Genomic DNA, 544,524 nt, shown 5'->3' on the forward strand with positions numbered 1-544,524 from the left:
CTCATAAACAGGGAAGACAATCAAGATTTTGTATTCATACTGATTTTGCTTAGATAAACACCACCATATTCATATTACGGGCAATGACCTTTACAGTGTTCTGTTTCATCAGTTCACTAAATATCATAGCTGAAAATGGCACCGGTGACATCTAAACACAGTGTAGACACATCATGGTCTCTGTTTCGCTTTCTGTCCATCCGAATCTCTCCTCTAAAAAGAGTTCTGCATTGTCTGACATTTACAGTGATGTTGACCTTTCATCTCCCCACACTCATCTCACAAACACTCTTCCTCCCCCCTTTTTTCTGGAAGCATATCCCATCTCATCACCATCATCATCCTCCTTTTTGGTTTGGTTCTTTTCATGTACAAAGCCCCCCTTCCTCACAAACACGCACTTGGATTGAATTTGTGTTGCTGCCATCCAGAGACACACAATACGCCAGACTTAGGTTTAAAATGTAATTCATTTTCCAGTGTATACAAATTCTGAATTCCTTGTGTAAAAGATATAGCTTTGAGTCTTGCCACCTTATGTTTTGTATCACTGAATTTGGTCTGTTTCTGACCTTATTACTAGCAGATCCTCTCCTATCAGATTGGATTGAGGGCATCAGTGTGCTGTTGTTTTTGTGTCTTACAACAGTTTCTATTTGGAGTTTCAGTTCGGTTTTGGCTAGGTTTTAAATTAGTGTTTGAGTTTCAATACTAGGACTCTATTTTGTTATTTGTTGAATTGTTGATCGGTTTCTTTGACTTGCATTTGCATAAATGTTTTCCATTTCCTATTAAAAAAAACCTGTCACAACACAAGGAGGTGCTGCCACAGCCTCGGTTTGTGGTGTGAATGTAATAACCAAGTGTTGAGCAGGATCAGGTTTTCTACAGAAATAACATTTGACATTAAGGCAGGAGAGTTGTTTTCAAAAGATCTACCATTTTCTCCGTCAGGTCATTCGTGGACACCTCATTAATTGAGTGATGCAGACATGAATTGCAGCTTTCAACTGAATTTTAAGTGGATAGGCTAAGTCATGTATTAGGTTGATTGAACCCGGTATCCCCCCAAAGTGTGTAACAGACCACACGAAAATGCACACGCTCAGTTCTTTGCCCTCGTAAAACTGTTTTTTTTATAAATACTTATTAATTGTACTTGTATAAAAAACAATATATATTGTAGAGCACTTAAAGGGGAACTCCGCCCAAAAATGAAATTTCTGCCATTAATTACTCGCCTACAAGTAGTTTTACATCCACAGGACATCCTTTTTTCCCCGGAATCCAACTGAATGTAGTTTTGGAAGCTTTCTGACTCCTCCATAGATTGCAATAGGGATGCACCTATACCATTTTTTAAATACCGAGTACGAGTACTGATATTTTTTTTCTGATACTATCCGATACCTTTAACCGATGCCTGTATAATGTACAATTATGTTAATAAACCTGTATCTTACTGGAAATTTTTTTTCTTTTGTTTTTAGGGCTACTTAAATTTAAGTACTATTTTTAAATTAAGTTACAATTTTACTAGCACATTTACTTCAGTTTGCTAAAGTAAACAACATACTCTGTGGTCAAATTATAAAAAATTCAAGGGGGGTGGTGTGGGAAAATGTGAGACTATTAATTGTTCAGTTCAGCCGGACTTTTATTTTGACGGATCGCCGCAAATGGTGTTTGTTTATGTGTTCGTGTCCACATGCATTGAAACGCTGGCTCTGAAATCTTCACAAGCACATTGCGTTCAGGTTAAGTTCACGCAAAACAAGCAGAATACATATTTAAACAGGATATTTCGATATTTCAAATTCCGTGCCATTCCGTGTTGTACAGCAAATTCTGTTTTTATGCCTGGATTCCTCGATTCCGTCCGCGTATTCCACATTGATTGCGGAAATTAGGGCTCTATCTATGTCACGTGAGGTATCGGTCAGTGGTATCGGTGTGTCATTACGAGTACGAGTTAAAAAACTTTCAACAACCAAATAGATGTCAGCCATTGACATTTATTAAAACACACAGCAAAAACAGTATAAAAACATTACCATCAAGTTGTGTTGCATTCCACGTCTTTTATAGTTTTACGATCGTGTGAGCACAGTAGGTTTTAATCACCGACGACCATGACACATTTTATGCATTAAGAATCAAAAACCTTTATTTGCTTTCAGGTTCTTTTCATATTTGTTGTTTGGGCTATTGTGTGACAATTCTGAACACTTTCTGTCTCTTTGGATCCTATTTCTCTCACATTATCTGTCTCTCCCTTTATTGATGATCATATCCCATTTCTCATCCCAGTTTGCTGGTCACCTTGTTTCTCTCAATTTCAATTTGAATATGCTTTATAGGCACAACAAAAATTGTACAGCTGTAATGCATTTCACTCTCTTCCACTCTTTTTCTTTCTTAGATGTAATTCTACTGCTTTATATTTCCTTAGTACTGAGCCCAGTATATAAAGCTTGAAGCATCAAAATCAGGATCTATATCGGACAATCACGATGACAAGAAATCGGTACTCTGTATCATCTGCAAAAATGCTGATTGGGGTACCCAGCTTTCCTGTTGCTCAGTGGTAAGAGCATTTCGTTAACAACGCAAGGTTGTGGGTTCGATCCCAGGGGATTGCAAATACCTATGTAAAATGTATAGGATAAAAGCAATGTCCCTTTGGATAAAAGCGTCTGCCAAATGCCTAAATGTAAATGTAATGTCAATATTCCCCTAAAAACTATTTTAAAGTCACAGTTTTATCACTCGATGCCTCTGATTTTATGCGCCGATTCGGACAGGACTGTGTAAAATCATTCAGGCTCAATAAAGAGAAGACAACATCATTATATCTGTCACATTGAAAGGGAAATGCAATTTTCGGCTTCTGTACAGTTCAGCTCACATTATTGAAGCAGAATTACTGCCTTTATTGTTCAGAGCTCGACAAAAAAAAAAGCCAGATGGCCCGGGGCCAGCATGGGAGATCCTCTGGAAAGTTGAGAGAACCGTCATTTGCCCAATCTGGCCAGTGCTGTATAGTCATGGGAAATTATAATTTGTACGTTTTTAAGACTTGCCTATTTAAATATTTAAAGACGCAAAACATTGTATTTGGTTCTCACATACTGTTTGAGATAAGCGCGTGGCCGGAATGCAGAATCAGACAACGCTTAAAATACTGAATTGAGTTCTCTTTCACGTCTTCTTGCTCTTAATCAGACATATCGACACAAAATTATGCCAACATGCCAATATTACAAAGTATCCTTCTAAAAAGTAATCAACTATGTCTTACGGGAACAAAAAGCATGTGTAAACAATGTAAGCGTGTGTTACATTATACAAGATCCATGCATCTCTTAAAGGCCCCATTTTTTTCCCTGTTTTCAAAGCTTATATTGTGTTTTTGGAGTGTTTATTATTGGATGTTCATGTTTCTAGTTTATTTATGTTTTTATTTTTTACATATTTCAAGTCTATTGTCCACCGCTGTCTCTCTTCTCACAAACTACTGGATTTCTTTTAGTGTCTTCAAATCCCGCCTTCCGAAACGCTCTGATTGGTAAAGCTAACCAGGATCTGTCATGATTGGTTCCCTCTCTCAGTGCACGTGAATTCATAAGCTTTGGCTTTTAGCAATAAACAGTAACAATGGCGTCAACTTCACTTCATCAGTTAAAAAACATGCGGATCGATCGAAGTGTAACAGAGGTCTGCTAGTGCATACTCAAACGTCAATCTTCGTTAGAGGTCGCGTTTTTTCTACTATGGCGAGGGAAGACTTGGATAATAGAACAAGCAGATTGACTAGAAGACTCCAAGCAGGACTTCACAGGACGTTTCATAGAAGTGTTTTAGACAGAGATATGCCAGCACGCACACAATATCAGTGTATTACACAGAACACAACACAACAAGACAATATCTTGCTTGGCACTGAACTTTGTGCTTTATCATTTTGCAGCAGTTATTTATGCTCTAACAGCAACATTTCACACTAACTAAAGGTTGAAAAATGGCGATGGCGGGGAACATGTCCTTTAAAGGGGCAGCAGCATAATAAACATCTGTTTTGTTCATCAAACAAAAAAGAACAAAGACAAAACAAACTCACTGCTCTTCACTGATTACATTTTAACTTAAGTAAGGTTAAATCAATATTTTATTAAATAACGTGCATTAACGGTTTGGGTAGTTGTGGCTTAATGGATAGAGAGTTGGACTCATGACCAGAACCGACGGTTAACTGCTGTGGTGCCTTTGAGTTGCAGTGATGGCTGTCCACTGCTTCTGCCAGATGATCTTGTAACAATGAGACACACACCCAGGTATGATAAACCTGGGGCCTCCCTTGGCTGAGGGTGTCTTGGGATAAAGGGCTGAAACACCCTATGAGGCTGAGGTGCACAACTGACGATGTCGCATTGATAGGAACCATACAAAGGGCATAATCAGCAGCACCTCACCAAAAGGCATCTTTCACTCAGGATAATGTGATGAAATTGGGACAACTCATGAGATGTCTCTCTGATAATGGCAAGGAAAGGCAAGTATACTATTCGAAGTGAAAGTGACCTATTAGTCAGATATGGTGACCCATAACCGAAATGTGACCTCTGCTTTTAACCCACACGCACAGCAAGTGGTGAACATACGTACACCCGGAGCAGCTATCACTGCAGTGCCCGGGGAAAATGTAATTCTATAATCATTTATGCCCAATCACAGAGGATGCCTGCCCGACCAACCAGTAAAACCTTGGACCTCCTTTCCTCTATTGATATTCTTGAATGCTTCCCCTTGCATATGGCTTTGGAAATGTCCTATTGGGCAATTCAACTGTGCTGAAATTGTGGGATTATAACGACTAGTTCTATTAAGCGAAGACTATAAAGTATTTACATCATTAGATTTATGTACCTAATAACTAGACCAACCTAAAACTCCTGAAATGCAATGATCATTTATATTTTTGCTTTATTTATCCGTACTTTGATACTTAATCTTATTTTATTACTTACTGATTTTGGCAGGTCCAGTAAAAATTTTAATCACTTGCCTGACAGGGCCAGTAGAAAAAATCCATATTGAGCCCTGTTGTTTAACACATTTAACAAAACAAAAAAATATATAAGCAAAAGACAGTGTATGAATGCTTTCCTTGTATCAGGGAGTTCTTTAAAAAGGTTTTCGGCTGTATGGGATGTGATTTTTGCCTAGTAATTAAGGATCCGAGCTGGAAACACAAAGGTCACAAGTTTGATCCCAAGGATGGATAACACCATTGTGCGTTTGAGCAGCAGACTTAACCCAGCGTTGCTACCCGAGCCTGTCCTTACAATTGAGGTATTGTAACTCACTTAAGATAGAAAGCAACTACTAAATGAAAAGTAATCAACTCCTCTTTTCAATCTTCTCGTCAGTTTTTGTCTTCCTCAAAACCTAATTTAGCTACGATCTGACTCCAATTGATTTACTTGTCCGCTTAGTAGACTGCCTCTATTGTATGTATTATATTCTCTCTCCCTTTGATCATTTTTACCCGTTTGAGAGAATGAAATGTGAGTCACTGCTGACACTGCGAATCAATCCTCCTGAAATACAATGAACAGGAGATACTAAAAATGGATGATGGAAGCTGGATACCCCGATCCATAAAAATAATATAGCTTGGCCGTTGTAGTATGAGAACACACACGTGATGATCACAGCAGAGCTTATTGTTCTTTATTGTTTGTAATAAGCATAACTTGTGTGACCTACTTGTAGTAGTAAATGATTGTCTAGATCTAAAAGTATTAAATGTATTCCAGAATGCATTAAAATGCAGTTTGTTCAAATAACGGCTTAAAAGCACACCTTAAAAAGTCATATATTTATTTCACGCTTTATACAAGTTGTAAAATACTGTAGTTCAAAATGTTTTGGCCAACTAGTTATAATATATACAAGAAATACGGGAATTGTGTCAAGTGTGATTGGCATAATTTATAAGGAAATATCTTTTTTTGGTGTTTACAGTTCCTCATATTAACAGAATGTTTTTTTGTTTTGTTGTGCAAAGCATGTTAGAAACAACTGTAAAACCAATATGAATCCAATTAATACAGCAATTTTACCAAATTAGAAATCGTATTAGTTGGCTTTCCATCCAAATGTGAAGTGAATCTTTTCAAAGATTGCAAAAAACAATAAATGCGAAATGGGTGCATTTCCATCAACTCGTTAAACTACAGTAAATGAACTACAGTTTATTTGCTGTAAAACAACAGACACGACAGACTTTATTCGGCAAATTTGTATTCTCCCATAATTCTTTGTGAATTATGGAATTTGTTGCAATACTTAAAAAGGCACATAAAAACTGTGTGATGGAAACATCAGATTTGTAAAGTTTTTTCCTCTTTAGACAGGGCAATCCGCATCCTTTCGATTTCCATGTGCAATTTATTTGATCTCTCATTATATATATACATATATATTTCCAATGCTGAAGAGTAATATTGCTAAACATGGTGTTACCCAGCAGGTAATATCATGGTTTGTAAACTCCTGCATTGCTAAATTATATTGTAGAGCGTATTTAGTGAAGTAGTTAAAGTCTGCCTATCCTGACTAGAGCTTCAGTTGGGAGGGCAGACTAGCAAGGACCTTGGAAGACTCTCTCAGCAGCAGATGTCCTCACAAAACACCTGTAATATCTTTGTTGAGGAGCAGTGAAAGTTGCATGTCATGTCAGCCTTCATGCTACGATATAATGAATTCCAAGAATTTTGCAGCTGAAGGGACGTTTCCTCCAGGCAAAGAACCCTTTTGACCTCAGCAGTCTACAGGCCATCTGAAGAGATGGGAAACGGCTGTTGCAGATTCTGGAGGATTTCACTTAAGAGATTGATGCTCCTGCAGCCGCTCAAAATTCTCTGTCAGTCTTGTTGAGAATGTCCTGTTATTTTATGTATGTTAACATGACAGATGTCTGCCGTACTGATCTGATTCCAGCGGGTCAGATTTAAGTGGAAAGCTTCTTACACATCAGTGATCTAGTCTTTTCCTTCAAATTGCAGATTAAATTGATTGAGGTGTGATAAAATATCGTATAGTCCTATGCCACTTAGATGCAGTCAGGGAGAAAGAATGATGTCTTTCTGCACAGTAGGCTGCCAAAAAAGAGCAAAGGTTGTTTAAGAGTTCATACTCACAGCACACAAGGTTGTAATCTTCCACTGTCATATCCGTCAGCAAAGATTTAACAAATTAATGTTGTGCGCTGAAAATGTTTCGAGCCTTATACTGGGATCTGTGGTGTGTTTAATTTTCTCACTCAGTTTGGCACACAAAACATATTTATCAATAATGCATGGAAATGCCATTAGTGCAGGAAATGGCAGTTAATGGCAGTCAGCCGACCTAACAGATGCGTGTTGTCCACTCACTGAGTTCCATTAATAACACTTATGCCATTTCCAAGTTTAAATCATTTTATAAAAATAGAGTATATATAAATTATTGGAATATTGCAAATGTGCATATTGCAATATGACACCACAATGGTTTGAAAAACTAAATGAAAAACTAAATTATTAATAATATTAAATATAATTCATATGGGCAACTGTGTCTGATTTGTGAAAGATATTCAGTAATCAGAAAGAATTGTATGTTTGTTGTAGGGATGCTCATTTCAGTTAATTTCGAACCGACACTCGTTCTCCGAACATTAACCGTTAACTGATAAGATTTTAATATTAAATTGGAATTTAATAAAAAACATGCTGCATGCCTCGTCTCATTTCAAAGGCATCCTCCGGAGGTCACGTTTGTCCGCCCCATACGCCTTCGTATGCGACATCCAGAAGATGCAGTCTTTGAAATGAGACACAGCTCTAGTTGACGATGGTCTGGGACACGTAGAAATGAATTTTAAATTTTTTATAGACTTATTTTAACATTCCCCTTAGAGACATAATGAATAGATCAACAACATCACCTGCATTCTCATCACATTTTCACAAACCTGCACCGTTTTGGACAATTAAGAAAAACTAAAATTATATAAATCCTAAGCAAAATATAAACAGGCAAGAAATTAACTTAAACAATTAAAAAATGATTACAAAAGAAAACAGAAAAACCGGCAACGTTTATTTCCATCAGAAAGTCTTTTCAGCAAATAAAAATAGCAGTTCTACCTCAATCCCAAGCTTGGCTAGTTTGTATCTAATAAAGTTAAGTGTTGTGGGGACAGTCTGGAGCCTGTTGACAATTAGACCCACGGCAAAAAACAGCCTTTCAGATGGCACGGATGTCCCGGGAATGCAGGGATAAGGCATCGGGAATCGCATTTCATTTGCTTTCCACCAGCCAGGACTTATATCCAAAGAGGGCATAAATGTGTTTTATTATTATTAAAAAATATTATTAATATTAAAAGATAAACAAACCTTTTAAATCGTTGAACTGATATACCTAGTTGGTTGTTTATTTTTATGTTTTTAAGTATTTTTAAAATAGTTTCAATTGATTTTACGGACATAAGGCATAGCCATACTTCATATCATATATCACATTATTTAGCAAGTTATCATATATCACATTTTTCTTCAATAATGTGTAGCCCTACTTATATTATTTACCTCATTATTTACTCATGTCATTTGAAGCCTGGCATGACATGTCTTAATCTTGTCCTGTACAACAAAAGCATACTACTGGCTGTCGTTATGTAGTCTGCAATGTTATATTTAAAGTTAGATTAAGAAACCGAAATGTAATCTGCTGAAAATCATCCTCTTTCAGATCTTATTTCAGAGTGTGTAGTTCTTTTTTATTCAAGAGTTATATAACTATTTTGTATAATATTACAATAGTCACTTTTAATTTTTGCATATAGAGTAAGGCCTACACGGTTTGTTGTGGTTGGGAGTTGCATCATATTTTAGAGTGGTTAGTCGCTCTATTAAATTTTACTATAGCCAACAAATTTTGTTCTACCTTTGTTGGTATAAACAGCTAAGTCTAATTATAAATATAAATAGTTGTTAATATTTTTTAACTTTAAGGACCAATATCTTTTTCTTTAGTTATTTTCTGTTTTGTGCTATGGTGGGTTGTGTGAACCACATAGCTGCGGAGTTATAGAAAGTTAACACTTTGGAATGTGTTACCCATCGTAATTTTTCTTTAGATGTGTGTTATTGTCTGAAACGCAAGGTAAAAAACGTCAAATGAAAATTCTTTAGCTATATCACACAAGGAGCCCTCCAGATCATTTTATCCCTTTGGGGAGCTTTCACTCACAATAATATTGGAGACCCCGGGTCTACACGGCCAATAGACAGTAGCCTGCTTTGATTAGTTTTACGTATAGCCAACATATGTTGGCATACTTATTCTAGACCTAAATGTTGGGAGGGAGCCAACAGTTTGACTTCTTGGGAAACTCTGCACTACAACATCTGTTTTAATGTTTGGTTGAACGTCTTGACTAATCTGTGGATCTGCCATCTTCAGACGTACTCCCCTCAACTCTTTCTCTGGCATTCAGATCAGGTACTTAAGGCATTAAGTAACATATAGTCAGAAGAACTAACTCCGCTCTGTGTTTCTCTTGTTTTATGTCATTGGGTGACTAGCCATGCACACCAGACATGCCTGCTTACCCTGCTCCAGCCCACCTATTCTGACCTCCTCATTTTAGACAATAATACCACCCATTACAATTGAATCTGGGGCGGTGCGGTTCCCCAGCCTGACTAACCCTGGGCCCACCCCAACTAATCATTGGATTACTCCAATGTTTTTAACTTAGCCTCTTTAGGAATCATGTCTGTGATGTATTTTACACAGATTATGGTAAAACAATTATAACAATTATTTTGTGCTTGAGTATGATGATTTCAAATCATAATTCAACAAAACTTCATAGACTTTCCAAGTTGGAGCAGATTGCGTGGCATATTTTTTTATCTTGTGAATAGTAGATCAAGTGTATTCACCATTTCCAATGCCAACGCCTTCACTTACACTTGACCTCGCTTACTATTTAATCTAAAGAAATCTAAGACATTTTGTTTTTTAATATCGTAAGCCTATATACCTATTCAACACCATTTAATATTCGCAGACGCTCGCATCATATCTGGCCAAATCAATTTTTTCATCAACCGAACTGTAATGCAAACCTTAAAGTCATTTATTCAGGATAAGACATGGGCTACAAAAACTGTTGAAAGCTGTTTCACTCAAAGTTGTTACACTATACCAGTAAATCTATATTCCAGTCAGTCACATTGCTTTGGAGCAAAAACCACAACCACAAAAATGGACTACCCAAAACTCTCCCTCAACTCCTCAGGAAGAAACATTTAGCGTCTTTATATCAGATGAGCTCGGCAAGACCTCATTTCATAGAACCCATCTCTACCAAAATACTGCCTAACCTCCCTACGCTCTGTTATTCTAAAAAATTTGTCTGCAGACACATCACAAGATCATGATTTCTGCCTCAGTAGTGTCATGATGTGCAGCAGAGCGTTCAGCAAAGCTCATCTCATTCGGTTGTCTTTCACAAACGAAATTTGCTTCAGTCCGTCCCTGCTGAACGCTCCACAGATAGGAATGAACTGAGTGGGATGTTCAGCTTGCTTTTATGTCCATTTAGTTTCTCCAAAAACTACTGTTATACAGGCCATTTAAAATCAATTAACATCACTTGTTTCACTAGAGGATTCATTAATGCTCTTCATAGATGTTAGCTTTTAATTTGTATAGTTGCGGGTGCATGATGATACGTGTTTGCTAGTCATGATTTAATCATTTCAGACAGAAGATGGTGGGCACAATGGGCATGTCAGTGCCCGCAGAGAACCATGGCGCCACAGGATGCCACCGTCTGTCTGTTACCATTGTTTATGAGTGTGCGTGTGTGAAAGGGCACCTTGTTTTGGTGAATAATTAAAATCCTTGTTAATCAGCTCATCATTGGCGGCACACTGAGTGAACAGGCATCCAACCATGATATGATTATTTGCACACACATATAATCACAGTAAAAATACCCTTTTGGTTCTCATTGCATGCACACATATACTCGATCTAACTAGCATGTTTAATTAAATGATCATCGGTTTCCCCCTCTGGTTTTATATCCCCTGGACATAACAAATCAGGTTAGTGTCCAAATTGACACACACACATTTTTGTAGAATGATCTGATGAGGGATGCATTGAGAGGTCACCATAGTTTATTTCTGGTGGATTTAAACATGAAACTTGTATCAAAATGGAGCACAATTATATTGCAATTTACGTCTGGGTTTACGTTTGGTAGTTAAAGTCCCACTGCAATGCCTTGGAAAGCGCAGCATTATTTGATGAGTTGACGTAGTTTCTAGTGAAAAATGGAGAGAGTGCAACCCCGGCCCCTTTTAAAATAGCCAATAGCAGCGTTTCATTTACGGCACACAGTCAGCCTGGCAAAGCTGCATTTACCAGCGTTATAGCCACGGTGGTGTATAAGTCTATTGAAAAGAGTAGGAAAATCAGTGTTATCAGTAATGTGTCATTTGAAGCTTGTTTTTTTCATGTTGGAGAGTGACAGAGGCGTTTGTTTGTTTTACTCATGAAGGCTGCAATGTCCGATCTTTTCCTTATAACCTTAAGCGCACTTTCTCACCGTTAGTTCGGTTTATATGGTCTGGATTATTAAAAAATATCTACTTTTTTATCATTTTTTCAGCGGTGTTGGTTCCTTTTCACACCACACTGATTGCTATGGTCCGAACCAATTGAAACGAACCAAAATGCAGACATGTCACAACATCCACATCACTCGTTGGCGAGAACGTATTTCCTAAACTGCTTTTTCAAACTAAATAAACTCACCGTCAACATTGCGTGTCAGATGTGGTACCGTTAGCCCGGTGAGCTGTGCTAGCATCAGTCGCATCATTGTTTGTGGCGATGGTGATCTCAACAACATTGACCGGATCAACGTCCAGTTTTGTCCCAAGTATATTATAAAGGTCATCTTACCAGGGGAACTTGTACATCCCGCACTCTGATGTACCGCTGGCGGAGTTTCTTTACCTTAACCCGGCACTGTTGCTAACCTTGTTGTTACCTTAACCTGAGTTGTTTGCTAAACAATGAAAATATTGCACTGTTCTTGTGAGTTTTCGAAAGTTGAGATGTAATATAGTCGTCAGATCAAATTTCAATGAGGCTCCGCACCTCCTCACAACTAAAAGTTTGTCCACAAGCTGCTATGCTAGTGCAAACTGTCAACAAACACTTATCCTCATTCCACAATGCACAGCGCAGCTGAATACAGCAGGTGGTTTAGTCCAAAAAAGTGCAGCGCTTTTTGCATTTGATTTGATCTTCTGTATTTAACACAAATACAGTATTTTATCTGCAAATAAATGGACTGTTAACTTGGCGCTATGCTTCTCAAACAAGCTGCTTCTTCTTCGGCTCTTATCTTGGTTACAAAAGCAAAAGGCACGTGGACATTGACGCCAAGTAGTCTTTGCCACGTGGACAGCGAAACATAAGTAGAAAGGAAAAGCGGCGCTTTGCCTACGGCGAAATTAAGATGTTTTTAAGAAATTAATAAAAATTACTAATGTTAATGTTTACACTGTCTAGATGCATTATGGGTAATTCACCATTTAGGACATAATAAATGTGCGAACAAGTGGCTGATTTGAGGCACCGCTTCCGCAGCTCTCATAGTGAAAGGAACGGGACTCTAAAACATATTTGATTGGATGAGAGCTTTGATGAGAGGCTGAAGTGTAACGTGTTGTCATGGAATTTCTAGAGTTTTTTGAGCGCACGTGCTTGCTGTCAGTTTTGAACGCTTATACAGTATCTTCTAAATGGGAATTTAGGATACTTTACCTAAAAATGAAAATTCTGTCATCATCATTAACATTTACTCCCCTTCAAATTGTTCCAAGCCTGTTTACATTTCTTTGTTCTGCTAAACACAAAGAAATATATTTGGATTGGAAGAATATCAGTTACCAAACAGATCTCATCCCACATTTGCTTAGTATTTATTTTCACACATCCCCCATAGTATTTATTTTCCATACTATGGCAGTACATTTGGGATGAGATCCCAATTTTAGTTCGGTGAACCTGTTAACTTGGTTAGCAAAATAAAAAATCTGCAATACTCCATAGAGCAAATTTAAGTTGGATAAACATCGAAACAATCGATGACTCAAAAATCTTGCTGCATCAGGTTGCCTTATTTATTTTGTGCAGATGTTTCTTAGTTGCCAAATATTTTACATTTATCAGCCTTAAATAGATGACTATGAAAAGTATTCCCCCCATTTTCTCCACGTATTCCTTCCTATATGACGAGCAAAACTGGGATTGATGGATGGATGTGTATTTAATGTTAGTAAGGTGCAGTCATTCAATTTAATTATCAGACAGCTGTAAGCGGGATCAAGGGCCCAGAGCATATGTCGGTCGCTGCACGTGTTGATTTATGTTAGCGAGCTGTTAGTATTGTATTCCGAAAAGCAGAACCACACTTGAGACGTGATGTGAGTGAATGTTTCTACAACGAATTGAAACTTCTGGACCGTTTAGAATAAAGAAACTCGCAAAGATTTGATTTAGTTCAATCACATGCACTGAATGCTTTAGTTTGAAATGAACACTGGACCTTTCACTGTTCAGGGAGTTGGGAACGTCCCAGTCCGCTATATGATTCAGATGCACTGAGCGTTGGCTCCTGGCATACTTTTGGGAATTGGGGAATTGAGTTGAACATAGGAGAAAATCGATGCATGTATGAGCAAATCAATGCAGGATGGGGTGTCAAATATGCAGTAACTGAGCTGCACATGTTAAACTGATATTTAATGGGCAGAGGGAGGAAGTGGGTTGGGGTGGGCTTTGCTGGTCTATGTGGCTGTTAGTGGTACAGTTTGTAAATGTTAAATGTGTTTGTTACTGTTAGAACTTGTAATTGTGTTTTGATGTTAGTGTTGGCAGAGGTTATGTTAGCATTCTCAGTGTTTGTGTCACTTTAATGGTTGCACGGTATCAGTGTTTGCTTTCGTAATTGTGTTAAACGCTTGTGTTGAATTTATTAGGAACCACAAAGCAAGCAAAACATTTAATTAGATTGACAAATTTCTGGCATTATTAAAGGAGAATCTGACATTCACGGAGAGCATATCTCTCTTTTTACACTCTAAGCTTTCTGTATTATGTGCAGTAATAATAGGCATTAAAATGAATTTCTGATGCCTGTCTTCCAAATGCCACGCTGGGGAGGTGCGATCATTCAGCAGAAACCATTAGATAATGAGACCTCCCTCTTGCTGTGTAAATGCACAAGCACACACACACATTCATCTTCTGCATCATCACTCTATACAATTCAAAAACTACAATCTCTATGCAGTTAATAGTCTTAAAGGGATAGTTCACAGAAACATGAAAGTTCTTTTTTCAGTGAAACACAAAAGGATGTTACGCAAGTATTATGGCCTATATACTTTAAATAAATCTCCAACACTCAAAAAAGTAGTATAACACAATTTTCATTTTTGGAAGAATGCCTGTAACCAAACAGTTCGTGGCCACCATTGACTACCATGGTAGTCAATAGTGCCCCAAAACTGTTTGCTCTCCTATATTCTTCAAAATATCTTCTTTTGTGTTCAACAGAATGAAGCAATTTATCAAGCAAATTTTGTTACTATGGTAGTCAATGGTGACCAAGAATGGTTTGGTTACAAGCATTCTTACCAATATCTTTATCTCTGTGCATCAAAACATAGAAATATTTACAGATTTGGAACAACTTGACGGCGAGTAAATGGCGACAGAATTTTCAGTTTTTGGGTGAACTGTCCCTTTAAGATACTCAGCCCATGCACATAGACATATACGTTGCCTTTCTATATTAGATTTGACTATCCTGCTTCTATAGATAGGATCTGAAGGATCTAAAGGATATGTCAAGGATTACTCTGCCATCTGTTGTATAGGTGACATGCCCTGCAGTTGGGGAGCGAGCCATAAGGGGGCAGTGCGAGAATGTTTTAATGCGATAATGGCCCTTATGTTTGAGATTTATCTGACATCTTAGTACTTCATGGGAAATGAAAACACAGAGCCAAACACTAGCTTTTTTAGTGTGAAAAATGCCAACCGGAGAGTTTGATAAAGGTGAATCATGTTACTGAGTGTGCACTTTAGTGTGAGAATAAGTAGTGAGATAAGAGGATGGTTCGTTGATGAGGCCTCGGGTTGGATAAAGTGTGTTTTTATTTCTGGTTTTGGCTCTTCGTGTGTAATGCAAAGTTTTGGCGATAAAACCAATTTAAAAGAAAGTTTACTGTGTATTTTGTCTTAATGTGTGTCGAGTGGATTTCTATGAGTTTTGCCGGCTGTTTTCGGCTGCTTTCAAGGTGAGGCGTGTTTGACCTCCCGTGGTTCTGCTTCACAATTTGAAAGTGGAAGTTAATCTGCATTTTCAGTATTATGTCAGGAAAGTCTTGAGTTAAACTCCATTCTCCCCCTCGCCCCCCGGCCGGCCCCCCTCTTTTCTCTCTCTAGGTTGCGCCGTCAGCCCTTTTGTTCCAGTCTCTTTGTAACGCGTTGGCGTGGAAACGATGCTTTCTGACACCTGGCCCACATGAGCCAGGCCCTCTGAAACAGACCTCATCACCACCAATCAGATCAGCTCTCCCACACATCACAACCAATCAGATCACAAGCATCGCAGACACAGCCGACGCCACAGCGACCGCCGACCTAGTTGGGCTCTTAAAGGGACAATATGCTCTCATCTACAAAGCCCCTCACCCACAAACTCACATGCTGTTGAGCTAGTCCTTCTTCTGTAAATTATGTAGATTTTTTGGTGCATTGTTTAAATGGATTTTTCACAAATGAATCCATATATTCAATTTAAAGCTCATTTGATATCTCAAATATTTAGCTCTCTATATTCCGAGCACATTAACTCAGATTGTTATTTCCATAACGCCTTTGTTGAGTCATCATTCTTTAAAATTATTCCTCTCATGTAAACTTTTAATCTAGTGAAATGTTTTACTTATATAAAAACATGTTATTTCATAACCATCCATTAAACTATTTAGCAAAAACAGTAAACAAAACTTTGCCAAAAAATAATTGTATGTTTGTTGAATAGTTCTGATCATTCCGATGGTCTCTGTTTTAGTCTATATGAGTTAACTGTTATGTATTGCAGGTTTATGGATCATATTTGTTTATTGTACAGTGTAAATGTGTGTGTGTGTGGTAAGGAGACCTGTTAATGGCTCTTTGTAATTTCCCCAATGATCAGTTCTGAGTGTTAAAAAGCGTGCAAAAATGATGCGGTACACAGGAGAGTTTACCGTCGATTACAGCTTTTTCACACCTTCCCTCCCTCATATGTACAATTTTCAGTCATATGAAAAAATATGATGAAACAAGCAGCAGTTTGTGTATTTCACTGACATATAAATGATCAAACCTTGAACCGCAGAAGGGTTCACCTATGCGTGTGTGTACAACATATGTTTGACATATTAAGATGTAGTCACGCGTTTTTGTGTCCTGTAGCTTTTTGCCCCTTAATTTCTTCAAGACCTCTTCTGTTCCTCCCCGTCTGTCCATCGGACCCACGCGGGGCATTAACGTTCTCCAAAAAAAATACCCCACATAAACACAGTAGAAGCAAGAACACAGAGGAACACCGTCCCCAGAGGAATACAGCGCACATATTACCTCTGCTGAATATTAAGCGAAACTCTAGTTTTCTCATAGGAGCTGAGACTGTTGAGTGTTTAGACTGTAAATGTTTCATGTCAGGTTATAAGAGTGTGTCAAATTAAATTGCTCGAGAATATTGATCAGTTTGTGTGGGTATTATAAAGGTAGAGGCGTTCGATAGTATACTTGCTGTATGAATCCTTAAATTGAATCATCTTATGAATTGGATGCACAGTTATTGCTTCAGCACAGCAAAGAGTGTGTGTGATGTTCTAGCGTAGTGTAACAAAATGCAAGCTCATCAGGACAGATAACTTTTAGCGCTAACATTACCATCCGACAATCCATAACACCATTCATAATGGTCCCAGTGCTGGTGTATCGACTGGAGAATTGACTGTTTTGTGCGCCTGTGTGAGTATATCGCTGCGAGGGGGTAACTAAAGATGCCTCTTAGATCTCTTACGTAATTCAATACATTCAGTTCAGATTGAGTTTCAACTGATCCATATCTGTCTGTCTTCTCACAGTCAGTGGTTTGTATGCTCACATCTGAACATCATTTCTCTCTCTTTTACTCTCTCTCTCTTTCGATCTATATATCTCTCTATCCCTCTTTTTCTCCTTCGCTCTCTTTTCAGAACACATGTTTTCCACTCAATCTTTGACCCAGATGATGTTGGGTCTGCCGGGACTAAGTATTCTTCAAGCAGTGCGGGGTGGGAAAACATATGTTTAATATATAACCAATGCTGGATAATGCTCGAATTAACCCACGGAGTCATTTATTCGTAAAGCTTACGAAAAATGTGTCAGCAGGCTTACAGTCTGTATTTTATTTTTTAATAATGTGTTAACTTTTTAATTATATTTGGCACATTTCTATGTGTATTTGAAAATGTGGGTAAGATGTTCAATGTGTATAGCTGGTATATTATCTGGGCGATACACCAAAACCATAATTATATCTAAATATACTTTTCATACCTTGAAAAGTATCTTTTCATGGAATTCAACCTCAAGTTTATTTTCATGTATTCCTTTATAATTCCTTTGCTTCCAATATCTGCAAGGCTTACATTTTTTCACAGGCTTAAATGTACATTGAAAGTGAAGAATCAATAAAGCTTGCCTGTAGGACTCTACCAACCAAAACTATTAGACTCTACGCCTCCCACAAGACTGACTGATCACCATTAAAGATTAGATTAATCAAATTTCCTCCAGTGTGTATTCAGTCCTCCAGTAGAGAGCAAAGATATTTTCCTTCTTAAAGTCACTTTAAGTCTCAGCTCAGATTATTGGCTAATGGTTAAGGATCTGATGTATTAACACAAAACGAGCAGATTTAATCGCCGGTAAGCCTAGAACCAGAGTTACTGACATCAAAACTTGTGCCCTTGAGCAGGTTGCGGCAGTGGGACTGTCCCTGCATTTATAGTGCGGTAATTTACTTGAGTTTCAAAGCATTTTGTACAGTAGGTCGGTGACACGTTGGTTGTGGTGTGGTTTGTCTTGATAAATCACGTGTGTCCTTTCAAAATCCTATTTTGCAAATATGATTTATTATGTGTTTGAAACGTTTATTGTCATATATGAAAATGCTAGTCTATAATTTTGTAACATTATTAAAAATGCTTAACAAATGTTATTTTGCATTTAAATATTTATTTTATTTACAAACGTAATAAACTTTATTTGCATTTTTTTTAATACTGAGTGTACTCACGTACTGCTTGCTGCAAGAAAGTGCTTGTAAAAAACATAAATAAAAAGATTATGCTTCGAGTTGTATGCTTTGAAGACTCAGACATCTCGATCTTGCCCGAGAACACAGACAATGTTTTCCGACCTCTGACCTAAAATTCAGCGCATTTGGATTAAATTAGATACGGTTTAACGGGGGTCTCTTGATGATCTCCAGATAATTCTGTTTTTTATCTGGAGTTGATCCCACTATACAAGCATAGAAGATTCCTCAAACGGTCTAACTAGTTAATGACAGACTTATTTAGCCCTGTGCCCATGCGGGTTAAACACATTAATGATTAATTCAGGTTTCAGCGAGCAGGAATAGCAAACCAAACCTGACTTGAGCCTCAAATCAGATACTATTTTAAAAGCTAACAAGAATCGTCACCGCAAACTCTATCCGAGATATATCACAGTTAAATCAACATTGTAAGATATGAGTTTATCGCCTCTTTCTTATCTTGGTCGACTGCTTGGCTAAAACCGGCCTATAATGCAACAAATGCTGTTGGAATTTTTACATGAGGTCAAGTTGGATACAGATTACTTAATGATGTACTACTTTACTGTTCATTTTGAATTAAGTGTTATTATAATTAAGAATTTTTACTTTTTTTAATTAGTTGTGCTTAATATTTTTACACTTTCCATCAGTTATTTTCTCAGGGCAAAGCAGCATTTAAAAAAAACTATTAATTTTGATGCATAGTCCACTAATTATCATTTATGTGTATTTGTTTGTGTGGTTTAAAGTTTAGTGAGAAAAGTTTTTAGATGTTCCAGTAACTTTGAGTATGCACGTTATAGTGTGTTTGTGTGTGTGTGTGTGTGTGTGTTTAGGCGTTGGCTTTGGGGGCAAATAACATAGGTGATAAATGAGTTTGGTAAATTCTCCTTGTACCTGCTTTTAGATGCCCTACAAACACATCCAATAAGCCACACACACATTCATACAACCTACCTCTGAATTAATTTGTCAAATAAAAACAGAAACACACACACAGAAATCCTATCTGTGGAATATAAATGTACAAAAGCTTGACATGAAAGCTTGTTTTCTTTTGCGTGTGCGAAAGCATATTCTCCGGTCTTGGTCGTTTTTTCTGATTTGTTTATTTTTTTCTCCTCAGCCAAACAGGATATTACTTTTTGCTTTGCTTTTGTCTTTGTCGCTGTCGTAATCACTCTTTCTGTTTGCGTTTCTTCTCTCCTATGGCACAGAACTGGCTGACACTCTCTCGCTAGTAGTTTGTTTGGAATAAACAGTGCAATATTGTATGCACAGTAAGGCAGTGATTACAGCGGGAGTGTGTTTGTCTTTACATGCATTTGTGTGTGTGTGGGTGATTAGAGTTTGGGTTTGTGTTTCCTCAGAGGAAATTAAGCAGCTATGGCCTCTAAGAAACTTCCAAAACTCCTACAGCATGGAAATCATATCCAGACCACAGAGCCGTGTGTGTGTTTCAAGTAGCATGAGAGAAATATGTGTGTGAACATGAAGTGTTATGTCTTGAGTTGTGAACAAGTATGCCTGCGCTGTTTTCAAAAATTGACATTAAAAGCTTGATAAAATCATATGAAATAGACTCAAATATTTAATAGAAACATTTGCATCTAGAGTTTGTGTGATCTTATGACCGTGGTGTGTGAGAGAGCGTCATGTGTGTAAGTTCAAAGCTGTGTGTTTTGAATGGGATGTTTTCATGTTGTCTTGTGTTAAAGTCCTTGATGCTGGAGGTGAACTAGTGACAGCAGTCCCTTAACTCACTCATAAATCAAGTAAAAATGTGCTAAATCACATTGATTTAAAATTTTTTCCATTCCATTTTCTACCGCTTATCCGAACTACCTCGGGTCACGGGGAGCCTGCGCCTATCTCAGGAGTCATCGGGCATCAAGGCAGGATACACCCTGGATGGAGTGCCAACCCATCGCAGGGCACACACACACTCACTCATTCACTCACGCACTCACACCCTATGGACAATTTTTTCCAGAGATGCAAATCAACCTACCCTGCATGTCTTTGGACCAGGGGAGGAAACCGGAGTACCCGGAGGAAACCCCCGAGGCACGGGGAGAACATGCAAACTCACATTGATTTAAATATAATATATAATTCAGTGTCACTAAAGATCATTTAGAGGGTATTAAAAAAATCTGATGTCACATATCAACATTTGCAGTTACTGAAAAAGTCATCAGGGTTTCGAGTACTGTGATGGTGAAGTGCATGTTACCATTTTACTGTTACCAGCAGGGGACGCTGTGGTGATGCCTTCCCATAATGTGTCTAGGGGTTCCTGACAGTAGTGTTAATACTGCAAACTCAATTACTTTCTCATGTGTAATAGTTTACAGCATGACTCATCAGCATTCAGTACTCACACTAAGTACTTTTAATTTATAAACAATATCTCTCTTTATTTTGGTTTGTCTTTCATACACACAGTGAGGAACATTAGACACAATGATTTTCAGACAAACATTGTAAAATTCCATGGCTGTCCAAACCTGTTGACATTATGAAAAAAATATTTAACTGTGATTGCAAATACAGAGGACTATGTCAAATGGCTTACTTTGAATTTTTACCTATTTTTTCTAAATGAGGACATTCCATAGACATCTATGTTTTTTATATACAGACAGTTACAAACACTACCTAATAATAACAGCAAACCTTTTACATTTTTACAATTATGAAAGAACATAAACCTTTTTGTTTTGTTTTTACAAATGAGGACATACCCAAAGGGAAGTCTTTTTTGGTCATTTTTGGGTACAACTTGTTCACCGAAATATATAAAGTTTGTACATGTACACCTATCACAGCTTTTGAAACCTTATATCTCCTTACCTATTTTGTGATTATTATTTTTTGGCCACAAATCATTATTATAATTCACCCTTGATGTTTTGTCATTTGGTTTTGCAAATTTCTAACAAATAAAAAATATGAAAATGTGCTTGTCAACTTTTAATGTTTTTAGTTGTCAACTACGTATTTAATTATTTCCTGAAAAGATTTGGACATAAGAGGTTTTGGAAAGACAGCGATGATAGACATGTTATATACATTGTGGGGTTTCTATGCTGTACAAACTGCATATTCTATCCCATCACCCCACCCCTAAATCTAACCCTCAAAGAATCCTCACAGAATTTTACATTTCCAAATAAACACGATTTAGATTGTTTAATAATCTGTTTCCATGATGGGGACCAATGACCATAGATCTTTTATTGCATTTATAAAAAGCTCATCTTAATAAACATAGCCTAATCCTACCCACAATTCATCCTTTTTTAAAAAAATGAATAAATCAAACAGCAATATTAATAATACACATTTGTAGACACATACAATTTTTAAAGCACATGTACTTATTACCATTTTCTGAATAAATGGCACAAAAAACGGCCTCTTGATTTATTAATTCTGATGTATGAAATATTTAACTCTGAGGAGAGAAATGAGAAACCTCTCTCACCTGTATGTCCGCAGTTCAAGCCAATACCCATAACACCAGAGCTGTTGAGACATTGTGGAAACTGTCTCCGTAACTTTCAACAGAATAATGACCCTTTTCTATATATTATTTGATTGGAATTGGATTCCAAAAATGCAAAGGAACCAAAGACGAAAACCAGTGTGGAAAGCAAAAAATATATTTCTCCATAATGATGTCATTAATAATAAGAGTCAGTGGTGTACCTGCCTGATCTTGATTAAATAAGCAGACGTTAAGAATTCATTCTTCTTATTCAGTACCCATTAGCATTTTATCACATTTTCATAAGAATTACCTTCTGTATTAAATCAAAACGGGCGACGTGGACATTGTAACTTTTTATTTACATTCAGCCATTTAGCAGACATTTTCTTTTCAAAATCACATTACAGTTATACATTAACTGTTTTAAGCATTTTATCAATATGTGCATTCCCCTTGAATCAAACCCATGAGCACTGCTAGAACCATGCGCTACCCGTGGAGCTAGTGCGACGCAATACAAGTTGAAGCTCTGGCAAATAAAAGTTTTATTCAAGATGTTTTAAGTTAAAGTTAGTCAGGGTAAAAATGGCAGGAACAGTGACGTTCCTGTAGGTGAGAGAGGAAGAAGAGAATAGAAACAGCAGGAGCGAACTAGACGTGTGAGGGCTTTTTTCTATGGTGTTGGCAGGTTATCAGACAGTTCTGAGGTGTCTGTGACACACCAGGACATTTCCTCTCCTTCTTGCTTATTAATATTAAAAAAGTAGAGCTGACATTAACTGTAATCCCACACAGTAACAGCCAGCATTGCATGTGTGTGCGTGTGCCTGACCAAAATATCCAAGTGTCCCCACAAAGATGGTTAAATCTGACATCTCCAACAATGCGGGGGCCTGGCAAACGTACCCGTGAGTCATCTTAATGAAGGGACTTAATATAACAAAGATGGTTATTTATTTTGTTGTCTAATAATGAAAGTGGGTTTAGGCATGTTTTTGTGATGGGCTTTTTGGGGTATAATGTCATGTTTATATTCATGAATTCCATGTTCAAACTGGTGTTTGCACATTTTCCATTTAGCAACACACAAGGGCTGTCCTGGAGAGACATTTTTTCTCATTTACCTGCTGGTATTGCTTTCATTTGTAAAATGTGGGTTGCATTGGTTTTTATTTGTCAATTATTTTGTGTGGAGTCAATTCTACTTTGTAGAAAACACCTCTGATTTAGGAGGTGTGAGTTTAGGGTATAGAAAATGTAACAAGTATAAAATAAAACCAGCATTGTGTGGTCAGGTTTTGCCTTCACAAGCATAGTAAAAACTAAAAATCACATACATAGCCAACAGCCCCCTGGAGAAAAACAGCTTAGTAAACATATTAAATAATATCTTAATGAAGTTCTAAATAAGTGTGAGAGTTAGATTTTTGAGAGTTGAAATTTTCTGGCAGGTGAGGCGCCAGAAATATTTAGTTTCTTTTCTGGTAAATTACACATTTCCTGTTTTTCTAGTAAATTTGCTGTCTTTTTCTGTAATTTGATGATTTTCATCGTATTTCAGAAGTAGACTGTAAAAAAACAGTTGGGGCGCCAGAAATATACCGTAAAAATAACAGTTCTCACAGGCTTTCTTGTAATTTCCTATCTGTAATAAAAAAAACATGTGAAAACTGTAAAAAAAACTGTAAAATTCAGTTTTATTACAGTGTAAGGTTTGCAGTAAAAAAAACGGTTACCTTATAAAAGCATCTCTTGAAATCCAAGGAAACCTTGAGAGAAAAATAAACCGTTTATAGGTAAATAATGCTGGAGTTTTGTGCACATATGGTGAGTTTAATTCCACAGAAAGCTATGATGATGAAGGTTGTCTATCGATCAGGTCACCTCTAAACACATGAAGGGAGAGTGTTTGTGTGTTTGTGCATAATATTCCTTGTTTATCTTTCCTGCGATGGAAAGAAGAAAGATGCTTGAATAGAAAGCATGATCGCATATCTGTTTGTCCAATTATTGCTTCCACACAGAGCATCAAGCTCCTGTAACTCAATAGAAAAGTGAAAGGCGAGATACAGTGATTGCAGCTCACTCAATAAATGGCATAGTGATGGAAGGAAATTGCCTATTTAAACACTTAAATCATCTTTGCACACTATGACCTTGATCTGTTTTTACTTTGAAACTTACAGGAAGTGTAAGAATCTCAGACAGCGATGAAAATGTGCTTGTATTGAAATGACAGTGACAAATGTCACCAAATTGTCAGGTGACTAGCTTGCTGAAATTGGAAAAAATTAAATGCTATGTTGTTATGCTTTAATAATTATATAGCTGATTGTCTGTCTATGGAGCATCGGCCTGCTTTATTAAAAGCAAGATCACATTAAAGAAAGAGCTTGTGTTTGCTTAAGATCTGCTCTAATAATCTTGATGTCAGTTTGCTATATTAAGTACTTGCCATTGGCGGTAGTTGACACCAGTCTCATCCGTCTCCTTTTTTTTAACAGTGGCCTTCAGGGGCCGTCGGGTAAGTGTGTGAGTATATCTGTATAAAGTTTATTTGAAAAAGAAAAATGACAAAATAGAGTGGTGTAAAGATGACATATTTTCGTAAGGCCCCGGAAGTTAGCATCGCACTGGCTCTCTCGACCAAAAGCAAATATATTTATCCCGTACTTTTGTAATTTTTGTTATTAATAAGCTTTGATATATGAATCTGCTCCATTTGCAGTATAAGTTCATGATGATAATGTATAAGATGTATTTTTATATGTGTAACTTCCAGGCACAAATGGAAAAAAAACGCAAGACAGAAATTCTGTATATCCATTATTTTCCTACTCAATCATTTTGCTAGCTAAACAATTACATCCTTTTTGGCTGCGTTAGTGTTTTTTTCTACTTATAAGACATGAATGCCCAAATTAAGCTCCTAAATCAAGATCCAAAGCAGTAAAATATTGATATAGTTTTAATGCTTCATCGTAAATCATGCTGTCGTATATAGACCACCTGTATGACAGCAGAATGCCTCGTATTGCTAAATCAATAGTTTTCTATTAGAAATGAAACCCAGACAGACAAAAACATTGTCTTCATTTGAGACAGAACAATAGATCAGCGCCGACCTGGACTTCAGCTGAGAGTCATTAATGTCAAACCAGAGTAACTCAGATATTTAGAGAACACCGTGTTTTATCCATCATGATGTATTATTAAGAAATGTGTAATATAATTGCAGGACCTATATTAAATTGTTAAGCTAAGGTTTACTCGCTGAGGTTCAAGCTGCATGCCAGGAAAACAAGTCCTATCAGTGCAAAAGTATCTTCATTTTTATGGAGGCATAATGAATAACTTCATGTGTAACTCTGTGAGCTGAATGTGAACAGCTCTGCGGTCTCAAGGGCAGGCATGTCCAAGGGCTAAGGGTTTGGCTGGTTATTTTGGCAGTTCACCCCTGCTGGCAGATGACGTAACTACACCATTATGTGTGAAAAAGCTTTCTCCATTGACTGCCATTCAAAAGTAGCTTTGTATTCATACTGAATTTTTTTGTTGTTGCATGCAACATATAAATCTCAAATGTTTTATTATACTTTTTATTATGGTAGATGTTTTACTAGTGTTTTTTGGATGGCTATAAAGAGTGTGTAATATTTCTCCCTGTCTGCTATGTTACTCAAGATTGATTCTACTGGATGGCTTTGGGACTGTGTGTGTTTTAGTTGTGCCATTGCCCAATCAGCGTGAGTTCTCTATTATAGACCTGTTTTGGAGTGTCTCTCAAAGTTGTCCAGATCCAATATTTGGTCAGCACATTGCAGGCCCCATTGTACTTAACACGCATTCCTGCTTTTTACTGTGGCGACAACCCTCAGTACTTAATGTACACCATTAAATCAGGTGTGTTATTATTCCAGTAGTTGGTTACAGGCATGTAAACATTTTAACAGTAGAGAAGACACAACAATGACAATGCGAAACACAAAACCCAATTACGTTCGCAAACTTGCTTCGGTCAAAGTCACATCAGCTAAGCTGCACGAAAACAAAAATAACAAAGTAGTTAAAGGTCAGCTCCAACATGCGATATGTGATGATACATTATAGTGGGCCTTTTTTCCACTATTCCCAAGACATGCCCACACACCAAGACATAAAGATGTCTAAGTTCCACTGCATTTGAAATTTTTATTAAAATTCATCTTTAAGCAGAAATATAGCACATGTAAAAGTCTTTCCCTTTGAAAGTAATTTCTTCATGCCTTAAATTGACTTGAATGTGCTTCCACACACTTGATTCACTTAGTTAACATGGATTCATGAATATGCAAATTAGTCCCAGCCTCCATTCGATTGTGTGGGCTCGGACCATTGATAATAGGTACATTGATGCCTCATTCGCTGATCTGCCTTGCATATCTATGCCTATTAACCTGTTGTCATAAACAGAGTTGTTTTATGGAGAAATACTCTGCAATGGTTTAAAGTGATGATTTTGCACATACTATATCTTAAACCATATTAATAACACCACATAGACATATAAATAAAATTAAGATCTTGATTTTCAACACAGTGGGTCTTTAAGGCAACTGGCTATCTTCCCTCATGTGTCTGGCCTTCTTGTTTGATCTGTCCATACAAGATGTCTATGTCTATGTCTCTCTATCTATCTGATAATCTTCACTGCCAGACTAGAGGATCATCTATAATGTATCATGAAAGCTCCTTATTTTTATACTCTCTCCCAACTCTACACCTGAAAGATCCAACACCAGGCCCGCAGTACCGAGCTTGTACATAAAATCAATAATGTCTTTTTATGTGGCATCAGATAAGAATGCCATGTCTTAACCTTTCTGATTCCATTAAGCTATCAGTGCCGTGCATCTGTCGCTTTACAGTTTTTCAGGCTTTATATAAACAAACGGTTGATGGAGAGGGTTAGGTCAGAGCAAAGCAGATCTTACGCAAACTAATTGGAACGTTTTTTTGTAATAAATATGCAGTTTCTCTTTGGAAGACTTCTTTAACCGGCTACCCTTTATAAATATTTGTGAACAGTTTTGGAGTTGGTAAACACTTGCAGAGGCCAAACCAAGGACACAGAGCATCATTTGAAACCATCTGGTGCTGTACAGTCACAATGCGTGTGTGCGTGCATGTTTGTGTATGTGTGTGTGTGTTTGTCCTCTATGTGTTTTGCGTCTGGGGAGGTTCAACACGTCATGATGTCCGAGTGGAGTTCATCAATGCTTCCAAACAGAAAACTTGCTACTAAATATTTGGGTTGGAGGAAGCATTATATATGTATATACTGTCAACACTTCAGTTTGAATGCATATTTGGCAGCTGACTGTGTTTATGACACAACTTCACTACATTGATAGCATGTAAACCAACCCAAATTTAGATTTCCCGTCAAAGCCGCAGTGCTATTGTTTGCTTTGCGCTTCGCCGTATTTAGCATTTTAGTGCATTTTCTTTTGTTTCAGGCTGATGGAAGAAAGTTTCCCATTTGTGTATTTGCTTCCTAATAAAGTCCCCCAAGCAGTGTCGCTGATCTGGATTCAGATACCCCTGGTTCACATTAGTCCAAGATGTTATGCACCAAACTTTTAAAACTAGTCTTGAGTCAGCAGCTTTTCCTCTCTTTTTTATAAGCTCCAATCTGTTAAATCCGTTGCTTAAGGTTTATATCCACTTGCAGTTCCCCAGACGTTCTGTCAAACACATCAGCAAGTCAAATCCAAGCTTCAAATATTTGACGCACTTTATAGAATCAGTTGGGTGTCTCACATAGAGGCTACATATTCAGTCAGTCAACTGAGCCTCGCTGTAAGATGGAGTTCACAGTTACACTTATTACACCGTAGCAGGTTAACCTTGAAAGGGTCATTTTTTATGTTCAAGATGCGAGAGAAAATTGAGTCGACGTCTGTTGTGATAACTCTGTCCACTCGTGCACCGCTGCGATTGGGTGTCTACTGAATGATGTTCACGGAGAACTATACTCAGTTTAACATTCAGAGAGGGAACATTTTACCTTTCCACATAGCTTATCTCTACTGGTCAGACGTGTGTGTGTGATAGAAACCGAAGTGAATGTTGGTTGGAGCTGGACACTTGAGAAAGACTGTTTGTTTCAAGTGTTAGGAGCATGAGCTTGTCTGTGTGTGTGATTAGGTGTTCAGCTGTAGGCAGTATTAGCAGGTGCAGTTCTGAGATTAAAGGCTGAGGACTCTGGTGGCGTAGCTAATAGTCTGAAGTAATGGGTTTCAAAAACACATGTCCATCCACTCAATCACTTTTATAGATCCAGGTTGACTAACTCTTGTCATTACTACGGCACAGTTTGGGATGTCAAAAAACTAAACTAAATAAAATAATTACATAAATTGCTGATTAGTTAATGTAGTAATAGCAAGTAATCACAATATAAAGCGTTTTTGTCATTGAAAACTAAATAAATCCATCGCACTCTGCCTCCCGTGAGTCTGGGAACATTGTTCTGTGCAGCCAACAACACAACAGTTCGTAAGCTTTGCTACTTTTGCCATGGTGTTGAAACTTCACACATGTGAAAACAACAATGGCGGCGGCGCGATGGGTGGACACGTTCAGAACAAGGGGCGGAAATATTATAATAAGAACGACTACTTACGTCAGTAAGAGCGCAATTTCTGAAGCGCTCGTTTTCTCAAAGGCTTGCAGAGATAGGCTCACATAAAAAAAGTAAATGATTTGTCTTTTTTCACGTTTTCTGAGTTAACAGATGCACAAGAGACCAGATTTTAGCATTTAAACATGGAAAAAGTCAGAAAGGGACATGGAAATTTGGTCATCATTTACACCCTCGAGTTTTTACAAATCTGTATAATTACTTTGTTCTGATGAACACAGAGAATTTGGACGAACACTTTTGACCAAACAGTTCTTGGCCACCATTGACTACCATAGGAGAAATGACAATGGTAGTAAAATGTGCCCCAGAGATTTTTTATATTCTTCCAAATATCTTCTTTTGTGGTCAACAGAACAAAGAAATTTAGAAAGACAGTTTTCCTCCTATGGTGGTCAAGCAAACACCGCCGAAGATTATTAAAGAAACATTTCAGTCAAGCTTTTCCAAACTTTTGGTACTTTACACTATAAATTAATTGAAATGCCTTTGAGTACCACCTACACACCACTGCGTATGTATAAAGCAGTGATATCGCATATATACAGTAAATCAAAGTATAGTGGAAAGGCTACAAAAACATTTTTATAGCCAATGCAATATACACTTTGAATTACTGGAGCAGCTCATGCTGAACATTATGAGAGCTTCAGTGTTCTAGTAAAAAAACAGAGCTAAAGGCATCATGACATGCTGGGTTAGCACAGGTGCTATGATGGTTAGCCTCTGCTGTAAAGGGCTCAAGGCTATAGGCTACGCTACACTAACCACATCATTGCCAATCCAGGGGAGGGTAATGACTACATGTCCATATTGGCATTCAGTCTGTGCAGTCCACTGCCAACAAATCCACATACCCTTAAGACATACATCAGCACAAACAGTAGTCTACATGTGGCACACAGGCACACTTAAACTAAAATGCACACAAGCAAACCCAGTGATAAATGCAGAGTGACACACTGAAAGACAAACACATGGACAGACACTTGTAATGGGGACTGCTCAATGATTCAAATGATATTCATCCAAAAATCTTGTTCTGATTTGTTCTCTGGTTTGTTCAGTGCCACTTACTGCTTGACCCTCGAGCCTTGGTTGGCATCGTTCAGTTAGTTTCTGTCGTCGACATCTGATGACTTCTGACAAATGAAAACTGGCTACTTGCATTTAATGTAGCTCAATAGTAAGAGCATGGCGCTAACAAGGCAAGGTCGTGGGTTCAATCCCAGGGGACCGTACATACTTAGAAACAAATTTAAAGGATGATGCAATTTAATGTAAGTCGCATTGGATAAAAGCGTCTGCCAAATGCGTAAATGTAAATGTTACATCATTTTAATTGTGTTTGTGGGCATCAGCCATCTTTTCATATTTTCATCAACTAGCAATAACATTATATGCACACCAAGTCCAAAAACAACACTTGCCAACTGCCATATGGAGTTTTATTAGAAACTGCAACATACAGTAATGCATGGTGTTAATTTCATTTTAGGAATAATGGACGTAAGTGATGTGCAGAAATTCAAGAGTCAACAATGCAAACAATCCACTGGAGAAAACAGGTGTTCAGACTGAGAGAGTCTGATCCCTGTTCATTACAAATGCAAGTTAAATATGAATTCAATGTCAAGGGGAAGAAAAAAATGTAATGTGCAAACTCAAAACATCCAACAATTTTATTTCAAGCTCCAATGTCAACGTCTGTTGCGTAAAGCTTAAGGCCGCATACATTTAGCAGGTTGTGTTATAAGCCCTATAAGGTTATTTGAGGAGTCTTTCTTCCTGCTTGAAAAAAACATTGAAGCACTTCACTACTGCTGTTAAAGGGCAGAGACAAGTACAAGTGCATGCAAGTGAGCAAGATTGCAATGTTCACTTTAATTATTCATTCATAATTTATAACTGGGGCAGGTCTAACACACACAGATCGATTTTTACACACGAACATACCTCTGCATTTTTCTGTCGAACAGTGCATTTTGCTCATGTTGAACTCCAAGTGCTGTGTCATCAGATATTAGGATGATAGGAGAACATACAACAGCAGAGGGACCAGAGGTTGTCCCATTAACGTCCTTTGTAAAGTTGCTATATATCCTGACCTTATTCGACTTAGGAAGTTAAGTCATTAATCTCTGTGTGTTTCCATGGTAACCGCTGACAGGTAGGGCAGACAGTGTGCACACCTGAGTTCTATGTTTGGCTTGTGCATCATTACCTCACCTAGTAACAATAGACGCGTAGATGCTGTACCTGGGGTTACCTGATTGATGCTCCAATCTTTAATCTAGACTAGCTATCTATCATCAATTTGCTAATTTACAGCACCGTTGGTCATACTTGGTTTAATGTTGGGTAAAGTAATTTACCTTACACATGCACACGTGTGAAGTTAACTTTATTTTCATACACTGATCCATAAAAGCCTATAATCTAAAGAAATGCTTTTTTTTGAATAAACGTTCTCTTTTTCCTACATCTCTTAGTTTTTATGCAACTTAGGGAACACGATTAAGGGATGTATTCCATGTTTTTGGCCTAATCAGTCACAATGGCGATACATGTAGAGTGATAGTGAATTCTATACGGTCCATCGTACACACGTGTGTGTGTGTAAACTTCTGTGAGTGTGAGTAAACTTCAAGGTCTGTGTTTGGTTATAATATAACCATTTATTTTATGTTTAATTGATATTGTTATTAATTTATATTAATATTTTATTGTATATTAATAGTTTAAATTAAAACTGCTTTACTTCAAAGAATCAATTACTGTTAGGTGTGGGTCGCATAATGTTTTTTTATGTTGTTGCCGCTGAAACCGTTGAAAATTTAGAAATGTTTTTTTTAAAGTAGTGGCAGTACGTCTGGTTAGGACACAGTGTAATACATACTGACATAGCCTTTCTATTATTTCGTGTAGTTGTAGTATACTCAATGCAATCTCAGTTCTTAACTGAGATTTAAGGTGTGGTAATTAATTTGCATAAATGTGTATAAATATGAATGACTTTAGCCAACATTAAACCAAGTATGAACAAAGGTGCTGTTAATTAACAAATGGATGATCGATAGCTAGATTGGATTGGTGCATATGAATCTTATTCATATACCATTGATTTTACGCCTGTGATGTAAGGTTTAGGGGTGGGGTTGGGTGAGGGGCTTAAAAATCGCTTTTTTCTTGTAATCGTACATTTTTGTAATATTGACGGCGTACAAATTTGTACAAATTAGTTAAAACTACAATAGTTATGAATTCCTGTGAGATCAGGTTGGTTTACTTCATGCATTTCCAACGAATAAATCTAGCAGTTGAGTTTAAGCTTGATGTCACAATAACTATGATTAGTTTTAATTAAATTAATTTCTAAGCATTTTTAATCAATGTTATATTGCTTGAAAACAGCTTTACATGGAAATACAAAGAAGTCACTGAAGAGAGGAAAATTATTTCATGTATAGAATGAATACAGAGAAGAATACAATACAAAACATGGTATCATTGTAAAAAATTTGAAACCTCCTGAGACGACAGGACAAATAGTCAGGGAATGTGAAAGATAGCAGGTATATTTGTTGTCTGTGAAACAATGCATATTTCTATATTCCAAAATAGTTCATAAGCAAATGAACACCACTGTCGTCTCTTTCACACTGAGAGATTTGGCTCTCTATTTAAATGGGTTTGTGTTTAGATTTATTGTTATTACTCTAAAACAGCTTGCTCCTTTAAATGTTACACAACTTTAACAAGCTTGTTGGTTTCACCTCTAAATCTCCCGTCTTATGTTCCACACAAACACATCTACTCTTTCTGTCACACCATCTCATTGATTAGCCCATTGATCTCCATTTCCTCTTCGCATTTCCCGTAATGATCTCCCAGGACCTCAGCCAACTTTGTGTGTATGTGTTTTTGTGCTAGAGAGAAAAAGAGAACGAGCACAATGGAAACACAGGGAGTATTGGATGTCTGATTTGTATTTAACAAGGACTTGATAGCTATTTTTTAAATGAGAGCTAAGAATGAATGGCATCAGTAGTCTAATCCTCTTCCGACACCCCCTTCTCCGGGGCCGTCGTATGATGTTTACGAGCATATGTTAGCTGAACAGCTGTTTGTGTTTGTTCATCATTCTGTACAATGTCTTCTTTTATGAGTTGTCTGGATTCTTTTGACAATGTTTTTCATGTTATTGATTTTTACAAGCTCACGGTTTCAGAGATTTGGGGGTGCGCAGCAGAATGCGAGAACATGTGCCGGGCTCTGGAATAGGATACGATTGTGGGGTTCTGGAGGAATCCGTAGGCTGAAGCGTTGTAAATCAGCTTGCTTCAGAGTGTTTTGCCCTGGGATCAAAAATAGTGCTGTACTACGCCGCACAGAGGCGTTAACAATGAGATGTTGTCAACATTTCCAAACTTATTAGCTCTCTGTTGTAATGCTGTGGGAAATTTTGAAATTTATTTGTCTCAGGCGTATTTCTGCTCATCACATTGTTTTTATGACAGACTGCTGAGCACGGCTCCAAACATCCCTCGCAAAAGTCTGAAATGCACAATTAGTGTTTGTTTCCAAACTGGTTATTGCATCACAGTCTGTGTCCTTTTAACAACATGAGACAGAACATGGAAGTGCAATAACGAAAGGCCAAAGTCGATGCATGCAATGTTGTTGCATGTGCTGAATTTTTTTATAAAAAAGGTAAATGAGAAAATAAGAAAGTTTATTTTCATCTAAATGTCATGCACACAATTTCTATTTTAGATTATACTAGATTAATAGTTTTCTAAAAATAAAAATAAAATAATCTTAGGGGTATATTGAATAATATCAATATTAATTATTAAAATTATTAACAATAATATAATAATATTATTTAAAATAATGATAAAAAATATAAAGTGGTTTTAAATCCCAGAAACATTTGACACCCTCTACCTATAACACACTATTATGGAAAATCATCAAAATCCTTTTTAAACATCGACAATTCACAAACATGTTGGATACGTTTGCTAAATTACAAAGGCGACAGTTCACCCCCTGACACATCTTTCCACTCTTTCTTCCATAAACTCCTCTGAGACTGAGAAGCCATTAGAAGCATTTCTGCATTAATTCTTCATGAGAACCTTAATACTGAGCTTTTACACGAAATTTTAAGTGCAAACCAAAGTAAAACAGCGGAAGTGTTTCGTAAAGTGACCAAATCTAACTTTTTTTTAAGCCCAAATCTCTAGGAATCCTCTGACGTGCAAACCTCTCCCATTTAAATGGAACATTATGTGTTTGTAATCTGGATATGTACTTCAGATAAATTCTGGATTCCCTCTTCTCTCCAAAAGCACCGGAGAGATGCGAGACACTCCTGTAGGCACAGACATTTAGCATATTAGGGTCAAGATCACAAGCCTGCAAACATCATCTCCTGCTGCTGGCAATGTAATGGGAGTTAAAGACAGAAAGAAATGGAAAAAGTGGAAGAACAGAGCACTATCAGAACAAGAGAGGGACGTTATAGAATCGAATGCGTGAGAGATGGTTTGAGGGATGAAAGACACACAAAGAAAAATATGCTCACATGGATGGAAAATGAGCTGTAAGTGGCCTGCTGATGGAGTGATGCTGAGATGGGGTGGAGAAACTGTGAGGGGAAGAGCGGGAGTCAAAGACCGTTGCGTAAACTTGCGCAAAGCATCATTTACATCAAATGTCCCAAAGGTCAATTATCAAAATGTGTATTTGAATAAACTGTAGTCATGTTTCATGCTTGTCCAGACTGCGCTGAAGGAGAGCAGATAAAATCAGTTCTGTTAATCCTTTAACAGAAACTAAAATCCTGACATGTAAGATAGACTGATAAATTATATAAGACATGTGCTCAGTTCACATTTAAAGCCATTACAAATGGCCAAGAACTAATACACACACACCAGGCCAGGTGCTGGGCTGAAGCATTAGTGAGTGTGTCTGGAGAATATTTGAGTGTGTGTGTGTGTGTGTGTGTGTGTAGAGATGATCAGTGATGGAATGCAGAGTGTGTATGTGTGTGAATGTATGTATATGTGTTATCCAACGCGGTTTGGGCCGTGAGCCAGGAGCAGCCTAACCACCAGCTGCTTTCAACAGGCTGCATTACACACTCACGCATGCAGAGCCCCGTTTCTAAATGAAAAAGACACAGAGGCCTTGTCTTTGTTCAGATATCGTGATCAGTTTTTGAGTGTGTTTGGATATTTATTGTGATAGCTTTCTGTGTTTGGTTGCTTGTGGACATGGGTACAACCTACACAGTTCAAATGAGAAGTGCCCTTGATCCACCCGTTCCAGTAGCCTGACCTAAGTTATTTAGATCAGAATTTTGGTTTACTGTACATAATGGTTCTTGCTAGTTAATAGCTGACAAGGAAGAGGTTAAAAGGGTAGTTCACCCAAAATTGAACATAAAAGAAGATATTTTGAAGAGTGTTGGTGACCAAACGGAAGTGGACACAAAACCAATGCAAGTCAATGGGTAATGCTATTGTAGTCTTGAGTGAACTCACTTTAAGTGCTGCCGAAATGTAGATGGTCAACCAGCATGGTCTTTCTTTTTGGTTTACTGGTTGACCAGGTTACATCTGACAGATTAATCTATCTGGAAAGCAAGGTGGCAACACCTACACACCAACGTCCCCATGCTGGGGACCAATGATCAAAACACAACATATGCTGGTGACCAACTAAACCAGGCGGGATTAGGCTTTGTGAAGGAATACGGTTACTGTAATAGAGTTCAAAATTCAAATGGATTTATGTGAATCTCTATTATTTGTGACTGTATATGGGTCGGGTCTCCCTCTCAAAGGATTCATTCAGGCAAATATTTGTTTTGTCCAGAAAACCCAGTGTGCATTAGGGTTTTGATCTTGTGTTACCTTAATTTGGGTTTCGATTTGTTCCATTTGCATTGGAAATATGGTTTGTTGACCATGCTCCCAAACACTTCAGGGTATGAATCAATCATGCATTGTGGGACAGGGAGAGCTTATACTAATTCAGAGTCCAGATGAAATGCACATGCTTGTAGGACCACAGTACCCAAGTGCACCTATTCAAAAACACACACACGCACAAACTCATGTAAGTGATCTGTACCATATGGAGCAATATTTCAAATTATGCGGTTGTGATATGATTATATTTCACACATCAGTGAGATATCATTAGCACTAGCTAATGCTAACTGACCATAACCTGTCACTACGACATTAGAATGCCAGCTTGCATATCGTCACGCTATTACCCTTTCAGGCTAATATACCAACTGGCAACTCAATTAAAAAAATGTAAATACTGAGGCTTTCTGGACATACATAGATTTAACCTAGTTTTTTGCTAAACTGTATTGGTGTTGAGCTAAAGCGTTTCCTGATTAATTGCATTTATCTTTGCTGGACCCTGGAATCCCGATTCCCCAATGTTTAACTGTTATGAGCTTATTAACTTATGCTTATCTACGATATTATTTGTACTTTTAAGTAAGATTTGCTTTCGTGCTTGTGAAATCAGGGGCCAGTACCATGAATGTAGCTGAACAAACTCAGGGTTACAGGATTAGTTTTGGGTTGACAAAACCAAACCAACGTGATCAAGCTTTGTAGGTACCATGAGACAGATAATTTTTTTGTCAACTCAAGCTTTGAGCCTGAAGCTAAGATTAGTTTGCACACGCGTGCACAGAAACAAGTGACGTCGGCATCGCAAAACCAATCACGTTCAACATTGACAGAGGGAGTTCCGTATGTTCCTTCGGAAATAATTTTGCGCAAATATTATTAACACAAAAAGGTATTTCGGCCACGGAGTAATATTGTTTCTGCTGTCTACGCAAGAGAGAAGTGTTTCAGAAACACTGCTGATTGTGTTAATGCGCAAGTGTGAGTGCGTTTGCCCCTACAGGGGATGAAAATATCCTGCCTTATATTAGTTATTTAGTTTAGTTTTATGAATGAGGATCAAGCACATGATGAAGAGAAACTATCTGTGCGCTCTGACAGAGTTAAAGAGATCAATGTACTGTAGGCTTCTATTCAATATGACACACGTGTGAATGTGAGGATTCATATTTTACGTTACTGCTGTCTCTGATATTTCACAACCTTGCCCAGAAACTGAAGTGTATACCTCCAAAGGTTACAGAAGAAATGTGAACAAAATACACTAGAGAAGCTGATTCTAAATAAAGAAGGCTGAATAAAAAAAGCCAGTATGTGAACTTAGTAGTCAGTTGAAGTGTACATTTAAAAATCTGAGTGTCATCTCAATCCTTTTGACTGAGGGCCTTGTTGAAGTGGTTCTGTGGACAGGATAGCAAAAACCTCTGGCATTCATAACACTCTCTCCCACCAACAGGCTATCAAACAGCCGTGTCACAGAACGAAAAATAGAAGATTGTATTGAAGTTGAGTTTTGGTCACATATTTAGTTCATTTAAAGGGTTTTGTACTGTTCCCCATTTACTTGACCTTCCTCAAAGCACTGACACACATCAGATGCAAAGTATTAAAAACTTCTTATACATTTTAAAATGTAGGCCTACTGTATGATACATTATCAAGGTCACTTGACAAAACTATTAAAAATTGAATTAGTGGTTTAAGTATATTTGGTGTCACATGTTAATGTATGGTTTTGTCTGTGTCATACTGTAGTTGAAACTGAAAAGTGTTCCTAGATGTTTTGCACCACAGACAAGATTGAAATGTAAAGAAATACATATTGTATGTAGTACAATAAAATAAATAAATATAAATTAATTTAATAAAATAAATGTTATTTGAGTGTAAGGGAAAGCTAGCAAATGTTATCTCTAAAATCTGATTTTACCTATATATTAACCATTATTTGATTTTATATTTGTAATATATATTTATATATTTTTACGTAAGTATTTTTGTTTTATTAAACATTATTAAAAATAACCTGCCATTCTTACACTGTGAGTTAGTTGCATTACTTATATGTACATTTCCTCACCAGTGATTAGTTTACTTTCGGTGCAAGGTCTCTAATCTAGATCATAACGTGCTCTGGAGTAAGTTCTCCGTGCAGTATAAATTAACATGGCGATGAACACCGATCAAAGCCGAGTTTCTTTCATGGTACCTAAAACCGACGGTTTGCGCAAACTAATCCTAAACTTACCTGGCTTGCCATCTAAACCAGCTCATGCTACAGGCCCCAGGTTTAGGGGTGCAGTTAGGGGAGGGGATTAAGTATTGCTTCTTTGAAAATAATCGTACTATTCACAAAACTGTAACAAACAACATTAAGCATTGATTTGATTTCAAAAACTATTTGAATTAACTATGATATTAAAGAAATATGTGAAATCAATTGATACACATATTATTATTCCTCGCACCCGTCTCACCTGATCCTCGTCACTGGACATTAAGTGTTTATCACCATCACCTGTTTATCCCTCATTATCTGTTGTATTTAAGTTCTCCCCTTCCTAGTGTTCTTTGTCCAGTATTATTTGATGTCAACGTGTGTTCGTCTCCTGGTTTCATTACACGTTACAATTACAGACTATTGATCGATTTTCTGTACTATACATATATTTTAGTTTAATTGATAGGGCTGTCAAACAATTAATTGTGAATAATCGCATTCAGAATAAAAATTTGAGTTTACATCATATATGTCTGTACTGTTCTTTTTCTGTATTTTTATTTATTTGTTTGGAAACACATACATGTATACATATTTAGAAAATATTTACAAGTTTTTATTTATATTTACAAATAAGTAAAATGAAATTTTAATTCTTATTCATTCTTATATTTTTCCTAAACGCATGCATGTGTATGTTTTAAAAACAGAAACTTAATAGGCACAGTACAAAGACATATGTTAACACAAACTTTTGTTCTGGATGCGATTAATTGTGATTAATCGCAATTAATCGCTTGGCAGCCCTAACTGATAGAGTTTCTGTCATCCAATTCCTGGTAAGAATAGATTTAATTCCATTTGTAAATGAACTGTATGTTCTTCTGTCCCTCTATAAGTGGTAAAGGATGTTTTTTACTGTACGATATGTTCTGGTCTGCTTTTGTGCAGGTGAGCACAGCTTAAGAACTTTGTGGTGGTCTGTGTGAATGAGTAGTTACAGTGGACAGTGAGCAGACTGGTCCTAGCTGCTCTGTTACACTGCTGAGATTTTCACTGCAAATAAACTGCAATCATGAGGTTCGCTGTCAATTGCTGGTTCACAGACCTCAGACAGGTATTAAGCAGCATTGTGTCAATTGTCTTTGTTCAGATAAACAGACAGTATGTGTGAGTGAGTGTGTGGGAATCTATCAGCTCTGGTCCTGAGTCAAAGATGAAGTGTGTAATTTTTCCGATGTTAAAATGCTTTCTCATGTCCTAGCTTAATATGCAAAGACAACTATAACTAAGTTATTCATAAGCTGCTTTTTCTGAATGGTGTGATCACTGTTGCTTATCCAAACGTTTGATTTAAACATTCAGAGCAACTTTACTCACCAACATTGGCTCAACCAATGCCATGGGTTTGAGGCATTATTATATTTTTGTCATTTTGCAAAACCTGTTTAAAATGTAATACTTTTGCATGTGGTGATGCTAGTCCCACTGATATAACACACAACAGCTCTAAGATGAATGAAGAGCTTATTTAAAAAATATTAGATGAGGTTCAAAAATGTAGAAATTGCTCTGGTGTATTGATGGAGTCTCCGGCACACTACTTGCTTTATAGGCTGAATTTGATAAGTGCTGCTGGTGTAATTTGCTGAGGTGAAATGAATGGCTGTCCTCCGTCATAAGGACGTTTCGCCTCTCTGTTTTGCTTCCTGGCTTCTCTTTCTCGCCCCAATTCTGTCTGCCGGGCTGAGTGTGTGTGTGCTTTATGCTGACTCTATATTCTTCCTACGTCCCGGTGGTGTTAGTCTCACCCACAAAATATAGCAAACTGTCTTGTTTGTTTCTCTCTCTCTCTCTGTCTGTCTTTCTTTCTTTCTTTCCTTCTGTTTCATTATATTGGTCTGTACCATAAAAGGTTTTACAGTCTCAAAAAACAAAAACGTCCAGTCTAAAACTCTAAACTCTTATATAAACCCATGTACATTCCTCAGACACACTCACTATAAATGTGTTGCTGTACCACATTAATCCGTGCAAAATGTACAATTTACATTAATGATGTTATGTTATAATTGAACACATGAGTATGTGCGTAGTGTAGAGAAATAGACTTAGTGCTTTGGGTAATATGTACTGCAAAATGTGCAAATTGTTACAACTATAAGCAAATGTTCAACTAATATTCTTGTAATAATCAATATTATTCTCTACATATAAACCATTTTCCAACACGGGAGAGTTCACACAGTTCCCCAGAGTGAATTCTTAAACAATTTTCGGTTCCAACAGCTGGCGATAGACTCAATAAAATAAATGTTTTAATATTCTTAAAGATATATTGCCATTGTGTAAATGCAAAATTCCTGAAGTTGAGAGATTATTGGGAGAGGAACAGACACGTTAGTCTCCGAGTTAGTAAATGTTTTGACTTAATTTTTTCAGGGGGGGTTCAAGTAAAATGCTTCCTGTCTTTCCTGTCATTGGGATGTGTTCAGTCTGTTTAGCTGGAAATGATGTACTATTGCAGAGTCAAAGCAGAGCTTGGTTTTAAGGCTATGTTTCACCAGATTAAACAGACCATTTTTAAAATTAAGTGGAGAATACCAAGGGTGTCCTATGTGTGAGGTCTGATGAGTTAGCTGCTAAATGACACACAAAACACTACATGCATTTGTCCCAACCTCTGTAGATCCATCCTGACTCCGTTGCTCAACCCTACTTCCTGTTTACAAGGGTGTGCATGTGTGTGTATGCGTTTTTTTAACGATTGCAGCTGAATAATCAGATCTCATGGAGAGAGACATAAATGTCTCGAGAGAAAAAGTCTTCACACTTCATTTACCTTGGCATGGAGCAGCCTCCCACCTGTATATAAAAACACACAGGCACACTTTTACACGCACAGACCGTCTCTTAAGAGATTTACTCAAACATGTTACAGGTTAGTGGCTTTTGAGCTGGTAAAGTTGCAAGTTGAATCACAGACGGAAACCTCTGAACTGGAGAGCGGTTCAGAGAACCACATCAGTATTGTGCCCCTGAGCGGAGCACTTAACAGCAGGTTATTCCAGGGGGAAGCTGGTTAAGTTCACTTTAGATGGATATTAGCTTTGTAACTGGTTCAGAACAGCTGCAAGCGTTTCATGCCTGTGCCTTAACCACCTGACTTTGTGGTTTGATAGCACCGTGTGTAGAGCGGGGTCATGCTGACCCTTATCACCAATGAGAAAATGAAACAAAGAGGTCTGTTTGACTTTTATACGGCATGTTGAAGTGAACAGAGAAAATGTACTATGTACAAAACAGATCTGAGTTGGTTTGTTTATTCATACTTGTGATAATTTTATTGGGTTTATAGCTGCCAGACTATATGATTTTTTTTTGTCAGATTATGCAATACGACTCCTAAATTTACTGAAAAAAGCTTTAAGATTAACATATTTTTTTTTGTATTTATAGATTTTTTTTCAAAACAGCATTTCTAGATGTACTTTGGCCATTTCGGTCCAATGTCTGTTGAATTTCAGCAAAATCAAACTTCTGGAGTGAATTAAAGTCATCCAACAGCATGGCAAGACATGAAAACTGTGATTAAAATCGAGGTCAACATTTTCTAAATACGTGTCAAAATATTCCTTTTGTATTGCTTAAAAGTGAATATAAACTTTCTTGGCAGTATTTGAAGTCTGAAAAAATACAGAGAATCCTTTCTGTTTTTTTGACCAGTTTCTTCAGTTTTCATTTTCTGCTAATAGAAAATATATTTTTATTTAAAATTTAGAAGAAATATTGTTTATGGTTCACAGAGTGAAACAATGATCATTTTACATAACACATACCTACAGTATAACCAGGACATTTTTAATTCTGAAAAACGGTCTCTGAAATGGTCTCTTAATTTTTTAGCGGCTGTTCAGTATGTACCTCGGTTAAATTGCACAAACAGTATTAAAGTTATGTTTACTCTGCATAATTGATCTATGTTAAGTTTGCTGAATCTATGTTCGTAAAACAAACATGATTTTTAGATATATAAGTTTTACATTTTGATTTAATATTTTGAAATATTTAGTTAATGTTACATAACCACCCCCCCCCCACTATTCTACATCAAGATATATAAAAATGTATTAATTTATGTTTCTCTTTACTGAAAAACAAAGTAACACTTTATTTAAAATTTTCTCTCCAAATGCAGTTTTACTCAAAGCATGCTGGGAACAGGAAATCCTCATCCCATTTTTAACAATTTTATGTTAACACAGCACAAATAATTAATGTAGTCCCAACTGGAGTGGATGAAGTTAACTATTAACAGAACATGAGAAAATCATGTTGTGATTTTTTTAACTGTGTTGAATTAACTTGTTTAGATTAAGTAAATTGGACAAATAACAACATTTCTTTTTTTGTGTTCTTGTCATGTTGTGCACAAGAAAAAATGTCATACTTGACACAAATGCCTCCTGATAAGTAAAGTCTTACAACATGTGTGATGTCTTTGAGAAGGCGGAACTAGCGAGTGTCTTCCACCAACAAGAGCGCAAACAAACAAGAAGCAGAGTGTTTTGTGCCGGCTGTCACATTGTCAGAAGGAATGATTCACTAGCTTAATGCTCCTAGTACTCATTGGGTTGCTAAGCGTCTCTGCTCCTGTTCCCCAGCATTTATCTGTTATCACTATGTCAAGCCATTTTTTGGGACTTCACGAAGCGTCGCAGACACTGTTGGTTGTCGTATACTATGACAAACTATACGGGACAAAGCGATTATTTTTGTTTTGACTCCCTACGCCCTTTGTCATTTATGATTCACCACGACACTCTTTGACAAACCTGGCATAAGGGTGCATTGTAGTCCCAGCTCCATGCAGCACATTTTACCATGTTAAAATTTTTTCAACAATTCCCCCAAAAATCCATCCGTCTTAAGGCTCTGTCTGTTCATTACTCAACAGTTCAGTGATTTTATATTTGTTATAAAATGAAAGGTATTACAATGTGACTAAATTACACACCATCCAACATAAACCCTCCCAGCTCTGAACCTATGAAAGCTTCTCAGCTGCTAAGATAAGTATTACACAATGTTCTTATTCAAGGTCAGTCGTTTCGCCAGTGGACACTGACCCACTTTGCCTCCTAAGACCAGAAAAGTCAAAGTTCACCCATTTAATAGATACTTGAATCTAAAGCTTTGGGTGAAGTTAATATCTACTCAAGGTTTAACCATGTGAGGAAGTGGTTTCAGATCAGCAACAACCACTCACCCTGATGACCTCTATCGGTCCGTCAGGGTCTTTACATACTTGGCACTTCCAGGCATGCACAGACCACAAAGTTTCAGCATCTGCGAAATGAATGAGTGTGTGTAAAATCTTTAGTGTGCGTGTCACAGACAGGCATTTTTAGGGTTGCACGGCTCTTTGTCTTTATAGTGTTTCCAAAGCCAAGCCTAAACTCGCCACAGCCTTCCTCTCCCTCGTGAAAACCGACTCTTCCTTTTTTCTCTCGTGGTCTCTCATCCACATGAGTCACCTTCTCCCCTCACGGTTGTGTCGGTCTTCATCTCACCTTGTTTAGCCAAAGGAGAGGTTTCTGAGCCGTGATTTGTCTTTTGCTTCAGGTAGCGCTCATCCTTACAAGCAAACAATGTGTACTGTATACTGTACAGTATGAAATTATTGTTGTTGATTTACCAGAATACTATACAAGTATTGACAGTTTTAATGAAAGACCAGCTCTCAGATGCCATGCCGTTTATGCGCCGTCTTTTTTAATGACTCGGGTTATAGGACAGGAAGCGTTCCTTTGTAAATATCAAATCACCTTTGAAGAGGGTCAAAGCAGAATTGTTGATTGATGACATCAAAAGCGACTCATTTTTCACGAGAGAAGCAAGATGGAATAGATTTAGCTTTGAAAATCTATAAAGACAAACAACCGTGCAATTCTAAAAGCGCAGAATATGGACCGTAATGGGGCCCATGTGAAGTTTTTGTGTGTACAGTCTCCAAATCTTCAGATGATCTGGTGATATTGGAGTGCTACATGAGTTCATCTGCTCGAGAAAGGCCCGCTGACTTTAAGACAATGAATCTCAGAAATTGTTGCACTGGTTGTGTGTTTGATAAAGCTGGAGGCGGAGTAAAAAACACAAATTCAATTTAAGAGTAAATAGGACCAGAGATGACATTCATGTCCTGCACAGACAATATGTGCCTTGCTTCAATTTCTGCTCTTAACTTGAAGATTTACAGTAAAATCCTTACTTTGTCACAGGTGTGTGTCATTGTGTGTTTTAGTACTGTATGTGGTGATGCTGCAGAGTGGATCATCAAAAAGAACTCTGAGGCATTTTGTCTGTGTTAAGAAAGAGATCTTTTACATCCAGCCGGTTGTAATAAAACATCCTAGAGGGTGATCAGGACCATGACATATCACTTTTAAGGAGTTTATTTTGGCATATCCAGCTAAACGTACATTTTTCCAGCTGAAAAAGTCAGCTCACACTAATTTTGTACTTAATATACAAAACTTTGTTTTTAGTACTTCTTAAGATAAACTTAAGAAGATCTAAGTGTACTCAATGGGGCTATTTTGAGTACAAAAAACAATATTTTAAATATAAAAAGTACATATTTAATGCAGGACAACAGACCATGTTAAGTACCTTATGGAAGCGTATTTCTTACCTAGAATTCCACTTATTGTGTCTGCTTGCCACATTAAAAAATGTACTTAAAATATTGATTTGAAATATTTTAATAGCTCATTATTATTAATTGAAATATAATAAGCTTATTTGAATCCTGACATAACTTTAAAGACAGCAGAGTACCGGACAAGATAACTCGAAATATGAGCAGTGTGTTATCGGTTTCATCAATTATTATAAAAAAAATAAAGTATGGAGTGTTGCGAGTGACCATTCAGAATCAAGTATTCCAGAGAGTCGTGTATATTAACATAAATAAAATAAATATAAATAGTTATATTAATAGACACCGATGAAACGTTCTATATCAAACATAAAAACATTTATGTAACTTCCATTTTATGTTGGGTGAAATATAAGTGCCTTTCATTATAGGAAACCTTTGAGAGTTTTGACAACAATGCATCTCCTCAGCAGGTGCACTGAGAAACACAATTTATGAAATATCAGGTACCTTGTATGTTTTAGCCCGTTGCAGGTGATCTCCCCTCAGTAGCTCCAGTTGTAACCATGGTGACAGTGCACATTTGGGTTAAATCATTATGTGATGGAACTAGTGTGGGACTTGCATGCACGTTCCCACTGGGATTTCTGTAAACAAGCGGTGAAATGAAGCGTACGGCTGACAACAGCATTTCCGTGGATAAATACAGCATTTTTAAACCTCATAGGCTGTTTTGTTGTTCCAGGACAATCAGTTGACAGTTAAACTAGCTGAAATGGGGAAGGATTAATGAAACTGGAAAAAAGACGGAACGAGTTTCCATGGCCTTACCCAAAGTCATATGAGACAATTACAGCTAAATGTTAAGCAGAGAATTACTTAATCACAAGTACTTGATCAATAGTTTGACTCCCACGTTAACTTTGATGCCTGCTAGGAAAAAAAATCGGAAAAATAACCTTTCTGCCAACATAGAGTCATTTGAAAACATTATTTTGATTCAAGTTCAATTTTTCAAACACATTTTTTGTTTAACAGTGATGTATGGTGTAATGGTTGAAGTAATGAAAAACCATAAATCCTTTTTGGAAGGGATGTGAACAATGACTTTTTGTTGTTGAATAATCAGACACAACATTTATCAAAGCAAACACCACAGACCCTTCGCCGCAAATTAGTACATCTATTTCATTTACAATCCAGAAGCACTCTGATTGCGTTTTCTATTGTTTAAAATATATTGAAAACTATGCGCCTTCAACTCCGACATCATTAACTCTCAAACACATGCTTATACACTCACACTGTTTCCCTTTGTGTAACACACCGTGTTGAATGGAAAGAGCAGACCATCTCTTTCACCCCAGTGGTCCCGGAGTTGCTGTCTGATGTCCGTGGGGGTTCCCCTTTTATTCTCTCCCCACTGAATCCCAGGTCGCAGGGACCATTCCCCATCCTTGTAAAGGAATATGTTTCAGAATGCTTACTGTGCAAGGTTTACAGCGTTCCATTTGAGCTGTGAGAACGGCTGGAAAGCTTCCAAAGAGCTGCAGATCTCCCAGCATTCCTCAGGAGATCTCAGAGAGCACTGCAGCCAAACACATGAGCCTTCCACATGAGCTCGGTGATCACTCGCACACTACAGCTGCCGTTCATTCTTCCATTTGCCTGTTTAATTCCGCTCTCTCCCTCTCTATCTCTGTCTATTTTTTCCTTTCTGTTTTTCTCTCTTTTCTCTTTTCTCTTGCCTGTTGCCTTGCTTCCTTTCAAGGCTCACACATTCTCTCTAAACCTCATGGTAAGTTTGTCTGCGGTGAATATCTCGGGCGGTGTAATCACAGGGGCCTCTCTGCCGGCCAGATGTTCAGGGTATCCATGCAGGCACGACTGAATTCGATGCCGCGGCGACTGTGCCTTTCTGCGGTTCCTTAGCAGGATGATTGGCTACGAGACAGCGCCGACAGCGATCCACGACATTTTAGAACAATGAGATTCTCAGAACGCTCAAATCAAAATGGGTTTGGATTTCCAAAAAGTGAAGAGGATTCGGTTAGAATCCCAACCTTTCAATTTCTGGATGTTCAATAAACTGTGTTCGTTTTGGGCCCGTGCCCGTGCACAGCTCCAGAACTCGGTGGGATTCGGACCATGACGGTGATGAGAGTAATAAAATAAATACTCATTTCGGTGGTTAACAACAATTATAATCAAACCCGCTATTGAACACAATATACACACATCGCTGCGAAAGCATGCCATAAACCACAAACATGTTATTGCGTAGAAAAATTACTTTTGGTTTATTTTGACTTGGATCAGGTTTCAACATTTGGATAAAATAGGCTATTAAAATGTATTTTTATAATTTATTGATCAAATTACTAGGTGTTATGTATTATCACAGAGTGAATATTGAGAGGTAATTTCACAATAATTCAGCTAGGGAACCCATGTGGCAATAACTGTGTTAACCACAAATTGAATGTTAGGACTTGCACCTTGGTTGTCTTAGATGTTATTATTATTTTGTTACTTTTGACCTTTAGTGTTCAGGATATAAGATGACTTTGTATAAAATAATGAATGTTTAATTTATACGGTACAATGGTGCAGTAATTTTTTACTGAACTATGGAACTTTGGGTGGGTCTGATTTTATATGTAAAGCGACACCAGGGTCCATATGGGATCACTTTGAGAATGACATTTTAACGTTGACTAGAGATTGAATATATAATCCACACGCTGATGCCAGAGAAGATTTCACACCAACGTTTCTTTAACTGAAGGACTACAACTAACATTACTCTTCATTTCTTTAAATTGAAACTTTACTGCTGCGTTCAAGACAACTCGGAAGTTGGTAAAATATTTCCCACCACAAACGCGGAGGTATCGTCTGGATTTAGTAACATTAAAAGTATTTAGTAACATGAAAACATTACAAGTATCTGTTAACATTAAAAGAGCACCGTTCCATAAATGAATTCCATGTTGAAGTGGGAACTATCGAATTTCCAAGAGCATTTAAAGGCAGCAGTCTCTCAACTGTGATGTAAAAGATTTGTTATCTTTGTATTGAACAGATTAGATTTGTAATAACAGAATAGAAAATAATAGAATTAGAACACTTCTAATATGAAAGAACACTTTTAGTGTCTTGCAAAGCTGTGCAACAAAATGTTTTTTTACACATATACACAAATAATAAATATAGACGATTGTCTATGTTGAGATATCTATATCTTCAATGGACATATCTCTCATAATTCCTTAAATAATATACAAGTAATAAAATATGCGAAGGAAAATGAAAAATCTTAATAAATGTGTTTTTACAGAAATGTTGTGCATGTGCATCAGAGAGAGAGAGAGAGAGAGAGAGAGAGAGAGAGAGAGATTTAGACATTGAGATGCCAGACATTATGTATAAATATTTAGAATGGGCAAATTTCCCAAAGGAGCTTATAAACACTTTTGGGGAGTGTTGTTTGGAACTGTGAAAGCTTTTTATAATGTTTACACTAATGCACAGAAGTTTATAATGAAAATATTAACTTAATTATAAGAATTTGAGTTTTAAAGGCTAATAAAATCTCAAAAATGTGGTGTTTCAAACTTTGAATTAAATGGGCACAGGATATAACCATCAATGACACGCACATTCAGAACTGAATATAAAGATGTATAGTCTGAATTTCTAGTGCTGAATATCATGGCACATTCAGTGAATACTAAACAGAATCAGTGCCACACATCATAATGTACAATCAGTAGTGAATGTCATGGATAGACAGTCAACACTAAACATTATGGCTATATACTCAGCACTGCACGTTCTAGATGCAGTCAGCTTAGGTCAGTTTGGGCTTTTAGTATATTTAAATAGTTCTTAGTGCATCTGCTCATCATGTCATTTCAGTAGACTAAATCTGTCTAAAAGACCTACGCCTTGCTCAGACTCCTGGCTTATTTGAAATTATGTTTATTCAATCTATGGCAGATATGCTATTTTGAGTCTTCTAAATAAATGTTTGTGTGTACGAAGCTGTGTGTTTCTGAGGAAGAGTGTGTGCGGTTAGATGTTGCTCTCTACTGGGATGCCACGTGGGCGATTCTAAGACAAGTCACATCTCGTAGACAGGCTTTGTCCTGACAGAGTTTTTGGAAGAGCTGTGCTGTACTCTCTCTCTCTCTCTCGCTCTCTCTCACACACACACACACACGCACACACACACACAAACACATTGAGAACTGTGATATTTCTTTATGTTCTCCAACTGACATGGGTGGAATCTAACATTCCCTCTTTCTCTATGTTGTTAACACAGCTGTGTGAAATAGGCTGGAACTGAGGCGTAATGTGGACAGCTGCTCTTCCCCTACAAACCTAATGAGAACACACACACACACACACACAGACTCCGATACGCACACGTGCATTCAGATTCATTCAACGTCATATTCATAATTCGCAATTGGCTGTAATTTTTCATGTAAACTTCATGACATGATAGAAAGCCAATGGTTAATCAATAATTCATTTGGGAAATACTGGTCTGTGGTTATTAAATAAAACCTTAATACAGTAATGATACCGTGTGTTACTTTTGAAGTGCCCCAGTTCAATCAATCAGCAAACACGCACACTCCGAGGAGAACAGATGAACATGCTGGATTTGATTTAGAAACCGCAGCATGAATGCAGAGGAAAGGAATTTGAATATCTCTCTCTCCGTCTCTTCTGTCTGTCTGCTGTATAATTGTCCTGAGTCATTATTAATTTAAACAAAATTAAACAATGGAATAAAAAAACATAAACACAAATAGGTGAAAGCAAATAAAGCATGCTGACTGTCTCAGTCTGAGCTATGAACTTTATTTTTCAAAGTAACCTGTGTTTTTTCTGTTAACTGATGTCTGGATCAACAATCCTCAAGGTTTTGATGTGAAATATCCATATCACATTATCCTCATGTGAAAATATGTTTCACAAAGAAATATTTGAGTTATTTAATAAAGATTACATGTTTAATTTGTGGGTGGTTCACATACACCTTTACTAGTCATCTCACTCTTAACATTAAAGGAACGTTTGTAAGGTTAAGCATCATTAAAGCATTAATAAAAATGGTACAATAAAATAAAGGATTTCTTTTTTGGATGATTTACACACTGCTGGTCCAGAAATATTCCTGTTTCAGTTATGCAAACGTTTGAAAATAATGCAACCAACAGAATATTTATAGAAGATGATAAAAAAATGTTAAACAAATATCTTTAAGATTTCATTATGAAATGTGTATGATTTATACTACTAAAATAAATAAAGTCTGAAACTGGGAGTGCTTCTGGACCAGTGTTTACATCTTGCAAAATGGTTTAGTTTGAATAATTGTGACATTGGACCACAAAACCAGTAGCACAGATATATTTGTAGCAATAGTCAACAATACTTTGTATTGGTCAAAATTATAGCTTTTTCATATTGCAAAAATAATTAGGATATCAAGTAAAGATTATGTTCCATTAAGATATTAAGTCAATTTCCCAGCACAAATATATAAAAACTTTATTTTTGTGAGTGAAACCAGCAAAGTCGCAAACAAAAATGGCCGGCGTAGTCTGTAAATGAGCATGCCATTATGTAGTGTATAGGTTTCTGTTTATTACTAAAATGATACACCTGTATTATACAGCTCATTTCACCCTTTTAGCTAACATAAACATAGCCTAGCAGTTCTTAATCTGGTCCTCACGACCTCTCCAACGCTCCGTATATTTTGCGTCACTCTCGTTTAACACACCTGATTTAAATCACCAGCTGGTTAGAAGAGCGCTCCATGAATGATCTGTGTTCCCATTGACATGATCCCTACACAGTGTTCACTGCTCTCTACTCCCTGCACACAGAAAATCGGCTGAAGTTTGTTTATGAAGTGAACTTCAGAACACAAATTTGCACTACAACACTGCCTGCAGCATCTTCACACACAGACAAAACTTACAACTGAAGATCGAAAGGTTATTTAACCGCAAATGCGTAACGTAAGGAGTCAGGCTACGTGCACTTCAATGCCCTTTATGTCCACTTCGCAGGGCTGTTACGGGCGAATTGCACAAACCTCTGAAGCGGAAAGGGACGCATACAAAATATGCAGAGGGGAGTCGTGAGGACCAGGATTAAGACCGGGAGCTACCGGTCAAACCGTTGGTTTCCCTTTTACATGACAAGGCGGAGTGTTCAGGGGTGAGAAAAGTTTCTGATGAGAAAAGTCTTTCGACAAAAGAAGTCTAATGCAGTATAATTGTTATCTTTAGCAGAATACTAATTTACTTCTTGCTCATCTTTTCGTAATTTATAAAAAAAACTGAGTATTGTGCGCAGGGCCGCCGCCAGGAATTTTGGGCCCCATGGCAAAAAAATCAAACTGGGCCCCCTCTGCGCAGCTGTTGTCACCGCATTTCAAGAACCTAACCATAAAAAGCTTTACATAACTCTAATTAAAGGCTTGCAACTGTCTTGCTTCTTGTAGTTCAATACTAGTACTAGCACAATATTTACTGCTAGTGATTTGTACATGCAAGCAAGTCTATTATGCAGTTCACTATTTGATGCAAGATTAAAAGCAACCATAAAAAAATTGCTGTCTATATGTATTTTTATTGTAAAATTTGACAAAATGTTAAATTATCTTAACAAAATTCTTATTATTTATTATTATTAATTATAAAAGTAACATCCTCATCTCAAAACAATGACAACGGCAGTTTTTTATACTTAGCTGCACATATATGCAAACAAGAAAATAGAGTGGACATGTAAAATGGAATTTCCACATCAGGGTTATTATAGTAAATGGTGATTAAATGTTGGCTAACACTAGACATTTGTTTCCCTGTAGTTCAGTGGTAAGAGCATTGCGTTAACAAGGTTGTGGGTTCGAACCCAGGGGATTGCACATTCCTGGGAATAAATGTATATGTTAATGCAATGTAAGTCGCTTTGAATAAAAGCGTCTGCCAAATGCATAAATTTATTGTAAATGTTTTGCTAGCTAGCTTATTTCACTATGGACATTAAGCCAACAGGTTAATACCACTCAGAGACTATAGGCCAGTGGTTCTCAACTCTGGCCCGCGAGATCCATTTTCCTGCAGAGTTTATAAACTAGTTTAGTTTGTCGTCACTGTAGTTCTGGCGCATCTACTGACTGCAACTAAACACCGTGACTGAGAGCGCTAAGGCAGGACCAAACCATATCATTCAGCTACAGGGGGGTGATCGGTCAATGTGGATGTTTACATTTTGGTCAATGGGAATTTTTAACTTTTACTTCCAAAATCAAAGAGATTAATAATTGTATTATTATATAAATATATATAATGAATGATGATGGTTTGATAATTTTATATTAGTTTTTACCCATTTTTGGGGCCCCTGTCAGTCATGGGCCCTTGGAATTGTCCTAACTTTTCCCCCTATACGGTGCCCCTGATTGTGCGCACTCGTGCAATTGCAGCGTACAAATCAAACTCTTGCCGCAAAAGATGCTACGCACAACACATGACATAATTAAACCAATAACATTAAAAACAGCGGAAAGCCCTGATTGGTCGATCAACCAGAGTAACAACTCAACAACTGATTATTTTTTATTTTAAGCAATCAGATTCTCAGATTCCAGATTTCCAAATAGTTCTATCTTTTCCAAACAATTTTCCTATTCTAACAAACCATACATCAATGAAAAGCTTATTTATTCAGATAATGTATAAATCTCAATTTAAAAAAATTGACCCTTATGATCCAGGTCCAGGGTCACATTTAGTTTATTTTCAATTTTAAAGCAACACTTTTCAACATTTGCTCAGAGGTTCCCCCATTTGGTTGATGGCGCAATTGTCTGTTACTAGTGTTGTAAATAATTTTGCTGTATAAGCTTCCTTATTGGGAACGCCATATACGTGAATTTGTTGTCTAAACTGATGGACGCTGTGTGTACCGACCCGAATAGAGAACTTATGGTGTGTGGTTGTAGCCGCAACGAAGCTGCTCCGATAGCAGCGGAAGTAGAATTCGTCCAGTTAAGAATATCTTAGAAGTTCTACCACTGAAATTAAGACATTATTTTAAGGTCAAAAAGTAACAAAGTGTTGCTTTAACATTATATTTTTAGTTTATTTGGTTGTTAACAACTTACTGTGTGCCTGTTTGAATATCGGTCTAATCTTTTTATGTATTTTTAAAAATAGCAATATAATGACAGTTATTTAATTCATAAAACTTAAATGCTTGCTTATTCTTCTTTGTTCCGGGATATCCGTTATTTGTATAATGTCTGGGGGATGTTTTTGAATGTTGTCCTTCTGTTGAACTGTGTGTGTGTGTGATGTGTGTACATGTAGATAAACTGTTTATCTGAGTTTATCCTCTGTACAGGAAACCTTTCATCTTAAAACAGAATGATTCCAGTGATTATATAAGTCAAAGTGAACATTCTTTTTTGCCTAAATGTCCACTCAGTATTTTATGTTCTTATTATAAATATATACATCATTAAGGAAATTAATTGAATAATATGTTAAAAATCATGTACACACACAAATTTTATGTAGATGGTCACTCCTCATAGTGGCTACCATGTTAGGATCACATGACCGGCGATAATTTGCTTGCCCATATTATACATACTTTTCTTAGTTAATAAAGGACTCCCGGATGATTGAATATCTCATATGTGTTCTTTTAAGTTACAAGAGACATACAGGCCAATTATTCAGGGCACCTTTAGGCGATCTGTCCATGCTCTGGCTTTACAATTCTTAAGTACGCCATTGAGAAAAAAAAGATATATCCTGTATAGTTATCATCCAGATTTCACAGTCTTATGAACATTACACTTCAAATATGCACAACGCACATGACAATCCAAAAAGGCATAAAACACTCTCTTACTGAGACGAAACGGTTATTTTCCCACTGAGAGGTTTTTTGGTCCGCTGTGTGTAAGGTGATTCCCTAATGCATAGCCAGCAGTGTGAATGTGTGTGTGCGTCTCTGCGTGTATAATTCCTGACAGGAAATTGTTCTCTGTGGAAATGAAACCACTCTAACGCCACTCTCGGTGAGGAATGTGAGGCTTATGGAAGACTTCCTCCCCGGTCTCTCTTGCTCTGCACCCCGCCGTGGACATGTGCACAAGTAAGTGTATGTGTCTTTGTGTGCGATGCGTCCCGCAGAGAAATGTTGGAGATCTTCATTGTCTGTCGTCTTTATGCTTGGCTGAGTTTGTTTGGGAGTTGGGGAGTGATGAGCATTATAAAATCTTATCAGCTTGATTCATGAATATTAATTAGGTGACATAATGTTAACCCAGTAGTCTCTGCTGAAATTCAGGTAAATGAGTGCTGGCTATCGTATATTACAGATTACCACTTGTGCGTGCTTTCGGTTCACAGCCAACACGAAGGATTGGCAGCCGTTTTGCCATGTTATGCCAATTTCCTTTTTCCCCCAATTTTTTCTTAACATTGCAGCCAAACCTTTTAAATAATATACTGATTATTGTCCAAGAAAAGCGAGTTGATGAACTTTTATTACAGGTGGGCAGATACGTCCCTCTTAGTTATAATAGTTGCTACACCCTGTGTCTGTGTATACGTTTATGTCTGAGTATTAAGCTGTCAGCAGTAATATATTAAGGTATAGCAATTTACCTTGTGTGAGCCTGCGTGTGTGTGTGTGACCCCTCTGCTCATTTCAGTGTTGTGGTAACACCCTGTGGAGTGCAGTGAAGTTTATGGGCCATGGCGAAGAAAAATACTCCTATATTACAGCCTCTGAAGATTGACAGGTGATGTGATATGACCTCGTGTGTGCTAATATAATTGTTCAAAGAGGTGAAACTATGCACTTCTCTCTAACCACATGTTTGTATTGGCCAGTTTAAATGACTCCCTTGAGACGCTTGTATCCTGTGTGACTGAAGTTTACTCATCTGAGCGGTGAGGAGAGAAGGGTCTCAATTTAGTGCTGTTATTTCAGAGGGGAGAGCAATTTAATGAAAGGGTTCATTCTTGATTAAGTTTTCTTAAACATTTGTATCAGTTAGTTTATCCTCCTGTTGCACGGGGCAACGAGAGGGTAGAGACACATTCGCACAAGCGCTTTATGTCATGTGCGGTGAGCTCAGGATTTCTAGCGAGGTTTAAGACAGAATATTGCATCAGAGACATGGCATGAAAAACGGTGGTGCTTATTTGAGGGATCAGGCTCTGATTGTGACCTGCTACATGTCTTAAAAGTTATTTTTCTCCCTATTTTTATGAGATGCACCGATACAAAATTTTCCAACGATATGATTATTCAGAGTGATAATCTATTGCCGATAGCGATTCTAACAATTAAATTCATGTTCCTTAACTTTCGGAATATTATTAATTCATTTAATAACTATTAATATTGAAGACTAAACGGGTTATGTTTTCTTCCCTATTTATATACTTAGCACAAATTCATTGCATTTTCCTGCCCTCATTTGATTGACAGATATATCGGCCCTGGTTAAACTATAATGCACTCAATGCACAGAGTGCTGCCTTTCCAGTCAAATTTCAGGGGTGCGGGAAAGCTTTCGGGTGGTATTCACCTGAGGTGCTTTACCAGTTTACCTAGTTCTCGTTCTGGGCAAAATTAACGTGTAATGTAGATTAGTCAAATACATCGAATTATTAAAGGGGTCATATTCTGCGAACATTTGTTTTTGTTAAAGGAGTCATATGGTGCGAACATGTGTTTTTCTGTGTCTTTGGTGTGTTGCCCCTGCATGTGTTAGACATGTAAAATTGCAAAAATTGAAGTGTTTGAACAAAAGATGTCTTCTAATCGAAAGCGAATGCTCACCCAGACCTGCCTGAAACCCCGCATGTAACCACATGCAACATCTGTGCAATATCCTCGTAAAAATAATGCATCACAAATTGATCAAATTCATTTTTGCTATCTTTTCATTGATTTCGCATGAGATTATGCCGCAATAGCGGAATCACGAAAAACTATACAGGCTTGTTGTGATGATTCAGATTTGTATATCATGAGATAGGTGTAGGAAATATCGTCTGCGTGTTCTCGCACAGTAAAGTTAATATCTTTCTTCGTCTTCTGCCAAAGTGATAGAAGATTTGTTTGTTTCTTGGCACACCCCATTGCCATTCTGTAGTCTTCTCTGCCCTCACTCTGTTATATTTTATTTTGTCGAGCAGCTCGATCAACTGCATGATGATGATGTTCTAGGGATAGGTTGAAATCAGTCACGTGGTGTGTGTGTGTATGTGCGTGCCTGTGTGTGTGTGGGAGAGAGGCTGCAATCATCATCGTGTACACAGCGTCAAAAGAGAATTTTAAACATCCATATTCTGAATTCCTATTATTATATTTCCAATCCAAAACATAGCTTACATAGCTAGAGCCCTGAATAAATAGTGATAGCGAAGCCCACGTCTAATGCTAAAGAATAAACGAAACACTGTGGATATAATAATTTGTTGTTATTTGAACAGATTGTAATGTAAATAACAATAACGTAATTATATAAATATACTTTGACATTTCTGTTCTGTACATATTTGTTTCTATACATAATATGCATTATATGTGCTTGTCCAGTGATCCATATCTTTGTTCTTAGTGTGTGCTTTTTTGTATGTAGCTTAAATGTATTTAAAAAAAACTATTAAATACGTCAAACAAATGTTTTTGATTTAAATAAGGTGTTATATTGGAATATTGTAAAGTAAACTATTTTTTAATTTAAATTGATTAATATTAATAGTCAAAATGAAATTCTCACAATACACAGTAAAAATGCTCACTACTATTTCAAAAGATGTCCCTGTTCTTCTCATGTTCCTCTTAACCATTTCTAATATTTCTAGTGGTTAACAGTACGACTGTTTCTGTGATCCTTGGAAAACTACACAAAATGTAAACAATAAATTGAAGCTTAAGGTCACAGCTATCCTTTGACCTTAACCTGATTCATTATTTAAACAATATTTATGCCTTTTAAAAGTCAAGTGATGTCTGTTTCTTTACACCAAACCTACATATCAGAGAAATATGACAGATGTAATCAAACGTGTCTTACCGGGAACTTTGTTATAGATATCTGGTCAGATTCATACAAATATGTTGTTTAAAGGTAAATGTATTTATCGACTGAAAGTCGTTGATTTACTAAGTGTAAAGAAGTCATTCAGTGTTATCCAGTCTTAACGTTACGTGCTAGATACTAAAAGCAATAGCATCCAAGCTGTCCATGTATTTTTTAAACGTATAATTTAAAGTACTTCTCCATTTTAAACAGAAGGGCAGCTGACAGTCTCACAATGCTGATCCAGTGAACTTTATGTAAGCAGCGAGTACAAATATTAATCTTCTCCTCTATTATGTTCACAGCTCTAAGTAGAGATGAATGGCTTCCGGTGGGGCAGCGGATGATTACTTGCACCCTGAGTCTATAGCTTTTTTTCAACCGATACAGTCATAAATCAGTCTAAATCAATATGAGCCAATGTTGTTTTGTTACCAACCTTTCTCAAAATATCTTCTTTTGTATTCTGTAGAACACAGAAAGTCATAAAGGTTTGAAGTGACAAGACCATTTAAAGAGAACTGTCTCTTTAAAATGTCAATGCCTAGATAGGGCATCTTCTTACTATACAGTGAAACAGAGCCACAAAACATGCAGTGTTTACGAAGGCTAATGGTCATTTTGACCACGAAACCCAATCCTCTAGGTAGGCCTACTTGAGACCGAGCCTACAATCTTTGTGTTAGCAGTTCAGATCAGACACCATTAGACCACCACCAGTAGACCACTACCTAGAGCTTTAAAACAGCTGTTTGTTTTCCGCTAAAGTAACAATGTTGTCATGAAGCCCAAATCCTGAGTTCTGTTTTATTAGCGGTCAGTGAGACGGTTAACATCTTTGTTGCTGCAGAAACCATCGAAACGGGGGGTGTGGCTTTAGCCAAGTAGGAGAGGGAGCATAAACAATAAAGACAATATCGTGCAGGGTTAGGCCAGTTTTCTTTGGCTGTAGTGGGCAGCACTTGCTGAGAGCGGTGAGCCCCTACATACATCTCTTTCTCTCTTTCTCACTGTCCCTCCTTTTCCTGTCAGCTCTTCTCTTCATGATCCCAGTGTTTTGCCCATCCAAACACATAAAGTCCCTGTACAAATAGAAGTTATGGCAGAGAAGGTCTATGGTTCTGGAGATGAATGAGGTTTGCATGCGTGCAGGTCTGTCCACTTGTGCGCTCTCACGCTGGACTCCGACAGATTAATGTTGTTTTCCCGAAGTAAATAGCCGAGATGACCGTAGCTTTGTGTTTGACGAAGACTGAAATAGATTGGTGCAAATATTTGATTTTATAATATTATTAAAGGCCCACAAAGGAAAGATTTAAAGCCACAATAAAAATTGAGCGATAAAATATGTCAGTCTTCACTAATAAGATACTGTACAAACTGGAATGAGAGAGATGTTCTTATTTTAAGATTTCAATTCTTAGTGTGTCTGCAGGAGACCGGGCAGGGAGTGATTATATCAATGTCTCGCCACTGAGTTTTTAAATGCTTGCAGGATCATGTGTGTGTGTGTGTATCACATATGTTCGCAATAACTCTGTGGCAAAGCAAACAGTCTAAAGCCTCTCATGCTCCGTGAAATCTCACCCCCATTTCTCAGGCATGCACTGGCCACCTCAGGCTCTGCAAGGACCCTAAGGGGCCTCTGACCAAAGCAACATACACACACATACACATAAACACACAGTGTCGGGGCTTTGATCCGCTATTCCACATTATGAATGTGGAGGGGAGCCAGTGGCCGGTGGCTTAGAGCCGGAATGGATCTGTCCAGAGTCCAGGTCTCTGAGCTGAATTGTGTTGGCAGGAAAATGAACACATGCATGAATGAATACAGTGAACTGAGGTGATTCTTCCTTCATGAACTAAATCCGGCCAAGTGCTTTGTTTGACATCAATGCGTCTATCCGTCCACTACTTTATTCATTCATTAATTCATCCTTACTTTATTTCATTATTCCCTTCGTCCATGTATTCTTCTTTCCTTTCGTTCTCCTATTTTGCCTGCTATTGTCCATCCTTCAGTCCATCCATCTATCCCCCAATATTCCATGGTTATTGCACTCTATCTTTTGAGGCCTACAGTTATCAGAAATCTAATTTAGTTCATCCATGTTGATTTATAACAAGGATGATAACGTGCTGTGTTATATTTGTTTATGCCCATTTAGACATCAGAGAGAGAGGGAGAGATGGGGGCTGCTTGCTTTGTTAACTTTTACGCCTGAAGGCAGTTTTTTCTACAGCTACACTAAACACTAAAGCTGTTTCAACGTTACAGAACTAGGAACCAAAGAGAGAGAGAGAGAAAGAAATTATCATATTATAAAAGATCTGCATATTTCATCAGCTGCTAATGAATGCATAGATTTCTTCCTCTGTGTGTCAGGGTTGTTCTCCGTTTAGAACTGAATTGAGTTCGGTAGCGGTCAGGATGCAGTATTGTAAATGAAGTTGGATTTGATATCAAATTCAAATTAATTCATATCAAGCGATGTAAGTGTACTAAGAACATTTTGCAGTGTTACTGAACGTTATCATCATGTTATCCATTCCATTCCATTTTCTACCGCTTATCCGAACTACCTCGGGTCACGGGGAGCCTGTGCCTATCTCAGGAGTCATCGGGCATCAAGGCAGGATACACCCTGGATGGAGTGCCAACCCATCGCAGGGCACACACACTCACTCATTCACTCACGCACTCACACCCTACGGACAATTTTTTCCAGAGATGCCAATCAACCTACCATGCATGTCATGCATGAGGAAACCGGAGTACCCGGAGGAAACCCCCGAGGCACGGGGAGAACATGCAAACTCCACACACACAAGTCGGAAGCGGGAATCGAACCCCCAACCCTGGAGGTGTGAGGCGAACGTGCTCATCATGTTATCAAACATTATAATTATTTTTTTACTTTTATAATTAAGTTCATACTGTATTTACAGATCTTGGTGGATGAACATTTCATTTTCCAAAATTACACAGGCTCATATTTTCACGATCTTAGAGCATGGTCTAAAGCGCAGGGTGCAAGTGCACTCAGGCTGTGTCCGAATCCCCTTTTACTAGTTTAACGAAGGGCAACCTGGTCGCACCCAATTGCGTAATTTACTTCTATATATGGCTTCCATATATTCCATATATATATTGTTCATTTTATATATTATATTATATATAATATATAAAAGCTTTCCTGTAGCTTTCCTGTAGCTCAGTGGTAAGAGCATTGCGTTTCTGGGTTCGATCCCAGGGGACTGGAAATACGTATGTAAAATGTATAGGGTAAAGCGATGTAAGTTGCTTTGGATAAAAGCGTCTGCCAAATGCCTAAATGTAAATGTAAATATATCAGATAATCCTTCAGAGAATTCATAGACTATGGGATTGTCAGATAAAACTTTGCCAAACCCTGCTGTGTGTGGGGGGGTCTGTGTAGAAGCAGTTGTCATAGATAAAAAATTTATACAACATATCCATTTCAATATCTCATCTTCTCTGACGATTCCATCAATCTGTACATCCAGTGATGAATCAGGCCCGTACAGTAGTTTTTTTTCATGGCTGAGGTTCAGAATGTTTGTATCTCAGAGCGTTAAGACTAATCTTGGATCGGATCACAGCTGAGCTTAATTGAATCATTTATGGACACACAGCTGGGGAAACAGATCTAAATAGCAGGCCTCAGTGCAGTGAGTGGAGAGAGATTCTCATCTACAGGTTAAACCTCCTGCCAACAGGGTTCAGATTAGTCAGAGATCTCTATCTCTCTTTCCATAAAGCTATCAGCTTTACACCTTCCCAAGTGGCCGGGTCTCATCATGTGGGTGCGAGGGTGCAGGTGTGGAACACAATCTGATTGTAAACAGAAGCATAAGCCTCTTTATTAAAAATACATGGAAAATGTGAAGAAAGCCTGTGTGGTACGGTAGCTGTCATCAGCGTCCTGGCAAGATGAAGATTGAGAGAGAGAGAGTGAGTGAGTGACAGAAGACACACACTTGGATGCCTACACAATTGCAAAAGGAAAAGAAACAAGATGGAGAGAGAAAATATGGCAGGGAAAAGGGCAAACGGAGGGTGGATGGATAAAAATGAAAATCAGATACATACACAAACGCACACCATACCGTATCTTAGTTTCACATCAGGCCAAGAGGAGATGGAGAAATTGAATTGGATAGGCCTTGAGTGACTCCGTCAGTAATTACCATTCTGCTAGGCCAACACACGCATGCACACACACAGATTGTATTTTGTAAACATTCCAGTTCAGATTGGAGAGTTTTTCCTCACAGGTGGTTTTGATCAGTAGAACGACAAAGATGAATCAAACATATGCTGCAAACTATGCTCTATAGAATATAGAAAAAAAGAGAGAATAAGAAGGAAAAAAGAGAAAGAGAGGAGGCCAGCTCTTATCTCTTGTCATATCAACTCTAAAGTATGTCATGCTCATGTGTCCTATCAGATTTTTGATTAAAGGTGGAAAAAAAAAGTTTGATGTAAATGCAATGTTATGTAAATCAGTGATATGTTTAATCTAAATTTGGTTAGTCTGACAGATTTACACATTGATCAGAAGATGATTTGCATATCGGCATCATGTCAACACCCTCCTGTTACTCAAAATGTCTTCATTTTATTCCTTGCGAAACATTATTTTCAAAGCTGCTCTTTTTCATACAATGAAAATGCATATGATTATAAACACACCACAATAGTATTTCATGTACTAAATGAAAAAGTTTTATTCGTTCTTTGATCATATCTAGTGATCCAATTGCAGTCAAATTTTGAATGATCAATGTTTCAAGTTCTGTTTGAGTTCATATGTTCACATTTAATTGTATATCATCAGTATCTTCTTGATAAAAGTTTATGTATAAGAACTCCGCTCTTAGCCCAAAAAATATTATGTTTTGGTTACAGGTGGTAAAAGCACAAAGGGCATTTATATTCTATAGAGCATGTGGTTGGATAAATCTGAGTTGTGCAAAATGAGTCATCAGTCTGTTTGGTCTATTTCCCAGAAGCGAAATAATTAAATGTGTATAAGAAAAAAGTAATTTCCCAATGTTTAGTATACGTTAGAAACATACAGATGACCTCAAAGCTAACGCATTGAATAAAAGCCACAAATTGAGTCTTTGAGCATGTTTCTGGGGTAGCTTGCCGGGTTAAATGAAACCATTAGATAAAAGTATTACTTTGCGCTTCTTGTGACACACATAGACCTCTACAATCTGTCGTTCCCTTCCAATGGTGTTTACTTCATCTCCAGCTGAATCCGATCTGTGTCCTGATGCCAGCGAATCAAACAAACATTCCACACATCAACTCTAACATATACAGAGAGAAAGAGCCTTGAAACTCTCAAACAGACAAACTTCTATTTTACACCCTTCCTGGCAAATAATTGAACCAAAAACATTGCAAAAGAAAAGATGAAAAGGGAAAAGAAAACAATCTTCTCCACGTCTGATAGACACCCCTCAGTTTTATTTCATGTCTCTGAAAGGCAGTGAGCTTTCTTGCCAGGCTGTGTGTTTGCACTGATGCGTGGAGAAGGTTTCCTGTGTGTATTATTGTATTTTGGGTCCCGAAGGCTCCGCTGCAATCTAGTGCCAGCTCTAATGTTGTTTTTGGAGAAGAGTAAAAGCATTAATTTACTATGTGCAAACAATGTGATCATCTAAACTACTGTTTCCCAGCTTCACAATTAAAGCCATATGGAAAGAACAAAGCTCATTTAAATGCTCTCTCTCTTTCTCTATTCCTCTCTCGCTACTCTTGGATCAAATAATTTGACCTCCCACTCTCTCCTCTCTTACATGTGCGGGATAAAAGCAGGCGGGCTTCTCTGCAGTTGTTGTTTTCCACTGTCAGGAATACTAAATTTCAACCACTGTTTTTTCTCTCCCTAGCAGACGGAAATGAGAAGAATAGAGAGAGAGTCACATTCCTCAGACATCGTAAGGACTCTGCTGTGCCGAAGGATGTCAGAGGTTGCATGTTGGAGCAGCCATGAACGGTAGCAGCAGCCCCGGGCTAATGCTAAATAGGTCAAAAGTGACGTATCGCAAATATTTTGGCAGGAATAAATGTGCAAAAACATGCCAGGTGAATTCAATCAGCGAAGACCGTAATTTTAAAATGGTACTGTGTCCATTATAACATCTTGAACAGATTGTAACCGTGATATGACACCACTCATAAAAGCTGACAGAGCAATGTGATTCTTTTGGGATTTGAAGAAACAGTTAAATTAGACAGAGGTGTGGTGAACTAGCTAAAGACCAGTTCACCACAAAAGATCCCTATCCCAAATGAAAAATAAAACATTGGAATAAGCAGAAACAGACATTTTCTTATAAAAGTAATAAACAGATGTGTGAAAGGTTAACATGTGGGTACGCAGTAAAAATTTTACTTAACCAAAAGTCCAAGGGCTAGATTTACTAAACAGGGCAAATTATCGTGAAAGTGCAATTTAAGAAAAAGTAGAAGGGATTGAACATTTCTGCTGGTGATTTACTGAAAAAGTGCACAGTAAAAAAACACAACACAATATCTTATTTCCATAATAACCAACCCAGTCTCCAGTGCAAAGAGCAGCGCAAATTAGCTTTGGGTTTATGACATGTTTTTTATGGGCATTAAACGGTTAAAATACCAGTAAATTGATGAGCTCAAATGTTAGTAATTCATGTTCCCCTCCCATAAATTTTGCACCTGAAAGGGAAACTCCCACAAATTCCCACTAATTTTCCACTGCGTCTCTTTAGTAAAACCTGAGTGAGAGTAAAACTGTATTTTAGGATTATTCTTAAATGTTTTAAAGATATTAAATTAAAAGACATTTCTTACTAACTTCACTACACTGGATCATGTTGGGTTATGTCTTTTACACAGCATTGGGTCACAAAGGGACAAACTGAACTGATGGGTTAAAAATTCATGCTTATTTCTTTTTCTTTTAAACTTATGCTGGGTTGTTTAAATGCATAATGCCAGGTTGTTTTTATCCATTGTGGGGTCGAATATAATAATTTTCTTGAGGAATTTAACCCAACAGTTGCATTTTTGAGTGTTTAAATGTTAAGGGCAGCAGAACATGTACAGGTATATATGATGATGTATACATTATGTGTTATATAAATATATTTCATGTACTGTAGATTTTTAGTTTTTACATTATTTGAATGCTTATTTTGATGCATGAAGTCATATATTGAGGTCTCTTAGGAGGTTAGGTAACACCCCCTAGTTGGGAAACACTATTCTCTCTTGAACACATCCAATGTCTGACAGTTGAATATGGGTGATTATAAACTGATATTCTACCATGATCTCACTTGAGTTACGTTCCTCTATTCTTTATAATGTCATTAACCACATTGCTTTAAAATAAAACCTGTTTTTTTGGTAAAAGATGACCATGATTCAAACAGTGAATACTGGAAAAGGATCTGATTGATGGTAATAGGTCAGCTCAATGTTAAATTCAGCAAAAAGTAAAAATATTTTTTGACGTCTACATTAAAACTATTAAGGAGCAAATAGTATAATTTTCGTAATTAAGTGAGAGAATTTGTTTTCAATAGTTCCTGAGCAAGTACATCTTTTAAAAATAAAACTTAAGTACGGTAATGAAGTACAATTGCTCAATAGCTTCACACCCCTGGCGATGAACAAAAAATCAAATCATATTTAATAGGTATTACTAGCACAGGTAGCTGAGGAAATATAAAATCTGTTCAACTACATCTGAATCTGCAGTGAGAAGGCCATCAAGGTAAAAACCTAATTGCAAAATGTCTAAACAAAATAACTATCACCGTTAACATGATACCAAGCACAAATCGAAGACATCAAGCACACGGTGTTCGTAATACAGGCCAGTGAGGAATTTACCTTTCTCTCTTACTGGGGGATTAACTTGTAATCCTCAGCTTTGACCTCTAACCTGAAAACCTTGACCGGCTAACCAAACAGATAAAGGCTGTAAAATGTAACTAACTCATCTTTAAAGAACAGCAACATTAGGATGATGAAAAAACGTGCATTCCTTCACATTTTTGTGTTCTCTGAAAAGTACTTTTGAAGTTTAATTAAAATATTCATAGAGAAATCGGAATCATTTTCATGAGTTACAAAATATAGAAAAACAAATAAGGTTTTTACTCCACCTTCCCTGAAGAAAGGGCACTCACAGTGTAAGCTTATCTCATTTAAATCCACTTATTAGTAGTGTACACACACACACACACACACACACACACACACACATTAGGCTCCATTATTCAGGCTGAGTGTCTGGACTAAAAGATCAATGGATCAACATGATGAACCTCATCACTCCATACTTTCATCTCTCTGTCCCTGCCCTCCTTTTATCCTCCAACTCTGCATTTTCTCATGCCGTCCATCTTTTTTGTTCCCTCTTAATGCTCTCTATTGTCCGCATCCTACTCAATTCTTTCCAGCCGTCTCTCTCCCTTTTTTGCCTGACCTTTTCTCTGCTGTTTAATGGCAGCTCAGAATACACAGTCTGACCATGTGGGCAGTGAGATAGGCCAGTGGAACACACACACACACACACAGAGAGAGAGAGAGAGAGAGAGAGAGAGCGAGAGAGAGAGAGAGAGAGAAGAAAATCTTCGTTCATGATTTCTGCAGAAGAGACTTTTTTGTGTCAGATAAACTAATCCAGATTGAATCACAAAGAGGAATGTTGGGAGGGAATGTGTTATGATTCCAAAGCTGTCACTAAATAAATTCACTAAGCAAATCTAACTGACATTTTAGTTTACATAGTTCAACTCCAATGTGTGTTTGTGTATGTTTGGCTACCATTGCATGAGGACATTTTTGAGAATGTCCTTGTTTAAATACTAAGGCATAATGAAAACTGCCTTGTGAAAACATTGTCATTGTGTTTTGCTTTAAATCTAACAATATCATGGTTTGTGTGAGGGTTATAATTAATTCCAATGTATTAGTATGAGTCCTAACTAATAGTGTGTGGATGTGCGCGCGAGTGTGTGAAATAGTGTGATTCTTTAACCCTACCCCAACAATTTCTCAGCATGAGTGTTTCAATATGGCGAAGTCTCAGTGAAGTGTGTGTATATGTGTGTGTATCACGTGTTTGTGTGCATAATTGGGGTAATTTCTTTATTACACTAATAAATCACTCAGTAAACGGCATGTCCAAAATGTCACTGTTTAGTGTCTATTTGTCCTCTCAAACCTCCCCCCAACTCTATGTTTCTTCTCTCCTCTTTCTCCACCTGTGAACAACACTGACATATGTTCCTCAAACACTAAACCCTCACTGATGTCTTGTACGAAATCCTTAGCAAGAAGCTCTGATCAACAGTTTGTTCCACAAACACAGATCATTTCTGGCTTAACATTTCACTCATTTTCCTTGTGTGTTTGTGCGTATTTACTTCAGTCTTGGATATTGGACTTGCTTTTAAGAAGTTTTTTACGTTTTTTGGAACTCTTTTTCTTCAGCTTGGAGGAATGAGCTACATCAATATATTTACTTGGACAGATTAAGTGAAGTTTGAGCGATTGACCCCTCAAGCAGCAAAGAAGCTAATAAACAGGAGTCTAAAAGTATGCTGCATTTGGGCCCTTTTTACTTGATCTTGCTGCCTGAATAATCTATTGCAAATAAAGTCAACTGATATTATTGTACATATCTAATTTGTTTCTATGTTGTAGGATAAAGCAGAAACAAGACCAAACAAGCCAGGCAAAGACAGTTTGCACATGAGACTGAACGTTAGACTGAAATGAGACCAAATGTGTGAATGTCATGTTGTATTCCGCCTGAACGAAAAAGAACATTCCTGAGATGCTCTCTCTCTCGCGCTCTCGCTCTCTCTTTCAGCGTCTGTTTTATGAGGTGAGACCTCATAGATGGGGTGAGCAGGCAAATGCCAAATCAGAAGAAGAGAGAATGAAAAAAACATCATTTATATTCACGAAGGAACGGAGACGCAGATAATTCTAGGCACACATGCTTGGCAAAGGAAACAGATAGAAACATCCTAAATGGGCATCGTTTATCATCTTAAGCTAAGTGGAATAGAGAGAAAGTACATCATTATATTTGGCATCACATCTAAACCACTTTTATATAGACAAGAACACAATCTGTTGATGACGCCTACTATTGTAGCTTTTTGGGTTCTGCGCTTCCATGACTCAGTATGAGCCAGTAAACTTTGTTGGAGTAAATACATTGTAGCTTTTATTGAATGTCGAACATTTTGTTCTGCAACATAACAAATGTATTTTTCTTGTATAATTTTAATTAGGTGTAAGCGAGAAACAAGTATGTGATAACTTTCTATATACTTTATGCATTGTCTACACGCTGTAACAATTGATTCGTTTTTTTTCAATTTAAAACATTTTTTCCCGGCTGCCTCACATTTTTTTGTTAATTTAACTTTAAACTATTAGTTATTATATGAATTTGATGCAAAATTGTTGTGTTAACTAATAATGTTAAGTTGAATTAACTAGAAAACTTAAGACAACTGGGTAACTTCTTTTATTCAGTTAAAACAAAGAATTTTTACAGTGCTTGTATACAGTTTTGCTTCTTGTATAGAAATATTTTAAGGCAATGTTTAATATTTTTATTCAAAGTTAAAATATTTATTTTTAAATAAGATTTATTTTTTAAGCTTTTTAAAAGAAGGAAGTAATGAGATGGAGGATCAAAAGAAATTAATTGTATGCCTAAATTAAGTTTTATTTGAAATAAACACTCTATTCTCACACTATTCTCACAGGAAGTCAGGATAAGTTAGGTTGAATACTCAGAAGGATAACTTCAGGCACACTTTATTTCAAGCAAGTGTATCCCCATATAAGCAATTTCCCCATGATCTGTGATGAGACTGCTCAGACCACCATCTCTATAAAACACAAGTCTAAATCAAACACGCGAGGGCAAGGCGGTGCGTGTATGTGTGCGTTGTGGTGATATAGCTCAAATAATAGTTGTTTTTCTTGTGATTTGAGACGATCTTGTTGTCAGGAAGGACTGATTTAAAGGCCTATTACACTAATTTAGCCATTACCTGACTCTGACCTGTAGATCAGCAACACACACACACACAATTAAATGGTTAGCAAAATATTTCATGATGAACACTCCACAGGAACATTTAATCAACCTAATTGGTCCTTTCCTTTCACAGTAAAAAATAATAATACGCAGTGAGACAAATGATGTGCTTTCATTCTTTCTTTCTTTTCTGTTTGTCTGTTTTACAAGAGCATTGCTCTTAATAATTAACTTGTCTTTTTTATGTAATTGTTTTTAATTCCATAATCAGATTTTTGCATGAACTACCGCATCCAGTTGGAGGTAAACATGCAAATTCACTCACACACATTGCTTATGAGGTGCACTGGTGCTTATCCACTGAGCGAAAGGTGTTTCTCTCCGTATTTTCCTCTCATTTGATGTTGAGAAAGTCATTTCACACCTGAGGAAGTTCTCTGACAGAAACTCATACACATGCATGTGTGTGAATTATACATGCCACTGAAAAATGATGTAGAGTTACAAAAGTCGGTCGCTACGGAATACATTAGAATCATAAAATATCACCATATAATGCATCACAACCATATAATGCATCAAGTTCCTTAATGTAACTGTACGATTTAGCATTGTGAATTTAGACCACAGGCACATAATGACATTGAATCCAACCCAAAGCATAAACCTTTGTCATCAAGCAGAACCACACCTTCACCCAATCTTTCACCGGTCGCGAGCGACACGACAAAAAAAACAATAAAACCCATTATAATCAGCAATTCTGTCCACACTGTTTGCGATGCAACAGATGTCTCTTTCTTAATAGGCTCTGTCGTCTTTTGTCGTGTCGCCCCTTGTCGCAACACTCGCTTTCCGGTGTAGAGTTAGTGGACAAATATATTGATGTAGTGTAAAGGGATAGTTTGACCCTCTTGTCAGTTCAAACCTGTACTTTCTATCTTTGCAAAACAACCAAGAAGAAATTTTGAAGATAGTTGAACAGCCGTAGCACCCATTCACTTCGATTGTATGAACACAAAACCTATGCAAGTAAATGGGTGCCGCCACTGTTAGGTTTCACAACATTCTTCAAAATATCTTCTTTTGATTTTTGCAGAATAAAGTCATATATGTTATTTAGGTGAACTATCACTTTAAACTTAGACCTAAACTTTAAACTTGTTAGAATTCTATTAATCTAACTCCTAATCTAACTTCTTGTACCAAGAAGAGCAAGATGGGGTGTAAATTTTACTACATTCAGACCACATTTATGATATCATTATTGTGCATTTTGTCATTATTTTTTGTCATTTTTACCTCCTCAGTCTTAATCACACAGATTTAAAATGACGTTTGCGTTAGTAAATGGCAGAATTTTCAATTTCGAGTGAGCTATCTCTCTTCAATCAGAGCAGCGATATTACAATACTATTTTCATTTTTCGGAACTCCCCCCCCCCTTCACAACCTCTATTACTCTTTATTGTCTCTTGTTGATGCAGCCATATTAATCCCGATACTCATCCAGCATCCTAATCACATTTCTCCCTCTCTATTATGCACACACACACGCACACAGACACCGTCCCCTCTTCTAAGAGATGTCATTAAAAACCACTCTTGCGCTACACAGATTGATCACTGATGAGGTTGGAACGTGGACATAAAAAGAGAAACTACAATTTGTTGCAAGGCCCAAATATCGCACAAACACACACAGCATGCACACTCCTACACTCACACATGCTAAGAAATGACACAGCGCTGGCTGGTTGTTGGTTTTCTGAGGATGGCCTTACAGTCTGGTGTCTGAGGTCCTCTTAGGACATTAGTAATTTAGTACTTCCACCTGTTTGTTCAGACAGTCAGACAAATCGATGCTTTCTTATACCATTTTCTTTTCATTCCTTTTCCAGATTGACTTGGCTAAAAAAAAGGCGTTGGCTAAAACTTAGGTTTGCTGGAATGTTTCAAAGGAAACGTTTGGCTTACTTAAGTAATTAACAAATCCAACAATAACAGAAATCGAACACTGACATATCTCTCTTGCAATTTTAGATAATATACATACAGTAAATGAACTTACAAATACTTTTAGAATGAAAAATATGAATAAAGGGGATATTGTAATAACTAAGACATCTAGGATGTCTTTTTATGTGACAATGGGCTTTATAAAGACTTAGTTTTCATATTTCACGGATAGATATAGATCTATCTGTGCATTCTAAAAAATGCTTTGGTTATAATCAAATGTGACCTTGGACCACAAAACTAGTCTTATGGGTTAATTAATGGGGAATTGAATAAATAAGCTTTCCATTGATGTATGGTTTGTTAGGACAGGACAATATTTGGCTGAGACGCAACTATTTGAAAATCAGGAATCTGTGGGTGCCAAAAAATCAACATTTTGAGAAAACCACCTTTCAAAGTTATCCATCAGTGGCGCTGTACCAGGCCGTTGATAGGAAGAAAAAGGATTGTTTTAACACTCTTTATTGACTTACCGCTGTAATGACGTTGTGGAGAGTAGATGAACCCGAAAGCTGAAATTCTAAGCTTTACATAGATACCAAACTTGAGAGGCTAAATCCCAAAGAGCGGCAGTAGCGACTGATGTGTTTATGCGTGTTTCGGGATTTTTTAAGGTCATTTTCACAAAAATAATGTTTTGGTATATTTACATTTGTAAATTTACAGAACATGATCTTAACTTAATGTTCTGATGATTTTTGACAAGCTTTCCTGTAGCTCAGTGGTATGAGCATTGCGTTAACCGCACAAGGTTGTGGGTTTTATCCCAGGGGATTGCATATGCCCAAGTATAAATGTATAGGATAATGCAATGTAAGTCGCTTTGGATAAAACCATCTGCCAAATGCATAAATGTAAGTGGAAAAGAAAAATCGATAAGTGACACAATGTATTTTTGGCTATTTTCACAAATATAACTGTGCTTCTTATGACTGGTTTTGTGGTCTAGGGTCACATATAAACAATTTCTTGATCAATTTAACCCAACGCTGGATTAAAAATAACCCAGCGATTGTTAAAGTGTGCAACAGTTTGCAAATGAATCAGCTTTCTGTGATGAACTTGATTTCTCATCAGATCTCAAGGGAAACAGAAATGCATAGACATGTTGCACATGATGAAAAGCCTCAAGAACAATTTAGGGTGCAGAGAGCCTTAAAGCCTGTAATGCAGACATCACATTATGCCATATGAAACCAGATATTAATGGCTATGCTTAACTAGATAGAGCTCTGGAGATTTCACTGGAGAGCTTGTCGTCAGCTAGCTAGCAGCTGCAGTTTGCTATTAGTGGTATGAATATAAAATAACCAGCCTTGCTGAATGCTGTTTAAATGTTTTTTGTCAGAATCTGAACTGTGGAGGTTTTAAGTTTCTTGCGTGAGGATATGTCAGCTACTTTGGAGAAGGAAAGCCTATAGGCCTAAAAACCAAAGCAATTATAAATGTTCCTGTGACTATGAGTGTGAGAATGTGCAATTTGAAGGGACAGGGCATAATACTGACTCACACAGGCCAATTTGATTCTCTTTTCTATTTCTGTCTGCTCTCCCTCTCTCTCCTCAAGCTCTATCTAACCTCATTCGTGAGTCATTTTTTGCAGAGCAGCATAGGGCAGAAGAGGAAGAAATGGTCAACTGTTACATGCTTAAAGCATGTACGTGCGTTAACACACACAGTGCATTGTTATATGTTTGCATTATGTACGTGTTTTTTTTTGTCTGTTTGTTTGTCTGTGTCAATTATGATGGTTTGTGTCTATAATGTATGTGTGTTGGCCTCTGGTGCCGTTTCAGGGGAAAGCCACTTTAATTCTGTTCCATCAGATCAGGCTGGCATCCCATAGAATCAGTAACCAGGGCAACCTGGTATTCTAGTGCCCCAGGGAGAGAGAGACTGTGTGTGTGTGTGTTGTGAAGACTGCAGTTGACCAAATGTTTTTAAGCCGTCTTCCAAAAATGGAACATAGGAGGCAATATTCATGTGATTCTGCTGCAAGGAGATGCTGACTTAATCTGAAATGATCTAAATTGTGTTAATTCCGAATGACCCGTTTCAGTTGTGTGTGTGTGTGTGTGTGTGTGTGTAAAAGTGGGTCAGTAGTCAGTTAAAGAGGAAACGGGTCACTAGCAGACGTCAGCTCTGGATGAGATTACTGAAGAAATCTGTTGGACAACTGTAAGCCTTTTACACAGAGCCCAAACTCTGTGAATTTGACTTGATCCATAATTCATCTTTTAATGTTACATTTACGGGATAAAAAGAAGTATTTTTCTCTTTGATGTGTTTAATATTCATATCTCATCTCTCCATAGAGATGAAAAACATAAAAGAGTACAGTCTGGTTTGCTCTGTTTGAGGAAACTGCCTTTGTGACGCTTTTTCATCTGTCGTCGTAGTGTTCTGTGCATGTCAAATGAATTTAAAAAATGTAATGACTTCATAGTAGAGCACCTTTCCGTATTTGCCATGCGGTTTGTGGTGAGTCATCATCATGACATGAGCAGGGCTGGCATGGGTTTTGTTTAACCGAGAGTTCTTGCTGTACTGAATATCATCACCGCTGGGATTTAGCCACAAAAGCAGGATTATTTCAAATGAAATATTGCCCATATTCAACATAATATAGAGTAATAACGATTCAGACAAAATCTGGTTGACTTGTTTGTATATCTTGGGTCTACTTATGAAAATCGTTCCAAAAGAAGCCAAAACATTCACTTGTTGCCAAGCAACGGATAGACTGGAACCAGTTATGTGAATGGAGTGACACAAATTTCCCGCATGCTAAAACTGTCATGGAGTCACTTCAGGTTTTCCATATCCTGTTTTTTATTTGCTCCACGTTCACTCATGAGAGAAACCCCACCTTCAGACATCCCAAAGTAGGCAAAACACAGACTGAGACTTCAATAAAACATGCTTCTCTCTACGAAACTCCACTTTGCACAACTTACATCCTCTGGTCTGTCAGTCCCAGTACTGTTATACAAAATATGAGAACACTTGAAGCATTGCTAATTAGATGAATCTAACCAACTGTTCACATATTAAACATTCTGTAAATTTTTCCGTCAATTGTTCTGACACCAAAAAAAAAAAACGTCCCCCTTATTGAACACAGAGCATAAGAATTCAACCATTCATAATTAATTGAGGTTAAACGCTGTGAACAAACCCTTTGGTAAGACATCTGAATTATACTCACCAGGCTTCTCGTGGTAACAACTGTCGTCGTATTAGATTAGACGGACCAAAAGCGTATAAACATCAAATGTAATTGCATTATTTGTATTGTGTTCAAGGGCCACGGTGAAGTGGAGAAGATGTGTACACTCGCCGGAGGGTGAACACGGTGCGAAAAAAATTCGCTGCCTACTACTTGGTTGTTTATTTGGGTTATTAATCATTCATCTCATCTTGAGAGATATAATCAGCTTCAGTCTTGTAGCTCGGCTGTGTGTTTGTGTGCACCAGCCTCTAGCCGGTGAAAAGCAATATCAAAGTATCTGCGAATTAAAGTACATTTATCATCGCTTATAAGTTTACTGTAGGTGGATGGAAGAGAGTCAGTGAGACGGATGGAATAAGAGAAACTATATGAGCACAGAGAGATTAAAGGTACACAAAGGTGCACTGCTCATGCAGTAAATTTAGAGGCAGATGTGTTTATGTAGTGATGAATGTGATGTGGGCCTGTAGCTGTTGCCTTTATCAGTGTGTGTGTATGTGAAGCTGCCAAAGGATGCTGACATACTTTTCTTCTCAGTCCTGTCCTATAATGAGTCACAGACATTAGCTCTCACAAAACACGGCTATAAAAATCAATGTGCACTTATTTAGAATAAATTAATCTTTCCCTTGGAGTCCGAAAGATGATTTTTGGCAAATGCCAGCCAAAACCACAGTTCTGGGTCTGTTCCTTTCCTCCCACAGCAGAACAGGAGCGACACTGAGCGAGGGAGCGCGGTGGTCTGGCAATACTCATTCATCTTCATTATATGCTCAGAATCATTGAGATACACTCGGAGGGAGAGAACAGAGCCTGAATGTACAGTAGCCGCATGCCGTATCTGTGTGTGGGTGATGGATATTAGGTGCCTAAAACAGAGGCATATCTGGGTTACATAAAGACCTTGATTAGGCTGAATATGCTTGTTGTAGGCCTACAGTAAAGGGTTTGTGTGTGTGTTTAAAGGCTTTGATGGGCTGATTACAGTGTTTTTATAGTTAGCCACTATGTCCACTATAACAACTTCCCGTTGCTCTAACTTCTGCACCTCTGTACATGTCTGTCCACGGCTAACTTAGTTAATCAGCAATCTGTTTTGCTCCTTTCTCGTTTGACAAGTATTCATAAAAGTATTCGTTGCTCCTGTTTTCAATGATTTAGCAAATAAAAGTGACGGAAGGTCATTGTTTTATGTAGGGATATCTCTTTATTACATAATGCTGGGGTATTCTCGATTCTGATTGGTCAATGGAGGCAGTCCTTGGTCGCATATTATTGTATAATGACAACTAAACTTTACATTTGACTGTTGTCCATGGCAAAGAATCTCTCACTGATCTAGTTTTACATTTCTACATTTTCTATCTTCATATACCACTTGGAATTCGCCATGTTTTCTACAGTAGCCCTAAACGGACAGACGTCTCTACAGAGCGCGTTACATAAATATGTTATCTCCTTCGGCAAAGAAGCAAAAACATGACTACATCTTAGTGCTGTGTCAGCCACCGTAGTGCTTTGACAGGAAGGGGTGGATTGCGCTGTTGGCTGCAATTCGTGACCTCACCACCAGGGGTGATTCTAGGTTTTCAATATTAGGGGGGCTCAGCCTCCAATGAGCATATATATATATATATATATATATATATATATATATATATATATATAAGTGTCTGCTAAATGACTAAATGTAAATATATATATAGCCACGGAAAATTACTAAAATAAATAATTAAGAAAAATTATGCAGAATAAAGACAAAGTTACTGTTATTAAAATCAAATTACTCGATCAATCTACAACATTTATAATTTAAATTTACAACAATATAATAAATGTCACAATCAACTGCTGTGTCCTTATTTAGAAAGAATAACTTGATATGATGTTTCCCTCCCAAACATCATATCAAGTTAGCGCTGTCACTCCCACTCATAACTACGTGTTGATCTATCATATCCACAATATGCTTTAAATTAATAATAAAAATATTGAAGCGTCTGAAAAACGACAAAGAGCTTCTAGGTACACTTGTGTTTACACAGCCGCCCCATTCTGAACTAACATCTGCCCGTCGTCTTTTCGGGGCTCTCAAAGCTACCGTCAGCTCTCTATAACTAGGTGCAAAAAAAAACCCCACTTCATTAAGTATATCACATTTCTGTGCGCAATAATATAAAATTCATATACTGGACCTTTAAAATTGTAACACTTCTTGGTTTTTTTTTCAGGAATAATTTGGGGATTATTGTAGGTCTCAGTCTATCGGAATTACTATCAGATTTTGTTAAAAACAAGTCATGTCTATGTTATGTCCCTATTTTGATAGCTAGGTTACCGTGTGTCTGAGTAGATGAGTTAAAGACTTCCCGGAATGCTGATCTCAAATAACACATTACAATACATTTCTTATGTCAAATGGGGAGGTCTTTCTCTCTGTCCCTCCCTCTCTTCATAATATCGGACAGAAAAGAAAATGACAATAACATACTGTACTCAGGTCATCCTTCACATAAACAGTATAAGTGAGAAAGAGGCTTTAGAGGCATATCTCCTCTTGGCTGGCATTAGCAGTTCAGAGAGCCATAAAACATGTGCACTCAGCATTGATAGATGCTAAAAACATTGCTGAAGTGTTTTTATTTGTAAATGTGCACAATCGAGCCTGTTCTATGCATGATCTCTAATGCTAGAAGGATCTCAGCAGATCTCAGAGGCACTGACCTGATGTAACACTATAGTCACAGTTGTTATGAAAAACGGCTTTCATGGGAAAACCTCTTTAAAGAATATCTGACCAGGAGTTTAACAAATGTAGTGGTGATAAAAAGGTTCTTGACTGTTGTAAATGTGTTATTATGACACTACATAAAGACATCATCACATCTGTTTATAGTAGGCTATATACGTGCAAATCATTAGGAGAACAATTTCAACACTTGCTTTGTGCGTCAACGTATAAAATAGAATACACGATGATTGTTATCTGTGCCAGCACCTCCAATTTACTCGATAGAAGATAAACAATCACAAACAGAAAGCCGTAAGTATTTATTTTATGTATAAACATGATTGAACACAGTAAGCAGCTAATCCATGGAGATTTAAGAGCAATATAATGTAGTTAAGAAATAAGGTATTATGACACGCACATCATTTTGTTCTTGGAGCTTAATAGATGAATGACCGTGACAAGTCTGCAGTGACTCAGTCTAAAGCACACACCCAATACAATTGACTTTAAGGAATGCATCTGACACGATGCCTAATCCAGATCAAAATCCAGATTGGCATACCTTTAGGTTACAGCTCTATAGTGTGGCAAGCTCCCTCTGATTGACAAGAGTATGAAATATCTGCAAAGAATGAAAGCTATGATATGCCCTCTTTGTAGGCGTTCAGATGCTACGGTGTTGATGAAGAGGCTGAGGAACATCATGATGCATAACCATCTGGCAGCCAAATTTGCATGTGTTTTGTTTCTATCAGCCGTGAAAAAGGCCATATAGATGCAGTCAAAGTGAATTAAATCCTTCACATTTAAACGGCTGATACTTTCAAACAGGTGCTTATTATTTCTAATCAGTCTACAAACAGCAGTTGCTGGCCTTATTTGATAAATGTGAAGAGCTTATTTATTTCACTTGCTTTGTGTATTTGTGTCAGAACAAGTTTCACCTTGTCGAGGTATCCTGCAGAAGACGTAAGATTAGAGGCCTGACTGCCTGTAGGAGGGTGTTGGAATATGCTTGTTTCTCCGCAAGAAAATTAAGTAATGGTTTAGCGGATAAACACACTGTCAGTATCTGTTTTAATGTTTAAAGCTGACATCCCTCTCTAGGGCACTTAGGAACAGTGATTATGCACCATCACGCACACACACCCGACGACCTTGAGGCGAAGCCCGGAATACTTAAGACCATCAGAATATATGATGACTCTGTAGATATTTGGATGTACAATATTCTAAGTGGTACAAGATAAATTATACTTATCTTTGGAGATTACACAGAATAATGTGCAGTCAAAGCCAGGTCCCATCCCAATTAAAGATTCACTTAGTAATTTTTCAAAATACGTTTTACACGTAAAGAAATGAAAGGACGTTTGTAAGGGAATTTGATGTACTGTTGGAATATGATGAATAAAAACTCTTTACACTGAGCGGATGTACCTCAAAACAGCTCTTGCGGATCTTTGATGTCATACGCTGTTGTTAAAGTATAAAGAACAGTCTTATCTTAAATCACTCTTTTGATACTTTCCAGTCATGAAGCGATAGGCCTTCACGGCACAGCATGACGTCAACACACCATTTATCTTGTTAACCCCCTTTTGCTGACCTCAGAAAGCACATTTATACATTAGTATTTGCTAGATAGAAACTTGCTTTGGGTGACGCTTCATTTTCAACGCAAGATGCCAGCATAAGGCTAAGAGGCTTTATTGGCCCACGCAACAAACACAAAACTTCCAGACTGCACCTTTAAAGCATTTCGTCGCTAATGGACCAGTGTTTCGAAATTTGGAAGCATTCCTGAAGAAATGCCCCCATCTCCTTCTCTTTACGCAGCTGGGCTTTCGAAAAAGCTTATTCCAAGATGCGCATGATGTGGGTGTTTGTATATCCTTGTTTCCAGTGTTGATAAGGAACATTATAAAGATGAAGCCTGTGTGCAGAAGTAACCTACAATCATCTTATGAAGACGATTTAAATGTAGCTTGTTGTCTGAAAGTCTGTTTGGTATGTAACTGTGTGTATTTGAGCATTCGTGTGGTTTGGGATTTTCCAAGTGCCCTACAGTGGATCCTCAGCTGTTTATGCACTGTGACAAGCGAAACCAATTTAACCTTCATTTAGCATAACCTCTACAGATGCAAGCTCTTTCTCAATCAGCCCCCTCTCTCTGGCTCTCTTTAGCTCTCTTTTATGGATGTTTTGTTCAAACATTCATCTCATCAAAACTGATGCAAATTAAAAGTGAAAACATTTTCTAGAAAACAGAGCGATGAGGGTGGCGTGGTTTGTGATCTCTGTATGCATTTTCTAGGCATGCTGCTACAAATCTTTGACCTTCTCATCCCAGAAACGCTCCTTAGCATGGTTCCTATCTGTCAGATGGTTTAAACTGATAGACCTGAGGCAGCGTAGAGGGCGCATGTCAAACGTACAAATATTCATCTTTTTATACAGAATAAATCATTTACATCACTACAGGCAACCATCAATGAAACAGGTGTGTTTTTACTTATACAGTAAGCATCTATGTGTTTAATAATTAATAATTGATGACCTCTGTGTGTGTCTCGGGGGGGGGGGGGGTTGGTTACTGTATCTTCGCTGGTTATTGCAGATTTAACAGAGCATGCTTTTGGCAACATTAAAATTGCAGTGTGTTCATGTTCATTTGAGCAGGACTCTGCTTGTTGCTTTTGGCAAAGAACAGTAATATTTCTAAGATTGATAATATGTGTTGGGCAACAGGGCAGTTCTCAAATTCCTCTGTAATCCCCGACAACGTGGCATGATATTCACAAACTGTAAAATTACTTTTATTACATTTACATTTTTTATGAATGCTTTAGTATAATACCTTTGAATTACCAGTGTGAGACTTTTAAATGAATAGTTCTGATGAAAAGATAAATCTGTCATTTCTTTACACACCCTCAATCAATCCTAACCTATGTGGTATTATTTATTTCTAACAACTTGCTGAGTTAATAATAACCAGGATCTGTGATGCATTAAAAAGACCAAAAATGTTATAGAAGCTTCAGTTATTATCAAGTTCAAGTTACAAGTTTATGAACATTGAAATGCTATTTGTGAAGGCTTAGACTGACTACAGCAATACAATAATAAGATCATATAAATAAAATAAAAAGGAGCAAAGAGAATATAATTTAAGGTAAAAAGACAAAGCAGAAACATAAAAAGTACAATATAATTTACTGTATTAGCGGCAGAAATATAAAGGGTATTTACAATCAAATTTACAGTACAGTAAAAAGGCATAGTATATAAGTGAATAATGTATATATATTAGTGAATATATATAGTATATATATTAGTGAATAATGTACATAAGTACGGGTAAAAAAAAATGTAGGATTATCTTAATTTTGCTTAAATTACTTAATTTACTCAAATTTTTGGTAATGTTTTTGGAGAGAGTTTTAAAGTAAAATATACTTTAATAAACAGTTTGCAAAACAGTGTGAGATTTTTGCTGTCCTATGAGCTCGCAGGTGATTTTTTTCCAATCATGAGGAAATCTTTGATATTCGTATGGTCGCAGCTTGTATTTTGTGCAAGCATAGTGCCTTAACACCTCGTCCTAACCAAATGCGATGCGATGAGATTCTTGCGATAAGCAATTTGTTTGTCGATACTGCGAATGCGAAAAAGGGGCGGGACGCGACAATCAATAATAACACCGGACACTAGGCTATAATTTCCGAATCTAAACGTATCTAATCAAATGTATATAGCCTTTATCCATTGTTTCATGATTAATATTCATGAGGTGCAGAACTTACATGAATGAGATCGTTCTGTGGGCGAAGCTGTCAGTCACGATGTCGCATAAATAGTAACTGTTTCTAAAATAAAAAATGGCCGTTGCACGCATCCTTGTCGTGGCTGGTTAGGACAAAACCTCTGATTGACATGGAAAAGTGTGTGTATCGCTTCGGATTGAAATTGTGACATGTATGATGTTGAACGATCCGATTTGTTGATCTATCTGAATTGGACCAATCAGGAGTTACTATTTGCACAAACTTGCGTGACACGCTATGATTGATATGATATCTTCTGAGACCACATCAAAACATGCACAAACATATACTTTATCACCTCAAGTTGTTTTTGAAGAACAGAAAGTCCATGTTGTTCTCTGCTCTTCAACCAAATTCTTTTCCATGCCCATTTTATTTAATTTTTTATTCTTTCGAAAGCCATTGCTGCCACGAAGAAAGCAATCTCTCCTTCTGAATCCATGTTTATGGCCCTGAACTTTGTGCTACTTCTTGGGAAATCGGCACAATCGTGCCATGTACACTACCTCCGTACACTTCTCAGTTTTTTACTCACTGACACAAAAACGTTTTGTACCGTGTATGTAGGCCTACACAAGTACACATGACTTGTGCAATACATAAGTCTTCTAAAGCCAGTCATATTTTGGATTCTTTTATGATAATTTTGTGTACTTTTGGTCTTTTTGGAGCTTGACAGCCAAGGTCGCTGTTATCTGACAAACTGTTTTTGTATTTTAGAAAAAAGCAAGAGCAAATAAGTTTAAAGCCAAATTTTGTAAATGACACAATTGCGATTGTTAAAATTGCTTCTTTAAATATTGATTTCAACATTAAATATTAAAATGCGTTGAACATATAATGTCATATATGACCTCCAAACAGTGACATCATCCCTTCATTTAGCTGTGTGTGTGTGTGATAGTAAGGTAGTGCAGTGGTGGCAGTTGTACTGTCAGTGGGATGTCGGTATGGCCTGGAGGCTTTAATGAACTGAAAGTGAGCAACCATGGGTTAATACAGAGAGGACGAGGTCTGATAAGGGTTAATGCAATATGGCTCGGCGGTGTATGTCTGTGTGTCCTTGTGTCCGCAGGCTGTACCCGTATAATTGAGTAGGGATTTCATTGCTCGTGTCCAACTGCAGGACAATCCCAGAGGCCTCTTGCGAACACACATACACACATGGGCCCTTCACACAATGTTCCTTAAGAGCACACCGAGCGTACCCTCTCAATGTCAGCCTTTTAGCCAGCAGCATTAGGCTTGAAAGAATTCATATCAGATTTGGGAATAGACTCACCTACAATGCTGAAGGGAATGTGGGAGGTTCATAAAACCAATTGAAAGCCTACATTTGGTATGTCTTTAGCGAACAAAAGATTTGTGTGTTCGGTGGCGCCGAGACAAAAAAACAAGTTCATCACCGAGTACTAAGGTGACAGGCCTTGCTGTAAATCAATAGAAGGCACTTCTGCTTGAAGACAAGTGAAGAAAGGGTGTGTAATGACCGTGATTAGCATTCATTGTAGAATTCTGCATGATGACACATTAACTAACCAATGAAAATGCACATTGAAATTATACAGACTCAAAAAGGAAGATGGCTGAGATTGAAACATGGACAGATGTCTTTTTCTTTATTTCTCTCGTTCTCTGTTCTCTTTCTCTCTCTTGAGGTTAATTATGGTAATTACACTGTCATTAGTTCTCAAAATAGATTAATTGATTGACAGGCGAAGTGTTTCAATGCTGACAGGAAGTAAGGGGTTAGGGGGCCAATCAGCGCCAAGATTAAACATGCATAATTACCCTGCTAATGAGCAACTACATTAAACAAATTCGGTCCTGATGGTTTGAAATAACAATAATGAAAATAGACAAAGAAACTACACCATACAATGCAGAAGTAATCAAAAACATTCAAAAGTCAAGCCAAGCCATTTATCAACTGCGTTTGATTGTTGAATCTGATTTGACAGATGTACTCACAGCTTGGGTTATCACATAGGAGGGAAGGCACTGATCACGAATGAAAGTAAATTAAAGAAAACAAGCATTTTTTACCGCTTCTCAGTATTTCAATGTTGCTGCTCGTGCTCTGATGAAATTAAAGTAACAGAAGAAACATGTGCAATACAAAACAAGCAAAAAAGAAAGTTTGGCTGTCCCTGAGCAAAAAACACTAACAACATATTAGGATGAAACTTCCCTGTCCACCGCATTGTTAAGTTGGTTTTCATGAGGAAAGGTGCGTGTATTCGTCTTTGTGTTCCCAGTAAACCAAATATTTTCACGAAATCTGTACATTTGACAGCTTATGAATCATAATAAACTGTTTTTTAAATTGTCACACACCACTGGTTCCAGGTTCAAACACTCTATCAGATGCCATAGGCAAACAACAAAAAATACTAATTGTGTTGTAAAAATTATCGAAAAATTACAATCCTAACCTTTAAGTATTTTATTAAAATATGAATGTCTGATATTCTGTGAGCATGGAGTGTACAATTCAATTTGTTTATTTGTCACATACACAGTTATACACATGATACAACTAGCAGTGAAATGTAGGTCTGGTCAATTGTAATCCGACTGTGCAAGATACAGAAGAAGTAAAGAAAGCGCAAAAAAGTGGCCCTACAACGATGTGTCACGCATTCTGACTGTCTTCACAATGTTAAACGCACTGTCTTCTCGTGCTTAAAATGTTCAACTTGTCAAAAAATGAGTTGGCCGTATTACGTTCTGTAGTCAATACACTCCCCCAGTGACAGGTTTCGGAAAGTTTTTTTCTAACATATAACACAGTTTCTCAAGAACTTTTCTTAGTCCCTTATTGGACAATTCTCCCGAAATATCAGGTGGCATGGCGACAGGAGAGCAGGATAAGGAACATGTGCAGACGTCACTTTCACTTGAAAGCAGGAGAGAGAGAGAGCATACGTTCTTTATATACATGTTATATAAACTGTGCATAAAATGCTGGATTTGGAGATTGTGTGAAACTGCTATATGGAGCCCAGCGCTAAAAGATGCCGGACATGAACCGAATGCGGTAAGTGAAACTGATGTCTGTGTTTTGTTGACAATGGGTGCGCACATGCTTTGGTTCAGCCTACCCCTCCCCCCCCCGCACGCGCCGTATGTTTTCGGAAACAATTGTAAAGCTGTATCTATCTTTTATAAATGTGACCAAACTAAATACTCTTCGAAGATACGATGTATGGAATACTACTCTATGTACTCAAGATTAACATGAGACCATGTGTGTTAGACCCGCTTTAACAATTGTTGTAAAAGTGAGTTTATAAAAATTTCGCTTAAATATGTGATATGAATAAACAGTGCTCATAAACGGCTGTTCACCAGAAACCAGTAAAGTCTTGGTCCTGGAAATAGAACTCCTTACGTAATGGCAAGCTTATAAGAATCTGTTTTATTTTGGATAAATCTTGCCTTTAACAAGCATGATTTGAAACCCTTGACCTTCAGTGTGCAGTCTGCTTTAAATTTTGTTGTGTTCATTAAATAAAGCTATAATATGACTTCAGAAGACATTGTACAAACCATACATTTATGGTCCCTTTTGTTTCTCTTTGTTGTTTTGACAGAAGTGCTTTGAACCACCACTGCACGAAAAAGATGTGCATCAAGAATTGTCAACATTTAAAAATGTTGTACAATGCACAGAAGAAAAAAATACAATGCACAGGTCCAATATGAGGGTGAGTGAATACTATTCATTTGTAAGTGTACTATCCCTTTAACCCTTAATCGAACTTACTACGACCATACAATCTTGAATGCATTTGTATCGTGAATCCAAGCCACGTGCCGTGCAAAAATCGCTAGAAAAGTATGGTGACAATGGGCATCAGTACGCCTGACATTTCTTAGCCTTGATGTAGCAGATGTCCATCACAAACTTTTTAAATGCACATGGCTACTGATGGCTGGAGTCAGGGGACTTAATCAAGACTGAGAGATTGTAGATGTAGTTATGATAGCACAATGTTCTCTGCTGAATCCAATGTTCTTTCCCCATGGGGACAAGGATGTAATCCTTGAATATAATTAGGGTTCAGGGAGTGTATGAAATACCTTAGGAAAGCTTATTGAATAAAGCTGCAGATGTGCTTCAACATAGAACGCATTCCAGAACTACAGGCAATAAATGTTTTCCAGCGGCTTAGGAGGGGCACGGGTGGAAGAAAGAATCAGTGTCTCCACACCTCATAACCAACTGAATGTCCCTATTATTTTCACACCAGTAATGCTGCGATCAGCAAAGAAACGAAGTGGGCGAAATCTCCCGTGCTCACAAACTCGGGGTTGTTACTTGGGCAGTTAATCTGCAGTCTCAAACTCTCTTGCATAAAAACCCATGGGAGGAGTAATTATTTGCTGCTTTGTTTTAATTGGCTACAGAGAACCGTTCAGCAGCAACAGCACAAGTGTTAAAACTCTCCGATCATCATTTAATCAGCCTCAACAGTGTGCCAAGAGCCCACGGCATGACTCTTGGAAGTGTTACACAGACATTCTCTCCGCATATGCAAGTTTTGGGGCTTACATCAAAGCAAACGCACGCAGTCATGACTAGCCCGGCCGGCAGACCGCTCAATTTTGCCAGCATCCTGACTGAGATGTCTGAAGTTTGGGAACTGGTCCAGAAGCGACGAATCAAACGGCAAGGGCCATGCTTCGCATATTTTCGTATTTGTGTCACCCCTGCGACTGGATTACTCTGGCTAAGTTCTTAAATGAATCACATCCCTCTTTTAATGTTTTACAGATTTCTGTCACTTTAATTAAACTGTTGCGAGTGATTACTCAAAAGAATCGGTCTTGTTCTCTGTCACCATGGCAACTTCAGTATGTCAAGCTGCCACTCACATTTCGAACTGTCATTTCAAGCTCTAATAAGAGTTTGATGTTCCAGAGATTCTCGCTGTCTTTATCTCTCTCATGGTGTGTTTTCTCCTCCCCTGCAGATCAACTCATTGACAAAATTGAATATTTCTGAATTAAGAGGTAAACTGACTGAAAGTGGCATCTGTTTAAAATCTGTGCTCTGGAACGACATTCTCATGAACATGCCAAAAAACTGAAATTAATTATTAAATGAGCAATGCCATATTGGGTCCCACTCAGGCACGCAAATGAGTGTATTAATATTAATGGGATATGCATTCGCCTATAACTGAATGAGCAAAAATGCTCCTGATGGGAAAGTGAGGGAACACACACACATACGCACACCTGTATACATACACTGTTTGCCAGGATGCCCAGTAATTAAGGTCTAATGATATCTCTCCGGCTGAACGATCTTACATAAGCAAACAGACTGGTGAAAAAGAGGTCTGTTTGTGTGGGCATGCATGTCTGTGTGCATATGTGCGATGTCCCAGTGTCCCTCAAGAGAAAAAGATCAGACTTTGCAAAACTGTGTCAACTATTCTTACCTCCTCATTCATTGCTGCAGGCACAGTATAACATTACACCAGCACTAATAATGGGGGAGAAACGTTTCATTGTTGCAATATATTTCTTCATATATAAATATATATATTAGTGCTGGGTGGTTTGACCATTCTGTATTTTATGGATTCTTGCGGTTTCACCATTTATCAAGGTTTTCCCCCTGACTGTTTTAATGTGCAAAAGTCGAAAATAAAAAAAAAGTATAGACTTTTCTCATTACATTTTTTGATGTATTGTGGCCATTCAAGTCCTGTGTTTGTTGAATTTCAACAAAATCAAACCTCAGGAGTGACAAAGTCATCCAACATCATGTGAAAGACTGACAACATTACAAGACACACTGCAAATTGTGATACAAATCAAGGTTATCATATAAAACGTTTTATCTTGTACTGTACATATATACTGTACATATATTACTGTTGTATTGCTTAAAAGTGAATAAGAACTTGTTATATTTGTAGTATTTGGGGTCCTGAAAAATAAAGAGCATCTTATGTGTTATTTTGACCTGTTTCTCCAGTTTTCATTTTCTGCAAATAAATGCAAATTTGAAACAACATTTTTATTTAAAATGTATTAGTTCAAAGAATGAACCCTAAACTTAAACACATTCTGAAAATATTTAATTTCAGAAATACATTTTCATTTGGTTTCCAATTTTTTCTGCAGCTGTTTATATACAGTACAGTATGTATATTTATATATGTATATATGTTTAAATTTACAGTATTTTTTAAGAAGTATGCATAAGCATGCATTATTTCCTATAGCGTTTTCTATGAATGTTTTTTATATATTAGAATAAGGCCTGTATTCCTTAATACATATTATGTTCAATCTATGTTAAAAGTTTAGTGTTTTGTCCATTTTGTTCCATACACTTTTATTTGAGGAATGTATGTACATATCTCTAGAACCATCTATGCGACTTTGGAAGTTGATTTAAGGATACACATATTTATCAGTATGTGTGTGTTTTACATATTATTTTCACATTACATTAAAGTGTTCTAGTGGAATCTCTTTTTTTCCACATAAAGATTTCTCAGTTCCCAGATCAAAGTCACTGGCAGATGTGGCGAAATATTCCCCAAGTTGGGGAGTTTTGTACAGACTTGACACAGCACGGCCTCCTGTCTCGGGAGCCACATGACAGTGGGTCTTTTGTCCTCGTGTCTGTTTCTGGGCTTGTTTGTATACTTGTGTGCATTTTGTATTTTTGGCCTAGCGCGTTTGAAGTGAACTGTGGCTCTTGGGTGCAGACAGAAAACCGACTCACTCTGCCGACAACACAATGATGAATATCAAAGCGAACTGTTCCCACATCATTGAGAGTTCACTTTAGCCCTGACAGGTTCAAATAAAAGACAACAAGGTTTACATGCTCTGATGAATTCAATGGGTGGCAATGGGTGCAGTTCACAACTCAAAACGGGAATGAAATATTCATATCGCCGCACCAGTATAATTACCTGAGGGAGCTCTGGGTGCACTTATGACACTGCAACCTATTATAAAACTGCCCCACCAATGGAGCTTTACACAGAAACAGGAAGTCTTTTAACAACACAGGGTGTTTAGGAATGTCCGTATACATGTAAGTCCTCTCTGGCCCTGATTAGAAGATGATTTTCGGAAGCTCTGTGTTGGTGAACAACTCTCTGGGCTCTTAGTCTGATCAGCTGTGTTTGTGACGTGCTAAAACTGAGCAATTGCAGACTGAACCGAAGCAGGTGCTTGAAAGCCTTTGAATTCTTTATCTCTCTCAGTGGGATATGATGTTTTTGAGCCATCTGCTCGCAGGGTTTTGTGGTTCTCATTACCCACCGTGGCCTTTCATGAGAATTTATTAATGGCTGACTGGGTTAATTCTCTGAGGCAATCTTGGTATCGTCACTTTTCAGCAAAAAAAACGCCGTCTTGCTTACAAATCGACCAGAATTAGGTTAACCAGGCGCTAAATAGCACTACGCTTTATTTAAATGAAGTCATTATTATTTTTCCAGTGCCAACATGCCTCTTCAATTAGAAATGTTCATGTGTTTTCATTCGTCACACCACACACAGAAATACATTACTGCAGTGATGTAAACAAAGTGAAATCTGTAGCAGGCTGAAGTGATGTAAACAGAATTTTGATGAAATCAAAACTTTTGATAAAATCTCTATTAAGGCCGCAGCATGAATAAAGTAATATATAAACAAAGTTTACATCACTTCAGCCTGCGCCATATTTTATTAAAAGGAGGTAAGAAAATAGTTATTGGTGTCCTCTAAATAAGAAAGACCTTGGATTTTTTTCTCACGGACTAAAATGAATCTCCCATTTTAAGGTATACGAAACATTTTAGTGTGCACTACCTTTTTTTTTAAGTTTAATAACCAAATTTAACGAATAACAATTAAAATAGCTTAACAGTTTAAACAATAATTATTACTATTAGATTTAAACTAGTTTTCAAAGTGAATGAAGGATTCAGGCTTTTTTTATTTCATACCCCCTTGTATATGTTAGTGCTGCTGTTTGAGTAACAGTAAAAACATTGTGTTGGTTAGGACTTCTTCATGCCACAGATGTTTCTAACTTATGCCAGTCTGATTTACACAGAGAATTCATCAAGACGACCTCCTGTGTGTGTGTGTGTGTGTGTGTGTGTGTGTGTGTGTGTGTGTAAAGTGAGAACCCACTCGTAGTGTGTATCACGCACAGACACACCACAGGTGTCTACAGCCGTCACTGCTGTTCTTTAATTTTGCTCACTGTTACTAAGAGGAAACAGATAACCTAGATTTGGATTCGGCTGGCACTTTTAAAGAATTTAAATGCAAAAATATGTGGAGCGGATATACTTCATCGGATTCAAATGTTAGTTCATATGTGGGTTAACTGCTTTAGGACGTTTTTCAGTCTTTGGTGGTTAATTTGATACAACTCTATCTATTATAAATTGCTTTTGTCGAACATCTAGTGGCAAATGAAAATGTCAGTAAAAGGCATAACAGATGGAGAAAACATTAGCGTTCCCGACAGGGACATCATGCACCTGTATTTTTTTAAGAAGCACTAGTGGCAGCTAGCTCACTCACTTGGAACTTTTTTTATTCACAGTAATTATAAATAACCCTTCAGAATGAGGATGATGCTTGTGGTTGTTGACAGGTGTTTACTGGTTGGCTGCCGTTCACCGTTTCATGATAATGCCAGTGCTCTATAGACACAATTAACACCAAACCAAACAAAAGGGCAGCTCAGGTTCGGAATTTCAAACAAGTCATTACAAAGCAGAGAGCTGACTTTATCTCTCCTGTTCTCTTTAGAGGACTAATTAGAAAATTGCAGGTTCAGTTAGGACATGTCTGATTAAGAGTCTGAGCGAGGAAAATCGCTATGAGCAATGCGATGAGTAATTCATTCCTAGTTCCTGGTAGCAGACCGGTGAAAATTCCCCTTTGTAAAGGAAGTCACATTGATTCTGAAATGATCATCATCATCATTCATTTTATTTTAAATATGTATTTTATTTATAATTATTTATTGTATTTTTTACTATATTATTTAATATACTCTAGATGTTAATATGTGAAGCCAATTTTAATGATTTTCAACTTGTTAATATTTAAACTAATAACGCATTTTTAAAGGTTAATATTTTAACACCAACTTGTGTGTAAGCTGCATAAATAAGCTCTCTATTGATGTATGAGTTGTTAGAATAGGACAATATCTGGCTGAGATGCAACCTTTTAAAACTTTGGAATCTGAGTGCAAAAAATCTAAATATTGAGAAAATTGCCTTCGAAGTTGTTAATCACAGGCACTGTAGCAGGCCATCCACTCACAAAAATAAAGTTTTTATATATTTAAGGTAGGACATTTACAAAATATCTTTACTTAATATCCTAATGATTTTTTGGCATAAAAGAAAAATGAATAATTTTGACCCATACAATGTTTTTTTGTCTTTTACTCAAAATGTTCCCGGACTGGTTTTGTGATCCAGGGTCACAATTGTTGTTTTCAATATGTCTAAATCATCCTGAATACATTATGGTAAACAAAGGAAAGACATTTTAATGTGATGTTTAGATGGAAGGGTTAGTAGAAACTTAGCCTCAGGGAAACGATTTCATGTTCATGTTTTTTATAAAATGAAGAAGAAAAAAAAAGAAACCAAGCAAACCACTCGGCTTAACCTGTGATCAGAATGCACCCTACGATCTGAGGAAAGTGTTGGTCAGATTTCAAATCCTCTTGACTTAAATATCTGATTGAGCTTGACTGTTCTGCACACAAACAATATTCACATGCTACACTGGACAGAAAATGAAAGTGTTGAGGTGGCTGGCAGAGCACTTCAGTAATTCTAAAAAAGAAAATAGCTGACTCAACATGCACAGAGTCTTAGAATCTCTCTCTGTCTCTCTTTCTTTCTTTTTCTCTCTCTCTCTGTTTCTGTTTAAACAACCTCTTCCTCCCTCCTTCTGGTGATATCTAGGAAGATACAAACTGTTGAAGATGAAACGCAAGCGCACACTCTGAGCCCACCAGGCGGGTCAGAGCTGATTGATGTGGTCCTAAAAGAGAGCAGAACATCTCTGAACTCCTATCACACTCACAGAAGGAGAGAGAGAGAGGTGATGTATTTGATGATGGAGAATGATGAGGGGCATTTATTTTCATTTAGTCTTAACTTATATCTGCTGCGGGTTCTGCGTAGTGTCTGGCAAACAGATGGGTTAAGGTGTGTGTTACACAAGCTCATACACAGAACTATGTGACAGTGAAGAGAGCTTCCAGACTTTTTTATGTGTTTAGAAGCAAAGACCGATATTTCTCACTGTTTTTTGCCGGCCGTAGTCAAGGCCAGAGCATTAACTGTGTGTATATGTGTGTATGTGAGGCACTGTTAAACTCGGTAAGAGGTCATTATACTGCCACCTCTGCTGCTTTCTACTCGGAAGAGATTAAGATCGAGAGAGAGAGAGGGAGGTGTGATGATTTTGTGCCATGGAACTCATTTTCTTTTTTATTGCCTCTGAGAGTTTCCTCAAATATCGTCACTTTGTCATACTTGTCACCTTGTGTGAGTGTGTGTGTGAATAATTTCAGTACAGTTAAACTAAAGGTAATCTAAGGTGTGTGTATATATATATATACACATATATGCATATTTGTATGTAATATATTCGCTCATATCTCCATATTCTGTGCTTTTTTTCTCATGAAACAGCACTGTTGGACATGCTTCTTGTTTGTTTGTGTACAGAAAAGTATTTAAAAGATGTTGTCAACTTTGACAACAAAGTATTATATTATTAAAAATCTATTATCTGAAAAGAAGAGGTTTCTTCCTCTGTCTATATAAAATATAATTTTTATATAATTATATTAAATACTGCTAATGCATAACATATTAATGTATATATATATTTTTAAAGTAAAGTGTGAAGTAGTGTCATGTTAATCTCTGTTTGGGTAGTTGATGAATAAATCCTGTCCCATGTGTCCTACGGTGTGACATAGCAAAATTGAGAAAACAGAGATACAGTACAGTACATTACATTTTTATATACACAAGAAAAAATATTTATTTTCACAAAATAACGTGTACCAAGTTGGTAACTTCTGTTACCAAGAGATGCTAAGCACGTAGAAACAGAGCACAGTTATTGTAGTAAGCTCCAGTAATCCAGGTATCACAGTCATACAGTAGACTTTTGTGGTGATCTTAGTGTTTCCATTCAAATCATGACTTTGTTTTTTATAAACATTTTCCCACCAGCCTAGTTTTTGATGGCTGACGCGACATAATTGTTTTCATTATTTTGGTTCCTCCCAGAATTTCTCCCTCATCTATTTAATTATCTTTGGGAGTTTTTCCTTTGGCACGCTCACCGCCGCTATTCTTTCTAAAGCTGCTTTGGAACAATATGTATTGTGACTAGCGCTTTACAAATAAAATGGAATTGAAAATACATTTAGATTAAAAAAAGGAAGGAAAACGTGGCCATTTGTGATAGCATTTCTATTTGTTGATTTTTTAGACCAGTATAATTACAGCATTTTAAGAAGTACGCTTATGGATTGTTGTTTGGTCCATAAACTGCTTACAGTTAATGGACTGCATTTTGAATATTATTATCGTAAAGACATTTTTCATCCTCCGTCCGTTTTCTTTTAGATTAACAATGACTCACTTGAGACATGAACAATGAGTCACTTGAGACGGCTTTGTCTTTTCTCTACTTAGCGCAGGTTTATTGAGATTTTTTTATTCTCATTTTGGAGACACACACACAGATGCACACATCACAGACAGAGAGTTCGGAGGAGTGGATCTTTTGCAATGATCTCCAACAGCTCTGTATCATTGTGGGTGGAGGCCGTGCACTGATGGATGATGCCCAGCGTGGGGTAAACACAACGTTTGGCATCTGTGTCAGATGCACAATCACTGGGTGCCAGCCAGAGTCCTGCCGACCCTCTGCTGGCTCTCTGCTCCTTTGATATGAGCCGAATGTGTCTTTCCCACGTGGGTGTAGCCACGTATATCAGCCCTTTGTTTTAACGATGAATCTATTAAACAAACCTACTGAATGCTGTTGTATTTTTACACCGAGTATTACGTCACACCGCAGACTCGGTTCGGCCTCTCCGTTCTTCTTGTAATCCCGCACAGCTGCATGTTTTGAAGCGGGAGAGTGTGAAATGTGTGGAAGATTTAACTGCAGAGGTCTTATGCTATCAAGGCTATGAATCATTGACCCATCTGGAGAACACAAATAAGCAGTTACACCCGTTATGACACCAAATCAAGTGGGGGCTGTAAAGCAGCTAAAGACGCCGCATGAATTTCTCTGTTAGTCCTGGACTGTGCAGACTATAACTGTGGTAGAAAAATAACGAAGAACTCCCCAGACTGTAAGTTTGTGATTTATGGTGTGAGACATGGGGTATGTTCATCTTTATTGTGGATTGTTGCATTAAAGGTGTTATGTCACCTAAGGGCTGATTCACACGATTCAACACGTTTTTATAAGCATCTTGTTTAACATTAAAAAAAGTTAAGACTTAACCCTCAGCCAGAGATTTGTCAAGCAAGGCATCTGTTTAAAATGTCTACCTGATTTTTATGTATTGCTGAAATGTGAAAGTTCGGTTTATTACTCTCATTTAAGAACTTTAATAAGCAGATTATAAAAGTATGTATGATTAGACAGGTCAAAATTATTTCTTAAAAGAACAGTAAATACAGTCAAATATATTTAACATACAGTAAGTATATACTTAACAATTTAATAAAAAAGGGGTAAGGGCAGCTAGGGTGCCAGAATATTACAGTTCAATAACATAAACAATCTTTTTTAAGTAAAATGACATTTTTCATGTTATTTTATGCCCAACTTGTAAATTTGCAGTCTATTTCTGTAATTTGACATTTTATCCATTTTTAAAAATACATAAAAACTCTGTAAACTAAAATGATTAAAAAATCTGTAATGTTACACTTTATTTCAGTACTTGACATATTGCATTTTTAAATACTGTAACACAAAGTGTAATTACTAGAAAGCATACTGGGACTTTGTTAAAAGAGACATTTAAAAAAAAAATTATGACTTTGTTGACTATCTTCATCCCTGAAATAGATTCAAGTTGTATATGTAGTTTTATATATGGTTTGTATAGTTACCTATATACATATGGTATATAGGCCTAACCCATAGTGAAATGTTTTTCTGGTATTTTCCGTTCACTGTGCAAATTCAACTTTTTTTTAAATACACGGACTAAAATATACAATTAAACCAAAAAAATCCAAAATTAAAATAAAGACTGAAGATGAAATGAATTAAATTATAGACTAAAATTAAGATAATAATCAGATTAAAGAAATCTAAAACTGAGTTTATAGACTGAATATTGAAATTAGACTGAATATGTTAGGTTATGTGACAACAGAGTAACAAAACACAATATAAAGTGTGTCAGTGAATAATGAAGGGTTGCGCTTGTAACTAGGTTATACCTTAAAAAAGTTTTTTTATTTTAGTTTTTAAGTTAAAAAATTCAACAAACTATAACCGCAGTATACTTTTAAATATATCTGTGTATCTCACTCAGATTCACACAAACTCTGTATTTCAGCTCACATTTAAATTCCATCTTTATCCTAATGACTGCACCCCATCACATACAGGTCAATATAAGGCACTGTATCCACCTCATATTTCAACGCGTAAGTAAAGATGTGACGTACTTCCTCTTTGTCTTGAGACTTCCGTTGTATTTGCTGTCCGGTGGAAAAAATGGAAGTGGTGTGCTCAAAACACCATTAAACAGCTCTGGTGAATTTTAGTCATACCCGCGATGTATAACACAGTGGGAGGATTAAGTAGCCTGATATGTCATATGAAGATATATTCAATTATTTCATATTTTCTCTCGGCCGAAGGGTCTTCGATGCGCAACTATAGAAGCACAGAGACATAACGTTTAGTCAGTAACTTACAAGCACAGTGGGAAAGTCGGTCGAAATTTGTACATGACATAGACCACGAATTCGTATTTTTTAAAAGCAGACGTAAATCCTAAGCGAAGGAGAGCAAATATTCCTGGATCCTTACAACTAATAACGGAAGAATGGAGACGGCTGTTTGCTCTTGTATCGCAAGTCTCCACCGAGCTGCATCATTCATCACAACTTCCTAAAAACAACTCAAAACAATTACTGTCTGTTTTTATGTCTATTGAATAAAAAAAGATTTTGTGTTGTTCATTCTCTCCCTTGTCTACTTCAGCTTTAATCCTCATAATAGCATGGCCTGGTAAACTGGGCTATCAGTACTGTTAAGCGTGTTGACAAAATGTTAAATGTGTTTAGATTGCCAAATTAATGAAAATGTAACTAACTGTTAACTTAGTCATTGCCTTTTAATCTTTAAACTGCTAAATACGTTTAAAAATTGTATATATGGTATATAATAATGATATTTATCTAAATATAATGTCCTTCTCACCATTAATGCCTGCTTTTGAACAATGTTTAATTATTGTAGTCAACAAGGTGAAGTGTCCAGGAGAAAGGGCATTCAGTAAACTAACATAATGAATAATGGATGCAGATCATAGGATTAAGAAAAATCCGATGTAGACATTTTTTGCGTTTATAGGCTATTATGCCAACCTTTAACTGCACACATTAAGCTTGTACCTTTGTGTTCCATAATAAATATTAGCTGGCCAGTCAAAACAGCAAACTCACACGCAATGACGGACATTAGCTGGACAGCGGAAGTCTAAACACAAACAGCTCAAAGATGGCGGCGCCCACATTTACGCCAAAAATAAGGTGGATACCTACCTCCAGCACCCTCCCCCCGCGCCATGTGTGTGTAAATGTGTCAGCATACGTGTTGGTGGCCATTATTTCCATTACCCTGCTGAAATAACCTCACTGCTTTCAGTAACAGGCTACAGATGTGAGTGTGTCTGTGTCCAGCATTAAATTCGCACCGAATTCCTGCAGTTTCATGACCGTGCGAGTCCGGATTAAAATTGCGTCTTTCTGTAGTCGAGCATGAAAGAGGGAAAAACGGCTCTGTTTGTTTTTCATTGGTGTGACACACGTACAGATGTGAACGCTATTAAATCCACTTCCACTGCTTATTTTGGTCAGAAATGATGTAAAAGGCTTTCTAAATGATTTCTGGAGGCCAGCAATTGTTCCGCTTGCCTGGACTTTGGCCCCTGAGTGTGTCTATGGCTGTGTGTGTGTGTCGTTGGGTTAGACCAGCAGGGTCTGGTCATGCTGCTGTGTTTGATTTAAGACTGACACGTTTTAATAGAGTCACATGTGAATATAGAGCGGTGAAGAGATAGACATGTTCCTGGAAGACATCTTAATCTGTATAAGAAAGTGTTCAGAATTGCTCCTACAAACCCAGTATAGACGGTTTGATCGGCCCAGTTAACTTCCGGTCTGTGATTGTTTATCAGTCTTGCTAGTGCCTAATAGTATAACTATTTATATTTCAATTGATTTATATTAACATTAATTTATATCAATATTTTATTGTATAATCAATGTTTTTAAATAAACAATTTGTTGAATGGGTCGTGTAACTTTGTTGCATTTAAGTTTTGCTAAGTGACAGTTCTCCTACTGGTTGCCCAAAATATTACTAGCTAGTCATGCTTTTAACTTGCTAGTTCATGTAACTTGCTTGTATCTTTTGCTTGTTATCAGAAATAATACGAGTTTGGGCTACAAAAGCGCACATTTGCAGAAATGTGTGTTTATTGAAACTGTCTATAGTACATTGCAAAATGTGTAGCAAGTGTAAAGTGAGCAGGCAGGAGAGAAAGCGAGATGCCACTTTGTAACTGGGTTTTAGTGACCTGTTTGTCAGGTATGGTGACCCATACCCGAAATGTGAGCTCTGCTTTTAACCCATCCAGTGAATAGTGAACACACGCACAGCAAGTGGTGAACAAACGTAAACCCGGAGCATCTTTAGAAAAGAATTTGTATAAACAGTAAGAATCTGTGCTGTATCACGAACAAGTCACGGCTGAAGGGCTTTAGCACACAATATAAATATTAAAGACTAATAATATGTATCAATGCAACTTTCACATTGTAAAATCCCTAAAAGCCTTCTTCCACTGACAAAAGATAGTCCCTGATCGGCTGTAAAAAGCAACAGAATGTATACCTTGTTAAGTGTGGTTGCTATGGGTGCTGTGATACATATAACTGTTAGATGAAGTGGTCATAGCTGTGCTTTATCGTGAATAATAATCCGAATCAAAGGCTGGAACAATCGTTGAATAAAAAACATATATTTGTCCTTTAGAAGAGACATAATCGACCACATAAAAGTATATTGACGTGATTGGATGCAGCCACTTTACCAACAGGTGCAAAGATTCTACAATCAATTGCCTACCTTCAGTGTGTGTGTGTGTGTGTGTGTGTATGTGTGTGTGTGTGTGATAGTAATCTCTGGATACAGAAGAAGGATTTTTGTCATATTTCTGTACCGCTCAAATCGTAAAATTTGTGCCTCTGTCTGTTTTCATTTGGTAAAGGGTTTTTCCCATTTAAGATAGATTCGATCAGAACACTTTGGCAAGTATTGGTGTAGCTGGCCAAATTGATTTAGAGTTAGTGCAAACAGAGACGCAGACAAAGTGACATAACAAATGCACACGTTACTTGTAATAGAGAAAAGAACAAAATTTAATAAAAAGAGGCAAAGTTACAGAAACTTATGAAAGAAAAGGAACAAAGTACCCTACTTTAAGCATATATAGCACATATGTGTTTGTATAAGTCTGGCTACACTGGAGTGGCATTATACTTCTTCACAAATATAATAAAACGACATTTTAGCTTCTCCTCACTATTTAAAAAGATTTACAAACAAGCCAGATCTTTACTTCAAATCAAATCATCTCAACAGGTTTGTGTGAGGAGTAAAGAACAGAACATATAATTTGCTTGGTATGAAAAACAATGAAAAATTAATCCTCACAAATACAGTGAAACAAACCAATGTGTGTTTGACTGCCACTTTCATAAAAGCACCGGGCTGTGAACGGCCCGCTGCACGCAGGCAGGTTTTCCATTCGGGAGGTGTCTCCATGTCATTAAAGCTGCTTAAATGTGAAACCCCATTAGCAAAATAAAGCGTTCAAATAAAAGGCGAAATTACAGCAGAACCGTAATCTATGAAAGCTAGATTTCATCCACCTACGTGCACACACACATGCACCTCTTTTCACTTACATTGGTTTATGAGGTGCCAACCTGGCCTGGCGCTCTGCCACCCTAACAGTTTAAACCTGCCTCGCCGCCAACCTTAAAGGGTTGGTGTGATTCAGATCTGCCTTAAACGGGTCCGGTCTAAAACCAAAATCCAGATAAACAGCGTGCGTGTGTTCTCTTATCTAAACCCAGGATGTGTTTTGTTATATAAATAGGGTAACAATACGCTTAGTGATCTGCCCTCTGGTTCCATTTAAGAGTTTAATCAGAGCAATCGTTTCACACCTCCCTCTTGTTCTCCGCCAGCCAAACCCAGAATTTACCCCGTTGAGGTGTGCGTACGTCTGTACATGCTCAAGTGTGTGAGTGTTCGTTTTAAAGTTGGATGACGGCCCGTGAGAAAGTCACGGTGACTGTGTGTTCTCTTTCGATATGATCCAGATTTTCTCCCCCAGAGCACTGAAAACTAAAGGACTTGAACAGTTCAAACAATAGAGCAACAATAATCTGAACACACAGTGCATGACCCAAAGTAATATCGCCCGCACATCTGCATATCTGCAGAAAATTGCAAACGTCTGCATGATGTAGTGCGTTATCACCTTTTTTAGTTCTACCTTGAGAAAAGTGTGTAATGTGAGTGTGCGAGATGCATTTGTGTATGTCTGCATGTACGTGCTTTTCTATACAGTGGGGACTAATTTGTCCACAGAAGTGAGCTAAATCTGACTAAATTTTCCTTTAGAGACGTTCGGGTTGTCTTCATTTGTAAACACAGCATGTAAGTAAATAATGTTTTTCTCTTGTGGCAAAGGTTTGGGATATAACTGGTCTAATCATAAATAGATGTATGTAAAAAGAAAGTACATTAGAAATCTATGCCACGTCCCCACTGTTGTGGGGTTGCACCAGGAGGTAAGTGTAATGGCCCTGATCTGTTTCTGAGCTTAAGGTTTTTTTCCATAAGAAATGCCGTCCACCATCCGAATGAAGAGAGCGATCTACCATATAACACACACTCATCAATTCTCTGCTTCTTACACCAGTGAGACGTTCTGCTGTCTCCAGTGTTTTCCCCTCCCTCGCGTATCCACGCAGGCCACAGATAAAGATGTACAGGGACAAACTCCGTTATTAGTTATTAGCGGAGCGTGTGATGCGAAATATCACTACTGCTGTTCATAATAATAAAGTTCATAGCCTTTTTTTCGTTCTGTAATCATTTACATGCCCTCTTGTCATTTTTAACCTGTATGGCTTTCGTTCTTTCGTAGAACACAAAAGAAGATATTTTGAAGATCGTGATTAACTGAATATCTGCGGTACCCATTCACTTTTCTTGTATGGACGCAAAACCATTTAAAAATCTCCTTTTGTGTTCTGCAGAAGAAAAGCCACACAGGTTTGAACTGACAAGCGGGTGCAAATGATGATAGAATTGAATGAACTATCCTTTTAAGCGATCTTTTTTTTTTATGCATGAAATAAAGACAGAAGCAAGACATTAAGCAACTACTGAGTACCAACGGCCTAGCAGCCGTCTAGAACAGGGGTTTTCAAACTTTATGATGCCCCCCTCATCTTTTGTGAGGGACCCCCTTTTCTAAAATATATATCTATCTATATTTTTCTGTCTAGTGAAAAATAGTAAATAGAATATTATTAAGACAACACCTAAACCTAAATAGTCATCATCAATTTCACTTTGAGTCCGAAATTGAGGAAATCTCACTAGAAGGATTAAAATATAATCAATTCTGGAAACTATCCATAGCAAAAGAAATCTGATCAACACTGAGGAATCATTTTTTGCTTAATCTTTTTTCCTAGAAAATTTCTGGGGGACCCCTCGCATCCTTCTGCAGGCCCCCTTGGGGTCCCCAGACCCCAGTTTGAAAACCCCCCGTCTAGAACACCCTAGCAACTATTCAAAATCTCATAACAACCAGTCAGCATTGCCCTAACTGCCAACCAGAATACCGTTCAGGCTGTTTTGTCCATTTCACAGACAAATGTCTCCATCCTGCATGTGAGTTTTGCACAGATAAGCGCCACTACCATCTCTCTAGTTCATATATAATTGCTCATGTTGGTTTTGTTCAAAATTATTCTCCGTGCCGTTTCAGTCATGGCATGACAGTTACACTTGCATTGGTCCGCACAATAAGAGCAGTCAGCTCAAAAGCATTTAATAGAAATATTGACGCATCTGACTGAAAGCTTGTTTGTACATTGCAGTCACAAAGGTGATGATTTATCGTCCATGATGGCATTTTTTTCTACTCGGGTTAAAGGATAGAAAGATACACTACTCAGATAACATGTTGAAACAGGAACAAACCGAGAAATATTTCACACACAGAGTTTTAAGTTAAAGGTGTTTCTCGTTTTTAATTACTGGGACTAGACTATGCTCCGGGCCTTGCATATATATATGTCTGCTTGTGTATGTGTGGGTTACAGAAGAAAAAGTCCCCTGGGCATTTTTAGAAAAACTGATGGGAACTTTTGTGTGCACACAGAAGAAAACTTTAAAAGAACAATTAGCAGCTTTGCTAATGAGCAGCTAAGCACTTCAGCCTTTGGAGAGTTGTTTTAAAAACATGATTTCTGAATGTCTTAGAGTGAGTTCAGGACTAATGCTCTCAACTGCTGGGAGTTCAGAGATTTTCCATTTGTATACAAGATGGTGACCTAAAACTGTACGTTTGAATTAAAGTAATATCTGGAGGCTTGCATGTTCTCGCTGGTGACGTCGTGTCATGCACAGTACCACAGTCTGTCTGAATACATCTGTGTTCACAATGGTATTCTGTACTCTATATATTTTGGTTGTTTGAAAGCTTGTGTTTAGTACACGTCGCTGTTTTTAAACACACTTTTACTTTTTTTCATTTGTTTTAAGGGTCAGACATGTATAGCAGTGTAAGGCAACAAAACTTTTGTCTCTTGTCTTTTGTCTTTATAGATGTCAATATATTTATGGTTACCACCTCTTAAATAAAAATAAATTGTTGGGGACGAAAATGACAAAAAAACTTCCTCAGAAGATTAGTGAAAAACCTGTGTGTCTGCAGGATTCGCTTTGTTGTTCTTTCGGTGACAAAAGCCTGAAAATATCCCACGAAGTATTGCGAAACCTGACCCAACCACCTTGTGAGGTATTTCCCCTATAAAGGTTCATAAAAGGTCTAAATTATGTCCTAATTAATATTTAGAAATACTTAAAGTTATTGGTTAAGCATGTAACTATAATTATCTTATAATTAATGACAATAAATGTAAATAGCTCATCCAGTAGGGAAACACGCCCCCATCTGCCATTGGTTGGACAAATAAAATTCCTAGTATTGTGGAGAGCAGAAAAATTGAAGCAGACAGAGTTTTTACTTATACTTTTTGAAAAAATATTAACAAAGGTTACACAATTCAGTTTTGCATATGTATGCAAGCATTCAAACAGAAGAACACACATACAATGGCTTTTCCCCTCCACAAGTAATTACAAACAATCAAATTCAATTATGTTTAAAATCCTGAATGAATTCAATTGAACATATGTATGTCATAGTGTCTTTCTACATTGATATGTTGGGAAAATCCCCTTCCGTTTTCCAGGATGTGCATGTGTTTGTGTGTGTGTGTGTGTGTGTGTGTGTGATATCAGCAGTGTCATGGCTTCTACTAATGTGAGTTCTGGTAAAGTCATCACAGCTGATACATGATATCACTTAATCTCAGCCACATGTGTGTGTGTGTCACCCTCCATAAACTTGAGTCTTACGTGTGTATGTGTTTGAATGTACCAAAGAGATTTATTAAAGTGTTCTTCCTTCTGTCTGAGCTTAAGATGCTCTTCTGTGGTGTTCCCCCTGCAGAGTTGTAAGATCTCTAATGAAGATATTGTGCCAGTGGGGGCCAAATATGGGGTCGACCTGTGGTGCGTGTCCAACGTTGTTAAACATCATTGTGTGGAAATATTGGAAACATTCAAAAAGAATAGTAGGAAAATGTTTTCTATGTTTATTTGTGTTTGTGTACTTAACTCTTCACGATCAAATTTATCCCTTGCAAGTTATCTGAACCAAACTTGCCCCTTTGGGAAGATTTAGAAAGTCCTGTTTGTCACTGCATAAATAATGTCATTTTAAAACTTCTTAATCTGCAAATAGTTTCTGTTAGCGTGTGTTTATATTGATTATAATCAGCTGTGAATAAAAATAATAGAACTCTATGGTATGTCCCTAGCTTGTTGTTGTTTGACTATTCCTGTACATTCTTGTTTTAACGGCTTTTAACTCATAAATCAGACAAGACATGTTTTGCTTTTAAATTAACAATGTCAACAAGCTCAAGGATTAGATTTGGAGTAGGGTATCATCATTTTAGTATGAAAATCATTCAGTGTAATAGGTCCTCACTTATAGCTTCTAGGGTCTGTGTGTGTTTGTACAGCTTCTGTAGCATAAAGTTGGTTTTACACACGCACGCTGTGAGCATAGTAATAAAAAAATAAAGATGTGGATGGAAAAAGAGAAAAAAATGAAATGGGTTAAACCATAAATCAGACTCCACATTTCACTTTCTGTCTTCCTTTCCTTTCCATTCACAAACTTAATCTTTTTCTTTCTCTTTTGAAGCTTGTGAAGTCTGGACATCATCCATGCACCCATGCCTTCTCACTGCCTACACGTGTTCTCTTTTGATTCTGATCTCTCATGAGTGTGTGTGTTTGTGTGTATTTGTGTGTGCATGTGTTTGTCATTCATAAGGTCAGAGGGTAGCCCATAAATTCGCAGTGTGACTTTGAAAGTGGATTATGGCAGACTAGTTAAACCACTGTGAACTTTAAAACAGAACAACTGATTCATTTTAAAATTCCACACATTGAACTTCAGCAGATAGCAGATGATGTTATAATGTCTTTAACAATACAAGCTGTTATGAAAACTCTCACGACGTAAAAATATTGAAAGAATAATGCACAGAGACATCTATCATCATTTTTTACTTGTATTATTATACTTAAATTATTTATTTAGTTATTATTGATGTTTTAGATTGATGTTATTGATGTTTTTTCCCCCAAAAGGAACAAAAAGAGAAAATAAACAAAATGCAGATCATGGTCTGATTCTTAGCCAATCAGAACACTTTGGGAATGCACGCAATGATTGAAATCACCTCAAAGACGCTCATATATGGTAAATAGGAAAATGAAAGCATCATATTATTTTAAGAGGATGCATTTTTAGTACACAATAACTATACAAGGTCAAAGTAGATCACATCGTTAATGTTTTTTTGATTTCTCAGAATCAGAAAGAGCTTTATTGCCAAGTGTGCTTCGACACACACAAGGAATTTCCTTAGTGCACACAAAGTGACTAGGCACTGGTAAAAAAAACACACACATTGACAAAAAGGACAAAATTAGACAAAAGAACAATAGACAGGATATTGTATGTACAGATGTGATATATACAAATTAGAATGTGTTATATACAGTGCAAGTTACGCAGGGGAAAATGGATCGCTAAATATTATATCAACAACATATGTATAATAAATATGAGTATATAGTTGTGTATTGCACATGTTTTTATTGCACAGTAGAACATTTAACTGATCATGAGGTAGATGGCCGGAGGGAAGAAACTTTTCCTATGTCTGACTGTTTTGGTGCTCAGTGTTCTGTAGCGCCGACCAGGCGGCAGCAGTTCAAAGAGAAAGTGTGCGGGGTGTGAGGGGTCGAGAATGATTTTGTGAGTTTTTTTACTCACTCTGGATGAGTACAGTTCTTGAAGATTGGAGAGGGTTGTGCCAGTGATTCGCTCAGCAGTCCGGACTATCCGCTGTAGTCTTCGGAGGTCAGTTTTTGAAGCGGAGCCGAACCAGACAGTTATAGAAGTGCAGAGGACGAATTCAATGACAGCCGAGTAGAACTGTAAGAGCAGCTCCTGGGGCAGGTTGAACTATCTCAGCTGAATGACATGCTTCTGGTGTTTTATTAATGCAGTCTCTATGTGCATGCATGATTTTAGAGGGTGTGGTTTTAGAAATGGGGGGCATGTCTAAGCAGCTAAGTCAAGTGGAAAGTGTAGAATGGCTAATATCACTTACAGCACTTTTATTAAGAATGTTTGGGAAACTGAACAGTCAAAGAAGATATGTACGGGGCAAAGAATATAGAAATAATGTTTTTGATTAATCGTGCCTCTTTATTTTCATCAGCCAGTTACAAAAATAGTTTTTCTGTTTTGAATCTGTGTTTGTGTGCTTATGTCTAAGTGTGTATAACAGCAGTACTCAACCTTAGCAAGTTCAGGAACCGAGTTGACAAACATATTTTAAAATGCCCTCTAAACATGCTCTGAATGTCGGGTGTTTGGTTTCATGGTGTTGCTTTGAATTCAGTTTTTTAAATTGCTACATTACGCCACCACAAATCAGACACATACACTTTCCCACCCATTCAAAATAGAAGTAAGAATGAAGCTCTTACTCCTTGCTGAAAAGTAGGCCTAGGATAAAAACAAAATAAATGGATGCATGGATAGTGTCTGATGGAGTATAGTAATTTTACTGAATAATTTATATTAAGTAAATCATTTGTATACTATGCAAATTAATGAATTTTCCATATTTACATTTAGCAAAAGTTAGATTGTTATAAATAACAGAAATGCATTTTATTAAGTCGCACATGTGGAGACAAAAAGATACACCATGTGGGAAAACACACACTGCTCTCCCATGGTGTTCATGGACAGTTTAATTGCAGATTTCATTGTGATAAAATGTTCTGATGTCACTTTTATGCCTGTTTGTCAACAAAATATTTATGCTTCTCTGCTCTCAGCAGGAATTTTGTTCCTCAAAGACTGTTTATCTTACCAGGGTTCCAGAATCTAAGTTCTGCAAATACTCACTGTTCACTGACTCATATTTTAGTTTGTAAATCATCATTTACAGATTATTTTTTGGGCAAAAAGCTGATTTAAGCCAGGCGATGGACTTTCATTTAAATGTGAGCTATTTTTTGGTCAGTAATTTTATATCAACCTCGACTGTCTCAGCTAAAGAAAAAATAAACTCTGCTCATTGGACAACAGCTGCCCACAGGAAAGGACAGATGGAGGGGACATAGAAGGTGTTTGTGATTGATGCAAAAGGATGAGACACAAGTGACATTTTAGTCTCACAGCCATTCGGACAGTGTGTGTGTGTGTGTGTGTGTGTGCAATAGATACGTGGTTTAAATCTTGGATTCAAAATCTAATTTAACCCTGAAAAAAGAGAAAAAAAATATAACAGAAAGTAAACAATGTAGCTTAATATAAATTAAATAAATAACAGATTTTTAGTAGGCCTATTATAAACAAATTTAACTCACTTTTCAAATTGAAGCAAACGTGTGACCTTGATAATGATAAATTCTTTGTACAAAATGTTAGATTATCTATTTTATTTCAAATCATACTATAATGCAAGGCTCATCAGTTTTTTTCCACAAACTTCTGGAATCTAAACCAATCGAGGGCATCCTGCCATTACAGCAAAAAATATATATCAAAAAAAATCTACATCTAAAAATATTATTATTAATGAAATTTTTAATAAAGCTTTGCTTAGTATGTCTTAAACTAAATTAAAACTGAATTAAAAGGTTTAAATGGAAGCTTTGCAATGCAGTCTTGACCTTTACTGTAAAAACAGATATAAAAAAACTATTTAATAGAAGGAAAAAAATCTCCCTGCACCGCTCTTTCACTTTCTCTGTCTTTCTGTCTTTTTATTTCTGTTTGTTTGAGGCTCAATTTGTCCTTTGTCGGGGCTATTTAGTTCTTATCAACAGTTTTAGCGATAGCAGAACTGACAACCCACAGCCCAAATGTAACATCCTATACACAAGCAGTATCCATATGTCTGTGTGCGAGTATGTGTAAGGGGTGAGAAAGACACTTCTTGAGCTTGTCCTTGATATTTTGCAACATGGTGTGTTTAGCACAAAGACTTGTGTGCTATATCAATGGACAGACCTTTCTTTGACTGTTTCGCATGTATTGTAAGTGGCTACACTCTAAAAAGTGCTGGGCTGTTATTGACTCATGCTGGGTAAATATTGGACAGAACACACTACTGGTTTAAAATGACCGAATGCAAGGTTATTGCCATGAGTGGAAACAACCCTGCAGTTGGGTTGAAATAGCCCAGCATTGGATCATTTTTAACCGAGCAGTGTCCAATATTTACTCAGCATGGGTCAAATACAACCCAGCACTTTTTAGAGTGTAGTGAGCTTAATGTCACAACATATCTTGCATTAGTGTTTGAAGTGAAAAGGCAGTAGCAAGTAGTGTTAAGCCATCAAAATATAATATCATATATTTGAAGCTCAAAACTTTATGGCTGAGACTCCTTTCGAGGGCATTATACTGTAAATACATGAATAGACAACACACTCTATGAGAAAAAAAGCACCTCGGTAGCAGCTCCATTAAGGCCATAAAAGACCTGGTCTGTGGGGAACACGGAAGGGTATCTAATTGTGAACAAGCATCTACTTAGCATCTAGGAGTGCCTACAACGTCTCAGGATGTTAAAATGAGGGAGAGAATTTTAAGGCGAACAAAGACAGAGGACAAGAGGGATGCTGTTAAAAGAAATGTGCTTCGGAAAAATGTGCCCCGTGGCTTGTATCACAAAGCCGGATTCGGTTTTTACAAAGGTAATTTCTCGTTTAGTTTGAGCATACTCTGAGTGTTCGGGCTCAAGAAGGTGGATTGGTTTTGAGCGGGTTTCCTCACCATGGTTAATTACACTGCACAGCTAACCTGGTCCGGAGCAGGTTTTATTCTGGGTTAGTGATCGCAAACCAATCAGATAGGAGAAAAGTGACATATCTGACCCAGTGAAGCCACTCTCCATGTATATCTTGCTCCAAATTAAAAAGTGATGAGATGTTAAAGAGAAAATCTTTGCTGCCAAGTGATTATTTGTATTGTATATTTACATTTATTGATTACAATTCAAAACACAATTATGTAAGTATTATATGAGTTGATAATTAATATTAATTCATCAATATTAAACATTGCATTTACATTAATATGTAAAGCATTTTAAAGTAATCAAGTATACATATTATCTTTTGATCTTATTGTAAACCTATATAAATAATTAAAATTTAGTTGATTATGTATTGATATAGTCAGTAGGTGACCTCTCAACGTTTCACTGAAGCAGTTTATTTCTGCCTTGTAAATGTGTTTCAATTCATGACATTTTTTCATAATGATATTTTTATATCATATAAGTACTGTTGCATTGCTGAAATTACAAATGTACTCAATTACAATTAAAAGTACTGATGTTACTGATGTTACAAAAGTAGTTGAGAAAAAGTGAAAATTACTCATCTCAAAAATCCGCAAATTTTCTATGCACGAATTGAGTAGATAGGCTCACGTGACTGATTATTCTCCTTAGCCGTTCACATGAACATTAAACATATAAAGTAGAGATGTGAGGAAAAATAGCGCAGTAACGGTGCGTTTCCATTTGCGCGGAGCGTTTCAATTCATTCAAATGGGACTGGAGCTTAACGCTCACCTGGTGCATCATGGGACCAACAGCGGGGCGGAAAAGGCATTGAGAGCTGAGTTGAGATTTATGCAAATAGTAAGTGACAAACACCGGGCGGCAGCCAATCGCCTTAAACAGTGGGCAGGCCAAGATTATGACGAATGTTTCCAACTGCTTGTAAATGGTGGATTAATTACGGAGCCGGGTTGGCGAAAATTAATGACACACCTCAAAGCAAATGCATTTCAGCGTTGTCAGCAGCACGCTCCGCTGTAGTGGAAATACATACAGCGATAAAAATGTATTCAAATAAAAGTATAAGTTCATTTTTTTAAAATACTAAAGAAAGTACAATTTCTGAAAAAGTAGAACATTTTAGTATTTGTAATGCGTTACTTTCCACTGCTGCTGAGTTGCAGATTAAGTTTTGAGTTGACTAAACCAGACAAACCCAACCTGGATTTGATCAGGTTCAACTGTAGCACAACACTTGGTATAAACTTTCTCTGTCAACTCCGGATATACGAATATAGTTATATAAATTTGAATGCTTTTTCAATATTAATTCATAAATATTAATTATCAACTCATTTAATAATTATATTAACGTGTTTTAATAAATGTAAATAAACAACACAAATAAACACTTAGCAGCAAAAGACTTTCCCTCAATCATCTTATCACTTGAAACTTTTTTTAATCTGGAGCGAGAGATAGGAGGGGGGGTGGCTTCACTGCATCAGATATACGTCACTTTCTCCCAGATGTTTGATCCAGTTTTGGTTTGCGTTCTCTTACCCAGAATAAAACCTGCTCCGGAGCAGGGTAACCGTGTAGCATAAATTACCATGGCAACTAAACCCGCTCAAAACCAATCCACCTCCTTGATCCCGAAAACTCGGTGTATGCTAAAACTAAACGAGAAACTTACCTGGGTCAAAACTGAAACCGGATTCGTGAAACAGGCCACTGGTCTTGGTTTACAGATGCATAACAATGACATTAAAAAATACAATAAATACGCAAAGAAAAAATCGTAATTAGAACATTAATAAACCTGTAAGTATAAATATAGAAAATATGAAACAGGAAGATATGTAAAGGTTCTGTAGCTGTCATTGATATCTTGTGACATTTGTATTTAAAAGTTCATTAAAAATACAATGTAAGCTAACGTTCATTTTTTCACTCTCCATCCTGTTAATGTTCCGCCCTGTTTGGCATCCTGTTAATGTTCTTGCTTTTGTGTAAATAAGCTAGTCGAAATTACAAACAAAGCTATAATTACACGAGCCTAAGTGCCTTAGCTCGACCACAGTGTATTTCCGGTGTACCATTATAGAAATACTTCTCTAAATTACAAAACAGCCATAAACGTTTTTTTTTTAAGTCGCAGAGCACAAACAGTGCTGTATAACACGAAAGACCCACCATTTTCTGTAACAAGGAGTCCCAGACTTTATATTCTTTCTCGCTTTTTCTCAAAATGGCAGCCCGAAACATCTGCCATTTGAAACCCTCTGTGAAAGCCCACAAACAAGAGCCAAGGGAAATGTTCTCTGAGGATTCAGTTCTGTAATGTATGTGTCTGGGTTGATTAAAGTAATCAGTTATCGTAAGTCTGTTATGATTATGCAAGCGAAATTATGATTTGTGCGTAATGAGCATTGCATGTTGATTGTGTGTTGAATTGAAATGCCATGTGTTTCCTGTAGGCTTTAGCAGAATGCTGTCACAGCGGGAGTGCTTTGTATTGTTGGAGGACATGTTAAAGATTAAATGTTAACGGTCAGATCAAAGTGGGAGAGCTGTGGCAGAACATGTACCGAGTCTAAATTACATGAAACAAAAGGATAAAAGGATCAGTTGAGGTTTTCTAAAGAGACTCTTTAACATGTGAGCAGCATTATGCAGTGGACATCGTCATCATCTTTTTCATGAGCGCCGCTTGTTTTATGTTTTAGCGGTTCAGAGCTCATGCATGGGAGCTGCCATGTGTCCTCAGGATAGAAGAGATACAATCAACACTTACACATTCACTTTAAAAAACACTCTCACAGTTTTAATGTGTAGAGCTGTATTTGACTATACAGTACCATGAATTTTCACCGAACCAGTAAGAGTCAATTTTAAAAGGTTTGTGCCAATGTCAGGTCAGAAACAGGTCTAAAACAGTGGTCACCAACCTTTTTGATCCCATGATCCCTGACCTCAGATGAAAGGCAAGATCTACCAGTCAAAAAGTAGAAAAAACAGCCCAGATTGAACCTCCATCTTGAAGCTTTTTATTTAGCCAATAATTGTGGGGCTATTTGAAACACCTGAAATATGTTGTTCCACTTTTCAGATGCAAACTCTGTAACATGTAAATGAGGTGAAAAACACCAATTCAAACACTAGTTTAAGGACTTTAATTGACACATGACAGCTTGACATTAAAACATGTGGATAAGAATTAGTTTAACAAGACCCTTATTATTTAGGTATTTAGTGCATAAGGATTTGATATTTATTTTCCATTTGTTTGGAGTTTATTATATAATTTTATTAAGGAAATACAGTAGGTCTACATAGATGGAAATGTTTTAAATAGGCCCTTATTATAACAACAATGTCAATCATACACTTTTAATCATTTATCAATTTATTTTTACCCGTCTAATGATGTCTTTGTAATTATGTTTCACAAAATCATAGGCGTAATTTGCAAGTGGGAAATCTGGGACATGATGTCCCAACCACTTTTTGGAAGAAATTAAGAAATGCTTGCGGAAGGTGTGTAAATAAACTTTCATACAAGCTCAACATTAAAATACATGCACGAGTCATTTTGCGTGTGATCACCGACATTAGAGAATTACGATCTGAAATGTGATTAATGAGAACGGTCACATTAAAAACTCACGCAGGGAATCATTATTTACACAGCCATGAAAAGATTCATGCAGAACTGAAAAACATACAACCGCTGAATGAAGAGAAAGAGAGATGATCAGGCACAATATATTTGTCTATTCATTTTTCTATTAGCCTACTTTCGGGATTGACCGGTTGGCGACCAACAGGTCTAAAGGCACAAGGCCTGCCTGACACTAGATCGAATGGCAAATCTAAGCAAATAGTTTGAAAATGTTATTCCTGAAATAAGCTGCAATGGATTTGCTGATGTTGTTAAATGGCAATACATATTCCTGATATGTTGTGCACGCTCCTGGGCCCTCATTAATCAAATGTCGCGTAGACGTCCTAAGTTTGATTTTACGATAATTTATCAAAGTGCGTACGCGTGATAACGAACAGAAAACATATTTACATCTCCATCAGATGTGAAATCTATAAATCGCAAATGATCTTGAAATTGCGCGCAGCTGAACAGTTTCGTAACTCTGCTGCACGATTTGTAAATGTGGTCCCAGGTTTGGTACCCAGATAGCACAATCCATCTGGTTTATGTCTATTAGTCATTTACATGTCATTTACATCTAAAAGACATCTGCAATACATAGTTTGCTCATCTGCAATACGTCTCGGAGACGTCTGAACCTCTGTAATATGTCTGCTAAAGATCTGGAGATCTGCTGTGTAGAAACATCTGCTAAACATCTTAGAAAGAGCAGCTTTACATCCATTCTAAATCATAAACACCTTACAGACATCTTCTAGATGTCTATGTGACATCTGACAGCAGACATCTCCGAGACGTAATGAAGATGAGCAAACTATGTATTGTAGATGTCTTGCAGATGTAAATGCAGACGTCAAATAGACGAAAGCCAGTTGTATGTGTGCTATCAGGGTAGTCTCACGTAGCCAGACCTTGAAGGTATGGAACTTATCGGCGCTTTCTTTGGCAAGGCCCGCCCAAGAGGCCAAATGACTGAGAGGTAAAGCAACCATTGTGCCGCGTTATGTTTAGAGCATTGGGAAAATGTCCCAGCAGTAACAGACCGGTGTGAATTCACAAACGTGTCAGAAGTTGACAGCAACCATATGATAATAAGTTTATGCCGTGAACCTAACATACTTTTAAGAATTAAGCGTTTCGTCGATCGTGTTAAATTCTAATAGCAACCGTTGTAAACACGACAGCTTACTAAGGTCAGACGGCTTTGTGGCGTTTCCAGGCGGACCGTTAAAGAACGTGACACACGTCTCCGCGAAAACTTGTGATATTCAACCAATCAGATGACGGCTTTGAACGTGCTGAAGTGTTTCCAGAAAAGTGTGCTTTATGCATCAGACGTTCAGCCAACTGATCGTCTGAGGCTGAGACTAGAGGTTTAGTGATATTGTTTTATATTTTATTTTATTAAATATAAACATTTTATACAATTATAATTAGTATTAAAAATAATAGTATTTATTATTATCAAGGTAATTGATGCCCGATGACTCCTGAGATAGGCGCAGGCTCCCCGTGACCCGAGGTATAATATATATATAATATAGTTCAGATAAGCGGTAGAAAATGGATGGATGGATTATCAAGGTAATATTTATTGTACAATATTTTATTGAACATCATTTTCTTTGTGGATGGATTGCTTATTGCTTACAATGCTTGATCGCTTACAATATTCTCTGCTGGTTAGACTATGATTAACGGGGTAGAGATTTATTATTGGTCACAAAAATGAATCATTAAAAAAACTCAATGTGATATGGTCAATGGGCTTTAAAATTCTGCCAAAAAAGTTCTGAATTCAGAATGGTTGAAGGCCGTAATTAATCACATTTCACAGTGGTTACAGTGGAACTTAAGTAACCTTGTCTCATTTACAGCAGCAGCTTCTCTTGTAGTGAGAAACACATTAACAGGACACTAATATAAAACATAACAAGTCCTCATCCAGTACAGCCTATTGGTGATACCTGAAGTTACAGGCCAAAAATGCCGGGAAGGTTAATGTCACGGCACCCTGACCTCTCATTAAGTTTATTAGCAGTCGTACCAGCGCTACAACTTCTTACAACCTCCCATAACGTTCATGAGCATTCAAGATTGTTCAAACATCATCTGCGGGATGATTTGTACCTGAGTGAGACACTAAAGTAACACACTGGCCAAGTTAGCATTAGCAACCCTTTGGCTAAATTGCCTAAAACACAACTTTAATATGCTTGGCACATGCTTATGCTATTTATCTCTGCAGATAGGGCGAACACACATGTACCATAGATCATCTTAATTATGATTAATATTCTAATATCCTGGAGTGCTAAATGAGCTCCTCGGTGCAAAGTTTCTGCTTTAAATAAATTCTGCTAGTTTGCCAATTAAAATAATGCATAGGATGAGATTAAGGAAGGGAAAATTAGTGAGTTTTTTAGCCCACAAGGAACTAAAGACAGAACCTGGTTTGCTAAAAGATACAATTAAGTCTATGTATAGTGCCTGTACCCATGACAAACATCCCCAAACCAAGAATGCATAACTGTTTGTTTGTTTTTTGTAACTTATGGACAGTCTTGTAATGGTTAAAACTTTGTAGTCTTCAAGTTCTGTGTATTAAGGGGAAATGTTTAACCAGAGGTCTTTTTGGCAGGGTTACAAAAAAATGTTAATTACATATATCATCATTACGTTTACATTTTCCTGGCAGAGGCTTTCTAGCCAGAAAGACTGAAGAAATGCCAAATATTGCGATGATTTCATCAGCCTGTAGGAATGGATGAAATTGAAGACTAAACCATGACGTGCCGACAGGATCTCATGCAGTATGATCATTGTTCTATCAGTGGATTAAATTAGGTGTTGGATTTTCCTTTGTCAACTCCTTGAATTGTCTGCTGTTTACACAAAATCTTTCAAACAAAAACTCTGGAGTGTTTTTTTCCATCACACAAGTGACTTGTGTGTGCGTGCAGGTCCTTGCTAAGTTCAACAGCGAAGTAGTTTGTACTGCACTTTGCATTTTGTTGTTTTAGATATACTGAATAAATAATCAAATATTTGATATTTTGTCTAGTAAGTTGCTTCTGACTTTGCCAAGACGTCCGTTTGCCGTTTACTGTTTTCTTTGATCTCTTGATGGGTGCGTGGAGAGAGAATTTGTTTAAGTCAGAACAGACCTTTGTAACAGTTTAAAGTTATAACGAGTAAAAAGCATTCATTTTGTAAACACACAAACACACAAAGATCATGGAATGGCAAGCAATGCGTATTTTAAGAATATAATATCAGGTTTTTCCAAACACGATTACCTAATGTCCTAATAAAGTGTGACACATGGGGCATAACTGTGAGTTAGTTTATACAGTCATATAAATAATCTTATCTAGCATCATACCTCATCAAACTCTAAACACACACGCTCTCCCACAATGACCTTATGAGTTATACCGACTTATAAGTCTGCTTGTCAGCAGTGCTGCCTAGGTCTCCAGAAACTTGGGTCCCTCAAGAGCTTTTAATAACAGCATTAACATAAATAGGCTGGTGATTGGTGAATTTCGGGGTGCAATTTGCTCAGATATCCTCATTCATTGCTTCTATAGAAAACAACAATGTTTCATGAACTCATCTTTTTAAGGCACTATTTCAGAAATGAAATCGAAATGACATCAGTTCATTGGCCTTTACAAATTTGCTTTCCCACAACATGGCAATAACAATAAAAAGCCTGACCCTTGAAGAACCTCTCTGAAAGAGAAAAAAAACGATTCATTTGAAATGGGGTTTGGTTGCATTTCACATCCTCAATAAATCAGGGTTTCTGTGAGGGTCTGACAATCGCTCTGCTTTTCCTAATAAGTTGCACAAATCTGGTTGATTTAAAAGGATGTCTTTCTCTTGCTTGCTTCCAGGCCCTTTGCACCATAAGAGTAGTTTTTCAAATCAGTCAACCTTAAAGGGATAGTTCATCCAAAAATGTCATTTCAAATAAATATGACTTTCTTGCTTCTGCAGAACACGATAAGAAGATATTTTGAAGAAAGTTGGTAACCGAACAGCGGCGCAACCCATTCACTTCTGTTGCATGAACACCAGTGCAAGTGAATAGGTACCCTCGCTGTTAAGTTAACATTTTCTCAAAATATCTTATTTTGTGTTCTGCAGAAGAAAGTAACAAAGAGGGTTATTTTTGGGGGGTGAGCCACCACTTTTAACATAAAAGCCTTACATATCCTTTTGTGTTCATTCTTGTGTTTCAAGAGAACTAGGCCTTTAATGTACTTTAAAATCTTGTGCCAGTGTTTTTTTTGAGGATCAATCCTGATTTAGAGTTTGGAGTTCGCCACCATTAAAAAATGCAGTCAGCAGAACCTCGGGTCTTGCCAAGCCTTAAGTCTGCCAGGCTCCGAGTAAATTATAAGTCACGTAATTTTGGCCTTTTATTTTTGGATTAGAAATGTTAATATTTATGCATACTTGTGTGTGCTTGTTTTAATCCCATAACAAGGAAAAATCCTCTAATTATCAGACAAACCTTTTTCCAATCTCATAAAAAAGCACTCCAGATGGTTTCTGGTTAGATCCATTAGAACTGTTGAGGATCCCCACCACTAATGCACAGAAACACACTCATGCTTATTAGAGAGATTCTCTGGAAAGTTCACGTGCTCTTTTGGGTTATAAATGTTGTTGGAGCTGAGGGAAGAGGAGGCAGTGTGTATGCGCTCAGAGACGGGTGCGCGCGTGTGTGTGTGACTGTGAGCATGTGGTGTGGTATTTAGGTCACATTTCCAGCGGGCTGGTTTTCCAGTGTCAGAAAGAATTTAAGAGAAAGATTCTGTGAGTTCTGGATGAGCGTTTCAGTCTCAGCATGAGCTACTAATGCGGGTTCCTAAGTTTCACTATCTTGCAACTTCATCATAAATACATTAAGATTTAATGGGCAGAAACAAAATGGCAGCTCCAGATGAACCTCGGTGAGTTTTTCCTTAGAAAATGTTACCCTGCATACATGCTTTTGCACATTAGTTCTCAGACACACACCCTCCAGAGAATTATCCCTATTGCTTTACTTCTAAAATCATTGCAGGACTAAATTAAATAAACATACATTTTCCTTTTTTTGAGACAAATACACATTTTTTGTTCTGTAAAAACACAAAAGAAGACATTTTGAACAATTAAGAATTCCAATAGTTTTGGGGAACCTGACTACCATTTTTTGACTACCATAAAAATCTCAGTCGCTTAAATTCTTCCAAATATCTTCTGAAATTTCAAATTTGGTTAGAGTATCCCTTTAAAATCAGTGCAGTCCAAAATATGTTTCCCCCAAACCCCATTTTCCTATTTTCAGGTAAAAAAGGACAAAGGGGAAAACTGCTTCCGACACAGACAAATGAGAAGACATGAATGAAACCACCCAGAAACACCCCCCCAACCCCTCATGGCTCATTGGGAATTAAAGTGAGTTAAGGGTTTGAAAGAGCAAAAAGACAGAGCTAAAGAGACTTCTGCTTCTCCTGTTGGGATCACTGTTAAAAGTGTCCTGCACAGAGACAAGAGTGAAGGAAACTGTGATTTAGGAGGAAAGAATTGTTTCTACAGAGCTCATTAAAACATAATTAACAATTAAACACAAACTAAGAAAGCAAATAGAGGAAGAGAGTGAAATAACTGTTTAATCTGTGTGCATCCATCTGTCTCTCTCTCACGCTCTATACATTCATCTCTTGCTCTCTCGCTCTTTTACAAGGTAGCAAATGTTCTGGTTTAATATTAATGGTATTCCCTGACTACAGCTCTTAGCTCTTACAGCAACCTATGAACTTTTCCTCATGTGGTCCCAAGTCTACATTAATCCCCCTGTAAGAACAATGGTAGGCCACTGTATGTATTTATGTACAAATGTAAGGAATGTGTAGGGGGGGTTAGCTATAGTTTGGTAGGGAGTGGGACACAACTGGTCGTTGTTTCTAATATGTCACAAGTTGTCATAGTTTGTAGAGAGATACTTGAAAACAATTTTGCTGTCATCAGTATGCAGGCATTTTGAAAATTTGAGTTCACATCTGCCTTATTGTTTAGTTTTAAGTTTCACTAAATGAGCCTAAAATATATTTTAAATACCGTTTCACTTCACAACAGTTGGATAACTTTGTGCTTTTTGAACTTCACCATTTTACCTTAGCATATCATGAAGGTATTTTAATATAAATTTGTGTTCAACTAAAGTTATGCATCTGGGAAGGCATGAGGTGAGAAGTTTATTTTATGGTGAACTATTACTTTGATATATCCCCTCACATGTGTCCGTAAAATATTTTTTATCATTTTAAAATGTAGACCATCAAAAGAAGCCTTTTTTTCAAAGTATTTAAAATACAAGTGTACATTAACTTTTGTATGTTTTCTTTTATTAATAATAGGACGCAATTTCTCATGATAATAATCAAGTGCGATCTGCTGGCAGCTGCAGGGAGCAGTTCAGTAGTCATCTTGAGTCTGATTGGATTACTGATGAGACAAGAGATTTCAGTGCCCGGACTCACAACTCAGCCTTGATTCTTTTTCCATCTAACACTGAATCATCAAACACTTGATAAAATAAAATCAATCTTTCACAGATTTGCGTATCATCTTTTCCTTTGACTGTTTTCAATTATTTCTACTTATCTGTAATGTTACCCATTTAACTCCCTCCTCTGGTTTTCTCTAGATTCTTTCTCCCTCCCTCTGGGTACCGTAATAGTAGCAGATAGAAGCTTGCGGAGCCCACGGCATTTACCCAGAATGCACAGAGGCTGAGTGGGCAGTAAATCTAATATCAGTCTTGTGCAGATTGATCACCTGTCACATGACTTGCTTAATGCTTTCTAAGTCTCTCCTTGTCTGTCCCGCACACAAAAAGTCTACGCATTCTTAAATATTAGTGAATATAGTAAATTGTGTGTCACTCCTAAATGCAATTATATCTGCTGTTGACCTGATTTTTCATGATCATTTGTGAGATTGGAACAGCAGAACTGCTCGAGTCTATCCTAATGGACGTAATAAATATATAGAAAACTATACAGATGTTTGGATGTTCCACTGTGTCTGTATTTCTGCGGCTATAATTTGGCAGCCTTTCTGATGTTGCTTTCTGATCCTCTAAAAAGGAAATATGTATTTTTTCATTGATAGCCATTGAATGGAAGAGTAAACTACACCTTAAATGGGATAGTTCTCCATAAAATGAAAATTCTTTCATGAATGACTAACTCTCTAGTTGTTTCAAACCTGTATACATTTCTTTGTTTGGTTGAACACAGAAAGATATTTGGATAAATGCTTGTAACCAAACAGTTCTTGGACCCCATTGACTACCATAGTAGTAAGTGCCCCAGAACTGTTTGCTGTCCTACATTTTTCAAAATATCTTCTTTTTTGTTCAACAGAACAAATCAAATGTAATGGAATTTTTCCTACTATTGTAGTCAATGGGGTCCAAGAACGGTTTGGTTATAAGCATTTTCCCAAATATCTTTCTCTGTGTTCAATCAAACAAAGAAATGTATAAAGATTTGGAACAACTCGAGGGTGAGTAAATAAGTGAGTGAATGATCCCTTTAAAATGTCTTAAAAAATATTTTGCTCCAAAATGAGAAATATAGTTAAAATATGTTACGCAACATTCCTGGATGCATAGGAAGGAAACTATAACACACATCATCCACATAAAGATTCTATACAGAAGTGTGAATTTTCTTTTACGTGCGCCCCATCGACCATCCAACACCATAGTCACTCAAACTTTGATGTGTTGAAGTCAAACACTCGGTGTTTGTGTGCGAGCGTTGAGGGACAAATAACCTAAAGCATTATGAAATATTTGTGACACTGAGAACGTGACTCGCCGAGACAGCTTGTTGTGTTTGAAATAACAGCACAGCTTGCGTATTCATTCGTATTCGGCGACGAAAAATTGACATGTAGCACAAACACATTCGACAGAAACCCACTCAGCATTCAGGAAGAAACGAGAAGAGCGACTTCCATAGGAAAAAACTTTATTTATCCTTTTAAATGCTTTCTGAGGGTTGAGACTTGGCGAAGTGTCATATATGGGGGAACTCTGAGGACACTGTGTGAATTCTAAAGAAATGCTGTCACCGGGGGGCACCAGCACTGCCAACACATACATCAAAACTTAATAATACTGAAATCTGCAACAAAATCTTAGTAAACGAAAATGATAACAATAATAATGTACTTGACTGAATAACAATTAAAACAAAAAAAATGAAAACTGGGACAGAGGGAGAAAACATTGTGCTGCAAAAAAAGCGTTTTTGCTGAAGTCGCTCCGAGGTCCAGGCGACGCGCTGACCCTCTCCACGAACAAGTCCATATTGTGAAAGAGTGGATGAACTGTGATTTGATGGGGATGGATCAAGGTCAGGGAAAAGGTTTTCTCATTAGATTTGTCTTTCTCATAATATTGTGATAATCCTTAAAAGGTCAAAAGTCGCCACCAATCTGTCTCTGTGCTTGAGGGGGAGAGTAAGACAGTGTGTGTGCGTGTTTGTGTAAATGCACGGGTTTTTCGAATGAGTCGACTTCGGTAAACCTCATTGGGTGAAATGGCATTAACAGATGTCAGAAAGATCCGTTTCCTCAGTTCGACTAAGCGCACAACACCGCAGGTGTCTGACCGCAGAATAAGAGCAGAATCAACTTTTAACCTGACAAATGTGATGGCAAAAGGTTTATCTCCCTTTGTTTTTATGGTACAAGCAAATCAGTCAAGAAACAAGGAGCAACTGCCTCGCAACGTCAACGAGACGTAGGCTAAGCTACAGAACATTATTCCCTCCAGCTGAAACAGTCCGTCAGTCACGCTACTGCTGTTCTGTAAAACTACAGGCACAGAAATTCACAGATGATGCTCTGTTAATTTGCTTGAAGGGAAAACCACAGTTATTGCTAAATCTGGGATAAACGATTTCAAGGCCAAACCGCCCCTGCATCTCTAAGGGCAAAAACAAAGTCATGAATTTCTGCTAAGTGCTCGTCCAATGTAAATGATAAAGAGCTGATCTGTCGTGGACAGCTGTTCAGGCGAGCACACACACACGCTTAGTTGCGATAGCTGTTGCTGGTTTAGTTCTCTTCATGTACCCTGCTGGTGCTTTTATATATTCGTGTGTGTTCAGGCATCTCTTGTGTAATAAGTCTCTCTCCTTCTTTTCCTCCTTCATGAACCATGGCATGGAATATTTGACCTGGTTCTATTTGTAAAAACAAAATAACAGCAAAAATAGCATCCTTCTCTTGTATAACAGGGAGGACGAAGTGTGTCTGCATGTGCGCATGTGTGAAGGGACTTGCTGCTGCTGCTTTAGGCTGACCTTTCAAAACCGTTCTCCTTAATCAAAAACCAACCAAACGAATCAGAAAAAGAAAAAAGGAAAACCACGAGACAGGAAATATTTTACTTACAAAAGGTCTTTAAAAAAAAAAGACTCATATTTACAAAAGTTTTTGCATTTTTCAAAATCCTAATTAAAGTTTCATTAACAGGGTCTTTAATAAAACGGAGCTTTATATTCAACAATTTTTCCCAACATACATTATTTACAAGATCTCGGGTCTAAAATAAGCGAGGGAGGAAAGAAACAACAGCAATATTTCTAAACGAAAGATCTATAACATGAGAAAGCAACAGAGAAATATTGGCCTTCTCTGATTGGCTGCGCTTGAGGCCAGATGCAAATGCATCTAATTTCAAATTAGCATAGGCGTAAACACACCTGACGCCACTGTTTACTGTTTATCATTTCACGTGCAGTCCGTATAAAAATAGACCTAGCGCTAGATTCTCTGTGACGGTACAATGGGCTTGTTTTCCATTTCTGATATTTTTTTTTAAATAAGTGTGTTTGTATGCTAATAGGGATCATTTATGTGCATATCTAAGAGCAAGGAGAGATGAAGGCATAATTTCTTTTTTATGTATTTCTTATGTTTATGAATATTTGGTTTCTGTGTGGGACTGTTTCATACTGTTCATGACAGTGTGACATGAATTATACACAAAAAACACATGTAAGTGGACTAAATTATGCGATGAAATACACGTTTTGTGGCTGAAAATAGGTCACAGGCTCATGGTGTCGAGGCGAAACCCTAACAAAATGACTTTCAAAACACTTTGGGAAAGAGAGAAAAAAGATGAAGAAAAATTACAAAATACAAATATTATTCTGCACTTCACGCATCACTGACAAAACACGGCAAATATCTACTTGTATTCTGCAGAGAGGAGTGAGAATTTAAACTGAAATATCTCTCAAATAAACACAATCTAGCAAAGCATTCTGGGAGTTCGGTAAGGGCTGACACAGATTTGTCACTGGCTTACATTTTAAATTCTCTCTGTCACTCACTTTTTTTCCACCGAGAGGCTGTTTGTGGTACTGACCCGTGAACACCAACGTACGTATGCAAGGGTATGTTTTATTTAATTGCCTCAAACGTAGAATGGGAGACAAAAGGAAATGAGATGAGTTTATAACAGTGTTCAAGAAGTTACTTTCTGGACAGAAACACTGTTTAAAAGCTACAAGAATTGAGGTGATACAGAAGCAAACACTGTGTGGGAGTGAGATATGTAAAAGAGACAAAAAAATAAGCAAACACACAAATGAGAGCATCTTGTATTTTGATGTCGATCTAGTGTCCCACTGTGATCGGTTAAAGGCTGTTCTTTGTGCCTGAGTGCCACACACACTGTGGGGGGTTCTCTGCTGTTTCGCATAAATGCGCAGAGACCTGCAGACACACATACACACAGTGCAGTGTTCAGAAAAAAGGAAATTCGAGATGTGCGTTATCTGCGCAGTCTTTTCTCGCTCCTCGTTTCCTCATCTCCGACATGTAGCAAACAGGGCTGGGTAGTGGAAAAAAGATTCAGGATACCTTACAAAAACATGTTCTTATTGCGGTCACTTCTCTCCCTTTTCCCTCAGACTTTGTAGTAGATATTGGCTGGGCTCTGGGGGGGCATTTCCTGAACGATGTAGACGGGGTGCCCATAATCCCCGCTCACTTTTTCATAGTGCGGACAGTAGTTATTCTCTGCTGTCCGCAGGGGGATGATGATGTCACTTGGTTCTGAGCCGGACTGGGTGGCTCCTTTGGGCGTGGCCAGAGTGCTGAGCGACAGGGAAGTCGCGCCCCTGGGCTGCGAGTGCTTGCGGGTTCTCTTGCGAAGCTTGAGGAGTAGGACGATGAGGATGATGATGATGAGGAGGAAGATGACACAGCCCGCTCCGATGGCAGCGAAGAGCGCAGGTTTAGAGCCAAAAATACCTTCCACCGAACCAGAATTGTTCTCCTGGTTTCTCGTGCCTGAGAGAGAACGAAAGACATTGTGAACACCATATTTTTTTATTTCATTACATCCCTCTCTCCTCACATTTTATTACTAAGAACAAAAGACTAGCTACACACTTGAGCACACACTTCATTAACAGTGTTTAGAGTTGCTCTCTGTTGTCCGAGACAAAGACAACTGACCACAGTAAACTAAATAGAAACAAACCTCTGTGTTTGTTAACACTGGCACTAAGCTACTATTAAAGTTAATAAAACTTGTTATCGGTAGAATGAGTTTATTGTTGGCCTTCCAGCTGAACGGGCTACCGTATGTAGCTGTTTTATTTTAATCCTGTGCCTAACTACACATTATCCACAGGCGCATTTTTGTCTGACAATAATATCTGCTATGTCAAAGTATATTTAACAGTGCGACGGAGCTAAATAACACAGGACCAGATTGAAATTACCCTGTCAGACTGTAGTCCCGCAATGAACGGTGATTTATGAACAATTTTAGTGCGCTCAGCACTGCTAGCATTGGATAGTCGAACGTGTTGACATGTACCTCAGTGACATAGGCACAAACTTTAAGCAACACATGTAAGTAACTAAAGGGTAGTAATAATAATAGGTGGTTATATTAAATTGCTAGAATAGTAATCTGACCTGAACTAAGAGTCAAGAGTCATTCAAATCAGAGACATAAAAATGGTCAACAAAAGAAAATATCCTGTCTTTTATTCAGTCGAAGAATAACCAGAAAATTATGAAATAAAAATATTGGAATGAAGTGAAAAATATTAAAGACAATCATAGTGTTGTAATTATTTTTTCCCGTTTTTATGTCAGTTGCTGTTTACTACATGAAACAACATTTGGTTACAAATGACCTGAACTGTTTGCTATTAATATGAAACGACACACTGTAAACCCATTTCTTTAAGTAAAAAAAACAATAGAGTATAGCAGAGAATACGTATTTTGTTATGCATTTTTGCATTTCCGGTTCCATTTGATGAGTTTTTGGTTAACAAACCTCTAAGTTTTTTCACATTTTATTCTGACATAAAACCAGTTATAACCCGCTTGTGATTTTAAAAGCTTGGTCATGTCTTAAAAACAGCGGTTACTAACAAGTTGCTAAAAGCTACTACATCCTTGACGTTAGACGTCATTGTGCATATAAATCTCACACATAATGCCACATAGACACACATCTCAAAAATGTGGATCGCACTGCTGAAAAAAACAGCATATGCTGGTTTAGTATGTTTTGATGCACGATTGCTGGTCATGTGCTGGTTTAAACTGGTCATGTGCTGGTCCTGAGCTGGTTTAAGCTGGTCAAACCAACATCAAAACATACCTTACCCAGCATATGCAGTTTTTTTTCAACAAGATTCATTTACGGTGAAATTACCAAGCAACGCGTTTTTGAAAAACTTTGAAAAAGTTGTCGGAGGCTTGGTGGTGGTGGAGTTGATGTCGAGCGATCATAGTGTAGTTTGTTTATAGCGTCGTATTAGCTTTCCCTGTTGAAAAATACTGCATATGCTGGTTCTTGTGCTGGTTTAAACTTGTCATGTGCTGGCCGTTAGGTGGGGCATGTTCAAGCTCAAACCGGTGCGCAACGTTTGTATTTGTACCGATGTCTTCACGCTTCGAAAATTCTTAAAAAAGAACACAAATAATGGCCTTCTCAGCTGCCATCGTTCAACTCTTGTGTCATCACACCAGGGTGTTCAACCGCACCATCGTATCCTTTCTAAAAACTTTTTGCAAGCTGGTCAAACCAGCATCAAAACATACCTAACCCAGCATATTTGTTTTTTTTAAACAGGGTTTTACTTCTGCTGATTGCATTAAGGTTTCAAAAATAGCAAATATTGTGTTATTCTGTAAAGATTACAAATCGTGTAAGTATCATTCAACATTGTTAATCACAGAGTTTAATTTTTTGCGATCTTTCAGGGTTTATGGGAAAAATCCTTAGGCTTTCGGTCAAGGGAACAAGTGTGGCGCTAATTTACAGGTTGGCCAACAAAAATACATCATCTCTCCGGTACTATTTTGGTTGGTAAATTGTTTCAATGTCATGTCTGACAAAAAGCTTGTATAAAACTTCATAAAGCAGATAGTTCAGACTCTATAATCGGAATGGATTAGCCCCTTTCTGAATCGGTTGTAAATTTACTATAAACGCTCACCTGTGACCGGATAGTTTTTATATTATTGCGGCAAGTTGCCACGTTGCTTAGCAACAGCCAGCCATTAGAACAATAAACAATATTGCTTGGCAGAGGAAGTGTTTATTCTGGTAATTATTAATAATAAATGTAACTCTTTATTGAACATCGTTTTTTATCATAATGCGGATGGCGTCTTCTAAAAGCAATAAGCTACTCGAGTTCACGCACAATGGTTTTATCATGAGAAAAGAGTGTTCTTAAACCGCCTCAAACCACCTTACTGTGGTAAAATCGCTGTAATGAATGACCTCTCACGGCATATTGCTTTATATTGTATCCTGGCGGAGTGTAATGTTTCTTCTCTGAGTAGAACAATCTGACCTCAAGCTGACGCAGTGTGTGTCTTTCTGTTCTTCTGTTTTTTCCTAGTGATCGGGGAAAGCATCCCTCTCTCTTTCTCTCTATCTCTCCTAATGAAGTTTAGACCTCCCGTAGGTTAATGGCTGCGAGGACGTGATAAAGACATGCTACATTAACTTCTGTCTCTCTCTTTCTGTCGCTCGCTCTCCTGCACAAACGCAGCTGCCTGAGGGAGGCAGTAGCTCTGCATTGCTGCATTTCAGCTGCGGAGCTTTTCGGTGAAATGCTGTTGTTTGATAATTGTGTTATAGCTTTTCTGATCCGAGGCTGAACTCGGATTCTGAATATTTAATGCCATTTATAGGAACATGTCACAATTCTGATCTAAGCGCATATGGGGCCACACAGACGTTTTTTGTTTCCTTACCTTTCCCGGGCATTATGGAGCCGTTGTCCTCTATGTCTCGATCTCTGTCTCTCTTGCGGGAGGGGCTTGTTGTGGGGTCCTTGATCTCATTGTCCTGGTCTGGGTCTGGGAGGTCCTTTAAATCTGGATCTGGTGCATTTGGGTCTGGAAACATAGAATTACACACATAACAAATTAAGTCTAAATAACCTCTACGAAAATGTCAGTGGTGTTTTAAAAACATAAGGAGAACTACATATGTATTCAGATTTTCGTGTTGGGGTCTGTATTCTTTTTATGTCAAATAACTTCCTCTTTCAAACAGTTAAAGTCCAATGAGGGGGCGTGTGTTCCGTGTACACGTTTAACAAACAGTATGTATACGTGCGAGGACGTTATGAGGTAATGCATCTTGTATAATGTTTAACTGCAATGTAATTGGCTGTTAATGAGTCAGCTGACTCCATGTTCCACTAAATGGGGCTTAATGACTTTACCTTTGGACATACTGGAGATAAAGAATGAGCGTGTGGGGTGTGTAACTCACCTTGGCCCACTTTCATGATGATCTTCATGGATCTCGTGCTACAAACCCCACCTTCTCTGTTTTCCAACCCTTCCATCGTTCCATTAGAAGTGGCTGGAGAGAGAGAGAGACAGAGAGGGAGAGTTTTGTGACTGTCTGGACAAATTAGAGTTAGATTTATAGGACTTTTGATTGGACTTCTTGCTGCACGACCAAAGCAGGAACAGGCAACCCTAAGTTACCTCTATAAATCACACACACACAAACAAACATATACACAAGGCCTCTGCTTGAGGAAATGCTGATTTCGCCCCTAAATCAAATGTACTTACTTTGCAACCTAATATTACCTTAGCAACGTCTAAAAACAAACTCACATTTGTGTGTGCGTTTGTCTCTCTCAGGATATGGACAAGATGAAAAAGCTCCAGTGTATTCTCCTGTTACTAGTCCCTATGATAGTAATCTGATCTCATGGGAATGCACAAACACACACACGGCTATGCAGTAAGAGAAGCCATGTGTATGCGTTTTCTCTTCGTGTGTAGGCCCTGAAGCATGGACCTCTCCAACAAAATAATCCTCAGTATGTGTGAGTGATGGAACCACAGACAGGCCAAAAACACATCGCACTGTATTGAGAGCCATATCGCTTTTCCGCTGTGCGTCTGAGACCGAGAAAAGTGTGAGAACATGACCCTGATTAATGACACAAACGCACATATATACGCACTGCCATTATGAGGTTAAATAAACTGATATTGTCACAGCGGGTGATCCACCTTCGTTCAATTTAACCACCAATTACACCCACACAAGCGCTTTCATACACACATTATTAGCTCCCATCAGTTTTGTGCTCATTACGTGGTGTGAGTGAGAAGTGCTGAGAGTGCAAGTGTGAGTTTAAGCGCACAAAATAACTGAGGTCTTCTTTATATGTACGTTATAAAGTTCTGTCATTTATTCATCCAATGCTGCTCAAAACCTGTATATTACTCTTTCTTCCGTGAAACGCAAAAGTAGCATTTTTGTAGCTTTGTGTCCATACAATGCGGGTCAATGTTATAATATATTAATGTGTGTTCTGAAGAAGAAAGAAAGTCATGTAGGCTTGGAATAACATAAATTACATGAGTAAATGGTGAATACCGATACAACTACCCTTAACTTCCTTCATTTTCCACTGTTCACTCGAGACTAGACTCTTTCGTTTCTTTTCTTAGGTAATAATTTACTAGTATGAAGATTTGTGTTCATAAAGAGACTCCGGTAAGAGAGAAAAGGCCAGGGTCCGGTTCTTGTGAATGGCCTATTGTGGGCGTGTATGGGGAGGGGTGATGTGTGTGGTTGCTAGGAGCTGCTATGATGTCATGCAGATTGAGATGTATGGCGGTAGGCTGAGTGCCAGTCTCCTTACGGGAGTGCCATGCCAACCTGTCACCGTGCCAACCACCAAATAGCATCACACAGCATGGCTCTGAAGACAAGACACACACACACACACTGGCATACACACACCCTCCAGACTCCTGCGCAAAGGACACAATTTTAACAACAGCACACACTCGAGGCTAAAACACAACACACATTCCAGACAGGCAGGGTAATCCCGCCTGTGTACTGTTAGCAAAGGGATGGATTAGCTCTAAAGCATTTTTGCGGCCACATTCTGTTGTCACTGCATCATTGCTGGATTGTAACCGGTCAGAACATTTCGGTCTTAATAGGTTCCTGCCCCTGTACACAAAAAAATGATGGTCTCGCTCTCAACTTTATTGTAATCTAAGTGCTGCACAAAGCTCCTCGTTTTCAGTCCGATTCTTGTTGAAAAGAAATTCCAAGTATTTCTATAAAAAATCTCTTTCAAACACGCAAACACATACTCAATGACCACGTGGGGAAATTAAACTGATTGGAATTTATAAAAAGGTGTTAACACACATTTTATGAAACAAAAAACACACAGGAGCTGGGGATTTACCATCTGTGAAAGCCTCTACGTGTTCGTGTGTGCGCACAGTATGTGTGAAAGAGAAAAACAAAGAAATTCAGCGTTGTCACAATAAATATAGTGTCGTCCCAGTTAGCATGTCTTGTTGACGGACATGTAGCTGTTTTTTATTTTGTGTGTGCACGTGTTTACATCAGTCCTTTGTTTGTAGCTGTACACTTATTGTTCGGTCACCATTGATCTGTCTCATGTCTTTCTCATTTGTTTAAATATTGTACATAGACACACACACAAACAATCTCGAATAAAAGATCACAGACAGGACACAGTGTTTTTGTTTAGTATTTTAACATATAATTCTCATTTTCCAACGAGATGTTATGAATAGGAATAGCCCTTTTTAAATGGGCCATGACAAATAATCAGATAATATCCGAGTCAGTTTGATGTTAAGATACGTTTGTTTACTTTTCTTGAAAAACAATGTTGATAGTGTTTTGGCTTGCCAATAGCGTGGACTGGACAGTAAAATTTTGAAAAACATTGAATATAAATAATATCTCTCTCACAGAACTGTAAACGGTTGACCAGATTTTGTTCCACATTTTAGAGATGATAATCCCCACCAACACGACAAACCATAACCGGGCTAAAGGTTCTCACTACACGTCCCACGGGTTGAGAAAATCCAGTCTCAAAAATCCAGTCTCAATGAACAGACTTAAACCATTCATGACCATAGTTGATTTTCAAGACAGCATTTTACATAACAGCCAGCAGATCTCAGCGCTGTTCCTATTGAGTCTCTGACTGAAGAGTTCCTAAAACAAAGAGCATCTGAAAAACAGCTTTGTGTGAGACGTATAATGTGCTTCCTGTAGCTACCAAACATTTTTAATCATTCTGTGGATGTGCATGTTTGTCTATGAGATTTGGGTCAGCGATCATTCTAAATGTTCTAAATTCAGAGCCACGGACGGTTCAACAACACACACACACACGTACACAACTCATCAGATCAGACACAGCTAGATTAGATCTTCTTTAGCGTCCGAAAGCTCGTCCAATCAGATGGCTACACTGGTCCAGCAGTCACATAACGGCCGACCTTTAAATCCGCAGGAGTGAGCAGCTCAATGGGAGCATGTGTATGTGTGTCAGTGGAGGGAAATTAAAATGCAATAACCTCACCGGCTTCACTTCTCTTCGACAGCCACAAGCTGAACGCGAATACAGAAGAACAGATCTGTCATCTCTGCCAGCAGGTTGAGAGAGACCGTGTTTGTTTGAGTGGGTACATAATAATAGGGTATGTGTGTGTTTTAAGGGTCATTATTTGTTATCTAAAAACAAAGCTTATATTGTTCCAGTAGAAAATCCTTCAGAATGAACTAACACACTCGTGAGGTTTCATGAAGGGAGGAATGAAACAAGAGGAGACCTGGCCTGAGATTTCACTCTCTCTCTCTTTCTCTCTCTGCATGGATCACTGGACAGATGGAATTCAACACTTCTATCATGTAACCACTTTCATTCTGTCTTTGCTTTTTTCATTCTTTATTTCTCTTTCTTTGCGTCCTTCTTTTATTGCTTTCTTTCTCCTTTATCTTTATTTCATTTCTTGGCTCCCTTTCCTTCTTTATTTTTCTTTATTTTGCTGCTTCCTTCTTTTATTACTTTCCTTCCTTCCATATTTTTTCTTTCTTTCTATCTTTTTTCTTCCTTCCATATTTCTTTATTTTTACATTCTTCCTTCTTTACTTCCTTTATTTTTCCTTTCCTTCTTCGTTTTCTGTTCTTTCCTTTATTTGGTTCCTTCCTTCTTTATTTTTTCATCCTTTATTTCACTTATAATTTTTGGCCTTACATCCCTTCTTTCTTTGCTTTCACATTTTTGTTTCTTTAAATTTACCTTTCCTTCTTCATTTCGCTTTCTTTCATTGCTTCCTTCCTTCCGTTCCTTCCGTGTTTCTTTTTTTCCCTTTTTCATTTTCATTCTTTCCAAGGTTCCTTCTTCACTTTTTCTTTCTTTGCTTTCTTTTTCACTCCTTCACTTTCTTTCTTTCTTTCTTTCTTTCTTTGCTTCCTTCCTTCCTTCCATTATTTATTTATTTTTCCATCCTTTATTTCACTTTTTAATTTTTCCCTTCTTATGACTCTTCTTTATTTGTTTTCACTCTTTTTCTTTTTCTTTCTTTTTCCATTTTTCTTTCTTTCTTTGCTTCCATCCTTGTTTTTTTCCCTTCCATTCTTCCTTATTAATTTAGCCTTATTTTCTTCTTTCTTTCTTCCTTATATTTGTTATTCGCTTTATTTTGTTGCTCCCTTCTTTTTTCTTCCTTCCATCATTTTCCTCTTTCCCTCATTTTGCGTATATTCCACTACTTCTTTTTTTATGCATCTTTATGTATGTATTTATTTATCTTTCCCTGCCTTTCTTTCGTGGCCCTCTTTCTTTCTTTCTCTCCTTATATATTTATCTTTCTGTATTCTCCTTCCTCCATTTCTTTCCTTCTTTCATTCCTTCTTTCTTTCTCCATCTCCGCCAATATAACCGCTGCAACCAATTCGCTCAAATTACTTGTAAGTGAACAAAATGACCAGCACACACTGTTAATGGTCACAGATGCATATCTGTGTGCCGGCAAATTAAAGCATTTTAAACAACAGCACAAGCCATTATGCTTATTATATTCAGACCATATTAAAAGCATTTCTAGGTAAAGCGTTGGCCGATTAATGAAGCAGAGGGGAAAGTTCAGACGGATTTGTTGAAAGGATGGAGTCAGCAGCACCGTGTGTGTGTTCTCAACGGCAGTAATCCAGATCTCCCAGAATTCCACATGTACAGGAGCACGTTTCTTTCGGGTTCACCGGATACTGACCTTAAAGACCTGGTTGCCCTTGTCACATATTTAACCTATGCGTGTCAGTAAGGGAAACACAGAGGCCGCGCACAATGGGAACGTAATTAACTGTCAATTAGTCTCTGTTCTCATGTAGCTCACACATTTGCCATCTCTAGCACAGACAAACACTCATTACGTGCATTAGCTCCATGGGAAGTGTGACCCATCATGCATCGCTGACCTTCGGCGCCGACTGGGACATTCGCATGGGCATCTCTAAAGCAACGGTGACCATTACTACAGCAACCATCCATACGCATGCTGACTTTAAGATGGAGTAACATCACAAACACACAAGCAAAGAGTGCACCTGGTGCTCGACGTCCCATAAGACAGAGAAAGATGATCCTGTGTTTTATATTGCTTTCTTTCTCTCTCCCACACGCTTTTGCCTCAAAGGGCAGAAAAAGTTGTTTAGCTGACTATGTCTTTTTGTGGTTGTACTTGCCAAGGAGGGAGGATATACAACAAAAACTCCACAAAAAATACAGCCAAAGTTTGATTTGGGGTGTGTTTTCGGTGTTATACGTCTGTAATGAGGAGTGTTTGCAATAGGTGTGTTCACAGTCATTTAAATGCTATTTATTATAGCTGAACCCATTTTGTTATCAGTATCAACCTGTTAACTTCAAATATGAACCCTTTATTGCCCCCATTAGGAAAGCCATGTTAAACGGATCATATCATTAAGAATCAAATTTTCATTGATATTCTAAGACAATTGCTAATATACATAGCTAAAATACTGTATGTTGAAACTCTAAAACACCTTTCCAGTCCAAAGTACATTTATTCATTGTGCACTTTCGCAACCGTATGATGTAATTTACATTTTATCTGGACGTTAGAAACATGGCCCACCCAGTCACAGTGTGTGTCATACAGTCATACAGAAGATGTAGGACCGAATGTTTTAATTCTTAACCATAATTTATTTTATTTGAGCAAGGTCTCTGGTCATTTCTGATCTTAAGGGTTTGTGCCTCATATTTTAGCCTGAACTGCTCTGTGATCCTGTCAGAGGGTTGTGCGTTATTTGAGGAGTCTGTTATTGAATGATGAGGCAGTTAAAAACCATATTGGACTCAAGAGCAAAACCGGCGAGCACGTAATGCGGCAAAGCCCTGTATCTCATTTCACATGCGAAGATAATGTTTGTGCAGAAGTCTTACGTGTCACCACGCATCATTTTAAGGGTGAAATAGAGGGTGGAAATCGTCATAAAACTAAATTATGTCTTTTTTGTACAAAGGAAACTTGGTTGACATTTATGTGGACCCCAGGGAAAAACAATCAAGAATGATTAGGTAACCTGATTCACTTTAGGTTAGTTTATTATTAAAGCTGCAGTCTGTAAGTTTTTTTGGCTAAAAAAATCAAAATATGTTTTTAAGCACATAAAAAACGTGTTAAAATGGTAAACTTATGGTAAGCTTTAAGTTATATGTTACCTTCGATTTTAAGTTTTTTTTTTATAGACCACTTCGCAAGATGTAAACAATGGTCAAAGAAGCACTTTAGTTAAATTTTTTACCTTAAATATTTAGGTAAATTTTACCAATACTCGTTTAACATTTTTAACGTTTATACATGTTATGTTGGTTGTATTTTTAAATATGTTTGTAAACAGAAAGTTCTTGTGGACTAGCGTTGAATCAGCGTTCTTTACGTTTCTGAAGAGGTCAATAAGAACAACTTTGTAATGCAATGGTAAGGAACGAATCACCGAGTGTTTAATTAGTTAAATATTTGGTATGATCAGGACTGTACGTTAACTATTTTTTGCACATAGAACTGATGCAACAGAGGTTTGAAATTTTAAAGCACAGGCCAAACTGTTGTAGCACAAGTATAAAACGTTTGTTGTCAACATTAAAAATATGCACGTATAGTTCATCACATGAATAGGCAGGTAACTGACAAATGACATTAATGTTACCTACAAATGGATAAATTTGGGCCGAATAATTTTTGTTCACCTAAATTTATACTGTTTTATGTTTACATTTTTCTTTGTTCTGTGTTTTTCTTTTTTTTACTGTACAATAGTGGTATATTTGTCCACATAAAATACTGTAGTATACTATAGTAGCTGTTTACTATAGTATACTACAGTGTTTTGAAATCTTACTAGAGTAATTACATTTACTATAACAGTTAAATTTACTACAAACGCACTACAATTTTGTATAGAAAATACTATAATACACTTCAGAATTTTTTCATCTGAGTGTTAAACTTAACCGGACTTATAAACTATATTGACGGGTCGTCAGGAAGATGCTTGAGGTCTAGTGTATGTTTGGCGTTAGCTTTAATCAAACGGTAAAATGCTCATGAAAGCAACTCTGGAGATGAAGTTCATGTTAATATCTTCAGACAAGGCAGACGCAGACAAATCCATGAGAATCACGCGTGTAGCGCGTTAAACTGTGCAGTGTTGGCACTGTCGCTTCTAGTCTTTGAACTGTCACATATTGTATTTTAATACAACCGAGTGCCCAAAAAAGCCATTCTCATTTCCATTTTCTGTTGTCAGACAAAAAAACAAGTATATAATAGTAAATAAAAGCAATTTATTAGTGCCACATGTTAAACGAATTTAAACGTACTTGTTGAATGGTACGAATTGACACATCCTCTGACAAAATCATTCTTCACATAAGAGAGGTGATTTTGGCAATATACTGTATTTGTCCCGTGCTGCGCCTGTGATCTGGCTAACAAACTTTATATTTACAGAAGTATGATCATGTTTGTAAGTCTAAACAGTGACGGGTTTTGGGAAACAGTATATTGTACTCATTGGCAATTTAGCTGCGGTATGGTGAATTGAACGTGCTGTTTCTCCCTGCCGCTCACTGCACAGGGTAGATGCAGAGAAAGACCATCCTGAAATGTATTTAGTTACATTGAAGTTTAGTACAACGGGGCTGAATGGTTTTCTTTTTCTCTACTTCTCAACCTTATTATATTTACCTATAACATTTAAAATAGATTTTTTTTAATTTGTGAATCGATTTGAATCGCTAAAAGACTGAATCGCAAATTATCGATTTTTTTCCCCAACCCTAATTGTTATGTCTAAATATTACTTATTACTATTATTAAAAATGAATATTTAACACAACAAAGATGAATGGCAGTAAACAATTTATAACATGAAACATCAGTCTGAAAGGCTAAACTAAATAGAGCAGAATTTGCCCTAGTCTAACTTTGTGCTTACAAAATACTTTTTTCCTACTTTGAACTTCCAAAAGAGAGTTAAAGTGTTAAAGATGTTTGGATGGCGGAATATTGAATTGGTATTCATCAGCAGTTTGCAATAGAAGCCAAATTCCTCTCATGTTACAAAGAAGCAAAAATCATAGTTTTTCGGTTTTTTTGTGCTTGTTACAGGGCACATTTATATCAGGCATCTAACACACACACACACACACACACACACACACATATACACACACACATAGAGCCCTATGTGATATTTGACCTCTCTCGCCCCAGAGCGACCACAATGAATTGAAGCCACTAATTTTCATACTTTGGCTGTGGCCTGAGAGACAGTTATGGTGAGAGGTTACAAAAAGACACACAAAGCACACACACACACACACACACACACTCATCGTTTTGTTGCAGCGGTTTGGTCAAAATTACTTCAAAGTTGGACCGTCCCAAATCAGAATCATATGTTGCTGACACAGCCTTACACAAAAATACACACAGTACCAAACTCTCTCACACACACACACACACACACACACACACACACGGAAGAGAAGCTGACCCTAAACAACCTTTAATTTATCTTCCTAATCCTGCAAACATCTCAGAAACCATTAGAGCCTTTCAGGCAGCCTCACACATCTACTCATCTGGTCATTAGGTCCATTTCATGCAGTGATAATCACAAACTTTTTTTGCTCCCCCAAACCCGCTTATTCCATTTCCATCATATTTAGCACTCCCTCGACTGTATGACGATACTGTTTCCATTGTCATGTTTTTTAGATCAACCTCTTACACACACAGACACACACACACGTCTATTTTGACAATTTTATATCTTTCATCAAAATACTTTATGTAGGGAAAACCTTGATGGATGGGAAAATGGATGTCAAACAATATTTATCCTTTTCATCTGAGGTTTCTGAACCAAAAAAAAATAAAAAAGCCGATCTCTGTCAGAATACCTTTTAAGATTAGGTCTCTAAAATTCTTTAGAAATGCATCTGAAATGATCCATTGCAAACATGGAGCTCTTTATTCAAACACACAAGACTGAATAAGATGATCAGACCGTTCTGGAACAAATACTGGAATTATATCAGGCCGTAAAAAGTTCGAGAATTCACAGAATAACTCTTCACAATTAGAAACAGAGACAGAATCTGACCAGGGACAGACTCTGTGACCCCATTCCAGAGGAAAATCTTTAAACCATAAAAATATATGCACAGCTAAACCTGTGAGTCAGAGCAATATAAATGTGAAACATGTTTCTATTCTTCTTCTTAATTTATTTATGTACAGGCAAAAATGTAAAAGATGGTAAAACGTGAATCTTAAATTAAAATTCATTCTGTGGTTATAGTGACAAGCAACAGAAAAGAATGTGAATAAAGAACAGATTTTATTGACAAAGTGAGAAGTATAAACATTCAGGTCAAACTTGAACCCGCATTACGCCTATGAGCACCACGGCACAATGTGTCTGAAGGAGTTGTGCCAACCGTTGTGCCACAGGTCGACAGAAGAAAGTGAACATGTATGGCTCGAATGCTGGGACAGAGCTGCTTAAGCAGACTCAGCTTAGTTCAAAGAACTTCTGCAGACAGACTGGAGACCACTCGACACATAGTTACACGGATAAACCAGAGGAGATTTCAGTGCTTGGATTGGGCTCTGGAGTCAATGCTCTGAACCTCTGTAGCGACAAGTCTACGGATTGACTTCATAATGAATGACCGGATAATTCATCTGAATTAGGCTTAAATTGTAACCTGACCTGAATGGTAGTATAAACTAAGTCTGATAATTGAATAGTACAAGAAGCCAAAGTTTAGTTTTGCGTTTGAGTATGGCCGAGCAAGGCAGTTGCCATACCCTAGCATTCGGAGAAAACAGTGGAAAGAAAGTGTGGATATTCATTTAAGATAATAAAAATATTTTCGACAACTGTATATTTTTAGCATGGGCGTCGGAAGTATATATATTTTAGAGTTTAAAAACGACACTCAGTCCTCAACAGCTTCAAAGGTGTAGTGGGTAAGACGCATGACTATACCATCGCATTGCACCACATTTAGCTTATTTACATTTTCACATCACATATTAGATCATACAGGCATTTTAAATATTTAATAATAATAATATTTAATAATAAAGTGTATGTAAGGTAAGTAGGGAGGTCTTTATTACAACATATGCCAATAATTTGCCAATTATATTTTTTTATTTTAACAGTCACATAACAATATCATCTGCCCAAGCCTGATGTATAAATATTGCAAAATGAATAATATTTGTTACATTATCTGTGAGTAATAAGAAAACGTACTCCATGTTTACTGTTAATTGCATGTTTGGCCTTTATTTTAGACTCATACCCTATGATTTTTAATGTCAACATCTTACTGTGGGAAATTGTCACGCACAGTATAAATGGCAGATGGTTTAGTAGATATTTGAACAATATGAGGGTACGGTTTGTTATCTGTTAGTCTTTGTGCATGTTCGTGTGTACATTCAGTTTTGTGGATTCTTGTACATGTTTTGTTTAGATATGATGTGGTATAATTTATGGTTCCGTTACTTTGAAATGTCGTTGTTGTATGGCCAGAAGAAAATTTTGCCATATCCTAGGTTTTGGTGAAACGCCGCCACTGATTCAAACAAAAGCCTATCATTAATGTGAAGTCCAGTACCTATTCATAAAGTAAACATTATTGTATTCCATATGCTTTTACTATTTTATAACTGTAGGTTTGCATACACATGTTGCATTTCCCTGTTTTTAGCATCTTGCCCTATTGAGCATTGACTTGCCCCATTGACTTGCTTTGATTTTGTGGCTATAGTGAACAGATAACGCTGTTGTTCGGTTAACAGCGTTCTTCAAAATAGCGTTCTTCAAAATAATTCTTTTATTTTCTGCAGACTAAGAACAAAAAGGACAAAAGGGTGAGTAAATGATGACAGAATTTTCATTTTTGTTGGAACTATCGATTTAAAAACAATTAGAAACTTTAAAAAAGCCTTTGCAATCTGTTCTATTCTGCTGAGTCTTCCTGCAGACTTTCTCAATATACGTGTAGATCAGGAGGAAAAGATAATTGCATTAAAGTTTCATTATGTTATTTTTTTACATAATTAATCGCGCTAGATTAAAATGTTAAATTGACAGCGCGAGCAAATTGACAAGTAATTTGAAAATGCAGATGAAGCCGAATCTGGTGAACTATACAAAAATCAAACAGCTCGGCAGTTTATTCTAAAACAGACTTGAGAGGTGATTGGGTACAACGTGGGTGGCATGATGATATGATGACTGGTGAGCTTCACAAAAAAAAACATAACAACTGCAACTTTGTTCAAAAAACACAAGAAATTCTGGATCGGTAGATTACCACATTAAAGAATTCTTTTATTAACGGCCGTAATTATAAAATGTTTTTGGGGTTAGGCCGTTAAATACTAATCTGATTATCATGACATCTAATTTACATGAGGGGGTTTGTCACATTCACACCCAAATGGTTATAAATCTACATGGAGTAGAACCCAAACTCTAAAGTGTAGCAATTAACTGCATAATTCATCTGGATTTAGTCAGATGTACTAAATAGAAAGTTTGTGTGACTTTAACTGTGTGTGTGTAGCTTGCATCAAGCCAAACAAACTTCTTTTATCAAAAAACGGTAGTTGATTTCATTCCAGTCTATTTGTGCGGCTTCATAAAAGCCTGCATTGCAATAGACTGCATGGATAATATTTTAAATATCATTTATTCAAATCTTTTTTACGTGACTGCGTGGTACTAAAATGCATAGTAGATACAGTATGTGTGAAACAGGCCTGCTAGAGTTGCCAGCTGGTCCGCAATCAGCATTCAAATCAAAATGTTATGTGCTAAACAAACTTTAAAATGCACCTATTTTATATTAAAATAAAACTTTTAATTGAGAGAGGCTGTAATGATAACAAAAATGTCATGTTATAAATAAAACATGTCATAAACTCTTACCGCAAGCAATGCAACCAAACTTGAAAAAAGACAAACAAACCGAGGTAAAAAAACGACACAGTACAATTCTTTGCTTGTATTTTAACTTGGGGAATTTGGAGAGGGTAATCAGTTCAACGTGCTTTCGTTGAAAAGTCTGTGTTTTTCGTGTGTTTTAAAAGGATTCTAGTTAGTGGTCAGTTTAGATGACTGGAAACATCTTGCTTACATTAAACACACACACAAGCTGGAGGTTTATATTAAACTGCATCTATACCGATGCCAAACTACAATCAGTTCAGCAACTCACCGTATGTAAACAATGTAAGTGCACAACAATGCGACATACCAGTAAGAATCACTGTCTGATGAGCTTTTGCTGAAGAGATATAGATGTGTGTGAAACTGACGTTTCTTGTTGAGTTATTAACTCCGATAACCAGTGAAAACAAGATGACCAGACAAAAATCGGTGAACCAAAACATACACTTTTCAGCAAAATTAGTTTTACCGGACTCATCCTGTTTACCAGCGCAAGATAAAGGAATGGGTTGCTAGGGAGTCTCTCTCTGTATATATGCGTGTGTGTGTTTTACTGGATCTAATAGCAGCCCCACTGGTTGCTCGGAGTGTAGTGGCGATGGGTCAGTAGAGGTGAAGTGGATTATGGGACATGTCTGGGCGTCATGGCCAAGAGACCGAAAACTCAGTGAGGCAAGACAACCAATGACACATGCCTGACTGAAACTGTCCTCCCTCTCTCGCTCTCTATCTCTCTCCTTGGGGAGGGGGTTAAAAAAAGCGAGAGAAATAAAGGAGCTGCTCACAGTGAGCGATAGAGAAAAGGCAGGGAGAGAGAATGTGTTATATTTCCCATGCTGTTCCCTGCTGTCTGCATCTCATATTCTAATGTTTTAGCCTACATTATATGGCACTGTAAAGACGTTTCGAATGTTTTCAATTTGCCCTTAATGATTAATAAGGGCTTCTTTATTATTATCCTCTTAGACGTATTTGTCAGGGTATGAAATGATTTACATTATTACAACAGACAAGCAAAGCTTTATCGAGAAAAGCACGAAAGATACTAAGCCAAAGATAATAATATAAGATTAACTGTATGTATGTCAAGTATATCTTGCATAGTGATTAGAATTTTTAAGGAATGTATCATCAATCTAACAAAGATCAGAGTGTCGCTACTTTTTGTGTCTGGTCTGGAATTTCAGTCGGGCTCACCGAGAATATCTTTAACAAAAGCTTGACTTACCATTTCAAAGACACACACATCCGCCCACTAAATCTACTCCTTATACGCTGCTTTCTGCATTGTTAGGTTTCATTTAAACATTATCTAGAATGATTGTTAAGCAATTTTCCACAATAGGACTGTTGGCTGTTCCCTGCAATGTAGTGAATTTATGTTTAATTACCCATTTGGGCCGTTTGGTCCCAATACGTACATAGCAAGTTCACACACAAAGACATTCATACACCAATCTACACGGAGAAGCTGGAGTTACTTACAGGTGATGTAATAGTTTGTGAATCGCTTGAACTCGAGTCCCATGTAGTTGGGACTGAACTCCTGGAACTTGATGGTGAATTTGATGTCTTTCTCTGGCTTGTTGCACGTCACCAGGACATTTGGGTCCAGTATAGTGCTACAAGACTCCGCCTGTTCTTTCTTCACCAAGTAGAGTTTATAAAACTCATACGGCCGCCCCATGTCCCCCTTGGGGCAGATAATGTCCAGTTTATCCCCAATCTCTGGGTAGATCGCCAAGCCCTTCCCAGACACAAACCTGCAACACAAAACGTACAAAGTTACAATAAATCACACACACTCAATCTGAGTCTGACTGTCGGTAAAATCCACATCTCTCTAGTGCTCACGCTCGCGAGCGGAAAAATTTGGGTTCAAACACCCCCCAGACTGCCAAAACTCTCCGCAAACCGCCCCAGAGGGACTATCACCATTCCTTTTCCCTCTAAATAACATATTTCAAAATAAAAAAACAATTTCAAATAAAGAAAGACAGACACTGAAGGAAGATGCAGAAATGCGGCGCATGGCGAGTTCTGCTGACTTTGATTTATTTAATGGGGAAAGTCAAGAATCTCACGTCATTTATTAAAATGTATAATTTTTTGTACGGCGTACACATATTTATGTCTGATTCTTTCTCAGAAATACTGATTTGTGCGTGTGTTTTTGTGCACATCAGTAGGCGTCTGTAAGGGGATATAATTGCAACCTTAACACATTTCACTGCTAACCACAGACACACAAACACACACAACACACACACAAGAACAAATGCAAACACACAGACCTCTCCTAAAACTATAAACACATACACACAGACAAACACACACACACAAACAAACATAAAAAAATCCTTTAATAAGACTACAAGCAACACAGGCACAGACACAGAGCGAACATACACACACCCTATAATCAAAGAAAAACACACATACTGAAGAAATGCAGTAAACAGACACACAAGTTTGTTAAATTAGAAAAACACATAAATGCAGCTTAGGGAAATGTTGCGTTGATATATGGTCCTGATCAAACTTCAAATATTGATTCTGTTGTTGATGATAATGTTATTCTAATGCTTTGACGCTGTTTCCTGCAGGCTTTTTATTGGTTTAACAGCACAAAAAATCCATCACAGATGAATTAATACCAAAAACTTTTTACTGGTGCATGGACTTCAGTCTCTATTACTAAAGGTGTTTGAGGTGTATACAGTACTGACTCTCATTTATGAATTATGGGGAGAATTATGACATGAGGATTAACGCCACTGAGGAGCACAGTTGTGTTCTCAGTGAGATAAACAATGAGATAGAACATACACATTTAAACAAAAAGGCACACATACAACAAAGGGTTCACATGCTCTTAGTCTTAAGTATACAACTTTAGAATTAAACCGTCTACTTGTTTCTAGAAAGAGACTATTAAAATGACTGTTGATCTAACCTAATTTATTCAGGTTGATACAAAAAAATATTATTATATAAATACAAGATGGTTTGTTGTTTACGCTTATATGACCGTTGTATTTGTTAACATTACTAAATGCATTAGCTAACATGAACTAACAATGAGAGATAGTTTTTCAGCGTGTTATTAATGTTAATTAATACTAATACAATCACTCCTGATAGTTAATAATGCATTATCGTGCAGATATGCCTTCTAATCATTTAACAAATACTGAAATAACCATGAAAAAAAAATGTATTCCGAAGTATTGTTCAATATTTTTTCATGTTGGCTAATGAATTAACTGCTAATGTTAACAAATACAACCTAAATAGAATCAGTCAGATGTTAAAACATAAAAAAAAATCTTTATATTGTAAGAAAACTCAAAAATGCAAACTGATAGGAAAAACAAACTGGAGGAAACCGTAAATAAGAAATAAGACAATGAGTAAATATGAGAGCTTAATGACTTCAGGCCGATCTCACAGCGCTTCATGAAAGCCAATCTGAAGCATTCACACGCAGAACCAGAGAGCGTCCGTGTGTGCCCGTGAGAGAACGAGAGATTTGCATGACTGAAGGGCTTCTCCGGGGTTAAACTCTTTGTGTGACATTTGCCTTCTACGTCTGCGGCCTCATCTCTGTTTCTGTCTGTCGTGCCTTTATCCCTCTGTTTCTAGATCTCCCTTTTCATCCCTCTCTTTTTTCCTCATCAATGAAGATGTCAAACTCGTGCCCTTTTTCTGACGGCTGCCTATGACTGAACAAATCAGAAACAGAGAGAGAAACCGGGGCGAGGAGAATGAAGAATCTGACCTTCTCAACTCTGAACAAAAGACTTCATCGCTTCCTGTCAAATCAGCAGCTGCTGCAAAACTGTGAATCTCGGAAACAGGACCTGTGAGAGGAATGCGTGTGCGCCGGTATGGGGACGGAGGATTAATAATAGGTAGCCCGCTCCCCAAAATACACAAACATACACATTGCTGATTTTGCATGGCTGGTAAAAGAATTTAGAGAACCACTCGTGTTCCTGGAGAGATTTGTGTCTGTCTGTGTGTGTGAATGTGTCATATTAGTATGTTTTGTATGTTTTTGTGGCAGGTGAGAAAAACATTTTTGAACCCTTTAAAGGCTTTCGAATAACTGTATAATTACTTTGGTTATACTTTATAATATTAAATAATTACTTTTATGATGAGTCATTATTAAGTTATTAACCACAATCATTATGTAGCACTAGTTCAGGGAAGACAAAGTTTAATGTTTTATTTTAAGAAAGAAGTTTGTCATTTAAACATCCCCAGCATCACAAATGAAACCTCAAAAACCCGTTTGTGAACAGGTTCCCACCTCAGTCTGCCATTGGGCAGACAAACAGATAATCCCGCCCAAAACTCACGACTTGAAACAATATTATGGGTAAATATATGGTTAGTTGTCAGGCTGGTTTTGTTGCACCAAAAAACGACTGTGCCACACAGCCACAACGTTTACACTTTTCAGGAAAATCTTTTAAATGGTTAATCGTTATAACAAACTAGGGAAAGTGTTTTATAACAAGAAAAAAAACATACTTGGTCTGCGCTAATGACCTGTTAAGCAGTACATGTAATAATCTCATTAATGTTATTAATGAAAGTGACTTGTAAGTGTTACGTGACTTACGTGTGTTATCAGACGTAATTAAGGAGCGCGGTCAGAATAACTGAATTTTAGCAGGACCGAGCTGAGATAATAAACAACTTTGGCATAATTTCCTGCTTGAAACTGAATTCATTCAGTATCGCATGGAGTGGAGGAGATGTCTTAATTTTAATTGTAATTATTCACACACACACACACACACACACACACACATGCACACACTTCAGTTTCTGTGTGACACACACTCAATAAGAGGCCTCCTCGTTTTTTTTAAACAAGTGAACACGGGATTAGACCAGGACTGAATGGCACCAATTAAATACTGAATACAGCAGCCATGCAAATCAGTCTCATTCACGAGAGAAAGAGAGAGAGAGAGAGAGAGACCTTCTACACATAAGCGCCTAAATTCTAAGCGGGTCTGTAATCACATATCTTGGCATTTCATCTAAGATCTACAATAGACTGACAATGGGAGCACTTTTATATACATATCACACACAACGTTTTTCTCACTGGAATCTTTAGTTTTATATTTGGTATGAAATAAATCCTTGTGAGACCAAATAAAAAATGCAGTCACCTATCTCTATCTCTATCTGTCTGAATGGACACAAACCCACACACACTCAATGTGGAGACGCCGGGTGTATGTATAGAGTGCGTTGGTCATGTGATTGTCCACTCTCAAGGCAGAGCTCCTACAAGTGGCTCTTTGTGTAAGAGAGAGAGAGTGTTGGAGAGAGAGAGCAACAGCTTACACATATCCCACTCACAATAACAACTGCACACAAACTCACACACTAAAAAAAAACACAGAGCCTTGGGCATCTTGTTGAGAATCAGAGACATGAGTGAATAGATTCTAGAGATCAGGAATCTCCATAGCGGAAAACCCCCCACCAAAACCCACAGGATTTCTCACACGTGCTTACCTAGTCAAATACGAACCTACCACAGGTTTTCATTGTCTAAAACTAAAACGAATTAAAACTATAAAATTTTTATTCAAATGAAAAAGTGTATTTCCTTTTTTTAAAAATTTTAACAATGTCCTCTCAAGCTTGTCATATTTAGCTTACTTCTATTCATAATTTAGGCAAATTTGTCCCTTCATTTTTGATAGGTTAAAATCAATCATATCCCTACATAACTTTCATTAAACAAAGATAAATATGCTATATGGTTTCTAATAATACATTCTGCATGAAACCCTTACTGGAACATCTAGGCTAATCCTTCCATGTCCCATTTGACATAAAAACAGAAAGATTTTTTTTGTCTAAGGGCAATTGTGCACCAGATTTTATCTCCGTCAGCTTTGGTGGGATATGAGGAATCTCCTTCACACAAACAGACAGACTTTCATTTGATTCGTTTCCCGTTCTCTTTTAGCCACCCTTTTTCAATGATATTACTTACATCAGTTCAAAGACAAGCTTAAGGTCAAGGTATAAAGTTCCCAACTAAACTCAAGATCCGCAAATATAGCATGTTAACAGGTTGAGTTCTTAAGAAGTTTTGCATTTCTGTTTAGAAGTGTGATTACATTTCCATGTGCCCTGATCCCAATGCAGGAGAATATCACTATATTAACTTCGTTGTGTTTATTGTTTTAATTGAATTACGTTTTTAATTATGACATCTGAGGCCCTGTCCACACGGGTATTTTCAAAACCACAGCTTTTTGTATGCGGTTTGGCCGTTCGTCCACACACAAGCTTAGTACCCGGTCACTGAAACCGAACTTGAAAACTCCGGCCAAGGTGAAGATTTTTAGAAACTCTGGTTTCAGTGTTGTCGTGTAGAAGGTGAAACCTGAGATTTGCTGTTGGAATGGGTTCTGCTATCTCCTTTGTTTGACATCAGATTACAGGCGTCTGATATGCCAACACGGGTTTTATAGTTATATCGCCACCTGTTGGTTTGGCATGCTTTTGACATCGCTTTTTGGTCTGTTTTTGCGTTTTCATGTGGACGAGGGTTTTTTTAAACGAAGAAAGAAAAACTCTGTTTACAAATATACCTGTGTACATGTGGACTAGGCCTGAGAGTGTCACATAAACCTTAACTGGTATCTGGACAGACATCTTAAATTTGCTCCGCTCTGGCAAAACTCTGTAGTCATGTGAAAGAAAGAAAATAAAAAACACATTTGACCTACAGCTTATTATAATTGAAGGATTAAAATATTATTAAAAACTGTATTCTATTTTAATTGTCACAAACTTTAGTTGCTTATTTTATTATCAATACCAAAGGTCAAACGCCCAATAATAAGAATAGCATAACAATGTATATCATGAACATTTCATATTTTTAAAATGTTAAATACTTTGTTTTTCTACATATGTCTTTATGCTATGCCATGGTTTGTGATACTCCTTTTTTTGTGCTAGAACAAGACTGTTGCATGTCTAAACTAAATGCAATTATATTAAATGTATATGTGTTGAATATATAGTTTAAGTAATTGCCATCCTTAACTAACTTTAATTACTTATCTGCTTTAGTGTGTTACTAACCTAAGGAGTAGCAAACTACTTTTTTTAATTGTTTTAAAACTAGGCAAACAGTTTCAAAGTAGCTTCCCACATTGGTGATGCTTTTTGTCTTCTAACTTATAATGGGTATAAATGTTTGACATTTTTTAGCGTGGGTGGAAACACCTTAAACCACTTTTTGTATTGCTCAATAGTTGCCGAGCACTAATGGCATAATAATTCACATTTAATAGTCTGGGTGCATTACTTAAGTTAATAGTATTAATGACTAACACTTAAATCCAACTCCTTGTGCTTCACATGAACTGGCACTGTAGTAACTGTTGCTATGACAGAAAACCTATATAAATTTAGGGTGTAAAAGAAAAACATTTACACCTAGAAATGGTCAAATTGACTCTGTCTCTCTGTCTGTCTCTCTCTCTCTTGTCTCTCTATCACACACACACAGACACACACACACACTCACTGTCAGGAGTATTGTGTTTGTCTGAGTGTGAGATGAAAGGTATGAATTCCACCAGAGCTCCTCTAGGATACCACCGTTACACACACACATCTGTGTCTTCACTTTGTGTGAGTGTTTGCAACTCACAGGTCATGGTAATGTAGAAACAGTTTCTGTGTGTTTTCTTTCTCACAGACACTCACATTACAAAGCAATTAAAGCCACTGCAAACACACACACATATATATACACACACACACACACACAAACAAGTTATACTTGGCTGACAGCTCAGCCTGAAATGCCTGAGAGAAAATAGCAGAAGACACCACACACACAAACGCACGTAAAGAAAAATGCAATTGTGCTAATAGCAATATCTTTTCAGAGCAGGTTATCTATTACACATCAATGACGGATGATTACACATTTGAGAAACAAGAGACAGAAAGATGGGGAAATAAATACAAAGAAAAAGGAAAGAGAGACTCTTGGGAATCAAAACAAACAGGCGAACAATGACAAAGTTGTCATTAGACACTAGACATCTCTGTCATCACACTTGTGTGTGTGTGTTTCAGCTTGTCTGTCATGGTAATCTGGACTAGAATAAGTGTCAAAACCCATGCACCCGTTTGTTTTTCTAACAAACAGAAACGGGTTAACACCAGTAAGTTATGCAAAATAGAGATTTGCTGATTTAAGGTTGTATTAACCTTTTAAACATTGAGAATCACTTATAAAAAAGTTTGTTATATTTCACTATGATTGCGAGATGATGATATTTAGCCGTCACAAGTATTGCCAAATCTGACCTCTCTTTCACACACACACACAGTCTTTCAGTGTGGACATATTGTAAAAAGCAACGCTCACTTTTCTCTGATTCTTTTTGAACTACTCGTGTGTGTGTGTTTAAGAGAGAGAGAGTCGAGTGTGTTTTCTGCATTGTTTTATAATTAGATTTTCCATTTGTTCTGTCCAGCTGCAGGCAGAGATCACTGTCTCACCAATAATGTCTCTAAATTTCTTCTCCCCTCCATTTTAAATAATAATGAGACTTTAAAATGGCTGATGCAGACATATCCCTAAAAGCAGCTTTCCACAGTTCCCAGATCAGTAAACAGGCTTTTAGCTTGATCTATCCGTGGGCGTCCCGGGCCTCTTTTTTGAGTGTTTTCAACCAAAACCAAAGATCAGCGAGGAGAATTTGATCTCCCAGTGTGTGCTGAGGAGCAGGTCTTCTAATGGCAGGTACCCTAAGCAGCTTAAAACCGCTGTGTGCTAGATATGTTCTCAGGTCAGTTAAAGTCAATAAAGGTTATTGTGATTTGGTCCCACATGCAGAGATGACTGAGCTCAGATCAGATGGAGATGAAAGCGCACTGGAGACTTCAGCTTCTCTGATGCTTTATGGCAGCATTTAGCTGACTGAAAGCGTGACCATTTCTCCGGACACACACACATGGGCAAGGAATGATGGGTTTAGTGAGTGTGATGGTTTGAGCTGTCGACTGGAAAGTGGATAAAAAGGATGGTGCAGCTTTGAACTCTAAGAGTGTGACTGATTGCCCACTGTGTGTGTGTGTGTGTGTGTGTGTGTGTGTGTGTGTGTGTGTGTGTGTGTGTGTGTGTGTGTGTGCGTGCGTGCGTGCGTGCGTGCGTGTGTGTGTGTGCGTGTGTTTGTCTGAATACCGAGCAGGTTCTCAGTTGCTTGACTCGCAATCCTCTCTTTGTTCACGGGAGCATAAATGTGTTAAGTGTAGATATTTGCTCTCAATCCCTCAGTCTGTGCCGTTATGCGCAGTCCATGCATAAAGTAAACATTCAAGCGTAAGTGCGCACAAACAGAGGTGTAGAAAACAACAGATCGCAAACCTCTCTTTACATTGAACGCTTAAAGTCTCCCACCTCGCACCCATGTGTTTGTTGTGTGTGTATTTGTGACAGGCACAAATACCCAAAGTCACTTCACAAGGAGAACTACATCTGTTGTACAAAGGAAAGCATGTTTGTGTCTGTTGGTACGAAGAGACAGATTATAGTCATGTCTTGCATGAAATAGATTTACTTGAAAATGTTGTGCCTCTGTTCTTTAAAATGAAAAATGGAGAAACTCTGGGGTTTACTTGACGTTTTTGAGTCTAACTAGATATTTAAATAATGAGTGATCAAAGATGGATGAAACTAAAGTGGCTCTAACAGTAAGCAATAAAGTTTTTCTTAATTTCATAATTTTTGCATATTTTACTTAATATCAATACAGTGTAGTCTATGTTAATTTACTGTGCATTAACTAATGTTAACAGGTACAACTTTTGAATTTAAAATTGGTAAATGTTAGGGTTAATAAGATTAAAAGGATTAATAATGATCTAAGATTAATAAATGCTATATTTTAAATATTGTTCATTGTTAGATGTAAAGATTCACTGTGAGTCGGTTGAATATCTATTATAATATGTGACGATTCTTGTCGGTTGAGATGTTAAATGAATCGCAATACATGATTTGAACAGCAGGGTCAGCTGTGAATGCAAACTTGGAAAATGTGTATATAGTGATATTTTTTTTTTAAATGCTAGAAATGCAAAGACAAAGTCTTAGTTTGTTTTTACTAAAGAGACTTTTGAATTATTAGTTTTTTTCATGGTTTTGGAATTTGTTTTCAAAATTGCAGTTTAGTTTTATTATTCGATATAAAATATATTTTTAAGTTACAAAGAAATTCGCTGAATATGAGAAATAGTAAAAGGGCATTTGTTCTCAACTCATTAAAAATAAATTGTATTGTGAGCTAAGTGAATCGTTACATCCCTATTGTTAATGTTATTTACAAATACAACCTTATTGGACAGTTTTATCAAGATCACTTTAGTGGCTTTTCTGCACTTATTTTGTGTCTTTCTTCAGTTCAGAAGATTCTGTCAACGTGTCAAACTTCAGGTACTACCATGTCTGAATGGCACAAAACATATTTGAATTCAATAGCAATACCCTTAATTCACGATCATATTATATTCATAACCAAACGATATGTTTTGAATTAAAAAAATAATATGCAAATTTTCAAGGGTACAGTAATGTTATCAGATTGTACTTTGATAAATACCAAAACATCATTATCATCTAGTCTGAGAAATCCCCTAAAAACCTGTCTGTTTACATACACACACACATTTACTTAGCTATATAAACAATGGCATACCACAGGCTTCTGTTGTTTTTAGACACTTTACACACTTCCCCAAACCTGAAAAAATGCATTTTTAAATAACAAACATGATTTACTTTATTTATAAATCATTTTGACCTTTACGGAAATCCACCGGATGTCCCCAAGGGGCAGTTGTGTCAGATCAAACTAACTTTTGGTGACAGTTTTGTTCCCAAAGTCCAGCTAAGTAAACCCACACAAACACACGCACATACTGCAGCTGCCGCCGCTGCTCTTCTGTCGTGTGCTCCAGCAGACCCTACAACTACAAACATTACAGTCCTTAAAACAACACGAGCGGCGGACTCGGAGCGCGTCTGTGCTTGTGAGAGGCGTTTAAGGAGGCTGTGAGGGCCCAGTGGTCATGCTTGGTCAGGGACAGACAATGTGCTTGTGTTACTCAAGCGCTGTTGCTAATGAAGCACTCCCTGCATGCGCGCACACGCGGACGTACAATAAAAATTAAGTTTCACGCAAGCGCCCGTCTCGTTCTCTTTCAGTTATATTGCATGTGAGGACATGTCTCTCGTATAATGTCTACAGTAATACAGTTTTAAGTTGCACACCTTTAAAATACGTTATAGACGTATCTGAAGGAAACTCTGATGATATAACGCTAACAGCAGAACCCAACACACAACACCGTGAAATGTTATCAACGACAGAACAAAAGCCACTTCTCACACACTTCAGACAGAAACAGGTCTGTTGTGGAAATGCTGGCTGAGACAGAGGGATATGTGTGTGTGTGTGTCGGCGTGAATCCTCTCTTGCTGTTCAACATATTGAAACTCTGACAGAGTTAATCTCCTCACTGTCAACTCCTATTATAACACCACTGATCATGACATACACACACACTTACTCATGCATGCACAAACACATACACAGAGTCAGGCGTACACAATTGTCAATGCGAACAGTCGCATGATTAAAGGTAAAAAGACTCAAAGAAGAATTGATATTGCCGTGGATGACTGAATATGCACAAGAATGCATCTAAAACTTTGTACGAATTCGGCCTCGCATCAGTCAATTGCTATAGAAACATATAACTTGGATCACAAGTTGAGACTGACATGGTCCCTCAACAGGTCAAAGGTCACTGACATCTTTTCATGTCATAATCGGAACGGATACATTCTTCAGACCCAAAAATCTGCTGCCTATCAACCGTTACAATTAGTTTTTAGAAAATTCTGTGTTTTAGGAACCGCTGCGAATCGCCTAGTGCATTCGCTCGCAACACTCACAGGGACAAAGTTCGTGTCTGGCCAGTGTCATGTATCAATCTTATTTTCAAGCTTTAAACTTTTAAATCTTAATTCTAGAAGTTACCCTTTGAAGAAAATTATAGAATTGTAATCATTTCTTTTAAGACCTTAAAGTTTCCCTCAAAAATTGTTCCTGTGTAGCGAAATGCTGCTAGGCTCCTATAAGCTTGCTCTCTTACACACACTACATCAGTCTAAAAACTCGCAAAATAACAGTGTATTTATGAGAGCATGAAACGGGCAATTTGTGTTTGATTTTTACCATTCCAAAGCACGATCATGAGCTACGCAGGACACTGCTGCTTGCAGGCAGCCGAACACGCACATAGAAGTTGCTGATTAAGACGAATTGTGTAGCACGCCGTTTTGAGCAAATGAACGAACATGTACGCATGAATACACTCGCACACACCAAAACATAAGCAAGGTACTTCAGTAGCATTTTTTAGCTAATGAGAGACAGATTTCCAATTAGCTCCTCATCTCCTCTCGAACCACTGGAATATGTCCAAAACACACACACATGCATACATATATCACGCATTCCCTGCTTTGTTCCTAAAAGTCCCAAAGCCAATAGAAATGTGCATCTTTTGCAGTCATTCATCACAAAATAGTTCGTATAGCGTGTATTCCTTATAAGTCAGCATCTGCCAAGAACTCAAAATGTAAATGCATTGTAACAGAGAAAACTATTTGATAACATAACTGGAAAGTAAACTGAGTTTCTCTTTGTTTATCCGTTTCTGCTCAACTGGGTGTAAGTCTGTGAAGTATGATAAAGGTTGCATGATATAACCAGAAATCTGTGTTTCAATGTGATAATTGTCCCAATGATTAGCTACTCTATTCGTCTGTCTTGCATTATGGTCTCTCTACCCACTAGGACGATACTTCTCTTTTCTTCCCTCCGGGCAGAGGAAGGGAGGGGTGTCGTTTTTAACATTTTTCTCAGTCCAAATTATAACTGTGAACCATGCAGACAGAAACAGAATTATACATTGGGAACCGGCGGTAAGTGTGTGCGTGCGTGTCTGTGTAGTTGCATCTAGAAGTAATTAAATTTACATAATTGTGTCAACAGAATAAATCAATAAAGCTCTTGTTCCACCAAATGTTTTTTCCAGAAAAAACGCAGCAGTGGCTTCGGCGTTCCGTAAACTTTGCGTTTGATATAAATATAAGAGTCGAAAGGGGTGGAGGACACAGCCAGTTTTTCTAATTTTATAGTCCTTCAATTATATTTTGCATTCATTCAGACCTAAACAAAAATGGTACATTATTACGGGTATGTGAGCTGTGTGTGCGTGATCGACTCACTGTCGAGAGTCTGGTAAGAGGTTTAAAGAGTGACTTAGTGTTGGATGCTCCCATATGTCCGCTGCAGAGCAGTTCGCCCTGAGACCCATATGTCCTCATGAGAGTACTTAGGATAAGCCGATCGTTCAACAATCAATTTAAATCACAACTATGTATTCGGTTGGTGCAGTGTGAAGTTTCAATGAGACGATGTGGTATTGCATGTTCGAGATACCAGTCTGATCTTCTCTTAAACTCACAAACACAAATTCTGATACTCTTACATTCTTGAGTCACCATGTAAGACTAACTGAGAGCCCCACACACGCTCGTGCACAGGTGCATACACACACACTGAAAAATATCTAAAGAAAACATTAGGCACTTTAAAAAAACAAGCACCAACTGTGGTTAAACAGTGCAGGCTGGTTTGAGCATTTGTTCCCGTGGACTTTAGATCCTCTCATTAAATGAGAAAAACAATTCGCGCACAAAACTCAATGATTCAGAGGGGTCACGGTTTTAAAATGTTTCCCTAATGCAGGAAAGTCCAACACCATTCATTGCAATCCTTCCTGTTTTCTTTAAGTTCTCTAAAATTAAAAATAACAGCAATTTAAATAAATGCGCCGGATCTAAGTTGCTTGTAAGCCTTAAAATGTTTCTATTTATTCCTTCACACTGGCCTGTAAAAAACACTCGTAAACAGAAAAGTGCACTTAACAAAACCTTAAAATGTAAGTCCGAGTTAAAAAACTTTTTATAACTTTTGTTACTTTTTCCAGTTTCATTATATTTTTTATTTAAATGTCAAAAAGATATGTTTAGCTTATAGCGTATGTCTATTCAATGTAATGTTTTAACTTTAACCTTAACTTTATTAACGCTTTTTTGAATTGTTAACCATTTTAAACCGGTTAACACAGTTGTTTTTAGATTTAATCTTAATCTACTTTCCTACTAAAATATTTTTTTCAGTCCACCCGTATGAGCACTTTAAATAAAAAAGTTTGTAATTTATGATGCTGTTATAATTTTACAAGTACAATTTATGTTTTCACGTCTTTCCAAATGCTCAAGTTTATTGTTCATCTTTTACAAGCCATTTTGAGAGACTCCTTAATTAAAATATTCCCCCGACTAAAACCCAGATGAAAAACACATGTGTACTATTCCTGTCCCCCTGTTTACGCGCATAACTCGGGTGGCTGTGTCTGATGCCTTATTCAGATGCCTACCTAGACAGTGTTTTTGCTCCACCACCTATGGTGCTCAATATGCTGTCTAGGTGACCAAATCCTGTCCAGGTAAGGAGCTCAACAGGTTTTGATTCATTGCCCATAACAATGTAAAACCTTCATGTTTGTCAACTGACGCGCAAATTGAATTGCAACTTTATAACCAAGGTATACATTATCAAAAGTACCTACACCTACTACGTCTAAATGCAAACTCAAGCAACAAACTTTCCATATTATTCTGTTGAGTCAAGCTTAGGTGGCGTCTCGAGCCATTATTCAGGTTAAGTAAACATGTTGGACGTTCCCTTGAACGTTTTATGAGCACCAATCAGGGAGATTTTATGACCGTCTAGGAAACCCCTGCTTAAAAACCTATTAACTCTCTCTCTCCCCACTGACGTGCTACGACACGACTCTGATTTGATCAATATGACAGCCGCCGGGACGCCGGATTTGGGCAGCCCGGTGGCGGACAGTCAGTTCGCCTCTCCTGGGAGAAGCAGAAAAGATCAGCACGGCGTGATGGCGAGAGAGCGCGCTGCGCGCAACCCACAAACAATTGGGGGAATTTTTTTAGTCTGTTATGAATAAGGCCCTTAATAAAGCCACTGAGACTTTGAACTATTTATCCGAACTGTTCTTAAATTATGTTTTTCGTATCAACCATTAACTAAGTTGTACTTGCAATACTAGTTTCTCGATTTACAATTGCTCGAGAGGTTTTATGGTGGTGTATGACAGCTGTGTCTTGTATCCCCGAGCGCACTTGCGCGGTCATACCGAGATCGAGATGAACCCCAACACGAACGCGCGGTTCGTTTAATCTTACCAGGGACCCCACGGAGCTCTCGAGACCCCAATGCGTTAACGTGTCTGTTGTGTGAACAAGACAACTTGGATGACTAATATGTAACGATTATATAGCGCGCGCTCTTTCCAATCGATAACAAAATCAAACGCGCACAATCACTTACTTAAAATTTTGTGAATTCCACACGACCGACTCCAATGATTTGGCTGCGGGTAACGCGTATCTGCACATGAGTGTCACAATCCAGAGATAATATTTCCACGAGCCGTCACTTCCAGCCATCTTACACGGTGCACGGAGAGACACGACCCCGCAAGAAGATAAGATCCTTTCGATCGACTGTACTCCGGATTCCCGAACCACATTCAACAGAGTGGCGTGCAGGTCAGGCGTCCCGGCGGAGGGTCTCCATGTTAAACTTCCAGATCCCAATTTTTACGTGTGTCGCCTGGAGGAAGAAGGTGTCTCGCAATGTGGCACGACGGCTTCTGTGCCAGCGTGTGCTTGTGTGCACCTTGTTTTCATCTATTTGTTAATTTTTTTAATGCTGACCTTAAAAAAGGTCAAATCACGCCTGATTCTGAGTGACGTTCAGCCAGGTAAACGGGTCTTTCCCTGCTTACGACCGTCAGACCCACGTTGGGTTCGGGTTGGCGCACAAATCCGGTCCTGATCATGTGTCAGATTTAAAATTAGACTCCTTACGCTTTTGATCCTAGTTCATGGAGATGCTCGTAAATCCCGAGGTAGTACACGATAAGACTTCTTATCTGAAATTTATAGACCAATATCCATGTTCAAAGTGACCAAGAACAACGCTTAACTTTCAGTCACAGGACTGCCAAAATACCTGTCCGGCTCCATTTGCCTGTTCGGTGGGGGGAAAAGCGCGTTAAAAGAAAACTAGCTCTGCGGCTTCTTCGATTGTTTCAGTTGGTTGGAGATTTCGCCACGGCGTTTCAAGGCTTCCCTTTGATAGACGGGATATCGGCTACTGTCCGCTCCTGGTAGCTGTGCCTGAAGGAGCGAGCGATTCCATCCCGATAATATAAACAGATGGGGAAACTCCAGCAGCTCGGTGCTTTTTCAGGGAGTTAATGGAGCGTCTTCCAGTGTTGGGTGTTGTTTGAAGTTGTTGGCCGCGGATCCGGTGCGTCCACAGTCAGTCCCGTACACCGTACACAACGCAGTGGCTCGAGATCCATCACCTCCACTCCCACCGAGCTGGAAAACCCCGCCCAACTCGGAAAAGGACCAATCACAGTGTGTATTTAAGGTGACGTCTCAACATGCACAGACGCACGGCCAGTTTCGGAGAAGTTGAGATACGAAACGCGATTTTTATAACAAATGTGTAGCGAGTTTTTCAGATGAGAAGTTAACACGCAACCTGTGCTTTAAATATAAACTATAACCAGTCATTTGCACATGTTGTATGCTTTTTTTTATTAGTTTCACTGTTAATTAATGATTAGTCTATATGTCTTTAGTCTGTGATATATTTTCGCTTAGGCTACTCCGTTTTGCGCATTATATCCGCCAAAATATGAATATCAGAAAAGTTAATTTAAAAACTGAAGTCGGATTTAAAATGTGTTTGAATTCATAAGGCATCACAATCACAGCTAAAAACACGGGTATTCGCAGTATGTTTAATAACAGATTTAGCATCATTATCCCAAAGACATCCAAGAGAGTGACACTAATGATATTTGATGGTCAAACAATGATAACGCTACTCCTTTCAGTAGTCAATACCGCCCCCTATCGGTTGTTAAAATCAGCCCACGCCGCCTCCATCTCAAAATTATTTCCTTTTAGCTTTTTTAAATAAGTTTAACCTTATAATATAGTACAATCCGTTTAACAAATAATGCACACATTGCTATATACTTAAAACAATAATTCAGGGTCAGTTTAGATGTGTTCAATTCTTTATCATTTAAATTGCACATATGTTTTGGCAATCCAATCTGTAAATTTTTTAATTCATTTGTGTGTGCTTCTTCCTGAGTGAGATATTCTGAGTGACATATGGTGCCGTTTCATTCTACAATACCACCAATGTGTGTGGTTCTTGAGAAGGACATATGTCTCGAGGAGGGTTCATTCTACGGTGTGTGTTTAGATAACATAAGTGTGCTTTAGCTTTTTTCTTCTGGAGCTCTTCTGTGTGAAATGTCAGTTTATTCATTGCCCACATTTAAATCAGGTCTGAAAGGCCGAGCACATATTTAGAAATGATATATGTGGAGCCGTGTGATCTGTTTAAAGAACTCATCCGCACTGGGAGAAAGGGCAGTGTCTGTTCTGAGACGGATTTTAGTTTGCTGGTGTCTGAATGTAAAAGTTATTGGAGTTTTGGAGACATGCTGCTTTTATCTGTTTTTACTCCTTACTTGTCTCCAGATTTGTGTGTTATTTGTGCATGTCCTTTCCCTCAAGCTCTAAAACCTGACCATTTCTTACTACACCACTACTTAGTGCTATATCCTTCTATGCAACTTTGAGTTTAAGACTTGAGTTTGAGTTTAAACTACCACTTTCTGGTAGTTTTGCATATGTTTTTATGTTTATCTGAGATTATTTTAATTTCAGTAGCATTTGGCAGAAATGAAAAAGATATGTTTCAGCGAGCTCAGAAAGACCAAAGCCACACACACAGACACACATATACATCGACAAGTTGTAATTACTGCAGTGCATTTGTCAACAGTTCCTCACTAATATGTCCACACTTTGCACTTGCATTTGTACCATACAGTTACATGTGTTTGATTTGTTTATCTTTCATTGTAATATTTCAAAATCATTTAGATTACGTGTTGGATCTGACATCACATGTTAGGTAAACACAGATGTTTTTGAAGCCAAAAAACGTTCTCATGAAAAACGCTTTATTAAGACCTTTCACTGCAATTCATGACAATTACGTTCATTTAATTTCCCACAAAAAAGCATACTGGCTATAATGTTTACTTTTTTGTTATTTTGTAATGTTTACTTTTCCCATTTTCAAACTAAATATAAAAGATTCCCAGCATTCAGAGCACAATGTGTGTGGTACAAACATACAGTTAATGTATATTCACACATCTGTGCAACGAATGCATTTTTAAAATAAGCATTTCTTACAAGACAAAAAGAAGGCAGGTGTTAATAAGGATCGGACGTAGTTTGGGTTGTGAGGGGGGTTTAACAACATTCCACCCTCTTTCTTTTCCTTCCTACCTTTTGTGCATCGAGAGGGCATTATTTGGGTTTGGTCCAAAATACAGTAGATTAATTAAACAGTGCTTTAGAATACTGTCATGTGTGTGTGTGATAGGGTGGAGGAATGGATGTTATGGAGGAACTCAGGAGGGTGTTGATGGAATATTCAGCCAGATAATAGACCAATTTCACACACACCCCCCACCCCAGCACACACACTTCTCTCTCTCCCACACTCAGTCAGTAGGGAATCATGAATGACAATCCAATGGGCCCCACCCAGAAAGCCCCCTGATAGGCCCAGCTCAACACACACTCAGTAGAACATAGTAATCACAAAAAAACATTTGCACTGAGCAAAAAAGCATCACACTCCCACATACAGACGGAGTTGAAAAACACTTGTAAATGTTGCACAGGCAAAAACGGTGACACCTACACACAAGCATGTACCAACATACAGTGTGCCAGTCTTCTAAAAGCATGTGTATCTGGGAATGTGGCCATAAGCAGATGATCTGGTTGTCACGGTGAGCAGTGGGCTTGGAAAACTTCAGTGTCTCAGTATGTTTGAATAAGTGCGTGTTTGTGAGTGTGTGCGTGCGTGTCTGAACCGGTAAACTTGGCGTGAAATTGTGGTGGCGACTGTGACGGATCTTCATTTCCACCCTGACAGTGGTGCTTACACACACATATTACTGCCTTTGTTCCTATACACCAGGTTTGAGAGAGAGAGAGAGAGAGAGAGAGAGAGAGAATTTGTGTGTGTGCCCACAAGTGGATTGGTTGCACTTGCGAGGGAGGAAAATAAGGACTAAGGGAACTTTATGAGTGGTGCGGACTAATCTTAATGGTGTGTCTTTTGTTTGACCAGATTTTTTTAATCCAATAATGTAACAGGTGTGATTAAGTTAATAGAAGTCAAAAAATTGTCCTCAATAATACAGTCAAACATACATATCTACGTACAGTATGTTGCCTTTATCGAATAATACGTAAAAGTGGTGTTAAGTGCCCGTAATGATTGTTTAAGCAACCCATTATGTTCGGCAAATGGATCCAGTATTGATTTCATGTCATTGAACGGGTGTCCGTGTCTTAGGTTTGATCGTCTTTCCTCACTCTTGAATAATGTATTTCTAATGGACTCCACGCTGCACTTACATAGTCCATTTAACATGACAGGATTACGATCAATCACCGATCAATAACCTTTAACCTCTTTGCAGGTTATTCTTTAACCCCAGTTCTGAATTCAGTTCTGATGCAGAGTTGGCCTGGGAGTTGTTTAACATCTCAAAAGGAAGATTTTTGTTGAATTGGGTCATGGCTAAACTCACATGCAAACCCTCCAGTCATTTTTCCCAAGTTATAGCATAATTTGCTCTATTTATGGTTTCCTTGTAAATACTGTTAGTGAAAAAAATCTTGAAAAACGTCAAACAGCAGATTGTGGCACATAAGGAAATGAGTGAAGGATTATATTTATGCAATGAAAAACATTATAACTTAGATTGACAATTAACATAAATAGGATACATGATTTAAAGGGATACTTCAAAATAAAATAAATAAACTCAAAAATACAATCAATTTATTTCACATTTATGTCAGAAGTTAAAGGAACTGTTAACCGATAAATTGAAAATCCTATCATCATCACCCTCTGTATGAATTTCTTTGTTCTTATGAACACAGAGAAAGATATTTGGAAGAATGCGAGCAATAACAGTCCTTGGCCAAATGTCTTATAAATTTCTTTGTTCTGTTGAACACAAAAGAAGATTTTCTTAAGAATGTAGGAAAGAAAACAGTTGGAGCACTTTTGACTTCCATTGTAATTTGTTTTACGGTAGTCAACGGTGGCCAAGAACTGGAACAGCTAGAGGGAAGTATGTCAAATGTAACTTCAAGTAAAAAAATTGGTAATTTTATTTGAATTATAATACTATAATTACCATATGTTCTGTAAGTAAAAGTATCTAAGGTCTCTATACAAGTCCAATCTTTGTAGTAACGATTGTTATGCTAACAGTTTTAAATATAAAAGTTCCATTCAAGTGTGACTTGTCAATGAGTACGCAACAAAAAAAAGGTTTCATGCAACTAACATTTTTTATATAAATTTTACAAGTAGTAAATATTAATCCAGAATTCAGTGTCTGATTAAAACAGATATGTTGTTACATTTTTAAATATATGTTATCATTTAGTTGGTCTGATTGGAACGTGTAAATGTGTTTCTTTGTTTTCTTAGGCTGCCCTTGCAAATATCTTCTTTCTAGTAACGAAATATCAGAATAGATGAATGTGTGTTTCATGCTTAATGAGAGTACATGATGAAACGCTCTTCATTGATCATTATAAATCTATTAGTTCTGCCTTCTAAAAGCTCTCTGAAGCGCAGACTGACTGCACTGAGCATGAATAAACAAATGAGTGCATATAAGAGCACACACACGCAAGAAAAAGCGGAAAACTGCTATCAACACACAATTATCCAGAATTCCTTTGTAATTGAATGTATGTCTCTCTTTCTCAGTTTATCTCTCTCAAACAGTGAATCAAGTCAAATATTTTGCATAACAATCTGTATGTATATTTGTGTCATTATGGTTGCAGCTCACTGACATTAAGTTGAACTGACGTAAGTAACTGTGTCCCAATACACGGCAGCGAGATGTCCGATCATCAATCCCAATTGTCTCCCATTTTGTCTCTCTCTCTGTTCTATTCTGTATGTGTCTGTAGTTTTGCCTGCAGCTATACTCTGTGATAGATTAGATATTATCATGAAAGAATCTGATGTTATTAGCAATGGGTGTGTGTCTTGGAGAGGTACGTAAAGAGCCATCTCAATTACATCATCCCCTCTTTTCACATTATAGACAACTGTGATGTTTTATGCGTGTGCTGCGCAACGATTTAAGTTCACACTAGAGAGGTTTCACTGTGTAAAAGAATATATTTCAGTGTGTATTTTCGTCTTTGTGTGAATGTTTTAATGAGTTTGTCTGCGAGTGTGTGTACACATGAGTACATGTGTGAGTGTGAGACTTCTGTAACTTGAGGCTCAACGACTGTCCTGTTTCTTTAGCACCTGTCATTCATTTCTGACCTCACCATACCGGCCGTGAACTCTTCAAATGGTTTTTGTGTGTGTGTGTAGTGCGAGTGTGTGCGTGCGTGCACATTCGAGCGATGCAAGATGACAGTGTCCAAATCTCCCATATCCATAAAAATGTTAACATCACTCACTCAACATTTACCCTCACTAATACAGTCATGTTTTGAAAACATCGCTCATCGAAAGATTTGGTGATGTTCAAAATATGCCCTTTCAGCAAAACAATGTTTTTAATGGCCATAATAATATTGAGAATTTAAACATTTTAATACAAAAATAGTTAATGGCATATTTAGGAATGTCTAGACTTTTTGACCGCACAGACATTGGCAGCACTGAATATATAAACAGTGAACTTTAAAAATTTGTATAATGCATTTCTATTTAATAGAACTGCCCAGATTTTTTAGGAGTGCACTAAATGGTATTGTGTCTGAGATTTCTGCTCTAACAAGACTGAAATACAATACAAGCCAATTATGTTCACAAGCTTAAAGGTGCCAAGCAAGCAAAGGACCCTGTCGCTCATTAACCCCACTCTGTTCATAGTGTGTGTGTGTGTGAGTGTGTGTGTGTGCAAGCTTGTATGTATTCATTAGTGTGTGCAGTTAAGCGTATCTAAGTGGCACAGTGTGTAAGTAAATGGAGCCGAACAGCCTCTCAGCTGTGGATTTAGGGGTGTTTGTGTGACCATATATTTTTTGTGAGAAAGGGTAGAAAAAGTTGTTCACCTTTATCTCCTCTTTTTTTGTCGTTGTAATTTTGCCTCTGAGATGCACGTGTAACCCGCAAAGAAGGTCAAATGCTACAACACTTTTGAGTCATGCATGCATTTTTTTAATTTGAATGAAATACATGAAAACTTGTGCCTGTGTCTATTTCTCTTGTTCTTCAGAAATGAAGGGACAGATGTCAGTGATTGATCCCGCCCCCTCCCACTGCCCCGCCTCTTCCCCTCCCTATCAAAGGCCTGGGAGTGCCAGAGTACACATCAATCATTCTGAGTGACAGGTAGGAGTGTGTGTGACATTGTGGGAACATGTATAGTGTGTGTTAGTGTGTGTTCAAACACAAGAATTCCTCTGTCCAGATAAAGACACTTTATCTACTGCTGTCTGCCTGGTCAGACATTATTTACTACTGCCCATCCCAGGACACACTCCCTCCTTTTTAAGAGGACAAAATGGCTGTGTTTTCTTTCTTTTTTTAAGTACTGTCCATTTCTCTTTCTTTATCACCTGTGTAGCTATCAATCTTGCTATTTCATGTTGCTAAAGTCTACATCTAAATGTACTTTGTATGGTTGGATGTATACTGCTCTGTTATGACTTCATCAATTCTTAATGTAAAAAAACTGATCACACTTATATTTGTAATTTGTGGAACAATTTTTATATTTTGATATCAGTATTACTTTTACTATGAACAGCCATAACAAATTTAGTAAAATTTGACTAAAATGAAGTAAAATATAAGCGCTCATGGAAGTTTCATTAATTTTAATACATTCTGATTAATGCTGTGATTAAGTTTCATATGAACTTCGGTAATAATTTGTCATGCTGTGGATTTGATTTACAAGTTCTTGAAGAAATTACTAACACAACTAGTTAAGTACCAGTCAAATATTTTACACTAAACAAATAGACTACTTCCGTATTTAACATATTGGTAATTTAAAATAAATGTTATCTGAAATGTAAATCTAGAATATAATTTCTTTAAGTTTAAGTTTATCACCAAAGTTCGCTATTCAAAATCATATTGTTCAATTGAATCCAAAATTAAATAAAAATATACAAAGATGCAAAAAAGCAAAGTAGGATTTCATATTTATATGGGAAGAGAAAGAAACCTGAAATAAATATATTTTGGCAATTTTAATGCAACAGAAGTTTAGAGCTGTTATAATCTATTATTTAAAACTAGTATATTTCTATATTATTTAAAAGTTCCTCTAACAGAAGAATGGCCCATAAACATTTAATGAGTAAGAATCACTTTGAAGTCTTGAATAAAGTGCCCAGCAACCGCTGGAAGAGGTTAACAAACTTGCTTCAGGCGACCGCCGCTGTTAACACTCAACTTTAATCCATGCCAGTTAGCAAAGCGGCGGTATGAAAATGCCATTTCTCATAGATGTGCTTAAAATGCTTTGTTGTCAATTTCGGCTATATAGCTTTCATCTTCCCACTTGTGATATGCTGGATTCTGTGCTTGACCCTGTGAGGGCGAAGCTGAGGTCATAAGGTGGGTATTTATATCCATCCAATCAATGGTAACGGAAGGCTAAAAGAAAGAAGCAATCTGATTGGTTTCCTTCCTGTGAACGAGCCAAATTTATATCAGAATGATTCATTAATGTGTTTAGCACAGAATGAAGAGTCACAAGTGTGATATAGGTTCATGTGATATTTTCAGACTATTGTATTATTTGTAAAGTAGATATTTGTTCCACACAGGGAGGATTTCAAGTACACACACACAGTTAATGTAGTTTTATTCTTATTGTAGGTTTGATGGTAGATCTGTTTTAACCTTCCCTGGCTGTGTTTTCATCTAATTCTTCCTCGAGGAGTTTATCATCCTTTCCTTTTTGATAGTGTAACATAATTATCAGCATAATGAATGCGGGGCGTGGGAGGATGAAGTAATTCAATTATTAAACTCATAAAATACTTCTGTTGAGGTCAAATACACAGTGTCATGCCTCACCACTCACCAAGGACAGAGATGGGGGGAGGAGGGAGGATTTTGAAAGGTGGATCTCTGAAATAGTAGGAGGACACCAGAGGAAAGGGAGTGAGAGGGAATGTTATGGACCCGGTCATGACCTTTGATATCTCACTGAACATCACTGTGACAACTACAGTTTGACTCGGCCCGTTTAATTAATCGCAGTCTCTCTCTCTCTCTCTTTCTTTCTTTCCCTGTCTGCACAGATGTGTTCCCATTGTGAGCAGTAACTTATTTGATTTCTGTACATGTTGGTTTATTTAACCACGAGTCAAAGTACATTAAAAAGGTTTTTTGAAGCTGTCTGTGTGGCACAATATTTGCAGTTGTTTTTAGCAAATGCATCCATGTGTAGGGGTAATGTTTCAGAATTCAGAACTAGAAGGTTTTTGTTTTACTTTCCATAATGCTTAAAGGGGTAGTTTAGCCAAAAACTAAAATTCTGTCATGAATTACTAACCCTCAAGTTGTTTCAAACCTGTATAAGTTTCTTTGTTTCTTTGAAGAGAAAGATATTTGAAAGAATGTTAGCAACTGAGATTTCTGGTGCACCATTGACTACCATAGTAGAAAGAATTCTTGTTTTTTTCTGTTAAACACAAAATGAGATATTTTTAAGAATTGAGGAAACCGAATAGTTCTGGGGCACCTTTGACAACCATTTTAATTGTAGTCAAATCTTTCTTTGTGTTCAGCAGAACACAGAATTGCGTTATTTAACAACATTTTCATTTTTGGGTGGATTATCTCTTTAAACCAAAATGGCCATTAATAATGAATATGTGATTGAAATGAAATTAAATAAAAGGCCGAATACTAACATTTACACCCTAAAACATTCTGTGCTGTGTTGTTTCAGCCCAATTTGCTGTGTTCTTTTAAACCAATGTTGGGTCAAATATCCCATTTTCTAGGTTAATTTAACCCAGTGATAAATTTTGGCCCAACAAATAACCCAGCATTTTTTATAGTGTAACAGAGTGTAACAAGTAGGTCTGTGGCACCACTTCTTCAGTTTTGTTACATACTCGTAACAGGTATGCACGTTCTTATCACCAGTAAAGTATAAGCCATTTTAATGCTAAAGTAAAAGTAAACTGTTTAGGATTCAACTGTGTGTATGAGAGAGAAGAAGAGTGACATGAACAGAGATAGTAAGCCTAATGATGTGGTAGCACTAAGCTGTTCCTCTCATTACACAGACTGACATTTGCATGCTAATCTGGAATTAGCTGTTAAAATATCTGGGAGTGACTGACGATTTCATCAAAACTTCATCTGTGTGCCTGACAAAGATAAATAAGAAGGTATTGTTGTGTTCTTTTAATTGAGGAAAAACATTTTTTTTGTTACTTAAGTAATCAAAATTGTGGTTTCAAGTTATTTGTTTTTATTTATGTATTGTTATGTTTTTTTTTATTTACTTTTAAAATGCATTTTATCACATGTCTGTAAAAACTGTAAACTGTGTTAATTTTGAGATAATGAGCATCAAAGTTTAATTATTTCAATATGATTTTAATCTTTGACGTGACCTTTCTCAGTCAGCATTAAATATGTCAAAGTTATATTTTTTACACAATGTTCTTGACATTATGTAGAATTATTGTTTTGTAGAAATCCAGATACAGGAAATCACAAAATGACTTTAGCTGTTTTTACAGGCAGGGTCGGAAATATATGGAGATCTGGAGTGAATAACCCACACACAACAGTAAAAATGCAAAATATTACTAAAACCAACAAACCAAAAGAGGAAAGTAAAACATCTTGAGGTCATTATTCTGCCTTCTTAAGTGTGTGTGGTTGTATAATTGTGTCTGTAAAGTATGTGGGTGTGTATAAGGCCATTAGGGTTGGTGTTATTAAGGTCTTGCAGAGGAAGGACAATGTCCAGACATCCAAATATAGCCTTGAAGGTCATCGAAAAGGTCAGCATGCCTGAAAAAGACTCTTGTGTATGTTTGTTCAGGTGTGGACATGTGTGTTTGGTTGAGTGTGTATATATTTGAGCATACAGTTACAGTAGTCTCATATGATAGGGTTAAATCATACACACTCTTGAGTGTTTACCACTAATTGAATCCAGCAGCTTCTGGCTCCTCCGTTTCTCTATGTGCTGAGATGTCACTTGGTCCCTCAGTGGAAACGCATGACCCCCATTATGCCATTATGTCATTATATCATTATGAACTGATTTGAAATCAGAACACAAATGCACGTTGAGAAAAAACATGCCGAGGTCATCTCGCAGCTGAACTTCAAAAATATCTCTTAACTTCAATCTGCTTGTTGCTCTGACCCGGTCGAGTGTGTGTGTTTGCATGTGTGGGAATAATTAAGTTAATGTCAAGAGTCTGAAAATATATTAGTCAAATGTGTAATTTTAGTTTTCCTTGTAATGTCATTTACGTGTCGTTATCTACAAATATTCCAGATGTGTGTGTAGACAGGCAAGTGACAGGTTTACTCTTTTTACAGCTATCTTTATCAAAACACATTCCTCCTTTTCAAGCGCACAAACATACCCTGCTGTGTCAAAGACAACCACTCTATACAAACTGCACCTGTCTGACTCATCTTACTCGGAGAAGGGTCTCACCTGCCCATGACCTGACCACTAAATCACCCGCACACACACACTTACGGCACTAAATCAACATACCTTCATAAATATGTAGATGTTACACACACACAACTTCATGTTACATAGTCACGAAAAGAAACCGACCCGTAATATGAGTTTAAACGCCGCAGACCTTCTTACCTCACCTCATGATCCCACACAAACACGCACACGTGGTACTTTGGAATGAGCGCATTCTGACAGGTGTCCATAAACATTGACTATTTGTGGCTTTGTAGCATATAAGAAATGTTTCCCTCTGTACTCTCAGGGAGTTTTTAGGAGTTACTTGGGATGAAGGACTTTGTGAGATGATTTTAGAGTACACTCTAAAAATGCTGGGTTATTTGGGTAAAAAAAGGACTAATCCAACCGTTGGATTGGAAATTAACCTATGGTGGGTTGTTTTAACTGATTGGTGGGTCATACATAAACCATTTTTGGGGTTAAATTAACCCAAAAGTTGGGTTCGTTCTTTTTTGACCCAACACTGGGTTGGAAATAACCTACCATTTTGAGAGTGTATATAGAAAATGGCAAACAAATAAATCATAAATTGAGCTTAAACCAACTGAATATTTAAAATGAGTGTAGTTTATTGACTCACACTTTTATTAGCATTTGCTAAAATGACTATATTGCAGCTATCCTTCTGAGACCACTTATTATATATCACACATATGTTGTGATATATTAAGCCATAAATCATTATTAGTCACCTTTATGTTAGTCACTGGGTTTTGCAAATATATAACCAATAAAAAGTATTAATAAGTTTTTGTCAACTAAACTACGACAACACATTATGCAAAATTTGGAAATACAAGGTGCCAGAAGGACAGCAATGATATGTATATTTCTTGACAAATTTGAAAATAAGAAGTTTCCATGATTTAAAATGTATTGTTGTGATTGACTGTTGTAACAAACATCCTTTCTCCATTTGTAGGGTATTTTGGTTTGCACATTTTAATTCACAGAAATCCTACAAAGCATGTTGTCTCTCAAAAACCTGCATCTTTTTTTGTCACATTATGATTTTATGATGTTAAGTATTATATGTCTCAAGGTATTTCTTCTCTAAAAGATGAAAGATGTTTGTTCTTCTAAACTACTGATATCAACACATTTAATAAACACTCATGTGGCAACACTTCATTCCTTAAAATGTCCCATACAAACTTCACATACTTGAAAAACACATCCAGGTTAACAATCAAACGAATAGTCATTTTAAATATCCCAACAATGACATCAAGATACTTATTCTGACAACCAAACAAGTTTTTGAACTTTTCTGTCAATACACCTTCTTAAAAAAGGCCTCGACATGACGTTTTCGACAACTGACTTCATTATCATGCACAAACCCCCGACAAAGCATCCATCAATTAAACAGGCCCAACCCCCCCCGCCCGTCCTCTGGTCCCACCCCCCCACTGAGATATCCCAGCATGCTCTCTGAGAAACATTCTTTCTTTTCTTTCCTTATGTTATCAATGTTCTCTTCTTCTATTTGTTCCTTAAGCTTTTGCCATCGCCGGGTTCCCTTTTTCAGAAGGGGCGGCACGCTAACTTGCCGTTACACGCTTTATGAGAGGCTTCTGATTCAACACAGAGAGCTCAATCCGAGTGAGACAGACTGACTCTGTCTTCGGTTTATTGAGATGTCGAGGAGGCAGTGACAGTGATTAGAACGCGTGTTATGGGACGGTATTTCATAACCCCAGCACTGAATGGAGATGGTTTGTTCTCATTTCCGGCTCCTCTCAGCTCTCGAGCACATTTTCAGCTGTCATTCGTAAGCGGTGCTCTCTCATCTCTTTATTTATCTACATTAGTGTCTGTTGAAAAAAAAAATTTTTTTTTGATTATCATCATAACAGTCACATTACTCATATGATTTATGTGTGCATTATTTAATACATTAAAAGTTTCTCTCAAGAAACTGAAATGATCTTATCTCAGTCTTTTTTCTTCAGGGAGTTAATTTAATGTTGCAAAGTCACACGTAACTACACACTCGCATGCACACACACAGATGAACGCACGCAGATGACTCTCTTCCAAATCTTTGACTAGTAGGATTATAAAATAAACCTGGCAGAAGATGAGAGAACTATCTGTCTGTATGTGTGTGTGTGTGTGTTAAGGGGTATCAGTAAGGAGGAGACCCAACATCTCTCAGAATAATTCTCCTCTCGAGAGGAGAAACAGAGTGATATTCACCTTGCAGGTCTGGGGTCAGTGTGTGAGTTTAGATTCACTCTCATCACTGGAATGATAAACCGGCTGCAATATTCCATTTGTTCTGGAGGAGGAGGAGAGAGGGAGGGGTAAACCAAGAGATGAGAGCAGAACTTGATCTATTTGCAGTAAATCAGTGCGGGAAGCATTTAATTAATATCTGTTGCATGCACACACACAAACACACTGTTTACACACACATAGCATCATTTGCACTCTATACTGCTCACTTGCACACCAGGTATATTATACTGAATGCTCATTTGCACTAATGGACTACTTTCATAACTGCATTAACTCATCTACTGCACTGTAACTTCAATAACTGCACTAACTCATCTACTGCACTGTAACTCTATGAACTGCATCTACTGCACTGTAACTTCAATAACTGCACTAACTCATCTACTGCACTGTAACTCTATGAACTGCACTAACTCATCTACTGCACTGTAACTCTATGAACTGCATCTACTGCACTGTAACTTCAATAACTGCACTAACTCATCTACTGCACTGTAACTCTATGAACTGCATCTACTGCACTGTAACTTCAATAACTGCACTAACTCATCTACTGCACTGTAACTCTATGAACTGCACTAACTCATCTACTGCACTGTAACTCTATGAACTGCATCTACTGCACTGTAACTTCAATAACTGCACTAACTCATCTACTGCACTGTAACTCTATGAACTGCACTAACTCATCTACTGCACTGTAACTCTATTAACTGAACTAACTTATCTACTGCACTGTAACTTCAATAACTGCACTAACTCATCTACTGCACTGTAACTCTATGAACTGCACTAACTCATCTACTGCACTGTAACTCTATTAACTGAACTAACTTATCTACTGCACTGTAACTTCAATAACTGCTATAACTCATCTGCTGCACTGTAACTTCAATAACTGCACTAACTTATCTACTGCACTATAACTCTATGAACTGCACTAACTCATCTGCTGCACTGTAACTTCAATAACTGCACTAACTTATCTACTGCACTGTAACTCTATTAACTGCATCTACTCATCTACTGCACTGTAACTTCAATAACTGCATCTACTCATCTACTGCACTGTAACTTCAATAACTGCATCTACTCATCTAATGCACTGTAACTTCAATAACTGCACTAACTTATCTACTGCACTGTAACTTCAATAACTGCATCTACTAATCTAATGCACTGTAACTTCAATAACTGCATCTACTCATCTACGGCACTGTAACTCTATTAACTGCATCTACTCATCTACTGAACATGCAAACTCCACACACACACAAGTCGGAAGCGGGAATCGAACCCCCAACCCTGGAGGTGTGAGGCGAACGTGCTAACCACTAAGCCACCGTGCCCCCCGCTCATGTACTCATACTCATAAAAATGCGCCGATACCAAATACTGATACCTCATGTGACTCAACTGACAGAACTGACTGAAATTTGTGGTTTGTAAGTTGGTGACAATATAATTATTTATTTTTTCATAATGTGGTTATGGTGGAATTGTTTATAACTATGTAACTATTCTATTTTATTAGTCTCAATGTGTTGTGCTTGTAAATTGTTCACCTCACCAAGAAAAAAAATAAAGGTGCAGGCATCAGTATCTGTGAGCACAAGAAGAAATATCAGTACTCGTAATCGGTGTTTTAAAAATGTTAACGGTGCATAAACACTTAATTTCTAATAACCCAAACACTCAAACTGGACAGAGGTTTACATTTATGCATTTCGCAGACACTTTTATTTAAGGCACCTTCATTCTTGCATTCAAGAAATACATTTTTTTTAATCGTATGTGTTCCGTGGAATTCAAACACACATGCTGTTATAACACAATACCAGTTTAGCTACAGAAATATTGAGCTTTCAGATTTTTCAAAGCATAAAGAAATACAATTTAACCATCACCACATGTACATCTATAACATGTAACGTAATGTGTGCTGTTTAATTTAATTCAGACCGTTATCAGTTCAAATGAGCTTTGATTTGTAACTTAGCATGAGAGAGAGAGAGATGGAGAGAGACAGAAGGACAAAGAGATAAAAAGATAATTTTTACTGCCAAATCTTTCTAGTCTTTAATCATGTAATTAAACAATCTCTCTCACACAGACATATAAGAACATTTGCATGTGGATGATCTCATGATGTACAAGCTCTGCTGTTTTTCTGCTTCTCTCCCTCGCTCTCTCTCTCACACACACACCTCCTCTCTGGCTCTTTGTTATTTAGGTTGGACGTTTTCTGGATTTCAGAATCTCTGATGTAATGTAAGAACCTTAATAACACTCTTATGCGGTTGCTAGGTGTGTGTAACTGTCGCCTGTTTAAAAGTGCGCTAAAGTAGATTAGGACAGATCCCAAAAGTGAAAGCCTGTCTGTGTGTGAAGCGTTTCTGATGAACTAACCCCAAACATACATAAAAGCACATAATTATGATGCCTAAAAGAAACAAACATGCGCATGCACGAACCTGCATTGCTGTGGTTCTGTGTGTTGTTTGTCTTTTGTGATGTGTGATGATGAGAGAGTTTAACATCTAAGATAAAAAACATATAAACATCTGAAAAAACAAGCAGTGGAATAAATGTCTCACGACAGTAATCAGTGAACTGTTTTCCAGATCCTGGAATAAACCTGAGCTCTTGAGCTTTTCCGTAACAGACATAGGGGGAAAATCGTGAAATGTGCATGTGTGCGTATTTAGTTTTCCGCCTTTAATGTAATTTCTTTACATTATTCGTGCCAATTAGCATACTTGCATACTTGAGTTGCAGATTGGTTGCATATGGTGTTTTCATTGTCACACAGGTTCTTGATCCCTCTCTCTTCCTCCACTTTCTCTCTTCTGTTCTGTCTCTTATTATTAAAGGCTTAGGTTCAGTAGGATACCAGCAGCAGTGCCTCCCATCAGTCATCTATGATGTAGCACTTGGGCAGACAGTGGTTCCGCACAGTATGTGGATTAGTGGTTTGTCTTGGTGATGCAATATCCTTTATCTACACTTCAGGAACTGGAGTTTTCCGATTTTATAAAGCATGCAAATAGAATGTAAAATGTATCATAAAAACAGATAATGAAAGGTATTTTGTTCTTTATATAAGAAATGAACTTTTACATATCTAACTTCCAGTTCACAGCGACCTCACAGCATGTCACTGCGGTTACCATTAAATAAAGACTCACATCTCAGTCCTTTCCTAATCTTATAAATTCAGACGGCTGAAATGTGAGTCTTTCATGTTCTTGTTCATTAAAAATGGCAAGCATATTCTTTTTTATATATATCTTTTACTTCACATAAGAAATAAGAATGTAAATTAGGACAATTTCATGAATAAATTGTATTGTTGTTTCTAAATTGTAACCTTGGATGTAATTTTGAAAAAATGTAATACTGTGATGTCAAAGTTGAAAAGGACTTTTTTATCATTTTTATTGTATAACCAGTGAGTAATCCTTATGATTTATGACCAAAAATAAAACTCACGAAATATGAAGACAAAAGGGTTCAGAAAGACACCAGTGATTGTATAAATAAATGAATATGTAAGTCAAGCCTATTTTTTAATATCTCTTAATATAATGTATTTGATGTTTCTATTCACTCTTAAAAAGGGTGCTTCAAAAAGTTATTAGATGCCATAGAAGAACCTTTTATTTCCATAAAAAAAACCTTTAAAGAACCTTTCTGTATCACAAAAGGTTTAAAGGTTCTTAAGATTATAAGAAGGAATGAAAGAGATGGTTCTTTTAAGAACCTTTGACTGAATGGTACTTTAAAGAACCAAAAAGGTTCTTCTCTGGGAACGCTGTGAAGAACCTTTTAAGCACCTTTATTTTGAAGAGTATTGGTTATCAGAAAAGATTCCACAAACACAACCTGGATTGTTTACATATTAAACAATTACAGTTTCTTTATTAAAGGGATTGTTCCCCTAAAAATAAAAATGATGTCACCCTGAGTAAATGATGACAGAATTTTGTTAAAATACCCTTAATGATCTTTAATATTTCTATATGTAAGGGCATCTCTCCAATCTTACAAAAGAGCAGATATTATAAGACAGTCTAAGTCATCCAACAGTAACTACTCAAAGGATTTCCTTAAAAGCAAACAGGACTTATCGGCATATGAAGTAGAACTCGCACACATCTGGAGTCGAAGTGCGTTTTAATCCAAATAGATCATATTTAGCTGAAAAACAGACATGTTTTTCTGTCTGAACCATGACTGTTGTTGGCTGACTGATTCAATTCTCATGCAGTTCAGGTTCCCCTTCTGTTTACTTTAAAAACATATTTTTATATACATCATTCATGGCACTCCAGATCTATTGGCTAAAGAGAGCTTTCAGTATCCAGTTTATGCAATATACACTTAAATTAACTTGATCTGTGATGGCTTCTCATTCAATTTCCTGAATCCCTTTCATTTCAGTAGTAATGATATTACTAGCCAGCTAAAAAGTCCCAGAAGGTTAGTAAAAAAAAAGAATAAAGCAAGACAAAAAAAATCCTCAATAAAACCTCTTGAAGAAATGTATTAATTTATTTTATATTTTAGGTTTTTTAACAAAGCAGGTAACTATAAAGTTGCTCTGTTCAATTGCGACAGCTGAAAGCTTAAAGATGAGAATTGTCTATTATTTTTGAATGCTCCAAGCTGCAGATGACCTACAAATGGCAACCTTCTTCATAGTTATGTGCAGCATTACCCGTATATGATTTCATTTAATCATTTGTTTGACATCTGCTCTATGTATAAATATCAGGCCACGTTTACAAAGGCAGACTGATGTTTATATCTAGAGGCAGTTCATTTCCTGTGATTTTTTATTGCCCTTGTAGTGGTTTAGATTTAGCAGTCTTAAGACAAAACAAGCCCTCATGATCTCTCAGAGATAAGACTTTCAATGGACTTTGCTGTATTACTGAAAGTTGACTATCAAATGTCTACTGCAATTGACATATTGACAAACAGACGAGTGGTGGGGCAGAGATAAGACATTAATGAGATAATGCAAGGACGTGATGAGGCAGCTTTTCTACCACAGTCTACTTTAACATTGTGTTGTAGTGCAGTTGTTTTGCATCATTGTTTAATTCCACAGCAGCAACATTTCATTTCAGCCGTTGTGACATGGTTTAAGGTATAGCGCTTTACTGAATAATAGTCTGACTGAAATTGTTTAGACATTTACATAAATGCTGCAAGATCCCTTTTGTCTTGTTGACAATCTCCAAAGGTATCTCAGCTCATCTTTTGAAGGACTTGTAATAATACAATGTGTTTTGTTCTTTAAAATATAACATAAAATATAATGCCTAAATATGTGTGTACATATTGACAAATATCATACATGTGTCCTATTGTGTGAAATACCAGAAATTAAGAAAACTGTTATTAATATATTATTTCATATTATTATATTTATAATTTGAAATTGCATAACACAAATTGATATTCATTGTTAGTGTTGTTTTACAAGATTTTATGAACTTTTTGAACTGTTTATATAGATGTGTATGTGTACGAATCTGGTATTTCATATTACTTTAAGGCCTGGTTTCAAAGATAAGGCTCAGCTTGAGCCAGAGCCATGCCTTGGTTAAATCAGGATATTTCAGTCTCTTATTTAAAAAGAAAAAACATATATATTACCCATTTCCTATGAAGGAAATCCTGCCCTGCATTTCTTGTTCTTATGTTTTATTGTGTTTCCCTCATAAATTCGTTGTGGATGCTGTTTCATGTTGACTTTCATATCAAAAACACAATACCTAAAAACTATTCTGCACTCAAATTGCACTGGTATACAAATTCGTTTGTGTCATTTTTTTGCTTAAACGGTAAAGAGCAAATAATGTTATACATTTGTGTATTTAAACAGAGCTGTTTTTGTGATTACTGAATACTCTCTTCTCATCTTTCAGCCTTACTGAAAACTCTGAATTAAACCGTGTCACCAAATGTATGTTTGTGTGCAGTGAATCAAAAGGAGATTTCTTTCATATTTCTTGTTGGTATGACCACTACGTCATGCTTTCTTAGAAATTGTTTAGCAAAGGTAACATCAGCCAGTCAAATAAATGCACATTTCTGATTGCACAAGAGATTGATTTCAGGGTTGCAGGAGAAGAAAGGAATGGATAGATTTTTAAGACTTAAGTGGCACTGATACAAGAGTAGCGTGCAATCTGAACATCTCATATAGCCACTCATACACACACACATAGCTTTCTAAATGCACTCTCTTTATTGTTGCTCTTTTATACTTCGATAATATTTTATAAAACATAACATTTGGAAAGAAATCACATTTCTGGACTTTTCATTTATCTGGTTGTTTTGGTTCTTTCATCAAAGGCGTAGCTTAGAGTACACACTTTAATTCTTCATTACCCAGAAAGCATTTATGTTTGTGTGTAAGCATGTGTGTGTGTACATTTATTCCACTGTTCAAATTAAGAGGATACAGCTGCTCCTTTAGATTTTGCAAACAACCCCAAAACCAATCTTTCTATTGCGCCTTCTGCTGAAGAGTGTGAATTACAAACAGCTGCATGCGGAACGGCAAGATATTTTGTGTGTGTGTTGCCTGACCCCTTCATTTCCTGTGTCTGTATAAATGTTCCTGCCGATTGTTCCTTGGGGTTGTATCAGAGACACAACCAGCGGCCAACCACTTCCGGCAAAGACTCGCACACCCATCTCCTGTCTCTTTGCAGCAGCTTCAAATGAGAGAAAGAGATTGTTTGTTTGTGTGCTGGTCTTGTTAAAAATATCCGATAAAAACAAGATGCCGTCTGTTTATTTGAATATATTGCACAGTTGAGTGACCAGAATACGCTGAGAAAAAACACATAAAAGGTCTTCAATCAGCTAACCACATTATGTCCCAGACAATATTGCTTTTGTAACCACAGATTGTTCTCCTTCTTTGTGTTTTGTGTATGCGTGTGGGTGTCGCCCAGCCGTACTTGAACTTGACGACTGTTTGCTTTGGAAATTGAATGATATTTCTCAGAGCATACCCGTTCTCACTTGCATACATGTGCTGCTGTCTTGCTGTCACCAACCGTCTTTCTCCCCTGGCTCTTTTCCATCCAGCAGGGACTTGACAGCGCTGGGAATCGCGGGCCAGTTCTTTGAGTGAGGGTTTGTAACAGGGCGCAGCCCAGCCTAGTTTTGGCACCCGATGCTTTTGGCTTTGGTTTTCTGGCTTATCCGTGCTAACAAGTTTGGCTGTATTCTCTGCTGAGATGCTTGGCCGTTGCATTAGCGCTGAATTAATTCAAGACATGCTAGTGCATTTGTGTGACTATGTTGAAACCTTCAGGATGAATTAAACTTCTTGCCAGGACTTAACTTACTGTAACAGTCATTTTTATTTCAACTTATGCAACGAAATCGATGCGGACTATCTCATTTAAGCCGTAACACAAGAAATTACTTGTGAAAAAACAACTTGGACCTTATTTACTTTAAATGTATTTAGTTTTCTTCCAGCCAGTTTAATATTTGCAACGTGCTATAGGGAGAAAATAAAGCAAACTGACTAACTGTCGCTGTAAGTCTGTTTATAACATGCAGACTACACAATGTGGTGATGTTGTACATTAAATACACCAATATTAACTTCCGAAGTATCTAAAATTGTCTTCTGTAAAATATTATTTAAAGCAACAAGGAAAATAAATGCTATTTCGGCTCAATAAGAACACTATACACTACTTCTCAACCCACTGTTGGGTCAAAAAGGAACAAACTTTCACTGTAAAAAAAATCTTTTCTGGCAGTTAGGGAACCAGAAACAAACATAAACACTCATAAGTAGCATGGGTATACATGTCACAATAGCAAACAATTCATTGATTTTCCTTTTATGCCAAAACACATTGGGATATTAAGTAAAAATCATGTTCCATGAAGATATTATGCATATTTTGCATCTCTGACAAATATTGTCCTATCTTGATAAACCATACCTCAACGGAAAGATTATTTATAAAGCTTTCGGATAATGTATCTGGAATATGACTGGTTTTGTATTCCAGTGTCACGTAGACAGTAAAATAAAAGTACAGCAAATTTACAGAATTTAATGTAATTTTACGGTTATTCAAAAATACTTTAAAAATTAAATTAATGCAGAACATTAAATATATTTGATTTAGATCCAGGATTTTAAAACCCAACAGTTGCATTTTTGACTCATTGTTGGGTTGATTAAAAACCCAGTTTTTAGAGTGTACTATCAAACAAGCCAATATTTACTTTGTCCACAATGACAGTTTTTTTCCTATTGGTTAAAAGATTAATAGACTAACCTGTAGTACTTAACAATATACTACAATTCCTTAAAGCAGGTCGCATGACTAAAACCCAGTATGAAAGCCAAGAAAACTAAAGCAACCCCCTTCGACAACTTTTTGTCATGCTAAATAAATGGTAAAAGAAGGGTAAGAAAGGGCTTTCAGAGGTCTTTTATGTCAGTGGGGTTGCTACTGGTAATGTTCCACCCTCTAATGCTCCACTAAAGGCCCAATCTTTAATAGCACAGTAAGGGCTGATTCTGTACATGCTGAGAACACGAGATGAAACAGCATCGCTTGCAATGTTTCAGGACTAATAAATACTCACAAAGATGAAGAGAAACAGTAAGATTTGAGAGGGAGAAATAAGTGTCCTCCACAGGCAGGATATTTGTTTTCTAAGTGTGCGCTGTGATATATGGCAATACCTCTCTTGTTGTCTGCGGTTGACTAAGAGAAGAAGAGATTTTATGACAGAACGCGTTCTCCTTTGCAGAGACTGAAGTTCAGTTCTATAAACATCCCTAAAATCAGCCGAGAATTAAGATCGCTGTTCGTTCTGGACCGCGAATACACAGCGCCGGCAATGAGTACGGGAAAGTGAGTTCCCTTTTGTAATCTACATTTTTACCGTATATGTAGAGAGAGATTGCTTCTGCTGTGATTTATCATGAAAACATCCGCATGCGTCAACAACCTCAAAATGGGGAAAAACACGCCTGTGAAAATATCAGGACATGACAGTGTAATATATCAATCATCTCACAGCGCTGTGTAAATCTGTATAATTTGGAAGGTCTACATTTTAATACAAGCTCATTTTGGAGGATTTATGCCCCAATGAACAGGTCAGAGAGCTTTATTTAGCTGTCTGAAACTCCATTTGCTCTGAGCGTTCTGGTTTTATTGCGTCACATCACTTTTCATGGTTGTAGTGCAGGATAAGTGCGCGTTGCTGTGGGCCCGACTGTTTAACTTCAACGAAAAAGCCTCACCCTTCTCTGAAGAACACTGTCATCTTCTCTTGCCTCACAGCCATCAGCGGCAGCAGAAGCCAAAACGCTTTTATGAGTAAATTGGATGTTTTGACCAGAATGAGGGATTTTGGCTGCACTGCGTCCCAAGTAAGCGACTGCTTCCTGAATTCTCCTCTAATTCCATCTTTGACTTTCATTTATAGCTACACAATTTGAGTATGTATGCATTAAAGGGAGAGAGTTAACAGAGCAGAGGTCTTAGTGACAGAATGAAATTCGCTCTCACACGCTCAAACCTTAAAGGACAGAGTGAGATTGACAGATAAAGAGAGAGGCAGAGACAGAGAGATGCAAAAGATTGTGTGTCAGATAGACACAGAGGAAAAGGAGATAAACTAAATGTAACAGAGAAAGAAATAGACAAAAAGATTTTCTTGAGCTTACGCTTGGGCCGGTATGATGTGCTTTGATATTGGATCTGTCACAATGTATTTATTTTACATATATTGTGTGTGTGTGTGTGTACATGTTTTTATATCCCGGTGGGCACCTAAACCTGAATGCACACCAACACATGGCGACTCGTGTCACTGTAGGGGCCAAAATTTTGGTCCCAATGGGCAATAAAGCTTATTAATCGTACAGAACATTTTTATTTTAATCTAAAAGTGTAAAAGGTTTTCTACAATCTATAGGTTTAGGGGTTGGGTTAGAGGATAAAATATACAGTTTGTACAGTATAAAAAACATTAAGCCTATGGCCTGTCCCTACAGAGATAGTAAACCAGACGTGTGTGCGTGTGTGTATGTGAGAGAAATAAAGAGAAAGAGTCTTGAATAATAATTTGCATGAGGATTCAGGCTGTAATATTGATCTAAACATGCTTAGGAAAAGTTCCGAAAAATGTAACAATTGGCCCGTTAACAGTTCATAAACTGGAATTTATTGTAATTTTTAATTTAAATCACAAGCAGAGGAATTACAATTTATTACAACTGAATTACAATTTAACAGTCAGTGGAGAGACATTTCTCTCCACTATATTAAAAACAATATAAGGAACTATTGGATTTTACAACAGTTTCCAGATATTCAAATACATATATATTAATACCAGAATGGGAATCTAATGAGTGTATAATATATATATTTGAGCATTCTGATAGATGAATTATATTTGAAATTAGTAGCTTTCAAATGAGATCTGAATATTGAATATTGAATGTTTTAAAACCCCCCATATATTGTGGGTTCACAATAGTAGATTTTATTTACAATTTGTTTTAAACATAAACTCACTTAGATATTATATTATCTTTTATAAAACAAGACTAAATATCCTAGGTCACTTTTCCTGTTATGTAAATGTAGCGTAATTTAAGAAATTGAGGAAAAATGTCATTTGTCTCTTCTTTCTCATTTTGAATCTGAAAAGTCAAAGTGTTTTGATTTTGATTAAAGTTTAACCCAAATTAAAAACAGTGCTAATAGGAAAGTATTAAGTAGTAATCAAATCTACAGTAAGTTACAGGTCAGCCTGTTGCAAAATTACTGCAAAGTTTTACAGTTACTTACTGAATAATCAACTTCCTTGAATTCAAATTACAATTCTTCTTTCAACCTGAATTCAAACTGAATTAAAATGAAAAATGTAAATTAATTTGGTGTTCTAAATTCACTAATCTAAGAATGTTTTAGACAGGCTCTCTGTCTTCTGAACACAACCTTGTACAAACTGTTTTCATGTTGTTATGGTGAGGCATCATGTGATTTACAATCTTTCTGAGATTTTCACAATGTTGTGTCTCTAAGGCTTAGTCCTGGCATTAATTTCTGGAGACCAAACTGTTATCTTACTAACCCACTCTATTACTAACAGGTTTCATAGAACAATGTCTTGATGCAGGCCATTCCCAATCCTCTCCCTATTTTGATAACTTTTCTCTCTCTGTGACTCAATGGAAAATATTATTGTTAGAATCACAATTTAGAGTTATATAAACAACTCAATTTTCCATTTAATTAAAATGCTGCATACTCCAGTGCGGTTTTACTCAACCATTTAAATTAGGCTATACAAGACTTTGCTTTCCTTTTATACTAATTATTCTAGTTACTATTCACTGATATTAACCTCAAAACTGGCAAAAGAAAACACAACAACGAATTGCATCGTAGGATGTGCATGAGACAAGGTATTAGTCATGGCATATCCATCTAAAGTTAGTGGCCGATGGGACTTTTTTCTGAAGGGAAAAACACAGACAGTTTGTCATCATGGATTGTGTTTTCTTCTTTTTGGTCATACTCAAGACTCGATGTGCTTCTAATATAAATAACTGATGACTTAAAATGTGTTTTTTTGACAAACTCGGGTTTGATTTACATCACGTAAATGTAATCAGACATAAAGCAAAATTCACAATCAAACCGAGTGCATACTGACACATTTTGAGAATCCTAAAATATTCTTATAATCTTGATGGTACTTTGTACGTTGTGAAATATTACATATAAATAACATGATTTAAAAGACGACAAATGTATAAATACAACATAGTTTTGCCGTAATTAAAGAAGCATTGTGGGATTTTTAGAAGGATTGATTGACATAAATGCAATATACAAACATAATGTCTTCAGAGGTGTATAAAGACCTTACATAATTAAATGTTATGTTTGTATTACCTTAGAATTAGAGCGGGCCTACATACACGGAATTCAAAATATTACGCCACCATGTTTTGTACAGTGGCCTATATGGACAAGCAGCTCTACAAATCCAGTTTCGTGTGTAGGAGCACACAAGAAATCTAGCTAAAGATTATAGAAATTATAGAAATATAACAATAACTTCCGCAATAGCATATGGTTAAATGGTCGTTAATATATTTTCTTAGGGTTGGGTGGCAGTGAAACATAGCGATGGACGATGACATCTTAGTGAACTAATGTGAACTGATTGGCTTCATCACTCTGTCTACTGTGTTTGGTGGGCGTTCTGGTTCAATATGGCTGCCGTCGCATCATCCAGGTGGATGCTGCAGATTGGTGGAGAGCCCCCCTTCCATGTAAAGCGCTTTGAGTGCACAGAAAAGCGCTATATAAATGTAACAAATTATTTATTATTATTATTATTGCCGTATTTGAAGGCAAAATATGGAGTCGAGATTCCAAACACCATAGAAAACGCGCGAAAAGCCGTCTATAGCCGCTTTTTGTGCCGCTGGACATGGGGTCTATAACATTTTTATTAATAAAACTTAAATCCACACCAAACCCTAATCATAAGTAACCCCTAAAATCAGAGGGAAATGATAAGTAAAAAACAATGGTCTAGAAGCACCTAATCCTGGTTGGAAGATTACATTTAAAATAAACTGTAAATTTATTTATGAAATCTGATTGGTTGAATTAAATGTGGTCCCAGGGTCAACATGATGTTGTCCTAAGGATATCAACAACTTGGCAAAATCAGGTCGAGCACGACTTTTTCAGTATGATATTTTAGTTTCCATGTTACAGAAAATGATTGACTATAAGGATAATAATGCTGAGCAATGCTTGTAATTTTATCATCAACATATTAACTATTAATTTATTAACTTATTAATAAAGCATCAACTAATAAACTAATATAACACTGCCCAAATCAATGCCAAATGCTTTCCCATTTCCCTTCGTGAAGAGACTGATGCTATATAATGTTTGGAAATGCAAAGAAGCTTCTGTTACTAAAATAAACAGTCACATTTCCATTTGAAAAAAAATATATTATGCATTCTTTTCTATTATTCAGAACATGGAAATATGTGCAGGTTTCAGGGCTGGTGTAGATTTTAAAAACATAATTAAATAGCCTATCATTTTAATGCACATATTTAGGCTATTGTAGGCCAAATAAAGTGTATTCATCATAATACTGCAAAAGTTGCATATGTCAACTTCAACCAAAGCAAGTCTGACTTTTGGATTAAAGGAATTACATACAGTACAAGTGAAGATAAAGTTCGGGACTTGATTGATGTTAAGAGTTATTCAAAGATTAGCAAGCAGCAGTGAAGAAAAATGAGCGGAAGAATGATTTGATAGCCTTTTGTGAGCTAACAGGCGCTGTTCATATACTGTGTGCGCAAGGTGATATTTTTGGGTTATTATTATATAATATTTTTAAATGACAAAGACACCAGTGTTTAATGACAATATTTATTGTTCTTATTAATTTAATGCAGAACAATAGGTGTAATTACAAGAAGTGTTTCCTTTATGAAAAATAAATCTAGCCATCTTAAGTTAAATATACATTCTCAAATGAAAATAAATAAAAGCTAATTGTTTAGCCTGCATTGCACACTTACAGTATACAGAGCCTTAATGTACAACGGAACACAGGGATGTCTAAAAGAAACAAAATTGAGCCAATTTATGCAGCTTAATTGTTCAAAACGAATACAACACAAAATCACTGGATATTATAAGGTGTGGCATTTGTCATCATTTTAATTTTTTTCATGCTTTTTCAAGTAAAATCAATTATATCTAAATGCTCAGCTGAAGTCAGTCCCACACACAGTAGCGTCAGTCTCTTCACGTAGCGCCAGTCTCTTCACGGAGGTAAATGGCAACATTTGTGAGGTAATGTGAGTGGTCGAGTTCTAATGCAATTTAAGTGGCCAGGTGATGTGCATTAAGGTGATTATTTAAAGGCTGTTGGCGAGGCTGCCTGCCCTGTGTCGGGATTATACTGTAAATTTGTTGCGGAAAAAGAGCTCTTATTCCGGACTTTCTATATATATTGACCACACATTAAATGCTAAAAGAAAAAAAACTACCCTGCGATACATAAGAAGACCAACAATGTAAAAATCTTCCTGTGGTCAGAGCAGGACTCGAACTGGCAAAAAATGCAACCTCTATACTAACAGCGACATCTTGCAAATTTTAAATACATTTACTGATCTATCAGACGCTTTTATACAAAGTGACTTCAAGGAGCAATAAGGTGATGTGTCGTACAAGAGCAATAATACAATTAGGTGCTTATACCAAGTTACTAGTTTCCACAAAAGCCAGACCAATACCTGTTGAGAGAAAGAGACAATGACAACCTAATAATCACCCCTTAAAGGGAATGCAGTTTACACTGGTTGCTAAAACATTTTTACTTTTAACTCAGGCTGACCTTAAACCAGGAATGATTTCTGGCGTGGAAATAAGCTAATAAAATATCGACTTATTACTTTTTTTCTTTTAACGTAAGCCATTAACTGTTCACTGTATGTAATAAGCATGGATACATATGGGATTGGAGTGCTATAATTGCTGACCACGTTGTGTAACTTCCCTTAGAAAGCAAGAGGTACAGTTACTGTAAATGTGCACATAATATCCTGTAAATTCAAAGGCATTACATGATCAGTGATAAATTGGTCTGGTCTGGCTCAGTTCATCAGTGATGGGCTGACAACACTTTACTTTTACTGGATGTGGAAACCAACGGGAGGGGATCATGGCGGGTCTGTGCAAACTGTCCGTCTTCTTTATACAGCGCAAGCTTCACAGTTATAAAGGCAGTCCATTCTGTACAGCGCGATCTTAAATGCCCCTTAGCCTTTTTCACATTTGTTTACAATATGATTTAGAGCACAAAGCAGCGAGACTCTCGTGACGAAAGCGAAACATTTGTTGGAAATCAAATCAGGTATCTGCCTTCTCCGCTGATGACATCTTTTTGTACTGTGACGGCCATTTTGTGCTTCAAAAGAATGGGGTGGGCAAAGGACTGAGAGATTGGTTGCAATTCTCAAACTCACCACTGGTGGCCGCTTAAAATCCCACACTGTGTCTTTAACACAAAATGGTGCAAAATTGTTGATATATCAAAAGTGTGAGGACTGCCGTTTTTATAAATCACTACATTTATTGCAAGAATATTTCTATTGTTGTTAAAATACTGCTATAATTATCCAGTACCATACAGTTTTATTAGCATTTCTGGTCAAATATGTTTAGAAGACAAAATGGTGGAAAACTTCAATGATCATGTCATGCACAAAGCTGAGCATTATGAATTTTTGTCTTTATATAGTTACATAAGTACCTTAGAAACAATGGGTGCACAAGCCAGATTTAATTTGTGACTTGCCTTCAGTTGAGTTGTGTAATTGTTTATGATTAGCTCAACCGTGAAACCATCAAAAAAGGGTCAAATGCAAATTAAGCTTTAATATGTATTGACCAAAGGGCACTAAATTGTTCTGAAGCATGTTACAACTGAGTGCTTCAGGGGTAAACTGGGTGAGAGCCTGCACCTGCCTCGCCGAGACACTATAATACCCTGAAATGAAGGTTCTGGGAACCGGTTACAACTGCCTCCATGATCCATATCTATTCCATATTCTTCCAGCAGCCTTCCTAAAGGCCTCCTGAAATGAGCCTTCAGCTGGATGTCCAATTGTACCAACTGGGCACAAAATAAATGAGTACAGGTTGTAGAGTTGTGTTGAATGTTCACGACAATGTCAACAATTGAAACAATCTAAGATGAAGAAAAGGGGATGGACGATGAGAAACGGCTGGTGGAAGACTAAGAATAGGTGATTTATGTTTCAGAAACTTCTAATGTATTTGAGCACTTGTGGAAAGGCTGCAATATACGAGATAAACGTGTTTAACTCACTATTATTTCACATTAACTTTTTTTAATTAAACCCAATATATTTACCATTACAACCATTAAATCCATTGGAATTTCTGCGATTGCATTTCTAATGTTTTTAGGTGGCCTGCAAGTTTAAGTGTTCAGGTATGGACAACATAGGTATCTATCAGCTTTGTGTCCTGTTAAGCCATTTGTGTCCTGTTAAGCCACAACTCAAATATTAAAGACAAACACTAAGATGATTAGCTGTGAGTGTTAAAGAGCGAGTGTCTCTCTACATCTGTACAAATAGAAGGTGTTAAAAGTTGTCTTAGCAGGATGGCAACCGCTTACGATGAATCAGTCAACACTGAGGGGTCAAAGGGAAAGACACGTGGTTAAGGATAAAGGGTTGAGTGCATGTGTGTTCTCTCTGGCTCGCACTGAGAGAAACTTAGGTTGAAACAGAGCTGTGGTTTCTTAAAAAAAAAACATTTATTCACACACTCATTTATTGACGTAATCAGACCATGGCTTTTCATGACGACACTATTTTGGTTATTCATTAAATGCATAAAATCCTAAAACCAAATGCTGAATATATTACTAGCAGTGAATTATTTCACATTACAGCTCAAAATAGTCACCAGTCAAGGGCTTGTGACTGTGTGTGTGGTAGTGTGATCAGCATCATCATTAACACAGTTATCAAGTGATGAGTCACAGGACATTAACCTCTAAGATGTCTTAGAACTTTCCTGTCCTCATGACAACATTAAGGTTGTATACTCAAGATCAAAGGAAATATAATTTTCTATGTGTTTTGCAGAGAGACTAAAATCATAATATTCTTGGAGCTGTATTATAAAGTTTCAGAGATATACAATGGACATACCTCACCTCACCTCATCATTGACGCTAATGTTTCTTGGCAGAGAAGACAATGTTTCTGTCACCAGGGAAGGTGTACAAGGCCGTGGACCACACATCCAGATACACGGTCATATGCACAGAATGAAATATGCTTGTGAGTCAGTGTTTGTATAGCTGAGCGGATACTGGCAAACATCAGCTCATAGCAGCACTCCTCAAGAGAATGTTTGTGAGGAGAGAGAAGCACAGTTACCACTGTTGTTCATTCATACACACGTACACACATGTTGGGGTGACTTTTCTATAGTTTGTATAGTTTTCTATATTTTGTTAAAATTGCTCTTTGTGTTTAGATACACTTGATAAAACTTTACTTTGCTTTCTTCGCTTTCGGGACCTAATTCTTTAAGAAATTAGTCAAAGACTAAATAAATTAGGCATAGGTGTCAAAAATCCACAGGTTTATGTCAGGGTTAAATTTTGTGGTGGTGTAGGAATCTAAATTTAGTTGACAATAAAAAATCTGTCTCTGAAGAAACACTTTTCAAAGTACAAAATGTGAGGCTAAATCTTTTAATACATCTATGGTTAATTTAAGACAAAAGAAATAAAGATGACTGGTATCGGACTCGAGAGAGAACAGTGACAGCCCATCATTCAACTCCATCTGTGATTCATTGTGTGGGGTCTTAAGGTTTGAGCGTGTGGGGCTGCTACTGGTCCTGCTGACTTGTCTTCTTGGATAATATAACTCTCGGTGACAACAGATGGGCAAATTCTTATCAATTAAAACATTGTGGCCAAGTCAGAAAGACTAGAATAGACGTCTGTCTGAGGTAAAAGTCATTAGGATTAAATTAACACATTAAAATAAATGCACATATAGTGAATGCATAATGTTTATAACAGTACAATACATGAAAGTGCCTTCAGTCACATTTAATGTTCTCTGAAAGATATTTTTTAATGGGGCAGAGGTCTAGTTTCCCTAAAGCTTAACATGAAAATGAACTCGCATCAACATTTAGACTCACCAAAGTGAAAATACTGTTTAATTTAATGCTAGACATACTTTCAAACATGCAAAATATTTAAAGTCATGAATGCAATTTCAAATACTTTGTTCCGTTAAATCTATTTCTGTCTATGTGAAAAAAATGTGCCAAATCCAGAAACAGCGTGGACCCCAGCACACAACCAGACATATGAAAACACATTTATAACATTGTACAAAGGCCTTCCTAATATAGCTACTTTTCATTAAAACTTTCAAGAAAATACAATGACTGTAATGTTAGGATCAGGAACAAACAAAAATATAAACAGCGGAACATATAACAGAAAGTTTTGCCTTTAGCAATGTTGAAAATGTATTTTTATTTCACGCAAAACTTCTACATATTCTTTAATAAAAAAGAAGTAAAATATACTTCTTAACATTCCTTGCTATAAAATAACATTGATTTTACAGTTGATACATTAAATGATAATATTTAGTAAATGTAGTAGAGTACGCAGTAGGTGTTAATCATGGCCCTCACTAAATTCACAGGACCCTGGACAATTTTTTATTGGGGGGCCAACTCTCCCCTGGGCCCAATGTGTAGGCTTACTATAAAGGACCTTAGTGGGCCCCCTCATCACAGGGCCCATGACAATGTTGCCGGGTGACTCCCCCTGACGACGGACCTGCTGTTAACGGAGAACGTGTTAACAGAGCAGGCTAAGATCAATTCAGACTAGAAGGGACCTTAATACTTTTATAAGAGAGTTTTTTACTAAAGGGCTGTGACTTGAGTCTGTTTTTGGAACAGATTTGTGGTTTCTATGGCTCCTTGTAAAGCAGTGGGTCTGAGAATTCCGAAACACAAAATCAATCTGCACATTTCATTACACACACATTCCAGAGAGCTGTGCAATTGTATATTCTGCTGCCCTCTTCTGTTACTTTATCAAACTGCAGCCTTTTTATCACTCTACTGGCAAAATTCTGTAGGCCTATAGGAAAATGTACACCATCAAATACTTTCGTACTTTTTGATAATAACACACAGACACAGAGGGAGTTGAGTGTTTCTGATAAAAGTGGGAATCTGTAAACCTCAGCACATTCTCTTCGTGACTATACAGGGTCAGATGTCAAGGATCACGATGAATAACTCATGGGTGCAGGGGTGATCTTACAGACCCTTTAACTCATAATCAAATTCACTTAAATAGTAAGGGATGCTCATTCTCCTTCCTCAAAATCACTATGCTGTTTAAGGGTTTTTATTTGATATATACTGTATATTATTCAGTTGACATCTGTTTCTGTTCTCATGTCTCCTTAAAATTTTGGTGCATGCATGGGTAAATCTGGTTGTGTATAACTAACAATCTCTGTGTCTGTTTGTAAGTAAATGCATTCATGTGCAATTCATTGATCCTTATCATTTCTTTGAAGTTTGACTTATGCCCTCTCAACTGTGACCCCATGTGTGTACAAGGCTGTGTACAAGGCTGTGTACAAGAGGTTGGGTAATTCATTCACAAAATGAACATGACTCATCTGAACACAGAGAACAGCCAGAGCTATATTTCTGTTGACTTTACTGACCATTTTAAATATTGTTTGAATTGTTTAAAATTAAAGAAACTTTTAAAATACCTCTTATAAGCCACATTTAGTTAGGGGGAAAGGTTGTTTCAGAAATTAATACCGTATATCTTAGTATTTTGTAAAATGGAGACCATATATTAGAGAAGAGATATAAATATGTAGTTGTAATTATACTATTATACTATTATTAGTACACTATGGATATATTACAACCCTTTTATTTACCTCTACAAAAAGTCGCATGTCGAGTGAATAGATGTCAAGTATGTTTGTAGAAACTGTTTAAAATAGTTTCCAGTAATAAGATACTAATAAATTATGACACATCAACCTTTCTGGTACATGTTTTACCTGACATTGCCCTTCGACAATTTCATTGAGGTAAACATTATGCCTTTGACATTTACAATATAACATACTTTCCCTGGTGAGTCATGCCGCACCATTACACACACACACCAATTTTTGTTTTATAAAGGACAGCATGGAATTTGCATATATAATATGCATATACAATCATGAAAATTCTGTAATCATTTCACCCCTATGTAATTCAAAACCTGTACGACTCTTTCTTCAGTAAAACAAAAATAAGATATTTTGAGACATGTCTCCATGATGTTTGGTCACTGTTGTTTGGTGTTCTTCAAAATGTCTTTTGTGTTCTGTTGAAGAAAGAAAGTCATACAGGTTTGACATCAGGGTGAGTTAACAATCACAGAATTTTCACTTTTAAGTGAACTATACCTTTAAAGGGATATTCTGTCATCATTTAGGCCTACTCAAGCTCAGGTTTTTCCAAACCTGTATACATTTCTTTATTCAGCTGAACACAAAGAAATATATTTGGAAAAATGTAAGTAGTGAAACAGATCTCATCCCCAACTTATTGCAGAAGGGAAAATAAATACTATGGGTGTCAATTTGGGATGTGATCTTTGGTTACTGACATTCTTCCAAATATCTTCCTTTGTGTTCGGCTGGAAAAAAATTAAGGTTTGAAACAATCTGTGAGTGACTAATTGATGACAAACTGATTTCCTTCAAAAGCACTCAAAACACATCTGAGGAGAATAGTAACTCTTTCATATGCCCTGCGGGGCTGCAAACTAGCTTGAGTTTATTTAAAACCAGTAAAAGATCTGGACAGATCCCAAAACGGAAACACACCTAGTCCCCAAAGGCTTCTTTTCGAGCAGGATCACAAGTCCAGATGATAAAACCCCTTCCTCTCAACACTTTACAGAGGCACTTGATTGATTCCAAATTTGCGATGCAGTTTTTAGGTCGACGGTGCCATCTAGCGGCAGTATAAAATGTGTCTTAAAATACAAGTCTGATAATTTGTGTGAGCATACTGTTGATCTAGACATATAACCTCTATATGTATAGATCTATGTACCTAAATCAAGTTTAATATACAGTATTTTGCATCTTCTAGGTGACACAAGTCATATATACAGCCAGACAATTTCTAATGGCACAGTTCACTCAAAAATTAAATTTTCATTATTCACTAAAACTCTATTTGACTCTTTCTTCTGTGAGACACAAAAGATGACTTTTTTAATGTCTCAGTGGTTTTGTGTCCATACAATGGATCTCAATGGGGTTGGTTGCTTTCCTCAAAATATTTCATTTTGTGTTCCGCAATAGGATGAATTACAATTATTTTCATTTTGGGTATCTCTTTAATTTTACCAAACCAAATAAAGAAAAAATATAAATCAGAAAGAGCTTGAAAAAGAGGTGAAAAATAAAGATGATTTTACAAATTGAACACTGTTAAAAAATAGATCTCGCTCTTAATTTTATTTTATTTGTGGATTTAGATTGACTACGTTGCAGATTGTTTTTTTAATTCTAATGATTTGAAACACCATTATAAACAATCAGTTGTCTTTATTACAATTATATACAATTGACTGTATGCAGTGTGTTTGGGGCCTTATTCAAGTAGGATATGGCATATTAGTTTTTACTGATTCAGTTATGTGATGGATTAAACTGGGATGTTCTGTTACATTGTCTTGAACTGTGCGTACCCCCAAGGGCTGTGACGATGCTCTAAAGAACTATGCACGCGGGAACTAAGTGCCTGACCGAGAAAGGGGCACGGAGCGATTCCTCGAGGGCGAGTGATGTTGTTGAATGGTGAGCGCATAGGTGAATGAAGCTTCAATGGAGGAGGAAAGGATGCGCGCGACGGCGCACGCGCCACACCCCCGCCTTCAATTAAAACATCTCAGGGTTCGTCTGAGTGCGAGCGAAGATGGCGACAGAGTGAAGGAGACCACGGGAAGATGACGAGCCCCCTACAGACAAACAGATACCGCTGTTCAACCCGCTGCCTCCGAGATGCCCGCGAATGAGTGAGATTCGGTAGGGTACGATGTGTTGTCAAGGCGATGCGGGGTAGCTGATAGGGAGTCTCGCGGCATGTGCTTTATCATGCACTGTCTCCGTTATTCAGACGCAGGTGTCTTCGGCGCAGATTAATTTTGAACATCAGGTGAAAGAGATGCTTCGGGCCATCATGTAACCGTCGCGGTGGGCAACGTCACGGGGGAAATATTGCGGAGGAGACCCGCCCGTGTGAGCTCGCGCCTTTGTCTCCCCCTCTAAAATATGGTCACGGGCGCCCGGCGGTGTGGAAGGAAACTTGACGCCGAGGGAGAAACCTGCTGCCCGACCGAACCGATCGACAAGCCCTGCGCGGAGCCCGAGAAGGTGCAGAGATGGCGCATGAGCATCGCGTCGCTGCTCTTTTTCACGGCGCTCTTGTCCGATCACCTTTGGCTTTGCGCGGGAGGCAAGCCGCGTTCACGAGACCGGACTCACCGACGAACGTGGAGCAACGCGAGTCACGACGCCCAGACGGGCCTGCGCGATGAGGACTGCGGGGTTATCTTGAGCAACCTTACTGAAAACAGACCGGAGTGCGTGGACGCTGACGCGCGTCGCCGCGAGCCGCTGGAGTCCGCGTGCTCTACGCTTTACCGGCAGAAAAACAGCTCGGTGAGCTCCTCCTATTCTGTGCCGGTGCCCACGGTGTCGCCGCACGCGGTTTTAGAGTACTTCCGGAACTTTAGCTTGTCCTTTTGCGACGTGATAACAATAGCGGACCTGCTTGAGAACATGGCCAGTCCGAAGGGACTGAACTGCAGCCTTGGCAATGTCATTCGTGACCTGTTCAGCGGTGGACCGGAGGACGGGGACGTGTGTAGTGCTTGTGTTCACGAGTACGTCCTGCTCGACCAACATGCTCAGGAAAAATATGAAGACTTTGACAACCTTACGCGCAAATACATGGTTGATGACTACTCAGTGCGCGCGGAAACGCACCTGTGCCAGGTGAGGGGCAGTGCGCTCCACCACACCATCTTCCGGTAGAGCGTTGCGGGTTTGAATAGCAGGAAGCACATATAAATGTATAGCTTGAACGCACTTCAAGTTGCTTTAAATAATGTGCGTAAATATTAGTAACATCCTCAATCTAGTGTATCACTTATATGTGCTTTTTTGTGTACCTTGCAGACAGTGTATAAAGCCTGGCTTTGTGCGGAATTTTTTCCGGTTCCCCAGCGGCAGTGCGAAAGGTGGCTCCCATGCAAATACTACTGTGGTGAGGTCACAGCCAGCTGCCCCTTCATCCTACCTGACAATGACCGTCTGCTGTATGCCGGCCTGCCCAGCTTTCTCTGCGCAGGTAAACATCAGTCGACACAGGTAACACAGCACAGGGTATTAGACATTTAGCATTTAGTTTTTTTACACCCGTTCTTACCACAGTAGCACTCATTAGTTTAGATTGGAAGCACAGCAAATTCTCCCTCCTGTCTCCTCGACTGTTTATATGCAGTTGTATAGTTGTATGCTGTGATCTTTTGTAATAATGAATAATTTAACATAATTGATTTGTTCTTCATTTCTTATTGACAAAGACAAAAGAGCCGTCTAAATGCAACCAAGTTTGGTGCTAAATTTTAATGCTGAACATTACAAGCCGTGTAATAGTAGTGATATCTTTTTCTCTTCATCAGGGTTGCAAGAGGAGTACTTCACCAGTCAGGGTCCAGAGTGCTGCGATGTCAGATGGAGCGGCTGTGACTCGGCCGTAGGGGCTGCGTGCGCCCTGTCACGCCTCCCGGGCTCGTTTTCTTTGCATAGGAGGTTATCTTCAGGAGCAGTGTCGTATACAAATCGTCTTCACGGCAGTAAATTAAAACTGTGTGTTCTTGTTCTCTTCTTATTACACACTGTCATCTCCATAACAACTTTGCAGCATTGCAATACTGGCTCCTTGGAGAACTTTGTACCTCTAGAAGACGTTACTGTCAGAGAGGAGTAGAAAAACTGTTACGGCTCCCCCTTCGTTGGAAGACGCAAATGATATAAACGTGTTATTCGTCTGCCGTACGACTCGTGACAAATGCCTGGAAAACGCGGAAAGTCTCACCACTGCCGAAGTTTGTCAGTGCTTGTCTTCGGGAGTTAGAACATGTGGCCTGATCAGAGCACGTGTGTGTGTATCCGTGTGTGCGCACGTCACTGTGTTCGTTTGTTTGATCAAGAGCGTGTTTTTTCTGTTTCTCGATGGTTCTTTTGTTTTATTAGGATTAACCCCATGTGTTATACGAGAATGACAATCTTGTTTTGTTTTAGACAACGTTCTTGAGAACAACAGTGAATGTAGGAAGAATGTATGGGCGACATTGTTACATTTTTCCTCAAATAAAAAACTACATTGATTAAGGCATGTGTCATAATAAGTTGCGTTTTTTCCACCGTGCCTGGTCTTTTGTATATTTTCAATGGTCATGAGAATTTGGTGTTTAGGTTGACGTGTGCATGCTTATCTGGACACTTAATGACCTCCTGACTAGATGTGTATGTGTGGTACGAGTTAAAGATGGTTGCTAAACTTTATACAGTCTGAATTAAGAGCATTTTCTGCAGGCGTTTTAGCCACACTGTGTTCTTTTGTACTTCCTTGGATGGTATTATTTTCGGTTTTATGCTTGTTTGAAGTGTTGATGCGATGGCTTCTACACACTGCTGTAGCCAACACCTATTAACGCCTCTCGTACTTACTCATGAATTTTATGTCGGTCTCGATGCTTCGAGGCTGTTGAAGGGGCTTTGGTAGTTACCATTTAGCAGATGCTTCTCTTCCAAAACAACTCGCAGCGCACTAATTGGAAAAATATTGTGGGAAAAACTTCGGAAACGTTACAAATTCGCTCCATGTGCTTTGTCACGGTTCTACAAACTTGCCAATAAACAACATGAAAACAAGTTTAAAGCAATCACTTAAGCAGGGTGGCTTTTGGGCACTTTGAATAATGTTACAGAAGTGCTTTCATATGAACTCTTTCATATGCTTTGTCTATTTATGTATTTAGCATTGATTTTGTCCAATGTTGCATACAGTGCATTAGTTAAGGTACGTTTTTTCAGTTTGTGTGTTCAATGGGAATCAATTCCATGACCTTGGCATCGCTAAGTGCTACGTTTTGCCAGAGATACAGGAACGCCTAGTACTGAAGCATTGTATTACTGAATATCACATATATTTCTTATAGATACAGTTTCAAGGCCATGAACACTCCTGATTCAGTTTGGGCCTACAGCAATAACAGAAACACCAAACAATGGGGGCAACAGACTGCCTGTGCCTTTGTCATTGTCATCGGACCACAGCTATTATTAGAGAATATAAACGTGCATTCAGGTTGTTTCATATTTGGTCAAATCCAGCCTGCTTGTGTCAACCGACATCTCAAACAGATTCTGTTTTCTGTTTGTGTAAAACTGTCTCTCAAGGTTCTGTCATCCAGTTCATTGCTGAACGTCTGCTGGACTTTTTCCATTTGCTGAAAACGTTCTGTCCCTCATCTCAGTGTCCTCGATTCTGTGTGTAAGCAGTGTGTTGAAGCCCGAGATAAAGCGTGTGAATCACTGAATCTGATATCATACCGCTTGCTTCTGTAGAGAGATTTTTGGCCTTTTTTCAAGAGTTTATCTGCTCAGAGATCTGAACTCCCACCCTGATATTCTGCATGAGCACAGACAGTTTCTCTGATGACAGTTTCTCCATGTATGGACATTACGTCTGTACTGTGGCAACATAATAAACAATCTGTAATGTATCTTTCTCAGTTCAATTGTTTACCTTTCATTTACGTTTTTTTGTACGTGTGTGCATTTGTCCTTCCTGCGGGACTTTACGGTACTGCTACATTTGGCCAGTAGGAGTCAGTGTTTTCTCATAGTGAGTGAGAGGTTTGTGCTTTGAATTTTGATCAAACTCATTTGTAATAGGGACCTTCACTACCCACAGATGAGATATGTATGAAGTTCATTCTGTAAATAGCCGTTCAGAATGTAGTAACACATAGCTTCATTTTTGTAATTCGCGTGTGTGCGTGTGTGTGCGTGTGTTAAACTAAAATATGTCATCTTAAAATGTGTTATATTACAATTCAGTTTAATATAGCTCATGTAGTCATTGTGTTTTTTTTATATCTATTTACAAATCATCATAATTTACTCTTGTCATCTGGAACATTATGTTTCCAGAGATGTCTCTGTGTGTGTAATTGCTGTTTTCTTAAACTCTTACCACTCTGATTCCAGCCTCCCTTGGCTTAGTATGAGCTGGATTCTATGTTAAGTTAATTTGTATAATTCAATTTAGACTGCCCAAGGGCTTCAGGCCCATACCTGCATATTCATTGCAGCATTCATTTTTTTTATTAAGTACATTTGTGTGTGTGCATGTGTGTTTCTGGGTTTGTTGAAGTGTTGCCTTTGTGTGAGAGACATGGAGTGGCGTTTGTATGAGTGTGTGGCGCCGAATTGATTCAGCAGCAGAGTAGCTGTGAATATTTAAAGATTTAAGATTAAACAGTCTGGAGCAGAATAAAAGCAGCACAGATTTAATATAAAACCATATTAAAGAGGCTCAGCTTTATGGGGTCACAGAGGATCTGCAGTACACAGAGCACAGCTGTGAGCAGAGTGAGAATCGAGGGGGGGAAAAGAGACAGAGGTGCTGTCAGCTATAGAGAGCTCTTGTGAAGAGAAGGTCTGATGGTAAGAATTACATATTGGGTTCTAGAGTATTAACCATGTCAGTTGTAATGATCTGGGTTGTGACTATTGGTCCAGCTATAAAAAAATTGAAAATTAAGGAATGCTACAAAGTAACCTCTGTTAACTCTTGCTGATAGAGTAAGTTTCCCTCTTCCCTGCCATGCACTTTCTTTGCACCTCCATAAACTGATGTGCACTCTGGTTTGCCCCACGGTTCAAAGAGATGTATATGAAGTGAATTGGAGTTACTTAAATTGCCCTTGGTAAATGGATTACATTTTTGAGTGTGTCGGGTAATCTACGATGGATTGACCATCAGGTTGTTTCCTTTCTTCAGCCTGAGCTTCATATTTTAAAAAAAAACTCACTATGAGCAAAGGCACCACTCTTCCGAACAATTGTAAGCTCAAAAATATTGCAAACCCTTCTAAATCTCAAAAATAAAAGAAAAAAGTGTTTACAAAGTGTTGCTCTTTACTGAAAAACACTTCAAATAACACTTAATAAAAAAAATATATGCAAATTTTCTCTTACTTTATAAGAGAAAAGTAAGAGATTGTTTTTATAAGATAAAAACAGCAGTGCCAATGAAAAGTTCTCATAATTACAGAAATACAAACATGTGTCTGCTGCGTGTTAGTAAGGGAGAAAAAGAGAGAGATAACTACCCAACTATTATTTGTGTTTCCCAATTAGTTGTTACCATAGAAACCTGTTAGTCATCTCCAACCGCACATAGCAGAAGTCGTGTGCCATAGTAATAAATATGTATCTTGTGGTTAAATTAATATGGAGTGTTCTTACTTGACAGTATGATAAATGTGTGTAGTTGAATGCATGCATGTGTAAATTGATAAGTAAGGCAGCGTGTGCTTATGTGTGTCTGTGTGCATGGGAGCGGGTGTCTTATTTGATGTTTTAGCTTGATTGGCAGACTTGTCCTACTTTTAACACTCTGCTGTTATTCTCAACATATGCCACAATTACACTACCATTCCTCTGTTCTAACACTTTAAAGATGTGAAACTCCACACACTTTCTTTCTCTCTATCACTCTCACTGAGTAATGCAGGGACATATGGCTGTGGAAAGAAAGAAAGAAATATACACTGCCATATGCATTACTGAAAGTAAAATATTTTTCATCTTCATGATCTGCATTGCGATTAAAAAACAACAGAGAAAGCTATTTTAGATACTCATTGCACAGAGTATAAAAATGAAGCCTGAACAAACTTGTCGGTAGATTTTTTTCCTCAGGGGTTACAAGAATTTGAATATTGTGCAACTTGCAGTGAAAGTATAACGTCTTGTGTTAAAGTACTGTTACAACTATTTGTGACGCTTGCTTCACGCTCAGGCCGCTTTTCCCCCGTAAGATTTTCAATGAGATGACGTCGTATCAACAACCAATCAGCTGCTAGGGGTCGGTCTATGAGCCGGCCACATTAGGTTATCAGTCTGGATCTTCGCAGTCCGAGGTCAGGGAGCCGGATGAACCCGCAGAGAAACTGCCAGCCGAACACAACAGACACCGACAGGACACGGAAGTTCGATATGCAGAAGCAATGCTGACTGACCTGCACGCAGCCATGGTACCGAAGCGCGAACCGGTGAAGTTCGAGGACCGAGAGCGCACGCAGGCAGCGTGTGGGTGCCAAAGTAAATGCAACAACTGCAAAATTTTCCTGAGTTTATTCATCCTCTCGCTCTCCCTGCATCTCATCACGCTCTTCTGCTACCTGGACCTCCGCTCGGAGCTCAAACGCGAAATATCCCAGAAAAACAAAGACGATGTGTCATCTGCGGGTCCACTGCCGCACTATGAAGAAACACCGCCAGTGCTCCGGTCACCGGACACCGACCACCCAACAATAGGCGATCAGGTAAACAGAGTTATATGTTGTTCAACAAAAGTGAATAAATACAAAACACAAAGTTCACTTCTGATATAGTCTACATTAACATGTTGTAGTGTAAGTTAAAATGTTAGTGTAGTGTAATTTTAAGAGGCGCCTCTTTATTGTCTTTCCAGATTAGAGTGTTTATTGGGTTTGTTTGTTTGTTAGAGATCTATTGTTGGTGCTTTTAAACTGGTTGTACGTGTGCGACAGAAAATCTCAGGTACAATGATCTTTTAGACTGAATGATGTGTGTTTTTGATCAATGATCAATTTCTTCGTTTAAAATTCATGGTCGTGTAGCTCAATCTGTAGGGCAATGGGTTTGCCGTGCAAAAGTTATGGGATAAAATGGATACCTTGAAAGTGCATTTGGATACATGCTGTAGACATCTTCGTTCTACAGAATACGAAATTCTACCTATCGATTTTTAGCACACAGTTCACCTATTGCAATGACATACCGCTGTGCATTAGGTAGGGGGCGGGCTGTCTGTTGCGCGGGGTTGAACCTGCGACCATTCTGTTCCTTGCGCATCTGTTAACTACACTCCGCGTCGGATGTGCGTTCTTCTGTCTTTCCAGTCAATTTGTGCGTCAAAAGCCCGGGAGTGGCGCGTTTCTCGTAACTGTGAATCGTTCACCTGCAGGCGACATTTGTTCTGTTTAAACAACATCTGTCCTTTTTACGAGCTCTCTTCATCAGACGCACTTTTACTGTCAGGCAGCGCAGGTCGCTGTTTATTTAGCCTTCGCTGCGGTTTGGCCCGGACTAGTGTTTGAGTCTCCTGGAGGAGATCCAGCATTTCCTGATGTTAACCCCGGGGACGGGATCCAAAAACCACAGCTCAGGGATGCGTTTCATTAGGCAGAACTGGAGGTGAATGGCGTCGTCAAATTAGCGTTACGCATATCCAGTGAATGAATGAATCAATCGAACCCATTCCCTGCCTAGAAATAAAATAACGATGCTGAAAGAAATCACTTCGTTCGTGTAGAATACATCACACCTTACTGTGTGTCTGTCCTGAAGGCAAAGATTACTCTGCCTTGTCACATTTTTGTGTGCTGGTGGTGTTACCAGGCACTGTCATGAGTTAAGCAACATTAAGTCAGCAGAAGTTGACCTTTTTACTGTGATTCTGCCAAGTAGCCCATTAGTGTTCCTCGATTGACATTCTTACTTCGAGAACAACATTCCTTTCTTCTAGTTTACGGGCAGGGCTAGGGGTTGTGGCTTACAGAACATAATTAACAGAAATTTCAAAAGAAAATATTTCCTTAAGATTGTAGTGGTTGTTAATGGTTAGGTTTAGAGTTAATGTTTAGAGAATATGTCCAGGGTTTTTCCTGCATAAAGAAATTGGAGGCGGAAGACTGAGTCAAATTTCGAGCCGCTTCAAACTCTCGTCAAAAATATGTGGAGTGTTTTCACAAAAAAAACGCAGCGTGAATTTAAAAGATTGTCATTTGTAACTGCAGTTACAGCATTACGCCACAATGGAGTCGCTGTAGCTGTTTTGTTACCAGCCAGTGAGACGCTGAAGAGTTGAGTAAAAGAGCTATTAGCTGTGTTTTGCGGGTGTATAGTTGTTTTACACAGTGTTGGGTGTAACTAGTTACGAAGTAATTAGTTACTGTATTTTAATTACTTTTCCCTTGAAAAAGTAAAGTAAGGGATTACTCATATGTTTTCTGTAATTTAATTAGTTACTTTTGATGTACTTAAATTAAATACTTTTTTGAAATATATGCGTGTGCAATAGTGTAATTGACATCAAAATTCAATACTTTAAAATCTGGGCTCACATTTGTAATACTTTGGTCAGTTAATAATATTATTAATTTGAATGAATTTAATAAGCCGTTTCATGTCTATCCTTGAATCACTTAACTAATCAAGCTCGATGTAGGATATAGAAAGTAATTAGTAATGAGTAACTAAATACTTTTTGGACAGAGTAATTTGGACAGTAATCTAATTACACTATTGAATATGTAATGAGTAACTAGTAATTAATTACTTTTTCAGAGTAACTTACCCAACACTGGTTTTACATTTCAATATTTGAAAAAGGAGTTCTGAACTAACTTGATGTACATCTTTGTAATATTTTTAGGTGTGAAGTTGGCTCGTTGAATCAGCGTTTTTCTGTACACAGCGAGTTCGCCAGTATGAACGCGCATTGCGATCAGAAAGACTCGCAAACAAATGACTCCTTTGAACCAATTCGTTTACATCTGATGTAAGAGATCAGTGAATTTTTCACAGCTCAGTGAACTACAAGGGAACGTAGGGTGTGGATGCACTTTGCTCATTTAGTAAGACTGGTTAATTATGGTCTAAAAAGTCTATAAAAAGGACTCGTATTATAATTTTTAACTTTTCTGTTTGATTGAATAAATGTAACTTATTAGTTGTCCTTTCATATTTTTTTAGAACTTTAATATATGTGTTTTGTTAAGACATTTAATGGGACATTAGGCCTACACGTGGGTTGCACAACCTCCACCTCATTTTTACGAAGGAAAATCAATTGACGTTGTCCTGCTTTTTATGAAATGACAACTAATAAGTTATATTAAGCAATACTGTAACACAGTTCAAAGTAGGGAAGGAAGGAGATGGGAACCGGCAAACATTTAAACCAACTTTAATCAAAATAAAGAAACACAGAATAAAAAAAACACCACAAGAACATAAATTCAAACATAACATATGTCCGGGCCCTGTCTTCTCTCGTTGTACCCCCTGCCGCTCGTCCATTAATGGTTCCGATCTCCACTGTGAGAGATACGCAGCCAGTGCAATGCGCTGCTGTCACTCATTATCACTCACGTCACCGCGTCTTCCCTCACGGATCTTGTCCCGCCTTGCTCGTCACAATTACATTTATTCAATCAAACAGAAAAGTTGAAAATTATAATATGAGCCTTTTTATGAGACTTTTTAGACCATAAGTAACCAGTCTAACTAAATGAACAAAGCACATTCACACCCTACGTCCCTTTGTAGTTCACTGAGCTTTGAACGATTCACTGATCTTGATTCAAAGGAGTCATTCTTTGCAAGTCTTAGTGATCACAATGTGCGTTCATACTCGAACTCGCTATGTACAGAAAAACGCTGATTCAACGAGCCAACCTCACAGCTCAAAATATTACAAAGATGTACAGCAAGTTAATTTAGAACACCTTTTCAAAAAATGTAATGTAAAACAACTATACAGCCGTAAAACACAGCTAATACAGCTCCTACTATAGCTCTTTTACTCAACTCTCCAGCGTCTCACTGGCTGGAAACTAAAAGCGACTCCATTGTGGCGTAATGCTGTAACTGCAGTTACAAATGACAATCTGTTTAGTGCATGCAGTATTTTTTGTGAAGACACTCCACATATTTTTGACAAGAGTCTGAGGCGGTACGAAATTTGACTGTGGCGGGCGCCTCCAATCAAATGCAGGAAAAACCCTGATCTGGGATTGCTATACATAAAGTGTGCCATCTCTCCATGTGTTTCGTTGGGGTTTACTACCTTTCGTGCATTTGAACCAAATTTCTGTACTAATGCGAATTGTTAGCACACATCATTATATTGCCTTTATGTCCCCATCGGTCTGCGCAGTGAAGTCATTTTGAACTGGCCCTCTCATACCAAGCATGTTGTCGGTGTTCATAGGGAAATACTCACCGGCACATTATCATTGCTTGTGGCCAGGAGAGTGCTGTGTCTGGCATGAGAGAGAGGCGCTGCTGCTGTAGGATCAGCAGTGGAGTTTGTGTGGGGAAACTTTGGCAACAATCTTTTGTAAATCATAGTTTTTCCACTCCGCTGGTGTAGCTGCGTTTCTTTGTTGTTTTATTTTCCTGCGACTTTAACTTCATTTTGCAGCTAATGTACCAGACAGTGACATTCTCGCTGTGGGCAGTTCCTTCATACAGATGTAATAACCTAAAATGTTATGGCTTATCATGACTATTTGATGATTACCTGGGGCTCCACGTGGCTGCTGCCACGGCTTATTGGTTACGTCCTCCCCTTGCTTTTGGAGCCCCTGGTAGTTCGGGGCCCCAGGCAATTGCCTACCTTTGCCTAATGGGTAAGTCCGCCCCTGTATATATATATATATATATATATATAGCCACTCTCTAAGCACCACATGCTGTATATATTACTAAAATAAGTAATTAACAAAGAATATGCATAATATAGACAAGTTATTGTTATTAAAATGAATATCACATTCATCAATCGATGTGCAACATACATGATTTAAAGTAACAACCGTGGGCCCCTCTGCTGTCAAAATTTCGTCATGTGGACAGTGCGCAAACGTGGACGGACGTACCATACTTAGGCCTTAAAGCAATCTCGAATTCCTGTACAGATTACATAAATAATTACTCACAATTTGTTAAGGGGGGCTACACTAGAACTTAAAAAGGGGCTAGCCACGTCACTGCTGTATAGTGCATTTGCCTTTTCTTGCATGTAAAAACATTCAGATGGGCCTCAATGGAATATTGTGCAAGCACTGCATAGATATTCAGACAGATGCAACATCTTTTAAACATTCATGGCTATATAGATTTTATCATGCCAAATTTCCAACAGCTAAATTAAAATGCCAGAGGTGAATGGTTAAACAATACTTAAATAAAAAAAATTAGCTGTCTAGCTGTCCTTCGAAATTGCCTTACATTGAATGATAACTGGGGCCTTACTTCCTGAACCCAATGACCTTTATTGGGAGGAACTTTTTCTACCATATTGGGGACAATGGGGGGTGAATTCGTCAGTTATATGAATACTGTAGGGTGCATTGTTTTGAAGATCATTTAGAATTGATTAATGTAGTCTCCTTCCTGTCTTTATGTGCATGACACATATGCATGTGAATGGGGGTGTGTCCGCACTTGTTAAGGTGTGCACATATACATGTAATTGTGAGTATAGCATTGATACATGTCAGACCTTTTGAATGCGTGTAACCATGACAACTGAGCTTTATGGAGCAAGGCGTGAGTGTGGTTAAAAATTACATGCAGACAAACCACAGAAGGAGAGAGAGATTGTGTGTGCATAACTTGCATCTTATAGACCAATTGTAGATAACTGAAAATTTTGCTTTTCTTGAGGATTAAGTAACATTTGATCATGAAAATTACAATTCATGCACTGTGTTATGTTGCCATATTTGAAAATAAGCAGTTTTCCAAGTTGTAAGTCCGAAGGTGAATGAATAACAGAGTTATTGGCTTGTAAAAAAGGGAGTCGACCATGAACCACGCCATCGAGACGTGACCTAGTCCGAGTCTCTAACCGCCACGTATCTGCGTCACTAGAAATAGTTCCCGCCTACGTTTTGCTGGGAGTGCGACGAAAACTGCACTCTCCTCCCCCAAAAGCTTGTTTGTGATGCGTGTGCATCATGTCTAGAACCTGTGTCTAGACATGAAGTATGGTAAGAATAGCTGCCTATTATTACGACGTAATAGTGTTTTTACACCTTGCATGTACATAAACTTGTTGTTGGAAACTCCATAAACCAAAGAGACTTTAAAAATCCAATGTTACTTACTCTTTAACAAAATGAATATACCCAATAGTAGTTACTAGAATATTTATACATGTAAAAAAGTGTATTATCAATGCCACCAGTAACGCACCATTTATCTATATATATATATCAGACCTGAATATTAGGGAAGATTAGACCTGTAACAATGGCATCGGACTTGCCTCTCTGTTACAGTGTAGATCATACAGTTCTTTTGTTAGAGTTTATGTGTGTGAGAGAAAGCGAGAGTATGGGAAAGAGAAGGGAATATTTTCCTCATCAACGTCTTCTCTCTCCGTTTCTCTCTCAGGCATTATGGCATTTTGCCAATTCTCAGTGTGAGCTCTCTAATGCACACACACACAATTCCTTATTAAGCTTTGCAGGTATGGGATTCCTCCACGACAGGATATTACATTAATGGATGGAGTCAGCCACTCTCTAATTACTCTCTATTCAACAATTTACCACCGTAACTAATACACACACACACACACACGTTTCTCACATACTCTCAACCGAGTTACCCCGAGTCCTTTGTTCTTTGAGTTAGCAGTGAGGAGTTAGCAGTAAGGAATTCGCTTGTTGATCAACATCTTAGATCTGATATAGTGTTAGCCATATATCCCAAAGCACAGCTCTGTCGGACTGATTACAAAAGTGTGTGTGCGAGTGTGTGTGTGCTAATGAGGGATCTAAGAGCGGGTTAACCTCAGCCAAACAGGTGTTATAGAGCTGTGCGCTGTAGAAACTGAATGTTTGCATGACTTTAATGGCTTTGCTTTAAACAGCTGGATCTATTTAAGTAGTCCCTGACAACAGCCAACACACAGATGTGTGTGTAAGTTTGGGAACCAAAGCTTTAAAACTGCACATTACAGCGGGACGATGATAGATAGATAGATGGATGGAGGGATAGCTAGATGCACTTAGATGGATATATACAGATGATGGGAGGATGAATAGCTGGATGGATAAAAATGGTTAGATAGATACAGATGGATGGATGGACACGGATGGAGACAGGTGGTTGGATACAGATGGATGGATACAGGTGGATGGATAGATACACATTATGGGTGGATGTACAGATGGATAGAGATTGGTAGATGGATAGATACAGATGGATGGATGAATATAGATAAATGGATAGATAGATAGTTGGATGGATAGATGGATAGATAAATACACATGATGGGTGGATGGACAAATGGATAGAGAATGGAAGATGGATAGATACAGATGGATGGATAGACACAAATAGATAGATTATCCCTCAAAGAGAACGGGCAATGGCTAAATGATAAAAGAAAGACTTGTTTGCTATAACTTGTGCCTCTACATGTAACATGCGTTTACTCAAGCTCCTTTTTAACTACCGTTTGTGTCAATCAATGAAGGTTTTTGACAGTATGAAAACGGTTTCTTTATGATCAATGTGAACTCATATTGTGACTGGAGTCTGAACAGACTGCCACATTTTCAGCACGGTTGTCCCCGAATAACTCGGTGTGTGCCTCTGCTGGCCTTAGTGTGTGTATTTTTGTCAGTTTTTGTCTGCATTTCAGTGTGTCTGTAGGAGACTATGTGTGTATGTTTGACAGTGTGCTAGGAAGAACGTTTTGTCTTTCTGGTGTAGTGCGTGTCTTTGTTTGCACGTCTGTATTTTGTCTCTCTTGTGGTTTAAACTTTTTGCTGTGGTTTCCATCCCTGTTTTAAACTTTGTGAATGTGAGAGAGCGCATGCATCTGTGTCTTTACACGAGAGTAAAATTTCCTCTTTCCCTCAGGCCCGCAGACTTTTCAGACAAACATCCTTGTCTGTGACCGAGCTATGATCTGTCATTGTGAACCGAGACGTCAAAAGGTCACTCGCGAGTGCGTGTGTTTATGCAGTAGGACAAGGCCTCCTGTGATCAGACACCATAGTGCAGGGTTTCGAAACTTGACATTCCTGATGAAATAGCTTCTCGGAACAAAGGCAGTTTATATGTTTCAATCTGATTTGTTTTACTATAGAAGTACTAAATGTGTCTTTTGATTTATTAATGATATTAAGCATGTTTTATTAATTTGAGCATAGCTGGGTAAACATTTGATCATTGGGAAACAGAATGTTCATGGGTGGCGTTGAGGGGAAACCTCAATGGCAATTTGCAGAAGAAAGAGAGGGAAAGACATGAGAAATAAAGATAAGTGAAGGCTCGACTAAACAGGACAATCGATCTTGTGTCCGGGATATGTGAACCTCCGTGGCTTGTGTTGTTTTTGGAGTCATTACCAGCATACTCTTGATGGTCCTTTTGAGAATCATATGACATGTTGCTCTCAATAATGTAATCCATATGTAATAATATGCTCATAATCGAAACATGCACTTATCTGTATGTGTAGAAGAGCACATCTGTATGGACTGTGTGCCTTCCCCCCTTATAAAGCAGCGGTCAGACTTGAATTTTCCCTCCATTGACTTCCATTCAAATGCATGCGAAAGCGACGGACTAGAAACGCAAGCCCGTGCGGAAATATTTCGCTGCGTAGCAAAATTCAAGTTTGGTGAACTCTGAACTGCGAATTCGTGTCACGTGAGTGCGTGAGACCAATAGAATATCAAAACGTCATACTGTGACTTCTCCGTACAAAAAAATTCCAAGATGGAGGAATCACTCATTGTAGGAGCTTCGCATCATACCACTTGGTTTGCGGAGGCAATAGAAACAGTGTTTATGTACTTGATCAACTGAAGTGACTTATTGTAGTCCTGTTCCCGCCCATTTTCGCAGCACCGTCAGAACGAATTTTGCATGCGCAAATTCAAGTGTGACCGCCGCATCTGTAGACCTCTTTAACACACACAAACAAACAAAAGTCTTAAGCTCTACACCGTAGGCTACGTGTCGGTTTTAATTTAGGTGTCGATTTTAATTTATATTTATGCGTCGTTGTCAGTGTCGACAGGCAATGACCACTAGGCGTCAGTGTCCACGCACGTGTTGCGTGTTTAACCAAGACAAGAGCCGAATAAGAAGCAACTCATTTGAGAAGCATTAGCAGTGATAGCGGCAAGTAAACAATCACTTTTGTTAAAGCTTGAGATGTTAAATACAGAAGAACAAATCATTTACTTGAGGAACAATACAGAGAAATGATATCATTGGGATCACTTTCAGAGCATTATTTGCAGCTGATGAACAATAAAACATTGAGCAAACTAATGCCGCATTTCCACCAAAATTACCTGAAACAGTTTGAACAGGCATTTCAGTCCCGTGACGTAGGACTGCAAGTGACGGCTCCACCCAGTCCAGGACGAGGCGGTAATGTCGATGACATCCCATGGCAAAGGCCCACCCCCGAATCTTCCTGAACTCTGAAAAAATAATACCTCACGAGGAGGGACTTTCTGGGGGTCGGGATTTTACCCCGAAAGTTCCCGCAGTGGAAAAGCGCCATAAGATGTATGCCTAGTTGTTCTCTTGTGTGGACGCTGATATAGTTTTCTTTACAGTTATCATTCTTGGTGTGAATGGGCCTGTGACAATATGCATTTTCTCCATGTGTTCTCCAGCAAGAAACCTGGTTTAGAGTTCACATGTGGCACGAGTGCTTTAAACAAAGTTTGAAAACATACCAAAATCAAAGGCATCTAAACAACATCACTATAAAAAAACGACAAAACATACTGAAATGGACAGGCAGTATGTTTTCATTAAATCTAGATTACTGTAAATCTAATGGTTGACCCCTTTGCTAGAAAAGCATGGCACATTTTGAAAGGGGCCTCACTTGTATGATCATGAATCTGTTTTGTTAAACTATACACTGTTTTACATATGGTGATTTTTGAGCGAGTTTGACAGTAATGATATGAAGCTGAATATAGATGGGATGGCCTTTTAAGATTGTATCACTGATTTACTGCAGTTTATACAACGGCTCATGTTCTTCTGACTAGGCCGATGCCCTGCATCATATATCTAACAAGACTCCGGAAATTAATCTGAATTTGGCTATGTAAGGATGTGTCTGTGCTGTATACATATGGCAGGCATATGAAATGATCTGTTAGTAAAAGAGAGGCTGTTATTAAAGTGTGCTTAATGGCCTCGTGATTTATCAATGGAGAAAAACTAACTTTTAAACACTGACGGCGATAGAGTAAACAACAGTAATTTGATCAACCTGGTCAGTTCAGTAGTTCAGATATTTACTTGTGCCCTCTCAATGTTTTCACTTGCCTCTAAAAGCCAAGAATTTCAAACTTTATGATGCCAAGGGCCCCAAATATGATGAACCTTTTGTTAGGGCTCCCTTCTTAAAATGCATATACATTTTTATGTATAAAGAAACCCTTAAACTGTGTTTACTAAATAGTACACAGTAAAAAAGCTTTATTCAAATTTTAAGTTAAATCAAATTAGCTTTATCGACTTTTTTGGACTGACTTTGTACAAGTTGATTTTTTTGAAGTCAGCTCAATATAATTAAGTTCAATTGACTCATACAGCTAATTTGATTTAACTAAAAAATTAGGGCAGCTGAAATTGGTGCCTTCTTTTAACAGTGATAAATGTGATATAACATGTTGCTTGCTCACTTAAATAGTTAGCTGCACTTGTTACATAAACCTGAAGAGAAATGTTTCATCTCAAACTTTCAGCAAAAAAAAAGATATAAACACAATGATAATGTTCAGTAGATATATATTTTAAACTTTTTATCTGGAATCTTTTGGAGACCCCCAGGGGCCCTCCAGAAGTTTGCAGGGGGTCCCCAGAAAATTTCAGAGAAAAGGACAAAGCAAAAATTGCTTGAAAACTGTCTTAAAGTATACGTTTATATTTAACTTTTTACTTATATATAAACTATACTTGTATTTTTTATATAGCATAACATTTACAATTTTAATGTGTTATTTTGATTTTTTTAAGGTTGATTCTTTGACAAATTTAATCAAATAATTAATGTTTTTATATCAGTAATGATAAAACTATAATAATATGAACAGGGATGTGTCACGGGATGTGCAGGGAATACTCACAACAAGAAGGTTATCAAATCGTATTTCTTTTAATCCACATAGAAACAGGGGTCAGCACCAAACCATAACCATACATTTACAATACTGGAAAAAGAGCACTAGGAAGGGGAGAACTTGGTACCAGAGTGAGTAAGAGCTAACCCCCTGCTTGTGACCTATACTTGGCGACCTTTATGGATCACTCTTATTCTTAAGTGTCAGAATAAGATTAAAATTATGTCATTCTTAGAATTTTGACACACTTAAAAGTAAAATTACTCTGAGTGGCTTTATACATACAGGCCATGGGTTCTAATTGACCTTTCACCATCCCTCCATGAGATACTATTTAAGTCCCATTAGAATGTTCCCCAACGAGACTGTGTGCAAAATGTGTGAAAAAACTCTTGGGACAAGTCTTTCACACTGACAGCTCTCATCGCAAGACATTAGCAAACTCTGTGTGTTTGTTTGAGTTAGCAACAGTATCTAAGGGTGTCAGGGCTTAGCAATAGGTCAATTGCAGCGCACTTTGCAGCCCTGAGCATTGTAGCCAATCGTGTGCGAGTGATGGACCGCTAAAGTGAGGACTCGATACTCTTATCACAATTTAAATTTTTAGCTCATCATGCTGATCCCTTTTCTGCATTAAGCATATTTAGCCTTGATGGCATCTTAGCCTTTAGCGGCTTTTGTATAATTTTCCGAAAAAGGGTAAGGGAAACTATAATTAAAATCACATGAACAATATTGGTGATTTTGACAAATTTTGCATAAATCAAAACACATTTCATAAATCACTAATCCAATAAAGAATAGGCGTACTAGTTATCAATATTTTAATGGATTCACTTCTGGTAATCTCTCCCGAAACTCTGTAATATTGAGTTTAAAAATGTATTTACCAGAAATTCCTAATATTTTGTTGCTTGTTGCGGTTCGGGTCGCGGCATTTTTGTGAAATGGGTGGGGTACAGAATTAAATTATGTCGGATGTCGGGTCAGGTGTTCTTTGAATTACTGCGGTTGCGGGTTTATCTAACTGGACCCATGCAGGACCCTGACTCAAGGTATATTTTGTATCAACTGTCCATTCCATTAAAATCAAATCGACAGCTTTTGCATTGCTAATTACATGTTCCACTAGCTTAGTTTACATGAAGAGGCAAATCATTCACGCAATTATGAGAACACCTCATTTATGGCAATCAAACATGCATTTAGAAAATTCTTTTCATTTTTACTTATTTTTCTCACCCTCTTTCTTTCTCTCTCCTTTCTTCTTTCCTTCTATCTAAGAGCTGTATGTTAATTTAAATGCCCTTCAAGCTGTTGAGCAGATGTCTCTCTCTCATTCACTACCCTTGCCTCTCTATCTCTTGCTCTCTCTGTTTCATGTGGTTTGTGGTTTGTCCTAAATTGGAATTGTTCAAAAGCCACAACACAGAGCCCTTTACACCAGGCAAAGTAGAATTGGGGGGAACAAAGCCAGTGAGTGAGAGAATAAATCAAGGGAGCAGGTGGAGAAGAGTATGTGCCAAATTGCAGACAGGTGCGACACAGCCTCGACACCAATCATTCAACCAAATCGCCATACACGTTCTATTGCCCAACGTAAAAAATACTAACCACATGATCATGGGTCTCCTTTTTGACCACCTGACAAGCCCACAGTGACATCATCCACCTATTAAGGTCAAGGGTCAGGACAGCCACTGTGTGATTCGAGGAAGAACGGCTGTTATTGGTCGATTTTGGGGTTACACTGTCTAACTGTTTGGCGTCTGTGATTGGTTCGTGTAGTGATGCCTTGTGGCATTTTTCTTTCAAGTTGGATGTCTTGAAAATATATATAATATATAAACCTTTAAAGCTTTATGGAGGTTTTATCCCCCTTGTCCCACTATGTCTCAAGAGAAAAGAATGTTTTCTTTTTTTAAGGTGTTTTAATGAAGCTATTAAAGTCTGGCATTAAAACAATCTATTGTAAAGGTGGAGCACAAACTCCAGCATTGAACAAGATGTTGAACACGTTCCAGGCAGATGTGTGCGCACGTATGCTGGTATGTATGTGATTGTATGGGCACGATTCTCTTTAGAGGCACTAAATCACAAGGTCTTTCATCATTTAATCACGTTTATGTCATGTCAAACCTGTATGACACAAAAGAAGATATTTTGAAGATTTTTGATAACCAAACAACATGGTACCCCATTGACTTATATTTTATGATCTCAAACCACATCGCTCAAAATATCTTCTGTTGTGAGTCATACACAGGTTCACAACCACATGAGGGGAATACAATTTTTTTTGCCTGAACTATCCCTTTAATGTTTGTACTGCAAGCCAGACTTATGATGTCATACAGTAAGCATGCGCACAAAAATATATGTATAACAAATAAATAAATGTGCAATCAGAGGAAACAGCTGATGACAGGATCTCTAGAGATCAGATATTAAATTTGACAGGTGTTATGAAGTGGCGATCATGAAGTATCTCGACGACTTTCTTTCATTCTCTTAAATGTGTTACTGAATCATGAGTGAGCGGCTGAAGTGATGCGCGTTTGCCCATGAATCGCATCAGTTTAAGTTAAGATATAAGGAAGAATGCGAATATTGTACTCGTCCAGAGACGGTAGAGAGCGAGAGCGCGTAGCGTTCGTGCTTAAACTGTTTGATGAATCAATTAACAAATAATCAGCTGGTCACATGCGTTCCGAACCGTCGAGCACGATCCGTCATCCGTTTCAGGTTCACCACTATGAAATTATTGACCCTTGAACCAATTTGGATTGTCATTTGTGATAAAAAAGTGGTATGTGTTATAGTGACAGGCGTATAATCAAATGTATCACTTTAAACGGTTTTGTTTCCATTATTGTCAGCACTATTGCATTACAACCATTACTCAGGATTGTATGTATTACTTATGAATGAATTCTAAGACCTCATCTGTGTGTGTACATTGGGATTTCAGTGTTACAGAAAGGTTAATTTTCCAATTCTGGTGACTCACGCAACAAACCCGACCAAGGATAAATATGAAGAAAAGAAACAATAATATAATAATGAGAAAAAATAATGAGAGAAGAATAGAGACTAACAAAAATAGCCGAATGTTTGTCTGATGAGCCAAAAAATTTGTTTGAAGCTGTCATGGTTTGCATACATCACAACACACACGCTCAGACGTGTAATCTTTGAAAAATATGCGCGGGGCTCTGTGATCTCTCGCGAACATGTTTCCCGTCTTAAGTTCTGGGTAAATATTTGTGATGTATGAGCCGAGTCCGTGTGTGCGCGGTCCAAGCCGCAAGATTTGTTACCGATGACTCTTTCTCATGTAGTTTGCTGGAACAGTTGGGGTTGAAGCGAGTGTGGCTGTAGTTAAGTGCTTAGTCAGGGCCAAGTTTAAATCAGATGAATCGGGATGCCAATTTGTTGGAGCACAGGGGTGTGCATGTGTAATGAACGTGAATTTGGATTAATTTATGTGTAGCGCATGTTCAGGGTCAGACAGGACTGTTGTTTGTTCTTACGGGGCTAGTGTTGCGTTGTCACTACGTCTAATACGTTCGTTGATTTCTGTGTGTTTTGACATTTGCCAAAATGACTTGTAATAGATTTGGAGGCATAAAGTAAGAATTGGTTAAAATTGATAAATGACATATCCTACTTTTAAGGAAAAGTGTATTTCTATAGCCGTCATAGTAGTAGTTTTCCATTTCACATAAAAAATAATTAAATACAATTTTTATTGAAAGTTGCATATACCATTGGGACATAATAAAATGTCAACCACAACAGATTTTTCTGTGTATTCTGCAATATATAAATAAGTTGCCGTTTTGACCTCACTCCTGAACATCACATTAGAATACACATTAGTGAGATATAACATGTGAGACTTATTGTGATGAGGGTGACGAAAATTTATAAACACACAGATCAAGAGAATATTGTAAAAAATCCCCAAAAAAACTTTTCTGGCAGCTAGGGCGGAGAAAATAAACCGTAAAATATTTTTTTTCCTGTAAAATTAAAAAGGCAAAAAACATTTTTGTTGTAAATTTGCTGTCTTTTTCAGCTATTTTACTTTTTTGACCGTGTTTAAAAACAATACATGAAAAATGTGTAAAAACAAACAGTAAACCCACAAACAAATCTGAAGCAGAAGGAGGAGCTTATTATTAAAACAGGTGTGACATATGTGATATTCTTAGTTACTTCCCACTTCTGAACTAAATAGACCCCCAAATCAGGGAATTTAGCCTATTTTGTACTTTGCAAAGTGAAAACGCCACATTTGGGTTCTACACATATAATCTTTAAATGTGTCATTTAAAACACCTTTCCCCTTTAAACTTTAAAACTGCGTGGCTTGAAGAGATGCATGCAAAACACACCTGACTTGAAAACTGCGCATCAAGCGCTGCACGGAGATAAGAATGCACGGAGGGACACATATGACATTAAACTCCGGACCTCTGGCTGCAAGGATAGACGCATGCATGGAGAGACATGTCTGACTTTAAAACTGCGCAACTTCTGTTGCGCAGCGAGACGCATGCCCAGAGAGACACACCGCATACCTCGCGCTGCACGGAGAGAAACGTTTGACTTTAAAACGGCGCAGCTCATGCTGCACGGAAGGACATTTAAAAGGGAAGAAGACACACTTGATTTTTAACTGCGCAGCTCGCAAGTGATGCACATACCAACTAATCGATAATGAAATTCGTAGACAACTACTTTCATTATAGATAATCATCGATTTTATCGATTAGTTGTTGCAGCCCTAATGGTAAAGCCATTACAACTGTCAGCAGGTACAAATCTGGACCTGCAGAACAAATCCTTATAGTTAAAAGCCCTAGTGCATATTTGACAGTTTGTCATGTGTACGATTGTGTATGGTGGTGTGTTTCATTTCTAGGTACACAGAAACAGACCAGAGAGGTTTCATATGGGGCTCAGGGTGAAGACTAGCAGATGACAGAATTGAGTGCTTTGAGCCGTCACAGATTCTCTCTCCACAGCTGTTCGCTTTTCTTCCATATTCTCTTCATCAGCTGCTATTAATCCCCCCAAATGCGCAAGAGCCTTCAGACAAACAGGAACGCCTCACTTTAAAACCGCTCATGGCACCAGACACACGGCCCTTGCAGTGTGTGTTTGTGTGTGTGAGAGAGAGAGTAAATCGAGCCCAGTTTCTGGTTTGAATTAGCAGGGCAAATAGTTGTACGCGAGCATACAAACTCATGCGCACTCTTACACTCAAATGGGTGCTAGAGGTTTTACAGTTGTCATTTTGATGTGGTGATGACAGGCCAAATATACTGAATGTTCAAAAACTAGACAAAGTTTTATTGGGTGAAATGGTGCGGTGACTGCACATACACACACGCGGCTTGCACAATTTTGCTGTGAGACACTTGCTGTCATCTAGATATGGAACTAAAGTAAATAACAACAATTTGGTAATATTTTTCTAACCCGTGATGGCCATTAGGACAAACTAACTCAACATTTAGAACATGCCAGTTGCACATTGCTTGTGTTTCGCGTTTACATTCACATCTTTGCCAGACGCTTTTATCCGAAGCAACTTCCACGGCATGATAAATATACATTTGATCAATTTTGTGGGAATTAATCCGTGGTGCTGCTGCCAACATGTCCTACCAATTGAGCTACAGGAACAGTTAGGGCATTGCTTGTTCATTGCATTACTATGTTCACATTTAAGGATTGTTCACCCAAAAATGAAAATTCTGGCATCGTCTACTCACTGTTTTGTCAGTTCAACCATGTATGACTTTCTTTATAAGTTATTTTGAAGAATGTTGGTAACTGAACAACGGCAGTGCCCATTCACTTGTACAGACACAAAACCCAATGCAAGTGAATGGGTACTGCCGTTGTTCAGTTACCAACATTCTTCAAAATATCTTTTTTTTTGTTCTGCAGAAGAATTTAAAAAAATATTTTTTGGGTGAACTATCACTTTAGATGAGGTGTCAACATAAAACTCGCTGTACTCTGTCATGTAATGGAGGCAGACATGGCAACACAGGAACAGAGGACCAAATCGCAGACAGCAGGTAAGGGGTAACAAGGACTTTAATATAAGAACAAACGAGATACAAAATCCCACGAGGGGGTAACAAACCATAACAGCTAGGGTAGGAAAGGGAACATAAACAGGAACATCGACTCACTACCCTAAACTAGACTAGACTTACTAGACAGGATACAACATTAGACATGATTACAAGTAACTAAATTAGACTTACAAGACTTTCAGGACAAGGCGGGTGACATAGGGTAACATCTTACAGCAAACACTCCAAATACTGACAATGATCCAGCACAAGACAGAAGACACAGGGGCATTAAGTAAGGGGACATATCAGGAGGTAACAGCTGTGGGGCATGAAATCATTACATGCAATAACGAGTAAACGAGAGGGCGGGAATAGAGACGAGACCAGGGAGAGAGTATTACGAGCCATTAGCGTCAAAATTGTCTCTCTACACATAAAACATGGGGTTCTGTCATGATCACGCCACTAGGCAAAGAGAAACAAGACATGATGCAGCAGAATCATGACAGTACTCGTTGTAATGTCATGCTTGATCTGATTGAAGCTTCTGGCACACATTCTAAACTCATTTGGTAGTATTTAAGGGAGGGTGTAACACTTTTTAGATGTTGCTCAAGTTTAGTGGCGGTCCCGGAGGTTTCCATTACTAGCTCCATATATATATCAGATGTACAGTGGTGGCTTCTTAAGGCCCCTTTCTCCAAAATATTAGGTAGACATTGACATTCCAACCTTGTGTCAAGCTTGCATTATTTTTTGCAAAGTATTCCAAGTCAAGATGGTTCCATAAGGGCCTGTATGACAATCCCATTGTGAACAAATGATAAACCAATACATTTTAAATCAATAAAATCAGCTACTGTTAACATTTAATCAACAAAAAAATCAGGATAAGCCAGCATTACAATGCCCAGTACGAATCACTTAAGGGCTGCTCATATTTCGCGTCTTTTGCATACGTAAGTACTAGGATGGATGTGTCGCAGTGATAAGGTGGGCTTGGTACGTACAAGTCTGCATACGAAGCATTCTTAAAATCAAGAACACATCAAGGTTCTTCCATGCATTCTCTGTTTTCTTGTGTTCTTCAGTATTGAAAGTTGACTGCGAGAATACAAGGACACAAGAATGCTAAAGAATAGGGACCGATATGTACATTTTGGCCGTTAACGATAACCAATCATTCTTAAACATTGGAAGCCGATAACTGATATATGGCCGATATATAGTATCTAAATATTAATATAAAATTCCCTAGACAACAAAATGCAAAAGGTAGAAACTGCTTTTATTTGAAAACTTTCAGTGCAGAAAACAAAGTAACTATTAGATCTCCTTTTTCCACTTAAAATCATGTACCATGCCTACTTTACACTAGGTAACAATTTTATAACCTTCAAACCTTTCTATTATATTTAATTAGCAAATTGTATATGTTCTTCCAGAGCAGTCTATAATTTACACATTCATCAATACTGTATATACTATACCTGCATCAACCATGTTTTGCTATGAGCAACAGGTGAATGAACAGGACAGAAATACATTACTGTGCTGTATTTTAACGGTGAACAGTGTGCAGTTGAAAGTTTAACCAGAGTAAATTTTATGATTTATGATTGTAGCAAAGTTCATTAAAAGGAAGGAAGGAGATGGGAACCGGCGAACATTTAAACATTTAATCAAAATAACAACAAAGTAAAAAGACAGCCGGCAGCCCCTCACGGACGACTGCCAGCGAATAAAACAAATACACCCATGAACATGTTCGGGCCCTCTCCTCTCTCATCGACGGTCCGGTCGCTCATTCTCTTTTATATGCTCCCGATCTCCAACGTGATACGAGACCGGTGCGCGCACAGCTGGCGCTCATTAACAATTACTCACCGGCCTCGAAACACGGTCTCACCCCGCCTACTCCACTACAAGGATTTATCGGCTATAATTTATCAGCCTAAATTTTATTTATAAGGCCGATCATTTATTGTGTATCCTTTCTAAAGAATTCCTTTTGAGAAACAGCTATGTATGGATGTCTCTGGGCAAAGCTCCCGATATCCATTCACCCTAGAACCACCCGTGGCCATTGGTGATCATGTCAGGGCAAAATCCATTTTCAGTCCCTGATCACTTATTTATTTGCAAATTATCCTGAATTTTGTTTCAGAAGACAAAAATTCGCTTTGGAACTTTTGAAAATCTACTGACAAGAATAAAATTAAGCCTAACATGGACAGTCAAATTCTTAAGTTTGTTTTTAGATTCAAGTTTTTGGCCAAACATATATCTTGCTTATGGGATCAGTACAGGCTCAAGGCTGACTCTTTTTTGCCTTGTTCTTTTTTTTTAGAAATGTTGACTTATTTATGGAGGGGATAATAGCTGTGTATGCAATATCTTTGTTACAGTAAACTTTGATGAACTTTGATACAGCGACAAACCATCTGTGTTGCATTTTCTGCTGTGTGTGTGTAATGTGAGGGATTGTATATTTATTTCCAACAATATCAGTGGAAGTCAGCTTCTGTCTTGTAGTGTTTGTGTAAATTTGAGTAACAGAAACAGCGGTTCTGTTTGTTTGTTGATGTAGTTAACATGTGTGACTACATCTTTAAAACAGATCTTTCCTCTTTCTCTCTCTTTAACTTTTATAGGGGAATTTCATGCAAATATCAACTTTAAGATGTTTTTTTTTTATTATTTTATAAATAATATTCCATATTTAAATCTATTTTTATGTTTTGAAGCATATAAAACAGTTAGGCCCCGTTTCACAGACACGGCTTAATTTAAGCCAGGACTATGCCTTAACTGAATTAAGATTTTTATGTTGTTTTTATAAATATACCCTAGGTGAATACATTACTGGTATGCATATTGAGACGCAATATTTTAAGATATTTCTGGGCAAGTTATATTCAGTTAAGATAGGTCACACATTCATTTAAGTCTGGTACTAGCCTTAAGCCTGGTCTGTGATACCGGGCCATAGTGAGTCATGCAAGTGAATTGTCCCATCCAAAACAGTCCATATTCCTTATCATGAAAATTAAAAAAAAAAAAACTGTTTTGCGATCAAGAGCCATCCCTTCTCCATTTGTTAGTTATTATCGCTTCTGGTTTGCACATTGAGTTCACAGAAATCCTACAAAGTTGTCTCAGAAACATTCTTGTCACAACCAAAACACATTGATTTTAAAATAGAAAACTTGTGCATAGACTTTTTTCTGATGACTGTACTCTTTCATCATTGGTTTAGTAAAATATAAACAGATGATTCAAAATATTGGTAATAAATACATTCTTTGAGAATTTATATTTCAAGTATTGACTAAAAATGTCACATCCATAACACTGGAATTGCCATTTACCTCTCTTACATCATATGTAGCCTATTCTAAGGACTATAAAGATTTTATATGTTATGATGCTTTTTATAGGCAGCTCAGCACATTTCCTCCCTGAGTTATGATCTCCTATAAATTCACACTCTTCAGAGTCCTTCTATCATCGAGTGTCAATGAGACATTTATAGTGACTGACTTAAATAGATTTAAGAGAATAGATGTTTTTTTAATTTAATTATTTGCATGTTGGAATGAATGATGAAGAAATGAAATTGAGGTATAATTGATGAAAAGACAGAGGGAAATAAATCCAACACAAACAGCAGTATAAAAGCAGAAACACGTGTTTTGATGATAGGCTGCAACTGGGTCATCATAGGTTGTCTTTTGTTTTCATTTGTGTTCTTTTATCCAGATTTATCTGGCGGTTAGCTCATAGTTGGGATTTGAAGCGTTTTAATAAAATCATATTAATAGCACATCAGAGTATTTCATCCTAATAATAATACTGTTTATGTTTTAATAATAAACATGTTTTAAACATTTCAGAGTTTTGAAGAATATTTGAAAATGTATTAAAGGGAAACATTTTAGATATAGAAATAAGGAGGGAATAAGAAGAACACAAGAAAGGTGGGGTGTTAAAGGAGAGGAGTTGAGAGGGGAGTCAAAGTGTTGATGTGAGGACAGGAGGATATAGACGTGCTGAGATGGAAAGATGAGAATTAAAAGGGGAGGTGACATGAGTAAATGTAACATAGACATGTGAAGAAAAGAGAAGGTTCTGTTGATGAAGAGGCCAGTTAGAGTTTATCACGCTGTGCATCTCGTGTGTCTGTGTATGCGTGTACGCACATCTCATCCAGAGTATGTCCCAGATGGGGTGCAGCTGAACGAGCACAAAATCCCACATCCAGCTGTCCATGTGTGGGGTGTGTGTCACACTGGTCTCTAGCTGGAGAACCTCACCGCTTATGAGGTGAGAACATGTTGAGACCACTGTCACATGAGGTCTGTTCACTGTGTGTGTGTGTGCATGCTTGTGTGTTTGTGTGCTTTAAAACAATCACAGCATTTTAAATACCATCACATTTACATTATTAAACATATTCCTCAGACATATTTCAGCCGTATGATGTTCTTAATGTGGTATAAATGTTTGTTCACAGTCATGCGTTACTTTATACAGTAGGTTGTCTTGTACCAAGCATAAGTCAGGCCATGTTTCAATCAGGCCAAATGTAGCATTGACCTGCCAGTCACTATTGTATCAAAGACTCACAATAGAGATGTGTGTTTTAGAAAATATAACCATTTCCAGAGAACATTTGATTTCTGATGTACTCTTTAGCCAAAGCAAGCAGAGCTCTAATCAGATTGCCACGGTAACAGGATCCCTCCACTGAGGGAGTGACATCATTAACTGATGTGAAGGTCTCTCACTTTCATTCGCAATCTTTATACAAACTGTCCTGCAATTCTTGCATACTATACTTGAATTAGCTAAAGTGCTACTTTAGCAAGTATGTATTGCTTTGTCTTAATATTTGTAGATCTTTAACATCATCTTAATTCTTTAGATATAGCAAATGCAGTCAACTGATGTTGTAGTTTCTTAAGATGCTTTTGCAGTTAAAACCTTAGCCTAAAATTGCAACTGCGCACATGCACTTATTAGGTCTATCCAAACACGAGCATAATGACAACACAAAAGAACGCCGTGGAACATATTATTTTATAGTTATTTACTCATTACTTTACTTGTTGTTAAACATAAACCATGAACTATTAATACAGATGGTCAGATTTCACCAAACTGATACGAGGGCTGATTGATGTCTGTCACAAGGTTCATTAAAAGGAAGGAGACGGGAACCGGAAGACATTTACACATTTAATAATGTAATAACAGCCGGCGGCCCCTTTAGGCCGACCGCTGGCAAACAATACAATAAATACAAATACAAACATGTCCGGGCCCGGTCCTCTCTCGTCGACGGTCCGGTCGCTCGTTCTCTTATATGCTCCCAATCTCCTTCGTGATCCTCCTCTCGAACCACGGTCTCGCCCCGCCTACTCCACTACAATGTCCTTTTTATACAAACGGCAGTCTCTTTTGGTACCTGAGGTCGAAGTCTTTTCTGACTGCGGCGCTTCTCCGCCCTCTTCCGCTGGCCTCACTCCGTTGTCTTTAGTCGATATTAACAAACAAATTTCGACGAATAATAATATCCTATATATAATCTGCTTCCACATATGGGGATTAATGTGGTGCTGTTGACGAGGGAATTGTGACAGAACTCCCCCCTCACGCCTACGATGTAACAACTCGGGAGGGGGGTGGGCATCGTGGAGGCTAACGGGGAACATGGACACAATGGACTAGACAGGAAGCCTCCAGGACGGGAGGCCTGGAGGGTACCGGCCGCTCGGGTGTCCATGGAGGTAAGGAGATGGGAATGGCCGCCACAGACCAGAGAGGCAGTACACGACCGTGACGTACCTATAGCGCTTGAGGTAGTCGTTTCTCCTGGCCGTGTTGGGGCATTCCGGGACGGCCACTTTGCCCAGGCGAATAGCCCGCCGTAGAGTCTGGGGAAGCCACGGAGGAGGAGGAGGCTGGTGAATCGTCGCAGGTGTGGTCCTCGGGGCAGTGGGCTCTGGCGGCTGGGCAGCAGGCTCTGGCGGCACAGAGAAGTCCAGCAGCACCAAGTCGACCAGGCTGCGCTCGGAGTGGACAGTATCGGGAGTTCGTGGATGGAAGGGTTGGGAAGTTCGGGAGCAGAGAGGTCGATCAGGTCGGGGGAGTTGTGGTCTTCCTCTCCGCCACCGCGTCGTGGCGCAGGCTTGGTCGATCGTTGTGACCACCCACTAAAGACCGGTACTGATCAACCATCGCTCAAGTCCCCATCAGCTACCCTGACACAGAATTTCGGAGCCAACCGCTTGGAGGACTTGATTTACGAACTCCTCCAGCGGATACTCATCCCGGTCGGAAAGCATGATGAGGACAAGCAGATCGTCATCCAGACCGGTCAAAAACAAGAGGTTCAGCACGGGATCGCTCCATCTCCCCCGATAGCACAAACCGACAAGCTCCTCCACGTAGCTCTCCAGAGGCCGACCCTCCTGCCTCAGGTCCAGCAGGATGGTCTCTGGAGAGAAGGTGATGCTATCCATCTCTGGAAGTCTAGTCTTCTGTAACGGAACGTTACCAAGGAATACAGAAGAGAGTAGATCCACAGGCAAAACACTTTTAATTTGTAACGATTGGGTAAAACAAACGAAGAACGTAACATTTGGGATTACATTTAAAACTAGACAATGAAGGGGAGAACAGATTGTGAATATATACAAGTCTATGATGAGGCAGATGACGGGCAGATGTGGGGATTTCAGATGATACACAGGTGCTGGAGTGCGACGGATCGTGGAAAGTGTAGTCCTTCGGGAAAACACAGGGAAAGAAACAGAAGGGAACCTTGACAATATTGGACATGTTCTTTCTTACAATGTATACTTTTTGGTTACACTTTAAGGTCCAATTCTCGCTATTTACAAACCGTTAACTACAACTTTTGCCTCAATAAACTTTATTAATAGTAAATAAAGTAGTTGTAAGGTTAAGGTATTGGGTAGGATTAGGGATGTAGAGTATGATCATACAGAATTTGTGCTTTATAAGTACTAATCAACAGCCAATATGCTAATAAGATGCATGCTAATAAGCAACTAGTTAATAGTGAGAATCCCTATTCTATTTACATTTGCGTTTACATCTATTCATTTAGTAGACACTATACAAAGGAACTTAAAAAATTTCAACAAATTAAAGTATAATAGTAGTTTTAGGTTACCAAAGCCATATTTACCGGTTAGATTTAAACTGTTACAAGTAAAAGTGAACAACATGATTGAAAGACATAGGTTAGAACAGTGGTTCACAAACTGGGGGCCCGAAGATGGATCTGGTGGGCCACAGATTTTGTGACATTTTATGAAATATAGAAATTCATCATAGATTTTATGCAATCAAAGTCTTTATTTGGGGGGCGGCAGAGGAATGCATTCACAACAAAAATGTTACGATTGATTCAGCAGCTCGGGTGGAGGCTGGCAGTTCATTCTACCAGAGAGGAACAGAATGGATGAAAGCTTTTGCAAGTGTTTAGATGGTTATGGCTCTTTGTTCAAAGTGCAGTGTTTTTTAGGGCACTTATGCCACACTTAAAAATATATGAATCTCTTCTGCAAAATCTATGAATGTGATTCCATTATAAAACATTTAAAGCTCCAATCCGTGACTTGTTTTGTTTAAATAAAGTACATTTAGCTATTGAGCGAAATGCATAAAAACTGTTTAAAACTGCCTTGTTACCATACCCAGATTTGCAAGAGGAAGCTGTAACACTGATTTATAATTTTGTAGGAATTTGACAAGTTGAAGCTTTAAACAAGCAAAATGTTTAACACATTTTGAAATCAACAGTATTCAAAAAGAAGACCCAAAGCATTTTGACACTTTCTGGTAATTTAACTTATTAATTAATTATTTTACTCAACATGTTGTCATGACGAAACACACCTGCGTTTACTCTGCTGAGACAACTGTGTGAACTTGAGGGTGACTGATTTTATACATCCACTTAAACATGTGACCAGTTGATTAAAAGTAATATTTGGGACCATCTGTGCTTTGTTTTGAAATCTGAAATATCCTTGATCTGCTGAAATTTTGGCCGTCCTTAGAGGGAACGGAGGAAGATCTCAGAATTTATGAGGGTAAAATAAAAATTGTTTTATTTTTGTTATTAAACTCTTGGCTTAAATAGCTGCAAATTATTATCCAATAATGGTGATGATGTTGGTTCCGCTTTTACTCAAGTGTAATATATGATGGACTGGTCGGAGAGGCGGTCCCCTGGAGACGTGAGGATTAAGTGCCTTGCACAAGAGTGCAGTGGTGATGAAGCTGGTTTTGTTCTCAGAAAATCTTGATATCCTGGAATATATCATCTAATCTTTCAGATAGCAGTCCAGGTCTTTAACCACTAAACTACCACTGCCCTGTTCAAACTTGAGTCAGATTCTGCATATAACCTGCATGAATGCAAAAGAGTCACCTGACTGATTTATCCTAATGCACATGTCACATGTAATTGTACATGTCCACAAGAGAACTTGTCTAGAAAAGGACATTGTGTCTTCATCTATTAGATTACATTCCGATGCAATTTCACACTATACTTATTCAGTTTGTCCTGTGTGTCTGAGTGTGTGTTTATCTCTAGAGTATTTCTCAGTTGGAGGTTAATTGTATGATGTCAACTTCAGTGGTCTAGGAGGGCTGCAGTCATTCACTACAACGATAACAGCTGGGCCAATCTGTTCAAAAAAATGTGATTGGGTCATACGCCAAAGTATGGTCACACATCCTGATGTTATTTACCCACCTCTAGTACATTCTCTAAGTAGATTTTGCCCATCAGGGTTTCATTTAAGCTATTGGGCATTGAACAATATGTGGCAAACTTGTGGCACTGATGAGAACACACTGTTCCAGTGAGGGCGCCACCACACTAGGGCTTTTGATGCTGACCTGTTTGATGTCAAAAGAATTCAGAGTTGATTGGTGAAAATAATAAATACCGATCTTGGGTATGCATTAGCAAAATGCATTGGAATCTGCCTAAAAAGATAGTCTGGGTTATGGCTCATGTGAACTATGATACCAACACAATCTTACGGGAATTCGTAACCTTTTTACGAGGTGGAAAATTGATATGAATTCATACGGTCTTATTCGTACGCTTTTGTACGATTTGCTTTAACCTTAGTGACGGTTAGGTGTAGTGTAGGGGCTTCACAGAATGAGATTATAATAAGATTCTCATCACACTGAAGTCATATGAATTAGCCACCTCGTAAAATAATAACAAATTGAGATCAGGTTGTGTTTCCAAATGATGTGATTATAACAGAAAATTAGCCTATCTGATCTTTGCATTTTCCTGGTAGAGGTTCTGTAACTTGTTTCCTCATTACGTCTCACTGCAGTGCAGATGTGCTTCTTTTGCTGTGTTATTTAATCTGTAAAGGGTAAATCTATTTGGAAATACCAGTATGTGAAAATAAAGTAAACTAACAGCAGTTTTGAGTTCACAAAATTTTAAGCGAGACTCAAATAGGGTGCATTTTTGCACAATTTATGACATCACAACACATGTGTCTATATGCACAGTTTTTGATCACATGAGATATTTGGAGATTGTGTCCAATCACTGTCTCAATTACCGCAGGAACAGCAAAGCTTATTTAAAATAAACAGTGACCTGCTTTGACATCTCTCCTGGACGACAACTTAAAACGCTCTTAAAGGCGCTTTATCTTTCAGTCACCTAATGTAGTATAATGTGTTTCTCATTGCTGCACATTTCTCAGTAAATTGCTTTCAGAGAGCAGATTACATTAATTGCATCTCTTGCAATCCTTCCAAGGAGTTATTACCTACAGCCGTACCTACTCATGCTGTTTCCTGCATCTATGACCTATAATGCAATACTGACCCAACTAAAACAATGTGAAAATAGACCTACAGGAGCGTGGAATTGAACTATGCTTCAGAACAAACAGTCAGTACAGACACAATGCATAATCTTTAACATTCATTCAACAATGAATAGCAAAGTCACATTTCGAGACACATTTAAGAGTAAGCGTATAGTTTACATTTTTATTTTAAACAGGGCGTTCTTCACAGTCTAGACCTTGTAATTTGACTCTCACCTGTCTCTTTCTTAAAAGACGTTTACTCTCAGACATGCACACTACAACGAAACACAGCATTTCTTTCAAACTGTACACCGAGAGATCCCCGTAGAAATGAGTCACAGATGAGATCGCCTCGATTGTTTCTTCTAGACTGCAATTCAATAGAGATCAAATTAAGTTTTTTCATCCTGAAAAAGAATCCAGTCATGTCGAACACTCTAGAGTTTCAGAAGATGCAAACATTGTCTCAATTCTGGTTAGATTTCCAAGATACCAAATTCTGCAATCAGAAATCATCTTTCATCCAAAAGACATAATTATCTGGGCTATTCTTTACACAGTTGTATTATACATACTCTTCGTGTAAGCCAAAAAATTTTTCCCATATACTGTGTATTTTCCTAATTATTATTTAACAGACAGACATAAAGGAATTTTATGAGAAACATCTAGTGAACATTTGGAGAAGCATCTGAGAAAAAGTTGATAGTTTGTTGAAATTAGGCATGACTTTCATCCTGCTTTCTTTGTGTGTGTCTTTAATAATGACAAACTTTCTTGTATTTCAGGGTTATAAAAGATATGTAAGCACTGTAAGATTTATTTAAACACATGCAGAGCTCCAAAATCACCAGAAGTGAAAGGTTACGAGACAGAGCGAAATTAGTCTTTCTTCAGACCACCCAAAACCTGATTGGTCAAAGGTTTCATGAAGCTAAAATTGCTTCTTTTTTTTCAATCAGCAAGTATGCGTGTGTACATTTCTTCATGTTTGTAGCAACATTCACATTCTCATGTTTTATGTGCGATTAGTTTGTCAGTTGTCACCGAGGACAGATAGACTCACGCCCTCAAACACACGTACACATATGTTGCTCTGGAACAGGATTTATAGTAGGTCTATGCGCTGTATTAGTTTTAATTCATTTCTGTTTGAAATGTATGACATTGCGTGTTGAAGAAGTTGTGTGTGTGTGGTCTGAACTAACAGTAGCATCTATTCCACTACTATTTATTTTGACATTTTCCATTCTTTCTGCCGTCAGCCTGAGAAAAACGGCTGTTTTAATCAGACTGACCACACACACACATTCACAACACAAACAAAGTCAAACGAAACACTTCACAAGAAAGTGTGCGTATGTTTTACAGCAACCTTCTGTTCACAATTGTGTTTGTTTTTCTGGAACACTCATGGCAATCAGTTTGAAATGTACTTGACCTCCACATAACAAGGCATATAAATTCAATGTTTAGGATCTTTATTGTTGTGTGTAAATTAGTACAATTAAATTCTTTTGTTTTTTCATTGCAAGAACATGGTGTAGAATGTCAGCAACCAAATAATAGTTCAGGAATAGTTCACCCAAAAATTGATGTTTTTTTCAATTATTTACTCACCCTTATGCCATTTTAAACCTTTATGACTTTCTTCTGTAGACAACAGAAAATATATATATTTTGAGCAACATTGGTAACCAAACAACAATGGCCCCCATTGACTCAAAATAACTGAGACATTTTTAATGTCTTCTTTTGTGTTACAGTAAAGGAGTGATACTCTAAAACTAAATGTGGTTATTGGCTTGTAATCATAGGGAAACCACTTTAAGTGCTATATAGAACCATATCTTGGTTCTTCAATGGTGCTTAACAGGTTCTTTATACTGAAGCGGTTCCTCAGGGGTTCTATATAGCACCTCAGTCCTCCCAAAGAACCGCTGAAGAACTTGAAGCACCAAGATATTTATCTATATAGCACTTAATGTGGTTCCCCTATGATTACCATGCAATCAATAATAAAACATTTATTAATTTTTTGTAAAAGACTAAGAACGAAACCAACTATAAACAATTTACAAAACCCAAAGATCAATTTATAGTATAGAGAACATGCTATACATTTTAGAAAAACAACTATATTTATTTACTTTCCATATGGTGTATTTTTAGGATGTCCCTAAATATACTTTTTTCATTTATTGTGTTGTATCCCAGTGTATACCCACCCATATACACCATATGTGTGTTTGTACCATGTGTTTAAACCTGTAATAGAGTTTTAACATCACAGACAACAGGCCAAATATATTTCATTTCCATCAAGGATTTTACCGATATGTAAACTGTCTCGTCTTCCAAAATGGCTTTTCCTGTAATTTATCGTCTTCTTTGTCGTAATTGTGAATTAGAATTGTGAAGAACTATTTTCTTACACACAAACGCCCTAAGCCAGAACATTATGTCTAAAGGCTGGTACATCCTCTGGCAAGAAGACAGGCCTATAGTGTCACATTTCAAACACACAGTGAATAAGTTGGAGTTTGACACAGCAAGGTGTTTACAGATCTCAGTGTCATCTTACTGGTAAACACATAAACTTCTTTTCACACTCAATACAAAAAGATGGTATAAATGCTTCTTTGCGGCAGTCCCACAGAGACAAAATTTTTGTGAAGCATGTTAACGTTTCTTTATGAAGTGCTTTAGCCAAAAATATATATATATATATTTTACAAAAATATATTGTTATACTTTGGCATTGTAAAAAGAACTTTTTTCAAGCGTGAATAAGACAAACAAATTCTCATTTCACACAACACACCAGAGAATTTCATGCTTTATTGGCTCATCTGATCAGACAAATTTTACCACAACGCCCCCCCCCCACCACTGCATGACCCTGCTAACCCTACCGTGTGAGTTTGTGTGTCCTTCTTTCTCCAATAATCCACTGCTTATTTACAATCACAAAAGAATAAAGAGAAACCAATGAGGACGACAATGCCAGTCTAGGCCCAGTAACATGACTCTTATGTGAAACAAAGCAGAGATAGGTTTGCTACAGCTGCTCTCTCTCTCTGGCTGACCCCGTTTACACCTGGCTGGTAGGTATTAAGATACTAAAATTGTAGGGGTTGTGAAATGTTTTGCGGTCATATCACTCAACCACATTCAGAGGCAGTCAAAAGCGTGCAACCACAATGTATTTGTAATGTAAGTGCTAATCCATCGCAATGCTGTTTGAGCAACACCGAAGGACCTGCACCTCCTACTTGACTGGCAGTCAAATACTGCGTTTGAACCGCCAACTATGTGCATTATTAAAGTAAAATTACAATCCAAAGAAAATATTTGGAAAAGCGTGAACATGTGCATGTCATTCACAAGACTTGGCAAAAGATCATTAGTATGTCAGATATGAGTGAGAAGGAACGCAGTTACTTGTGATATCTTATCTCTAATAAAACTGATCCTCAATTTCTCAACATGTTCTTTTTTACAAGATTTCAATCTGCTTCCAAAAAGTTTGTGAACATATCAGCATCATTGGATATTTACGTTGGTAATACTCTTTAAGGTATCCTTGTAAATACCTAAATGCTTGTCATTTAGTACCATGTTAATTACCATTAAATAAGTTTGATCTTTAATATTCTTTAGTGTGTCCTGTCCTGGTAAGCCCTGTAGTATGGGCACCTTTTTAGTCCCAATAAGAAAAACTGCTTATAAAGTAAATGAGGTTTATTTGAAAAGGTTAAAATGTTTTTTTAGGGGTCCGTGAGGGCTAGGGTGGAATATACAGTTTTCCCGGTACTAAAGTATTATGTCCATGGAAAGTTCACAACATAAAACATGGAAACCGTACATGCGTGTTTGTGTTTTCCTTTAGGCTTACAGCCGCATTGTTCAGTTCTCAATGATTTTCTGTGTGTTTGACATAACTTCAGATTCCTGAGTTCCGTTCTATATAATTCATTTAAGTTCAAGAAAGATTTGTGTGCTTGTTCACTCCAATGGAATGTCATTCTGTTGTAAATCCACAGGGTTTCAGTATACACAAACGCACACAATCTCACAGTCTTTCATTACGTTCAGAGCATTGTCTTTCAACAGAGGTGTAACTTGTGTGTAGTTTCAGTTTACATGGTGACATTTACTTTATGAAAAATTAGTTTCATTGATCATCTCTTGGCTTAAATGCAACCTTGAGTGCAAATGTGAAATCCTTTGAAATGGCTCCATGAAGTATTTTTATTCTTCTGCATTGTATTCCAAAAAATTCTCATCCCTTCATCTCTTCGTTCTCACAGATCAGATGGAAGGATCGTACGCAAGAGCTGGAAACAGTCATTCATCGCACCAAGCGTTCAGGTAAAAAAAACTGTGTGTGTGTGGTTGGTATTCATGCAATTTGGAGCTTATATTAAGGCAGTGTGTGTGTTGTTACGTGTGTGTATACATGTGTGAGTATAAGGTCTGTGAGATTGCCAGCATTGTTCTTTGATGTGGTTTAGAGTTCAGAACAAGATGCATTTCCTTCATTTGATCATGCTACGTCTCTCTCACTCTCTTTCTCGTTCATTCCTTCCATCTTACTCATTACTGGGTGATGCTGCACTCACCAGTAGTTTATATGTTAAATCCCTCTCTTTTTTCCATTGTAGTAGTTTATAGCAAACCGATATTGCGCTTCTCGCTCGTTCTCGTGCGGCTTTGGTTACCTACTCCTCTTTCCGCGGCCGTGATTGGCTCCAGTTGGCAGAGGTTTGATTGGCAGGTGGTTTTGGCTTTGATTAAGGCTGTGCAGTCACTGGCTCCGATTGGAGGTTCTACTGTTTCAGCTTTTGCACCTGTGTGTGTGATGTGCCAAACTAAATACTGATACAACATAGATAACGCACAGGCACGGGACACAAACATTGTTGCACATATTCAATCTCACACGTTCACATGGTTTCGATTAGCGATGCTGAAGCCTATATGCAGCAGAGTATCCGATGACTGACATTCTGCAGATATACATGTGTTTTATAAGTCAGATCAACATTATCACATGTTATGGCAGTCTAGTATCATCCTGAAAGGGTTGGTTTTTGCAATGTGGAACATCTGACTATTCAATATTCTGCATTTTGCCAATCTGCTTTCCAAATAAACAGACATAAAATCCTGATTTAAGTAGATGTTATGTGAAAAGAAATGGTGATGTTTTTTCTGCTTAAAATTATTTAAGTACAATCAAACGTTTAATGTTACACATAAAATAAATAAAAACTACAATAAAAATTCGTTTATTTTATACAGCATCATAAAAAAATATGAATAATAAAATGACAAAAGCATATACAAAAACTAAATATTGAAAAATACACTTGATAAAAGAAAATCAAAACTATAATAACTGCGGTACGAGGTTTCAGATGGACAGCACAGATGTGTTATAATAAATCTTATATAAATATTGTATAATAAATAAATAACATATTACATTTCAGAATTTTTAACTTAAAGTTTGACAGAAAATGTTTGTATTCTAAATTCATTTGGAACGCAGCATTACATAAAATGTCAATTTTATGGCATTTCTACAGTCCCTTAAATTCCCTATTTGGATGGCTGTTTGTCATTAAAAATTAAACCACACAATGATTGAGTTTATTTCATATAAATAATTTAGATCAAATTATTGTGATCGGCATGTTGAGTGGTTATGATATGAACATCTAAATGGGATAAAGCCTGATTTTATTTCAGTGCCTTGTCAAAGTCAAACACACACAAGCTGTTTCACTTTTCCTCAAAAAAGAGCTCAATGTAATTACTAACAACTGTATTTGCTGAAACCTCTCCCGCTTCTGTTGGATCTCTGTCACTAACCTTTTAAGAATAGAAGGGAGTTGACAGACTTTGATATTTGTCTCTGATTTCCTGTCATGCACAGCTTCAATGATAAAAAATATCCACATTTATCAAACAAACACAGACTGTTCCCAATTAAAGATTTCCTTAACACAATCACCATGAGGTACAAATCGCAGTTTGCGTTATACGGCTTGCATTTGATCCGTTGCACTGCCAAGACCAAGAGAGTTCGGCCCACCAACTAATCGATGAGATCAAACAGTTTGGATGTTATCAGAGGGTCAGCAGGGAGTTGAGTCACTAAGGCTGTTAACCTTCTCCCTCTGGGAGACGTGGTCGCGTGCAACGGCTCTCTCCGATTCTCCAGCAGCTATGCAAATGATGCTTTGGACTAAAAGATTGGCTAATGGGACGTGGCCTAAGAGAACGTCTGGCAGGAACCAACAGCATTAATGCCGCAAGTGCTGTAAATGTCTACACGCACAGATAAGTTTGTTGAATCACATCCGGACACGCATACTGCAAGCACCAGAAGGAAGATCTGTTAAAGAGATCTGACGATGCATAAAGAACAGACCTGTTTAATGGACGTCCAAATCCCTCCAGTTAGAGTTAAATGTTAATTGGAAATGAAATCAGGCCAAATCAAATTGTTTGTGAGTACGTGAGCTTAGCCATGTCCCCATAAAGTGTCTTGGAGACCCTCACCCCACCCCCTATTTCAGCACTGGACAGTTGCTTGGATTTACGGTGTTGTACTGTGGCCGGAATAACAGGTAGAGATGTATTTAATTAGCAGGTTAGGGTTGGAACATCATGCTTGGCTTCTCTAATAGTAACAACTTTGTACATTTAATATTGTACGTTTTCATACAAAATCTACAAAAATACACGTTCCATTAACATCTGGTAGGAGAAACTTATTTCTAAAAGATTGGACCCCACGTTGTGACCAGGCATTGATCCATAAGTAGGTGTACCTTGAAGAATCTGCTCATGATCTACAACTCAAACATCAAGATCAATCCCTCAAATGAAACATCTAGTCACGCCTTTCCACAGACATCAGATCCTTTTGAAGATTCCGTTTGAAGATTTATTTTTCAATTTGGTTCTCTGTATGCATGTGGGTTGCAGAGCTTATGTGTTGTATTGAGCATTCACTTCTCTTAAACACACACATACACACAAGTAGAGTGACACAATAAGGTGTGCTACAGATGGATGCCGGAAACAATGCCTGTAATGTGCTGAGCAGTAAATCTCTATTTGATTCAGATCCAGACAACAGTGTGGTAATGTTTCAAGCCTTCAAAAATCCCTAACATAGTGGTATGTATAATTATACACAGCACTCTGGAATACTTGATTCTGATTGGCTAGTCGTGACATTCCAAGGTGTGTTATTCCCTGATGTTCCAATCAAGAAAAACACAGGTTCCCTCGTGTACTGCGAGTCACCTTGACTGGTGCAGTGTAATATTATACATAGATTAAATATAAATATGTCTAATTAATCATCTTTATGGGATTTCTTGAGATTTATGATTAAACCAAGTCAACAATGCAAGCAAGCAATATGTTTTACAAATAAGCTTAAGAATTGTTTAAAATCAATAATTTACTCGTGTGGTAAATAGCCGTGTAATGCGGTGATAATGTACAGCCAGCCGAATGTTAGCGCAGAATATACCCTGACAGGGTGAATGAGTCCCAATGTGAAGCATTTAGACAGACGTGAAAGGCGATAGATTAAATACTGTGATATGTTGTATTATGTCGTTATAAAGGTACTGGCCAAAGCCATTTTTGAGTTTAACACATTGCATGAGTGATAATTTTAGAACCTGTGTGTGTGGTCCTGTTAAACCCTACCAGTGTTGGGTCCAAATTTTTGACCTTGTTGGGACTTTTTTTATTCCTATGAGGAAATCAGATTATAAATCATCAAAACTAAATGACGTCTATTTATAAACGTTAAAAATGAAGAGAAGTTTGTGTGAGGAGTTAGGTTTCAGTTTAGCAGATTCAACATTCATATCATTATGTCTATGGAAAGTCCCCCTAAAACATGAAAACCCAACGTGTGTGTGTCCATCTGTTTAGCTGAACATAGAATAATGCTGGGCAAATACTAATTTAAAACTATATTAATTCAATAAGCCATATTTGTTTAAATTCCCACACGCACGGGCCATACTGTCTTTTCCTACTTCTCAGATTCACGGGTCAAAACATTTACACATGGACTTACACAAACTCCAACACTTTGTTGCTTTTGGCTTCATAAACATGCACTTGTGAATGTACAGATGGTGGTTGGTGCACATGTGAGTGCAGCTGGATGTTTGGTGTGAAATATGGTTCCAATAATGGCTGTCTTTGATGCTAATTTGTTCCATTCATTAAAGACTTTTAACACTCTTTCTTTTTTCCCCGTTTAAAACAAACACAGGCATACCACTGTCAAGTAACTCCTTCAAGATTCTTTTAACGTACATGGTTTTCATGTAGGCAAACACGCACACATGCAGAGAGTTAAAAGCTGTTATTTCAGCAGTTAAAAGCACTCATTACTGTGCTTATCACATTTTCAAGGTCTGATTTTTTGACGTGTTGTTTATCAGCTTGAATATATATCTATAAAAATCTACAATCGAGAAACTCTATGTAAATATGAATGAAAAATTTGGCTAGTGATCCAAGCGCACAAGGTTTACCAGCAGAGGGAGTTTATTGAACCAGTGGTGCAGATTTAACAGAAACTTCACAAAACCTGCGACTATTAAAAGCACATGATGTGATACTTTAAAGGGATAGTTCACAATTTTTTTAAATTCTACCATCATTTACTCACCCTCTTGTCATTTAAAACCTGTACGACTTTCATTCTTCTGAGAACACAAAAGAAGATATTTTGGAGAATGGTGGTAACACTGAACAATGGCAGTATCCATTGTGTGTCTGTACAATAAATTAGTTTTAGTAAATGGGTTCTACTAATGTTTGGTCACCAACATTCTTCAAAATATCTTCTTTTGGTTTCTCCAGAAGAAAGAAAGTCTAACAAGAGGATAAGTAAAGGGTGGCGGAATTTTCATCTTTAGGCGAACTATCCCTTTAAATCTGTAATTTAATGTAAAGATAACATTAAGTTAATTAACCTTATTTTTCAAATTTTCATTCATAAGAAATGTGAGAAGTTACAGATTTTTTTACAGATTTTTTGTTATCTTGTTGTAATTGGTAAACTGTTGCTTTTTAAACATGAATACCTGTCAAGCACCTGACTAAACAAAATACATGTACATTTGAATATGACCCACACCACAGACATACTGTAAATACACACACACAATCCATCAGTTTCTGCTGCCAAGAAATCACAAGAACATGTGTACAAACATCTATTTCAAACATCATAATAAACTTTAATTTATAACCTCCCCTCAGTGGGCAACAATAGTGCAGTTTAAACTGCGGCAGGCATAATGCAAAGATGTTTGTGAATCTGCCGCTTTCTTTAACAATCATCAAAATCAGCTTTAATAAACAAACATTACACTGTTATCTCAATGAAATGCGTGACATGGCCCTATACCAGCAAAACGCACATCTTATCCCAGTTAAACTGGATTGCAGGTGGTATGTAAACAACACAAAGAGTTTTTTAAGGAATTTGTCTTTGATTTTTGTATATAGATGAAATGGACCTCTGCATGCTCAGACTGAAGACAGGTGGAGGTCATGTTGTGTATGTTTTTTGTTATGCTTGTTTGATTTTATGTTTACACATGTTGTTATGTAAATCAGCTTGTGTGATTTCCACCCAACATAAACCTCTCTTTCTCTCGCTCCCTCTTTTTGCTTTGTTGTTTTTCATGAGATGAGAAAAATGGAGGATTATAGGAAAAGATTAAAAACAGAAAGTTGTTTTTTTACTTTCGATATTCTACGCTTTGAGAGAGAAATATCGCGTGCAAAGCCCACCAGACAACACAAAAGCAGCAAGTCATTTACAAATGTAAATGAAAAAAAAACCTTTGGAATATTGGCCAAGGCAAGCACAGATTGAACTCAGGCCTTAGGAACATAGATCTTTCTCCTGAAAAGGATGGTGAATTTGTTTCTCAGTGTGTGTTTAGGCTAATTTTTATCCATAAAAGAGTTGATTTTGTCCAGCATGTTTATTACAGATTTGCTCAATTTGTTACACATGCACATAAACGAATAAGCTTTTAGTGGACATGTTTGACTTGAGTCAACCAGTTGTGTTACAGTCCGCTTGTTGTTTAACAAAAAAAGTATTAAATACGAAAGGACATGTGTATACATATTGCATAAACACATGTGTATAGACGCCAGCCAGGTGTAATTTTCGTTCCAGTGAGAATTGGGTTTATTATTCTGAACAAAAGAAGTTGACAGACTGTCTCTTCACAACAATGATCTTCTTTTCTGGAACTCCAATACAAACATATTTTCCTGCATTGTGACAGACTAGCTGTTGAGATGTGCAATGATACATTTCTAATAACTTTTTCTTGTTTCCTGTGGCACTTTCTTTCAGAAGCGAACGGAAAAAAGAAAGGAGATCGGAAAAAGGGTAATTTCATATTTTCAGTTAGACTATTCTGTTTCTTTATACATGCTAATAAATGTTAAGTAATATTAAATAATAATTTGCAATGAAGTTTTTCAGTTTTCAAATATTCTGAAGCTGATTGGTTTGCATACATTTTCAAGGCTTAGATACTCTCAAACATGTCAAATAATATGCATGTAAGATTAAAAATAATTTTGTTTTTTAATATAAAAATTATATTTCTCCTTCTATCTTTTTTAGGCAAGAAAGGGCCCCCTGGTGCTCCTGGACCTCCAGGTCCACCAGGTCCTCAAGGCCCCCCTGGAATACCAGGGATACCGGGGATCCCAGGCACTAACGCAATGGGTCCCTCTGGCCCACCGGGCCCTCCTGGACCCGCCGGGCCACCCGGACCACAAGGTCCACCTGGACCACAGGGACATTCAGGTTAACAAAGACACATGCCACCTGACACAAAAAACAACACTGAAGAGTTACTGATTTCACAGTCATGCTTGATCACCTTGGTGGCTTTTCCTACAATTAAAGTTTGTTCAAGTATTTGGGTGAGACGCATGTAAGTAAACTTATCCGAAATTGCATTCTGATATTCTGTTTTGCTGTGTATCAACAGGTGGTGCAGATAGAGGCAAACACAAAGAAACACAGGTATTCTTCATCATGAACCTTTCTGTTCAAAAGAATCAAGCAGCTTGTGTCATGTAATGGTTGACCAATATGAGTTTTTTAATGGCCGATACTGATACCGATATTAACAAATAAATGTGGCTGGTTGATCAATAAGAGGCCAGTATAGCACAAATGTATATGCATTGCATTTGAGTTATGCAGAAATTACAGACATACAGAAAACTGGTGAAACTAAATTAACAATTACTTTTTATTACGAGGTTAGTACGTAATATGTAGCTTCACATTTAATCAGCTTAATATGGCTAAATATGGCTAAATAAAATATATTGAAATTTAAATGTATTATTATTACTACTTATCATACAATATTTGTATCTATTCCACATCACATGACCCATTTTACTACGTGTCAAATGCTGGTTTTACATAAAAAAAATTGGCCATTTTCTAAAAATGTACCAGCAGATGCCAATAATAAATAAGTCCAAATATCAACCTAACATATATCGGCCACTGCGTTATATCACTTGTGTCAAGTACAGATGTTTGTGGAAATCTGTGTGCGTGTATATGTACAATATGTAAATCAATTTTGAATATGTGGCTTGAACACACTGTTTTATTTCTTTAGCCAGCTGTGGTGCATCTTCAGGGTCAAGAGACCACTATTCAAGTGAAAGAAGGTAAGGGTTAAATAATGTTCTTTCACAAAGACCGCCACATGTTTAAGAATGCATATTGATATTGTGTGTGTGCAGATGTTATAATAAAAACATGATAAAATTACTTACAATATAATTATTATCATTAAAACATTTGCTTAAATTATTTCAGTTATTCTAATGAAAATGTTATAATAAAAACTCAAACAGCTGGATTGTTTGCAGGTTAATTGATAGAAAATATCGTTACTCTTTAATCATTGGCTTATTTTCTGTAATAGCAAAATAGTAAGATGTGCATGTGTCCATTTGTGTGTCACTGGTGCCATAACAGATGATTGAGTATTTACTGATGTCTGTTTGTGAGATTTGTCAGAAGGTGTGTTGAAGAATTGGAGAATGATTTCAATTCATCAGAAAGTGTTTAAAATGCACTCCCGCTCTGGAGAGTTGGAGGTCCTGCTTGACGGAACATACTTTATATATAGTCAGGTAGAAGTGAGTACAGTCCCTGGACTAACTCTACTCCACATACACAAACATATTCTTATCAATAGCATTTTACAATATTAACAAGATCATACAATAACTTCTATTATTTCACTTGCATTTTTGTGTCCCTCTCTGTGCCCCAGGTATATTACCTGAATTTTACAGACATAGCAAGTTATGAGGTGATGGTAGATAAGACTCCATTCTTGCGCTGCACAAGAAGCATTGAGACCGGCCAGCGCAAGTTCAACACCTGTTACACTGCTGGTGTTTGTTTATTGCGAGCTCGTCAGAGGATCTCCATCCGCATGGTGTACGAAGACACCTCCATCTCCATGAGCAACCACACCACCTTTCTCGGCAGCATCCGCCTAGGGGACGCCCCAGCTACAGGACATACCTGAGCCAATCACCTCGCAGATCGACCATGTCAAACACAGATCTCATGAGATCTGAATGAGCAATGAACTCATCTGAGCCATCAGCCCAGGCCCATGGACATGGCCAGTCTAGAGCCATACAGTTTATGAACTAATGGCCTTATCTTAATTTTTACCTTCTCAATGGCTTCATCAAAACTGAACAGCATTGACCACTGACGAAAAAATCAAACTCTAGCACTGAAGCCCATCACCAATCCTTAAACATTATAGACAGGCAAGGAATCCAACTGGTAATAATCAAACAGACATGGATCTACAAATCAGATGTTTAAATCTGTGGGTAACATCAATGCCGAGGACACAATCTGCACCTGCATCGATAAATATTTTGGTGTCTGGAGCTGAGTTTTTCTGTGTTTTACCAACCTGCTATAAAAATATATATTTTCACTTATTTCAAATTGTTTACATACACACACACAGTCAGGATATCCTTTGTCACATGAAGTGATTCAATTTTTTTTGCTCAGTAACTGATTATTTTGCCATAACTGAGTGTGTTTAGTGTATGTGATGGCAGTAGTTCAGTCACTTGCATTATTCATCATGCTTTCAAGTCCCATTAACCAAGCGGCATCAACCCGAATGCAAAATACCATATATGCCCTGCAGGGGTCGCTATTGCTCCTGTATATTAAATGTAGCACTGAGAAGTTGGTATTGTTCAGAATAGCATACTATCATACTACTCTTACTATTGTTGCAGTATGTATATTGTGCACCGTATGCAGTTATTTTTATGCATAGAGTATCATCCAAACCTAATATATTTGCTTAAATAAGCAATATACAGTAGAGCATACTAAGCGAAATACTGTGTTCCACAATGCAAAATTGTCAATTGGACAGATAACCTGGAAATAATGTCAATCTAGAATTCATAACATCTCTTTATTTACGTGTTGTAATGTGTGCCATTTAAATAGTGGAAGGTATATGGTAGTACACAGTAAGCTCGTATTTCATTCTGAACATAGTATTTTTTTCTTTCCCTCTTGCATACACATAGCAAACAAGTCAATCAATCCTGCAGGCTTCCTCAAGACTGTTCAGCACCTGCCGGACAGCTCAGGATTGTGGGACTGATTGGGTTCTAGAGACAGACAGAATTTAGCAAGTGTAGTTAATGGGAAACAGATCCAAGATCTTCACAGTGAGAACAAAATGCTTTTTGTGTTCAAAGGTCTTTGAATAAAAAGATGGGAATTATCTGGAACTTTGTGAAGAGTGCTGTTAATCTGCCCCAGGATCTCACTGCCTGTCCCCTCATCCCAACATGGAAATGTAACACAACAGGCAGGATCAGAACAGGAGAAAGTCTGAACATGATCGATTTGTTGTTTGGATCTCTTTTCTAGTTTTAAACATCAGATCTGATCGACAACTTGTTTTAGTTTTTGGTGTGTTTGTTTTAGATATGAGCCTTTGTAGGTCATTAATTTGTATACTGTGTGTAGTCATGTTTTACTGAAGATAATGTATATTTGTAAACTATACAGGGGCTGTATATATGTATATAAGATCTTTTTGTACAATTGTTGTCACATTAAACTGTTTATGAAAAATCTTCTGTTTTTTTTTAATTGGTGTATGGTGCCACCTAGTGTCAATAAAAATCGTGTTTGTTTTGATTTATTCGTAGCAGTCAAGAGAGATGTTTGTGATCTAGTCCAGTTTAGCCCAACCAGAAGTTATGTTGTCCTTCAGTTTTATTTAAAATGTTAATAATATAAACAAATGAGTTACACTTAACACTATAACATACGTCAGTATACCTTCTGTTCCATATTGTCTATACAACAGAAAGTCCTTTCAGACTGTGTGTGTATTCAGTGTGTAAGCAGTCAACAGGGCGACATAATGGCTAATAACGCTTCCGAATGCCATTCTTTCAAAAACATGAAGTTTCGTCACCTCTGTTTCCACATTCTTCTGTCTTACAGTCCGTCTACATACACACATGCAAAAGACAGGATACACTTTTGTTGCTTAGCTTTTGTCTAAAATCTCAGGACAATTAACTCAAAGCGCAAGAAATAAAGACCCAGTCCAGCCCCTGACAGCTTCAAACAGGTGAGCTTCTATCACAGAATGGTTTCAAGGTGAGACTTATTTCATTGTGAAATTCACACCTCGGGATATTGAACTAATGTCAGTGTCAGTCCATTCTGTTGTTGTTCTAAATATAACATGCATGCATTTTGCATTACAAGGTAAACGTTTTGTCAGTATATGTGTTACCTGGAATCTAACCTATGACCTTTGCATTGCTATTGTAATTTATTTGACTAACCAATAACTGTCTAAATATATATGTATATCTTTTCTATTTTGCTTACTCCAGCTTTAATCCTCCTAGCAGCATGGTCTTGTAAACTAACGGTACTGTTTAGCCTGTAATGTTTAAACTCCTATTTGTAAGTAGCGTTGGATAAAAGCGTCTGCCAAATGAATAAATGATAATGGAGCTGTTGAGCTACAAGAACTTGCGGAAGAATACCTTCCTTACATCATGTGACATTTTAACTTAATTAAATTGCTATGAATTTAACTTTATTCTGGTTGTAATCAATTATTATTTGAATATAGAATAGAACAACATATTTCATTATTAAAGACTTTTGTGCAGTAAAGCTGTGATAGTGTTGTGTTTTTCTTGCATTGTGATTTCAAAAGGTCAAATAAAGGTCAAACTAAATCGAAAGCTTGTAGTCTACCGCTTGCAGTTTCTCTTACATCATAGAGTAGACATTGCGATATGTTAAACTGAAGTACACGTTATTTTTTGTATAATCTTGTAAATGGGCGTTAAAATGCGAATTGTACGTACTTGTTTGCGGTCCTTTTACAAAAATAAAAAATGCAAACAATTACTCTAAACCACCATTACACCACTCTTTATTTCCCTTTTTTGGCTTGATTATTTATTGATATAGTGACGTATCTTATTTAAAGCACACAATGCTCGTATGCCTGTTGATTACACATACGATTACGGCAGGATTTGTTGATCGGATTAGGAGCCCCGTGGGCAATTAATTATTCTAGATCCGTTAAAGAAAAGAAACTGGTTTGTTTGATCTTAATCCTGACTAATTCATGCACATCAATTAAAATTCCAGTTTGCAGTTTCGACCACGGATGGCCCATTGGTAGATCAATAACCAAACGATTCATGATGCTGGCTTGTCCCGACACTTACAGCATACTGTATTCAAAGACGAGTTGCGTCAAAGAGAGTTTTTTCACGCCTTTCAGTGTATAGACAGATTTACCAGCACGTAGGCCTAAAGTGAGGGTTATGTTATTTCTGATTGTCTCAGAGAGAGTACGGCTGCTCTAGAACCTGTGAACTTTCACACCTATATGATGATCAGACTAGAGCGATTAGCACCAGCAGGACTGTCTCAGTGGCTTTGTTCGCACCAGTAACATTCTGTCACTGGGGAATTCATCGGAATTGAATAAGCAACCGATGATTACGATTAAAAACAGATTTGTTGTAGCATAACAGCACAGTTGACATCTGAGAATTGTATCAATTGTTGGAATTTCGATTAAAAAAATGGACCTGAAAAGCAGGGCTCGTCCGGGATTTGAACCCGGGACCTCTCGCACCCTAAGCGAGAATCATACCCCTAGACCAACGAGCCGCGACGATTGTCTAAACGCTCAATCAAGACTCGATAAACTTTGACTGAAGGAACGCTATTTCTTGGAGTAATTATACAATGGAAACAACTGCTTTTGATGTTTGAATAAATGTAAACATTACATAGATGGATTTTATTTTGTGTTATTCCGAATCCTGGGCTAATTTAACCTTGTGCCTTATAAATCAGATTCTTTAAAACACACGTTATGTGTAGAACTGGGAAACGTAAAACCCCTTTTATTAGACTAGAATAGTGACTAATTGACATATGTTCTCGGCTGCGTTTGCCGATGACCTACTGCTGTTTTAAGATGTTTGCTCTTTAAGGCTTGAGAAACGAGAAATCCGGTTCATCTGTGGGGAAAATCAACCCGATTTTAATGTAAATGAACGGGTTGTTGATCCCGTTTGGACGGAAATCCTCAAAAGGCTAAAGCCCTGTTGTTTCCTTTGGGAAGGCGCACACCCAGAAAAGCATAATAGAAAAACTTATAATTTAGATAACTTAAAGTGGCTAAAGGTTTTTCCCACTTACCTTTACAGACCATTCACGAGGAACAACAAACTCTGTAGCGATAGTTATTTAAAACCAATGTTGCGCTCGTGACTGATAAAGGCTCGTGGCTGCTTGATTTGCGTAGTAAACTTTGATTATATGAAAATCGCCTGTCACCATTTAGTTTAGGCTATTTGTGTTAGACTAGCTGACATGAAGAAATAGTTTGTTTATTTGTTTGCTGAAATTACTGTGTTGCCTATGTAAAACTTGTAAAGTGGCCGAAAAGCCTTTCGCTGTGGGTGACCTCTCGGCGCACTACATGTCACCGCCCACACGTGAGGGGCGGGTCGAGCCCTATGGCCACACTATGAAAGAGAGAGAGCTTCATTCTGACTCAATCAAACATCAGTGTTCAGCGTGTCTCAGACACTGTGTAAATAAGGACTTCATCGGGATTTCAAACAACAGAAGAGCGATGACAGAATACAGTCATTTTCTTCTGTTTACCGTAATGTCTTTGAATGTGATATATTCGTGCACAGGAATTTCATGGCTGTAAGTATATTTTTCATTTTTAACAGTTGTGTGTCATAATATTGGAGCAAGGGACCCATAAACATGGTTTTGTTTTTGTTAAATTTAGTATTCTTTAGTTATGAAAGTAAATATGTTTTTGCCAATTGTATTAACAGTTCTACTCTATACCGTGGTAAGACTGGCTGTTATGGTGAGACTAGTTCACTTGTGGTTTAACTACTACGGTTAATTAAAACACCATGGTTTAATCATGGCTCACCTTCATAAGGGAATGGCTTAAGGGGTTACATTTGACATCGGAAACTGATGAGAAAGATACAATTTAGTTAATTGATTTGCTTATAGTCAAAATGTCTCATGTAACGTTACAGCTGCTTTTTTTAACAAAGAAAGTTCAAGAGTTGAGTTAGACAAGATTGATTTAAACACGAACAATGTCATTAGGCCTACCTGCCTCACGTTTTTTTTAGGTTTACATGTTAAAAGCCAAAAATTAAATCTTATATTTACCTACATACATTATTTAAAACGTACATCTGAATGGCTGGTTGTTGCAGCGGTTTAACGGTGAACGGGAGCTCTGTCGGGTGGAATCAGACGCATCACTGTAAACTCCTGGACGGGCTCGTGCCAGATCAGATGCAGCTCTGCAAACGCAACCTCGAGCTCATGCACAGCATCGTGCACGCGGCGAAACTGACCAAGAGCGCGTGTAAGAGCACCTTCAGCGACATGCGTTGGAACTGCTCTTCCATCTTGAACGCGCCTCATTTCACTCCGGATCTTGCCAAAGGTAATTCAGATCTTTTGGACATGCATACGTTTTCCATATACCTGACAGTTGTTAATTGAATGCTAGAAGTTCTTTAAGTGGAGCAGGTTGCAGACAATTAGAAACTGCAAGTTATGCTGAGCTGTCGTTTTAACAGTGTTGTGTCTACACAGGGACCCGTGAGGCCGCGTATGTATTCTCTCTGGCCGCAGCTGTGGTCAGTCATTCCATTGCACGCTCATGTGCATCCGGAGAACTTCCCAGTTGTTCCTGCGCACATGCACCTTCAGAGCAGGCGGCCCCGGACTTCCGTTGGGGTGGCTGTGGGGATAACGTTCGCTATGGTCTACAGATGGGCTCTGCTTTCTCAGACGCGCCCATGAAGAACCGCCGCTCTGGACCACAGGCCTTTAGACTCATGCAGCTTCACAACAATGCAGTGGGAAGACAGGTAACTTGTAACCAAACTTTACACAACCCCACTATTTCTGTCTTTCAGTTCTGTCTATGTGAAGTTTTGTGATTTTTAACAAAATATTTTTCTGTAGGCGCTTATGGATTCTTTAGAGATGAAGTGCAAATGCCACGGTGTTTCTGGGTCTTGCTCTGTGAAGACCTGCTGGAAGGGTCTTCAGGACATCAACTCCATCTCCGCTGACCTCAAATCCAAATATCTGTCGGCCATCAAGGTTATCCCACGTCAGATAGGCACCCGCCGCCAACTGGTTCCACGGGAGATGGAAGTGAGGCCGGTCGGAGAGAATGAACTTGTCTACCTCGTCAGCTCATCTGATTACTGCTCCCAAAACGCCAAGCAGGGATCATTTGGAACCATAGACAGGTGAGATATACATCATCAAGCAGGAATATTTGGATTCCCATGCTTTGATTGTATGAGAAAGCTCATACTCTATGAGGGTTTATCTCTAATCTGACAGATGGGACAAACAAACAACGAAAATAAATAAGAGGCAAATGAATAGAATCGGTCAAACATTATCACAGACAGACAGACACAAATACTGATTTTCAGACAAGCATTCACAGATGCCTCACAAATTCTGCTGATCAGTTTCTTTTCTCAGAGATAATACTGCATTGTTAGTTGTTAATATCTTATGCTTAATTACTCAGATCCCTTCTATTGTTTCTTTCTGCAGGCAGTGTAATAAGACCGGGATCGGCAGCGATAGCTGTGGGCTCATGTGTTGTGGGCGGGGATACAATGCCTACACAGAGGTGGTGGTGGAACGTTGTCAGTGTAAATATCACTGGTGCTGCTACGTCTCCTGCAAGACCTGCCATCGCACAGTCGAGAGACACGTCTGCAAGTGATGCACCGTGCCCACAATCACGAGAGAAACACTGTGGACTGTTCTCTCGAGTGTTGTATGATCTTTTAAGAGCCATGAGTGAGTGGATAATCCTCTCTTAAGTGCTGTATGGATGCTGCATTAGTGAAGAAAGAGGAGCTGGAGTGAAGGAATAAGGAATGGTGAAGAGATTTCCATTGTACGATACATCTGAAAGAGTTAATGAATGGCTATAAAACAAAGAACCCTGCGGTGAGGCCCCGAAGGCACCCTGCATAAAACCAGAGTGAGAACGAGAAGTAGTGGCCGCTCACTACAAAAACTCATCGGCTCTGGCACAGAGAAAGAAACCGGGGGAAGGGTTGAACTGTTAGTGACTTCCTGGTAAAGTCAGCGACTTTACCGCGATAATACTCCATACATTTCTGAACTGTTAAATGCTTTGGTCAGAATGCCGTATAATTTCTGTCTGTATAAGAAATCTAAATCAAGAAGTTTGGTTTACTACTGCACTCGAAGGGTTCATGACACTATATTTTTAGAAAAAGAAATATATCCTCTAACTTGATCCGTTGCTTTTCTGTTCCATATTCACAATTATGTTACAAAGATTTCTTTGTACCTGTAGATTTGCTGTAAAAAAAGACATTCGTATTTATTTTATTAAAAAATTATATTTAATGAGAGACACTGCTTTTGTTCTTCCAACTCATCGAGTGTTTAATATCAATATCTGCCTGCAGTCAAAAGTGGTTGATCACTCAATCTGTTAAACGTCCAAATCACCGTTTTATAGCGGTTCTGTGTGTGTAAATGTGAGCATGTTTTCTCTGATCTTTTATCAACATTCTTTTACATCAAAGACATTTTCAGGATATTAGTTCTATAGAGAGATTAAAAACGAAGATAGTACCATTCAACTTCAGCTACAGAAGAAAGAGACTAAGAGGTAACCTGTTCTGCAGTTCCTTTTGTCCTTTGATTCGCCTGATTTTATCTCGGCATTGTAAAATAAAGACAAAGACACGCAGACTTCTGGGCACTTACAGCGCAGAGTCTCTGGGGGGTTAGCTTAACGGCCTACAGTTAAAGTCTTTGTTTTTATCAAATAAACTTGCAGGTGGCTAATATATTGACAGGAATATTGATGGATGTTTCTGAAATATCAGTAGGCAATTTTCTATTAGAATATTCATCATATTGGAGATTTTAATCACAAGGATCTCACTCTGTAGAATGCGCGTGAGACAGTTTTCGATATTCAATAACCGTGGGATAAATTCAGCTTCTTAATCATCCTGAAATCAATCGCTGAAATCAAACACTACTAGGGGATGACAGCAAAGGACCAGTCAGCATTGTTATATTTGGATCAATATAATACAAAATCTTGGTATAACACACCTTCAAATGTTGCGACTGACCAATGAGAATCAAGCATTCCAACGAGTCGTGTAATAAGGATGAGATTATATTCTCTTTGTTGACTGTGTTACTGGTGTGAATCTCTGTGGAATGCAGCCTTCCATTTCACCAACTCCAGAGTATTGTTTACTAAAAGTATAACACCACACACTCACACAATGAGTATTTACACACACAGTCTGAGGAAGAGTTTATTAGTGCTTAGCTGTTTGCCGAGTGACTGTTTGTGGAAACAGATGCAGAACAATGCCATCAATCTCTGCTGAAAGACTCTTTAAAATCCTTCCCCACACATCTTCTTTATATGTCACAGTTCATTTATTATTTAAGAATATTCTTATTATATTTTTAAATGACCCTTTTAAAAAAATCATTTGGCATCAAATCATGATTGAGGTTTTTTCTGGATTTTGTTGACCTTGTCGGGACCATTGGAGGGGACATTCTGTTCCCACGAAGATAGCAAACCCTAGTCCACATTTCTTGATTGATTTTCCTTTCTGACCTGTAGACATTTCCAAGTCAGTTCTGCTAAACAGCAGTTTTTGGACTATGCATTTGAGGGTGGGTGGCACCTGTCAGTTCTGCCCCCCATATTGTTGGTGCAGCTATGACAAAGCAAAGGGCACAAAAGTTGCATACTTGGACACACACACACATGCACACATACTGAGAATAGATCTCAAAGTGACTCCAAATATGTGAAGAATCAACAGCCTGTGGCAATTACAGAACTTACAAAAGCCTTTAAAGTGGTGCAACATTGTAAGAAAGCGGAGTAGAAATGTTAATATGTGTGTGTTTTGTTTAATTAATCTGATGGTCTTTTGAGTTTATTTGAAAGGTCTTTCAATTTATGTTCACCTGGTTGACAGTTGATACATGTTGCATGTTTTGAGGGTGAAGATCAGGGTTAAAGGGTTAAGACTGGGTTAGATTTAGTCCTCCACTGTGAGCGGAATTTTCTTTTCCTGGCAAGAAAGACAAAATAACCTCATTGCGTTCAATAAAAATATGTGAAATGGTTAATACGAGAGAGAGAAAAAAACACCTGCAAAATGCTCTTTATCTGAAAACAGAAACTCAGAAAGACAATATGAGTGGTTAAGCATTAGATTTAGAAAAGGTTGGATCAGGATCAACAGATTGAATAAACAAACAGCCCGAGCCTATGGAGATATCTTGTCCATCACTGTAAAAATTCTAATGTGACAACTCATCATCCCAGAGGTTCTCTAATACAACACCATTGGAATCTGAGTGGAGTTTCTGCGGACCTGTGGGAAGATATCTTTGTCCTAACAAAAGCTCAGTGTTTTAAGATAAAGCAGCCCTACACTGTGTTACTTTATGAAGTTTATTTTCAAAATTATTTTACTGCAGATAAAATTCCCAGTAATGTGATTGGGGTAAGTTTCTTTCATACACAAACAATCCGCCAATATACGGTAGGCTAACTAAGACCACACTGACAAATGGCTTAATGCTAATGGTGTCACAGACTTGTATTTATAAACTAAATGAAAACCCATTTAACAAGAAAACTGTGTGTATGTGAGTGAAAAAATCCCCAATCTTTTCTTGCATAGATATTTTGAACAACATAATGACATTGACAGAAAAAGACCAGGCATTAGAATGTCTGTGCAAACTCTCAATCATGGCTTTCAGTGACCATTGTACTGTTAAACATTTGCCGGATGAATCAATAGACATGACCTCACACATGTTTTTGACAGATTTCAACAGTTTCATAATCTTAGATCAATACTGTAGGTCAATATGTGTGCTCAGTTAAAATCGGTGTACACCAATCTATACGTGTGTGACTATTGTTAAATTAAAAGGTCTATTTTTAGAGAAGCATTTAGGCTGGTAGTCGTATAGGTAAAATCTTAACAAAAAAAATTTTTTCAGATGGCACATCAAAGCAAATTTGAAGTTTGTTCGCATGATCACAGGGTATAAAAAGAGTGTGAGACCCTTAAAGATTTAAACCTGAAGGAAGGACATTCCTGAACATTTTCTTAAATGATGCTTGTTTTTTTCATTCGGATTCTGTAAAAGTGGCAGTGACCCGTGTCTTCCAAACATGAATATAATGGTATAATGCTTCACTTATGTACTCATTTCAGGTGCTCTGCCCATCAGAGTGAATAGGACATAAGATGCCAGTGTTTCTCAATCAGGGGGCCTTAACGATCCTTACCAAAGTTAAACACGCTTTTAATAGGCTACAGCAAAAAAAGTGGTAACAATGTTTTTTGTCAGATGGATTACCCTTTATATAACCACAGTTTTACTAAATGCCATAGTTTAACTGTGGTTACTGTGGTAAAAACAAGTTAAGAAGATGCAAAGCTCTAGAATATTTGATGTTTAGAAATTGTAAATGAAGCACAGATCTCTGCTGCCATCTGCCGCACACCGCCGGAACTGCACACCGACATCCAGCCGGATACAAGGCACAGGAAGAGCTAGAGCAAGAGACGGAAGCCGTCCCGGATCATAACAAACGCTTTGAGAAATGGCGGCTGCCGAAGACACTATCCCTATACAAAACCCCAGTGGCTCAGATGCTCCGAAGCTGTCCGATTTGCTGGACCGGGGCTGGAAGTTTTATGAAGAAGTGGACACTACGAATGAGCCGAGCAGCTCAAACGCGGTGCAGGTAAAAGTGAAGCGGGGCATCATGCAGCTGGAGGAGGCGACGAGGATGGTCAATCAGCTGGACATTTTCAGGTTAGAAAAACAAATAAAACCAAGACGCCTCAAGTGTAAACATATGATTATAAAACATGAATCGTGTGTTTAATTTTACAGTGTGTTGAGTCAGTTCCTCTGGCACTACATTAGGATCTGCCGTTCATACGCACTTCAGCATCCACGTTTAAATCAAATCAAAAGTAGCTCAACGCTCACCGTGTGTGTTTTTGCCTAACGTTATACGTTGGGAATAAAAGTTTACTAAAAACGTGACATATCTGTATGGCTTCATGGTGGTTTTATAATGACAGTGGGTGTCTCTGTCTCTCTGTCTGTAACAAGATAAAACATTACACCATTAAACTAAACGTTTTGATAATAAAGTGGAATGTATGATGTATTTTTATTTGCCATATGTTTGACTTTGGTTTTGTTTGGGGATATATACCCCTAAATATATTTATAAAATGCATGTTTCACCTTAAGTGAAGATAATAAAGCTGCCATTTGATTTTGTACTTTATAAGTGCCATATTATGTAATGATGATTATTTGGGGAATAATGTTAAGTATTAAAGGGATAGTTCACCCAAAAATAACAGATCCCCTAACAAATTTCATCCCTTATTTAACCCTCTAGTATTTATTTTCCCTACTAAATGGGGGACTATATATATATATATATATATATATATATATATATATATATATATGGGTCAATGACGTGACATGTATTTTTTGTGTCCAAATTCATTATTTTCCTAAAAAGAATTTGAATAAATACATGTCATATATCAAATGGATCTACAATATGTCCTTTATAAGAAACCCTTTTCATTTTATTGAAATTCAATAGATTTTTTGAGTTTTGGTGTTTGAAAGACCAAAAATGTCAGGTGGTGCGACCGTCCGAACATACAAACAGAGAACAAAACTGAGAAATAAATGTTAATTTTCTCAATAAAATTCTTAATAAAATATTTTGGCATGATTTTATGTTAAATTTCTTATATATGAGGGGAAAAATACTCAGTGCTAAATACATTAAATGTATATTATTTTAAATTAATATATGGTCGCACCACCTGACATTTTCTGGGTGGTAAAATCAGAAATCTTGTTTAATAATGAATTAATGCTCCCTAAAATGCTGTAAAACCAATATAAATCAACACAATACATTTTTTTGGACATAAAAATACATTTTCAAACTGTTTTGCTTAAAATATTTTTTTTTTCTTGAAAATCTTATTTGTCATTGACCCATATATATATATATATATATATATCCTTCTTTGTGTTTACATAACAACAACATTTATAATGGTTTGGAACAATCTGAGGGTGAGTTAATGATGACAGAATTTTCATTTTTGGGGGAACTTTCCTTTTATGTCTGTAGACCACTTCATAAAATGTAAACAACGCTGGTCCAAAAGAAGAATTTCGATATGTAAGATGACAAAAATAAATCTGGAAGTGCTTCTGGACTAGTGTTTACATCTTGCGAAGAGGTCTGTACTTTTGCCAAATGCAAAAGTATGTTTTTTCCAAATTAAAATAGCAAAGAACTTGTTCCTGACAAAACTTATCTAGCATAATGCTGCAATTCACACCCCTGGTACAACATACTTGAACACCTCTGGATTGTTAACGTGGATGTTTCCATATCTCATGTTAAAATAGCTTGTTAATAAAATTTGTGTCATCCAGAGACCATTACAACTTAAGACACCGTAGCAAGATTTTTCAGCAAGACACTTTTTACTTGTTCTTTATTTGTCCTTCACGATCATTATGAAACAACAGTCAATGTCTGTCATTGCTTCCCTTTAGTCGTAATGAGGCTCTGGAGGAAATCAGCACCACTGATCTGAAGTACCTGGTGTTGCCGGCACTGCTGGGAGCTCTTACGATGAAACAGGTGAACACCAGCAAGCGTCTTGAGCATGTGCAGACAGCCCGCGTCTACTTCATGGACTTCCTCCAGCGGTGCAAGGACTACGACATGTGCAGTTTTCAGCTGCCCAAAATCAGTGAGAGCAAAGCAGATACTCCCACTGAGGTCGAGACGAATCATGTACCCTTGCCAATGTCACACCCAGACCTTATCACCATGGCAACACAAAGACAGGCCAAAATCGAAAGGTGGGTTGGATTGCTGTGCATTATTGAGTATTGGGTAAATGTATTACTTATCATGTAAGTGCCGATAAAATCTAGTTAATAAGTCTTGCATATCATATGTGAATGTATTTATTCTAAGTGATTCGTTTCCAGGTTTAACCAACGTAAGGCGACAGAAGCCAAGCTTGGCGAGATCAGAGGACTGGTTGAATCCGGATCGGCCGATGAAGAGGTGGTGAGAGATTTTTACCTACTGCACGTGCGCAGGTGGGTAACTCTAGCGCTTGAGGAGATCGAGTCCATTGACCAGGAAATAGAGATACTGAAAAGGATGGAGCATTTCAAGCAGGTACTCGATTGACATTTGCCCTTACCATGTGTGAATATTATTAAGAGACAAGGCTTGTAATAATCTGTTATTTCTATAGAGCGCAATCCAGCCATCCCTACCCAAAAGAGCACCCATGAAGCCTTTTATCCTGACTAAGGATGCTGTGCAGGCTAAGTATGTAAATGTTGTAAATGATTTATGTTACCTTGAAAAAGTCAACTTCTTAACGGAGACCTTGAATGTGATCTTTACATCCGAAACCTAACTGCAGCACTGTAATTTTGTATGTGTGATGTTTTCTGTATCGCAGAGTGTTTGGTGCTGGGTATCCCAGCCTTGCCACCATGTCAGTGGATGAATGGTATGACCAGCATCGGCAGAAGGGATGTTTACCTGATCAGGGCATACCACGCAGCACAGGTACCTACCTACACTTATTTTATCTGATTTTTTAAAAAATAAATCGCTGATGGTTGTTCTACACCAGGGCTATTCAAATCTTACCCTGGAGGGCCGGAGCACTGCAGAGTTTTGCTCCAGCCCTGATCAAACACACCTGAGCAAGCTAATCAAGCTGTTCAGTATCGCTAGAAAATCACAGGTGTGCAAGTTTGATCAGGGTTGGATCTAAACTCTGCAGTGCTCCGGCCCTCCAGGGTAAGATTTGAATAGCCCTGTTCTACACATTAGCGCTTATTTATTATGTTTTAATTAAAAAGCAGAATGACAGTGTGAGAATGATATCATTCACAGTGGATGGTGATGCAGAGGAGGATGAGAGAGCGGAGAGAGAGAGAAAGGAGGAGAATGATGACGAAGAGGCCCTGCAGAAGGCACGAGACTGGGATGATTGGAAGGACACGCACAGGAGAGGATATGGCAACCGCAAGAACATGGGCTGATCTGACACATACACGGACACATGCACACATCGCATCAGATCTCCCAAATAAATCTCCCCAAAATGAAGCCAATATATGATATGGACACAACAGAGAGTGGTCATTCGGATAGGTTTTGATTCTAAACCGTTTTTTTTTTACTTGATGTTCTTTTAAATGTCCCTTGCTTTGATTCTTAAACCTTGGTGAGCTGTGATGAAACAAGAATCTCCTACAGAATCTTCAGAGAAGAAACATGTCAAATGTTGATGTTTTCGACACTCGTTGCATCTCTTTAAAAGTTTGCCTTCACGTGGATGTTGTTTTAACAGCAACCGTTTCTTCTGTAAATAGATCCCAGTACTTATAGATTATCTACAGAAGTTTTCATTATACTGTCAGTACTGTTAGTGTATAAATCAGCCCACTCAGCAGAACCTTATTTGCTATTTGATTTGAAGTTACTTTGTTTAACTATTGGAAGATACTGCAAAGCCTCAGTGTCTGTTTCAGCCGAGACACTTCCAGGAAAGATGAGGAAGAGCAACTAGAAACAGCGCCGGATCCTAAATCTGCATAACAAGCTTCAGAATGCCTGAAGAAACTGTGTGGAAAAAATAGTCTAGACTGCTTTTTATTCTTGAAGTTATTTATTATATTACCTGGCAGTTATAAATATTTTTGGGGGGAGGGAATCTCTGTATTAAGATCTCAAGTAAACCAGAGATCATCATTTAACAGCTTTGTTGATTCTGTGTCTGGGAAAGTCTGAGACCAATACCCTTATGATAATATCAAAAGCAAGTATACTAAATTTAAGTATAGTTAATCGTATTAAAAGCATACTTAAAGTCCAGTATATACAATTTTGTGGCATCAAGTGACTCACTCCACCCCTCCCTTTCAAAGTACTACGGTGGCTGACACATCATCAAGGTTTTGTTTCTTTGCCAAAGGAGTTAACATATTTACAAAACACGCTCTGTAGAGCAGTTTATCCGTATGGGGCTTGCTGTGGAAGAAAAGGGTGAATACCATGCAAGGTGACCCACAGTTTATGTAATAAAAACATAAGGCTTCATTATGTAAGGTCTTTTTACACCTCTGAACACATTGTTTTTGTATATTATTGCATTTCTGTCAAAAGATCCTCCAGAAAATAAACATTGTACCTAATAAGTTTAAATGAATACCCCTTGAATAGTTCAATACTTTTATGAAAGTACACTTACTCTTAGTACACTATTGTTTTTATACATTTACTATTTATATAATATATTCTTACTATATAAACCTGATATATCAGTTCATAAAATAGTAAATTTAGGCTACAACTAAAAGCATTTAATAGGCTACTCAATGAAAAAATAAGCACAACTAAAAGTCACTTGGAATACTTAATTTTACCTTTTCTATAAATTTGAATATTAATATAAATTTTCTATAAATAGAACACATATTTTTTTACATATACGACCGCAGAGAAAATTAAAGAGACCTGTCCCAATTTCCATTTCAAATCAACATTAAGATGTATTGTGGTCATTCCAGCCCAGTCTTATCTCAACAAAATCAAACCTCAGCAAAGTCATCCAACAGCAATGAGGAAATCTGACAGCATGACGAGACACATGATAAAAATCTAGGTTATCATATTCTTCGCCCTTTTTGAGCTCTGAATAAATACAGTCGTTTTTTAAACTGTTTATTCAGTTTTCATTTCTGCAAATAGAAAAAAATATTTTTATTTTGGAAATTTGGTAAAAATTTTGTTAGTAGTTGAAACAAAATGATGAAACAGAAATTAGAATTTTAAATTTTAAAATAATTAAAACGGTCTCTGAATGTTTTTTTTATTTTTTTCTGCGGCTGTATTTATGAGAAGTGCCTTATAAGTAGATCAAATTCATACTTTGTTTAAGAGTTGAAAATAATCTAGCACACTTGAATAAACCTCATTTTGTAAGGGTAGTGTTATATATATTTTTTATTAAGACGTTTAATGGCAAAATCAGCATACCAACCAGGGCAGGATAAGAAGTTGCGTGGAAAATTTGCTTTGCTTCGATGACAGCACAGCTGATTTACATTTACATTTTACATTTACGCATTTGGCTTTCATCCAAAGCGACTTGCATTCCATTATCCTATACATTTATACTTAGGTATCTGCAATCCCCTGGGATAGAACCCACTACAGGAAAGCAGCTGATGCAGAGCTGTATTTCTGTTTAAGATTTATAATAAGGTAATCAAAATAAAATAATAACTATAACTGCTGCAAGTGAAATCAAAGAGGAAATTGCACACAAACATGTTTCCAGACACATTGAAAGACATGTATGTAATAATTCTTTCATTTTAACTTTTCAGTTTGAAAAATCCTAAATTCCTTACATTTCATCAAAAAAAGCACAAAATATGATACAGCTATAGTCAGTTCTAGTATTGTAGGTTGACATGAGGTCGTGGAAATCCACCTTGAGTGTTTCCACGATCAGAAGCGTAGAATTGAGCAGGAGAATATGCCGAGTTCTGACAAAGAGACGGAAGGATAATCTGTTACTGGAGCACATGGTTGATACTGTTTGCAGAAATTACCTTCTCCAAAGAACTTTGATCATCAACATTAAGATCATGAACCTTATCAGAACACTGTATACTGTACTGTAATATCCTGAGTGCACCAAAGATAAACAAGTCAAGAAGATAAAAACTCACGGATACATTCTGAAATTGATGTTTGGTACATACCACGTCTTCATAATGATGTGAAGGTGCATGTTGTCTATAATCATTGCGGTGTTCAAGTGAAGCACCGCGGTTGTCATAGGGGTTTCGGCTGGGTGAATCTCTAGCATACGGGTTATTCATAGTCTGACCGTAACCTGCTGAACTGCTACAATCACACAAAAACACAAAATAAACATGTGAAACTAGGAAAAAACTTCATTGTTGTTAACAATTTGTGTAACAATGAATTATTGATCCTTAACTACCTGTAGGGTCGAGCAGGACCTTCCACAGGAGGATCACGTGTGCCACTGCATGATCAAAATAAATGTCAGTTTTTCACAAAGAAGGTATCTTGAGCAGTTAAACGTCACTGTCACATTCTTCATATAAAATAGATTGCCAAAATTGTCAACGTGGCACTGTACACACACCTCTTCACAGTGTACAGCTGACATACCTGTATGACTCAAGGGGTTTTCCACCATCTGGATATGGGTGCATACTATTAGATGAATTAGCATGATATCGATAGGCTACTTGAGTCATAAAATACATGATAGTATCGATAACATAAACCGTGTTGTAAGCAATTGAATCTTTTCCAAAATGATACAGCTGAACGCATTACATAAGAATATGTTCCTGTATCTGTGTTGCTTGGCAATCGCTCTGTTGTTTCTGTTTCAGAGGAACATTGTTGGAGCAATATTTTATTATTAATATCAGTACATTTTATCTGCTGTGTTAAATTTATTTTAATCGTTCGTTCCTTTTATTTGCTTGTTATCGATATGAAATAACAATTTTATAGAAGCAATAAGCCTCGGTTTAAAGTGATTTTATTACAGCTAAGAGGTTCTACTTAACATCGTGCATAACAACGCCCCTAAGCTTAGTTTAGTTATAAAATCACTGTAAACCACAGTTTACTGGGGATTATTACTAACTACCTGTAGGGCCGAGAAGGACCTCCCATTGTTTGATCACGTGTCCCACCGGACATACTGTGGAGACAATAAGAACAACATGAATTAAGTACCTTATATATTTATCAACTTGAAATAATTAAAACATAGTCACATACGATATGAAAATGCAAATATTTACAGTATTTCTTTCTAAAAACTCACCCATTGGCACTGTTGGGAATGGTTATCATGGGAATGTGGTTTTGTGGCATAGGTCTTGTGTTAGGGGCCGGTCGACCCTATGAAACCCAGGTGAAGGTTAAAAAATGTATTACCTCATTATAATAAGTTATGTTTTCGGCTAATTTTTTATTGTCGTGAATTTGTGCAGTATACTGCTGTAATTGATTATATTATAAGTTATGTCCAGATCAGTGTTTGTGCTTATAAGCATTGTCATATTGATTTCAATAATCAACTATTTTTACCCACAAATCCACACATACATTGACTTACATTCAGATCAGAGGCAAATGTCATTCCGGGGAATAGAGCCTGTTCTTTGGGAGAAGCTGTGTTGACTGTGTTTCTGAGCGCAAAGACAAAAATAATTACACAAGTTTTTTTTATGGGCTGTATATTTTTAATGATCGTTTCAAGCTGTTTTAATGTCCCTCATAAAGTCAAACTGTGCTCTCTACATTAAAAACAGCATTGAAAAACAATACACTATTGCTAATTTTCTTTCCTTATTCTTACCTTTTGTGGCTCTTGCTTGATGAAAGCATTATCACATAAACAATCACCCCCACAAGTATAGCAAGTGCGAGACCGGGCAAAGATGCCACCAAGGAAAAGGTCAGTATTGACCATCTCTGAGAACAGCTTTCGTCAATGTAAAACTCACCTTTTCGGTTATTGCACCTACACAGAAAACAGAAGAAGACTTATAAAAAAACACAAGTCAGTGTGGAGCAACAATTCTCAAACCCACAGTGCTTAAGCTGATTTTGACCATGATTTTACAACATTGTGCAATATTTATAGGTTTATATGGATATCTGACATTCATATCAGAACAAGTATGCTACATGCTGGGATTGTATTTGATATTTTATCTCAATGATCAACTCCCTTTGAAAGAGCTGTGGAGCTAGAGAAGACTAAAGAACTGTCCATCCATCCATTTTCTACCGCTTATCCGAACTACCTCGGGTCACGGGGAGCCTGCGCCTATCTCAGGAGTCATCGGGCATCAAGGCAGGATACACCCTGGATGGAGTGCCAACCCATCGCAGGGCACACACACTCACTCATTCACTCACAACCTCACACCCTACGGACAATTTTTCCAGAGATACTAAAGAACTGTATCACATTTAATTTAAATGTTTCTATTTACCGACAATATGGTTGTCCATTAAAACAGGTACAGACACTAACTTCTTTGTCACAGGACCCAGAGCTAGCACATTGGCCAAAGTCAACTACATTAGAACAGAGAGCTGAAAACACAAACAAAAAGAGATCAACATATTGATAAACACATACAATTAATTGATATTCAAAGATTTTTTCATAAAACAGATATAACATAATGTTTTGACATTTTGATTTCTCACAAAGCAATTGTAGAGATGCATACAAACAAAACACACAAACTTACGGTCTATTGTCTGTCCCGTCACATTATGAGTAACAAACACGACGAAACACACATATATTAAGAACTTCATGTTTTTAGCTCCTAGACTGACTTTTACACACACAGATACCTGAATATCACAGGAAGCACTTGCAAGTCAGTACTTTGCACTAGGCTAGTGTATTTATGACATGGTGTACACGCCCAACCAAGTGGAAAGCTGAGAAAGAGCATACGTAGTCCCGGTTACATCTAGCATAAGTTAAAAAGCAGATGCAAGTGATATTAAAAATGTCAATTTGTTTTAATTAAGGTGCATGTTTCTAAACAGTGTGACTGGTCACCAATTATTTTTTGCAACATAAATAATAGAAGTCGTGTCATGTAATGTCAATTAATGTTAAGAAAGCTGGATGTGTTGTAATGATAATCTGGTTAGGAAAAAGCTTTATTGATTAATGTTTGTCTTCGGGACTTTTGAACTAGCCTACAGATTTACACAGTATGGCAATCTTTACAGTAATAGGCTGTTTGATCCTTAAACTACTCAAGGAGTTGAGCTCTATGTAATATGTACGTTGTATATGGATAGTGGGTTACAGTGTTAAATGTCATGCATGTATGTTTGATATTGTTGCATCTTTGTATTTGTATCTTTACTTGAGTGACATCTTAAATACATGAATTTATCTATAGATGATTCAAGCAGCGCTCACCTTTGAGTTGTTCCAAATCTGTATACATGTATTTGTTCTGAAGAACACAAAGATATTTGGAAGAATGCTTAAAACTAATATGTTCCTGGACACCATTTACTGACATAGTAGGAAAAAATGTTTTTAACACATTCTTGGTTCTGTTGAACACAAAAGAGGTTATTTTGAAGACGGACAGCAAACTGGGGCACTTTTGACTACCATCGTAATTTTTCCTACTTTGGAAGTCAATGGGGTCCAAGAACTGTTTGGTTAAAAGCATTCTTGCAAATATCTTTATCTGTGTTAAACCGAACAAAGATATTTATACAGGTTTGGAACAACTAGAGAGTGAGTAATTAATGACAGAATTTAATTTTTTTGGTGAACTTTTCCTTTAAAGGGGTCATGAGAAACAGCTACAACTAATATTATCGTTTGTTTTAGATGTAATGCAATGTGTATACATGATTTAAGGTTAAAAAATGCTGTATTTTCCACATACCGTGCATGTTTGTATCTTCTCTTTGCCCCGCCTCTCTGAAACATGCAGATTTTTTACAAAGCTCATCGCTCTGAAAAGCAAGGTGTGCTAAGATTGGCCAGTTAACCAGGGCGTAGTGATTGGTCGAATACTGCTAGCGTGTGACAGAAATGTGACGCCTCTTACCATATTTGGAACTTGCGTATACATGTGGGCGGTTTGTCAAATCATACCACGAACTGACATAGATTTGTGGGGGTGCTGTTACACGAGGCGTTTCAGGCAGGTCTTGGTGAGCGTTCGCTTTTAGATAGAATGCATCTTTTGTTCCAACACTTTCACTTTTGCAATTTTACATGTCTAATACATGCATGGGCAATTTATAACACATCAAAGACACAGAAAAGCATGTGTTCTCGCCATATAACCCCTTTAACTTCCAGTAGACCTCAGCAAAAAATCAATAACTGTTGAGTTGTTTCAAGTTGATTTGATACAATGTATATACAATAAAATATATATATATATATTAATATTTCCTGTAGCTCAGTGGTAAGGGGATTGCAAATACCTATGTAAAATGTATAGGATAAAAGCAATGTTAGTCGCTTTGGATAAAAGCGTCTGCCAAATGCGTAAATGTAAATATTAATATTTGTATAAATAAATTGTTATATTATAACCAAACAGACCAGAAGTTAACTTGGGGCCAGGCACGTACGTCCAATGGAAAGTCTATAAATATACACACTTTTATACTATGGTGGTTCCATACTGTTCAATCGAAAGCCTTAGAAAGGACTTGAATACCCTTTTAAAAGGGAAAAAATGCCTAATATTTGACTAAAGACACATTAGAATTTATGATGGACAACTCCCACAATGCTTTAGGATCACAAAAACAAACATTTATTTGTGACATTCTTCATCACAGAACGTGTCCCAGTCCCTTACATAGACTCAAGACGTCATATAAAAATAACATGTAAAAAACAACGATCAGAACAGTACAAAATATACAATTATGTACAACACCACCATCAATAAAAGAACAGATTAACAGGAATGAGTGTTAGCTGTCTGAATCCATGTCGCTGTCTCCTCCAACAGATCGGAATTCCTCGCTGTCTTCATCATCATCACTAAGCTGGGCCTGAGTGAGCACACTAGGCCCTCTCCTCCGCTCGTCCTCTTCCTCTTCTTCTTCCTCTTCGCTCATACCGTACACTTCTTCTACATCACGTTCTCCTGTTCCGGGGCTGGATGCCTGTCTTTGCATCTGACTGTCTCCATCATCATAGCTGCCATAGCTACAACACACAGACAATGAGCGAGCATTCATTTTACAATTTAACACCATTTTCAATGGAATGACCTAATGTCAATAATCCAGATCCCTGTTGTAAGCAGACCTCATAGAATCTCTACTTTTTGTATGCATATGAGCTAACCTGACATTGCTGTCCTCCATGTGTGTCTCTTCATCAGGCCCCGCCCCCTCATATGACATCATGCTCTCTTCCTGTTCTAGTCCAATCCTGGTGCTCTCCTGATGACCCAGTTCGACATCGCTGTCACTGCCACTTTCAGACAGCTGGATGGCTACAATAGAGGGTTAAGAGAGTTCTTGATATAAACACAGCCGATAAATATTACTCACACATGATGAATATCCCACACACACTTACATGAGAACGGATTGTCACCCTCCTCCTCACTGGCATCATCTTCTGCATCTGACATGAGCAGATCCTGGTAAAGAACGCTGGCCTGTGCTGGCCGGCTGGAGCCTTCGTCATAATCCTCCTCCTCTTCGTCCCCATGCATACGCCTCTGTGGCCGCATCAGGAGCTCATCGTCGTCATCTTCATCCTCATCATCAAAATCTCCCTCTTCGGCCTGAAAATACATACAACACTTAATCTCTGACACTGTGGTGTAACTAAATTTTGTGACGATTTGTGTGTATTTAATACCGGAGCAGGTGTTTTAGGTTTTCCATCATCATCTTCCTCAAATCCTTCAATGTCCACATCAGACTCCTCTTCACCCAATCTGCCTCTGCCATGACGACCCTACATGCACAAATTTTGTTAAAAAGCTGTGTCACAAAGAAGGACAACAGTATCAGAGAACATGCAAGGTGAATGACAGATTTAATGGAAAAGTAAATTCAGGCCTTTGGATATGTATATATTCCTTTTAGATTCCAAAAGAAAGCCAGATAATGACTGAAACTTCTTAGAGAAAAGAAGAGATGTTATGCATTTTTGTTCACCTAAAAACAAAAATTTTATCATCATTTACTCACTCATTTGTCATTTCCATCCTGTTTAACATTCTTTCTTTCGCAGAACACAATAGAAGGTATTTTGATGAAAGTTGGTAACAGAAAAGCACTGGCTCCCATACACATCTATGGTATTGACACAAAACCAATGCAAGTGAATGGGTGGCAGTTCTGTTCGGCTATCCACTTTCTTCAAAATATCTTCTTTTGCGTTTTGCGGAAGAAAGTGAAACAGGTTTGATATATATATATATATATATATACACAGTAAATATTGACAGAATTTTCCTTTTGAAGGTGAAATATCTCTTTAGGAGACATCACTGAAATGCATCCAGTCCTAAAATGCTGCCTACATTGAAAGCTGAATGTTAGAAAATCAAGTGAGCAGCATTAAAAAAATCTGCGTACGTTGAGGAGGCCTATTTTAAGGGGTCATGCCAGTCAAACGAACAGAAATGGAGAAATAAAGAGATAGAGGGAGTGAGGAGTACCTGCCCCCCTCTTTTCTCAGGGGTGGGAGGGATTAGCGTAGCCTCAGCTAACACACTAGAATCGCCCTGCAAACTCACAGACACACTGCTCTCACACACATCAGGCTTAGACAGAGAAGAGAAAGAAAGAGATAGAAAGTAAGAATGTATGTGCCCCAGACACAGCAAGACAAACAGGCAGCAATAAAAGGAGAAGGGAAAGAAAGGTATAGTGAGGAAATGTTATGCAGCTACACAGTACACATCAGAAGTATGCACAAGAGAGAGAGACCCATGCATTCTACTCTGTGCTTGAGTATATGCTGACAAAATCATTTCAGGCGCTAAAAACTAAACTTGCACACAGAGAAAGTATACACCTGTGGTGTGTAGGGTCCGGGGGTCAAGGGGTCTAAGCTCTCAAGATCTGCAGCGTCCAGAGCGGCTTCCTTAGCAGTAGAGATGTCCTTCTCTAGTTGAGTTAGGTGTTCATCATACTAACAAAAGAAGAGCAAACAGACACAAACATGAATAAAAAACCCAAATACACACAATGGACAGCAAAGGACTCTCTCTGTCTCACACACACCTCTGCTAATGTTTGCTTGCAGACGTTCACGATTTCCAGAGCTGTTTTGGTATAAGGGCTGTCAGGACCTGAAGGTCAAAACAACACAAGATGAATCCATGGAAATTGAATGCGTGAATCTATTTTTTTTTTTAACTTTATATGCATTTCTCACCATTGTAACTGACACTGTTGGCATGGACAAGGCTGACGTCAAAGAGAAACACTTCTCGGTTCTGATACTTGTGCTTTGAGATGTTCTACACACACAAAGACACAATCAGTTAGATATTCTTCATTCCCCTTCTTACTTTTTTGAAGGTTCTTTATGTTAGAGACTAGGGCTGCAACAACGAATCGATAAAATCGATAAAAATCGATTAGTAAAAAAGTTGTCAACGAATTTCATTATCGATTCGTTGTGTCGCGCGACGCGGAGACGTTTGGTTATTAAAAAAAAAAACTTTATTTGAGCGCGGAGCGGAGTGAACACACTGGGTCTCTCTCGCGCACTGATGCTAGCAGAGTTTGGCGCCTCATAGACAGGGCGGAGCAAAAATAAAAAAACGAGCGGAGGAAAGATACATGACGGAGGCAGAGAAATCAGCGCGACCCAAGTCATCATAGGTGCGGGAGCATTTCACACTAAATAAACAGAAAAACTGTGTTAACTACAAAATATGCAAAAGCGACATGGCGGGAGCAACGCGGCAATGATCCAGCACCTGAAACTCAAACATGTTGGAGTCTTTGATGAGGAGGAAGGGAGTTCAACAGCAGGTTAAGTCACTACAGAATCCTACTTTTGTTCCGTTTCGAAGTGAAGAACGTGATGTCTCTGGTGCTGGTGTTTATTCGTTATCCAGATTGACAAGCATCACAAGTTAGCATTAGCTCGTTAATAACAGTATAATCAGGGGTGGTGTAGTTACTTTGCGCTTTGCATTGTAAGAGTAAAAGCACGTTTTTATTCACTCGCCTTTTTTGGACCATTCATTTATCAATCTGTTGTCATGTATAGCTACACTGCAAAACTTACTTAGTAATTTTGTCTAATTTCCAGTCCAAATATGTAAAAAATCTGTAATCAAGATTACTAGACAAGAAAATTAATTGATGCTTAAAACTTCTGTTTGAAATTATGTCTCATTAAGATTATTTTTGTACCCCATTGGCAGATAATTTTTCTTGCTTTAAGCAAACAATCACTTAATTTGAGGTTGTTTTTCAGAAAACAAGACATAATTTCTTATGCTTTTTCATGTGTCTAGTACATGTTTCTTGATATAAGATTTTTTTTAAATTTGGACTGACAACAGGACAAAACTACTAAGTTAGAAAAGCAATTTTTGCAGTGTATATTCTGTGCTTTCTCCCATATAGGTTATTATTGACAAATATATTTGTGTGTGTTGTACTTTTTAATTTAATTTTAAAGTTCTTTTATAGCTCTTGGTCATCTTAAGCTTTGTTAAAATGTGGTGTATAAATGAAGCTTGCACTTACTACAATGATGGTAGTAATTGAATGAATAAGCTTCAAGTGAATTTGAGAGAGAGAGTGTGTGTGTGTGTGTCAGTGTTTGTCAGTGTGTGCGTCTGCAAAGGTGTGTGCGTCTGCGAGTGTGTGCATCTGCGAGTGTCTGTCTGCAGTGTAGTGTAGAGAACAAGTTCTTACATTCAAACCTAATCCTGTTAAGTTTTCTGATTTGTATTGTTCTTTAGTTTTTATAAATTATTTATTGTTCTGGCAGCTCAGGTGGCACTTTTATTAAAAAAAAGTCTATATATTTGGCAGATGTAAAGCATACATGTGTATGTTTTTTGTGTTAGTCCATTTTTATTTGATTTTATTATTTTTATAACAGCTCAGGGATGTTCAAGGAGCAACATGCTTGTGCACTTTCTAAAGATTTTAGTTCTGTTTTTGAATAAAGGGTTGGAAATGAATGCTTTTCTTGGTTTTTGTTTTTATCCGATTCATCGATTAATCGAAAAAAATTACTTACAGATTAATCGATTATTAAAATAATCGTTAGTTGCAGCCCTATTAGAGACAAACTTTTCTAACCTTGCGAAGGGTGTCCAAGTCCATAGGGCTGATGATGACCTTACAGTAATCCGGAACAAACTTCTTATTAACAGGATGATGGAAGGGCCAGGACTACAGAGACAGGAAGAGAAGGATAAAGAGCAAAAAAACGTTATTTCTGCTACCTCCATAACATACTATCGTACTTTTAAAAGCCTTATATATGGCAGATATCTGAGCATCACTTACATCAGGAATAGCCATCATCTTCTGAGTAACAATGTTGTCGAGAATGAATGAGAAAGCGACCTGGTCGTCATCATCCAGAAGAGGATTAATGGCTTTCTCCAAACGAACCAAACGCTCTTCTTTCTGCAAAGACAGGGACACAACGATTAGCCGTGAATTCATCTCTTAACAAATCTTTTAGTGAAGTATATATCTACCTCTTTCAGTTTTTCATCACAGAGACTCAACATCATCTGAGAGACAAGTGTTAAAGGATGCTTTACACCTAAAAACACACAAACACACACAGATCATCAAAACATCTTGTATGAGTGAGCCACTGTGTAAGTGTCTGTTAAATGCGTATAGAGTACCGTTGTATGTCGAACTGTTTTTAAAGATGAGCTCGACACTTTCCCTGAACTCTTCTCGTGATGGGTACATGCGCTTGCGAACATTTTCACGTAACGTCTGCAGGTCCATGGGCCGCGTGACGATCTTGTAATAATCCTTAACCACCTTGCCGTTCACAGGAGTGTGAAACGGGTACGTCTGCGAGGCAAACACAATCATCAGTGATTGTTAGTGTCTGTGGTCATGTCTAGCGTATGTGTGAGAGAGAGCGAACGCGTCTTACATTAGGAAGATCTCTCATGTCATTGATGATGCTTTCCAGGACAGAGGAGAGCGTGACCATGGGGTCTGTTCTTCTGCGATGGATGGATTTATGAGGACGCTGAGAATGAGACAGCATGATGAATGATCACGTTACAATCAGTTTAACAAGGCTTACAGAGACCTGTAATGCAGTATGATACATGCATTCAAATGCGCTCTTACATTCAGGTAGTCACAGTGTACTGTTGTTCCCACACGTCTTTTCTTTTTGGGAGGAAGCTGCTGCTTGGGGAACTTCAGAACCAGAGATTTTCGCCGCACTTCATCAGCACTAGATAACAAACTACACAGATTAACATTCATAACAATGTCACAATAATTAATCTTAGACATAGAACATATGTGTAGTCTAACACCCTAAACGACCGGGGCAACACGACAACTGCTTGTTCTTAACAGTATTGTCGCGTCACGTCGCGCCACAACCAGTGCGGACAAAATTCGTAATTATAATGGGTTCTATTGTCTTTTATCGTGTTACACCATGTCCAGTGTAGACACGCTGTTATAGTGTTACAGCGAAAAATTCTTGTAGAGTAACAATAAAGATATTATGCGGTTTAATGTTAAAAATATTAATAATATATTATTATTATTATCATAATAATATGGACACATAAGGACACATGGATTGTTCAAATGAAATACTTTATAAAGTCATGAATGTGTGCAAATATAAAAATGAATAGTTTTGTTTTCAGTTTTATGAGTATTTTTATATAAATACTGTAATATCTTAAAGAATTTTTTTCTCTTTACTTTTTGCTGTATTTTATTTTTGATTTATTCTCAGTTAATAATTTTACTGCCTCAACTTTATCTTATTTTAGTTTATCCATGAGTTATTTCTAAGTTTGCTTAGTTAAAGCTTTCAAACAATTTATTTTTGATTTCAATAAACAGAAATGGTTTTGAAAACATTTAAGATTATTGTTTTTAGTTTTACTAAACTCTAAAAATTTTGTTATAACTGACAGTTTTACCCATTTTTTTATAAACGACCAAGATTGTAGTATCGAAACAAGCCCATAGACATGTTATGTGTGCATTACCTTTCAATGAGCTGCTTTCCAAGCACAATCTTAGTTCCTTCTACTTTAATAAGCTCTTCATTGTCATTGTGGATCACCGTCTTCTCCAGCTCCTCTTCCTGCTCCTCTGTCATAGCCACGGGGTTAGAGGGTGGAGCATTGGTTTGGTAGTACAAGGGGCAAAACTTATTGGTTCTCATGTGGCCAATCGCACCACACGCTCCACATTTCAGCTGGGGATAAAAAAAGTATTAAATCTTGGAATTACTATGTGTAGGCAAATATCAGAAATATTCTGTTTCGATCAAAGTAAGAGTGAACATCAGCGATGAAGAACAGATCATGCTTTTGTACCTTCAGATCTGGTCGTTCTTTTGCCTTCTTGGTCTTTTTCTCAGGTGGACCTTTAAATCTATCTTTCTCTTGGTTTCGTTTAAGGCGTCGCAGTTGTTCCTGAATTCTTCTCCGTTCTTTTCTCATCTCCTCTCTGTGCTGCTCGTCGAACAACGCAAACTTACGGCTGTATATGCGACAAAAACACAATATAAACACCATTTTGCTGATGAAATGACCATGATGCTGATGCACCCACTACAAAAACAGACACTTACATGAAGTCTTCATCTTTCGTGTTGCGTATGCGTAAATAAGCGTCGATGACGGCAGGTTTGCGTACAGTCTCGCAACGCACATACTCCTTGCCGTCCTCGTCGCAAAACGTGCGATAAATTTTCAACCTTCGTCCTGTTGCAGAGTTCATGCTGGTGACAGAGGACGTGTCGTCATCTTTGTGAGAGCTTGTGGAAAGGGCACTCGCTACAACACACAAACACACAGAGATTTCAGACATAAAGTTATAGATCTAGTGATAGATAGTCTCTCACACACACACCCACACACAAACGTACAGCCTTTGCGTCGTTCCTTGCGGCCCTTCTCTTTTTCGCTATCTTCTCCCATCAGCATCCGCTGCAGTTCTTTTCTCTCCTGTTCCTCTCTCTCTCTGCTCAGCTGAGAGCTGGTCTTCTTATTCTGCAGCATATTCTCAATGTTCTTGCCCATCTCTTCAAAATCGCTGTCCTCTGCTGAGCTGCTGTCTGTGTCCGTTGACAAAACCTCGGTGGACTCCAACACCCTAAAACACACACACTGTGTTAACTGAGATCAAAGCTAAATTGGTGGGATGTTGCAGAACCCCGCTATGTTCTCAGAGGTTCTCACTTGTTCTGCAGGTCAAAGATCCTCTGGCACTCCTCTTTGTAACGTTCTTGATGCTCTGCTACAGAGAACCGAGACCCACGAGCAAATTTGCTCATAGGCCCCTCCCCTGAACGAGCCTGTTCGGTAGACATGGTCCTCACGACGTCTATGACTTCCCAACGGGAAAGTTTCTTTATCTAAGTAAAAGCATTCATATTAGAGCGAACTATTCTGAACAGCCGATTTTTTTTATTTGCTTGATAAATGGTCAGTGTCATACCTCTTCCTCAGGAACCCCAAACTTTCGGAGCAACTGTTTGGCATTTTTGAGGGACAGTCGCCTCAGATCAGCGTCAGTCCCTGTTACAGTCTTCTTTACTGGTTGGGGCTCTCGATCATCCTAAGAAAATAAAAAATAAAACGTGTGACAAACGTATGAGTGGTAAAATATTTAGATTTGTAAGCAAGCTGTTTAATATGCAGGAGCTGTGCTGAATTGTTGTCAGGTAGGTACCTTCTGTTGTGTTGGTTTATTAGGGACTTTAACATAAGAGAATCCTTCTCCACAGCCGGTGGGGTCAGCGACCCCCGTGACCTCCAGTAGACACTTCCCCTTCATTGCTGCAATAAACGCACGTGTTGTGTTCCAAGGGGCGGTGCGAACCTGAAAATACAGAAGACCACAAAGAAACATCAACATAAGTGAACAATGGAAGCAGGCTTTCTACATCTTGGAAGCACACTGGCTATTGAGTATACAAATGTTTTTTAAGTTTAACATTGAATGCAAATTCCCAAAAACGTAATAATTACTGTACACAAGTTAGTTTATTTCAGGATTGTTATAGGATCATGATTGTTAGTCACAATCCAATGTGCATGATGCCCCTGGAAGCAATATTAAAATGTTTTCCAATATTAAACTCTGACCTCATCATCAATTTTCATCTGAAATTCTTCCTCATTTTCCTCATCGGGTGCAAAGAAGGACTTCTCACCGTACCCAGCATCCTGCGAGAAAGCCACAATGCATCTGTGAGTAAACGGCATTCACTATAAAATGAATAATAATAATGTGTTCATGCAAGCATCTTCGTTAACCTTTAGTCTCTGCTCTGCCACCAGCATACTGTAGTAGGCGCAGCACAGCTCCGGCGAAACCATTGCTCTGATCTCCTCTTCGGTCGGAAGCCGAAAATCAGGCTTCAACACCCACCAGTTAGAGTCCATGCCTTTAAGAACAATCATGAGTATTACACAACTTGAAGTGTACACTGAGAGCTTAGTAATGTAACTGGATTTCTAGAAATGATGGTTTAATTATGGTAAGGAAATATGACATGTTCTTCTTGGATTAAAAAAAACGACACAATTTTTACTTCTGTGTGAACTATCCCTTTAACTGTTTATGTATAGATTAATAGATTCTGTGCAGAGATAAAATAACTTATTTGTTCTTTTTCGCATTGTTTTGTATGGCACAATGATGTGTTTGGTCCTACAACACAACTTCCTGTTCCTGCTCTACTTCTCCTGTACCAGAACCTGGCCTTTCTGCATCTACCGTCTCCCCTGTCTGACAAAACACACACAGATGGCCTGAAAACAATTCTCTGGGTTCACCTGCCCTCTCCTAGGTGTACACTTTACTCACTATGTATGAAAAAGAAATGTAGTTTTCACGACTTAAGATATTTTTTAAAGGCTTTTAGGACTTTAGATGATGTGTGCGTGAGAGACAAGCTGCAATTTCACCTGTGCGTTTAAAGTCAGCACAGAGTTTCAAGCGTTTGCGGATGCTGCTCTCAGAGTGAGAGGGAAACGCCTTCTTTATGTCCTCCATACGGATGCGACGAGGACGATCTTTACTCTTCCAAAACAGACGATAGATGAACACCTACAGAAAGATAAGAAAAGGAGAGAACAACGTGACCAGTTGTTTCTCTTATATTCTGCTTCATGGTTAGGGATGGGTATCGTTCAGATTTTATCGATAACGATACTACTTATCAATACTGCTACCTATACTAAATGCCACAAAGCGTCCCTTAGTATACCACTTACGGCACTTAGCATGTGCATAGGAGCACATCATAATGTAATTCAACATATTAACTTAAAAGCACTATGGTTATGTGGCTGGTAGACCGTATTTCTGGTTTTAGGTCTAGATAAACTGAAGTGCTATATTTTTTTATTATATGTACTATTTTTTATAATTTGACTAGCACGTTTACTTCAATTTACTAAAGTAAGTGAATACACCCCGTGGCCGAAATATTAAAAACAATGGTATAACTTCTTCTCAAATAAAGGACTTTTATTTTGACGGGGTGCCTTGCCACAAAGGGGTGTTTGACAGAAGCTTCTTTGTTGTGAATCGCGGAAGCTGAAAGCTCCACAAGCGCAACCATGCAACTATTTCACTCATAAATGCGCAAAACAAGCAGATTACAAATACATCATATGGCCCTAGATATCACATATACGTCGAGCAAACTTCAGCCATTCGGACATCATTCAGGGATGGAAAATGACAGGCAGCAGCAGCCTCTAATTCGCCATTGAACACACGTATACACAAGAGATAAAACAACGCAAGTATCGATAACCGTATCGTTTGTCATAAAGCTTATCTATACTCTGGTATCGACGCAATTATGTAACGGTCCAAAAAAGAACCGGTTCTCTGTACCCATCCCTATTCATGGTCTTGCACTTTCTCATAATTACTCCATCCAGCCTTAAATCCATTTAAAATCCGATAATTACTCTCAAAACTCTCATTATAAGTAATACAGGAAGGTGTGGCAGCTAGCATTACCTGGAGAAAGTCTCGGATGTGGGTGTTGGCCCGTTTAGAGTTGGGCCCTGGCACCTCAATAAGAGGACACTCCTGTCCCACAACAAATATGTCCACAAGCTCTCTGATGAAATAGCCCTGTCGCAGTCTGATAATCAGGAAATCTGTCTCAGGCATCTTATGTAGGTAGACGGGAGCTCTGAACAAGTTATTTTCAAAAGCCTGTGTGACAAACAAACAAAATGCAACATGTATTATTAATAAATAAATCTGAATCAATCCAAATTTAATGACTTGATATGATGTAGAGTTTGTTGTGGCAGATATAGTGTGAAAATGTGCATTACCTGCAGTAGTTGCCCAGGGTGCAAAGATCCGAGAAATGGTGATGTGTGACAGTAAACTGTCTCTCCATATTTACAGTCAGGTGCTCCGTGGTCTTTACCTGGTTTCTACACAGATACAAAATTTGAATAGTTCTCAACAGAATTAAAAACAAATACTGTCTATGTCTTCAATGTGTATTCAATGTATTACACCTTACTGGCTTCAAAGGAACAGATCACCCAACAATGAAAATAATGTCACAATTTACACAAGCTCGAGTTGTACCAAATCTGTATACACTTCTTTGTTCTGATGAAAAGAGAGGAATATTTGAAAGAATGCAACCAAACAGTTCTTGGACCCCATTGACTACCATAGAAGAGAACATTTCTTTGTTCTGTTCAACACAAAAGAAGATATTTTGAAGAATTTAGCAAAGCAAAAAGCAGCTCTGTGGGACTTTTGACTACCATTGTCATTTTTTCTTCCAATGGTGGCCAAGAGCTGTTTGATTACAAACATTCTTCCAGATAAATTTCTCTGTTTTCATCAGACCATTGAAATTTATACAGAAATGAGACAACTCGAGGGTGAGTAAATGAAGACAGAACTACATTTTTGGGCGAACTTTCCCTTCAACTGCTCAGGGCTGATATGTGTGAACGCAGATATGCATTTCTTGCAACTTACTCTTTTATAGTAGTTTTTGATCTTGCTCGCCATGCCGACTTGCATGAGAAGAGGGGCATTTTCCTCACTATATTCAGCCAAAATCAAGTCGCCATCTTTCCCAGTCAGATCCTGCGCCGTACGCATGAAGAACATGTCCCCTCCGCCTGATGCCTGCCTCTCCTGCTCTCGCATCTGAAAGCATTAAAATACAAGACAAATGCAGCATGACAATGTATGTTCTGTTCAACACGTTATTGTAGATTATTACACATACTCAATTTTTCACAAGTAAAAAGACTGTATTAGTGTACCTTTGCCTTCTTCTTGATATGTTTGAGTAGGGGCTGGACTTGGTGCGGACCAGGCTGAGAAAGAGCTCCAAATGAGTACTTCTTCAAGGAAGGTCGATGGAATTGACGTAGCTTCATCGGCCCCATGTGAGTGGGGAAAAATGGCTGTCTCAACTCCACAGAAGGAATGGAGTGCTGACAGGAAAATAAGAATTTAGACAAAATGTTAGACGTTATAGTCTCTTTTCTGTTTTATTGCAACACTGTATAGACTGTACGTGTCCCCAACCTGGATGATATTTCCTCCAAAGGTGCCCCTAAGACCTTGTTGTTTGGGGTAGTAGAACTCATCATTGGACAGATTCCAGGGATCTTTAACCTCTGGCTGGGACATATTCTACAGCACACAGTGAAAAATGAGTAGAGTTCACATCTCCTGTCCACATCTCTGGCTTGTTGCTTTTTCTCCATCCCCTTTCTCTCTTTATCTCACCTGTTGAGGTTCATCTTTGATGACGCCAGTCTTTCCAAGCAGAATGCGACTTTTTTTCAGGGCTGTCTCTTTCTTGTTTTCTTTGGAGGGTGAATTAGATGACCGAAGCTCCTTTTCATCAGGGATTTCTACAAACATGAACCAATGGCAGTTGTTATGAGTGGGAGGAATGGGGTGTACCTCTTGGTTCTGTTAAGGGACCTTTACACTTTTCAAGGTAAACAATAGAAATACAGTAATAAAGCTAAAGTGTGCAACTTCTCTGCCACTAAAATCAGCAAACATACTGTATCTTCAAAAATAATTTATAGTCACAATGTTTACAATTATAAAGGGAAATCAACTAACTTACTACTTAATTATTGTTGTTTATTAAGAAAAAGTTAACAAAAATGTTTAAGCAGTTATAAAAGTTTGAACACTATACCCAGTATGATGTTTTCATCATTAGGGTTAAGGGTGAGAATGGGAGGAGAAGGCAGACGGTCCATGTTCTGGTCATCCCAGATTATGTTGTCTTCCCACCGGCCATACACAAGCTCCTCATTATCAATCGGAAATATAGAGAACCAGGGGTTGTCATCCTCGTGGGAAACTGTATGAAAATATAGAAATGCATACAAGTAAACACACAATCTCAAATGATTCTCTTCAGTTATTCATATTAAAGGGGACATTTCATGAAAAAACTACTTTTTCCATGTTTAAATAAAAAAATCTGGTTGTGCATCTGTCAACTCAGAAAACGTGAAAAAAGACAAATCATTAACTTTTTTTATGTGAGTCTATCTCTGCAAGCCTTTGAGAAAACGAGCGCTTCAGAAATCGCGCACTTACTGACTTAAGTAGCCGTTCTTATTATAATATTTATTATATTTGAGTCCTCGTCCTAATATTAATTTGATTTAGAGAAATGGCGATGCGTTTGTCTGGAGTATCTTCACATCAGAAAACTGTGTATGGTTTGTAAACAAGCAACGCGGATCTCTCGCCCTAATGCGGCCGTGACCGGACGGGCTTCGCGAATGGCCCCGGGGGAAACCGGTGTGCTTATCGGAAACAATGTGTTTGGTGTTCAAAGACGAGACCTTGTTTCTCGTTCGCTTTATGTTTCCATACTTTATTGTTTTGTTGCTTGAAGCACAGGCTCACTGCACAGTTTCTTCTGAAAAGGGGGCGGAGACTAGCAGCTCTCTTGCATTTATGGAGACACACACACCAAAACAGCGTGTTTCTCCTCACATGCAAAACTGGGCATGTAGAGCATGGTATATTAAAAGATCTGTGGTGTTTTTTGAGCAAAAACTTCACAAACACACTCTGGGGACACCATAGACTTATTTAAAATCTAGTGAGACAACCTCTCCTTTAAAGATTTAAACCTCTTCACAAAAAGACAATAATCGTACTTAGATGATCCAGGTTATGCTTGTCTCTCTTGGAGCCTGTTATGGATGGAGTTTTTACTAAAGGGGGAGGGGTTGGTGGCACCAACTGAGAATTACTGCGACTTAGGCCTAGAAAAGAAAACACACACACACACACTCTATTTAGACAAAGACCAGAAAACCACCAGAGGAATATTAACATGTGTATAAATACATGATTGATTAACAGTGTGACTTAACACTGTGTCACAATTATGAATACGTTAATAAATGCACTCATTTGTTTTTGAATGCATTATCGCAGAGTTCTCTCACCCTGCTGAGCATTGTATGCATTGGCGTTACGGGTCATACTAGTAGGCAGCCACCCAGCTAGACTGGCACGTTGGGTCTTGGTGCCTTTGTGTTTCACATCCTCTCCATTCCAGATGATGTCATCCTCCCACTGCAGCTGGGTCACCATTAAAAACAACTCATCCTGCACTTTTGAGTCCTCGTCCTCCTTTAAACACATAAAAACATGTTAAATAGGAATAATCTGAACTCAATTATACAATTATAATTCATATTTTTTATGGTTGTTTAATGTTGCAATTACATATTTTTAACAACAGGAGTGAAATAAGAGTGAAAGATAATACATAAAAATTATATTTTTAGTGTGCTTGCACTTGAGTTCACAGACCTCAGTGTGTGTTTCCATATTTGGTTCCTGTTCACTGACTTCTTCCGATGCTTTTGAATATGTTGTAGTCTTTGGTGTGTCAGTACTGTCCTGCTTTTGGTCATCTTTGAGTTTAAATCCATAATGAAAGCCACCGCCATCCTCTGTGACACCAAGCATGTCATACCAAAGCTGAGCTGGACCGTAACGCCACTCCGCCACCCTTGGCCTCACCTCAGACACCTTGTCACCTTCACCAGACACCTGCATAAAGTTCGACTCCACTGGAGCCATCATGGTGATCTACAGAGTAAAAAACAAAAAAAAACATGTTCCTCCCCTCATTTCATCCAAACCAGTATTCATTTTCTGCTGTGGATCAGTGAATTACCTCATCATCAGAAAGACATTGCTCTGGTGGGGGAGGAGGTGCATATTCGTAGTCCCATCCTGATTTTTTCTTAGCCACTCCTTCGGGTGGGTTTGATTCGTTGTCACCTGTGGCTGTGTCTGAGTGTGGTTCTCTCTGCTTACGTTTGCGTTTCCGTCGAGCACTTCGCCACACAGACGGCATGTTTTTACCAGGACCAAACAACCGCAAAAATCGCAAAACCTGGGGGATGAGAGAGAATATTATCAAACATAAGAATAAAACAAAGTGTTATGTCAGTGGGTTCAGAAATGTAAGTATGTTTTGAATATCACGCTGGAAAGATTTTGTGCATTTAAGTCACCCTGCCAGGTCGGAACTCAGGGAAGAGTTGCGTGACTCCTGGAAGAGCTTTAGCAGCATCTTTCTGCATGATGCCTGCTAGAGGGAGGGTTAGACACTTCTGTCCTCCTGTCCCTGAACCCTGAGATGGTCGATCGCTCTCGCTCTCACTGTCTGATGAGCTGCTGAAGTCGACTTTATCAACCACAGATGATGGAGCGATGATAGAAGGCAGGATGATACCATCACCCTCATCACTCACTGAACACAGAAAGTGTAGACAAAAGACAATAAAACAAAGTTACAATTATCCCCCAAAAAAATTACTCTGCATCATAGTCATAGATAAATATGTTATTATGTATAAACGGATTCATAAGTTAAACAATCACATTAACTGTATGGTATTATTTACCACCACTGCTGTCCAGAGCAGGTGTGTCCTCTTTCTTGGCAGGAATTGACTGGCTTGGGGGTGGGGGAGGTGGCATGAGTTTGGAGTCAACATCTTCACAATCAGCATCATAGTCTTCCTCTTCATCTGCACACAAAAACACAAACAAATCATTAAAGTTTTAAGCGTGTCTGTGTATACATCAGTGTTTTTAGCAACATTTATGCTTGTTTACCTGTTTTCCATACTGGCTGCAGGTTACCCATGGCCTGTCTATACCTGCGGGTTTCATCTTCTGCAACTTCGGTGATATCCGAGTAATCGACGGCATCGTCTGTGCTCCTTACCCATCCTACATACACACACAAATTGTGCATCAAGTTAAATCGGGGTTTCTAAATATCCAAAAACTCAAGTTAAAAATTTCAGCACATGGTAAAGTATGAGGAGTGATTTTTTTCAAAATACACTAAAACAGACCCTCTGCATCAGTGTTGCTCTGGTCTCCCTCATGGTCAGCTGTGTCCTCCTCACTGGCTGTGATCTCTGTTATGAGGGAACCCAAACCCAGAGACCCCAGGCCAGCCAGGTGCTTCTTTGACTCCTGCAAAACGGAAGAATCAGTCAAATATATGTACAATATAAGGTTTATTTTTCCTTTACAGCCAATTTTTTTTTTCAATTTATCTCACCATGTCAAGCACACTATCGTCCTCCAGCTGTCCATTCTCATTGATGTTGCCAAACAGAAACCCTGTCAGATGGAAAGGGCGGTCCTGATCCTCATCGCTGTCGGAGTCTGACATTCTAATCATGAAAATATGGTAAATAAATAAATCCACAAACCAACCAAAATATGAGGATATTATATCATACAGCCACTGTCAATTATGCAAGTAGAAATATAAACCTTTATCCAAAGCAACTAGTTATTTCTGAAAATGACAGTGGAAGCAACTAGGGGAGATATTTTATGAATACTGCTTCAAGGGATCAGTCCATAGTCTGAGATATGATCAAACATTTAAATAACCTTCACCACATAAGTAATACATAGCTAGTTAGTAACTCTGTAAAATGATGTTACTAAATGCAAACATATCCAGTAGATAAGGAATGTCAACTATGCAACAATACAGCACGGCATCAGATTTAAATGTAGAAGCTAAAAAATGTATCGTTTACTTTCGGTAGTCAGTAATTTACACGAGAAAGGGTTGTTTACACTTTCCTTCACACACGTTTTTCCTTCTGCTTCAACATGACTGTCTGTTTTTAATCTCACGCCCACTTTAGACAGTGTTATGAATTTAAAATGCACGTACCTGTTATTAGCCTCTGGAAGGCCTTTGATCCTCGGGCACGAGTGAGCGGGTGACCGAATGAACGGCTTCCTGACCCGGACTGATTAGATGTTAGCGGCTAGCGCATAGCGGTCATGCGAATGTACGTGTGCAAATATCATTCGTGGTCAAGAGTCCGATACCTAAATGTATCCTGGTTAGTAGATGGATTATAATCAAACTAAATGTTTTACAAATGAATGAATCGTTTCTGATACAAGCGCGGTTAGACGCCGCTGTTTGTGTTTCTGTTCGTGTGTGCGCTGATCACCTCCGGTTTGCAGGTCTCCCCCTGTTGGTGTTTAGATGTAATAGCAGCATCACACCGACAGCGTTCTCCCTCGTTGCAGTGGTGAACCACACATTTAATATTTACTAAAATATTCTGTTCAGAATAATTTGCTTTGGTGATAAAACGTTGCTCCATCATCTGAATTAAAATTGAACAATGTGAATGAAAAACAATACATTCTAGAAAACAAATCTCAAGAAATTATTAAAATACTTTCAAGTTATAATGGTTAATTTGTGGTGTTCTATAATACAATTTAATTTCAGTTAGGATATACCATGGTATATATGGTATACATGGTAAATACCATTTATGATACACTTATAATGCCAGAGCACTTTCTTGCCACAACACACTGTCCCAAAGTACATGTCAAACATTCAGGTCTAAACATTAGATCATTACTCTATGAACAATGCCTTTCCACAAATACGCAAACAGCTGACACTTTTGTTTATCTATGAAAGCATTGTAAAGATTCTCAGTGTGATGCAGCTGTCGCTTCTTTACCCAACTTGTTCTCTTTCATTTCCTCCTTTTCTCCCCAATTACATTCTTATGTACATCAAGCATGTTCTAATATAATATAATACTAAAGAACAGGAATCAACCATTCCATTTGACTGTAAAACTGGTTTATTTTGTCATGCAAGTGGAGGTATATATTTAAAAATGAAGACAATTCCAAGAAGTAAAAACAGCTTTAATACAAAAACAAATTGAGCCCATTTTTGGTGTATTATTAGTGTCACAAAAAATGGCTGAGAAAGCAGCCTTTGGTTGAAAAAAAACAATGTTTATAATACATAAGGTACTAGACATTCAATATATAAAATGCAAATGTGGACCCAACTGAAGCGTAAACCTCATAAAAGGTATAGGACAAAGAGCTTACATCCTCCTTCACCAGTTCTTAATGGGGCACTTCATTTGAGTGAATCAACATTCATGTATAATACAACATAATACAAATATTAGTGGCACTTTAGCTTTGGGGTTGTAAATTCTGATGATTCAGGCAAAACCATCCAAATACAGAAAGATCTTCATATTTCCTCAAGAGTGTTGAAACAGCATAATCATACGTTAATTTGCAGCTACGTAGGAAGGCAGGTTAGCTGTGAACTAACATAGCCCTCATACCGTATTCCAGCACCAAATGTTTGTGAGCTGGCATCGAAGTAGCACCATAGATGAAATGAGCAGAGGAGTTGTGAGTTGTAAAAGGAGCCAAGCTCGGGCTAAGCCTCTAAAGGCACACTGGGTTTAAACAACACTGCTTGATTTAAAAGCCAATCAATCAAACGGAGATCATTAACAGCTCACAATAATCTAAAGGCATGGCTGGCATTGATGGTTCAATCTATCTGTTATGATGTGCTGAAGGAGAATTAAGACCACCAGACACATTAGACTGAGTTCACGCTTTGGTGCATGGAATATCCTATGAGCATTACCAAAAATCGTTTTGCTGTCTGCATATGCTGTATTTAAGGCATTATAAGAAGGCAAATGTCAAATCCACTCCACTGCCTATTTCTGCTGGACTTCAGATTACAACACTGTAGTCCTGTAGTTACATCCTAGGTGATATGTATAAAGTTTAAACACGAATACACAAACACACAGTATCAGTTTCAAGCTCTCTCATTAACAGTCTGTGCACCTATTGCTATCTGTAGTGTAGAGATATACAAACATAAAGTGGTAGCAACATAAGCTTGGAGAGTCAAATCAACAAGATGAGCACATTACTAACTTACATTCCACCCCTCATAAAAACTCATTGACTTTCTCAGTCTCAGACACACACAAATACACATACACACACACACACAAACCTTCCTGCAGTTATAAGAGCACACATTTTTTGGTGTGCTTTTTGGCATTTGGGTAGAGAACAGCCCTGACTGCTTCGTTGAAAACCTCTCTGACTCCCTCCTGCAGAAGAGCTGAGCACTCCAGATACCGAACCGCACCGATGCTGCGAGCTAGAGCGCTGCCCTGCTGGGGAGTCGTTGGACTCATTCCCTGCTCCTTGAGCTTCTCCAGGGTCTCCTTGTCTGCCCGGAGGTCTCTCTTAGTGCCCACCAACAGCACAGGCACACCCGGACAGTGGTGGCACACCTCTGGGTGCCATTTATGCCTAACGTTGGCGTGAGAAGAAGGACTGGTCACAGAGAAACAGATGATAAACACGTGCGTTTGTGGGTAGGAGAGGGTTCGCAGGCGGTCGTACTCTTCCTGACCAGCCGTGTCCCACAGGTTGAGGCTCACGGCACGGCCGTCCACACAGGTCTGAGTGCTGTAGTTGTCAAACACCGTAGGAATGTATTCATCTGGGAAGGCGTTGGTGGTGTAGGAGATCAACAGGCAGGTCTTTCCTACTGCGCCATCACCGACGACAACACACTTTATAGTCTGCATTTTGCTGTCTAGCACAGGGGTCCCTAAAAGAGAGAGAGTTCAAAACCCATCAAATATCTACAAACCTACAACTGCAGAAAATCAAGTTAGAGCAAAACAGCAGTTCTAAGCAGGCAATTCCTATATGAATATTAGAGTTTGCCCATGCATTAATAGATTGCTGTCAATCATAACTGTATCATATAAATACGCCCCAAGCCAGAAAGAACCAAAACAATGTAAAACATCTGTACAGCTAGTACGTTAGCAGCTAGATACGCCGTATTACAGGCAGCCGTTATGGGATACAGTACGGCAGCACCACATAATCTTCACATATTTTGCCCAAACAGTATTTTTGAAGCAAAACTCACTGTGTTTGGGTGGTCTGAGGGCCTGAATCAGTGTTTGCTTTTAGCAGCTCAAGTTTCCATCATCGTAGCGGCAGAGGTTCTTTGCTAACCAACTAGCGGATGAGGCTCACATTGATCAGTTATTAAACATAGCAAACACATGTAACTACACGTAACGAACGTACAAACCAAGAACGCACATAAAACACATCTAGAAAATGTTCAAATAAACATGAGGTAAAGTAAATAAAACAAAATCTAAAATGTGACTCGAACTCCTTTTCTCTCACTGGCTCATTCTTCAACTACGGGCAAAGGACGATATTTTTGAGGTGCACGCCCATGTCGCAAAGGACTGTGGGAACTGTAGGGTAGTTTCACATCGCTTTGTGTCTCTCCCCACCCAAATAGACTTGTGATCATACAATTTTAATTTAAATGAAACCAAAGACATATTTTATTACACAACGCTGGAACTACTATTATTTCGGTTGGTTTTATTATTTTTCTGTTTGATTGCACAATATTGATGAGAAATGTCTGTTTTTTTAAATGCCACAAAAATCACCACAGAAGCTTACATATGTTGTGCTCCTTGGTGTAAACCATATAATGTCTGTGGTTAAAATGTGCAAACTTCACACAGCTATGAATTTGAACTTGAGAGCAATTCAATAATGATTTTGTGTAGCGTCTGTATATCGCCTAATGTTATTCAACTTTATATTTGACATAAATATACAGTTTGTACAGAGTTGGGAGCAGTACTTATATTGCTGAAATAATTTAAAACAAAAGACTAAAATGCAATAAATTACCTCAAATATTTATATATGACAATATGAAACATGTAAACAGTGCATATAAGTATTTTATTATAAGCAAGTGTTTCAGAATGTGGACCATCCTTATCATCTAGGTGTAAATTCCCCCAGACTGTAGTATTTTAATATTTCATATTGCCCGAATTACGTAAAATTTTCACATGTGACATGCTAGAAAACATTATTCAACAGGTAAAATCAAATTTAAACTTTAATAAACCAATAAGTGTTTAAGGTAACTTATGTCATGTGTGTTCTTCTCTGAATGCAATCTGAATTGCCTTGTGTTTTTTTAGTAAAGTTTTACAACTGATTTTAACAGCTAAACTAAGTGTCTAATCTACAGCATTGGAAAAATATTTTCTAAAGAAAACTGAATATTTTATATTTTATATACTGAAAATGTAGTTCCGGTCAGCCAAGTAGTGCAGATGCAGTGTCAGCCTGATGGAGGCGCCAAATCACCGCATTTTTAACTCTCACTGCAGTATCGACAGTAGGAGGCACAGAAAAACTTCCCGTAATAGAATGATGGCGACGTGGGCCAGGTTAGGTACTAGTTTGCGCAGTATTGCAAGAAATGTGTCGTCTAACAGAAGTATATCGTATGGCGGTGCTGTTGGAGTTGGTATGCTGGGTTATGTGTTAGCAAGCGGATACATTCGCTATAAGTATCAACCGCAATGCAAGTTTATGCCCCACGTCGTGTACGCGGACAACACCAAGGTAAGAAAAACTTGTTCCTCGACAACTTTTCACCCACTTCTAAAGCATGTCTTAATGTTATCCAATGATTTGAGGACGTTATGGCCCCCATCTGACCCGACATTTGTATGTTTGCTTGCTGGTCAAAAGTATGGTTGATAAAATATAAAGAAGTTGTTGGTTGTATTAAGATTGGGACACATTAACATATGTAAATAAATGCATTTTATCCCTGTATGCTTCCTTGTATGGGGAGTAAAAAGCCGAAGGTGTCATGTGTGTCATCAAAATATATTGTTAATATGCATACATATGGGACATAAGTTGTAACATTTTACTGTATGTAGGTGGGGCTCTGTCTTCTGCATTGTGCAACCGTAAACAGAAAAGCTATGTGTCAGCTATCTTAAATACTTAATTGATTCATTATCTTATTCTAAACGAGTGAATGTTTATATACACATGTACAGTAACTCCTTCAAAAACTGGTAAATGGCCATTTAAATGTGCCTGCACACCTTTGACGATTAAGTGATAAAGAGAATGAAATGAGAAACATTTTTTGTAGCCCGGTAATCCTAATATAACAAAGAACAAAAATAAAATATTTGACTGCTGATGTGCTGTTTTGACAACAACATACGGGGAGATACAGATGTTGGTGATGCATATAAAGATTATCTAAATATTTGTTGGATTTATCCATTGAATCAAATTTTCAGCATTACGATAAAAGTCTCACTATTCTTAAACGTTATGTTTATCTTTTGATAATGTGGATTAGTGTTCTGGTGCACAGTTCATGAATGCAGGGTTTCACTTTTTTCAAGTCCAAGGAAGCAGAGATTCCAGTGCCCCCTGTGTCAACCAAACGTCTGCGATTTTACCAGTTCGCTTCTATGTTGTATGAACAAGAGCCATATATGACACCCAGAGACTTCCTCTATTCAGTCTTGCTGGAAAAGATGGACCGTAAGTTATACACACAAACACTCCCACTCGTATGTACATGTACAAATGCATGCAATTGGACACATGCTTTTTAAACTATAACCTCCGTATGTTAGATCTTGTATATGTAACGCATGTTATCTATTCCACACTATTTGAATGCCACTACAGGCCTCAAAGCTATTGTTTCCTATACTGCTAAATATTGTTACCAAAATCCTTGCTCTTTCTGTCTTACAGGCAAACTACAGAAAAAGATCCTGACCCAAGCAGTAAGTGAACTTTTAAGCCAATGTGAAAGTAGCTTTAAACATGAAGAGATGAAGGAGCTTTGAATAAGTACTGTTACTACATGAACAACTATCATAATGGGTTGTGCAAGAATCTCTCTGCTTATGCATTCAAATCCAGCAAGTTATTTGGTCTTTGTTTTGATATTTTCCCCTCATAATCTGATTGGTCCCTTGACAGGATGTGGAAGAGATGGGGAAGGTGGCCTCGAAGGCTCAAGCCGGAAATAACCTATTCAGAGGCATTGGAGACCAAGGTAAATGTTAAACAAAGACATTTCTCAGATATGCCATAGAGTCAAAGTGTGTGTGTACTCACCCTCTTTTAATAAGGAAGTGTTGTGATTGAAAGCTTATATTGAAAAGAATGACAAGATTTTGAAACATTTTCTATGTTAATTCATCTCCTGATCTGAACTTTTATTCCAGGGTTAATTTCTTACACAGAATACCTGTTTCTCCTTACTATTCTTACAAGTAAGTATTTACTATCTGTATCTGTTCTTTGCTTTGTAAATAATGTTTTCTCAAGTGCAGCAGGAACCAGAATCAATAAATTCCTTAAGATTGACTGGATGGTTCTGTAACTGTCTAACTACAAACCAAAAGACCATAAAGTACAGAAGTAATAAGGTTTGTAATGATCGTGGACAGAAAAGAACATTTAAGTAGTGACAGTTTCAGTTTTATTTTGCATGTACAGACTGTTTCAAAGCATTTAAACTTATGCATTTGGGAGACGGTTTTATCCATTATACATTTGTTTCTGACTATGTCTTATCCCCTAGGATTGAACCCATGACCTTGGTCATGCTAGTGCCATGCTATAACCACTGAGCCACAGGAAAGCAACGACATAAACAAATTTTACTGCGTATTATTTCCGAAAACAAGCAAAAGAAATTAATACATTACATCAAAGGAATATTTCACCTTCAGAATGAAAATTCTGTCTTTTAGAAACCTTCTTCTTATTTCAAACCTGTATGGCTTTCTTTCTTTTGCAGAACACAGAAGAAGATATAATGTGAAAAATGTTGGGTACAGAAAAACTTTGGTCCCTATTGACTTTTGTGTCCATACAATATAAATCAATAGGGACCAACAGTTTTTTGAAGGCAACGTTTTTCAAAATATCTTTTTTGTGTTTTGCAGAAGAAAGAAAATCACACAGGTTTAATATAACAACAGGGGGAGTTAATTATGACATCATTTTCATTTTGAAGGTTAACTATAAGTATTCCTTAGTATTCCACATATTTAGCTTTATCTACATGTGCATACTGTACATAGTACTTGACCTGAAGAGTTTTTGAACTGAGTTTGTGATGGTATACTCTAGTTACTATGCCACAATATCAACATATTACAGTATATCAAACTGAATTCATTGTGATTCCAGAACCTGATACAGGATTTCATATTGCTTTCAAAATGCTTGATATTGATGGCAATGAGCATGTGGACAAGAAAGAGTTTCAGAAGGTATGGCATGTCTTTGACACAGATTGTTGCAATATTTCAATAATTAGTTTCCTTTGAATTGAAAAATATGGTGGTAAAATTTGTAAGATTTTGTTAAGAATTGCAGAAACAAAGTTGTCAAGCATCTGTACATTTACATTTATATTTAGACATTTAGTTATGTACAATAGTGCGGAAAACGATAAATCAATTTGTAGGACTTTTAGCTTAAGTGTTTTGAATCGTTGGCCTATGTTATTAATAGGAGATCATTAGGGTCTATCTGTTTTTGTTATTGATAATGCTTGTGTCTCTGTTAATGCTGGCATGAGATGACACAGATGTGCAGCAGGTATGTGGACATGGTTTGTGCATGTTAGAATCATCAGAAAATCTACAGGAGATATACTGTGCAAAAAACGACTAAAGATTTTTCATATCAGATCGTCCATAATCTGCCAGTTATATGCATGACTAGATCTTAACTGGCAATCTATTAACTTCACCCTTTTCTCTGAAGCTCAAAATAATTATTGGACCCAGGAAAGCATTTGTAAAGAAGGATGAGTCAGAGGTGAGTGTATTCCTTAAGTGACCACTACATTTCATTGCAATACAGCAAAATATGTTATTGAGCCATTTGTGCTCTTTTCATATATCTATATAGATACACTTCATAGTTAAGTAGTGAACTTTGTTACATCAAATGTTTAGACATACTGTCATTGGTGAAACCTCAGCATTTTGTCTTTATGTACAGGTTTTAAACAATGCTGATGAGGTCAATACCACACTACTGGTGATGTTCTTTGGGGAAAATGACGATAAAAAACTCCAATACAAGGATTTCTGCAGGTAAAACAAAATTATGTCAACTAAACACAGAATTCGGTTACTAATTGTTCCCAGTTAGATTTAGTTTGAAAAAAAAGAACCTACTTCGGAAGAGGTAATAGTTTTGGTCATAACAGCATATATTTTTGTCTTGTGTTCTTTTTTGAATACATTATGTATTATATCTCAGGTAAAAGTCCCAGCGAAATAAAAAAAGATTTTTTTTCATGAAATATTTTTATTGTGAATAGTTTATCAATGTGGGTCATTCTCTCTATTTAAAATCCGTGTGCCCTCATAATCTTTGGTTAAAATCTGAGAATGAACTTCCTGTAATGACTATCCATCTTTTTTTTTTTCATTTTCTACCGCTTATCCGAACTACCTCGGGTCACGGGGAGCCTGTGCCTATCTCAGGAGTCACTAATACTATCCATCTTAAATAAGTTATTTTTGAAAGCTTGGGCGTAGCATCTGTTAACACCTCTACCCTTCGACTGTCAGTCTGCTGCCAGTCCCATTTCAAAATGCAACGGCTGTTTTTATACATCCAAAGAAATCGGAGAGAAAGATAAAAGGCACGCCTGCTATTTTCTCATTAGATATTCCATTTCACTCAGAAATGTGACAAAATACGGAAGTAAAAACAATCGCAACTTTCAGTTCACGGGACTTTAAAGATTTGTTTATAAAAACATGATTTAAAGACTTTTGAATAACGAGTATTTTTCACTTTGCAATATTTGTTGCTATTCAAGGATTTTTTTGTTGTTTTGTATAGTTTTATGGAAGACTTGCAGGCAGAGGTACAAGAAATGGAATTCCTACAGTTTTCTAAGGGGATGAAGACCATGAGACGGGAGGACTTCGCTGAATGGCTGCTTCATTACACCAATGAAGAAGACAATGAGGCTTACTGGGAAAACCTAAGGAAGAGGATTCCGACAGGACAGGTAACATGTTTTAAACACAAACACTGATTATGCCTTGAATATTTGAATAGTTATTGGGCAAGTACATTGAAAAAATGTGCAGAATTGTGTTATATCATACCCAGATTCTCAAGCTTATAACAAATGATTTATAATATGCAAGAAAAAATTATGAGGCGGAAGATTTTAATGAAGGAGTTTATTGTAGCGTTAAAAAGCACATGATGCACTTTGAGTCAGAATGAACCCAGAAAACAGTATAAACAATGTCACTTTATTCTGGTCTGTCAAACCAGCTTTCTCACACATCATGTAAATACGGTTAGGGTAATTTAAATCGGGGATAAAAATAGAAGTGATCACTTTCTTTATCCAGGTTATCACTGTCCAACTATAGTTGTTCCGAGCCAAATGGTTGGGTGATGTTCTATATTTATTAAGGTCTTTTACATAGTTGGTTCTTGAATGGGGCTTTTCCACTGCATAGTATTGCACGGTTCTGCGCTGTACAGCTCACTTTTGAGGACTTTCCCACTGGGTACAGTACCTAGTACCTGATACTTTTTTAGTACCACCTCGGTCATGGGTGGTCAGGGAGTAAAAAGTGGCCCTGCCTGGACTTCTTCAGCAGGAGAGGCCAACAAAACCCAGCTCGCAACATAACACAACAACGCTCTGATGCATAAATAAATATAATAGTCCAAAATCAACATTATAAAAGTTTCCTCAGATGAGTGCTTTCAACAAGTTGGTATGGTTTATTAGGGTCTTCATGAAATGTCTGGAACGTATTTTTCTTAGAAACACCCTTCTTACCTCGTCAAAAACCAGCTCTGCTCACAGCAACCCATTTTGGTGCATGTCTCTTTAAATGATAATGAGTTATAGCAAACCCCACCCCCCTACTGTCCGGCTTGTCAACATACGCTGCATGGCAATGGTTTAGCTAAATTATACTTCGTGAACTCTGCGGTTAGTTTCGTCTTAAACATCTCTGTAGACAAACAATTCCGTCCCAGCAAACAATGCACACGTTCTGCACGAATGCTTGCCTAAAATCCACAGATTGCGCATCTGCAGATCTCAGCGGAATAACGTGGATTTAAGTGCTTGTCGCTGACTAGTTGTAACGTTACACACTGAACGTAAAAGCATAACTAGTAAGCTGTGAATGATTTTTCAGCCTAAGCACGAATGATTTGAGACGTTCAAAGCGTACGCTGTTTGATATGAAGGATTTTTTGTAGAGGAATTCAGAAAACATAATTCACCTCCTAGACCATTGCCATGGCAGTACTACACGTGTGTTGAAAAGCCAGATGGAAGGCGGGGTGTGGTGCGCTGTAACTCATAATCATTTAAAGAGACATGCACTAAAATGGATTGCTGTTAGCAGAGCTCTGCAAATCATTGCAAATTTTATATATACACAATGTTGTTAGCCATTACAAAATGCATTTTATCCAGATTTTGACTTTTTGATGTTGATTTACTTCAGTAGCCTATTGTCTTCTCTCCCTTGTTTATTAGCTGATGGGGGCTAATATTCACTTGTGCTCTAATACAGAACAAATAACCAAACCGCAAGCATCTTATTGTTTATCAGTATATGTATTATATATATATCAGTACAGTCGTTTACAAAAATGGAATAATGCATGTTTACCTTGAACAGACGCTTACTGAACGCATTCTTCTTTTATGGCAGGCATGCTGACTTTTTTCTAGAGGACATGGCAATACCTACTATATCAGATTTTGTGTTTGACGTCACATATTTTACTGTAATAAATGGAAAACGTGCATGCTTCGCTGTAGCGCTAAGAGAACGGGTTAGGTAGCAACCGTTTTACGTCAGAGATTTTGAGGCAAATTACCAATACCAATTTAAGCTGTAACACAAGTTAACAAAGTTTAAATGGATTGATAGAAGAACATAAAGAAGTTAGTCACATAAACGGCTTATTAATCAACATGGTTATTAATTGTGACTGTACAACAATAGATTGTGGCTAAAGAATATATAATCTGAAATCATGCAATGCTTAATAACAGCTTAATTGATGCCTAATAACAGGCATTTAAAGAAACATTTTATCCAAAAACATTTTGTCAACATATACTCCACCATACGTATTTCCAAGCCCTCATGAATTTACTGCTTTGAAAATGCAAACTTTGTTTGCAGTTTTTGGTTGCCAGTCATTGTCATTCTAGAGTAAATGTATGTGTCTGATAGATATTAACATTCAAACAAACATCTTTGGCGTGGAAGAAACAATATCATATAGCTGAATCTTCATTTTTTGGTGAACTAACCCTTTAAATGCATTTTAATACCCTGTTGTATTAAAAGTTTAAAAATGTGTGTTTACATTTAAATTTATTCATTTAGCTGACTCTTTTGTCCAAAGCGACTTACAGGGAGTTCAGGAAGCAATAAGCGATATGTCATACAGGAGTAATAATACAATAGGTGCTAATACACAGTTAGTAGTTTTATTTATTCGGGAATTCTTTTTTCTTTTCAGAGCATCACCTTTGATGAGTTTAAAGAATTCTGTCTCTTTACCAACCATCTGGAGGACTTTGCCTTCTCAATCAAAATGATTAATGATGCCAACAAGCCAATAGGAATGGGTAAGACTTGACTGGTGAAAATATTTAATGGCCTTTAAATCTATACACCTTATGTACCGTGATGACATGGGTGTCAGCTTTTCCGGTTGCCGTGATTTCAGTGATTTTATTATTATACAGCAGCACCATCTACTCCAAATGACCGCAAAAAATAGATAAATATATCCCGATATTTTGGGCCACAGTCATGTCATCTTCCCAGCTGAGTTACGATCCTTAAAGGATCCAATACATTAACACCATCCAACCACAACAGTATAGAAAAAGAATGTTGCCAGGACTTGACCATTTTGTCTGTGTCAACTATTTAGAGCATTCTACATATCTATATTAATGTGTAAACAATATATTTCTTATTTACGGATACATCAGTTTTGTTTTGTCATGCTGTTTGAGACGAAAGTGGGTGTGGTTACATAAGGTGAATGGATGGGGCATTTCACATTATTAATTGAGCAGAATCAGTAATAGAAATGTATAATATTCTCCTTCTTTCTGTTGCACCATAGCTCAGTTTAAACGAGCAGTGAAGATAGCAACAGGTCATGAGCTGTCAGAGAATGTTTTGGATACAGTGTTTAAGATCTTTGACCTGGATGGGGACAACTGTCTGAGTCATAAAGAGTTACTCAGTGTGATGAAAGACAGAGTACTTCGTGGGCTAAGGGTGAGAAATAATATAGCATTTTAATTGATGATAATTGATTCACATAATTTAACCATTTTGTTTGATCACAATGTATATTAATAATTGCATAACAGTTGTGTTACAAATATTATTGGTAAGAAATTAATTAATTCATACTATGTGTATATGCCATCAGTTAAAAAATGGAGAACAGTTCTAGCCAAAGGTTAATAAAATTGTTAAATAATGCCGATTTCTTAGGGCAGTAATAAGTAAACTTAGAAGGCACTTGTGCATTCCATAGGTTCTACCTCAGAATGATTTTTCTGGGTACTGGAAGTGTGTAAAAAGAGAGACACTACAAGGAGCTCAAGAGGCACTTCGGGAAGCTAGTAGCCCTGTCTGACAGAAAGAGTTCATGAAAGGTCTGTCTGGGTTTATATTTGTAATTCCATATTACTTTCAAGAGGAATATTACTCACAATTATTAACAAGCACCAAAGTTTGTTGTGTTTTGTAAATTTTGAAATGTATAAATTTTCTTATAATGTTAACAATGTATTGCTTTTAAAGCGATTGTCCAAAATTGTGAATACATTTCATGTAACATTAGTTTATCTGAATTTTTATTAAGTTTTTGCCAAATCTGTGTTTTTTTACATTAGCCTTGAATTACTTCGTGAAATGAAAGTTGAGGCTGGCACACTCCAAAAGATTTTATTTAGCCTTTACTTTTCTTGGTGATATTGGTGTGGTGTTTACAACCTTTTTCACTATTATGAGCCTTTGCTGTTTATAACTTCATCCTGTGGAAAATCTGCATACAGTGAATCATGCATTATTCCAAAATCCTATAGCACTTTTATACTACATTCAATGACCTTTGGAACCCTTTTATGAACACGTATACTACAAAATAATTTACTGAGGCAGCATAATTTATAGGCTGAAAATTGTTAAAGAGCAACTCTGTTGTCATAAAGCTCATTGAAATGTATTGTTCAGTTGTGCAACTGCATTAGGGTTGACTGTGAAATCGAGATTTCTCCCTTCAAATACTAAATCTCGTTTTGTGTTATTGTTGAGGTAAATTGTAGCTCTTCTTTTTTGACTTGATGTACAGGTAGCCTATACAATTTGTACTACAGGATCACTGTATTAAGATGTGCCATTTTATACCACAAAATGTCATACTGTCTGGCAACTGCAAGTGTGCATGAATAAAAGACTTAATGTCATGTCACGGCTATCAGTTCTTTAAAATTGTGAAGAAATAAATACACCAAGTTATTTTTTCACCTTACCTTTTCGTAGTCATAACAGCTAGGCTACTTTAAACAATGTTGTATTAGCAAAGCCAAAGATTAAACATTAAAGCACTGTGTCATTGACATTTTTTTTATAAAGACTATGAAATTATGTTCAAAATAACGATTTACAGGTTTTATGAAACTTCCTATGATCGCAGAAAAAAACTCTTAGAAGATGCGGCCCGTGACGTAAGGAGGGCTCTCGCGCTCTAGCTCACAATTGGTCCAGGGATGCTGCGCGAAAGCTCTGTCTTCCGAGGAGCCGCCGCGCGCTGCCCAAGACTCGCGCATCTCTGACAGAAAATCTCTTTTTACACTCCAAAATAAACGGACTGACACCTACAGCAGCAGCACATCACATCCCCAAACTTTACGCTGAGACTGAAACGAAGAAAGCGAAATAATCACGTTTTTAACTCTGCCTGGCTATTTTTTATTTGTTTTTCTTCTCGTAGTTTGTCAGTTCTGGGCGATCAATCCAAACATTTTTGGAGAGGGCGCTGCGCGTAAGTGTGTGCGCGCACTTGAGTGTGTGCTTTCGCTAAAAACACAGAGACGTCTCAAGTGTCGGTTGCGCGCTAATGAATAGACTTCAGTGAATGGATTTTTATATTTAGAGTTTAATCTGCCGTTTCTCCCGACGGCCAATAGTGGACAGCGAAGCAGAACGGACACGCGACGCGAGACCTCGGCATGGCAGTTCATTGAAGCTTCAAGACACGCAAGGACGGCTCGAGGTAGAGACGCTTCACGGTTTAAATCACCACTTATGGTTCTTCTAACCATTTTTGGTGAGGTATCGCGGTGTAAACTCCAGCCAGTGACAAAATTATGGCTGGCGGGGGAGTTCAGCAGAACGGGATCTTCTCCGCTCATCAGCACCTATTACAGTTACCACACATGGACTCGGACCCCACCGACTCCAGAAAAAGACCATTGGAAACACCGACCGAGGCGAGCTGCACCAAGCGCACTAACACTGGAGGTGAGATCGACACTTTACGGTTGTTCAGTCAATGCGGGCCTGCTGGTCCAAATAAGTCATGTCAAACGAGACGCAAGAGTCTGCTTGTGTGTAGCCTATACCGTTGTCTAGTTTTACACTTTTATACATGAATACCGTAATTTGTTCAAAGTAGAGCATGACATTATTTGCGATTTAAATTCTTCAGGTTTCTTGTATTTTTTTATAAGAAAAGTGGCTTTAAATCATCAACTTTGGAGTGCCATTAAAATTAAAAGACAGTTTTTGTTTCCATAGCCTGTTGATAGTAAATTATATTACAAAATGCGTCCGGGTGCGTCTGTCCATCATGACCCTGTCTGACCCGATGGGATGATGTTCAGTGCATGTGGTCGTGGCAACAAGTTAAATTGAGCATAAAATGAACGAAGGGGAGAAAACGCACATGCGGCTTTAGTTTTAATCCCTATTCATATGCAGTAACAGACTCCAATGGAGACAAAAATAATTGATCCCTTTCTGTGGCGCCATGTGGGACCCTTAATAAATAGCCTACCCAAAAGTCATTCATATTTCGATTTAGACCAAAGTTTACATCACATTTAGCTGTAGGTATCGTTGTACACGAAGCTGTTGTCATTCTCTCCAATGTACGCGTGCAATTTTAAATCGTCTTATATTGTATGGCAGGAGTGAATATGTGGGATCTGATCTATATTAAATTTCTTCTTGATAGTCTGAGTCACTGGTCTTTAAATAATAGTTGAGAAGGTCACGAATTGTTTTCTCGAATTCACTTGTGAACTTTTGAAGACTGGCTCCACGTGTATGTGTATTTGTACGTTTTGAATCTGCGAAAAGTCTCCGTTAGCATACACGGGTAAAGTTATGTGCAGTTTTGCTGTGACCATGATCCCTGAAGCGGCAGCTATACAGCTGTGGAGAGTTGGGACCAAAATAAACGTTATAATAACATAACAATGAATAAAAGATTGAGAGCTTGACCTACAGTAAAAGCTTTTTTATGAATAGGGATCCCAGAGTTCAGAAGGCTTTATGTAGTAAACTGACAAGAGTTATCGATTGACTAATAAAACTAGTTTAGTCCTGGTCATTAAATGTTTTTAAACTATATTGATAGATTCATATTTGACCTTGCTTTTGGACTAACATGAGTGCAGTTATGCAATTTATTACAATTGCAGTGCATTAAAAAGTATACATTTATTTAAGATAAATAGGACCTTAATAATGACATATAATTGCTCTACATTATACACTATTATAATTTTTGTTGTTGTTGTTTGTTGCATAAATATTTTGGTGCAGCCAAATATCAGTAAAATGATCATGTGATTATAAAATGACAAAAGAAAATTATTAAATATTTCATTGTGCTGTGGGTATGTTGCCTTCAGAGCATTACCTATATATGTAGGCCTTGCTTTTAGACTAATATGAATGCAGTTATGCAATTTATTACAATTACAGCGCATTAAAGGTATACATTTTATACATTTATTTAAGATAAAAAGGACATTAATAATGACATGTGATTGCTATACATTATACACTATTATTAATATTTTTGTTGTTTGTTGCATAAATATTTTGTAAAATGTCGGTAAAATAATAATGTGAGTATTAAATGAAAAAAATAATTATTATAAGCAAGATATGCTATTGCATGGTGTTGTGGGCATGTTGCCTTCCGAGCATTAACTATGTATGAAGGCCTATGTCAAGCATTTCATTAAGCACAATTTATAGACCAGTGTGGAAGTTACCTCTTAGTTCACTGGCAGTTTAGCGCATCATTCATGCTATCGCTCCACCCATCTGGCTTTGTTAATTTAAACATAATCATATCAATGGACACCCCTCTTCCCCCACATGACCTTTGACCTGAAGAGAGTGAAGAAGAGGATGGTCAGTGATTGAGAGCTTTCTTTATGCTCCCCTCTGTAAACAACCATTGATCGCTGATGCTAATTTCACCAGCACGCATGCAGTTACTTTGTGCGTGCGTGTGTGTGGCCTTACAACAGATCCAATTGAAATGCTGCTATGTTAATGTTGCTAATGGAGGTTTTGGCAGAGCTATTTATGTTGGCTGCTTTTGTGCTGTTTAGTATTATATCAAAAGGTGTGAGGGAGAGAGAGGGAGAGAAAGCAGGCGAGAGAAGGACACAGGTGCCCTTGCAGTGTGTGGTGACGTGAGTTGACTGTGAATTGGGCAGGTGGTGGCGAGAGGAGGGGCTAGAGAGAGAGAGAGGGCTCATGTATTCTAGAATGTCCAGAGGATGCGATGAACGTGATCGGTTTGCCTGAACAGAAGCATGTCTGCTTTTTGCTTGCTGCATCCGAGACACCCAGCAGAGCGCATCAGTATACCTCTATGGATATGCAGAGGATTCATCAACCTCTGCTGAATAAAGCTCCTATGCAAATGAAGTACGACCCTGGGACCAATCTTATACACCCTCCCCCACCGCGTGTAGATGCGCGGGTTGGTCTAGTATGGCGATGTTGGATTTATAGGCAGTAATTTACTTGGCCATCCCCTTGGCGCTCTGCGGCAGATCCTTTCTGCCATTTTCAAAAATCTCTCTCTCTCGCTGTGTTTCCAACATGGCCGTCCAAGGAGCCCACCGCCTCCCCGTTTCTCCGCTCTATACCTCCTGTCTGCTCACGCAAGGTCACTCCCTCGCAATTTCTTTTACACTTTTTCTCTCGCTTTCTTGCTCTCCGCAGCTTCCCTCCATCCTACCTTTTCATATTTCACCCTAACGTGAGCGAGGCGCTACGTCTTTTATAGTGCTGCGTCAAAGTGTGGGGGGGGGGGTGCAACGAGGAAGAAAGCCTTGGTGTGTGTGTGTGACGCTGGGGAGGGGTGCGGGGTGATTGGACACGCTAGGTGCCTCTCTGTAGAATGCAGCACAGTGCTGGAGCTCTCGCTGAATATGGATGAGAAGGAAAGCAGAGGGTGATGCAGTAGGAAGATTCCCCCCGTCAGTCTGCCTCTGCCTGAACAATACAAGCTTCTCCGCTTCAAACATACACGCGCACATATACACACACGCATATACCCACAAACACAGCAATTGCATTGCCATCACACACAATCAGAGAAAGAGAGAGAGGGATATAGTGAGAAAGATAGAGAGAGACGGGGGCTGACTGCGGGTATGGAGGGGAGGATGCGCTGACGTTGTCCCCCTCTCGGATACGAACCTGGGGAAAAAGGTTGACTGGCCACATTCCTTGACGGCGGCAGAGCTCCTATGATCAGCCTGCGGTCGGGCATCGCTCACTGGTACAGCCTCTCAGCGTCCATGGCTATCTGAACCCCACCTCCAGCACAGTACAGCAGAATGGGTAAGAGATTCTGTCCTCTTTTGTTGACTTGTTGAATGTGAGCGAGGTGCGTGCCGATGAGTTGTTCGTTTTTCTTTCCGCTCCGCGTTCTTTCGCCCTTTCTTCTCCTGTCCTCAGTTGCCGTCGATTCATTCATTCTCTAGCAAGGAGAGGCTTGGTTGTCCTTGCAGTTTGCCTAGGACAGGCCCTCCTTTTCACATGTAGAGTGTGTGTGTGTTGCTTTGGGGTGGGAGGTTTAACAATGCGAAGCCTCTTGACCCACTCCCTCTGTGTGTTTGCATGACACTCTCTTCACACTGCATGTGCCGTACGTGTTTGATCATAGGTTCGAGCCCGCAACCGTCTGGCTGCATTAGCGGCTGTGCAAGTATGGCTCGCTGGCAAACAGCAGCAACAGATTGTATTATTTACTCAGAGTCTCACTGCTGAAAACCTGTTACGCCAGCTTTCCTTACATCATTGCCGCAAGCAGGGAGAACGGGAGTTAAAAGACCCTGGAGATGAGCTCTCCCAAAGCACCATTCTGAAGTCTGAATGCGCTTTAGGTTCGCCTTTTAACAACAGGTAAGCAATATCGACCCTTCCTTTTGAATATTTCCTTCCATCTCGGAGTTATTGTGGAAACAATCGTGAAGCAATAGATGTAGACCAGTAATGGAGAGAGTGAAGTTTTCGCTCCTTGCCGGCCAAGGTCACGCAGTCCCCAAGCCGTCACCGCTCTGGTAAACGTCTGTCAGCATGCACGGCGAGAACCTGACATTTGGGTTCCTTTATTTGCAGATAGACATAGTTCAGTGATTGCGAAAGCCTTGATTGCCCTTTCCCTTCCGTTTTTTATTTCTAAAAGCGCTCGCACTTTCCTTATCTCTCAACGCACCCCTCTGGCTGCGTTCTTCAAAAACCTCCATCATGGATTCCTGAGCATGTGTCCACTGCGTCCTGTCCTCTTCCTCCGTTCACTGCAAACTACCCTCATTAAACCATCTCTCTAACACTGTGTGCATTCATTCCATTCACACTCGCACGCTCCCCTTTAACAAAACAGTCATTGATAAGATCGGGATCTGCCCAGCTGTGTGTACATGTGTGTGTATGTGTGTGTGTGTGTTTTCATCGGCTGCAGCTAGCGTGGTGGACAGGAATCCTATCATTACCTGTCAGTCATGTGTGTGGCAGAAAGCATTGAGTCGGGTGAGGCAATGATGTAATGCGTATCCCACTGCGCACCTGGAGCGCTGCAGAGGACAGGTACAGATTGAACCTCTCTGCACGCCTCCATCCCAATAATCATCATCACGTCTACTATCCGCTCTCAAGGGCTCTCAGTATAGAGTTATTGGTTATCGTGTCGTTTCGGCGCTCCGAGCGCTTGTGTATGACGTAGTCACCAGATTTAGTATTTGTCGGACGTGGCGCATGTTTTATCAGGAACCATGAGGTCAGTCCCTGTGCAGAGAATAATAAATCTCTCACCCTCTGACATTTGCACTTATTCATTTAACAAATGATTTTCTCTAGAGTGACTGAGCACAGAGCAGAGCCGCTCAGTGACAGAGAGAGAGAGAGAGAGAGAGAGAGAGAGAGAGAGAGAGAGAGAGGGGGGGTGAACAAAAGAATACTAGTGCTGCAGATAACAGCTTTTAGATCTATATAACAGAGACGGGAATACAGTTTTATTCCCTGTTCCCTACATTGTCATGCATTTCTTTAGGAATACGGGGAAATCTTAGTTACTTGAGTCCCTCTGTGTTTTTTTCGAATTGTCTTTTCCATTTAAATTCTGCACGGGTATCTTTCTAACTGTGCATTACACGTTCAGCTGCGTATAAGGGACTTATGCTGCGTGCGTGTGTTTTTCGTTTCTTTCATTAGTTTCTTTCTTTCCTTTCTTTCTTTCTTTCTTTCTTTCTTTCTTTCTTTCCTTTCTTTCTTTCTTTCTCTTTTTGTCTAAATGTTATACATATTAAAACTGAAACGAATGTTTGCTTTAATGATTTAGCCATCCCCCTGTGCGATAATTACATTTCTCCAGATTTTCTGCTATTAATGAGATTGTCTTCATAGGATGATTGATTACATGTTGACCAGTCTGACCTTCCACCCAAACTACATTGTGTTTCTAGAGGAACGACACAGTTGTTCCAATAAATTGACTCACGCCAGCAGAGTAGTATATAGGTGAATACAGAGTCCGCTCAATGCTGAAGTGTGAAATGTGGCGGACTTCACTGTGATTTGGAACGTATTAAGTGTTTCCATAAGAGACTCAATCAGAGTTGCTTGGAGACCATAATATTTTCACCTTCTCGCTCCACCCCTCCCCTCTCTTCCTCTACTCATCTGTCCTCTCCCCTCTACCACTCTCTGAAGAGTCCTTTCCTACATGTAGAATATTCCATTCTTTATTACTAGCAAATCGCTCTGATCAGATTATCCATGTCTGCTATATTTTTTTCTGGTGTTTTTTTTATATGATTGGCCTTCTATTTATTGTAAGTGTGTTTGCGGTTATCCTGCAGTCTCTCTCTCCATCGTTGTGTCTCCATCTCTCTCCCCTCCTCTCTGCAGTGATACAGGGTCAGCTGCTGAAGATTGGGGGCAATTTAGTCTGTGAAACCCATCTTATCTTTTGGATTTACCACAGTCTCTGAAAGACACTGATTTCATACACAACCCCAAAATGCACATTCGTACCCGTTCCTTGTGGCTACACGTACTTTCACACAATATACTAATACACTGAAAAACGCTAATTTTGCCTGAAAATTCACTGTAAGCACTTGACTAAATCCTGTTAATGCGCTTACTATATTTATAAATGGTATTTATATAAATTTTTGCCTTTATCTCGCTTTAATTTCTGACTTTCTCATTTTAGTCTGTATACACCATACTTTAAACTCTTTAGCACTCCTTATGTTACTACTTTCTAAGAATGAATTCCTTTGTTGTGTTCATCATTTGTATGTTGCTTTCAATGAAAATATCTGCAAAATTAATAAATGTGAAAAAAATATAAATTAGTAATTAACAACCCCTGTGACGTCATAATAGTCGAGATGAAAAAAGATTTGAATGTTAATTTTTTGTAATAGCATGAAAGGAGTTTGAGGGCAATTGAACGATTTTCAGTTAAATCCAAACGTTAAAATAAGCTTCTAAGGAACTTCAGAACTTCCTAACTTCAGCAATGTACTCATATGTCGTGTTTGAGATGTCTAATATTGTGGTGGGAGAGGGAAGCCTTATCCTCTTGGGAATCTCTGACTGACTTATGCGCTGTTGGCTGGATTCTTCAGGACAAATCTGAGGATTTAGCATCCATATGCTCCTGCCTGAACAGACTTCCAGGCAATTACCCACAGGCCCATGGCCTCAGTATAGCGAAGCGCTACAGGCTGCCTACACACCATCCGCCCCACATGCTCCTAAAACCTCAACTTCTGTCTCTAATACTGTACCACCATGCCGAGGATCTGAGTGGTTTGTCATCCGCCCGACCCTTTGTGTGTGTTACGGAGAGAGAAAGTCAGATTGCAAAGAAGATAGCGAAGGACACAAATGCAAAGATAGTTGGTTAAATTTAGACCTCTTCCAACCCGAAGCAGGTCACTTTATCTCAAAAAGTGGGACAGAGGCAGAATCGGTAGGAACTCATCAGGGAGAGAAAAAAACGAAAGAAATGATAAAAAAAAGTGAAGAAGCAGGCGGTACTCCACTCATGTTTAGTTTATATTGCTTCAAAATGAGGAATTGTAGTAAGGCAACATGATGTTACGTTCATGTAGTCTCAGCTTGACTTCATAAACTGTTACATAATCTTACTACAGTTTTGAAGAACTGTGTCAAATCCCTAAAGTCCTCTGAATTAAACAACACAACTACAAAATGCACATTACTAACCAACATAAATGAATAAATTCTTCAGTAACTAGACTATGGTAAAAAACACCAAATTTACTATACATTATATGAATAATTAATTAAGTAACATTTTACACAACAATATTAGTAAATGCATTAGCCAACATAAACTAACAAAGAGCAATATAGTTTTTATATAAATCCTCCTTCATGTTAATTAATGTCAATACATTTATTTATTTAATTAATTATTAATTATTATTAGGTTATTTGATGGGGCATTAACTAGTGTTAACGTTACAACATCTGAAAATAAATGTATTAGTTAATACTGAAATGAACAAATTAAGATTAAGAAATACTGTAGAAATATTCTTCACTGTTAGTTCATGTTAGCTAATTAGCTGTTAAAAATTATTTTTTTGTAAATTGTTAGTATGAATTATTTTTATAATTATTATTATTATGTTGGCAGATTTATACCTCACTTGTTTCTCTTAAACAATGTGATGCAGTGGAATAAGGACTATATAACATAATAAAAGACTTTCTGAGATCTCTATTGTTGTGTTTGTGTATGTGTGTTCGCAGAGGAGGGTGAATATTTCCTGAAGGTGTTGATTCCCAGCTACGCTGCTGGTTCGATCATTGGTAAAGGAGGCCAGACCATCGTTCAGCTTCAGAAAGAGACTGGAGCAACCATCAAACTATCAAAATCTAAAGACTTCTACCCAGGTAACATGCACATAAACACGTTCAGGTTAAGGATATTTAACTTCAATTATGAACATCTTACATCTCAGTTTAGCGCTATTAGGATTGTTATGAATAAAACACTCCTATAGCTTATTACTTCATGTTATTAGATCTATGTTCTGAATTCTTAGAGTTGAATCATTTCATTTTCTGTGCAGCAGATGTCAGAGTTAATGGTGCCATCCATTACTCTCATTCACATTAGAAATCCTTTAAAAATAAAGGTTTAGCAATTTTTTTTTATTTTTAAAAGGAAGAATTATTCTTTGTATGGTATTCTTTGGTGATTTTCAGATTAGCATGTCCTTGATGTTACATGATATAGGATTTTTAATAAAAAAGAAAATGGAAAGTTCTTTGTGGAAGTTTCTCCCATGGCATCAGGCTATAAAGCAGTTTCTTTGATTGTAATTTGGAGAATAAAGATTTTACTCCTCCCTAATACACTGGTTTTCAAGATTTTTGCAAACTAACATGGCTAGAATCTTTCTGGTAGAAGTCATTATCGCTTAAGGAGCAGCACGCTTGTGAGAGTTCTGAATCTTATCTCGACAGTAGTAGAGTGTACTGAGTGTGAGTCTGTGTACAGATGTTGGCCTGTTTGTGTCATTGACTATAGTATCTATTTCAGCATGTATGTCATAAAAAAGCTGCTTTATGCTGTAGCGTGAAAAAATAAAATCGGCAGAGAATGACAGTAGAGAATGTGCCCATAGGGAGAGGACGCATGTGAGAAAGAGAGAAGACGCCTGAGTGCAGCTGTGAAGCACAGAGCTTTATATTGTCAGTGTAATTTGTCTTTGAATACCTATGTTTTCATTCATTAAACACACACATTTTACAACTACAAGTCGAGACCACCTGTTAAGTCTTTCACCCTTTTTCTAACACACACACCTTACACTCTCCGTCTGTTTTCTGCGCTCCTACCTGTCATTAACCCAATGCATATTTTGATCAATTATTTTGATGTTTCCTTGTTTATTTCTTTCTTGTTTGTACCAACAGTAAAATGTCATTGCACCAGTCAATAAAATACGCAGCATAGCAGAGTAAACAATGCGACGCTGCTCTGGCACAAACACCAGCACATCCTCAATCATTCTCCTCTCTGATATAATAGCAGCTTCTCTTTCAGACCTCATTCATCTTATGAGACGCTGAAAGGGAAACATTTAAACTCTCTCTGGCTCCCGGGAGAGCTATAAAAAGAATTCACCTACCGCCGATCGGCTTCCGTCCAAGCAGTGTGTCCTTTACCACACGCGCCTGTAGTCCGTCACACCTTTGAAAATTACAATTCAGTTTTAATTTATTGAACTTCAGACTTTTTTATAAGTCTCACTTCCTTGAAGAGAGGAACACTGAAATTACCGACACACATACAGGCTTGGTGCATACTATGTAAGCCTTCATCTTCACAGACACTATTCTTTGGCATGTATGCTGTGCTTTTGATAAGAGCAAGAGTTTACGGAGCAGATGTGTGATACTCAATCTGGTGTTTAAAAAAATAACATCACAGCCGAGGAACAAACATTCGGTCAAGTATGCATGTGCGCACTGTTGCCCAGAAACAAACACACACAAGCAACAACCTACATACCCTCGCTTTCCATTTCTCTCCCTCTCTTTGAATGAAATAGAAGATGGTCACGACAGTATAATTAGGACATCGAATGATAGTTTCCACCACAAGACTGAACGAATCCCAGCCTGAATTCATGCCGACACAATACTTGCTGTAGATTTCATCTCTCCGGCCCGTTCCAGCCCGGTCAGAGCTCTGTTGGTTCTTTCAGAGTTACAGCAGTATTCTGGACAGGTTAAAAGCTTTAGGGCAGTGACATGCCAAAGATAAGTAGAGTGTTTCTGTGTGTCTTGAACATTTGTGCGCCATGTCCAGCGGGAGTGATGTGGTTAGTTTAGAGTTTGATGCATTCAGCATGGATTACATTGTGCAGGCAGAAGTTGTTTCCTCTTTTTGCCCTGTTACAGTGCCCCTTGTCACGGCCTCTGATACATGCATTCATAATTAATGAAGAAAGTACTTGTTTAGATCGTTTATAAGTGATTCCGTGACATTATAAAATATATTTTTGATGCATTAAATCTAAGGAATTAGGGGTGTAACAATACACTCAGCTCACAATTTGATACAATATGTTAGTGAGGTTAAAATACGATAGCATCACAATATTCTGAACATGATGAGATTAAACAATAGATCTATTTACAAAATAGTAATAATTTTAAATAACATTGATAAAAATTGAATTTTTCTTTAGGCAAAGGAATAAAGAACTTTACATGTCTGTAACAACAAAATCAAAGTATTAACATACAGAGTGTCCAATAAAACAGGGGTCTTAAATACTATTAAAAGTTTATAAATAAATTTAGAAAAAGTGAAGGCCCTTAAAAAATATAAAAAAGGCTTAAATGCCATTTTCCAAGGTATTACATTTGTCATCTTTTCTTATTTGTCCAAAGAGGTCATATGATAAAGTTTGCCTGAATATATCATTGTGTAGTCAAATACAGTGGGAGGTCCTTTTACACCCGGTTTTTAAACATCATCGTTGACTAATGGGGAAATGCAAGTTTTCATGCAAATGGTTGGAGGATAAAGAGTTGGAACCATGGCTGTGATCTCTGGGAATAATTGTGAGGCGTAATGTTCTGTGTGTCGGAAGGCGTTTCTCTTTGTAATAAACCTTGCATTGGAGGAGTCACTTAGTTTATACTCTGAAGCTTCGTTCCCACTCTTCTGAATTATGTTGCATTAATAAGGAGTTATCACAAACTAAGACTCTTTAGTCGTGCTATCTTACAATCAGTATATAGCAAATGTAAGTTAAAGTGTTGCCAATGTAACCGATGAAAACTTGAAGTACCGATGAGTTCTTAAAACCTATGGAAAGGGTCTTAGCTTCATGATTTCTGTATATAACTTGACATAAGAATAAAAATAATAAATGATTTAAGAAAACTAGACCCTACAAGAGAGCTTCTTAAAGCAGCAAAAGCACAAAATAAAACATGGCAGCTCAACTAATAAAATGAAACAGATGACATATAGAAAAAAAGTCATATTGTCATGTTTTTTATTGCAATATATAATGCCACAATACATTGTTACACCCCTTCAATAACAGACATGTCTAAACCATTTATAACAAAAATCCCTTGATAGGTTAACTTTGTGGTTTTATTTTCTCCATGCATACTTTGTAAACTAATATGTGTTTTTATATTTGTACTTGTGATTTTGTGTGTGTGTGTGTGTATGTGCTCAGGTACGACAGAGCGCGTTTGTTTGATTCAGGGTACAGTAGAAGCACTGAATGGAGTCCATAACTTCATCGCTGAAAAGGTCCGGGAGATGCCTCAAAGCAGTCAAAAGACTGAGCCGGTCAGCATTCTCCAGCCACAGACCACTGTGAACCCAGATCGAGTTAAACAGGTTTGTTTTGCGAGGCTGCTCTACCACTACGATACAAAGTCCACACAAAACCCACTACACAACTTCCTAGTCATGAGTATTAGTTAGAAATAAAAGTGCGATGGTGATGTTGCACCTGCCAGACTTTTAAGCAGTTGTTCAATTCAAGAGGGGACTTAAAATTTAACTTGCAATCAGTTTTTCGAATGAATTACAGCTTAGTCTAGTAACATACTATTGTTTGGTTCTGGAATAACAGTGGAGACATTGACAGCTATCTGACAGTGATGAGCAACATGGCTAAATGAGCAAAACACTTCGGGCAAATGTACCAGCCCAGTAGAAGCAGAGCACAGGGCAGGCTGGTGGTTGTTCCCTAGGGAAGGAATGACTGAGAGGGGCAGCGAAGTGTTAGAGCAGTGGGTTATTTTTACCTGCTTGATCCTGGCAGAATGAGAATGAGAAAGAGAGACCGAGGGAGCAGCTGCAATGTAAGACCAGGGATCAACAAATGGCTGATATAAGCACTGACTTAGGAGACAGGCCTTACACAGTCACACACAAACACATGCTAGTATATATTCTTAAACACAAGCATGAATGGTTACATATTCTATATACAAGTCACACATTGCACTCATTCCTCATTAGAATTTATTGAAGCATGCACAAGAAAGTAAACATTCACAGACTTATCTGAGTTTATATGGCTGTTTCTATTTTTGGGGTTGTGTGCAGTCCCATGCATGTAATGTGTGTAATTCCTCAATCAAAGTGACACTCCCCCTCCTCCACAGGCTAAACTGATCGTGCCCAACAGCACAGCGGGGCTCATCATCGGTAAGGGTGGGGCTACAGTTAAAGCTGTGATGGAGCAATCGGGAGCCTGGGTACAGCTTTCTCAGAAGCCTGAGGGCATCAATCTGCAGGAGCGTGTCGTGACTGTGAGCGGTGAGCCGGAGCAGAACCGCAAGGCTGTGGAGATCATCGTTCAGAAGATCCAGGAGGACCCACAGAGCAGTAGCTGTCTCAATATCAGTTACTCTAACATAACCGGCCCCGTGGCCAATTCCAACCCTACTGGTTCCCCCTTTGCCAACTCTACGGAGGTCTTACCCAATTCCGCAGCAGCGGCTACAGCCTCCACGCTGCTCGGCCAGGCAGGCCTTGCAGGAATGGGCGGGTTTCCTACCGCTATGTCTAGTCTTTCCGGTAATGATCTACTCACCATTACGTCCGCCCTGAACACTCTGGCCAGTTATGGCTACAACACCAATACATTGGGCCTAGGCCTCAACCCGGCCGCAGCGTCTGGAGTTCTTGCTGCCGTTGCAGCTAGTGCCAATCCTGCGGCAGCGGCTGCAGCCAACCTGCTTGCCACATATGCCAGTGAAGCCTCTGGGGGCGGTCATCCTGCACCAAGCTTAGGGGGGTTCTCACTGGGTTCTCTAGCAGCCGCCACAGGGGCATCTAATGGTTACCTGAATCCTTCATCCCAACTGATGGCATCCTCTCTGTTAGGCACAGAGAAGCTGGCAGAAGGTGGAAAGGAAGTGGTTGAGATCGCTGTCCCGGAGAACTTGGTTGGTGCCATTTTGGGGAAAGGCGGCAAGACTCTGGTAGAGTATCAGGAGCTGACAGGTGCAAGAATTCAGATATCCAAGAAGGGAGAGTTCATTCCAGGCACACGCAATCGCAAGGTGACTATCACAGGGTCACCAGCCGCAACACAGGCCGCTCAGTATCTCATCAGCCAGCGAATCACATACGAGCAAGGCGTCCGTGCCACCAATCCTCAGAAGGTGGGCTAGAGATGTACAGGAGCGGGGAGGGGAACAACAAAAATGGGAACCGAAGAAAAAAGAGAGAATTGAACAGATGACTGGACGAATGAGGGAGAGGAAGAATGGGATGGGTCGGGGCTAAAGCATGTCCAAATATCTCAACTCAAAATAAGGACAAAAACAAAACAAATGAAAAACATCATGAAGGAACTGTGAATAGATTACCTGTTTGGGGAGAAATGTGATATTTTGTGATTGAAATTTTGCTGTATTTTTAAAGTTGTGTAGGTCCGAATATTGTGCCCTGGGGCACTTGGAGGAGGAGGAGCTAAAACCTCACTTCCTCTCTTAGCTGGGGTCTTTTGGATTCTATTTTCATTTTTTGCTTCCACCCTCATAGTTTAGTTCATGACTTATCCACACCCCGAGCAAAGAGATTAAGGTTTAAAGTGGTCCCTATTTAGATATTTAATAATATTAAATTCACAGCTATAGTGCAGGTCTGAATCAAAAAGGTCATCTTGATGGCTCACATACTTAGAAGATACTGATGAGACATTGTACTAACTCTTGAATTTCCCCTTATTGTTTTCAACCAAGGCTTACTCTGAAACACCTGCTTAATCCTTTTGACATGCATTACATTACTGGATCTCTGTGATTATTCTTCATTATGGTTGGATCACACACATTCACACTCAGTCACTTCTAGACTTACTTAAACCTGTGATTCCAGGTTGACCTGAATGTATAAAGACTTCCTGATATTGTTGGTTTTTTATATGTACATATAGTATCAAACTGAGATGCTGTTGAGAGTAGATACCTTAACTTCAGCCACAGACATAGAAGCATACATCAAAAGTCAGACACGCGGCATTAGAGAAAAGGAATGTAAAACATACATCACACACCTATACATCTATACATACAATTTACTTGCAAGTGTAGTTTAGTCACAGGATCCCACTTTGGTGCTATAAGAAAACACAAAAGATCAAACTCTGAAAAAAATTTGTTATCATATCTACTGATTTTAGAAATGATGGGTGAGCCTTCGTCAATTATTAGGGGGCGTTTTGTGATTTACTCATGAGACTAACAATAAGTGGATATTCGAAAGATCCCGCCAGAGCAGAGGCAAAACAGAACAACCTTAAACGCATCTGCATTGCCTCGGTAACTTTTATCTCTTACTACAAAAAACTTTTGGACACACTACCAAGGAGCTTAAGTCCTTAGAATCCTGAACTTGAAAAAAGAATCTGACCTGTTTAGACAGATGTACCTCTTAACTCCTCCTCTTCCTATGATTGGAGGAGCCAGGCAATGTCTGTGCCTGTTTTGTTTTGAAAGGAGCTCAGGTTGTCATACCTCATGTTTGAGAACGGAGAAAGATTTCCAGTTTGTATGCAGTGCAGCAAAGTCTTGGGTGCATTACAAATGTCACCTCGTTCATGTCACGGTTGAACCCTGTTTGCGCCAGGCTGGCAGCAGAGGTGCAGTTGAGGCAGTGAACGAGAGACTGAAATGACATACAGCTTTTGTAACCCGTTCGAACCCATTCGAAGGCCAGTGGATGCCACTCCAATGACTGTCTACCTTCAGCCTTCTTCTGTAAAGCAGTGTTACTGCAAGGCGAACATATCTTACATCTGCTTCCTTTGACAAACCAAACGTCTAACAGCATCGAGACTGAAGGCCAGAAACACAGCTCCTTCTACCCCGTGTCTGGAGACTTTTAGTTTTGACTGCTCAACAGGCCATCAGTTGCACAGAAAGGTTTTATTAATTCCACACCGCATCACAGCGTTTGCTGCTAACAGCATTTTTGGTCTTGCCAGCATTTCTCTCTTGCATGGGGAGTGAGCGGGAGGTCCCTTACAGGGCGAGCGGTCGCCTTTGAACCACACTGTGAATCCAGCGGGCTGACGCCATCGCAACTATGGAATGTACTGTACATATTTCACACCATCGAGGGCGAGCCCATTACGACACGGCGTGACGGAAGAAAGCAATGAAACTGAACGAGCACAAGAACGCGGGCCCGAGCGTCTACCTGTAGTTTACCTTGCTCTTTCGCGAATACGGAGGTCGCAGAGGGTCAGATTCCCCCGCAGCACCCGGGCCTGTCATTAATTAGCAGATCTCCATTTGAACCTTGGACTTCTATATATAACAACACCGCACAGCCCAATCTACTGCTGACCTACATACACACTCTAAAAGACATTCATCATCTCCCTCCAACTACCAGCCCTCTAATCTGCTCCGTGAGGGGGGAGCGGAAACGTAAAAAAAAGGAGGGAAGAGAGAGAGAGAGATCGAGATTGAGAGGGGGAGAGAGCAACCTATTTATATCCATTGCATAATTGTGGGGAATGTTACCACTAACAGTATTTTTGCATCTCTTATGGTTGCTGTTTTCAAGTTTAACATGCCATACACTTTACTGTATTTAATTACCAGCCATAGAATATCAGGTTCTCAAAGTAATAGCTGTTCAATAACGTTTGGAGATCAGACTACGTACCTGATTTCAGAAGCACAAGCACTACAGTCGGTGCAACAATATGAGGGTAACACGACTATTAACTATTAAGGGTGACGTAATATATATTTGGAAAACTACAATTATGTACGCTTAAAATAAGCTTGATGTTTAGAGAACTATACGCTCATGACATTAGGGTTAAGTGTCTCTCGCTCTCTAGTCTCTTGTTCTCTCTCTATCTTTGCACTACCTCTTTTTCTTTCTCTATCTGTCCCCTTATGTCTCCCACTTCTGTCTTTTCTGCTCTTCCAGCGTTTCGCATCGAGCCTTTGTGTAGTCTCGTTCTCCTTTCACTTTCTTCCTCTCCAGGCAGCCGAGGATGTGTTGCGTGTGTGTATTGTGGAGGTCTGCGTGTACCTGCGGGTTTGATGGGTATGATGCCCTGCGTGGTGAACGCTGTACCTCGGGACTAGCACGCCACATAGTCAAACATTAATACTCATGATCAGATTCTCATGCTCTCTGAAGTTCTGCCTGAAGATGACTCTGAATTCTACCTTAAACTAGTTAGAACAGGGAATCTGTGCTCTGAGATAAGTGTGAGAGGTGTGTGAACCCAGAAGAAGGAACTCTGGGTAAAAAAACGAAACGTTCAAAAAGAACAAAAAACAAACAAACAAAAAAAACAATAACATATAAGGGAGATGGATGTAATAGCCGCAACTCAACCTGAAACGATGATGTCATCGTTTGTACTCTCTCCTATCTCTCTGAGAACTATCTAAGCTCATCTCTGCATTTTCATTCATTTTTTTAAAAATGAAACTGTGGAATCCGTCGCGTCTCATGTTCTTTGTGTAATTTGATGTAGTTCCTCTAGTTTGTGGTCTAAATGCAGTCTTGCGCTGTTGGTTTCAGTGTGTGATTATCCGTTATACTCGTGTGGATGATGAAAGTGCCAATCAAGCCTGGTTAAGATTAGCTTTGCGATTTGTTTGTGCATTAGAGTTGCTCTCTTTGGAGTGCTGGTGTCCATATCTACGTCACTGATAATTTTAGATCGACTTAAAATGTAAAGAACTATTGGAAGCAATATTGTAGCATGTTGTCAAGTTTTGTGTTTTGTTATGTCCGTTGTATGAGCCTTTGGATTTACTACAAATTTTGAATGAATAGGTTTACATGTACTTTTTGTAATACCGTAAGTTGAAAAAAAAACGAAAAAATGCTGCTATTTGATAAGTGAAATATACAGAAATATTTTAGTTGAAAAAATGTCTGGTCCGTCGATTAGGATTGTGCTCGTTTTTGACAGGGGTATAAACGAGGTGTATCAATATTAATTACATAGACGCAGTAATAATAGTCAACCTGTGCCAAACTAGACCTTTCACAGCTTCTCAACATGTACTGTAGGTGTGTGAAACATTTAATATCAATAACTTATTTAGAAGCATCGAACAAGTGCCAATCGATCAGTATCTTTTAGTGCCAATCGATCAGTATCTTTTAGATCCAATCTTGAAAAGATAATCAATGAAGGAAAAAAAAGACGACATAGCGCAATGTTAGAATTCTTTTACCCCATAGCTGCATAGACTAAGAGAAGCATTGTTTTATGCATCCATATGGTTTTGATACACTCAGTAGAAGCATCCTGTGCATTCGTTTGACCTGTGGCTTCCGCACTGCTTTTAAGTCATGTTGTCTTTGTAGGTCGGCATGGAGTAGGCATACACACGTTATACACGTTATTAAGCATTCATAACACGGCCATTTATGAAAGTGTGTTTTGTGGATTTAGGTGTTATCTTTTTGCACGTCTCTATTGCATGATATCCAAGTGAATTATTGAGGGGTGGGAAATCAAAACAAACAGACAAGCATTAAAAAAACAAGAAGTAAATCGTTCTGTGTCTTATGTCGCTCTGAGACACAGTTCTGCATGTGTCACAAACGGAGCACTCTTTCTTTTTTCTAACTGCATTTTGTTTCTCCTATGGTTTTTACTGCTTATGTTTTTCTCGGTCGGATGGGTGTGGCTTTCGAAAGGCCAGCACACGTAGGCCTAAGAACTGCAGTGTAACCATGGGAACTGGAGTCAATCAGGAATTTATGAAAGCGAAAGGATTCCGGTTCACGACAGCGAAACCCATACGTGCGAGACATCTCTCGGCCTCTAATTTCAGGGGAAATACCCATGCATGGAAACGTCATTTGAGTTTGGTCACGTTCGGTCATGTGAAGAACTGCATTCATTGGTTTCAGACTTCTCTAGTTTCTCAGCTTGATTCTCCTAACCCCACATGTAATTTATGAATGTATTTACATTTGCATAAACTGAAACAAAATGTTATTTCAATGTTAAATGTCTTTTAGGTGTGACGTTTACGGCGGAGGTTGTGAAGTTCATGTAGCTCAATCATATCTGTCAGTGTTAGGAAGGCCCAGAGCCACATTAGCACCCAAATTCATTTCTCTCCTCCAGACTGCTGATGCATCAAATGCACTTTACTGAGCATTAGGTCCCATCACAAACACACACACAGTGTAACCTTCTACTGGATGCAAAACTGAACCAAGCAACCTGTTTTTAACATGGAAAACTTTGACAGATATATTGTTGTTTTTCTTGTTGTTGTGTTTTTATGATTTGCATTCTTTGGTGTTTGTAAATGAGTTGTAATTTTTTAAAGTGTCTTTATTTTTGTATTTTTCTTCATTTCGGGGAGGAGAGGTTAGAAGGAGAGTGTATGATAAGTGTCTTGCATTCCACTGTCTCTCCTGTAAACATTCCCTGGTGTGTGTGTGTGTGTGTGTGTGTGTGTGTGTGTGTGTGCGTGCGTGTGTGTTTATGTGTTTGCGAGAGAGAGAGAGAGCGTGAATGGAAAACGTTTGCATGGATGTGTGTTTGTGAGTGTCTAGGAACATGCAGACACTATTGTTAGCATTGTAATTGCCAACTGTGTGAAGCTGAACTGCTTAGGAAATGAAAGGTGTTATTTTTGATTTTCAAAACTGTACGTTCTGTTCGGTTTAGAGGAATGGAAAATAAATTGCAGAAACCTCTGAAAGTTTTTGTGTTCATTCATTAAAGAAGTCTCGCAAACTCCCGCAGCACAGCACCTCAGTAAAGCTCAAGTCCTCACTTATCGACACTTTAAACTATAAATAATATCTATTTAATTTCCAATTTGATCTTATACTTTCCTAAACTATAGTCCTAAACTATTTGTAAAAAAATTGTATACAATAATTCTTTACTAATTTATGTTTATTTGTATAGATTAAAACATATTTTTTTCAGTTGAAAGGTTTAACAAAGCAAAATAAAATCTAGCATATAATATAAAATTACGTTTATCCGGTAAGAAATCACTAAATTAAAATAAGAATTCCTATGATATCCACTCCGTTATATTCTATTTTATTTGTTATAAATTTAGCCAATGTTTTCGAAATACACAAACCATTTTTTCACTTAAATCTGTCTGTGAAAGCGGAGCCAGTAAAGTCAGTCATGAACCTCTCTTTTCCCACATAGGTTTGTATTGCTAGTGGGAATATTCCATATCCATTGATTTTATATCAGGCTTATGATATATTCTAACCCCTAACCCTTCCCCAACAACTAAACCTAACAATTACACAAACATGTGCAAGACATGATTTAAAAAACACTATTTGACTGAATTATTTTTATGTAGTGAAATGTACTCACAAGTCGGTTGTAATGTTAAAACACTTATTACTGGTAACATTTGTCTCTAAAACATATAGCTAAACCTGTACACACACACAGTGAGAGAGAGAGAGAGAGCGAGAGAGAGAGCGAGAGAGAGAGGTTGTGTGGTGATGCTGAGTGAAAGTGGTATGGTCCTGCAGTACTGCAGTTTGACGACATGGTAAAAGTGTCATTATGATGAATGACAAGATCCGTATGAATCATAATGTCTTCCAATGATGCTGTTAGGTCGCTTAAATCCAAGAAGCTCATATTTTAGATGAATCAAAATTGATGATTTAAACAAATTAGGTCTCCAAAACCTATTAAGACTGAAATATGAAAGTAACAGTAACAGGAGATTTTTGTTGTATGTTTGTCATGTACCTCCAAGTATTTTTTATAAATGCCTTGTATTGCTGTGCTAAAGTAGACTACCTGGTTGCCTTGGATACCTCTTGGAGCCATACTTCAATAATCCTTGCCTTCTGTAACAAAACCTCCTCCAGCATACGCATATAAACGTAATGAAATATTAAGCATTTTTATGAGCTATTAAGCAATGTTTTATAATTTATTTTTATTTTAATCTCTGTTTGTGGGTCATCTTCACAATTGAACAACACCAAGAGCTTATAATGGACCTTGTTTTGTTGCACAAAAGACAAAATGAGAAGCTGGGGTCTTCGCATTTCAAATAATTTGTAGAATTTTTACATTGGTATAACTATTGTCATTGTTTGGATTTCCTTAAGCATTTTTGAGCCTTAATATAATAACGTGGAGATATACATATGGTACAACACAGCGTTAGGTGATCACTTTGTCTTGAATGCCTCTGCAGTTGCCATGGCAGTGAGACCGCTGTAATTTGCAGTAGTGTATACATGTTCATACGTGCTATGTTTACTTGATTATGCCTGGAAGCAACGAATCAAAAGAACGTTTCCCAGAATGCAATTCTAGGCTTCGGCGCCTAGATTATAAAGAGTACTGTGTCAGTACTTCACAGGCAGAAGTAACATATTTACAGAGACTGAGGCACTCTTATTGACTGTTTTTATTTAGTACAGTGAAATGTAGCTATAGCTAAACACACAGCCTAATAGCATTAAAAATACAATAACATTCATCGATATAGCACTTGTGACAGCTAATACAATTTGTGGATGTTGTTTCAAAACCAACCACATAGTAATTTCTTATTTTTTCTTCTATATTCATTCTATCAATAATTTTTTTTATGAAAAAACTAACACGCCAGTTCACACAGTGGGACAAGATGCATTCATTTAATATTGTTAAATGACTTAAATTAATCTAATGAACCAAAGGAACTCTGTGGGTCATAAAATCAATTGTTTTCTGTTGGTGTTCAGTAGTAACATACTTGATTATAACACACCCATGGGCTCGTTTTCACTTACGCAGAGCTCATGGCAACCTATTACGTTCAATATAAGATTAGAATAAATGAACAAGGGGTGATTTTACAATGAGGAAATTTAACAGATGCTCTCAGTGTCGTCTAGTCCTTTAGACCAGAGGAATTTTAGGATTCAAATCTTAGGACTTGATAATGCTATTTTTGTAGATATTTTTTCAACCCTTAAAAAACTCACAGATGAGATCTCTTTTATATCCTAATTATTCATCCAAGACATTACTGTGATTAAATGTAGAGCACATGGAAACTTTTGCTTGAGTCTCTTGCCAGAAATTTCACAAATGTCTCTATTAGGGTTTCTCAACAATGACTGAGCTCAGATTTTTCAAGTGTCCAAAAATTATATTACTGAAGATCTCAACATGAACTCTCATAATTAATCTCCTCTCAAATGTACTGAAATCCAGATTTGTCTCTGTTTTAATTTCTACTAAGCAATTTTAGGAAATAAAAAAAAACAAGGGTGAAGTTGATATTAAGTAAAACATAACAGAGATCTCTATCAAATCGTATAGGTTTATAAAGGGAAACCTCTGAGAAATAACATTTTCCTCTGGAAACCTCCTTGTTAGTCCTGTAACAAAATTTCTATCAACCGTTTTTATCATCACACAATGTCTTCACATGTCCCAAATACAAGTACATATTTCTCTGCACACAACACCTCATTAAAAGCATGTCCTACTCACAAAATAATTCAGGCATCTGGTATCTGTGACAGAAAGAGGCTTAATAGAGAGTGTAAGATGTAAAATTTTTAACTTATTGATATTTCAACACCTGTTGTTTGTGGGTGCAGTCGTGTTCATTATTTAAATAAAAAACTTGGATTCTTTACATTCAGTTTGTATGATAAGATACTAAAGATCTATTGTCAAAAGTATTAAATTTTGTTTGTTTTCTCCTGTACACGCTTTTCAGAATCAGGAAATAGCAACAAATAATCATGGCATATTTTGATTTCAGAACCATCTGGTACTCTCTGGTCTTTTTGCTCACTCGCTCACTTGCTCCCCTCCCTCCCTTCACACACGCGCACTGTCTCGCTTCTCTTCTGCGCTCTCACACTAACCCTTTAATCGAAAGTGCTGTATGCATTGTGGAAGCTTGTAAATTTACTACTCTACCACATTTTATATGCTTACACAGACTCAAATACAGCGGGCTCTACAATGGATTATCGCCAGCAGACATGATTACTGACAGTTGTAAGTTAAATTATTTCTCACAGACCCCAGACTTTACTGAACACATGCTATTTCAGATCATGCACAATACATATTAAAATCCCAAGGCCTCCTAGATGTCTTTGAAAATATTATTATACGCCATGCAATTTATGAATTGCATTTAAAGTACACTTCATAGACTACACTAATGACATTATACAGAATCAATACTGTATATTAAATTGAAAACCCTTACAGAATGATTGAATGAGGCATTTATATAGCACTTTATTGTGTATTGCTGTACATCTAAAGCACTTTACAATCCTATGAGGGGGGTCTCTCCCCACCCACCACCCACCTTACAGCAATCAGTAGGCCTATAATGTTTTGTCATATGGCTTAATTTCATCTGACATTTTAGAAGGAATTGCAATACATTTTAAATAAACGTGATGCTGTGTCACCTTCATCAACATTCAAGGTCATTGGAATTACACAAAATTGTTCGCGTTCAGCATTATGGCCATGCTGAAGTAATGTGTGAGATTGCTGTAGCTTTGCTCGCAGCTTAGAGGTGTCTGTTTTTCAAAGATAGTTGTGGAGGGGAGGATCTCATCCTTAAATCATGTTGTCAAGGCGACAAGTTTGTGTGGAGCATGGCTTTGAGCAGTGTGTGTCAGAACACAGGCGTATTCCTGTCACGATTTCATCACTAGTTCTGCGTAACCTTGGCAACCCAAACTCCCTTCAAAAACGCACCCGTACAACCAGGTAAATACATGGTACAATATTTACTCATGTTGCTCTAGCAAGGGATTCAGGCTGAAAACACTCTTCGGGGCTGTTATGAGATCAACATATCTGAAAATGTGGTTATATCAGTTAAAACTAATGCAGGCTTATGGAGTACATGTGTCACGGTTATTGGCCTCACTCAGTTTACCCACATCTACATGAAACAGACAAAGATAAAACACTGCAGTGGCCAGTATCGACATCTGCATGCTCTTTCTCCTCTCTGCTTCCAGCGGTCAAAAGTAATAAAGGCATATGCAGTCCTGCAATGTGCTCCTGGAGTTGATTTTGTTAGCATTATCAAACCTGATCAATAACTATTAATGAAGAAAACCATGGCTGATTCAAGATGTGGCTCTTGCTCTGCCGTTGCCATGGAAACCGAAGCTGCAGCGCTGCAGGATCAAATTGGGAGTTCGAAAAAAGATGGGAGATGGGAGAAAAAGAGAGAGAGAGAGAGAGAGAGAGAGAGTATTTTAGCTGGAGAAACACGGAGGGGAAGAAAAGTGGTCCCTACAGTTTGGCATGTGAAAACGCATTAGGTTTCCAGATGTTTTACACATAGCCCAAATCATATTTTCTATATGGTTTCATCTACTTCCTGTACTAAAACATTATGCCCTTTTCGTGTGGATTTATGTTGAATGCGCAGATTCCCAGCTGTTAATTTCAATGCAATAGCGCCCCCTTTAGTTGCCATACCGCTCCAAACCTATAGACGGCGACGTTGAGTTGTACATCTAATGTTAGCGTGAACGAGGAATGTTATGTGGATGCTACATATCAATAGATATTTGTGCTCATTCTTCAACTTTTTAACTATATGTTAGCATTACTGTGAACAATACTGAAGTCATTTCTTTGTTGGACTTACGCTTGCCATACGCTTCTCAGCTGTATATTAAAAAAACTTAACCAGAAAAACTAAAGCATGACAAGTCAGGTGTTCTTATTAACGTTCGCATAATGACAGCGATGGCAAATCCTTGTCATATCGCTGCTGACCTGGAAAAATACATCGTGAAAGAGGTAAACACCGTAAATTGTAATTTGGTCTGAATATATTACAAACATTGACCTCGTGTTTTGTACTTAGGCTCCTCCGACTGTGTATTACATTCCAAACTTCATTAAGGAGGCTGAGGAGGAGTGTCTGCTGAAGCAGGTAGGACGTAGCATCGTAACATACGTAACGTTAACTGATGTAACAGACAGAATTTTACATATTTGTGTTTCATTTAAAAGGTATACTCATCTCCTAAACCCAAATGGACGCAGTTATCAGGGCGGAGGCTACAGAACTGGGGTTTGTTACAAACTTTACTTTATAAATCAATACACAGCGCTAATTTAAAGTCCCAGTGTAATAAAAATGACAACTCATATTTTTTCATGAAATATTGTAGGGTTTATAGTAAATAGCCTAGCAATGTGGTTCATTTTCTTTTTTAAATTCATGTACCCTTATAATCTGAAAATCTGAAAATGCACTACCGCCCTGAAATGACTATTAGTAATGTTACGTTCGTGAACGAATCGTTCTTTTTGAACGAATCTTTTAGGCGAATGAATCGTTCTCGTTCACGAAATGCATTGACTCATATTTCTCGTTCACTGAAATCTCTCTGAGCGTCTTCTTAAAGAGTGTCTAAAGCACAAGCCAATGAATTCGATTGTGAGCTTTGACAGAGGTTGACTGTACTGAACGAATACGCCCTTGAGTCTGAACACGAACAAAGGTACCTGCTGATTCTTGTTCGTGAACGACATGAACGATCAGCCATCATGTTCGTACAGGAACGAAAGGACCTGCTACTTCTCATTCATGAACTACATGAAAGAGCAGGTCTCTCGTTCAACAAGTACTGAAAGGGACACAATGTACACTTATGAAAATTAAACATGGTTTTAATATAGTAAAGGTAGTAACCATCTTTTTTGTGTACTTCGTCTTCTTACCATGCCAATACAAAGGTTGTACTGTAAATAATATCTTGCTTAAACGATAGTCACATTTTAAAAACCTTAATGTACTATTTTACAAACATGATGATTTAACTGTGGTTTGTAGTAAAAATGTATTTTTCCTAATGAAAATATAGCATTGTTTGTTATAAGCAGGTATTTATATAATCATATTTACAATAATTCAAGTGTATGAAACATTCATGAGACTTAAACATGCTAACACATGCAAATAGTTCGTTGTTGCTAATACTGCTGTTGTTTACGTGTTGCTTTTATTAAATATGAGAAATAATTCACGTCCGGCACTTTTAATCTGCACCCAATTCTGGGATCCCTGTTCTGCTGTGAAAGACTGACTGAGCATGAGTCAATAGTCCCTGAATGTGTGATGTTTAAACACTATCTTTGGTCTGAGCTACTGAACGAATACGCCTGTTCACTGAACTAGTCAGTCATCTAACATAGGAATCAGACATCTCCTTCGTGAACGAGGAGCTGCTTACCGAATGAATTAGAGAAAGCATGTGGAGTCACTCTCGTTCGCAACAACAACAGAATATGATATATTGTAGCATAATACATTACGATTATACAAACAAGTTATTAGAATTACTTGTACTCCATATAAGATACAAAGTTTCGCCACCTCCTGACTTATGTATGTAATATATTACGAAATGGTCACTGAATGCTTTCCTGTAGCTCAGTGGTAAGAGTATTGCGTTAACAACGTATGGTTGTGGGTTCGATCCCAGGGGATTGCAAATACCTATTTAAAAATGTATAGGATGAAGCAATGTAAGTCGCTTTGGATAAAAGCGTCTGCCAAATGCCTAAATGTAAATGTAAATGTGAACGAATCAGTGAACGAGTCTGAACATTTTGAAATCATTTTGGTGAACAAACTGAAAAAGAACGAATCACTCAAATGAATCAAAATTCCCATCACCAATGACTGTCCATCTGAAATGACATAAATTAGACGGCTTGGCCAGAGCATCCGTTAACTCCTCCCTTTCAAATGTCAAGGCCTGTATAACTTAATGGGGTGCAGCCAAATCCGACAGGCGGATAACATCAAAGTACTGCGAGTGCGATTTGAGAGCAAACTTTTTATTGTGATGTGATCGGCCTGTCGGATCTTGTGGCGCCACATCAAGTCAAACAAGCCTTCAGTCTGCTGCCAGTTTCATTTTAAAACCAATGCACCAGCTGTTTTTTTACACATCCAATCAATTTGCAGTGAAAACACAAGCCAAGGCCACTAATTTTCTCCTTTGAAATTCCTTTTCACTTGGAAATGTTTCAGAATACGTAAGTAAAAACGATTGCAACTTCCGGTTCACAAGGAATTAAAACTCACTATCATTAAATTTATTCCATTCCATTCCATTTTCTACCGCTTATCCGAACTACCTCGGGTCACGGGAGCCTGTGCCTATGTCAGGAGTCATCGGGCATCAAGGCAGGATACACCCTGGATGGAGTGCCAACCCATCGCAGGGCACACACACTCACTCATTCACTCACGCACTCACACCCTACGGACAATTTTTTCCAGAGATGCCAATCAACCTACCATGCATGTCTTTGGACCAGGGGAGGAAACCGGAGTACCCGGAGGAAACCCCCGAGGCACGGGGAGAACATGCAAACTCCACACACACAAGTCGGAAGCGGGATCATTAAATTTATATTACAGTAAATTATAATAATATCATTTTTACAGTCTTTATTCCTGATTTGTGTTATCAAAAATGTGTGTCGTTGAAGATTAATATTTTTCCAGAAAGAAATGTCCTTTATAAATATATATTTGTAAATTATTGTAACTTGATCATTGATTAGCATCACATCATCTCACTTCTACAAGTATTCAGAGGACATTGCTGAGCTGGATGTGTTAATATTGTCCTTCTTTCAGGTGGATTGCCGCATCCCAAAGGAATGGTTGCTGAGAAACTCCCTGATTGGCTGCTGAAGTACACTGAGAAAATATCTCTGCTTGGAGCATTTGCAGGAAAAACAGCAAATCATGTTCTTGTAAATGAATACAAGCCAGGGGAGGGAATCATGGTAAGATATTGGACAATTCTTGTTAACTTAAGTTATCGTATGATTTAAGTTATGTTATTACTTTTTTGTTACCACTTACCATCCACCTTTTGACATGTAATATTCTTTCTGTCTCTAAGCCGCATGAAGATGGACCACTGTATCACCCCACAGTGACCACTATCACTCTGGCCTCGCATACACTTCTGGATTTCTACAGGCCTGTTTATCAGAATCAGGTACCAAGAGAAAAAACTTATCCTATTGTTGATTCACAAAGGCCCTTCACAGTTTACCCAGAAATTTAAATTCTGTCACCATTTACTCACCCTCTTGTCATTTCAAACCTGTATGACTTTCTATTTTCCACAGAAGAACAAAAAATCACAGATCTTAAATCAAAGTGTCCAAGGGTCTGTTTGACCATCAAGTAGAAATGCATAATTTCTTTCTCTCCCTCTCCATCTAGACTGAAATTCCGCAAACAGAAGAGAGCCGTTACATGTTGACTCTGCTGGCACAGCGACAAAGTCTACTGATTCTTCAGGATGACATGTATAAAAGCTACCTACACGGTATCAAAGGAGTTTATGAGGATATTTTGTCAGAACACGTGGTAAATCTCTCTTCAGCAGGGGCTCAGGTGGGAGACACACTGTCCCGTAGCACCAGAGTCTCGCTTACCATCCGTCATGTTCCCAAAGTAATTCGGGCCAATCTGTTTCTTGGAAAGAAGTGACAAACACTTAAGGACTTGCTTGAACTTTGAACCAGATAAACCGGTTACACCTTTCATACCACCCTAAGTAAAGTGTTTAAAATGCAACACACAAATGTGACAACAATATTCTGTAAGGCAAAGGATATCTTCGGTATTCATTACTGGGTAGCATTTATGCTTATTGTTTGACATTGTAATAATAATAATGTGCCCTGTTGAAGTTTCAAAAGTTGCCATAAAATACATGACGCAATACATTCTGTACTTCCATGAAATATTGATGGTGCTATAGTGTTTAAAATGTCTGTATTATAGTTAAGAAACTAAGAAACTTCAGAATACTCCCTGAACTAAAATGTCTTAAGGCTTGTCTTATCTTATTCAAACAAGGTCTTAAGAACAGTAATGCAAATGACTGCTTTTGCAACTAAGTAAATATAATGTGTATGTATGTTTGACTTTTTTTTTTTGACACAACCAAGATCAAGTTGCTTTTTATAATACTTATTGTTCCAAATCCGCTTGCATAATTGTCTACTGTCTGAAGGCTCTAGTAAAGCCAGTTAAAAAGAAAACTGCTTTTTAGGCTCAGACAGGCAAACTAGTCGGCCAAGTATCCCCTCCTAAAAATCCTGGAAATATGGTCAGGTATTTCTCTACTATGTTTCTCTACACAAGCAGTGGTGTAAAGTATTGGAGTAAATTTACTTAGTTACTGTACTTAAGGATATTTTTGGCTACTTTGTAGTTGTACTGAGTATTAAAGATACTGGCAACTTTTACTCTCTACTTAACTACACTTTTGAACAAGTATATGTACTCTTTACTCCACTACATTTGTAATGACTAATGCAATTACACATTACATTTTGCATGGCACCTATCTGTTTTTGATACAGAATAATTAATATTGCCATTTACAGGGCATTGAATGTACTATAGTCTTGTGGATTTTGCCCTATCTTACTAAAACTTGTCAGCATGGCTTCTTTATGTGAATAAGAGTCCAGTATCGGGTAGATGTCAATCGCTGGCGGTTTATGTGAAAAGAGGATATGACTGCAGCTGGACATGAGGCCCACACCAGCGTGTCCAGTGCAAAAAGGCTTTGACTTGTTAATTTTACTTAACATAATTTTATTTATCCGTTCTATTGAAGAGACCTTTGTGAAGGAGTTTGGTTTACTTATGAGCACTTGAGCTTAAATGAGACTTGGGTGTTTGTAATGCACGTAGTTTATGGTGTCGACCATGATTTGTTGCAATTTTGGGGTGTTAAGTTTTATTATGATTTAAGAAAAATAAATGCGATTGCATCTCCTAACAAATCAACTGTTTCTAGTTTTGTATTTTTATAAAATACTCAAGTACTGTTGAATTCAGATACTCTTAAGACTTTTACTAAAGTCGTTTTGCAATTGGTGACTAGTTACTTGTAATGGAGTAATTTTCACTGCAAGGTATCTGTACTTTTACTTGTATGGTTTTCAGGCACTCTTTACTCCTCTGGCAAATTGTGAACGCTCGTTTGTGTGCTTAAATGTTTCCTTACGCCGATTGCGTAACTTTCGTTCGGAATGCGTCGTAGCTTGTCAGTTGCGCACTGTACTGGCGAGTGTAAGGTTAGACACATTAGCTCCAGCTCTTGACTGGTGAGTTGAATTATTCTAATTTAGATTCATAAATGGTTGGTTTATAAATATGTTTACATGTACAATAGCACAAATAGAGTTTTTAATTAATGTTACGTTCCGTTTTTATCGGGTTTATGCGGTGTCACGTCAGGTTGCTTATTTAGCGTGTTAGCATGTTTGTCTTGCGCAACTATTTACCGAAGCATCTAAATATGTTCGTTTTTTATTTATGCACAATTAACATAGTTCGTCGACGAGTGTTTCTTAAAGAAAACTACGAGGGAAACTCTTTGCTAAATAGATTTTGTCATTGCTTTGCAATATATTATCATTATTCCGCATTTAAAACGCTTTCCCCAGAAGTGTTTACCAACTAACGTTAACTACCAATATGTGACAAACACTTGAACTAAAGAGCACACGAGGCCAGTTTATACAGCGATTATTTCGACCATTGAATAGGTTTTATAAATGTGGGTTGGTGACATAGTTGCAGTGGGTGTGTCAGTATTCTGTCAACACCGAGATGATGGGCATTCACAAACCGTTTTATGCTAATATTTAAGTAAACCTTAACGTTTATTGTTATGTTATCGTTATTATTCCTAATCAGGGATTTACCTTAACAGTGTTTGCTGAAGATAAAGAAAATTTCATTTGAAAAAACTGTTCTTTGTTTAAGGAGTAATTAATTATGGTTCTTATTATGAGTTATTAAAAATGTAGCAATTAGTTTTTGTTTATTTATTGAGTCTGGGCAAGTGTGCCTCGGTCTGTTCTTGTAAATTCCGATATTTTGTATTAAAGACAGTTCATTTTATTCTCTCAACTTCTTAGACTGAGTATACCAACTGTGCCACAAGATGAATCTAGCCAAAAAACTCATTGGAGGCATTCTTGATGTGGTCAGGTGAGAGAATGTTTCATAGACTTGCTCTCTTTCATCTGTAGGTACAATAAGCATCCTGTAGAGTGCTCACTTTGTCAGTGTTTAAGACTTAATGTGGTGGTGTTTGAATTTGTATATTCATTATATGGAAATATTGACCCCGAAGGACATTTATAGAGCTGTGAGTTCTGAATCTGACTGATGCTGGAATGATTTGAAGCATAATTAAGTCTTCTTGATTTCGCAGCAACATTGACCCTGCTCAGTTTGTGCCATCAGATCCTGTAAGTAACAGGAACTTTCATTGTGATGTCCTACGCAGGTGTTTTTGATGCTCTGTTTCAGGAAATATCTCTGTAGTCTTGTTCCGCCAATATTTTTGCTTTGCATACACTCATACTGGGCCCAAGCTATGTTGAACCATCATGATTGCACAATATATGTGCATTACTATAGTATATTGTATCTACATTGAACAATGTAGTACAATATAGCATTTAGGAATTATTGGTTCAAATGTATTTCTACTTTATCTAAGACATTCCTAACCTTTTACGTTGTATAAATTGTATGAGACATTATGAATTTACTACAAACAATAGTATATTTGAAAAGTTGACATTAACCTAGATTAATGAGTGCTGTAGAAACTTGTTCATGGTTCACTCATGATATCTGTTTAAGTTTTATTGTTAAGGGTTAAAAGTTGTGTTCTTAAATATTTAGAAAAGATTGTTTGCAATAGAGATGCTGATATTATTGACATCTCTCCCCAGCCTCCACCGCGCAGACCACTGGCTTATGCTGAGGCCAATGAGAGTGATGAAGAGCAACAGTTCCGCAAAGTATTCAAGCAGCTGGCTGGCGATGTTAGTCTCATACAAACACACAAACAGACATTCATAAATAAGCACATATAATAAAGATAAATAAATAACAAATGTAAATAACATTTCTGTTGGTTGCAGGACTTAGAAGTTAGTCCCAATGAGCTGATGAATATCCTCAACAGAATCATCAAAAAACGTGAGTGCTGTGTCTATGTGTGTAACGTGATGTGTGCAGTCTTTGCTTCTTGATGCTCACTCTCTCCGTTTTGTATGTTCACGCAGAAGGAAATCTGAAAACAGATGGCTTTAGCATTGAGTCGTGCAGAAGTATGGTGGCTGTCATGGATGTATCCAGCTTGTTAACATTTATCTGAACACTTACACTTCACACATTTTAACGAATACAGCAATAAACATGGCCAAATGTACTGATCTTTTGGGAGAGACATCTGCTGATAGGGTTTTAAAATCTGTTACATATAGCGAGTTTCACTCTAATTGGTAGCGGAAAGCATTTTCAAATGTTTCAATTGATTTTAAAAGATTTTAAAATCTTGCCCAGTTGTGTGAAAACCTGCTGATCTCTTCAGGCACATATTCTTGGTCACTAAACATGTGTCCCAAAAACATGGCCATTCTTTCTGTCATTGTCTTTGATGTGTGAGTGCTTTGAGACTGATGCTGATGATGTTTGACCTTGACCTCATGCTGCAGAGTGACAGCACAGGTAAACTGGGCTTTCATGAATTTAAACACCTTTGGAACAACATCAAGAAATGGCAAGTGAGTAAAATTTTAAAATACTTAATCGCTAACAGCTGGAGGATTTATCTTTGTGTGGTTTTAAAGCTAGGTTTAGTATTAATGAGCTATTAAGGTTATCTGCATCTCAAAATTATTGTTATGAATTTATTCATAATAATATTGTTTATTACCAAAACTAAATGAAAACTCTAAATTATTGAATAGAAACCAAACATTGACATAAGTGGTTAAAAAAACTCTTTAACTGTGCGACCCATTTAAATGAATCTACTGACTGTTTTACAGGGAGTGTATAAGACTTACGACAGGGATGGTTCAGGGACTATCGGGGCAGATGAGCTTCCAGGTGCCTTCCAAGCTGCAGGTGAGAACTCACGTCAAATGACATGATGAATTCACTTCATTGTACTATAGGTCTCCATGACATTGTTTTAGGGCATCTTTATTCTCATCATCCCCATCTGAGAGGGTTTGGTTAATAAATCACCATTAACATATATATAGGGGCCCCAAGACAGTATTTAAGATTTATTTTTACTGCCTGAAATTATTTATGGACTTTTGGCAGTGTTAAGAGTAACGCTAGTTTTTTCTTTCTGCTGCTATTTAACATGCACAAGCAAACATTCTAGATTGCAAAACTATACCCTGCAGACTGTGGACCTGTACATACACACTATGCTGTCTTTGTGATACCCAATCTGACCTCCAGAGGACAGTGCATACACAGATGATGGTTTCAAAAATAAGGATGTATGTGGACATTCTTTTCTGAAATTTAACGACAAATAGAAAAGCATTTCTTTTGTTCTTTACTTATTTTGGGTCTGTACATAGTCTAACATATAATAGCCTTGTTTCCCTGGTGGTCATACACACACATTGTGGAGATTTCTTTTTCCCATTTACGTAATCATTTTATATTGTTAAATCTCCTACAGGTTTCCCTCTGAATGATCACCTCTTTCAGATGCTTATTCGCAGATACAGCGATGAGAATGGAAACATGGATTTTGACAATTACATCGGTTGCCTTGTGAGACTTGATGCCATGTGCCGTAAGTTTATTCAAGAAGGTTTTTGTTCATAATAAAGAAAAACAAAAACAGTTGAGGATTCTAATTAAAGCTCTGAGAGCAGAAATATTCACTTTTTGTGACCCTTATCATTGGTCGCTTAATGTCTTGCAGAGGGAAATCGAAGACCCCATGAAATCAAAATCTAAGTGTTATGGTTATTAACTGTCAGTTTTTATAAGTGAACTGACTAAGTTGCATGTTACCATTAATAAGGGGAACTCTGCCGAAAAATGACAACTCTGCCATGAATTATTCACCCTTAAGTTGTTTGACAATCCATCCATCTTCGCAACTCAAATTAAGATGGTTTTGATGAGGTTCGGGAGCTTTCTGATCCCCGCCCATAGACAACAATGTAAGAATGTAAGCTATATTCTGCACTTTGCAAGTCAGTTGCGTTGCTGTAAATGGGCGAAAGTCAGAAAGCTTCCAAATACAATTTTGGTTTTGTATTGGAAAGATACCTTCAGATTGATTAAACCAGTTTGATGGTGACTGAGCTCATGTTGGGAAAAAACGATACAAATCACATCAAAAGTACAAGGTACAAATTGGATTAAATTGACACGCATTGTGTTAGTTTGGCATCCATGCATTTGACGTCATTTGCCCTTGTCTTGAAAACTACTTATACTTCTGGTAGTATAAAACCGATATAGTGATAGTTTACCAAAAAATGAAACAGAATGCAGAACACAAAATAAATTGCACATTAAATAAATTGTGACATATACACATATCAATCAATTTTCGATTCAGCAACCTATCACTAAGCTTGTACTTGTAGTTGTGGGTTGTCATGTTAATGTATTTATCCAAATGACAATTGTATAAAAAGCATTACAGCTACATTTTAGGATACTCATTCAAGTCATCTGTATCCTTCCCAGGTTCCTTCAAGACTCTTGACAAGGACAACGATGGCACAATCAAGGTCAACATTCAAGAGGTAAGGAATTGATAAATTATTGTAGGATTGCTCAAAACATAATACATTTTTTTATAGAAATTGTTTGTCTATATGAATCTTTTTTTTACTGACGATCAAAGTTGTATACATTAACACAAGGAAATGTTTCTCTTTACAGTGGCTGCAGCTGACCATGTACTCCTGAGTAGTGTGAATGCCTGCAGTGCTGTTGATGACTATCATCCCAGAGCTTTCATGCTGTTACTTTCATGCGTCCATAGCTTCATATCTTGCTTCACATTATTGCCCTGTTGCTAAAGAAAGACTGGCATGAATTTGGTCTACCACTGGGACTATGGGGTTACATCACTTATCTTTTAGCCTTTTTTTACTTTTTTTAGAACTTGGCTGTGACATTTTCTAGTATATTATGAGTCACAAATATGCAAAACGGTGTTATGTATGTGTGCAAACCATGCTTTTTCTCAGTTGGTGCCATATCTGCATGAAGCAAATGAGGGATGTAAAATATGCAAAATCATTGCCATGAAAAGCAAGCTCAGTATGAAAACCTGGTGTCAAACAAAATTTTATATTGAATTAAAATAATTATATGAGAAAGTGACAATTTTTTTTCTTTATTTCTTTGCTTTTACATCTGAAAAGATATTTGATTTTATTAAAATAATATACTTTGCGTTTGTTCCCCAAATATATTGGACATGGGGACTAGCTGCAGTTGATGTGATTATATTCCAGAAATTTGTTAATGAACATTTAATTAAACGTTAGTGAGCTGACGTTGGGTAAGCTATTACAGCGATCACTTGCGCCACAGTTAAGGGAGTGGTCAGATGTGCTAACTGCACCCAAACATGTACGCCACCGTGAGAGAACAGTCGAGCCAGTGCGCATGCGCAGCGCTGCTCTCTACGAAGTTTCGGGATATCTTGATTCAACGCAAAATACGCATTACATTCGGACCGCTTTAAGGTATTTATGGCATGCATGTGGCGTCATAAAGTACTTTTACTTTCTCATGACGTTTCAGGTCTTTGACATCGGATAAAAAAGACCGAAAAGTGACTGTGATGACATAAATAGCTAGCTAGCTTAACTAGCTAGACGGTGGAAATTTACGTTAGCTGTTAGTAAGACGAGGGCGAAATGTCCGAACGCGTAAAATTCTTTGTATCGTAATGATAAATCTGTGTATATTCTCTAACCAGGAAAATGCGTTATTTTACGTTTGCTCGTAAAACATTTGTGTGCTGTGTGGGTGGGATTGTGTTCGTTTTAATAACAAGATAGCGACGAAGAACCAAACAAAGAGGAAAACTGAACGTAATATTGGTGAATTTACGCAAAGAGTATGTGCACACAGAAGCTCTTGAGTGTAAGTTAGCCAACAGAATCGCAAATGAATGAACGAATGTGCGAACCGGTGTTTTGATTTGAGCCCGCAAGTTAAGATCAAGTGAGTTGTTAATCTGATTGATCTGATCAAATATTGATCTAATAATCAATATTTCACCAAAGATAACATGCGTGTTATTTAGTTGTTTTAAACACAGTAGCTTGTACACTACTTCCTGCACACAGCCACATGCCAAAGAGGAGAGACCGGATTTCACAGCAATGTGGTTTTATTTACAGCAGGATCATAAATTAACTTTTCCATTAGGGGCACTGTTTGCCCCTGGAATTGATTTCCAGCGGCATTGTCATAATGACGATTTTTATATTTGCTTACCTTAATATTATACAGTCATGGACTGTAAAATCCAAATGGTCATTTGTTTATCATTTCTAGATGTGTGTGGTCATTCCAGTCCAATCTCAGTTGAATTTTAACAAAATCAATCCTCAGGACTGACATAAAGTCATCCAACAGCAAAACACATTTATCGCATGACAACTTTGATAAAAATTTAGAACCTTTCCTAAATACGTGTAATATAACCGTTGTATTGCTTAAAACTGAATATGAACTTGTTTTCTTTGCAGTATTTGTGGTCCGAAAAACACAGAGGATCTTCTCTATTATTTTGATCAGTTTATATTTCTGTAAATATATTCAAATAGAAGCAATGCTTACATTAGAAATTTGGGAGAAATATTGTTAGTAGTTGATAGAATATTATTTTTTTCCATTTTACGTAAACACAAACCTATGAATAGTGAAAATAAATTTTAAATGGTTATTTTATTCTGCGGCTGTATAGGAGTTGTCCTTTATGTCAAATCAATTTAAATCAGAATAATGACATACTGTATAGGCTGTCATAAATAAAATGTTATCAACACCAACAAAAGCTATCTTAACACTGAAGCTGCATCTGACACAGGTTTTTTGCCTTAAAATCTGTTGGCCATTTTTGCCCCAAGCCACTGTTGATTTCCAACCCTGATCCTGAGCGTTGTGTGCTATCTGAAAGCTGAAAACAGACTAGATTGAAATACACACACAATAGAAGTATTATCATATAGAGTGGCAAAACTTCACATCAAAATCAACTGTCTTACAAGCGCTGTTTATGAAATCGCCACTTCTTCACTGTTCACAGACTACCCACCTCATAGCTGGAGAGAGTGGAATTTGGAATAAAAATGTCACTTTCTTCGCCCTACCTCAACCAAGACAGCACAGTGCGCTTCAGAAAGAGGAAAGCACGCTTTTCTTTCAGTGAAGTGCACATACTTCTGGATGAAGTGCGGAAGAATCGCCACATTGTTGTGGGTGAGTTTTCACCCACATCTGACAAGCAAACATCATCACATTTTCCAAACTCTGTTATTTTACATTCCACAATTGGAGAAAATTACAGATAAATGGGTAAACGTACATTAACACTGATTTTTTTTTCTGCATAGGTAAGTTTAACGCAGGCGTCCCATCTGATGTCAAGAGGAGGAAGTGGGCAGATATCACAGCACGTGTTAATGAGATCGGAGAGTGCGAAAGAGAGATCATGGAGGTTGTAAAGAAATGGTCAGACCTTAAATGTGACACAAAGCGTAAAGTGGCTGCCCTGCAGACTGGTGGTGTGTTGTCTCAACGGTTGGCACGGACCAATATGGAGTTCTCTCCGATAGAACTCATAGTGGAATCGATTCTTGAATTGGACAAGAAACCATGGGAAGCTACTCAGAGATCCAGATCTCGCGTGTACAGTGATGAGCAGGAGGGTGGGGGTGAGGAGGAGGAGGAGGAAGATGGGGCGTTTATGGGGGTGGGGTCAGTCCACAGTTCACCGGGCAGAGGAATGGAATTGGGAGGAATGCCTCTCGCAACAAGCGTAGCTGGGATTCCAGAGATTCACAATGATGGCTTCAAATCTGGAGGTAAACACATTGAATGGGCTCAAATCGGACCATATCTATATATTTCATTAATGATAAATAACAATTTTCATGTTTAAATGTACCTATTGTTTTCATTTACATTTTGTTGAATTGTTTGAATGCAGACCCCGAACCCCATTTGGTAGATTCAGACGAAGATAACCGTGACCACCTCCCATCATCCTCCATGGCATCTGTCACTAACTCTTACTCTGAGGAGGATGGAATTGCAACTAGATGCCACACTGGACATGTCTCCTCCACAGCCACTGCCTCTACTAAAACAGCTTTTTTCTCAGGGGTGGAGACGGACAGTTCACGTGAGCGTTTAGTGCAGAGCGCAAGCCTTAGTGTGCAAGAGCAGCATACCACCAATGCACTTCTGGGCACAGTATCTCGTTCACTAGAGATTCTTGCAGAGTCAATACAACAGCTAGCAGAAACACAGCAGGAGTTTGCACGCGAGTCGCTGCAGCTGCAGAGGGAAACTGTGCAGGTTTTACGAGACTTTGCCTCTGGTGCTATAACGATACTGCAAGAAAAGGTCAACGGAAAACCGGCATTATAAAAAAGTCCTGTTTAGCATCAAAACAGTGTTATTTAAACCCCAAAACCTAATGATGAGCAACAAGCATCAGAGTGTTCATTGGTAATGTGTGCAGTTGCATGCAGATTTCTTGCTGGAATGCTTGTGACCATTAGCGGGTGTAATGTAACCATTGTATTTTGGATAAATTGCATTATTACTGTGGTTTTTCTCAACCTCTTTCATCCCAAGCCCCCCCAATCACACCCCTCTTACCCCACTGTCCAATAACATTCAAAACAATTTGAAGATCCCCCTCGCACATTCATCATTAAATACCTTTTAATTGTTTGAGCTTGTTTTTTTAACTTATTTTAACTTATTTTCATTACTTTCACAAGATCTTGACTGGTCATATAGAGGGTCCAAACACTGCTTTATAATAATTATAACTTAGTTCGCTTAATTGTGTATTTGAGATAAAAATTTTACGTTTTCTATCTTAGCAAGGCAAATTTGTTTTTAGTGGGAAAAATGGTTCTCCCAAAAATGAAAATCCCTTTAATACCTACAGCAATATTTTCTTCCACAAAAATATAATAACTTCATGTTTTTTTTTACATTGTAAGAACGTTTTCTGAACTTTTTTTGAAAGTGTGTGAACAACACACTCCATTAGTTAGTTCAGTTTACTTTGTAGCTTTAATGAAGTCTAATTATGTTAATCTTAAAACTATGTTTGTGATCCATCATGATGATAATCTCAAAATAAAAATGAGATGTCCATATTCTGTTAAAATTCTTTATGGAATTTGTGTTATTTTGAAAGACACTATATAGTTCAATCACATTTATGGTGTTTAAGGACAATTCAAAAATTTTTAAGATCTAAAATTTCAGTACATAATAAAAATTTTGATTTTGTTAGAATGAAAGATTGTATGAAATAGTGTATGTTAGGAGGTCGAGTTCCATCAGTTAAACTAAATCATTTTAATAAAATAAAAAAATGGTGCTCCATATACATTGATGTTAATGAAGTGTTGAAAATTGACATCTTCATATTTTGAGCTGTAATGTAGTAAATTTGTCACTAGATGGCAGCAAGCCATTTATTGACACTTGGTGCATTTGTAATGATCATAAATAATCACTTTCTGTATGTGTTCGTTGTCTATACCTTTTCTATTTGTGGATGTTTTCACGTATTACTTGTATATAAAAACAAAGCTCTACAGGTGTCACAAAGATTTAATTTGATCAATGTTTTTTACATCTCCAATAGTTTTAATATCTGCTGATTTCATGTATGAGCGGATGTCATGTCAAGTGAATTTTGTGTGTTTGTGTATAAACATGAGAATGCAAGAACGCGTGGCTTTTTGCTGTCTAAGTTTAATGCAGGATTGGAGGTGAAGTGATAAGTCCTCAACCATTGTTCTGCGCAGAACTCTGCTTAAACAGCTGCCAGTGTGCGTGTGCAGAGCGGTATCTTGGGTGTGTGTGTCTGTGCTGATGTTGAGCTGTGATTGGAGAATGCTTTGTGTAGACGGCAGCTGGTAGCTGTATTGTGTGGTTAGGGACCTCTGTTGAAAAGAAATGTACTTTAATGTGCTTGTGTGGAAAGCGATTGTGAATGTCTGTATAGTGTATCACTCATTTATCATAGAAGACTTGTAGACTAGACAGCACACCAGACACACAGATATCACTTTTTCTTCTTAAATTTGGGTTTGTTTTAGGTATAATCTTTTTATTTTAAGTGCATGAAGTGATTAAATCATGTTCTAACAAATTGTCATTGTGTTCAAATATGATGGACACAAAATAAACCAATAGCTTAACACAATAAAAAAGTAAAAAAAACTATGCCAACATTTGTTTACATATTCCTCTTATTCTCTTATTTTAATATGGGCAGTTTAAAGTTTGAGGTACATTTTCATGCTGGTCCTTCTTTTGTTCAAGAAAATGCTGTTAGTGTGTTTTGACATGATAGCTTCATGGAACCGGCCACACATCAGCTGCCATCTGGTACAAAAGAGACGGTATTACGAAGCAACAGCGGATAAATTTATCGATTCTTGTTTTTCAAGTACGACTCTGTCTTTCCTCCCCTTCTTCTGTTGGTCGGCTGACCTCTTCACCTTTTCTTCTTTCTCTTTCACCCCTGCTGATTCTCCTGCCCTCTCTTTTATCCTGCATCTGTCATTCTGGGCTCTTTAATAGCCCAACGCTACCTCTACTGTGAGGCCCTGTTTTCCTCGGAGGAGGGTTTGAGATGCTCAGCGGGGCCCCGTGTAACTCCACCTTATTCGCCCAAAACTGTTTGAGCTGCTTGTGGGCCGGTGCAGTTGTGTTCAGTGCACCTGTTCTGACATCTGAAATGAGTTACACGTTTTTATTTTTATCTATTTATTGTTTATTCTTCTGTTAAACACAAAAAGTAAACTGTCAGTAGATGACCCTGTAATTGAATATGTGTTATTTTAGTTTTTATTTTATACAGATCCCTCACCACTGGTGTTATCCCACAGGATCTAAAAGTAGCTGCCATTACTCTGATCCTTAAGAAACCTGGCCTTGACAACACCGCTATAAACAATTTTTAGCCCAATATCAAATCTCCCATTTTTTGCTCAAGTTCTTTAGAATCATTTGGAGAAAAATAATGTTTATGAGCCGTTACAAGCAGGCTTCCGCTACTGAGACAGCGCTTTTAAAAGCGGTTAATGATCTCCTCCTGGTTTCTGACTCAGGTGCCTACAGTATCCTTGTGCTTCTTTGCTATCCTTGTGCATAGTCAAAATCAAAATGTATTATACAATATATCGCTTTGAATAAAAGCCTATGCCAAATGCATAAATGCTGTCTGCCACTCTGTACTCCTTTCTCGACTATCTGAAATCCGTATCATTGGTAAAGCTCTTCAGTGGCTAACTTCATATCTATCGGATAGGCAGAGTTTCGGAAGGATTGATAAGTATAGATCTCACACAGCTACTGTCTCTCGTGATGTATGCACCCTGCTGTGATTTTTAGTTCTTCTTATTTTCTCCTGTAAAGCTGCAATGAACATTATGAAAAGCGCTACATAAATAAATTGAATTGAAAAAGTGCACCACAGGGTTCAGTTCTTGGTCCACTCTTATTTCTCATCTATGTGATTCCTGTTAAAGCATGTTTCTTTCAACTGGGCAATATTGCTCTGTAACTGTAGTAAACTGTAGTCCATGCTTTTATTACCTCCAGACTGGATTACTGCAACTCCTTATTATGTGGCTTACCTTCCAAAGTTATTGATCGTTTTCAAATGGTACAGAACTTTGCTGTATGAGCACTTAATTTATAAAAAAATTATCACATATCACTCCCATCCTTCATCAACATTTCTGGCTTCCTGTGGCAAATCGCATTCAGTTTAAAGTATTAATTTTAGTGTACAAGGCCTGTCATGGCCTTGCACCTCAGTACCTTGCTGAGTTATTGCCACCATATCCTCCTGCCAAGACTATCTGATCTAGCAATGACAGCATGCTTGTTGTGCCTAAGTAAAGACTCTCTTCAGTGGGCGGAATGGCGTTCTGTATTTTACACCCGAAATTATGGAATAGGCTGCCCCATAGTCTTCGTTCTTTCCCTACTCTCCAGACCTTCAAGTCTTAACTTAAAACTCATCTATTCAATATTTTCTCAAACAAACAGTTTCCATTTTTTCCGAACTTCCCAACTACAGGCTAACTGATCATTTTTGATGTAATTGTATGTCTTTATTTATTTGTATTATCTATTGTTTGTCAATTATTTGTTAATATTGGTCTTGACCCTGTTTGTATGAATGTTTCCTGTTTTTGTGATCTGTTGTTGTCTATTATCTGTTGATATGATGACTTTTTTTTGACTATGTGAATGTTCCTTTTAGTGAAGCATCCTTGGGTTCTTGAAAGGCGCTCTATAAATAAAACATATTATTATTATAGAAACAGTAAAATCAAACAGGAAGTCAACAGAAAAGAGAAAAGTCAACAGAATGGGAATATGACCCAGGCCAGACTCAACCACACCTAAATATATCAGAGCAAGCTAACCACAACTCAAATATGCAACACTTTTGTGTGTCCTATAGTCTGAATATAAGAGATCAGTTTTGGTAAGATTATTCCTGTCATGCTTAAAACACAGCAGCTGCACACACACACATCAGTTCTGGTCCTGCACACATTTAAATAGTTTGATCATCGGGCAAAGGTTAGTTTTTCCCTCAAGGCCAGCAGATTTTGTACGCGTGTGTGTTCACATGTGTGTGCGTATAAAGGACTGGTCTGTTGTCCCCAGGGGCTCAGGGGCCAACAGATGTAGTTAGATTTAGTGTGTGCGTCCTCAGGATGATGGTCCGGTATGGGTCACTAACGCAGGCAGATATATTGTGTGTGTGAAATGTCCTATGGGAGCCAGTCTACTCAGCAAGCAGATGCCATGACGTGTGGAAATCTTTTAGCTGAGTGTCATCTATCGGTGATGTGATTGTATAAATGTGTGTGGTCGTTCATATGTTCTCTCATATCGGGATTCTAAATGGACATCGCTTTGCATTAAACTAGTTTTATATGTATGTGTGTGAGTATGTAGGAGTTTTCTTTTCTTTGTTGACAGCTTTAATACCCTGTTTTAATTTAGTTACAGTATTTTTCTCAACTTGGCTCGACGGTGTAGGGTGCTTGATGGTTTGGTAAGAGGAAAGTCTCTATGCCTTATTGCAGGCCCATTTGCGCAGACATATAGGCTGGTGGGGATCTGAGTTATCTAGATATGGGGTCATAAATATGGATGTATGGATGTGGAGTGAGGGGTGTTCTGGAGTTCCCATGGTCCTGCCATGCTTGTGTCCTACCCCAAGGGAACACCATCCCCCAAACACACACGTTTGAGACACAAATCATTCATTGCCCATCTGCACCACACTGACAATGAGTCAACATGCACACATGCAATAATTTAATGAACACCCAGATGCAAACACAAACTTATTCTCTTATTCTAAGATGAATTGACACAACTGTTTTGAGAAACATTGGGCATGAGAATTATTGATGTTTAAGAACTTCTGGGTTTTTTGAACATGTGACAAAACATTTCCCACAGTTTTAGCCAACATTACATTTAAAATAAATTGCAAAAATGTAAGAATACAGGAAAAGATACAATGGTATAGGCAAAAGTGCCCTAGAACTATATGCTTTCCAACATTCTTCAAAATATCTTCTTTTGTGTTCAGAAGAACAAAGACATAAAGCAACCTTTCTTTCTAGTCAATGTCAACTAGCCAACTGTTTGGTTACAAGCATTCTTCTAAACATCTTTCTCTGTGTTCATCAGAACATCAGAAATTATTTGGAACAACTTGAGGGTGAGGGAGTAAAGACAGAATTTTCCTGTTTGGGTGAACTGTTTCTTTAAGAAAGACATGTCAACTCCATCTCCCAAATAGTTTAATTTTTTTGTTAAGTTAACAATGTTCCTGATTTAAAGATCTTATCACTAGTAAGCAATATCTGCTTACAAATACATTACAAATAGAAAGAATTGAATATAGGCAACAATGACAAGTTACAAGATAAAATATACTGATTTTGTGATTACTATAAAATAACTGAAGCATGAGGTTGCGGCAGATAAATATCTACAAACCTAAAAGGTTAATCAATGAAACATTCATCTTTTCATTCCTGTAGTATGTTCACCCCAATCCTCATAAACCACAGTGTAGTAGCCTATGACATATTACTTCTCATTTAGTGAAGATGGCTAACAGGCTTGAGGTTCAATGAATTGTGTGTCCACAAACTGTAACAACAGATAATAACTTTTATAATTTATGTTTCCAATCGTACTTGTTTACCCACCTAAGCACTTTTAAATCCTGCTTTGGAAAATGCTCTCTTTGGTCCCCTTTCTCGTAGAGATGCAGATGTCAGGAGTCCCAAATCTTACACGAGGTTTTCGGCTGGACCATGTGTGACCGGCTTTTCATAGAAACTAAACTTACCACTTGACAAATTCTTGCATGGCATAATCAGTGTATTTTTGTTTTTGATTATATCTGATTTGGATTATGTTTTACTTAAAAAAGCTTCATTAAAAATACTGAAGTCATCTTTTGATGATTTTGAGACATTTATATGTTTTATAATTATCAGTTACTGCAAGAATAATTATGAATGAAACTTGATCGTGCAATTGGATTAATAACACAAGACTTCTTTGTTTATCTTTCCAAACCTGAGATGTTCTTTCAATGTCCAATATCTCAAAAACATATATTAAGTGACCTGTGTATTCTCCTTTATCCACAGAACAACAGAAATCTGGTGCAGAATAACATTCACACTCCAGTATTTATTGATCTCAAACGCACACAAGCTCTTTACTGGCACATCGCATAAGAGAATTGAAAACATCACTATGTTTGTAGACACCCTTCCAGAACAAGTTTTTGTTGCATACTGATTAACACTTTCCGTGTAAAGTAATTCACATCTACACGGTCTCTGACTGACTGTTGTCAGCTGTATATTTTATTTTCAAATATCTGTGGTCTTTAAATAATTATTTGTAAGAACTCCTTTTAAATACATTGAAAGAGATGCATTATGGTTATGGCTCATTGAAAGACTTCTGAGGCACGCGTCACCAATTACCATAACAACAGCACAGCCAGCACGAGTGTGACCGACCTCCTCAAACATACACACGCAGACGCACGCAGACGCACGCACACACACACACACACACACACATCACAGCTGCTGCTCTACTTCGAAACCGAATTAGGTTGTATAGAATGATATGCTCGCAGATGTTACTTTGGATATTTCATAAACCGAACACATACGTATAAACAGTTAAAAAAAAGTTATAACGAGTGTAGGTGTAATAGCTGGAGGTGTTTTTCGACCGCAACAGATGCCGGTTCATCTGTGTGTCCGGGCGGTTTGGGGTGGACAATAAGTGACCATGTGCCGCCTGTTAACATACAGCTGTTGTCGCTGACCCACACAAAAGCGTCATGATGATATTTCCCCACCCATCCTCCAGAGCAGGGCTGTTTGCGCGTCTCTGCATGCAGCACTGCACAACAAAAGACACACACACACACACACGCACACACACACACATTCACACACAGAACGGTCCACATAAAACGTATGGCTTCCCCGGCCGCACGCGCCAGTGGATCAAGGTTGTGTCAGTTTGGGGGGGGGGTCTTTTATAATTTATTGAGACAAAATCCATTTATTTGACTTTGGGTCTAATCTTTATTTTTAAAGAATTGTATTTAGGAACATAACAGCAGTTTCATTTACAAAATGTATAAACTTAAAACTTAATACTTCTTACTTTTACAATATTTATTATTTTACAATATAACACATTACTACATTGCTATATTAAATGTTAGAAATATTCTTGAATTTGCTAATATTTTGATTTATTTCTTACAAATTTAAAAAGGGGGGGGGGACAAAGATTTGCAATGTTACATTTTGTACTATTGCACACACTGTTTTAAAGTAGGATAAGTTTCGTCACTTTTGCATACTCTGTGCCCATCTGGTCTAAATACCTGTCATTACAATTGTCTCTTTATGCCAACAGAAATGTGGTCAACTTTAACCCTACCTCAGACCTCATCAGCCCCGCTGCCACATCTAGCAGTTCAATTTAATCACCCCAATATTAGCCCACACAAGGTCGAAATTTTGATTTTGATAATGGTGGGGACATAAATAAAATTGCCGCATTATCAGTTTACTGCCGTTTCCTTGACTTATTTAAACAATATAATATTTTAACGTTGTTTTATATTTAACCTTATTAATGATACACAAGTGAAAAACAACAAATATACAACAGGTCTATTTAATTACATTGTTTTTTACTTCTTACGTTGTGATGCCAATGAAAATTCTGACACGGTAAATCAAAACTGAACCAACAGATTTCCTCCAGATCTCCTTCAGCAGAAAAACCCTAAAACACATTATGCTTATTTAACAGCCATAGTTGTTTGACATCACCTGTGAGCCTGCCTCACCACAGCATGACAGGGCTGCTTCTGTCACCTGCATTAATGCATCCCATATGAACACTGAGGAAACATGATTAGACATGATTACTATAATCATTAAAAATGCCATAATCAAACATTGGCAATTGAGAAAATGTTCTTGGGCTTGGCTTACTTTAGTTTGTTTTAAAATAGCTCAGATGTCTACTTTTCATTTTTGCTTTTTTTGGTTATATATACATTTAGATTCGTTGTTTAGTCGAAAATATTGGAAGGGACAAATTAGTGTTCCCTAGATATTGGTACGCAAATCTACACCCATAGGCCATATGTGCACTCTGGCGTCATCCGGAGGGGGGGCGAGATGTAGGCTATATAAGAGTGCCCATTCATCAAGACATTCAATGAAAACAAACCTCGCAGCGCTGAAGAACGGAGGTGAGAGGGCTATTTTCCTCAATCACACATGACTTGTATGGACGTGCCGAGGATTTAGTAGAAAGTTTCTTATTTATTTATTTATGTATTTTCTGGAACTCTAAACGCGAGAACGATTGGAAAGTAACGGATGAAGATACTTGCGTGACGTTTTGGATTAACTGGCACACCGAGCAGGATGGCGCATCTTTCTTTGTACTGTCTTCTTTCTCTGTCGCTTTTGCATTTGGTAAGGCTTATTTGATTCGCATGCTCATTTTTTACTTTGATTAATTGTTTTGTTTATTTTTGTTTATGTATTGTTTATTTGTCTCAAAAGAGGCAACACTCACCTGTGGTTTCTCTATTGTTGGACAGGTGGCTTCATCGGGAGTGTTTGAATTGAAAGTTCACTCGTTCATAACATCAAGGAGATATTGTAGGAGAACTCGAGATTGCAACATTTTCTTTAGGATTTGTCTTAAGCATTCAGAAGATGTGATCTCCGCCGAACCTCCGTGCACTTTCGGAACCGGTCAGACGGGTATCCTCCGAGCGGACCAGAGTTCTATAGCCAACAGTGTTGCCATCCGCGTCCCTTTCCACTTCAAGTGGCCGGTAATTTTTATTTACGTTTGTATTATTATACACTGGATTAAGTCTAGCAACAATGGTTATTTTTGTTTGATGTATTTAATCAGATGGTTGATATTTAGGCTTAATAATAAAATAGATAGACCCATATACATTTTATAACTTCATAACATATATAAAGTGTCCTTAACCAACTACATACAGGTAAACAACCGTAAACAAAAGTTTACATGTCAGTTCATAATAAATAGATGTGAATATCATTTAGATTATGATATTTAATTGCTGAGATATAACTTCTCAGTTTCATCATCCTGCGAGGATCACGTGAAGATCTGCTCTATACTTGTTTTTAAAAATCAAATCTTCTTTTAGGGGACATTCTCTCTTATTATTGAGGCATGGAATGCAGAGTCTCCCAAAGAGCATCCTGACTACACAGGTGGGTCACCCTGGCTGTTTACAAGATTGTCAGAAAGGAAGGATACTGACGATACCTCACTAAATTACAATTAACATTATACAATTTACGAATGTATTATTTATTCATACCTTTTTCTACCACAGAGAATCAAAACAACCTGATCAATCGTTTAGCCACGCGGAGACGCCTGGCAATCGGGGAGGATTGGTCTCAGGATGTTCATTTTGGCGAACAGAGTGAGCTCCGTTACTCATATCACGTTTTCTGCGATGAGGGTTACCACGGCGAGGCATGTTCAGATTACTGCCGTCCCCGTGATGACACACTAGGACATTATACCTGTGATGAGAATGGAAACAAGGAATGCCTGGAAGGATGGCGGGGAGATTACTGCTCTGACCGTGAGTGCCACCTGTGTGTTTAGCTTTGTGTGTCAGATGTCAGTTCGGTCCCTCGGGACAACATGTCTGGACTGAAAAGAAATAGCCCTTCCTGATTACGCTGTATTTATATGTGAGTGAATATGATGGTGCGTATGTGTTCAGTGTTGGAACCTGAGCAGAAGGGAAACATCCCCCTTATCTAGTCTGTGTGTGAGCCTGATGGAAGCTGAGCAGCTTCTCCGAAGCTTCTGCACTTCTTTTGTTCAGCAGAACAAAGAAACTCAACGATACACATTCTCAAATCGGTCTGTGTGTGTGTGTGCACGCTTGTCCACAGTTCACATACAAAAGAGTTCATTACCTCTGTCAGCTCACCAGCTGCTGGCCCCAACACTTAACACACCCATTCATCTGCCCTCTCTGGGGTGCGGGGTTTGTCTGTGTGTGGTGTGTTTGACCCCCTCTCTTTCTCTCCTCCCACAGCCATCTGCTCTGCCGACTGCAGTGAGAGGCATGGTTACTGCGAGTCACCTGGTGAATGTAAGTGTCGTTTGGGGTGGCAGGGGCCCTCCTGCAACGAGTGCGTACATTACCCGGGGTGCCTGCACGGGACCTGCTCACAGCCGTGGCAGTGTGTGTGTAAAGAGGGCTGGGGCGGCCTCTTCTGCAACCAGGACCTCAACTACTGCACCAACCACAAACCTTGTGCTAACGGTGCCACCTGCACCAACACCGGACAGGGAAGCTACACCTGCACTTGCCGGCCAGGTTACGGTGGCACGAACTGTGAGCTGGAGATCAATGAGTGTGACTGCAACCCCTGCAAAAATGGAGGCAGTTGCAATGTAAGTCGAACATTATGATCATTATGACATTACGTCAGTAAGGTGTAATTTTTTGAAGGTTCTATTGACAGAAATGCAATATAATATACATAACTATCTCTTCAGAGGTGTATAAAGACCAGACATAATGAGCCATTATGTTTTTATTACCTTAGAAGGAGATATTTATCTAAGATATTTACAATATTCTTTACCTACCATTTAACAACTGAATATGTTTTATTCTAATATGCTATGAAAAACTTTTGAAAAACAAAAAGCTCACATGAAATAAAGCAAACAGTTGTATCTGTAATTAACATATGTTGATGCTTTTGTTTAGTTTTAATTAATAGTCATTCTCTTGGGCTATGTCTTTTCAAACCTTCCACATATAGGCTATTTATTCAGAATATTTAAAATGTTTCTAGTCACTTATGTACATCTTAAATAGATGTCTCTTCTTCAATATCTGTTCAAAAGCTAGTACATTCAGATGATCAGATGTGTTTTATTTGCACTTTTCAAAAGTTATATAGGCCTTAAACTCCTCCTTTCAGCTTCATTAATACATGTATTTTTCCTTCTCTGTAGGATCTGGAGAACGATTACTCCTGTACGTGTCCTCAGGGATTCTATGGGAAGAACTGTGAGATCATCGCTATGACATGCGCAGATGACCCCTGCTTTAACGGAGGCACATGTGAGGAGAAAACCACTGGTGGCTACATCTGCCGCTGCCCCCCAACATTTACTGGATCCAACTGTGAAAAGAGACTGGACCGCTGCAGTCACAAACCATGTGCTAATGGTGAGATGGAGCTTTTTTATATATAACCCTGTCGAAAAGTAATGGTGGTCACCAACAGTATCTCTAAAAGGGAAGTTTTAAACTTCTGTTCTTTTTGGTTAGCCAGCTTTTCTTGAAAGACCAGCAATTTTTCATGTGACCTAATCATTAATTGATAATTGAAAGCTCATTGAACGAAACAATACATATTCCTCCACACTCATGTGTTACCTCACCTCTTCCACTATACCTACTCTAATGCAACTCTGTTGTCTCTTTTGTTGAAGGTGGTGAATGTGTGGATCTGGGTGCTAGCGCTCTGTGTCGTTGCCGCCCTGGTTTCACCGGCTCCCGGTGCGAGACAAACATTGACGACTGCGCTCGCTATCCGTGTCAAAACGCTGGAACCTGCATTGATGGTGTAAACGACTACACCTGCACCTGTACACTGGGCTTCACTGGTAAAAACTGCAGTCTCCGAGCAGATGCTTGTGTCACAAACCCATGTCTACACGGGGGAACATGCTTCACACACTTCTCAGGGCCGGTGTGTCAGTGTGTGCCTGGGTTTATGGGGCTGTCCTGCGAGTTCCCTGTGCAGGGTGGCTTGGAGAAGATGGCCCCTCGAGCTGCCCAGGCCTCCCCTTCAGCCATGGCAGTGTCATGTGTGTTAGGTGTGCTAGCTGTGTTTTTGGGAGTGTGTGTGGGGCTGGTGGTGATCAGGAGAAGGAGACATAGGCTGCGTAGACAGCAACTGTGCGATTCTGTGTTTAATGATTTAGAGACAGTGAATAACATGGACAGGCAGCATTATCCCTATGACAGAGATTTATATAATACTTCTGTCAGTCAGGTGAAACCCACCAACACAGAGGGCAGATTCAGTCTCTCGCTGGCCGGATCTAACACACTGCCTGCAGAGCAGGACTTCCTGTGGAGTGCTGGAGGAGTGCTCAGATGAGTGTGTGTTAATACCGAAGCTAAACACACAAACTCTCATATGCATACACCTGGGTAGCTGACAGAAAAAAATATTGGACAGCTGATGTGTTCTGTGGTGTGACATGCAATACTTCCTCTACAGCTATATTAAACCGCAATTTGCAACTTTTTTAATCAATATAATGAATCATTATGAGACTTTATATTCATTATATTCACCTACTACATGTGTCACACCACAGGATTATTAAAAATAAAGTAATGAAAGTAAAACAATGATTAAAAACGGGGAAGAAAAATTGTGACTTGTTACAAGACCTACACAGTTTCCCACATTAACAAATGCATTTTAAGCAAAAAAATCATACACAGAAAGACACAAACACGTCAAACACACTCACATGCAGGGATTAAGAATTTGGATGTAGCACTTGTTTTGTCTTAATTTTTATGAATGAATGAATGAATGAACAGGTGAATGAATGTATTGAATATGTATTAACAATTGGATCTTTACCATCTGTATGGTGGACGACTCTGTAAACCAAAAAACAAAGAAGCCAACATGCACATGTGTGCTGGGCTCTGTGAATATAGAATACAGACAGAAAACTGAACTGCTTTAGGTTACAGCACTCTATATACAGAGAACTAATATCTTTATACAAAGATTAAGGGATTATAATAACTCTGTACAAAGAGAAGTAAATGAAATACCTCTATTCAAAGAGACACGAGACAAAAGTAAAACAGAAGAGCTGGTTTAACTGCACTCCAGTCTAGGCTCAGTCTGTATAAAAGTAATAAAAAAATGTCAAAGACCTTTTTCTCAGGAGGATAATAGTTGAATTTCTTTATTTTTACTTTTTCACCGAAGGTTTGTCAGAATGTTTCATGCAGCTGAATCTGTCATGTTGTCAGTCTAAACAAATAGAATAAAAATATGTAGAGAAAGGAAGCTAGCAGAACACAGCCAGGAATATGTTTATACAACGTTTATTAGACCAAATGGGAAGGTTTTGCTTCAGTTTTGTATGGTGCGTTAAGCAGCGTGTATTCTTTCTCTAATGAGATGGGGAAATGTTTGTAATTGTTTCGTAAAAATGTTAAATTGCATAAAATCAGATTTTCATTGGAGTGTATGTCTAATGAATGTTTATTACTTTTGCCACATTAATTTAATCCTAAATTTACACCTAAGTTTCTATTTTGCATTTTTGTACTTTTGCTTTCAATCATTGTCGTGTCTTTGTAAAAATTTGTGTTAATTTATTTTGTACATGTACTTTACTTTAATGAAAATCTGAAATAAATTATATGAGAAACATCTAGTTCCCATGTTTTCTGTCTACAGACAAGACTAGCTTAAAAATAAATGGAGAGTTTATTCTGTTTTAAAAGTTCAACAAATCATGTTTTTTATTATATCTATAAATATTTATTATATGTGTTTTATTGTGTTAGTTAGCTTTACTTTTTATAATTACTTTATCAAAACAACCCAAATGCATGTTTGATTTTGAATTGTTATTATGTTTTAATTTTCAACCATAGTTATCATGTTTTTGCAATAACTTTTCAAATATTATATACTTATTCACAGATTTTCCTTTATTATGTTATTCGTACATTTTTATCATCTTAACATCCGTTTCTAACCATTAAAGTATCAGATAAACTAGTGCTGACTAAGCAAGTGTCCCGTTACTGTAAATCTCCAATCATCTCACAGAGCTCGCGCCACTCTGAGCTCAGCTCCGCTCCGCGCGCTCCATCATTCCCCGACAAGCGCAGACTAGTGTAACATGGCAGAGGAGACACACGTCAGTCATTCTCCGGACTTAGAAGAGATACACGATTTTAATTCCCCAGGTTTAGGTACCGCTCGAGAGCACGGGTTCCACCTGCAAAAAAGACAAGCGCGGGTAACGGTGAAATACAACCGCAAGCAGCTTCAGAAAAGGCTGGACGTGGAGAAATGGATTGACGAAGCGCTCGAGCAGCTTTACGAGGGCAAGGTGAGTGTTCACATACAGGTGAGTGTTCACATACAGGTGCGTGTTCACATACAGGTGTGTTGACGCTGCGCCAGAAGCTACAGGCAGTGTTGATTGATTAGATGTGATAAACCAAATGCATAGTAATGAAAAACATATCAGATGTAATGCACGAGGACATGTCGACGTCGTACGTTATTATGAAAGTTTTGACTGCTGAAATGTTTCATTTCCTTCTCCAAAATATTGACCACATTGTAATTACCTAATATACAACTCTCAAGTTAGACTCTAGATTGCACATTCGTCTTCCTCTCGTCTATATCTCTTTAAAGGGATAGTTCCTCAAAAAACGAAAATTCTGTCATCATTTACTTACTCACCCCCAGGTTGTTTCAAACCTGTATACAATTCTTTGTTGTCAGTAACCAAACAGATCTCATCCTCCATTTACTGCCAAAGTAGGGAAAATAAATAGTGTGGGAGTCAATGGGGGGTGATAATCTGCTTGGTTCCTGTTATTGTATCAAATATCTTTCTCTGGGTTTAGCAGAACCTTTTCATTTATTTGGGTGAACTATCCTTTTAATTTTAATAACTGTCATGCTCTTGCCATGTTGAATAGTAAAAAATAAGCTTGTATGGGGATGTGGTCCTTTAAGATGGCATTTTAAAACCGAGACAGAATGAAAGTAAATGAACGTTTGCTTTTACATTGGAATATTTGTTTGTGTGATGAATAATAATATGCAGTTTTTCTAACACGTTTTGAAAGGACTGCCTTTCTGTCGTGTTAAAACTTTTTGTTTCCAAATCTAAAGGATGATTAGGACATGTGAATCTCTGCCTCCGCACCTTTATATGGAAAGACCTTGTCCTCCGAGTTGAACCTAATAAATCTCTCTATATAATTAACACTAACAAAGGTTTATAAAGGTGTAAGAGTGATTAATGTTGTGCCGTATAAGATATTCAGATATAGATGTTGACTGCCCATAAAAGGTGAGGACGACCAGGCCTCAGGATGTGCCTGGGGAGGTCCTGCTTAATCTCCCTCAATTACAGAGGGATCACTTATTTCTACTGCTACCTTACATGGACACCCCCAGAGAACCAGTCAGCAACAAAGCGGAAGTAAAACATAAGCTGTTTGGGTTATGAGGCTGTCCCACAGTAACACAGGACAGAGATGTCCCTCTGGAGTTGTGTAATGTGGTCTGTTATCTCAATTTCCTTCTCTGCTCCTGGGATTCAGCTGATGTGCACGAGAAAAAATTCCATTGTGATTATGGAATATTGAAACTTTGAGAGGCTTAATTGCGGGGATATCTAATACCCTGAGCTCTTGAAACTTGGAGAGATACCTGAGAGTGAGGACATGTTGGAACTTCAGCAGTTGAGCCATAATGCGGTTAGATAATATTAGTCACATAACATTTTTGAGGGACGCATTTTGGTTTTAAATGATGAAGGAAGTGTATATTAAAATACTTTTGTTCTTGTTCTTTACATTGAAGGACATGCCAGAGGAAGTGAACATTGATGAATTGTTGGAACTCCCAAGTGATGAAACACGAACACAAAAACTACAGGTCCCATAATCCTCTCTTCTCTCACTTACACTAAATCCTATAGGCCTACTTGTGTTTCTTGGCACATTAGTTTTAAGTCCTTATAATGAAATAATTTCGCAAGGTTTGTGAATATTTGGAAGACTTAGTGTATTGTATTTTTTTTAATGATGATTTTGAATGATTAAAGAGTTTTAATTGTGGTTATTTTACAGGTGCTTCTGCAAGCCTGCACCAGCAATACTGAGGTACTCTCGCTTTCTTCCTCTCACTCTTTCTTTCTACATCCTCGTTTCTCCTTCTGTTCTAATTATTCTTTCACTTTTTATCAGTACCCATCTATGGTCTCTCTCTATTTCTGAGGGACATTGCAGTGGCTGACACTCACTACCACGTTTTTCTCATAATGGTCATTTGTTCTCTTTCTTTTGCTGTCTTACCCTCTCTCTTTCTTTCTCTCTCTCTCTCTCTCTCTCTCTCTCTCTCTCTCTCTCTCTCTCTCTCTCTCTCTCTCTCTCTCTCTCTCCTTGTATTTTTGCTCGCTGTTATACAAAGACATTCTTTCATTAGGACTAACAATGTTTACTCAGTCTTTTGTTTAGCGTGTACATGATTGTTACTATTGTGTGTGTGTCTGAGAAGTGCAGAATGGTGCCTGTGTGTGTATCGCTGCGTAAGTGCTTCAGGTGCTGACACATGTAGAAACAGCAGTGAAGATGCAACAGACCACTTAAAAACACAAACTACACACACAGAACACAACGTGTTCAGCTTCAATGTGTGAGTTTGACATACCAGGGTGAAATTCTCAGCATTCCAAGTTTGACTGTTTGATAGTGAAGCTATAAACATATGCGGACCAGTACACATACACCTATGTACAATGTATTTATTTTGTCCTAGTTTTTGCTAAACGTGAATCGTGAGGGTACCAAACTTTTGTATGATAGGATGCTATGAAGTTTATGTTTTTGTCCTGAGCAGCAACATTTTCGTGTTCAGGGCTTCATTTCAGAGTTGTTGCAGAAGTTGCAGGGTCTCCATAAACAAGACGAGTTGCAGAATGAGGGAGTAGAGCATCCTTGCCTCCATACTTACCCTCATCACCATGGTAACATCCATCATCACAGAGACGACCATCAACACCGAACCCATCAGACACTGTGATTGTATCCCGGTACTGAGGTCTGGTACATTGTGGTCAACGGACTGAGCTACCTAACACACAGACTCTGAAAACACATAGGATATCTAACTAGTAAAGTAAGCCCAGAGGTTTATGTTTACAAATTTTAATTAGTAGCAATTAGCTGAAGTGAAGTTGTGAAATAATCATCATCACTGCTGGCATAAATTTATGTATGGTTATGTTTGCATTGCCCATGCTGTTGGCTGGCTGAAAATTGATTGACTGCAAATTTATGTGCTATTCTCACTCTGTAAAGCTAAATCTTGTGATTCTGATTGTTGTAAATTAGTTTTTTCTTCATATTAATATTATCATATGCCATACCCTGAGCAGTGGTTAATGTATGGGAATATTAACACTTTATAAATACAAAAAAACGGGTTGATTTGATTGAATAAACTGTTAATAAAAAAGTAACCATTATTGTGAATTTCTGTGGTATTTATGGCAGAAGAGTGGGTTTTATTTTAAATACGCTGTGCTATAACGTAGCGTACACCAGAGGGCAGAAACAACACATAGAAACCGACATACGTAGACACTGAAAAACAAACAGCACAAGGGCATAAAGGTAAAATATGAAAGATTTGTCATATTTGGGTAAACTATTCCTTTAACTACAAGTTTTAGTGGCAAGATTGATTGCTTTTTCATTTTTCTTTTGTTATGTTGTTTGTTAAAAAAAAAACAATTACAAAAATTATAACTGTGCTGTTGATGAACAATTATGCTGTTTGTCAACAGCATTTTATTTCTAGATTATTGATTAAATATTATATTAAATATTTTTTGAAAATTGACATTCTCTTTCCTTTTAGAGAGTTAGAGAAATGGCTGTCTAAAATTACATTTCTTTGCAAATCTGTTTTTCTGCATTAACTGTTTCAGTTAATTTAATTTACAGTTGTGTGATGATGGTTCATGAGCTGAGTTCCAGATCACCTACATAGTATGCACTAAAAGTATGTACACTTTTTGTTACATACAAATACGGGGACATAGTATGCGTAACTGAAGTGACAGTTGTTGGCAAGATGCACACTGTGTATTTCAGCTTTGCTTCTTTCATTATATTTTTTATGTTATGTATACTATTTCTACGAATGAACTTAATAATTCAATGAAGACACTAATTTTATTTTTCTAAGTTAGAATTAGGGGCAATATTAGCTTTATATTAGCTTTATTCACTATGGATCTTAGATCAAGAATCAAAAAGCTCTTTTGGAGTCCTACTGTGTGAATGGCTGTATACACTCTTAAAAATATGCTTCACAATGCCAGATAAGAACCTTTTTGTCTAAATTGTTCCAAAAAGAACCTTTAACATCGGGATAACCTTTTTGTTTCACAAAAGGCTCTTTGTAGTGAAAAAAGGTTCTTCAGATTCTAAAAAGGTAAGAAAGAGATGGTTCTTTAAAAAAACCTTTGACTGAATGTTTATTTGTGGAACCAAAAATGGTTCTTTATGGTATCGCTGTGAAGAAATTTAAAAACCCTTCATTGTTCTGAGTGTATTAACAATGTTTTTATTGAGTGTGTACACGTGTTGCTTACTGTTTGTGTGTGTGAAGATTTGTGTGTATGTATGTGTGTATGTTTGTTTAGGGAGGGTGTCTCTTTTTCCTGAGGAAAATCCCTCATCATTTGGTAGCAATGTGAAGGCTGCCTCCGACATTCCAGCAGAAGGCCCCAAAATCTTGGAGAGTAAAACACACACACACAAACATGCATACTTGGTCTCTGTCTTACTGATAGGCTCTCTATTTCACTCACATACGCTGGGATGGATTTGACCTGAGCTGACTGCCCACTTCAACATAAGGTAAGATATGTGGTTTTGTTTGTTTGTTTGAAAATGTATTTATTACATTTATAGTGTTTTTTTTTGTAGTCAATAAAATAATAGACTATGTTTTCTCTACAGTTTTCTGTCTAAATCTTGCTGCTGCATTTCTCAGATCATTGCTTCAGATGTTTTATTTATGTACATATGTGCATGTTTTTAGAATTGAGGTGAAATTTTAAGTATAGTAAATAAAACAAAACAGTAACAAGTGAAAATAAAAGTAACCAAAAAATAAAATAAAAAATGCTATATACTAAAATAGAAAAACAAATAAAACAGAACTATGTAATTCTTGTTTATTGGTGTTTTACAAAATTTTATCTTTTGACAATATCAGATTCACCTAGCTGTTCCCTGATTTGAAAATATAGAGATGATTGTGTGAAAAGATAGAGATGATAATAAGAAAAAAGTTGTATTATTACTTTTTTATAAATAATTATGAATTAATTATTTAATCAAACTAATTATGTTACTAAATTAGCCTAAAAAATACTAAATTAGTTCAGACAACTTTCTGGCAAAAAATTATTATGCTTGGTAATGTTTGAAGCTTTAATTTAATGTACTTCAATGTCATTTTTTTATGTATTTAATATATTTTTTCTTGTGTATAATAATCTATCTAAAATTGTATTCATTTTTCTCTTCTCTTATTGGCAATACTGAAACTGGACAATAATGATTCAATCAAAACATCTAATGACTAGGTGCATGTTGCATAAACCGTCTTGCAAGTTTGTCATCAAAAACATTTCTTTAAGACTGGTCATAACTTCTTCACAGCAGTTACAAAAAAAGATAGAATGCTGTAATTAAAATCTAACACGTAAGACTGATTAGTCCTAAATAATCGCTAGTCAGTGAAACCATTTGTAAACCCTGTGTAAATGGTTTTGGTCTTGTAAGGAAAACGAGTATTTCTCTAATAATACTTGTTTGTTTAAAGAGAGAGTAAAATTAAACAAACAGTGAAAGACTGAAGATCCCCTCACAATTACTGCAAAATTAATACGATTATATAATGACCCATTTTGGATCACAAGTGAAGTTAATTACGTTAAAACTAATGTCAGGATTGGCTATGTTCATACTGTTTACAATGCACTCTGCAGCATAAATATCAGTGTGCAGGGTAGTCCATGTGTCTCGCCTGCGTTTTGTCTTCTGGCTATTGGGGTTAATTTGTTTATTTAGCCAAAACACAGCAGACAACATCCCAGTTGTATAAAGTTAGGACTGTGTCTTAACAACTAGTTTTCTTTCCTGCTGCATGTATAATAACTAAAACACTGACCAAGCTCTCACTTGGGATGCTTTAAAAACAAATTAACAAATATAAGCATGTCTGCCATAAATGACAACTTAATGATAATGGAGCAGTTGCCCTAAGAGTTTGATAGGCCTTTTTAAGTTATCATCCAAAATTGACCACATCAGGAAAACATCTCAATAATGCAAAGCAAAGATTCTAAAACGTCGACCACAGGTCGACCACAGCCCTACCCCAATGGGGTACACCAATATTATTTCAAATATCATCAGGAATCTTTAAAACAATGTTAATTTGATGAAAAGATCTGCATTTTTTTAAACAATTAGTCACAAGCAGATTGTCTGTAACAGATGCACATCTAGATTGTTGCATTTTTGTTGGTAGATGCTTTATTGGTCCCGTGAGAGACATTCCAGAAAGAAAGTGAATGTTTTTTGTTTTTGCATGTGCTTGAGTGTGTATGTTCTGTGAAACCTTGAAGACAGGAAACTATTCTGACACATCTGGACCTGAGATTTGATTAGAGGTGCTTAAAAATTGCTAACGCATAGACAAACACACACATCATGCTGTTAATGCACTCCGCTCACCGGAATACTGAACAATGAGAATGCAACAAGGCAAAGTCATTTAGTAGTGACCTGATAAAGGCGGTTTGAACAGGTTTCAACTCTGATTACCTTAAAGCAGGATGAATAGTGGACTATACCTTTGATAAACTAACTTAATTCATTTTATTTTTAGACTTAAGATTTGACCCTTAATTAAACTAAATTGAAATCGGCTGTTCGGTGACACAACTATTCTTGGAGTACTGTTAGAGAATATTTTTTAGAAATGTATCATGGCTTAAAGATTCAGTGTATGAAATTTTGCGACATCTAGCATTGAGGTGGCAAATTGCAACCCATACTCGACTCACTCCACCCCTCCCTTTTGGAGCACTACGGTGGCTGACAAAGAACTAAGATGTCCGTTTTTATGCAACATGCTCTGTAGAGCAGTTTATCTGTTTAGGGCTACTATAGAAACAACATGGTAAATTCCATGTAAGGGGACCTAAGGTGTATGTAGATAGAAATAGCTCATTCTAATGTAATAAAAACAAAACGTTTTATTCTGTAAGGTCTTTAAACACCTCTGACGACATAGTAATGTTTGCATTTATGTAATTAAAAACTCCCCAAAAATGACATACAGTACCTTTATATATATATCATGTTAGGCTGTTATGATTCATGTATAGCTCATTAAAAATGAATCTAATAACCGCAGTGACCATTTTGTCTTCTAGTTAACCAGTGCCAGAATGCCCATCCTCAAGAAGCTACCCGGCAGGTTAAAAAATAACCAGGGTAATGGTGATCTCCTTCGAAAGAGTAACCATGCTAATGGTGAACTCATCCTTAAAAGTAACCATAGCAACAGGGAACTCATTCTGCCACCATCCGATCTCAATCCGTTTGAGGGGGCATGGGCAGGCATAGGTTGGAATAAGGAAGACGGTGGGGTTTGGGAAAACGGACAAGATTACCAATCTCAGGTGAGTGAGGTACTGGAGAATGAGGCAAATGCAGAGCAGCGTGGAGTGTCGAAGGTCATCGAAGGATCCAAAGAAAAGAGAGGAACTTTGGAACGCATCTGTGGCTCATCACCGCTGAAGACCCTGGGAAAGTTAGGAAAGGGGCTTCGCATCACTGGGAGGAATGTGTGGGGTGGCGCACCTTCACTACGGAGTGCCACTCTCCCGGCAACACCTTCCTCGGACAAGAAGAAAAAAAGGAATTATAGAAGAGCCTCAGAGGAGATCATGACTTTACTGAGGTGAGAGTGTGATGCTAGAAAAACCAAAGTCATGGGATTGATTTAAAGACACAATGATTCTAAATGTCTCCACCGATATGATTGCCGATTCATAGTCATATCTGCCGATAGCGATTCAGAAAATTGTACTATTATATATTCACTTTCTGAATGTTATTAATTCATATAATGACTATTAATATAAAAAATAAAACTGGTGATGCACAAATTAACAAATAGCACAAAATCATTGCATTTTCCTGTCTTTGATTGACAGGATATATAGGCTGTTTATAAACCATCAGCCGATAGTGTGAGAATTTTCTTTAATCGACCAAAATCAATTATTGGCTGATATATCGGTGGATCTCAAGTTTGATTTTAAAAGAAATGCATGGAGTGATAACAGTTATTCTCAGTTTTATTTAGGACTAAACTCCTTAGGGTCTGTAGATAAAAGATGCATCAATATGACCATAAAAATGGATCCATAATTTCTGTGATAAGGTTGAACATTTTATGCGTTTTCTTTTTAGGCTGGCAGGTCGGCGTAAAGAGAGCGATCGCAGAGACAGTCTGCCTACTGGTGACCTGAGCACTGAAAACGATGAAGACAATCGCAGACGTCCCTCGTTCCTCCGTATGGTCAGTCTGAGCAAGCTTAGACGAGACTCGCTAACAAACCAGAGCTCCGTGGAGTCCGAGCAAGAGCTTGTAGAGGAAGAACAGCCAGTCAAACGCAGGGAGCCACTATCAGGTAACCTGTGTACTTGTTTGTACTTTTCTCTGAAACTTTTTTACCCTCAGAATCACATGTCAAAGGTCTCAATGCTCTACCCATAATACATTGGTTTAGCGATCAGTAACATAGTCTCAAAGTCTCAGTGAGTCATCGGCCAATCATTAAACACTTCCACAGAGAAAGGAAATTGCACACCTTCCTACCTGATAAGCTCCTCACCGAAAATCAGAACCGTGCACAACCTGTTCCAAACATAACAACACACAAGTGTTCAAACACATGGCGGTGGCAATAAACAAAATTAACGTCTCTCTCTGTTCCACATTTAGTATTGGAGATCTTGCAGCTGGTTAATCAGCGAGACCTGCTGCTTGCCGACACCCACATTCAGGAGCTCGAGAGGGAGTGTGAACTTGACCCCTCATTCATGACACAAACCACATCCACTTCAACCACGTCCAGCAATATCCCTTCTCCCACATTGACCTCCTCTCCCTGGTTCCCCCTGCTGGCTTTTACAGGAGGTGATGATTCCGGTCCAAGCATGTGGGACTCCGGATTACGCAAAGTGAAAGACGTGGAGCTCTTATACGAGGCCCTTCAGAGAGAGATGTGGGATGTGGTGAGGGAATCGCTACGGCAACCGTGCACCGGACCTCAGCTGGGCCTTGTGGTTCTGGTCATACAGCAAGAGGAACAAGCTGACAAGGTCTGGGCCATGCATCAAGAGGCCCAGTCCAACCTTCAAGCTGAAGTTCATTCCGAAGACCGTCCTGTCTCGCGTGAGGGCGCGCGTCCATCTAAGCGACCCAGGAGGATGCGTCAAAGGTGGGTGGAGGCAGTTGGAGAGGCGGCCGACTGGTGTCTTCCACAGCCGGGGGGCATCGCTGCAGGTCAGATGGGCATGTATTTGGAGCGTTTGAGGGGCAGGGTGGTGGAAGACATGGACGCTGCACATCGCAACGTGGTGGCGGTGTATCCTGAGGAGTTTGCCGTGTTTCAGGTCTACATGCAGAGTTATCACAAGGCTGTTGCCAAACGGCTGAAGAGCATCACTTGTGGGCCCATTCAGATCTCAGATATATACTCGCTGCTGGACTGGATCTACAACATTTACAACAGGTACATGCATGCATACAGGAGCATGAATGCGACGTGACTTGTGTTTTCTTTTTTTAAACATCCTCCCTTCAGTCTCTTTCACACAGTTATGTCTAATCACCCAGTGGAAGAATTTGCTCAGGTCTATTAATAACAGCTGCATTGTTTATCATAAACAACACCGCTGCTGAATACCTGAGGAAATTACTGTACACAAGAAAACAACACAACTTCACACAGTGTGTGATTGTGGATACATAAAACATTTATTTATACGCACGTACGCTGACATTATGAATTGTCACAGGGACGTCTTGGCTACAGTTGGAGTGATGGGTACCATAGTGTGTGAAGCTCTAGATCCTCTTCTTCCAGATGATGTCATAGATCGGCTGGAACAGGACTGTGTCGATACTGTTTGGGTAACCTTAATTCAAATCATGCCTCGATTACTAACATATGGAAACAAATCGTTCAATTAACTCCCATCTTGCTCTCTTTGCTCAAGGAGAAGGTGACTACAGAGCTGTCTCAGGTTTTGGAAGAGGAGGAAAAGCGTTGGTCTCAGAAGTTGCACATCGAAGAGTATCAGTGTGGCCTTGCCCGATCGATTATACAGGTAAACCACATTTACAAATGAAGCAGTGACCATGTTTATTTGAAAGTGATGCATGCATCCTTTTCATTTTTACTTGTTTCCCTTAAGGGACAGTTCTTTTCCAAGCTGTATGACTTCTGCATAAACCAAAAAAAGATATTTTGAACAAAGTGATAACTATACAACACTGGCAACCATTAACATTCATTGTATGAACACAAAACCACAGTGACATTTCTCAAAATATCTTCTTTTGTTTCACAGAAGAAAGGATTTTGAATGACATGAGGGCGAGAATATGATGGATTGTTATTTTTGGGTGAACTATTTATTTAAAATATATTTTTGAACATCATATTTCTCAAATTTCTTTGTGTGTTCCAGAGGCTAAAAGTAGATTTGGACAGATCAACAGCTGTCAGTCAGCCATTAGGAGCCCGTATTGCTCGCTGCACCTTGAATGGACTTGCAGATTTTCTTCACAGGTGAGATGGAAGAGCAGACAGTATGATCATAAACACTCTGTTGATGTTGAAAGTCATATAAAAAGCATAAATAGTATGGTATAATATCGTATTTTATAATAGCATAAATATAAAAACAAATAGTAGAATGTTTTGGAAATGATTTTTTACTTTTAATGACTATTCATCGGTGGTATTTAGACACTTCAAAAGCTCCAGAAACGTGAAACATATATCTGATAAGATAAATATATGTGTGGTTGTATTTCAGTTTCCAGAGAAAGGTTGAGATGTTCCACAACACACAGTCAGAGTTTGGGGATAGTGGGGATGGTTATGTCTCCAGGACAATTGCTCTTGTCAACTGTGTTCCACCATTCAGGTTTTTCATCTTTATTCTATATATCAGTCTAGTCCAGTCTTTCCCAACCTGTAGGGATGGGCGATCGATTTGAGAGATGTATAAGAAAAATAGTCTAGTTTTTATAAATATGTTTTTTGTATAGTCAACTTTCAATTTTGATAAATGGATGTTCCTGAGGGGATAAATGGTTATTCGAACAATCACCAGGGTTGATGTCATGTTTTATTTTACTCAGAAAATGTACATTATAGAAATTTAATTATGCATAAACATACATAGGATTGTAAAATAGTTGCATTGGTAAAATATCTATTTTATAATTATTGGCTAATTGTTGAAAAAGTCTTTAAAAATACTAAATGTTAATGACAATTAAGACTATGATTTTGAGATGATGTAAGTCTGTGAGAATTTAGAGTTATGCTGTTTCCAACTGTGTAGGAGTTTTGTGGAGCGCTGTCATCTGTGTGACACTCTTGGCAGTGAGGACGTCTCTCAGCGAGCTCATTCCTCTCTAGAGCGAATTGTCAACCAGTCTGTGCGAGTTCTCGCTGACATACTGTTTGTACATTTCAGGGTGAGAAATAAGCACACATTCACATTCGGCCCACACGATAGGGTTCTCAAAGCTTTTATTTATTATTTTTCTGACATGTTTCCAGCCATTCTTTGATAAGCTGGTAAAGAGGAAGTGGCTAGAGAACACAGAGGCCTACGAGAGCATTGAGACATCCATTAAACAGCACTTTAAAAAGTTCCGCAGAATGGACTGCCCTCCATATCAGGTATGACTCACGTCCAAAACAAATACGCTCTTAGACGCACACTCATCGGTTGGTTGACTGATTGTAAATTTGATTGACAGACATTGGTTAATGAGGTGCACAGGCGGGTCCTGGTTGAATATGTGCGTGCCATCATGAGAGGGCGGATCATCTGTACGTCTCTCAAAATGAGGAAGAGAGTGGCATTCCGTCTGCAAGACGAAGCCAAACAACTCAAGGCTCTATTTAAAGATCTTGTGAGTGGCTACATCACGCAGTTTAAAATGTGTTAAAATAATAATTGAATAAAAGTAAACATGAAATTTGTTACGTTTTTCAGGAGTCAAATGCATCCTGGTTGGACAGTGTGATCGTTCACCTGGCAGACATCATTGTACTTGAAGATACACCCTCTATTCAGATGGAGGTTGGAGTTTTGGTGAAGGAGTTTCCAGATATACGGTAAGACCAGCATACAAACAAAGAATATTTCCATGAAGGTATAATGATTCATAAGAATGGCAGTGGTTACTAAGGGATTCTGAGGAAAGGTCAGTGCCCGGTGGCATAAAGCACCTTAAGTTTTTCCCTTAAGTGTTACACTTAAGGGGTGATTTCCCTTTACCAAAGACAATGGGAGAATAACTTAAGTAAAACTTGAGGTATATTTAAGGGCACACTTAAAGGAAAATCACACTTAAGGTGCTTTGTTCAACCGGGCTCAGGCCTCAGGAAGAATTTGCAATGACTAAAGCTATAAAATGATAAAATAGAAGTAAAATGTAGAACAGGATGCACATTTCACATTAAAGACCGTAAAAGGAAGGAAAGCTTTATGTTTTATTATTAGTTATAAAACACTCAGCAGCCATTCTAGCTTTAGGCATCAATTTTTTATTATGTTGCAGGTTAGTTTTATAAAACTGCACATTTTTTAACTATAATTTATTTACAGGATAAATAAATGTGCTTGAGAATTAGTAAAATCTGAAAAGTGTCAGATGTAAAGGCTTCCGAGTCAAAGTCATATGTTTAGTACACCCCCCAAAAAAATGTGTTCATTTATTCAGTCTAATGTTGTTCAAAAACACTTCTGCAGAAAACAAAATACGATATTTTGATAAATGTCCCATTGGTTTTGTGACCATACAATGAAAGTCAATGGAGGCTAATGTTGTTTAACCACCAACATTTTTCTAAATATCTTATTTTGTGCACTGCAGAAGAAAGAGAGTCATACAGTTTTGTAATGACATGAGGGTGATTAAATGATAAAGGAATTTTCATTTTGGGGTAAACTATCCCTTAAAGGGCCGCTAATCCAGGTGTTTTCTGCAATGTAAAAACAGTCAGTGGTATCCCCAGAATGTCTCTGTAAAGTTTCAGCTCAAAATACACCACATATCTTTCATTAAAATATGTTGAACATGACCATTTGTGGCTGCAATGGAAAACGCGCCGTTTTTGTGTTTATCACTTTAAATGCAATTGAGCTTCTGCTCTCCTCCCCGTATGCGAAATAGAATGCTTACACATGTGCTTTGGATGACATCAAGACAAGCAATATGGCGGAAAGAGCAATTACGCCTGTAAAGCCTTGCCCAACCAAAACCATACACTAACGGCTATAAAAATCACCTTTCCACATTCCCCTTTTTTTGGAAATATGCGCATTTTCCAACTTCCCAAGAGTTTACCATTTTGGAATGTATTCTGCCGATCTCCGGGTCTGGCAATAGCACTTTTAGCATAGTATTAGCATAGATCATTGAATCAAATAAGACCAGTAGCATTGCATTCAAAAGAGACCAAAGAGTTTCGATATTTTTCCTATTTAAAACTTGACACCCCTGTAGTTATATCGTATACTAAAATAGGCGGAAAATGAAAAGTTCCTATTTCCACATGCGCTGCGTGATACACTGACACATCGACTCGTTAGAGACGGTCAAATGGCCCGGAGGAGACCTTTCCAAAGAATCCTGGAGTCTGTGAGCAGTCATTGGCAGGCGTAAACAATGTGACATCAGATTGATAGGGGACCGCCAACAGCCTGTTTTGTGTCACTGTTGTGGTTTAAAGGAGATTACAAAAAGAAGAATAGTAGGATTTGTATAATTACAGGGTGTTTCTGCACACACACTGATTTTGTTAGATAAATTTCTGTTAGATAAACTTGCAAAAGTGCCTTTTCTGGGATAGCGGCCCTTTAAGTCAAGTTATTTTCTCGTCAGACTTGCAACTAAATCCCACACATCAATTTCTGTCTCTGGCACTCAATGCTCTAATTTTAGCACTTTGCCCATTTTCATAACAAATGCATTATTGCAATTTTGCTGAACACTTTTAAACCTCCGGAAGGGTTGCACCTGAACCCAGGCGTCTTAAAGTGCTTTCATTCATGAAATATCGGACACGTTTCCCTCTCACTTCCGGGTGCAGTTGAGGACTATTTTTCACAACACCTCGCTGTTTCCTGAGGTCATTCTAAGAATGTCTGTCTGAAAATAGTCACTGAAGTGCTCTATCTCGGTGCCAACTTTCCTTTATGTGGAAGGGACCCAGTGGACGGGAGGCAGCAGCAGGCAGTAAACAGGGGAATAGGTGAAATGTGACCCCACTTAGTCCGGTGTTTTTGTTTGGATGTAGAGAGGTGTATATGTGTGCTCTGTCACCGGCTGGCAGTGCTCCTGCTTGCTGACGCACGGCCCTCCCCGGTAGACAGGAAGTGGCTCTGGAGTACTTCCTGTTCCTGCCAGGTCACAGGAGACTGACTGGTGCCACGCTCCTATCAAACACACACCCACACAAACTAAAGATCAAAAGCAAAAAGTCGAGGCTAGCTAACTTTTCTTTGTGCTTAGCACTCCTTCCTGTTTTTTGCCATCTTTGATAAAGTCAGTCACATATACACATTGTCACATTGTTATCTATATGAGGGACAGGCCATCTTTGCAGTATAGAGAGCTGACTTTGACATTATGAACCAAGATGACCGCTGCTGAGAGACAGACACATTACAAATAATCACTTAAAGAACATTCTGTAAAAATAAACCTTGATATCATATTTACTATAGGTCATGTCAAAGGATGAAATCCTGTCAAAATCATATTAGATTTTGAGACTTAAATCTGGTTTTCAGACGGGATCACACTTTTTTCTAAAATATTGTGATTTTTCTAAAAATCACCTCCCACTTCCTGATTCATAAAACTTAGATTTTCGTTGTTTTAGAATAACTGTTTTACATTATTTACATGAAGAAACCTTCGTCCATACTGCTAAACCTTTTACCTTTTCTCTTTAATATAAAAAAGAGCCATTTTAACACTTCTAACTAAATAGCAGTTTATTTATTTAGCACTGTTTTGTTGAACATCTCCCCTCACAGGAGGAGACACATCTCTGCTGTGTTAAACGTCCGCGGGATGGTGCATCAGACAGACCGTCAGGAGATCTTAGCCGTCGTCCGGGACTTCGAAACCAGCGACATCTCCATTAATCTGCCCAGAGATCGTGCTCTCTTCTCTGAAATTGCAGTGGCCAAAGATATGCCTTGTCTGGGGCTGGTTCTGATCCGCTGTGCTCTGACTGTGTCATCGTGGGTCGGCAGTGCCAGACCGCATCGTAAACACAGCAGAAGGAGCTGGAAAGAGAAGCACGCTGACGGGATATCACAGTCAATGCGCACAAAGCATTATAATGAGCCTTAAAGATTTTACAGTACAGCATAACTGCACAGCACAGCATTCTATTTAAATGATAAACCACAAATACAACACAACAAATAAATATATTGTTTGTATACAACAACATAAGAATAAATTCATTGCATTCATTGTTGACATCCTGCCAGGAAAATGATTAAATAAATTGCTTAGTATGTTCGGACTCAGTCAGCTAGATGAGTATGGGCAGAATCTGTGGACAAGAACAAGATGAGAAGTAAAATCACAATAATGCCTGTCCTTCAGAACACAGCTGCAGTCAGATAAACCAGTGGGCACTTCAAAAGACAGGAAATAGTCAATAATTCTCAGGCTTTTAACAGACTGTTAATAGGCTGCTGTGTACGGAGTATCTGGATCTCTGTTGTGTGAACAAACCCATGATTGAAGCAGAAGGGCATCGTACTTTCAAATACTTTTACAGTTTTGTACGGTGAAGATGTGCTAAAGCTGAGAATTATAGTAGTAACTTGTATAGGCTGTGCTCAGTGATAATAGTCATGAAAAAAGTAATGATCGCTGTTGATATCTACCAAAGTTTACGTTGCTTACCAACGTTCCTTTTTCGGTGAGGTATATAAATGGGGAAATCCAATCTGTCTGCTGACATGATACAAATGCACATTTCTAATTTATTTCCACATACTGTTGCTACCTAAATTTCTATGTGCTTTTTACATGCCTACACGTTTGTACTATTTTTTACTTTTACCACACTGAAGAAAACCATTCGGAATTGGGTAACTTGAGCAATGTAGTGTAAATGCAAGAATCTCTTAGCATAGAAGAGACATGAAGTGGTGTCATGGGTACAACAGAACATATAACTACAGTTTCAAATGATTTAAATAAGAGCAAATATTTACAAAGTTTAAACATGATTAGTTTGTGACATTTTAAACATGCTAATTCCTCTTTTTATGAGTCGCTTTAAATTCTGATTATCTGTTTTTATGTTTAATCTGTACAACTCAAACACTGAGATTACTGATGAAAAATTCTGACAATGTACATGAAATTTGTTCAGCTTTTAAAGTAAATAAGAAATAAAGACCCATTGACTGGGGAATAAAGGAAAACCTATTACAAGTAGAATTTTTCTTGTTTTTAATTTAAAGGAAAAGTTCACCCAACATCTACGCACTAGTAAGATTTTTGTCTGCAGAACAAATAAGGAGATATTTAGAAAAATGTTGGTAACTGGCTCCAATTCACTGGCATTGGTTTTTTGTCCATGCTAGAAGTGAAAGGGTGCCGGCGCTGTTCAGTTTCCAACTTTCCTTAGAATATCTTCTTTTGTATTCTGAAAAAGAAAGAAAGTCACACAGGTTTGAAATAACAAGAAGGTGAGTAAACGATGACAGAATTAACATTTTTGGTGAACACTCATTTTAAGTGTTCCTGGAGGAGCTAGGATGCCTAATAAGACCTGCAAAATGACTTGCTCTCTACAGGTTTATTTTTGATGTGTGGATTTGTGTGGGTTCAGGTTAAGTTGAGGCTGAACTCTGCCGCCTGTCAGCAGAGGGATGTTTTGGGTAACTGCTCTATTCCTGTTGTTCTGAGAGGTGCCAAACGAGTCCTCTTATCAGAGCCAAGTATACACACCACAACAGGCAGTCACTTCCTTTTCAACACAACAGCGCCGTTTTAACCCAAACAATCTTGCATGTCGCGGCAACGCGTGAACACACATACAAACATACACAGAAAGAAAATAATAAAATAACCTTAAAATAGCGGGCATTTGCTCTCAGTATTTTGAAACTAAAGCAGTTCCTACATCACAATTATGCAATTAGATTTAGTCTATAAATGTGACATTTTTTTAACTACATTTTGTAGATTAATGCAGTACTAAAAGAGGCACTTCGTTAACCTGAAAGGTTTTTATGTAATATTTATACAAAGTTTAGTGTAATTTCATTTGAATGTAATATTTTTAAGCACTATAATGTTTGTGAAATATAGTGCATTATAATACAGCACATTTTTTAAGTTTTTTTTTGCAATGTTCTACAGTTGACTTATTAAAGAAGTGTAACTGTTAAAGAACAGCATGCATCATAACAGTGAAATCAAGGCAGGACAATGGGCAGCCAGGCTAGCCACGGTAGGGTCCTGTTATCAAAAGCTGAAGGGGTATCTAGTGTATGTTCTTTATCATTGGATGTTTCTCCCAAAGTCACAAACTAATTAGATCAGTTGCTGTTTAAGTTTATTTGGAAAAATAGGCCACTCTAATGAAAAAGGAAGTCTTATGTAATCCAAAATATCATGGTGGTTTAGAGGAATTAAGTTATGAAACGCTAAACATGGTATTTAAAATAAATTGGATTATTGAGTACTTAAAAAATAAAGACAGTGTGTAGAATTTATTTCCCAACTATTTAATTAAGCAAATGGGAGACCTTGAATTTTAGTTGAAATGTATTATTAAATGGATAAAATACCAGTTAAAATTGCTAAATTGGATAAACAAGCTCTTATGTCTCGGATACTGGCATATGAACACAATTTTTCCCCTAGGAGATTTTATATTTGGAAAAACAAAGATATTCTATATAAAACAAAACACTTTTTTTGAACAATGGTTTGAAAATAATATTGTTTTAGTTAGTCAGCTTTTAAATAATGATGGTAATTTATTGACATATAAAGAATTTATGAACAAATTAAAAATATCAATAGACCTATTTCACATCGTGACGTGTACAAACTGGAAGTAGTGTAAATGCTTGTCCGGTCAATGCTCTAGCTCCGTTCACTACACGGAACAGTTGCAGAGACCAGAAGAAGTTAAGCATGTAGCGCTCCCTTTATGCTGATTTGTCTAACATACACTCACCTAAAGGATTATTAGGAACACCACACTAATACTGTGTTTGACCCGCTTTCGCCTTGAGAACTGCCTTAATTGTACGTGGCATTGATTCAACAAGGTGCTGAAAGCATTCTATAGAAATGTTGGCCCATATTGATAGGATAGCATCTTGCAGTTGATGGAGATTTGTGGGATACACGAAGCTCCCGTTCCACCACACCCCAAAGATGCTCTATTGGGTTGAGATCTGGTGACTGTGGGGGCCATTTTAGTACAGTGAACTCATTGTCATGTTCAAGAAACCAATTTGAAATGATTCGAGCTTTGTGACATGGTGCATTATCCTGCTGGAAGTAGCCATCAGAGGATGGGTACATGGTGGTCATAAAGGGATGGACATGGTCAGAAACAATGCTCAGGTAGGCAGTGGCATTTAAACGATGCCCAATTGGCACTAAGGGGCCTAAAGTGTGCCAAGAAAACATCCCCCACACCATTACACCACCACTATAATTGCATTAATGAGAAATTGAACAGGTGTTCCTAATAGTCCTTTAGGTCAGTGTATATAAGACCTTGATTATAAATAAATAGCTCAAAAAACAATGTTTTTGTAATGTTTGTTTTCCCTATTTGAATAAATCGGACTACATATCCTACTTTTGTTTTTGGTAAATAAAATGAATGCCTGTGAGAAAACAAGCTGAATTAATGAAAGAATAAATGTCTATGGCAGCAGTAGGGGTTCAGATTGTTTCAAACCTGTGTACATTTCTTTGTTCTGCTAATCACAAAGGAAGAATGTCAGTAACCAAACTGATTTTATCCCCCATTGACTGCCATACTATTTATTTCCCCTATTGTGGCAGTAAATGGGGGATGAGATCTGTTTGGTTAATTCACTTCAGTTTCTAATCCAATAATTATTAATAGGTGCAAATAAAATATTTTGAAACTTTTAAACATTAGAATGGTCTTTCCTGTTTCATTTAAAAAAAACAGCATTGTGGCATTTCCTCCTGTATCAATACGGAAGCTTCCATATCGATACCCATATCAGCAAGACATTCATCACGATATACAGTATTGATGTTTTGAGCACAGCCCTATTTAAAGCTTTGTTCAATGTGCCCCTTTTATACATTGAGCATCTGTCCATTTAAAGGTCTCTGCACGGCCCTGCTTAGCATAGATCATTGAATCCAATTAGACCAGTAACATGGCGTTCAAAAATGACCAAAGAGTTTTGATATTTTTCCTATTTAAAACTTGACTCTACTGTAATTATATTGTGTAAAACTAAAACAGGCAGAAAATTAAAAGTTGCGAACTTTAAAAAAAGGAAAACTCCCATTCTGGCGAAATATTCAAGGAAGTTTGCTGCCGTAACATGCACAGTGTTATCACGCAGTGTTACTTTTTTCTTTACTGGGATCTTTTCTGTAATTTTATGGGGAAACGACCACATTTCTAAGAATTTTCTTAGAATTTTGTTAGTGAGCAACTCTTTGGGCTCAGATTTTTTAATGGAGCCTACTCTTAATTTTGGAGATGCCAAACATGTGCACTGCAAAAAATAGCTAAAACTTTTTCATCTTTAGTAAGCTTTGCTGCAATATATTAATATTAGACATATAATATAACATTAGATGGACCTCTGGAATCGGCTCCCGCTGACAAAAAGTTAATTACTTCATCAGACATTCCAATCAGTGGCTGCAAGCAGTGCAACTGAATATAGGAATATTACAATGGACTTCCCAGAAGCAGCTTTCCTTTCATTATGGGGTGCTGTGGAGGAACCATCAGTACCAAGCTGCTGTTTGTTTTGGGAGTGCTACTCACCTTTAAGCTTGGTGAACTCTCTTCCCACCCCTCCCTATGTCTCTTTCTCTACTTCAACTATCGAACACACAAACACATACACATTTAGTTTGAGTATTTTGGAAAAAGATTCTGAGATTCATATCAGAGCCCCTGGCACATATATATACATGCCACTACACTAAACAGGAACATACAAAGTACCTTGTTGAAAAGCATGACATAACATAACACAACCAAATACACATGCGTGCACGCACAAACACACACACACACACACACCCTTAGTATAAAAAGACAGTCATTCACCTCTGTGGCACCACTTATGTTGAACAATGGAGGTGTGTATTCAAGCAAACAGGACATCCTTATTTATCATAAAAAAATCACACACACATACACACACACACACGCACACACACACACACACTCATACACGCATTGTTTTTTGCATTTGCATCCACAAGTGTCAGTTTACTAATAATTCCAAAAGAATCAAACAAATAATGTCTTGAGTAAAAACTACCCTGCAGGGACTAAACTCAAAAGGAATGAACTGTAATATACTCTACACTGACAGTTTGCAACATACAGAATATTGTTTCCTTAATATTGTAAATACGTTTAAAAGTTCTTTGGGAAAAATAGTAAATGAAGAATAGGATATGAATTTTACAAATAATCGATTCTTCTTTTGTTTCTTATGTTGTAAGAACGTTTAAATTTGTGCTTCCTGTGCTTTGAATGTTCTTAAGCATACATCCCTTCACATTCTGATGTATTTTTGAAAGACAGGAATATCACTGACTAATAGCAACAAATCAGATAAGAATATAAATACTGATGATGATGTCAGAGTCTCCATAAACAGACAGTTAGGTGGCTGATGTGCCTTTTCCTTTTAATAAACAGTTGTGACATGTGAATAACCACGGGACTACAGCACACAAATGGTTTATGTCCCTGTGTGCGCACGAAGGGCTTTATTTATGACAACACATCCCCTCCTTTAGCCAATCTGGCGGGCAAAACACTTCTTATACACAAAGAATTTAAAGGCTGCACAATCATGGGTAAAATGATAATCACGATTACATTACTATAGGTCACCCTTAATGTTTGTCTGTGCCTGTGGGTTTTGCAAAAAAGTATTAAAATAGTACAAATGCAGTGAAAAAAAAGTTTTGTTCTTTTAACTCCTGTAAAGTGGTAGTTTAAAAGAGACACGCTTTGCGATGATTTTCTGACCTTATCGGTAGTTTTTGCTTGCTTTTAAACCAGTATTATTACAACGATTATGCTGAGATAATTGTGGGAAGCATAAATCGTATCATGATAAAATATAATTAATTGTGCAGCCCTATTTAAAACATGCCTTGTGCTTTCTATTTTGGAACGTTATGCAACAGTCTATAATCACTCTTTTTGAATTTCTGCAAAACAAGAGTCTCAATGGTGAGGGTGTGCAAGCCAGAAATGAAGAGTATTTTATCATTTACAGACATCCTCATGTCATTCCAAAATAACTTTCTTCTGTAGAACACAAAATAAGATATTTTAAAGAATGTTGGTAGCCGAACAACACACACACACGCTCTATAAATCTCTTCACTACCTTTCTGCTAATCTATTTCTATCACATAAACTCACACGCACGCACACACACGCTCACACACACACGCAAACACACTCACGCACACTATATAAATCTCTTCACTCCCTTTATCATTCTACCACATAAACACATGCACAGACATACACAGACGCACACAAGTACACAAGCACACACACTGTCCCCATTTATTTCCATTGTATGGACACAAAACCACTGAGACATTTCTCGAAATACAGTATCTTCTTTTGTGTTTCTGAGAGCAAAGAATCACATACTTGTTTTGAATAACAAGAGCATTTATAAATCATGACAGAATTTTTATTTGGGGTGAACTATCCTTTAACGTGAGCACAAAAAAGCCTTCTCGGAATAGGTACACACAAAGGCAGAACAATTGGCAGAACATTGTGGTTGCCTTTACTTTTTTAACTGTAATATTAGAAGTAATATTACATAAAAGAGCAATAGATCACATCCAATGCATTGCCCTAAAGTCAGTTTCCCATTAGTTTAACGTCAACAGGAAATCATTTAGGCCATTCAGTGAGGTCAGAACTGCACTCTTGAAACTCCCTCACACAGTGGTACAACTTCCCTTGTTCTTAGTCTCTAAGACAAAATACACTTGACTTTTCTCCTTTTTCCTTTCTGTGCTTTGACCTTTGCCCTTTTACACCTGTGGTCAGGCTTGTGTGTGGGTTTTGTCCCAGGGTGTCAATCTAGAGGAAGAAGACTGACTGCGTCATCAGCACATCTCAGAAACACAGAAACACCCAATTGACAAACCCAGTGCTCCCGAGAGACAATCAGCTCACGATATGTTTGACAAATACAGACCATGATACTACATTTACAGCACAACACCTGCTGTTATGTATTAAATGCTATGCAATGATAGCCTTGTTTCATATACAAAATATTTTGAGAAAGCAAGCCAACATTCTGATATAGCACTTAAACTTATTAATCTTCTTTTGAGTCAGAATTCTCTGACTTTAAGTAGTCGTACAGCTTTCAAATATAGTCACCAAACTTCACACAGATATTCAGACTGATCTGAGGAAGTGTGCTTTATCTTTTTTAAGGGATCGGACTTACTGTTTTTCTTAAAAAAGACGATCAAACCGCCCAAAAAATCCCATACACTTACATTGATAGAACTTCAAAACTACAAACTGTCAACTCTCAAACATAAACTCTCACCTTCTATAAATCTCCCCACTGTCTTTCTGTATCTCTATCATTCTATCACATAAACTCAAACACACTCACACGCAAGTGCGCATACACACACACATGCACACACACGCTCTATAAATCTCTTCACTCGCACACACATAAGCTCTCACACACACAGACGCACACACACATGCACACACAGACACTCTATAAATCTCTTCACTCCCTTTCTGTTTCTCTATTTCTAACACATAAACTCGCACGCACGCAGACGCACGCAGACGCACACAGACACGCACGCACACACACTAACACGCACACACACTAACGCACACTATATAAATCTCTTTACTCACTTTATCATTCTTTCACATAAACTCCCACAGACAAACAGAGACGCACACACAAGCACACACACACGCTCTATGAATATCTTCACTCCCTTTATCATTCTATCACATAAACTTACACGCAAACACAGACATACACACACACACACACACACACACACACAGTCACACACAAACACACACTCACGCACTCTTTATAAATCTCTTCACTCCCTTTATCATTCTTTCACATAAACTCACACAGACATACACAGACGCACACACACACACGCACACAGTCACGCACTATATATAAATCTCTTCACTACCTTTGTCATTCTATCACTTACAGTTTTTTTCAATTGCTAACATCCCTTTGACCAATCTATAGTCACATTTTTAAAACTCTAAACACAATTAACACAACATCGGTCTGTTGTGGCCATACCATTAACAAAATTAATGTTGTTTTCACACAAAATCCAATCAATTAACATGTTTCTAGAATGCCTACATTTTCTTTACATATAAGCATACCCAATACCAAAATCATGGATCTTTATTGTGTTCTTTACAAATGCTTAAACACAGCATGCCAGAAATGAAGACCTATTGTTCCAAACCATAGATACAGTATAAAATCTCTACTTCTGCAACAATATCAGCTCCAAAGTATTGAAACAAATATTTTAAAAATATATTCATACAGCTGATAAGCATTTTTACGGTATACTGATAATTTACTGATAATTAGAATAAGCAATAGCTGATTGCAATCTCAATCAGAGACATAGCCAGGTGTTGAAGACTTTCCATTACATGGACATACACAAAAAAAAGACAGTCTTTTGTTCTACTTTTGCACACTTTACTGTAAATCAAAGGCCATGTATGTTTGTCCTTGTTTCGTTTTGATCACTGACAGCAATTTCATATTGCTAATAAAGTCTTCACTGTGCAATTCTGTCGCTTACTGTTTTTTTCCCAGTTGTACATTCTATAAAGTATTGATGACTCCTTCACATTTAGATATTATGTTGTACACATCTAATGCACCATGAATTCTCTCTCTCTCTCTCTCTCTCTCTCTCTCTCACACACACACACACACACACACACACATACACACGCACACACAGCTGAATGAATGAAAACAAAAAAAATCGTACTGTATGTTCTGTACAGAAAGAACTGAAACATGAAGTAATGCAGTTTTTGTAATGCCACCAACTGTTAGTATTTTTACAGTCATTGCGGTATGATTGATTATGTATTCATGTTGGATAGAAAACAAGTGCTAAAGTTTTGACCGAAAGATTCGATTTTGAAACGGGTTTGCAGTGTTTTGATAGAGTAAGTGTATATTGAAAAAGTTTTTAAGGGTTTTGAAATGTAGAGTTTGTATTTATTTAACAAACTGTGGTTTTGGTCAGAAAATTTACTATTTGGCTAATTGTGTGATGTAGGTGTGTTGCTGTGTTAAGAGTTTAGAAAAAGTATTTTAAGAATTGGCAAACGCTTCTTAGCAATTGAAAAAAACTGTAAACTCACATGCACACAAACACAAGCACATACGCACACACTCACTCACGCACGCTATATATAAATCTCTTCACTACCTTTACCATGCTACCACATAAACTCACACTCACTATCTCTATCTATCTCTCCATCCATCTTTCCATCCATCTCTCCATCCATCTAGCCACATATATTTCTCAAGATAAGTTTGTTTACAAACTTTTACCTCATCTAGTTTATTGTTATATGTAACACTAATTCAAGATCTTTATTGTTGTCTCACTACAATTACAGTTTTTCTCAGTCGCTTTGGTCCATTTCTCACATCACTATTTTCATTTGCACAACAGTTAATGCATTTCTCAAAACAATTAGTACAAACTGCAAAACCTAGTTGACAACCTCCAAAAGCGTGTCACTTGCTCAAAATGGATAGCTCATTCCTCAAAAGCAAGTATTCATGTCAATGAAAGTGTCTAAAGTTCTAATTTGATCACAGCATTGTGCAATAAAATAAATACACCCTTATTTACAACAAACATAAACTCCCTTTGGATAGAGCTGTGCACAACTGTAAACAATATTGCAGTACATATTGGAACTGAACATACTACATACATAGTACTGTAAATCATTCATGCACATCCAGACGTTCCTCTCTGTCTAGCCACATAGTTTCATCTACATCACAGCGAATATCATCTCTTGTAATGCTCGAGTGGCGAAACCACCCTCTGCGGGACTCTGCTGTGATGTCATCACATGCTGCATCTATGGCCACTAGCAGGGCCATTTGGGTATGTGGGTGCCGGTCATATACCTTCCACCTCCAGGAAGATAAAAATTCCTCTATTGGATTTAGCTGAGATTCACCTGAGAGAAATTGTTCAATTTAGGAGACATTTTCAGGAAAAAATATTTAATTTTTTTTGTAAAATTTGCTTGACAGATTTTGACAACTAGTTCAACATTTTTGTTTGTAATGACTTAAGCAATGAAACGAGGACTATTATATGGAATGACTATTCGGCATTCACAAGTTTGGTTAATTTTGACTGACATGACATAAGCAAATGATAATGTTATAAAGAGGCAGAGAGTTGTATCAAAGCTATTGATGCATGTCCAAAAGCCTTTGCAATTTGTTGGAAGGAATGAGAAACTGCAACTATGATGTGCACAAATGACTAAATGTTGTGGAGGTTAAACTAAATGTTGTGCAAATGTTCATAGTGATGTGAGAAATCCCCCCAAGCGACTGAGAAAAACTGTAATATTTGATGTCGGATAAAACAGTAAAAATACTAAAAATCAACAATAGATAATGCAAAAGCTAGTTTGATTATATATGTTTTGTCATTTGAAATATAAAGTCTACTAGTTTTCTTTGTCTATCAAAATCAAATATGACTATAATGTCAAAAAGATATTTACAAATCATCCATTCTTTATAAATATTAAATGTTTAAGTGATATGTGAATTTACGTGAAATCTTTGTGCTGTCAATACTAAGGTTTTTAAGGTTTAAAGGTTGGATAAACATCAAGATTTTACCTAGGTGATAAATGCTGAGTGAGTTGTTAGGAAGATACTATAATCACTGATTTCTGTACCTTCAGTGCGTAAACACAACAAACTGAGGAAACTGATGGTATGTAGATACAAGAGATAACATATGGGGTACATTTTAGGTGATTTAAAAGTCACTGGTCAATAGGAAGAGCAGGGTCAGCCTGAGGTTTGTGTTTGGGTGGTTCTTCTGTACCGTGTTTTGTACAGTCTAGAGTCCATTATTTAAATGTGAAATTCCAAGAGTAAACTTGGAATAGCTCTTATCCTGACAGAAACCTTTTGTTCAGGTGGCTAGATTGCATTTGAAAGTCTGCAGTAAGTAAACACACAAACTTACACATACACGCCATTTTCATGACCTTTGACAGTCCACCTGAGAGCTGAGCACAGCCAAAAAAATGTCATTAATTTATAGTGTCTCCAGGGCAGAAGGAGAAGGAAAGCCTTCCTGAAAAGAAGCGAGGGGAGAGAGGAACAGGGAGGACATGTGGGGGAAGGAGGGAGAGAAAAAGAAACAATAGAATGCTTGCTGAAATATTACATTGGGTGTTCAACCTCTGCCCCTTCACATAGAACTTTGTGGATATTTACGCAAACAGGCCCTTGCTCCATCAGCCAACCAGTCAGGAGGACGTCCCGCAGGAAGCAGTAGCGGGGGTCTGAAACAGAAAGAAGTCTCAAGACATTGCACACTCAAACATTTTTCACATTAAACACACAGAAACTTACCATAAGAGTTCAGAAAATCATGAATCCAAAGAGAAGTACAGATAACTAATTCAAATACAGAAGGTCACAATTACTCACACCAAAGTTCATACGCTCTTTATTATCTAGTCCAACGTGTGTAACCAGTCATCACAGTGTTGCCCAGATGTGCCCTCTGAGGATGTTGACATTGTGTTCCCATAAAGATGCTGGGTTTGCAGGCGAGAACTGCTGGTGCTAATGTCACTACCCTTCCTCTGTTCACTGTCATTGTGCCCCAGAGCAACGCACTTGAGCCTTAGATGTTTAGGAGGTCTTCCTGTAGGATAGCCTTGTCATTATTCATTATTCAAGTAACCCAACAAGATGAAAAGGTCAAAATATGTTTCTTCCTCTGCTGCTTTTCCATTTGCTGTGATGATCTAAAGAGATTCTGTAAGCAGACATTTCTGTTGTGCTTGCCTAAATAGGTTTGATGTCACGGGATCCTCCGTACCTATAACCCTTCTTCTCAATGAAAAGAGTAGCTGGATAGATGAAATTCTGTGTAACTCTTGGACGTCCTTGTATTTTTGTTTTGTGGTTTTAACAAAATGTATTAAAACATTTGTAATAATTGTAATAGAAAACAATTCGGGTTTTAGAGAACTTTTCAAACAAAGACCCTAAAATGATGACACAGAGAACTAATAAAGTTCATTTGATCCTTTGCTTTGTTATAAAAAATCTAACATTACTGTTCAAATCACAGGAATTTAATTAATCAGAAATGCAACACAGTGAACAAATGTTTCTACAAACAGAAGTGTTTGTCCTCTTCTATGAACAGAAGGCAGAAGTCTGGACCAAAGTCAACTAGTGGGGCTACTTAGTTGTTAAAGGAATAGTTCACCCAAAAATCAAAATTCTGTCATCATTTACTCACCCTCAAGCTGTTCCAAATCAGTATACATTTATTTGCTATGATAAACATATAAAGATATTTGGAAGAATGCTTGTAATCAAACCGTTGACTACTATAGTAGGTAACATTTCTTTATAATTTTCTTTTTTCTGTTGAAGAATAAAAAAGTAAACAGCTTGCAATCCTACATTTTTCAAAATATCCTCTTTTGTGTTCAACGGAACAAAAAAATGCAATATTTATTTTTCCTACGATGGTTGTCAATGGGGTCTAAGAACTGTTTGGTTATAAGCATTCTTCAAGATATATCTTTCCCTGCTTATCAGAACAAAGACATGTATACAGATTTGGAACAACTGGAAGGTGGGTAAATGATTACAGAATTTTTATTTTTGGGTGAATTGTTCCTTTAACATGATCTTAGAACCCCATCTAGTGGTGATTTGATAGTATATACTAATAGTAGATACTAGGCACACATTTCTAATTTGAAATACACCCAGATTTTTTCCAGACTTTCCAACTTTAACACAGTTATCTATAGGATTTCTAATAAATTATTTTAAGACGATGTGCCCTTGGGAAAAAACATGACTGTTTGTGTACATTGTGCAAAAGAATGTCCAAGGCATAACGGTTGTGTAAAAAACATAAGCAAGCCATAAACACAACAAGAAAGATACTTAAAAATTAGTTTTTTATTACATGACCAAGACTTTTGTTGGTTTGGGTGGTTAAGGTCCTTAATTGTTTTAATCTCTTTTAATGACCTTTTGGTTTAATGATCTCTAAAATGGAGAGAGTCACTGATGATATGGTCTGTCAAGCATAACACTCTTCAGGGGTTAGTCCTGTGAATCACAGGCTGTGATATCCTGTACCTAAACAGCACATGCTGTGGAACATCTGCTTTCCTCACAGGCTTATAGGTGCTTCGGTGGAGAATCGGTAAGTAAGATGATGTTCAATTACAATTTTTCTCAGTCACTTTGGTGCATTTCTCACATCACTATTAACATTTAGTTCAACCTCCACAACATTTAGTCAATTGTGCACATCATAGTAGCAGTTTCTCATTCCTTCCAACAAATTGCAAATGCTTTTGGACATGTATCAATTGCTTTCATACAACTCTCTGCTGTTTTATAACATTATCATTTGCTTATGTCATTTCAGTCAAAATTAACTAAACTTGTGAATGCTGAATAGTCATTCCATATAAAACGAATAGTCCTCATTTCATTGCTTGAGTCATTACATACAAAAATGTTGAACTAGTTGTCAAAATCTACATAATCCCTGAGAATGAGAAGGGTCTAACTGGAGACCATCTGAATAAGCATGTTGTTGTTTGTGATAATGTGTGTTTTCACCACTCAGATGTTGTCAGACAGTGGTTTGCAGCACATGATAGGATGCTGGTGGAATATCTCCCTCCCTACTCACCATTCCTAAATCCAATTGAGGAATTTTTCTCTTCCTGGAGGTGGAAAGTATATGACCGGCATCCACATACCCAAATGGCGCTGCTAGTGGCCATAGATGCAGCATGTGATGACATCACAGCAGAGTTCTGCAGAGGGTGGATTTGCCACTCGAGCATTGCAAGAGATGATATTCGCTGTGATGTAGATGAAACTATGTGGCCAGACAGAGAGGAACGTCTGGATGTGCATGAATGATTTACAGTACTATGTATGTTGTTTGTTAAGTTCCAATATGTACTACAATATTGTTAACAGTCGTGCACAGCTCTACCCAAAGGGAGTTTATGTTTGTTGTAAATAAGGGTGTATTTATTATGTTGCACAATGATGTGAAAAAATTAGAATTGCAAAGAGCATATGCAGTAAAAATGTGAAAAATATTCAGTGTCTTGTACTCAGATACCTCACTAAATACAGTAATGTCTAACTTTACTGTAGTTTTCAAATGGCTGTGCAAATAGTATATAGTGCTGTCTTGAGCATTTTCATGAAGTGTCACCAAAATCTTACTTTTTTGGATTTGATAGAATAAACTGTCATAATTAAAACATGACAAAGCCATTTGACTATCTTGTTTATAAACAGTGGTATCAGGACTTTTCATCATGATGACACTGACACTTTCATTGACATGAATACTTGCTTTTGAGGAATGAGCTATCCATTTAGAGCAAGTGACACGCTTTTGGAGGTTATCAACTAGGTTTTGCAGTTTGTACTAATTGTTTTGAGAAATGCATTGACTGGTGTGTAAATGTAAATAGTGATGTGAGAAATGCACCAAAGCGACTGAGAAAAACTGTAATAGATTGCAGAGGTCAAGCTGGGGTATATAACTTCAATAGGGGCCAAAGTCACCAACGTTCTACAAAATAAACAATCAAAAGGTGCTCACAAAGTTTTTCAGTGCTGAGAACCATTTCCTCAAATATTCTTATAAATCTATAACATTTTAATATTTTTTTAATAATCTAAAGAACCTTTGTCAATTAGTCAGGGTGTACAGGTTTTATTCTGTTCTATAGAAAACACATTTTAGTTACAACGGTTCAGTAACAGATTTTTTATCAAATATTTGAAACATTTGTATAAAGTTAATTTTTCGTTTGAGGTAACCTGCTTAGTGTTTAGTAACAGAAAAAGGAACCATTGGACTTGAATTGTAAACTGTCATCATCATCCGACCAAAAGCTGTTACAACACACCAGTAAGAGAAACTGGTCAGCAATGATTTTTCTTTACCATGATACATTTTATAAGAGGTCATTTATACAACAATATTTTAAATGGCGCCACAACAAATTGAATGTGAATCCTTCTGGACTAGGCAAACATTTTTTTACCTTTATTTGTTAACTTTCATATTAATTTTATTAAACAATTTCGTTTCATTATGATCTACCAACAATATTCTCTTCCTAGCATCAATAAATAAAGCGCGCACGCATGACGACACCAAGTAGGCAAACGTTTTCACTCAATACAGATAGTATTTTGAGGTAAGCTTATACAAAAATAAAAAAGTTCATTTTTATACAAGAATGTACAGAAGTTCTTCGTCAGTTTTCGGTAAATTCTCCATCAGTGGCAGTGCACGCGCTGCGCGTGTATGCACGAGCGCGTATGTCAGTCAGTCAGTGAGCGCGAGAGGAGGCAGCAGTGGCGCATCTCACATAACCGCCGCTGGAATATAACGGCCGCTTAGGATGTGAGCGATTCTCGGCCTCGCCACCGGCCAAAGCCTCCGTTATCCATGACAAACGTATGCGAACAGAGACAACGCGCGCGTGAGGGCGTACGGTACACAGCGGAAAGATAATCGGTATTATTATGAGAAAAGAGGACGGGGTAGTCGGAGCCGTATTTGTTTTGCTCGCGGAGATGAGGCGGGGGGTACCGAGTCGCTACAAAATCGTTGGGCTCCGGCCAAGCAGTGCTCTGTTTTAGCACGTATAAACCGCCGAGCTCGCGTTTCCATCGAACATAGACTCTTTTGAACGTTACGGCTTGTATCACATCAAAATCATGCAGCTGTATCGAGGACATCTGTGAGATTTGCGGGACTGCTGTTGCCGCTGCCATGACAGACGCAGGCTTTACGGCTCAACCGGCTACCGTGCAGGCGGTGTGAGAGAAGCGCGGCCCCAGCTGCAGCAGCACGGCCGATGTGGGCCGCCTTTACCGGGGGAGCTTAAATTTGTAAATACTTATTCGCGTTATTCGTCCTAATCGTTTGCAATCTCAGGGAAAATGTCCTCTCGGTCTGCTTTACCGTCTGCGAACGACCGGAGCACAGATCATGTAAGTGCCTTCATTTACAATTAATGATTATAACAGCCGTTCTTAAATATCCCGAATAAATAAGCATTATTGTTGGGTATTGTATTAGTAGATGCATGGTTTATTTTGCAGCCGGGGTTGAATTCAGGCCTTCAATGATAGATATTGTATATGGGAGGATGGAGAGTCAGTGTGCAGTGGCCCGTTTAAGCGTAGCAGGTTCTTTGGCAAAATGGGCCGCATCCTTGAATGTGCATAACAGCAAACGCATCGCTGCGAAACGCGCAGGCAGCGCAGCCCAGGCCATCCGCATAGTGTAGACATCAGCGCATCGTCTGCGCACTAGCGACACACGCTCACAGCGCAGTGCACGGAATCATAACGCACTTCTCTCACACAGAGCAGTTGTGCTTCATTTGCAGAATTTGCGAGTGAAAATTAAGAAACACTCCTTATTTATAATGAAAAAATGTTTGTGCAGCATGGCATTCTCGAGATATTCTGTCAGGATGGAGTGTGAGAATGCCATTTAAGCGTTTGCTGCGGTTATCTCCATTCGCTTACTTGTTTTAGGAGGATGCTCCATAAAAAGACGCACTGGTTGGCGAGTTGTCCAAGACCTGTATTCGTTTTTATTTTACTATTAAGCAATTTAAATGTCAACAGGCACATCAGTAAATATATATTTTTTGATGTAAAATATAGCTTTCTTTCTGTATGTCTATGATTTATTTATAGACAGTGTTACTTGCATTTTTAAAAAAATGTAAAACGTATATGCATGTGACATTTTCACTCCAATGAATATGGTTGTTGACATTTCAGTGTGGAATTGAGAGCTCAGCTGTTTATTTGGAGAACAATTATCTGACGGTTATTATTTGTAACCCTGTAGCACTCAAAATTGTATTAGCCATCATGTTATTCGAAACCTGTGTATGACTTCATATCTGAGGAACACAAAAGAAGATAAGTTGAGAAATGTCTCAGGTGTTTTGAGTCCATACGATGGAAGTCTATAGAGCCACAATGTTGCTGGAGCACCAACTTTCTTCAAAATATCTTCTTTTGTGTTCTGCAGAAGAAAGAAAATCATACTTTATTGGAATGACATGAGGGTGAGTAAATGGTAAAATCATTTTCATATTTGAGTGCACTATCCCTATTAATCATTTGTCTTGTGACCGATTGATATCGTCCAATTCCTTTTTATCTAATAAAAAACGAATTGACCACAATATAGCCTACCATACAGTATACAAAACAATAGGGCCATTAAAAGAAAGCCAGACCTAGTATGTGTAGGATACTGTAGCTAAACCAGGTTTGTAATGTAGGTTGTAATGTACTGCAGTGAACAACTGAACAGATTTATTTTACACCAACCTGATCTTTCTCAAGGCTACGATTCCTTGAAAAACATTCCTTGAGATACACTATGCTGCTAAAAAATTCCTCCATTTTCATGTGTCAACATGGCTTTACCCTATAGTTACAGCACTTTTGCAGATAGTAAGTGAAAGTGAGAAAGAGTGTATACTGTGAATTGAAGGTAAGGCACAGCGTGTGTGGGGTAGAGCACAGTAAGAGTAGGGCAGGGCACAGTAAGTAATTTATTCAGTCCCTGAGCTGTAATCCTGTGGTCAGCGCTGCTGACGGGGTCCTTGGCACGTTTTAATTTTGTGTGTTTACTCTGGCCTCTAAACGAGGCAGTTGGATCTGTTCGTATCTCTACCAGACTTATGCCTAAGTGTTTAGGTTAGTTTTAAATTGGCTGGTCTGGCAAAGAAGGTTAATCCTGTATTATAGGCAGAATTACTCACCCACACACAAAACATAGTATTATTCAAATGATCATGCATGTCAGTCATCATATTTGACTGTTTCTTTTCTTCCTTTATATGTTTTATTTATTTAAGAAAGAGATGTTTAATGTAATAACTTTGTAAAGAGCTTATCGAAGAGCTTTTTAATTCTGTGCACTGCTAACACTTGTTATTTATGTAAAGTGTAAAATGGGTTCCTTATAAACAGAGTTGCGACACACTGTGATCTCACCGCCCCCTGGTCACTTGGTTCATGGAGCTCTCAATAGTTCCAAACTGTCAGTCTGTTTGAATGGGTTAAAGCAGGATGGACAGTGGATGCAGCTGTATTTGCAAAAAAATCACTACAGTATATGAATCGTTTACAATGTTGATAAAATGTATGATAACATTTTGTCTGACAAGTGATAGAGAGACAGTATTAATCAGTTTTGTGTGTTTAATTTTACTAGGAAGAATGCATAATGTGCAATGCATTAACAGTATGCATGCATTCATGTTTCTTATGCTTCCATCATCATCAGTTCAGGACACACCAATGTTAAATTAAAGTAATTTTTCGATAAAAAATCCATGATTGCAAGTTAAGGCACCACAAAGAACGCTGAAAAATTAACAAGACAAACCATTTCAGTCAGTAAGAGATTGTATTATACAAGGGAGAGGCTAGATAACATTTTATTTAATGAGCAGTCTATATTGACTAGTTTCTAGTTACGGATGTTGACTTATTTGCATACATTTACATGCAGACTGATTGTGTGTGTGTGTGTGTGTGTGTGTCTGTGTGTGTGTGTGTGTGTGTGTGTGTGTGTTAAGAAGCTTAATCAGTGTTACAATCTGGAGCGGTCATTCATTTTCCAATTTCACTACAATCTTCCAGAAGTGCCCTATGGTAAAACAAAAATTCTTTCCATTTCAATGTTAAACCACCAAAATCTGAGCTAACTTCTCGTCAGTCTCCTGGGCTGTCTAAAGCCACCGTCAGACGGCCTGCCAGATTCTTTTCAGATCCTTTTTTTCTTTGCTTCACCACCAAACTGTACTGCCCTGTTCAACCCTATACAATTTCAAATGTAACTAATCATATCAATGCTTTTTTCCCTCTGTCCAGCATGCGTCTCTGGTGGCGAGTCGCTCTGAAAAGGGGACGAATGTGTCAAGTCGTTCACTGGGCGCAAGGTGTCGTAACTCCATGGCCTCTTGCTCAGACGAGCTGCCACATATTGGAAACTATCGGCTCCTTAAAACCATCGGCAAGGGAAACTTTGCTAAAGTCAAACTAGCCCGCCACATCCTCACAGGCAAAGAGGTGAGAGAGAGAGGTGTTTTTTTTTAAAAATAGGTATAATCACAACTCTATTTATTGGTATATATAACTATTTATTTGGATTTATATTCATGAGATCACTTATGCAATGTACTTCTTTGTGTATATTTTTTAAGTGGTCCCACTCAAGTGTGAACATTTCCACACCCACGGTTTCTTTTTATATACCAAACCAGATATAGGGAAATTTTAAACATCTTAGTAGGAAGCAGAAAGCTTTAATAATCTTCAACAATAATAAAATGTAGTTCATGCCTGGAATATTTGAAATTATGAGAAAATATAAGCATAGGAAACATACAATCGTTACATCCTACAATATTTATGAATAGTCAGTCAAATCAAATCTAATCCCTTTATTGTCACTCAGGTGAAAAACCAACATGGCAGAATGACAGATGAGACTAGATATTGTAGATTACAAGTAACTAAAAATTACAATACTTACAATAAACATTTTCCTGTACACATTTACACAATAAACAAGTGTTTAACCATAGTATAACGAATGACACAAAATTTACATATAACTACACAGCAGCAAATGTACTAATAATGTGCATAGTGTACACATAATAATGACACATAATTCACATGTAACTACACATCAGCAAATGTACGCACAATGTGCGTAGTGTCCAGTGATTGGTATGTATTGTGGTATAACAGTAAGACAGTATATACATTGTGTTAGAGTTCTTATTGGTTGTGCATGCTAAAGTGCAGTGCTGATGAGTAGATTGTCGGAGTCAAGAGTTTAAGAGTTTTGACTCGTTTCTATACATGCCAGACCCTAATGAAAAAACAACTTAAACCAACAAGATGTTGAGCTGGTCAGCCAGCTACTGTAGTGTCCTAGCCTGACAAGTTGAAAAGTGGCCAAAATCTCCTTGCAAACTGCAAAAACAGACCTTATCAATTTGACCTAGTTAACAACCCTAGATTGGTTTAACATAGAATGACAGTTGCATTTAGATGATGAGTCCTTCCCCTAAATTGTGGATCTTTGTGTACGAATAAAGGTGTTACACCCACATTATGATAAATCTTAACAAGGTATTTTGGTAACACTTTACATTCAGGTTCCGTTCATAAAGCATTTATTAATGTGTTCATTAATAATTCATTTACAAATGGATTATAAAGCAATTATAACTGCATAAATAACAGGGGGATTCTAACAGCCAAATAGTGAGCCATTTTTAACCATTTTTATGTTATAAATGCTTAATAAGTGTGTTTATTCATTATTTATGTGCAAAAGCAGATTCATTATTATCTTGATGTTGTTCGCAAAATAGGCTGTCAGACGAGAGACTGTAAAGTGTTATGTTGGTTTTTCTTATTATTGTATATTTCATATCTTATGTCACTTTTCAAACCATGTTACTTACCTGATCTGATTCCGAATGTCTCACGGTGCCCTACAGAATGCCTTCATATCATGATGCTTATCCAAAGCAGTCTTGCTTACCAAGATAAATTCATCAAACTTTTGATCACTTTTTAACACTTAATGCAAAAAGGTTGTTTTTGATGTTTTATTAATGACTCAAGTACATCCAATAGCTAAACAAAACCAGAAAACGTTTATTGATTTTTTTTAATTGTAGAAACAGAATGATTGCTCACAAGGCTACATCTCTGATGTGAATCATACATTTAGAAATATTGACAGCCCATGAAAGTACACTTTAAAGAAAAGTGGATGTCAACTTTTTTTCAATTCAACTTTTTTTATTCACTCAGTCATAACTGCTTTATAATGCATTTGTAAATGATCATTAATCATTTATAAAGGGAGCCTTAATATAAAGTGTTCTTCATACACTATTGATATTGGCTATGAATAAAACTATTTCCATTCCATCTTACCATTTGTTGCTGAATAAAGAATATCAGAGACATAAGCTGCATGGATAGTGGCCCCAAAAATATATAGTTGATTCTGTATTACTTTTGTTGTTTGGTGAAATCCGACAAGAACACTTCTGAATGAAGTAAAATAAAAAATAAAATTATAATAATCTAATGAATCATCCAATAATAAAGATTCATTCACAAACATGTTTTAGTAAGTTGTAATGAAGAAGAGTTTAAAACGGTTTCCATTTCCATTCCATGGGTCTGTATCTGATGTATGGACATTACATATGTTTTGGATTCCTGATGCTGTAAAATGACTAACTTTGTATTGTATATTTAGGTTGCAATAAAGATTATTGACAAAACTCAGTTGAATCCAACCAGCCTACAAAAGGTAAGACTTTCATGTACATACATAGAAATTTGTAAAGATTGTACATATAAACAATTAATGAAAAAAAATACATATAAAAAAGAAGCACCACATATTAAACAGCTCATTGTGTTGTTTTATTGGGCTTTTTCAGCACTTGAGTTCTTTAAAACTATTGCAGTGTTTTTTCAGAGCGATCATTTAGCGTCTGTGTTGAGTCTGCGCTGTGCTGTTCACCAGTGACTCATCAGTCTTGCAATAAATTATTGCTTGCCTTCGTTCTTCTCATCACTCTAATGCTGTTTAATTCAGTTCTATGTAATGCATTGATATACTCTACACTTCTGGATTTAAACAGAGTTGTGAAATCAGTGTTTTATTTTATATTCAGTTTGCCTCACGTGGGACTCTTTAACAGTTAATCGTTTATAATTGTATTTCTCTAAATATCTATGTATTTCTACGGTATACAGTAGATATCTTTTTATTTGTACACTAAACTTTATTTATTAAATTATTAAATTAATTGTATTCCCGATTCTCTTGACTTACACTGTTATGTCTTTAAATCTGCTCGTAGGTAGTCTTGTTTCCAAAATGCATAATTTGTTTGTGTGGTTAGTGTATATGTTGGAGAAGAGAGGTCGACAGCTGCAGTTCTCCACAGGCCCAGAGTTCCCAACTGTGATTCAATCTCAGTGTTGTAACACACACACAATTGATTTTACACAAACAGAAACCACCCTTATTGAACATAAGTCACGTTTGGCTTTTTGATCAGTCATATGGCACAGTGTTGTTGTAGTAAAGGTAGAATCACAGTTCAGTGGACCATTTGCTTAACAAAACAAGTGTTTGTCCTAACCACACTTTCTTGGTCAGATGTTTAAAGATGCTTTTCTAGATACGTAGATGTTTAGTATGAGAAAATATAACAGTTTATGTTGACAGTCCATAGAAAATAAACCTTATGGTTTTCACAAAGTTGCAAAGTGTTATCCTGTGCCCTGCACCTTAAGGGATGTGTAGTTGATGATAGTTATTTTACTGCTAAATACATTTACCATGAAGTTATAGCTGACAACATAGTAATGTTTTTACAGGTTAAATACAATCTTGAATGTTGTCTGGACAATTCATTTTATACACATTCTATGTACTGTTACCGAGCCCTGCACATGACATGCAATTTCTTTTTAATTATATATAATTACCACAGTTTATAATACGTTCCCTCGTTTAAGGTAAATCCTACTCATGTTTTATTAATTCCTGCTCGCCACGACAAAGCTGCGATGAGAGCGCATCTTTGATGATGTTTATTGACTTTCAAATCATGAGCATAAAACAATTAGACTGGACGGTGATCGGGAACCTGTTCAAACTGATTTATCTTAAAAAATTAAACATAAGCATGATTTACCTAAAATGAGGGGAGGGATTAATAAAAACGTACTCACATATTAATAAACATTGGGAAAAAATTCTTACTCATCGCCACAATACAGTCATTTTTTGTATGTCATGTGCATAGCTCAGTATGCAGTATGACAAGGAACGGTTTCATCTATAATACAACAATTACTGGTCATTTGACCATTTTCTGATGCAACAGTCTTGTGTGATGAAACACCAGACACACGAAGAACTGATGGCTGTATTACCCAGAATCTCTGTAAATTTGATTTGGTCTTTTCTAATTCTAATTCTAATGTCTTAAAGCTAACTTGAACATCAAACTTTTGAAAGGACACTCAAATGAATTTTTTTTAAAAGCTTTGTTGTGTTTTCATTGGCTTTGGTATGTTTTAGCAATATATTGTGCCTAAGGGCCATGAGAGAACAAGGCAATGTAATGGGTTTAAAGGGAAAAGATTGAGTAAAGGCAAGGCAAGTTTATTTATATAGCACATTTCATACACAAGGGCAATTCAAAGTGATTTACATAAAATGATTGACAGAAAGAAATAAGCTTTAAAATTCAAATAATTTAAGATCACAAATACTTTTTAAGATTTTAAGAAACAATAAAACAGCAATAAAATTGATTAAAAATGTGAGTGTATATATAAAAAGAATGAGAGCAAAATAAAAATAAATTAGAAATAGAAGTGCAGTTGATGTAAAGCAGCACAGTGCTCATGTTGTGAATGCACAGCTAAACAAGTGTGTTTTTTATCTGGATTTAAAAGTAGCTACTGTTGGTGAACGTCTGATTTCTTCTGGAATCAGATTCCAGCTACGGGTGGCGTAATGACTAAACGCTGACTCGCCCTGTTTTGAATGAACCCTTGTTATATCTAACTGACTTGATCCTGATGATCTGAGAAGTCTGTTTGGTTTATATTCTATGAGCATATCTGAGATAACTGGTAACCAGTGTAAGGACCTGAGGATTGGAGTGATATGCTCATATTTTTTGGTTCTGGTCAGAATCCTGGCAGCAGCGTTCTGAGCTGCAGCTGTCTGATGGTCTTTTTGGGAAGACCTGTATGGAGTCCACTACAGTAATCCACCCTGCTGGTGATGAAAGCATGGACTAGTTTCTCTAAATCTAAACCTCGTCTTTTCCTGCTTCAGTAAAATAAACATTACAGTGACACTTTAAAACATGAGAGGTGTAGAGGCAGAAATACATGCATGTATATTGGGGCATTTAGCCAGGGATGAAATTTAAACACGGATGTTTGTTTAAAAATCAGATTAGACTGCATGTCATGGGTGGTCAATCAGAAATTAGATTGATGGAGGTCTGGGCTTCTTGATGTGTATGTGTGTTGTGTTTATGTGTATGCATTCATGTGGACGTGCATGTACACGTGTATGTGTCATCTGAGAATGTCAATCAGAGAAATGTAGGTTGTGACCTTTTCAAATCCATCACCTTGGAACACGTGCCTGTTGGATGTATCATGCGACAGATGCAGATTATCCCTCTGGAACAGGTGCAGGACTCCATACCGGGGTTTCCATAGCAACATGATTTTACTATTGGTTACTCCTTATGGGTTGAGAAAGAGAAACTAAATATTGAAGAAACGAGTATAAAAAATGTGGATGTATGTTTATATTGAGTTTTCATATGTTCGGAAGATAAAAACCAATGAATTTTTTACGACTTTTCTCGCACTGGTGTGTTTCTCTTGCAGCTGTTCAGAGAGGTGCGGATTATGAAGACGCTCCACCACCCCAACATAGGTAAGGTGCAATGAAGTGCAACAAATGCTTCTTTTATATTAATTTCCTTTAGATAGGGGTCAACTTTCCAAAATCATTTCAAAACTACACTTATGTGTTACAGTGCAACTCTTCGAGGTTATTGAAACTGAGAAGACGCTTTATCTTGTGATGGAATATGCAAGTGGAGGTAAGTCGTGCAGTTTGTACTTTTTCCGCAGAAGACACCTTTATGTAATAATCTGTGTGTTTACTTATAAGGTTCCTTATCCTTGCTTCTGAAAACTGCTGGGATGCTCAGTGGTTTGGCAAAATGATACCTTAACCTAATACTTCCGGGTGCAACTGTGATCTTTAGATACTTTTCACCTGTGCTTTTCCAGGTGAGGTGTTCGATTACCTGGTGTCTCATGGGAGAATGAAGGAGATTGAGGCTAGAGCCAAATTCAGACAGGTGATATGTTTACACCACAACGCAGGACCAGTGATCAAGAAGTTTCGCTGTTACATCCCATTTATGCTGTAGTTTTACAGTTTCATTCGTTTTTTATTTGTTTCAGATTGTGTCGGCTGTTCATTACTGTCACCAGAAGAATATAGTTCACAGAGATCTGAAGGTATAAACTGAAATCTTAATGATGACTGAGGAGAATATGTACGGGTTGAAAGGAGTATTTGAGGTTCTTCCATGTCAAAAGTACTGGTACTTCTAAACAAATATGAAAGACTAAAGTTGGACAGATACTGTCTTTATGACCGAGTTTTAGTTCCTTGTACGTTGTTTTGCGTACAAACAGTCAAATGCAAATCTTGTTGCAAATGTTGGTGAGGTATTAATGCAGATAGCTGCATAGGTGTTTTAAATATAAGTAGGGGCATAAGGTAATAGACAAATTGTATTAAATTAGTGGATTTGGATTAAGTCCAATGTGCCTGTTCCTGTCATTCAACAAGCAAAAAATAGAGCCCCTTAGAGAGACATGTGTATGTGAGATTTCAGGTCTTTTTCATGTCTTTTTAAGCTTTTTGCTTTATTAATGAAATAGGTATTGACTTCAGAATTGTTGGGATCATTGCAGCTCTACAATCTAGTATTTTGTTTCAGCATCTGTTATGTTTTGTCCTTCACACAGTTGCCATCTTAATTATTTTTTCACTCTCCTTTATTCATTCGTGTCTTTGTTTTATAGGCTGAAAATTTGCTGCTGGATGCAGATTCTAATATAAAGATTGCAGACTTTGGCTTTAGTAATGAGTTTACACTGGGGAATAAGTTGGACACGTTCTGCGGTTCCCCGCCTTACGCAGCTCCAGAGCTCTTTCAAGGCAAGAAGTATGATGGGCCAGAGGTGGACATCTGGAGTCTGGGAGTAATCCTCTACACACTGGTCAGCGGGTCTCTTCCTTTTGATGGACAGAACCTCAAGGTACAGTTAGTCCAGTCTTCATCAATTCTTACCTATTTAAAAAAATCCAGCACAGCAGAAACGTTACAGTAACATATTGTTGTACTCATTTGCTGTGAAATAGAAATAGTAATGACACCAACAATTCTATGCATGTCATTCACATTAACATGGTTTGCTATTTGGGTTCTAACATTTGTAACAAATTTCTTTGTCTTTAATTCATTTTGACCCACTCAAATTTACTTTATGAAGCAATTCTTTAACCAATTTATACATTTATCAATTAACACTTTCTATTCTACCATTTTTGCAGGAGCTGCGTGAGCGCGTGTTGAGGGGAAAGTATCGTGTGCCCTTCTACATGTCCACAGAGTGTGAGGGGATCCTGCGCAGATTTCTTGTGCTAAATCCCTCCAAACGTTGCACTCTAGAGGTACAGATCGAAACACACACAGACACATTATACTGTACAAATTGTAACATTCTGTGACATTTCTATCACACATTATCTTATCAGCAAAATTTCTGACGAAAATTCTCTTTGAGTTCATACGTGATCAAACAGTCCGTTTGAAAGAGATTACTAGCAGTGTTGAATAGAAAAAATTGAAGATTTTTCTGTAAAGTCTTTGTATTCCGTAGTGTATTGGGTATAATTTGAAGAAATTTGAGCTTTCCTGAGGTTCTGTGGTTAGAGCATGGCACTAGTAACGCAAAGGTCATTGGCTCGATCCCAGTGGATTGCACATAGTCAGAAATAGATGTATAATACATTGCAATACAAGTCGCTTTGGATAAAGTGTCTGCCAAATGCATTAATGTAAATATAAACTATTTGAACTGAGATAATTCAACCAAAAAAAATTTGTCATCATTTATTCATCCAGCTGTTGTTCAAAAAAATGTCAAGAAGTGGTTTTGTGTTCATAAAATCAATGGGGGCAATATTGTTTGTTTACCAACAAACTTCGAAATATCTTCTTCTGTATTGTGCTCAAGAAAGTCATACTGGTTTGATATGACAAGAAGGTGAGTTATGATGACAAAATTGTATTTTTCTGGTTGAATTATGCCTCAAAGGAAATCAGAAAATACTGTATGTCTATGGAATCTCTGACGTCAAATGACAAGCTGTGATGTTTATGCCTATTCAGTATCCTGTATTCTTCCCACAGCAAGTGATGAAGGACAAGTGGATGAATACAGGGTACGAGGGTGAGGACCTAAAGCCCCACATTGAGCCAGTGGAGGACTACAGTGACGCCAGCCGCATTGGTGAGCATCTGTTTTAGTCATAGTTTGCTTACAAAGATTTCTGTAAAAGAAAAAAAACGTTTCTGAAAGTATGTCTTTCTTCTCTCTTTCTATAGAGATTATGGTCGGCATGGGTTTTACCACAGAAGAGATTAAAGATTCTTTACTCAGTCAGAAATATAATGAAGTCACGGCTACATATCTGTTGTTGGGCCTTAAGACAGAGGTAACACACTTCTAAGTTGTATTTATTTCCAGGAATGGATGAAAATCAAACAAGATCATCAATTTATCCATCACCCTAAATTCTTGCTTGGTACAACTTGAGAATGTGACATTGTTGCTATGGTTACAGGATGCCCCTGAGTCCCGAGTGAGTGGCAGTATGACGTTGCCACGGGCGCGACCGAGCCCAATTACCAACGGAACCAACAAACACTCCTCTTCTTCATCATCTTCACACAGCAAGACTCAGCGCAGTGCCTCTACCTACCATCGCCAGAGACGGCACAGTGACTTCTGTATGAGACTCTCAATGAAGCTTGAACTTTGAACAGAAATGTATGAAGTACTCTAGTGATACTAGTTCTTTGCTGTAATAATCTTTTCATGTACAGGTGGTCCCAGCATGCCTGTGATGCACCCTAAGCGCAGCCCGACCAGCGGCGGAGATCGCGAGCTACGCGAGAGCCGTATGCCACCACGGAAGGCCAGCTGCAGTGTAATGGGCAGTCGGACCCTCCCTCCATCCAGCCCGATGGTCAGCACAGCTAACAACCCCAACAAGGCAGAGATACCAGACCGGCGCAAAGAGATGACGGCCACCACCGTAAGAGATAGGGAATGAGGGAGGCTGGGAGGGTTTGGAAAAGACTTTGGAAAGAGGGAAAACATCATAAAATGTGTATTAATATGATATTTTGTAATGTTGATTTAAAGAAATGTTGTTTGTTGCAGAATAATATCCCAGGAAGTACTATGACCCGCAGGAATACTTACGTATGTACAGATCGTACCAGCACTGACCGCCACTCGCTGCTGCAGAACGGCAAAGACAACAGGTGACAAAAACACTCAAATATAGGCACTCAATGAAATTTTTACTCACCAGGGGTCCGTTTCAGAAAGGAGGTTTTGTGAAAACTCTGAGTATATTAACCCTGAAATGAGGTAAACTCTGAGTTTTCTGTTTCAGAATGCGAGGTATGTCAAACCCGAGAAATCTGGGTAACTCAAGCCCGTTTCTGAAAGAGAGGTAACTTATACTCAGAGTCAGTAACCATAGTAACTTACTCTGTGAACCTGTCCTGGTCGGGAGCAGATTTTCTTTGGTAAACCCAGAGATCTTTCCATCTCCTCCCCCTTTTAAAAGCTCAAGTGGTGTACCTCATTCATTCATTAATACAGTCATTCATGGCACACATTTTAATAAACAAAGAGATCTTCTCAGTATCTTAAATGTCATATGTGCTTTATAGAGGATTCTGCATGTGAAGAGGCTGCAATAATAAAGAGCAATTTAGGACAGGAGTGGGATTTTGTCATTTAACTGTGCATTTTTATTGAACTGATTTCTTTACAGTGAATTAGATATAGCAAAACACATCATCCATCCTTACATCAATAACATCAGCCATCATGGACGCGTATTACATCAGAGCATAATCTTTCCCTTGCTTTTTCTCACTAATTATTTTTTATTGATACATTTATCCATTTATGAATTTTCAGCACATTAGTAAATCCACTGTATGCTAAGCATCCTGCCGACATGTTGGGATTTTTTGGGGGCCGTTTCCATGGTTTATCATAATATCAGAGCTCCATTGATCATGTTGTGATGCAAGCGCTTAATTCAATGTAAGTCTACGCGGAGTTGATAGACTCAAATCAGCTGTTCTGAAACCAAAAACTTTCACATCTTGGTGTAAATCAACTCAGAGTTCACATTTTAACTCTGTGTTGGTTAAACCTCCTTATTGAAACGGGCCCCAGGTCAGTGTCTGCCTCATATTCACTCTGTTTCTGTCTCCCCTCAGCTCTCTGTCTCATCGCCTCCCCCCAAGCTCTCCCTCCACACTCAGTATTGTCGGAGCAGGCGCATCCTCGTCTTCCTCAGGCGAGCGCTGTCGACTGACACGTGGATCCACCATCCGTAGCACCTTCCACGGGGGTCAGCTCCGTGACCGTGTGCCGGCCACCTATGGACCTCCACCCACATCGCCCACCCTCAGCCATGACGCTGGAGCCTTGCCGCCAAACGCCCGCAGCCGGGCCACTTCTAACCTGTTCACCAAGCTCACCTCCAAACTAACACGCCGGTAAGGACGGAACTGTAAACACACACACCCATTGTAGAAATAAATACGAAAATACAGAATAAGTCCAGCAGTGAATTTAAACAAAGATTTACACGTCACATAGTGGAAGTGATGTAATGTGTCTCTGAAATGAAAGAGATGTTTCAGGTCCACATATAAGTGATCCTTAAATAGCTAAATCTTGAGTTCTATCGTTCCAATGACAAGGGAATTATAACTTACAGTGAAACAAAATGTTGTTTAGGTTTATTTATATAATATGTAATATTGACAGTGTATAATAGGTATTTTGTCCTGTTGACATTGGAATGAAGATGTACATTCGAGACAGCCAGCCCAGGTCACTTGCAGCCAGCCCAGGTATTGAGTCACTTGCAGCATCAGGATTCAGTCTCCCTTGAAACAGTAACTGGACAAATAAAAATGAGGTCTTAAGGACTGGACTGTAAAAAATTATTCTGTGTTGTGGTAGATTTCATGAAATTAATTCAGTCTTTACTAAATTCAGTGTGCCCCTGTTTTTTATCTAAAATATTAGTTAAAATAATAGAAACAATCTTGGAATTCTAAATGCACAAATTAAATATAACTGCAAGCAGTAATCATCGGGTTCGAGCAGTCTAAGGGGACTAAGGTCGACTGCCTTCGCTGACTACGGTCAGGAATCGCACCATAACACATCCGCAACGGATGACACTTACCCATATCCAGAAAAATGAAAGAAATGGTCAGCAACGGTTAATACAGACCACGCATGCTTACACTCATATGCAGGTTTAAACAGATAAGGGACGAGTGAAATTAACCAATTCTCATGTCTCTACGATGTTCTGTTCCAGAGATATAGGTCTAGCTTAATGGTTGCTAAGTTAACCTGTTTAGTTGCTATGGATGTGGCATGGCACCTGCCATACATTATGATAGACGTGTATACATTTTTTTTAAGGCTTAAGGCCAGGAGCATCTTAAATAGATACATTGATTCACATTCATAATATTCTAGAATGCCATGGCATTTAAATTATGCTTAATTTTATACAAACACCTCACATAATACAATATACCCCATTTTGATGTTTGCTTTGAACTTCAGGAAGTCATGTTTACCATGTCTAAATGCCTAAATTTATTGAGCTGCTGCCATGTGACTGGCTGAGTAGCAATTTGGGTTTACATGCAATTAAACTGGTTTTATCTAATAAAGCTGTGTTATATATATATATCAACACTCATCTTAAAAGCAAGCAGACATGTGCTATATTTATAGATGTGTAAATATGGAGCAACGTTTAATGTGTAATACATTATATTTCTAACACTGTCTTCCTGTGAGACACATTTCATTACACACACATGCACACTCTCGATCACACAAGACACACAGAACTATACAGTGCATTCAAACTCATATGATACAGAGGGAAATGATATCCATAAACACACACGCACACTACACACCTTTATCCTGCACATATTTATCGTTCCTTTAGCAAAGCTACATGCATTGTGATCTGGTGACTCTATAAGAAAGCCATCGAAATGAATGTCTCTTCCTATGAGCATCACATTTTGCATGCTTGTTAAGTGTTATAATATGTATAATAGTACTACATGGCAAGTCAGTTGGATTATTTATTAAGGAGTATCGACATATAACATACTCGTTTCACGCTAATATAATAAAGGACCCTGTTATGGTCACAAAACAAAAAAAAACTCAACATGATTTTGATGATTATTGACCTAGAGAGTCCAAAGAAATGAACTGAGGTGGAAATTTTGAAATTGCTTGAAAATCCTTGAACAAGTTTGAAAAAGTAGTTTTTTAAATCATCACCAATAACTCACAAACCATTTGATAGACATCAATGGTTCAAGAGGCAAAGTTGTTATGAATAAGGAGATCTATCGTTTGATATCAATAGTTTGTGTATTACTCAAATGTCACGTGACGAACAGTTGTCTAGGCCACCAAAAGACATGTGCATTTTGCCATTTTTATTATTATAGCGCCACCTAGTGTCCAAACGCCACGTTCTTTTTTATGTGACATCCTAGTGATGGTCTCCAGATATTTCCTGAGCCCCTTGCTGAAATGTTAAACCGTTGTTGATTTGAGGCCATTTAAATGTGATAGGCTCCGCCCATTTTTTTATTTTGGGGCCCCTAAGCGATCGTGAAAGGAAATTTCAACTTTTTTTGATAATTATTTACCTTCACACTCCACACAAGTCATCTACATTGGTTTGGGTCTGATCGGTCAAAAACTCAGGGACAAGTTTGCGAAGAAAGGTTTCTATCAATATCTGCGATAACTCACAAACCATTTGATCGACAGAAGTTGTTCTAGAGGCAAAGTTGTTTAGAATAAGGAGATCTATCATATAATACAAATAGTTTGGTTATATGTCAAGTGTCACATGATACACAAATGTTTAAGCACTACTAAAGCGTTACTTCGCCCCCCGGTGGCCAAATGAGTTCACATTTCTTACAGACCTTAAGGACCTTGAGATGAATAAGCCCAGCGAGTGTCGTTTTGATCGGCCTCCGTTTACCCGGTGTAATGAGTGCTCAAAATTCATTGGCCAATGGCGGCCATGTTTTTTGACATACGTCAATGTCCTTTTAGATATTCATGAAGCATGAGACAAAGACCCACCATACCAATTATCAAGTCATTCGGGCAAAGGGTTGCGTAGTTATAGCCATTTTCTAGCTCATTCAAATTATAGCGCCACCTAGTGGCCAAACGCCACATTTTTTTTATTATAACTCCGGACTGAGGGTCTACACATATGTTCCAAGCCCCATGAAGATATCTCAAACAGTTCACGAGTTATGGCCATTTTAGCTAAATATGCCACTTCCGGTTTGGACGTTTTAGCGCCACCTAGCGGCCGTGAATGGAAAATTCAACTTTTTTTCGATAACTATTTACATTCACAGTCCACAGAATTCATCATTGTTGGTTTGGTTTCGATAGGGCAAAAATCCAGGGACTAGTTCATTTTTTTTTTTTTTCATAAAATGCAAATTAGCGAAAAAATTTGCATACCGGAAATGAAATCGGAGATATACGTTTTTTAAGTTTTGAGCCAGTGATTACACTGATATAAGACACTTGGGTGTGCGACCAATGGTTTAGGAGTATAAGGCGCAAACGCGCTTTTCATCGTTGTAGCGATTCACCTATGGGCCGATTTGGCTGGCTCCGTGTATCTGAGTAGCGACAAGGACTACTACCATCTGACCAAGTCTCAGCTCTGTCGGTCTTACGGTTTGGGCTGCAGCATCAGTTTTAGGGCAGAATAATAATAAGAATTAAAGCTGCAAGCAGCCTTTAAGCGGGTTTCGAGAATTTGCGCCATTCAATGCAGTTATGCATCCACGAACAGGCTAAGGGGTCAAACCCCAATGAACCCACGATGGATCAAAGTCCCACACACAGAAAAATTATAGAAATGATCAGTATCACCTCAAAGTAGCGTTGCATGATTATACACTCATGACTAGCTGTTTTCCCTTAATAAAAACAACAAAATAAACTTATTCAAAGTTGGTTGGTGTCAGGTAATGGTGTCATAAAATACTGCCTGCAGGTGTAGCCTTTGTCCCCTAGCAGGATTCCATCATAGTCACCTGTATAATAGAAAAGTGCAGTTCTGTTAGGCCCAAAAAGGCCCAAAATTAGTAATCCAGTTAGTTTGTAAAGTCTATTTGACTTGTCACGTCCAAATAATGTGCATAACTCTCTGAAGATACTTGAGTCGTGCACAGAGCCTGGCCATTTCGCTACCACATTTATAATGTGGAACATAGTCACACACCATCTAAGAGATTTGTTGTATAATTGAATACATTCCCTTGAATAATTATCAAACTAAATGTTATGAATGTTTACTGGCATGGTCATTTCATAATCTTTATGATCAATTATAATGTACCTGCAATAGAGAATTTTGAAATTGCTTAAAAAAAATCAAAGAACTAGTTAGCAAAAGTCAGTTTTAAACACCATCACCGATAACTCGTGAACCGTTTGTGTGACATCAATGAATCAAGAGGCAAAGTTGTTCAGAATGAAGAGGAGGACTATTAAATGATATCATTAGTTTGTGTAAGTGTCAAATGTCATGTGATACACAATTGTTTAAGATATGAGATACACGTCAATTTTACTGTTTTAGCGCCACCTAGTGTCCAAACGCTACCTTCTTTTGTACGTGACCTTGGAGTGATGGTCTACACATATGTTCCGAGCCGCATGATGATATGTTAAGCCATTCTGGATTTATGGCCATTTTAATGTGATAGGATCCGCCCATTTTAAGTTTTGGCATCCCTAAGCAATGGTGAAAGGAAATTTCAACTTTTTTTCAATGATTATTTACATTCACACTCCACAGATGTCATCTGCATTGGTTTGGTTCCGATTGGTTGAAAAACCAAGGACTAGTTCGCGAAAGTAGGTTTTGACATCATCAGCGATAACTCAAAAACCGTTTGATTGACAGAAGCGTGTCAAGAAGCAAAGTTGTTCAGAATGAGAAGAGCTATCATATGATACCAATAGTTTCTGTATATGTCAAATGTCACGTGATACACAGTTGTTTATGCACTCCAAAAGCGTTATTTCGCCCCCCGGTGGCCGAATAAGTTCACGTTTCTTATAGACCTTCAGGACCATGAGTCGAACAAGTCCAGCAAGTGTCGTTTCGATCGGCCTCAGTTAACCCGGTCTAATGAGTGCTCAAACTTCGTTGACCGTTGGCAGACATGATTTTTGAGAAACGCCAAAGTCCTTTTATACAGTCAAGGTTCATGACACAAAGACACACCATAACAAATAATTAGTCGATCGGGCAAACGGTTGGTTAGTTATAGCCCTTTTCGAGTTCTTTGCTATTATAGCGCCACCTAGTGGCCAAACACCGAGTTTTTTTTATTGTGACCCCGGACTGAGGGTCGACACATATGGTCTAAGCCCCGTGAAGATATCTCAAACCGTTCTCTAGGTATAGCCATTTTAATGAAATAGGCTACTTCCGGGTTTGACGTTTTGATGCCCCCTAGCGACCCTGAATCGAAATTTCAACTTTTTTTCAATGAATATTTACATTCACACTCCACAGAATTTATCAGCGTTGGTTTGGTTCCGATCGGGCAAAAATCCAGGGACTAGTTCATTTTTTTTTTTTTTTCTAAAATGCAAATTAGCGGGAAAATTTGCATACCGGAAATGAAATCGGGGATATACGTTTTTTAGGTTTTGAGCCAATGATTACAATGATATAAAACACTTGGGTGTGCGACAAACGGTTTAGGAGTAACGAGCACAAACGCGTTACGCATCGCTGTAGCGCCACCTATGGGCCGATTTGGCTGGGTCACTGTATCTGAGTAACCTGCACAGATACAACCAACTGACCAAGCCTCAAGTTTCTACGATTTACGGTTTGGGCTGGGCGACCGGTTTTAAGGCGGAAAAATAATAATAATAAGAATAATTAAAGCTGCAAGCAGCATTTAGCGGGTTCGAGCGATTTAAGGCATCTAAGGTACGTCTGCCATCGCCGACCAGTTTCAAGAATCGCACCATAACAGATCAAGGACGGACGACACTCTAGCGCACCAAGTAAAATGTCAGAAACGTTTAATACAGTTGCAGAGATATAGATCTTGCTAAAAGGTTGCTAAGCTAATCTGTTTGGTTGCTATTGGCGTGGAATGGCACCTGCCAATTAATAACACATTAAACCACAAGTCATGCGAAACAACTCCAGTGTTTCCGCGATGCTCTATTGCAGAGATGGAGGTCTAGCTTCATGGTTGCTAAGTTAACAGTTTAGTTGCTATGGATGTGGTATGGCACCTGCCAATTGATATTACATTAAGTCACAAGTGAAATTAACCGAACCCCTGTGTCTCTACAATATTCAACTGCAGAGATATAGGTCTGTGTAAATGATTGTTAAGCTAATCTGTTTAGTGGCTATGGGCATAGCTTGTCACCTTCATATTATAATACACTTTTCCATGAGTAGAACAAAGCAACTTCTTTGTCTCTATGACATTCTATTGCAGAGATATTGGTCTTTTTTAATTTAATGCATATTTTTCAAAATAGCCTCTTTTGTGTTTTGAAGAATTAAAATTGAATTAAAATTTAGGACCATTTTAAATGGATACATTGATTCATATTCATGAATACATTGTGGTCAGTAAGACATTGACATTGTCTGCAATAATATTTTAGAAGGCCGTGCCATTTAAATTATGTTTCTTTGGTAGACGCGCCTCACATGATATATCCCATTTCTTCTCAAGTTTGATGTTTGGTTTGAACTTCAGGAAGTCCTGTTTACCATGTCTAAATGCCTAAATGCATTGGGTTGCTGCCATGTGACTGGCTGAGTAGCAATTTGGGTTTACATGCAATTAAACTGGTTTTATCTAATAAAGGTGTGTTGTATATATATATATCAATACAGCATCATAAAAGCAGCCAGACATGTGCTATATTTATAGATGTGTAAATATGCAGCAACGTTTAATGTGTAATACATTATATTTTTTAACACTGTCTTCCTGTGAAACACATTTCATTCCACACACATGCACAGTCTCGATCACGCAAGACACACAGAACTATACTGTGCATTTACACTCTTATGATACAGAGGGAAATGATACCCATAAACATACACACATGCACACTACACACCTTTATCCTGCACACATTTATCGTTCCTTAAGCAAAGCTACATGCATTGTGATCTGGTGACTCTATAAGAAAACCATTGAAATGAATGATATTTCACCTTTTTATCATTTATGAAGGAATGCCTCTTCCTATGAGCATCACATTTTGCATCCTTGTTAAGTGTCATAATATGTATAATAGTACTAAATGGCAAGTCAGTTGGATTATTTCTTAAGGAGTAGCGACCTATAACATACTCGTTTCACGCTAATATAATAAAGCACCCTGTTATGGTCACAAAACTAAAAAATACTCAACATATTTTTGATGATTATTGACCTAGAGAGTCCAAAGAAATGTACTGTGGTGGAAATTTTGAAATTGCTTGAAAATCCTTGAACAAGTTAGCAAAAGTAGGTTTTTTACATCATCACCAATAACTCACAAACCATTTGATAGACATCAATGGTTCAAGAGGCAAAGTTGTTATGAATAAGGAGATCTATCGTTTGATATGAATAGTTTTTGTATTAGTCAAATGTCACGTGACACAGAGTTGTCTAGGCCACCAAAAGACATGTACATTTAGCCATTTTTACTGTTATAGCACCACCTAGTGTCCAAACGCCATGTTATTTTGTATGGGACCTCGGAGTGATGATCTACATATATTTCCCGAGGCATATGATGATATGTTAAGCCGTTCTGGATTTATGGCCATTTAAATGTGATAGGCTCCACCCATTCTTTTATTTTGGCGCCCCTAAGCGACCGTGAAAGGAAATTTCTACTTTTTTTCAATAATTATTTACAAACACTTCCCACAGAAGTCATCTGCATTGTTTTGGTTCCGATCGGTCGAAAATCCAACGACTAGTTTGCGAAGGTAGGTTTTTGACCTCATCAGCGATAACTCACAAACTATTCGATTGACAGAAGTTGTTCCAGAGGCAAAGTTGCTCAGATAGAAGAGTACTATCCTATGATACCAATAGTTTCTGTATATGTCAAATGTCACGTGATACACAATTGTTTAAGCACTCCTAAAGCGTTATTTCGCCCCCCGGTGGCCGAATGAGTTCACATTTCTTACAGACCTTAAAGACCATGAGACGAATAAGCCCAGCGAGCGTTGTTTTGTTCGGCCTCCGTTAACCCGGTCTAATAAGTGCTCAAACTTCATTGGCCAATGGCGGCCATGTTTTTTAAGATACGCCAATGTCCTTTTAGATATTCATGTAGAATGAGACAAAGACACACCATACCAAATAATAAGTCAATCGGGCAAACTGTTGCGTAGTTATGGCCATTTTGTAGCTCATCCAAATTATAGCGCCACCTAGTGGCCAAACGCAGGATTCTTTTTACTGTGACCCCGGATTGAGGGTCTACACATATGTTCCAAGCCCCATGAAGATATCTCAAACAGTTCAGGAGTTATGGCCATTTTAGTTCAATATGTTACTTCCGTTTTGGACATTTTTGCGCCCTCTAGCGATGGGGGATGAAAATTTCAACTTTTTTTTAATAATTATTCATATTCACACTCCACAGAACTCATCAGCGTTGGTTTGGTTCCAATAGGGCAAAAATCCAGGGACTAGTTCATTTTTTATTTTTTTCATAAAATGCTAATTAGCGAAAAAATTTGCATACCGGAAATGAATTCGGAGATATACATTTTTTAAGTTTTGAGCCAGTGATTACTCTGATATAAAATACTTGGGTGTGCAACAAACGGTTTAGGAGTAACATGCGTAAACGCGTTTTTTATCGCTGTAGCGCCACCTATGGGTCGATTTGGCTGGCTCCGTGTATCTGAGTAGCGACAAGGACTACAACCATCTGACCAAGTCTCAGCCCTGTCGGCCTTACGGTTTGGGCTGCAGTATCAGTTCTAGGGAAGAAGTATAATAATAATAATAAAACCAACAAATACAATAGGTTTCTAGCCCTTCGGGCTCGAACCCTAATTAAAGCTGCAAGCAGCATTTAGCGGGTTCGAGCAGTCTAAGGCCTCTATTGGCCTTGCCATTGTCAACTAGGCTCAGGAATGGCACCGTAACAAATCCACAACGAATGACACTCTTCCACACCAAGAAATATGACAGAAACGGTTGGTAACTTTTAATACAGACCATGCATTCGTACACTCGTATGCAAAAACGGGCGTAAACCGATAATACCTAAGGGACGAGTGCAATAAACCAATTCTCATGTCTCTATGATGATTTGTTGCAGAGATAGAGATCTTGCTAAACGGTTGCTAAGCTAACCTGTTCGGTTGCCATGGGTGTCATTTAATACCTGTCAATTCATAACACATTAAACCACAGGTCAAACGAACCAAGCCCCGTGTCTTTATAATATTCTACTGCAGAGATGTAGGTCTGGCTAGACGATTGCAAAAAATAATCTGTTTGGTTGCTAAGGGCGTGGCTTGGCAGCTGTCAATTGATAAAGAATGAAGCCATTAGCAAAACAAAGCAACTCCTGTGTCTCTAAAACATTCTATTGCACATATATAGGTCTTTTTTTTAATACAATGCACATTCTTCAAAATAGCTTATTTTGTGTTCTGAAGAATTGATAAAAAAATACGACCAATTTAAATTGATAATTGATTCACATTCATGGTCTGCAACAATATTCCAGAAGACCTTGCCATTTAACTGATGCTTATTTGGTTGAGTCTGGTGACTCTGAAGGCCACTGGAGTACAGTGAGCTTATTGTCATGTTCAAGAAACCAGTTTGAGATCATTTGAGCTTTCTGATATGGTCCATTTTTTACTGCTGGAAGTAGCCATCAAAACATGGACTTGGTTGGCAACAATCCTCAGGTGGTATGTGTTATCTAATATATCCCATACCATATATCCAATTGTTTCTCCATTTTGATGCTCGGTTTGAACTTCAGCAAGTGTGTTTACCACGTCTGGATGCCAAAATAGATTGAGTTTATGCTATGTGACTGGCTGATTAGCAATTTGATTAGCATATGATGTATTTATTAAAGACAAGTTTAAAATAGTAATTTTAAATGTATGATATTTCACCTTTTTGACTGTTGTGAAGGCATGCCTCTTCCGATAAGAATCACATGTTGCATGCTTGTTTTGTGTCATAATATGTATAATAGTACTTAATGGCAAGTCAGTTGGATTAATTATTAAGGAGTAGCGACCTTCACCGTACTCGTTTCACGCTAATATAATAAAGGACCCTGTTATGGTCACAAAACAAAAAAAACTCAACATGTTTTTGATGATTATTGACCTAGAGAGTCCAGAGAAATGCACTGTGGTGGAAATTTTGAAATTGCTTGAAAATCCTTGAACAAGTTTGCAAAAGTAGGTTTTTTACATCATCACCAATAAATCACAAACCATTTGATAGAAATTAATGGTTCAAGAGGCAAAGTTGTTATGAATGAGGAGATCTATCGTTTGATATCAATAGTTTGTTTATTAGTCAAATGTCACGTGACACACCGTTGTCTAGGCCCTCAAAAGACATGTACATTTAGCCATTTTTACAATTATAGCGCCACCTAGTATCCAAACGCCACCTTCCTTTGTATGTGACCTTGGAGTGATGGTCTACACATATCATCTGAGCCCCATGATGATATGTTAAGCCGTTCTGGATTTATGGCCATTTTAATGTGATAGGCTCAGACCATTTTAAGTTTTGGCGTCCCTAAGCAGCGGTGAAAGAAAAATTTCAACTTTTTTTCAATGATTATTTACATTCACACTCCACAGAAGTCATCTGCATTGGTTTGGTTCCGATCGGTTGAAAAACCAGGAACTAGTTCGCGAAAGTAGGTTTTTGACATCATCAGCGATAACTCACGAACCGTTTGATCGATAGAAGTTGTTCCAGAGGCAAAGTTGCTCAGAATGAAGAGTACTATCATATTATAACCATAGTTTGGGTAAATGTCAAATATCACGTGATACACAGTTGTGCATGCACTCCAAAAGCGCTATTACGCCCCCCGGTGGCCGAATAAGTTCATGTTTCTTACACACCGTCAGGACCATGAGACAAATAAGCCCAGTGAGTGGCGTTTTGATCGGCCTCAGTTAACCCGGCGTAATGAGTGCTCAAACTTCATCGACCAATGGCGGCCATGTTTTTTTGATATACGCCAATGTCCATTTAGATATTTATGTAGAATGAGACAAAGACACACCATACCAAATAATAAGTCAATCGGGCAAACTGTTGCGTAGTTATAGCCATTTTCTAGCTCATTCAAATTATAGCGCCATCTAGTGGCCAAACGCCACTGTTTTTTTATTGTGACCCCGGACTGAGGGTCTACACATGTGTTCCAAGCCCCATGAAGATATCTCAAACAGTTCAGGAGTTATGGCCATTTTAGCTAAATATGTTACTTCCGGTTTGGATGTTTTAGCGCCACCTAGCGACCGTGAATTGAAAATTGAACTTTTTTTTAATAATTATTCATATTCACACTCCACAGAACGCATCAGCGTTGGTTTGGTTCCAATAGGGCAAAAATCCAGGGACTAGTTCATTTTTTTTTTTTTTCATAAAATGCTAATTAGCGAAAAATCTATAATGGCGGAAATGAAATCGGAGATATACGTTTTTTAAGTTTTGAGCCAGTGATTACACTGATATAAGACACTTGGGTGTGCGACAAACGGTTTCGGAGAAACAAGCGCAAACGCGTTTGGTATTGCTATAGCGCCACCTATGGGTCGATATGGCTGGCTCCGTGTTTCTGAGTAGCGACAAGGACTACTACCATCTGACCAAGTCTCAGCTCTGTCGGCCTTACGGTTTGGGCTGCAGTATCAGTTTTATGGCAGAATAATAATAAGAAGAAGAATAATAAAACCAACAAATACAATAGGTTTCTAGCCCTTCGGGCTCGAACCCTAAAAATCCTTACAAAAACAATAGGTTTTCAGCACTTCGTGCTCGAAACCCTAATTAAAGCTGCAAGCAGCATTTAGCGGGTTCGAGCAGTCTAAGGCCTCTATTGGCCTTGCCATTGTCAACTAGGCTCAGGAATGGCACCGTAACAAATCCACAACGAATGACACTCTTCCACACCAAGAAATATGACAGAAACGGTTGGTAACTTTTAATACAGACCATGCATGCGTACACTCGTATGCAAAAACGGGCGTAAACCGATAATACCTAAGGGACGAGTGCAATAAACCATTTCTCATGTCTCTATGATGATTTGTTGCAGAGATAGAGATCTTGCTAAACGGTTGCTAAGCTAACCTGTTCGGTTGCCATGGGTGTCAATTAATACCTGTCAATTAATAACACATCAAACCACAAGTCAAACGAACCAAGCCCCGTGTCTTTATAATATTCTACTGCAGAGATGTAGGTCTGGCTAGACGATTGCAAAAAATAATCTGTTTGGTTGCTAAGGGTGTGGCTTGGCAGCTGTCAATTGATAAAGAACGAAGCCATTAGCAAAACAAAGCAACTCCTGTGTCTCTAAAACATTCTATTGCACAGATATAGGTCTTTTTTTTAATACAATGCACATTCTTCAAAATAGCTTATTTTTTGTTCTGAAGAATTGATAAAAAAAATACGACCAATTTAAATAGATAATTGATTCACATTCATGGTCTGCAACAATATTCCAGAAGACCTTGCCATTTAAGTGATGCTTATTTGGTTGAGTCTGGTGACTCTGAAGGCCATTGGAGTAGAGTGAGCTCATTGTCATGTTCAAGAAACCAGTTTGAGATCATTTGAGCTTTCTGACATGGTCGATTTTTTTTACTGCTGGAAGTAGCCATCAAAACATGGACATGGTTGGCAACAATCCTCAGGTGGTATGTGTTATCTAATATATCCCATACCATATATCCAATTGTTTCTCCATTTTGATGCTCGGTTTGAACTTCAGCAAGTGTGTTTACCACGTCTAGATGCCAAAATGGATTGAGTTTATGCTATGTGACTGGCTGATTAGCAATTTGACTAGCAAATGATGTATTTATTAAAGACAAGTTTAAAATAGTAATTTTAAATGTATGATATTTCACCTTTTTGACTGTTGTGAAGGCATGCCTCTTCCGATAAGAATCACATGTTGCATGCTTGTTTTGTGTCATAATATGTATAATAGTACTTAATGGCAAGTCAGTTGGATTAATTATTAAGGAGTGGTGACCTTCACCACACTTGTTTCACGCTAATATAATAAAGGACCCTGTTATGGTCACAAAACAAAAAAAAAACTCAACATGTTTTTGATGATTATTGACCTAGAGAGTCCAGAGAAATGTACTGTGGTGGAAATTTTGTAATTGCTTGAAAATCTTTGAACAAGTTTGCAAAAGTAGGTTTTATACATCATCACCAATAACTCACAAACCATTTGATAGACATCAATGGTTCAAGAGGCAAAGTTGTTATGAATGAGGAGATCTATCGTTTGATATCAATAGTTTGTGTATTAGTCAAATGTCACATGACACAAAGTTGTCCAGGCCACCAAAATACATGTACATTTTGCCTTTTTTAATGTTTTAGCGCCACCTAGTATCCAAACGCCACCTTCCTTTGTATGTGACCTTGGAGTGATGGTCTACACATATCATCTGAGCCCCATGATGATATGTTAAGCCGTTCTGGATTTATGGCCATTTTAATGTGATAGGCTCAGACCATTTTAAGTTTTGGCGTCCCTAAGCAGCGGTGAAAGAAAAATTTCAACTTTTTTTCAATGATTATTTACATTCACACTCCACAGAAGTCATCTGCATTGGTTTGGTTCCGATCGGTTGAAAAACCAGGAACTAGTTCGCGAAAGTAGGTTTTTGACATCATCAGCGATAACTCACGAACCGTTTGATCAATAGAAGTTGTTCCAGAGGCAAAGTTGCTCAGAATGAAGAGTACTATCATATTATAACCATAGTTTGGGTAAATGTCAAATATCACGTGATACACAGTTGTGCATGCACTCCAAAAGCGCTATTACGCCCCCAGGTGGCCGAATAAGTTCATGTTTCTTACACACCGTCAGGACCATGAGACAAATAAGCCCAGTGAGTGGCGTTTTGATCGGCCTCCGTTAACCCGGCGTAATGAGTGCTCAAACTTCATCGACCAATGGCGGCCATGTTTTTTGATATACGCCAATGTCCATTTAGATAATTATGTAGAATGAGACAAAGACACACCATACCAAATAATAAGTCAATCGGGCAAACTGTTGCGTAGTTATAGACATTTTCTAGCTCATTCAAATTATAGCGCCATCTAGTGGCCAAACGCCACTGTCTTTTTATTGTGACCCCGGACTGAGGGTCTACACATGTGTTCCAAGCCCCATGAAGATATCTCAAACAGTTCAGGAGTTATGGCCATTTTAGCTAAATATGTTACTTCCGGTTTGGATGTTTTAGCGCCACCTAGCGACCGTGAATTGAAAATTGAACTTTTTTTTAATAATTATTCATATTCACACTCCACAGAACTCATCAGCGTTGGTTTGGTTCCAATAGGGCAAAAATCCAGGGACTAGTTCATTATTTTTTTTTTTCATAAAATGCTAATTAGCGAAAAATCTATAATGGCGGAAATGAAATCGGAGATATACGTTTTTTAAGTTTTGAGCCAGTGATTACACTGATATAAGACACTTGGGTGTGCGACAAACGGTTTCGGAGTAACAAGCGCAAACGCGTTTGGTATTGCTATAGCGCCACCTATGGGTCGATATGGCTGGCTCCGTGTATCTGAGTAGCGACAAGGACTACTACCATCTGACCAAGTCTCAGCTCTGTCGGCCTTACGGTTTGGGCTGCAGTATCAGTTTTATGGCAGAATAATAATAAGAAGAAGAATAATAAAACCAACAAATACAATAGGTTTCTAGCCCTTCGGGCTCGAACCCTAATAAAACTAACAAATACAATAGGTTTCTAGCCCTTCGGGCTCGAACCCTAATAAAACTAACAAATACAATAGGTTTCTAGCCCTTCGGGCTCGAACCCTAATAAGTGAATTCAACTTAATTGTATCATGTTCAACCCACTTAAACTTGTATAAAGGATCTTTACTTAATTTTTTTATGTTATTCTTATGAATTATTTTAGTTAATTTCACTAACTGAGCAGTGAATTTAGAGTTCCCTGCATGCCACATCATTAGGAGAGTAATTTTTCTGTAAAGTGTTATTTTAAATGCTTTACAGTAAAATGAAAGACTTGATAGTGTTTATTGTTCAGTTGTCTTTAAGATTTAGAAGATATTCTTGTTGTTATTCTGAGTTTCGTGGTTACCATTGTTCAGAAGAGTGGTGCTTGTGCTTAGATTACGGGAGAGCTCATGGTGTGTGTTTTTCATTATGTGAACAGTAATGGTGCTAATGCCATAACACTCAGCTTACTTCTACATCATATATGTTGTAAACAATAATAAATGTTGAACTGAAGTTAAAAAAAGATCAAGAAGTTAACTCCAGTGCTCAAATCAGTATTTCTTTATCAGGTTTATCATGTGACATGTGGTTAAATAATTTAGGTAATTTTACTTGATTTATTCATTAAAATATTGCTTTAAAAAAAGCTTTAAAGTACTTATTTGGTTTAATATTGTTAGCATACATTTTTAAGTAGCTATCCGTTTAATTTTTTACAGTGTTTCAAAAAATACATTTCTTACTTAGTATTTTTGTCTTGTTTTGACTACAGATATAAAACAATCTTAAATACTTGAGAAGCAAAGATATTGAGGATATTAACTCCTTTTCTGAAAGAAATTATTACATTTATGCATAAAACAAGCAAAAATATCTGCCAATGTGGTAAGAAAAATAAGCTTGAAGTACTTAATCAAATGCAAAATATATTTTTGCCTGTTACACAAGACATTATATTTTCTGTCATTTTGCTTCTGAAGAAAAATAATTTGTGGTAGTTGCGGTTAAAACCGTAAATTCGTCCCATGTGTGTCAGCAAAAACTAACAATGAAGATAAATCTCTTATGCGATATTATATTATAAATCTAAATATATACTATAAAATAATGTGAGGATTATTTCACATTATGTGATGGAAAATCAAAAACTTCAGATTGCCTATATTAATTTATTTTGATAGAATATGATAGTTTGTTTCTCTTTGTTTTTAATTTAGTTTATTTCATTTGAAGTCAGATTATGATTCTTACTATTTGACTTCAGCCATAAATTATGTCACAGTTTCGTAGAAAGTTGCTGGCCAACTGTTATTGACACAATCATAACATCAATTTTATCCACAATTGATCCTTAGTGAAATGTATTTTTGGACCTTGGATGCCTGGCTTACTGGTCATGACCTCTAAATAAAAAATCTGGATGACTTTTAAGTGTGAACAATATTAACAGTAATACTATAGTAGGAAGCAGCTGAAAAAGTTTTTCTTGGACGATTGTTTTATACTCGTCACGCTTCAAAAATCTCTGTTGTTTATTCTACCTCTGTTTCAAGCTGCCCATGCTTACAGATTTATATCCTCTTCCTCTAATTTCTCTGTCTTTTCTCTTTCTCACTATTTCTTGGACTGCCACTCATTCACGGACCCTATTTGATTTTCTTCGTCCTCTCTCTTTCTCTCTTCCTTGCTATTCCCCTTGTGTCTCTCACTTCTAGGGTCAATCTTGACCCCTCTAAACGCCAGGGCTCTAATAAATCAGTGTCGGGTTGCACTCTTCCACAGGGATCCAAAACAGTTAGTAAGTTCCCCTACCTGCAGCTGTATGCCTGTCTGTTGCCCGTCTCGCTGCACGTCTGTCTGTCTTGGCACCTGGCATGCCCGTATGTCCCCTTTGAGATCCTGCCGGTAAACAGGATGTTACACCGTGTCTACACCGGACGCGACAAGGCTGCTTGTTCTTAATGGGTCTGTCGTGTCTCGCAGCGCCGCATCCGGTGTTGAATTTTTTTTTATTATAATGGTTTCTAATGCGTTTCTAATGTCTTTTGTCGTGTCCGTGTAGACACGGTGAAAGAGTAAGGAAAGTCTGAATAGTGGTGCATGGAGGCTTTGTCTCTTATTGGTTTGCATGGACCCTTCACTGCATCCAGTGACATACAGCGAAATACATAGAAAACAGGTTTTGAAACCATGTTAACTTGCTGATAAGATTTTTTGATTATCTTCAGACAGGATTTAGGATGTACTGCATGCATGTATGCTTGTCGTTTATGGTGAAGAAGTTTCTGTTGCATGGATCTGACCCTGTTTGGGTGAAGCACATCACCTCAAAAATGTGTCTTGCTTTGCAGGGTCGCAAATGAATCTGAGGGAGTCTGCAGATCTCCGGTCACAAGGTGAGACTTGATATGCATTTCCGTCCCCTAAAAAACTCTTAAGAGTTAAAAGCAGACAGGACGAATCTTTTGATGCAATTTATTGCATTTTAATTTCAACTTGCCAACTTGCAGTGTTTTTATCAAGCATTGCCAAAGCATCCATGCACATAATCTAGTTTTCTATGGGATCGTTTACCCAAAATAAAAATTTTGATCATCGTTTACTTATTTTAAACCTGTATGACTATGACTTGTATTGATTGCATGGATACAAAAACAATGCAAGTGAATGGCTACCGCCGTTGTACAGTTATCGGCATTCTTCAAAATATATTTTGTTCTGGAAAAGAAAGAAAGTCATGTAGGTTTGAAATGACAAGAGGGAGAGTAAATGATGACAGAAGTTTCATTTTTGGGCGAACTATCCCTAAGAAAACTCTTCATAGACTTGCATGTGATTTCCAAGGGTTTGCAGTTCAAATAATAGTAGTGCCCACACCCCCTCCCCAAATAACATATTCCTCTCTCCGAGTATTGATGCCTCTCATACTTTGTTTTTGTCTACCAGTGGCAATTTATCTGGGGATCAGAAAGCGTCCAAGCCCTGGGGCGGGGGAGGGGGGTGGGATGTAAGGAGTCATCTCTCCCGTCCCCCCCGGGCCCCTGCAGAAGTGATACTGGCCTTGCGTGAGGCAGCAAGGGGGTGTGGCTGCCAGGTCCGGCACGCTGGCCCATTTCTGCTGTGCTGCAGTCATGGGGCAGCAGGGTCGAAGGTCGCCTTCCAAGCTGAGGTGTGCCAACTGAGTATGGGTCCCGCAGAGGCTAACGGAGTACGCTACACACGCTTGTGGGGGGCCCCCCTTGCCTTCAGGCACATCGCATCGCAGATCTCTAAAGAGGTGGAGCTCTGAGGGGATGGGGGAGGAAATTTGTCTCGGATACGAGCCCTCAGTATCGAAGTGACTTTGACCTGCCCACCTATGTGTTATAGACTTTAAACAACATTTGCTCCCTCCAGTCAACACACTGCATACACCGAAACTTTAAACACACACACATTTACAATGCAGTCACTTTAAAGGCACGGGACACTGACGTCTAAAAAACAAATACAAGCACACCCCGTTTCATGCGTAACATGAAACACGAGCGCTTCTGAACACACACACACATCGGAACACGAATACACACAACCACTCCGAGCAGCCTCATTCACTGGATCTGGATTGAATCCAGTTTAGTATTTTTATTCTCATTGTAGTCATGAAATTCTTACTTCAATAATTGATGTCATTCTTTTTTTAAACACTTTTGTATGTTTTCAACAAGTCTCGTCATTTTAAACGGGTCATCGTTTTTGATGTTTTTGTTTATTAACATGTCTTGCGATCCATTTTTTAATACACAGTTCATAAACTTATTGAATCATTGAAAACGTAGAACTGTAGCTGCCAATGAACTATATGCACAAATATGAAGTTGGCAAACACATCATTACGTCATCATAGCTCACGGTGCCCACCCAAATGGAAATCAGACACGCTGGTGTCCAAAATTTGATGAGGATATATGCCAATCCATTAGTTGTGTAGTGGAACACACTACACTTTGTTCTTGAGATTGTGAAATTTTCTTCCCTAGGAAACGTGTTTTCTGAAGTATAGTGCCAGTTTACTTATCACCTTTAAATGATTTATTATCCAGATATAGAAGAGACATTGATGCCAACTGACTTGACTCTGATCCTTCTTACACTGGCTTTGTGATTGGTTGTTAGCTCTTTACTTGGGTTTTAATTTTTGTTTTGACACTTTTTGGATTACGAATATTCTATGATCCTGTACCATTAGAGTTACCTGATCAGAGTGAGGTTACAGCATGTGTGATTGTGTAAAGTAAGATCGATTCGGCTCTAAGGAACTAATGTTTGTGAAGACAAACCTCCTGCATTGTGGATATCTGAATAGAACTTTCACAAACCTAATTTAACTACTTAATCTAAATTAGAATTTCTATTGTGTGTATAGTATACATAGCACCAACGGAAATAATAGAAACAAATATATTACAAATGCACCAGATATCTACAATGCAGGAGACTGGTGCAGGGAAAGGTTTGGTGCTCTCCCTGTTGAATAGGTTTTGTAGGGGCAAATGCACCAACAGGGCTTGTAAAAGAGCTGTATTGTATGTGGCAAGCCAGTCTTTCTATAGTTTGGCATCCCCGTAGAAGCATTTCAGTAGCCATGCCAAATCCTAACAATGCTGTGTAACAGAGTTACCCTACGGGTGCCCAGATGTCTATAAGCAGTTTTTCTGGTCTAAAAAAATATCTGTGGACTGGCCATCGTAGCCATCTGTGAATCTGTTACTCTTATAGATTTGTAGTGATTGAACAGAAGGTATATGCTGCTATGGACCGATCCCTTATAAACCTAAAAAAGCCTCTGCCTTTGTTTTTTGAGCAAAACTAGTTATTAGTGCTTTGCATTAGTTGAGCATTAAAATAAAAAGATTTTACTATTGAGTGGATCAAAAATGTGATTATTAGTGATGGTAATGGTGCAATAGCAATAAATGTTAAACGTTATATGATGTTATATGTTAAAAGTTGTTTTTATATTATGCCGTGCTTAGGCCCTGTTGGTGCTGCCAGAGATGTTAAATATAATGGAGTATGTAGGTAATGTGACGCAGATTTTCAATCAGGGTGTGGACAGCAATGTCATACAGATGTTCAGGTTGTGATGTGTTAGAGACTCTTTGGTTGAGGTGTTATGACATTTTACATATATACAGAAGGATTCATTTCTACTTCACCCATGCTCATAAAAAGGTTTCGATTTGGCCCGATATGCTAGTTTGTGGTGCAGAATTGGTTGTCGTTTGCATCCAGTACATCGAAGGCCGATCTACATTTTCACACTTGAAAGTTTGTGCTAAACAACAGTGATGACCTGCTTTACTGGTTGCATTGTGGTTCTTGACTTTTAACTTTGACTTAAGCCACATAGCAACTCAAATGCCATTGAATCCTCTTACCGATCCACTTTTTACGTTGTCTCACTCACCTTTTCTCTACCTTTGTGCTGCACATTTGGAAAGACCCGGTTCCTCTTCGTCCAGTTGAAACCCCTTGTGTCATTGTTCTGTCCGCTCTGGACTCCTGTCATGGAGAGACTTCTGTTTCAAACTGAGCAGTGTAATAAGTCCCGGACTAATCTGACTCGGTCTGGTTTGGACTGGACTGCTGAGATCTGTATCTGTTAAATGTCCATTAAGACCCTCTGTGCACTCATGTTGACTTGAATCAGCTGCATCTTACAGCTTTGTGGGTAGTACCCATATTTGGCCACCGGAAGGCGCCAATGTCTTAAATGTGAACACTTGGATTTGTGTATATTTGCACAGGTACTTAATTTATTTTCTAGAGTAATTATCTTGGGAGAAAAAAATGTGGTTTATATCAGTCAGACTCTTGACTGTATATAAAGATTATGATACTGATGATCATATTGTGAGTATAGTATATACAGTATCTTAGAACTCCAGGTTAACTCATAGCTAGAGCAGAGACTCTCTGCTAGCTCTTCAGACGTTTCTATGTGTACTGAAGTGAAACACAAACCTGCAATCCTGCATGATTCAGAGAAAGGATGGGAGATGGAGAAAAGATACACATGAAATAAAGCAAGGTGCAGAAGAATTACGGGGAGGGAGGGAGAGAGAGAGAGAGAGAGCGAGCAAGCGTGTTTGCTAGTATGTGTACGTGTGTGCATGTATGTGTGAATATTATAACCCTGTTCTGTTTCTCTGACCCCTGGGTCTCCCTCCCCTTCTCTCTCTCGTTTGTGCGTGAGAATTAAGGCAGACCTTTGCTTTGGCAGCCATACTTGACCTGGAGTGAAAGCGTGTTGGAATGAATGAGCTTTATAATGTTAAAGGGAATATAATGGATTGTGAAAGAGTTTTGAATCGGTGTATTGAGCGTGTTCTGTCTGAAAGGTAAAATCTCTCCAGTTCAGTGTTGTGCTATCTGTCATGTGAATTGTCTGCTATGATGTTGGATTTCTCATGATGCATTTAGCTAAAATGCAATATGACCGAAAGAAAGCAGGTGGACAAACATTGTACATGAGAGAGAGCAAGAGAGAGATTCAATACTGCTGTTTGCAGAACGTGATTTTTTCGCCAGAGGGATTTGAACTTCTGGACAAATATTAAAATGGAAACAAAAGATCTTGAGAGAAATAAACTTCACTGATGTTGGCCTCTGCTTGTGTTCAGTTATTACATTAGTTTAATGGTTTGGGATGTACATGTGGCTATATGGGAAGTGATCTGAAAAGAGATGGATTTAATGATTTTCATTCTGGATCTGATATTTATTAGTAATGATTTATACAATTATAATGTCATTTTCTATTACTATTTGGTCCTAACAACAAGCGCACACTACTGGCCTGAAGTCAATTTGTTTTTTTATTTAAAAGTAAAGGTATAATGTATCTATATCATTCATTTGTATTAATATTTTATTGTATATGGATTAAATTCACTTAAAACTATTGATTAAAGTTAAGTTTGGGCCACGCAACACAAAATTATGTTCTTTCCGCAGAAACCATCTATATTAAACTTAAACAATGCCTTTTGCTTACTAGATGTTTCTAACACAGTTCATTACAATAGTTCGAAATGTAAAAATAAATGTTACCGCTTTCAGACAGACGCTGAAGACATGTGTTTTATGGGGAATTTTATTGAAATACAACTTGATTGATGCACTTTTTACAACCAAGGCTACGATTAAGGTGAAGCCTCGACATCAGGTACTCGCACACCTGTGTCGGGAATCTGATCCCAAGAGGTTACCGACTGAACGGGAAACAAAGTGGAAAACATGAAGATGAAATGGCGTTGAAAATAAAGAAGGGAAAAAGGAAAGTTAAGACAGATGCAAAGTCAAGACTGTCTTTTTGAGCAGCAGTTTCCTCTGCATTGCTGTCACGATGGACTGTAAAAATACAAGACGAATCGAAAGCAAGGCCTCTCGCTTTACTTCTGGGCGGGGATCATGCTGTCGATAGATTCGCCCTTCTCCAGCTTCTTCTCCATCTCAACCATCAGTTTGACACCATCGACCACACACTGCACCTGCTCCACCTCTGAGGAGCCCAGACGGTCAGCATTGGAAATGTCAAACACACCACCAACGGAAGCAGTGTCGACACCACCTGAAAGAGAGAGAGAGAGAGAGAGAGAGAGAGATTGGTAATAAATGACATGTTGTGAGCAATCAGAAAAAAGAAGAACATAAAACTAAAGAGAATGTGAATCTACGCAGATGTGATCGTAAAGTGTTGAGGATCCAGTTTTGCATAAAATGAACGTGCATGTGTGTGTTGTATACCTGTGCCACGCTTCTGCAGGCGCAGTCTGGTCAGGATCTCCTCGAACTTGGCATGTGTGCTCAGCTTGGGCAGCTTGACGTGGACGCCACCACGCAGGCCTGTGCCCAAGTTGGAGGGACAGGTCAGAACGAAACCAAGATGGTCATTCCACATGAATCCGTGGTTGTGTTTCTTGAAAGTTTCCTCAATCTGTCAACGTAGAGCACATACATGATCATGTGTTGTAGCTGACAGTGGAGGCGTGTGTGTCTGTGTATGTGTTCATGTGTGTTCTTGGTACCTTCTGAAGACCAACGCAGAAGCGCCTGAACACTTCCTTCATGTTTCCACCCTGCTGCATGGAAATGACTCTCAGGTGATCCTCCTCGTTCACCCAGACCAAGAAGGTCTTGTTCTCATTGTGCCTGTGTAAGACAATTCATTAAAACATTTAGGCATACATTTTTCACACAATTGTGTTTGCGTAATGTTTTATTTTTATTAATATATGCATTGCATAATATAGTATATCTCTGTTCTGTCCTTTCACTCACCAGATGCCTCTGCCATCGGGCCAGTCACGGGCCATTCCGGCAGCCAGCAGCAGGGGGGAGACGGGTTTGTCAAACAGGAAGTGATCAGCGATCAGCTGCTCCTGCTCGGCATCAGTCATGGACTTCAGGGGGTAGTACTTACCCTTGAACTCTCCTTCCAAGACGTTCAGAGCTGGAGAAAGAGAGAACTTATAACTTATAAATCCTTGTTTAACAGAAAATCTGCGATGTTGGCATTTGTAATGTGATTGATTTCAGTCAATCCTATACTTTTTTAAAGAGATAGTTCACCCAAAGGTTAAAATAATGTCATCATTTAGTTCCCCTTAAGTTGTTCCAAACCTTTGTAAAGTTCCTTGTTCTGCTGAAGACAAAGAATGATATTTTGAAGAATGTTTGTAACCAAACAGATCTGGGGCACTTCAGACATCCATAGTATGGAAATAAACTGTTCCCACATTCTTTAAAATATCTTCTTTTGTGTTCGACAGAACAAAGTTTTTCATACAGTTTTGAGGGTGAGTAAATGATGACAGAATTTTCATTTCTGGGTGAACTATCCCCTAAATGTCACTGTGTGTAATACTTAATGTATTTGTCATGTGCGCACACATACAAGAACACATGTGTCTACACACCCTCAACTGACATCTTCTCCACAGCTCTGCGCTCTCCACGGCTGTTGTGGGGGGGCAGGGCGTATCCCTTAATGCTGCGGCCGGTACGCACACGGCTGCTAAGAACATAGTTTGGGTCCAGATCATCACCACCCTAAAACAGAAATATTCCAAATTGTAGGTAAATAGTGCTAAACAATGCAAAGAAAAAATGGGTTACTTTGTACAATCTGAATAACGGCAAAGTATTGCAAAAACAATGTTTCAGAAAGGTTTTCTTAAAACTGCCTCTGTTTGCCATTGGTCTGACAAATTTATAGCTCCTCCCTAAATCTATATTATTCAGGCCTCAACTCAAATTTTGTAGATTCCAGTTCAGATTTTTCTTACAATGTTGGTTGAGCTAATGTTGTAATAGGTCTGTATGTTCTGCCAGAGCTACAGAGTAACAGTTTTATTAAACCAATAAGCAACTCAGTTTCTATCACAGGTAAGAGTTAAGGTTTCATGCCTTCAGGTTCTCGAAGTTCAGGTCAGTCTTGTGCTTGTCAGTTGCCTTGTATCCACCATGGCGGTCAGAAATGATTGGGTCAAGGAGATCCTTGAACACTTCATAGGACTCCTCATCACCAGCAACACAGCCGACGGTCATGATGTATGGGTGACCTGTTGAAAAAAACAGGGTAAGAATTGATTCAGTCTAATAAGTACATTTCTGGAAGGAATCATGTATTTAAAACAGACGTGGAGCTCACCTGGGTTGTCGACACCAGTCTGGATGACATCATCAAGAGTGAAACCAGTTGGGGTCTGCTTGTCCCTAAGCTTGGCGTAGATGTCCTTGGTCAGCACCTTGGCCATGTGGTTGTTGTGCTTGGTAAGGTCCGGAAACTCCTCCTCAACTTTGTAGTTGAGTTTGAAGTTGTTGTGAGTGTTTCCAAAAGGCATGATTGCGATTACGACACTGAGGTTTGGACATGAGAAAGATGGGAAAGGAGAGGAGTTATAGAATGATTCCATTTATTTTCATATTAAAATAAGGAACTTTCATTAGGTAATTCACTTAAATAGACAAATACCTTTATAAAATTGTTGAGGTCTATGACCTCAAACTGTTAAACTATTAATTTAGCGAATTGTATCAGTTAACACCACAGAATGTGAAGGTCCTAATGCAGCGCGACGACATGCATGACACCAGTCCATCCACAAAATCATAAATGGCTTGACAGTCGAATGGTATGATTTATTTCATTCAATGCCATTTTTTACACGTGTTTGTGCATGAATCACCTCGTAATATTTCAGAAGAATTACCTTCTTTAAACCTAGTTACAGCATTTATTACAACATTTGAAGACTAAGCTTCTCCTGTTGAATTCAAGTGCCATCATATTGTGATGAATGATGCACCTGTTTCAAACCGTCTGTCAGGTGTCCTAGCAACCTGCACTTGAGGTCAACATTTGTTAAATGATATGTCTGACTGGAAAACGAGACACACTCAGGTCTATATGTAGACTGATCTATTTTTACTACGGTATCCACTCCCTCCCATATGCTTTCAGATTATCTTGAATCGTTTCCAAAGAGCCAAATATATTCCACCTAGAGTCACAAAGCTCTGCAACGTTTGAAGGTGCTCCGAGCATTCGCATTACATAAGTGAGTTGACCAAAGTCTTGTCAAATCAATGCTACGCACCCTGGATGTGCGATGTTGCAGAGAGCTACGATATTAATAATTTTAAAATCATATATTTAGTTCATATATTATATCATTAGAGTGGACTTGTAGTGTTCTTTGCTATGGGTTAAACTCTACTAATGAAATATAACTGAGCACCTGTGAGATATAATATTCCGGAACTTCTCACATGGATGTCACATGATCGCCTTTTAAAAATAGCCATAAGAGGAAATCTGTCCCTAATGCTTAAAAAGGAGAAACAGTAGCATGTTCCAGAGTTTTTATAGCTGTATCAGAGCTCTCCAGCAGCTGCATGTCATTCATGAGACTTTGTAAGGTTTCATTTGACATCTAATTGCACTAAATATTAAAACCGCACTAAAGAAATACTGAACATGCATTTTCAGTTCTAGTATATTCAGATGCATTTCACAAATATTTTCAATGAAAATGAACAATGATCAATACTTACCATACTTATGTGCATCATAACTGTTAACATGTTTACCAAATCCATAATTTTAAGTAAGAATTTATAGCTTCATGCATCTCTACACAGGATGTCCAATTTGCATGTCTAGTTTTTAAGGGATTATTTTACTAGAAATCATTTACCGTTATTTTATCAGATTATTTTAACTCAGTTTTCCCTCCTCCCTGCGAATGATGGCTGTTTTAGTATATTCATATCTTTACCTGCAAACAAGGCAACAAAAGCGGTAACAGTCCTTGGGATCAGATCCTGTTCACCAAAGTCGAAATAGGGGTCACCCAAGCAAACAGAGTCCAGTTCTGTTTTATATACCGCTAACCCCTGCAGGCATTGGCTGGCTCATTTTAGAGATAACTAAATTCTGATTGGCTGGGCCCTGTTTCCTATGCCCTGTTTAGTTTACGAAAAGGCCTCGATATATATCACCGGCATCTTAGATGAGATGGCAGCTGCGGGTTGTGTCCCCCACCCCTCCAATATCCATTTACACCTCCCGCCCATACATAGCTTTCTAGTGGGTTGAAAGTTAGAGTTGGGGGTGATGGGGCTTGGAGAGTCCAGCCTTGCTAAAAAGGCTGAGCAGCACTTTTGTCATGCATACCATGGATATCAGAAGTGCTCACGTCAGGCAGATAGCTGTGGAAAAAGTCACCCAGTAGGCTGGTCCACAAGTCCATACCATGATTCTTAGAGCAAATTCACTGCTAAATGATAAACCTCGCCATCATGTTGAATGAATTATTTATGCAGTTAGGGTTAAAAGTCACCAGCTGTCACCTTATTTTAACGACGACACAGTTGTTGAGAAAGTATTCATAAAATGTCATTTATCACCAACAGTTCTCTCCAAATATATTAGTGTAACCTACCATATAATTTCACATTGGTATAACTGTGTAATTCTTAATGGTTATTGATTAGTGACTAAGCACATTCAGCCTTAAAAAAGAGTTTGAAAGTTCATTGGATTAAGGAATTCTTATGTCTTCTCTTGTGTAACTCTCCAGTATGTATGATATTTTTGTCTCCCCATGCACACACATACACCCATGCTCTCACTTGGGAAGTACCCCATTAGTGTCCCCAGTACTAGAATCTCACACTGTATAAGTATGCCCATCCCCCCAAGTTGTCATGTTTCCTATACTTCTGCCATGAATTTTAATTGTTTGACATATTTTATGCACTCTGCGCTCTACTTCCTAGTTGGAACCCTTGCGTAGCAAAAATGTATGGGCCTATACATTTATGCATATAATACATGTGTATATATTTATTGGAACCACACGCTCAATGTATCAAAAGTGCCATTTTTCAATAATATCATGCAGTGTAGTTTGTTATACATTAACAATGTAAACTCACCTAAAGGATTATTAGGAACCCCTGTTCAATTTCTCATTAATGCAATTATGGTGGTGGTGTAATGGTGTGGGGGATGTTTTCTTGGGACACTTTAGGCCCCTTAGTGCCAATTGGGCATTGTTTAAATGCCACGGCCTACCTGAGCATTGTTTCTGACCATGTCCATCCCTTTATGACCACCATGTTCCCATCCTCTGATGGCTACTTCCAGCAGGATAATGCACCATGTCACAAAGCTCGAATCATTTCAAATTGGTTTCTTGAACATGACAATGAGTTCACTGTACTAAAATGGCCCCCACAGTCACCAGATCTCAACCCAATAGAGCATCTTTGGGATGTGGTGGAACGGGAGCTTCGTGCATCCCACAAATCTCCATCAACTGCAAGATCCTATCTTATCAATATGGGGCAACACTTCTAAAGAATGCTTTCAGCACCTTGTTGAATCAATGCTATGTAGAATTAAGGCAGTTCTGAAGGCGAAAGGCGGTCAAACACAGTATTAGTATGGTGTTCCTAATAATCCTTTAGGTGAGTGTATTATTCTATATATTGTCAAAAATATTTTGAATGATTTAATACAATGTCATATAAAAATATATTTTCTTTGCATAAGGGTGTCATGATCCCCGTCGCTGTTTACCCGATTATTGTGGACTTTCGGTTTGTATGTCTCACCCAGGACCCAGGACTGCCGCAGGACCCAGGACCGCCTCTGCCAGGGAACTCTCACCCTGGAGGACCACATTATGGATTTTCTGGATGGATTGCCAATACAAGTAATCTCCAAGATTTCATGCTAATAGATTTTTTCATTTATGGACTAAACCAGCAACTCAAGGACATACCTGTGGTGGTCCTCAAGGGTCACTGAAACAATGAATGGATTATGCCCTGTGTCTTGTTGGTTCCCCCTTCACCGTGGGTGAGGCTGAGGAGGAAGCCTCCCCTGAATATTTTTTTCATCATCAAGATACAGGTCTGAATTTGGTTTTGAAGAAATGGTTCATTTCTTGTTTCAGTGCATAATCCATTAAATGTTTCAGTGACACTCGAGGACCACCACGGGCAGGCTGGACTGCAGGCTGTGCCGCCGGCTGCACAGGGCTGGATGCTTTTAATCTACAAATAGGATGTTCATTCGCAAAAAAAACTGTTGTACACTTCCGCTTGATCAAAACTCAGAGTACAGTACCTGCACACAGAGGCTGGTTTTCAAAGAGGGGTAATGAGCGGGCTAACAATACACACCTGAAACAGATCATGACACAAAACCAATGAAGAAAAGAACTACAAAAACTACAACACTAGACAGGACACAGGAACTTAGACATACAAACTAAAAATCCACAATAATCGGGTAAACACAGACGGGGATCATGAAAAGGGAATGCAGCACTAGACAAATGCAAACTGGACAAAGCAAATTAATAATAATTCAATTATAAATAATTCAAACAGTAACAGAGAAATTATTGAGATATGCATTTAAACAACATAAAAGTTACGAAGATGAATAGAAATGCATTTAACTTTGGTAACCCAAACTGTTGTGCCTAATTGACTGCTACTGAATTGACACAAAACCAATTGCGAACAAAAGTTTTCTGTTACCAATTTTTTTTTAAATATCTTCTTTTGTGTTCTGCAGAAGAAATTGACAAATAATAACAAAATTTTCATTTTGATGGTGAACTATACCTTTAACATGTCTGATTTCATAAGGTGACCAGGTCGATGTAAAAATAAACTTTATGTTAATGATGTGCCTTGAAAAATACATTCTTTAAACATATTTTGCTTTTCTTTGTTGTAAAGCCTTAAGTAGTACAAAACCATTGAATGCACATTATACATGTTGCAAATTGTCCCTCATAGCTTCGGGTTTCACAGGACTCTAGACTCAAAACTTTAATTCTAGTAGAATAGTCTCCAACATAGCACATGGCAAGTGTGAATAACATGCCTTTCATGGCTCACATTTTCACCCAGCACCTGTCAAACACATACACATCCACAGCCTGTGAGTTTTTTTACATGTTTCAAATTTTTGCTCATTTCATTACTTAAACTATTTGATTCAATGTGGCTTAAGATGTTGGCATTAAACACAGAATTAAGGGGAGTTGTATTTGAAAACTGGCTGGTTAGGGAGTGTGTAGTATTTGTGTCCAGTATTAGATACGTGAGGGGGTTGTGTCCTTGCCCTGTGGTGACACTGCATGTCCCATCTCTGCTCCCACTCACAGCTGTCTTCTGTTCGTCCTGTGCAAATTGTGTGGTGACCAAATTTGTCCCTTTTTTAAGTTTGGCGTGTTGGTATATAGCAGGTATTTTGTTAAAAGGTTACAATTAATAATTTCAAATCATGTGTGTCGTTCAATTATTATTTATGATTTAGAAAGCTTGACTCTTAGCATTATAACATCGATTTCATTTTATCTGAAACTTTTTATAGAGAAGTAAAAGCATAAATTGCAATCGTGCAAGACTATTTCTTTATTTATTTGGGTGTTTAAGTGGCGTGTATCTTTCTAGGTCTGGAAGGTGGTGCCAGAATGGGAGGAGTGGTGGGTTACATAACATCAGTATAGGATGAAAGAACAGATCCTGTTACAACTGCATATACTTACACAGAACAGATATACAACCAAGAAAAGAGTAGTTTTTAAAACACAGTATAAAATCATAATGTTCAAAGTTGATTGTTGTAATAAAATGCTAATGGCTCACTAGAATTCATGAGGTCTTAGCACTCATACACCTTGCATTGTAAAAGACGTGTTTAGTGGAACCCCATTGTCACGTGGAATGTTCCTGGAATGTACCCTGTTATGTAAGATGCATGGGTAGGTAACTAGAAATCATCTACACAATAAGATTTGCCAACGGCTGATTCATACTGATCCAATAAATGGCAACAAACTCATTCATTATACAGTACATCAGAATATCGTTCTTGGATCAGTGTGAATTAGAACGAAGCAAACATATTTCACACACAGAATGAGGAAGTCGAAATCAAACTAGGAACTGAATGTCTTCATATGTAACATGTTCCGTTGGTGTGTGTTCACGGGAAGTCATGTCATCATTATTGCTCTGTAGTTTGGGTAAGAGTAGCAGGTTAACAGCAGTGGCAGTAGCTAATAATACACTTGACTTTTGGAAGAGCTGCAGCAGGTAACCTGAGTCTATTACATATGACCTTCAGCCAAGACTACTTTTAAAGGAGGGCTTGTAAAGTGACCGTTCTTGTACTTTTCTGCACAATGTAATTTCTTCCTAGCAAAGAGAATGCAGCCAATAAGTGTACAGCATTTAGATGAACTTATGCTGTAAAAATAAGACACCCAGCATGCACCCAAAAATGAAAATTCTGTCATTGTTTACTTTCTTTCGTGTTATTCCAAATCTGTTTACATTTCTTTGTTCTGATGAACACGGAGAAAGATATTTGGTAGAATGCATATAACAAGACAGATTTTGTCCCCCATTGACTACCATAGAAGGAAACAACACAATGGTAATCAAAAGTGCACCAGATCTGTTAGCTGCACTACATTCTTCAAAATGTCTTCTTTTGTGTTCAACAGAACAAACAAAAAGATAAGTAATTTTCCTATATGGGAGTCATTCTCTGTGTTCATCAGAACATAGAAATTTATAAAGATTTGGAACTCGAAGGTGAGTAATTGATGACCAGAGTTTTCATTTTTGGTTGGATTATCCCTTTAATGTTGGTTAAGGTAATGCCCAGAGTGTAAATTTGTACCGATTTTTCAGTGTTTTGAAGTTGGAGATGATGATAAATATCACCTACATATATTCTCCCACATCTTATGTTTTTTTCTCTCTGTGATCTTCAAACCTTAAACACCCTACTTCACCCAGCCTGTCCTCTCTCTCTCTCTCTCTCTCTCTCTCTCTCTCTCTCTCTGCTCAAGGGTTGTATTGCATTGACTCAGCAAAGGACTCAAAAAGTGAAGTTAATATAAATCAACTTTTAATGCATGTGATTTATGACAGAACATTTTTTGGCAATCCACAATCTAACTCCAAATTAAACTAAATGACAAAGATTCTAAATAAAGTTCCATTTCTTTTTTTGTCAATTTTTCTTTAAATCCTAGCACTCTCAGTCCAACTGTATGATGCATATTGCACAAAACTGGAATACAGTCTGCCTGATTTATGCAACATCCATGATGACTTTTAATGTACCGATCCTAAACTCGACTTGTTTTCATCGTAAATGCACTGCTAATGATATTCTAGCTACTCCCCTGCATGTCTCTGACCATTTCTTTATAAAGTTCACGGTAACACTCCTCCCTATTCCACAGTAATCTCATCTCCCACCCCAAACCCTGTTTCTTTCTGTCGTAATCTTCGTTCCCTCTCTCCCACCTGCTTTTCATCCATGTCTTCCTCCCTACCCACCACAACCCTTAACTAATTTCTCAACGTTGAGGAAGCTACCGTCGTTGAAAACCTACAGCATGCAAGGGCTAAATCCTTGTAATCTGTCTTTATTCTGCTTGATCTCTCTGTTGCATTTGACACTGTGAACCCCCAGACCCTGCTGTCCACTCTCTCCAAACTGGGCATCTCTGGAACTGCACTCACCTGGTTTGAATCTTATCTCACAGGCAGATCCTTTATGGTATCCTGGTGAGGCGAGACATCCAGATCTTAATTAGTAAATTATTTAAATCCTCTTGTTTCAGCATCACTTTGTCGTTGATTATGTTTCTTTATGTTGCTAGATGTTACGTTATTTGAGTACTCGGCTAGGACGTTTCTGGTACGTCAGCAAAAATTACCAGATCCATTAATCAAAAGATCCGTGTCCATGTTATCTGAGGACAAGTACATCACGTCGCTACAACGTTCTCCATGGGATTAATTCATGACGTTATTTGAGGACGTGGCTAGAACATTTCTGGAACGTAAGCAACAATTCTAAAAAATAGAACGTTGCCAATACGTCCTCAGAACGTGTACTTACTCTAATGTCATGGTGACCAAATGAAGACGAACTGGCGACGTTGTCAGAACGAAAATTATAATGTCAAACCGTTACGTGCGACAAACTGCAAATTGAATGTGACTTCAGTACCATCGGAACAAAAACGCTTACACCTTAGCAATCAGTCAAAGAATAATTAAATAAACAAGCTCAACATCAGGTAACAGTCCAGTTCAACCGATAAAACTGATAAACCCATCCTGAAACAACCCATTTAAACACAAAAAAACATTGCTTTCCAGCTTTAGCAAAACTAGATGACTAATAAATAATGGAACTTACAAAGACAAGTTTGAACCCTGTGTAATGTATTCAGCAAATTTACTGTGAAGCACTGTAGAAAGAGAAAAATCTGAAGAAGACAAATGTAATTTAAAAAATATTGTTTTGCGTCAGTCAGACAGCTCTTCTTGTTTAAAGAGTCAGTAAATTCTTATGTTTTTCTAAGCAGCAAGTGCTGTCAATGGGTCATGTACACTCAAAAAAATGGCACTTTGGTTAAACATGATTCAATCATGTACAGTGGTTCCACATGTTTGAGTCATGTTTTCTCTACATGAAATTAACTTGAAGCAAGAACATGAATGAATCAACTAACCTCAACATGAAATGAAGATGTAGAATAACAAACCACCATTAATGTTGCAGTGTTTGCTTTAATTTGGCTCTTGACTCTTGAGTTTTAATGTTAAGTTATCTTCAGCTGTCGATGTGGGTTAAAACACATCTGCTGTGGCGAAGAGAATTACGATCCCCTGGGGTCAGAATGTGATAGTTTTTTAATCACTATGCAGTTAAATAAAGTAATTTTGAGTGTGTTCTGTTATTAATATGTGAATGCAGAGTTATGATACAGTTTGAAGAGATTAAAGCAGTGTTATGGACATTTAACATAATAAATGATCTTCACCAAACTGTTATATTTCTGAATCAGTTAGACATGAAGAAATGGTGTATGAGTCTCAACAATGTTGACAATCATTCACATTTATGCATTTGCCAGACGCTTTTATCCAAAGCGACTTACCTTGCAGTAACCTATACATTTATACTTAGGTATGTGCAATCCCCTGGGGTTGAACCCACAACCTTGCGTTGTTAACGCAATGCTCTTACTACTGAGCTACATGCGCTTACATGCACAGTCATAAGGTCGATTTTTTATGACGGACAAAAATATCAAAGGCAGTATGTAAATGTGATTGACCAAACGTGAGGTCGTATTTATTTTTGAATGTGCAGAAATTTCGTACACAAATAATCTGACTGTGGTTCAATTTTTCAGTGGTCTTTCACTGTATCTTAATGTTTGTGACTGCAGTCTAGCCAATTACATAAGGAGTGTATCATGTGTAAACTTGGCATGGGTTTTTTGAAATGTGATACTCACTAGGCCTATATTAATTTACAGTTCATTAGGTCTGGCACTCTGTGTTCCAGGAAGATTTATTCATTACACAAATTACTAAGGGAGATTTCTCTTTTAAGAAATAAAATACGTCTTATATTTTGTAATAATTTTATAAATATTAACATAGGTTTTATGATAATTCTTATTTTTATGTGTATTTATAAACGTACAATATTAAATAATTTAACAATTTGAGACAGATATTCGTTTCTTTCCCCAATAAATATGTTATACATTTATTAACACCCTAGTTTATATTTAAAGTTTCTTTCAGGCTGATACTCCAAAACCTAAATGTCCTAACTCCCAGACATATATAATGTCTATGGAGAGCACAACCAAGAAACCGTCTAGCGGCCATTTGCTGACAATGCAGTCAAACAAATCTGATCAAGATAGCAAATCTGTTCTGATAACAAAATAATTAATAATTAATCATTGAGTTTTGTTGCATATTGTCTTCTATGAATTTTCTTTTGGGTATTTGCCTGTACCCTGTTTGGGTATTTTGCCTGTCCTTCCAGTCCTGTCAATAGGCCTTATGTCCCACCGGTGTGTTTTTACAGTGTCCACTTGAGGCGCTGCTGTGTTTTTGAATAGGCTGTCGGAGTGAGGCATGTCGGTGAAATGGGCGTGTCTTAAGGTGGAGGCGTGCCGGAAGTTATTTTCAATTTGTCGCGTAAACTCTATAATGGCCTACATCTGAAGCCACTTTTTCACTGTGGTCTTTTTGTATCGAAGATTTTAAATATGAAACCAAGAATCTGCAGTTGATTTATAAAGATACCCATTTTAAATTTTAATTGGCCTAGACGTTAATCTAATATGTGAGTTCTCCGAGTCAAGAACAGATTGATGCCAGCAAATAAATCTAAAATTGGCCTCTGCCTCTAATATCTCTAAAGTGGTTAAATGATTAATAGTCTAGTTTTGGTTACATTTCATAATGGGCAATTGTGTGTCTGATGAAACTATTTGTTTCGAGACTAATAATTTTGACTGCGGTCAGAGTTTCATTTTCACAGCAGAATGTATTTAAGTAGTCTGTGTACTTTTGACTGAATTGTTTTTCCCTATTGTGCAAAGTACACTTTACAATAAAATGTGTTTTGTTTCATATTTTATTTGATTAAAATAATCACATCGGATTACCAAAACCATATTTAAAATGAAAACCAAAAGAAGCAAAATGGGGGATTCACATATTGGATCTTAACTATTTAGAAATACATTATGTTTAATGCACAGCTGATTAGTGTCACAAACAAAAGTGAATTACAATTATTATGTATTGTGTGGCACAAATGTCTCTAAAATAACACTTACAACTGCACTACTGTTTTAGTTCAAATTAATTAGCTTTCATTGGTGTCATGATAGAATAACAACATGTCATACTGTAATACATTTCTACCTTTTTAGAATAACTTTGATTTAGTATCTAGTATATGTAAGTTAAACAAAACATGCAGAAAATGACAGAAATACTCATAAAACATAACGACAACTGCTTATAGATGAGTAAAAGCTATTTAGTTTGGCCTACATTCTGTCATTTATTTCATTTTACATTTTTGGCATTTGGCAGACGCTTTTACCCAAAGCGACTTACATTGCTTTATCCTGTACATTTTACATACCTATTTGCAAACCCCTGGGATCGAACCCACAACCTTGCATTGTTAACTCTTGTTGCTCTTACCACTGAGCTACAGGAAAGCTTACCAACAGTGGAGCAAAAATAAAGACGTGATACATTTCATTTAAATGTGACCCTGGACAACAAAATCAGTCTTATGGGTCAATTTTTCGAAATTGAGATTTTTATATAATCGGAAAGCTGAATAAATAAGATTTATATTGATGTATGATTTGTTAGAATAGGACAATATTTGGCTGAGATAAACCGTTTAAACTCAAGAATCTGAGAGTACAAAAAAAAATGTTTTGAATATTGCCTTTGAAGTTGTTAATCAGAGCCACTGTAGCAGGCCATCCACTCAGAAAATGGATGGATGGATGGAATGATTTTTGACCTATAAGAAAAATCAATAATTTTGACCCATACAATGTATTTTTGTCTTTTACTAAAAATGTTCCCGTGCTACTTAAGACTGGTTTTGTTATCCAGGGTCACAAATATGATCACAAATTCACAAGTTTGAAACCTTTGCATTACACACCTCATGGGGATATATTTCCTGTTTAAAAGAAATGATGTATGTGTGTGGTAAAAGCTGATTGGTCAAAGCACAAGCAAGAAAGAGCACCTTTGACCAATAAGAAACCTTTCGGTCGCCCCCTACCTATAGACACGCCCCCACATTTCGCAGAGACCCCTACTAGGTCTAGCTCTGAAAGGAACTTTACAAGAAAACCAAATACAGCCAATCTAAACTAAAACATCTGTAGTACATAAAATAATTTAGGGGATCATGATTTCGGTGCTAGCAGGCTAAAGTTAGCATCTTACCAAATCGTCTATTCCACCTTTAAGCCCCCCTGGGCCTATTCTTTATTCAGTCCGTTGTATTTTATCTTTCAGTTTTTATTTCAAGCAAACAGTAGTAAAAGAAAAAACTATCTGAGATCTATCAGTGATTGATGGGGTTAGGGTTCAATATTTTAAGATTTAAAGAAGTTTTTAGTGAAGTTCATCCCCCTCTTTTACTTTCCTGATGCAGATGAATGAAGTAACCATTGAACAGGACCCTGAAATAGAAAAAATAACACACATGTATGCATTTTTCACAACACATAAAATCATACCATGCTTGGAAATGTATTTGTAAACATGCTAGTTAGACATGCATTTTGGGGGAGTAAAACCAAGTGGATTTTGGTAAAAACCTACTTTTACATCACAGGTATGGTCAGTATTTCAATTTCAGCATGCTGATAAGACATATGAAGAGTGACTCAATTTCTCATCTCAAATCATTATACATTTGTTTCTCTAACCATAAGCTACATGCCTGCACAATGGACTTTAAAGTTTTGCTGTCGGTGTTAAGGTGTTGTCATGGTAATGTTTTCATTATGGCTGGTGTCTACTGATCATGACTCATTGTACTGAGAAGAACATACCACAGAAATCCTGAAGAATTTAGTAAATCTGTAGTTTTGTGCATAAAAAAATATGAAGTTATGAACAGTCAGTTAAAATTCTCCCAATGTAGTCAACATTAAAACCATAATGAAATCCATATTAAAAGTAAAAAAGTGACTTTGCAGTGACTCAAACCACTTGGTCAAACGCAGGAGGATGGGCTTGTGAAATCTTGTAATGTGCTGAAATCTGTCCCTGGGCTGGGGTGGAGCACTTATAAAACACTTCCTAGTCTCTGCAGTAGGCGGACTGAGTCATTCGGTTTGACATGGCGGCTGAATGGAAACAGAAGTGCGATTCAGAGTGGGCTTTGGGGGCTCACGGTGTTCCTATTCCAGATAGCGTGGATTGGAAGTCGGTGTATGAGAAGAAGCCCTTTGAGCGGAACTTGCTCCAGAACCCTTCGCCTTACGGTAATGACGTCACACAGACAGCACGCGCTGGTCCACGTTGACTCACCCTTATTTTTTCTATCTAAGTATCATATCCAAAAATGTAAATTTTCTAATGGAATAAGGTCAATGGATTTATGTTAGGTCTTGGCACGCAAACTGGAGTGAAAGTTTGCGTGGCTTGTATTTATTTTATTGTTTTATGGTTGATAAATTGATGACATGTATGTATTGTTATGTTCTAAGCAATGAGTACTATAAAAAAAACATTGCATCACACTTGTAGATTGATACATAAGAAGACAAAGAGTACTCTTATTATGAAAATGCTTTGCATGTTTTTCGAGAGTTGTTTGTTTTACTTGTCAGTCGTTTCGATGCTTTATCGCCGTTAAGCGCTGCGAATTGTTATATTTAGTTTAGACAATTTAACTGTAAGAGTTTGTTGCAAAGAGCTTAAAACTTAAATTAAAATGTCACACGTGTTAACAACACAGTCCCTCTGGCTAACATTACGCGTGCAAGAGAATCCAAGCTGGAAAGGGAATTTGTATGTTTTGCTTTTATTGGGATTTAAAATATTTTTTTGTTGCTCGATGGCCAGGTGTGAATCACACCACATCCCCACCTGAACCTATTCTCACGGGAGAACGACCCCCTCCAGGCCAGCCACCCAGGTTTGAGCCAGATGGTGAGTCACTAAAAAAGTTGCTGTCTTTAACCCGTGATCCTCCCCTCCACATAAAGAATTTCACATCCATTGCCATTCTGAACTATTTATATAATAATTTATTAAACACTTTCATTATCGTTGCCCTAAAGTTACAAATGTTCACCCTTTAAAAGTGATATGTCTGAATTACAATCATAGGCGATTTCTCTGGCTGGAGCACTAGTACAGAGGTTTTGCCTTATGATACTAGTGGGATTCCTCCTGGGGTTGTGATCTGCCAGTTGCCTCAGTCCAGGTGAGTCCAGCTTGTGTAAGAAAAATGTTCATTGTTTCAACATCTGATAAAAGGCATTTAAAAGCATTTGTCATGTTCCTATGGATTCCAGTACTAAAGTGGATATTTTAGTTATTACCTTTTATAAATTGTTATGATTTTTATGCACAGAATGTTGCATTTGCCGTCATTTGACTTAAATTCTTGGCCTACGTGCATCTAGGTGGTTCTCTTTAGAGCAGCGTGTGGACCTGAAGGCAAAGGGTCTGTGGGACCAGCTGCTGGATGAGTTTCAGCCAGAGATAGTCATTGAAGACTGGTGAGTTTAAAGCGCAGATTCATATTTAAAGCTTTTGCTGTATATTTACCGTGTTAAATAGAGGTTAAAAATGACTCTCACCCACCTGTCAAAATACATTTTCGTTTTCTATACAGCTGTGTTCAAAGAATTAAATGATATCCCTTCTTTTGTATAAGGTATGAGGAAAGTCAGCTTCATAAATCAATTTATCTGCTTGACGTAAAGCTCTTGGGTGCTGATGGTAAGACGGTCATCAAAGAGCACACATGTAGCCCTGAAGAAGAACTGGAGTCTTATTCACACACCTGGAAAAAGGTAATGAAGCATTCATATTTATATGTGGATCCATATATTTATATCCATGTATTTCAATAGTCACATGCTTACATGATATGTCTGTGTTTGTGGGTAGGTCTCCCATGTATTCTCCAACTACGGGCCTGGGGTGAGGTACATTCACTTCCTCCACAGACTGAAGAACAAGTTCATGGTTGAATTGTTTAATACCAAGGTCACAGACAGCTCAGTTGTGATCAGAGTCACCAAATCTGTATAGATTTACGGCATCATGTTGAGGAAAATAGCCAACTAGATGATCCACAGATATATTAATTGAAGTTAGAATCACTGTTATCTGTTGTATTTCCTTGAAATGTTTTCATACATTCCCTTTAATTTCACGTGTGTCCAGCTTAAAGTATAATACAAAATTCTGTTTTACATTACATGACTAAAATATGAAAATATGAAACGAATTTCATCCATAATGACAGTGGACTATAGACAATCTTCATTATGTTGTATTTTTGGCCAGAAGATGGCGACATAGCTCGTGGGCAAGTCCTTGAACGCTTGCTACCTGTACCAAAATTACCATAGCCCTTATTTCTAACAAAGTATCATAGGTTCTAGAGTTTAATGAACCGAACTGTAATACATTAAAATGTAATCATATGTCAACATCATTTATTTTTGTCACTGAGTTTTTCTTATACTAAATTAAAAAAATGTTGTTACTGTGTTAAATTTGTAATGGTAAGAATTTCTTTTTAGAAGGGTCTAATTACGCAAATATTTTTTTATGGAACATTCACCTCTCTAATATCAATTTAAAGCTTATAAAAGGACCCTCTTACCTATTTCCTTTAAATGGTTATTAGTTTATCTTTTAGTGACACCTTGCATTGAAATCCCTACAAAGTTTTCGTTTTCCTAGGTGGTTCAACAGTTTGGCCTTTGTCCCATTTTATAGAGCGTATATATAGTGGCCAGTGCTCCGGTAGTTTAGGAACGAAAGGTTCTCATCCACCAATCATGCGTCAGGTTGAGCTGTTGCGCAGTCTATCGCGTGTTGCGCTCGAAGATGCGCGCATGTTAAGGATGCTCATGCAGTTCCGGAAAAAATACATTGACCACAAACACTGCGCGACCCTCAAATAGATTTGAAAAACTCTTTCCCAACGCCTGCCAATCATGTCTGTTCCAGTCTGAGTTCTTCTATAGACATTAAGGTAAGTTCTCTTCCATAGACATAATAGCGTGAAATATTGCCGGTTCTTTTGAAAGTTCTGTCAACTGATTTGCTGACTTGCACTGCATTTTTTAACAATGAGCATTCACCAGACAGGTGGCATAAATATGGGACACTTCCACAGTCCAACCACATTCACTGTAAACTCTTTCAATCGATAGCTTGGTTAACTTAAGACCTTAAAAGATCTTAAAACCTCGCTGTTTCTTAGCAGAACGTAGCTGTGGCGTTACGCAACAGCAGTTCGCGTTATGAGAAATAATAATAAGTTATTACGGTGTTTTATTATTGTATAATTGAGTCGAGAAAAACTTTATACTCAAGGGTCCTGTTGAGTTGGTGTTATCAGGTTCAGTATAATTATTAATGTAAACAAATATTGATATGCTATTTGATGAAGCATTAAAGATTTACGTGCTAAACCCCTGCCTGGACATTTCGATTAGCCCCCCCATAGTGAAACCAAAGGATCCCCTGAGATAAACTGCAGCCGCTCAATTTGAGCGCCTACTCTTGCATCTTGACATTGCGCAGTTGGCATCATCTGCCACTCACTGCCTGTGTGTTAAAAATAAAATCTTTCCGTATTTTCTTTCAATCTGCGCATTTGATTCCATATCAAAAGATGACCTTTGAGCTCGAACAAAAAACTTGAGAGTAGCCTATATGTAGGCTGACTATAGATATTGAAATTTGTTAAGGCACGTCCACAGTAGGCTATGTCGACGGTCTCACGCTTATAAAGTGACCAATTTCTTGAATTACGTAAAAGTCACGATTGTCTGGTGGACGTGTGCGGCCACAGTGAAACGGATTAAACGGTAACCCGTCTAGCTCGGTGTTGTCTTTCGAAATGGAAAAAGAAAGGGAATATTTAGTTACCATTCTGAATGGTCTAACGTGTGTAAATGTGTCCGAATAAGTAAATACTGCATATATAATTGTAATTTCGGTGTGATTTATTGAATTTCGATTTTTTTTTGTTACGATTGGGATCCAGAAAATGTGAGAACATTACTATTCTTTTTTATTTTAATTTATGAAAATTCTCAATAAGTGGAGCATTGCGTTAGTAGAACGGGGATACATGGGAATAATCACCTATAGCCTACCTTAAATGCCCTTAAAGTTGCTTTGGCTACAAGCGTCTTCCAAATGCATTAATGCAAGTGTAATGTTTTTTTCCGACCCCTTAAACACACCTTAATGTAATTTTCCTCAATAAAAATTCATCATTCACCCTCATGTCATTCAAAACCTCAATTTGACTCATTCCATTCTAGAACACAAAAGAAGATATTTTGAGATATATCTCTGAGGTCCATATAGTGGATGTCCACTCCAGTGTTGCTTGGTTATCATTCTTCAAAATATCTTGAGGGTGAGTAAATTGTGAAACAATTTTCATGTTGGATGAACGATTATCAATAAAATTTCTCATGAAAACATTAACTGGTTCCTACAATGTAAGAACCTGACTCATACACGCAGGTTAGTGGTTAAACTACCTATGATGAAGGGGCAGTTCTAAACGGTAAAGTATCTAGTCCAGTAAGAGACAGCAACATGAGACTCAGCGTGTGTTCACCATTGTAAACCATCCTTACACATACACATAACACAATCACAATCAAAGATGTTCTCAATTACACTTTTATAGTATGTCTACTACTATTTATAAAAGTCTAGTTGATAACATCCTCAACATACATCAACTACGGGATGATTTTCATGTATCCATTATCAAAACAATCACCAGGAAGAGTAAAAAAATCAGTCCAGTGCATTCTCTCCATCTCTTCTTTATTTTCCATTCTCTCTATGTCCTTAACACGCATGCTTATTCCTCTCCATCCAGGCTTGGAAGAGGGATGCATTTTGTTAAGTAGCCTTTTAGACACAGACATTTGTTCTGCTCTTTGGACAGGTAATGCCGTGTTTGCATTGCCTGTAGAACTTGATATGCTGGAAGTGATGTAATACTGAAATGGAGCTCTTTAAGGTTAATTTTCACTGGAGGAAATAAAGAGGAAAGGATTGTGCATAGCACTTAAGTGGTGGTGCATAAGCTACTTGCATTTAAGATATTGCATTTGTCGTTAAACTCAAATACACAAAATGTCTTTAAAATAACACATGACAAAATACTAAAGGATTCTATAATGTAATGTGTTTTTCTATACTGTGTTAAATCTGTTATTGTGGAAGAAGTGTATTTGTATTTTCGCTATAATCTTTTGAGTTTTGATCACTTTTTAGTGATGAGTATCAAAGAGAGCATTTCTAATGACCAAATATATATTTGTGAGTTTGACTGCATGTGTAGCCTCTGCTTTGATGTGGCTGTTAAATTTGTAAGTTAAATTCCTAGAAAAACATTTTACAGTGTTTATTGAGAGAAAAATGCACGTGCATGGCATGTATTTTGCGTCACCGCAACATCCTCTCACACAAACACACTCTTGACCCCCAGTTACTCTTTCTGTCTCTGTCTCAGAGGGTTATGATGAAAATGAAACTCTGTGGGTTCTGAGCTCAATCCCTGCAGCTGCTGCTGAAGTCTTGCCATCACAGAGAGCTCTACCTGAATCTGCCCTCCTGAGGTTATCCGAGTCCACCCTCCTCAAGACACCATCCCATGAGACACTAGTAAGTCACTTGAGATTGTTATGTCTTAGTGCTTCCTCAACCTCATTTGCATATTTTTATGTCTTGCCAGAACATGGAAACTTTAAAACAAATGTAAATGAAACCAATCTAAACTAAGTAATGCAACTGTGAGGTTGGCATTGTCATTCACTTAAAATGGTTTTATGCAACAAAATGTCTGGTCAATTTTCACACTATCAGAAATTTACATGCGTGTTTGTCGGACTAAATGTGATTTGCCTAATCGTTGTGTCTGTGCACGTGTGTCTGGTGTGTGTGTGTGCCGTGCTAAATATTGCATAACGGTTGTGTCGTGATGAGTGGCAGATGAAGTTGAGACTGCGGATCCTTCTAGAGTAACGCTGGCCAGGATGAGGGGCCACCGTAACACACACCACAAGACCTCAGCCCTCGGCCTCACCACTGCAGTCTGATGTTTGTTTCTCTGTTGCTTCAAAGATGCAGTCTGGTTTATTTGACTCTGTGTATCTGGGTTTTTCACCTATTGTTGCTGTCTAAGTAAAACCCTCATCTTCCCTTTTTAGTCTGACAGCAACTAATGCATGTCTGCTGTTCCAAGGGACTCTATCGATGTGCCTCATCTTTGTCTGTGAGGTGACCTGGCGGTCTCAGTTCGTTACATTTCAGTTATGTAAACATGCTCATGTATAAAACTGACACAGGTTCCAGGTCAAATGATCAGAGTCTCTGATCAGAGCACTTGATCTAAACCTGTCATTAGTTAAGCACCTGATCTTCAATCGATCTGCAACAAGTTAAATATTTAATGCATGGATGGAGACCATGAAAGCAAGAGTAGAGTTTCTCAGTCAAATGCTAATGTTAGTCTGTCAGTCACTTGCACTGTGTCAATCTGTACCTGGATACACGTGACTGTGTGTTTATTACTCAGTTGTTTGTTTAGACAAACATAAAGTTGTTAAAATTGATGTAACATTATTTGAACAAATTTCACTTTTTGCCTTTTAGCCTTTTTTATGACTGTCAGAAAAAAGTCCAAAATTTATATTTTTCAATTTGCTGGTACCCTTAAGGATTTTTCTACCTGTACAGATAAACAAAACATAAAATGTTGTATATTTTTAGGTACAGTTACAAGTTAGGGGTACGAAACTGGACCTTTACACAATAGGTCCTTATTATGGTCAAAATATGTATCCAGAAAGAAAATAACATTTTTTGTTTTGTATACCTGTAAAGGAAAGAACCCTTAAAGGTAAGATTCTTTGTACTTTTTTCTGACTGTGAATGTCACAAGCTTCTGTTTTTTTTTTGTTTGTGTGTTTGTTTTGACAGAAATACTAAAACTAAAAGATCTATATAACTTGATGCCTTAAAGGTTTTCCACTCATTTACTTTAACAATCCCTATTTTGTATTAGCCTATCCTACACTTTTGACCCAAAAGACACATTGTGAGAAAAGTAAATTCTCCCATATTGTCACTTTCTAAGTTGCTTCTCATTTTAACATGTAGTGCTGTTTTGTGTAGTGTGTGAAGATTACAGAATAACCTATATAACTGGGTGGGGTGTGTTATAGTGCAGGGGTTTTCAAACTTGTGGATTGCACAATGCGATAAGGTGGGTCATGCAAAGTTAGCTGGTTGTTGCGGTGAATGACACAAATACTGTTTAGTCCAATGACTAGCAATAAAAGTGGTTTTGAAATATTATACCAAAAAAACTAAACTTCATTCCTATGACAAGGAAAGTAAAAACTTCTCACTTCTGTGTTTCCCCATAGTGTGGTGGATCATGAGATAGATTATGCCCGTTTAAGTGGGTCACAAAATGAATTGTTTGGGAATTTTTGTTATAATGAAGAGAGACAGAAGAGAGAGCAGGACAAAAAAAACAAGATTATAGTGTAGTTGTACTGAAAGAAGATCGCAGATCTCAGCGTGTGTGGATATATACCTCCTTAGCAGGTGCCATTGCAGGAGACAGCAGGAACACTGTGTGCTAAGACCGTGTGTTGTTTTTGTATTATGCTTGTAGGCTCGAGTAGAGTTAATTGGTGATATTGCGGTTGATTGCAAAGAATTCTATTACTAATTGAAATTATAATGCAAGTTGATACTATGACTCTCTCTGTAATTGTTTGTGTGTGGATGCATTTCACAATAACTCAATTGTTCAATTTTGTCCTCCTGGTATTATGTACACAAGTTTGTGTAATCAGTATTGGCTGGCAAGTTTGATAGAGGAGAGAGAGAATGATAGAAGGTGTTAAATCACTTTACCTTGAACGACAGATCTTGCTCTTTTCCTCTGGACTTTCAGTAAATGCCTAATGTCCTGTTCCACAGTGTGACTGTTAGTAAGTTGGTCATTAAATGAAATAGTAAGTGTGCTATACGACATCATGGCTTTGATGTAAGTTTCTTGAACCGGTCTATTTATGCTCTAATGATAATTAGTTGACATGTAGATGCAAATCATTGAGAGTTAGTTGATAGTTACTTATAGTCAATATGACGTCTAAAGTGGAATATCCAAGACAAAAGTGTAACCCAATCTTTAACAACGACATATTTCAAATCACACTTTTTATAATAGAATTTCAGATCATTTAATTTATTGATTCAGCAAACCATTACAATCTAATATAAAAAATGTTTCACTGTTTATCGTCTTTGACTTCATCATCCTCCCATTATCTCTTCTCAAGCATCACTTTCATGTTTCCTAGAACGTAACCCCCTCTCTTTTCCTCATTCTGTCTCCCTCTGTCACTTTCTCTCTCTGGTGGTGGTAATCTTAACCACTAAAAGGTGCTAACTTCTATTAAGCTGTCAGAGCTCAGTGTGTAAACCAATCCGGCCAATCACTTATCAGCGGCACTGACAGACTGAAACAGTGTCATTGTGGTAACCAGAGACATACACACACACTCATGCACCAGCACACAAATATACACACATACCATGCACAAATTTCCACTCAAACACTGTACAGAATATACTGTACACTGATGAGGAGACATGCACAACTATTTTTTACGACTTGAAAGACATTTTTATGAATGCATACACACGTGTGCATATTTGTGGTGTAGGTATGATAGGTGGGTTATTTTTGGACAGTGGTGTAGAGTAGCACAGTAAAGCTGAAGTCCAGGTAACCATAGAAAGTGAAATATGACCACACCGTTCAGTCCAGCACATTACTCTCAATCTCTACCACACACACACACACACACACACACAGATATAAATAAAAGAGAAGGAATTTAAAAAGTAAATTGATACTGTTGTGTTAGATTTTGTGGCTGTGCTGTTATTGTTGCGCTATATTGCAGCTTACTCCCATTTATTTCATTATTTTTGTTTCATAAGGCAGCTTGCCAATTGTGCACCTATTGCGTCTAGTCTATTAACATACTTATACATAGTATGAAATGGATATGGATAATTGATCATTATTTGCTTGAAGTAACCCCATTCTCTGTTTCTTTTTGTGTCTCCCGTCATCAGGAGGAGAGACGTTCCTTTTGCCATACTCCTTCTTGGTCATGGCTCCTCCTCCTTGCCTCCACCTTCTCCTCCTGCTCTTCCTTCTTCTCCTCTCTACACAGGTGTACGCGGACAGCAGCATTCACGAGAACAGCAATAGGAGCGCAGATAGTCCCAAGAGATCCTGTGCTGATAAGGTCACATGTCAACCAGGGATTCTACTTCCTGTCTGGTTGCCGCTTGACCCCTCACTGGGTATGCAGACATTAAGAGCAGTCATCTACTTCTCAGCTCTACTCTACATGTTCCTGGGTGTGTCCATCATTGCTGACCGCTTCATGGCCGCCATTGAGGTCATCACCTCACAGGTGCGACGGCAGCTGTCTGAGTCCACTCCCATCAACTTCTTTTAATGACAAACCGTTGTTTTCAAACAGAATAAGTCAAGAGCGTAATAAATATTCATGCAAATGGTGGTTGGGTGGGCAATATGAAGTTTGGTTCATTCATAAGGATAATATAATATAAAGGTAGACACATGATTTGTATCTTACAGGAGAAAGAGGTGACTATGACAGGTGCGAATGGAGAGAAGACAGTAGTGACAGTTCGAATCTGGAATGAAACAGTCTCAAACCTCACACTTATGGCCATGGGTTCATCAGCACCTGAGATACTGCTTTCTGTGATAGAGGTACACACGCAACATTTCACAACACTATATTTTTTAAATGATGAAATTCTGTGTTGTCAAAATTGAAAGTTTTTAATCCTTTTTGGTTAGATATTTGCAAAACCCAGTGAAAAAGTGACAAACATAAAAGGTGACTCATAATAATGATTTATGGCAAAAAAATACGAAATATGGAGATGCAAGGATTCAGAAGGTCAGCAGAGATATGTGTATTAATGGTTTAATATTACATATAGTTCTCTCTTATATGTGTAACATATTCCATCTTTTAAGTTTCCTTTATGTAAGGCATTTCTATGCTGCAATTTAAATGAGGTGATTTTATTTCTTTCTGTATAGTGTTTAAAACTTTTTTTTAATCCTTATATGTCTCATTAACAAGTATTTTAATTGCACTGTTCTTGGCCTGTGTCTAGGTGTGTGGGCATGGTTTTCAGGCAGGAGAACTGGGTCCTGGCACTATAGTGGGCAGCGCAGCATTTAACATGTTTGTGATAATCGGCATCTGTGTGTTGATGATACCCGACGGAGAGGTGAGAAAGATTAAACATCTCAGAGTCTTCTTCATTACTGCGTCCTGGAGCATATTCGCATACATCTGGCTCTACCTCATCCTGGCAGTCATAAGCCCAGGTGTTGTACAGGTGAGTGTGTGTATTTGCCTAGAATTTGCTTAATCTAGTTTTAGCGTTTTATTCAACCAGATTCTTGAGGGCGGTTTCCAGGACAGGGGTTATCTTAAGACAGAACTAGGCTTTGGTTAAATTAGGATATTTAAGTCGTTTTTAATACATACTTTACAAAAAAATATTACTTTTTGGCATATTGAGACAAAATAATCGCACTGATATATTTTAAGATATGTCAGTGCAAGACACCTCTTACATTTAAATTAGTCTGGGACTAGGCTTAAGCCCTGTCTGGAAAACTGCCCCTTGTGGTCTTACTGCCTGCCATTTTTTTATTATTCAATCAAACATTTTTATTAAATATAATTTTAGTTTTGTAAAGAAACCACTATATTTGCATCATTAGTTTTGTCTACAGCATCTCAAATTTTTGACATTTAAGTATACAACTTCAGATTTTATATGTCTGTGAAACATTTTACTTAAAGATGGGGTAACATGCTATTTCATGCTTTCTGACTTCTTTACACTGTTAAACGTGCTGGCTTCTCATGCTTAACATGGTCGACTTGTTAAAAAACGTATAACGTATTATTTCTGTGTTCGATACACTCCCACAGCACTAAAACTTGCTTCAGAAAGTTGTTATTCCCTTTTATTGTGCATTCTCCCAAATGCCCAAGCATCATCCATCGAGCGAAAGACCACGCCCATGCAGTAGTGCGAGAAAAAGACCGCGCCCACGCGTCAACCAGCTAGCGTGAAAAAAGATCAGCACACCCACCTTTCGCAGCAGGTTTGGCAGTAACTTACTGTAGATTTAATGTACATTTTTGTTTAAGCACAAACTTACCAAGTTTATTTATTTTTCTTTCATAAAACAAGACTAAATATCTTGGGTAACTTTTCTTGTTATGTAAATTATAGGAAGTCTAAAATATTTTTAGGAAAAAATGCTTAGGAAGAATGTCACTTCTTGCTCATTTTGAATCTCAAAAGTCAAAGTGTTTTAATTTTGATAAAATGTATTTATCTAATTGGAAAGTATATTAAGTAGTAATTAAATCTACAGTAAGTTACTGGCAAACCTGCTGAAAAAACTACAGCAAAGTTTAGTGTGTGTTTGTTTGCTCACTGCATTTGGCTGATGAACGTTATATAAATGGTGGATATAAGGCTGGATTTGGAGATCGTTTGAAACGGATAGATGCGGCGGTCCAAGATGCGGAACATGAACATCACGCAGTGAGTCAAACTAAAGCTGTGTCCCAAATGAAAAACTGTACACTATGCACTTAAACTATGCACTTAACCATCTAGTATATGAATTTCAGAAGAGTAGTATCATCCTAAATGGAATACTAAATGGTTTTATACTAACCGGAAGTATATACATTTCCCGGACGAGCGCCAAGGACCTCAATCACAAGGCACAATGATGGTGAATAAAAAATCATTTAATGTGGTTTTCATCTGTTTTGCCCAGCACTACTTTAGTCATCATCAGATTGAAGCGTTTTCACTCTGCAAGAGAGTTTTGCTTGAGCAGCGTCTGACAGCCCCACCTCCCTTCCGCTGCATAAGCGAAACTGCAACCGCTGAGTGAGTGAAGTGTATACAGATCCACACTTCATATTTTCAGTCTAAAAAGTGCATCATCCGGGTACTAACGGTGCACTTATTTTTTGAGGATTTTCAATGTGAACGCACTACGCACACTATTTATACTACAAAATAGCGTAGAATAGTGCATAAGTGTGCAATTTGGGACGCACCTTGTGTCATATGTCTGCGTTTGTTGGCAATCGGCACGTAAAAAAAAAAAAAATGATTGGATAATGCAATGATGTATTGTGTGCTCGTGCTGTAGTTCCGTTCCCCTTGCCCGCCTCTAGCATCTTGTCTTTTTACGGAAGTAATCAAACTACTGTATCTCTCTTTTATAAATTTGATCAAACTAAATACTCTTTGAAGATACAAAGTATGCTCAAGATTTATATGACATTGACAGAAACTGCGTGTGTTACCCCATCTTTAAGTGAGCCTATAAGCTTTTCAACAACGGTTGATTGTATTTGAAAATTTTAAGTGAAATTAACCCTTTGTGTTTGTTTGTGTGTGTGTTGTCTGTGAGGTGTGGGAGGCAACGGTCACTCTGGCCTTCTTCCCTTTGTGTGTACTCATGGCGTGGATCGCTGACCGGCAGCTTCTCTTTTACAAATACATAACCAAACGTTACCGTGCCGACAAACGTCATGGTATCATTGTGGAGATGGAGGGCGACCTCGCACCCAGAGGCATTGATGCCATTATGGGGGAAAAATATCAAAACAGCAGTACCAGTGTTCATGTTGAGACAAATAAAGTACATGAACAGGACAGAGAGGAGGTGAGGGTGCAAGACAGAGAGACATTGTGAATATTATTGTGAAAAATTGTTCTGGTTTAAAATCTGTCAAGAAAATTTGTGATATATCTTCAAATGCCACACAAAAGTAAGGTAATTACCATAGAAATACACAGGGTACGGCCAAAATACCTTTAAGGCAATAAAATGCAATAAACACAAAAGTTGAAAGTATGGCCATAACATGTAAACATTACATATCTTTTAACCTTGATAAATGATTACTTATTAACAACTAAAGAACCTCAGCGTTAAAGCAATAGTTCACCCCAAACGTAACATTTTATCATACCATACCTTTATGACTTTCTTTCTTCCACAGAACACAAAATAAGATATTTTTGAAGAATGTTGGTAACCTAGCGGTACCATTTTGACATTGGTTTTGTATCCATACAATAGAAATCAATGTGAACCATTCTTCAAAATATCTTTTTTTGTGTTTTGCAGAAGAAGGAAACTCAAACAGGTTTAAAATGACAAAAGGGTGAGTAAATGATGACAACTAACTTCTGTATGATAGGTCCAAGAACATAAGAGAGGAGTTTTGTTTGCTTAAACTGCAAACATTCAGAAAAACGTATGCCTAAGATTACACTGTTGAGAATGTATGTGCTTTAACAAAGAATAGAGCAAGTAGAGCTTAAAAATAATAATAAATTGAATAGGCCATTAAAATGAGATTATTCCATATTGCCTGTGTTTGTAGGTGATCCGCATGCTGAAGGAACTGAGACAGAAGCATCCAGACAAAGATCTGGACCAGCTTATCGAGATGGCAAACTACAGCACCATGCAGAAACAGCACAAGAGCCGAGCCTTCTACAGGGTGCAGGCCACACGCATGATGATCGGTGCGGGAAATGTACTAAAGAAACATGCCGCAGCTGGACAGGCGAAGAAAGCAGCCGCTGGTTTAGCTGAGGATGATCTTGCCACCTGCGCTCACATCGCATTTGAGCAGGCGCAGTATAAGTGCAGTGAGAACTGTGGGAGCATCAGTCTGTGGGTCTGCCTGCGGGGGGGAACAGGCACCAGAACGTTTAATGTCGATTACAGGACGGAGAACGGGTCAGCAAGTGCTGGGGCAGATTATGATTATTGTGAGGGAATCCTGGTGTTTCTGCCTGGAGATACACGCAAAGAAATAAAGGTGAGAGAGGTGGAAACATGTTTATTTCAGAGTCAGAGTGCTTTCTATACGAAATTGATTGAACGTTTAGTCCGTTCTGTTCAATGAAACGGATTCTCAGACTGAACCAAAATGAAACCATTGAACTGATTGTGGAGTGATACATCAGTTAAGTAGAATGTCGTTGTGTTAGATCAGAATAGACTCAAGCTGGAAATGAGTAAATCATTTATTATTTAGATTAACCTAAGTATACAGTGTTTTAAAGGATTGTTGTCTTAAAGGCATGTTTTTGTGTTCTCTGAAATTGTATTGATTAATTTTTCTATTTTAAAATGTTTACTAATTCATCACATTTCCTCTCATATAGATCAACATTAATTTTTTATGTACTACTGTTTCAAATGAATCTCTTCAAGCCTGTCTCTTGTTTCGAACAAATTGTGCTGGTGCTAAGGGTAACATTTTAGAGTGTTGTTCTAAGTCACACATTTTAGAAGATAATGTGGTTAAAGTCCTGGTTACTGTTTAGCTTGCTGTTAAGAGTGGTGGTATTAAGGGCTATATTGTTGTCCATGTCCTTTAACCTATATCTTATACTCTGAATAAATTAAATAAGTCATGAAACAAAAGTGCAGAAATAAGCAAGAAATAACAAGTATATAAGCTGAGTATGATTATTAAAAAAAATTAAGGTGCCTGTATGTGTATTTTATAGGTGGGTATTATTGACGATGATGTGTTTGAAGATGATGAACACTTCTTTGTGCGTCTCTCAAACCTGCGAGAGGGAGAGGAGGGGGGAACCACTGATGCTGCCCGACTGGTTGAACCCTACGTTACCACAGTAACCATCCTGGATGATGACCATGCAGGGAGCTTCTCATTCGGTCGGAGGGAGCTCTGTGTGGGTGAATGCTCGGGTGTGGTGGAGGTGCCTGTGAACCGGACCACAGGTGTGCGAGGGACTGTGGTGATTCCGTATCACACGGAGGACGGTTCGGCACGACAGGGTGTTGACTATGAACACACACAAGGAGAGCTGGAGTTTACCAATGAACAGACTAGGTAAAAGATGAACAGTTTACCCTGTTTGTGTTATAATTATTTTTACACACAATTTGACAGAACTGCTTAACTAAAACTATGAGTATCGTTAAGTTAAATAAAAATAAACATGCCTTCAAAAAGTTGATAGGGAAAAACAAACAATATAGATATTTACCAACAATATTTAGCAGTTAATGTACATTTCATTCTTATTGGTTTAAAGCAGTTTAATTTAGCTAAATTGTTTTAAAAAATTGGAAATTTGACGATGCCCCCTTGTGGCCCGTGCTCCGGCCCCCGGCTTTAATGGGATAGTTCACCCCCCAAAAATTATAATTCTGTCATCATTTACTCACCATCAAGTTGTTTCTGTATAAATCTTTGTTCTGATCAACACAGATAAAAATATTTGGAAGAATGCTTATAACCAAACAGTGGACAAACTTGGACCCCATTCACTACTGCAGTAGGATAAATATTTATATTTTTTGTTCTGATGAACATAAAACAAATGTTTTGAAGAGTGTAGGACAGCAAATAGTTCTGGGGCACTTCTGACTACCATTGTCATTTTTCCTACATGGTGGTCAATGAGGTCCAAAAACTTTTGTTTAGCCTACAGGCAATTGTCCAACTATCTTTCTCTGTGTTCAACCCTTTAAAAACAACACATTTATAAAAATCTCCTTTTTTCTTTTGTAATTTTTGCTTTCTGAAATTTAAAATCTTAATACTAGGTAAATTGACTATATACATGTATTCTCATTGTTTTCGAAAAAGCACCACCAGAACTGTCTGCGCATGCATTTGTGTGATTGTTAATGTATGGGTCCCTCCAGGCCATATAAGGTGTCAGGTGTGTGGTGTTGTCTTGTGGTGTTACCACTTTAAACTGATTTTTTTTTTTAAATTAACACTGTACCTCGGCATGTAGTTAGTATTACATTCATTAATTTAGTGTGTTTATATAAAATGTGATGAGATTGAGAATGAAATCTGTGCTGTTTACTAAGCTGTAGAGAGGTAATACCGCAGCAGGGGTTTTTGGAGAGGAGAGCGAGTACACAAAGCTCCCTCAGTTCATCTGTGTCTATGTGCGTAGGTTAATAATTCATGCACTGTTTGTAAAGTATTCATGTAGACTCAACTCTGATGTGATTTAAATGCTGAGGTCTCCTTTAATATTTCAGAGGTAAAACCGAGAGGAAATGATTATTTGTCCTTTGCTCTTTGTATGTGTGTGTGTTTAGTAAGATGCTACAGGTGCGCATCATTAACATGCAGGAATTTGAGAAGCGAGAACATTTCTACATTGTCCTTGAAGAACCCAAATGGCTCAAGAGAGGCATCTCAGGTGTGTGTGCATATTTTAACCAAAGAGAAAAAAAGAGATCCATTATTCTGTTTCAGAGTATTTAAAAGAATCTGTGTTTGGGAGATTTATTTGAATGTATATTTTAATTTGTAACGGCTATTGAGATTAGAAATAGCCGTCTCACCACGCATTTCTATGACCAGTGTCCCGTTTCAGATCAATAACAGCACAACAGGGGACAAACTAGACATGCGTCACTCACAGTAACAAGATCCAACTCAGCTACACACACACACACACTCTTCAGGCACACGTTTTGTTTATGTGAGCCAATATGTGTGAATGAAAATGAACGTTAAAGAGAAAATAAACACTAGGTTCATTAGTAAACAAATAAGTTACTTTCATTAATTTAACAATTAAACCGTTGCAAATAATACAGGCATCGCTTGCACTGACAAGAATAAACCACTTTTGACTGCTTGATTTGTTAAAAACAATGAATAAATGTATTTGTCTATTCGCATGCTGCAGATCTGTTGTTAAATCAGGGTAAGATGAGTTTGCCTTTTGCTGCATTTATTCTGTAGAGCACATCTCTTCGCATTAGTAAAGAAATCTAACTCCTGTCGCTTTTTTATGTATTAACTTTCTCTCACTATTTTCCCAGCCACTGCTGGTCCACAGCTGGACGTAGCCAGACGTATAGCAGAGAAAGGAAAGCCAATTCTGGGTGAAAACAGCAAGCTAGAGATCATTATAGAGGAGAGCATGACCTTCAAGGTAGACACGCATCATACCCCAAATATATGCTAAGTAATAAAGTATAATAAACTTTTTACCAGGATCTCATGTGAATTATTTACACTACTTTACATTATGCTTTATAAACAAAATGTTTTTATTTTTGTGAGTGGATTCATAATCAGTTCATAAATCTATTATAATACAGTAGATTGGAAAGCACTGGTATATGCATTGATGGCCACATAAAACATTGTGCCCATGTAAGCACATCACACATTAGCCTTAATTACATAAACTTTGATTCCTTCCCTATGTAGGTCCGACAGGGAATGGCCCCTAATGGAGTCTTAGATGTGGTATAGTGGCCCCTCCCCTCTGTGTGTAGTGTGCTTTGGAGTGATCCTTAATTTAAACTTTTAATCACTCATCTGTAAAATTACTGGACAATCTTTAAATGCATGAATACAATATTTTCAGATTTTCCAATTGATTGTTCCCTGACTGTGGGAACTGTGATTATACCAACCAATCGAGGACTGCAGAGATTACGTATTTTTGTAGGCAAACTGGAATTAAGCGCTGCACTGGTTCCCATGACCGAAAGCCGCATTTTTCCCAACAACATTCACAAGAAGAAAGGAAGATCACAAAAGATCAAATCTGTGATTTACAAAGGTTTAGGATGTTTACACATTTTGTCCATCAATATAATCTTTACAGATTAACACAACATGTGTAACTTATGAAGCCTAAATACAGAGGCAGAGGTAAAAAGCTAACTTGGATCTTTAAACTACACAACGGTCGCACGATATTAACGGCATCACCATGTCTCCCACAACTTTTTCAAACTTTATTAAAAACATTTTCCCTAGTTAGTTATTATTAGGGATGTAACGATTCACCTTGAGACGGTCGAAAATCGATTATAATGTGTGACCATTTAAATCGGTTGAGATGTGAACTGAATCGCAATACATTTTTTGAACAGCAGGGGCCGCCATATTCACTGCAAACATAAACGTGGACATGCTGATATGTCTTAAATGCAAAGAAATCCAAGAAAAACACGGACCGTATTAGTTTGTTTATATGAAATAGCCGTTTTCTATTATTAATTTGTTTTAAAATTGCAGTTTAGTTTTATTATTTGAAATAAAACATCATTTTATTATACAAAGAAACGTGAAGCATTTAAGAAATAATGCAAGTGAAGTTGTTCATTTCTTAATTGTTTCAACTCATTTTGTAAAAATAAATCGTGACTAAATCGCATCGTGTGATCAGAATCGTGAATCGCATCGTGAGCTGAGTGAATCGTTACATGCCTTGAAATTATTTCTCTGTGAATAAATCCCCTTCCACGTTTTTAGAGATTTGTGTCCATGTTGGATTATTTGTTAGATTTATGTGTGCAACTACGTCTTAAGTTCCCACCAGGTAGTCGCTGTTAGCCACATTTTAGCTAACCGACGTTTGTCCTTCTTTTTGAGGGTGTGGCTTAAAAGTGATTTCAACTTTAAATTAAAATTTGAAATAAAAAATAGTTATAGCAGTTTGATTGTACATTAATAATTATAAAAAAATCTAGAAACATTATTTTATTTTACTAAAAAAAATTATAAAAAAACCCCCTGAAAATTACAGACATACTTCGAAACAAGTTTTGTTTCAAATTTCAAGCTAATATCACAAAAAAATGGCTTCTGGGATAATCGTTAGACCAACAACTGCCACAAGGTGTCATATAGGCTCCAGTGGTTTACTACATACAAATTAAAACATATCATCATTATATATCAGAAGGACATACTTGAAGCTTTCCGATGATGTTGAGGTTTTTTGAGATTTATTTTGTGATTTACAATATATATAGATATATAGTTTGTCAGGATTTAAATGGAATTATATTGCATAACTTCAGTGTTCCACTGGAACGGTGAAATTTAGCAGCATTTAATAATTTTATGCTCACTCTTGTCATAAATGAATAAATTACAACTCTTACATAATTTATATTGTAAAACACTGGTCAAATATGTTATCCTGCCTTGATGCCCGATGACTCCTGAGATAGGCGCAGGCTCCCCATGACCCGAGGTAGTTCGGATAAGCGGTAGAAAATGGAATGGAATGGAATGGTCAAATATGTATCTTAAAGTCTTAGGGCTTTATAATGATATATAGTTGGTTATGATTGGATTAGATTTTAGTTGTGAAATATTAAATTGAACCTAGGTGTTCCAATATTGGAACAGTGACAGTTTAGACACGATAAAGGCAAAAAAATTAGTTTAACAAGCCGGTTAAACTGGTGTGTTTTATGTTATAGATCAAAACGTGAAAACATATTTTATTTCAGTCAATTTAGCAAAAAAACATTTAAAAAAACACTGAGTTTGGGACGATGGAACCAGAAGTGCAAAAATGCAAACTTGCATCAGGGGTTTGCAGAAATACATAATATCTCCGGTACTCTATGGGTCAAATTGATTGTCATAAACAGATCAATTTGTCATATAAAAATCACTAATCAATGCTCTGTTGTGTATTTTGTTTTAGAATACTGTAGATCGTCTGTTGAAGGATACTAATCTTGCAGAAGTAATTGGCACACACTCCTGGAGAGAGCAGTTCATCGAAGCAGTAACAGTCAGTGCAGGTAGAGTGAGACCGTATTTGTGTTTGCATTATGTATGTACATGTCAATGTTGTGTGGATAACCTTCAAGAGACAGGTCTTGACAATGTTTTATGGTTGCTTTTCTCTCCTCCCTCTTAGGAGAATGTGATGAAGAAGGAGGGGAGCCTCAGCCGCCATCTTGCTTTGATTATTTCATGCACGTGTTTTCTGTGTTCTGGAAGGTTCTGTTTGCCTTTGTTCCACCCACAGGGTACTGGAATGGCTGGGCCTGCTTTATTGTGTCCATTCTGGTTATCGGCATGCTAACTGCTGTCATCGGAGACTTGGCATCTCATTTTGGCTGCACGGTGGGACTTCGTGACACCGTCACGGCTGTGGTGTTTGTTGCCTTAGGAACTTCCATACCAGGTACGTGTGTGTTGTCATTTTTGTGTCATTATGTACAACCAAAAGCCTTTTACCAATCAAGCATCTAATTTTCTAGATACGTTTGCAAGTAAGGTTGCCGCTACACAGGATCAGTATGCAGATGCTTCTGTTGGAAACGTAACCGGTAGCAACGCCGTTAATGTCTTCCTTGGGATTGGTGTGGCCTGGTCCATTTCAGCCATTTACTGGGAGGTCAAAGGTCAGGTGTTTTACGTAGACCCTGGATCACTCGCCTTCTCCGTCACACTCTTTACCATCTTTGCCTTTATCAACATTGGTGTGCTGATGCTACGGCGACGGCCATCGGTGGGCGGAGAGCTGGGAGGGCCCAAAGTGCCGAAGATTCTGACAGGAATGTTGTTCATCGGATTGTGGCTTCTCTACATCACATTCTCCAGCCTTGAGGCCTACTGTCACATCACTGGCTTCTAAGGACATAGAAAGAATGAAACAAAGCTAACTTAGACTTGCTATGAACAAAAATGGCATACAGACGATGTTGTGAGAGAAATCATGGCGGTATTAACTATGTTTTCCATGGTAATCTGTACACAGTATGCACTGTTTGTTTACACAAAGACTGTAAGTTTGCAGCATTAATTGCACAAATGGGTGTGTTGGTGTCCAACAATGGTTTTAAAGACAATCAATGCATAATAGAGTTATTATGAAGTTGAACATTTTACTATGAGATTACATCATTCTACATTGGATGGAGGACACACTTCTTTATGCAGCACTTTTGATGAGGACTGTGTCATTTTATTGTCAATCACATGGAGTCATTTGTTTGGAAATCCTGTGATCATGTGCACTGTTGATGCCGCATAGGAGTGAACAAAAGAAACAAGTGAGAATAGAAACTAAACTTGTTCTCACAGTTTCAATGATGAATATCAAGCACTGATGATGATTAGCCATTATGAAAGCCTGAAGTCTTGCATATCAAGTTGATCAAAGTAATACTGTGTATAATGTATTATTGTATAATAATCCTTATCATAATTCATATTCATAATATATTAATTTAAATACTGAGTCTATGTCTTGTGTCACTTTATGAAATGCACAAAAATAAAATAGCATTTCTGTAAGTAAAACCTTAAAACAATTTCATAGTTTTGTAGTTTTTACGGTGCTTTCGGTATTCTTTAGGGCACATGTATCCCTCAAATACAGTCTAAATAATTATGTTAAAATATTAACAGAAAACAGACATTGATATTCCCAACGCCATTTAGCTCTACAGAAACGCGCCTTTAGTTTGAGTTACAGCCGTATAAGCCAATCATATTTAGTGATCAAAAACCCCGCCCCTTCTTGAGTGTGCCTGAAGCAGAAGGCCCCGCTGCCGGTGACGCTTCCGGGACAAGAGCGTTAAGTTCATTTTATAAACTGGTAAGACTTTTTTGGCAGTAAAAGATATCCTTGCGGGAACGGGCATTTTTAACTCTCGATAATTGGGTAGTTTAAACGATACTGATTTTGACTCTGTTCATGGCAGTTTTCTCTTAACATAAGGTTTGGTTAAAGCGTTTTAATCAACCGGAAGAAGACGACGTCCACGCGCCCTCACACGGAACCGAGGACGTCCAGTCTCACAGTAAGTCCGCGTGTGGTAGACGTTGTATATTGTTTTAACGTTTTTGCTCCTCACATGCGTTCACCAATCTTGTACATGTGGTCTAGGTTTTAACGTTTGTGCCGGCTGGTGGGTCTTTGATTTTCGGTAGGTGTAACGTTTAGTCAAATAACGTTCCAAACAAAGAGCGGCCTGCTTTTCTGGCGCACTTGTTAATGGCTAATTTAGCATGCTAGCCCAACGTTAAGACATGTTACTTTGTTACCTAAATGTATAATAATCATAACGTTTGACTTTTAAAATGTTATGATTTTAGAGCGCAAGTTTAGCTGTGATTATTTCATAATTGTCTCGTAGCTAATGACCGGAGTTTTAACTATTGGTGGCTAACATTACATTACAGAGGAGCGCGAATTCAAAGCCCAAGTTGCATCTCACACTCGCTAGTTTCATTTCGTTAACAGTTGTCGCATCTTTAGCTTAACCGATGTAACTTGGATGCATCCACCTGAACTGCTGCTCGAGCGTTATGTTTGTTAGATCATGCTGCACAACAAGAGCCGAAGATCCATTCACTTTTAGAATCACTAATTCATTCATGGTGTCTCATAAATGCTGAAACATTAGGGAAGCGTCTATTATTGGAGACTACTAATCACTTTAGTCATGTTTAAAAAATTAAACTGATGCGTTAATTTGGTTGCTATTGGATTGTGGTAAAGGTAATAAATTGTTTGTACTTCAAAAGTCAAATTTGCCAAACCTTACAGCCAAGTTAAGGTCTAGTGAGAAATGCATTGTAAAACGCGTGTTCTCTTTGTCCACATTACAGGTTCAAGATGTCCTACTCATCCCGAAGTTCCTCTCGTCCCTCAGACTGTAAGGTCTATGTGGGTGATCTTGGCAACGGTGCAGCCAAAGGTGAACTCGAACGAGCCTTCAGTTACTATGGACCATTACGGAGCGTGTGGGTTGCTCGGAACCCACCAGGTTTTGCCTTTGTTGAGTATGAAGATGCGAGAGATGCAGAGGATGCCGTAAAGGGGATGGATGGAAAGTGAGTCAACTTGAGTTCTACCTGCCTACATTTCCCATGATGCTACTGCTGCACATTTAACACCCTGACTTCTTCAGGGAGCTCAGACCCGCAGGGGTGAGTGTCGGCGGTTTATCACTGTTTTTCCGCTCACAAAGGCCCCCACATTATGGCATTTTCCTGGATGCAGGTTATATGTAGTCCAGTGACTTTATGTAATAAAACTGGTTTTGAGAAACAGGGCAAATATGAGTGGTCTGAGTTACATAAATTTTTGTGACACTGAACTTTTGGTTTATTAGTTGACCAAATTAAACTATTAACCTTTTGATCTATAATATTCTAGGGTTCTTTGTGGAGCTCGTGTTCGAGTTGAATTGTCAAACGGTATGTCCAGAAAGTCTCGTTATGGGCGCCCCAACCGCAGGCAATTTGACCCCAACGACCGGTGCTACCAGTGTGGAGAAAGTGGTCATTACGCTTATGACTGCTATCGCTTCAACAAGAGGCGTGGACGTCGCAGCAGGTACATGACAATGTGTTAACTTTATTTATTTACTTGAAACCAGACATATTTGGCTAACGTTGTTTTTGTAGATCTGGATCACGTTCTCGGTCTAGATCTCGTGGTCGGCGCTACCGCTCCCACAGTCGTAGCCGTAGCAATGAGAGGTAAGACCCAGCGCTCTAAACTATTCAAAAAAGGCTTAAACTGTAAAGACAACAGTCTAATTTCATGTTTTTAAAACAGGAAGTACCGTTCACCCTCATACTCCAAACGCCGAAGCAGGTAAGCTGTCCGTCATCCTGTTATTTCAACACAAAAACAGCTACAATGATTTGAGATTTTTCTTGACTTGTTTTGTCTTTGAACTCTGTTGATCTCTTGGAAGGATTTTATATATGTGTATATGTAATTTTAAACTCCAGGTCAGGTTCCCCAGCCCGCTCTAGATCCAGAACTCCTGTGCGTCGTTCTCGTTCACCTGTGCGCAGGTCCAAAAGCCCTGTCCGAAGATCTAGAACCCCTGTCCGAAGAGACAGGTACATACTTTACCCATGCAATTTTATTAGATATCTAAAACTGGACTTCATGCCATCTTGATTAACAAACCTATTCATTTGTATTCTTTTCAAGTCGTTCACGCTCTGCTTCCAGGCAGAGGGTTCGTAGTGTGTCCAGATCCCGTTCTCGGTCTCGTTCAGTCAGCCACAAAAAAGACAGGTATACTTCTGCTATTTTACACTGTGTTTGTGCATGTAGTTTGAAATGGAGAGTGTGTGGATGCTGATTTTGTTTTGTGTTAGTCGTTCAAGGTCTCCCAGCCCAAGAAGAAGCCCAACACCAGGTGCTGACTGATCGGAGTACTAAAATCTCCCCCATTTTCCACCTTTGCCTCAGGGCTGAAATGAATTTTATTCCCCCTATGATTTCAGACTCGGTTCTACTGTAGCTGCCAAGCTCTTGTTCGTTTCAATAATAAAGCCCCCCAGCCTTGTAAAAAGATCACTATCATCTCAAGCAGCTCATGTACATTTTTTTTCTTGACGTTTCCTCTTGTCACTTTCAGACATTTTAAGCTCCATTGTTTTTTATTTCAGTGTTGAGCCAGCGTTCTGTGGTCAGTGAATTGTGGGCAAGGTGGTGAATGAGCTATGTGATTTAGTCAGTGTAATGTATGAGCTGAAGAGTATGCTGTGATTTGTTTGGTGTAGTTTGTTTTTCTTTTGCATTGAAAATGGCAATGTTCTTTTTAATAAAGCTTTACAAATCCAACTTTTTGTTTTCTGAGTTTATCCCTTTACTCTAGCATGTTGCTGTAGATGATACTCCTCTTTGTTCCATATACCCTTGGCAACATTGTTTATTATACTTCCAACAAATTTTTTTTAGGTTTCTTTTATAAAGGGTTGCGGGTTATTGTATAATGTTATTTAAAGAGTTCATTCCAAAAGATGTATTTACTCGCCACCAACTTTGTTCCAAACGCATATTTTCTTATTCTGTTGAAAACAAAAGGTATTTTGAGGAATGCAGGAAACAACCAAACAGTTCTGCAAAAATGTGTACAGGTTTTGAACAATTTTAGGGTTGAGTAAATGTTTCTTCTTTGGTTCAAGTGACAGAGTACTGTATGGGTCTGGATTCGGGTTTTCTATGTCAGGCATGTTCTCTGGTTTCTCCTTCACATTCCAATGATATGCAGATTTGGTGAATTGGAGATAATTGCCCCTGGGTGTGTGAACATTACCGAAACTGTTGACAAATAATGTATTACGCACTGGTTTATGCCATGAATGTCGACACAAGCTAAGCAATGAGAGAGAGGCTGTGGTGACGTATTTTTAAAAAACATTGTTCACAGAGAGGCACATTGTGTTAATTGCAATTTCCATTCATAATTTGTTAAATGTACTCTATGCAACGTGCTTACCAAAGTATTAGCCTCAAGTAACATACGAAACTCTTAAATTGTTTTTTGTATCTGTGAGATGAGTGGCTCAACTAATGAGTATTAGTTTGAAAATAATGAAATGCATTATTTAACAATGATATGTTTTTAAAGATGAACTCTTTTTCATTAGTTTCTTGTTTTTATTCTTTGTTTTCTCTTTTTGAGAAGTTCTTCAAAATGTAAAACATGATGCGTCTGAGCTGTGTTCAACATTTAAAGAGACAGATAAAATGTTATATAACATAAACAAATTAATGGTGATTTCAATTTAACTATGTCTGAATTATATTATAATTGGAATGGACTAAACAACTTATTTTTACGAGATAAAATATATAAAATGTTTTCATTCCGTTGTTGTTGCACTGAAGTCCATTCCTTTTGGTGTCTCCAAAACGCATTTGCTGTACTCTTGGTGAAATAACAGCATGTTTAACAGTGATAGTTCACCCAAAAGTTAACATTTTGTCATCACTTACTCACCCTACTCAGATTGTTCCTAGCCTGTATACATTTCTTAATGTTTGGAAGATATTTGGAAAAATGTCAGTAACCAAACAGATCTCATCCCCCATTCACTGCCATAGTAGGGAAAACAAATATGCGAGTCAATGGGGAATGAGACTTTTTTGGTTACTGACATTCTTCCAAATGCCATCTCTGTTTTTATCAGAAAAAACCTCTTTCAACCTTTAACAGGTTTGGAACAATCTGATGGTGAGTAAATGATGACAAATATTTCATTTTGGGGTGAACTATCACTTGAGCAATTGAAACACATATGTACATTGTACACATATGCTATTTTTAAGGAAATGTATGCTAATACAGCTGCTGTTGTCTTTTCAACTAAAATTATTTAAATAGGTTTACAGGTTTGTTTAGAACTATTGAACGATCCATGAACCACGTGACCACACCACGGCAGCGAGATCTCACGTTCAACGGCTCTTTACAACGTACTCTTACCGGTCATGAGGCGCGACTACAATGCCCCAAAATGCAGTTCGACTATGTAGATCAAGTGGATTTGTGTTGCATCTTTTTACAAGTGGTAATCGCTGCAGAGCCAAGGGGTTGAAGCAAAGCTCAAGCTCCCCCTCGATGGACCTAGTGGGCGGAGCTTGAGCTATCCACGCATAGGTACAGTGCGAACTCAGGGCTGGTTAACTTATTAATGAGCGCCAGCAGTGCGCTCACCGGTCTCGTATCACGGAGGAGATCGGGAGCATAAGAGAACGAGCGACCGGTCCGTCGAGGAGAGAGAACCAGGCCTGGATTTTAGTTGTGTTTTTTTTTATTTCGCCGGCAGTCGTCCGTGAGGGGATGCCGGCTGTTTATGTTCTGTGTTATTATTTGATTAAATGTTTAAATGTTTGCCGGTTCCCGCCTCCTTTCTTCCTTACTAGCGAACTTTATTACAAATACAAAATATATAAAAATATATTTCAAGAACACAACACTTATTTTCACATAGAATTTTAATGTTAGGCCTATTTTACAAAACAAAATGATATTTACATACAATATACATGTATAATGTTTACAACATTTCATGAAAAAGAAAGGAGCCCGATTTCTTCTTCTTCCATGTCACCTTCATATAATGTGTTTATAAATAAGTCACAAACCGTGATGCATCATTCTGAAAATCTTTGGCAGTTCATTCTTCCCAGCAAAGGGGCATTGGTTCTGCCCCACACACTCCAGTTGAATTTCTGCTCATAAACACCTAAACAAAAAATGTATACATAAACAAACAATAGTCAGGTAATACATAAAGATGTCCTCTACATTCAGAGATTCTTGGTGTTTGGGTAATCTCAATGACATCTGATCATAACTTCTGTTTCATCTGGATTTGGTAGTTAGCTGTGGGATTTGACTGTGGAAGGTGACAGACATTACAATGTTTTTAGGCGTGCATTATTTTATTTTTATATACTGCATGCATACTGGAAATGCACATTATGGAGGTTTTAACCAAAAATGTACCTCAATATCATACCTTGTCATATAAATGCCTGAATTAACTGATAGCACCACCACTGTCTGATTGTATGTCAAACTGATTAAAGATAGTAACTGAAAATCTGAATATCTTTTTATTCTTTTGATGGTGTTCTCAGTCCTTCTTGCTTAACAAATAACCATCAATGGATGCAAACTTACCAAAGCACAATCAAATGCCCAAAGAGCATAACAAAGTGCATACAGAAATACAAAACTAAAACTTTATTAAGAAATGTTTGTGGGTGGCACAAAACATGACAACAGTATAGCAATTATAAGACCACTTACCATGAATACCCACAATCAATTCCTACCAACTGAAGAGATGCACAAATAAATACCGATTGTAGATGTCAAGTATGGTAATGATTTTTGTTCAATGTTTAGGCAAACCTTTATGTTTGCTCATAGTTTTGTTAAAGATATGTACTGTACTCTTTCATAACTCTCAACTACAGATATTAAAGAGGTAGATGCAAAGAAGTTAAAAAGCTGTACCTCAAAACCTGTCAGTACATACATGTTCTACTGAATCACAACAAAACAATACATTCTAGATTAAATAACATGGGCATTCAAATCCAAGTTAAGACATAATTTATCAAATTGCAATAAAAATTCCACAGTTTTAAAGAGAACTTCCCCTTCTTATGTTAGAGCCAGTGGCTTAGTTTCACTATGACTGAATTATACAATACTGAAAATCACGGCTGGCTGAAAAAAGTTCCCAGGGGATTGCACATACCTAGAAATAAATGTATATGATAATGCAATGTAAGTCGCTTTGGTCTGCCAAATGCATAAATGTAATGTATTTCATAATGCATGACACAGTTCATGAAATCACATAAGAAATTGTTAAATGATTGAAATGTTTTTATTAAGTATTATAAGAAGTATTATAAGAAGAAGGTCGTATAATTAAATCATTCACACACATTTCTTCTTGTTGAACTGCATTTTGCATGTGATCAGCTACATGATTTTGGAGCTGGTGTTAATTGTTACAGTAGGCACAGTGGTATGTTATGCAGCACACTGTGCAATATGTGCATTTCTCAATAGACAGCAGAGGATCCTGTCCTCGAATAACTAACGTTACTGTCTGATGCGTCTGGATAAACAAACATTTAAATACATAAAAACTATGACTTAAAAATATACACACTAATGTCACGTGCTAAATGTAGCATTGGAGATGGGATGACGCTTTAACGCTAACGTTAACCTACTCCCGATTAATGTCAGGAAGTGAAAAATAATTAGCAATGTCGAGACAGCAATAAATCTATGGAAAAAAATGATGCATGTCTCAATGTTAAGTTTATCTTGAATGAACGCTCTTCTTACGGTGCGATTCAAATTGTGTAAGTTCAGATGTCGTGTACACCGAGTAGCTCAAGCTCCGCCCCCTTGGCTCTGCAGCGAGCACCCTTTCTCTAAAGAGGACATTTCAGTTTCCTCTCGCGTTTGATCCCCTCCGGGTTGCCGTAGCTGCAGCACCGTTTTCCATTTTGGAGCGTTTCAGTCGAGACAACATGGCTGCTGCGGCAGGCCATTATTACGGTGACGGAGGCAGAGCAACAAAAAGACAGAAAACCGAAAACGACGGCATGGCTACGGTAATATCACCTTATTAATGCCATTACAAATTGCATGCTTGAATAAAGACATTTTGCATGGTACGTTTTGCGTGGTTGAAAATAGAAATTCGTTTTACACAGACACGATAGTGTCTGTTTTTTATATAAAACGTTCATCTTTAATACTTCATGAATGTTTCATAGGATCCGATCTAACGTACATTGAAACTGACTTTTAATACCCGTGATTGGGATAGATGTGCTTTAATCAATGGCCAGTCATTGTTCTAGGCCGGCAAATCAATCCCTACATACATACATCTATTTGGTACAGATTAAGCCTGATTTTAAAATGCTCGGAAAGAAACATTTAGATACACGATAATTAGTCAAATTTTTGCCTGTAGACATTGTGGGGATTATCGTAGTAACTGTAAAATGAATGGGCTTTTCGTAGGACCTATTCCACCAACCAGAGCCGTTTAACCATTTCCGGTTACAGTTTATAGATTTTACTCATGATGGATAAAATGACCAAACCAATATCATTCTATTGCAGTGTTATTTGCCTTAACCATTCACAAGGATTCGTGTTTTATCGTTTGATCTAACCCTCTTTCTTCTATGTGTGCAGGAGGGTTACAATGACCCGCACAAAACCCTGCCCTCTCTAGTGGTGCACATAAGGGGGCTCGTTGACGGGATTACCGAGGCTGACCTGGTGGAGGCGCTACAGGAGTTTGGCACTATAAGGTAAGCATGAGGCTGAAAATCATTAGTGAATTTAATTTTGTACTGTGTTTTACCACCATTGTCTTTTGTTTCAAAATTAAGGATCGTGTTTTGCTGTATTTTAAGATGCATGTCTTTGAGGATTTGTCTGTCTGTCTTTTAGTTACGTTGTGTTGATGCCCAAAAAGCGTCAAGCGCTGGTGGAGTTTGAGGACATGGGCGGCTCCTGTAATGCAGTGACGTATGCTAACAGTAGTCAGATCTACATTGGTGGTCGGCCTTCTTACATCAATTACTCTACCAGTCAAAAAATCTCTCGGCCTAGTGACTCCGATGACACCCGGAGCGTCAACAACGTACTGCTTCTAACCATCATGAACCCAATCTACCCCGTTACTACTGTAAGTTCTTAAACGGTGACGCGTTCACAATGGTTTAGTTGAGCGTTATGATCATAATTTTTATGTATATTGCTTGCTATGTGACATTTGAGGTCCTATTACTAGGCAAAAAGTAAATCTTGTGCATCTTGAAGGTGTCATGAACTAGCCTTTTTTTATAATTTATACCGTTGTCTGACGTTTTCTTATTGATTTTTTTGGATTGACGGATCGTACAAATGTTTATATTTGCATAAGATTCCGGTCAATATTGGCGGCACAGCGTTGCTTTTATCAGTCTCTGCAAATCCAACATCGACATGTTCCTTTTCACGAAGGAATCCACGGTGAAATGAAGTGAACAAACGCTAAATATTTTACAATGTGATGCAGCCTTCCGAGCATAAACACAACACTGCGTGTATCAGCAGTTTAGTTTAAACTGACGGACAAAACAAATCTTTAGCCGAAAAATATGTTGCTATCGTTATCAGTTGTCAATCATCGCAAATGCTTGAGTGTGCACTACGTGTTCATGGTTTAGGTCATTCGTGAACCAGTGGCTAGAGAAGAAGTCGTTGATATTCTTCTGTGGAGACTGCGTTCAACCTATCATTTACGTCATTGATGGGTACATTCCAAACCTGGCGTTTGCTGGGCTTGGTGTCAATAAAAGTTGTGATTTCAGTAACAAGGCGTCTTCAGTTCTGACACTTACTGGATGTTTGTTTGAATACGATGTGCTTTATTAGAACAAAAGCTCAGGTTAAAATGGATTTCTTAATTCATGACACCTTTAAGATATTTCTTTGAGTTGTTGATTGCATTTTCTTTTTTGTAGGATGTTCTCTACACCATTTGTAATAACTGCGGCCCTGTTCAAAGGATTGTGATCTTCAGGAAGAATGGAGTTCAAGCCATGGTTGAATATCCTTAAGCAAAATGACCTTTGTGATACTATGACCTTTATTATACAGAATGATAAATTAGGCTTAAACATGAAGATAAAACCAAATTCAGTACCTAAAAAACATTTGTCGCAAAAGTTTTCTCCTTGACTCAGGATTACATTTGATTCAGTCCAAAGTGCACAGAGAGCCAAAGCATCTCTCAATGGAGCTGATATCTACTCGGGCTGCTGCACCCTTAAAATTGAGTATGCCAAGGTTGGTGCCTCACATCATTATATATCACTGCATTTACAATTTAAGGCCATCTTTATACATTTTTTAAATTGTTTTGTAATAATATCTTACTCACTGTTGTGCAGCCAACCCGTCTCAACGTCTTCAAAAATGATCAGGATACATGGGACTACACCAACCCAAATCTGACCGGCCAAGGTACTTTACTAATTATCTAACTGCATTCTCTCTGTGCTGCTCCTTATGTTTTATGGGGATGGGTGTATGGACTGGCCTCCTTTAGTGACTCCTTTGGGAATGTTGACCACAAGAACAGGTCGTTTCCGAGGGAAAGTCACTTAAGTGATGCTGCTTTATTCTCACTTTCTTCTTTAAGGACATTCGCTGAATAAAAGTACATATAGACATGTTTTAACATAAATGCACACAGACGCATCCGTTCATTTCAAATAGACACCCGGGCAAAAGTTGAGTCAAATGTACAGTTTTGCATGTCACTTGTCTCATGTTAAAGCACAAGCATTTCTCATTCACGAAAACCCCAAAATGCAGGCAGGCACTCCTTTCACTTGGACCCTCACTTAGCATGACACTGCATCTAGCGTATTACATGATGGAGATTTTAACATGCAGTGTGTCGTTCTCTGCAGTTGTATTTGCTCTTGAGTCTTTGAGGCAGTTTTTACATTGAGCTTGATCTGTGGTCTGTTTGATTTTTACATTTTGTATTCAGAACATGTTCATGTTCAAGGTTTTGGGTTGGGGGAAGTTCACCCAACAAGAAACATCCTGTCGTAATTTTTTCATCATGTCATTCAGAACCTTGAATATGACTCTTCTGTCGAACACGAGAAGATATTTTGAGAGATGTCTCTGTTTCTCCATACAAAGGAACCGTCATTGCATTGAGACCCAAGATATTTGGTTAGCAACATTCTTCAAAATAACATTTTGGTTCTACAGAAGAAAATCATCCGGGTTTGGAAAGACATTAGTATAAAGAATTTTATTTTTGGGTGAACTTTCCCATAAATTGTGCATAAAATTCACATTAAACCATACTACCTGATGGTAAATTGAGTTTTGTATTCCCAGGACTCTGTCAAGGTTCATTCATGCTTCATATAGTTTTCAGCGTCCTTCATGAAGGGCAGTGTCATACAGAGTTAAGTCCTTTGTGATTTTATTATGACTGGAGCTAAACTCTGCAGGAAGTGCCCCTTTAGGAATGGAACTGTATAGGCACAGTCATATGTTTTAGGTTTCTGAGGGTGAAATGGCAGCTAAACACATTATACATCCATTTTACATTTCCATGTACTTAAGATTCTCAATCGTCTGCAAGACACATTCCAGTTACTTCACAGCACTTCAACAGGTCACATGGAACAGTGAAACGGAACAATAGCGCAACAACTTAAATGCTTCAGAGATGACAATATTACACGTAATGAAGTTACACGGATAGACAACATCTCAATACTCAAGATATCCTTCCACTCAGCTTACATCTCCATTCTCTGCAAAGGTGGCGGCCATCTCTCTGACTTAATGACATATTTTGGGGGATGGGTCAAATCTTTTTGGATAGTACATTACAGCCAGTAATGAAGACCTTCACATGACCACAAACCAACCAATCAAGCAACAAACACATGCAAATCGACAAAGAAGGGAAGTGGTACAGATACGCAGAATGAGAGCGGAATCATACGGAATGTCGTTACATTTCTCGGGTGTTTGGGCTACTTTTGCTTACGCCTCTGTCCTCTTTCCTGAATATCATAAGAACATGCCAAGCTGACATAACACTGAACCAAGATCGCTACACCACGAGTGCCACGATCAGGGATCGCCATGACAACATGCCAAGCTGACATTGCCACGACAACACACCAAACAAATCGCAATGCATTTTTAGCAGAGATTGATGGCAAGTCGATATTTTCGTCGTGATACAAAGTCAAGAGTGCTCCAACACCGTGGTCTCATTGCACACGACCAATAGAGAACATCATGATTTCATACCAGACATATAAATGAGATCGCCACTCACCCAGCCAAGATTCCCATGATGAATCCAAGCAGACTCGTAACGAACAGTGATGTCATCGATTTTACACTACGAGTCCATCTGAACGCGCACATCCAAAACCACATGAACACTTTTGCCTCGCTAGCAAATGCGAAACGCACCAAACGAGACACTGGGCGACATTATCGACAACACATCACACATGGAAAGGAGTACAACTGTTACCGTGAGGACACACGCACCCCTAACACAGACAGATCCTCTTCTTTCCCTCCCCAAGCCCCATCTCTTTGTGGACTGAAGTGCTTTCTCTCATTTCTCCATCCCTTCTTCTCTTCCTCTGTTTTGAATTCTCTGTTTTTATTCCTTGGGCACGGCTGACCGTGTTCTGATTCCTGTGTTACGCCCCCTGTGTGACGCAGGTGTGGATTAGTCTGGCTGCTGCTGTGGCATCTCTTCTAAACTCGCCGCGGCACCTGCTGTCTGCTATCCACCCTATGCTATGGTAAGCACCAATGTGCCTGGAACATGGCAAAAAACACATGCAGTGGACTGGGAGGAAAATGACAAAAATTCAATGGAAATGGAGTCTTCTGGGAAGCAGAGACTGGTAACGCATAACTCGCTTGCACCCTGGTGTCTGCTCCGTGTATTAGAAAAATGGTTTCAACAGCTCATTCAAACTGTTCAACCAACCAGTTGAATTCATTCATCTAGCACATTGTTTGTAGGATGTTCAAAACATTAAGTACTGAATAACACTGCTGTCAATTTTTTTTTATATTTTCTACTTTAAAACATGAATATACATACAAAGTTGTCCATCTTTACTGTATAGCTTTAAGTTGCCCGGGATGCATTAATGTTCGTAATATGCATTCCTGGGATTGTTGTTCTGATCCACAGTAAAGTTTGTCTATTTTTTGGTATGCACTCTATACTGTGTGATTCAAAGGATGGTTCATCCAAAAATGTAAAATCTGTTATGTACTTGCCTATTTGGCCCAGACCTGTTTGACTTTGTTCTAGAGAACATTAAGGGCAGTATGTTAAGGACTGAAAGCCTCTAATTTTTGCATTCCTGTTTTTTCATACAGCGAAAGAGTGTGTCTGTTCCTACCATTCTGTCTTTCTAGTAGTATTCGGAAAAAACGCGAATGTTAAAAACGACATGCTTAGCGTTTTTAATTGGATGAACTGTCACTTTGTTTATTGGAAAATAAATGAACTGTAAATGTTATTCTATCTTTCCTCTTTTAAGATGTAATCAGTTAAGGTCCTTATGTGATGTAATAATGATCTTTATTACTTCTCGTTTTTCGACATGACTGCGACAAAACCTTTGACAATGAGTTAAAAAGCATTTTGATTTACTGAGTCTGAGTTTGAAAATTTCAACAATGTTTAAATTATTTGGTGGTGTGTTGATAGGAACCCAGATGCAAGAAATGCTTTGAGGTTATTTCTGTACCATGCCTTAAGTATTTTTTTTATGGCATAAACAGATCTTTAACTCGGAAGGATTTATATGAAGACTCTCACTATTGAATGATTGTCTGTCTATTATGATGTAGCTATTTTTTGATGTACTAAGTCTGATGTGCTTAATTTTGAATTTAGTTATGTTAAAATGATGGTCTTGTACTGGGTTTGACAATGTTTAATTTTATTTGTATACATTGGGACATATACAATTTGGTACTGTTGTTTTTATTGCATCTGCGTATTTTATTTTTGTGCAGATTCCGAAGCAGATGGCAATTGGAACAATTCACAAGGTGTGTGTCTGGTTGTGTGAATATAAAGTTCGGAGTGAAAGACTTTGATAGAAACACTGCTAAAACTATATAACCTTGCAGACGTTCTCTAATGTATGTCTATAAGAATCTCCATTATGTTTTTTTAATTGCCGTCACTGGTGGTAGCAAACCCTTATGCTCACTGCATGTTGATCACAGAGTTGCACGCCCCACTCTTTTGTGTTTACTAGTTGGGTTGCTGTACTTTTGTTCTCTTTGTTTTAGACCCCAATGCTAACCCAAACAAGCGGCAGAGGCAGCCGGCACTGCTGGGAGATCATCCACCAGAATTTGGTAAGTCTTTTAACTTGACTGCATTAAATATTGCTTTTACTTTTATTCATTTAGCAGATCTTTTTATGCAAAGCAACTTCTGTATTCCTCAACTAAGCAGTGATCAGTAGACAGACATGGAGATGTATTTAGACAACAGATGAACTGCCACCTCGTTTTAATGAAACAAATGCCAAGTAGATTCTTTAACATTCATACATCTTTTTTAATTTCAGGTGGTCCTCCTCAGACAGGCTATGGTCATTATGATGAAACCTATGGACCACCACCTCCACCCCCCCATTATGAGGGCAGACGTATGGGCCCTCCGATGGGGCGTGGCCGAGGTGGACCCCATTATGGTGGGACGCAGTATGGACATGGACCACCTCCACCAGATTACAGCTCTCACGCTGACTCCCCGGTGGTCATGGTTTACGGCCTTGAGCCCACCAAGATAAATGCAGACAGAGTTTTTAACATATTCTGTCTCTACGGCAATGTGGAAAGGGTGAGCTGGTGCTGTTTTTGATGCCAAACAGATATTTTAAGACAGTTTTAAATACTTTGTAACATGGCAATGTTAAGAGGTCTTTTCTGGGTTACTGTCTTTTTTGTTTGTGATGCCAATTCATGGATTATATTAACAACTCTGGGTTATTTTTAGGTGAAGTTCATGAAGAGCAAGCCAGGTGCTGCGATGGTGGAGATGGGAGACTGTTTTGCCGTGGATAGAGCCATTTCTCACCTCAACAACAACATGCTGTTTGGACAAAAACTCAACGTTTGGTGTGTACAAAAACTCAACCTCCATTTAAAATTCACTTTAGTGATGAAATCTACACTGATTTTGTATGTCCATGTGAACCTCTCTTTTACGCATTGTCTGTTTGTTTCCGTATTTCATTAGTGTGTCCAAGCAACAGGCCATAATGCCAGGCCAGTCATACCAGCTGGAAGATGGGAGTTGCAGTTTTAAGGATTTCCATGGCAACCGAAACAACCGCTTCAACACAGCCGAGCAGGCAGCCAAGAACCGTATCCAGCAACCCAGCAATGTGCTACACTTCTTCAACAGTCATCCGGACAGCTCTGTTGAATCTTTCGGCCAGGCAAGAAATGATCTGGCGTATCTTGTTGTATTGCATCTTGGTCCAGAGTTTAATGGTCTCTTTGTTCATCTACAGATTTGTGAGGAGTCTGGAATCAAGAATCCAAGCAGTGTCAAGTTATTTACAGGCAAGAGTGAGTTGTGAATGAGTGTGTGTATGAACATGGGCATGTTAATTGTCTGTGTATGTGTGTTTGTGCGCGTGCGTTTGTGAATTATTTTGTATAGTGTAGAGGTTGTGCATATTTTATTCTGTATAAATACACGTGTATATGTGCTTACTCCGGTGTTGGCGGAACTACAGGTGAGAGAAGTGCTTCTGGCCTGTTGGAGTGGGAAACCGTAAATGACGCCATGGAGGCTCTTGCCATGATTAATCACTACCAGATGAAAAACCCTAGTAAGTAACCATATAAACGGTGGATGTTTGTCAGTCAAGTTAGGATATGTCTGTAACTTGCTTTTTGTTTCTTCCTCAGCTGGGCCATACCCATACACACTCAAACTGTGTTTTTCAACTGCACAACACGCAAATTGAACCCGAGATGACCACTAATTTTTGATGTTCTGTGACCTTTTTGAAATGCAGCATCATAGCATGTCTTAATTCCTGACCCCAAAGGGAGAAAACTAGCCAGTTAATCTCTTTCCAGAATCACATTGTACTCAACATTTTGTACCATTATTTTAATTTGTAATTGTTTTTTATTGCTATTAATACTTTTTTATTTTCAGTTGTCTTGTGTGACTGTACATTTGTGGAAAACGTATTAAAGACAGTGTGAACAGGTTGTGCATATTTGTTTATTTCTTCTGCCTAGCTTCAAGGGGGAATGCAGAACCGTTAAAATGGCATAAAAAAATGAATGAATGGTATCTTATTTATTTAGTGTATTTTAACGTTGCGCAATATTTTCTGACTTCAAAAGATAAAAAGAAAAACCTTGTTGAATTATATTATTTGTATTTGATAATTAAGCTTAGACCATTTTCTCCATTCAGAGCCTAAGTAGTTCGACCGTTTTCCTTCGTAAGCGACTCTATCCTAGATCTGATCAGCCCACAAATGGGAATTGCATGAAGACACTACCTCAACTGTGAGCTGAATATCTTTAAACCCTCAAACCTATGTTACGATCTGTTCTACTGCCGTGGAAACGAGACCATTGTACCAATCGCACTGAGCAATTAAAATGAAATCAAACATGCATATGAAGAATCTTTGTGGGGAGTTTATTGTATTGGAGGAAGTTCTGTGTTTCTCACCTTTTGGTGTGGACACCTTGACACCGGCCTTACATTAGTAAGTGAAAAGTATTACTCCAAAAAAATATAAATCATGGTATAAATTTTGGTCATTTGCTAATAAAAGATAATCATTAATGGGACTGTAAACCTCCATTGCAGTTTTAACGCTATTAAAATATATTAAAAACAGTAGCAGGGTTAAATAAGATAATTAAAAAATCTTTCACATATGCACACATGCCATGATCTAACTGACCTCTGTCTTTATCAGTCTCTCCTCTCTTCTTTCTCTGCTGATGTCTCTTCTGTGAAAACTCAGTATAACCAGACTAAAATCAACAACTCACCTGACTCTCATACTTTCTTTTAAACCTTCTCTGCTCCTTTTTGCCAGCCTGCTCCTTCACCGCCATCAGACATCGGATGATTTTGCACCTTTCTTCATAAAGTCAGTTTTTTGCGCCGCCGCCTCTTGAACATGCCCAAACCCCCGACACATGCTCGCTCCCCTCTTTCTCATCTATCTGAAGATGACTTTCCCGTGATTATTTCTGCCTGCTAGATCCCATCCCCTACCCACCTCCTCCAGGCCATCTCTCCAGCGGTTGTTCCTGCACTGACCCACCACTGGTACATTTCCACAGTCTTCGAAGAGGCCCGTGTTACCCCCGCTACTGAAGAAACCCCCTCTTAATCCTGCACTGTTAGAGAACTACAGACCGGTTTCTCTCCTCCCCTTCATTGCCAAAGCTCTTTATTGTGTTGTATTTAACCAGCTCTCCTTCTTTCTCACGCAGAACAACCTACTGCACAGCAACCAGTCTGGTTTCAAGACCGGTCTTTCAACCGGGTTCTCTTTACTCCCTCAAGGCTAAAGGTGTCTCTTTAATGGTGCTACAATTGTTAAAGTCTTACCTCTCAGGAAGGTCATTAAGTGTATCCTGGAGAGGTGAGGTCTCTCAATCCCAACATCTCAATACTGGGGTGCCCTAGGGCTCAGTGCTTGGACCGTTGCTCTTTTCTGTATACATGACATCCCTAGGTTCTGTCATTCCCAAACATTGCTTTCCTATCACTGCTATGCGGATGATACACAACTCCACCTGTAATTTCAGCCGGACGATCCGACTGTTTCCGCATGCATTTCAGCATCCCTGAGTGACATTTCGCACTGGATGAAGGACCATCACCTGCAGCTGAACTTTACTGCTTGTAATACCGTTCAACCAGAAGATTCGTCACAACCTCTGCATTCAACTGGGCTCATAAACCATCACACCTTCCAGAGCGGGCAGAAACCTGCCCGTTGTTATCGATGATCAGCTAAACTTCACGGATCACATTGCCCGGCACCATCCGGTCCTGCAGATTAATCCTTTACAACATTAAGAAAATTACACCTTTCTTGTCCAAGCATGCCAAGCAGACTGGACAGAATTTCAGCTTGTGCAACCAAACCGCTACAGATGATCCAGAATGCAGTCGCAAGAGTGATCTACAATGAACCGAAAAGAGCATACGTCACTCCTCTCTTTATTAAGTTACATTGGCTCTCATCAAATTCAAAGCTCTGTTCTTGGCCTATAAGACCGCAACTGACCCCCATATCTTCACGCTAATACAGACTTATGTACCTACCAGATCCCTACGCTCTGCAAACAAACGATTTCTTGTGGTGCCATCCCAAAAAGGGAATAAATCATGTGTACGACCTTCTCTGGATCTGTTCCACATTTGTGGAATGATCTGCTCACTGGTACAAAATCAGCAGATTCTGTGGCCATCTTTTAGAATCGGCTGAAAACACATCTCTTTTGTCATAACCTGAGCAATTTGTAAAGACTTATATCTCTTTTTATCCTAAAAAAAACCCCCTTAGCTTTGTATACTGTGGTAGGCTGTATGATGAGACTTTTTACTGTGCTTTGCTTAGTGTTGTCCTTATGTTGTGCCAATAGCTTCTATTGTTTACCTCATTTGCAAGTCGCTTTGGATAAAAGCGTTTTCTAAATTACTAAATGTAAATGTACCTGGAAGCTTCATCGCAGTATGCGTTTAAATCTATATTTCTGCACAAACAAAAAGATTGATGAAAGTATTTTTTAATTTTTGGTGTTAAAGGCAAGTGTTGATCTTGCTTTAAGTTACACTAGAGATATATTCAATTAGAAACACAATATGCGTTGACTCTTTGAAACTTCAGTATATTCTATTCCTATTCTATCGTTTCTGGCTAAATTAGTAGTAATGAATGACCTCGATATATTTAATGACTTTTACTTCAAGAACATAATGTCATTTGTGAAATATTCCAAATATACATTGTGTATAATCCTGGTAACAGTAGCCATTGACAACAGAGAATATCACTTCACATGTACATAGTTTGCAACCTATAGGTAGGAGGTGTGTTTCTAATTAACATGCACATGAATGGCAGGACCTATGTTTTGGCAGTAAAACATTGCCCAGAAAATAACACTATCTCTGCCAGACTGGCCGTCTTCCCATAATGCAAGGTAAAAAAATGGTAGTTAATTGACATAGGGCACCCTCTGCTGGATGTTGGCAATAAACACACAACTTCAATTAATTAATTCCTCAAGAAATCAAAACTGGAGCTTGAAAATATATTGTATAGGTTATGCTTTACTATATTTTTCAAATTTGCAGGTATCACCTGCTTTGTCTATTTAAACAAATCTGTTCCCTTTCTATGGGCTCTAGAAGAAATGCTGATATGTTATGATGTTAAGAATGGATGTGTGTAGATGCAATGAAAGAGGCACATTGCTAAATAACTTCATTAAGACACTGTATAAGATTGAATAAGTCTGACTTAAATCTTTCAGCAGCAAAAAAGTATTTCCATTTTAGTGTGAGACCTTTTTCTACATCACACAACATCAATTAAAAGTCTGGTTAATGGGTTTGGCATTCAATAATGTCCTTTGACTTCAAGAGAAGGTCTTCCGTTATAACCAAAACGTGGCACAGGCTGGACTACTTAACCCATATCTTATTATTTGTTTACATGATCACATCATTTTCTAGATAAATAAACAAACATCTATTATTTGATAGTCTGTTAGGTGCTCTTAAGATTCATTACTGATTGAAATAAGTTCTTGTTCAGTTTCTTCATTTTTGATTGGCTGGTCCGTAAAAGGCAATCTTGATACTAAACTGGCCAATCGTTGAAGAACAAGATCAGCTGTTGAGCTCAGACTGTGCTGTAGGTAAACAAAAGAGGACAAAATTAAAAACAGACAGTTCAATTAACTAGAAATATTATTAATTATACTTCATCTTAACACTTCAGCTAAATCAATACTTCACCTGTAATATATGCAGTCCTTTTAAGGTAAGAACAGCAAGTTCCCTTAGTCCATCACCTGTCAGGTCAAGATAAATGAGCGATAGGAGGGGACTTTTAAAACTCCGTCTCCAAAGCAGCTGTAACTTATCTTCAGAGACTCCCATTGATGGGGGAAATTTGTAACAGAGCAGGTCCTACAGGTCACAAATCAAACACATTTGTGCATAGTGGTAAACAAAAATGTTTTGGTATTTTTCCTACAGCACGGTACCTGTCCGTATGTTCCCAGCAACAATTCATGTTGCCCATCAAAGTCTAGATCAACAACAAGAGCACAGAGAACTGCATCACACTGGTCACTTTCAGCCAAACACAATTGTCTGCTCAGTCCATACTTCTTTACATCCCTGATAACACACATACATACACAATTTACAAAGATCAAAACAAAAATCGAAGACGTACCTTTTCACATGGAGCAGAAAAAGCAAAATACTGATATTAACCTGTAAACCACAGCCATCTCTATTGCACTGGTGACTAGAAGATTAAAAGTTTCCTTTTGGCTACCTGTAAAAAAGCAGATGTTAAATCTTAAGGCTGACAAATGTGTAATTTATTTCTGTTAGCCCTCACACATTTATGAGCTTCATAATTTTAGGCTGTAGATAAATACTAATGTTGTAGAAAAAGGGTTAAATGGGCGGTGACACAGTGTTTCATACATTCTGACTTCTTTACATTGTTAAACGTGCTGGCTTCTCATGCTTGACAGGGTCAACTTGTCAAAAAACGATGATCTTGACAGATGACGTGAAAATTATGTGAATCGTTAAGTGGAATCTATTTTTTTTAAGGATCCGATTCCTTTCTTATGGATCCGATTCCTAACCCTAAATCTGACGTAGTATTTCTGTGTTCGATACACTCCCCACAGCAGTTTTGCAAAAAATTTCAAACATGAAATTCCATTTCATGACAACTTTTCTTAGTCCCTTATTGGACAATTCACCCAGAAAAAGCACGCCCACGCGTCAACCAGCGAGAGGTAGATCAAAATCGCATGTTTATTTCCCTTCTTTTAAATATATATATATATATATATGACATTTTTTTATGTAAAATATAAACAGATGGTTCAATATAATCGTTCCAAATTAATTCTCTGAGAATTTTTATCTCAACGCAAAATGTCACGTCCATAACGCTGGAATTGCCCACATCCAGAAACCACAAACAACGTTAGAGATCGCTGTGTTGTTATGAAGAGTACAAAAAGTTTTTCAGTTCGTTTTGAAACTATGGCGCAACAAATAAGCCGGTGTTGGGTCTTCATACTTTTCTTTATCAGGGGTTTTGTCGGTCGCACAGTGGCATGAGGTGGATCCTTTACATGGGTGGAAAGTCACTTGACAATTTTTTTTATATTTTACCATAAGATAATTTGGTATTTCAGCTTAAATTTAAATTATTCTATTTAGAGAAATAAAAACTACTTTAATTTAAGAGGATGACTGTGTATTTTCTCCCCATACTTACATTAAACATATTTTGGTGGGTCTCAAGATAGATTTTACCCGTCTAGCTGGGTCCTGGAATGAAAAAGTTTAGGAATCGCTGGTCTTGATTATACACGCCCCTGGCTCAGAACTGCAAGTCTCCGCTCATCCCGCATGGGTTTTCCCGAATGGCAAGGCGTTTGTGAGTTATGAATAGGAAACGTACGCATCCCTACGATCACGTTCTGATGAAAGGAAGTGATTGGATGCTACCAACTCGACAAAAAGGGGAATTACAAAATACCCTCATTGTCAAAATGACGGACGGCCTTCAGATTTTTCAGTCACTGGTTTAAAAAATCCGTCAATGATGGAGAAGTTGTGGTTAACGCGACCTCTGATCAAGTTGGAGTGCTGGGGGAGTGTATCAAGCACAAAAATACTGTGCATACGTCCAACTCGTTTTTTAACAAGTTGACCATGTTAAGCATGAGAAGCCAGCACGTTAAACAGTCTAAAGAAGTAAGAATGCACAACATAGCATGTTAATCCGGCCTTTAATGATGACCGATAATTTGATTTTTAAAACTCACTATTTGTGTCAATGCTCTGGTGCTGCTGTGGCAAAGGGAAAAGTAACACCGTCGAGATGGGACTGTCATGCTGAACACGCCAGTTCTGAAGAATCTCTGATCAATAGGAAATATCAGGTTTGTGGAAAAATGCTATAGAAAACGGATTATGTGAGAATAAAAATAAAACTACACAAGAACAGCCAAATAGTGTAAATTTAGCTCTTACCAGGTCCGTTTTGGTTGACAATGGAAAGTCCCACAGACCCATTTTGACATCCAAACGCAGTGAGGCGATGATTTTCATCGATACTCAAGACATCTAACCATAACACACTGCAATGAACATAAAGGGCAATAATAAATAATCATCAAAAATCTCATTCAAAGTAATGCATGAAAATGAACACTCACTTGCTTGGTAGCTCTTGCAGTTCAGGAAAGAGTTTTTCTACTGGTTGTTCCTCAAACTGGTGCAAAGAGACATTCTACAGAGATACAAAATGAAAGAGACATAAAGCAATTAAAAAGAAAAAGTAATGTTAAGAAACGTATGAGAATAAAATTATTTGGATTATGTCACAGATAATATGATGGCCTGACCTCTTTGTAAAGATGTATACATTGATCATGACCACTGAGAAGAAATACCGTCTCTTTGGGTCCATCACCGCAATGAACTCTGCAAATCAAATGTCAACATCAATGACAAATACCACAACACATAAAAAGACAACATATTTCAAAAGTATGCTGTTTTCAATTATGCCAGCTTTAAATATTCAATATACTTAATGTAAACACAAAATATAGAGCAGAAGAATACACTCACTCTGTGTGATAAAGCTGGTAAGGTGTGAACTGGAGTTCCAAGTTCAGACAGCTTTCTGTAAACAAAATAATTGAACCCCTGTTGGCTACAGTTTATACCACATGTAGTTCAGCTTTTAACAAATCTTAAACATGTAATTCTATAGCATGTAGTCATAAGCCATATAAATCATGTTCATTCTAAATGTAGAGATTTTCAAGAGACAAACTCACGTGCTATAGACTCCAGATTAAACTCTGAACCAGGTTCATAATCACAGTAAATGTTAAGAAAAGGTGTTGCTTTATCTCCCGAGTCCTGAGCAGAGAGAAAAGGAAACAAATAACAAGTTAGATTACTAATGGGCAGCTGTCACAGAAAATAGTGGTTGTTACAGTTATGCACACCTTAATAAACGTTACTCCTACCACCAGTCCTCTTTTAGGGGTAGATTTGTTAAAAGCGTCAATGGAAACAATTTCGGCATCAACTGCATTAACAGAAAACATTTTTAGTTTCACCACATGTGTCTTAAATAAAGCCCGCAGATGCACAAACAGGTTTCAATTTAAAGCGTTTAAACCTGGTATGTATGTGAACTGAATTTCTTTGGCCACCGGTCTGATCTTCTTCTGCACATCTTGATATCTAAAGCACACTACTTTACCCTTCAGAGTCGCTGCCAGCAACTCCTGCTCGCCTGCTTGGCACAGTCCATATATGTTACTCTGCGAGGGAAAACGACTAAAACTGTCTTCAACAAATGGACACAAGTCTTTTTTAACCAGTGACATATTACAGACAAGAAACAACAAAGGATAAATGTATCTATATTCTCTAGACTTGCAAAACAAAACATCCGGTTATGGGAGGGTTGTTGGGAAATGGACCAATCCTCTTTTTCTCTCGAATCTCTTGAAAATGTAGAGCGGTGACGAGAATGTCGTCATCATATGTCGCCGGAGAGCAACTTTTTCGAATTGCTTAATGCGAAGTTGGGAAAGCAGACTTTGATTAACTTCCTTATTTTTTTTTGTTTGGGGGATTTGTTTTGATTGTATTCCTTATTTTTCTTGTTTTATTAAACTCGCAAACCAGCAAAAGCTAGTTATATTTCGACTCCAATGGGGTAACGTAGCTTCCTACAGGGGGCGCTCGGCGGCTTCGAAAACGCTTTACAGCTGATCCTCAGTGAGGTCTCAATGAGAATGATTTCACTCTTACAGGAAATGTTGTTACGGCATTAAAAGTTTGAGTTATTTTTATAAATAGAATCACTGAAATGTGGAATCATACAATTACTGTCCTACACGAAGGCTATCCTGTATTCAGATTGACATGGGCTACGCAAGGGGTGTCCAAAGCTAGTCCTGGAGGGCCTGTGTCCTGCAAACATTTAGCTTCAACCCTAATCAAACACACCTGAACAGCTAATCGGTCTCACAAAGCAGACAAGAAACTTCAAAACAGGTGTGTTAAACCAAGTTGGAGCTAAACTCTGCAGATCTGTGGCCCTCCAGGACCAACATTGGACAGCCCTAGGTTAACCTAGGTGTCATAATTTATTCATCCTCACATTGTTCTAAAGCTATGACTTCTGTGTAATACAAACAGGCCTTTAGATATTTTGAATAATGTCCTGGTTTTGTGTCCATTTAATTATGTTTTTTGCATAGGCCTACCACCGTTCTTCAAAGTTTCTCCTTTTGTGTTCTGCAGAAGAAAGAAAGTCATACAGTTTTAGAATAACATCAGGGTGAGTAAACGAAGAAACAAGTTTTATATTTGGGTGAACTATCCCTTTAAGTAAGCAATAATCGAAAAAATGTATCACTAAGATTCACAAACAAAACACGTGAGCTATATCACAAATTCACAAAAATGAAAAGAAATGTCTGTCTCTAAGTTACAGCGGGCGTAACACACGTGGTTTCTGCCAATCTCATATTAATCTTGAGTACCTATAGAGCATTGCATACTTCGTATCTTCGATGTGTATTTAGTTTGATCACATTTATAAAAGATAGATGCAGCTTCCGAAAACATATGGCGCGTGCGGGGGGAGGGGTAAGCTGAACCAAAGCACGTGTGCACCCTTGTCAACAAAACACAGACATCAGTTTCACTCACCGCATTCGGTTCATGTCCGGCATCTTTTAGCGCTGGGACGACTCCATATATCAGTTTCAAACGATCTCCAAATGCAGCGTTATATATACAGTTTATATAACATTTATCACCCAAATGCAGTGAACAAACAAACAGCTGAACTTCGCGAACGTATGCTCTCTCTCTCTCCTTCTTTCAAGTGAAAGTGATGTCTGCGCATGCTCCTTCTCCTGCTCTCATGTGGCCATGCAGTGTGCTTTACCGTGAGAAGTGAGTTTTATATTTTCGGGAAAAAAATCCGAAACCTGTACGTGTTGAGCACAGAAATACAAGGTAATACGCCTACCATGTTTTTTGACACGTTGACCGTGTTAATCATGAGAAGGCAGCACGTTTAACATTGTAAAGAAGTCAGAATGCATGACCTTTTTTAATCTGTGACCAAGGTTTGCCCCACTGGTTGTCTTTAAAATCATAACACAAATACATCTCTTCACAACATTTTACAACCCAATTGTAATTTTCCATAGTTGTTTTAAATTACGGGATGATAATGCATAGAAACACAGTTTAAATAGAAGTTTTTTGGTTGTAAGTGAAAAAGCCTCTATTTATAACATATTTACCAACATATTTAAGAAGTAATTTGTTTTCTGATTGACAGACAGAACTAATATATGTTCACCTAACATTTTATAGTGTGTGTGTGTATCCAGCGTGTGTTTCTTTGGGGATTAGAATTGTGTGAGTGATTGGTGCTGACAGCGGTCTGTGTATTACTGGCTGGACTGCAGATTAAGCCGCTCCTTTTTAGACTGCCTAATCTGGATTAAATGATGGAGTGTGCCTGCAATGATGCGGCCCACTACTCCTCTCCCTCCCTCTATCTCTCTCCCTCCCTCCATCTCTCCCTTTTTTTCTTGTTCTCTCCTCTTCTTTCTCTATCTTTTACCTCACTCACCCTCCTTTACCCCAATCTATCTTCACATGCCTTCCTCTATATGCGTTTCTTTATTTGGATGCATGACAACCCTTTTATGTATTTTATTAAACTCCACTCAGATTGAATGTTTGTTTCAGTGTTGTGTACTTCTTCACAAATGTGTTCTGGAGTGTGTGTGTGTGCTTGTGTGTGTCTGTGTGTGTGCATGCCTGCGGATTAGAGTTTAGTCCACTTCCATAATTGCTCTTGTGCCTGCGTAGCTGGTTGTTGCCAGATGGAAGGACTGGTCCCCCCACCCCCCACTGCACCACCCTCTACACAAACTTCCCCTTCTACAAACACACCAGCTCAGATCCCAACACATAAACACACAAACAAACAAACACAACCTACTCTACAAAATAACAATAACAAAAATAAATGAAAAAAATATATTTTTCATTGTGATGAAGAAAATATACAATAGAATACAAACCGTGGCATCCACTAAAACTGGTTTGATAATCTGTGAAATCTAAACAAATTACAAGGAAAAAAGTCTCAGTAGTCTTTTGTTTAGTTGGTTTGTCACTTTGTAAATGGGAATGATAGTGACTTCCAGGCACTAAATGTGGGTGCAGAAACATGCATTTTCAAGTAAACATTTGAATTTATTTTATAACGATGTTTTTATGTTCTGAAAATTACTCAAATATAATGTTTATAAAATGTTTACCTTAAATATTTCCTTATCATACTCTGTTGTAGCTCAAATATAAAAATACTTTTCTAGTATATGTCCTCATAATTGTCCGATGAAGTTATCTTTGCTCAGTTGATTTATTTTTAGACAATACAAATTCTTTACTGATATGTTTCACGTTGTCCATTTTCATGTTAATAGTAATTATTTAATTATTATTTATAGTTAAGTTCCTAATTAAAAAATTCTAAAAACTATTTAGAGTTCCAATAATAATTAATTTTATGCAGAAATATTAGTAAGCTATATAGTAAACAACTTGAATCTTATGAGATAGTGAGCATCAAAGTTTGATTTCAACCATTAATTTCACTCTTTGGCATTACTTGGTCAATATCAAAGGTTATCAAGGTTATATTTTCACCGAATTTTCTTTACATTATGTAAGAAAACATAAATTGCAAAAAAGACTGGGTCACACATAACAAAATAAAATAGCATTTAACCACTGACATATTTTTCTGTATCACTTCTTCAACTTCTGATTTAAATTACCGACCCATTTGCCATTAGTATGCTATCAAATAAAAACGTATGACATTATAATTTGGGAAATCTGAAGGCAGTTTGTTGCCCTTTGTCCCTTGGAGTACGCTGTGGAGTGTGCTGTACTTAGACATGTATCTCAATCACAGCCAAACAACTCACTGTCCCTGTTTTAAGCCATCCTGTCACATTCAGTTCTTTTTGAGTGCCATTTAACGCCTTTGTCTTTTTTCTCTCACACACACTTTCTCTCACATACACACAAAATGCAATATAACTTTCTTTTCGATTCAAGACATTAGTCTCTTTCTATAGAATATATTCTATTACAAAACAGCTTCTTCAATTAACAGCTACTATTATCATCAGAATAGATTAACCACCCTTCCATATGGTCATTCTTCTGTCTTCCTCTGTCTTTCATTAGTAAAGATAAATTCCTCCTCGTGTCTTTATATATTGTTTAATTTGTCCTCTTTCCATGCAACATTTCATTTATTCTTCTGTCTGGTTATAATTTCAATTACTTTTCTGGTCCTGATGTTTTTTTCCCCATAAGACATTTACACATTCTCGTAGTCATACTCTCTCCTCTTGTGGTCTGATGAGAAATCTCTAATCACTTTACCCATCGAAATGAATAACTAAATCAAAATATCAGATTTTGTTTCGTCTTATTTCTGAGAATCACCTTTATTTATTTTACAATAGAGTGTCTTAAATAATTTGAAGCCTTTTTTAAAACAGTTTCAGCGCATATTTGAGTAAAGAAAAAAAGCCATTTAACGAAACAAAAAGCGATCTGTTTCAAACATTTGGGAACATACAGGAAAATTTGGAATAACTCCTAATGAACCCGTTTTTACTTATTTCTGTACGGGTTTTCTTATCCCTTTCCTGCTTTTATGAATTTCATGATAAACAACTGTGAAGCTTTGTATTGAATTGAATGTAGACATAGGCTGTATAATCTAATTCATGCCCCGAACAAAAGCCAATTAATGTTTCTTTAAACGTACAGACAATCGTTAATAAAATTATACATTCTTTTTAAAGAGCTAAGTGTCTGCGTAGTTTTGATCGAAAGCTCAATACATTATTTGTTATAACAAAGCTACCATATATCTGAACATATTTGTTGGGAAGGTATAAATATATATTGCTACTTTAGCAGCGGTCTTTTTCTTTACTGACACACCATGTGTTAGGATAAACGCCAAGGTGTGGAGAGATAGAGAGGGAGAGAGAGAGAGAGAGAGAGAGAGAGAGAGAGATGTGCCCCTTGATTAGCTGCAAGTTCTCTTATTGCTCATAGGGTCCAGCTCCAGTCCGGTCCTATCCACGGGACCAGCTCCTTAACCAACGCAAGGTGTCAGACCTCGGGTCTAATGTTTTTAATATTAACGTTTATTACTTCTTAGTATTTAAAATAATATTTATATTATATTATTAATAGATATATAATTATATTTGGTGCGACTTTAACAACACGCTAAACTTGACAAAGATCGTAAGCTTGTCCCAGGCATCGAGGAGCGTTAAAGCATCTACAGGTGTCTGAGCAGCCGCGAGACTGAATTGGGGTGCCGCACGCGCCAGGCGCGAGCAAAGAGAAGGGGCAGTCAGGAACAGAGCAGACTCCCGGCCCGAGCGTCACAGATAACAAAGAGAGTGAGAGAGCGAGGGAGGAGAGAGAGGAAGGTAGAGCAATAGAGAGAGTGTGTAAGAGACGCGACCATCCCAAGAATGATGTCCTACATAAAACAGCCACATTATGCTGTGAACGGGTTAACACTATCCGCCTCAGGAATGGACCTGCTCCACACTGCAGTCGGCTACCCAGGTCAGTTAATATTACCCAAATTTATTTCTTCTTTTTTTGTCAAAATGGGAAATTTAAACTACAAAGTTATATTTTATTTAAAGGATAAACATTGTTTAATTTTTTCACATTTAATAAAATGTTTTTAAACTTTTTTAAGAGTTATTAAATGTAGGCTATATCTTGACTTTTTCTGTTCCGTTACTTTAACTCTGTTCTGCTAGCCTACTTTGCAAGCATGTGGGATCAGAGTTTATGTTTATGTCATGAGTCGGTGATGAATGGTTTTATTTGACGAAGAAAATATAAAATGTATATGCGATCGCCCGCTTAGGCTAGTATTTATAATTACAGAAATTGTTTTGCATAAATTAGTTATAAAAAATGACTGATAGGCTATTATAAAAGTGGAAATAGACTAGTGCATACATTAAAAAATAATGGTTTATGAAACCATTTTGATCTTTTATCTACTGCTATCTAGTTAGCCTACCCGTTATCGATCCATCTGCAACTTTTGCATTCCAAATCGTTCTCTTCTTTTTCATGCACATTCCTGAAAATTGACCCTTTATAAAATAACAAAACACTCTCTAAATATTATAAATATTATAAAAGTTTTATCGGACAAATTGAAATGGTTTCTGACAGTGTATGTTTTGATGTCCAGCCACTCCAAGGAAGCAGCGTAGGGAACGCACTACCTTCACGCGCACGCAGCTGGACATCCTCGAATCCCTGTTTACCAAAACACGGTACCCAGACATATTTATGAGAGAAGAGGTAGCCCTGAAAATCAACCTTCCTGAGTCCAGAGTTCAGGTGAGTCGATGTGAAAAAGACAAGATCAGTCTATGAACGACGTCTCTTAAAATCATGGCCATAAAATCATGGCCAACATCTAAGAACACAAGGTGAAATATAGAATACAGCCATAACATGAGAGGTGCCGGCAGTTATCATAACTAATCATTGTAAGGTAGGCCTTAATCATAAACCTGAAGTAAAAAACAACAACAAAAACTAAAGTTTGGGGTGGTTGACCAAAACTTTCGGTTAAACATTCTGTGTGTGTGAGGCCAATTTGTTGAATAATAGTACCATCATTTCTATGACACGTGTCTCCTTTCATCATTAGCTGAAACATTTATTTGAATGTCTTTCCCTTAGGTGTGGTTTAAGAACCGTCGTGCTAAATGCCGGCAACAGCAACAGCAATCCAGTGGTCAGCCCAAGCCTCGCCCCCCCAAAAAGAAGTCATCCCCACCCACTGAGCTGACCTCTGACGCTGGCACGAGCAATTCTGTGGCAGCTGTCCCTGCGCCAGCCATGCCCCCAAGTATTAGCGCTGGCACCGCACCAGTGTCTGTGTGGAGTCCCACCTCTCTATCCCCCCTTCCTGATCCATTATGTGGCTCCGGCACATCCTGTGTGCAGCGTCCGGCTCCGTATCCCATGAGCTACGGTCAGCATTCCACTTATAGTCAAGGCTACGGCTCTTCTCCCTACTTCAGTGGCCTGGATTGTAGTCCATACCTCTCTCCCATGACCACTCAGCTGTCAGCAAGTGGGGGCACCCTGTCACCCCTCACTGTGCCCTCCATGGGTGGTTCACTCAGCCACTCACCCTCTCTCTCCTCCCAAGGATACAGCACCACTTCGCTGGGTTTCAGTTCCATAGACTGCCTGGACTACAAGGACCAGCAGGCCTGGAAGCTCAATTTCAGCACTGTGGACTGCCTCGACCATAAATTCCAAGTGCTGTAGAGCTGAAGAGAAAGAAGCGAGGGAGAGAGAAATTGAAGAAGAGTGTGAAGAGTGCAAAAGGAAGGAGATTAAGGGAAACAGAACTGTTGCTTTAAATGCCGGAGACATTGTGATGATGAAAAGGACTGAATCAGCAGGATTCATATGAACTCAGAGGGTGCCCATTTCAGAACCGATTAAATCCTGATCTGGTCTCTGATTGGTTTAGAGTGAAGGGTCAGTCATCATTATTAACTATTTACCTCACACACGCACACATACACAAATTTTAACTATAACACTCACATATAGTTATCACACAAAGAAACAGACATGCAAACAATTGGAGGGGAACACCTTAGTTTCTCTGCAGATACAAATAGCTTTTTCTGGGACAGAGTTCTTTCTACGTTTTTCATAAGTTCGTAAATTTGGTTTGTCTGTACTGAGAGGCAATAGGAGTACTTGTGTTGTGCTTTTAGATTGCTGTTTGTTATTTATGTATTTTTATTATGTTAACTAATTACAAATAATATTGTTTTCTGTTAGTTCGAGTTATTTGTTATTAATGAAACTTACTGACTTTATTTGCTGTTGATATTTATTATTTAATTTGGGTACCTTGTGTTAAAAGCAGTGTTTGAAGCAATTATTTTAACACTTTGATTGAATACATCTGCAAGGATTGTGTAACTCTGTTTTCTCATTTATGATGAAAGATGATTGAACATGTCATCAATAAAAAATTGAAATACATGGCAGAGAAGCTAGTGTACAGCAAGACTGTTCCACATCTCAGAATAAGGGAAATAGTAGTTTTGATTCATTTGAAATAAAGCTGTGTCTACACCTCACAAGAGCAAGCATGGTATAAAGTAGGATATTTACAGTTTCATAGGATTAATGTGATTTAAACACTTATGCTCGGTTTCACAGACAAGGCTTAAATGCAAATTCTTAGTAGAAAATAATTAGCAGAGATCTTAAAATATGCCCATGCCATTGATTTGTCTCAAGATTCACACCAGTAATGTTTTACTTATAACATTATAAAAACGCACCTTAATAAACAAATTTAACTAAGGTTAAACTGAGCCATATCTGTGAAACATGCAGGGCTTTAAAGTGTTGAAAATATTTTAAATAGAATGAAGCATTAAAATGCCAATACAAATATGAAATAAATGTTAGTGTTTTTAATTTTATTTGGCAATATTTTATAGTAACATTTAAGTTGATTAAACCAGATTACCATTTTAAAGCATTTAAAAGCTTTTGGGGTCTTTATTACAAGTAGTACAAATTAATTTGTACTTTAAACTCGGGTTGGATACACAGGTGGTCCAAGCAGAGAATGCATCTGGGTGGCCAGAAGGTTGCCATGATGTTGTGTAGTATCTATTGTTGTGATGGTGTGGTGTGAGTGGCTCCACCCATGCAGACGGGTGTGTGGGGTTATTTTAGCCAATGACCCAGAGAGCACCTCAATCTCCTTACTGTCGCCAGAACACTACCCTAAAGCAATTAAACAGGATTACTGAACCTCTCTCCCTCCTCCACACCTCATTCTGTATCTCCTCCTGTTGATTCCTTTTCTCTCTCTTTCTATATGACATAGTAACTCTGTCATTAGTCTATTACTTTTTCAACGTTCTTTAATTCGAAATCTACTGACATACACTTAAATACACTTAAAACAGTGTGAATATCTTTGCACTTTGACAATTTAAAACTTTGTGGCACTTATTAGAATGAATCTCATAAGAACACAGTTTATTAGGTTTTAAATGAAGAAAAATTATAATTTAATGTTTTACAATACAATTTTGTAAAATACACTAGCTGGTCAAAGGATTTAATGTTTCTAGTGGTTAGAGAGTCAGAAGGTCAAGGGTTCGATTCTCCGGGCCAGAAGGTAGTGACTGACGTGCCCTTGAGCGATGCACCTAACCCCGTTTGCCCCCGGGCGCTTCAGTGATAGCTGCCCATAGCTCCGGGCGTGTGCGTTCACGACTTGCAGTGCGCGTGAACACGATTTGCAGTGCATGTGTTCTCTATACTGGATGGTTTAAATGCAGAGGTCACATTTCGGTTATAGGTCACCATAACTGACAAATAGGTCACCCTTTATCAAGCTGCTTCTTGAGGTTTCACACTGAGATGCTTTTTAAAGAGAATTGAAGGAATCCAATCTTTTCTCTGTTTTTATATTTTGCTTCTCTTTATAATATTTTTATGATAATAGTTTACATTAGATTAGATTAGATTCAAGATTAGATTAGATTCAACTCTATTGTCATTACACATATACAAGTACAGTGTAACGAAATGTAGTTTAGGTCTAACCAGAAGTGCAATTAGCAAGTGCAGGATAAGTCATTAATGTCATAAAAATGTATGAAGTAAATTGTTGTTTCATTAACAAAATGTTTATGTTTACACAATTAAGTTTTTTTTCCAAGCTAATTTCAGTCATACACCTTTTGATAAAAAGCTTTTGAACCAATAAGAAACATTTCACTCAGGTTTTCTAAAATTCCTATGGGTAGTGTATATAACAAACTACTCTTCTGGAGCCTCTGTGAAAACTAACTTAAGGTGAATTGATTTCATTCTTCTGCTAAATATGAGTTGTTGAAGCTAATTGAAATTGCTTTGCAAGTTTTACAAGTTTACAGAATAAGCATAATTTAAAATCTTCCAACTACAATTCAACAAAGATAATAGGTCAAAACATTTGCCACTACAACCACCTTGACTAAACAGTTTCAGTGAAGGAAATCATTATTTGATCCTCTGCTGATTTTGTACGTTTGCCTGTTTGTATGTTTTTTTAATATTCTGTCTCTATCGGTTAAAATAAACGTACCATAAAAATTATAGATCCTTCATTTCTTTGTAAGCAGGCAAACATACAAAATCAGCAGGGAATCAAATAATAATTTCCTTCACCGTACATCATTTGATTTTAAAATGTATTAGTAAATGCTGAAATGACTGACATGAACTAATATTAATAAATGCTGTAGTGTTGTGTAGTGTTTTGCTAGCTTATGCGTTAATTAATGATAACAAATACAACATAATTGAAAAATGACAATACATTATCAGTGAGCATGATCTTCCCTCAGTGTCTCTTTTGTTCTTATTTATGTTCTTGTCCTGTCTCTCAATTGGTAGAAAATAATGCTAGCAATGACAGAATCATGTGTTTGATTCAGAACACACAAACTGATCACATGTTAACTGTCGGAGCCCTTTTTGAGCCACACGACGCATGTTGGAACTAAAATGTCGGTAACTCATGAATTCTTTGGAATACAGATTTACGGTTGGTCTCGTTTGAAAAAGAAAAGAAGCTGACTATTTTTTTTTTTTTTGCGTTATTAGGTTTATTGTAAACAAGTTTATGTTTTTCTTTGATTAAAAAATAAATTAAAAAAATACCGGTCGCAAAAGGAGAACAAAAAATCTAAGCACACTCTTAATAAAAAAGCATCAATTACTCTCCCTACATAAATTATTTTTAAAAACACCAAAGTAAACTGTATTCTAGAGTCTTAGACCTTTCCAATGATATATAGTTTGTCATGATTCGATTAGAAATTACATGCACAATATTGACGCAAACTTAGGTGTCCCGTATACGGAACGGGTGACAGTTAACAGGCTACCTTTAACATGTTGTCTATCCAATCCAATGTCTCCCTTTCACAGGCTATATGCATATCTCAGAAATCTCCCTACATGAAGATAATTGTTTTGTCATTCTAAACACACTCACAGGCCTCCATCTCTCCTCAGGGGCATGCACTCTCTCACTTGTTCCCTCTTCGTCACCACCTCCCATCCCCTCACCACCACCCGAATGCTTCTTAATCCCACTCTGACCTGAATACAACCACATGCAATGTTACCAGGACTAGGAGTATGTGTGTGTGTGTATCCAAATATTTATGTATAAATTGCAGTGCATATATTCTGCATATAGGCAGAACTGCATATCGTGGCATCAGATTACTGTGTATATTATAAATGTTCATATATTTACACTTCAAAATCAGTTATTTTCTGTGTTAGCAGAGCTGTGAATTGCACTACCATATCTACTGTCTGTCTATTTTTTCTCCATCTTCTTTTTTTTTCTCTCGCCCACACCACCAGTATCTCCAGATATTAATCTCTGTGACAGATTGTCTGTAGTTTATGCAAGAAGACAAAAGGAAAAGCTGCTTGAGCTCTCAAATGTAACAAGTCCTATGAGACCCTGAGAACACACACAGCTCTAAACACAAATATACAGCCAACATAACAACATGTTTTATGACACAAATGAAACATAACCACATCCAGTGCTGTAAACACATTTGTGCGAAAGCCCAATAATGCCCCCTAGTGACGCATGTATGTATGTTTCCTTTACAAGGTTTTTTTTAGAGAGAGTATTTTTATTAACTGTTTATCCGTCCCCACTGGATTGTCGTGTCGGTTTACCAGACTGCACGTTTCGTCAGTCTCTTGGCCGAAACAGAGAGGCTCAAGAAGAGCTTTCCCTCCAGGCCATTAGACACATCCCGCACTTTAAGGACTCTGACAGTGTAATTTCATTCATAAACTCACTGCACTTTACCTTTGTACTTATAACAGAGTAACATATATTTGCACATTTCTGATTCCATTGCCATTTACTGTCTACCTCAAAACGGATCTCTTATGTAAACCCCCATTTATCACAAGAGAACAATCTTTAAACTTCTTAGTATGTAAATACATTGTTATTTTCCTTTGTATATATGTTCTATATTCTCCTCTATGTAGCACAGTTTTATGAGTGTACAAGATGAACATTTCACTGCATGTTTACAAAGCGCTATATAAATACATAATTAAAATATTCTTAACATTAATATCCACATGTTCTGTCTGGATCCGGTCCAAAGGACAACGCCATGTGTTCAGATGTGGGTTGATTCATGACAACGAGCAACCAATTTGTGTAACATCTATTTATTACCACCAGAATATGAGTAATTTGAAAAATACAAAGATCAGCTTATTTAAATTTCTGAATAAGAAACATAACATTGCGTCTCACGAATAGAGGGGAGGAGCAAAGTTCTACCCAAAGAAAGTGAAAGACTCCTAAATTACTTAACATAAAATAATTTTGCTACACTTTGTGACTCTAATGACGATCTTTAAATGGACAAAATAAGAATCGGAAGAGCAAATATGAAAGACAGAAAACGAGAAAGAAAGACAAAGAAAGAAAGGAGAGCATTATGTTAGTGGAACAGTGAGGTTGAATGAGAGGCTGGTTTAGAGCGCCCCCCTGTGGCTGCCTGAAGTTATAACAGGAGGAGCAGGATCGGCTTCCAATATAATATGATAACAAAAACTTATTCAATCTGATTTAAAGCAGATACATCTTTTCCCTAACAGTGGTCAGAACAATTTATGAATGCATAGTAAAAATAAAAGACACCATATCAACAATAATAGTAATCATCAATATTACAAGTAACAACTTTTAACCAATAGATGCTGGTTTGCAGTTGAATACAATTCTGCTTTGCTGATCACATCACTAACAGACACTCACACAGAGAACAAGCCCAACCCCACACCCACCTCCAGTATGAAGGGAAAGATGGGTGTTAAAACAGAACTACATGTTAGTTCTGGATGGATCGAACAGAGAGTTAAGGGGCAGGTCATGGTATGCAAGGTGGTATGTAAAAAAAACGTAAGGACAGATTTCTGCAAAGGTGGACTGAGACAGTTTTAGTAGCACCCTGCTGTGGAAGTTTCCGCTCCCCTTAAGCAGACTGACCCCAGATACCACCCTGTTCTTCCATCTCGACAATGGAGTATGTGTGAGTGTGAAGGGCAAAACGCCTTCTCCTTACTCTGAATGTGTGGCGCCAAGCCAAGCATGGGTGGACCTCGTTTACACTCCCGATGTAAATGTGTAAGATTATGTGTGTGTTTGTAGGTGTATATATGCGTGTGTGCACGTGCTTGTGTGTGTGTGATCAGCAGCACCTATTACATGCACATATAGGTACCCTACGCGTCATTTAGACAGCACTAGCAGACTGAGACACAGTTACTCCCCATCACTGATACTCTAAACTCTACCAAGAAAGCAGGAGGAGAACAAGTGGAGAGACGGAAAGAAATTAAGAGGGCAATAGAAAAGGAGAGTTTAAGCGCGTTCTCCACGGATGCGGCGTGCCAGCTGAATGTCTTTGGGCATAATGGTGACACGCTTGGCGTGGATGGCACACAGGTTAGTGTCTTCAAACAGACCGACCAGGTATGCCTCACTGGCCTCCTGCAAAGGTAGACACAAATGCGCACCATCAGCCGGTGCATTACTAACATTTTGGAAAGAGGAAGATTCAACATATAAATGAAATGTGTATGTACCTGCAGTGCACCGATGGCAGCGCTCTGGAAACGCAGGTCAGTTTTGAAGTCCTGGGCGATCTCACGAACTAGACGCTGGAAGGGCAACTTACGGATCAGCAGCTCAGTAGACTTCTGATACCGACGAATCTCACGCAAGGCCACGGTACCGGGCCTAGGGGACCACACAAACATATGCATAATAAAGTTGGCATTTCAATAATATTGTACAGATGCATCTATAAAAATAACAAGGTTAAGCTTCCGAGTGTCTATGTTGGAAAGTCACCTGTAGCGATGAGGTTTCTTGACTCCTCCAGTTGAGGGCGCACTCTTGCGGGCAGCTTTGGTAGCCAGCTGCTTACGGGGAGCTTTACCTCCAGTGGACTTACGCGCAGTCTGCTTAGTACGGGCCATTGTTAGTCAATATCACCTGAAAAAGTACATTACATTTTTTTTGAACAGTTGCTGTTTGGGAAATCCTGGGTAAAGTTATGACATACAAGCCAATACAATCCTCCATTGTGCTTTGTGTTACCTGTTTAGGAACCAAGTCTCCTACAAAGGCTTATAATTCGACTAAATCTGTACTAAAAATAATGTCATTGTTTTTAAACTTGTTGTGCTATTTGACTTCCCTCCCTATTTGTTATTTCAGGTCACTTCCTCTGGCGTGTCAGATTACATCCAGCTAATAAATGTAACCAATCAGCATAGACTGAAACAACGTTTAAACCAATCACACACGACTGCAAAACAACAATAAACCGACAACCAGTAGCATTTCACGAGCGCAACAAACGAACAAATCATAGACTCTTCTGCCAGTTGTGGGGGCAGAACAGAGTGTTTAGGTCCCGCCCTAAACCGCAAGATTATGGCTGCGATTTGAACGACAACTGGAGAGTGTCCGCGCATTGAAGCACAGGGGAGGACGTAAACTTTGAAATAATATTCAAAATCCAACGCTTGCACCGCAACAAACATACCAAAATACTATAGCAGGCATCCTTGGGTAACCAAATAGTCGCTTAGAATGAATAACTACCGCGAATTTACGCCATTTAACCGAAGTATAGACAGGAAAGTGGGACGGATTTCACTGTGTCCTCCGACAGGCAGAGGAGAAGCTATTTTCTCTCGCCAACGGCTTTCTCATTTTCAGACGATGATAATTTAACATTTTAACGCTTAAAATAAGCCTTAATTTGCGAGAAAGTTTAACAAAGCTGTGGAAAAGTACATTAGCGATAGGACGGTGATGCACCGGGCCGCTTACCTCAGGTGAACGTGTTTTAATTCGCGCAGAGAAATATGTGCTCGGCTTGTCTGGCAGTGTCAGTATTTACTATCTCTCACACAATGGGAGCGGGGCGGCCAGAGCCAAAATGGCCGCGATGTCAATCATTTTCTCCCAGAATGCATCTCAATAAAACAGTAAACACAAAATTGCCCAGTTTTGCAGTTCATTGTTCGATAAAGGTATTGGTGTGGAACGTTTTATTTTAGATAAATCTAAACTTATATATATATATATATATATATATATTCTTAGATTAAGTTTAATTTACGTACTGTTTCATGGATAAAGAGGTTATCGTGTTTAGAAGAGACAGGATGACGGGTTCAACCAATACTAAGTTAGTTATATATATAATAATTTGGTTTACATATAGTGGTCAGTTTTTTACTTTTGTTTCTTACAAAATTATTTATTTATATAATTCTTAATTGAGACCACTGGTTAACACAGCTCTCTTAAATCTAGCTGTATACATTTATTTCATGTTGTTCGCTTTGAGTAATGGAAAAGTAGAATTCATTTTTATGGTCTTTAAATTTAAAGGACGTGTCGGTTCTTGGGTTTTAGAGCCTGTTTATTCTTGTATGCATTCAGATTTTGTAATTTGGCATGTAGGGCAAATGTATTAAGTGCAGAATAACACCATGTTTATTCAATGTTGTAGCCTACTTTTTCAGGGTGACATTTATATTCAATGCTCTGGCTTCGAGGAACTAATTTTAACCAACATCGACATTTCTTTATGTCACTATGTTGTTATCTTTAAGGCTTCACTGACATTTTAGGAAGGATGTGCCATTTTCTAGTCACCAAAACACATGCAGTATTTTTAGATGCGTCTTCTAATAGTTACATATGTGGAACAGGGCTCTGTATTCAATTCTGAATTAATGTTTTTCTCTTTCCTGAAAGATACTAGAAACCAAAAAGGAATTAAAAATAGCAAAACAGAAAAAAATATATTCATTTTAATTTTTAATGTGCATATTTTGTTGTACATTGTTTTAAGATCTCAACAGAGCTCAATAGACTATAAAATGTTAGTAATAGAACATTTATTTGTTAAAATTTATTTATTAAAATGTACTTTTTGATACATTTGCAATGTATTCCCATTTCACAGCCTTATTAAAACAATGCTTATATTGCCAAACCTACTTCAGATTACACAGTCACACCCAAACATGATAGATGAACATAGTATTATGTTGAGGTGTCCATAATACTGACGTGACTACAGTTGGTAAACCAGTCTGTAGTCACTTTTTTGTGTGAATTGTCTTTTAATTGTAAAATTAATTACAGACCATATGAAATTCCCTAATGGGATGCCTCGTGTACACCGACTCAGATTGAATGGTAATTCATGCAGATGGTAATATTGCTGATGCGTTCATTTTAATGCAGAATTAAACATTATACTTCCTACTTGGGAATTTACAGTGGAGCTTGACTAATACTTCCTCAGGCCTACTGCAGTGACATTTTCAAGCAATAGAGGGCAATATATGCTCCTGATTAATCCTACATGCCATCAAGTGCTGGGTAGCGAGAATCTGATGCACGCAGACATACAGTACAAATCCATTATGCATATAAAATGTATTTTGACTAAATGTACATTTTATGAATCAAGGCAACCCCCATCCAACGCAAGGTAAAAATTAGATAAATAGCTAAATTAGGTCCAAATATACCAGCGGTTTTTGACACCGCTTCTTAAATTTATTAAAACCAAGAACATACTTAATTAGGCCTACAAAATTTGTTATACAAATATTTGTGTCCAAATTTATTAAATGAATGGTCTCTATGCATGCGTGAGTCACAGGTTTCACAATCAGAACCCTAGGCAGTTTCCGGTGGTTGAGACTTAAAGCAGAAAGAAATGGAGATACTACACCCATTTAGGGTGAGAAGGTATGATTGCAGTTTTGGAAGCTATAAAGCAGCTAACTGACAAGATGGACACACTGGGCACTCAGCTTCAGCAGAATTCCATCATGTTAACTAACATAAGTTCAACTCAGCAGAATTCAAAGACTGCGAAACTCAGTTGCAGTCTTCTGTTCACAATGTAACAGCTCTAAATAAGGACAACGCAGAGTTAATGGAACGTGTCCTGGAACATGAACGATACAAACGGCGGTGTAATCTTAAGATTCGTGGAATGAAGGGAAAAGAAGGTGAAGATGTGCGAGAGGCAGTTGCTTATCTGCTGGTGAAAATCTCCCTATCGTGGTCCTCGAACATCAACTACATTATAGACTCTGTTCACCGAATAGGTAGATGAGAGGAAAATCGAACAAGGCATGTCATCGTTCAGTTCACTCAGCGAATACATCAGTATGCGCTGTGGAGAATGACCAAGCGTAATGAGATCTGCAAAGAGCTTCACATCAGCTTCATCGAGGACCTTTGCAAAGCTGACAGGGATACCCAAGCTTCACTGTGCCCAAAGATAAAACAAGCAAGAGTAGCAGGAAAGCGTGCGTACTACAGTTGAGGTGCTGGTTACATTAATGTAGTGTTTCCCAAACTGGGGGGGTACGTGATCAAAATGATTATTTTACATGATTATTAAGTAACCCGACATTCAACCAGGGCATGTTTTATCACAAGCTAAATATAAAGATGTGTTCCCTCTAGTTTACACACAGCAAAATAGTAGTCAGGTATTGCCATAAAAGGTCAAATTTATGATATCCAATCCAAAAATGGGCCTGGATTCGCCATTCATTCTCTGCCACCAGCACAGCGCACCTGCATGTTTCTGAATGAGAGAGTCTCATTAAAATCTCTACAAGCGGCGTTTTGAGAATTGCCTTCGCAAAAAAGAACTGACAGACTTCTGGATAGCTTTGCGTGCAGAGTTTCCTGCCCTAGGCAATCGTGCTTTGAAAACATTACTGCCCTTCCACCTTTGTGAGAATGGGTTTTCAGCACTTGCCCACATAAAGAACAAATATCAGACTCTGCATAGAGAATGATTTGAAACTCATACTTTCCCGTTACAACCAAATATCACATGCAAATAATAAGCAGTGAGTAATCTATTTTAAATATATATGGTCATATAGTTATATTCTCATGCTGTGTTTGATAAAAGAAAATGATTTGAAGTTGGTACATTTATTTAAAATGCACATAAAAAACAATTGTGACTGTAGGAAAGGGGCAAGGCAGAATGATATTAAATCCATCACCATTGTAAGTTTGGGAAACACTGTATTAATGGACAGAAAATGATCTAGAAGCACAGAAGGTAATATTATTAACTAAGGGGCCTCAAACTCTAATGTTTGAAAGGCTGTTTGACTTTAAGAGATGTAGAGTATAAGTTCTGTTTGGATGGTTTAATAAAATTTAAACAGAATTAAGGGACATTGCCTGTTGTAATTGTTTTCTTCTGGTTACTCTTAATTCTGTTCCAAGAGCAGTTTTTCACTTATTCATATTTTCTGGCGGTTGCCAACTGGATTGTTATGAATATTATATTTTCTTGTATTTCACTTAATGTTAGGGGCTTAATAGAGATCACTAAGAGAAAATCATTATTTTTGATTTGCAAGGGCGAAAAAGCACACTTTATTTTATTACAAGAAACAATTTTGGGGCAAGTCTTGAATATGGATGACCATCACTTAATTCTGGTTAATGTGTATGGCTTTAACAGTACAAATCAAAACAGATAGTTGATCTCAGATGTTTCCAGTGTCATTGTAAATCTTAAACGCATTTATCCAACTGCTGTCATAATTATGTGTGGTGATTTCCACATGGTTGGTTATGAATGGCTTGATAGATGCCCCTCCAGATGTAGCCACAGTTCTTTTAACCGTGTTTTAACTGAATTTTGTTGAACTCACAACTTCCTGAAAAACTTCAAGGTGGACTTCCGTTTCTGATATAAGTGCAAATAAATTTATTTCTTGTGACTTCATTATGTTTTTTTTCAACTCTCACGTGTATGATGTTGTTAGTACGTCATAGGTCAAAGAGCATATGGGTCACATGACCATAAAACATGGCTGGACGCATTATGTCCCAAATATATTCATACTACTTCCACTCATACTATATAGAATGTACTGTTTTAATGGCCGATAGGTAGGGACTTATTGAAATTCAGGACGTAGTGTCACAGTATGCGATTTTGGACACAGCCTATGTTTTTTTTAATGGGTTATTGGTAAATCGCCAGAATGAGGTCTGTGGTAAACAACACCTATTTTCACGTTTTATTCTGACACAAAACACACAAATTATAAACGTTTGTGATTTTTTTTAAAGCTATTGTGTCTTGCTAAAAGTGACTACTTCCTTTGGCGGGGACATTAGACGTCACTGTGCATATAAAGCTCAGAAATAATGCAACATGGGCACAAATTTCTTAAAACGTAGTAGCGGATTGATTCACAGAGTAATTACGTGTACCACATACTCAGAAACAATTGTATAGTATAATGCAGTGTACGTCGCTTTGAATAAAAGTATCTGTCAAATACATAAACGTAAATGACTTTCCAGGGAATACATTTATAATGAAGTTTGAAAGAATTGTCAGAGGCTTTGTGTGACGTTGATATCGATCGAAGTGTAGTCTGTTAATAGCATCGTGTTAGCTTTTTACTTCTGATGATTGTATTTCGGCTGAAAAGTAACAAATGTGGTTTTAATAACTTCTGATTTTAAAAATGAATTAGTAAAAAAGCTAAAAATACCATGAACTTAGATTTAATAAATGTTTTTTTTATATTGTATAATTTATGAGGTCCCGATACAATTTATTTGAAACATACAGAAATTCTATACAACAGTTTTATGTTATCATAAGAAAAAATCTGTATGTTATTGTAAGAATGTCTGCTCAACAGTCATTATATGCACGGATATAATTAGTCAAAATTTGCTGCTTTAAATCACAAACAAGCAAAATAACAAAGCTCTCTTTTCTTCCACCCACACATATCGCCTGTGTGCTCTGAAAGGTCAGCCAGGTATCATAGCAAGGTGAGACACAGTGTGAAAACTGTTAGAGCCCATATGCCTTCTTCACGCAGAACACCTTTCCACACCCGCAGCTCTGGGCCAGGTTTTCTCAAATGCGCAGTGGGTCTCTTATACTAAGCGTTTATTGAATATTGTAACATTGCCTTTTGGGATGCAATGACCAGTAAATACCAGAGAAGCTATCAAGAGTATGTGAGAAATGTAAGAAAGCTACCTGTGTTTAATTAAATATCTGTATAGATATTAATGAGTAAATTAGGGTTTGTTGTAGTGTTTAAGCAAACATGGCAGATGTATTCATATAACACACTTATACATTCATAACAAATATCAAAAAGAGTTTCTGTCTTGGTGAATGGCACTAATGATACAGCTTTCAAAATTACAACATTTCTAGAGATTTTAATTTGGTCTCAGTTGCCTTTTTTATGTCCCTGGTAGCTATGTAGTTACATAGTAACTTTTTAAAAAACACATAAGTGCTAAATTGCTTAGGACTATTTTATTTTTGCTCTAATGGCAATATAACAGTAATCCAGTAACAATATGGCTACTGGGCACATGCATGGGTAAAAATCTATTCCACTTAAGATGATGCTGCCAGCAGAAGGGAAAAGATCAAAACCTCTAACAAGGAAGCTGTTTTGATGCCAGGAGATCTTGTTCTCTATGCCCCTGAGCCAAGCACTTTGCTCCATGTCATTCCAAGAGGGAATCACTCCTGCAATTAGTGAACTGGAAGTAGTTTGGGATTAAAAGCATCTGCTAAATAGCAAAGTTAAGTAACAAAATCCCCAGAAGCATGTTTGTTTCCATCTTGCCCAAAAGCACATATATTTTTAAGACACAAAGCTTTGTTCTTAGTCCCAGAACACTGGGTTTACAGAGGCTTTGTCGTGAATTACGCCCCTACAATAAACAAACTTTTTTTTGGTCCAGGTGGTTCAATTTATTACTACACAGGGCTTTAGTTAAGAACTTTGAGTCTCTCTCACCTTTCATATCTGTGGGTCCAGCCAGAATTGTATATTGGTTAACATCAAGCCTAGCGTTAGTTCTGGCAGGTCACGTGAGTATAGCTTGCATCAGCTGATCACATCAGGTGCAGCTAATCAACGTTAACCAGTAGTCATACAACACACTAGACTGCATCCTATTTAAGTTGCATTTCTTTACTCCTTATCAGCTGCGTAATTGTGCTGCACTCAAAATCCACCTCCATCCCCATCTCTTCCATTTCTGCCTGTATCTGTGAGATCATTTAATTTAATCCTGTTATGCATCATGAACTGTTTCATTTCACCAACCTTAAGTATATGCTATGGTGTTGTTAAATATCTGACAACAGTAGTCATGAATGCAATTTTGGCATTTATTCACTTTAAAGAGAAGTTTATGTTTTAAGTTCTATCCTTAAATGGAATAAAAATAATCAAACCTCGAAAAGTAATACTCCCAGGTTACACACACAGAATAGGCACAGTTAACATACCCATTGATTCAACCTGAGCTAAATTTACTTTAATCGAATTGTAATATTGTACTGTCAGAATACACTAATACTCATGGCATGACCTTATTTAAATAATTACATTCTTCATTACACCCACACTGGAGGCTTTAAAGGGACAGTATACCCCAAATTAAAATTATTCACTCTCTAGTTATTCCAAATCTGTACAAATGTATTTGGTTGAAGACAGATAAAGATATTTGGATGAATGCTTATAACCAAACAGTTCTTGGACCCCACTGACTACCATAGTACCACTAGTTTAAAATCTCTGAACCCATTCCCCCTTTCTGCACACGAGTCCACTGCCGACCAACCCTATTTTTGTTAATGGCCTGATTTGGTACCCCAGCAGAGAAAAACGACTCTATATATAATTTCACATTGCTGTAACCTTTGGAGCAGGCTCTAGGTGAATGTCATTTTCAGTTACCATAGTAAATGCGGTGGTAAATGGTGTATAGATCAGCAATCGCTAACTCAGCAGCATGCAATCCAATCGATCCTTCTTTTAGCTTGTATGTTATCTTGACCCTTCGAAAATCTGTTTATGTCATTTAATTAGTCCAATGGCCACAGTCTGAACAGGTTCCTGTCAATCTCATTGCATTTAGGAATGCATGTGTTGCAGCATTTACAGCTTAATTCCTTTTCCAATTAAATTTCATACCCATTTATTTAAATGATAAATATTTACGATATATTTGCTTTAATGAACACTCTGAAGGTGTTTTATCCTGAATCTAAATAAAATGTGTCACAGCTTCAGTCAAATAACTTTTCTTTGGACTGTGATCAGGTAAATTCCTGAAATTCTCCATCTGCAACATATTCCAAGAGAAATCCTCCACATCACACCCACTGTGAGTCATTTTGTATTGATTTTGTGGTAAATAAATAGAAGGGACAGCACAAGGTTAAAAGGATCACAAAATACATCGTCCTTAACTAGACAATTGATGTTTTTAGTTAAAGGGGATGTAACACACACAGTTTCGGCCAATCTCATATTAATTTTGAGTACCTATAGTATTACATACTTTATATCTTCGAAGAGTCTTTAGTTTGATCACATTTATAAAAGACAGATACAGGTCTACGAATATTTCTGAAAATAGGCGAGCCCTGGAGGCGTGCAGGGGGGGCGGGCCGAATTATAGCATGCACACACAATGCATCACTGGACCGCTCCAACTATCACTTTCAAACCATCTACAAATGCAACGTTATATCCACTGTTTCTATAACTTTCCTCACTCCAAATGCAATGAACGATCAAACTCAGCTTTACATCTGCGAAGATCATTGATGGATGTGCTCCTTCTCTAGCTGGTCGACGTATGAGCGTGCTCTTTCTCCCGTTCTAGCTGCTTGACGCGTTGGCGTACTCTTTCTCCTGATGGTTGACGCGTGGGCGTGCTTTTTGGGAGAATTGCCCAATAAGGGACTGAGAAAAAATGTTAGGTAAGGTAATCTCATGTTCAAATTTTTTTTCAAAAACCTATACGAACCTGGGGGATGTATCGAGCACAGAAATACTACATTTTATGTCCTACTCATTTGTTTTTGACAAGTTGACCATGAAACAGTGTTCAATCCCCCCATTATTTATATACAGATTTTGGGTTTTTAGGCTGTAAAATCAAAAGAAAATAAATATGTTGCTTCTGTTGCTGCATAAAAAAGATCTGTGAAGAAAAGAACTGAAAGAGATCTGAGTAAGATACAACATCTAAAGCATTTCCTGCAGAAAATGTGGAGCATCCCTGGAAATTCCCAGTAGATTAGTAGCCTCAATGTTTATATATGTACTTACGATGACCTGAAAATGCAAAAGAACACAGTGTAACCTTTTGAGGGTTTAATTTTGATAAAAATATACCTTTAAAGCAGACGTAACACACAGGGTTTCTGCCAATCTCATATTAATCTTGAGTACATAGAGTAGTATTGCATACTTCATATCTTCGAAAAGTATTTAGTTTGATCACATTTATAAAAGATAGATACAGCTTTACGATTGTTTCCGAAAACATCCGGCGCGTACAGGGGAAGGGGTAGGCGGAAGCACGTGCACACCCAACGTCATCAAAACACAGACATCAGCTTCACTCACCGCATGCCATTCATGTCCGGAACAAGCGAACTCCTAAACTTCGCGAACCTATGCTCTCTCTCTCTCCTGCACACAAGTGAAAGTGACGTCTGTGCATGGTCCTTCCACTGCTCTCATTGCTGCCGTGTGGCCGTGCTTTTCTGGGAGAATTGTCCAATGACTGAGAAAAGTTGTTACAAAACAGTTTTATAACAGTATGACCTGTACGATCGCTGGGGGAGTGTATCGAGCACAGAAATACTACGTAACACGCCCATCTCATTCTTTGACAAGTTGACCATGTTAAGCATGAGAAGACGTTAAACATTGTAAAGAAGTCAGAATGCATGAAACACCGGCTGCTTTAATATAAATGGCTGGTTGGTTAAGTTAATGACGTGCTCCACACACCCATAACAGTTGGTAGCGGTAATGTACCAAGATGGTATGCCAACCACCAATAATATAAGAGAACAAGGCGCATCCCTATGTACTCACCAGACTGTAGATGCGAAAATCAAAATTATAATGGAGTCGGACCCGAAACTCATACTGCAACGCCAACTCTAGGAAAATGATGCCTCTGTTGTGCTCACTGAAATTTCTGGGCGGTCTTGGGATGAGATAAGAATTTTTTTGGGAGTGGGGAAAATCCACTCTCGTGTCACCCTCTAGTGTGGAACACCCCATGTTCATATAATTTGATTGTGTGTGTGTGCGTTTGTGTGAAAGAGAAATAGCTGTTCTAGGTCACATACGACACACCTGTGTCTCTCGCCTTCGAGCCCACACATCTACCAAATTTGTCGAACTATAATCACAAAACTGTGCCTTCCTACATTCATTTTCTGAGCTACAAACAGCACTCTTGACAATTTGATCCCACTTCCTGTCCATCACCTACATGTATTGAATGTTTTTATACTGCGTGAAGAGGGAAAACCTGACATAGCCAAAGTCAGTGTGTTCTTACCCATAAGGCCCCCATAAATAATGAGAATGCTGCTCTGTGATCAACTATTTCATTTCAGAGTCACTCAGGCAGTGACAGTGCAGGAAATGTGAATTGCTTCTTGGTTGTGTGCATAGTGAAGTTCTCTCCTTTATGGGCAGTACAACACTAATTTAATAATACACAGTGTTACCATGACACTGACACAAATATAGTACATACTCAATATAACTGGATTAGTCTTCATGCAAACATGATGCAGACGCAATTCTACAAATAGGCAAGTTCTAAAATCTCTTCTGATGTATTTCCTTTATTCTATGTGTTTACATCTGCAACCTGAGTCACATGACAGGGGTGAATCGAGGAAACATGCAGGGGTGGGGGGATCTACCCGAAATGTTAATCAAATAAATGCAGCACTCAAAAGTGACAAAAAGTGGAAAAATAGATAAAGAAATAGAGGATTTAAGAAAATTTTAATAAGCACATTAAATAAGTGCATCATAGGAAAGAAAACTGGCGCAGGGTGTGATTTTGAGCAGAAGAAATCAGGATAAAAGGAGATGAGAGATGAGTGTGGTAGTGCAGAATCACAATACCCCAATAATCCTCTGGAAACCAACAAAAGCTGAGACGAAACACTAATTTTCTAAACTTTCTGAACGAGTCTGAAATGCAGGTGTTATGGAGCGACGTCAGTCGTGACAGCTGTCAAAGACACATTATATACATTATATTTAAACCGCAACCCTTTAGAAATTAACAGCTGTGATCATCATGCTCACCTAATGTCTCTATGTAATCAGGGTATAGTCTATACTGTATGTCCATTTACATCTATAGCTCTATATTCAGGGTTTCATTCTTGCAGTACATAGTCTGATGTGAAACGGTCAGCATGTGACAGAGAGAGGGATATATATACCTATATAAAGTGAGAGAAAATAGGGGAGGGGGAGCTGGTCTGGTATGGAGGGAGGGTTGCATGCTTACAGCATGTGACAGAGAGAGAGAGAGGAAGAGAGAGAGAGAGAGAGAGAGAGGAGCAGAGGGAAAGGTATCATCAGCAGCAACAGCAGTGCAGCACAAAGGCGAGCACAACGGGGGAAGGTGAAGAGAGTGAGTGAGAGAGAGAGAGAGAGAGAGAGAGGGAGAGAGAGAGAGAGAGAGACAGGGAGAGAGAGAGAGAAAGAAGAAGAAGAGGTTTGAGGAGGATTGAGTCCTTTGCCGCAGACATGACCACAGGCTCATCATTCAACCGGACGTAACCTTGACGATCCTCGTCTGCTGCTGCTGCACACTGGAGCACAGCGGAGTGTGCGATGTGTGTGTGAGGGTGCGCTCAGGCGTTGCTATGAGAGTCGCATCATCTGTTACAGCGTGTACATGTGTGCTCCGTTAACGTTTGGCTCAACTTATGGAAAAAGGAACCATCAAATGCGTGAGTGTCAGAAAGCGTAAGTGTGAATCGATTGACATACAAAAGGTAAAATTGGTGTAGAATAGGTCTATCTGTACAGTTGTAAGAAGGCGGGATAAAATGCAAAAGCAAGTAAAGCATTCTTAACCTAAAGAGAAAGCGAGAGAGACAATATAACGAAGAGACGGGCAGTGAGTGTGGGACAGTGAGAGATGCGGTATGGTTGAAGTCTCTGTGCCTCAGCATCATCAGATTTTCTGCTGCAGATGCTACAGTAGCTCATCTCTGCTCTAGAGCGCTACCCTTACACACACACGCGCGCAAAAACGCACAGACGCACACAGCTGCAGCTTTGGGGAAGAACCGAAGGATCCACTCAAAGGTCAATAGAGGGGCGCTGGAAGAGTGGCCGAGGGCAGAGGTCAGGACACCTCCAGCTGAAGGTCGGAGGCGGCACGAGAGCCATAAGAAAGGCATCATGGGCGAGTGGACTATATTGGAGAGGTTGCTGGAGGCTGCGGTGCAGCAGCACTCTACTATGATCGGCAGGTTAGAGCTACAGTGCAGCACACATACACCTTACATACAGTACATGCCTCCATTACACATATATACACCTAATATAAACATTCCTACCTAACATACACGTATATACACAAATACATACAGTATACATGTATATACCTATATGAACATTCATACGGTGCCTCACATACACATATATACCTCATACAGTATATATACCTATATAACTCATACAGTATATATACCTATATGCACCATACAGTATATATACCGTGGATATACATCCATACGGTGCCTCACATACACATATATACCTCATACAGTATATATACCTATATGCCTCATACAGTATATATACCGTATATATAATATATATCCATACCTCACATACACATATATACCTCATACAGTACATATACCTTCCACATACATCCATACTTCACATACACAAAAATACCTCACATATAGCGTGTTTTTGTGCGAATAATGTAAAATAAAAGTGTTGTGCTGTATTTATTTATAGGTACCTTTTAAAAAGTTTGGGTAATTGACAGAAATGTGAGCATTAGCTTAAACAGAAGGCATCCCATGCAATCTGCTCTCTCTTTCTCCATCTCTCTCTCTCTCTCTCTCTCTCTCTCTCTCTCTCTTTGATGCTGAAATAACTGTCAGTAGTTAATCAATAGGCTGCACGATGGGCTTTTAAGCCTCATACCCGCTATTAATAGAGAGATTATGAATATGGTTGCTGTTACTTAATGGTTGATATAAGGGATATTGACAGCATCATGAAAAAAATGTCACACTCCCATCAACACACAAACACCCATACTGTAGTGTGTCCTAAAGTGTGTATGCGTGTGCATCAGACTTGAGTAAGCAGTACTCTCTGCTGTGCTCATTAACCTTAACTGCAGGTAGCCCTACATCAAGGGCACGTCCTTCTCCTCTCTGTGAGAGCTTGTGTGTATGGAACACAGGGAATGCAAGAGGGTGAGCAGGACACTCATGTACATGAGAAATATGTATGTGTCATGGACTGCATGAGGGCTTAAACGTGGACCCTGAAACCTCTTTAAAGGTTTTTCATCTAATGACCCTCAAACCTTGAAGTAAATCGTTGACTTCAGTCGACTCCTATGGCCAGCAGTCAATCACTTCACTTTAATCGATCACAAAATGTCTCACATTATCAGAAGCAGACATGACAGGATTTTATGAATATTTGAGTTGCTGGGGTTGTCTCGGGTTAACTAATTGTGTTACATACATTATGCAACATTGCACACACGTTTGTGTCTAAGTGGGACCTTTCCATTGACTTGTTTTATAATTTTGTTGCTATTTAATTTTTTACTATTTAATCTTTCTATTGATATTTTCTACTGTTTTTCCGAATGGATTTATTTTGCCGCTTTATACAGTTAGTAATTTTATTCTAAAATGTATTGTCTGTGAAATGCAAAATTGTTAAAAGCGCTATTGAATTTCAATAAAGTAAAAATATGATCTAATTCATTAATTATATTTCATACAGATCAAGTAGGTGATAGGTAACAGAAAGGCAGTATAATAAATGTATTATTTTTGGTTAATACTTCAAAAGAAATATGTGTAGTGATATATATATTTAGATGATATACTGTAGATTTATATTTGAAGCATTTTATCTATTTGGGGAAGTTTCAGTGATCTTCTTTAACTCAAGTTTTAAAGAATAGGCCTTTCTGTTCTTTAAAAAGAAACACATTTGTTTTTATAAGCTGATGGTGTTTTGGAGTTTGCGTCACAGTGTTGTTTGTGTTTTTAAAAACACATTTGTTTATGAATGTATGAATATCTGTACCAGCATGTGAGACAATCAGCGGGTGTCTCTCGCTCCTTTGAGGTCTGATCAAGCACTTGAGGCCGGAATCACAGCATCAGAATGAATAAACAAATGAATGAATGAATGAATGAATGAAACAGATGAATAAAGCATCGACTATCATTCATCAGCTACTCTCTCAGAACACAAGAGACAAACACACTGCACCTCAGAGAATTGAACGGTACTGTTAAGCTTCATGACAATGTTTATATGCCCTCATACTTATAAGTCGCTCTGCATAAAAGCGTCTGCAAATTGACGCATCAATGTATATTGAATAAATGTAATTTGCCAGTCGGTTCTTTATTAGCTCTGACACACACATTTATTTATATATTTTTCATTCTAAATTGTGTTTAGTACAAATTGTGAGCACCATTTACTATACTACCAAATTCTATTCATTTTAGCGATGGACCTGTCTCTACATTACTGATCCTATAACAAAAAGACAAGCAAACACTTTACTACTGAATGTGTGTATGTGTGTTTGTGAAACTGATAGGTGTTTTGGTTTCAACTAGTCAATATTCTCTACATGCTATAGTTTTGAGTGGTCACAACATTGTAATCGACACTTTTCTCCAGTTTCTATCTGGACAGGGTTGTGTAAGCCAGTGGAACAAATACACTTCGATTTCATTGTATTCAATTTATGTATTAAGCGGCTGAATCGGCCAGTCTACTAATATTCTTACCAAGATTTTGTATATAATTATCATGCTCCATCTTTTATAATCTCTTGCGCACATATATCTTATGCCATTATACTGTGGTAAGGGTAAAGGAATATGTCAATCAATTCTCACAGCGGCCAATGAGAACTAAATGGAGCAATAGTGAGGGAAAAAGAGAAACCAAGGCTAAAAATGGATAAGTGGTAGAGGGGTTGCAATCGTACAATTCTTCTGGGCACCAACTTAAACTATGAGCTCCTATACCCACCGATCCATATACACATGTCCACACACATCCCCTTTATATCATTTTATTTACAAATATAAACATATCCCAGTGTGTCCTTTCTCAGTCTTTCTATCAGTCTTGTCCTCTGTCCTCTTCTTCCTCAGAATTCAGGATGTAGGGCATTGCTAGATGTCTTTTTAGAAGCAGGATGTATTTGATTTATTCACACCCGGCCAGGCAGACAGAGGAGAGAGAGCATGGGAGGCAAACCTCCAGAGTGATACTCAAATGCATATCTGTGAATGTGTCCTCAATTTGTATGTCTAAATAATTTTGTTATTTTGTGTTTATGTGCAGGATACGTGTTTGTGTGTGTGTGTGTGTGTGTGTGAAGATCTGGGATAGTAAAACTGCATTATATAAGGTGCTGTAAAGGGTTCTTCACAGCAATGCCATAGTAGAACCATTTTTGGTTCCACAAAGAATCATTCAGTCAAAGGTTCTTTAAAGAACCACCTCTTTCTTACTTTTATAATATCTGAAGATGTTAAACCAAAGGTTAAAGGTTCTTTATGGAACCAAAAACCTTTAGAAGCACCTTTTTTTATAGAGTGTAACAAACACAAACCTAATTTATAACACGTGTTTAATAGCTCACACAACAGAGATTATCCATTATAAATACATTTTGTTAGTGGGTGCTGTGAGGGATGGGTTGAAGTGAGTGATTAGGAGGGAATAGAAAATAACATTTAGTTGATGGTTAAATTGGCCAATCATAGCATACCTCTCTTTTCGGAGCGTTGAGCTTTATTAACAATCTGCATGTTTAAGAGAGGCGGGGAAAAGAGGAAATACAAACATGCCCGGTATGTGGAAAATACAACATTTTTGAACCTTTAATCCTGTATGCACATTGCATCACATCTAAAACAAATGATAGTATTTGGTTAAGCCGTGTCATATGACTCATTTAAACGGTGAGACGTGTGTGTAGTTTTGGAATTGTAAATTCATGTAAATTGATTGCTTTTAAAAACTCTATATGGGGCTGTGTTGTAAGGCATTAGTCAATAGTTTGTTTATAGTTGGACACCAGCAAAATACAGTAAAAAGAACAATAACAGTTTTACAAATTACAGTCTTTGTAATATGTTGTATTGGACGTATTTCTTTTTTTTCAGTCTTTTACATTATACATGAAACGTTACAGTGTATGGAATTACAGTAGAGGTCATATGGTAGGTCCCTATTTAGTATGTTTGCAAGCCGACTGATGTGTATTATGTGTTATGGGGACTTTTGATAGACATAGGCCTAAAGATTTTTATACTGTAAAAAATGTAGCCTATATTCTATCCCCTAACTCTAAACCTTAATCTCACGCAAACCTTTCTGCATTTTCATCTTTTCAAATAGTCATCATTTAGTTTGATTTATAAGCTATTTTTTCTCATGCTGTCCACAAAAATGTCCACACAAGGTCAAACGTACTGGTATAACTATCTTTCTTGGGACAACCACTCTAATTGACATTGCTGCAAAGTGATATGATACACACACTATGCAAGATTTCGAAACAAACACAGGTGCTGTGTTATGAGTCCTTTAGTGGTTTCACTTCAAATATATGCTGTGATTCCCAGTTTTTGCTCCCAGAGCTCTCTCTCTCCATCTGTTTCTCAGCATTTCTTGGTTTGTCTTGCTGCTTTTCTAGTCTTCCTCTGCCCATCTGTCTGTTTCCTCCTCGTCCTTCCTTCGTTCTTTCCTCCTTCAGTCATTCTGTCTATCTTTGCCTTCCATCTTGCTCTTTCCCTTTATATCTTTCACTCTGTTCACCTTGATGCACCTCTTTTCATATATGTTCCCCATTGTTACCTTTTTAACACACTTACAATTTTAATTTTCATTCATTCTTTCGTGCCCCTCCTCTCTCTCTCCCTCTGCTCATTCCTCTATTTCCCAATATTCTATCAATCACTCCTCCCTCCTTATCGTTCTCTCTCTCTCTTTTTTCTGGTACAGTGGAGAGTGCTGAGTGGTTCACTGTGTGGTTGCTATAGTAACGGCAGCAGGGAGTGGGGGATGTGCTGCTAATTTAAAGACCCACCAGGGTTCTTAGGCACTGATACAAAGCTAGAGAGCTAACCTTAATCATTTTTTATTTATGCTAACTATCATAATAATTATGTAAAGGTCACGCTGTATGCCATTTAAACTGAGAAACATTTCTTGCTGTTCAATTACAGTAAAGCGCCCTTGACTTTCTTAGAGAATCTTAACTGTCCGTGCGTGTTGCAAATAATCACCATATGTCCATTAATTCAGAAAAACAGTGCTAACTATTAGCCTCACTATTGTAAACCTCTAAGCCGTGGATTTACAGCAAAGGCACTAACTATTAACAGAACTGTGCCAATGGCCACTTTTTTTGGCTGCCTTATCCAGTAGTGTTTTTATTATTTGTTTTGAAGGGACTTTTTTTGAACAATTATGTAAGAAAACTTTTAAGCCATAAATCATACAAACCAGTATCAAGATTGCAAACTGTGACTGAAAGCAAAAAAGTATATTAAATAAATATATAAATAAAACAAAGGCACAAAACTGTCTATTTTGAAGAGATAATATGCAGCACCCTCTATGAAGCGTTGTGAAGTGACACGTAAAACCTTATTGTGTTTTGTAACTGCATGTACATTTACATTTGGCAGACGCTTTTGTCCAAAACGACTTTCGTCGTATTATCCTATACATTTTAAAAGGGTATGTGCAATCCCCTGGGATCGAACCCACAATCTTGCATTGTTAACGCAATGCTCACTGAGCTACAGGAAAGCTGTAGGTATTAAAAATATTACAATTATTTTTTTAAGTACAATTATTAAAAAATTATATGTAATTAATTTACAATTGGAGTATGTTCATATTAATAGCAATAGTGTAATTATTCACAATCTGATAACATTTTTAACAACTTTAAGTTGACTTTATGGTGGGTCTGTCTTAAAAGGTTATTGGGTTATTGCTACTTGGGATAATTGTGGGAATTGTGCTTTATATATTCTTAGTCCTACTGTTTCATGAGATTTGAGATCGGTTTAATTTATTTAAATGCTAGTATTGGAAGTGTGCATTCTTCTGACATCCTTCACCGGCCTTCACAGGCTCATCGGAAAGCTCTCCACCCGGCCTCTCCGATGATGTCGGCCTTGAGTCTCTGCGACCCGGTCTTCCAGAGATAGAGCTCCCGGTAGGCGGAATGCTTTCCTGTGGCTCAGTGGTTAGAGCATGGCGCTAGCAATGCCAAGGTGATGGGTTCGATCCCAAGGGATTGCACATAGTCAGAAGCAAATGTACAATGCAATGTAAGTCGCTTTTGATAAGAACGTCTGCCAAATGCTTAAATGTAAACGAACAGCAGGCAAAACCTGTTTGCCTTTATCACTCTCAAAGATGCCAACTAGTTTGATACATATGCAGATTGCTGGACTGCAGTGTGAGGTATTCAGGCATGGTTTCTTGGCACTACTATGCTTCGACTGTGTACCCAAATTGTATCTTATGCTATCAATTGAGTTACGATAATATACAATGTAAAGAAAATGCTATAGAATCATAATATAAGAATTAAGTTGAATTACCCCAATATGGCCCCCATGAGAAAAACAGCTTATAAAATGTATGTGCTCATGCATCAAGAGCAACCAGCAATGGATGACGTCATGGCTGGCTCAGGAGCAAGGTTATTAAAACTGGGAGTCAAGAACAATATCAGTACAAGTGTGTGTAGGTGTGTGTGAATGAGAAAGATGTGTGTGCTCTGCCTGCATCTGCAAGAAAGATTGCTGGAGAGCGCTGAAGATGTATGAGCGTTCAGCAGAAGGGTGGAGATGTTCCGCTCTAAATGACCTGCTCACGTGAGCGCCAGCTATGCATGAAATGTTTCAGTGATCATTTCCATCATATTACTCATCTGAGTAACATCAATGTCATTCTTTCTCTATGGTTAGACTTTGAATCGCTTCTGTCCTTATCTGTTACAGACATCAGGTGTGTCTGAATGTGAAATTGAATCTTTATCTATGCATGTGTGTCCGGGTGGTATGATTTCTTTGTTTTTTTACTAGGATATGATATCGAAAATAGCATACACACAAACAAATTTTATGCTCTGATGGCCTTGATGCAGCATATGCCCCAGTTCTCATAAGGGAATATGTCCCCGCACACACTCACACAGAGATATGAATTAATGTTTAGATGGCTTGAATGCCCTACAAAGATATTTAAATAACTGACTTAATTACCTCACGACACTGCAGTAAATCATTAAAACCGATGTGTGTATTTTCAGCATCACTAACGTCACCCAACATCACCCAATGGAATTCCTGAACACTCTCCCCAATCCTTTGGATGACAAACATGCTTTTGGTACTACGAATGACGATGTTTGACTAGTTGTGATGCTTAAACAAACACAAAGAGGTTTTGACAGCAGATTAGAGCCACAGAATTTACACTTTTCTGGAAAATGTTCCTGTGAATTGCTAACTCATTATTGTGTAAGCACATTGAGCGGGGATAGGAAAAATGTTACAATTAAAAATGACACAATTCAAATCAATAGAAGGCAATTTTGAAATGATAAATATCATTTTTGTAAATACAGAAAATATGCACTATTATTCACTTTGTGTTGCTTTGTCTTCATATGTGAGATAGATGGAGTTAAGTAACAAAACAATGTGCTGCTCAACATGTAACCCAAACTAATCCTTTTTTCTCACTTTTTCTTCCTTCCCTCTCTCATTCCTGTATCTTTTCCTGCCTTCCACTTTCTATCTCTTTTTTTCCTCCTTCAAAGGATCCTGCTGACAGTGGTGGTGATATTTCGGATCCTCATTGTGGGAATAGTGGGAGAGAAGGTGTATGAAGATGAACAGATAATGTTTATCTGTAACACGTTGCAGCCGGGTTGCAACCAGGCCTGCTACGATAAAGCCTTCCCCATCTCCCATATCCGTTACTGGGTTTTCCAGATCATCTTGGTGTGCACCCCAAGCCTCTGTTTTATCACTTACTCTGTGCACCAGTCTGCCAAGTACAAAGATCGCACCTACTCCGTTCTGCACGGACCTTACATCGATCACGGACACGGACACGGGACGAGCCGCAAGCTCCGAAACATCAATGGCATCCTAGTGCACCCGGAAAGCAAAGATGAGCGTGAATGTATGGATTTGAAAGATATTCCCAATATTCCGCAGGGGGTCACGTACTCCAAAACTAACAAGATGCGGCAACAGGAGGGCATTTCCCGTTTCTACGTCATACAGGTGGTGTTCCGTAACGTTTTGGAAATTGGATTTCTTGCTGGCCAGTACTTCTTGTACGGATTCAATGTTCCCGCCATGTTCGAGTGTGACCGTTACCCCTGCGTGAAGGAGGTCGAATGCTACGTTTCACGTCCCACAGAGAAGACAGTTTTCCTCGTGTTCATGTTCGCGGTTAGCGGGATCTGCGTGGTGCTAAATTTGGCCGAGCTCAACCACTTGGGTTGGCGAAAGATTAAGGCAGCGATCCGTGGGGTCCAGGCTCGGAGAAAGTCCATTTGTGAGATCCGGAAAAAGGATGTTTCCCACCTATCCTCTGTGCCCAACTTGGGCCGTACCCAATCTAGTGAATCTGCCTATGTCTGACGGCGAATAGGGGAGGGGCTTAGACGAGGTTGGGAGTGGCTGATGAGGCGACGGCCACGCCCTGTGCTGCACACTTGACACTTGATTTTATGCATAGTTAAGACAGGGCAAGCAAAGGGAAGCGTTTAAAAAAAGAAACCGAGTGAGGGAGGGTTTTAGTTGAATGTTAAATTCAGTAAATAATATTCGGTTTTGGCATTTTAAACTTTGTGGAGAGTGAAATGAAACTCTTTCAAACTTTAATTATGACCGCTGTGGAACAGGAAGGGGGCTTACACTCTGTACAAATATACATTTACACTGGAGACAGATATATATATGGATATCCAAGAGCCCCCAAAACATCTTCCAAGACTTCCAACAGAAAAGAGACATTTAAGAAATTAAACAGCTTGTTGTCTAAAGAGATGTCGAAAAACCGAGGGATTAGAAAGACAATAGACAGAGCGAGAAGATGCTCAGATAATGACTCTGAAAAATCTTGACATTTTCTTCAGAGTCAACGCTGAGACATCCCTTACTTTGCAAGAGCCAGAATGAGATGAATGTTGGATGTACAAAAGAGCAAAGTTTAAAATTGTACTTCAGCACAGACTCCTCTACGCCTCTCCCCCACTTGCTTTCTTTCATTTCATCTCTCTCTTCTTTGTCTGTCTCTTTCTGCATAGTTTTATAGACATACTTTAGGTATTATGTATTCAAGGCAAGGCGAGAAACTGAACATTGAACATCTGCTAACCACCCCCTCGTTTGCTGGAGTGCCATAAGAGACTCACATGAAAATCAACATTGACTTTATTGTTCACACTGTTCAAATCCCTCAACTTCTCAAGCACTGCTGTACATATCTTAAGATACCAATACTGCAATATTCATGTATTTCACACACTGATGTGTAGCTTTCGCCATTATTTAAAAAAAGATTGCCAAAATGAAACAAGAAAGGTGTCATAATAATTGTTTTCTTTATTCGCATTTGTTCTGTATTGAACAAGAAATTGTCATTTTATACTATGGGCATTTCCAGAAAAAGGCACGTTATGATGCATCATTAGAATGGCTAGATAGTGTAACGAGCTGTATAGAAACAGATTGTTTCTTTTTTGCACCCAGATTTTTGGTGGTGTATTTTGAAGCATGCGGGCAGGAGATCTATAGCTCTACTGGAATGGCAGATAGAGTCTATACTGATTAAGGCTCCATTGCAGCAATAATAAACATATATAAATAATATAAAATATATATAAATAAATATATGTCATAAAAATAAATAAACTATTGAAGAAATTAAATAGAGTGGCACAAATATTATTTCTGTTGTGTCTGTGTGTGAGGTTCTGTGTGTGTTTCCACTCAAGTGGGTCCGTTGCTCAAGGGTCTTTTTCCAGAATGCATTGTTTTAAGAGAGTGAAAGCACAAATAACGAACACTAAAAAAGTATCACACAGCACTAGATCCTTTGCATAGTTTTTCAAGGCTCAAAAGGAGAAAAGCATTTTTTTACATTGAGCCAGTTGGAAAAGCTTTCACACATTGTCCCTGTGAGCCATAAGCTTCACAATTATTCTCCATGAAATGTAAAGCAGTAAAGATAGAAGCTGCTAAATTAAGAAATTAAATTACTGTAGAGACATTGTAATTGTTTCTAACTAATCTGGAATGAGTCAGAGCTGTTTCATTTGCTAAAGTCTTACTCTGCCCCCCTTTATTTAAAACACAAATGTCCGTGCAATGCAACAGTTTTATATTCTGGACTCGTGCAGCATTTACATTGTTAATTTCACTGCTTGTTATTCTAAATATTTATAAATGTAATATTTTGTACTACTGTCATATTTATTTGTCATAGACTTCTATACTAAAAATTCAAATACAATTGCTTAATTATAGAGGCCAATATAAAGGGCAGATTTCTAAAACGTTTGTCAAGTCACAAAGAACTAGAAAAGGTATAATTTACAATACAATGTAACAGCTCGTACTCACCAGGACGATAATCACACGCATTTATCGGCATTGTTTTTCGAGACGTTTGTCTGCGTTCATTCCCAAACTATTTTCACTGCGATGAGCCGAGTAAACGTGCAAATTCACTCCCTGACATAGTTGCCGCTTAATGAAAAACAGAAATACCCCGGTACACAAGGTGGCGCTGCGCAACTTCATGGTTCTTACACTTGCTTGTCACACAGAAGAATAATTAATCTTACTTCGTCTTCGTCAATGTGTGCTCGGCAAGAACGTTTTGTGCTCGAGTGCCACCAACCCTGCATTCCAACTGGGATATATCGCTGTCCGAAGGGCCCTTTGGAGTATAAACAATCATGGCCGCCATACTGAAGGGTCATTCCAAACCAAAGTGCTCATAACTGGCCAATTCAAAGGGCCCTTCAGAATGAAGGATTTCGAAGGGTACAACTGATGGTCACTTTGGGCTTCCATGATTCTTTGCGTGGTGTGTCACACATGTTAAAATAAATGTCTAAATTATAAATCGATTTGGCTGGTTAAACATGAAACCATCAACACACTCTCTTTTTTCTCACTTTTTACACATATAGAAAAAGGTCCTCCATTCAAATTATGCAAAGTTTAGTTTTCTTTTATATTTGTTTTTTCCTTCTAGTTATTATATTTTCGAGCTAGATTCTGGCTAGGGGTCCATAAACGTGTAATGGTTGACAAGCTAACACTCATGCAAATCTTTTTGCAGTTTTAGATTTCTATTAAGAGATTCTATTAAACAAACACCCCCCTGTAAACTGTGACGCTGAAACTGGTCAAATAATAAGGTAATCTGTACTTGGAACAGACAATATTTGTACATCAAAATGCATGAAAAGTATTTCCTGTGAAATCTCCTCTTCCAAACACAGTGGATATTCAATAAAAAAATAAAAAAATGGGTTTGACATTCAGATATTACTTCAGTTTGTGTTACGTCTTAAGTATAAAATCTTCTACAAATCTCCATTGCTCTTTATAAGACCTTCGCCGTCATGAACACTTGTTAACAGTGACATCAGTTCACAGTTCATTTATTATACGCTGATCCAAGTCTCTGCTAGGCAATGTGCGCTGTGTTGGGGAACATTTGAGATTTCAGTAGAAGAAACATCTATTATTTAGACTACAACAGTGATACTGCAATCTCAGCCGCCTGTACACACCAAATGACTCAGCATTAAAAATGAACCCATACAGAGAGAGAAAGAAAGAGGAAAGGAGTTTTTCTGTATATGTAAAAGTGGGACAAGGAGATATATGACGCAACAGATCTGACTGCTGAACAAGTAGAAATAAAAATTGTGTAATCAAAACATGGACCCACATGACCTTTGATCCTGTTGACTTTAGGCACAAAAAATTGACTTTGGTCCAACAATGATGGAGTAAAATAATAGAAGGCATAAGAACTGGAATACGAGGAAATGTCATAAGTGTTAAAATAATCAAAATACAAAAACACATGTATGTAAAACAAACTGAAAATCATCAATCACAAGCGTTACTATACTGATCCTCCCTTATAATGTATCATTAATAAAGTATCATCATCCTATTCTCAATAGATGTTATCTAAGTGAGGACAGTAATGAGAGACAGTTCGGGCAGTTGATAGATTTAGAGGACAGAAAGAGACCAGGGAATGAGAGACAGAAAGAGAGAGAGAGGGGGCATTAAGTGGATTAAAATACAATGACGGAAATAGACAGTACAAAATTACAGCACAACAGTGGCACCTGTGACTGATCATAGACCTTGTATGTAAATACAATGAGGGATTATTAAGTTTGTCTTGAACTGTAATGGAATTGAGGTCAAAATCAATTCATGAAAAGGTCAATGCACTAAAGCAAAATGTAGAATCAATATAATGAAATCAACTGGTATATTAATACTCAGAAGTAGTCCACACATGCTAACAGAATGTACTATTTCCCACATTTAGATACAAAATCCCTTTAAAGGAACAAATGCTAAAGATCAAAAATAATTTCTGTCTAAATGATCTAAGGAGAGGAGATAACTTGTCGCACAACAGAGCATTAGAGGAGAGCAGAGAGAGAGAGAGAGAGTGAGAAAGAGAAAGAAAGAAAGAGAGAGAGAGAGAGAGAGAGAGAGAGAGAGTGAAAGAGAAAGAAAGAAAGAAAGAAAGAGAGATCATAAGGAATCACATCAGAAGAGGAAAGCAGACCTCACAGCTCACAGCTAATCTGGTATGCTTCAACTCCCAGACAAAACGCAGTCATGCATACACGCGCAAGTACATGACACACTGTCGCTTCAGGTTAATATAGTTTGTGAATTAAAGTAAATTCCTTTTTCATCTTACCATTTGTTAGACAGAATGTTGGACATTCACTGACATTATGTGATGGTTTCTCTTTAAACTGTTTAAATGTTGGGAATTTTTTTAGAAAATCTAAAAGGTCCTATCTTTTCGAATTCTACCCCGGCTAAATTTACATAAACCCTGCCCCCTGGAACACGCATAGGGTATCGGCAGGACATCTCAACACACACTCTAGGCACAAAATACTGGCTCAGATTTACCAATCAGAGCGTTTCGGACAGAGGGACTTTATTGAACCAGGAACTCAACAGCGTGTTTTCAGAGAACCGAGATGATGGTGTAAAACACAGGTGAAATGACACAGAACCCCTTTAAGGTAATATAAAAGGTCAATTAGTCAACAATTTAACTAATGGGGTCTTAATAACAACAATAAATATTAACATATTTATCCATAGGAAGAAAGCCATTTAAGCTGTCCTCGTTTTCGTGGAGTAAAGTCCAGATTTCTACCTAAAATTAACTTCTGGACTCGACAAAATATTTGTCACTGAACAACAAACATTATTCGTCTTAAATATGAAGTTAATGTTATAGACAGCATTATATTTTCTTTTTTTTTCATTGCAGTACATATCAACACAATACTAATTTAATGTTTTGATAAAAATGTTAAGCAAACGTTTGTGTTGCTGGAAATGCATTGCTACAATTAATGTTTTGCAAAATAGAACCATGCAATTCCCAGGCAACTAGATTTGCTTAATAGGACAAGGTGTTATATTTCAGCACAGTTTAATTGCCCAATAGGACATTTCCCACGCCTTATGCATGACAAGGGGAGCAGTCAAGAATATGAATAGAGGAAAGGAGGTCTAAGTTTCACTGGATTCGTTGGGTAGGCGTCCTCTGTGTTTGGGGGATATATGATTATATAAATACATAGCATATTTATACTTACCTTTCCTTGCTATTATCATAGGGACATCTCATGAGTTGTGTGTCTGATCCCATTTTCATCACATTCATTATCCTGGGTGAAAGATGCCTTTTGGTGATGTGCTGCTGATAATGCCCTTTGTATGGTTTCCATCAATGCGACATATCCTCAGTTGTGCACCTCAGCCGCATTGGGTGTTTCGGCCCTTTAACACAAGACACAAGATTCTTTCTTTCAAATGCTTTGTTACTGGCCTCTTCATAAGGTAAAGTCAACTCAACTATGATGACTGTCCTACTGGAGCTGGATCATAGAACCATGTCTGGCTGCAGGTTGGTCTCTGCGATAGAAAGTCTGTGGTTTAAATCAACTCGCATTTCCCAATCCCTGGCTCTACTTGGGGATAAAGGCTTGGCCTGCGTTTTCCCGAATAAAGGATTGCCTTTTTAGCGGGTTAGCCTTGGTGTTTTGGGGGATGGCATTTGCTGCCACTCTCTTGGTCTCTACTGCTGCATCTCCCCTGTGTCAAGCTCTTCTTTCAACCCACAAGAATATGTCTTAGGCTTGCTGGAGCTGCACATAGGTGGAATGCTGGATCCTGTCCACACCAAACATGCAGATTGGTTGGTGAGGGCAGCACATCATATGTAGCTCTTATGAGAAAACCTTGGCTGTTTGTTTCTCCACAGTGATTTTGCCCCGTTCAATGCCTTCCCACCTCATCGAGCAGCCTTGCTGGGCTTGAGAGACCGCTCTAGCGTATATACTTGCTTTCTCTTGACGCCAAACCTCCCTCCCTTCCAGGCGACACTGTTCCCTTGGTGTAGCTTTTTGCCATGTGGTTGTGGTTGATGCCTAACCAAGTCCCCCTCTTCCATTTTGACCTTGTCCCAAGATTTCTCTATGTTTGAGGGCTGCCTTCGCATCTGCTTCTGCTGTTGTTGTGTTCCATTTGCTCCCTATCGCTGGTATTGGAGAAGCATCTCTTACACAGGGATCACAGGATTCTTTGAGCGTCATCCCCAACCTTGTTATGGTGCATTTATATTCCTCCACAAGACTTGAAATGGGAAGAGATAGAGCTCCATTACTGTACAGCACTATGTTGCTAACTGTAATTTTACAGGTTTGCAGCCGTTATTCATCAAACAGTTGTGCTGTAATTCCACAGTAAAGTACTGGTAGGGATTTACCGTAATTGTACAGTTTAATTACAGTTTTCTGTTTTATGGCTGTACTGTAATTTCACAGTAATGGCAATGTTATTTAATATTTACTCTATTGCTCGGATAGCAAATACATACCTTATTTCTTCCAGAGATGTATAATAATATATTGAATAATTGGAAAAAAACACAGACACCAAGCTAATGCAAGTATTGTGTTTGAATGATCCTGACAATAAAATGTACTCAAATGCAGCAAAAATAAATACAATGTCAAAAGAGGTGCCAAAAAACAATCTAACATTAAGACAACAGAAAAAGAACAACAAAAATCAATAATACAACAGAAACATAAAAATACAATGGAAAATATGCAACAAATAATGTAAAACAATAAACTAAAAGCAACACATACTGTAAATAGTTACACAATACAAAAAACATAGCAACAATAAACTGAGCACTAAATTAATATATTAAGGATTAAATTAAAACAATGTAAAATATTTAGTGCATAAAAAATATGATAACAGAAACCAATAAACAAACTGAAAAAAAAAACAAGAGAAATTAAAGACAGAAAGTATGTTTTCAGAGGTGCAAATATAAATTAGTCAAATAAGTTACAAACAACACTGTAGAAGTTGAAAACAATTAGATGAAACCCAGGTTTATGAACTTTTTTTGACCCTAGCTCTGAAGGGCTTCTTACTGCCTCTAGAATAAAAGCATACAAATACAGAGTTAAGCATGTGATTAAATAAAATGCATAGTATAAGGGACATTTCACACTATAATAGTTTAAGAGTTTTACATTTAATACATGAAAAAATTGTTTGTAGATTTAAGGGTTCCAAGCTCTTAATGTAAGCGCTTACCAATCACAACAAAATTGGGAATCCTATTTTCCCATGTCCAGCTCTCCAGTTCACAGTTTGGCCTGGGTTTTTTATTGCCAGCTTCATTCACCAGACTGTGTCTTCACATTCACTCCACCAAATAATCCAAGATCAAGTATCTTGAATGTTTGAAAACAGTATAAACCAAATTACTAGAACATGTTTTTGGAACTAATACTGATATAAGGCAAATTACAGTACATACAAGACCAATTAGAAACATATCATTTTCAAATTGTTACATATTCAGTTGACATTGTACAAAAGTACAATGACCTGTCAGAAAAATGTTAAAGAATGAAATAATATACAGTCTTATTTTGTTTTCCTTTTTGGTGGCCTCAAGGAGTCTGTCTTTGACTGGAGATGAGTCTGCTGTTCCACAAGATGTGCTACTGACGTGTTCTTTTTTTTTCATTTTACTTGGTCAAAAATCATAACACACACAAAGCTTAAATGTATTAAACAAACATCATTCTTTACCCAGACTGCAAGCACAACATCCACTTATTCAGTGCCAACAAAGCTGATAATGTTTTCTACAAACAAAACTCCATCATGGATAAACTTTGAAAAAAAATGATTGCATATGAACAAAAAAGCCAATCGAGTAGGTAGCAAAACCTGTTAGTTAAGATTCAAATAAAAGTTTAAACTTACCAAACTGTATTGAAGATCAATGAAAAGGATGCTTCCGCGGTAGAATTTGAACTACGGACTTCTGGTTCTTCTAGTGAGAGGAAGCATTCTGGGAAATAAAGTCCTTTTTATAGGCCGCATTTAACGCTGTATTCGCAAATTTACTACAACTTCCAAGATGCATGGCAAACTACATCATCGTATCTGCAAAGACATCAGGCTTGCCCGATTTCATGAAGCACTGCGAATACTGGATCAGTGATTAAAAAGCAGGCGAAGCAGTTGACACTCAATGCTCAAACTATACCATTCAGTCACAAAAAACAAAAATACAAATAATATAAAAAATATATATAACATCGTTTTTAATGATATAAAAGGTTTATATAATATAACATCACATAAATATGTCCCGTCCTAAAATTAGCTGTTGTATTCCTCATTTGATTTCAATTGTTTTTGATGTGCCTGCTAAGGGTTTTCATAATAGTATCATATTATTAGATTTTATTATTGGCAGTGTTTTTTGCTTTTAACTTTGTGGCTAACCAAAACTGACCAAAATTTTAACTGAACTACGTCCATTTAAGGCAAGCCTAACTAAAACCAGGATAGCTTATTGCTGACCAGACAAAAAACGACCACAATTCTGTTTCACACAAAGACTGTGAAAAAAACATAAAAAAAAATGCCAGAATTAAGACGAGCTGTGGCGTGATCTCGATTACCGCGCTGTTTTGAAAAAGTGGGATATGATAAAAATCCCCACCCCCACATGCTGCTTTTCACCGCGTAAGATTGTTTTTTTTTCAGGCGCCAACGGCTGTACAGTTAAATGCTCCAAATGTACACAAAGGGATTAATCTATGGGCCTTGGTCTGTTAACCTACAGGATTAAACTGTGTATTGTAATAACAGTATTTTACTGTTGGAATATAAACGTTTTTTAACAGCAATTTTTTACAGTGTACTCATCAATCTCTCAAGGTTCTTGGCGTGAGACATTGTGAGCTCATACATTGAAGTTGGCCACATCAGGCGTGGAAACAAACCAAATTGGAAGCACCAGAGTTTCAGATTCCCAGGAAGATCTGTATTATTGATTTTCTTGAGTCCACTGGCTTTCTCTTGCCTGGGTTGATCCACCTGTTCGGCGTCTTTAAGGTCTGCGGTGTTCCACCGTCCAAGGGTTTTGATTGGCTTTTCCGTGACCGTTGGTAGTTGCTCGCCCTTTATACAGAACCTGTCGTTAGTAAGCCGGCCCTTGACAGTAGATATGCTGCAGGGTTTGCTGGGTTTGACCTCCAAAGATAAATTCTTTATAATCAGAAGATTATCTGCATTTGACCTGCATGTTCTAAAAATCCCAATATTCTAAATTTGAGAGAATTTTATATTGTACATTTAGAATACATTTAGGGTCTCTGTCTTTTTCATGTATCACCGTGACGTTTTCCCTATATCCTTTTTACGAAGTGCACAACTTCTTTGAGTGAAAGTACACATATTACTGGTCAAATATTACTCCAAGGGCCATTGGAGGGAATCTGGCCAGGAAACTTTACATAAGTGTAGCGGGGACGTTAACGCGCACACACACTTCCTTAACCCTGGCTATGTGATCTCGAAATTTCGAATGAACAGTTTCCATTTTCTCTGTCATGTAGCTCAAGGTGTATTTGATGTTTATTTACTTTTTAGCCATTATGCTAATAAATTTCATAATGTCTTCTTTGATCTTTGATTTATCGTAGCGCTCGTTCTAAGCAATGCATCACACATAGTTGAACCCACAGACGATTACAACACCACACCTTAACATGTGCCTTTTTCGTCTTTTATTGTTCTTCTTGCCATTTTAGAGTGCTTTCAGCTGTATAGTAGCGCCGACACTTACATTAGTTTAGCGGGGAAGATCCCAGAATTGCCAGATTTGCGTAAAGAAAACCCACTACATAGAAACGACACTACTTTTGGACCTTTTAATAAATATAGTGGAGTAAAAAGTATGATATTTGTCTTTCGAATGTTTACTGTAAAAAATTAAGGTAACAGTATTACACAAAATATTTTTAAGTACTTTAAATCATATTCTTTACGCAATATTCAACAAATAAATCAAGTGAAACTACTTAATTTATTCACGTCACATGATAAACTTATAAAAAAAAGGGTTAGCTGAGAGTTGACTCAGTACTGACATAAGCAGCATTACTGTTCACTGTGTATGAGCTCTCCCACAACATAAGCACAAGAACCACTCTTCTGAACATTGGTAACCATAAAACTCAGAAATACAAACAGAATATCTTCTAAATCTTAAAGACAACTGAACAATAAACACTATAGAGTCCTTCATTTCATTCTAAAGCACATAAAATAGCACTTTTCACAAAAATGACTCTCCTAATGCTGTCGCATCCTAATACTGGGAACTCTAAATTCACTGCTCAGTTAGGGAAATTAATTTAAATTATTCATGTAGTTCCACCACAAAATAATTAAGTAAAGATCCTCTATACAACTTTAAATGGGTTGAACATGACAAAATTAAGTTGAATACACTCTATCATTTGTGCATTTAGAATTCCGAGATATTTATATAATTTTAAAGAGTAAGTAGCATATGATTTTTAAGGTCCTTGGTTTATGGAGTGTCTAACAACAAGTTTATGCACATAGAAGGTGTAAAAACACTATTATGTCGTAATAATAGGTAATTATTCTTACCTTACTTTTTGACTGACTCTCAAATGATTCTTTCCGTGATTCATCCGTCTAATCCACTCATAGCCTAGTGTCATGCGATTGGTCAGGTGGTGTAGTCTGCTGTGATTGGTCAAACGCGTTTGTAATAAGCAAGGTGGGCCGAGAGAGAGTGATGATAATGAGTGTCAGCTGTGTTGCACGGGTATCACGTCTCTTTGGTGGAGATCGGAAGCATAAAAGGACGAGCGACTGGAGTGTACAACAAAGAGGACCAGGCCTAGATTCTATTATAAGGTTTATTTCTGTGTGGTTGGCAGTCCTCATTTTACTTTTGTTTTGTGGTTTGTTTATTTTTTATTAAAAGTTGTTGAACGTTCGCCAGTTCCCGCCTCCTTACCGTTCCTTGAATTTGTTACAGCGTTCATCATGTTTCGCAAATGGAATGCCTACCATCATTGGTGGATTACGGTTTACTGGTTATATATTATATACAGTGTATACATAGAGATGGCGGGGATTTCATTTTACCAGTTTGAGCCCTAGTCTGAAGAAGAAACATCCGAAGACAATAGTAGATAATAGATAGACGATAATAGATTGCACACTTAAAATAGCCAGGTACATAGGTAGATAAACAAACTGTTATACCCCAGAAATAACGGTACACGTTAACGTTAGCGTTATATGCATTAGCTAAACACAGATATAAAGTACACAAAAATGTCTTGAAGTTCAGACAAAAATAAATAGTCACACTTACACGTTGTGATTCGGTGGAGCTAACAGGTCCAAATAAGGTTGGTATTAATACCTTTGGTATTAAATAAGACGCACAACGTAGAACACAGGTTTTAGAAGGCACACGCATCACAAACAAGCGACAGTGTTTTGGGGGAGGCGTGAATGAAATTTTCGTGGCAGTCCCACCAAAACGTAGGTGGGGACTATGTCTAGTGACGTAGATATGCGGCGGTTAGAGACACGTCTCGTTTGCGTGATTCAGAGTCGACTCCCTTTTTTACAAGCCAATAACTTTGTTATTTATTCACATTTAGACTTACAACTTGGTAGACTGCTTACTTTCAAACTGTAAATGTAATTCAAAATGTAATTTTCATGATCTACTGCTTCTTACTCTTTAACTTAAATAAAACAAATGAACACAAGTGTATTATGTAAAGTTTACTCAATTTTTTTCATGAAATCTACTAAAACACAGAATCCTTTTTTACACAAGTAGGCTACTCAGAAAACAGAATACTCAAGTAAAGTACAGATAGGCTAATCAAACGTGCACTTATTTACAGTACGTTACTCAGCTAAATTTACTTTGTTACTGTCCACCTCTGAAGTAGTATCAGAACTACTAAAGACAGGATTGGAGTATCAGCCTTGTATACAGTTTAAATTGATGTTATTAAACAAGACACCCGAACCTTGGATGTACATGAGAAAAATGTGAATGATGAATAGAGGGTAACACCGAGAAAATGAGTTTGAGAGGGATCATAGAGATTAAAGAAATGATAGTTGGAATGATGATCAATGTGACCTGAATCTTCAGACATACACTAATTAACATCACACTTTGCCAAACACAAGCCTGCAAATGTTAATTTGGCTTTATTGTTTATGCATGTGTATGTCATTCCATTTCCTGACATTGCACTCTGTATTACTCTGAATTTCACAATTGCTCAAATAAATCTACAAACCTTAATATTCCCTTCTTTCTCATTCCCCTGCAGAGCATCTTCACTGTTCAACGCTAAATTTATGAATCAATGGCGCAGAATAACCTCCACACGCACAGGCCATTCAGATGCCCTTTTGGCACGTATGACTGCACACAAACGCAAACAGAGATTGACCCTTAAGGTCACCTCAAGGACTCATGTGGAGAGTTGCTAACATGTGACAGTGCTTTTGTGAGCTGTGATTGGCTAGTTTGTTAAAGACTGGAGCACTAGTAGACGTACTAGTAGACGTTGGTGTGTTGCTCATCATCGGGCTCGGTTATGTCACCTCTGAATTCAGATGACCTTCGTTAATAATAACACAGAATCATAGAGATTACTCCAAATTTAGGTTAAAGGGTACATAAAGGTTAGCTTAAAGGTGCTGTGTTTAATGTTTGGAAGGATCTATTGACAAAAACTATATGTAAAGCAATACACTTTACATAACTGTAATACATAACTAATGTCTTCAGAGGTGTATTAATACCCTTCAGCATGAAGCGTAATGGTTTTATTATCTTAGAATGAGCAATTTTGATCTACATACAGCGCGGGGTCCCCTTACATGAAATTCTCCATGTTATTTCTACAGTAGCCCTAAACAGACAAATTGTTCTATGGAGCGCATTTCATAAATACGTTATCTCCTTCGGCAAAGAAGCGAAAACATGACAACATCTTAGCCCTGTCTTAGTCCTGGGAGGGATGGAGGGAGCCATTGGTTGCAATTCGCAACCTCACCTCTAGATGCCACAAAATTTCATCCACTAGACCTTTAAAGATTCGGGCTCCTAGGTTTGTTCATAAACGTCCTAGTTTTTGAACAGGCCTTCAAAGCACCATAATTTGTGTTTGTGTTGCATTATATAAATACACCTCAACACCTGTAAAGAAATCAGATTCTAAAAAAAAGACTTTCGAAACAAAATGTTTGGTTTATAATGCGAAATGTTAATTGCTCTGTCATTTGCAAGGTGCATTGCATAATTGTCTGCTAAATTAATAAATGTAAATATAATCTCACTAAATATCAATACATTTACATGTACATTACATTTATTCATTTAGCAGATGCTTTTATCCAAAGCGACTTACAGATGGGACAAACAATGGAAACAATTGGGACAACTTAAGGACAACAAAAAGCATTAGCAATCAAAGAAACTGGTCTCATAACAGTATACAGAGGCAAGTTGGACGTTTTTCTTTATGAAAGAGTAGAAAAGAAATAGAAGTCAGAACTGATCAGTCAGGTGGTGACGGAAGAGATGCGTTTTCAGACGATTCTTAAAGATGTCTACAAAATCTGCAGATCTTGTTGTAGCTGAACCATTTAATAACTAAATATAGTTGGTTGTAGATGTAACTGGATGTAACTGGTTGTTGAGATGGATGTAATATTATACTTTTGTTCAAAGTAATAACTAAAAACTTTAACTAAAGCCGTTTATTTTATCCCAATTACAAGCAACATAGAGCATATTTATTGTCATTAACCTTTGTTATATAATAAATAAAATGATAATAAATATCATTTTATATCTGATAATAAAATGTGCTATTCGTTTTGGTTAAACAAATGATAGTAAAAAAGAAAAATCTATAATATGGGTGAAGTGTGAGTATTTACCTTGAATACATATAAATGTCTGAGGTTAAAAATAAAAGTATTTTTTAGGTACTAAATTAATTAATTTATTTTACTAAAACTTTCAAAAATTAAATGAGCTATATCCTACCAAACTGAACACTTAACAAAAACTTGTGATGACCAAAAAAGTATTCTGAATTACCTGTACACACCAGGATCTATGAGAAAAGATGGCTGTCTGTAGCCTGTAAAGGTGTTAATCACAGCAGAATTATGGGGTTTGGTTTGGAGCAGTGCATTTAGAGCTCGCTGCAGTATTGAGACAAAATTTCTGGGGGCTGAGCTGGTTTCCCTCTCCTCAACATTCACAACTGAACCCACTGTTTGAAGTCCACAAGCTATTTTTATGCTGCAAAACCAACAAAATGCCTATTTCTTGCAAATACTCTTAAAAAACACAGACCCCAGGCATTAATTATAATTCCCTTATCACACGATTAGGCGAGTATTTTTCGTGAGTATGACTTATAAATAAATAATGAAAAACTGAATATAGAGCATAGTGAAGAGTTCCGCAGTGCAGCTTTACGGTTAATATATTACTGAGAGTGGTACTGATATTAGGAGACTGTTTATAGTCAGGCTGTAAAGGGAGTGTGTGCTTATGTGTGCGCGTGTGTGTCTTGAGGAATGACCAGAGAAAAGTGCAGTGGCAGCAGAACTCAGCTGCTGCAGCTCAGCACTGCCCCCCACTCTCCGTCAAATCCCAACCCCACCCCGAGAGAGGGATTCTCCTTCAGCTCCATTCATCCATTATAAAAAATCAGAATGCTTGTCCTGAGCAAATTTGAACAGTGCAGAATAATACCTGCACCAATCTCACTGTCATTCTCTCCTGCAGTACATTCATAGCATACACAAAAACCAAACAGACTTTCTGACATTTTTCAGTTTTTAATTTCCACATACCTGAATATGAATGGAGGCAGGCTACGAGCAAAAGATTGTACACACTGCTGCTGTACAATGTGACTGTGTAACACACACCTAGTATTCGTATGAACACATATAATTGTGGATTTTCATTTACATATGGATGTTGATGTATGCTTGTCTCAGGAAAATCCTGCATGCAGCCCCATACTGAGATCAATAGGTGGTCTTTGTAAGGCTGCATAAATTAAGTGTAGCACTGTTCTTTTTTTCCCTGATCGCGCTTGACAGAAGCTGCAAACATCCATCACAGTGCAGACCACAGCACAGAGAACAGAGCAAAGCACAGCTCACCGTAGAGCACAAAGAGGAGACAGCTCAGAGATCGCAGGCAATGAGCAATTGACTGAGCATTGAAAACGCAGAGATGCAAAGAGACGTCGGAATACAGGAGGGCAGAATTTCGTTATCTCTTACTCTCCCCCCTTGAAGGAGATTGATGGGCATACGAGTGGGTTTCTTTTCTTTTTTGCTGAAAAAACTGCAATGCAGATACACAGAGAAAGAGAGCCAAACATGTTATTAAATAGCAGGAAATCACCTAATATCACTTAGTAACAAAGCCAGCACCACAGATTCATCACATGCCTGTGAAGACATGATTGTTTTCTGCCACTGTGAGTTTTTGTCACATTATTTCTCATGGAAAAAAGTTTGAATTTTTATAATTGCATTAAAACATTTTTTAAGGTTTAAGTGTCAGCTGGTCCCCACAAAGTTGGCGAACACATATCACCATCATGTGTCTAATGACTCAAGTCACTAATTTGGTTTAGCAGCAGTGCTGTGTCACTCTGAATCATCCCTGCCTTTCATCATCCCATTTATGACTTATGATTAAGACATGCTAACAGAACACAGAAAATATTGTGTCCTTGCCTTTAACCATTTAATTATGTTTAAGAACGTATACTTTCTAAGAAAATGTATTTACAACATCTGAGCTTTGTTTCTTAAGTTATAGTTCACCCCAAAAAAAATTTATTCTGTCATCATTTTCTCACCCTCTTGTCTTTTCAATTCTTAATGATTTCCCCTCTTCTGCAGTTTATAAAAAGAAGATATTTCGAAGAAAGTTGATGACAGAACAGCACTGCACCACATTAACTTCTAGAGTATATGGACACAAACCCAATGCAAGGAAACGGGGGCCAGTTAACAACATCCTTCAAAATATCTTCTTTGGTGTTCTGCAGAAGAACTATAAAGGTTTGAGATGACGAGAGGGTGAGTAAATGAAGACAAAATTAAAATGTTTGGGTGAACTACAACTTTGGAAAGTTTCTCACGATCCAATAATTTCACATAATAAATAACGTTCAACGCGTGTTTAGACCTTAATTTAAACAGAATTTGTAATTGAATTATACGTAATGTAGTTATATAAACAGAAGACAATGACATCATCCCCTCATTGATGAGGATTAATGCATTATTTTACCAGAAAGAACCGCACAAATAAGAAATTACAACATACACCGCCACCTAGTGTCTGATGTGATTAATCGGTCAAAATAAAGACTTTCTTAAAAAGTTAGCCAAATAAGACGTAGAAAATGGTTTCAAAACGGATTCACTCTCAAACTGCAAATTAAATTAAATTAAATTTCACTACCAAAGGCAACTTGGTTTCTACACCTTGTTTGTAATGACAGCTTACTCTTCAAATCCTCTAAAGTACCCCAGCAAAGCCCTAATGGGAAGTAGTTCCTCCCCAAAACGATCAACTAATGTAAATATATATTTAATGTATACGTACGGCGCATGCGCGTCCTCTGAGATTTACGCATGCGCGTGCAATCAGGCGTCCGGTTGCAAAAGCGGGTTTGGGAATTCCCCAGGAAAACACCTACGCGGCCGCACGGCCTTTTCTGGGCAAACTGGGCATCGGCAAGTCGCTCACACGCACGGTGAGCAATTTGTAGTTTTATAATGCCCCGGACATGGAGGGAATCTGAGGCTTTTGCAACAGCGCTCGCCGCTGTTGGGGAATTCGTCCAGAAGACGCTCCAGGTGTTTCCCTAAAACAACAACGCTGTCAGACTGAACCCGTTGTAAAGAGCGCAGTTGTGTGTTTGGAAAGGCAACTTCTCGCGTTACAGCTGACGCATTCAGAACAGTTGGTTCTCATGGAGATGGACGGGACGCAAGATGAGTCGCTGGGACAGAATGCGCGGCCTGGACCGAGCTACATGATGGACAAACGGGAATCGGTGGACGCTCTCCTGGAAGACTTGTGTGATAGCGGGCTAGACTCCTTTGGCGCAGTCGGACTCGGGTTTGAGGCTAACGTTGCCTACATCGAGGCCGAAGCGAGATGGGCATCTGAACGCTCTGTGCTGGGCGAACCATCCCCAGACGAGTCGGTAAACAAGAGCACTATGGACTGTGTGTCAATCGGCGGCGGAGAGAGACTGGATTCTGCTATTGGGGACTCGATAAATGAGGATGCGGTGGTGGGGTGTCTTTCCGACGGGATTGGTACCATGATCCTGAGCGAGCCCGCGGGCACAGAAGTGCTGTCGGGATCAAAGCCCGAAGTCGATCGGCCGCGGAGAGAAGAGATTCTCAATATGATGACATATCTCTCGGAAGATGGTGACTCGTAAGTATAATGAGTTGTTTTGTTCATCTCCTGCTGCATCTCATGTCCTGGACTGATGTTAAATAATTGTTGCTCTTTTCTTCTCAGGGTGCTCCATTTGGCCCTGATTCATGGACACTGGGACATTGTTAATAACATGCTCGAAGAAATTTCATTGAACAGTAACTGGATTCCTTACCTGGATATCCAAAATGACCTGGGACAGGTAAATGGTACACATACATGTGTATTTGTGTGTCCTTTGTCCTTAGCTTTGACCTTACTCTGGTAAATTTCTTTGCTCAGACCGCTCTACATTTAGCAGTCATCGTAGATAAGAGTGAGTATGTTCGGGCACTGTTGTGTAATGGGGCTAATGCGGAGCTTCAGGACAGAGAGGGTAACACTACTTTACACCTGGCTGTAAGAGAGCATCGGAAAGAGTGTGTGAGAGAGTTGACCAGCTGTTCCAGGACCCGTCCAGAGTACCTGAACATCACCAATTATAAAGGTACAAACTTAGGAAAATGTGTTTGTATCCGTCACATGGCATGCAATATACACTGTTAGTGTGGCTACTCAAAACTTGGTTTTGCAGTTCATGTGTCATCTCCTTCTGTACTCTATGTACATGGGTCCTGCTCATTTGTTTGTTCTTTTTTTAAAGGTATGAGTGCACTCCACAGGGCTGTACAGAAGGGCAATTGTAGCATCATCAAAATGCTGCTGGATGCAGGAGCAGATGCAAATCAGCAGGTGAGAGGGCGTTTAGTGTAAAACTTGAAAAAATGTTTTAGAACAATAACGTAAGTTCCTTTACTAAGGTGCAGGGAGGACCTATAACACAAATAGGTGTCTTTAATGGTTGGTGGATGAACTTGTTGGTATGTTATGTGACAATGTTACAGAATTTAGTGTAAACTAAACTATTAAGCACATATTTAAACTTTGCCTTAAAGTAGCAGTTCACCCAAAAACGAAAACTCTCTTATCATTTACTCAGCCTCAAGTGGTTCCAAACCTGTTTAAATTTCTTTGTTGTGATGAACACAGAGAATGGTATTTGGAAGAACGATTGCAACCAAACAGTTCTTGGCCACCATTGACTTCCATACTAAGACTTATTTCTTTGAAAATGTCTTTGTTCTGTTGAAAAAATGAAGATTTCTGGGGCAAACATTTCTTGGCACTTTTGACTACCGTTACATTTTTTCCTACCATGGTGGTTTGTTCCAGAACAAAAACGTAAGCGTTTTCTGCTTTCCATTTTGTAGGATCTGGGGTCAGGTCGGTCTCCATTGCACTTGGCTGTGGAAGGTCAACGTTCAGCAGTAGTGGGGTTGTTAGTGAGTGCCGGTTCAGTGGTGAATCAGCGCTCTTATTCAGGTCACACCCCTCTGTATATTTCCCTCTACAGACCAAGCAAAGAGGTACAGGCCATACTTAGTAATAGTGGGGCCACATATACACAGGAGGATGAGGATGAGGAAGAGGAGGAGAACATAGAGAGTGATGAGGTTAGAGATACACAGCCCGCTTTCACTAATACTGGATGTGTAAAAGGTTGTTTCTATGCTCACTGTTTCTTTTTATCTCTCACAGGAGCTGTTTGATGATGTCGTCATTAATGGGCAGCGTCTTATGTAGCTCTAAAAGGAGCACACTACTCTGCTGTTAGACACTTTCAACTACAGCTGACAGATTTTGGTGTCTTGTGTATGTGGTGTTGGAGTACTTTGTATGTGTCTGAGCATGTGTCATTTGTTTTTTAAGGGTACAGTATATCAGTATGCTGGTTTGTTTTCAGTGTAATGGAGTTCTTTTATTTAGGAAAACCTCATCTTGTGGTGTAACAAAAACAGACTCCCTGTGTACCAAAACACCTGGTATGACACCTAATACCATGTGAATGCATGCCAGACCATAGATTTGTGTGATGACACACCAGATGTCAGTGGTTCTCTTTATTTTTAAAACTAAATTATTAGTGGGATCTAGCAGTGGAAATTCTGAAGAGAAACAAACGCTTTTAATAAACAGATTCCCTTATTATTTCTGCAACAGCTACGTGTTGTGCTTTTTTGTGTGGCTTGTCACTGCTTCGATGGTGACGAACGTAGTTGTTCATTGTTTGTACAGTGGTTGTTTATTTCATCTCAATTTTTTCTAGGGCTTAAGGGTGATCGTAGGATAGAAAGAGAGATAAGACAGAAGGTTTAACAGTAGGCAAGACATAAGTGAAAGGTAAAATTTAAATATTACATTTAATAATGCATAAAATTGAAGGCATTCACTTTAATCCCCATGCTATAGTTCTTACTGAGGGAATTTAATTTCACAACACGCCATCTTAAACTCACAGCTCTGGACTAAATGCACAGAAATAGGTGTGTACATGCTAGATTGTGTCCTGCGCTTACAGTTTTCGTTTGTTAAAGTTAGGAATTACCACCATCCCTGGGGAGGTATAATGGTTGTGGACACTTACAGTCACCTGTCTCACCCTAACCCAAAGTCAAATATTTTGTTTAGTTGGGTTTAAGAATAGAGGGTATGACAATGATTGGTGCCTTCTGTTGGTGATAGGTTGGAAACTCATCTGCTCGTCTTAAAAATAGTGCAGCTCTTGAGGGCTCCTGAGCCACTTGCACTTGTCCTCTGTGAGTTGACTGTGTACTGATAACAGAAATATTGTAGCCCTGTTTTAAATGATAAGGTTAAGGGTTATTCGGCTATTATGAAAACAACTTTGATCTTGAGTTGCAGGTTTGAATGCAAGAAAGTTTTATAGGTTGCTTTGTGGAGTTGTTGAATTTGAATGTTTCTGATCATTGTGCCAAGGAATGCAGATTGATGGACCTTTAATCTGTGCATACTTCTTGTCATCTGCTTTGTTTGTGGTGATTCATAATGTGGCTGAAAATCTCTTAGAAATCATTTAAATGGACAATAAATGGATAAATTAAAAAGATGAGGTTTCGTGTTTTTCTTGTCCTGTTAACAAGACACTATTCTGAATTAATTAGCTCGGGTTGTGGTGTTTTTATTTGACATTCTCATGCTTTAGATTTTATTTATAAGAATATTTAATGCATAAGACTATTACTGTATATAGGTTTGTTATATTATATTTTATAATCAGGCAAAGTAAACCAATATGTATACAAGAAATGTATATTTTTATTTATGGTTTTTAATGACAAGTCAAGAGAGACAGAACATAAACAGATAAGGCTGAAGAGGGTCAGCACATGATCCAGACTAAAATTTTATACCCACTGAGTTAATAGTTCTCTGTGATGTGAAAGTCACTTACATTCATTATTTATACAAAGTTTTAATCATATAGGGTTCTATACACAACAGTGTGGATAATTCAAATTTGGTAACAGTAGACTAGAAGAGTTCAGGTTCAAATATCAATTTAAGTTTCCTTAGTAGTATGTTCGTTGGTTTTTTTCTAACACACACAGAGTTACAGATGACCCAACGCCAAACCCAGCATACAGTGGCTCTGAAAACTTTGCCTGGAATCTGTGGATGAGCTCTATCGTATCAGACACGCCATAAAAAGATACAGAACCTCCGGCATAATCCAGGTAAATGCCAATGCGCGAGGCACGCACCGTACCTGGCAAATCCTTTTCCATTTTATTGTGCCATGCAGAGTATCCAGAGTCTGAGCACAGGAGGCTCCAGGATTTATCGTTGTATCCCAGAAGGCTGTTTGAGTTCTTACCTTTGCGGCTGATGCTCTTGTAGGCAACGGCAATAGAAAATTCTCCATTCCACTCTGCCTCCCAGTAATGCCGCAGTCCACTGAGGGGTTCCTTGCACAAAATCTGGCAAAACCCATCAAAGCGCTCAGGGTGATCTGGGTAGTATTGGGATGTTCGCTTACGGATTACCCGACGGTTCCCGTCTGACAGCACTAGCTCTTTATAGGCTGTGTTGGGGTCAAATGTCAGTTTATAAGAATCTGTGAAACAATTTTGGAGGTAAGAGGCTCTTTCAGCATATATATAAAACAAGATGGGCAAATGTTTTCACCTGGAAGGTGAGGAGATGGGTTATATTTATAAAAAAATTTTAGTTAAGACTCACATCTGAGAAAATCCAATCTGGTTTTAGGCTCTTGAAAGTCAACTCTTACTGCAGCTGAAAATTTTTTAAAAGTCAGAAGTTTTTTAAATCATACTTTATTTTTACATTAAAATATCTTTTTAAACCTTAGCAGGTCCTCTCACCATTAATACGTCCTCCAGACCGTGGAATCAGCACATAGATGGATGTATCACTTACTGTTTTGAATATTATGCAAATACATTAGTAAACATTTATTTGTGTGAGAGCCTACATCAGTTATTTTGTATCCATAATGTAATATATGTCAAGTTATATCTTCTTAATGTTACATTATTTACATGTCTGTGCAATGAACCAAACTAAAATTACATTACATTATTAAATAAAACTAAATTAATTAAAATCTTCATTTAATCAAGATTTGTCGTTAAAGGTAGCCTTTAGTTACCTCGTTTGGAAATGTTTCCCAGCTCTTTTTTGCAGATGTCATCCAAGTGTTCTTTCATGTCCGAGACGGTCTTGGTTATTTCGCTGAAGGAAAACTCTGGGTTTACGAGGACCTTAGGCACCATGGGCTCTAGTGCAATAGACAGCGTGGGAAAATTCTACAAAAATTAACATAAACAACACCAAAGAATCTTTACTTACAATCATTTTCCATCAGATTTCATTATCAATTCTGTAATTCTTACTATACGAGCAGCACAACCAGACTTTTTATATTTATTATTAGACTTTTATTTACAGTCTGTACCTGTAGAAAGTGGATGTTGTCCTCTGTTTCAAGTATCTGACGTAGGTCACCGTCTCTCTTCTGAAGTTCAATGATCTCTTGTTCATGTCTCTCTATGTAGCTCTGAGCCTGTTGGTACATAAAAGCTACAGTTGATACACCAGAGGTGGGGGGAAGGCAACCCTAGCATCTCTATTATACAGTAAGCTTGCATACTTCATCACCCAAATAAAATATCAATCATACAGATTGTCATCCGGTCAAATGACAAAAATGACCGAACTGAATGATTAAATGATAAATAGTTGTAATACATTTACATGATGACAAGGAGCTGGTGTTATATTATCTAATTCAGGGGTGAGGAACCCTGGTTCTGGAGGGTTACTGTCCTGCAGAATTTAGCTCCAAGCATCAAGTGTGTGTTGTAGCTAGTTGGAGCTAAATGATGCAGGATAGTGGCTTCCAAGAACAAGATTCCCCGCCCAAGATCGAATTAATTCACAACTGAATTCACACCTGAATCTAATGTGTACACACCTGAGACATAGATGCTTGTAGGTTAGCCTGTATGAGCTGGATTATCTCTGCATGCCATCGCTCCACTGCCTGTAACATCTCACTGAAGATTTTATCACTGTCAGTCCGGGCTCGTTGTGCATTACCCTACAGTAAAAAAAGAGAGAAATCAACAATTGGTGACTTCCTTCGTTTTTTTTATGATACACAGATACTGTATGATTGTCATATGTTTCATAGATAGCCATGAAAGTATATTTTTTTGCATAATTAACCAAATTGTTTATTAGACAAAACTGTACTAGACTACAAAGATCGCACTGATATAATGTCTTTCGTCAGCTACTTTATTTGGTTATGTTGAATTACTATGAATTTGTATCACCACCATGAGACGGCAAAGCTAGAGAGTTACATACAGTACGTACACCAACCCATATGAGTTACCAACATGGAAGTTTTCCAAATGAAGTTTAGGATATTTCCCCTCTAGTGCTTCTTAAGTTGTGACTGACCTTGAGAACATCCACATTGTGTCTGAGTTCCTGCAGTTCTTTCAGTCGATCCTGAATAATGCGCTGAACTTCTGTTTGGGTCACCACCAAGACTTTCTGTACCACACACAACAATTTTAGCCTAATGATCCAATTTATTCTAGTTTTCTCAAATAATTAAAACATTTCTGTTATTTGAAATCAAATCTTAATGTTAATTTTTGATTTTTTTTTCGAAAATGCTAAATGTTTCCTAAGCAATGAAACAAAAGGTGAGAAATATATAGGCTACCTGTAGGCCTACAGTATACTGAAAACAAACAAAAACCGGTAATGGTAGCTTAAGATTTTTATACATAGGCTATATTATTTTAAAATGTATATTAAAAAAGTGGAAAAAACGGCTCTACTCATTATATATTGTTTAAATGACTGCCCAATCGAGCATTTTGTGCTCACCAACTCACCTGTTTCTCTGTGCGTTCATCGTCTGCGCTTACAATGTTGTGGCTGCGGTGTTCTCGTACGGTACACAGTACACAGATGCACATCTGATCCGAGCGGCAGAACAGCTCTAACCCTTTCTCATGCTGTGGGCAGATCTTCCGATCCAGGTGTCCTGTCTCGTCCACCAGTTTGTGCCGTTTAAAAGTGGCCGATTCATAGTGTGGTTTTATGTGCGTCTCGCAGTAATAGGCCAGACACATCAGGCACGACTTTACCGCTCTGTTGCGCCGACCCGTGCAGAAATCACACAGCGCGTCTCGTTTGTACGGGAACGTGTTGAGCTCGGGTAAGGATGGGCGAGGCTCCCGATTGCCAACGTTAGGTACATTACGCCTCAAAGTGGGCCGAGGAGTGAAGGTCGCCTGGCACTGCGGACAGCTGTAGACACCCACGTGGTCGGAATGGTCCCAATAGATCTTAATGCAGTCCAGGCAAAAGGTGTCTCCACAAGGGATGGTGACAGGGTCTCGCTGGACTTCTGCACACAGGGGGCAAGTGTAGTCTATGAAGTCAGATTCTGCCATTTTCCAAAAGATGTGAGAAGAGCGAGTGCTTTGAGAGTGCAACTGGGGAGGGAACACAAACAGCAGTATTTATAGATTTGGAGGATAGGGGCATATTTGTGCACTACTGTCTACAAATGTCAAAGCAAGAACTTGGGAGATGTGTTGGATCTGTGTTTACTTGAACTGTTCTATAGTAACAGAATTACTAATTATTAAATATTTTTAATAATTTAAACTCACAAACAATCTCTGATTTCCTCTTCTGATGGGATTCCTTCTGATTTCCGTTTCTTTTCATCTCTCCCCCCCTCTCTCTCTCTCTCTCTCTCTTCAGTGTGAGAAATATGAAGTTGTGTTTTGTCTGTAAATATGGAAACTAGTTCAAATAAATGTGTTTAGTCAGTACTCTGTGTGACGGGTATGTTTATTGTAAACACTTGACAAGTATTATGAAAATAAATAACACACATACACACATTCTGAATAAGAATATCAAGGTCAAACTGTTTTGTGTCAACAGGAAAATTCTGTACAGTGCCAACGGTGTCATGTAAATAAGGGCTTACAATAACAGACTGTTTTCCAACCACTGTTTTCAATTTTGCGTTACTTGTTTTGTTAAATTACACAAATGTTATAACTTAACATTTATATCTTCCTTCAGACTTTGTTTTAGTTAAGATTAACCTCTTAAACCTGTAATTTTCTGTAAGATCAGGCAATTTGATCGGACAATTTTTTCTTTATCTCCAATGCATTTGGGCGGAGCACTCTTTTAAATTCAGAACCTTAGAGGTTAAAAACTTATACAGCAGTCTGTTTGAAGGTATAGGCAAAGAAAGCTGAGCTCCCTGCTTGACCCCATATAGCGGAGAAAAGATGCACATTCTTTGCACACATGAGGGCACACAATACCAGGTTAGCATTGAAATGTGTTTTTTCTTGCATGCTGTAGGGGGAGCTCTGATGTTTCTGTGTTAGTAAATGTCCCTGTAGTTGTCCCAGGAAATGGTGGGTTTCTGTGAGAGGGTCTGCATGTTTGTGGTTTTGTTGCCAGTAAGTGCCTTTGTGATGGGGATGGGCTATTTTCTCATTGCCTTAGCAAGGAACTGAAACAAGTTTAAAGGCAAACCCCTGATCATAGATACATAGTTAAATATGTCAGTAACCTATGTCTACTTTAATGTATTTAAAATAGATTTGAATTTAAAATGCACACAAATTTTTCAAATTGTGTTTAGTTTCAAATCCAAACATGTAAGATTTAAGTTTAGGGAATTCATATTATAAATATTGTTGTCTTTATAATAAAAACAATATGTCTGTGAGAGGTTCTAGTTTCTTACACGATTTCTGCACATTTGTTTTTATTTGTGTGCATGTATCTTTGCGGGTGTGTTTATTAAATTTCACTTTGAATACTGAAACTGAATGCTGTGCAGAGACTAATGGGTGTGGCAACTGAGAGACACAAAGACAAAGAAAAATGGAGATGGAAAGGAAGAAGGGGATGGAAACCAGTAAAGGACGATCTAGGCAGGTGACGCAGAAGTGTTTAAAGAGATGGGGCGATTGAGCAAAGAGACGACAAGAGGACAACAGGACATGTGGTGTAGAGAGAGAGGGAGGGAGAGAGAGGGAGATGAGAGTGATGTCATTATCAGTGCAGGGCTGTGCTCTCTCCTCCCCTCCATCTCACGTCATCATACACACACAGGAAGGAGCAAGAACAGGGTAGACACACAAACACAAGCCCCCCCACCCCACATACACATCAGAGAGAAGGAAGAAACACGCTCTTCAGCATCCTTCCAAACGCAGTTTAGCATCAGTCTCCAAGATCATCCACCTTACTGTCAGGTAGGCCATATCTCAGCCTCACACTCGCTTTCTGCTAAGGGAAATATGTGTACGATATAGCATTCTTTAGATGTACATTTTATTTTGGGAAAGTTTATTAGATATGTTGTATATTTTAATTAAGCATTTAAAACAAGGATGTTTTTGTTGAACGATGTTTAAAGTATGCACTTGTTCTTGTTTCGCTAGAGGTTTTTAAGCATGCACTTGTATCATTCTGTCTAGAAAGGTAATCACAGTGCTCCGTTCTGTTATAGATGATGCTTTTAGGGATAAATTATACCCCGATATGAGAGAGTAACAATGCCACAGAAAGAGAGGAAGCTAATTTAGCTAAGTGGACCAATATTGAATTACAGCTTTTAGTGTGTCTGTGAGTGTGTGTATGTAGAGTAATTGTCAATTTGATGTGTGTGTGTTGTTGATGTGTAGGTGGACATGGAGCTGTCAGATTTCAAAGTGGAGTGAAAGAACAGATATTTATGAAAATATAGTATGAAAAAACAGTATGCAAGAGTGTGTTATAGAGTGAATCGTGTTGTCACTTACAGCATAACCACAATTTTCGGGAAATCATCAGGACTGCAGACATAACTACAAATAAACTGTTTAACACTACAGACGCAACATCACTTTTAGACACTCAGTTTTTTTGTAATTCTCCGTTTTGTTCTATACAGTGCTATCTGCCAGTATGGCTGAGGGTTCAGGCGAGGTTTCGCTGGCAGAGATTGAGACATCATTCCGTAAATTTGCTGTTCATGGAGACACCAAGGCGACGGGGAAGGAGATGAATGGGAAAAACTTTCTTAAGCTGTGTAAGGACAGCAAGGTCATCGATGGGAAAAATGTCACCAGCACCGATGTGGATATTGTCTTCAGCAAAGTCAAGTACGATTGTGTCCATTACCACTTAAAGACCTCAAGAAATCAAAATGAATTTTTTGTGTTTTTTAATCTTTCTATGCGTTAAGGTCCCCATGAGTTTTTTTTAATTTAGTAAGAATATGTTAGTCTCAATGATGCACAATTAGAAGATAGTAAGTCTATCAATTCCACCAAAAGGAAACAAGGATTTTATGACTTCATTCTGAACTTCAGCAAGCTCTGTAAAATCTAAAGAATCTAACAACTGCTCCCACTATTGGCTATTTTAAAAGGGAAGGAGCCACTTATTTGACCCACCCTAATTTCCTGTTTCAAAGGAAACTTTGAGGCTTTCAATTGTTCTAGGTGTGAAGGGGCCTTTATACCACCTGTAACAATGACCAAGTAATAATTTATTTCATTTCAAGGTATAATATAAGTAAAGGAAAAATACAGGAAAATACAGAAAAGAAAACTTGTTAAAGTTTTTATATATGTGGTATTTACCAGTCTCTACATTTCACTTGCTATCCCCAAAATATTATCTGGTACATCTTGAATAAAGGTCTGACTCTATTTGTTTTAGGGCAAAGACAGCACGTGTCATTACCTTTGAGCAGTTCACTCAAGCCATGTCTGAACTGGCTCCGAAACGTTTTAAAGGGAAAAGCCAGGAGGAGGCAGTACAGCTTCTCTACGGTCTCATTGCTGGAAAAGAACCCGCCAACATAGGTGTCACTGTGAGTCCCAGCCGGTCAAAACAGTTTTTTGAACAAACCCCTCCTCCCAATCCCCTACTCATCTCTTTCTCTCCACAGAAAGTGGCAAAAGCAGCTGCTGTGGACAGGCTAACAGACAGCAGTAAGTACACTGGCTCTCACAAGGAACGCTTCGACGGATCAGGAAAAGGAAAAGGCCGCGCGGGGAGGGAGGATATCCCTGATACCAGTGGCTACGTCTCGGCATACAAAGGCCAAGACACATTTGACGACAAAGTCAAAGAATGAGAAAGAAATAGCTGAAATGAGACAAATGCATTATGCATATGACATAATGTGTGAAGTCTTGCTGGTTTTTGTTATCAACTGGCTTGCATGCAAAACAAAACCCTTGCTACAACACTGCATGAACATCAAGATCACACACTTAGGTTTACAAATATTGTATAAGTGATTTATATTTATAATGCGCTCTATGTCTCAATGTTCACCATCAAAAAGGCAAAGTTTGTTCTAGCTTTCTGTCTGTCTTGTCATCCAGTATTGGGAAGTAAGTAAGTAGTCAGGTTATTAACTTCATTTTCAGTAGTGTAGCAGTATTGTATATCCGCTGTTGTAAAGACTGTGCAGCTTTGCAGAAATTTGCAAATTTATCCAATAAGTGACAATTTTAAGGTTAATACTACTAGTCATTATTTATTGTGTTATTTTTTACTTATGATAGTTAATCAAGTTACTGTGAGATCTAACATTCACACCCCTCGTCTTCTACCAGAAAAAATACAATAAATCTAATAGTATTGACCAGGTATTTATAAGTTATTGCACATTATAGCTTCAGTGTAGTTAGATGTCATTTATTAGTAGTCTGTAGTGTAGCTTACAGCTCCAGTGTGTCATTTTTTGGACGATCTGTTGACAGAAATGCAATATAATACATAAATGTGTCTTCAGAGGTGCATAAAGACCTTACATAATGAAGTGTTATGTTTTTATTACCTTAGAAGGAGCTATTTCTATCTACATTCACCACAGGTCCCATTGCATAGAATTCCCCATATTATTCCTAAACAGACAAACTGCTCTACAGAGCGTGTTTTGTAAATAAGTTATTCCTTCAGCGAAGAAGCGAAAGCGTGACAACATCTTTGTTCTGTGTCAACCAGATAGTGCTTTGAAACGGAGGGGTGAGCCATTGTTTGCCATTCACAACCTCACTGCTAGATGCCGCTAAATCTCATAAAGACCCTTAATTGGTAACATGACTGTAGTTTAACATCATTAAAATATGTGTAGAATGTAGTTTAAAAAGTTTTAATATAGCTTTCCCAACACTGCTATTTAGCTTCATGTAAAGAGATACTCCCAATAACACTGAACAGCTTTCCCTGTAGAAAAATGACTTTTTTTGAGAGATGGCACTAGTCTCTCATCATATATTGAAAATGGTGGTAAGCATATATACCTTAATTTATTTTCTTTTATTAGAATTAATATAATTAAATATTAAAGTACCAAAAAGAAAACAGATATTAAATGTGGAAAGACTCTTTCTCTCTGTCTCTTTCTTTCTCTCTGCAAGAGTTAATATCTTTGCACTTTCTGAGTGTTATTGTATAGTCTTTGTGATTTTGGCTTTGTTGCGCTAAGATCTTTATCATACTTTAAACACTGGACTGGTGTTGACTCAAATAAAATGTGAACTAAGAAAATGGAATGTGGGAATTCTTATATTGCAATGTGTTACATGATGCTTTGCATCATTTTGAACTGCATTTTGTTTTATTGTGAACATGGGTGTGGTTTGTTCTTATGAATAGATTGCTTGTGACCTAAATCAATAAGAATTGAGATCCTTTAGTGGGAAAACTGTTAGATTGCATGGAAAAGATAGCAGTTTTCTCCTTTGAGATTGTGCGGTCAAATTCATCACATTTCATTTCTCGGCTTTGATGCATGTCATTGTGTTGTTGTATTGAGCACTAGTGTAAAGCTCTACAGGGTTTTGTGTTTCAGTGCTCCTGAGGTAAATTTCCTCGTTTTGTAGATGTTTTGAACGAGGGCTTTTATACAAGCCTTTTAAATCGACTTCTTAAAAGCTCCCTTTTACAAAGCTACAGTCACACACCTGAATCTCCCTCTGCATATGAAGACGGTGGACTGCTGTCAGGCTATAAAGTAGAATACAGGCTCTGGTTTTGATTTGCTCCAACTGACACGACAAGGCAGAGCAGAAGCAGCGTGAGACATGAAAGGTGAGAAAAGGTGTCTTCGGTACACAAATTGTCATTGAAGTTCCATTATTTAGTTTGTTTGTTTTGTGGTTTTGGATAAGAGGTATTTTGTTTGTTTCATTTGAAGGAAAATGTAATATATTTTCTAATAGGAACCATTTACTATTCATTGCAGAGTTTTTATTATTATCATTTTTCATTTATAATCACATATGCATTTTATTTGTAATTTCCACAAGTTTTACCAGCAATTAGCTTAATTATTAAGGAATGCAAATATTGTTCATTTGTTTATATTTTAGCAGAATTTTATCAATTTAGTCCAGTAATTTACAGGACGCCATCAATTCAAAGGTTATTCTCTGATCAAGAAAAGTTTTATTAGCGGTATATTGGTATAACGGTCATCTCAATTGCCACAACACTCTAAAAAGTCCTTGGTTGTTATTGACCAATGTTGGCTATGGGACAGACCACAATGCTGGGTTAAAATCAACCAATGCTGGGTTGTCTTTACCCAGCCATGACTGGTAAATTCTAAAGGATTAAGTTGTGCATAAAAATAAACCCAGCACTTTTTATAGTGATGGTTTTTAGTGTTATTACTCTTTGTTACCAACTGAATCCCATCTAGGTTTTATTGTGCTGTTCTGTGTGTTGCCACTGGTGCTGTCGCAGCAGCAACAAATATTCCCATGGGACACACCGGGAGAAACTCCTACTCCAGATGTTATCGACCGTAAGACAAGTACCCTGATGACATCTTAAAATAGATGGACGGACTGACATAGAGAAATATAGACATAGACTTATATCCTTAATACTCTCCCACTAGCATGTCTGACTGACCAGGATTCGTGCAGCTGTTGTGTGATGCTGAAGAAAAAATGGGAGTTAGAACAATATTTAAACACCAGTCTTAATTCGCTGGAGGATTCGCTGGCAAGAGCACAGACCACACTCAGAAACATCAGAGGTACGAACATTTAAACCAACACCAAGTTTTTGACACCATCCCAGAATGTTCTGACCTCTGTCCTGGAATTGTACTGGTTTTAATGGAAACTGTAATGGTGTCTACTATGTTGGGTTCTATTGGTGGGATGCTATCTTGCAGATGGGAACCGACAGAATAACATTAAAAACCACTGAACTAATGCCCAAAACAAACTACAAAAAGGAATTTTGTAATGGTTTTAATTGAAAAGGGTCATGGCTAATAATGGTATTTTAATTCAAACCATTAGAATTTCTTTGATTTTTCTATTGGGTTTCTATAGTTTTTTCGCAGAAGGGTAATTAAGTCAGGTTTTGTTGTCAATTTAACAAGCATAACTATATTCTATGTCAATGTAACGTCCCACTGATTTTGTGTTATGTGCTTCATATATGTTCTTTGTTACTGTTTAGAGAATCAAGTGGCATTTTCTGTGGGTCTAGCTGACAAGCGACGATGTGTTGGTCCGGTGAAAGCAGCTGTAACTTTGACCTATCAGAGTATCTTTATCAACATCGGAGAAGCCTATGATTCCACCACTGGTGTGTTCACTGTGCCAAGATCGGGAGTGTACAATCTGGCATTAACCGCGTTCAATGACGCGGGGTCACCAGGTGCACCTCTGGCCACCTGCGTCAGTATCAGGCAGAATGGTGTGGCCCTTGCAGCACTCAGAGAGAAATACGATCAAGACCAGGAAGACCAGGCCACCGTTGTTTTACTTGTAGAGCTCCACGTAGGGGATCTCATTACCGTCAGTCTCCAGCCTGGCTGCTGGCTGTGTGATGATCAGCATCATTATAACACATTTAGTGGGTTTCTGCTGTATGCTAAAGAGTAGAGCACAGACACCTATACAATATTTAAGGGAGGATTACTTGTACCGTTCCTCTAAATTTAACCCATAGACGAGCCTGTAGCCATTATTAGATGGCAAAATAAAATTGGGCCTCTATAGGCAGTTTACGCTTGGCATTAGAATGGAATATATATTTGGATGTTGTCCACATATCCATGAAAAAGACAATGTGAGTATATGGATTTGTGTGCAGAAGATCCTGAGATCTTACCCTAAACCCAAAGTAGTCACCACATATGTATTTATATGACAATGTTATACAATATTATGCAAACTCCGCCCATGGCCATAATGGTCCATCGTCTTTCCTACACATCTGATGTCCAACTACAATTGGCGTAATATATATAAATGAAGTGTTTGGGTTCCAAAGCGAGATAACTTTTAAAAAATCACGTTTTTTATTAAGTTATCATGTTTCTTTTGTTTTATTTTGTTAGTTAGCTGCTTTTTTTAGTTATTATGGCTTAAATCAAAACAAAACAACTAAAGTTTGACTTGTATTAACTGGAATGCACAATAAAAAAACTTATTTTGAAACCAAACTCTTTAATTAGATATTTGTAATGAAAAGAGATCTGATCAGTTATCTGGATGCAAAAGCTTCTTGGTATCTCTGTGTTCTGATTTGCTTGATAATATTTTAGGACATTTGGGTCTTAGAAGTAAACACAACAATTTTATTTTAAGGTAACAAAATGTTGTAAAAGCCGGATATGTCACATTAAAATCAATAAAATGTTGAAATTTTAAAATGATTTGTCTTATTTAGTGACCTTAATTCACGAGGGGATCTCATGAGATGGGATTATTGTGTCTCATTCATTTGTTTGTTGCTGTAGGATTTAAATTGAATTTACTGTATGTATAAAAGCTTTTAAAATGTTCTTATGTTTACTCTTGAAATACTCCTATAAAAAGCCTGTTTGATGCACTTTTAAAATTGCACAAATGCTGTTGTTGGATTACATCACATGAATCACATTAAGCCACACAATGATCTATTGTCCCACCATTTAAGACCGATTGATACCACTGTTAATACACAGTTGATAAGATCAGGCGGCTTTTCTCTCTCACACACAAATACATGTGCAACCAGAGCAACCTGATCTACTCATCCACTTTTTTCTGTGTTTATCTGTTCTGCATCTCCACAAACCTCATATACATCGATCAGTTTACTCTAGAAGATATCTGAGAGTTCATTGTTCTTTCTTGCGATTTCACAACAGTGTAGTTGGGGTGTCAAAGACACAAATAGATGGGACTTTAATTACAATGTTTGAGTATGGGTCAGACTTTCATGAATATTAAATAAAACTATTTACTTTCATCATTCCTAAAAAACTCACGGTGATGAAGGTGTAAGGTTCTTGGTCACCATTGACTACCATAGTTGTAAAAGCTGTTTGCTGTCCTACATTATTTAAAATATCTTCTTCTGTATTAAACAGAACAAAGAAATTTATAAAGCATTTTTATCAATAGCGGCCAAGAACTGTTTGGTTAAAAGCATTCGTCATAATATCTTTCTCTGTGTTCATCAGAACAAAGACATTTATACAGATTTGAGGGTGAGTAAGTGAAGACATAATTAGATTTTGGGGTAAACGATTCCTTTAAATAAATAATAAACGGAGATGAGATATTGCTTGACAAGTCTGAGAACTAACGCGGTAGATTAGTTGCCAGGGACAACAGGCAAATATATATTTAAGTGGTCATTATGCAAATATATGAATTCCACAATTTAAATATTCTAGAGACATGTATTTCACAAAGTCAACCACTGATGAACTACAGGAAAGGATAAACTTCTGCATCATTGTAATTACACAGTCAAAGCCAAGACAAAAAAAATGCAAATTAAAGGTCAAACGATAAAACAATTAAATCAATTTTTACTGAATTTTAAGAAATGGCATCATGATTGCAGTGTGGTGACTCAGACATTGGAATTAAAGAACAGTGTGTGTACCAGTGAGTGGCGCTGGTGAGACAAGGCCACTCTGAGGCCTCTGTGGGGGAGGATAACAAAAGACAGCGGCACACAGACGGCTCTGTTGGGTCTTAGAAATGTTGAGGAGGTTTACAAACAACTGCTGTCTAGAGAACACTCAAGGGACTGAGGCCAATAACATCTCCAGCAGATACTTCATAAGACCGCTCTGATCTTTTCTCGCGTGCCTCAAAATTCCCGGATTTCTAATCACTCTCACCTGCCGCTCTCACGCTCTTAGCATAAAAGCCATTCACCTCCCTTCAGTCAGCATCTGGTCTCGTATGTGAACCAGGCCCGGCGCCAGAATGAGATGAAAGGTGGCCCAAGTGATTTTCCAGGTGGGCGGAGGGGGGAGTAACTATATATTCTTTTTTTTAACCAAAGAGCCATTTTTCCAGTTTTGGTTCATTCGTTTTTGGAAAAGAGCCAGTGCAAAACTATTATTTTACACATCTTTCAATGACTGATCTGTATTTCACTGATCTATGTGATCAACCTTTTTTGAGTCTAAGTTTAGAAATATTCATCAGCAATTACTTAGTACTCCCAAACATGGGTCCTGTCAATTTATCTCTCACCCCCTTCCTCACTATTTTCTCTCTACCTTTACACTATCAACTACTAAAGAGATAATGTGTTTGATAGGTAAATCTAAATCATCGACCTTTCAGCTTGACCCCTACCAACTTCTTAAGTAAAAGTTTGTTTACCAGCCCTGTCGCCATTGATTACTAAAATTGTCCACTCTTCACTTGTTTCTTGTTCTGTTACCTCATCTCTTGCATCTGCTATTATTACTCATATATTTAAGAAACCAGGGTGTCACGCCCTGGTGATGGGACCTCTGTTCGCCACCTGAGGGTGGCATTCCACTCTGTGTTCCGTCTATATTTTGTAAGGACACCGATCGATGACACCATCACGGGACACCGATCGATGAAATGGTCCGGGTCCCCACAACGCTAGTGTTGGGACAATGGTGGGACAATGGTAGGGCGCGAAGAGATTGTCGAAGCATCGGGCCCGCTCTGTAACGCCATCTGCCCCGCCCCCTTGGGCGGAGCTCTGGGTCCAGTGGCATACTCTGAGGTGTTCCTGGTTCGTCCCCGGGCCAGGACTCGAGTCAAGCCGGTCGGATGAGACCTGGGAAAAGGGATAGGGCGTGCAGGGGACAGAGACGGAGAAGGAGACAAGTCCTCCAGAGAGGAGAGAGAGACAGCTGGAATGGGTTCACCAACCCCGAGGCACACCACCATCTGGTCCTTGGCGATTTGATTGGCTGTGTCCAGCGATGTAGGTCGATGACACTGGACCCACTCGGCCGCCATCGTGGGTAGACGAGTGACATACTGTTCAAGTACAACGTGGTCGATGATGTTGTTGACATCGCTTTCGTCAGTCAACAGCCATTTGTTGCAGGATTCCCAGAGCTGTTGGGCCATCAAGAATGGTCGGCCACTTTCGCCCAGACCCAGCGATCGAAATCACTGGTGATGTTCCTCCGGGCTTCGGCCGACCCAGGTCATCAAAGACCAGGAGATTCAGTACGGGCATCGGTCAGGCAGCCAGTTGCACCTCCCCCGACAACAGTGGCAGCAGGTGCATCGCCTAGTCTGTGGCCACCCACTGGATTCCGCCGTTTTCTCGAACAATTCGAGGAAAGCCTTGGGGTCATCCTGGGGTCATTTTACTCAACTTTACTTTACTATGAAGCTCCGGAACATCTCGCGGTCCCGGTGTTGCGTCTGGATGACCAGCTGGAAGCGGCGTTCCTGGTCGGTTTGTAGTTCCAGTAGCGGTTGGTGTTGCTCGCGATGGAGGACCGCGAGAGACGAGATGAAGACCGCAAATGCCTCGCTGAACCACGTCCCCCTCGTCACAATGCATTTTTTCTAATTCATTTTTATTTTAAGTGACTAAATTTAACTACAGAATGGCCAAAGATAATAAGCTAAAACGTGTCTTTGAAACCGGGCCCTTAATGTTTGATATTACAATCTGATATGACCCCACTTGTAAGTCGCTTTGGATAAAAGCGTCTGCTAAATGACTAAATGTAAAATGATATGGAAACATATGATACACATGGGAACAAGGAGTAAAATTAGTTGTAGGAAAATAAGGACAGCGGAAAAAAATATAGAACAGCAGAAAACACTGTAAACATATAAATTGTATTTGCAGGCAAAATATTTAAGAACGTTCTCCGTAAAAAAATTTTTTTTACACTTATATACCAGTAACAGTAAGGAAATTAAATGATAATGAAGTAAGAGTGAGCATGTGTTGTTTAAATTATTTGTTAATTTGTTTTATGATTATTGTCATGAGTCCGCCATCATGTCATGACTATTCTTGGTCTTGGGGCGGAACCTTCCAGTCAGTGTTCCAGCCGGCCTTCCAGTCCGTGTTGCAGCCGGCTTTCAAGTTCCTTCCAGTCGGCGTCAAGCCCTGCCCGGCCAGGATTTCCCACGTCAAGACCCCCAGGGTTTTGCGGTCCCCCACGGACTGAGACTGTTCCCCATTGCCCCCACCCCCATGGACTTCCTCCCAGGAACTTTATTGTTCCCCCACCCCCCCCTCCCTTGTTTGTTATTTTTATTATCCCACCCGAACCCGTTTGTTGTCATTTCTTGTATGCCCCTAGTCTTGTTTTCCTTGTTTTGTTGGATATTGTCTGTTACCCAGTCGGTCTTGTCTTGTAAGTCTACCCCTTGATTAACACCTGGAGGTGTTCATATAAGGGGGGGCTTATGTCATGCGTCCGCCATCATTTAGTGTCTATTCTTGGTCTTGGGCCGGAGTCATAATTCTGTATGTAAATAACTTTTAAATAAAGATGAAAAAAATTAACCAATAAAGTCTATGAGATGTGTTTACTTATAGTGAAGTCTGTCTGTGTGTGTTAGACCGAGACAGAGTGAAACCCCACCCAAAGGCACTCTTGTGTTGCAGTGTCTCATGTCAGATCAGACCAGTGATAACACATACACGCCCCTGTAGCCCCTGCAGCGGATGAATCACAACGGAAGCAGACAACATTCTCAGCAAAGCCATGATTTGGCCCTGTAACAATTTCCAGCATTGACATTTATCATGTCTATTCATCATGCAAAATCTACAATTCATATAAACTGTACTATTCTAACTTATTTGAAAAAGAATAACTTTTTAAGTTATGGAAATTAGGCCTATTCAGACCAATGCGAAGTTAATGAATACCTACAATTTTGTAAGAATAATATGTCAAGAGGAAGTTAAGTTGATAAATCCTTTCTAACAAAGCATGCCAAAAAAAAAACAAAGTTACCATGTTAGTGTTACTCTTTCATTTCAATTGAATCAAAGGGGGATCCCCTCACTTTACCACAGTCATACTGACTTTCCATGTCTGTTTCATTTCACTGTCATGGCTGCATGTGTAACATCCTGTTTCATCAAGTCCTGTAATCATTAGCCACCTTTAAAAATGCCAGGATATTATGTCATTCACAATCCTATCAAACCGCACGCCATTTTCCTCCTCTAGTGGACAAAGTGGAAGAGAAGGCATGTGAAGAAATTCCTAGCTCTGTGCAAACCGCTACTATTCCCTCTCCCAAATAAGGACGTACATTGCAAAACAGGAAAATGAGAGGAAAGGAGGGGCAGACCTCTGAAAAAAGTCATGGCCTTTTATGGATGTTGTTACCTCCTCTTTTTCTCTTTCTTGCTCATTCTTTCTCATGCTCTATCTCACTCTGTGCTCATTTTCATGAGGGTGACACTCCCTGAGCCTGGACCCTGAACTCTGTCAAAGAGGAACATATACTCTCTCTCTCTCTCTCTCTCTCACTCACACACACACACGCAGCTGTGTGCACCAAAGAATACGCACTTTCATACCGAGACTACTGAGCAAGAGTTCTACACATAAACTGGTAAGTACGTGTGAAATGACATGTAATACTGTGTAACGCTAAGGTAAAAACAGCTTTGTAACGAATATGCATAAATGTAAGGGCGTGTGTGTGTGTGTGTGTGTGTTTGTCTGAGAGAGAGAGAGAGAGAGAGAGAGATGTATTTTGGTAAAACAATGTTCCTTGGAAATTTCTTATCTGCTCTACATGTTCCCACATGTTTTGAGTGTTCTATGTGTATGTATGTCAGACATTTTTATTGGCTGTTGCTGATGACATGTTGCAAGAGTATGATTTTCTCCTCCCTGCCATTTCCCTTGCACAAACACACACAGACACACACACAGAGAAAGAGAGAGACACAAGAAATAAGAACAACTCTTAATTGTAGGGGGGAAATGTGTGTCATGCAGACAGATTATTATTCAATTATGTGTGTGTGTCTGTGTGAGCTAAAATGAAGTTAGATAGCTTTCCTGTAGCTCAGTGGTAAGGGCATTGCGTTAACAACGCAAGGTTGTGGGTTTGATCCCAGGGGGTTGCAAATACCTATGTTAAATGTATAGGATAAAGCAATGAAAGTCACTTTAGATAAAAGCGTGTGCCAAATGCCTAAAAGTAAATGTAATGTAAATGTAGATAAATCTGACAAAACTTCAGGTTATGGTTATGGGGTGTGATATGTTTATAATATATTTTAAAGTGATAGTACACCCCAAAATGAGAAATCTTTAATTATTTACTCACCCTCTTTGAACCTTTATGACTTTCTTGTTTCTGCAAAACACAAATGAAGATATTTTGAAGAATGTTGACAACCGAACAGCGATGGCAGCCATTTACGGTTCAGCTGTCCTATTGCTTTCATTTATTTCTCATTTGAATTCAGTTTAAAAGACAAGTTTTTATTAATCCTGTTCTTTCAAAAGTCAGCGAGTAATCGTGTTAAATGATTGTGATCTCAATATTGGCCAAAATAATTGTGATTATGATTTTTGTCATAACCGAACAGCCCTACATTCTATGGTTTAAACAAGTTAACACGGGTGTTTCTAATGTGACCTGAGATTCAAATAAGAGAATCGTATGTCATTAATGTGTTTTAGATGTGAATTGAAACCAACTCAACTAAAGGTCTCTGGTATCCAGAGCTTGAGTGTTTAAAGCTCAGTAAGAATAGACTTTTTTGGCAACTCATATTAAATTAAAAGTCTTTCTTACTTATCTTACGTGTTTTAACTAATAGTGGAAACAGTGCTGAAATAGTGGGATTATAACACCTAGTCCTATTAAGCGAATCTGTACACTTACAGTTATGACACGTCTCCAAGTCTAACACTATGCTCACAGCTGGAGTATTACAACTCTTTGTATTAAATGATTTTAAGTCTGAGGCCCAATGCCAGGTAAAGTCAACTATAATATAAAGATATAAAACTTATCGTGAGAAAAGTCTGTATGATTGCATCAGTCAATTCATGTGTGCTTTTGTAATCGTGTTTGTGTATTTGTGCATTGTGTATTTGTACATCGCCCAACATGTGGAGTTGTGTTTACAAACAGGAAACTGCTTTGAGGATGTGAGCTAATCGGAGAGCCATACACAGTTATTTTCATACAGGCACACAGACACACCAACACACATAAATGTACACCTTCTCTACAAACATGGGAGGGCCGAGTTTGAATGTGTCATTTTGCAAATATTAACCCTAACCATAGCAGTGATAATGTCATTTTCGCACATGAAAGATTAGTGATTTATAGAGACTCTGTGTGTGTGTGTGTGTGTGTGGTGTGTTGTACCTGTGTATGAAATGAACATCTTGTGATATCATTGTCTTATATCATAACATCCCTCCTAACAGGATAGCTTAGACCTGCATATCTTTTGTTGGGCCAGGCACGCTCAAAGGTTTTAGCTGGTGCTGGTCAAGCTGCGTGGTCTCTCTTTTAAAGTTAGGCGAGCAAAGAAGTGTTTTTGGTGAACCTATTGTAGTTAAAAAAACTTGGTAGGGACACCAGAATCAACATCACAATATGATTGTGACAAGGCGTGCAATGGCAGTCTTGAACAGTCTTGAACAAAGATTAATAAAGTCAAAGAATGTATGTCTGAGTCTGCTCTAACAAACACCTACTTCCATCATTTTTTGATTGGTGGTTTGTCTATTCTGTTGTATTATAATTTTGTTTTTTGACTGGAAACTCAAATGAATTAAAATTAGAACCTGATCATTTTAGGTATGACTAGTATGTCAAAGTAAAAGTTGGCTGCAGCCAACTTTAGTTTTTGACTAAAGCCTGAATGGTCAATCGCTTTCTCCGCTTCAGAGATGGTGTTGCCCAACATGCTCTCTGAATGGACACAATTGAGTTAATGCAGGTCATAAATTGAGTGCTTCCAGATATTTTGCATTGAAAATGTAAAAGACTTGTGATTTGCATAGCAGTCGTTACAGTTAGACGTTCCTTTCATAGGTCCTTTGCTTACACAGATTCTAGCTTTTTGGAAGTAAAACCAAATCTGCCTGATCAGGCCACACGAACCGACAGTCTGCTTATTCATGTTAAACTGGGTTGGTTAAAAGGTTTTCTTTGCATTGTGTTTTTGTTTGCACAGTCAATAATGGCGAATAAAGGTCCATCCTACGGTCTGAGCCGTGAGGTGCAGAGTAAGATTGACAAGAAATATGATCCGGACCTTGAGGAGCGGCTGGTGCAATGGATAATCGCTCAATGTGGGGATGGTGTAGGAAAACCCCAAGCTGGAAAGCAAGGCTTCCAGGAGTGGCTTAAAGATGGCTGTGTAAGTTTTTCACTATATTAAAATAGATTAAACCGTATCAAACATGCAAAAGCATATCAGCACTCTCACAACAGTTCTTGTCCAATCAGATTGGAGCACAAGAACAAGTATTTACCTAATATAGAATGATCCATAAAGTCTTCACACTCATCATGGTACTCTTTTCCTTTCTGTCTCAATAGGTTTTATGTGGGCTGATTAACAGTCTCCATAAAGATTCAAAGCCTGTGAAAAAGATCCAAAGTTCTGGAATGGCTTTTAAACAGATGGAACAGATTTCTCAGTTCCTCGGTGCTGCCGAGCGCTACGGAGTCACCAAGTCTGACATGTTCCAAACAGTCGACCTCTGGGAGGGTGAGAGTGTCCACTGCTCCTAATGCACTGGGGATGACATATGCATTTTGTCAGATAAATTTCTGTACATAAAAATCACGAAGTCCATGTTTACAGCTAAACATTCAAAGTGACACTTATTAGAAACTTACTAGAAGCACAGTGCTCCTGTTCCTAAATCAAACCCTTTTGGTAAACCTTAAAGAAAATGAAAAGCAGATGCTTAAAGGAATATTATACCCAACTGATTTCAACACAACGTCTTCTGAAGCAAAACGATAGGCTATGTTTGTGAAAACTAATCATATTTTGAGCCTATTTAGCCAGGACAGGTCATGTTAGAATTTGTACATGTATAGATAAGTTAAGTTTAAGCTCACGAAATTTAGATAAAATATAACATTGCAGATTTTTTGACTACAATTTACATCACAGTCCAATTCTCACTATTAAATAGTTGCTTACTAGCACACATATTACAACGATAAGGGCTATTATATACGTATTCTTATAAAGCAAATATGCCTATATTCATAATGCCTTAGTCTGCATAGTTAATACTAGTTAGTCAGTTAAACCTTAAACTTAAATGTGACCAAAATATGATATATATTTGGTCACACTTTAGATTAGGGTACAATTTTCACAATATTATCTACAATCTTTGCCTCAATTAACCCATAATTACTTGTTGTGTGCGGTTAGGTAAGGACCTCGCCGCCGTGCAGATGACACTGATGTCTTTGGGGAATCTGGCTGTTACTAAGGACGATGGTTGTTACCAAGGTGACCCTAGTTGGTTCCACAAGTGAGTATTCTAATTTTTGCTTCCTGTTCTCAAAATGAACCGGCTGGCTGACCGGATACCATAGCGACCAGATAACAAAAACACCCACTGTGCTGGCAGTTTTGCAGTTGTGGTTCGTCATCATAGCAACACGATTACAAACACTTATTGGCCAGACATTGGCCGTTTCTCAATTCCAAGAACTCAACGTTCTTGTGGAGAGCGTTCTTGCCAGGCAACCTAGGAAGCACGAACTTTGATGGATGTGCCGCAGTGACTCCATGGACTTCAAGTGGATTATGTAGGCGCGCAAGGCACCATACGATGCATGCTTTATATCGAGAACACATCCGGGTACTTTCATGCATTCTCTGTTCTAGTGTTCTTGCATGTTGGAACCTGAGTTTGACGGTTAGTAATGGCGTAGAGCGAGAACACGAGGACATAAGACCGCTGAAGAGCGCATTCAACCACTTTCAATCCGTCCATTTTTATTGTGTGACCATGGGTTCAACGAATACGAATCAATGTGTGTGTTAGAGAAATTCTGCTAGACTTTAATACTATTACGAAATATACAAACAGGAGAGGGAAGGCTATAAACACATCTGTGTTTGTTTACACATACTCTTGCTCTTATCTTTAGGAAAGCCCAGGAGAACAGGAGGGACTTCACTGACGATCAGCTGAAAGAGGGTCAGAGCGTCATTGGCCTACAGATGGGCACTAACAAAGGGGCATCGCAGGCAGGTATGACTGGATACGGTCGACCTCGGCAGATCTTCAACAACTAATAAAAACCCGATGACCTGCGATCTGCAATCCAAGTCTTTCTTGGCCCATCAACAGAATGGACCAGGCACTTCTCCTCAGTTAAACCTTCAACATAGCCCAGCTGGATGAAACAGTGAACAGAATACACACAACTTATTACAGTTACAATCATTTACAAATCAGTTTTGTACGGCACAACAACTGAAATCGCTAAAGGTTCTTGTGAAATTGTGGCATTCATTTCTTGAATACATTCCATTATTAATCTGCTTCAAACACATCGTAGGATGCAGATCTACATTCCATTATTCAGACATAAAAAATGCATTGTGTTGCACTCCATGAAATCGTAAGGTGAATTTTGGTCTTGCACAGTTAGTGGTGGATTTTATTTGTATGCTCTTCTACGATCTTACACCCTGATCTACATGAGTGTACTTCTATACTTTAAGAACTCGATCTGTTTATATGTTGAACACGATTAACTGATTTTGCTAATAAAAGTTTGTTCAGTCTAGAGATACGTTTGTGTTCGCTTTTGTTCTAACCTAAGTTATAGATTTCACTGACATCTAGCGTTTTGTAGGAAGCTTGCGGTCACAGTAGATAAAAGCTTTTCACAGAACATCAATTGCAAATTGCTTTGAAACGTAGGGGGAAAGAGAGGTGGGCTCTAAGAGTGGAACATATTTTTTTCTTTCCATCCTTCTTTTTCTCTCACTCAATCACACCAGCATTATAGCAACAATCTGCGTGCCAAATAAATGTACTCACTGACAAAGACACACACACATACAAATATGGGAAGCATGGGAATCATTTAGTGGTCCAAGAGAGAGAGTGAGAGAGCTGATCACTGTTTAATTGTTTGTACCCTTGACATAAGCACAGAAGACACTAACAAGTTATTATGCAAGTTATTATGACTTGAATATTCTGAAAGCAATTCTTGTCATAAAGACAACAATTCTGCCATCTGCAAACCTTCTTCATTCCTGTTTCTATTACTAACAACACATTGTCCAGACTTCCTTCCTTTCCCTCATCTGGACATAGCTATTTCCTGAGCTGCGCATTATATTATTATACAAACATACTTTTTGGGTTATTATTTGTGATTTTTGTCTGTAGAAAAGATCAATTTTAGTTTTCAAAAGTTGTGCTCTGTTAAAAACGAGGAGAGATTATTCTTATTGTCCCAGAGAGCCCTTAAGTCAGCAAGATCGGAGTCATTTTAGGATAACATAAAGAGCGAAGCAAATGAGATGGCCTTATTCAATAGAAGAATTGTGTAGCAAGTTCTCCAAGATGCATGGAACAACCACCTCCTGCCAACTCCCTTATAAATCTGTGCCTAAGAGAATTGGTTCTGTTTTGAAGCCAAGTGCTGATATGTACTACTATCTATGCTCTCTGTATTTTGTTTGAAATTAAACTTTGTAGAAAACTTAGTTAGTGTATAATAATTAGTATTAAATATTTAATATTTGCACAGTCTCTGATAGCTCACCCAGCCGGGATTTTAAATAACAGAAGAATTCAGTAACGCTTTAGCCTGCAATGAACCGCATAATTAAATAAGATTAACAGCAGTAAATATCTCTAGGGTACAGTAAGAGTAAAGAAAATAAAACATACATATTTATGAGGGAACTGCATGGACTATAAACATCCAAATCAAACCACTCGAAATACTTGATTATAGTCTCAAGAGATCAACACTGATTTTCCACATTAAAATTCAGCAAAATTACTCATAATTAAAATCAATTATTTGTCACCAATAATCCTAGAATCAATCAAATACATAAATATTTTTTAGATTTTCTGATATCCTTAACCATAAGACATAATAGATCTGCAAAGGTTGTAGTCAGTAGCCAACAGAACTATGATAAACATAAAATTTGTCCTATGCTGCCCCCTGGTGTTACACTGACAGAAACACTCTCCATGCCACCCTACTCCCTATACAAGGATATGAACCATTCTGAATGTCGATAAATTAGCATACTAAAACAGACATCTTTTTGCTTGTTTATGCAACTGCAGGCACATCTCCAAACACACAACTGCAAGTATTAGTTTTTAATTTCAGTGCAGCTTTTTATACGTTTTATATAAATGTTAAAGATGAGGTAATCAATTAGAAAAACATATTTAAATAAAACAATGAAGTTGTTGACATTAACAACATACTAAATATAT

The 544,524-nt window shown here is 37.9% G+C and overlaps 31 protein-coding genes and 1 non-coding gene across 55 annotated transcripts; 23 read left to right on the forward strand and 9 right to left on the reverse strand.

Moving 5' to 3' along the window:
* Nucleotides 1-117,376: 117,376 nt before the first annotated feature.
* Nucleotides 117,377-152,922, reverse strand: efnb1 (ephrin-B1). The gene is made up of 5 exons (XM_056745767.1): nucleotides 151,893-152,922; nucleotides 137,809-138,086; nucleotides 124,209-124,301; nucleotides 123,683-123,826; nucleotides 117,377-120,736 (listed from the first exon to the last, which is right to left on the reverse strand). The coding sequence occupies exons 1-5, from the start codon at nucleotides 152,009-152,011 to the stop codon at nucleotides 120,351-120,353; spliced, it is 1,020 nt and encodes a 339-aa protein (XP_056601745.1). The 5' UTR covers nucleotides 152,012-152,922; the 3' UTR covers nucleotides 117,377-120,350.
* Nucleotides 152,923-187,276: 34,354 nt separating this feature from the next.
* On the forward strand, nucleotides 187,277-189,871 carry nalf2 (NALCN channel auxiliary factor 2). 2 transcript variants are annotated; one of them, XM_056746506.1, is made up of 3 exons: nucleotides 187,277-188,470; nucleotides 188,654-188,845; nucleotides 189,160-189,374. In XM_056746506.1, the coding sequence occupies exons 1-3, from the start codon at nucleotides 187,745-187,747 to the stop codon at nucleotides 189,235-189,237; spliced, it is 996 nt and encodes a 331-aa protein (XP_056602484.1). In that variant the 5' UTR covers nucleotides 187,277-187,744; the 3' UTR covers nucleotides 189,238-189,374. The 2 variants fall into 2 exon arrangements, with proteins under 2 accessions (XP_056602484.1, XP_056602483.1); XM_056746505.1 differs by having other exon boundaries at nucleotides 187,281-188,470; nucleotides 188,654-188,825; nucleotides 189,160-189,871.
* A 3,763-nt stretch (nucleotides 189,872-193,634) lies between these two features.
* Nucleotides 193,635-235,047, forward strand: eda (ectodysplasin A). Of its 3 annotated transcripts, none has more exons than XM_056744872.1 (8): nucleotides 193,635-194,100; nucleotides 225,025-225,085; nucleotides 231,147-231,182; nucleotides 231,423-231,608; nucleotides 231,796-231,830; nucleotides 232,447-232,498; nucleotides 232,845-232,969; nucleotides 233,113-235,047. In XM_056744872.1, the coding sequence occupies exons 1-8, from the start codon at nucleotides 193,783-193,785 to the stop codon at nucleotides 233,371-233,373; spliced, it is 1,074 nt and encodes a 357-aa protein (XP_056600850.1). In that variant the 5' UTR covers nucleotides 193,635-193,782; the 3' UTR covers nucleotides 233,374-235,047. The 3 variants fall into 3 exon arrangements, with proteins under 3 accessions (XP_056600850.1, XP_056600851.1, XP_056600849.1); XM_056744873.1 differs by having other exon boundaries at nucleotides 193,636-194,100; nucleotides 232,854-232,975; XM_056744871.1 differs by having other exon boundaries at nucleotides 193,637-194,100; nucleotides 232,845-232,975.
* A 1,946-nt stretch (nucleotides 235,048-236,993) lies between these two features.
* Nucleotides 236,994-237,065, reverse strand: trnap-agg (transfer RNA proline (anticodon AGG)). Its single transcript has one exon. It is a non-coding gene; the product is annotated as a tRNA-Pro (tRNA).
* A 918-nt stretch (nucleotides 237,066-237,983) lies between these two features.
* Nucleotides 237,984-240,874, forward strand: wnt11f2 (wnt 11, family member 2). The gene is made up of 5 exons (XM_056746517.1): nucleotides 237,984-238,121; nucleotides 238,661-238,896; nucleotides 239,049-239,326; nucleotides 239,424-239,716; nucleotides 240,036-240,874. The coding sequence occupies exons 1-5, from the start codon at nucleotides 238,042-238,044 to the stop codon at nucleotides 240,208-240,210; spliced, it is 1,062 nt and encodes a 353-aa protein (XP_056602495.1). The 5' UTR covers nucleotides 237,984-238,041; the 3' UTR covers nucleotides 240,211-240,874.
* A 3,180-nt stretch (nucleotides 240,875-244,054) lies between these two features.
* On the forward strand, nucleotides 244,055-248,848 carry igbp1 (immunoglobulin (CD79A) binding protein 1). Its single transcript, XM_056746024.1, has 6 exons — nucleotides 244,055-244,355; nucleotides 246,156-246,467; nucleotides 246,600-246,795; nucleotides 246,875-246,951; nucleotides 247,088-247,197; nucleotides 247,531-248,848. The coding sequence occupies exons 1-6, from the start codon at nucleotides 244,141-244,143 to the stop codon at nucleotides 247,677-247,679; spliced, it is 1,059 nt and encodes a 352-aa protein (XP_056602002.1). The 5' UTR covers nucleotides 244,055-244,140; the 3' UTR covers nucleotides 247,680-248,848.
* A 1,252-nt stretch (nucleotides 248,849-250,100) lies between these two features.
* zgc:158432 (uncharacterized protein LOC555281 homolog) lies at nucleotides 250,101-253,038 on the reverse strand. Its single transcript, XM_056744830.1, has 10 exons — nucleotides 252,969-253,038; nucleotides 252,705-252,807; nucleotides 252,062-252,226; nucleotides 251,819-251,891; nucleotides 251,525-251,601; nucleotides 251,345-251,398; nucleotides 250,852-250,908; nucleotides 250,658-250,702; nucleotides 250,413-250,557; nucleotides 250,101-250,193 (listed from the first exon to the last, which is right to left on the reverse strand). The coding sequence occupies exons 1-10, from the start codon at nucleotides 253,036-253,038 to the stop codon at nucleotides 250,101-250,103; spliced, it is 882 nt and encodes a 293-aa protein (XP_056600808.1).
* Nucleotides 253,039-255,012: 1,974 nt separating this feature from the next.
* On the reverse strand, nucleotides 255,013-271,967 carry taf1 (TAF1 RNA polymerase II, TATA box binding protein (TBP)-associated factor). Of its 4 annotated transcripts, none has more exons than XM_056746582.1 (41): nucleotides 271,694-271,967; nucleotides 271,061-271,175; nucleotides 270,849-270,972; nucleotides 270,604-270,720; nucleotides 270,390-270,515; nucleotides 269,997-270,235; nucleotides 269,654-269,875; nucleotides 269,284-269,565; nucleotides 268,914-269,100; nucleotides 268,620-268,727; nucleotides 267,638-267,805; nucleotides 267,211-267,338; nucleotides 267,007-267,114; nucleotides 266,739-266,912; nucleotides 266,446-266,619; nucleotides 265,776-265,880; nucleotides 265,450-265,650; nucleotides 264,381-264,522; nucleotides 263,727-263,857; nucleotides 263,556-263,636; nucleotides 263,140-263,289; nucleotides 262,906-263,025; nucleotides 262,647-262,822; nucleotides 262,334-262,560; nucleotides 262,037-262,241; nucleotides 261,780-261,945; nucleotides 261,447-261,658; nucleotides 260,557-260,665; nucleotides 260,354-260,452; nucleotides 260,091-260,268; nucleotides 259,935-260,002; nucleotides 259,738-259,860; nucleotides 259,528-259,620; nucleotides 257,633-257,717; nucleotides 257,479-257,546; nucleotides 257,270-257,386; nucleotides 256,911-257,015; nucleotides 256,103-256,201; nucleotides 255,815-256,025; nucleotides 255,578-255,728; nucleotides 255,013-255,436 (listed from the first exon to the last, which is right to left on the reverse strand). In XM_056746582.1, the coding sequence occupies exons 2-41, from the start codon at nucleotides 271,172-271,174 to the stop codon at nucleotides 255,199-255,201; spliced, it is 5,931 nt and encodes a 1,976-aa protein (XP_056602560.1). In that variant the 5' UTR covers nucleotide 271,175; nucleotides 271,694-271,967; the 3' UTR covers nucleotides 255,013-255,198. The 4 variants fall into 4 exon arrangements, with proteins under 4 accessions (XP_056602560.1, XP_056602559.1, XP_056602562.1 ...); XM_056746581.1 differs by having other exon boundaries at nucleotides 260,557-260,677; XM_056746584.1 differs by lacking the exon at nucleotides 256,911-257,015.
* A 683-nt stretch (nucleotides 271,968-272,650) lies between these two features.
* On the reverse strand, nucleotides 272,651-275,086 carry rhogc (ras homolog gene family, member Gc). The gene is made up of 2 exons (XM_056746735.1): nucleotides 274,784-275,086; nucleotides 272,651-274,453 (listed from the first exon to the last, which is right to left on the reverse strand). Exon 2 carries the CDS (start codon nucleotides 274,428-274,430, stop codon nucleotides 273,855-273,857), a length of 576 nt encoding a protein of 191 aa, XP_056602713.1. The 5' UTR covers nucleotides 274,431-274,453; nucleotides 274,784-275,086; the 3' UTR covers nucleotides 272,651-273,854.
* Nucleotides 275,087-276,077: 991 nt separating this feature from the next.
* On the forward strand, nucleotides 276,078-285,268 carry micu2 (mitochondrial calcium uptake 2). The gene is made up of 12 exons (XM_056747188.1): nucleotides 276,078-276,312; nucleotides 277,122-277,263; nucleotides 277,483-277,514; nucleotides 277,714-277,789; nucleotides 277,962-278,009; nucleotides 278,935-279,017; nucleotides 279,517-279,570; nucleotides 279,757-279,851; nucleotides 280,612-280,783; nucleotides 283,294-283,402; nucleotides 283,912-284,069; nucleotides 284,335-285,268. Exons 1-12 carry the CDS (start codon nucleotides 276,115-276,117, stop codon nucleotides 284,434-284,436), a joined length of 1,269 nt encoding a protein of 422 aa, XP_056603166.1. The 5' UTR covers nucleotides 276,078-276,114; the 3' UTR covers nucleotides 284,437-285,268.
* A 778-nt stretch (nucleotides 285,269-286,046) lies between these two features.
* nova1 (NOVA alternative splicing regulator 1) lies at nucleotides 286,047-305,088 on the forward strand. Of its 2 annotated transcripts, none has more exons than XM_056746970.1 (4): nucleotides 286,047-286,325; nucleotides 294,138-294,281; nucleotides 297,602-297,768; nucleotides 298,545-305,088. In XM_056746970.1, the coding sequence occupies exons 1-4, from the start codon at nucleotides 286,172-286,174 to the stop codon at nucleotides 299,556-299,558; spliced, it is 1,479 nt and encodes a 492-aa protein (XP_056602948.1). In that variant the 5' UTR covers nucleotides 286,047-286,171; the 3' UTR covers nucleotides 299,559-305,088. The 2 variants fall into 2 exon arrangements, with proteins under 2 accessions (XP_056602948.1, XP_056602949.1); XM_056746971.1 differs by lacking the exon at nucleotides 286,047-286,325 and adding an exon at nucleotides 289,216-289,682.
* Nucleotides 305,089-309,926: 4,838 nt separating this feature from the next.
* alkbh6 (alkB homolog 6) lies at nucleotides 309,927-314,701 on the forward strand. 3 transcript variants are annotated; one of them, XM_056747332.1, is made up of 7 exons: nucleotides 309,927-310,192; nucleotides 310,260-310,328; nucleotides 310,409-310,469; nucleotides 312,693-312,832; nucleotides 313,056-313,207; nucleotides 313,327-313,425; nucleotides 313,656-314,701. In XM_056747332.1, the coding sequence occupies exons 3-7, from the start codon at nucleotides 310,432-310,434 to the stop codon at nucleotides 313,923-313,925; spliced, it is 699 nt and encodes a 232-aa protein (XP_056603310.1). In that variant the 5' UTR covers nucleotides 309,927-310,192; nucleotides 310,260-310,328; nucleotides 310,409-310,431; the 3' UTR covers nucleotides 313,926-314,701. The 3 variants fall into 3 exon arrangements, with proteins under 3 accessions (XP_056603310.1, XP_056603308.1, XP_056603309.1); XM_056747330.1 differs by having other exon boundaries at nucleotides 310,409-312,832; XM_056747331.1 differs by lacking the exon at nucleotides 312,693-312,832.
* Nucleotides 314,702-315,486: 785 nt separating this feature from the next.
* Nucleotides 315,487-320,635, forward strand: capns1a (calpain, small subunit 1 a). The gene is made up of 11 exons (XM_056745875.1): nucleotides 315,487-315,559; nucleotides 316,379-316,451; nucleotides 316,678-316,714; nucleotides 317,207-317,299; nucleotides 317,399-317,456; nucleotides 317,543-317,607; nucleotides 317,975-318,043; nucleotides 318,311-318,389; nucleotides 318,967-319,083; nucleotides 319,995-320,053; nucleotides 320,193-320,635. The coding sequence occupies exons 2-11, from the start codon at nucleotides 316,405-316,407 to the stop codon at nucleotides 320,217-320,219; spliced, it is 651 nt and encodes a 216-aa protein (XP_056601853.1). The 5' UTR covers nucleotides 315,487-315,559; nucleotides 316,379-316,404; the 3' UTR covers nucleotides 320,220-320,635.
* A 277-nt stretch (nucleotides 320,636-320,912) lies between these two features.
* zgc:153990 (uncharacterized protein LOC768125 homolog) lies at nucleotides 320,913-324,236 on the forward strand. The gene is made up of 4 exons (XM_056746097.1): nucleotides 320,913-321,007; nucleotides 322,582-322,754; nucleotides 322,889-323,359; nucleotides 323,485-324,236. Exons 2-4 carry the CDS (start codon nucleotides 322,625-322,627, stop codon nucleotides 323,925-323,927), a joined length of 1,044 nt encoding a protein of 347 aa, XP_056602075.1. The 5' UTR covers nucleotides 320,913-321,007; nucleotides 322,582-322,624; the 3' UTR covers nucleotides 323,928-324,236.
* Nucleotides 324,237-332,394: 8,158 nt separating this feature from the next.
* On the forward strand, nucleotides 332,395-337,561 carry dlb (deltaB). The gene is made up of 7 exons (XM_056746472.1): nucleotides 332,395-332,620; nucleotides 332,749-332,988; nucleotides 333,340-333,406; nucleotides 333,532-333,789; nucleotides 334,255-334,616; nucleotides 335,190-335,406; nucleotides 335,673-337,561. The coding sequence occupies exons 1-7, from the start codon at nucleotides 332,570-332,572 to the stop codon at nucleotides 336,344-336,346; spliced, it is 1,869 nt and encodes a 622-aa protein (XP_056602450.1). The 5' UTR covers nucleotides 332,395-332,569; the 3' UTR covers nucleotides 336,347-337,561.
* Nucleotides 337,562-338,067: 506 nt separating this feature from the next.
* Nucleotides 338,068-341,507, forward strand: ppp1r14aa (protein phosphatase 1, regulatory (inhibitor) subunit 14Aa). Of its 2 annotated transcripts, none has more exons than XM_056746449.1 (4): nucleotides 338,068-338,345; nucleotides 339,842-339,916; nucleotides 340,111-340,143; nucleotides 340,880-341,507. In XM_056746449.1, exons 1-4 carry the CDS (start codon nucleotides 338,133-338,135, stop codon nucleotides 341,060-341,062), a joined length of 504 nt encoding a protein of 167 aa, XP_056602427.1. In that variant the 5' UTR covers nucleotides 338,068-338,132; the 3' UTR covers nucleotides 341,063-341,507. The 2 variants fall into 2 exon arrangements, with proteins under 2 accessions (XP_056602427.1, XP_056602428.1); XM_056746450.1 differs by having other exon boundaries at nucleotides 340,898-341,507.
* A 1,262-nt stretch (nucleotides 341,508-342,769) lies between these two features.
* On the forward strand, nucleotides 342,770-354,859 carry exoc3l2a (exocyst complex component 3-like 2a). 2 transcript variants are annotated; one of them, XM_056747328.1, is made up of 13 exons: nucleotides 342,770-342,909; nucleotides 345,504-346,033; nucleotides 346,549-346,769; nucleotides 347,084-347,876; nucleotides 348,163-348,277; nucleotides 348,364-348,474; nucleotides 348,838-348,938; nucleotides 349,189-349,299; nucleotides 349,723-349,858; nucleotides 349,944-350,066; nucleotides 350,147-350,302; nucleotides 350,386-350,507; nucleotides 353,440-354,859. In XM_056747328.1, exons 2-13 carry the CDS (start codon nucleotides 345,519-345,521, stop codon nucleotides 353,759-353,761), a joined length of 2,826 nt encoding a protein of 941 aa, XP_056603306.1. In that variant the 5' UTR covers nucleotides 342,770-342,909; nucleotides 345,504-345,518; the 3' UTR covers nucleotides 353,762-354,859. The 2 variants fall into 2 exon arrangements, with proteins under 2 accessions (XP_056603306.1, XP_056603307.1); XM_056747329.1 differs by having other exon boundaries at nucleotides 348,367-348,474.
* A 14,530-nt stretch (nucleotides 354,860-369,389) lies between these two features.
* On the forward strand, nucleotides 369,390-404,873 carry mark4a (MAP/microtubule affinity-regulating kinase 4a). Of its 4 annotated transcripts, XM_056745105.1 has the most exons (18): nucleotides 369,390-370,041; nucleotides 372,961-373,158; nucleotides 375,383-375,436; nucleotides 378,565-378,613; nucleotides 378,717-378,782; nucleotides 378,976-379,046; nucleotides 379,153-379,209; nucleotides 379,783-380,019; nucleotides 380,315-380,434; nucleotides 381,177-381,276; nucleotides 381,372-381,481; nucleotides 381,611-381,776; nucleotides 381,873-382,084; nucleotides 382,213-382,316; nucleotides 383,295-383,576; nucleotides 399,942-400,024; nucleotides 400,578-400,622; nucleotides 401,173-401,366. In XM_056745105.1, exons 1-18 carry the CDS (start codon nucleotides 369,991-369,993, stop codon nucleotides 401,235-401,237), a joined length of 2,070 nt encoding a protein of 689 aa, XP_056601083.1. In that variant the 5' UTR covers nucleotides 369,390-369,990; the 3' UTR covers nucleotides 401,238-401,366. The 4 variants fall into 4 exon arrangements, with proteins under 4 accessions (XP_056601083.1, XP_056601082.1, XP_056601084.1 ...); XM_056745104.1 differs by lacking the exon at nucleotides 399,942-400,024 and having other exon boundaries at nucleotides 401,173-404,873; XM_056745106.1 differs by lacking the exons at nucleotides 399,942-400,024; nucleotides 400,578-400,622; nucleotides 401,173-401,366 and adding an exon at nucleotides 383,891-384,072.
* A 473-nt stretch (nucleotides 404,874-405,346) lies between these two features.
* Nucleotides 405,347-409,712, reverse strand: ckma (creatine kinase, muscle a). Its single transcript, XM_056745108.1, has 8 exons — nucleotides 409,554-409,712; nucleotides 407,924-408,132; nucleotides 407,680-407,834; nucleotides 407,190-407,322; nucleotides 406,552-406,723; nucleotides 406,299-406,422; nucleotides 406,018-406,207; nucleotides 405,347-405,841 (listed from the first exon to the last, which is right to left on the reverse strand). The coding sequence occupies exons 2-8, from the start codon at nucleotides 408,114-408,116 to the stop codon at nucleotides 405,663-405,665; spliced, it is 1,146 nt and encodes a 381-aa protein (XP_056601086.1). The 5' UTR covers nucleotides 408,117-408,132; nucleotides 409,554-409,712; the 3' UTR covers nucleotides 405,347-405,662.
* A 10,778-nt stretch (nucleotides 409,713-420,490) lies between these two features.
* On the forward strand, nucleotides 420,491-422,875 carry nccrp1 (P1, F-box associated domain containing). The gene is made up of 6 exons (XM_056746293.1): nucleotides 420,491-420,683; nucleotides 421,267-421,353; nucleotides 421,534-421,630; nucleotides 421,833-421,928; nucleotides 422,087-422,225; nucleotides 422,323-422,875. The coding sequence occupies exons 1-6, from the start codon at nucleotides 420,539-420,541 to the stop codon at nucleotides 422,464-422,466; spliced, it is 708 nt and encodes a 235-aa protein (XP_056602271.1). The 5' UTR covers nucleotides 420,491-420,538; the 3' UTR covers nucleotides 422,467-422,875.
* Nucleotides 422,876-423,275: 400 nt separating this feature from the next.
* On the forward strand, nucleotides 423,276-441,541 carry slc8a2a (solute carrier family 8 member 2a). Of its 3 annotated transcripts, XM_056745775.1 has the most exons (15): nucleotides 423,276-423,421; nucleotides 424,725-424,822; nucleotides 425,939-426,090; nucleotides 429,589-429,935; nucleotides 430,124-430,261; nucleotides 430,678-430,905; nucleotides 433,025-433,279; nucleotides 434,007-434,450; nucleotides 435,148-435,497; nucleotides 436,730-436,833; nucleotides 437,465-437,577; nucleotides 437,859-437,897; nucleotides 440,104-440,203; nucleotides 440,323-440,592; nucleotides 440,669-441,541. In XM_056745775.1, exons 4-15 carry the CDS (start codon nucleotides 429,627-429,629, stop codon nucleotides 441,043-441,045), a joined length of 2,727 nt encoding a protein of 908 aa, XP_056601753.1. In that variant the 5' UTR covers nucleotides 423,276-423,421; nucleotides 424,725-424,822; nucleotides 425,939-426,090; nucleotides 429,589-429,626; the 3' UTR covers nucleotides 441,046-441,541. The 3 variants fall into 3 exon arrangements, with proteins under 3 accessions (XP_056601753.1, XP_056601756.1, XP_056601755.1); XM_056745778.1 differs by lacking the exon at nucleotides 437,859-437,897; XM_056745777.1 differs by lacking the exons at nucleotides 423,276-423,421; nucleotides 424,725-424,822; nucleotides 425,939-426,090 and having other exon boundaries at nucleotides 428,826-429,935.
* A 398-nt stretch (nucleotides 441,542-441,939) lies between these two features.
* srsf7a (serine and arginine rich splicing factor 7a) lies at nucleotides 441,940-445,008 on the forward strand. Of its 5 annotated transcripts, none has more exons than XM_056745914.1 (9): nucleotides 441,940-442,011; nucleotides 442,135-442,216; nucleotides 443,028-443,252; nucleotides 443,578-443,757; nucleotides 443,829-443,903; nucleotides 443,983-444,021; nucleotides 444,162-444,275; nucleotides 444,370-444,456; nucleotides 444,540-445,008. In XM_056745914.1, the coding sequence occupies exons 3-9, from the start codon at nucleotides 443,035-443,037 to the stop codon at nucleotides 444,589-444,591; spliced, it is 765 nt and encodes a 254-aa protein (XP_056601892.1). In that variant the 5' UTR covers nucleotides 441,940-442,011; nucleotides 442,135-442,216; nucleotides 443,028-443,034; the 3' UTR covers nucleotides 444,592-445,008. The 5 variants fall into 5 exon arrangements, with proteins under 5 accessions (XP_056601892.1, XP_056601891.1, XP_056601894.1 ...); XM_056745913.1 differs by having other exon boundaries at nucleotides 441,945-442,011; nucleotides 442,118-442,216; XM_056745916.1 differs by having other exon boundaries at nucleotides 441,970-442,216; nucleotides 444,549-445,008.
* A 4,154-nt stretch (nucleotides 445,009-449,162) lies between these two features.
* Nucleotides 449,163-457,549, forward strand: hnrnpl (heterogeneous nuclear ribonucleoprotein L). 3 transcript variants are annotated; one of them, XM_056746530.1, is made up of 14 exons: nucleotides 449,163-449,322; nucleotides 449,918-450,036; nucleotides 450,179-450,416; nucleotides 451,237-451,322; nucleotides 451,465-451,561; nucleotides 451,666-451,738; nucleotides 455,318-455,353; nucleotides 455,600-455,668; nucleotides 455,884-456,158; nucleotides 456,315-456,436; nucleotides 456,558-456,759; nucleotides 456,835-456,892; nucleotides 457,051-457,158; nucleotides 457,238-457,549. In XM_056746530.1, the coding sequence occupies exons 1-14, from the start codon at nucleotides 449,239-449,241 to the stop codon at nucleotides 457,294-457,296; spliced, it is 1,626 nt and encodes a 541-aa protein (XP_056602508.1). In that variant the 5' UTR covers nucleotides 449,163-449,238; the 3' UTR covers nucleotides 457,297-457,549. The 3 variants fall into 3 exon arrangements, with proteins under 3 accessions (XP_056602508.1, XP_056602510.1, XP_056602511.1); XM_056746532.1 differs by having other exon boundaries at nucleotides 457,063-457,158; XM_056746533.1 differs by having other exon boundaries at nucleotides 456,835-456,886; nucleotides 457,063-457,158.
* A 2,718-nt stretch (nucleotides 457,550-460,267) lies between these two features.
* kptn (kaptin (actin binding protein)) lies at nucleotides 460,268-466,443 on the reverse strand. 2 transcript variants are annotated; one of them, XM_056746248.1, is made up of 13 exons: nucleotides 466,338-466,443; nucleotides 464,875-465,920; nucleotides 464,615-464,697; nucleotides 464,441-464,525; nucleotides 464,229-464,283; nucleotides 464,000-464,078; nucleotides 463,811-463,884; nucleotides 463,626-463,732; nucleotides 463,418-463,513; nucleotides 461,832-461,895; nucleotides 461,597-461,732; nucleotides 461,346-461,519; nucleotides 460,268-461,239 (listed from the first exon to the last, which is right to left on the reverse strand). In XM_056746248.1, exons 2-13 carry the CDS (start codon nucleotides 464,999-465,001, stop codon nucleotides 461,105-461,107), a joined length of 1,215 nt encoding a protein of 404 aa, XP_056602226.1. In that variant the 5' UTR covers nucleotides 465,002-465,920; nucleotides 466,338-466,443; the 3' UTR covers nucleotides 460,268-461,104. The 2 variants fall into 2 exon arrangements, with proteins under 2 accessions (XP_056602226.1, XP_056602225.1); XM_056746247.1 differs by having other exon boundaries at nucleotides 464,791-465,920; nucleotides 466,338-466,438.
* Nucleotides 466,444-470,233: 3,790 nt separating this feature from the next.
* On the forward strand, nucleotides 470,234-472,076 carry crx (cone-rod homeobox). Its single transcript, XM_056746700.1, has 3 exons — nucleotides 470,234-470,330; nucleotides 470,980-471,131; nucleotides 471,480-472,076. The coding sequence occupies exons 1-3, from the start codon at nucleotides 470,234-470,236 to the stop codon at nucleotides 472,074-472,076; spliced, it is 846 nt and encodes a 281-aa protein (XP_056602678.1).
* Nucleotides 472,077-477,046: 4,970 nt separating this feature from the next.
* Nucleotides 477,047-479,870, reverse strand: h3f3c (H3 histone, family 3C). The gene is made up of 4 exons (XM_056746159.1): nucleotides 479,746-479,870; nucleotides 478,756-478,899; nucleotides 478,488-478,641; nucleotides 477,047-478,392 (listed from the first exon to the last, which is right to left on the reverse strand). The coding sequence occupies exons 2-4, from the start codon at nucleotides 478,881-478,883 to the stop codon at nucleotides 478,264-478,266; spliced, it is 411 nt and encodes a 136-aa protein (XP_056602137.1). The 5' UTR covers nucleotides 478,884-478,899; nucleotides 479,746-479,870; the 3' UTR covers nucleotides 477,047-478,263.
* A 10,575-nt stretch (nucleotides 479,871-490,445) lies between these two features.
* gjd1a (gap junction protein delta 1a) lies at nucleotides 490,446-501,063 on the forward strand. Its single transcript, XM_056746258.1, has 2 exons — nucleotides 490,446-491,314; nucleotides 498,937-501,063. Exons 1-2 carry the CDS (start codon nucleotides 491,244-491,246, stop codon nucleotides 499,769-499,771), a joined length of 906 nt encoding a protein of 301 aa, XP_056602236.1. The 5' UTR covers nucleotides 490,446-491,243; the 3' UTR covers nucleotides 499,772-501,063.
* A 15,481-nt stretch (nucleotides 501,064-516,544) lies between these two features.
* nfkbib (nuclear factor of kappa light polypeptide gene enhancer in B-cells inhibitor, beta) lies at nucleotides 516,545-519,391 on the forward strand. The gene is made up of 6 exons (XM_056747393.1): nucleotides 516,545-517,349; nucleotides 517,437-517,554; nucleotides 517,635-517,839; nucleotides 517,996-518,084; nucleotides 518,603-518,845; nucleotides 518,931-519,391. Exons 1-6 carry the CDS (start codon nucleotides 516,874-516,876, stop codon nucleotides 518,973-518,975), a joined length of 1,176 nt encoding a protein of 391 aa, XP_056603371.1. The 5' UTR covers nucleotides 516,545-516,873; the 3' UTR covers nucleotides 518,976-519,391.
* Nucleotides 519,392-520,490: 1,099 nt separating this feature from the next.
* On the reverse strand, nucleotides 520,491-524,217 carry ftr84 (finTRIM family, member 84). The gene is made up of 8 exons (XM_056746549.1): nucleotides 523,628-524,217; nucleotides 523,182-523,277; nucleotides 522,688-522,813; nucleotides 522,169-522,276; nucleotides 521,863-522,019; nucleotides 521,576-521,629; nucleotides 521,433-521,486; nucleotides 520,491-521,307 (listed from the first exon to the last, which is right to left on the reverse strand). Exons 1-8 carry the CDS (start codon nucleotides 524,189-524,191, stop codon nucleotides 520,763-520,765), a joined length of 1,704 nt encoding a protein of 567 aa, XP_056602527.1. The 5' UTR covers nucleotides 524,192-524,217; the 3' UTR covers nucleotides 520,491-520,762.
* A 1,656-nt stretch (nucleotides 524,218-525,873) lies between these two features.
* tppp2 (tubulin polymerization-promoting protein family member 2) lies at nucleotides 525,874-529,171 on the forward strand. Its single transcript, XM_056744892.1, has 4 exons — nucleotides 525,874-526,033; nucleotides 526,714-526,924; nucleotides 527,487-527,640; nucleotides 527,719-529,171. The coding sequence occupies exons 2-4, from the start codon at nucleotides 526,728-526,730 to the stop codon at nucleotides 527,905-527,907; spliced, it is 540 nt and encodes a 179-aa protein (XP_056600870.1). The 5' UTR covers nucleotides 525,874-526,033; nucleotides 526,714-526,727; the 3' UTR covers nucleotides 527,908-529,171.
* Nucleotides 529,172-529,426: 255 nt separating this feature from the next.
* On the forward strand, nucleotides 529,427-532,412 carry LOC130418795 (complement C1q-like protein 4). The gene is made up of 4 exons (XM_056744891.1): nucleotides 529,427-529,874; nucleotides 530,488-530,592; nucleotides 530,689-530,829; nucleotides 531,264-532,412. The coding sequence occupies exons 1-4, from the start codon at nucleotides 529,868-529,870 to the stop codon at nucleotides 531,689-531,691; spliced, it is 681 nt and encodes a 226-aa protein (XP_056600869.1). The 5' UTR covers nucleotides 529,427-529,867; the 3' UTR covers nucleotides 531,692-532,412.
* A 5,019-nt stretch (nucleotides 532,413-537,431) lies between these two features.
* Nucleotides 537,432-542,835, forward strand: tagln2 (transgelin 2). Its single transcript, XM_056746910.1, has 5 exons — nucleotides 537,432-537,634; nucleotides 540,237-540,422; nucleotides 540,605-540,776; nucleotides 541,461-541,563; nucleotides 542,189-542,835. The coding sequence occupies exons 2-5, from the start codon at nucleotides 540,243-540,245 to the stop codon at nucleotides 542,334-542,336; spliced, it is 603 nt and encodes a 200-aa protein (XP_056602888.1). The 5' UTR covers nucleotides 537,432-537,634; nucleotides 540,237-540,242; the 3' UTR covers nucleotides 542,337-542,835.
* Nucleotides 542,836-544,524: the final 1,689 nt, after the last annotated feature.

Source organism: Triplophysa dalaica, chromosome 4 (genome assembly GCF_015846415.1).
Source record: "Triplophysa dalaica isolate WHDGS20190420 chromosome 4, ASM1584641v1, whole genome shotgun sequence".
Classification (NCBI taxonomy): Eukaryota; Metazoa; Chordata; class Actinopteri; order Cypriniformes; family Nemacheilidae; genus Triplophysa; species Triplophysa dalaica.

What these genes read in the sequence shown, in the direction of transcription:
- efnb1 (XM_056745767.1), bottom strand. Translation starts at nt 152,011, where the DNA reads ATGGCTGGAAGTGACGGCTCGTGGAAATATTATCTCTGGATTGTGACA. An exon ending in TGGAATTCACAAAATTTTAA is followed by an intron (nt 138,087 to 151,892) that starts GTAAGTGATTGT and finishes TTTGTGTTGCAG; the next exon opens with GTTTGTGTCTGGGAAGGGCT. An exon ending in CTCCATAATGCCCGGGAAAG is followed by an intron (nt 120,737 to 123,682) that starts GTAAGGAAACAA and finishes GTTCTCTCTCAG; the next exon opens with GCACGAGAAACCAGGAGAAC.
- capns1a (XM_056745875.1), top strand. Translation starts at nt 316,405, where the DNA reads ATGAATCTAGCCAAAAAACTCATTGGAGGCATTCTTGATGTGGTCAG. An exon ending in GGCATTCTTGATGTGGTCAG is followed by an intron (nt 316,452 to 316,677) that starts GTGAGAGAATGT and finishes TTGATTTCGCAG; the next exon opens with CAACATTGACCCTGCTCAGT. An exon ending in AGTTTGTGCCATCAGATCCT is followed by an intron (nt 316,715 to 317,206) that starts GTAAGTAACAGG and finishes ATCTCTCCCCAG; the next exon opens with CCTCCACCGCGCAGACCACT.
- ckma (XM_056745108.1), bottom strand. Translation starts at nt 408,116, where the DNA reads ATGCCTTTTGGAAACACTCACAACAACTTCAAACTCAACTACAAAGTT. An exon ending in GGAGAAGATGTCAGTTGAGG is followed by an intron (nt 406,724 to 407,189) that starts GTGTGTAGACAC and finishes CTCTTTCTCCAG; the next exon opens with CTCTGAACGTCTTGGAAGGA. An exon ending in CCCGATGGCAGAGGCATCTG is followed by an intron (nt 406,423 to 406,551) that starts GTGAGTGAAAGG and finishes TGTCTTACACAG; the next exon opens with GCACAATGAGAACAAGACCT.
- mark4a (XM_056745104.1), top strand. Translation starts at nt 369,991, where the DNA reads ATGTCCTCTCGGTCTGCTTTACCGTCTGCGAACGACCGGAGCACAGAT. An exon ending in CTAGAGCCAAATTCAGACAG is followed by an intron (nt 379,047 to 379,152) that starts GTGATATGTTTA and finishes TATTTGTTTCAG; the next exon opens with ATTGTGTCGGCTGTTCATTA. An exon ending in AAGAGATGACGGCCACCACC is followed by an intron (nt 382,085 to 382,212) that starts GTAAGAGATAGG and finishes TGTTTGTTGCAG; the next exon opens with AATAATATCCCAGGAAGTAC.
- zgc:153990 (XM_056746097.1), top strand. Translation starts at nt 322,625, where the DNA reads ATGTCACTTTCTTCGCCCTACCTCAACCAAGACAGCACAGTGCGCTTC. An exon ending in GAATCGCCACATTGTTGTGG is followed by an intron (nt 322,755 to 322,888) that starts GTGAGTTTTCAC and finishes TTTTCTGCATAG; the next exon opens with GTAAGTTTAACGCAGGCGTC. An exon ending in TGATGGCTTCAAATCTGGAG is followed by an intron (nt 323,360 to 323,484) that starts GTAAACACATTG and finishes GTTTGAATGCAG; the next exon opens with ACCCCGAACCCCATTTGGTA.
- ppp1r14aa (XM_056746449.1), top strand. Translation starts at nt 338,133, where the DNA reads ATGGCAGAGGAGACACACGTCAGTCATTCTCCGGACTTAGAAGAGATA. An exon ending in CACGAACACAAAAACTACAG is followed by an intron (nt 339,917 to 340,110) that starts GTCCCATAATCC and finishes GTTATTTTACAG; the next exon opens with GTGCTTCTGCAAGCCTGCAC. An exon ending in CCTGCACCAGCAATACTGAG is followed by an intron (nt 340,144 to 340,879) that starts GTACTCTCGCTT and finishes TGTCCTGAGCAG; the next exon opens with CAACATTTTCGTGTTCAGGG.
- taf1 (XM_056746581.1), bottom strand. Translation starts at nt 271,174, where the DNA reads ATGTCAGACTCCGACAGCGATGAGGATCAGGACCGCCCTTTCCATCTG. An exon ending in GGAAAGCAGCTCATTGAAAG is followed by an intron (nt 260,678 to 261,446) that starts GTAATGCACACA and finishes TAATCTGTGTAG; the next exon opens with TTTGTTATCTAGTGCTGATG. An exon ending in GTGATGAAAAACTGAAAGAG is followed by an intron (nt 259,861 to 259,934) that starts GTAGATATATAC and finishes CTGTCTTTGCAG; the next exon opens with AAAGAAGAGCGTTTGGTTCG.
- dlb (XM_056746472.1), top strand. Translation starts at nt 332,570, where the DNA reads ATGGCGCATCTTTCTTTGTACTGTCTTCTTTCTCTGTCGCTTTTGCAT. An exon ending in CTTTCCACTTCAAGTGGCCG is followed by an intron (nt 332,989 to 333,339) that starts GTAATTTTTATT and finishes ATCTTCTTTTAG; the next exon opens with GGGACATTCTCTCTTATTAT. An exon ending in AGAGCATCCTGACTACACAG is followed by an intron (nt 333,407 to 333,531) that starts GTGGGTCACCCT and finishes TTTCTACCACAG; the next exon opens with AGAATCAAAACAACCTGATC.
- slc8a2a (XM_056745775.1), top strand. Translation starts at nt 429,627, where the DNA reads ATGGCTCCTCCTCCTTGCCTCCACCTTCTCCTCCTGCTCTTCCTTCTT. An exon ending in TAAGCCCAGGTGTTGTACAG is followed by an intron (nt 430,906 to 433,024) that starts GTGAGTGTGTGT and finishes GTTGTCTGTGAG; the next exon opens with GTGTGGGAGGCAACGGTCAC. An exon ending in ATACACGCAAAGAAATAAAG is followed by an intron (nt 434,451 to 435,147) that starts GTGAGAGAGGTG and finishes TGTATTTTATAG; the next exon opens with GTGGGTATTATTGACGATGA.
- nalf2 (XM_056746505.1), top strand. Translation starts at nt 187,745, where the DNA reads ATGGTCACGGGCGCCCGGCGGTGTGGAAGGAAACTTGACGCCGAGGGA. An exon ending in CGGAAACGCACCTGTGCCAG is followed by an intron (nt 188,471 to 188,653) that starts GTGAGGGGCAGT and finishes TGTACCTTGCAG; the next exon opens with ACAGTGTATAAAGCCTGGCT. An exon ending in GCCCAGCTTTCTCTGCGCAG is followed by an intron (nt 188,826 to 189,159) that starts GTAAACATCAGT and finishes TCTCTTCATCAG; the next exon opens with GGTTGCAAGAGGAGTACTTC.
- micu2 (XM_056747188.1), top strand. Translation starts at nt 276,115, where the DNA reads ATGATGGCGACGTGGGCCAGGTTAGGTACTAGTTTGCGCAGTATTGCA. An exon ending in TCTCCTTACTATTCTTACAA is followed by an intron (nt 278,010 to 278,934) that starts GTAAGTATTTAC and finishes TTGTGATTCCAG; the next exon opens with AACCTGATACAGGATTTCAT. An exon ending in TAAAGAAGGATGAGTCAGAG is followed by an intron (nt 279,571 to 279,756) that starts GTGAGTGTATTC and finishes CTTTATGTACAG; the next exon opens with GTTTTAAACAATGCTGATGA.
- h3f3c (XM_056746159.1), bottom strand. Translation starts at nt 478,883, where the DNA reads ATGGCCCGTACTAAGCAGACTGCGCGTAAGTCCACTGGAGGTAAAGCT. An exon ending in AAGAAACCTCATCGCTACAG is followed by an intron (nt 478,642 to 478,755) that starts GTGACTTTCCAA and finishes GTGGTCCCCTAG; the next exon opens with GCCCGGTACCGTGGCCTTGC. An exon ending in CTGCCATCGGTGCACTGCAG is followed by an intron (nt 478,393 to 478,487) that starts GTACATACACAT and finishes CTACCTTTGCAG; the next exon opens with GAGGCCAGTGAGGCATACCT.
- hnrnpl (XM_056746530.1), top strand. Translation starts at nt 449,239, where the DNA reads ATGGCTGCTGCGGCAGGCCATTATTACGGTGACGGAGGCAGAGCAACA. An exon ending in TTAAAATTGAGTATGCCAAG is followed by an intron (nt 451,562 to 451,665) that starts GTTGGTGCCTCA and finishes ACTGTTGTGCAG; the next exon opens with CCAACCCGTCTCAACGTCTT. An exon ending in GGACAAAAACTCAACGTTTG is followed by an intron (nt 456,437 to 456,557) that starts GTGTGTACAAAA and finishes GTATTTCATTAG; the next exon opens with TGTGTCCAAGCAACAGGCCA.
- rhogc (XM_056746735.1), bottom strand. Translation starts at nt 274,430, where the DNA reads ATGCAGACTATAAAGTGTGTTGTCGTCGGTGATGGCGCAGTAGGAAAG.
- zgc:158432 (XM_056744830.1), bottom strand. Translation starts at nt 253,038, where the DNA reads ATGAAGTTCTTAATATATGTGTGTTTCGTCGTGTTTGTTACTCATAAT. An exon ending in GGTCCTTCTCGGCCCTACAG is followed by an intron (nt 250,909 to 251,344) that starts GTAGTTAGTAAT and finishes ATATCATGCTAA; the next exon opens with TTCATCTAATAGTATGCACC. An exon ending in CACATCATTATGAAGACGTG is followed by an intron (nt 250,194 to 250,412) that starts GTATGTACCAAA and finishes TCTCTTTGTCAG; the next exon opens with AACTCGGCATATTCTCCTGC.
- alkbh6 (XM_056747330.1), top strand. Translation starts at nt 312,613, where the DNA reads ATGGAGTGCCAACCCATCGCAGGGCACACACACTCACTCATTCACTCA. An exon ending in ATCATTAAATTTATATTACA is followed by an intron (nt 312,833 to 313,055) that starts GTAAATTATAAT and finishes TCCTTCTTTCAG; the next exon opens with GTGGATTGCCGCATCCCAAA. An exon ending in AGCCAGGGGAGGGAATCATG is followed by an intron (nt 313,208 to 313,326) that starts GTAAGATATTGG and finishes TCTGTCTCTAAG; the next exon opens with CCGCATGAAGATGGACCACT.
- gjd1a (XM_056746258.1), top strand. Translation starts at nt 491,244, where the DNA reads ATGGGCGAGTGGACTATATTGGAGAGGTTGCTGGAGGCTGCGGTGCAG. An exon ending in CACTCTACTATGATCGGCAG is followed by an intron (nt 491,315 to 498,936) that starts GTTAGAGCTACA and finishes CCTCCTTCAAAG; the next exon opens with GATCCTGCTGACAGTGGTGG.
- ftr84 (XM_056746549.1), bottom strand. Translation starts at nt 524,191, where the DNA reads ATGGCAGAATCTGACTTCATAGACTACACTTGCCCCCTGTGTGCAGAA. An exon ending in ATGAACGCACAGAGAAACAG is followed by an intron (nt 523,278 to 523,627) that starts GTGAGTTGGTGA and finishes TGTGTGGTACAG; the next exon opens with AAAGTCTTGGTGGTGACCCA. An exon ending in TACAAGCATCTATGTCTCAG is followed by an intron (nt 522,277 to 522,687) that starts GTGTGTACACAT and finishes ATGTACCAACAG; the next exon opens with GCTCAGAGCTACATAGAGAG.
- kptn (XM_056746247.1), bottom strand. Translation starts at nt 465,001, where the DNA reads ATGTCACTGGTTAAAAAAGACTTGTGTCCATTTGTTGAAGACAGTTTT. An exon ending in TGCTGGGAACATACGGACAG is followed by an intron (nt 461,520 to 461,596) that starts GTACCGTGCTGT and finishes TGTGACCTGTAG; the next exon opens with GACCTGCTCTGTTACAAATT. An exon ending in AAGGACTGCATATATTACAG is followed by an intron (nt 461,240 to 461,345) that starts GTGAAGTATTGA and finishes GTTTACCTACAG; the next exon opens with CACAGTCTGAGCTCAACAGC.
- wnt11f2 (XM_056746517.1), top strand. Translation starts at nt 238,042, where the DNA reads ATGACAGAATACAGTCATTTTCTTCTGTTTACCGTAATGTCTTTGAAT. An exon ending in TGCACAGGAATTTCATGGCT is followed by an intron (nt 238,122 to 238,660) that starts GTAAGTATATTT and finishes TGGTTGTTGCAG; the next exon opens with CGGTTTAACGGTGAACGGGA. An exon ending in ACAATGCAGTGGGAAGACAG is followed by an intron (nt 239,327 to 239,423) that starts GTAACTTGTAAC and finishes ATTTTTCTGTAG; the next exon opens with GCGCTTATGGATTCTTTAGA.
- nova1 (XM_056746970.1), top strand. Translation starts at nt 286,172, where the DNA reads ATGGCTGGCGGGGGAGTTCAGCAGAACGGGATCTTCTCCGCTCATCAG. An exon ending in ATCTAAAGACTTCTACCCAG is followed by an intron (nt 294,282 to 297,601) that starts GTAACATGCACA and finishes GTATGTGCTCAG; the next exon opens with GTACGACAGAGCGCGTTTGT. An exon ending in ACCCAGATCGAGTTAAACAG is followed by an intron (nt 297,769 to 298,544) that starts GTTTGTTTTGCG and finishes CCTCCTCCACAG; the next exon opens with GCTAAACTGATCGTGCCCAA.
- exoc3l2a (XM_056747328.1), top strand. Translation starts at nt 345,519, where the DNA reads ATGCCCATCCTCAAGAAGCTACCCGGCAGGTTAAAAAATAACCAGGGT. An exon ending in TACTGTTTGTACATTTCAGG is followed by an intron (nt 349,859 to 349,943) that starts GTGAGAAATAAG and finishes ACATGTTTCCAG; the next exon opens with CCATTCTTTGATAAGCTGGT. An exon ending in TGGACTGCCCTCCATATCAG is followed by an intron (nt 350,067 to 350,146) that starts GTATGACTCACG and finishes TTTGATTGACAG; the next exon opens with ACATTGGTTAATGAGGTGCA.
- igbp1 (XM_056746024.1), top strand. Translation starts at nt 244,141, where the DNA reads ATGGCGGCTGCCGAAGACACTATCCCTATACAAAACCCCAGTGGCTCA. An exon ending in AGACAGGCCAAAATCGAAAG is followed by an intron (nt 246,468 to 246,599) that starts GTGGGTTGGATT and finishes ATTCGTTTCCAG; the next exon opens with GTTTAACCAACGTAAGGCGA. An exon ending in GGATGGAGCATTTCAAGCAG is followed by an intron (nt 246,796 to 246,874) that starts GTACTCGATTGA and finishes TTATTTCTATAG; the next exon opens with AGCGCAATCCAGCCATCCCT.
- tppp2 (XM_056744892.1), top strand. Translation starts at nt 526,728, where the DNA reads ATGGCTGAGGGTTCAGGCGAGGTTTCGCTGGCAGAGATTGAGACATCA. An exon ending in ATTGTCTTCAGCAAAGTCAA is followed by an intron (nt 526,925 to 527,486) that starts GTACGATTGTGT and finishes TATTTGTTTTAG; the next exon opens with GGCAAAGACAGCACGTGTCA. An exon ending in CCGCCAACATAGGTGTCACT is followed by an intron (nt 527,641 to 527,718) that starts GTGAGTCCCAGC and finishes TTCTCTCCACAG; the next exon opens with AAAGTGGCAAAAGCAGCTGC.
- tagln2 (XM_056746910.1), top strand. Translation starts at nt 540,243, where the DNA reads ATGGCGAATAAAGGTCCATCCTACGGTCTGAGCCGTGAGGTGCAGAGT. An exon ending in AGTGGCTTAAAGATGGCTGT is followed by an intron (nt 540,423 to 540,604) that starts GTAAGTTTTTCA and finishes CTGTCTCAATAG; the next exon opens with GTTTTATGTGGGCTGATTAA. An exon ending in AACAGTCGACCTCTGGGAGG is followed by an intron (nt 540,777 to 541,460) that starts GTGAGAGTGTCC and finishes GTGTGCGGTTAG; the next exon opens with GTAAGGACCTCGCCGCCGTG.
- crx (XM_056746700.1), top strand. Translation starts at nt 470,234, where the DNA reads ATGATGTCCTACATAAAACAGCCACATTATGCTGTGAACGGGTTAACA. An exon ending in CACTGCAGTCGGCTACCCAG is followed by an intron (nt 470,331 to 470,979) that starts GTCAGTTAATAT and finishes TTTGATGTCCAG; the next exon opens with CCACTCCAAGGAAGCAGCGT. An exon ending in TTCCTGAGTCCAGAGTTCAG is followed by an intron (nt 471,132 to 471,479) that starts GTGAGTCGATGT and finishes TCTTTCCCTTAG; the next exon opens with GTGTGGTTTAAGAACCGTCG.
- eda (XM_056744871.1), top strand. Translation starts at nt 193,783, where the DNA reads ATGCTGACTGACCTGCACGCAGCCATGGTACCGAAGCGCGAACCGGTG. An exon ending in TGGACCACAGGGACATTCAG is followed by an intron (nt 231,609 to 231,795) that starts GTTAACAAAGAC and finishes GTGTATCAACAG; the next exon opens with GTGGTGCAGATAGAGGCAAA. An exon ending in GCAAACACAAAGAAACACAG is followed by an intron (nt 231,831 to 232,446) that starts GTATTCTTCATC and finishes TTATTTCTTTAG; the next exon opens with CCAGCTGTGGTGCATCTTCA.
- srsf7a (XM_056745914.1), top strand. Translation starts at nt 443,035, where the DNA reads ATGTCCTACTCATCCCGAAGTTCCTCTCGTCCCTCAGACTGTAAGGTC. An exon ending in ACCCCTGTCCGAAGAGACAG is followed by an intron (nt 444,276 to 444,369) that starts GTACATACTTTA and finishes ATTCTTTTCAAG; the next exon opens with TCGTTCACGCTCTGCTTCCA. An exon ending in GTCAGCCACAAAAAAGACAG is followed by an intron (nt 444,457 to 444,539) that starts GTATACTTCTGC and finishes GTTTTGTGTTAG; the next exon opens with TCGTTCAAGGTCTCCCAGCC.
- LOC130418795 (XM_056744891.1), top strand. An exon ending in TACTCCAGATGTTATCGACC is followed by an intron (nt 530,593 to 530,688) that starts GTAAGACAAGTA and finishes CTCTCCCACTAG; the next exon opens with CATGTCTGACTGACCAGGAT. An exon ending in CACACTCAGAAACATCAGAG is followed by an intron (nt 530,830 to 531,263) that starts GTACGAACATTT and finishes GTTACTGTTTAG; the next exon opens with AGAATCAAGTGGCATTTTCT.
- nfkbib (XM_056747393.1), top strand. Translation starts at nt 516,874, where the DNA reads ATGGAGATGGACGGGACGCAAGATGAGTCGCTGGGACAGAATGCGCGG. An exon ending in CTCTCGGAAGATGGTGACTC is followed by an intron (nt 517,350 to 517,436) that starts GTAAGTATAATG and finishes TTTTCTTCTCAG; the next exon opens with GGTGCTCCATTTGGCCCTGA. An exon ending in AGAACATAGAGAGTGATGAG is followed by an intron (nt 518,846 to 518,930) that starts GTTAGAGATACA and finishes TATCTCTCACAG; the next exon opens with GAGCTGTTTGATGATGTCGT.
- nccrp1 (XM_056746293.1), top strand. Translation starts at nt 420,539, where the DNA reads ATGGCGGCTGAATGGAAACAGAAGTGCGATTCAGAGTGGGCTTTGGGG. An exon ending in CCAGAACCCTTCGCCTTACG is followed by an intron (nt 420,684 to 421,266) that starts GTAATGACGTCA and finishes CTCGATGGCCAG; the next exon opens with GTGTGAATCACACCACATCC. An exon ending in ATTCACACACCTGGAAAAAG is followed by an intron (nt 422,226 to 422,322) that starts GTAATGAAGCAT and finishes GTTTGTGGGTAG; the next exon opens with GTCTCCCATGTATTCTCCAA.